The following is a 444,521-nucleotide window of genomic DNA, read 5'->3' on the forward strand; positions in this document are numbered from 1 at the left end:
TGCTATCCACAATGCTACCGTGCTGCCCTTAAGAAGAAGTTAAACTACACTCCATTATTCTACCCTAATCCATGTACCTATCCAATAGCCGCTTGAACGTAGGTCCCTAACGTTTCCGACTCAACTACTTCCACAGGTAGTGCATTTCATGCCCCCACTACTCTCTGGGTAAAGAACCTACCTCTGACATCCCCCCTATATCTTCCACCATTTACCTTAAATTTATGTCCCCTTGTAATGGGTTGTTCCACCCGGGGAAAAAGTCTCTGACTGTCTACTCTATCTATTCCCTGATCATCTTATAAACCTCTATCAAGTCACCCCTCATCCTTCTCCGTTCTAATGAGAAAAGGCCTAGCACCCCTCAACCTTTCCTCGTAAGTCCTACTCTCCATTCCCGGCAACATCCTGGTAAATCTCCTTTGCATCTTTTCCAAAGCTTCCACATCCTTCCTAAAATGAGGCGACCAGAACTGCACACAGTACTCCAAATGTGGCCTGACCAAGGTTTTGTACAGCTGCATCATCACCTCACGGCTCTTAAATTCAATCTCTCTGCTAATGAACGCTAGCACACCATAGGCCTTCTTCACAGCTCTATCCACTTGAGTGGCAACTTTCAAAGATCTATGAACATAGACCCCAAGATCTCTCTGCTCCTCCACATTGCCAAGAACCCTACCGTTAACCCTGTGTCCCGCATTCATATTTGTCCTTCCAAAATGGACAACCTCTCACTTGTCAGGGTTAAACTCCATCTGCCACTTCTCAGCCCAGCTCTGCATCCTAATCTCTGATTCGATCTCTGTTCCGGCTGGCCTGGATTCGGGACCGACGATGGCGATCAAGGCACTGTGGGTGGGACCTGCCTTCAGACAGAGAGCTGAAGAAGGGAATGGGGGGGGTGACTGGATTGCTTTATGAATAGAATCCACCTCTTTGGTGAAACATTGAATCGAGGGACTGCCTGTCCTCTCTATGAGTCTAGAAGACTCCGTGGCACCATCTGAACGAGGAACAGCGGAGTTCTCCCTGGAATCCCGATGGGATAGTATCCCCTCGCTTGACATCACTAAAACAGATTACTGTGCCATTATCACTACGCTGCCCGTGGGATCTTGCTGTGTGCAAACTGCTTGCAACATTTCCCACTTTATTTCATTGGCTATAAAGAGCGATGGGATGTCCTCCAGTTGTGAAAGGCGCTGTCTAAATGCAAGTTCAAAGTCTTTATTTCTTAATATCGGGAGAGGGAGAGAATGCCGAGGAAGGTGGTGAGAGAGAGATTAATCATCAGGTGACAAGGAATTTCCTTATGAAATTGAAGATGGTATTTTTAAAAAGCTTTTGAAACTGAAGTTGTCATTTGAATTTTCAATCGGAACAGCAAAGTAATATTTCACTAGGGACAACATAACGAGGGAGGACATTGTTTGAATCACAACCTCTTACAGTAGAAGAGAAGGCCATTCAGCCCATCACACCTGTGACAACACTCTGGAAGAACTATCCACTTCATCCTATTTTCCGTGTACCATTTTAATTTGTTCCCTTTTAAAATCCACTTCTCTATTCAAAGTCTCTCCATCCCAACAGGATCTGCCTTCGGGTGGTCAATGAGGTGAAGGCTACAAGCATCTGCCTCTGCACCGTTTTCCAACCCCGGCTGGTCCGATCACCCCGAATATGGCCTCCCGAGGGCCTGGGTCCAGTTTCACGTGCTACCACTTTAGAGATTATCCTAAACACCTCCTTCCAGTAATCCTCCATCTTTGGACAGGGCCAAACATATGAAACGTGATTTGCGGGGGGACCCCTCCCCTCGCAATGTTCACACACATCTTCTACCCCCTCAAAGAGCCGGCTCATCCTCGCCCTCGTGAGGTGTGCTCTAGGTACCACCTTCAGCTGTATCAGCCCCAACCTCGTGCACAAGCAGGAGGCGTTCACCCTCCGGAGCACCTCACACCAGAACCCCTCCTCCATACCCTCTCCCAACTCTTCATTATATATTTATGCTTTCTGTCTAATGATCCAGTGACCAGCGGTAATAGATTTTCCCTATTTGTCTCTTGCAAACCCTTGATAATTTTGAAGTTTGTTTCCTAGATCTCCTCTTAACCTTCTGTGTTCCAGTCGACATAGCCCCAGCTTCTCAGGTGCCCCCTCAACAACAACAACTTGTATTTGTCTGGTGCCAGAGGAAGACGAGACACAGAAGCCGAAAGGGGATGAGATGGAGCCGAAAGGGGGATGAGATGGAGCCGAAAGGGGAGAGATGGAGCCGAAAGGGGATGAGATGGAGCCGAAAGGGGGATGAGATGGAGCCGAAAGGGGATGAGATGGAGCCGAAAGGGGATGAGATGGAGCCGAAAGGGGATTAGATGGAGCCGAAAGGGAGGAGATGGAGCCGAAAGGTGGGATGAGATGGAGCCGAAAGCATGGTCTGCAGTGCTCACCTAAAGGGGGAGGGGGGGGGAGAGGATATTCCACCCCTCACTCACATCCTGTGTTGCGGTGACGAAGGTGGCCATGTTGTTGGCCAGCGGCAGGACCTTCCTGCCCCGCTGCGATCAATGTGGCCCCGGAAGACCCTGCGGACGGGAACAGCCGGAAATCCCTGCCCAACATTTCAAGTCGATGACCTGTGCTCAGAAGTGGGAAGAGCGAGATGTTTCGCAGGTTTTGAGTGGGGCAAGGGCGAAAGGAAGGCCGGCGATGGGGGTGGAAGGCAGGAGAGATCGAAAAGCAGTAAAGGCAGTCTGACAGGGTCAAAGATGTGCCCAGAGCAGATGCTGACAAAAATAAAAATGGGGGGAAAAACAGAAACATGTAAAGAAAAGGAAACAATATGGGGGTTTTCGGGAAGGGCGGGGGGGGGGGGGGCAGCTGGTGTGGGGGGGGGGGGCAGAGATTATGATCTGAAATGATTGAACTCAATGTTGAGTCTGGAAAGCTGTAAAGTGCTGAATTGTAAGGTGAAATGCTCTAACTTTGCTGTAACAGTGTAGCAGGTCGAGGACAGGGATGTCAGTGTGAGGGCCAGGTGGAGTATTAAAATGACAGGTCACCGGAAGGTTAGAGTCATGTTTGCAGAGGTGTTCCAGAAAACAAATGTTCGCGGATATCTTCAATCTCTCCCTCCTCCGTTCCGAGGTTCCCACCTGCTTCAAGAAGACCACCATCGTACCGGTGCCAAAGAAGAACCAGGCAACGTGCCTCAATGACTACCACCCGGTGGCCCTGACATTGATTGTAATGAAGTGCTTTGAGAGGTTGGTCATGAGGCACGATAACTCCATACTCCCAGAATGCCTTGATAGACTGCAATTCACATACTGCCACAACGGGTCCACAGCAGATGCCATCGTCCTGGCCCTACACTCATCCCTGGAGCATCTCAACAACAAGGACTCCTACATCAGTCTCCTATTCATTGACTACAGCTCCACCTTCAACACCATAATCCCAGCCAAGCTCATATCAAAGCTCCAAAACCTAGGACTTGGCTCCTCCCTCTGGAACTGGATCCTCGACTTCCTAACCCATAGACCACAATCAATAAGGATAAACAACAACACCTTTTCCATGATAGTTCTCAATACCGCGGCCCCACAAGATTGCGTAATTCGCCCCCTACTGTACTCCCTGTACACACACGACTGTGTGGCAATATTTGGCTCCAACTCCATCTACAAGTTTACTGATGACACCACCATAGTGGGTCGGACCTCGAACAACGATGAGTCAGAGTACAGGAGGGAGATAGAGAACCTAGTGGACTGGTGTAACAACAACAATCTCTCCTCAATGTCAGCAGAACTAAAGAGCTGGTCACTGATTTCAGGAAGCAAAATACTGTACACACCCCTGTCAGCATCAACAGGGCCGAGATGGAGATGGTTGACAACTTCAAATTCCTAGGGGAGCACATCACCAACAATCTGTCCTGGTCCACCCACATCGGCACTACGACCATGAAAGCACAACAGTGCCTATACTTCCTCAGGAAACTAAGAAGATTCAGCAAGTCCACATTGATTCTTACCAACTTTCACAGGCGCACCATAGAAAGCATCCTATCGGGCTGCATCACAGCCTGGTATGGCAACTGCTCGGCCCAAGACTGTAAAAAACTACAGAGAGTTGTGAACACAGCCAAGTCCATCACGTGAACCTGCCTCCCATCCATTGACTCCATCTACACCTCCCGCTGCCTGGGGAAAGCGGGCAGCATAATCAAAGACCCCTCCCACCCGGGTTATTCTCTCTTCCAACCTCTTCCATCAGTCAGGAGATACAGAGTCTGAGAGCACGAACTAACAGATTCAAAAACAGCTTCCTCCCCGCTGGTACCAGACTCCTGAATGACCCTCTTACGGACTAAACTGATCTCTCCATACATCTTCTCCACTGAATAGTACTATACTCCGTATACTCACCCGATGGCCAGGTTTATGTATTTACATTGCGTATTTATGTATGCTCAATGTTTTTTTCTCATGTATTAAATGATCTGTCTGGACTGTACGCAGAACAATACTTTTCACTGTTCCTCGGTACACGTGATAATAAAACAAATCCAATCCAAATCAGCCAGCCAATCTGCGTTTGATGTCCGCAATGTAGGGGAGGCCACATTGTAAGCGGCTGTACCGTTATGCATTCAATGACGTACCCGTAAACCGACACCTCACCTGAAAGGAGTGTTTGGTTGGTTGGACGATGGGGAGAGAGGACAGACGACGGAGGAATAGACCAGGAAGGAATGGCTGATTCAGAACGGTGACAGGGAGGGGAAGGCGTGTATGGCTGCTACATCACGCTGGGAATGGGTAAAATGGCAGCGGGTCCATTGAACATCCCCACCTTCTCAAGGGCAATTAGGGATGGGCAATAAATGTTGGCCTAGCCAGCGATGCCCACATCCTGTAAATGAATTTAAAAAGAAAAACACTGGTAAAAAGATAGGCGTAGCTTCGGCCCGTGTGGGTGCCCATAGCAATGCCTTTAAGGGGCTGGTTTGGCACAGTGGGCTAAACAGCTGGTCTGTAATGCAGAACAAGGCAGCAGCGCAGGTTCAATTCCCGTACCGGCCTCCCCGAACAGGCGCCGGAATGTGGCGGCTAGGGGCTTTTCACAGTAACTTAATTTGAAGCCTACTCGTGACAATAAGCGATTATTATTATGATTGAAGTCAGCTTAATAACTTTATTGAACGTTGCTGCAAAAATACAGAGTTGACAGAGTATTCACTCCGGAAGTGGAAGGGAACATAGGCATGGGCATAGCAGCTTTAACAAAGCCGCCGCTGTAATTGTCGGAGCTTTGCTGGCACAATGATTTTAGGAATATCTCAATGCCGGGAAAAATGCATAACTGTACAGCAACATGCTGGTCAGCTGAGCAGAATCTCACAGTGATTTTCCACTGTAGCAAAATATTACCTCGACAAGATTGGAGGAATTTATTAGGCTACATAAGCCGTACAAGGTTACGATAGGTATATTTATTTATGGTCCCAGCACGCTGGTTATAGCCACAGGGCCTGCATTAAAGATGTTGGGGGGCTTACTGCCACTTGCCTCTTGTTTTACCGTGAGTGAATTTCTTTAGCAGTTTTTCTGCGGCTTTTCAATTCTCCCCACGAAATCTTCGTCAGGTCTCACCTATAAAACCCCTTATGCCGACCTGAGGTTGTGAACAGCACGATTGTAAATGCAAATTCCTCTTTCATTTTAATGTTCTTGCATAACCTCTTTCACAGTTTGGAAAGGTTCAACATTGCTTCTTTTGCTTTGGTAATGTATGCTGGATGAGCCATGACCATGTGGCATTAATATTCTAGAGCTTTAACAACTTTTCCTCCGACATGTATTTCCACCTCGAAATCTCCCTGTCCCTTTACCCTTCTCCCCATTTTAGTTTAATGGTATTAGAAAACCGCACTTTATTTTTGAAAATGGCTTTATGTATTTGTATTTTATGTATTTTGCCTCACAGCGCCAGGGGCCCGGTTTCCATTCCTGACCTCGGGTGACTGTCTGGAGTTTGTCAGGTGGAGTTTGCACGTTCTTCCCGTGGGCTTCCTCCGGATGCTCCGGTTTCCTCCCCAGTCCAAAGATGTGCAGGTTAGGTGGATTGACCATGCTAAATTGTCTCTTAGTGTCCTAGGATGTGCACGTTAAGCGGGGTTATGGTAATTATTCCAGGGAGTGGTCCTCGGTAGTAGAATGCTCTTTCAGAGGGTCGGGGCAAACTCAATGGGCTGAATGGCCTCCTTCTGCACTGTAGGGATTCTATGTTATTTATTGGGCTGAAAACCACTGGTTGATGGAGTCAGCCTGTCCAGAAAACCCCATTGGAGGCAACCACCTTGAAGGGGTGTAAATGTGGAATGCCTGAGTGCCAGTCTCCCTCTCTCTCTCTCTCTCTCTCCATCCAGCCTGCAAGTTTGAGACCTCCCTGCTGCCTGTCCGTACGCTGGCAGTGTTTTTAAGTATCAAACGAGCAGCCACTTTCTCCGTAAGAAAAGATAAATCATCCATCCACATATTTAAATAACCTCGACACTGAATCCAGAAGGACCATTGAGCCCTGCTGGAAACCATCCAAGTCGCCAGCCAACAAGATTTTTATACCATTAACTTTTACGGAACTTAAAAGTACTGTTTCATATAATCTGCGACTTTGTAATGTGCATGTGTGTGTGAGAGTGTGGGAACGTATGAATGCGTGGGTGTGTGAGAGATGAGCCATTTTGATTATTTTTGCTTAGATTAGGTGTTAAGCACAATAAACGTTTCTCTTTTAACTTTAAAAACTGACAAAGAAACCTGTCTGTGTGTACGTCTTTCAGTAAATGTACGTAAACAGTTAAACACTCATTGAATTGGCAGGCAGATTTTTAAAAATCTGTCATGGTCAATAAAGGGGCAGAAAAAGAGGAGATCTATTCTACCGCTCCTCAACTGACATCTTTCTCTTCAATACCTCATATTTCTCCACATTAAACACTCTGTCCAATCTTTCTCCGGGAGCTGAATTCCGGGGAGGAGGGAACGATGCCAGAGTTTGTAATCAGGCCCCATCTGGAGTATCAAATTGGACATCGCAGGAAGGATATATTGGTCTTGGTGGGGATGCAGTACAGATTCACCTGGGTGAACTGGGACTTCGGAGGATTAAATTATGAAGATAGGTTGCATAAAGTCAAATTGTATTTCTCCGACTAAAGAAGATTACGGGGTGATGTGATTGTAGTGCTAAATTATGAAAAGGACTTGTTTTGATGAGGTTTCACTTACTGTGTGAGTGGCTTGTCAGTATTTAGTTTTCTTCAAACTATTTCTGTTGAACTATTTACATCCAGGAGCTTATGGTACATTGTCCTCGGACACAGACTGTTCTGTGTCCCGCTCTCATGGAGCTTATTGGTCATCGGACCCCGATGCCATGCTTACATCGAACAGGCGCCGGAACGTGGCGACTAGGGGCTTTTCACAATAACTTTATTGAAGCCTACTCGTGACAATAAGCGATTATTATTATCATCACCACATCATTGCCTAATTAACATAACCATTGACCATTAGCTCTACAGGACACAGGAGGATAGACAGAGAAACCCTTCCCCCTGGTGCTGGAGTAGAAACTGAGGGGATCTAAACTTATATTTAGAGATGTCCATTCAGGAGGGAAATCAGCAGGTACTTTTTCACGTAAACGATAGCAGAATTGTGGAACCTACTTCACCATTCCGGAACATACTTCACCATTCCGGAACCTACTTCACCATTCCGGAACCTACTTCACCATTCCGGAACCTACTTCACCATTACCAAACCTACTTCTTCATTCCGGAACATACCTCACCATTCCGGAACCTACTTCACCATTCCCGAACCTACTTCATCATTCCAGAACATACTTCATCATTCCGGAACATACTTCACCATTCCGGAACCTACTTCACCATTCCGGAACCTACTTCACCATTCTGGAACATACTTCACCATTCCGAACCTACTTCACCATTCCGGAACCTACTTCACCATTACCGAACCTACTTCTTCATCCCGGAACATACTTCACCATTCTGTAACATACTTCACCATTCCGGAACATACTTCACCATTCTGGAACATACTTCACCATTCCGGAACATACTTCACCATTCCGGAACCTACTTCACCATTCCGGAACCTGCTTCACCATTCCGGAACCTACTTCTTCATTCCGGAACCTACTTCATCGTTCCAGAACATACTTCACCATTCCGGAACATACTTCATCATTCCGGAACATACTTCACCATTCCGGAACATACTTCACCATTCCGGAACCTACTTCATAATTCCAGAACATACTTCACCATTCCTGAACATACTTCACCATTCCGGAACCTACTTCACCATTCCGGAACATACTTCACCATTCCGGAACCTACTTCACCATTCCGGAACATACTTCATCATTCCGGAACATACTTCACCATTCCGGAACATACTTCACCATTCCGGAACCTACTTCATAATTCCAGAACATACTTCACCATTCCGGAACATACTTCACCATTCCGGAACCAACTTCATCATTCCGGAACATACTTCACCATTCCGGAACCTACTTCACCATTCCGGAACATACTTCATCATTCCGGAACATACTTCACCATTCCGGAACATACTTCACCATTCCGGAACCTACTTCATAATTCCAGAACATACTTCACCATTCCGGAACATACTTCACCATTCCGGAACCAACTTCATCATTCCGGAACATACTTCACCATTCCGGAACATACTTCACCATTCCAGCTCAATTGGAACCCTCAAGACTGAGGTTACCTTTTTTTGTTGGGTAACGAGTTAAGGGTTATGGGGCTAAGGCAGTTAACGGAATTGAGGTTCAGACTTCCAGACTGTTGTCCAATGGAATCTGTTAGACTAAGTCCATAAAGGGTTAACTGTAAGAGGCAGTGGCAGTGGTGGTGGAGGCGGTAGTGTTGGTGCTGCCGATGGTGTTGGCGGTGTTGGTGCTGCCGATGGTGTTGGCGGTGTTGGTGCTGCCGATGGTGTTGGCGGTGTTGGTGCTGCCGATGGTGGTGGCGGTGTTGGTGCTGCCGATGGTGTTGATGGCAGTGGTGGTGGTGGTGTTGGCAGTGGTGGTGGCGGTGGATGCGGTGGTGTTGGCGCTGCCGATGGTGTTGGCGGTGGTGGTGGCGGTGGAGGCGGTGGTGTTGGCGGTATTGGTGCCGGCCGTGATGTTGATGGCAGTGACGATGGTGTTAGCAGTAGTCGTGGCGGTGGTGGCGGTGGATGCGGTGGTGTTGGCGGTGTTGGTGCCGGCCGTGATGTTGATGGCAGTGGCGATCGTGGTGGCAGTGGTGGTGGCGGTGGTGGTGGCGGTGGAGGCGGTGGTGGTGGCGGTGGAGGCGGTGGTGGTGGCGGTGGTGGCGGTGGTGGTGGCGGTGGATGCGGTGGTGTTGGAGGTGGTGGTGGCGGTGGAGGCGGTGGTGGTGGCGGTGGATGCGGTGGTGTTGGCGGTGGTGTTGGCGGTGGTGGTGGCGGTGGAGGCGGTGGATGCGGTGGTGTTGGCGGTGTTGGTGCCGGCCGTGATGTTGATGGCAGTGGTGGTAGTGGTGTTGGCAGTGGAGGTGGCGATGGTGTTGGCAGTGGTGGTGGCGGTGGAGGCGGTGGTGTTGGTGGTGTTGGTGCCGGCCGTGATGTTGGTGGCAGCGGCGATGGTGTTGGCGGTGGTGTTGGCGGTGGTGGTGGCGGTGGAGGTGGCGGTGGAGGCGGTGGTGTTGGCGGTGGAGGTGGCGGTGGAGGCGGTGGTGTTGGCGGTGTTGGTGGCAGTGGAGGCGGTGGTGTTGGCGGTGTTGGTGCCGGCCGTGATGTTGGTGGCAGCGGCGATGGTGTTGGTGGTGGTGGCGGTGGAGGCGGTGGTGTTGGCGGTGTTGGTGCCGGCCGTGATGTTGGTGGCAGCGGCGATGGTGGTGGTACTGGAGGCAGCGGTAGTCTCACTGGACTAGTAATCCAGAGGCCCAGGCTCTTGCGATATGGGTTCAAATCCCATCCTGGCAGCTATTAGAACTCAAATTCAATTAATAAACATCTGGAATATTAAGGTTGTTTTGAACAATAATGCTGATCATTCAACTATCGCTGATTGTCATAAAAGCCCATTTGGTTCTCTAACGTTCTGCAGGGAAGGAAATCGGTCATTCCTGCCTGGCCTGGCATACACGTGCCTCCAGATCCACAGTAACGTGTCTGACTCTTAACTTCCCTCTAAAACAGTCGAGCCCACCATTCAGCTCAAGGGCAGTCAAGGATGGGCAACTGATGCTGATCCTGCCAGCGAAGCCCACATCTCAGGAAAGAATAAAAGGAAATGATGCATTCGCTTGAAGTTTAAGGAGTAAGTAGTGTAGAAGGAAACTAGTGGAAGGGAGCGTTCTAATAACTGTAAATATTTAAGTGCAAAATTAGATTGTTTTTGCAGCCGGAGGTTATTGAGGCTACTTCAACCCAACAGCGCAGTCACAAATAGAACAAGCATGAGTTAACTGAGTGACGCAGTAAGTCTGGGAGGGCTGAATGGCCTCCAGCTGTTCGTGCGATCTAACCTGTCAATTACGTGTTTGAGTCTTTAGAATTTAACTTGAACACATAAGTGCCTGATTCAGTAGCGAGAGTGCTACCTATTGAGCTGGGGGCTGACACATCAGAAATTAGGTAGTCAGGCACTTAGAGTTGATGCAATGGTGATTTATAGGAAGGATGGTACAACTGGTAAGTGAGCAGGCAATTCTGAGGGGCTGCATTATCCTGCAAGAGGAGGATGGACCTGTTTGGTTAAATGTACAAGGGTGTTCGTTAATGTTTCCATGAGATAGAACCCTAACATCTAAAAGAGTGAGTGTGAGTTGAACTTATTATTATTATTATTCAGTCTATCGGTGAGATGTTTGAACAGATCCTGGAATGAATGCAGTTTCTACCCCTTTACAACACCAATTCATGTTTTTATAGAATGCTTAATGTACTTAAATACCTCAAAGCAAAAATACTTCACAAAAGCATTATCAGACAACATTTGACACCGAGGCACTTATGGAGATAATGGGACTGGTTTTCAAAGGCTTTTTGAGGAAAATTTGGAGAGGTTCGGGGAAGGAATTGCGAAGGCCTCAGCCCTGCTACGGCCTGAGAGCATGGCTGCCAATGATGGAGTGGTTACAAATTGGGCTAGGCCACTGGGGGAGTGCAGATATCCCAGGGAGTTGTGGATCTGGGAGGGTTTGTCGTATGAGGACTCTGGGTCTGTACTCGTTGGAGTTTGGAAGGATGAGGGGGGGATCTTCTTGAAACTTTCAGGATACTGCGAGGCCTGGACAGAGTGGACGTGGAGAGGACGTTTCCACTTGTAGGAAAAACTAGAACCAGAGGGCACCACCTCAGACTAAAGGGATGATCCATTAAAGCAGAGATGAGGAGGAATCGAGAGGGTGCTGAATCTGTGGAACTCTTTGCCGCAGCAGGCTATGGAGGCCAAAGATAGATGGGTTCTTGATCAGGGGAAGAGAAAATGCTGGAAAATCTCAGCAAGTCTGGCGGCATCTGTAGGGAGAGAAAAGAGCTAACCTTTCGAGTCCGATGATTCTTTGTCAAAGCTAGGGGATCAGGGGTTATGGGGAGGAGGCGGGAGAATGTGGATGTGAAAACTATCAGCCTTGATTGAATGGCGGAGCAGACAAGAAGGGCTGAGTGGCCTAATTCTGCTCCTATGTCTTATGGTGGTATTACGTAACTGGGGAGGGCGAGGCAATGAAAGGGCTTGATAACAAGGATGCGGAGTTTTAAAATTGAGGTTTTTGTCGAATTGTCTGCAGGTGGAGGCCAGGGTGGAGGGGCAACAGGGTTTGGTGGTAGTTTGGACAAGGCAACTGAGCTTTGGATAAGCTCAAGTATATGGAGTTTGAGATACCAGCCAGGGGAAATAATCCAATTCTCACTGCATGGATCAAATGAAATTAGCTATCAGCACTAGCATCAAAAGAAGCATGATGAAGAGAAAGTCCTGCATTTCTTGAGCACATTTCTTGACCTTCGGATGTCAAGTGGTCACAACGCAAGAAGTGAGGCAGCCAATTTACGCATTACTAAACCTGACAGACAGAAAAATGAGGTATTGAGTGGTCCACTTGTTTTAGCCACGCTGTTTGAAGGACAAATATTAGCCGGGTCACCTGAGAGAGTTCCCCTGCTCTTCCTCGAATAATGCCGCGGGATCTTTCCCACCGACCCAGACTGGGTTTGACATCTCGTCCAGATGATGGCACCCTGTAGGGCGGCTCTCGCTCGTGCCAGCAGTGTGGGGGGAGAGGGGGTGGGAGTCAATCTACATTCTGTGCTCAAATCTCTGGAGCGTTACTGAGCCAACACTGGGCATTTTGATAAAGTTAATTATCACCTTCTGAAGCTGCAAATCTATCAACAACAGCCAGCGAGGATTGTAATTTATTTTACTGAATGGCTAATTTCCTCAGATGGTAGGGGGAACTCTCCTATCGCTGTGTGGGCTGCTGAATGTAATGACCGCAGATGGGAAGGTTTAGATTTCTTCTTTTTGTTTTGGGATCGTTGTTTTCCTCCAGCCGTCCTCTCCTGGAGGTGGCACCAGGCAGGGTCTTTTGTGCCACCGAAACTTGTGCCTCTCACCCAAATAGGCAGGCCGTCATCCACAAGCCAATTGCAAGAATCAACGTGGCTGATGTTCACTGGATAGGTATTAGCAGCAAGATTGATCTTTTCCTGGTTCACCTGAAAGCAACTGCGATATGTAGATAGAACCATGGAGCACAGAAGGGGGCCATTCGGCCCAAAGTACCGGGGCCAACTTTGGGAAGAGCTGTCTAATTCGTCGCATCCCTCTGCTGTTTTTCTGGCATTTTTAGGTATTTATCCAAGTCCCTTTTGTATAATAATCTTTATTAGTGTCACAAGTAGGCTTACATTAACACTGCAATGAAGTAACTGTGAAAATCCCCTAGTCTCCACATTCCGGCGCCTGTTCGGGTACACAGAGGGAGAATTCAGAATGTCCAATTCACCTAACAGCACGTCTTTCGGGACTTGTGGGAGGAAACCGGAGCACGCGGAGGAAACCCACGCAGACACGGGGAGAACGTGCAGACTCCGCACAGACAGTGACCCAAGCTGGGAATCGAACCTGGGACCCTGGCGTTGTGAAGCAGCAGTGTTAACCACTGTGCATTGGTGCTGCCCCTGACATGGAAGAGTTCACGACCACCCCTCCTCACAGGGAACACCAGCTTCTAAATGAACGTCAATCTCCTCTGGACTGAGCTCACATGGACTCCTGATTCAAGAAACCTCTGGCCATAAGACCATCAAACGTAGAAGCAGAAGTAGGCCATTAAACCCATCGAGCCTGCGCTGCCAGTCAATGAGTTCATATCTGATCTGATATAATCCTCCAGTCCACTTTCCTGCCTTATCCCCATAACCCTCGATTCCCTCACTGATTAAAAATCTGTCCATCTCAGCCTTGAACATACTTAACCGCCCAGTCTCCACAGCCCTCTGCGGTAAGTATACCACAGATTTACTCCCCTCTGAGAGAAGAAATTCCTCCTCATCTCTGTCTTAAATGGGCGACATCCTCACTCTGAGATCACGCCCTCTGGTCCTCGAAACTCCCACGAGAGGAAACATCCTCTCAGCATCTATCCTGTCACCCCCCGAGAATTCTATATGTCGTCGTCACTGGCCTCAGGAGTGGCTGGAGGAAGCTCCGCCTCTTACTGGGATGAGGAGGAAACTCCGCCTCTTACTGGGATGAGGAGGAAACTCCAGTGTGTGTCTGGCACCACGTAATGAGAGTCTCCCTGTTGGAGTTATGGAGAGAATCTGCTGGGAAAATCTTCATCTTCAGAGCCCTTACTATGGGCAGCACTGTAGCACAAGTGGCTAGCACTGTGGCTTCACAGCGCCAGGGTCCCAGGTTCGATTCCCCGCTGGGTCACTGTCTGTGCGGAGCCTGCATGTTCCCCCCGTTTTTGCGTGGGTTTCCTCCGGGTGCTCCGGTTTCCTCCCACAGTCCAAAGATGTGCAGGTTAGGTGGATTGGCCGTGATAAATTGCCCATAGTGACCAAAAAAAAAAAGGTTAGGAGGGATTATAGGGTTACGGGGACAGGTTGGAAGTGAGGGCTTAAGTGGGTCAGTGCAGACTCGATGGGCTGAATGGCCTCCTTCTGCACTGTATGTTCTATGTTCAAATGTTCCTCGAAAATAAATAAATGATCACTTGCAATGAATAGCTCCTTTCACAACACTCAGGCACCGCAAAGTGTTTTATGTCCAATGAAATACTTTTTGAAGAGTACTCATTGCTTTGATATAAGAAACGCAGCGGCCAGTTAGCGCACTGCAAGAGTCCACAAATGGTAATCGACAACGAGCAGTTAAACTGTTTGTTTTTCAGCAACGCCCTTTGAGGTGTTTAAGAATCTCCTCCCCCAAATACTGACATGGGATTATTTTTTTTTAACATCCAAATGGCAGGTCCCTAAATCGCTGGCTTTGACAGCAGACCAAGGCAGGCCAGCAGCACGGTTCGATTCCCGTACCGGCCTCCCCGAACAGGCGCCGGAATGTGGCGACTAGGGGCTTTTCACAGTAACTTCATTTGAAGCCGACGCGTGACAATAAGCGATTTTCATTTCATTGAACAGCTGATCCAAAAGGCAGCACCACCAGCCGTGCGGCTGTCCCCCAACAGCTTCACCGGACGACCAGCCGAGATTATGTACCCAAGCTCGACCAGAGTGGGACTTGAACCCATAAACCTTCCGTGTGTTAGAGGAGGAGAGAGCATTGCTCGCCCAGCCACAACAGCATCTGCGTGGGGTTTCCTCCGGGGTGGGGGGGGGGGGGGGGGGGGGGGCTCCTGTTTCCTCCCACAGTCGAAAGATGTGCAGGTTAGGTGGATCATCAACCTGCAGATCCGTCCGGTACATGCCAATGTGGGAGGGGGAGAAAGGTGACGGAAAGGACTTTGGAAGCCTCTACCATCCCTATCCATAGATCTGGACTGCAACTTGCAGGTAAAAGTACAGAAAAACAGAAGAGGCTGGATAAACCCAGCAGGTCTGACAGCACCTGTGGAGAAAGAAACAGAGTTAATGTGCGTGCCACTCTCCTTCAGAGCTGGGACGAAAACTCATGCGGACTCCAAACGTGGACCGCTGATCCCTCTCTCCCCGACCTGCTTTCTGTTTTTATTCCAGATGTTCAGCGCCCGCAGTATTTTGCTTCGATTTTTGTGCAAAAAGTGCCCGTTGCCACGGCAACCTGGGCTCCCTGAGTGATCTGTAACACACAACACCGCACACTTCTCTTGTCTCACACATGAACAATTAGATAAATGAGTCAGCTTTTTGCCGGAACAACTGCAATAGGGAATGGACATTTACCTCAGGAAAAGACAAAAATATAATCCGCAAAAAAAAAAACTATGTTTGGCGGACCCTATTGTGCAAACTAATGCCTACAAATCATTTTGTAGCTTCCTGTTTCAAGAGCAATTGTTCTAAACACTAATTCAGGCTTTTGATTTTTGTTTTTGTTTTTACAGTTTGCCCATGGCCTCGCAAATCTGTTATTGTCTCCGAGTTCCCTACCTGTCCCAAAATTCCCAGTTCATCCTTTTCAGTCCCGTTCTCAGGACCAGCACCAATCTGTCCGAAGGATGTTAGCTGTGATTCAGAAGGCAGCAGGCCCTCCTCTGAGGAGGAGGCTGTGAGCTTGTGCCCCACTCCACAGACTTCGACACAAAGCCCACATTAGTTCTACAGTGCAGCACGAAGGGAGTGTTGCTGTGTTGGAAGTGCTGCTCTTCTCCAGTGATTTTCTTTGAGCTCAATGTAAACAAAGGCAGGGCAGCACGGTAGCATTGTGGATAGCACAATCGCTTCACAGCTCCAGGGTCCCAGGTTCGATTCCCGGCTGGGTCACTGTCTGTGCGGAGTCTGCACATCCTCCCCGTGTATGCGTGGGTTTCCTCCGGGTGTTCCGGTTTCCTCCCACAGTCCAAAGATGTGCAGGTTAGGTGGATTGGCCATGATAAATTGCCCTTAGTGTCCAAAAAAATTGCCCTTAGTGTTGGGTGGGGTTACTGGGTTATGGGGATAGGGTGGAGGTGTTGACCTTGGGTAGGGTGCTCTTTCCAAGAGCCGGTGCAGACTCGATGGGCTGAATGGCCTCTTTCTGCACTGTAAATTCTATGATAATCTATGAAATCCCACGGCACTGTTTGAAAGATGAGAATCCAATACTGATCTCTCAAACTAATGTTAATAAAATAGATTATCGTGTCATTATCATGTTTCCATTTGTGTGCAAACTGGTTGCCACATTCCCTACATTGTATCTGTGACAATGCTTCAAAGATACTCGTGTCTCCATCTTCCTTAATCGTGGTCCCCACCCATTGTGGTCAACAGGATTCTCAACCGTGTCCAACCCATCTCCTGAACCTCTGCCCTCACTCCCTCTCCACCCTCCCAGAACCAGGATAGCGTCCCCCCTTGTCCTCACTTTTCACCCCACCAGCCTCCAAATTCAAAGCTTCATCCTCCGCCAGTACCGCCAACTCCAATATAATTCCACCACCAAACGAATCTTCCCTTCAACCCCCCCCCCCCCCCCCGCCCCCCCGTCAGCATTTTGTAGGGACCGTTCCCTCTGAGATATCCTAGTCCACTCCTCCATTATCCTGATCACCTAACCCCTTCCCACAGCACCTTTCCCTGTAATCGCAGAAGGTGTAACACTTGCCCCTTTACCTCCTCCGTGCTCACCATCCCAGGGCTTAAACGCTTGTTCCAAGCGAGGCAGAGCTTCACATGCACCTCCTTCAATCTGGTCTATTGCATTCGCTGCTCCCAATGTGGTCTACTCCACATTGGGGAGACTAAACGCAGACTGAGTGACCACTTTGCTGAACACCTTCGGTCCGTCTACAAGCAGGACCCAGCCTCTCCTGTCGCTGCCATTTCAGCTCACCATCCTGCTCTCACGTCCACATGTCCCGTCCTTGGCCTGCTGCAATGTTCCAGCGAAGCCCAGCGCAAACTGGAGGAACAGCACCTCACCTTCCGATTAGGCCGGTTACAGCCTTCCGGAGTTAACATTGAGTTCAACAACATCAGACTGTGAACTCTGTCCTCCACCTTCACCCCATTTTTATTTCTATCAATTTATTTTCATTTCTTCCTGATATACCATCAATTCGACTCAAGACACATTTAGGATCCGAACTGTGGCTTTAATCAGCTAGTTGTTAGCCCGGTGGTCGACTACAGAGAATGACCGACCGCCGGGAACTCTGGGTACTTATACCCCGCCTCGGAGGCGGGGCCTACTTGCCTCTCGTCCAATTGGAGAGCAGTCACATGACTAGTCCCAACCAATCGGACGAGAGGCACATGACCAGCCAGAGCCAATGGGAAGCCAGTGCTCTGCACCAATGGCAGTGCTCATATCCATACCACCACACTTCCATTGATCTGTTTTCCTGTCACCATTGTCCCCCCCTCCCCACTTGAGATATCCGTTCCCTGTTCCTAGTTGTCCTTTGACATGTTGCTCATCTTTGTTCTGCCATTAACACATTCTAATCTCTTTAAATGCCACTATCAGCACCCTTATAGGGTAATCATCTCCATTTACATTCGTTTTGTCTTTCTGTCCGTGATATCTTTGTCAATCTCCACTTATCGCTGACCCCTATTCAGTCCCACTGCTGCACGCACCTCCCCCCCCCACTACAATATAAATCTGACCCCATTTAGCTCAGTTGGTTGGACAGCTGGTTTGTGATGCAGAGTGACGCCAGCAGCGCGGGTTCGATTCCCGTAGCGGCTGAGGTTATTCATGAAGACTCTGCCTTCTCAACCTTACCCCTCGCCTGAGGTGTGGTGATCCTCAAAGGGGGAAAAGCAGACTATTGTCATCTGGGACTATGGTGACTTTACTGCTATAGTCCAAACAACTAAAGTCCAGAGGTGAGTTGATAGTGACTGCCTTCGACAGCAAGGCCACATTTAACTCTGTGTGAAATCAAGGCCCGAGGAAAACTGAAATCAATGTGAATCAAGGGAAAACTCTCCACTGGTTGGAGTCATACCATGGCACAATGGAAGATGTTTGTGGTTGTTGAATCTCAAAGAACAAAGAACAAAGAACAAAGAAAAGTACAGCACAGGAACAGGCCCTTCGACCCTCCAAGCCTGCGCTGACCATGCTGCCGTCTAAACTAAAATCTTCTACACCTCCTGGGTCCGTATCCCTCTATTCCCATCCTATTCATGTATTTGTCAAGATGCCCCTTAAATGTCACTATCGTCCCTGCTTCCATCAACTCCTCCGGCAGCGAGTTCCAGGCATCCACTACCCTCTGTGTAAAAAAGTTGCCTCGTACATCTACGCTAAACCTTGTCCCTCGCACCTTAAACCTATGCCCCCTAGTAATTGACCCCTCTACCCTGGGAAAAAGTCTCTGACTATCCAATCTGTCTATGCCCCTCATAACTTTGTAGACCTCTATCAGATCCCCCCTCAACCTCTGTTGTTCCAGTGTGAACAAACCGAGTTTATTCAACCTCTCCTCGTAGCTAATGCCCTCCATACCAGGCAACATCCTGGTAAATCTCTTCTGCACCCTCTCTAAAGCCTCCACATCCTTCTAGTAGTGTGGCGACCAGAATTGAACACTATACTCCAAGTGTGGCCTAACTAAGGTTCTATACAGCTGCAACATGACTTGCCAATTCTTATACTCAATACCCCGGCCAATGAAGGCAAGCATGCCGTATGCCTTCTTGACTACCTTCTCCACCTGTGTTGCCCCTTTCAGTGACCTGTGGCCCTGTAAACCTAGATCTCTCTGACTGTCAATACTCTTGAGGGTTCTACCATTCACTGTATATTCCCTACCTGTATTAGACCTTCCAAAATGCATTACCTCACATTTGTCCGGATTAAACTCCATCTGCCATCTCTCCACCCAAGTCTCCAAACAATCTGAGTAACCCATCTCCTGACTCCACTCCCACAAACCCGTCCACTATCGACACAGCACAAGACAGGAGTGCGATGGAATGTTCTCCACTTGCCTGGATGAGTGCAGCTCCAACAAGAGGTTCAACATCATCCAGTACAAAGCAACTCACTGAATTGGCAGTCCAGCCAGCATTCACTTCCTCCTCAACCAGCCCATGGTGGCAGCAGTGTGTACCATCTCCAAGATGGCTAAGCAAAAGCTGGTAGCATCTTCTAAACCCACGACTTCTGCCTTACAGCTGGCAAGAGCAGCAGGTGCATGGGAACACCACAATCTGCAAGCTCCATTGCACATAAGGCTATAAGGCCACAGACATAGGAGCAGAATTAGGCCACTTGGCCCATCGAGTCTGCTCCACCATTCAATCATGGCTGATATTTTTCTCATTCCCATTCTCCTGCCTCCTCTCCATAACCCCTGATCCCCTTATTAATCAAGAACCTATCTATCTCTGTCTTAAAGACACTCAGTGATTTGGCCTCCACAACCTACTGCCGCAAATAGTTCCACAGATCACCACCCTCTTGCTGAAGAAATTCCTCTTCATCGCTGTTTTAGTCCCTTTAGTCTGAGATTGTGTCCTCTAGTTCTAGTTTTTCCTACAAGTTTTCCAACTTCTTCCATCGGGCAGGAGATTCAGAAGTCTGAGAACACGCACGAACAGACTCAAAAACAGCTTCTTCCCCACTGTCACCAGACTCCTAAATGACCCTCTTATTGACTGACCTCATTAACACTACACCATGTATGCTTCATCCGATGCCAATGCTTATATAGTTACATTGTATATCTTGTGTTGCCCTATTATGTATTCTCATGTATTTTCTTGAATTGTTTAATTACCTTTTCTTCCATGTACTGAATGATCTGTTGAGCTGCTTTCAGAAAAATACTTTTCACTGTACCTCGGTACACGTGACAATAAACAAATCCAAGTGGAAACATTCTCTCCACATCCAATCTATCCAGGCCTCGCAGTATCCTGTAAGTTTCAATAAGATCCCCCCTCATCCTTCGAAACTCCAACGGGTACAGACATCACCCTAACTTGGAACTATATCCCCTTCACTGTCACCAAATGATGAACAGCACGGTGGATGTGTCTGCTCCAGATATACTGCGGCAGTTCAAGAATAAATGTTAAAAGCAAATTACTGCGGATGCTGGAATCTGAAACCAAAGAGAAAACGGTGGAAAATCTCAGTAGGTCTGGCAGCATCTGGAGGGAGAGAAAAGAGCTAACATTTCGAGTCCAATGAATAAATGTTGGTCTTGCCAACGACATTCACAGCCCATGAAAGGGTGAAAGCGGCTCATCACCACCTTCTGAAGAACAATTCGGGATGGGCATTGAGTGATGACCTTGCCAGGAACGCCCTCCTCCTCTGGACAATTCAGAAAAATATGTTTTTTGGTGTTGTTTTCCCTCCAGATAAACCTCCCCCACCCCTTACCTTCTTCAACAAACAGACATCAAGCCTCCCCTTCAATGCACCAGAACTTCAACTCCGCCAAGTGGCAAGGAGTTTGTCATTGTCATCATTCTCCCTGCCATGAAACTCTGTCTAATCTCAGAGATGTCAACGTGTCTGCTCGCAATGCAAAAATAAGGTAACCTCGGCCTTAATCATTAGCAAGATGCAGCCAGCATCCCACTGGCATGATCATGCGATGAAATGTGCCTTCATTGATCAGGGCCTGTTTCATTAACGAATGGTTCCTGCTTTGGACAACTTCACGAAGAGAATAATCCGGCACACAATTTATTATGTCAACAGCTCTTCCTGCGGTGATCAGGAGTCCGCAATTATCCAGATTAAATCGTTATCTCTGACCTTTTCTTATAATCCTGTTGATTGTTTAATCCCCTTTGTCAACTTGCAGCTCATTTCTTATCCGTGACAGTTTAATTTTGCTGGTCTGAAATTATTGTGTTTGAAAACAAAATGAAAATCCTGTCATCATTGTGGGGATGGAGGGGGGGGGAGTTTGTTGTTTTCTTCAAACCGCATCGTAGAGCTCCTTCTATTAATCACACTTCACTTCACCACCGATAACTGGTTCATTCAGCCGTGCAGTGTTTTGCCGGCATATTATTCACCCCCTTTCTCTGCGCCCAGCAACTCTCCCTGCAGCTCCGACCCCTCTTGCTGTTTATTTCAGATGTGCAGCCTTGGCAGCTGGTGTTGGCAGTCGGTTGCTCGACCCAGCTCCCGGGAGAGATTGAAAGCAGTTGGTGAGAACTCACCGTTCAGGACTTTCGCTCCCTTGCCACTATTGGGCACAAGCATCATTTCCTCCTCAAGAAGTTTCAAAATAGGGATTGTTTGGGGGGAGATTTGATTGCGGTTTTTAAGGCGATGAAAGGACGAGATAAGTTATTATGTTGGATTGGTTAGAGAGGATCAGAATGTGGGTTTTGGGTTACATCATCACGGAAGTAGAGATGTCAAGTGGCACTGTTTGCAGGGAGACACAATGTGCAAAATTACACCTGGGCAGTATGGCCTTGCCTCTCCTAATCTCTGTGACCTCCTCCAGCTATGTAAACCTGTAGGATCCCCGCATTCCTGGAATTTCACCCTCTTGTCCATCCCTGATTTTCTCCTTCCATTGGTGGCCATGCCTTTAGCTATTAAGGCCCTCAGCTCTGGCCCTCACCAATGCTGGCCCTGCTTTCAGTTGCCATACGGCCACAATACATAGGAGCAGAATTAGGCCACTCGGCCCATCGAGTCTGCTCCGCCATTCAATCATGGCTAATATTTTTCTCATCCCCATTCTCCTGCCTTCTCCCCATAACCCTTGATCCCCTTATTAATCAAGAACCTATCTATCTCTGTCTTAAAGCCACTCAGTGATTTGGCCTCCACAGCCTTCTGCGGCAAAGAGTTCCACAGATTCACCACCCTCTGGCTGAAGAAATTCCTCCTCATCTCTGTTTTAAAGGATCATCTCTTTGGTCTGAGATTATGCCCTCTGCTTCTAGTTTTGCCTACAAGTGGAAACATCATCTCCATGTCCACTCTATGCAGACTTTGCAGTATCCTGTAAGTTTCAATTAGATGCCCCCTCATCCTTCGAAACTCCAACAAGTACAGACCCAGAGTCCTCAACCGTTCCTCATACGACAAGCTCTTCATTCCAGGGATCATTCTTGTGAACTTCCTCTGGATCCTTTCCAAGGCCAGCACATCATTCCTTAGATACGGGGCCCAAAACTGCTCACAATACTCCAAATGGGATCTGACCAGTCTTATACAGCCTCAGAAGTACATCCTTGAAATGTATTCTAGACCTCTTGGCATGAATGCTAACATTCCTAACTTCCTAACTGCTGACTGAACCTGCAGGATAACCTTAAGAGAATCCGAGGTCTCTTTGTGCTTCTGATTTCCTAAGCATTTCCCCATTTAGAAAGTAGTCTATGCCTCCATTCCTCCTTCCAAAGTGCATAACCTCTCACTTTTCCACACTGTATTTCATTTGCCACTTCATTGCCCACTCCTAGCTTGTCCAAATCCTTCTGCAGCCCCCTTGCTTCCTCAATACTACCTGTCCCTCTACAGATCTTTGTATCATCTGCCAATTTAGCAACAGTGCCCTCAGTTCCTTCTTCCAGATCATTAATGTATATGGTGAAAAGTTGTGGTGCCAGCACAGACCCCTGAGGCACAGCACTAGTCACCGGCTGCCATCCTGAAACAGCCCCCTTTACCCCCACTCTCTGCCTTCTGCCAGTCAGCCAATCCTCTATCCATGCCAGGATCTGACCTTTAATACCAGGACTCTTAACCTATTTGCCGGGGTCCTTAAGCTCTGGAATTTCCTCCCTACACCACTCTATCGCTTTTTCCTCCTTTAAGACACTGCCGATCTCTCGCAACAAGGTTTTGTTCAAAGCTGGAGGCTGGGTCATTGGAAATATTCAAGGTTGAGTTAGACAGATTTTTGATCAACAAGGGAGTCAAGGGTTATGGTGGAGAGGGAGGCAGGACAGTGGAGTTAAGTCTGGTGAAGCAGGCGCAAGGGGCTGAACGGCCTAACCTGGGGCTTGGAGGATAAAAATCCAGGCTGATACTCCAGCGCAGTAGTGAGGGAGTGCTGCATTGTTGGACGTGCTGTCTTTTGGGCGAGCTGGTAAACCGAAGTCCCAGCTGTCGGCCCGGGTGGTTGCTATGGACGCCATTTTGAAGAAGAGACGGGGGAGTTCTCCCCGACTTCCAGGCCAATATTTATCGCTCAATCAGCATCACATAAAAGACCATCTGATTATCGTTATCTCCCTCTAACACGGCCTTGAACATAGTCAATGACCCGAGGTGGGATTCTATGGCCTCCCAGCCGCGTGTTTCCCGGTGGCGGGAGGCGGCGTGCCGTTCTCTGGTGGCGGTATTCTCTGTTCCTGCCGCTGTCAATGGAAATTCCCATTGAAGCTGTTGGGAAACCCACGGGTGGGGTGTGCTCTGCCGACAGCACCACAGAATCCCACCACCAGCAAATGGATGGAGAATTCGGAGCCCCATTTCCAGTTTCGTAGATTTATTTCATAGAATTTACAGTGCAGAAGGAGGCCATTCAGCCCAGCGAGTCTGCACCGGCTCTTGGAAAGAGCACCCTACCCAAGGCCAACACCTCCACTTTATCCCCATAACCCAGTAACCCCACCCAACACTAAGGGCAATTTTGGACACTAAGGGCAATTTGACATGGCCAATCCACCTGCACATCTTTGGACTGTGGGAGGAAACCGGAGCACCCGGAGGAAACCCACGCAGACACGGGGAGGACGTGCAGACTCCGCACAGACAGTGACCCAAGCCGGAATTGAACCTGGGACCCTGGAGCTGTGAAGCAATTGTTCTATCCACAATGCTACCATGCTGCCCAGTTCTGACCAAAAGCTTGGCTCAAGAGGTAGAGAATCTACTGTGTGCACATTGATGCCACCACGTTCCACATATTACAAGGACTACACTTCCAAAGTATCGCACTGGCCTTTGTTTTCCTGCAGGGGTTACTTTTCAGGTTTATGCTTAATTCTCTTTATAAAGTTATTACAGTAGCTTCTCCCCCGCCCCCTTGATCCAGACCCCTTTCCACCAGCTGCCTTCCAGATCACAGCAACCAGCCGGGTGGGATGCCCGTCCGTCCCCTGGTAGCAGAGGTTTGAAACTGCTCAGCTTTGTCCAACGAGCCAAACCCACTTCTTCCACAAAACAAAAGCCGAATGCTGCTGGAAGGCCAGAAGAAATGCACAAGACGCGGGGAACTCTCAGCAGGTCGGGGAACATCAATGGAGAGAGCAACAGAAATGTTTCCTTTCATCAGAACTTAAAGATGCTCAGAGACGGGCAGCTTTGAAGGAAGCACGGAGCCAGGGCGAAGGGAGTCAGGGAAAGAACAAAGGAACAGGTAGAAATGGATACAGAATACCCGAGTGAAAATGGAAGCAATGGTTAAGATCTAAAGTAGCAAAATACGATGTTAACGTGAGTGGGCTGGAAGGTGCCTAATATCTTTAAGCTCAGTATTTAAAGCCTTTTCATCCCTCCTTTCAGCTCTGTTATATTTTGCTCAGTTGCAGCAACACGCCAGCTACAAAAGCAATTTGGGTTCTGTGTGTTGCCCTTTTCTTCCCTGACTGCTTTGTCAGGATCAATTCCGAGGAAGCAGGCCATTACGTTTCCTGCAGGAAGCCAGTGCATTGCCCAGTGAAGCACAGGCTCCGGCGGGAGATTCTCATCTGCCAGTCCTTCAATCAGCTTTTTGAATTGCCTTCGATTTAGTGCATGGGTTTCACAGCGGTTCAGAACTTCGGACCTAATCTTCCGCAGGATTTTTCGATCGCATTTTGGTTCAGTGGGTACCGCTCCTGCCTCTGAATTAAGTGACTGTTTTAGTTTCAAAGCATGTGCCAACATCCACGCTCCTGCGCCAATGCAGCGATGGGGGAATGCTGCACTGTCAGAGCTGCTGCCTTTTGGATCTTGTCTATTTGTTCACGGGATGTGCGCATCACTGCTTAGGCCAGCATCTATTGCCCATTCCTAATTACCCTTGAGAAGGTGGGGGTGAGCTGCGTTCCTGAAGCGCTGCAGCCCATGTGGGGTAGGTACACCCACAGTGCTGTTAGGCAGGGAGTTTCAGGATTTTGACCCAGCCACAGTGAAGGAACGGCCGATACATTTCCAAGCCAGGATGGTGAGTGGCTGGGACAAGAACCTCCAGGTGGCCCTGTTCTGATGTGTCTGTAGCCCTTGTCTTTCTAGATGCTAATGGTTGAGGATTTAGAAGGCACTGTCACAGGAGCCTTGGTGAGGTCCTGCAGTGCAGCTTGTGGATGGTGCACATGGCTGCCAATGTTTGTCGGTGGTGGAATGTTTGTGAATGAGGTGCCAATCAAGTGGGATACTTTGTCCTAGATAGTGACAAACTTCTTGAATGCTATTGGGGCTGAAATCATCCAGGAAAGTGGAGAGTATTCCATCACTTGTGCCTAATAGATGTTGGACAGGTGTTGGGGAATCAGGAGGTGAGTTACTCGTCGCAGGATTCTAAGCATCTGACCTGCTCTGGTAGCCACAGTATTAATGTGGCTAGTCCAGTTCAGATTCTGGTCAATGGTAACCCCCAGGATGTTGATTGTGGGGATTCAGTGATGGTAATGCCATTGAATGTCAAGGGGTGATGGTTAGATTCTCTCTTGCAGGCGATGGTCATTGCCTGGCATTGTGGGGTGATTGTTACTTGCCACTTGTCAGCCCAAACAAGGGTATTTTCCAAGATTGCTATATTTGGACATGGACTGCTTCAGTATCTGAGGAGTCGCGAATGGTGCTGAACATTCTGCAACCATCAGTGAGCATTTCCACTTCTGACCTTATGATGGAAAGAATGTCATTGGTGAAGCATCTGAAGATGGTTGGGTCTAGGACACTCCCCTGAGGAACTCCTGCAGTAATGTCCTGGAACTGAGATGATTGACCTCCAACAAACGCAACCATCTTCCTTTGTGCCAGGTATGACTCCGACCAACAGAGAGTTTCCCTGTAATTCCCATTGCCTCCAGCTTTGCTAGGGTTCCCTGATGTCACTCTCGATCAAATGCTGCCTTGATGTCAAGGGCAGTGGCTCTCACCTCACATCTGGAGTTTAGATTCCTAGTCCATGTGTGACCAAGGCTGTACTGAGGTCAGGAGCTGAGTAACCCTGGCAGAACCCCAACTGAACTTCAGTGAGCAGGTCATTGCTAAGCCATTGTCACTTGATAACACTGTTGATGAACTCTACCATCACTTTACTGATGATGGAGAGTAGACTAATAGGGCAGTGATTGGCTGGGTTTGGTTTATCCTGCTTTTAGTGGAATGGACATTCCTGGGCAATTTTCCACATTGCTGGACAGGTGCAATGGAAAACCGAGGTCCTGTCTGTTCTTTCAGGTGGTTTTAAAATAACACAGTGGTTGGCACTGTTGCTTCACAGCTCCAAGGTCCCAGGTTCGATCCCCGGCTTGGGTCACTGTCTGTGCGGAGCCGGCACGTTCTCCCCGTGTCTGCGTGGACTTCCTCCGGGTGCTCGTCCACAAGACCCGAAAGACGTGCTTGTTAGGTGAATTGGACATTCTGAATTCTCCCTCCGTGTACCCGAACAGGTGCCAGAATGTGGTGACTAGGGGCTTTTCACAGTAACTTCATTGCAGTGTTAATGTAAGCCTACTTGTGACAATAATAAGGATTATTATTATTATGAAATTAATCTGTAGTATTATTCTTAAAAGAGCAGGGTGATTCTCCCTGGTGTCCTTCCCAAAATGTATCCCTCAAGCAACTTCACTGAAAACAGTATCTGATCATTATCACATTACTGGAATTTCCTGACTGCAAATTGGCTGCTATGTTTCCTAATTATAACAAGGACCACACTTCAAAAAGTACTTAAACTGGTTATGAGGTGCTTTGGGATGTCCGAAAGGATAAATGCAAGTTTATCTTTTATTTTTCATCCGTTACTTGATTTGTACTGTAATTATTTATTCGAGAATAAATTAATAGCACTAATTAGCTTTGCAGCCCACTTAGATTGTCCTGATATATGCTGTCGCTTGTAAATTGCTGACTAAAGAGACATGTTGAAACTTTAGGAGTAGAAGGAGGCCATTCGGCCCTTCGAGCCTGCTCTGCCATTCATTATGATCGTGGCTGATCATCCAATTCAATAGCCTGACCCCGCCTAGCTCCCAAATCCTTTGATCTCCTTCACCCCAAGTGCTATATCCAACTGCTTCTTGAACATACATTGGGCTGAATTCTCCTGTCTGCCAGCCATGTTTGGGCACTGTGCCATCGCAGGCCGCGGGATTCTCCTGCCACTTGCCAATGGGATTTCCCATTGTAGCCACCCCACGCCGCTGGGAAACCCGGGGGCCTGGGTGCACTGCCGGGGCCACGGAAAATCCTGCCGGCAGAGAATCCCCCTGACAAGGTTTTGGCCTCGACTGCTTTCTGTGCTCACAAATTTCAAAGGCCGTCCACTCTCTAGGTGAAGAAATATCTCCTCATCTCTGTCCTAAATGGTTTACCCCACATCCTCAGACTGTGACCCCTGTTTCTGGACACCCACTCTCGGGAACATCCTTCATGCATCCATCCTGCTTAGTCCTGTTAGAAAGCCTCCTCATTCTTCTGAACTCCATCGAATACAATCCCAACCGACTCCATCTCTTCTCATATGTCCGTCCTGCCATCCCACAAACCTTCTCTGCACTCCCTCCAGCGCAAGAACAACCTTCCTCAGACCAAAACTCTTCCAGGTGTGACCTCACCAAAGCCCTGTATAATTGCAGAAAGACATCCCTACTCCCATCCTCAAATCATCTCAAAATGAAGTCCAGGATACCTTTTGCTTATTTACCACCTGCAGGCTTACCTTCAGTGACTGGTGTACAAGGACACCCAGGTCTCGTTGCACGTTTCCTTCTCCTAATTTATGGCCACGTTTTTGCTACCAAAGTGAATACGTTTATCCAAATTATACTGCATTTGCCATTCATTTGCCCACTCGCCCAACTTGTCCAAATCCCGCTGAAGGATCTCTGCATCCTCCTCACCCTCCCACCCAACTTTGTGTCAACTGCAAATTTACATTTTATTCCCTCATCTAAATCATTAATATATTGTGAATAACTGGGATTCTGGCACCGATCCCTGTGGTACCCCACTAGTCACTGCCTGCCATTTGGAAAAATACATGTTTATTCCTCCTCTTTGTTTCCTGTCTCCGAACCAGTTCTCTAACCATGTCAATACACTAACCCGAATCCAATGCGCTTTAATTTTACCCGTTAATCTCTTACGTGGGACTTTAGCGAAAGCCTTCTGAAAGTCCAAATAAACCACATCTGCTGGCTTCTACTCATCAACTCCACTAGATACATCATCAAAGAATGCCAGCAGATTTGGCAACATGATTTCCCTTTCGCAAATCCATGCTGACTCTGTCCTAATCTGCCACTGTTTTCTAAGTGCTCTGCGATTAAGTCTTTGAGAACGGATTCCGGAATTTTCCCCATGACTGACGTCAGGTTTACTGGTCTTTAATTCCCTGCTTTCTCTCGATTACTTTTTTAAATAGTGGGGTTAACATTAGTGAACCAGCTTCACAGCGTCAGGGTCCCAGGTTCAATTCCCACTTGGGCCACTCTGTGCGGAGTTTACATGTTTTCCCCGTGTCTGCGTGGGTTTCCTCCGGGTGCTCCGGTTTCCTCCCACAGCCCAAAGATGTGCAGGTTAGGTGGACTGACCATGATAAATTGCCCTTAGTCTGCAAAACGTTAGGTGGGGCTACTGGGTTACGAGGATAGGGGGGAGGCGTGGGCTTGAGTGGGGCGCTCTTTCCAGGGGCTGGTGCAGACTCGATGGGCCAAATGGCCTCCTTCTGCACTGTAAATTCTATGATCTGCGACGTGTCCCAGGTATTCTGTAGAAGATTTGAAAAATTCACCTTTATCCTTCCGTACTTGGAGTCCAGAATCTTCCAGTCTCTGGAGTGTGGCATCTAAATTCTGAAGCTGCTCTTCTTCATTCTTTCCAGTCACTAAGATATTGTCTAAGTACCGCTGAACACCTTCTAAGCTGCTTAGAATTTGATCCATGGTGCACTGGAACAATGCAGGTGCAGATGTAATGCCGATTGGGAGACTTTTATCTCTGAATAGCCCTTTGTGCGTCACAATTATCAAATAATGTTGTGAATCTTTATCCACAATTATCTGGAGATAAGCTTGACTAAGGTAAACATTACTTGGCCTCCAGCCAACCCAGCAAATAAATCATCAATTGAAGCCAGAGGGTATTGCTCTGCACACAGTACCTGATTGATAGTGTCTTAAAATCATCATGTATGCATACCAAACCATCTTCATCACAGGTACTACGGGTGTGGCCCAATCACTTTCATTAACGGGTTTGAGGACCCCTGTTTTAACCAACTCTCTTTAATTCTGACTCAACCTAAGGCCTGATGGCAAAAGGTACTGACCTAGCCTGTTTGGTTTTTGTCCTTAGTCTTTAGCTTGACTGAGATCTCTTTCATGCTTCCTGGCTCTCCATTAAAGACTGTGGCATTTTCCTTTAAAATCTTCGGTCGACCTGCTCAGCACTCCAACATGAGGTTCACCTCGGCCCAGTTTAGCTTGATTCGCTCCAGCCAGGGTTCTCCCCATTAGGGCATTCAGGGACAATACTGTGGTCTGTCCATTTAGCTGCATATTTACATCGATACAATCCCTTATTGGAACCACTTCCCTTGTACAGGTTTTAAGTGTTATCTTTGAGGGATTTAAGGCAGTATGTCGTAGATTCTCGTTGTAAAGAGTGCCAATAAAATGGCTGCACCAATGCCAACGCTATTTTAGCCAGTTGTGTGTGTGTCCAGTAAAGGAGTCACCCAGCAACGATTTGTTGAGTCCGCAATGGGCAGTAAGTTCAACAATAGTTCATTACCTGACAGTGACTCTGGTCCTTTTTCACACCTTTTTCTATCACCTGGATCCTTTTCCCTCTATCCGGTTTTCCATTTGCTACACTTGGTTCTTGCTTTTTACACTTCTTGTTTGGAGCTTCTTGTTTCTGTCCCCAACACTCGGGTTCGATGTGCCACCTTTTTACCACAATTCCTGTGTTTTTCATCTTTGCATCAGCGTTCTACTGCTGCGTGGCCAGTTTTTGCACATCAGTGGCAATTTCAAACGTGCGTCTGTGTTCGGGTCACAGCCAACATTTTATCGATTTTAGTGCTTGAACTTAATCGTTGGGCTTTCTTAGCTGCTAATTCCATCGAGACAGCAAATTGCAAAGCCTTCTTTAGGTTTAGTTTGATTTATGTTAATAGCTTGCTTTGGATAGCTTCATTTCTTAACCGCACACTAGTCTGTCTCTAAAGGTGTTATTCAGGACATCTCCAAATTCACAGGGTTCAGCTACTTTCTTCAAAGTGGCAACGAATTATGCGATTGATTCACCTTCTTGCTGGTTATGTTTGTGTCGCTGAAACAGAACCAAAGGTTTAGGTGAGAAGTGGTCCGGCCATAGCTCCACAATTTCATCAGAGGCCTTCAAGCCTGGTTTCTCTGGTTGCACCAGACTTTACGGGAGGTTGAATGTTACCTCCCACCCCCATTGTACTCAGGAAAATTGGGACTACAACATTTGCCTTAATTTTATTTGTTTGGGCAAAATAATCAAATCTTTCAAGTGTTCTCATCATACGGTCCATTGGTGTCAGAAATTCCCACCACAGAATTTTTAGCACAACTCGCTTCCTTTTCAAACCAGGTACCCCTGAGCTCAAACTGTTCCCTTCTGAGTTTTGGAGCACCACCAGCTCTATAAAATGGGGAAGGGGCGGCGGGATTCTCCTAGCCCTGGTCCGGGCCGGAGAATCCCTGCGACCAGCATGCGATTCTCTGCAGAGCTCTACGCAGGCCCCCTGTGATTCTCCGGCCCAGATGGGCCGAGCGACCATAAGAAAAAGTTCTGCCGGCGCCGTTCTAACCTGCTCTGAGCCGGCGGGATCTCGGCCTTGAAGGGTCGGGTGGCGGCCTGTGGGGGGCAGGGAGGGGGGGTCCGGCCCCGGGGGGGCCTCCGGTGTGGCCTGGCCCACGATCGGGGCCCACTGATCGATGGGCCGGCCTCTCTGGCTTGGGGGCCTCCTTTCCTACGCACCGGCCCCTGTGGCCCTGCGCCATGTTGCGCCGGGACCGGCAGCTGGAGTGGCCAGAATTAGTCCTGCCAGCGGCCCGTTCACGTCGTCGTAAAGCGCAACGACGTTTACGACAGCATGGACACTCTGCCGCGGGATGGGAGAATCCCGCCCGGGGTCTTGAAAGGCCAGGGAGGGGGGATGAAGATTAGGGCTGCCGGGGTTAAAGGACACCCCAATCTACCAGGAGCCTTTCCTGCTTGCAAGTTTTAGCCTGTGGCCAAAACAGAATGGCAAAGTGCTGTTGAAGAGCGGAGCTGCAGGCACCAAGAAACACCCCGCGGAACATGCCCTTCCGCAGACTTTAACTCAACTCCGCTGAATCGCGCCCCTCGAGTTTCAGGTGTGAAGATGTGTTATTAGCCCATGTACTGCCTGTAACACATTCAATTTATTGGCTTCTAGTATTGAGAAAGGCATGGTGGTGCTAAAAATAGGCAATCCGATCACACAAGAAGGAGCCTGTCGTACATTAAAGGTTAGCAGCAGGAATGACATCCATCTATTGTTGCATTTAAACAGCAGTGATATGAAATAACAAATGCAACTCTGGAATTTTAAAATGGACACTTCATTTGTTCAAACAGGCTATCCTCAATATCAAAGGTCACAGTTTGTGGTAGGCTATATTAGGGGTATCGCGGTACCTAGGTGGGATGTACCTTATACTGTAGAATGGGTGGTAGAACCTGCCTGCTGGTTCCGCCCAACAAGCGGAGCATAAGAGTCTGTGTTTCACCCACAGCAGTCATTCTGTACCGGAGCTGCTGGGGTAACTACTTGTTCATTAAAGCCTTCAATTGGACTACAATCTCGCTTCAGTAGAGATTGATCATGCATCACAGTGCTAATTAAATAGGTGTTGAAGTTTATAATAATGATCTTTATTAGTGTCACAAGTAGACTTACATTAACACCGTAATGAGGTTGCTGTGAAAATCCCCTCATCGCCACATTCCGGCGCCTGTTCGGGTCCACAGGGAGAGAATTCAGAATGCCCAGTTCACCTCACAAGCACATCTTTCGGGACTTATGAGGTTGGAATCGCACTGTACAGTTTCAGTAAACAAGGTGTTAACATTTGTCAGCCATCTTGAATAGGGTCTTTAAAATAAATAAGAAGACTTTATACAACACTTTTCATGATCTCAGGATGTCCCATGCTGCTTTACAGCCAATTAAATATTTTTGAATTCATTCCTGTAACGTAGAGGCCTCTTCCGGAATCTGCCTAGTCCACCTGGTGCCTCGCGGGATCTAACGGCATCTTGCAAGGCGTCGCGATCTGGATCCGGCCCATACCCAGCTCGCCTGATCTAGCTGAGGAGCCGGGACTGAAATTCTCCTCATCTCAGTCTTGAAAGGCAGACTTCTTATTCTGAAACTTTGGCTTCTAGTTCAGTCTCCTTCACAAGAGAACATAGAATCATAGAACGTACAGTGCTGAAGGAGGCCATTCGGCCCATCAGGTCTGCACCGGCCCTTGGAAAGAGCCCTTAAGCCCACACCTCCACCCTATCCCAGTAACCCAGCAACCCCACCTGTCTTTTTTTAGACACTAAGGACAATTTATCATGGCCAATTCACCCTACCTGCACATCTTTGGAATGTGGGAGGAAGCCGGAGCACCCGGAGGAAACCCACGCAGACACGTCAGACGATAATAATAATCTTTTAATAATAATAATCTTTATTATTGTCACAAGTAGGCTTACATTAACACTAATGAAGTTACTGTGAAAAACCCCAAGTCGCCACATTCTGGCGCCTGTTCGGGTACACAGGGAGAATTCAGAATGTCCATTTCACCTCACAAGCACGTCTTTCAGGACTTGTGGGAGGAAACTGGAGCACGCGGAGGAGACCCACGCACACACGGCAGAGAACGTGCAGACTCCGCACAGACAGTGAACCAAGCCGGGAATCGAATCTGGGGCCCTGGAGCTGGGAAGCAACAGTGCTAACCACTGTGCTCCCGTGCCACCCTCCAGGTACATCCTCCAGGTATCCAACCAATCGAGTGCCTTCAGGGTGACAAGTTAATCCCATAACAATAATGCTTTCATTAGAAATGGCAGGCGCTTGTTGTTACTATGAGTTCAACCACCAGGTACAAAGTTCAAAAACAAGGTTAACAGGGGCAATGTCTGCTCTTCAGTTACTAGTGATAATCTGCTGTGTGGATTCAATGTTCTATTTTGCGTGATGGCGTAATGTCGCGGACAAGCTGACTCAGGATGAATCAGTGTTATGGGACAGGATTTGTTCCATCAGCACTTTGCACCAGACGTTATTGAGTGTGGAGCCAATGATGAAAATAGTCTGACTGGCTGCCTCACAGGAGGCATGAGGTGAGTTACATGGCCTGTTCTCCACTCCGCTTCCCTCAATTACTGCTTTGCAAAAGCTGTACCCCTGAGAACAAGTAACTCTTGCTGCTCGTTTCCTGAATGAATCAGCTTGGCTCTGAGTCAGGACGCTCTGCGTTCAAACCTCACTCCAGGACTTGAGAGCATAATCTAGGCCGACACTTCAGTACAGTACGGAGGGAGGGTGGCAGTTAGACATGCTCCGTTTCACATAACGGAAAGAAAGGAAGGCTTTTAAACATTCCTCCATGGGATATATGTGAGATAGTGAGAGCATCTTTAACACAGTAAAACATCCCGTGGCACTGCGCAGCGGTGTTATCAAACACAATTTGACTCCGAGTCACCTGAGGAGATTTTAAGTCAGCTGGACAAAAGTTTGGTCAAAGTACTAGATTATAAGGAATGACTTTAAGGAGGAGCGGGAGTAGAGATGGACAGTTTCGGAGAGAGAATTCCGGAGTTTAGGGCCCAGGGAGCAGAAGGCATGTGGCAAGAAAATTGGGGATTTGTAGAAGGCCGGGATTAGAACATAAGACCATAGGAACAGAATTAGGCCACTCGGCCCATCGAGTCTGCTCCACCATTCAATCATGGCTGATATTTTCTCATCCCCATTCTCCTGCCTTCTCCCCATAATCCCTGATCCCCTTATTAATCAAGAACCTATCTATCTCTGTCTTAAAGACACTCAGTAATTTGGCCTCCACAGCCTTCTGCGGCAAAGAGTTCCACAGATTCACCACCTTCTGGCTGAAAGAATTGGAGGATCATAAAGATCTTGAGTTCATGTTATAATCTTGTCCCAGTGAAGTGCATGTCTAGTTTGCAGGTAGGAGCCGCTGTTACTAATTGCAGAAAGGTTAGGGTATTATTCTGCAGTAGATCCGGTTTATATCTGTGTGGGGGGAGGAAAAGAGAATCTGTGCCAGTGAACACTGGGTTTTGTCAATAAGCCTACGTTAAGGAAGGACTGGCTCCAGATTCCTCCTTTAAGTAGTGAATGAATGTGGTGAATGTGATTCACACCGGATTATAATCTGTATATACATGTGCCTATATTGTAAGTGCAGTTGCACTACCTGACCACCAGGGGGAGTAGCTCTAGGAATGCTCGAGAATTGTACTGGGCTTCTCCCTTGGTTCCGCCCAGGACTCCTGTCCCTGGAGCTGCTGTATAAAGATCAGTGGCACATGGTCAGCCGGCCAGTTCACCAAAAGTTCAATGGCTAACCGGCTGGCTCTGTTGTGAGTATATTAAAACCTCTATTCTAATCCTACAAGCATGTGTCCGTAGAATTGTTGGTTCCAACAATGAATAACAAGTTATACCACCTTGATGGATTGTCGGATTGTCGGAGGTTACAGAAACAGGAAGAATTGAGACCTTGGGGGGGATTTGAACACAGAGGATTTAAAAGTTTGAAGCGAGGCCAGACTGCGAGCTACATAAGTCTACAAGTGTATGGGTGCTGGGTGAATAGGACAGCTGCTTAAACAGGCCAACTTGCCAATCATTCCAGCACTGCGTGTGCCAGAGTTTGCTTTGCCTCATTGACTGCTGGCGTGTCAACAAGTATGGGTATCATTTCAAAGTATTTAATAATGCTGACCGAGTGTGAAGGCATCTTTGGGTCTTTGGGATATGAGATACGCTATATCAACTCAAGTTCTTTACACGACTACCTCCGCCCCCCCCCCCCCCCCCCCCCCCCACCCACCACCATGTGAATCCTCCCCCCCCCCACCACCCCTCGCCTCCCCCACCCGCACCTCCCTGCCACCTTCAAGTACTTATTCTGTCACACCTTATTGTGTTGTGCGAACATGCAACAGCATTTCACACAATGAATAACCTTTGGAATATTGTGACCGTTATAAATCAATTAAGCCAAAACAGAGTCGGGTCTGTAATGACAGTGAGGCAGATATAGATTAATATCACTGATTATACATAGATTGCTTGCCTTGCATCTCTTCACTATCTCCGCACCACCCTTAGTGTGAAGGGTAATATATTTCGAAAGGGGGTTAAATTACCTTTTCATTAGAACGTAATGAAATCAGAGAGAACAATTAAATCTGTGTGGCAGGATAACAATGCCTCGCAGAGAGAAAAGGCCAAATGTAATTTATAAAAATTCCTTTCTGCTGGATACTGATGTAAATTTGAATTACCCATGCAGAGCTGTGTGCTGGCTCCCTCCATTATTAAGCTTCAATGACACTCGGACACAGGAGAAGTCAGAGTTGAGTCAAGCCATTGAGTTGCACTGTCCCCTGCACAGCCCAGCGAGTGTGAACTCTTTCAAACTTCCTCTTTGACACGATGCCTCTGTTTGCTTTGAGCAGTAACAGTGTGAGTGTGTAGACAGAGCTCTCTTTGCCCAGCATTGCTCCAGTAAAGTAGGAGCAAGAAGGAGGCCAATCAATCCATCTGGCCTGATCTGGGGTTATTATTTTTTCATTCATGGCATGTGGGCATCTCTAGCGAGGCCAGGATTTATCACCCATTCCTAATCGCCCGTGAGAAGGTGGTGGTGATCTGCCTTCTTGAACGATTGCAGTAGAAGTGATGTAGGCACACCCCTTGTGCTGTTAGTGAGGTTCCAGGATTTTGACCCAGCGACAGTGAAGGAACGCCGATGCATTTCCAAGTCAGGATAGTGAGTGACTTGGAGGGGAACCTCCAGGTGGTGCTGTTCCCAGGTATCTACTGTCCTTATCCTTCTAGATGGTGGTGGCCATGGGTTTGGAAGATGCTGTCAAAGGAGCCTTGGTGAGTTCCTGCAGTGCACCTGTACACACAGCTGCCACTATTCACCAGTGGTAGAGCGAGTGAATGTTTGTGGATGCGGTGCCAATCAAACGGGCTGCTTTGTCCGGGATGGTATCGAGCCACTTGGAAGGAAATCTGTTGGAGCTGCACTCATCCAGGCAATTAGAATGTATTCCATCGGACTTCTCACTTGTGCCTTGTGGACAGGCTTTGGGTTGTCAGGAGGTGAGTTACTCACTGCAAGATTCTGAACCTCTGTTCTTGTAGCTGCAGTATTTATATGGCTAGTCCAGTTCAGTTTCTGGTCAGCAGTAACCCCCACAATGTTGATTTTGTGAATGTAATTTAAAAAAAAAATTTATTGCCACAAGTAGGCTTACATTAACACTGCAATGAATTTACTGTGAAAAGCCCCTAGTCGCCGCACTCCGGCTCCTGTTCGGGTACACTGAGGGAGAATTCAGAATGTCCAATTCACCCAACAAGCGCGTCTTTCGGGACTTGTGGGAGGAAACTGGAACGCCCGGAGGAAACCTATGCAGACACGGGGAGAACGTGCAGACTCCGCACAGACAGTGACCCAGGAATCGAACCTGGGACCCTGGCGCTGTGAAGCAACAGTGCTAACCACTGTGCTACCATGCCGCCCTTAGCAATGGTAATGCCATTGAGTGTCAAGGGCGATATTTCGATTCCCTCTTGTTGGAGATGGTCATTGCCTGGCACTTACGTGGTGTGAATGTTCCTTTCCACTTGACAGCCCAAGCCTGGATATTGTACAACTAATGCGGCATTTGGACTGTTTCAGTGTCTGAGGACCATTGTGCAATCATCGGCGAACATGACCACTTCTTTCCGGGCAGCACGGTAGCACAGTGGTTAGCACAGTTGCTTCACAGCTCCAGCCTTGGTTCACTCTCTGTGCGGAGTCTGCACGTTCTCGCTGTGTCTGCGTGGGTTTCCTCCGGGTGCTTCGGTTTCCTCCCACAGTCCAAAGATGTGCAGGTGGATTGGCCACACTAAATTGCCCTTAGTGTCCAAAAAAATGGTTAGGTTGGGTTACGACGATAGGGTAGAGGTGAGGGGTGAGGTTGGAGGTATGGGCTTAGATAGGGTGGTCTTTCCAAGGTCCGGTACAGACTCGATGGGTCGAATGGCCTCCTTCTGCACTGTAAATTCTATGATTCTATGATTCTCGGATTCTAGGATTCTGATCTTATGATGGAAGAAAGTTGATTGATGAAGCAGCTGAAGATGGTTGGGCCTAGGACACTCTCTTGACGAACTCCTGTAGTGATGCCCCGGGACTGAGAAGATTGATCTCCAACCACCACAACCATCTTCCTTTGTGCCAGATATGACTCCAAACAGCGGAGAGATTCCCCCCTGATTCCCATTGACTCCAATTTTGCTCGGGCTCCTTGATGTCAAACTCAATCAAATGACACCTTGATATAATGGGAAGGTGTGGTGTAGTGGTATTGTCACTGGACTAGTAAACCTGAGACCCAGCATAATGCTCTGGAGTTCCTGGTTCAAATCCCAAGATGGCAGATTGTTAAATTTGAATTCAATAGAAATCTCGAATTAAAAGGCTAATGATGATCATGAAATCATTGCCGTCATAAAAACCCATCTGGTTTGCTAATCTCCTCTACGGAAGGAGATCTGCTGTCCTTAACTGGTCTGGCCTACATGTCCAGACCCACAGCAACGTGGTTGACTCTTAAATGCTTCTGAAGTGGCCACTCAGTCCGAATTAGGGATGGACAGCCCATGAACAATTGGAAAAACAGGGCAGTCACTCTCTTCTCACCTCTGGAATTCGGCCCTTTTGTCCATGTTTGAACCAAGGCTGTAATGAGGTCAGGAGCTGAGTGACCCTGGAGAAACCCTAACTGAGCAGGTTATTGCGAAGTAAATTATTGCTACTGTTGATGACCCCGTCTATCACTTTTCTGATGATTGAGAGTAGATTGATAGAGACATAATTGGCTGGGTTGGATTTGTCCTGTTTCTTGTGTACAGGACACACCTGGGCAATTTTCCATATTGCCGGGTAGATGCCAGTGTTGTAGCTGTACTGATGAAGTGGAGATGCCGGCGTTGGACTGGGGTGAGCACAGTAAGAAGTCTAACAACACCAGGTTAAAGTCCAACAGGTTTGTTTCAAATCACGAGCTTTCGGAGCACTGCTCTTGACGAACATTCACCTGAGGAAGGAGCAGCGCTCCGAAAGCTCGTGTTTGAAACAAACCTGTTGGACTTTAACCTGGTGTTGTAAGACTTCTTAATGTAGCTGTACTGGAACAGATTGGCTAGGGGTGTGGAAAATTCTGAAGCACAAGTCCTCACCACTATTGGCAGGATATTGTCGGGACCCATAGTCTTTGCAGTATCCAGTGCCTTCAGCCGTTTCTTGATATCACGTGGAGTGAATCCAATTGGTTGAAGACTGACATCAGTGATCCTGAGAGCCTCCGGAAGAGACCAAGATGGATCATCCACTCGGCACTACTGGCTGAGGATTGTTGAGAATACTTCAGCCGTATATTTTGCACAGATGTGCTAGGCACCCCCGTCATTGAGGATGGGGGTATTTGTGGAGCCTCCTCCTCCACTGAGTTGCTTAATTGTTCACCACAATTCACAGCTGGATGTGTCAGGACTGCAGAGCTTTGATCTGATCCATTAGTTGTGGAACCCCTTAGTTCTGTCTATCACTTGCTGCTTCTGCTGTTTGACATGTAAATAATCCTGTGTTGTAGCTTCACCAGATTCATACCTCATTTTTAAGTATGCCTCGTGAATCTATCAGCATGCTCTCCTGCACTCTTCATTGAACCAGGGTTGATCCCCTGGCTGGGTGGTAACGGTAGAGTGGGGGATATACCATACCATGAGGTTGCAGATTGTGGTTGAGTACAATTCTGTTGCTGCTGATGGCCCACAGCGCCTCATGGATGCCCAGTCTTGAGTTGCTAGATCTGTTCAAAGTCTATCCCATTTAGCTTGGTGATACAAGACGATGGAGGGTATCCTCAGTGTGAAGATGGGACTCTGTCTCCACATGGACTGTCGATGGTCACTCCCACCCATACTGTCCTGGACAGGTGTATCTGCGTCAGCCTGGTTGGGAAGGTTGAGGTCAAGTATGTTTTTCCCTCTTGTTGGTTCTCTCACCATTTGCTGCAGACCCAGTCTGGCACCTTTGTCCTTCAGGACTCGGCCAACTCGGTCTGAAGTGGTGCTACCGAGCCACTCTTGGTGATGGACGTTGCAGTCCACCACCCAGAGTACACTCTGTGCCCTTGCCACCCTCAGTGCTTCCTCCAAGTGGTATTCAACATGGAGGAGAACTGATTCATCAGCTGAAAGGGGAACGGTATTTGATGATCTGTAATGGTGCCATGAAACTTTGTGGGGTCCGGAGTCAATGTTGAGGACTCCCAGGGCAAATCCCTCCTGACTGTATCCCACTGCGCCGCCACCTCTGCTGGGTCTGTCTTGCGGGTGGGACAGGACATACCCAGGAATGGTGAGGATGGTCATTGTCTCTACGGTATGATTCTATGATATTGACTAGTTGTTGCTTGTCTAGTCTGTGCGTCAGCTCTCCCAATTATGGCCCGAGCCCCCCCCCCCAGATGTTAGAAAGAAGGACTTTGCAGGTTTGACAGGTCTGGCTTCGCTGTTGTTCTTCCCGGTGCCGAGGTCGATGCCGGGCGGTCCGTACGGTTACATTCCTTTTGGACTTTTTAGCAATTTCACACAACAAAGTGGTTGCTCGGTCATTTCAGACGGCAGGTAAGGGTCAGTCCCATGGCTGTGGATCTGTAGTCGCATGTCGACCAGACCAGGTAATGACGACAGATTTCCTTCGCTTTACAACAAGCGAAGGCCTTTACAACAATTGACAATGGTTTCAGGGTCATCATCAGACTTTTCATTCCAGATATTTATTGAATTCAAATTGCCACGGTGGGATTTGAACCCAGGTCCCCAGAGGATTATTCTGGGTCTCTGGATTTGTAATCTAGTGACATTCAATTAGATCCTGGCTGCCCTGCCTCACAACTCCACTCACCTGCCTTTGCTCCACAACCTTTGAAATAGTTACCCAACAGGAATTCAAAACAAGAGGAAAATACTGCGGATGCAGAAAGTTTCAAATGAAAACAGAATGCTGGAAATACTCAGCAGCTCAGTCAGTGTCTGTGGAGAGAGGAACACAGTGGGAATCCCAGAATGATAAGACCTCTCTGTCCTCGACCTCCTGCTCTCCTCCAATCAAGCTCGGCATAAGCTTGAGGGACAGCACCTGGGCCGCGTTTCTCCGTCCCGTCGCCCAGATTTCTGGTGCGGCACGCCGTGGGAGTCTCCATTTCGGCAGCCGGTCAATGGGGTTTCCCGTTGTGGGGCAGCCCCAGGCCGTCGGGAAACCCCCGGGCTGCCGGCAAAATGGCGCACCCTGACGGCGGAGAATTCAGCCCCTCATCTTTCGATTGGGCACTTGGCAGCTTTCCAGGCTCAACCTTGAGTTCAACAATATCAGAGCGTAAACTCTGCCCCCATTTCTCAGACTGCAGGTTTTAATTTTAAATCCGTTATTTGAATTTACCACCTCCTTTTTTTCCCAATTCTTTCACGGAATGTGGTGGGAGGGGCACTGGTGGGGCCAACATTTGTCGCCCATCCCTAATGAGGCCATTTCGGAAGGTATTTAAGAGTCAACCGCATTCCTGTGGATCTGGAGTTACATGTAGGCCAGGTCAGGTAAGGACGGCAGATTTCCTTCCCTTAAGGACATTAGTGAAGCAGGTGATAGTGTCATGGTCACCATTACTGAGGCTACCTTTCCATTCCAGATGAATGGATTGAATTTAAATTTCACCAGCTGCCACGGTGGGATTTGAACCCGTGGCCCCAGAGCCTCATCTTTTGTCTCTTTACTTATCCCTTTAGACCATAAGACTATAAGACATAGAAGCAGAATTAGGCCACTCGGCCCATCAAGTCTGCTCCGTCATTCAATCATGGCTGATATTTTCTCATCCCCATTCTCCTGCCTTCTCCCCATAACCCCTGATCCCCTTATTAGTCAAGAACCTGTCTTAAAGACACTCAGTGATTTGGCCTCTACAGCCTTCTGCAGCAAAGAGTTCCACAAATTCCTCTGGCTGAAGAAATTCTTCCTCATCTCTATTTTAAAGGATTCTCCCTTTAATCTGGGATGGTGTCCTCTTGTTCTAGTTGGAAACACCCTCTCCACATCCACTCTATCCAGGCCTCGCAGTATCCTGTAAGTTTCAATAAGATCCTCCCTCATCCTTCGAAACTCCAACGAGTACAGACCCAGAGTCCTCAACCGTTCCTCATACGACAAGTTCTTCATTCCAGGGATCATTCTTGCGAACCTCCTCTGGACCTGTTCCAAGGCCAGCACATCCTTCCTTAGATACGGGGCCCAAAACTGCTCACTGTGGGGTCTGACCAGAGCCTTATACAGCCTCAGAAGTACACACCTGGTCTTGTATTCTAGCCCTCTTGACATAAATGCTAACATTGCATTTGCCTTCTTAACTTCCGACTGAACCTGCACGTTAACCTTAAGAGAATCGTGAACAAGGACTCCCAAGTCCCTTTATGCTTCTGATTTCCTCAGCATTTCCTCATTTAGAAAATAGTTTATGCCTAAATTCCTCCTTCAAAGTGCATGACCTCACACTTTTCCACATTGTATTTCATTTCCCACTTCATTGCCCACTCTCCTAGCTTGTCCAAATCCTTCTGCAGCTCCCTTGCTTCCTCAATACTACCTGTCCCTCTACAGATCTTTGTATCATCTGCAAACTTAGCAACAGTGCCTTCAGTTCCTTCTTCCAGATCTTTAACGTATATTGTGAAAAGTTGTGGTCCCAGCACAGACCCCTGAGGCACACCACTAGTCACCGGCTGCCATCCTGAAAAAGCCCCCTTTATCCCCACTCTCTGCCTTCTGCCAGTCAGCCAATCCTCTATCCATGCCAGGATCTTACCCTTAACACCATGGGCTCTTAACTTATTTAATAGTCTCCTATGCGGCACCTTGTCAAAGGCCTTTTGGAAATCTAAATAAATCACATCCACTGGTTCTCCTTTGTCTAACTTCCTTGTTACTTCCTCAAAGAACTCTAACAGATTTGAAAGACATGACCTCCCTTTGACAAAGCCGTGCTGACTCAGTCCTATTTTACCATGCACTTCCATGTACTTTGCGATCTCATCTTTAATAACAGACTCTAAAATCTTACCAATGACCGAAGTCAGGCTAACCGGCCTATAATTTCCCGTGTTCTGCCTCGCTCCCTTCTTAAACAGCGGTGTTACATCAGCCACTATCCAGTCCTCTGGGACCCTTCCTGCCTCCAGTGATTCCTGAAAGATCATCACCAAGCCTCCACAATTTCCTCAGCTATCTCTTTTAGGACCCTGGGGCGTAGTCCATCCGGTCCAGGTGACTTATCCAGCTTCAGACCTTTCAGTTTCCCCAGAACCTTCTCCTTAGTAATGGTCACTGCATTCACCTCTTCCCCCTGGTTCTCCTGGAGCTCTGGCATCCCACTGATGTCTTCCACCGTGAAGACTGATGCAAAGTAACTATTCAGTTCTTCTGCCATTGCTTTGTTTCCTTTTAATACTTCTCCAGCCACATTTTCCAGTGGTCCAATGTCCATTTTAGCCTCTTTTATCTTTTATATGTTGAAAAAAACTCCTCCTATCTTCCTTTCTATTACTTGCTAACTTGCACTCATACTTCATCTTCTCTCCCCTTATTGCTCTTTTAGATGCCCTCTGCTCGCTTTCAAAGGCTTCCCAATCCTCTGGCTTCTCACTAATCCTCGCCACTTTGTATGCTTTTTCTTTTGCTTTTGTGCTGCCCTTGACTTCCCTCGTCAGCTATCATCCTCCCCTTGGCATGTTTCCTCCTCCTTGGGATGAATTTCTGTTGTGCCTCCCGAATAACCACCCAAAACTCCTGCCATTGTTGTTCCACTGTCTTCCCTGCCCGGCTCCCTTTCCAATCAACTCTGGCCAGCTCCTCCCTCCTTTACCAACTCCTTTTGCCGTGAACCGTCATCCCTTTTCTCATTGAAATCTGCTTTCCACCAGGGCCGGTGCAGACTCGATGGGCTGAATGGCCTCCTTCTGCACTGTAAGATTCTATGATTCTATCACAAACTTTCTGTTTCGTTCTCAACTCCCCTCCCTCGCTCTCGGCTTGTTTGAAATCTGTGCCTAACCTTTCCCTGGTCTAGTCAAGCGTCACCAGCTTGAAAGCTTAGCTCTGTTCCTCTCTCCATAGTTAACACCTGACCTGCTGAGTGCTTCCAACACTTTCTATTTATATTTCAGGTGTTCAGCTTCTGAGGTATTGCGTCCCGATATCATGGCGGTCCTGTGTTGCCGGAAAGATAATTTGAAAGGAAAGGTTCGAGATCGAGGATGGGATTCTCCGGCCTCGCAGCAGAGTCTTCCCCGTGGAGGGAGGTGGCGCGCTGTTCGCTGGCGGGGTATCGCCGCTGTCAGTGGGGATTCCGATTGAAGCCATCCCACGCTGCCGGGAAGCCCGCGGGCGGTGGCGCGTCCCCGACCGGACCGGAGAATCCGCCTGCCAGAGAACGGCCGGAGAATTCCGACCTCAGGGATGTGCCACATTAATTTTAACAATTCAAGGATTCGCATTGATACAAAAGCAAATCGCCACAGATGCTGGAAATCTAAAGTGAAACGGAAAATGCTGGAAGTACTCAGCTGGGGGCAGCACGGCGTTAGAGTGGTTAGCACTGCTGCCTCACAGCTCCAGGGACCCGGGTTCGATTCCGGCCATGGTGACTGTCTGTGGAGATCGTATGTTCTCCCCGTGTCTGGGTGGGTTTCCTCCGGGTGCTCCGGTTTCCTCCAACAGTCCAAAGATGTGCGGGTTAGGTGGATTGACCATGGCAAAAAATTGCTCCTTAGTGTCCAAAGTTGTGCAGATTAAGTGGGTTGGCCATAATCAATGGATTACAGGGATAGGGCGGGGGAGTGGGCATACGTAGAGTGATCTTTCGGAGGGTTGGTGCCGACTCGATGGGCCGAATGGCCTCCTTCTGCACTGTAGGGATTCTATGGATTGAATGGTCTGGGAGCATCCATGCACTGAGAAGCAAAGGTAGCGCTGATGATGAAAGGTCACTGACCTGAAGCTTAACTTGATTTCACATCCCCGGGCACTAGTCCAAATTTCGCCGTGTTTGACCGACTCCCTGCCTTAGCCAAAATGGCACCGGAGCCCCATCCCCAAACTTGGTATCTACCATTTTCATTCTGGGTGTCGGGAGGGGGAGAGGATGGGCTGATGGTAAGGAACAGGGGCGATTTCACACATTCACATTTCATGGAGGCAACAGCCCATTTAAAAGTTGCCTTGACTCACAAGTAACTTTCCTTATCTAAAATAGGACTCGTGATCTTTAGACATTCGAGGAAAAGGTTTAAACTTACCAGAATACTTTGGGAAAGGTCACATACTCTTTTGAAAGTGTGAAGAATAGATGCTACTGTGCATAAAATCTTTGTGAAACTGTCTAGTTGTCAATTCATTTAAACACCCTGCCCTTTAAATATTAAAAAAAGTCGCCTGTAACTCATAGTTGAAAGAATCCTAAGGGTTATAATTACAGCATTGGTGCTGCTTGACTGCTTCCATAGCCTATCACTACCACAGTGGTTTGATTTACAGATCCAAGTCCTTATACTATTTTAGAATTTACAGTGCAGAAGGAGGCCATTTGGCCGATCAAGTCAGCACCTGCCCTTGGAAAGAGCACCCTACCCAAGCCCACACCCCCACCCCATCCCCGTAACCCAGTAACCCCACCCAACATTAAGGGCAATTTTGGACACTAAGGGCAATTTATCCTGGCCAATCCACCTAACCTGCACATCTTTGGACTGTGGGAGGAAACCGGAGCACCCGGAGGAAACCCACGCAGACATGAAGAGAACATGTAGACTCCGCACAGACAGTGACCCAAGCCGGAATCGAACCTGGGACCCTGGAGCTGCGGAGCCACAGTGCTAACCACTGTGCCACCGTGCCGCCCCTTATTAAGGGGTATCTGTATTTGATGCAGGTCTATGAATATAAATATTTGTTTTTATAAGGGATCAACATTTTAAGAGAAGTACTTGTTTTTATAGTGGATTAAGTACTGTAATTGATTTTGTTTGAAGGGATGAAGTTATTCAAGGGATTTAAATGTAATGAATGGAATTTTATCAATGCATGTGTTATGACATAGTGAAAACTGTAATATATACTTAAAATCTAACTTATTTCATCCCAAGGTCTGTCCGTGCTGGATACTGTAGTTTACATGGAGGATACATCAGAGCAAAGGGTTGTAAGTGTTGTGGAATGAATTGACGATAACTTGACCTGGTGCCCATAAAGGACTTTGGGGATGGATTGGGGCTCATGGGTTGGCATGGGTTTGCATACATTGGCATAGAAGGTATGGGGCCATGGGTTTGGGTAGAGGGGGTTAGGTTCGCAGGAAGGATATGATAGGTAATGGGGAGTGGATGGGGTCATGAAGTGGCACGATTTGGCATGAATGGGACACGGGGCTATTTGGGGGTAAGGGAGCGTGAGGGTTTATTTGTTTTTCTGCTGTTATTGCACTGGGGTGGCAGTCCCAGGGCATCAGGGCAGGACATTTGATCAACACCTGGCAGCCCCCTGAAGTTGCCCCTGCATTGTTTCTGGGGGTAGTGGATCAGACCAGCATCCTAAAAGGTTAGGTGGAGTTACTGGGTACGAGGATAGGGTGGAGGTATGGGCTTAAGAAGGGTGCTCTTTCCAAGGGCCTGTGCAGATTCGATGGGCCGAATAGTCTCCTTCTGCACTGTAAAATTCTATGATCCTATGCACCGACCCTCTGAAAGAGCACTTTACCTGGGCGCTCTCCCCCAGCCTATCACCATAACCCCACCTAACCTGCACATCTTTGGACACTAAGGGAAAATTTGGCATGGCCAATCCACCTGACCTGCACATCTTTGGACTGTGGGAGGAAACCGGAGCACCCGGAGGAAACCCACGCAGACACGGGGAGAACATGCAGACTCCACACAGTCAGCTGAGGCCGGAATTGAACCCGGGTCCCTGGTGCTGTGAGACAGCAGTGCTAACCACTGTACCACCATGCTGCCCCTGATTTCCTCCACACCACTTACTCTTCCCCCATGGCTCTGCACGTTTTTCACCCTCAGGTATAAATTCAATCTCTCTTTGGAAGTTGTTATTGAATCGCCTTTTGGGGCAGAGCTTTCCTGGTCATAACACCTCGCTACGTTTAAAAGGTCTTCTTATTTCCTCTCTACTTTGTTGCTAATTACCTTCAACCTGTGTCCTCTTGTTACAAACTCTCCTTACAGTGGAATCGATTTCTCCTTATTTACGCCATCAAAAGTCGCTGTGATTTTGAAACACTTCGATCAAATCTCCTCTTAATCTTCGCTGTTCTAAAGAGAACAGTTTCTCTAATCTCTCTCCATGGCTGAAGTGATTAGGTTGTGGATGATGACAGACTATTACATGAGTTACGGACAGAACGTATCTGGAGTAGCACAGGCTCCATGCAGCCAGTGGGCACAGCGGTTGCAATTTTCATGCTGTTCACGTGTGGACCTGCCGTCTGTGCAGCCCCCGGCGGGGGGGGGGGGGCCCTGTAGACATCGGTGTGAGCAGAAGATCCCACTGCCGAAGCACACGGTGGGTTGCGCAGAAAGCCCTTAGAGTCTATCACACCCTCAGTCTAGGCTGCATTGAACCCAGTGGCTGAATTTTCAGTTCCCCCACTGGTGGGTTTCTAGTTGAGGGTGGGTGACCACAAAGTTTCTCAGATGGCCTCCCCACCGGGCTCCGGCCTTCCCCAACCTACCCACTATTTTACCCTGGGAGAGGAAAGGCCCAGGCCAGCCTGCCAACACTTGCCCCAATTGAAACCCTTAAATAGCCGAATACTGATCATCTAAAGTAGCCCAGTAGTTAACACTGTTGCTTAACAGGCGCCGGAATGTGGCAACCAGGGGCTTTACACATTAACTTCATTGCAGTGTTAATGTAAGCCTACTTGGAAGGCCTCACCCAGCCTCAATTTTATTAAGGCTGGTGGGAGGAGATTGGGGGTATGGGAGAAGCCTGAAAGGTAAGCCTGCTTAAGTACAGGTGGGAAAGGGTGGCGATGGAGACCTCACTTTTTAACCGTCACCCTCCCACCCCGACCGCACCCTCGCAAAAAAACAAGGACTTTCCGCACTCCCGCCTCCAGTCTCTCTACAAAAACCACACATTCCTCCTTTCCGCCCTCTTAGCCTCACCAGCCCACCCCACCCTGAACCCCCCACACTGAGACCAACCCCCCTCCGGACTCCGAGGACTGCGGCACTGAGGGCCGCATGCAGTCCCGTTCCCGTCCACTGCAGCTTCTGGCGCTGCGGGGGATTAGGGAACTGTCAGCCAATCTGAGGTGGTACTTCCTCCTGAGTGAGGAGCGACAGACCCGGCCCTCTGCCAGTTGGAGGGTTACATGGCTGCGGGTTTAGGCAGTACCCGCGGAGATGTGTTCGCTGCCGACTCCTCCGATGGCGGGCAGGGAAACCCATGCCATCCCAAAATTCCTAGCCTAGGGGCCAGAGTGGAAAGGCTGGTGTTAAAATCTGACAAAACTGCCAACTCTAGTCTTGCAACACACTGGAATCAGTGCCCATCCTTACGGTGTCCCGGATGTTGCAATGGGGCTCATACGAGCGGCAAGAACTGCACTGCACCTAATGTTGCGGAGAAAACAAACCATTGCGGATGCCGAAAATCTGCAAATAGAGTCAGAAAGTGTTGGAAAACACTGGGGTCAGGCAGTGGAGGGGGAAACAGTCGACATCCCAGGCTGGTGACAAGCTGAGGAGGCTGAACAGACTCGGACTGTTTTCATTAGAACGACGGAGGTTGAGGTTGAAAAAGGTCTACAAGATTATGAGGGGCATGGATAGAGTGGATGGGCAGGCACTCTTTCCCAGGGGGCATAGCTTTAAGGTCCGTGAGGCAAAGATTAGAGGAGATGTGTCAGGCGGATTTTTTACACAGAGGGTGGTGAGTGCCTGGAACGCTTTGCCAGGGGAGGTTGTGGAAGCAGATACATTAACGGCGTTCAAAAGGCAAGTTGACAAACACATGGATAGGATGGGTATAGAGGGATACGGCACAAGGAAATGCTGAGGGTTTTGGCCAAGGGTGGTATCATGACCAGTACAGGCTTGGAGGGCCGAAGGGCCTGTTCATGTGCTGTATCGTTCTTTATTCTTTGTCTTCACTCAGAGGACGGGGAATCTTTGGAATTCTCTATCTCAGAGGGTTGTGGATTTTCAACCACTGAGTGTGTTCAAGACAGGGTTTGAGAGATTTTTGAACACTAAAGGAATTAAGAGATGTCCAGAAGGAATAACCAGTTCGTACTTATTTCCCAGTTTTTACTGGCTTCCCATTTTAAGGTATATAGGACCACCAGTTCGAACTGGCGTTCCTATTTCCCAGTTTCTGCTGCTTTTTCCTCCAGAATGGGGAACAGGCGGGAGCGAGGAGTTGATTTTTTCCCCATAAATTTAGAGTACCCAATTCTTTTCTTTTTTCCAATTAAAGGGGCAATTTAGCGTGCCCGATCCACCTAACCTGCAGATCTTTGGGTTGTGAGGCCAGGATCGAACCTGAGTCTTCAGCGCTGTGAGGCAGCAGTGCTAACCACTGCGCCACCGTGCCGCCCGAGTATGGGGTTGATGTTGAAGACCAGCCATGATCTTACTTAATGGCTGTGGTGAATGTGTAACCACTATAATTCACATTGTACATTACTGTGTCCCTGTGGGCTCCATCTGTGAGCCATTGCGTGGCTCTGCCCACAGGGGGAGATGAGGAGCATGTACAGGGCTCCGCCCTTGGCTCCGCCCCCGTCAGGAAGTATAAGTGCTGCGGTCCTGCGAGGCCACCCTCAGTCCAGCACAGTCGCAGGCAGGCTCAGTTGTAAGCCGATTAAAGCCGCAGTTTACTCCAACTCGTGTCTCTGAGTGAATTGATGGTCGCATCAATGGCGAAGCAGGCTTGAGGCCTACTCCCACTCCTGTCTCTTATATCAGTTTCCATGTTTGCTTAGAGTTATGAATCTGGATAGGGCGATGGGCAACAGAAAGCTTAACAATTTGTGAATAACTAATTCAACTGAGAATCCTTGTTGATCATCGGTGCAGTGATGCGGTCCAACCCAAACCCACTGGAAGCAGCCTCAATCCAGCCACTTGATTTGCTGCATTTCTCAGCGCACACAGACCTTAAACAAGAGAATTTTCAGGACGTGGGGATCAGTTGCAGGGTTGGCATGTATTACCGATCACTAGTTACCCAATCTTTGGGGCAACGGAGAGACTTGCTCACTGCTTAAAAATTGACCAGGTTTTTCTGGCAAATAAAGGCCAAGCTGACAGCAGATGCCACTGACTGGAGGACATTAAGTGAAGCACTTGGGCTTTTATGACAATCTGACAACCTCATGGTACTTGTATTGATACCAGCCATTTTGTGTCCAGTGATTTAGAGCTGAATTAAAATTCCCAAATTGCCTCAGCAATTTAAACACTCATTCTCCAGGTTATTAGTCCAGGCGCCTGGGTTATTAGTCCAGATAATCCCAACCCCTAAAAGGAGAAAGTGCCGGGAATAATTTGCTTTACAGCATCGCGGACAAACACCAGTGTTCTTCCAACATTTGTTAGCGCTGGTCAAACCAGAGGTGACCTGTTGAGATGGTAGCCCTGAGAGCGAAAGACTTTTAAATAGAAATAGTCCAAAGACGGGCCTTGAAGATTTCCATTGAAGGGGCTGTGACCATTTCCTTTGTTCCAATGTCCGATTGTCCTTGGGGAGAAAGGTTATTGGTTCACTGTCTTGCAAACAAATATATTTGTAGTTTGTGTAGATGGCTACTTCCAGGTATCTATTCTGTCAAATCCCATCAGTCTACTCGGGGAGTAGTTTAGCATAGTGGGCTAAACAGCTGGCTTGTAATGCAGAGCAAGGCCAGCAGCGCCGGTTCAAAACCCGTACCAGCCTCCCCGAACAGGCGCCAGAATGTGGTGACTTGGGGCATTTCACAGTAACTTCATTTCATTTTCATTTCACAATAAGCTTATTATTATTATCTATATTTGAAAGAATATATATCAGTCTATTTTTCCCCTCACCTTTGCTGGAGTGACTCCCATTCCAAATCTTTCATCAAGGATGTGACACTGGTATATTTGCCATACTGATTCAAGAAGAAATGTGTCTTTGGATCACTTCAATTTTATTTATATCTCTTGCCATATAAGAATCCCATACAATTTGCACACACTAGGGCTGGACGAACAAACGTTTGGGAAGCTAATCTCTGATATTTTCTGTTCCAAAGCAAAGATTTCTCCTCAGAAATCCAAGAACCCTGATTGCTTTGAAAGTAGAATCCTCATTGAAAACTGTTTTTAGAATGAACTCCCAGGTATAGTTGTATATCTATCCATTGGTGAATTTGATTACAGAACTTAGAGCTATTTTATTAATAATGTTCAGAACCCAGCTGATGTTAAAGGGAAACTTGGAATGCCATTTCCTAACTGTTTTTTTTGTTGCAATTTGGTTTAATGCGAAGAAAGAGATGAAAACCAGCGAGGAAGGTTCCAGTTTTGTTGCAATAATTCAACAAAATAAGCATTTATTAAACACAGTAAAAGGCACCCATAAACATACACAATACTGCAATAATGGCTAAACACACAACATATTTAAATTGACTCCACTCCAAGCCCCTCTACTTTCTTAAACTCAGAGCTCTACCTCCCCAAAACAACAACCCATGGGTTTTAACACTACGAGCAAAATCCAGCGAAAGTTACCATGGTCGGCACTTATCCCTCTTTTGGGACTTTCTTCTGGTTCAGACTAGCAATAACTGATAATTTATAGAATTTACAATGAAGAAGGAGGCCATTCGGCCCATCGAGTCTGCACCTGCGCTCGGAAAGAACACCCGACTTAAACCTGCACCTCCACCCTATCCCCGTAACCCAGTAACCCCACCAAACCTTTTGGACACTAAGGGGCAATTTAGCATGGCCAATCCACCGAACCTGCACATCTTTCGACTGTGGGATGAAACCAGAGCACTCGGAGGAAACCCATGCAGATATGTCGAGTCCCCAGGCAGAAGCTAGTTTTGGGAGAGAACACAACTTCCAGCTGTGTGTGACTGTGGCCTTGGCCCACATCAACTCTCCTCCGCTTATAGGAGCAACACTGCCGCAGATATACTGCTTTTTCTTTTGATCTTATCTGGACTACAGGGCAACACGGTGGCACAGTGGGTTAGCCATGTTACCTCACGATACTGAAATCCCGGCTCTGGGTCACTGTCTGTGTGGAGTTTGCACATTCTCCCCATGTTTTGCGTGGGTTTCACCCCCACAACCCAAAAGATGTGCAGAGTAGGTGGAAGAATTATTCCAAGCCCCCACTGCCGAGTTCAATGGGCGGGGAGAATGGAATTCGGCCGGAGGTTCAGAATCAGTTTTAACCCCGCGTGAATTTACAGTGGACTCTTCCGCTGGTGTCCGCCATGGCGGACAGGGAAACCCGCTAGAAGCCATGTGAACCTCATTTACATCCTGCAAAATGGGATGTAAATTAAGGTGCGACCACCCACGTCTGATTCTCCCTGGCATCAGGAGGCACAAACGTCGGTACGAAACACGTTTGGAACAAAGTGGCATGCAGATCATAGAATCATAGAATTTTCAGTGCAGAAGGAAGCCATTCGGCCCATCGAGTCTGCACCGGCCCTTGGAAAGAGCACCATACTTAAGCCTCCACCCTATCCCCGTAACCCAGTAATCCTACCTAATCTTTTGGACACTAAGGGATACTTAATATGGCCAATCCACATAATCTGCACAACTTTGGACTGTGGGAGGAAATCGGAGCACCCGGAGAAAACCCACGCAGGTACTGGGGAAAAGTGCAAACTCCACACAGTCACCCAAGATGGGAATTGAACCTGGGTCCCTGCAACTGTGAGGCAGCAGTGCTAACCACTGTGCCACCGTGCTGCCTCAAATGTCCCGGATGTTGGGAATCACCTGAACAATCCGGAGTTCAGGATGGAGGTATCCAGCAACCCTGAACCCCTGAACACCACAGCAGTGGGTGTGGGAGGAGCACCTACACGTGGACCTTCCAGAATCCTTGTCCTGGAGGGGGGGGGGGGGGGGGGGGGGGGGGGTCCATCTTCCAGCCTCAGAACGTTCTTGGAGATCCACCTTCTTCTCAACCACAGAAAGCAGTTGAGGTCAAAACAGTGATGTTTTCAAGACGGAGTTAGATACAGATCTTGGGGCGAAGGGGGTAAACGGACAGGTTAGTCATTTGGATGAGCAGCCATCATCGTAATTTGATTTTGATTTTGATTTGATTTATTGTCACATGCTCCGAAGTACAGTGAAAAGTATTTTTCTGCGGCCGAGGGAACGCACACAGTACGTACATAGTAGACAAAAGGATAATCAACAGACAACATTGACAAATGGCACATCGACAAACAGTGATTGGTTACAGTGCGGAACAAGGGCCCAAACAAAGCAAATACATGAGCAAGAGCAGCATAGGGCGTCGTGAATAGTGTTCTTACAGGGGACAGATCAGTCCGAGGGGGAGGCGTTAAGGAGTCCAGTAGCTGTGGGGAAGAAGCTGTTCCTATGTCTGGATGTGCGGGTCTTCAGACTTCTGTACCTTCTGTTTGATGGAAGGGTCTGGAAGAAGGCAATGCCTGGGTGGGAGGGGTCTCTGATAATGCTGTCTGCCTTCCTGAGGCAGCGGGAGGTGTAGACAGAATCAATGTGGGGATGGCAGGTTTGTGTGATGCATTGGGCTGAGTTCAACACACTCTGCAGTTTCTTGCGATCTTGGACCGAGCAGTTGCCATACCAGGCTGTGATGCAGCCGGATAGGATGCTCTCTATGGCACATTTGTAGAAGTTTGTGAGAGTCGATGCAGACATGCCGAATTTCTTTAGCTTCCATAGGAAGTAGAGACGTTGTTGGGCTTTCTTGACTGTTGCATCAACGTGTGGACCAGGACAGACTGTTGGTGATGGTGACCACCAGGAACCTAAACCTATTGACCATCTCCACTTTGGAGCCATTGATGCAGACGGGGGGGGGGGGGGGGGGGGGGGGTGTCATGCTGCGCTTCCTGAAGTCAATGATCAGTTCCTTGGTCTTTCCGACATTTGGAGAGAGGTTGTTTTCGGTACACCATGCAACCAAGTGATTGATCTCCCTTCTGTAGTCTGAATGGTAGAGTTGGCTCGATGGGCTGAACGGCCTCCTCCTGCTCCTATTTTCTGTTTTTCCATGTTTCTTAGGGGGTCCATATTCTTTCTTCAATATTATGTCACTAATGTTGAGCACATTTACAAAATGGCGCCTCGATAGGATCGAAAACTATCAGGCCCAGTGCTCAGGTACTGAGGTCGGGGCGGAAGAGTTGGCTTCTTTGTCCACTGTGGACCCCGCAGTGGTAAATGTTTCCACGTTCCCGCCCCCACCAAGGGACTTAGTCCCCAGATGGGAGAATTCTGCCCAATGTTTCAGGTCTGTGATCTTTCATCGGAACATGACCACTCTGAGTGCCGTACCCCAGCAAACAGCCCTACAATTGCTCATTGATAAACAAAGGAGGTGAAAGTGGTCCCCTTTTGTTCAAAAACCTTTGATTTGCAGCTTTTAATGCATAATATATTCTTTGGGAGAATGGCCGCTCTTGAATTTCTGACTGAAGGGTCTAAGATATGCTGAAAAACCAGAAAAGGAGATTAAGTCTCCTGGGGAGCTTCCTTTATTTAACCGCAAAGTGGTGTATCCGCCACTTGCTTTTCTTCCGCTTAATGGAATGGAGAATCTTGAGTTGTGCGCTGCTGCAAAAACTTTTCTCTGCACCCTTCAGCTCACAAGCTGGTTTTCACCTTAACAAGTTGGAAATATTGATCTGATAAAGGTGCGGTGAGAGCAATGGGCCATCTGGAACCTTATGGACAATTTACCTCCTTTCGCACTATTGCGAATAGAATGTATGTGTCCTCCTTACTGCTCATGATCCAATAGAGAAATAGAAAAAGAGTGTTTTCCTACCCTTTGAATGTGGATCCCAATTAAATAAGTTCAGCAGCAAGAGTTTGTGAGTTTAAAACAAACAAGGTTATTTGTTCTCACACACTTACCCAGAATTAAACATAACGCCTCAAACACTTACTCTCACACACACACACAGAAAGATTGGGCACGGATACGGTAATGGACTGATCCAGATTATAGTTACATCAGTCTCTAATGTATGAAATCCCATCTCCCACCTGGCAGACCAGTGGTCTTTTGAATAGTTTTGATGAGTTAAAATTGAAGTGAGAGTCTTATACAGTGATGGTTTCTCAGTGGGCCGTGAGGTTCCTTGTAGTTGAATTTCTAAGATGTTTGGCTCTCAGACGGACATGAAGTTGAAACAGTTTGGGGGTGGGGAGCCCTTCTGTTTGGATCTCCCACATTCAAGGTATTGCTGTTAATTACCTTGGTTCCTTGGTGTCTTACAGACAGTTCCTGGTCAGGTTTTCCAACCACTGATCTAATGGTTCGATGGCTTTGGTTGGTACTGACTGCCAAGAGCTCTTAGCTGATGTTTAAAAGCAGACAAAAAATTGGCTGCTGCGCCCTAGGTGACACGATAGCACAGTGGTTAGCACTGTTGCTTCACAACTCCAGGGTCCCGGGTTCGATTCCCGCTTGGGTCACTGTCTGTGTGGAGTCTCCAAGTCTGCACGTCTCCCCATCCCTGCATGGGTTACCTCCGGGTGTTCCAGTTTCCTCTCTCAAGTCCCGAAAGACGTGCTGTTAGGTAATTTGGACATTCTGAATTCTCCCTCAGTGTACCCGAACAGGCGCCGGAGTGTGGCGACTAGGGGAATTTTACAGTAACTCCATTGCAGTGTTTTTTTTTTAATTTAGATTATCCAATTATTTTTTCCAATTAAGGGGGCAATTTAGCTTGGCCAATCCACCTACTCTGCACATTTTTGGGTTGTGGGGGCGAAACCCACGCAGACACGGGGAGAATGTGCAAACTCCACACGGACAGTGACCCAGAGCCGGGACCGAACCTGGGACCTCAGCGCCGTGAGGCGGTTGTGCTAACCACTAGGCCACCGTGCTGCCCTCATTGCAGTGTTAATGTGAGCCTATTTGTGACAATAATAAAGATTATTATTATGTCACTTTCCAAATAAAGGGTGGTGTTTATGTTGATCCCACACCTGTGTGGGAGATTAGCGCCTCTGAGGTTTGGAGCCAATCTGATAATACCCCTTATGATTGGTTTCAGGGAAGGACAGTGAATCACAATGGCAAGTTCTTTCGCATGGGCCCACTCTGAAACAAAGATCTGTGTGACTTACCCTGATAGCTGTGAATGCCCATGTTTAATTAAGCCTTTGCTTGAGGTGTGGTACTGTCTGTAGCTGAAAGGTCACATAATTTGCAGAAGCCATTTTAATAGCCTGCTTGTGTCCAGTTTGTAAAGTATTGACTGAAAGTTCGTAATATACTGGGCCTTGACCACTAAGACTTAAAGATCTGAGAAATAAACTGTGGAGGGGGAGGAGGGTGAATCAGAGTCCAATCAGGTGGAGGACAAGAAATACAGAGAGGGAAAGATAGATTGAATTAAGAGGGAAAAGAAAGCAACTGGAAGAAAAAGTGAGACATGTTTCAAATACGGGACAATTAAGGGACAATTTACCAGATGCGCTTAATGAGATGCAGCACGGTAGCATAGTGGTTAGCACAATTGCTTCACAGCTCCAGGGTCCCAGGTTCGATTCCCGGCTTGGGTCACTGCTGTGCGGAGTCTGCACGTTTTCCCCGTGTGTGTGTGGGTTTCCTCCGGGTGCTCCGGTTTCCTCCCACAGTCCAAAGATGTGCAGGTTAGGTGGATTGGCCATGATAAATTGCCCTTAGTGACCAAAATTGCCCTTGGTGTTGGCTGGGGTTACTGGGTTATGGGGATAGGTTGGGGGTGTGGGCTTGGGTAGGGTGCCCTTTCCAAGAGCCGGTGCAGACTCGATGGGACGAATGGCCTCCTTCTGCACTGTAAATTCTATGATTCTATGAACAGAGGCTGTTTAGCACAGGGCTAAATCGCTGGCTTTGAAAGCAGACCAAACAGGCCAGCAGCACGGTCCGATTCCCGTAACAGCCACCCGAATAGGTGCCGGAATGTGGCGACTAGGGGCTTTTCACAGTAACTTCATTTGAAGCCGACTCGTGACAATAAGCGATTTTCATTTCATTTTGTTTCAATTGTTAAATTTGTGGGCCAGAGGGGTGATTGGCCCATTGCATTGTCAATGATCACATTGTTAAGATGGTACTTGCGTGATTATGTACCAGACTTAACATTCTGCCATGAGCAAAGCCAGGAGTTGTTCAAATTAGCGAGGACGCTGTCTCTGCAAAGGAAACAGCAGCGCGATATAAATCAACAAGCGACCTTTGGAGATTGCCAGCTCGTGATGCATCCCTTAATCCCCTCAATTAGTTGGTCAATTTGCACATTAATAAGGATGTGAGCTGGCACATCTGTGGAATCCTCTAATCTCCCTAAAATCTCGACCTGGCAGCAACACTGGCTTTTAACTCCGTGATATCAAACATTCGCGTATTTCAAACTCGTGGGATGAAATCGGCCTTCTGTTTCCGCTGGAGTTCTTTTTTTTTAGGGCAACAAATTGTGAGGGGACTCTGGCACTTTTAATATATTCCGTCTGTGCTTGGCTTTCCTCGTCGCTGCTGATCTTCCTCAGAAGGCCAGCTCAGCTCATATTCATTTGCAACCTCGTTTCTGCAATGGAGCAAAATGTTCAAAATCATGAGGCGGGGGGGGGGGGGGGGGGGGGGGGGGGGGCTGGACAAGGTAGATGGGGAGAAACTGTTCCTCTTCGTCAGAGGATCAAAGAACGAGAGGGCGCAGATTAAAAGCGATTTGCAAAAGGCGCAAATGTGATGTGAGAAGAGGTTTATTCACAGTGGTTGGGGTCTGGAATGCACGGCCTGGCAGTGTGGTGGAGGCAGGTTCAGTCGAGCCATTCAAGAGGGCATTAAATGATTATATGATTGGAAACAATGGCCAGGGATACCCGCTCCAATTTTATTTGGGTGGGTTTGCCGACGGAAGGGGAAAATCCCAAGGGAGGCCCAAATCCCGCTTTGCGCCAATGTAAAGGTGTGACGAGATTCTGCCTACCGACCCAGCTCGGTAACAAAACGAGGTTCTCGACGGAATGTCGCAAACATCATTTACACACATGAACTTGTCATTAACAGGCCTATACACCTGCATCAACCCCCCCCCCCCCCCTCCGTTCCTCGTAAGAAAGTCCATTCACCTCAGCGTAAAGGTGGAAAAGCTTGAATCGCAACGCGTCTCCCAAGATGCACACACCTGGCGAGCAGACTTCCCAGGAGAGCTCAGGTGAGTGCATCGCCCAGGGGACAGAGGGTGATGCTCCGGCACTATCCAGGCATTGCCCTGGCACTTCCCCTGGTACTGCTCCAGCACTGCTGGCACTACCTAGGCACTGCCTGCTAGCATTGCCCCTGACAATGCCCTGGCACTGCCTCCTGGTACTACCTGTAAAGTGTCCCCTGGCACCGCCCTTGACAATGCCCTGGCACTGCCCTCTGGTACTATCTGTACACTATCCCTTGGCACGGCTGATGTTTTTAAAAACTCCACCCGATGCGCAAATGGTGCATGGAAAAGGCAGGGGAGTGGCACTAACTCATGATTCTTGTTTGGAGAGCTGATGCAGGCGTGATGGGCCAAATGGTCTCCTTCTGAGGTATAGTTATTCTGTAAAAAAAAATACTGCAGCTGCCGGTCAGGCAGCATCGGTGGAGAGAGAAACAAGATCATTCAGCCCAATGGCTTTTCATTGGAACTGGAAGAGATATTGGCAGGGAGGTGATGGGTATGGGGCCTCAGGGTGGAGTGTTGGGGTGGCGACGAGGAGGTGGTCAGGGAAATAACTAAAGAGGAAAAATACTGGGCAGCACGCAGGCACAGTGGTTAGCACTGTTGCTTCACCCCCTCCAGGGTCCCAGGTTCGGTTCCCGGCTTGGGCCACTGTCAGTGCTGAGTCTGCACGTTCTTCCCAGTGCCTGCGTGGGTTTCCTCTGGGTGCTCCGGTTTCCTCCCACAGTCCAAAGATGTGCAGGTTGGGTGGATTGGCCATGACAAATCGCCCCTTAGTGTCCAAAAAGGGTACATAGACAATAGAACATAGAAAAATACAGCACAGAACAGGCCCTTCGGCCCACGATGTGGTGCCAAACTTTTGTCCTAGATTAAGAACAAATAAATCTTCATCCCATCATTCTACCGTAATCCATGTACCTATCCAATAGCTGCTTGAAGGTCCCTAATGTTTCCGACTCAACTACTTCCACAGGCAGTGCATTCCATGCCCCCACTACTCTCTGGGTAAAGAACCTACCACTGACATCCCCTCTATATCTTCCACCATTCACCTTAAATTTATATCCCCTTGTAATGGTTTGTAGGTGGGGTTACTGGGTTACAGGGATAGGGTGGAGGTGTGGGCTTAAGTAGGGTGCTCTTTCCAAGGGATGGCGCAGACTCGATGGGCTGAATGGCCTCCTTTTGCACTGTAAATTCTATAATTCAATGATCGGTGAGAGGGTGGAGGACAGGAGTGATTTAAAGATGGACGGGGCGATTGGGAGTTGCTGGAATTGGAGTTAACGTCCACAATCAGATCGAACATGACCTTACTGAATGACGGAGAAGCTCGAGGGACTGAATGTCCTACCCTTGCTACTATTCCAATGTCTATGTGTTCAAATTTGATTGATCAGGGTAGTGATATTTGGAACCAGCATAGAAACAGTCTCGGGTAAATGCTGATGCAGTGACCTGGACACATTTGGAACAATGGTTGTGATTTGAAGTTGTTAAAAGCCCACAAGAATGCAGGAAGACTGAATAGTGCTTTCTGCAATGCCAGTTAAACTACTCAGCTGGTTATGACTTTCCCATCTCCGAGAAGCAATCACACACAATATTTTATTACAGAGTCAGGGAACCGCTATAACATAAGGAGAAAATACTGCGGGTGTTGGGCACCTGAAATATAAAACAGAAAATGTTGGAAACGCTCAGCAGGTCAATCATCATGTGTGGAAAGAGAATTAGGATGAATGCCCCCTCCCCACCCCTCTGAAGACTCGGTTAGAAGTGGGAGAAGACGGGACGGGATGGGACGGGGGGGAGGGGGGGGGGCGCATTGGGATGACACTCCGACGCAATCCCGCCTCCGGGTAATAATCCCGGGGTGGACGAGGGAGAAAGTTAGCAGCCTGCTCCAACAAGGTGGAAAGCCAATTACTCCGCTTTAGGACACAGTCGGGGTCTCTTTGTTGATGGAGACAGGAACTGACTTGCATCAGGCTGTACTATCGCTGCTGTGTTCGGAGTACGTCCTAACAGGGGGCCATCAAAGATGGGGGCTCCAACCCCAATCACGGGGGGGGGGCAAGTAAATAGATTGCTGCCGTGCCCACAATCAGTTGTGTAAGGCTAAATTCTCCGTCTTGCGACACCGAAAACATGAACCACGTTCGGGCGGAGAATTAGGCGTCCGGCCAGAATCGAGGACATGCCCCAGTCCCTCGCTGGTGGCAATAACGAGGTTTTTCGGCCCGTGCCGGCGCAAGCATGCAAAACCGGTGTTCGCATACATTTAAATGCAATTAGCGGGTTGGACACAGTATGCTCCACCCTTCTGCGATACTCTCAGGCTGAGTTCTCGAGGGTGTGAATTGCTACAATAATTTATAAATGTGGATTGGGCGTCAAGGCTGCAGAGGGGGAGTGGGAGACTAAAATAAACACTGAAACACTGTTGCTAACTGTCGGGCTTGCTGGGGGATGACTGCCCAGGCTCGGGGCAGTAGTGGGCAGTGACTTGGTGCAAGGCCGTGGACTTGGGGTGTCTCCCTCGGTATTGGGGTAGCCTGGCTCAGACCGTCATTGCTGCTGTCTGTCTTTTAAACCCACCCCTTTGGTGCTACTTACAGACCCCTGGCTGCTCACACTGCTGAGTGCTGTCTGTGTCCTCTAAATGCTCTGGTCATCTGTGAGCCCACCCAGGCCGCCCCTCTGGACACCCTCCGACCCCAGCTGTATTATAAAGGGGGTGGGTGTGGCCAAGCTCAATCAAGGCTCCTCAGAAGCAAGGCCCCACTGCAGAGGGAGCAGGGGGTCAGCAGAGCCCAATCAGAGGACACCTGTACTCTGACCTTTGGAACCTTCCCTGGTTCTCGGCCCCTCTCAGGGCAGAGGCCTCACCAGTGACTCCCACCCCTCTGGTTCACCAGCTGTCGCCTCCTGGTGAGGCTGGCAGTGCTGACTTCTTCTTCTGCCACCTTCCAGGCAGTGTTCAGGAGGGAAAGTTTGCGTCTCCGGCCCACGCCTCACTGGCAGGGAGCTGCGGGCCCACCTCGGGCTAACCACCTCGGTGGGGGGGGGGGTGGGGGTCTTCTCTGAGCCATCTTGGTGGCTGCAGTGAATGTGTGTGGTAAGTAGAGCGCCTGAAAACTGCTCCAGCTGCCAGGCTGTTTGGCACTAACCACGACCCCAGCGGTTAGAATGCTCACTGGAATGAGAATTGCTCGGAATTCACGCCAGCAGAGTGCTGGTCCATTAGCATGTCCTGAATTGCTCCAAAAATAGAGGCCCCAACAGCATCCGCACGCAATTCAGTCCGGGTGTCAACACTTAATCTCCCAGACTGAGAATGTAGATGGGTTTGTCCTCCACACTATTAGGCCCTGTCGGCTCTGGGCCTCTGCAGTCTACCATTTTCAGAAGTCATCGGTACGTGGATCAACTCACACACTCTCCTTCCTGGCTGCCGATGCGGTAGTTACCTCGCCCACTGGAGCTGCCAGGTGGACATCACTGCAGGCCCCCGATTAGACCTCCCACTTCCCCTGTCCACACACCATTTCTAATTGGATAAGGCTCCTGGAGGCGGCTTGATGGGCTACCTCCAGGAATATTGCCAGTGATGTCCCTCCTTGGCTACTTCCCGCTTCCCGACTCGGAATCAAGGCGAACGGTGGGATTGTGACCCAAACCGGGAGCAACGAGCCCAATCTTTTAAGCCAAAGACCTTTCATCAGAACTGGGAAATATTAGAGATGTATGACAGGTTTTAAGCAAGCATAGAGGCAGGAGAGGAAAAGGGGAAGGGTTGGTAAAGGTTGGCAGAGAAGAAAGGCGAATGTTATGGACAGGAGCGGCCTTAATTTAATCTGTCCCGATTTCTCCTCTCACTATACGTCCAAAACAGAAAGGTTTTTGGAGTTTTGATTCCCCCTTTTATAAGTAGCGTATTTTCCCCAACCCTTAAATTTATGGGTGGCATGGCCGTACGGTAGCACAGTGGTTAGCACTGTTGCTTCACAACGCCAGGGTCCCAGGTTCGATGGCCGGCCTTGGGTCACTGTCTGTGCGGATTCTGCACGTTCTCCCCGTGTCTGTGTGGGTTTCCTCCGGGCGCTCCGGTTTCCTCTCTCAAGTCCCGAAAGACGTGCTGTGAGGTGAATTGGACATTCTGAATTCTCCCTCTGTGTACCCGAACAGGCGCCGGAATGTGGCGACGAGGGGATTTTCACAGTAACTTCATTGCAGCGTTAACGTAAGCCTACTTGTGACACTAATAACGATTATTATCATTATTAATTTGCAGTGTTCCAATCCTCTGTGAATAAATTGCACGGCAAACTTGAGGTAAAGTAGAGATGAGCCGTTTGGTTTATTTTAAGAATACACAACATTCAGAAAAGGAGTTTTGCCATGTCTGCCCCTTTTGTGAACTAGCACAATAAAGGGATAAGGAAGAGAGAGGGACAGGGCCAGACCACAATAAATACAAGCTATGGTTTTGTGAGCCCAAAATTCCAGGATAAAATGTCTAATGGAGGGTATTACAGTCCCGGACTAGACCCCAACTAGGATACCGGACAGAAATGCAAATGTTTTATTGTCAGATTGTGAGGAAGGGACATTCTCTCCAGAAGTGATTCAATGCATAAATAGGGAAATGGTATATCAAACCAAACTTTATTATTAACACAGTCTTAAAGCTAACTTTAACATCATAAAAAAAATTACCAGTTAAACAATGCTTAATAATGAAATACTAAATCCTAATCACTATCTTATATCTCTACTCAAGCAAAACCCGCCTCAGGTCAAAATCCACTTTCAAATACAGTTAGTGGACGCAGGAATGCTTGTTGTCAAGATATGCCTTGGATAAACTGCTTTGGGAGAGATAGATCCTTCAGAAATCAACTTGTAAATTCTTGCCTATGTCAAACTACTGTTTAACCTGCCAGCCACTTCAGAAACTGCTGTTCTGTTCACGGGCAAAATCTTTTTAACGAAACTGCTTTTAGAAAAATTGTTCACAGAAAGATCTTCACCAGACCTCGCAAGATGTCAGCAACCCAGACGAAACAGCAGCCTTGAGATCTCTATTCCTCAATTCACTCACTGCCCCCCCCCCCCCCCCACACCTCTCCCTCCCATCTCAAACCCATCACCTGTGAGGCAGCCATTCTCCACTTGGAGCTCCGCATCTGGAGTCTTTCAGCATCCCGTTCCTGTCTGGCATCCCATTGATCCCTTGTGTGTGAGCTTTTCATGCAGTCTTTTCAGAGTCCAGCTTCCTTCATCTTCTCTCTGCCTTCTATTGTTCATCTTCTTCATCCCCCTCCTTGCCCCTGTGCCTGCCATCATAAGCCCTCACCCTGCCCGCAGTCCTACGTCCACATTGCCCCCCCCCTTGTCTTCATCAGGCCACACCTCCCCCTCCACTCCCCCCCCCCACCCACATCGCCCCCACACAGCCTGACCTCGAGCTCCACCCCTGTTTGAACTTCCGACTTTTGTTGTGATGACTACATGAGTCCCACAGCACAGTGCTGTCCAGGTAGACACGGGCGTGTGGAGCCGGGGACAATGAGACCACTGTGCTCCCCAACAACAGGCACTGTACTTATCTGACTCAGTGACACAGGAGGGTCCATTAGTCCCACAGCACAGTGCTGTCCAGGTAGATACAGGTGTGTGGCACTGGGGGGAAGGGACCCCTGTGCTCCCCAACACCAGGCACTGTACTGATCTGCCTCAGTGACACAGGAGGGTCCATATGTCCAGCAGCGCAGTGTTGCCCAGGTAGATACTGGTGTGTGGCACTGGGGGAAGGGACCCCTGTGCTCCCCAACACCAGGCACTGTACTGATCTGCCTCAGTGACACAGAAGGGTCCATATGTCCAGCAGCGCAGTGCTGTCCATGAAGACCAGCTCAACATGGACCCAGAGGGCAGAAACTAGTTTGCACAGGCAGAGCAGTGATCAGGTGATCAGGAGCAGAGCAGCACTCGGGCAGTAAGGCTTTGTTGCCCTCACCTCGTAGCCTCATACAGACTGAGTACTGCCTTGTGCTCACCACTCTTCAACGAGCAGGTTTTACATTGACGTAACGCTGGCATGAAGCAAGATCAAAAGGTTTGACGAGACGCTGGTGGGCATCTGTTTTAATGAACATTCATGAGATGCAAATGTATGCAAATTACATTCACGGCCCCAGCCAATGGGAAGATCGTCCCGCCATTAACTCGCCAATAGGAGAATTGCAACGGCATTTTGTGCTGGCAGGTTTCCAAATTTTTTGCCGGCCTGGGAGAATTCGTCCTCCAGCCTCACAATGGTTCGTGGGATTATAGGATGGGGTTTTCCAGCCCCGTTCACCACTGGGGTCATCTGGTCCTGTCGAAAGACAATGAACATTTGACTGGGCCGCTGACTTTCCTGCAGTGTGTCCCCTACACCAGGAAATCCCTGCTGTAGATATTTACAAAAGGCAGGAGGCCATTCGGTCCATCGTATCTTCACCGATCCAGCTTAATCTCACCTTCTAGGCCTTGCAGGTCGCAGAACGTCAAGTGCACCTCCAAACGCTTTTTAAGTTTTATGAGGGTTGCTGTATCCATCATCTTTTCAGGCAGTGAGTTCCAGATCCTCACCACCATCTGGGTAAATTAAATTCCCCTTGAATCGCCTCTAAATTTCATACCTCTTGCACTAAATCTATGTTGTGCTATGCGTTATGGACCCCTCAACCCAGGGGAATAGGACCTTACCATCCACTCTATCGAGACCCCTCATATTTTTGTCCAGTTTCGTTTCAGTCTACCCATGTATCAAAGAAAGTAACCCCAGCCCATCCAATTTTTCCTCATAACCAAAATTCACTCGAATCCCAGACATTCTTGTAAATCTCCTCTGTACCCGCTCTTGCATGATCGCATCTGCCCGAGGTTTCCGCCTGCTCCCAAGTATGGCTCCTGCACATTGTCCCAAATATTCTGCCCCCATCATTGTCTTCAGCCGCCAACCTCCGAACCTTCAGAATTCCCTCCCCAGACCCCTCCACCTCTCTCTCTCTCTCTCTCTCTCTCTTTCTCTCTCTTTCTCCGCCTTTAGCAAACACCTTCAAATCTACCTCTCTGCCAAAGATTTGATCACCTGCCCGAATGTCTCCTCTATGTGGCTCAGTGACAGGTTTCACCTGACTGGGCTCCTGTGGAGCATTTTGGAACTTTTGACTTTAAAAGGTGCCATTGCTGATGTTTTTCTCCCGGCTTTTCATGTTCAAAGAGAAAAGGAAAAGAGTCTGAAAAGCTTTTACATATCCAGCAGTGATCGCCCCCTTAACCTCACCGCGTACTTCAATCATTCGTCTGGATTCATCTGAATATGATAAGTGGCCAGGCCCCTACAGTAGCTTATTCTTGTCTTGAATTTACATGGACATGATGTAGACTGATTGTTCAGATGTGTCAGTGCGAATTATGCTTCCCTTTTGTTTGTTTCCTTGCAGTCCCTCAAGTCAGGCCTTCAATGGCTAACAATAAAAAATTAATTGGTTTGAATGTTAGTTTCTTTTGCTCAGCTAGTCGCCTTCTTGCTTCTGAATCAAAATGCAGTGCGTTCAAAATACTCGGCAGTCACTGTGGGAGGTGTGGGGCGCGATTCCCCCAAAGGGAGACTGAGTTCCGTCGCCGGAGTGAAACCCGGAGTGTTTCACTCCGGCGTCGGAGGCCGCTCCTCGCCCCATATTCCCCCCTCTCCCCCCCCCCTGGGGGGGGGGGGGGGGCTAGGAGCGGCGTTGCGAGAAACTCAGCCGCCGGGCCTTGACGCTTGCGTCAAAGCGGCGCGCCGAGAATGACGCAGCCGGCGGCGCCTAAGTGACGTCAGCCGCGCATGCGCAGGTTGGCCGGCTCCAACCCGCGCATGCACGGTTGCCGTCTTCCCCTCCGCTGCCCCGCAAGACATGGCGGCTTGATCTTGTGGAGGGGAAAGCATACGTCTCTTAGAGACGCCAGCCCGACGATCGGTGGCCACCGATCGCGGGCCAGTCACCTCACGAGCACGTCCGTGGTGCTCGATCCTCTCTCCGCCCCACCACAGGCCCCACACTTACCTGTCGTGTGATGTTCACGCCGGCAATGACCAGGTGTGGTTGCCGCCGGCGTGAACCCGTCGGGGTAGTCAGGCCGCTCGGCCCATGCGGGTCGGAGAATCGGCGGTCGCCGGGAAAAATGGGGGGGTTTTCCGAGCGGGGCGGGTGGGAGAATCGCGGGGGGTGCCAGGGCGGCATGTCGTGATTCGCTCGGCCCTCCCACGATTCTCCCACCCGGCGTGGGGAGCGGAGAATTGCGCCCGTGTTGTTTTACATGAGGGCCCCTGACTAAACTGCCAGATTTGTATACAGGGTCCCAGCACACTATTCGGAGAACGGGAGTTCTCCTTAGGGTGCTAGCCAGTCTTCAGAGCTGAAGAACAGATTATCTAGTTATCACCTTGTGGGAGCTGGTGGTGTAAGATTTTGGCTGCTGTGCGTCCGACAGCAACACCCTGGGGAGTAAGTGTCGCAGTTGTTATGGGCCAGGGTTTAGAGAACCCCAAAGTGTATCATGGAGTTCACCTGGCCCACAACTATTAATAGATTGTGGTATGGGGAGCACACGGCCCACTCTACAGGTGTGGTACAGCAGAAATGGAAAAGTATTTTTTAAAGCAAAACAATGTTTACTCGATGAACTCAAGTTAACCTTTTTAAAACATACAGTGACCATTTTAGCAACCATTAAATTCAAATACACCCCCCAAAGAATACAACACTAAGTAACCATTTAAGCTTTCCTTTTAACATCCATAAGACTTAAAACACCTTTTACCAGAAGCACATCAGGTTAAAGTCACGACTGTTATTAGTTTTAAATCACCAGGATTGATTTACAGTCTTTAGATTACAGAGAGAGACTCTAATACACCTTCTGGTTGTGACTGCAGCTATCCAGCTCTGAAAACGAAACTAAAACACACCCTGCAGCAAACAGCCTAAAATGAAAGTAAAAAGCTGACAGACAACCCAGCTCCACCCACTCTCTGACATCACTGCAGTGGTAAACACCCATTTCTTAAAGGTACATTTCTTAAACACCCATTTCTTAATGGTACATTTCTTAAACATCCATTTCTTAAAGGTACTCTCACATGACACAAGTGGTAATGTCCCTGGACCAGAAATCCAGAGGCCCTGGGGTATGGGTTCAAATCCCACCATGGCGGCTGAAGGAATTTCAATTCAAAATAAAATGTTCATCTCAGTCATGGTTTGTTTGAGGTTGCGCGGTTGTTTGAAGGACAACCTTCAAACAGGCTGAATAGACTCGATGTACTTCAAACAACCGCGCAACCTCAAACAAACCATTGTTTGCAGCAAACTACCCAGCCTTCAGAACAGCGACCACGACACCACACAACCCTGCCAGGGCAATCTCTGCAAGACGTGCCAGATCATCGACATGGATACCACCATTACACGTAAGAACACCTCCCACCAGGTACGCGGTACATACTCGTGCGACTCGGCCAACGTTGTCTACCTCATACGCTGCAGGAAAGGATGTCCCGAAGTGTGGTACATTGCCGAGACCATGCAGACACTGCGACAGCGGATGAACGGACATCGTGCGACAATCACCAGGCAGGAATGTTCCCTTTCAGTCGGGGAAAACTTCAGCAGTCAAGGGCATTCAGCCTCTGATCTCCGGGTTTGCGTTCTCCAAGGCGGCCTTCAGGATGCACGACAACGCAGAATTGCCGAGCAGAAATTTATAGCCAAGTTCCACACGCAGGAGTGCAGCCTCAACCGGGACCTGGGATTCATGTCGCATTACATTCATCCCCCACCATCTGGCCTGGACTTGCAAAATCCTACCAACTGTCCTGGCTTGAGACAATTCACACCTCTTTAACCTGGGGTTACCCCTATCTCTGGAAATGTAAAGATTTGATTACCCGCAAATGCTCGCAATCCAAGCATTGTCTGGCATCATTGACTTTGTCTGTATAAATGTTTCTGGAACATACCTCTCCATTCACCTGAGGAAGGAGCAGTGCTCCGAAAGCTAGTGATTCGAAACAAACCTGTTGGACTTTAACCTGGTGTTGTAAGACTTCTTACTGAATAGACTCGGACTGTTTTCATTAGAACGACGGAGGTTCGGGGTGACCTGATAGAGGTCTACAAGATTATGAGGGGAATGGATAGAGTGGATGGGCAGGCAGTCTTTCACAGGGTGGAGGGATCAGTCACCAGGGGGGGTTTAAGGTCCGTGGGGTAAAGTTTAGAGAAGATGTGCAAGGCAGGTTTTTACACAGAGTGTGGTGAGTGTCTGGAATGCGTTGCCAGGGGAGCTGTGGAAGCAGAACGGCGTTCAAAAGGAATCTCGACAAATACATGGATAGGATGGTTTTGGAGGCACGAGGAAGTCTTGACGGTTTTGGCCAAGGGTGATATCATGACCGGTACAGGCTTGGAGGGCCGAAGGGCCTGTTCCTGTGCTGTATTGTTCTTTGTTCTTTGTGGGTGGACCTATGCCACATGGACTTCAGTAGCTCAAGGAGACAGCTCACCACCACCTTCTCAAGGGGCAATTCGGGATGGGCAACAAATGCTGGCCTGGCCAACGACACCCATATCCCATGAATGTATACAAGAATGTGCGACCCCACAAAATAAATCAATGCAGGGACCTGATTGTTCACAATTTATATTCAGAGTTTGCAACAAAAATATAATACAATTTCTAGATTTGCACACAGCACCAATTTGGGAGACAAGAACAAGGGACTCTGGGAAAGCTCAGCTGGTCGGACAGCATCCATCACGAGAGAAATAAAGTTAATGCTTCGAGTCACGGACCAGTGGTCGGAACTGAAAGGGGGGAGAATTTACAGTGAGTTAAGAACGTGCTGGGGTATTTACAGTGTGTTACAGAATGTACTGGGGTATTTACAGTGTGTTACAGAATGTACTGGGATATTTACAGTGTGTTACAGAATGTACTGCTGCATTTACAGTGTGTTACAGAATGTACTGGGGTATTTACAGTGTGTTACAGAATGTACTGCTATATTTACAGTGTGTTACAGAATGTACTGGGGAATTTACAGTGTGTTACAGAGTGTACAGGGGTATTTACAGTGTGTTACAGAATGTACTGGGGAATTTACAGTGTGTTACAGAATGTACTGGGGTATTTACAGTCTGTTGCAGAATGTACTGGGGTATTTACAGTGTGTTACACAATGTACTGGGGTATTTACAGTGTGTTATAGAATGTACTGCTGCATTTACAGTATGTTACAGAATGTACTGGGGTATTTACAGTGTGTTACAGAATGTACTGGGGTATTTACAGTGTGTTACAGAATGTACTGGGGTATTTACAGTGTGTTACAGAATGTACTGGGGTATTTACAGTGTGTTACAGAATGTACTGCTGCATTTACAGTGTGTTACAGAATGTACTGGGTTATTTACAGTGTGTTACAGAATGTACTGGGGTATTTACAGTGTGTTACAGAATGTACTGGGGTATTTACAGTGTGTTACAGAATGTACTGGGGTATTTACAGTGTGTTACAGAATGTACTGGGGTATTTAAAGTGTGTTACAGAATGTACTGGGGTATTTACAGTGCGTTACAGAATGTACTGGGGTATTTACAGTGTGTTACAGAATGAACTGGGGTATTTACAGTGTGTTACAGAATGTACTGGGGTATTTACAGTATGTTACAGAATGCACTGGGGTATTTACACTGTGTTACAGAATGTACTGGGGTGTTTACAGTGTGTTACAGAATGTACTGCTGTATTTACAGTGTGTTACAGAATGTACTGGGGTATTTACAGTGTGTTACAGAATGTACTGGTGTATTTACTGTGTGTTACAGAATGTACTGGGGTATTTACAGTGTGCTACAGAATGTACTGGGGTATTTACAGTGCGTTACAGAATGTACTGGGGTATTTACAGTGTGTTACAGAATGTACTGGGGTATTTACAGTGTGTTACAGAATGTACTGGGGTATTTACAGTGTGCTACAGAATGTACTGGGGTGTTTACAGAGTGTTACAGAATGTACTGGGGTATTTACAGTGTGCTACAGAATGTACTGGGGTATTTACAGTATGTTACAGAATGTACTGGGGTATTTACAGTGTGTTACAGAATGTACTGGGGTATTTACAGTGTGTTACAGAATGTACTGCCGTTTTTACAGTATGTTACAGAATGTACTGGGGTGTTTACAGTGTGTTACAGAATGTACTGGGGTATTTACAGTGTGCTACAGAATGTACTCGTGTATTTACAGTGTGTTACAGAATGTACTGGGGTATTTACAGTGTGTTATAGAATGTACTGGGGTATTTACAGTGTGCTACAGAATGTACTGGGGTATTTACAGTGTGTTACAGAATGTACTGGGGTATTTACAGTGTGTTACAGAATGTACTGGGGTATTTAGTGTGTTACAGAATGTACTGGGGTATTTACAGTGTGTTACAGAATGTACTGGGGTATTTACAGTGTGTTACAGAATGTAAAGGGGTATTTACAGTGTGTTACAGAATGTAATGGGGTATTTACAGTGTGTTACAGAATGTACTGGGGTGTTTACAGTGTGTTACAGAATGTACTGGGGTATTTACAGTGTGCTACAGAATGTACTGGGGTATTTACAGTGTGCTACAGAATGTACTGGGGTGTTTACAGTGTGTTACAGAATGTACTGGGGTATTTACAGTCTGTTACAGAATGTACTGGGGTATTTACAGTGTGTTACAGAATGTACTGGGGTATTTACAGTGTGTTACAGAATGTACTGGGGTATTTACAGTGTGCTACAGAATGTACTGGGGTGTTTACAGTATGTTACAGAATGTACTGGGGTATTTACAGTGTGTTACAGAATGTACTGGGGTATTTACAGTGAGTTACAGAATGTACTGCCGTATTTACAGTGTGTTACAGGATGTACTGGGGTATTTACAGTGTGCTACAGAATGTACTGGGGTACTTACAGTGTGTTACAGAATGTACTGGGGTGTTTACAGTGTGTTACAGAATGTACTGGGGTATTTACAGTGTGCTACAGAATGTACTGGGGTATTTACAGTGTGCTACAGAATGAACTGGGGTGTTTACAGTGTGTTACAGAATGTACTGGGGTATTTACAGTGTGTTACAGAATGTACTGGGGTATTTACAGTGTGCTACAGAATGTACTGAGGTATTTACAGCGTGCTACAGAATGTACTCGTGTATTTACAGTGTGTTACAGAATGTACTGGGGTATTTACAGTGTGTTACAGAATGTACTGGGGTGTTTACAGTGTTACAGAATGTTCTTGGGTATTTGCAGTGTGTTACAGAATGTACTGGGGTATTTACAGTGTGTTACAGAATGTACTGGGTTTTTTTACAGTGTGTTACAGAATGTACTGGGGTATTTACAGTGTGTTACAGAATGTACTGGGGTATTTACAGTGTGTTACAGAATGTACTGGGGTATTTACAGTGTGTTACAGAATGTACTGGGGTATTTACAGTGTGTTACAGAATGTACTGCTGTATTTACAGTGTGTTACAGAATGTACTGGGGTATTTACAGTGTGTTACAGAATGTGCTGCCGTATTTACAGTGTGTTACAGAATGTACTGGGGTATTTACAGTGTGTTACAGAATGTACTGGGGTGTTTACAGTGTGTTACAGAATGTACTGGGATATTTACAGTGTGTTACAGAATGTACTGGGGTATTTACAGTGTGTTACAGAATGTACTGGGGTGTTTACAGTGTGTTACAGAATGTACTGGGGTATTTACAGTGTGCTACAGAATGTACTGGGGTATTTACAGTGTGTTACAGAATGTACTGGGGTATTTAAAGTGTGTTACAGAATGTACTGGGGTATTTACAGTGTGTTACAGAATGTACTGGGGTGTTTACAGTGTGTTACAGAATGTACTGCGGTGTTACAGTGTGTTTGCAGAATGTACTGGGGTATTTACAGTGTGCTACAGAATGTACTGGGGTATTTACAGTGTGTTACAGAGTGTACTGGGGTATTTACAGTGTGCTACAGAATGTACTGGGGTATTTACAGTATGTTACAGAATGCACTGGGGTATTTACAGTGTGTTACAGAATGTACTGGGGTGTTTACAGTGTGTTACAGAATGTACTGGGGTATTTACAGTGTGTTACAGAATGTACTGGGGTATTTACAGTGTGTTACAGAATTTACTGGGGTCTTTACACTGTGTTACAGAATGTACTGGGGTATTTACTGGAAACCTTTGTTTTCTTGTTAGGGGGCAGCAGGGTAGCATGGTGGTTAGCATAAATGCTTCACAGCTCCAGGGTCCCAGGTTCGATTCCTGGCTGGGTCACGGTCTGTGTGGAGTCTGCACGTCCTCCCCCTGTATGCGTGGGTTTCCTCCGGGTGCTCCGGTTTCCTCCCACAGTCCAAAGATGTGCGGGTTAGGTGGATTGGCCATGCTAAAGTGCCCGTAGTGTCCTAATAAAAGCAAGGTTAAGGGGGGGGTTGTTGGGTTACGGGTATAGGGTGGATACGTGGGTTTGAGTAGGGTGATCATGGCTCGGCACAACATTGAGGGCCGAAGGGCCTGTTCTGTGCTGTACTGTTCTATTTACAGTGTGTTACAGAATGTACTGCCGTATTTACAGTGTGTTACAGAATGTACTGGGGTGTTTACAGTGTGGTACAGAATGTACTGGGGTGTTTATAGTGTGTTACAGAATGTACTGGGGTATTTACAGTGTGTTACAGAATGTACTGGGGTCTTTACAGTGTGTTACAGAATGTACTGGGGTGTTTACTGTGTGTTACAGAGTGTACTGGGGTATTTACAGTGTGTTACAGAATGTACTGCTGTATTTACAGTGAGTTACAGAATGTACTGCCATATTTACAGTGTGTTACAGAATGTACTGGGGTATTTAATGTATGTTACAGAATGTACTGGGGTGTTTACAGTGTGTTACAGAATGTACTGCTGCATTTACACTGTGTTACAGAATGTACTGGGGTATTTACAGTGAGTTACAGAATGTACTGGGGTATTTACAGTGTGTTACAGAATGTGCTGCCGTATTTACAGTGTGTTACAGAATGTACTGGGGTATTTACAGTGTGTTACAGAGTGTACTGGGATATTTACAGTGTGTTACAGAATGTACTGGGGTATTTACAGTGTGTTACAGAATGTACTGGGGTATTTACAGTGTGTTACAGAGTGTACTGGGGTATTTACAGTGTGTTACAGAATGTACTGGGGTATTTACAGTGTGTTACAGAATGTACTGGGGTATTTAAAGTGTGTTACAGAATGTACTGGGGTATTTACAGTGTGTTACAGAATGTACTGGGGTATTTACAGTGTGTTACAGAATGTACTGGGGTATTTAAAGTGTGTTACAGAATGTACTGGGGTATTTACAGTGTGTTACAGAATGTACTGGGGTATTTACAGTGTGTTACAGAATGTACTGGGGTCTTTACACTGTGTTACAGAATGTACTGGGGTATTTAGTGTGTTACAGAATGTACTGCCGTATTTACAGTGTGTTACAGAATGTACTGGGGTGTTTACAGTGTGGTACAGAATGTACTGGGGTGTTTATAGTGTGTTACAGAATGTACTGGGGTATTTACAGTGTGCTACAGAATGTACTGGGGTATTTACAGTGTGTTACAGAATGTACTGGGGCGTTTACTGTGTGTTACAGAGTGTACTGGGGTATTTACAGTGTGTTACAGAATGTACTGCTGTATTTACAGTGAGTTACAGAATGTACTGCCATATTTACAGTGTGTTACAGAATGTACTGGGGTATTTAATGTATGTTACAGAATGTACTGGGGTGTTTACAGTGTGTTACAGAATGTACTGCTGCATTTACAGTGTGTTACAGTATGTGCTGGGGTATTTACAGTGAGTTACAGAATGTACTGCCATATTTACAGTGTGCTACAGAATGTACTGGGGTATTTACAGTGTGTTACAGAATGTACTGGGGCGTTTACTGTGTGTTACAGAGTGTACTGGGGTATTTACAGTGTGTTACAGAATGTACTGGGGTATTTACAGTGTGTTACACAATGTACTGCTGTATTTACAGTGAGTTACAGAATGTATTGCCATATTTACAGTGTGTTACAGAATGTACTGGGGTATTTAATGTATGTTACAGAATGTACTGGGGTGTTTACAGTGTGTTACAGAATGTACTGCTGCATTTACAGTGTGTTACAGAATGTACTGGGGTATTTACAGTGAGTTACAGAATGTACTGCCATATTTACAGTGTGTTACAGAATGTACTGGGGCGTTTACTGTGTGTTACAGAGTGTACTGGGGTATTTACAGTGTGTTACAGAATGTACTGCCATATTTACAGTGTGTTACAGAATGTACTGCTGTATTTACAGTGAGTTACAGAATGTACTGCCATATTTACAGTGTGTTACAGAATGTACTGCCGTATTTACAGTGTGTTACAGAATGTACTGGGGTATTTACAGTATGTTACAGAATGTACTGCTGTATTTGCAGTGTGTTACGGAATGCACTGGGGTATTTACAGTGTGTTACAGAATGTACTGGGGTGTTTACAGTGTGTTACAGAATGTACTGGGGTATTTACAGTGTGTTACAGAATGTACTGCTGTATTTACAGTGTGTTACAGAATGTACTGGTGTATTTACAGTGTGTTACAGAATGTACTGGGGTATTTACAGTGTGTTACAGAATGTACTGGTGTATTTACAGTGTGTTACAGAATGTACTGGGGTATTTACAGTGTGTTACTGAATGTACTGCTGTATTTAAAGTGTGTTACAGAGTGTACTGGTGTATTTACAGTGTGTTACAAAATGTACTGAGAAAACAGTGTTTTCTCACTGTAGCAAAGAAGGAAGAGAGGTGATTTGATAGAGGTGCACAATGTGTTGAGAGGCATGGATAGAGTGGATAGCCAGAGACTTTTCCCCAGGGCGGAAATGGCTGTCATGAGGGGACATAATTTTAAGGTGATTGGAGGAAGGTATAGGGGAGATGTCAGAGGTCGGTTCTTTACACAGAGAGTGGTGGGTGCGTGGAATGCACTGCCAGCAGAGGTGGGGGAGTCAGAGCTATTCGGGACATTTAAGCAACTCTTGGACAGGCACATGGACAGCAGTAAATTGAAGGGGTGCAAGTTAGGTTGATCTTAGGTGTGGATAAATGGTCGGCACAACATCTTGGGCCGAAGGGCCTATACTGTGCTGTACTGTTCTATGTTCTATGAATAGAGAGTTCTGCTGATGTTAGCTGAGAAAGGATAGGAGGAGGCTGACATGGAGCATAAATGCTGGCATTGACTTGTTGGGCTGAATAGCCTGTTTCTGTGACTGTGCCTAAATCTATGTTAAAAAACATCTGGAAATAACGTCAACGATGTCATGTTCTTTTTAAAAAAAAAGAATTTTAATTCAAATTTTCACAAAATATCAATAACAGAAAATACTAAGAACAGAAAGAACAACCCCCCCCCGTATGCAGAAAAGAAGAAATAAATTAACGCCCAACATTAGCAAAGAACAAATATACACATCCCTTCAGCCAACAAAGGGACAAGCCCCCCCCCCCACCACCACCGGGCTGCTGCTGCTGACCTTTTGTTTTTGCCGCTCTGCCAGGAAATGTAGGAATGGTTGCCACCTCCTGAAAAACCCCTGCACCGATCCCCTTAGGGCAAATTTCACCCTCTCCAATTTAATGAACCCCACCATATCATTGATCCAGGCCTCCACACCCGGGGGCCGCGCATCCTTCCACTGAAGAAGAATCCTCCGCCGGGCTACTAGGGACGCAAAGGCCAGAACACCGGCCTCTTTAACCTCCTGCACTCCCGGCTCCTCTGCAACCCCAAATATTGCGAGTCCCCAGCCCGGTTTGACCCTGGATCCTACCACCCTCGACACTGTCCTTGCTACACCCTTCCAAAACTCCCCCAGCGCTGGGCATCCCCAGAACATATGGGCATGGTTTGCTGGGCTCCCTGAGCACCTAACACACCTGTCCTCACTCCCAAAAAACCGGCTCATCCTTGTCCCAGTCATGTGAGCCTTATGCAGTACCTTAAACTGTATGAGGCCAAGCCTCACACAAGAAGAAGAGGACAAATTCACCGTCCCCAGGGCATCCGCTCACGTCCCCTCCTCGATCTCCTCCCCCAGCTCCTCCTCCCATTTACCCCTCAGCTCCTCCACTGAGGCCGCGTCCTCCTCCTGCATCACTTGGTACATTGCCGAGATCCTCCCCTCTCCAACCCACACCCCCGAGAGCACCCTGTCCTGGACCCCACCCGGCGGCAGCAGGGGGAACCCCGCCACCTGCCGCCTGACAAACGACCTTACCTGCATGTACCTAAAGGTGTTCCCCGGGGGGAGCTTGAACTTCCCTTCTAGCTCACCCAGGCTCGCAAACTTCCCGTCTACAAACAGGTCCCCCATCTTCCTAATACCTGCCCTGTGCCAACTCAGGAACCCGCCATCAATTCTCCCCAGGACAAACCGGTGGTTCATACGGCAGCTGGCGTCGGTGTGGCAGGGCGGGATTTGCGCCACCCCCGGGGATTCTCCGACCCGGCGGGGGGTTGGAGAATCCCGCCCCTGGTCTTTGGCCTGTAGGTTATTCCAGTCCCACTCCAATGGAATTGACAGTTAGGAAATGCCTGAGCATGGCCACGCTCAACACGCGATCACTGCGTGTGTGGGGAGGCGTGAGTGTAAGCTCGGCTGCAGCTTGTCAGCCCTGCGCATTTCCAGCACGGACCCAGCGATTCTCCCACCATTTTCCGCGTGATCCGTGGGTGTTCACGCGGCGCCGGTGCTAGCCCCACACCGGTAGCGGAATCAATGCGGGCGCGGCGCTGATTTTTCCGTCGTGGAACTCCACGTATCCTCTGTTGCCATCAGCACTTAGCTGCAGGAATGGAGAATCCAGCCTTCACAACCTATCCAGTCCATAACTGACTCTGCTTTGGCGGAGCAGACTCGATGGGCCGAGTGGTCTAATTCTGCCCCTATGCCTTATGGTCTTACGGTATCACACGACTGCCGGCATTTCAACCAGGTGTCCCATCACCAGCTTGCCAGGTCAACGAGGGATGGGTAATAAATACTGGCCTTGCCAGAGATGCCCATATTCGGAGAATGAATTGAAAGAAATATTGACCAGGGCACTTTGAATGTTACCGTGGGATACAGGCCATCCACCCAGGAAGGAGAGGCGACGAGGACCACGGTGAGACATCTCATTAGAATTCCTATTCCCGCATCTGTAATTTATTCAGTTCAGTTGAAAAAGGTTTCCTACTAATTTTCACTGTGAGCTGATTCCAAGGCGATACATTACTGGTGACAGTTTAGGTTTTTGACTTCAGGCCATTCGTTCTACCTCCAATTTGCTGATCTACTAAATTAAACATTAAACCTTTTGACAAAGTCAACACTATTGGATCTTGTCACAGAGGCTGCCAAAACGCCTTGCTGCTTAGTGTTGGTTGCAAGCACGTTCACATCTTATGAGCGGGCCCACCCACGATGCTCCGCCTCCGATGGGCCGAGTTCCCGACGGCGCAGGCCATGTGTGGTCTCAACAATCGTGGCGGCTGTGGTGAGAGAACGAGAGAAAGGGCGTACGGACAGTGCCCAACACCGGCATACTTCGCTGGCAGGCGTGCCGCTGGCCAGGGGGCTTCCGCCAGGGCTGGCGGGAGCAATGGAGGGTGGCCGGGAGTTGGGCTGTGGGGTTGGGGTGGATGGGTAGGTGGTCCAGCACAACTGGCGCCATCTTTACGGCCGCGATCAGTGTGTGTGTGGGGAGGTGTGAGTGTACGCGCGGCTGCAGATTGACAGCCCTGACCGTGTCCAGCACGGCCCCAGCGATTCTCCCACCATTTTCCGCGTGATCCGTGGGTGTTCACGCGGCGCCGGTGCTAGCCCCTCACCGGTAGCGGAATCAATGCGGGCGCGGCGCTGATTTTTCCGTCGTGGAACTCCACGTATCCTCTGTTGCCGTCAGCACTTAGCTGTAGGAATGGAGAATCCAGCCTTCACAACCTCAATGTTGCATTCCAGAGAGTCATCAGTTGGAATCCTGTCCTATTCTTCTAAAGACTCCGGCTCAGACAAAAACCGGCCACCAAGACCTCAGGGTGCACAAAATTCTCTGCAACCAATGAGGTAGAGCCATAGAGTTTAACAGCACAGAAAGTGATCCTTCGGCCCTTCTTTACCAGGCGTCAAGTACATTTAAAAAAAGTGTAGTCCCTGTTGTAATGCAGGATGTGCGGCAGCCAATTTCTGCACAGCAAGATCCCGCAAATAACACGGTGATAATGTCAGGAAAATCAAGTTTTTGTTTGTGATGTTGATTGAGAGATAACTTTCCTAACCCTTCTTCGCAGTAGTGTAGTGGGATCTTTCCCATCCACCTGGAGAGCACAGAGGGCCTCTGACAATGTATTGTGTAGAATAAGGGTATCTGGCAAAAGAAGGGTTAATGTGGGACTGGGAAACAGTACCACCCACAGTGTGATGTAAAGAGATACTTGTGATCTCAAAGCAGAGTCAGTTATGGACCGGACAGAGACCTGTGTAGAAACAAGCATGGAGTTAGCTCATAGCTTGGGCTACACCCTGCATAAATGTACATAGCTATATTTTATCAATAAATATTCAATGTTCAACCATAAAGGCCTCTTGTTGAGACCTGCAGACCATACGGCACACTGTAATGTTCAAGTCCCGGAATGGGGCTTAAATTCAGTATCGATTGACACACGGGTGTGAGTGCAACCAACTGAGCCAAGACTGAGACTGAATTGTCACCTCATTCCAATTCTCCTCCCTCACCTTGTGGTGCACAAGGGCAGACTTTTGTCTGTTTCCATACCTAGTAGTGCCCAGAACAGATTGCCAGGAATGGCGGCACGGTGGCACAGTGGTCAGCACTGCTGCTTCCCAGCTCCAGGGACCCGGGTTCAATTCCCCGGCTTGAAGTCACCGTCTGTGCGGAATTTGTACTTTCTCCCTGTGTCTGCGCGGCTTTCCTCCGGGTGCTCCGGTTTCCTCCCAACGTCCGCCAACCCCCCCCTTTTGCCATTATCACTATACCATCTAATTGCAGTCATATTAAATCCAGGACCTGCTGTCACAAATCATAGCAAGTCTCGAGTGAAAAATGAAATTGGGGAGAAGCGTCCAGAGACAGTGGGCGGGATTCTCCCCTCTGACAGCAGAGTGTTGACGCCGTCGTTACAACCGGAGACTTTAACGACGGCGTCAGCGGACCGCTAAGTGTAGCGATCCCCTGCCCTATAGGGGGCCGGCACGGCACTGGAGCGACTTACGCCGCTCCAGCTGCCGGTACCGGCGTCAAACGTACGCCGCGGGTCTGCGCGTCGCGACTGCCGCAAATGTGCGCATGCGCGGTAACTTCCTTCTCTGCGCCGGCCCCGTCGCGACATGATGTAGAGCTGCAGGGTCGGCGCGGAGTAAAGGAAGCCCCCACCAGGAGAAGCCGGCCCACCGATCGGTAGGCCCCGATCACTGGCCAGGCCACGGTGGAGGCCCCTCCCCCCCCCCGGGGTTGGCTCCCACCCCCACCAGGCCACCCCTCCCCCCCTCCCCCCCCCCCCCCCCTCCCGGCAGGGTGAACGCCGAGGTCCTGCCGGGTAAGACCACATGTGAACGACGCCAGTGGGACTCGGGCTTTCTTGGAAGCCACTCAGCCCATCCCGGGCGGAGAATCACCGGGGGGGGGGTTGCGGACTGCGGCCCCCGACCGCGCCAACTGCGCCGGCACCAATGGCGCTGATTCTCCGGTCACCGGACAATCGGCAGACCGGCATTGGGGCAGCGTCACGCGAATCGCGCCCGGCCCAGCGATTCTCCGACCCGGCCCCAGGATTAGAGAATCCCGCCCAGTATTTATATTAGGATCATTAATTAAATTTCACTATAAATAAGTTCAGTTTAACCCAATGCATTGAAGTGTAATTATTGATGTACCATCAATTGAACGCGAGACGAGTTGCTGGACAAAAGTATGGCTTTAATCAGCTAGATGTTAGCCCTGCGGTCAATTACAGTATAAGGACGACCGCCGGGAGTACTGGGTATTTATACCCCGCCCTGGAGGCGGGGTTAACTCAGCCTTTCGACCAATCAGGGAGCCATCACATGACTTGTCTCAACCAACCGGTCGAGAGGCACATGACCGACCAGGGCCAATGGTAAGCCAGTGTTCTGCACCAATGGCAGGCAGCTATGCTAATCATACCACCACAATAGTCTGCATATTAGTCACAAACATAATTAGCAATGAAGCTTGTAATATCCCATAAGGGAGAAGAAAGGAGGACTATGGGCAGGCTAATGATGCTAAAAGCTGTTAGAAATGAAGCTTTGGTTTGCTTTTCTTACTCCAATGCGGTGGAGCTAATCGGGCAGCAGCTCCACTGAATCGCTAATGGCCTCACCTTTCACAGGTGATTGTGTACTTGGGCCCCGCTGTACATTCTGAGTTTTATAAACCAGCTCAACTTTCAGCTGGGTAGATATTCTGCATTTCCCAAAGCTGTGGCTTTCAACAAAAGCAATTTGTACGCTTGTTTGGATGTATTTATGAAGCACCTTTAACGTAATGAAATGTCGCAAGACACTTCACAGGAGCACTCGAAGTATAACACTGAGCTACTTAAGGAGATATCAGCTGAGACAGCCAAAAGGCTGGTCAAAGAGTTATGTTTTAAGGAGCATCTTAGTGGAAGAAAGCGGGGGGGGAGGAGGGAATTTCAGAGCTGAACCCCAAGGCAACTAAAAGCAAGGCCACTATTTAGGGAGTAAGACTGGGAATTAACCAGAGGCTAGACTCAGAGGAGCACGGAGGGATGTGGGGCTGGATGGGGTTACAGACATGGGGAGGGGCAAGCTGTGGAAGGATTTCATGGGAATGTGGCGAATTGGATCCAAAGTTTGCTGAGTAACTGGAAACAAAGGCTAATGGTCGATGGCTGCCCTCACGAATGCAATGTTGTTTCAAGTGGTGATACACAGGGCTCAATGTTGAGACCCCTGCTGTTTGTTTCATACATTAGTGATTCGGACTTGAACTTGGGGGGCACGATTGGGAAATTTGCAGGTGACACAAAAATTGGCCGCGTAGTGGGTAGTTTAGAGGATAGCTGTAAGCTCCAGAATGATACAGATGGGTTGGTGCAGTGGGCAGGAAAGTGCAGATGGAGTTGATTTGATTTGATTTATTATTGTCACATGTATTAGTATACAGTGAAAAGTATTGTTTCTTACATGCTGTACAAACAATGCATACCGTACATAGGGAAGGAAGGAGAGACTGCAGAATATAATGTTACAGTTATAGCAAGGTGTAGAGAGAAGATCAACTTAATATGAGGTAGGTCCATTCAAAGGTCTGATGGCAGTAGGGAAGAAGCTGTTTTTCAGTCGGTTGGTACGTGACCTCAAATTTCGGTATCTTATTCCTGACGGAAGAAGGTGGAAGAGAGTATGTCCGGGGTGCGTGGGGTCCTTAATTATGCTGGCTGCCTTTCTGAGGCAGCGGGAATTATAGATCGAGTCAATGGATGGGAGGCTGGTTTGCGTGATGGATTGGGCTACATTCACAACCTTTTGTAGTTTCCTGCGGTCTTGGGTAGATCAGGCTTCATACCAAGCTGTGATACAACTAGAAAGAATGCTTTCTACGGTGCATCTATAGAATTTGGTGAGAGTCGTAGCTGACATGACAAATTTCCTTAGTCTTCTGAGAAAGTAGAGTCGTTGGTGGGCTTTCTTAACTATAGTGTCGGCGTGGGGGGACCAGGACAGGTTGTTGGTGATCTGGACACCTAAAACCTTGAGGCTCTTGACCCTTTCTACTTCGTTCCCATTGATTAAATTGGGATAAGTGTGAGGTAATGCATGTTGGGAGGTCAAATTGGAAAAGGGAATACACAATAACAGGAATATACTGAAAGAGTAGATGAAGTGAGAGATCTTGGCGTGCAAGTGCACAGGTCCCTAAAGGTAGCAGTACAGGTGAAGAAAGCAAATGGAATGCTCTCCTTCATTGGCAAAGGTATAGAATACAAAAGTAGGGATATAACGATGGAACTGTACCAAACACTGGTGAGGCCACAACTGGAGTATTGTGTGCAGTTCTGGTCACCACATTACAGGAAAGATGTAATTGTTCTGGAGAGGGAATGCAGCAATGATTTACCGCTGCCAGGGCTGGAGAATTGTGGCTCCGAGGAGGGATTGGAGAGGTTGGGGTTGATTTCCTTGGAACAGAGAAGGCTGAGGGGTGACATGATTGAGGCGTACAGAATTGTGAGGGGTAGAGACAGAGTGGGTAGGAGGAAGCTGTTTCCCTTGACAGAGAGTTGCAACAGCCGGGGTCATTGATTCAAGCCAATGGACAGAAGGTGCAGAGGGGACATGAGGAAAAACTTTTTTACGCAGAGGGGAGCTGAAGTCTAGAATTCGTTTCCGGAGTTGGTGGTGGAGGTAGAGACCCTGAACTCTTTTAAAAAGTACCTGGACCTGCGGCTGAAGGGCTGTAAGCTGCAGGGCTATGGGCTGTGGGCAGGAGATGGGATTGGAAAGGGCACCTGGGTATCTTTGCGTTGGCATGGACAAGATGGGCAGAATGGCCTCCTTTCTGTGCTGTCACGTTTCGATGGTTCTATAGCTTTCCAAAATTCTGAGAATTTTAAAAATAAGATGTTGCTTGAGAGTGAGCCAATGAGGATCAACAAACACAGGGGCGATCCGGGACGGCACTTACTGCGAGTCAAGACCTGGGCAGCAGAGCTTTGGATGACAGTGGCACGTGGCACAGTGGTTAGCACTGCTGCCTCACAACGCCAGGGACCCGGGTTCAATGCCGGCCTTGAGTAACTGTGGGGAGTTTGCACTTTCTCTCCGTGTCTGCATATGAGATACAGGTCAGGTTAAGGGTTTATTGGGAAAGGGCGGGGAAGGGGGACACGAGGCTGCACACAGACCCCACAGTGAGCAGTTTTGGGCCCCGTATCTAAGGAAGGATGTGCTGGCCTTGGAAAGGGTCCAGAGGAGGTTCACAAGAATGATCCCTGGAATGAAGAGCTTGCCGTATGAAGAACAATTGAGGTCTCTGAGTCTGCACTTGTTGGAGTTTAGAAGGATGAGGGGGGATCTTATTGAAACCTACAGGATACTGTGAGGCCTGGATAGAGTGGACGTGGAGAGGATGTTTCCACTTGTAGGTAAAACTAGAAGCAGAGGGCACAATCTCAGACTAAAGGGATGACCCTTTAAAACAGAGATGAGGAGGAATTTCTTCAGCCAGAGGGTGGTGAATCTGTGGAACTCTTTGCCGCAGAAGGCTGTGCCGCAGAAGGCTATGGATGCCAAATAACTGAGTGTTTTTGAGACAGAGATAGATAAGTTCTTGCTTAATAAGGGGATCAGGGTTAATGGGGAGAAGGCAGGAGAATGGGGATGAGAAAAACATCAGCCGTGATTGAATGGCGGAGCAGACTCGATGGGCCGAGTGGCCTAATTCTGCTCCATGTCTTATGGTCTTATGATGAAATGAAAGGCAATGAAAGAATTGCAGAATGGGAGCAACACTTCGCCAGAGACAGACCTGACCAGCAGCGATTACAAAAGGATTTGGCTGAAGTTAAGACAAGTGGAAATGAAGGCTCCGCTTGCGAAATGTGTACGTCCAGTAAGAACATGATGGATTCCCCTCGGGAGGAACGCGGAAATCAAAGACCTCAAAAGAAACTAAAAATTATTGAACAGAAAGAGGAATCAGCAAAAAGAATGAAAGCTCGAGAGAAGAGGTGAAAACAACCGGACGCAGCAGCCGACAGCCGACATGGAGGAAAAAGAAAGATGCAGATATTTACAAAATGAAGTTAAGAAGATGGAGGACTTAATGAGACAACAGAGAATAAGCTGAACTCCGTGAAAAAGCAACTGGAAAATAAGAACAAGTCCAGTGAAGAATTGAATCAGGAGATTAAGAGATGGAAGAAGGAAGCGTGACAGTGAGAAATTAATGGAAGAGGTAAAAACATTGAAAGTGACCAGCAAGTCAGACGGAGAAGGAAACTGAGATTGTGTGCCAGACAAGATTGCTGAAATGGTCTCACTGACGGAAAATCACAAGCATCAGTCTGATAGAGTGGTGGACGGACAAGATGCTGAATTGAAATGCTGGGCTAAGAAATAACTACACATCAACTCACCTAAAAAGCCTTTGGAAATTGAGGTATTATCTGTCAAAGCTGAACACTCAGTTATAAAACAGGAACTTAGGAAAGTAATGGAAAAGCGAATGCTTTTTGAAAAGGAAGGGGGGATGTGGGGTTGGATGAGACGAATGGGAAGCTGTTTCAAGTGGTGTTCTGCAGGACTCAGTGTTGGGACCCCTGCTGTTTGTTTTATATATTAACGATTTGGACCTGAACGTGGGGGTCACGATTGGGAAATATGCAGATGATACAGAACCTGGCCTAGTTTAGTTTAGGGGATAGGTGTCAGCTCCAGAACGATACAGATGGGTTGGTGGAGTGAGCAGGAAAGTGACAGATGGAGTTCATCTCTGATAAGGGTGAGGTAATGCAGTTTGGGCGGTCAAACAGTGAAAAGGAATATACAATGGAAGGGAATGTACTGAAAGAGTAGATGAAGTGAGAGATCTCAGTGTGCAAGTGCACAGATCCCTAAAGGTCGCAGTACAGCTTGATGAGGTTGTGAAGAAAGCGTATGGAACGCTCTCCTTCATTGGCATAGGTATGGGGCGCGATCTTCCGGAAACATTTTCAAGTGTGGTAGCGAGCGGGAATTGCCGCGAGTTTCCCGGCGCTCGGCCCTGCGAAACCGGCAACGCAATTTCATGTTAATTGTTCCACTTAAGGAGGCCTCACGGGCTTTTCGCCGCACGTAATGCCTGGCCAGCCGATTGGCTGGGACCGCGCTCACCAGCCCCCCGCTAACAAGGTCGACCAGCTCTCAAACTGCACTTGCTCAGCCAACCCCAGCCAGGTCGCATCAGTGGCGCCGAGCAGGCCGGCCCTAAAATTCGGGAACGCTGACCTGGGAAGGCTCATGGACACGGTCCAGGAGGGATGTCCCGGATGGTGAGTCACAGGGCAGCAGGTGCTGCCTGGTATGAGGTGACGGCAGCCGTTAGTTCCAACAGTATCACCAAGCGGAGTGGGCAGAGCAGGAATGATTACACCGGGCAGCACGAGTGAGTAGACAACAATGTCCCCCCCCCCCCCACCCTCCCCCAAGGGAGCATCCACCCCCCAACTCTCCAAGTGACCCCATCCTTCCCGCCCCCTTCCCCCCAACCCCGCCTCCACACCCCGCTCTCCCACCACAGAACCACGATGCTCTCTCTGTGTCTCCTCAGGAAAAGCTCTCCCACAATTGGCGGGAGAGGGCCCAGACTGGTGGAGAGGGCCCAGGCTGGTGGAGAGGGCCCAGACTGGTGGAGAGGTCCCCGACTGTGGAGAGGGCCCAGACTGGTGGAGAGGGCCCAGACTGGTGGAGAGGGCCCAGACTGGTGGAGAGGGCCCAGACTGGTGGAGAGGGCCCAGACTGGTGGAGAGGTCCCAGACTGTGGAGAGGGCCCAGACTGGTGGAGAGGTCCCAGACTGGTGGAGAGGGCCCAGACTGGTGGAGAGGGCCCAGACTGGTGGAGAGGGCCCAGACTGGTGGAGAGGGCCCAGACTGGTGGAGAGGGCCCAGACTGTGGAGAGGGCCCAGACTGTGGAGAGGGCCCAGACTGTGGAGAGGGCCCAGACTGGTGGAGAGGGCCCAGACTGGTGGAGAGGGCCCAGACTGGTGGAGAGGGCCCAGACTGGTGGAGAGGGCCCAGACTGGTGGAGAGGGCCCAGACTGGTGGAGAGGGCCCAGACTGGTGGAGAGGGCCCAGACTGGTGGAGAGGGCCCAGACTGTGGAGAGGGCCCAGACTGTGGAGAGGGCCCAGACTGTGGAGAGGGCCCAGACTGGTGGAGAGGGCCCAGACTGGTGGAGAGGGCCCAGACTGGTGGAGAGGGCCCAGACTGGTGGAGAGGGCCCAGACTGGTGGAGAGGGCCCAGACTGGTGGAGAGGGCCCAGACTGGTGGAGAGGCCCCAGACTGGTGGAGAGGCCCCAGACTGGTGGAGAGGCCCCAGACTGGTGGAGAGGCCCCAGACTGGTGGAGAGGCCCCAGACTGGTGGAGAGGCCCCAGACTGGTGGAGATGTGCCGGACATCAGAATCCTCATCTCCTTCGAGGAGCGGGCCCTGGAGGTGACCGTTGTGGCCAAGGACAGGGCGGTCACCAATGCGGAGGCTGGCGTTAGTTCCAACGGTATCACCAGTAGGAACCGGTGGGAGGTGAGGAACCACTGGGTTCCACCCGGAGGACCTGTCAAACGTGAGTAGTAATTGCCTTACTGACTGACCCATCCCTCCCACTGACCACATGTCCATTCTCCCGCAGGTTTTCCAGCCCATCCTGGCGGCCTCCTCTCCTGACTCCGAGGAGAACAGGTTGGAGGAGAGCTCTGAGGAAGCCACCATAATAGTCGCAGCACAGCTGTCACCCCCACCCTCCACCAGCCCAGATACACACATCTCGCTGGGACATATTAGCGGACAGGCTCCTGGGGTACAATCAGGTGAGCACCACACTGCTGCTGACGTACATCTGATGGAGGCAGGAACCCCCCAGGCGAGACAGCAGTCAGGGCTGCTGGATCCCTGGACCCAGCTGGGTCCCAACTCGATACTGGGTCTCTGGAAGTAGGTTTCCCGGAGCTGATGGAGACGAGAGGGAGCGGCCGTGAAGTTCAGAGGGAGATGTCAGCAACGCTCCAGCAGATCCGTAGCTGCTTGGAGGAGTGCCAGAGATTATGGGCGCAGGAGATGGCACCAGCAATGAGTGGCAATGCAGTGCAGAGCCTGGTGCACGACACCAGCACCATGGGTGATGGTGTCCAAGGCATCGCACAGTTGGTCGCGGCCGTGGCTGAGAGTCTCGGCAGAATGTCTGACCGACAGGGGGATGTAAGCCAGTACCAGACTGGCCTTGATAAGGTTCTGCGGGACATGTCCCACTCTCGGATGGGCATGGCTGAGGCACTGCAGAGTATGGCCCCGTCACTGAGGAGCATCGCTGGGACCGTCGACGCAGTGGTGCGGACCATGGGGAACTGCCAGAGCTGGCAGAGACAGATGATGCAGGAGCAGCCAGGGCTCGAACCAGTTGCCACTCCGTCCCAAGGTGAACCCCAGGGCACTGTGGCACCGATCGGGACTAAGGGGCGCTGGGTGCCAACCCGAATGTCCAATGGGGTGTCAATGATGGCCACCAGCTCCCCTGAGTTTACCCCTCATATGAGGCCGCGTGTCGCAGGCAGCACACGGGTCAGTGCGGCATGGCTGTGCACGTGCCGCCGACAAGTGAGCTGGGGCCCTCCGGCCGCAGAGGCCCGAGAGGACGTCCGCCATGGGCATCGAAGGTCCTGGGACAAGGTACGCAGCTGGCTGCCTCCACCTCAGATGTGCATCCTGGAGAAACACCAAGCCAAAAAATCAAGGGCGCCTACCGTTCCATCCTTCGACCGCACTTTGGGAAATCAGACGGTGCTCCTTCTCCCGGCTTACAAGCAGAAACTCAAGCGGGAGAATCTAGCTAAGAAGGTTGTGCAGTGCTGGTCCGAGGAGACAGAAGAGCTCTTACGTGACTGCTTAGAGACAGTGGATTGGTCCATATTTAAGAACTCAGCGACCAACTTAAATGAGTATGCCACCATCGTCACAGACTTCATCAGCAAATATGTGGACGACTGCGTGCCAAAGAAAGCAGTACGTACGTTCCCCAACCGGAAACCATGGCTCAACCGCGAGATTGACTCCCTACTGAAGGACAGATCTGAGGCGTTCAAGGCAGACGACCCTGACCTGTACAAGAAATCCAGGTACGACCTCAGCAAAGCCATCCGAGATGCCAAGAGAGAATATCAAACCAAGCTAGAGTCACAGACAGACTCTCGGCGGTTGTGGCAAGGACTAAACAACATAACGGGCTACAAAGCGAAGCCGAGCAGTATCTCTGGCAGCAGCGCACCCTTCCCCGATGAACTCAATGCATTCTATGCTCGGTTCGAGCAGGTAACCAATAATCCGCTGTCGACTGCCCCAGCAGTTAAGGCCTGGCCAACAGGTGGCACAGTGGTTAGCACTGCTGCCTCACAACGCCAGGGACCCAGGTTCAATTCCGGCCTTGAGTAACTGTGTGGAGTTTGCACTTTCTCCCCGTGTCTGCGTGGGATCTGAGGGTGAGGTTAAGGGGTTACTGGGAAAGGGTGGTGAAGGGGGCTTGGGTGGCATGCTCTTTCAGAGGGTCAGTGCAGACTCAATGGGCCGAATGGCCTCCTTCTGAACTGCAGAGATTCAATGAGTTTAGAGAGGGTAGAATTTGGGCGACAACTGGGCGTGCATTGAAATAGGTCAAGAGGTAATGAAGGCATGGGCGATGGTTTCAGCAGCCGATGAGCTGAGATGGGGAAAAATGGAACGGCGTTGCAGAGGTGGAAATCACTGTCTTAAAGAGGGCATCAATATCAGATGGAAGGTCATCTCGGGTCAAACACCAAAGCGGCAAACAGACTGGTTTAACCTTAACCTGTCGCCAGGAAGAGGGGTAGAGTCAGTAACTAGGGAACAGAGTTAGAAGCTGGGACTGAAAGTAACAGCTTCAGCCTTTCCAGTGTTTAATCGGAGGAAATACAAGATATCGGATAATCCGGCAGAGAGTTTAGCAACAGCGGAGATGTTGAAAGAGGCGGTGATGAGGTAGAGTTGGGTATCATCATTGAACATGTGAAAACAGGGTGATGCCACCTAGGGGCAGCGGGCAGGTGAGGAATAGTAGGGGGCAAAGCATAAATGATGGGGGTTAGCCCCAGAAGCATGGGTCCAGCGGGGGAAGGCGAAGAGAAGGCATAGTGTGTGATTCTCTGGCTATGATTAAAACTTGACCCAGCTCAGAGCAGTCCCACTTAGCTGGGCAACAGTGAACAAAGAACAATACAGCACAGAAACAGGCCCTTCGGCCCTCCAAGCTTGGGTCGGTCATGATACCAACCTTTGCCAAAACTCTCAGCCCTTCCTTGTGCTGTATCCCTCTATACCCATCCCTTCCATGTGTTTGTCAAGATGCCTTTTGAACGCCGTTAATATATCTGCTTCCACAACCTCCGCTGGCAACGCGTTCCAGGCACTCACCACCCGGTGCGTAAAGAAAACTGCCTAAACTTTGCCCCATGGACCTTAAACCTATGCCCCCTGGTGGCTGACCCCTCCACCCTGCGAAAGAGTGCCTGCCCAAACACTCTATCCATGCCCCTCATAATCTTGTAGACCTCTATCAGGTCTCCCCTCAACCTCCGTCTTTCTAATGAATACAGTCTGAGTCTATTCAGCCTCTCCGCATAGCGAACACCCTCCAGACCAGGCAACATCCTGGCAAACCTCATCTGCACCCTCTCCAAAGCCTCCACATCCTTCTGGTAGTGTGGCGACCAGAATTGTGCGCAATATTCCAAGTACGGCCTTACCAAGGTTCCACACAACTGTAGCCAGTTTTTATACTCGGTGCCCTGTCCAATGAAGACAAGAAGGGGCTGGTTTAGCTCACTCGGCTAAACCGCTGGCTTTTAAAGCAGACCAAGCAGGCCAGCAGCACGGTTCGATTCCCGTACCGGCCTCCCCGGACAGGCGCCGAAATGTGGCGACTAGGGGCTTTTCACAGTAACTTCATTGAAGCCTACTCGTGACAATAAGCAATTTTCATTTTCATTTTTCAGCATCCGTGACGACCTTGTTCACGTGTGTTGCCACCTTCAAAGATCTGTGACCTACATGCCCAGATCTCTCTGACTTTCTATATTCCTATGAGTTCTGCCATTTAGTGTATATTTTCCCTCTATGTTAGACCTACCAAAATGCATTGCCTCACATTTGTCCGGGTTAAACTACATTTGCCATTTCTCTGCCCAAGTCCCTAACCTATCTATGTCCTGCTGTATCTTCTGACAATCCTCAACACTCTCTGCCACTCCACCAACCTTGGTGTCATCCGCGAACTTACTAATCGGACCAGCTACATTTCCCTCCAAACGGGGGAGGATGGTTTTAATAAGAGCCACTTTGGGACTGCGGTGGGTGAACAGAGGGGTTCGAACATGGCGTTCGTGAAAGATGGGAGTAGATTTGGGACAATGTATTCGAGGACTTTATAGAGGAAAGGGGTGGGGGGGTGGGGACGGAATAATAGTCGACAAGGATGGAAGGACTTGAATTAACAGCTGAAGAGAGAGAATCATTTACAACATTGTTTAATGTGAAGGTCAGGAGGGGAAATTAGGTGATTAGCAGTTTAGTGGGAAAGTGACTGAGGGACAGAGAGTGGGTCACATGGGCAAGATCTCAGAATTACAGAATCACAGAGTAATACAGAGCAGAAGAGGCCCTTCGGCCCATCGAGTCTGTACCGATGCATGAAAGACACATGACCTGCCCACCTAATCTGACTTGCCAGCACTTGGCCCATAGCCTTGAATGTTATGACATGCCAAGCACTCATCCAGGTACCTTTTAAATGATGTGAGGCAACCCGCCTCTCCCACCAGGGCCGGCCCAAGGCACCGGCAACTCGGGCAGTCGCCCGGGGCGCCATGTGCTAGGGGGCGCCAGAGACTCGGGTCCCGCGCATGCGCAGTTGGGCCGGTGCCAACCAGCGCATGCGCGGTGGCCGCCCTCCCCCAGGGCGGCCCCCTCCGCCCCCCCCTCCCGCCCCCCCTCCGGCCGCCCCCCCCCCTCCATCCGCCCCCCCCCTCGCCCCCGCCCCCCGCCTCGGGCCCGCCCCCCCTGCCTCGGGCCCCCCCGCCTCGGGCTCGGCCCCCCCCGCCGCCCCCCCCGCCTCGGCCCCCCCCCGCCTCGGCCCCCCCCCGCCCCCTCTCGGCCCCGCCCCCCCTCGCCCCCTCTCGGGGCGCATTTCTCCGCACCTTTGGGGGCCAAGCCCTCACATTGAGGGGCTAGGCCCGCGCCGGACCGGTTGGCACCACGCCGACTGGCGCCAAAACCGGCACCAGCGGCCTTTCACGCCCGCCGCCCGGCACCGGGGCTGCCCGAAAGGCCTTCGCCGGTTTGCGCATGCGCGCTGGGGGATTCTCTTCCGCGTACGCCATGGTGGAGGCCGTGGCGGCGGCGGAAGTGAAAGAGTGCCCCCACGGCACTGGCCCGCCCGCCGATCAGTGGGCCCCGATCGCGGACTTGGCTACCGTGGTGGCACCCCCCGGGGTCCGATAGCCCCGCACCCCCCCCCAAGACCCCGGGGGCCTGGTCGCGTCGCCGATCCCGCCGCCACCAGAGGTGGTTCAAACCTCGGCGGCGGGAGAGGCCTCCCAGCGGTGGGACTTCGGCCCATCGCGGGCCGGAGAATCACCGCAGGGGGCTCGCCGTTCATTGCGGTGCGTTTCCTGCCGCCGCCAATTCCCGGGTGGCGGAGAATTTCTGCCACGGCGGGGGCGGGATTTTCGGCGGCCCCGGGCGATTCTCTGACCCTGCTGGGGGTCGGAGAATTTTGCCCATTGAGACATTGCCAGGCACTGAGTAATGTAGAATCAGAAAACATGGATAGCTACAAGAATAATGAAGAGAACACGGCAAGAGCCCGGGTTAGAGCCCACAAGACGGGAGAGCAAAGCTCAGAAAGGTACCTGTACTTATATTGTAGACAAGGTGGCGGTCCAGGAGATGCAGTCCATTAAACAAGCTGAAAGACCGACGCAAGAAGAAACCAGAGGAGTAAAAAGGTACAAAGAAGTAGAGTAAACCAGCGAGACGATGGCCTTGCAGAGCTGGTAGAAGGATGAGTTGTGGCTCCAAATTTAAAATGATCGGACTTGCCGAAAAGGCAAAGAATTGCTGCAGTTAAAAAAGGCTGAAACGGCTGGCACGAGAAAGCTGTGCCGCAGCTTTAAGTGGAAACAGAAAAGAAACAACCTGCATTGATACCTGCATTGGACATAGTTGCTGCAAAACACACTTGTAAAAAGAAACTGACTGTATCCTCGTAACCATAGTCTGTGTGGGGGGTGAAAATAGATTACTAGTTTTAAAGTGGCAATACTCTTAAAAGGGAGAGGGGGCACACCACAGCGGCATTATTGTTGGACTAGTGAGCCAGAGAGCCAGGGTAATGTTCTGGGGACCCGGGTTCCAATCCCACCAGGCCAGATGGTGGAATTTGAATTTGAATTCGAAAATAAATCCGAATTGAAGGTCTGATGATGACCGTGAAACCATTCTTCTCAGATTCACTAATATCCTTTTTCCGGCAGGAAATCTGCCATCCTTACCTGGCCTGGCCTACATGCGACACAGAAAATGTGGACTCTTAAATGTCCCCTGAAATGGCCGAGTAAGCCAACCGGTTAATGGGCAACAAAGGATTGGCCAATTCGATGGATTTTTTAAAAGTCATCCGCTTAAAGCGGCAATCTTAGTGAAGACCTCAAAGAAAAGGCAACGGAAGGCCTCAGAGACGAGGCAACAAATACCTCAGAAAGGAAACAATGGAAGATTCCAGAAAGAGGGCAGAAAAAGACCTCAGGCAGGGAGCTGGAGAAGACCCAGTAGGAGGGCAACGGAAGACCCCAGAAAGAGGGCAAGAAAATCCGCTACATGATCAAATGAAGGGCAATGAAAGAATTGCAGAATGGGAGCAACACTTCCCCAGAGACAGACCTGACCAGCAGCGATTACAAAAGGATTTGGCTGAAGTTAAGACAAGTGGAAATGAAGGCTCCGCTTGCGAAATGTGTACGTCCAGTAAGAACATGATGGATTCCCCTCGGGAGGAACGCGGAAATCAAAGACCTCAAAAGAAACTAAAAATTATTGAACAGAAAGAGGAATCAGCAAAAAGAATGAAAGCTCGAGAGAAAAGGTGAAAACAACAGGACGCAGCAGCCGACAGCCGACATGGAGGAAAAAGAAAGACGCAGACATTTACAAAATGAAGTTAAGAAGATGGAGGACTTAATGAGACAACAGAGAGTAAGCTGAACTCCGTGAAAAAGCAACTGGATAATAAGAACAAGTCCAGTGAAGAATTGAATCAGGAGATTAAGAGATGGAAGAAGGAACCGTGACAGTGAGAAATTAATGGAAGAGGTAAAAACATTGAAAGTGACCAGCAAGTCAGACGGAGAAGGAAACTGAGATTGTGTGCCAGACAAGATTGCTGAAATGGTCTCACTGACGGAAAATCACAAACATCAGTCTGATAGAATGGCCGACGGACAAGATGCTGAATTGAAATTTTTCTTTGTGCCTGTTTGAATTTTTTTTTGGGGCCTCACGGTAGCATGGTGGTTAGCATCAATGCTTCACAGCTCCAGGGTCCCAGGTTCGATTCCCGGCTGGGTCACTGTCTGTGTGGAGTCTGCACGTCCTCCCCGTGTGTGCGTGGGTTTCCTCCGGGTGCTCCGGTTTCCTCCCACAGTCCAAAGATGTGTGGGTTAGGTGGATTGGCCATGCTAAATTGCCCATAGTGTAAGGTTAATGGGGGGATTGTTGGGTTACGGGTATACGGGTTACTTGGGTTTAAGTAGGGTGATCATTGCTCGGCACAACATCGAGGGCCGAAGGGCCTGTTCTGTGCTGTACTGTTCTATGTTCTATGTTCTATGTTCTATGAAATGCTGGGCTAAGAAATAACTATACATCAACTCACCTAAAAAGCCTTTGGAAATTGAGGTATTATCTGTCAAAGCTGAACTCTCAGTTATAAAACAAGAACTTAAGAAAGTAATGGAAAAGCGAATGCTTTTTGTAAAGGAAAGGAAGGGGGAGGATGTGGTGATAAGTGCCTGCATGCGTTACAGTGCAAGGTGCTCCGCAGGGCCTGGGTTAAGGTCGGGCTGGAGCGTGGCAGCTCCCAGTGTGATGTATATAGTCACATGGCCAGAGAATAGTCTAGAACTGAACTCGGTAAGCGGCATGCATGCCTGGAGCAGCTCCATGCAGGACCAAGTGTACATGGTTAGAGGTGTTTGTGTTTAAACACACAAGCCTCAAAATCTCACCAATGAGCCACCATCTCTGCAACATAAAGAACCCAGGGCATTGTATCAAATCTCAGTAGCGGATTAAGTTTGATCCCCGGAATTATTGGCTGGGATTCTCCATCCTCGCCGCTGTGACCAGGGGCTGGATTCTCCGATTTTCAGGCGATGTCCGGAGGAAGTGTCTGGTTTGCCGACGAAAATGTTGGCACCGCCCCCTCACCGATGCTGCGACCCCGCCACGTAAAACGTATGGCCTTCCCGATATAAACGGCTGGAGAAATGCCGGATTTGTGGCCGCGCATGCGCACGGCGACGAGCTGCAGCGGTCGTGCCGTACAACATGGTGCCAGCCACGCACGGACCCGACCTGCTAGATACTCCCCACACCAATCCCCCCCCCCAGCCTTCGCCGAAGCCCCCCCCCCCCCCGGCCAGCAGCCTGCCTCCCGCCTCACTGAGCACAGTCTGCAGCCGCCAGGCCGGGTTCACGAAAACCGAGAGCACACGTGTCCCCTGCCATTGGGGACTCGGCCCATCAGGGGGCAGGGCATCGGGAGAAGGGCCTTCAGGTAATGTCCCAAGGATGTCCCAGCGGTTTGCGGCATACTCCCTGATGATGCTGCTTTCAGCAGGGGGGGGGGGGGAGACACAGAACATCCGTAAACAGGGATTCTCCGCCCGATCACCGATTACGCTATCGGTGTCAGGCAGAGGAGAATCCCGCCCCAGGAATCCCGATGTGGTGGAGAATGGGGAATGACTAAACAAATGAGTTCAGTGCTGGGCGCCATTCCCCGCTGCTGGCCATTGTGTGCTATCGCCCCCTGCTGGCTGGAAGACACAAATGCATGTTAAATATTCATTAGTATGTAATTAACAGGCTGGAAGTCTGATTCTCTGCCCCCCCCCCCCTCATTATCATGATCCAACCCCCACATCGGGAGCTCCAATGGGTGGGCTTTGGCATGAGGTTGTCCAAGAGCAGCCCTGGTGCGGTGAAGGACGAGGCGAGGGGGGGGGGGGGTCAAGGTGTTGATAAGTTGCCCCCCTGCCGCTGACAGGCTACTCTGAGGGAGGGTCTTGCGGGTTGGGTGTGATTGGGCTGTATGTAAGGGATTGGCCCTTTGATCCCCCCCCCACCCCCTCCCCGGGGGAGTGGGCCGAGGTTGGAGTGTTCTTTCGGAGGGTCGGTGCAAACGTGATGGGCTGAATGGCCTCCTTATGCATTGTAGGATTCCATGGATATGTAGGGATAGTGGGTAAACATTATTGGGATAGAACACCACCATAATCTAAGTGTTGGAAGAGGTTTGTAGCGCTGAATGGCCTTTTCTTAGCCCAATGGCCGGGATTCTCCGTTCCGGGGACTAAGTCCCCCACGCCGGCGGGAAAACCAGTGCCAACGGCTCCGACGTCAACTGGCCCACAAGGTGAGGAATTCTCACCTGTCTCGGGGGCTAGGTGGACGGCGGAGGGGTTGGCACCGCTCCAGCCAGCGCGGAAGGGACTGTGCGAGTTCGTGCATGTGCGGAATGGCCGTCGTGATCTCACGCATGCGCGGAACTGCCGGCGTGATTCCGCGTATCGGCAGACCGGGCGTCGTATTTTGCCGCATGTGCAGGGGGGGTTCTCGCCTCTGCGCCGGCCATGGCGGAGCCCAAAGGGGCCGGCGCGGAAGGAAGAAGTGCCCCCACGAAACAGGCCTCCCGCAGATCGGTGGGCCCCGATCGCGGGCCAGGCCACCGTGGGGGCCCCTCCGGGGTCGGATCCCACCCCCCCGCCCCCCCCGAGATCCGCCCAAGCCGACTTACCTGCCAGGTCCCGTCGTGTGGGACCATGGGTACCCCACGCTGGCGGTACTGGCCAAAAACGGACGGCCGCTCGGCCCATCAGGACCTGCAGAATCGCCGTGGTGGGCCGCAGCCAACAACCCCCGACCGGTGTGGCTTGAGCCCCGCCCCCGCCCAAAAAACAATGCCAAAAGAATACGGCAGCCGGCGGGGGGTGGCGGGGTAGGATTCGCGCCATCCCCAGGGGATTCTCCGACCCGACGGGGGGGTCGGAGAATCCAGCCCAATATTCCTCGGATAATGCAGTGTGTTCCAATGGGAATGATTATACACTCAACATTTACCAGACAGAAACCCTATTCAATAATATGGGATATTTTTTAATGAAGTGGCGCTTTTCATACATATAAGACAGCAAGCTAAGATTTAGAAATACAATCATGTTTTAGAGCAGCTAATGTTGAATTATGTAGGGGCCGTGGTCTTGATCTCCTTGTTGGATTCAAATCTAATGGATTCAGTTCTTTTTTAAAAAATGAATTCAGATAAGCCAATTATTTTTTCCAATTAAGGGGCAATTTAGTCTGGCCAATCCACATACTCTGCACATCTTTGGGTTGTGGGAGTGAAACCCACGCAGACAACGTGTAAACTCCACACGGACAGTGACCCGGAGCCAGGATCGAACCTGGGACCTCAGAGCCGTGAGGCAGCTGTGCTAACCCACTGCGCCACCGTGCTGCCCCTGGATCCAGTTCTTTACTGAATGTGGACCATAAGAGGCTTGAAATTCTTGTGACCCAGTCGATCCTTGAGCCTTGAAACTCCCCGAATCAAATTCAGAGAGGGGAGGGATTTTAGAAAAATTATTTTGTGTGACGTGGGCATCGCTGGCAGGGTGGTGCTCCTGCCCATCCCTAATTGCCTTGGAACTGAGTGTCTCGCCCGGCCATTTCAGAGGGCACTTAAGAGTTAACCACATTGCTGTGGGTCTGGAGTCACATGTAGGCCAGACCAGGTAAGGACGGCAGATTCCCTTCCCTGAAGGACATTAGTGAACCAGGTGAGTTTTTACAGAAATCAGTGATAATTGTCATAGTCACTATTACTGAGACTTTAGTTTTATATTCAAAATTTTGTTTATGAATTGAATTTAAATTTGACTAACTGCTGGGGTGGGATTTGAACAGATGGTCCCAGAGCATTACCTCAGGCCGCTTGATTACTGGTCCAGTGACATTATCACTACACCACCTGTCTGTTCAACCACATATCTGACAGAGAGCTGGATTCTCTAATTTCACAATAAATTCTGATTGGAGTGATGGGAGGAGATTCTTCCCACACGAGACGGGACGCAGCCCACTCAATTAATCCCAATGGACCGAAGCACAAGTTGGGAAGAACTAACATGGGAACAAACATAGGAATTAAGAGCAGAAGTCGGCAATTCAATCCTTCGAGCCTGCTCCGCCATTCAATCTGATCGTGGCTGATCGCTTCCTGGTCACAAACCCACCTGGTTTAGCTCACTGAGCTAAATCGCTGGCTTTTAAAGCAGACCAAGCAGGCCAACAGCATGGTTCGATTCCCGTACCAGCCTCCCCGGACAGGCGCCGGAATGTGGCGACTAGGGGGCTTTTCACAGTAACTTCATTGAAGCCTACTCGTGACAATAAGCGATTTTCATTTTTTCATTTCACCTCCCTACCTGTTGCCCATATCCCTTTAGCCATTTTTGTATCAAAAATACATCTACCCGGTATCTTTTTCTTGAAAACATTTAATGACTCAAGTTCCACCGCACTATGAGGCAGCGAGTTCCACCAATTCACCACCTTCTGCGAGTAGTTCCTGACGCTCAGGGGAAATCTCGTTCCACCTTGATGGAAGGGAGTAATCTTTGGAGACCTTTGGTGAAGGCCCAAGGCCTGGTAAAGGAACCACACAACTATCTGTAATAAGGCTCCCATGGAGTCAGTAGGAGCTGTGGATCAGAAGGTTGGGAGTTCATGGGCGGGATTCTCCCGCAATCGGCGAATTGGCCTGACGCCGGTGCCAAGAATGGTGTGAAGCACTCCGGCGACAGGCTAACCAGAGGTTGCGGAATCCTCCGCACTTCCGGGAGAAGGCCGGCGCCGAAGTGCCGGCGCGAGTTGGCGCATACGCAGAACCGCCGGCGTGGTTCCGCGCAAGCACAGACCAGCCGGCGTATTCTTGCGCATGCGCAGGGGGTGTCTTTGCCGCGCCGGCCACGGCAGAGCCCTGCAGAAGCCGGCGCAGAAGGAAGGAGTGCCCCCCACGGCACAGGCCCGCCCGCAGATCGGTGGGCCCCAATCGCAGGCCAGGCCCCGCCCCGCGCCCCCCTGAGGACCCCACCAGCCGGCCTACCAGCCAGGTCCCGCCGTGTGGGACCATGTCCATTTCACGCCGCGCGGGACTGGCCGAAAACAGACGGCCGCTCGGCCCATCGGGGCCCGGAGAATTGCCGGGGCGGCCGCTGCCAACGGACCCCGACTGGCGCGGCTTGATCCCCGCCCTGCCCGAAAACTGCCACCGGAGAGTATACGGCAGCCGGCGTCGGAGCGTCGGAGCGGGATTCACACCGCCCCTCCGGGGGATTCTCCAACCCGGCCGGGGGGGGGGGGGGGGGGGGGGGGGGGGGGGGGGGGGGGGGTGGGGGGGGGGGGGGGGGGGGGGGGGGGGGGGGGTCGGAGAATCCCGCCCCATGTCTTTTCCCAGAGACTTGAGCTTATAGCCCGGACTGAAACTCCAGTGTTGTATTGAGGGAGGGCCACACAGTTGGAGAGTCTGTCCTCAGCTGAGATTGGGAGCCATGGGACTATTTTGAAGAAGGGACCCATTTATTTGGGCTCATGGAAATTCTGCTCCACTGCACTTGCTCTGGTGAAATGTGCATATCAGAGCCGTGTTTCAGCCTCTGGACCGTAAGTCCTGGAATTCCCCCCCTAAACCTCTCCACCTCTCCCTCATCCTGTAAGTCGCTCCTGAAAATCTCCCACCTTGACCAGCTTTTGGCTATTTGTCCTAAGACTGCCTCATGTAGCTCAGTGTCCAACCTTTGACTGACAACGCTGCAATGATGCTGTTTGGGATGATCCTCCTCATGGCTTGGAGAGTTTTCCTTTTCAACTATCCACTGAATTCCCTATGAATGAATCTATTTCTACCGTGCTTCCAGGCAGTGTATTCCAGATCGCAGAAAACTGGAACTGAGCCAAAAATGGAACATAAAAAAAGCAGATTGTGATGATAAATCTCATGTTTATGGTGTTGCTGTGCACAAAATGGTTTACATATTTGCTGACAAAATTATTGCACTTCATGATAGTTCATTATAGGTGAAGTGTTTTGAGATTTTGGAGAAATGTGATGAAGTGCAATAGAAATATACGTTTTTTTTTAAATCCTCTGCAGTCTGCAGTTATATTTAGCTTTCATTTATCTCCTTTTTGAAAGTACATATAGAACATAGAACATAGAACGATACAGCGCAGTACAGGCCCTTCGGCCCTCGATGTTGCACCGACATGGAAAAAAAACTAAAGGCCATCTAACCTACACTATGCCCTTATCATCCATATGCTTATCCAATAAATTTTTAAATGCCCTCAATGTTGGCGAGTTCACTACTGTTGCAGGTAGGGCATTCCACGGCCTCACCACTCTTTGCGTAAAAAACCCACCTCTGACCTCTGTCCTATATCTATTACCCCTCAATTTAAGGCTATGTCCCCTCGTGCTAGCCACCTCCATCCGCGGGAGAAGGCTCTCGCTGTCCACCCTATCTAACCCTCTGATCATTTTGTAATCAGAATATTTGCACCCATTCTCGGGATCTGCCCCAGGCTATGTGCCAACGCCAGTCTTGAACCCCTTTTTAAATATTTTTTTTTTTGTTTTTATAAATTTAGATTACCCAATTATTTTTTCCAATTAAGGGGCAATTTAGCATGGCCAATCCACCTACTCTGCACATTTTTGGGTTGTGGGGGCGAAACCCACGCAGACACGGGGAGAATGTGCAAACTCCACACGGACAGTGACCCAGAGCTGGGATCGAACCTGGGACCTCAGCGCCGTGAGGCGGTTGTGCTAACCACTAGGCCACCATGCTGCCCTCCCCCCCCCCCTTTTTAAATATAAATTTAGAGTACCCAATTCATTTTTCCTATTAAGGGGCAATTTAGTGTGGCCAATCCACCTACCCTGCACATTTTTGGGTTGTGGGGGTGAAACCCACGCAAACACGGGGAGAATGTACAAACTCCTCACGGACAGTGACCCAGAGCCAGGATCGAACCTGGGACCTCAGCGCCATGAGGCAGCAGCACTACATGCTTGTAAAAGTGCTTGTTGCTATAGCAACTCGGACTTCCTGAGTGAGCTGTAGCACACTACCGTGCTGCCCATCTTGAACCCCTTTGATTGATGCCTGGGGACCTCAAAGGGGGCTCCTTAGAAATGCCCCGCCTTCATCCTGGACGGTGGGCTACAGGTCACATTGGATGTCTGCCTCCCTCTGGCAACATTGCCAACCTTTAAGATAGACTTGCGACCTTCCCATGGCAGAGGTGATTGGCTGGCTGCTTGACCTTTCTGGGTGAAAGGAGACAGAGGAAGGAAGTTCGAGTCCACTAGCTGGCCAATGGAGAGGTCTCATGGTGGGGAGGGCAGTGTCCCTGCCTGTGGGACAGAAGTACTGGGATCAATTCCCACCCCAGAGCCTGACGGCCATGGATGGTGCATTCATAATGAGGCCAACCACATTGCGTATCAACCTGCAAAATCCTTCCAACACCCGTGGCAGGTGGCAAGATGGGAGTGACTCCTGAAATCAAAACAGAAAGTATCGGGAAAAACTCCGTCAGTCTTGGCAGCATCTGCGGAAAGAGAAGCTACCAGGCCTTCTGGGGCCTGGGGCTGGTTTAGCTCACAGGGCTAATTGCTGGCTTTTAAAGCAGACCAAGCAGGCCAGCAGCACGGTTCGATTCCCGTACCAGCCTCCCCGGATAGGCGCCGGAATGTGGCGACTAGGGGCTTTTCACAGTAACTTAATTGAAGCCTACTCGTGACAATAAGCGATTTTCATTTCATTTTTCATTTTCTTCCAGGATTTTCTGCTTTTATTTCAGATCTCCAAGACCTGCAGTGTTTTGCTTTTATCTTCGGAAGAGATTCCTGGTCAACCCACGTGGCGGAGAGAAAATTGGAGCGTCCTCCATCGCTATCCATAGCTCCAGACCGCAGCATACTTGTAAAAGTGCTTGTTGCTATGGCAACTCGGACTTCCTGAGTGAGCTGTAGCACACTACCGCCAGATCATCGATGTGTAGAGCACAGAGGCAGACCATTCGGCCCATTGTACATCTGCCAGATTTTCTGAAAGTCGGAGATAAAGTGGGATGATGGGGCGGGGCGGGGGGAGGCTGGAGGGAAGGAGTGAGATTTCCCTGTGAGTACGATCACACATGGATTCTGGGTGAAATGGTGACCTTTATTTGCCTGGATTTTGGCAGAGCAGGCGCTGAGTACCATATGGCTGACTCGTGCTCCAATTTCTTATGTTTCTGAATATCTTGAAGTTGTATTCTAATTCGTACAATATGCCGCACCTCCTGTTTTCTGTGTTTGGAATTGTTTCAAATGTTCCTGGCATTGTGTAATTGTTGGAGTGTTTGTTGTGTTCTATGGCTCCGCTGATCATGAAGACACGCAGAGAGCATGTGTGTTCAGCAATAACAAGTATTTATTATTAAGCACGTGGACAGGTAACCAACAAACCTATGTACAGACAATTATATCTGTTATTGAGAGCTATTGAGTTATTGAGAGCTACGGTGACATGCAACGGTCCTGTTGTCCATCTTTCTACCAACTGCCATGTCTCATCAGTCAGCTGATGTATCTCTGGCTCCTTGTGTATCTGGCTCCACCTCCTGGCAGGAGGTCATAACTGTCACTACCTGTACTGATGATCAGCTTTCTACATTTGTACAATTATATACAGTTATATATAGATATGCATATGTGAGTATCACCACAGAATTATCATAGAACAGTACAGCACAGAACAAGCCCTTCGGCCCTCGATGTTGTGCCGAGCTTTGTCCGAAACCAAGATCAAGCTATCTTGTTCCTCTTGACAAGACATTCAACCTCTTTTGTGATCCATGGTTCCCTCACTCGGCCATTTCTTCCCTGCCTGACAGGGACATACCTATCAAGGTCACGCAGTATTTGTTCCTTGAACAGGCTCCACTTTTCATTTTGTGCCAATCCCTGACAGTTTCTGTTCCCATCTTATGTTCCCTAATTCTTGCCTAATCACATCATAATTACCCCTCCCCCAATTATAAATCTTGCCCTGCCGAACGGCTCTATCCCTCTCCATTGCAATAGTGAAAGACACCGAATTATGGTCACTAAGGTCATCCAGGAATAAAACATAAACAACTTTCAAATCACGTCCCTCTCCCACCAACTTCACAAGTGGAGGATGGATTTAAAAACAGTGGCTCTCTCTCCCTCCACCCTCTCTTTGTCTCTCTCTCTCCCTCCCTCCACCCTCTCTTTGTCTCTCTCTCTCTCTCCCTCAACCCTCTCTTTGTCTCTCTCTCTCCCTCCACCCTCTCTTTGTCTCTCCCTCTCTCTCTCTCTCTCTCCCCCTCCACCCTCCCTTTGCCTCTCCCCCTCTCTCTCTCCCCCTCCACCCTCTCTTTGCCTCTCCCTCTCTCTCTCTTTCTCTCTCTCTCCCTCCACCCTCTCTTTGTCTCTCCCTCTCTCTCTCTCTCTCTCCCTCCCTCCACCCTCTCTTTGTCTCTCTCTCTCTCTCTCCCTCCACCCTCTCTTTGTCTCTCTCTCTCTCTCCCTCCCTCCACCCTCTCTTTGCCTCTCCCTCTCTCTCTCTCCCTCCACCCTCTCTTTGCCTCTCCCTCTCTCTCTCTTTCTCTCTCTCCCTCCACCCTCTCTTTGCCTCTCCCTCTCTCTCTCTTTCTCTCTCTCCCTCCACCCTGTCTTTGCCTCTCTCTCTCTCTCTCCCTCCACCCTCTCTTTGTCTCTCTCTCTCTCTCTCCCTCCACCCTCTCTTTGCCTCTCCCTCTCTCTCTCTCCCTCCACCCTCTCTTTGCCTCTCCCTCTCTCTCTCTTTCTCTCTCTCCCTCCACCCTCTCTTTGCCTCTCCCTCTCTCTCTCTTTCTCTCTCTCCCTCCACCCTGTCTTTGCCTCTCCCTCTCTCTCTCCCTCCGCCCTCTCTTTGTCTCTCTCTCTCTCTCCCTCCGCCCTCTCTTTGTCTCTCTCTCTCTCTCTCTCTCTCCAGTGGTACAGATTTAGGAACTTTTAATTCAAAAATTCGACAGTACATTACTGACCTTGAACCATTTCTTTGGCCACTGTTGCAATTACAGTTTGTTGCATGGACAGTGTTGGCACTTGCTTGCGATGCCCAGAATGGTTTAGCATGCTGCTCGTCCCAGCCTCACCTCCTCTGGTAACACACGTGTCTCTAAACAGAAAGGCAAAGGGTCAAGGGTCCTTGAACCGCAATGGCCGACAGAGCCGGGAGCATTGGGGTTGCTATTCTATTGAATTCTTCAATGCCCCTCCACCACCTAAAAATGGTGTGGCCAGACGTGTGGCCCACTTTCCCGGCTACTGGGAGCGATTCAGCGGCCTCGTCGTGCCCGGCTTGGTGTCGGGACGAGGCTGTCGAATCTCGCAGGAGGCCTCTCGCGAGATTTGTGACGCTCCGAACGCCTCGTGAGACTCAACAGAATCTCACGAGTCTTCGTGATCGGGATCTTGCTCTCGCTGGTAAAGATCCAGACCAGCATAATTAAATGTTGGCATGAGGCTCATTTAGATATCTGCTCTCCAGATTCACCCAGGGCCCAGGATTCATCGGCCTCACTTTAACACTCCCCTTGGCATCTGACACATTGGCACTGCCAGCCTGGCACCTTAGCATTGGCACACGGGCACCCTGCCAGTGCCATGTTGCGAAACGCACCATTCAGCTGAATCACTACCACTGCCTTGTGAGATTGGCTGGTTGGTCTGCAGTCTTCGTTCATCGTGGTTTTGGATTCGTTCCTTTTTAACTTATTCTGCTTACAGTTTCTAAATCCATGGTGATTGCTTAATATAACTTTAGCTACGGATGACCTATTGTTGTATGTGGCGGACCCGGTGGGGGGGAATGCCGGTGGTGATGGGGATTCTCCGGGAATTTGGGGATTTCTCAGGATATAAGCTTAACTTTGGAAAAAGCGAGCTGTTTGTGGTACACCCGGGGCACCAGGAGGGGGGGATTGGGAGGCTCCCACTGAAAAGGGCGGAGAGGAGCTTCACGTACTTGGGGGTTCAGGTGGCCAGGAGCTGGTGGGGCCTTGCACAAGCTAAACCTCACAAGGCTGGTGGAGCAGATGGAGGAGGAGTTTAAGAGGTGGGATGCGTTGCCGCTGTCCCTGGCGGGTAGGGTGCAGTCAGACAAGATGACGGTGCTCCCGAGGTTTCTGTTCCTGTTCCAGTGCCTCCCCATCCTTATCCCGAAGGCCTTTTTCAAGCGGGTTAACAGGAGTATTACGGGGTTTGTGTGGGCACACGGGACTCCAAGGGTGAGACGGGTGTTCTTGGAGCGGGGCAAGGATGGGGAGGGGTTGGCGTTGCCCAACCTCTGTGGGTATTATTGGGCTGCCAACGCAGCGATGGTGCGTAAGTGGGTGATGGAGGGGGAAGGGGCAGCATGGAAGAGACTTGAATGGCATCCTGTCTCGGTACGAGCCTGGAAGCGCTTGCAACGGCGCCGCTGCCACTCCCTCCGACGAGGTATACCACGAGCCCGGTGGTGGCAGCTACCCTCAAGATTTGGGGGCAATGGAGGTGGCACAGGGGGGTGGTGGGGGCCTCGATGGGGTCGCCGATACGGGGGAACCACCGGTTTGTTCCGGGGAGAATTGATGGCGGGTTCCTGAGTTGGCACAGGGCAGGTGTCAGGAGGCTGGGGGACCTGTTCATAGACGGGAAGTTTGCGAGCCTGGGTGAGCTGGAAGGGAAGTTCAAGCTCCCCCCGGGGAACACCTTTAGGTACATGCAGGTAAGGGCGTTTGTCAGGCGGCAGGTGGCGGGGTTCCCCCTGCTGCCGCCGCGTGGGGTCCTGGACAGGGTGCTCTCGGGGGTGTGGGTTGGAAAGGGGAGGATCTCGGAAGCGTACCAAGTGATGCAGGAGGTAGATGAGGCCTCGGTGGAGGAGCTGAAAGATAAATGGGAGGAGGAGCTGGGTGAGGAGATTGAGGAGGGGACGTGGGCGGATGCCCTAGAAAAGGTGAACTGCTCCTCTTCGTGTGCGAGGCTTAGCCTCATACAGTTTAAGGTACTGCATAGGGCTCATATGACCGGGACAAGGATGAGCCGGTTTTTTGGGACCGGGGACAGGTGTATTAGATACTCAGGGAGCCCAGCAAACCATGTCCACATGTTCTGGGCATGCCCAGCGCTGGGGGAATTTTGGAAGGGGGTAGCAAGGACGGTATCGAGGGTGGTAGGATCCAGGGTCAATCCAGGCTGGGGACTCACAATATTTGGGGTTGCAGTGGAGCCGGGAGTGCAGAGGTGAAAGAGGCCGGTGTTCTGGCATTTGCGTCCCTAGTAGCCCGGCGGAGGATTCTTCTTCAGTGGAAGGATGGGAGGCCGCCAAGCGTGGAGACCTGGGTCAACGATATGGCGGGGTTTATTAAATTGGAGAGGGTGAAATTTGCCCTAAGGGGGTCAGTGCAGGGGTTTTTCAGGAGATGACAACCATTCCTAGATCTCCTGGCAGAACGGTAAAATCAAAAGGTCAGCGGCAGCAGCAACCCGGGGGGGGGGGGGGGGGGGGGGGGGGAGGGGGGGGGTTGTCTCTTTGTTTTTGTTTTGGGTTGAATATCTGTTTTTTGTGAATGACGGGCGTCAATTTATTGTTTCTCTTTTGTATTTGCGGCGGGGGGGAGGGGGGGGGGTCTGTTTTTTTGTTCTTAGAATTTCCTGTTATTGTTTTCTTTTTTGTGAAAATGTGAAAATTTGAATAAAAATTATTTTAAAAAAAATATATATATAACTTTAGCTACAACCATGGGCTTATCTCTCAGTGACAAACTGTTGGCAATATTGCACTAATGAAGTTGACCTCCAGTAATCCTTTCCTGACCTGATGCACAGCGTAGGTGGGATTACATCTCTGATGATGTTCTACACTCAATTTCAGAACAAGATTCACATTATCAGTTGCCCCAGTGGGCAACAAGAAATTATTTGAATTCAGTATTCACGAACTTGACTCAATATATTAAAAATGATTATTTTTTTTGAAGTATGGAAGTTTGTAAACCTGGCTGCCATTGTGGACAATTTCAGGTTCGATCCGTATTTTTAATGGTTCGTGGTGAGTTTTTCAAAATATGCTCTTATCTATAAATGTTTTGACTCCCGCTAATGTTCAATGCGAGGGCATCCCAAATCCTAGAAGGGAAACTTGAAATAAACAAAGAACAAATACAGCACAGGAACTGGCCCTTCGGCCCCTCGAAACCTGCGCCGATCACATGTCCTATCTAGACCAACCGTCTGTATCCTTCTACATTCTGTTCATGTCCCTATTCAGATAAGTCTTCAAGGTCGCTAACGTACCTGCCTCAACCACCTCCCTTGGCAGTGCATTCCCGGCCAAGTGAGGCAAACCACCATCAGATCAGGCACGATCTTATAGAATGGTGGAGCAGGCTCGAGGGGCCACATAACATAGAACAGTACAGCACAGAACAGGCCCTTCAGCCCTCGATGTTGTGCCGAGCAATGATCACCCTACTCAAACCCACGTATCCACCCTATACCCGTAACCCAACAACCCCCCTCTTAACCTTACATTTTAGGACACTACGGGCAATTTAGCATGGCCAATCCACCTAACCCGCACATCTTTGGACTGTGGGAGGAAACCGGAGCACCCGGAGGAAACCCACGCACACACGGGGAGGACGTGCAGACTCCACACAGACAGTGACCCAGCCGGGAATCGAACCTGGGACCCTGGAGCTGTGAAGCATTGATGCTAACCACCATGCTACCATGCTGCCCTGTACTTCCTATTCCTGATAAACTGGTGACTTTAGCGTGGAATCAAATCATGACCTGACTTCACAAATTAAGTTACTACTTCTGTGCTGCCAGGAAAACAGAAAAGTTCGGAAAGATCCGGGGATCGGACAGGGGAATGACACAGGCATTATGGGCTGAATGGTCTCCTTCCATGTTGTAATATTCAGTGATGTTTGGATCAACCACACAAAAGGTGAAACTGCTTCTTTTCTATGTTATTCACAGTTGCACAGAATCCAAAGCATTGATAGATTTCGTGACAAATGCAAGGTTGTTCCAGATCATGGTGTTTTGGACAGAGACTTTTGTGCAAGGTTAATGGAGTGATGAAAAGTGTCATGTGATTTGCTCGGAGTTCTGCCCAACAATAAGTCTGGGTGGCTTGGTTACCATGGGGACGGGGATGGGAGGAGGCGGCACGGTCAGAGGCTATTGAAATGCACTCTTTCACACCTGAAAACAAAGGCATCTGGCCTGAGTCTGGTCGGCGTTTTGGACAGAAGGAGAGATGGGAAGGTCTCTCGGGGACAATCGGCTGCAGCTGACCAGGCTAAAGGTGTGGAGAAGGCTTTGAGTGTTCTGCCAGCTACTAGGCAGAGTGTGGGAGGAAGCAGAACCTCAGCTTGAAGACACGCATCCCATTCTGTAAGATTTGTCCGGGAGGGGTAATCGCGGGAGCGGACCTTACTTAGCTCACAGGGCTAATTGCTGGCTTTGAAAGCAGACCAAGGCAAGCCAGCAGCACGGTTCGATTCCCGTAACAGCCTCCCCGAACAGGCGCCGGAATGTGGCGACTAGGGGCTTTTCACAGTAGCTTCATTTGAAGCCTACTCGTGACAATAAGCGATTTTCATTTCATTCATACTGCTAGCGGTCAGTTTGGAGATTCTCTGTAAACTAAGGGAAACACCTTTTGACCATCACAACCTGCCGAAACATGGCGACATGAACCCATTGGAAGTTGGGAGCGAATCTGGACCGTTTCCTATAAAGACTGAAATCCTTTAGCACCGTAAAGCATATGGGTGGGATTCTCCGTCCCGCCAGAAGCGTATTCTGGCAGGGCGCGCCCCCACCGGCAGCGAGATCCTTCGTCCTGGCAGCCGGCCAATTTCTGCCTCAACCCGCCGGCGGGATGCTCCATTACGCCGGCCGGTCAATGGGGTTTCCCATTGTGGGGCAGCCCCACGCCATCGGGAAACCCCCGGGCTGCCGGCAAAACAGAACATCCCGCCGGCGGAAGATCGAGCCCAAGGTTTCCCACTGTGGCCACCCCCACGGCATCGGGAAATCCGGGAGTGTGCTGCCGGTGAAGTGGAGATTCCCACCCACGGAGAATCTCGCCCTCCATACGTGGTATGGGGTTATCGGCCGCATTAAAACATTAATGAGAGATTTCTTTGCTGTCGTCTCGCGCACTGGTTGTCAATAGGTTAGGTTCAGTCAATGTTCGTTACAGTGGAAGTCTTACCAGTTGAAATCTTGTCTTGTAATGCCTTTAAGTCGATCACTGGGAATGCAAATATCTTTTTTTGAAAGTTAACGGTTTCTATGGGGATTATAACAAATTACTACTGAGCAACCAAACATCCTGATATTCAAATGGATTTCATTCAAACCTTCTCGGTTAAAAGTGATCCAAGTTTTCTGCCAATAATTTATTAATAATCCACCTAAAATGTGTTTATTTTAGGAATCAAATTGTGATTTAGAATTGAGCTACTTGTGCGTTGACGCAAAGGGACGTGTTGAAATTGCATCTCGCTTACTTCGAGTCACCGTGGGCATCTTTGTTTTGTGAACCCATGACAGCCACCTTCAATATTAAACAATTATTTTTCGAGAACCAAGAGTCCATTCAGTCTGAATTAATTTAATTGACTTTGAATTAACTAGGCCCCTCGTTGGACAGGAGACACTTTGAAAGAGCCTCGTAAAAAAAAAACATAAACAGGGTCTACACCTGCCTGAAATATTCATGTTTGCATATTACTGACCTGAGGTGTCAGCCAATGTAATGCATCTCCCAACGGGCCTCATTACAGAAGCTGCTTGAAGTGGAACCATTTCAGCTCTGCAATTTTACTAAACTCTCACAGCTTCCCTTGGCTTAGAGTCCGATTGGACCATCATGGGGCAAGTTAGTTTTACCCTGCTGATGACAGGATGTTGTAATAGCATCCTTCCCAGAACTCCAACTCCAAGTTCCTTGTCTGTCTCTTTAACTTGCCTCTCATTTGCCCATTCACTCCCCCCCCCCCCCCCCCCCCCCAAAGGGTTAGGTTTCTTGACCAATCTCTGCTCTGCTCTGCTCCCCCTAGAGTCCAATAAAGGCTTAATGAGAAATTGGAAAATCCAATTGTTAGCTGAAAGGATGGAACAAGGACGGAAAGGCGGCATGGTAGCACAGTGGTTAGCACTGTTGCTTCACAGCTCCAGGGTCCCAGGTTCGATTCCCGGCTTGGGTCACTGTCTGTGCGGAGTCCGCATGTTCTCCCCGTGTCTGCGTGGGTTTCCTCCGGGTGCTCCGGTTTCCTCCCACAAGTCCCGAATGCTGTTAGGTGAATTGGACATTCTGAATTCTCCCACCTTGTACCCTAACAGGCGCCGGAGTGTAGCGACTAGGGGCTTTTCAGAGTAACTTCATTGCAGTGTTAATGTAAGCCTACTTGTGACACTTAATATTATAATTATTTAGATTTCACGCTTTAAACGAAAAAGAACTTTGACTGTAGCGATCACTAAAGAAAAAATATTATTCATTAAAAACTCTTTACTTTAAACAACCAAAGTTGTTCTACTTAGTTCTACAAAGTTGTTCTACAAAGTTTATTCTACTTTAAACAACCAAAGTTCTCTCCTTTCTACTTTGATTGACTTCCGAAAACCCCCACCTTTATTACGTTGCTCGATCTCTCAAGCAGGCATTCACTGCTTCTGAAACCAATTCAAGGTCCGTCGCATTTCCCAAGGGTTTTTACCTCAGTTCTTTTCATTTCCCAATACTGTCTTCTACCTGTGGAAGTTTTCTCTGGGGATTCTCCCCACCCCATTCCCCCACCGCCCACCCGTCCTGTGCGCCCCCCCCCCCCATCCCCCGCTTCAGCTAAGTGAACCCTCCCAACCTCATTCTCGATTGATTGATAGAGTCAGCGTTTTCTCTGCTTAAGGTGCAGGTCTAGCCAACATCTATCTCCCTTGCTCTCCCCTTCCCTGCTGCAGGTCACTCAAGACCAAGAACTGCAACTCCCCTTTTTTTCTGTGACTTCCCTAGGTTTATAGGGAAGACCAAAATCTGGCGGATGCTGCAAATCTGAAATAAAAACAGGAAATAATGGGAAAACCCAGCAGGTCCTGCAGCTTCTGTGGAGGGAGAAAGAGGGTTAACGTTTCGAGCCTGCACGACTCTCCTTCAGAACTAAAGAGAGGGAGGAATGTGAGAGCTTTTATACTGTTTCAGTGGAAGTGGAAGGCACTCCAGACTTTGCCACCCGGATTGATAACGAGGTCAGGGTTGGAGCTGACAGAGCGGAAATTTGGAAAGAGTGGTAGATGGAGAATACTGGAGGGTGAATGAAAGGCTCCGTTGAACAAGGGGAGGGAGGACTCGACCCAAAGATGCGGACATGGAGACGAAGGCAATGGAAGAAGAGTTCAGCGTCTTGCCAGATTTAATTGAGGTGAGATCGCAAGGGGATGAAACTGAATCCTTTACTGAGTACTGAATGTTCAGCATCAACGAGGGGAAGATCGGGGGTACAGTGAATTCATAGCAAGGGCTGGGATTAGAAGAAGGGATGGGGTGAGAGGGATGAGGAGGATCACGGCTGGGCATTATCTACCTGGTACCTGAAAGGAAAAATAGGTCTGGTCAGAAATGCATTAGATTGGTTTCTCTGCCCTGACGTAAAGACCAAGGAATTGATCATCGACTTCAGGAAGTGTAATATGAGTCTCCCACCCACGTTCCCCCCCCCCCCCCCCCCCCCCCCCCCCCACCACCCCATCTACATCAATGGCTCAGAAGTGGAGATGGTCTCTAGCTTTAAGTTCCTTGGGGTCACCATTACAAACAGTCTATCCTGGTGCACTCACGTTGATGCAACAGTCAAAAAAGCCCAACAACGTCTCTACTTCCTACAGAAGCTGAAGAAATTTGGCATGTCTGCCTCGACTCTGACAAACTTCTACAGATGTGCCATAGGGAGCATGATATCAGAGACCCCTCCCACCCAGGCTTTGCCTTCTTCCAGACCCTTCCATCAGGCAGCAGGTACAGAAGTCTGAAGACCAGCACATCCAGACATAGGAACAACTTCTTCCCCACAGCTACAAGACTCCTTAATGACATTCCCTCGGATTGATCTGTTCCCTGTAAGAACACTATTCGTGTCGCCCTATGCTGTTCTTGCTCGTGTATTTGCTTTGTTTGGTTCTTGTTGTGCACTGTAACCAATCACAATTTGTCGATGTGTGTTGCCCTGTTATGTATTTTATTTTATTTCCTTTTCTTTTCATGTACTTAATGATCTGTTGAGCTGCTCGCAGAAGAATACTTTTCACTGTACTTTGGTACATGTAACAATAAACAAAATCCAATCCAATGTACCATTTGTCAATGCACTCTGTTGATTATTCTTTTTGTCTACTATGCACATACTGTGTACGTTCCCTCGGCCACAGAAAAATACTTTTCACTGTACTTCGGTGCATGTGACAATAAATCAATCAATCGATCAGCGCTCCCCAGGGTTCTCCGTCTCTCCAGCCGGCCACTGGAGTTTCCCATTGTGGTCAACCTCACGCTGTCGGGAAAATCCCCGGGCTGCCGTCGCAATGGAGAATCCCGACAGCGGAGAATCCAGCCCAGTATCCCTGACTGTGCAGCACTCCTTCAGGAATGAACTGGAGCGAGAGCTTTGGTTTTACTAAGTTTCGGAAGTGGGAATTTTACTGCATCGTTCTGTAATAAGGGAAGAAGGGAAATCGAAGGAACATCTTCAGTCTCCAACCGGGCAAAGTGAAACATTTCCCAAGTGTGACCTATCCACAAAAACCTGGGCAAATCTAATCTGACCAATCACCACATCATCAGGTGACAATCAACCATCAACAAAATGGTGGAAAGTGTCATTGACAATGTTATCAAGCTCAACAATAACTTGCCAGGGTCATTCAGCTCCTGACCTCATTACAGCATTACTCCAAACATGGATAACAGAGCTGAACTCAAGAGGTGAGGTGAGAGTCTCTGTTCTTGACATCAAGGCAGCGTTTGACTCAATGTGGGGTCAATGGGAATCAGGGGGAAATGCTCCAATGGTTGGAGTCATGTCTAGCGAAAAGGTAGGTGACGGTGGTTTTGGGAAGGAAGTAATCTCAACCAAGGGTATCACTACCAAGATTTCCTCAGATAGATCCCTAGATCCAACCATTCTCAGCTGCTCCTTCAATGATTGTCCCGCCAATCAAAAGCCAGAATCATGAATGTTCGCTGATGATCGGTTCACAACTCCTCAGATAATGAAGGACTCCATGCCATACCCAGCATGACCCGGCCCATCGAAGGGCAAGCTGCTTCGAGGCTCAGTAACTTGACAGTGAGGCAAAACGGTGGCTGCCAAGGTAGGAGGGGGAAGCCACGCCGGGACTGCAAGTTCCACTCCCACACAACATTCCCCCATTGCGGAAAAACCTGCGGATCCAGAATCGGGTTCACCAGTCACCTGAAGACTCATCAAGCCTGCTGGACGTTATCCTCCATTTCAAACGACTGCCGACGATGACACAAATCGCCAAGGCCCTTTAGATGTCACCTCACTACCAAGAGTGAAAAGTGCAGCAGGCACTTCGGTACACCACCATCTTCCACTTTCTCTCTAAGCCACACATCAACCTCGCAATGTGTACCATTTTAATTTTGTGATTCATGCACTGGATGTGGACATCGATGGCCAGGCCAACATTTGTTGTCCATCCCTAATTGCCCTCGAGAAGATGGTAGTGAGCTGCCTTCTTGAACCGCTGCAGTGCCTGTAGGTGCGCCCACAGTGCTGTTAGGGAGGGAATTACAGATTTTTGACAAGGTGACAGTGAAGGAAAGGTGATATATATTACAAGTCAGGATGGTGAGTGATTTGGAAGGGTAGCTCCAGATGGTGATGTTCACAAGTATCTGCTGCCCTTGTCCTTCTAAATCAGGCATTGTCAAACTCGGGGGCGCGACCTCCGGGTGGGTCGCGGGCGGGTGTCGGGAGGGTCACGGAGTCATCGTCGCGGCGCTCCCAATCGTGCAAATCTGCGCGCAACAGCCGTAGCAGCCGGCTGTTAATAATGCTGGCTGCAAGCGGTCTTCAAAATGGCCACGAACATGTAAAGAAAATGTGAGTGAACTGCGCATGCGTGCCAGATCATCGGCGACATGCGCAAAACTATGAGCCTGCGCACCGATGATCCGGAACTCATGCGCAGTGCGGCCGCTTTTTAAATTTTTTTAAAATTTAGAATGCTCAATTCATTTTTCCAATTAAGGGGCAATTTAGCACGGCCAATCCACCTACCCTGCACATCTTTGGGTTGTGGGGGCGAAACCCACGCAGACACGGGGAGAATGTGCAAACTCCACACGGACAGTGACCCAGAGCCGGGATCGAACCTGGGACCTCGGCGCCGTGAGGCAGCAGTGCTAACCACTGCGCCGCCGTGCTGCCCGCGTTTTTTTTTAAACGGTCGCAGCTTTTGTTTTACAAGTTCAGGGGAGTTTTATTCATTCGATTCATTTATTTTATTCAGTTTATTTTTATTTTTTTTACAAGTTTGGGGGGGGGGGGGTTTATTTGATAAACATTTGCAGGAATAAAATGCAGAACTTTGGACAGATGGAGACTCCATACTTTCCGACACCGGAAGGCTTCACCTTCATCCAACAGGTTCCATTGGAGGAGCGTGTACGAGGGCCAAAGGGACCCAAAACCATTTCCTCCATTTTTGTCAGCAGCAAACAAGGTAAGAGAAAATGGTGGGTGGCGCAGGTTGGCCGACGTGGATCGCGAAGGCCGGCCGGCGTGGGTCACGAAGGTCGGCCGGCGTGGGTCGCGAAGGCCGACTGGCGTGGGTCGCGAAGGTCGGCCAGCGTGGGTCGCGAAGGTCGGCCGGCGTGGGTCACGAAGGTCGGCCGGCGTGGGTCACGAAGGTCGGCCGGGTTGGGTCCCGAAGGTTGGCCGGCTGGTAAAAATGCGTCCCCGGAAAAAAGTTTGAAGTTCACTGTCCTTGATGGTAGTGGTCATGGGTTTCGAAGGTGATGTTCAAGGAACCGTGGTGAGTTGTTGTAGTGCATCTTGTAGACAGTACACATGGCTGCCACTGTGTGTCAGAGGTGGAGGGACTAAATGGTTGTGGATGAGGTACCAATCAAATGGGCTGCTTTGTCCTGGATGGCGTCGAGCTTGTTGGAGCTGCACTCACCCAGGCAAGTGGAGAGATATTCTTCACACTTCTCACTTGTGCCTTGAAAATGGTGAATGAGTTTTTGGGAAACAGAAGGTCAGTAACTCGCTGCAGGGTTCCTGCTCAATGATCTGCTCTTGTATTTATATGGCTAGTCCAGTTTCAGTTTCTGGTCCATGGATATTGATAGTGGGACTGGTTTAGCTCGCTTGGCTAGACAGCTGGCTCATGATGCAGAGAAAAGCCAGCAACACAGGTTCAATGAGGAGTGGTGAATGTGCTGAACATTGTGCAGTCATCAGCGAACATCTCAACTCCTGACCTTATGGTGGAAGGAAAATTGTTGATGAAGCAGCTGAAGATGGTTGGTCCTCATCACTGCAGCGATGTCCCAGGACAGAGATGACTTATCTGCAACAACCACAGCCATCTTCCTTTGTGCCACGTATTGACTCCAACCAGTGGAGAGTTTTCCCCCAATTCCCAGTGACTCCAGTTTTGCTCGGGCTCCTTGATGCCACACTTGGTCAAATGCGGCCTTGATGTCAAGGGCAGTCACTCTCACCTCACCTCTGGAGTTCAGCTCTTTTGTCCATGGTGTAATGCAGCAACCCTTCAACAATACCTTTGAATCCTACCTCACCTACAAGTTACCCTCCAAGCCACACACCACCCTGATTTGGAACACATCGCTGCTACTGCTGCCTCACAGTGTAAGGGAGCCAGGTTCGATTCTGGCCTTGACAGTTTGGTGTTTGCACTTTCTCCTCGTGTCTGTGTGGGTTTCCTCTGGGTATTCCAGTTTCCTCCCATGTAAAGATGAGCAGGTTAGGAAGATTGGTCATGATCAATGCGCGGGGGGTTGCGGGGATAGGGCCAGGGGAGTGGGCCGAGGTGGAGTGTCCATTTGGAGGGTCAGGGCAGACTCAATGGGCTGGGTGGCCTCCTTCTGCACTGTTGGGATTCCATACTTCACTGTTGTGGGTTAAAATCCTGTAACTCCCTCCAGCTACACCATGTGGACTGTAGCAGTTTAGAAGAAAGCTCACCACCACCTTTCCAAGGACCATTATGGATGGGCAACAAGGGCTGGATTTGTTAGTCATGCTCACATGTCAAGAACATGTCAAAAAAAGGGGGCTGCCGCTTTAATACTTTAACATCACGCAACTCAAGTGTGAGCTCTCTCTCCCACTGTCCCTGTCTCAGTTCCATTTGTTACCGAATGCACGTCCCTAGCAGTCAGTGCTTGACAAAAATTCTGTGGGCAAATCTTATTACTTCACTCACATTTCAAAGAGAGTAATGTTTCCCGTACAACCTGTTATTAACTTTGAGCCAACACTGCCAATATAAAACGGCAGTAACTTAATTTTAGAACTAGCGTTCACGTCATTGTCAGATTAATGTTGTTTTTTTTAATTTACTTGAGGAGCAAAATGAATTACAAGAGCGTCCATCATTTCTGAAGTCAATGTTTGAATCATTCGGTCGAAGACAAATGTCAGAAATAAATCATGGAAATCGCTGTGGAGTGCCTCGGGGTAGTGGCCTCGCCCCAACTATCATCAGGTCTTTCATCAATGACCTTCCCTGCATCGTAAAGTGAGAAGTGGAAGTCTTTCCTGATCATCGCACAGTGCTCAGTCCTATTTGTAACTCCTCAGGTAAAGAATCAGTTGGAGACCACACACAGCAAGATCCGGACCACGCTTGGGTCGGGCTGATAAGTGAGAACTAGCGTTCACAATCTCGAGGTGCCAGGCAGTGACCATCTCCGACTGGAGGGAATTGAAGCATTCCTCCTCGACGCTCACTGACATTCTCAACATTGAATCCACCCCACCATCAGCATCCTGGGGTTTACCATGGGGCAGGTAATTAACTGGGCCAGCCACATAAATATTGTACTACAGGTTCGGGGGGCAGAAGCTGGGAATTGTACTTCTTTACACACCTGAAGAAGGAGCTGCGCTCCGAAAGCTAGTGATTCCAAATAAACCTGTTGGACTTTAACCTGGGCTTCTTACTGTGCCCACCCCAGTCCAACGCTGGCATCTCCCCATCATTTATGATTTGATGCACCTATAAGACACCCATCCCTCTTTTCCCATATCTTTTCGACGCAACTAAAACCAACATAGACATAGAATTTACAGTGCAGAAGGAGGCCATTAGGCCCATCGGGTCTGCACCGGCCCTTGGAAAGAGCACCTCATTTAAGCCCACACCTCCACCCCAGACCCGTAACCCAGCAACCCCACCTAACCCCTTTGGACACTGAGGGCAATTCTGCATGGCCAATCCAATCCACCTAACCTACACATCTTTGGACTGTGGGAGGAAACCGGAGCACCCAGAGGAAACTCACGCAGACACAGGGAGAATGTGCTGACTCCGCACAGACAGTGACCCAGCGGGGAATCAAACCTGGGATCCTGGAGCTGTGAAGCGACAGTGCTACCCACTGTGCTACAATGCTACCCAATCTTATCTCCAAGGCCTTTCTGACTAATTGTCACTAGTGGCGTTCTGCAGGGTTCAGTGCTGGGACCTTTGCCGTTCATAGTATATATAAATGATTTGGAGGAAAATGTAACTGGTCTGATTAGTAAGTTTGCGGACCACACAAAGGTTGGTGGAATTGTGAATAGCGACGAGGACTTTCAGAGGATACAGCAGGATTTAGATAGTTTGGAGACTTGGATGGAGAGATGGCAGATGGAGTTTAATCCGGACAAATGTGAGGTAATGCGTTTTGGAAGGTCTAATGCAGGTAGGGAATATATAGTGAATGGTAGAACCCTCAAGAGTATTGACAGTCAGAGAGATCTACGTGAACAGGTCGACAGGTCACTGAAAGGGGCAACACAGGTGGAGAAGGTACCAGCCTCCCTGAACAGGCGCCGGAATGTGGCGACTAGGGGCTTTTCACAGTAACTTCATTTGAAGCCTACTTGTGACAATAAGCAATTTTCATTTTCATTTCATTCAGGGTAGTAAAGAAGGCATACGGCATGCTTGCCTTCATTGGCCGGGGCATTGGGTATGAAAATTAGCAAGTCATGTTGCAGCTGTATAGAACCTTAGTTAGGCCACACTTGGAGTATAGTGTTCAATTCTGGTCACCACACTACCAGAAGGATGTGGAGGCGTTAGAGAGGGTGCAGAAGGGATTTACCAGGATGTTGCCTGGTATGGAGGGCATTAGCTATGAGGAGAGGTTGAATAAACTTGGTTTGTTCTCACTGGAACAAAGGAGGTTGAGGTGCGACCTGATAGAGGTCTGCAAAATTATGAGGGGCATAGACAGGATGGATAGTCAGAGGCTTTTTCCCAGGGTAGATGGGTCAATTACAAGGGGGCATAGGTTTAAGGTGCGAGGGGCAAGGTTTAGAGGAGATGTACGAGGCAAGTTTTTTACACAGAGGATAGTGGGTGCCTGGACCTCGCTACCGGAGGAGGTGGTGGAAGCAGGGACGATAGTGACGTTTAAGGGGCATCTTGACAAATACATGAATAGGATGGGAATAGAGGGATACGGACCCCGGAAGTGTAGAAGATTTTAGTTTAGACGGGCAGCATGGTCAGCACAGGCTTGGAGGGCCGAAGGGCCTGTTCCTGTGCTGTACTTTTCTTTGTTCTTTGTTTGTTCTTTGTAACCTACCGTAATCAACCACTTGAACAACGCCTTCGGAGGGAATAAGTGTGCTGGATATAGCAAATATAAATGGATTCATTATAAAGAAAATTCAGCAAACAATCATGGATTGTTACTCAGAGCAAATATTAAACAATCTATCACTACATATTTTTTGAATAATTAATGCATTTTGTGCATACACTGTGTGATAATTGAGTGCTACAACCTGAAGGCAAATGCCTCATGAATGTTCCACTGTCTTATTGTAAAGTGTACGTGTTAAAAAAAAAGGTTATGAGAATGCTTTAATGTAGAATACAAATTATGCTGAGGATTAATGATTAACTTAAAACGAAATTTTAACAAAGGAGGAGGGTATTCATCGCCACCTGCCTGCACTGAACTAAAGCCACTCCCGGGACCTAATTTGCACAATTGCCTTCTCAAACTCATCCAATTGTGTTTTTTTTTTACTTTCTCCCCGAATCCTTTCATATTCTTGAAGTGATTATCCAGCAGCAAGGCATTTTCTTATTGCGATAGTCCTTTGTATGAACATGCCTCCTCTCATTTTCCCCTCTTCACTTATCTGGCACTTAACTTCAGATAATGTGTTCTCAACGAGGTTATTTCACTGGTAGATAAATAAAGGCAAGAAATCACAGGTTAGGCCCCAGCCAGGAGCATCATGGGATTTGCACCTCAGGAAGAATGCCACGCCCTCAAACAACTGGGTGCAGAGGAAGTGGCACGCGGGAAGAGGGACTTCAATTATATGGAGAGACGAGATAAGCTGAGGTTCTCCTCCTTGGGCCAGATAAGATGTTTCACAATCTTCAGGTATATGGAAAGAGTTAAGAGATAGAGAAACTGTTCCCAATGGCAGGATGTTTGGCAAACAGAAGGGATGGTTTTATGATAATTGGCAAAAGAATCAGAAGGAAATAGTGAAGAGAACATTACTTATGCAACGGGCTTTATGACCTGGAGTACACTGTTTGATACGATGGTGGGACCAGGTTCAATAGCTGCTTTTTGCCTTTTCATTATCTTATTTCCCCTATAATTTATTTTGCTGTTGCTCTTTCGCCGGATGGATGACTGATGATATCTCACTTTAAGGCAAGCAGCTTGTAAGAAACCTGTACCTTTAATTCAAACAGAAGAATCCGGAAGGCTGTCCTGGTTTAAACAGGTGATGGCAGACTGGCCAGCATCAGCAAGGACTCGGATTGATTTGGCTGGTGGCCAATGAATTGGTCTAAAAGGCTGTGCTCGGCCCGGTAACAGGTGGTGATTTGGGTCGAATCCCACTGATACGTTTTTCCGAGTCCCAAGGCTTGAGTCAGGTTTCAGTTTGGATTCTGGCAGCCCAATGAAGGGATCCAACTGACCTTCTCCAAAACGATCCAGCTAATTCTCTGCAGAAGGCCACTGTGAGAGCTGACTCTCTCCCCAGGAAATCTCTGGGTGCTGCTCTCTGCGGAGGCCTGAATGCGAACCTCGAGCTGAAGGCCCAGTTTGATGAGAAATAAGGGGCTGGATTCTCCATCATTGGGACTATGTCTCAACGCTGGTGTGAAGACGGCGGGGTTTTACTCCTGAATAGCCTGGAATAAAGGGACACGAATTCCCAGCCCTGCAGGGGGCTAGCAGCGATAAGGAGTAAATCTCGCAGCTTTTGCTGCAGATATGGGCCCCCTTCACTTCCTGCTCAGAGGCCGCGCATGCACACGGCGGCGACCACCAGCGGCTGCGCCGTGCTCCATGGCGGACTCGGATCGCAGAGCCAGACCCTAAAAAGAGAACCCCCGATCGGCCACGCACCCGACCCTCAAACCCCGCACAAGCACTCCCAGGCTGCCTAGAAGGCCCCCCCCCCACCCCGGCCTCCGATCCGCCCGCCCCCAACCAGGGCGGACGGGGACTGAGTCCGCAGTCCAAAGGATTAACTTGAGAAAGCCAATTTGACAAAGGTTGATCTTCAGTTACAACTTGGTAGCACAGTGGTTAGTTCAGTTGCTTCACAGCTCCAGGGTCCCAGGTTTGATTCCCGGCTTGGGTCACTATCTGTGCGGAGTCTGCACATTCTCCCCGTGTCTGCGTGGGTTTCCTCCGGGTGCTCCGGTTTCCTCCCACAGTCCAAAGATGTGCAGGTTAGGTGGATTGGCCATGATAAATTGCCCTTAGTGTCCAAAAAAGATTAGATGGGGTTACGGGGGTAGGGTGGAGGTGTGGGGATAGGGTGGAGGTATGGGCTTGGGTAGGGTGCTCTTTTCAAGGGCCGGTGCAGACTCGATGGGCTGAATGGCCTCCTTCTGCACTGTAAATTCTATGATCCATAAACTTGGTGAACTTCAAGCATCAAAACTATCTGCACGTTCTCCCGTGACTGCGTGGGTTTCCTACGGGTGCTCCGGTTTCCTCCCACAAATCCTGAATGACGTGCTTGTTACGTGAATTGGACATTCTGAATTCTCCCTCTGTGTACCCGAACAGGTGCCGGAATGTGGCGACTAGGGGCTTTTCACAGTGACTTCATTGCAGTGTTCATGTAAGCCTACTTGTGACATGAATAAAGATCATTATTACTATTTATGAAGTATCATGGAAAATGACTTGAACGAGAAAAGGAGGTTCTGGTAACTCAGAATAGTTGGTTGAATGCGGAATTAAAAAGCAAAACTATTGAACTGCGAGAACTTCATCATGAAAAGAACAATGAGACTTTTGAACTTCAAAGCAAAATGGAGTAAATGGAGATGAGTGGTCTGGAGTGTCGCAATTTGAAAGTTGTTCCTGTGAATAAAAACTCATTGTGAGATAGTTGAGCAAGGAACTGATCGAAGTAATATTACTGATGTATCAAAGTCAGTAATGAACAATATGAAACCAACTGAAGTACTTGCAAAACTGGAAATTGCCAATCATCAATGAGAAGTGCTGACAGTATAAATGTCAGAACTGGCTTGGCCATAGAAGACTGAGGGTAGCAATGGAAGGGTGTTTTTCCGAATGGAGATCTGTAACTAGTGGTGTTCCGCAGGGATCTGTCCTGGGACCTCTGATCTTATAATATATAAAAATGACTTGGAAGAAAACGTAACGGGTCTGATTAGCAAGTTTGCGGGTGATACTAAGATTGCAGGAGTTGCGGGCAGTGATGACGATTGTCAGAGAATACAACAGGATATAGATAGGCTGCAAAATTGGGCAGAGAACTAGCAGATGGAATTTAACCCGGACAAATGCGAGATGATGCATTTTGGTAGATCCAATTCAGGTGGGAGCTATAAAATAAATGGCAGAACTATCAAGAGCATAGAGACACAGAGAGATCTGGGCGTGCAGGTCCACAGATCCTTAAAAGTGGCAGCACGGGTGGAAATGGCGATAAAGAAATCATACGGCAGCCTTGCCTTCATAGGACGGAGTATCGAGTGTAAAAATCGAAAATGATGTTACAGTTATATAGAACGTTGGTTAGGCCACATTTGGAATATTGTGTCCAATTCTGGTCACCACACTACCAGAAGGAGTTGGAGGCTTTGGAGAGAGCACGGAAAAGGTTTACCAAGATGTTGCCTGGTATGGAGGGTATTAGCTATGAGGAGAGATTGAATAAACTGGGATTGTTCTCCCTGGAGAGACGGAGACTGAGGGGCAACCTGATAGGAGTTTATAAAATTATTAGGAGTATAGATAGGGTGAACAGCTGGAGGCTTTTTCCCCGGGCGGAAATGACAATTACAAGGGGGCACAAGTTGAACGTGAGGGGGGAAAGGTTCAGTGGAGATGTGCGGGGGAAGGTTTTTACACAGAGGGTGGCGGTGGCCTGGAATGCACTGCCAAGTGAGGTGGCTGAGGCAGATACGTTAGCGACCGTTAAGACTTATCTGGAGAGGCACATGAACAGACGGGGTATAGAAGGATACAGGCGGTTGGTCTAGATAGGACACATGATCGGTGCAGGTTTGGAGGGCCGAAGGGCCTGTTCCTGTGCTGTATTGTTCTTTGTTCTTTGTTGTTTGATCTACCTGAGTCAATGACCAGAGACTCTGATTTTAAAATGCTTCTCAGTGATACTACACAAGATGTAATGGTTGGGGGAACGGCAAATGAACAGCATACCAAAGGCCATTCAAACTCTACTGAGAACTGGACTGGGATAGTTCAGATTGTGCAAAAACGTTGAAGAATTGGAATGAACTATGAAACTTCAGAGAGTGTAAGTGACTGACACGGTTCAAACAGAATTGTAAACAACTCATTCGAAACGGGATTGAGAGAAACATTGAGATGACAAAAAGGTCAAAGAACAAACAAAGCAAGAGCATGATACTATTCTGAGTGAACAGAAGAAGCATCTTAATAATATTCTTGCAACAACTAAAATAGATTTTGACAAGAGAAGAAAAGAGATTAAAAGAAATATTATTTTATTCCGGCATTTTCAGAAAAAACAAACTGAAGCAGAAGTAAAATTATACAACATCATAAGTAATCAATACCCACTCCTTCCAGCTCCCTACTCATGCACCCTCCTCCTATCCTGCCTTCCCCATTTTAACCCCCCTCCCTCTGCTGGCTCCTCAATTCTCCTTAAAGATGTCAATGAACGGCTTCCACCTCCTGGCGAACCCGTCAACCGACTTCCTCAGGATGAATGTGACCTTCTCCAGCGTCAGGAATTCCACCAGGTCGCTCACCCTCACTCCCGCTTTCAGCAGCTCCAAGTCCCTCCACCCAAGCAAAATCCATCTCCGGGCTATCAGGGAGGCAAAGGCCAAAATGTCAGCCTCTCCGCCCCCTGGATTCCTCCCCGCACACCGCCCATTTCTGTCCTCTATACCTTCAAAGAAGCTACTGATTACCTAGGCACCTTTATATGTGCCCTGTGAATAAGGTTCAGCCTTGCAAATGATGAGGACGCATTCACCCTCCGCAGGGTCTCCTCCCATGTCCCAGCCTCCACCTCCCCCACCCCAACCATCCCACCCCATTCCCCAGCTCCTTCCACGTCCGCTTAATGACACCAATCAGGGCCCCCTCCCAATCCATCAGCTCCTTATAGACCTCAGACACCTTGCCCTCCCCTACCCCCTCCCTGGACAGCACTTTACCTTGCTGCAACCCGGGTAAGGACGGCACCTCCCTCCTCACGAAATCCCGGACCTGCGAGATCCTGAAAGTACTCCCCCTGGGCAGCTCATGCTCTTCCTCCAGTTCTTCTAATTTTGCAAAACTGCCTCCTACGAACAGATCCCCAATTTGCTCAATCCTCACCTGCCGCCACCCCCCGAAACCTCACATCCAGCCCCCCCCCCCCCCCCCCCCCCCCCCGGTGCAAACCTATGATTATCACAGATCAGTGCCCACACCGAAGCCCCCTCCAGTCTCAAATGCTGCCTCCATTGCTCCCTTACCCTCAGGGCCGGCACCACCACTGGGCTCACGGAGTACCAGGCGGCGAGAATGGCAGAGGCACTGTTAACAATCCCCTAAATCTTGTTCCCCGACAAGAAGCCACCTTCATCTGACCCCCCTCCCTCACTACCCATTTCCTAACCACGATGATGTTCAACACCCAATAATAGTTCATTATATTCGGCAATGCCAACTCCGCCCCCCTCCTCGCCAACGCTCAAAAAAAAAACTTTTTCATCTGTGGGGTCTTTCCCGCTCATATGAACCCCGAGATCAGCGCATTGACCTTTTTAAAGAACGACTTCGGAACAAAGATGGGGAGTGATGGAACCATCAATTCAGCGAACACGTGTAGTTGGATCTGAACAGAGGCTTTAATACACTTACAACAGAGCCAGCCTATTCGTTGTTGAACTCCAGATGAATTGCAAGCTGGCTCTAAGGCACTGATCTTTATACATTGGTCCCAGGGGGAGGAGTCCTGGACGGAGCCAAGGGAGGAGCCCAGTACAAACTCTCGTGTACTCCCAGAGCGACTCCCCCTGGTGGTCGGATAGTGCAACTGAACTTATAATGGTGGATAGTGAACATATATACACGGAGTTATATTGGCAACTATATACAGCATTGATCTTACAACGGGTAGATAACGAACATATATACATGGAGTGATATTGGCAACTATATATAGTGTGAATCACATTCACCACAGAGAGGTTCTGAAATACGAACAGGAACCTTGGCAGCAACATCATCTTTACTGTCTGCACCCGTCCTGCCAACGACAGTAGCAACTCATCCCACTTCTTGAAGTCCCTCTTCATCTGCTCCATCAACCAAGTCAAATTTGACTTGTGCAGCTGCGCCCAACCCCGTGTCACCTGAATGCCATGTATTTAAAACTTTCCCTCACTACCTTAAGCAGCAACTCCCCATACCTCCTCTCCTGCCCTCTAGTCTCAACTGGGGACATCTTGATCTTTCCCACGCTCAACTTGTACCTGGAGAACTATCCAAAGTCCTCCAAAATCCCCATAATGCCCCCAGTGCCACCCAGTGGGTCCGAAATATATAACAACATGTTGTCTATGTACACCGAAACCCTGTGCCCAACAACAACCCCTCCCTCCCCCCTCCCCGCACAATCCCTTTATAACCCCTCAACACTCTAAGCACCGTTGCCAATGGCTCCATAGCCAAGGCAAAACAGCAACAGGGAGAGCGGGCACCCCTGCCTGATCCCGCGATGCAGCCTGAAATATCCCGAGCTCACCCAGTTCATCTGCACACTTACAACCGGCGCCCTATACAGCAACAGGACCCAGTCCACAAACCCTTGCCCGAACCCGAACCGCCCCAGCACCTCCCACAGGTACTCCCACTCCACTCGGTTGAAAACCTTCTCCGTGCCCATGGCAACTGCCACCTCCACCTCCAGCCCCTCCAGAGGCGTCATAATCACATTAAACAGCCTCATCACGTTTGCCAACAACTGTCTCCCTTTAACAAACCCCATTTGCTCCCCATCTATCACCCCCGGGACACAGATCTCAATTCGTGATGCCAACACCTTCGCCTGCAACTTGGCGTACACATTCAATCACGATATCGGACGATACGACCCACACTGCTCCCGATCCTTGTCCATTTTCAATATCAGGGAGATGGAAGCTTGTGACAGCGTAGGGGGGAGTTCGCCCTCTCTCCCTCGACTCATTGTATTCCCTCCCCAGCAGTCACCCTAGGTCCACCCCCACCCCCTAAAATGTTTTCTAAAACTCCACTGGGAACCTTCCCTGTCTGCATCGCCCCCATACTCTCCGTCAGCTCCCTCAACCCGATAGGGGCCCCCAATCCCTGCACCATCCCCGTGTCCACCCTGGGAATCTCCAAACCATCCTGGAATCATCACATTACCCCCCCCCCCCCCCCCCCCCCCCCCCTCCCCCCCCCACAACCCTCCCTGGCCGGGGGCGCCGACTCATTCAATCTCCTGTAAAAAACCTCAAACAACACATTCACTCCCACCGGGTCCAATCCCACCCTTTCCATCCCATCCTTCACTCTATCAATCTCCCTCACCGCCCCCTGTTCCCTACACTGGTGGGCCAACATCTTATTCACCTTCTCACCAAACTCATTTCCTTGCTCAGTCAAAAGGACAATCCTTTAAAACAGAGATGAGGAGGAATTTCTTCAGCCAGAGGGTGGCGAATCTGTGGAACTCTTTACCACAGAAGACTGTGGCGGCCAAATCACTGAGTGTCGTTAAGACAGAGATAGATAGGTTCATGATCAATAAGGGGGTCAACCCAGCCTCCAAGGCCTGCAAATACCTTCTGTCCACCCTCAGAATGTCTTCCACCAGCCTAGCCATCTCTGCCCATTCCGCCTTCTCCCTGTGTGCCTGAATTGAAATAATAATAATCTTTATTGTCACTGGTAGGCTTACATTAACACTGCGATGAAGTTACTGTGAAAAACCCTTTGTCGCCACACTCCGGCGCCAGTTCGGGTACACAGATGGAGACACAGGGAGAACGTGCAGACTCTGCACAGTGACCCAAGCCGGGAATCGAAACTGGGACCCTGGCGTTGTGAGGCAACAGTGCTAACCACTGTACTACCGTGCTGATCACAATGTACAAAATGTACAACCAGTGAAGAGTTAATGTTATGCTAAAACTAGCCGCTAGATGGAGCTAAGGGACAGAATTATAAAAGACACTGACTCGTAGGCTTCTGGGAGAGTGAGCTGGAGAGAGTCCAGGAGAGTGGAGTAGAAGAGGTAGAGGTCATCAGAGACCACTGTTCCTGTGACAAGAGAGCCTTCCAAGTCAGACCAGGTCCCCTTATTCAACTTAAAATAATAAATTCAGAGTACCAAATTTTTTTTTTCCGAATTAAGGGCCAATCCACCTAACCTACGTGATTTTGGGTTGTGGGGGTGAGATCCACACAGACACGGAAGGAATGTGCAAACTCCACACGGACAGTGACCCGGGGCCGGGATCGAAGCCGGGTTCTCGATGCCATGAGGCAGCAGCGCATATCACTGCACCACTGTGCGCCCCATTCCTTAATCGACTTGTTCCTTGTATTATACCCTCCAGACATCACATGCTGGAGGTTTCATAGATTTCATAGATTTTACAGTGCAGAAGGAGGCCATTCGGCCCATCGAGTCCGCACTGGCTCTTGGAAAGAGCACCCTACCCAATCCCACACTTCCACCCTATCCCCTTAACCCAGTAACCCCACCCAACACTAAGGGCAATTTTGGACACTAAAGGCAATTTAGCATGGCCAATCCACCTAACCCGCACATCTTTGGACTGTGGGAGGAAACCGGAGCACCTGGAGGAAACCCACGCACACACGGGGAGAACGTGCAGACTCCGCACAGACAGTGCCCCAAGCCGGAATCGAACCTGGGACCCTGGAGCTGTGAAGCAATTGTGCTAACCACAATGCTACCGTGAGGTGGAAGCAAAACTCTCAAATGACACTACTTTCCTTCCTAAACAGCACCTGTTAAACGGGCAAAGAGGGTCAATAACTGAATTCTCAAGCAGGAGCCACCGTCCACCTCATGGCCGCCACCGGACGTTGTCGTCAGCATTTTGAATGCCATAGCATACAAGGCTATGGACCATGTGCTGGAAAATAGGGTTAGAATAGATAGGTACTGGATGGCAAGAGCAGCCATGATGGGCCGAATGGACCATTTCTATACTGTAAAACTCTATGACTATGACTCTAAAAATTGTTACAGCTGGACATGAAGATTCCAGAATGGAATCCTGGCTCAATGACCATAACTTATTCTTCTTTGTTACAAAACATGGAGGAACAGAGTTACAGGACCACTAATTTGTTTTAACAACAGAAAAAAAACTTTTTATTAAACATGAAAAAATTGAATTATAATACAATATTCCTTTACTCCTCCTTTTATCTTTGCAATTACACACAGGTTTTAAGATTAACATGGATTACAACGTACATCTTAAACTACAATGGTCTCATTAACACAAAGTCCCTTTAAGCACACAGATTGTTTGTGGTCAAATACACACACTGTGCTCTGAACCCAAGTTAATGAATGTGAATGTGGATTTCTCTTCAGAATTCCCCCCCCCCAGGTGATTGTCATGTGAGAGTTTCTGAACTCCACTCCTAAAACACACTTGAAAATCGTCTTGCATGATACTGCCTTCCCTTAGCAGTTGCATTCTGAAATCCAGAACATATTTCCCAAATGACTCTTTCAAACAAAGCTTCCACTCCACTTTCAACAGCGAATCCTGTCCACGAATTTACACCAATCCCTTTGAGAATTTCTTTGCCTTGACTGATTTACAAACTGTTCACAATTGCTTCAACTCTCGATTCCCAGACTATATAAGAACGGCATCAGGTGGTTGATTTACCTTTAAAGTCTGCTGCCCCACTTTAAATCTCGATCGTGCAATTGTCTCTTTAACTCAGAACCCTTTGCTTAATCTTCCTTGATTTCCTCTGAACAATACCTTGGTCTCTGTTCCCTTAACTCCAGTTGCCTTCTTTCCCAGTTCCCAGATTATCTGGACTCTAACTTGTTCCTTAGGGAGCTCTCTTCTTTGGAACTCTCTTGTTTCGTCCAGCTTCTCCTGACAGAGTTGAGGGATATTTACTCACCAGTGTCCTGTCCCCAACTATCTATCCAGCCAAAATTAAAATTTAAAAGCATTTCTTTACCTCACAACTGCATCTAGTTGATAAGCTGCGGTCACATGTTTGTGCCTTGTATTTATTTTTCACACCATAATCCGCTCCAACATCACGCTATCTACCGTGACTCTATTCGCTGACTCAGCGGGGAACGCACTGGCGAGGCCGCACTTCGTCCCTTTTCCTGCATTGAGGAGAACCGCTCGCTGGAACCTCTCAGCGCAGGAGGAGATCAGGACGCCATTTTTAAATGGTGGCCCGCTCTCTTGCCAACTCAGCGTGACCCCCTAACACTCCCAGAGCCACAACTCACATACATGTGGGCCCTCCGTCTCTCCTGCACCCCACTTCACCCACGCAGGGCACCCCTGGGCCCGATCCCAGCCTGGCACCCTGGCAGTGCCCCTGCCAGCCGGCAATGCCACATGGGCACCTTGGCAGTGCCAGGGTGCCACCAGCAGTTCCAGGGCACCACTCTGACCAGAGAACAAGCACCTAGGGCCTTCAATCCCCTAGGAGACCCCCACGAGTGCTGTTCCGACTGGTCCCCGTTTGTGGAGAGCAGCAGTGGACAGCTCCCACCCCAGGTCTCCGAACTGAAGGAGTCAGATCCCAAAGCTTCGGGTAAATCATGCGAGAGTGTATGAGAGTGAGACCAGCTGTCTCACTCTAATATGCATATTTCCCAAATAGTGATCTCGCCCACAATGGACAGGATTCGGATTGCGCTGTCTAACAGGATCCCGCGAGGCAAGGCCAGCTGGGTAGATCCCGGGAGAGGGATCTCCTGGCATCGACCGGCCGCTCCGCCTTTCGCATATCCCACTCTTTATTTCCAATGTTTACCAATACAAATCTAAATCCCATTGTTTTCCCAACACCCCTCACTTTCCAATCTGATTGCATGTTTTTCTCACTGAATGACTCCTGTTTGTCACTCCTCGCGAGGGTTTTAAACGAGATCTGTGTGCGAAACAGTCAAACTCTTTACTCAATCCTTCACTTTTAAAGAAGAAAAAGCTTACATTTATATAGCGCCTTTCACAAGCTCAGGGTGTTGCAAAGCAGTTTACAGCCCAGGAAGTCCTTTTGAAATGGACTCACTGCTGTAATGTAGGAAATAGTGTGAAGCAATCGAGGAACAGAAATGTCACTGGGCTGGCAATCCAGAGACCCAGGGTAATTCTCTGGGGATCAGGGGCCGAGTCCCACCTTGGCAGTCTGGTGATACGCCCATGGGCTATATCACAGTTGGATGGTGTGTGACCTCCAACCAGCAGGTGGCAGTACAAACACCCCATGCGGTCTCTAGACCAAGGTCCTGTGATCGGTGACTCTGATATAAGGGGAGACACCAGCCATCTCCTGAAGAAGATTGAGAGGGTGATAAGACGTACATGTGAATGGTCCATGCTCGGTGCACGTTCCAGAGGAGTAGTTAGCAGACTCCATGATAACGTGCTCTGTATCAGATTGCTATCTTACCACACGAGACTCAAAACAAGATTCTGGTTTGGACAAGTCGCAGTGTTTAGTGGATTCCTTCATGAAGTACAAAGGACCAACACAACCGGCAGCGGGCGAAATTTGAATCTCACAACAATTTAGAAATAAAAGTTTAGTGAAGGTCGTTACTGATTGCTGTCAAATCTGGTATCTCAGCCTGGCTTGCAACGTGGCTGACTCTTAAAATGCCCTCTGAAATGGCCTGACCGTCACTTAGGGATGGGCAATAAATTGTGGCCCAGGTGCCCATGTGCAATGAACATAAAACAATCGTGGAGCCTAATTAGCTCCTCACAATATCAGATCTCCAGATTTAACCACGTTGGATTGATAAATGTTTTTCAATAGTGCCGTGGAATCTTCTATGTGCAGCTAAAATGGGAATTCTATGGCTGTTCACTTTTTAATGGTTTAGATTTCTTTGAACTTGATTATATTTCAATTTGCACCTCCTGATCTTTTCTTTATGTTATAACCCACAGGGGCCTTACTGGGTAGGCTGATTATCTACCCCATGGGCCTTGCAGAATACCAGCTCTCCTGATAAAGAATCCTTAACAATGTTCACTTGAAATTAAATGAAATTAAAATCGCTTATTGTCACGAGTAGGCTTCAAATGAAGTAACTGTGAAAAGCCCCTAGTCGCCACATCCCGGCGCCTGTTCGGGGAGGCTGGTACGGGTTGGTATAAATAGAGTCGGACAGTAAGGCACCAGCTAGAGAAGACCCAGTAGGGAACTGCTGGAGCTGTACATAATATAAAGCGTAAAATAAAGTAAGGTCGGAGCAGCACGGCGCCGAGGTCCCAGGTTCAATCCCGGCTCTGGGTCCCTGTCCGTGTGGAGTTTGCACATTCTCCCCGTGTTTGCGTGGGTTTCGCCCCCACAACCCAAAAAAAGATGTGCAGGGTAGGTGGATTGGCCATGCTAAACTGCCCCTTAATTTAAAAAAAAATGAATTGGGTACTCTAAATTTAAAAAAAATAAAGTAAGTTTGTGTATTCGACTAACGTGGGGTGGAATCTTTGAGACCCTTGCAAAACTTAATTTTTTTCATTTGATTTCTAATTAATAAAACATTACCAAACAGCTGACGTGCAATTTCTGACATAGTCTGGGGGAGGAAATGTGTCAAGTTTACCCCAACCGGTTCTCTTTGGGTACTTCCACATACACATCCAGCCATTGCCCGGTGTCTCTACGTTTCATCGTCCAATATTCTTTCACATGACTTGTCTTCGGAGAGGGGCACAGCCAGGGGAGGAACACAGCCGGGAGAGGATAAATAAAGCCTGAGGTGGAAGGCCTGGAGTACTTCTGGGCAGAGAGGAGCAGGAGCATCCTGAGTTTGAAAAACAAAGTGAAGAGTGGCACAGGAAAGCCATAAGGCTTTGTGGGGATTGCTTGTTTAGGGACTGAGTCTAAACAACTGGGAATGTGAAAAAAAAAACATTAAAAGCACCAACTATTAGTGACAAACAACAAGTGAATTGATCCTACCATTTATTCTTAAATCAGGTTTGTTATCACTGGTCAAAGGTACTAAGTGTTGGGAAGGTTTAGGAGTATCAGTAAGGTTTAATAATACTAGTAAGTTTTGTTAGCATTAGCACGGTAGCATTGTGGATAGCACAATGGCTTCAGGGTCCCAGGTTCGATTCCGGCTTGGGTCACTGTCTGTGCGGAGTCTGCACATCCTCCCCGTGTCTGCGTGGGTTTCCTCCGGGTGCTCCGGTTTCCTCCCACAGTCCAAAGATGTGCAGGTTAGGTGGATTGGCCATGATAAATTGCCCTTAGTGTCCAAAATTGCCCTTGGTGTTGGGTGGGGTTACTGGGTTATGGAGGTGTTGACCTTGGGTAGGGTGCTCTTTCCAGGAGCCGGTGCAGACTTGATAGGCCGAATGGCCTCCTTCTGCACTGTAAATTCTATGAAAAAAATTCTATGAAATAAAGCTTAATTAGCATTGGTAAAGTCTATTACCAGAGGTGAGGCTTTTCTTCAGTAACAAGGTTATCAGTTAATATACAGAGAAATGGCAGGGCTGCACCAACCTCAAGAGTGCCCATCCTGTGTGATGTGGGAATTCAAGGACACTTCCCATGTCCTGGATAGCCACTTGTGCAGGACGTACCATCATCTGTAGCAGCCTGATCTTTGGATTTCGGGACTAGAGCAGCATCTGTGGTGCATCCATGAGGTTGAGAGTTACGTGGATAGCACGATTGTAGATGTGGTCATCCTGCAACTTAGGACTACTCAGGAAGAGAGGTACGGGGTGAGCACCAGGCAGTTGAAAGGGAACAGAGGGATAGTGCAGAAGTCCCCTGAGTCCATCCACTTCGCCAACGAGCATTGCGTACTGATGAGAGTGATACTTCATCGGGCGAAAGCAAAGTCCACGGCACCATAGGTGGCTCATGGGGTGGGCGAGTGAGGGGTGCACAAAGAAGACTGGAAGAGCCATCACGAGAGGTGATTTTATTGTTAGGAAAATAAACCAGCATTTCTACTGCTCCAGATGTGAATCAAGGATTGCCTGTCGCCTTCCTGGTGCCAAGGGCAAGGGTGTCTCTGAGTGGCTGAACTCTGAGGGGAGAGGTTGAACAGCCAGCAGTTGTGATCCACATTGATGCAAACAACATAGGTAGAAAGAGGGATGTGGCCTTACAGTCAGAATTTAGGGAGTTGTGTTGGGAATTAGCAAGCAGGGCCTCAAAAGTAATAATCCCCGGATTAATCCCAGTGTGAGTGAACATAAAAATAGGAGGTCAGGGAAGATGAATGTGTGGCTGGAGGGATGGAGCAGGAGGGAGGGCCTTAGATTCTTGGGGCATTGGGACTGGTTCTGGGGGAGGTGGGACCAGTACACATTGGACGGTTTGCATCTCACTTTGCCACGGTAATATCTTTTGCAAGGTGGTTTACAGGTGTTTTTGCACAGGGTTTGTCTAGTCTGGTGACCCTCCATTCCACCCCCTCTGTGGCAAGTATATCCTTCCTTAGATAAGGAGACCAAAATTGTGTACACTACCCCAGGTGATGTGTCACCAGGGCTCTATGTGACTGCAGCAAGACATCTTCACTCCTGTACTCAAATCCCCTCGGGAAGAAGCCCGAAATATCATTTGCCTCCCTGATTTCTCGCTGCTCCTGCCTGTCCAGGTCCCTTTGCACATTTCCATTTCCAAACCTCTCACCGTGAATGAAAATTCTGCCTTTCAGCGTTTTCTGCAAAAGTAAATAACTTCACATTTATTCAGACGATATTCGACCTCCCATGTCCCAGCACATACTCTCAGCCTGCCCACGTCCTTCCGAATCCTCCTTGCATTCTCCTCTCAATAGTTTGGTGTCATCATCAAATCTGGAAATATTACATTTAGTCCCCACATCCAAATCATTCTTATGGCAACCCACTGTCACAGCCGACCACCCTGACAATGACCCGTTTATTCCTACTGTCTGTTTTCTGTCTGTTAATCAATCTATGCCGGTATATTTCCCCAAATCCAGTGTGCTCTAATTTTACCTGTTCACCTTCTGTGCTGGATCTTGTCAAAAGCCTTCTGAAATCCAAGTCCACCACATCTACTGGTTCTCCTTTATCAAAGCTATCCTCAAAAAAACTCGAATAGGTTTGACAAACATGATTTGCCTTTAATAAATTTGTGTTGACTGTCCCACTTTAACCATTATTTTCACATCCTTTACATTTTTCCTTCTACTGGTCTGTAGTTCTCCATTCTCCCTCTTCCTTTCTTCTAAAATAGGGCTGTTACCTTGCTACTTTCCAGTCTGCAGGAAACTTTACAGAATCTGTAGAATATTGAAATATAACCATCAATACATCAACTATCCCTATCGCCAACTCTTTCAGCACTCTGGGATGAAGCTCATCAGGTCCAGGGGATTTATCAATCTTCACTTCAGTTAAATTTTCAAGGACTACCTCTTTAAGGAATGGTGGCACAGTGGTTAGCACTGCTGCCTCACAGCTCCAGGGACCTGTGTTCAATTCTGGCCTCAGGTGACTGTCCATGTGGAGTTTGCACGTTCTCCCCGTGTCTGCGTGGGTTTCCTCCGGGTGCTCCAGTTTCCCCCCACAGTCCAAAGATGTGCAGGCTAGGATTGGCCATGCTAAGTTGCCCCTTAGTGCCCAAGGATGTGCAGGCTAGGTGGTCATGCTAAAAATTGTCCCTTAGCGTCCAATAGGTTAGGTGGGGTTACTGGGATACGGGGATAGGGTGGAGGCATGGGCTTAGTAGGGTGCTCTTTCCCAGGGCCGTTGCAAACCCGATGGGCCGAATGGCCTCCTTCTGCACTGTAAATTCTATGGACCTTACTAATACTAATTACTTTTAGCTCCTCAGTTTCACAAGTTCTTTGGTCGCCTCGTATTTCTGGGAGATTTTCTGTATCTTCTTCTGAAGGCAGATGCAAAGTAACTGTTTAGTTTCACCGCCATTTCGCTGTTCTCCATTTTTAGTTCTCCCCCCCCACCCACCAGCTGGATCCACATTTATCCAATCTAATCTTTTCCTTTTCGCAGAATCCATACAGTGCAGAAGGAGTTTGCAGCGACCCTCTGAGAGAGCACCCTACCTCGGCCCACTCCCCTCACCATCCCCGTAACCCCGCCTAACCCTGCACATCTTTGGACTGTGGGAGGAAACCGGAGCACCCGGAGGAAACCCACACAGACACGGGGAGAGTGTGCAAACTCCATACAGTCACCGAAGGTCAGAATTGATCCGGGGGTCCCTGGCGCTGTGGCCCTGACCAATTCCCCACTCTCCGCCAACGTCGCCACTTGCTGTCAGAGGCTCCGCAACACATATTAAACCTCAGAAGTTGAAATACTTAAAACTGTCAGACAAAAGAGCAAAGAGTGTTTCAATAATGAAATGAAATGAAAATCACTTATTGTCACAAGTAGGCTTCAAATGAAGTTACTGTGAAAAGCCCCTAGTCGCCACATTCCGGCGCCTGTTCGGGGAGGCTGGTGCAGGAATTGAACCGTGCTGCTGGCCTGCCTAGGTCTGCTTTCAAAGCCAACGATTTAGATCTATGCTAAACTAGGATCGATAATGCTTGTACGTTAAAGTGCTTTCAGAAAACAAGTACTATATTTATAATCTTTCCATTTACAATTTTCCGGAAACTCCATGGTCCAAATTGGATCCCTATTCTGAAACAAAAGTGAATCAAATGACCATTCAGATTGACATAAATAATGCAACCTCTTCATACATTATACATAGCTCTGTATTTTCTTCACAATTATTTGTTGAACTGAGAATGGAGTTTAAAAAAAAAATGTAATGGAATGCAGGTATCACTTGAGAAGATGGTGGTGAGTTGCTTTCTTGAGCTGCTGAGGCCTAAGTGGTGTATGTCCATCTACAGTGCTGCTAGGGAGGGAGTTCCAGGAATTTGCTCGAGGAAACGTGAAGAAACGGCGATATATTTCCAAGTCACGATGGTGTGTGATATGGAAAGGAACTTGCAAGGAGGCGGTGTTGCCACGTGCGTGATGCCTTTGTCTTCTAGGTGGGAGAGTTTGTGGATTTGAGGGCCCAACACACAATATGGTTGAGGCTAACTGTACAGTCTTTAATTCGGCCTACCAGCAGTAATTTGTTCAGTGAGAATGGTTAATGGATTGAGCCGAACAATGTATGCGAAGGCCTGTTTTAATTCCGAGGCTGCTCGGTCCATTCCCAGACGGTATTCTTTTTCAACAGGTCTGATAATGGGGAGACTTTGGTGGTAAATCCATCGATATGGTTTCGTCAATGCCCCACCAAACCTAGAAAGGAACATAACGAGCTCACCTCTTTGGGGCAAGTGGGCTATAGATTCAATGCTTTTCCCCCTCAATCTCATGTTTCCCCTGGTTGGCTGCAGCTCCCAGGTATGAGACCTGGGGTTTCATGATTAGTGTTTTATTGGGATTTGATTTTGACCCTCATGAGGTGAGGGTGGTCAATAGTTTGATTACTAATTTTAGGTGTTCCCCTCGGGTGTCCGTTTGCAGCAATAGGTTATCTGGGAACTGAATGAGGCAAAAATCAGAAAATACTGAGCAATCTGAGCAGGTCCCACAGTATCTGTGGAGAGAGAAGGGAGCGAATGTTTCAAGTCTGGGTGACTGTTTGTCAAAGCTGCAGAGATAGTGGCGGGGGGGGGGGGGGGTTTGGGGGGGGGTGGGGGTTGGGGGGGTGACAGTGGAGTAATGGGGCTGGATAGAGGGCCGGCGATAGGTGGAGATTGACAAATCGTGGACAGAAAGGTGCTGATACTGGCACATAAAGAGATTAGAATGTGTTAATGGCACAATAAGTTAAGCAGTCTGTCAAAGGGCAACTAGGAACAGGGTAACGATGGCCCAAGTGGGGTGGGGTGGGGGGGGGGGGGGGGTAATGGTGAGGGAAAAACAGTTCAATGGAAGAATTGAAAATAAATTGATAGAAATAAAAATGGGGTGAAGGCGGAGGAGAGAGGTCACAGTCTGAAGTTGTTGAACTCAATGTTAAGTCCGGAAGGTTGTAACGTGTCTAATCAGAAGCAGAGGTGTGCTGTTCCTCCAGTTTGCGTTGGGCTTTAATCAATTTAATCAATAAATTTGAATTTCTTCCATCGATCTGTTTTTGCCTCACCATCGTTCCCCAGCAGGCCTCCCTGCTGCAGGAGGCTGGTTACCCCACCCTCGGCCTTTTTAGGGAAGCTGTACTGTTTCTGGGGTTTTGGCTCGGGGCTGTCTATCGCTGCCTCCCCTGTGATCGGACCACAGTCGTGCTTATGTATGGCTTGCGAATGCGAGCGCGCTGCTTCGCTAGCCTTCCCTGTGCTCCCGGGTTCGTCAGCCATTTCATCAAGGGTTTTATCCAGAGTTCTCCCACAGTGCAAACTCTGTGCGCTGTTTCTGGTGCGCTGTGGTTTCTGGTGGGCAGCACGGTAGCACGGTGGTTAGCACAGTTGCTTCATAGCTCCAGGGTCCTAGGTTCGATTCCCGGCTTGGGTCACTGTTCGTGTGGAGCTTGCACATTCTCCCCGTGTCCGGGTGCTCCAGTTTCCTCCCACAGTCCAAAGATGTGCAGGTTAGGTGGATTGAACATGCTAAATTGCCCTTAGTGTCCAAAAGGGTTGGGTGGGGTTACTGGGTTACGGGGATAAAGGGGGATAGGGTGGGGGCGTGTGGGGGCTTTCCAATGGCCGGTGCAGACTCGATGGGCTGAACGGCCTCCTTCTACACTGTAAATTCTATGATAATTCTATGATGAATTCTGGGTGGAGGTCTATTGTATGGCCGGGTTGTGGCACACTGGGTCCCCTAATCTGAACTTTAATGGGTCGGTCTCTGATTCCCTCCTGTAAGTGTCCTGTGAATCCACTGAAAATGATCTTCGTACTTGTGACATGACTGAATGTCTGTAGCCTCATTCATTATTCAATAATGTTAACACCAGTTGTAATATTATTAACCTTGTTTTAATATTTAATTTGTGCATTTTTAAAGATAAAAAAAAAAAGCCTGACTGGGACAATCAATGACGACACCGACACTCGATCCAGATCTTCCAGGGTTAGGGTTAGTCATATCCCAGCGGTGCTCCCCCCCCCCACCCCCACCCCCCCCCCGCCCCCACCCCCCCCCGCCCCCCCCACCCCCCCCAACCCCCGCACCCCCAACCCCCCCCCCCCTCCCCCCCACCCACCCCTAAAACTCGATCCAGATCTCCCAGGCTCTGGTTAGTCATATCCCCAGCGGTACTCCCCCCCCCCCCCCCCCCCCCCAACACTCGATCCAGATCTTCCAGGCTACATTACTGATTCCCCACTGTAACCCCAACTAACCACCCCCGACCACCCGATTATGTCGCCCAACCACCTGCCGATCACCCAGCTAAAGCCTTACCCCAACCCCGATTACCCACCAGACCCCCCCCCCGATTATCACTTTCTCACCTGCCTTCCCTCCCACTCCCTGACCACCTGACTACAATCACCCATTCCCCGACTAACAATCACCCATATCCCTTACCCCACTGCAAGTCCCACTACCTCTCCTGACCACCTAACTACCCCTCACTCCCTGACTACCCCCTGACCACCCAACTATCCTCCCGATACCCCTGACCCACCCTTATCCTCACCCGCTTTCCTACCACCCTACCCGCTCATCCACTCACCGATCACCCTATCCCCCTCACCCACTTACTTACCACCTACTCCCTCATCCACCTGCCACCCTACTCCTCTCCCACCCGAACATCTCTGCTCCCATATGCCACCATATCCCCTCGCCCACCTGAACTGGGCCGGGGTCCAAGCAGAAAGGAAAAAGAGGGTGGCCATGAGGGTCATGAGAACTCTCAACTCTTAGGGAGGTGATGCTGCAGAAACGGGCTGGTTTAGCACAGGGCTAAATCGCTGGCTTTGAAAGCAGGCCAAGGCAGGCCAGCAGCACGGTTCAATTCCCATACCAGCCTCCCTGAAGAGGCGCCGGAATGTGGCCCAAATAATCTTTAATTTAAACATACGCAGAATATTAAAAAAAACAAGTTGAATGAATTGCAGACGCAAATTCAACATGGAGGGTTTGATAGGTCAGCCAATACTGTCTGGACTTGGAATTGAAAAGACCAGATTATAAAGTATACAGGAGAGAGGGCGAAACTTCAATAAAGAGTGTGGAGTGAGAGAGGACGAGAGTTCAATAGGGAGCGCGGAGAGAGAGGGCGAGACTTCAATAGGGAGCGCGGAGAGAGAGGGCGAGACTTCAATAGGGAGCGCAGAGAGAGAGGGCAAGACTTCAATAGGGAGCGCGGAGAGAGAGGGCGAGACTTCAATAGGGAGCGCGGAGAGAGAGGGCGAGACTTCAATAAGGAGCACTATTGGGTAAGACAGCTGTTTATTTGTTTCAAAAAATCGGTAATGTGACATCATAGGAGACTGTAACCTGATTGGCTGAAAGTCAGACTGGGCTAAATTTGAATAGCTGGAGTTACTGATTTAAATACTAGTTTTGATTTGACTTAGATTACCATTATTAATTTGATTTGAATTACTATTTTTAAAATTTTTAATTTGACTTAAATAACTATTTTGGGTTGATTTAAATTAATATTTTTAATTTGATTTAAATAACTTTTTAAATTTCAATTAAATAACTTTTTAAATTTGTTGTCAGATCAAGAGAGATACATACTCAGTTTAAAAAAAAATCTAATTAAATAGTACATGGGGATTGGATTTAATCTGACACAAAACTATCTTTCTAAAGTTTAATGTCAAAGGTTTAATTTAAAGGAATAATTCATGTCAGGACAGCTCCAAGGCGTGGTCTGCTCCTCTTGCTCCATGTGGCAGGCTGGGGACAGGTCCAGTCCCCAGGGTCAGCATGTGTGCAGGAAGTGTCTCCAGTTGCAGCCACTGGAAGCTCGTGTTTCAGAGCTGGAGCGGCGGCTGGAGACACTGTGGAGCATCCGCGAGTCGGAGAGTATCATGGATAGCACGTATAGAGAGTTGGTCACACCGCAGGAAGATAGATAGAGATAGAGAAATACAGCACAGAACAGGCCCTTCGGCCCACGATGTTGCGCCGAACTTTTGTCCTAGGTTAATCATAGAATTTTGGACAATTTGTCATGGCCAATCCACCCAACCTGCACATCTTTGGACTGTGGGAGGAAACCGGAGTACCCAGAGGAAACCCACGCAGTCACGGGGAGGATGTGCAGACTCCACACAGACAGTGACCCAAGTCGAAATCGAACTTGGGACCCTGGAGCTGTGAAGCAATTGTGCTATCCACAATGCTACCGTGCTGCCCTTAAGAAGTTAACCTACACTCCCTTATTCTACCCTAATCCAAGTACCTATCCAATAGCCGTTTGAAGGTCCATAAATTTTCTGACTCAACTACTACCACAGGCAGTGCATTCCATGCCCCCACTACTCTCTGGGTAAAGAACCTACCTCTGACATCCCCTCTATATCTTCCACCATTTATCTTAAATTTATGTCCCCTTGTAATGGTGTGTTCCACCCGGGGAAAAAGTCTCTGACTATCTACTCTATCTATTCCCCTGATCATCTTATAAACCTCTATCAAATCTCCCCTCATCCTTCTCCGTTCTAATGAGAAAAGGCCCAGCACCCTCAATCTTTCCTCGTATGACCTACTCTCCATTCCAGGCAACATCCTGGTAAATCTCCTCTGCACCTTTTCCAAAGCTTCCACATCCTTCCTAAAATGAGGTGACCAGAACTGCACACAGTACTCCAAATGAGGCCTGACCAAGGTTTTGTACAGCTGCATCATCACCTCACGGCTCTTAAATTCAATCCCTCTGCTAATGAACGCTAGCACACCATAGGCCTTCTTCACAGCTCTATCCACTTGAGTGGCAACTTTCAAAGAACAATGAACATAGACCCCAAGATCTCTCTGCTCCTCCACATTGCCAAGAACCCTACCATTAACCCTGTATTCCGCATTCAGATTTGTCCTTCCAAAATGGACAACCTCACACTTGTCAGGGTTAAACTCCATCTGCCACTTCTCAGCCCAGCTCTGCATTCTATCTATGTCTCTTTGAAGCCGACAACAGCCCTCCTCACTATCCACAACTCCACCAATCTTCGTATCATCTGCAAATTTACTGACCCACCCTTCAACTCCCTCATCCAAGTCGTTAATGAAAATCACAAACAGCAGAGGACCCAGAACTGATCCCTGCGGTACACCACTGATAACTGGGCTCCAGGCTGAATATTTGCCATCCACCACAACTCTCTGTCTTCTATCGGTTAGCCAGTTTGTTATCCAACTGGCCAAATTTCCCACTATCCCATGCCTCCTTACTTTCTGCATAAGCCTACCATGGGGAACCTTATCAAATGCCTTACTAAAATCCATGTACACTACATCCACTGCTTTACCTTCATCCACATGCTTGGTCACCTCCTCAAAGAATTCAATAAGACTTGTAAGGCAAGACCTACCCCTCACAAATCCGTGCTGACTATCCCTAATCAAGCAATGCCTTTCCAGATGCTCAGAAATCCTATCCCTCAGTACCCTTTCCATTACTTTGCCTACCACCGAAGTAAGACTAACTGGCCTGTAATTCCCAGGGTTATCCCTATTCCCTTTTTTGAACAGGGGCACGACATTCGCCACTCTCCAATCCTCTGGTACCACCCCTGTTGACAGCGAGGACGAAAAGATCATTGCCAACGGCTCTGCAATTTCATTTCTTGCTTCCCATAGAATCCTTGGATATATCCCGTCAGGCCCGGGGGACTTGTCTATCCTCAAGTTTTTCAAAACGCGCAACACATCTTCCTTCCTGACAAGTATCTCCTCAAGCTTATCAGTCTGCTTCACGCTGTCCTCTCCAACAATATGGCCCCTCTCATTTGTAAATACTGAAGAAAAATACTTGTTCAAGACCTCTCCTATCTCTTCAGACTCAATACACAATCTCCCGCTACTGTCCTTAATCGGACCTACTCTCACTCTAGTCATTCTCATATTTCTCACGTATGTGTAAAAGGCCTTGGGGTTTTCCTTGATCCTACCCGCCAAAGATTTTTCATGCCCTCTCTTAGCTCTCCTAATCCCTTTCTTCAGTTCCCTCCTGGCTATCTTGTATCCCTCCAGCGCCCTGTCTGAACCTTGTTTCTTCAGCCTTACATAAGTCTCCTTCTTCCTCTTAACAAGACATTCAACCTCTCTTGTCAACCATGGTTCCCTCACTAGACCATCTCTTCCCTGCCTGACAGGGACATACATATCAAAGACACGCAGTACCTGATCCTTGAACAAGTTCCACATTTCACTTGTGTCCTTCCCTGACAGCCTATGTTCCCAACTTCTGCACTTCAATTCTTGTCTGACAGCATTGTATTTACCCTTCCCCCAATTATAAACCTTGCCCTGTTGCTCGCACCTATCTCTCTCCATTACTAAAGTGAAGGTCACAGAATTGTGGTCACTACCTCCAAAATGCTCCCCCACTAACAAATCTATCACCTGCCCTGGTTCATTACCAAGTACTAAATCCAATATGGCCTCCCCTCTGGTCGGACAATCTACATACTGTGTTAGAAAAGCTTCCTGGACACACTGCACAAACACTACCCCATCCAAACTATTTGATCTAAAGAGTTTCCACTCAATGTTTGGGAAGTTGAAGTCGCCCATGACTACTACCCTGTGACTTCTGCACCTTTCCAGAATCTGTTTCCCAATCTGTTCCTCCACATCTCTGCTGCTATTGGGGGGCCTATAGAACACTCCCAACAAGGTGACTGCTCCTTTCCTATTTCTAACTTCAACCCATATTACCTCAGTAGGCAGATCCCCCTCGAACTGTCTTTCTGCAGCTGTTATACTATCTCTAATTAACAATGCCACCCCCCCACCTCTTTTACCATCCTCCCTAATCTTGTTGAAACATCTATAACCAGGGACCTCCAACAACCATTTCTGCCCCTCTTCTATCCAAGTTTCCGTGATGGCCACCACATCGTAGTCCCAAGTACCGATCCATGCATTAAGTTCACCCACCTTATTCCTGATGCTTCTTGCATTAAGGGAATGGGTGACCACCAGACAGAGCAAGAGAGCGAGGCAGGCAGTGCAGGAATCTCCTGCGGCCATTCCCCTGCAGAACTGATATACCATTTTGGATACTGTTGAGGGGAATGGCCTCTCAGGGGAAAACAGCAAAAGCTAAACTTGTGGCACCATGGTCGGTTCTGCTGCAGAGGGGAGGAGTGATAATGTGTGGCAGTGCAATAGTTATAGGAGATTCAATTGTAAGGGGAATAGACAGGCGTTTCTGTGGCTGCAGACAAAACTCCAGGATGGTATGTTGCCTCCCTGGTGCAAGGGTAAAGGATGTCTTGGAGCAGGTACAGGACATTCTGGAGGGGGAGGGTGAACAGCCAGTGAACGTGGTACACATCGGTACAAACGACATAGGGAAAAAAGGGATGAGATCCTAAAAGCAGAATACAGGGAGCTAGGAAGGAAGTTAAGAAATTGGACCTCAAAGGTAGTGATCTCAGGATTACTGCCGGTGCCACATGCTAGTCAGAGTAGAAATGACAGGATATATAGGATGAATACGTGGCTGAAGGGATGGTGTCAGGGGGAGAGTTTCAGATTCCTGGGGCATTGGGACCGGTTCTGGGGGAGATGGGACCTCTACAAACCGGACGGGTTACACCTGGGCAGGACTGGGACTGATGTCCTGGGGGGAGGGGGGGAGGGGGAGCAGTTGGGGAGGGTTTAAACTAATATGGCAGGGGGATGGGAACCGATGCAGGAAGGCGGAAGATAGTAAAACAGGGACAGAAACAAAAGACAGTAAGGGGGAAAGTGTTAGGCAGAGAGGCCATAGTCAAAAATCAAAAAGGGCGACAGCACAAGGTACAGTGACTGAGGGGAGATCAGTGAATAGGCCAGGTAATATTAAAAGGAATAAAACGGGAAGTAAAAACATAAATGGAAAGCGATGCGACAGGAAGATATGAAGACATGAAGATATGGGTTCAACGACCAGGAAAATTGGGAAAAAAGTTAAGAGGAAAAATAACTTACGAGAGGTTACCAATCAAGGTGTTAAGATTCAAAACAGAGGTATAAAAGCCAACATAGTGTACTTTACCTGAATGCTCGTAGTATTCAGAATAAGGGAAATGAGTTGATGGTGCAAATCATCGTGAATGACTATGATTGAGTGGCCATTACTGAAACATGGTGAAAGGATGATCACGACTGGGAGTTAAATATCCAAGGGTATCAAACTATTCGGAAGGACAGAGTGGATGGTAAGGGAGGTGGTGTAGCTCTGTTATTTAAGGATGACATCCGGGCAATAGTAAGGGCTGACATCAGTGCTATGGAGGATAAGGTTGAATCAATTTGGGTGGAAATCAGGAATAGTAAGGCGAAAAAGTCATGATAGGAGTAGTCTATCGGCCACCAAATAGTCACGTTATGGTGGGGCAGGCAATAAACAAAGAAAAACGGATACATGTAGAAATAGTACAGCAGTTATCATGGGGGATTTTAATCTACATAGAACATAGAACATAGAACAGTACAGTACAGAACAGGCCCTTCGGCCCTCTATGTTGTGCCGGGCAATGATCACCCTACTCAAACCCACGTATCCACCCTATACCCGTAACCCAACAACCCCCCCCTTAACCTTACTTTTTAGGACACTACGGGCAATTTAGCATGGCCAATCCACCTAACCCGCACATCTTTGGACTGTGGGAGGAAACCGGAGCACCCGGAGGAAACCCACGCACACACGGGGAGGACGTGCAGACTCTACACAGACAGTGACCCAGCCGGGAATCGAACCTGGGACCCTGGAGCTGTGAAGCATTTATGCTAACCACCATGCTACCGTGCTGCCCATGTCTATTGGTTTAACCAGGTCAGTCAAGGCTGCCTTGAGGAGGGGTTTATAGAATATATCCACGATAATTTCCTAGAACAGTATGTAATGGAACCTACGAGGGAACAAGCGGTCCTAGATCTGGTCCTGTGTAATGAGACAGGATTGATTAATGATCAGGGATTAATAGTTAGGGATCCTCTCAGAAGGAGCGATCACAATATGGTGGAATTTAAAATACAGATGGAGGGTGAGAAGGTAAAATCAAACACTGGTGTTTTGTGCTCAAACAAAGGAGATTACAATGGGATGAGAGAAGAGCTAGCTAAGGTAGTCTGGGAGCAAAGACTTTATGATGAAACAGTTGAGGAATAGTGGAGCACCTTCCAAGCGATTTTTCACAGTGCTCAGCAAAGGTTTATACCAACAAAAAGGAAGGACGGTAGAAAGAGGGAAAATTGACTGTGGATATTTAAGGAAATAAGGGAGAGTATCAAATTGAAGGAAAAAGCATACAAAGTGGCAAAGATTGGTGGGAGACTAGAGGCCTGGGAAATCTTTAGGGGGCAACAGAAAGCTACTAAAAATGCTATAAAGAAGAGTAAGATAGAGTATGAGAGTAAACTTGCTCAGAATATAAAAACAGACAGTAAAAGTTTCTACAAATATACAACACAAAAAAGAGTGGCTAAGGTAAATATTGGTCCTTTAGAGGATGAGAAGGGAGATTTAATAATGGGAGATGAGGAAATGGCTGAGGAACTGAACAGGTTTTTTGTGTCGGTCTTCACAGTGGAAGACACAAATAACATGCCAGCGACTGATAGAAATGAGGCTATGACAGGTGAGGACCTTGATAGGATTGTGATCACTAAGGAGGGAGTGATGGGCACGCTAATGGGGCTAAAGGTAGACAAGTCTCCTGGCCCTGATGGAATGCATCCCAGAGTGCTAAAAGAGAAGCCTAGGGAAATTGCAAATGCACTAGTGATGATTTACCAAAATTCACTAGACTCTGGGGTGGTCCCGGTGGATTGGAAATTAGCAAACGTGACACCACTGTTTAAAAAAGGAGGTAGGCAGAGAGCAGGAAATTATAGGCCAGTGAGCTTGACTTCGGTAGTAGGGAAGATGCTGGAATCTATCATCAAGGAAGAAATAGCGAGGCATCTGGATGGAAATTGTCCCATTGGCAGGCGCAGCATGGGTTCATAAAGGGCAGGTCATGTCTAACTAATTTAGCGGAATTGTTTGAGGACATTACCAGTGCGGTAGATAAGGGGGAGCCAATGGATGTGGTATATCTGGATTTCCAGAAAGCTTTTGACAAGGTGCCACACAAAAGTTTCCTGATTAAGATAAAGATGCATGGCATTAAGGGTAAAGTAGTAGCATGGTTAGAGGATTGGTTAATCAATAGAAAGCAAAGAGTGGGGATCGATGGGTGTTTCTCTGGTTGGCAATCAGTAGCTAGTGGTGTCCCTCAGGGATCCGTGTTGGGCCCAAAATTGTTCACAATTTACACAGATGATTTGGAGTTGGGGACCAAGTGCAATGTGTCCAAGTTTGCAGGCGACACTAAGATGAGTGGTAAAGCAAAAAGTGAAGAGGATACCGGAAGTCTGCAGAGGGATTTGGATAGGTTAAGTGAATGGGCTAGGGTCTGGCAGATGGAATACAATGTTGACAAATGTGAGGTTATCCATTTTGGTAGGAATAACAGCAAACGGGATTATTATTTAATTGATAAAATATTAAAGCATGCTGCTGTGCAGAGAGACCTGGGTGTGCTAGTAGATGAGTCACAAAAAGTTGGTTTACAGGTGCAACAGGTGATTAAGAAGGCAAATGGAGTTTTGTCCCTCATTGCTAGAGGGATGGAGTTTAAGACTAGGGAGTTAATGCTGCAATTGTATAAGGTGTTAGTGAGGCCACACCTGGAGTATTGTGTTCAGTTTTGGCCTCCTTACCTGAGAAAGGACGTACTGGCACTGGAGGGTGTGCAGAGGAGATTCACTAGGTTAATCCCAGAGTTGAGGGGGTTGTATTATGAGGTGAGGTTGAGTAGACTGGGATTGTACTCGTTGGAATTTAGAAGGATGTCGAGGGATCATATAGAAACATTTAAAATTATGAAGGGAATAGATAGGATAGATGTGGGCAGGTTGTTTCCACTGGCGGGTGGAAGCAGAACTAGGGGGCATAGCCTCAAAATAAGGGGAAGTATATTTAGGACTGAGTTTATGAGGAATTCTTCACCCAAAGGGTTGTGAATCTATGGAATTCCTTGCCCAGTGAAACAGTTGAGGCTCCTTCATTAAATGTTTTTAACATAAAGATAGTTTTTTGAAGAATAAAAGGATTAAGGGTTTTGGTGTTTGGGCCGGAAAGTGGAGCTGAGTCCACAAAAGATCAGCCATGATCTCATTGAATGGCGTAGCAGGCTCGAGGGGCCAGATGGCCTACTCCTGCTCCTAGTTCTCATGTTCTTATATAGAATATGGAAGTGGGGGAGGGGTAGCCCTAATGATTAAGGATGGAATCACTCCAATCATAACAGATTGATATAACGGGATAGGTTTAGTGGGTAGAACTAAGCATAATTTATGACTGCATTGGAAATGTGCACAGGTTCCCTGTGAAATGTATAAATACAAGGTCTAGATCACCACATTACAGAATAATTTTAACAGGGAATTTTAATTTTTATTGTTTTTAAATTATTTTATGGAATGTTAGCATTGTTGTTTGCTCTTTGAGAAGGTGGTGTAGATACATCCACAGTGCTGTTAGGAAGGGAGTTCCAAGCATATGACCCAACAATAATGAGGCAATGGCAATATCGTTCCAAGCCAGGATGGTGTGCTGTGTGGAGGGAAACTTACAGTTGATGATGTTCCCGTGCATCTGCTGCCCTTATTCCCCTCGCCCGTCTGGGTGGTAGAGGCCTCTTGTTTGGGACAAGAAGAAGAGCATGCCAGAAAGGTGATGAATCTTTCGAGTGTGTTTTGCGATAGTTTCCTTTAACAATAGGTCCTGAACCAAGAAGGAGGTAGTCTAGATTTGATTTAATAACAAGTAATGAGGAGATTTTGTTAACAGCCGAACGGTGCAGCAACTTTTTTTATTCTTTCATGGGAGTATGGGCATCGCTGGAAAGGCCAACGTTTGGCAGCACGGTAGCATGGTGGTTAGCATAAATGCTTCACAGCTCCAGGGTCCCAGGTTCGATTCCCGGCTGGGTCACCGTCTGTGCGGAGTCTGCACGTCCTCCCCTTGTGTGCGTGGGTTTCCTCCGGGTGCTCCGGTTTCCTTCCACAGTCCAAAGATGAAGCGAGCACTTTTCCAGGCAACACATCCGGAGTGAGACTCATACAGAGTGAGAGATTTAAACTTGGTAATTTGGTGCAGTGAGGTAAATCAGCAAAGGTAAGTGGAAAATCTAATTCTGCTGTTTTTCAGTTAAAAGTGCAGTGTGGAGCTTAGTGTCTGATTGGTTGAAGCTGCCCCCACCCTAATTGCTGAGAGGCAGTTATCTGTCAATCACCTGAGGCCTGTTGAGGCCTGTTTAGGGGCACATTGTATTATTCTCTTTGAAGGTAAGGTTTTTTTTGAGTCATCGGTTAGCTGAGGTCTGTATAAAAGACAGACAGAGAGCGCACACAGTAAGCGAGCACTTTTCCAGGAGACACATCCGGAGTGAGACTCATACAGAGTGAGAGATTTAAACTTGGTAATTTGGTGCAGTGAGGTAATTCGGAGCAGAGTGTGAGGAGGTGCTCTTTAACCCTGGTAAGTGACTGGTAAGTAGTCTCTCTTTTTCTTTTCATTGTCTAATTTATTTATTTTTATTTTGAAATTCTAGTTGTTTAAGTTTACCAAGGGTTTAAGACATGGCAGGAGATCCCAGACCCGTGTCATGCTCCTCGTGTGCGATGTGGGAGCTCAGGGACACGTCCACTGTCCCTGGCTCCTTCACGTGCAAGAAGTGTGTTCAGTTGCAGCTCTTGTTAGACCGCTTGACGGCTCTGGAGCTGCGGATGGACTCACTTTGGAGCATCCGCGATGCTGAGGAGGTCGTGGATAGCACGTTTAGCGAGTTGGTCACACCGCAGGTGAAGGTTACTGAGGGAGATAGAAAATGGGTGACCAAAAGAAAGAGCAAGAGTAGGAAGGCAGTGCAGGTGTCCCCTGCGGTCATCTCCCTGCAAAACAGATATACCGCTTTGGATACTGTTGAGGGAGATGGCTTACCAGGGGAAGGCAGCAGCAGCCAGGTTCATGGCACCATGGCTGGCTCTGCTGCACAGCAGGGCAGGAAGAAAAATGGCAGGTCTATAGTGATAGGGGACTCGATCGTAAGGGGAATAGACAGGCGGTTCTGTGGACGCAATCGAGACTCTAGGATGGTATGTTGCCTCCCTGGTGCAAGGGTCAAGGATGTCTCGGAGCGGCTGCAGGACATTCTGGGGGGGGGAGGGTGAACAGCCAGCTGTCGTGGTGCACATAGGCACCAACGATATAGGTAAAAAACGGGATGAGGTCCTACAAGCGGAATTCAGGGAGTTAGGAGTTAAACTAAAAAGTAGGACCTCAAAGGTAGTAATCTCAGGATTGCTACCAGTGCCACGAGCTAGTCAGAGTAGGAATGTCAGGATAGATAGGATGAATGCGTGGCTCGAGAGATGGTGCAAGAGGGAGGGATTCAAATTCCTGGGGCATTGGGACCGGTTCTGGGGGAGGTGGGACCAGTACAAACCGGACGGTCTGCACTTGGGCAGGACTGGAACCAATGTCCTAGGGGGGGTGTTTGCTAGAGCTGTTGGGGAGGGTTTAAACTAATGTGGCAGGGGGATGGGAACCAATGCTGGAAGTTGGAAGGTAGAAAAACAGGGACAGAAACAAAAGGAAGTAAGGGGAAAAGTGCAAGGCAGAGAAGACATAGTCAGAAATCCATAAGGGCGACAGTACAAGGTACAGTGACTGAGGGGAGCACAGTGAATAGGCCCAGTAATAACAAAAGGAATAAAACTGGAGATGTTAAGATTCAAAACAGAGGTAAAAAAACCAACATAAGTGTACTTTACCTGAATGCTCGTAGTATTCGGAATAAAGTAAATGAGTTGGTGGCACAAATCATCGTAAATGACTATGATTTAGTGGCCATTACTGAAACATGGTTAAAGGATGTTCACGAATGGGAGTTAAATATCCGAGGGTATCAAACTATTCGGAAGGACAGAGTGGATGGTAAGGGAGGTGGTGTTGCTCTGTTATTTAAGGATGACATCCGGGCAATAGTAAGGGATGACATCGGTGCTATGGAGGATAAGGTTGAATCCATTTGGGTGGAAATCAGGAATAGTAAGGCGAAAAAGTCAGTGATAGGAGTAGTCTATCGGCCACCAAATAGTAACGATATGGTGGGGCAGGCAATAAACAAAGAAATAACTGATGCATGTAGAAATGGTACAGCAGTTATCATGGGGGATTTTAATCTACATGTCGATTGGTTTAACCAGGTCGGTCAAGGCAACCGTGAGGAGGAGTTTATAGAATGTATCCGCGATAGTTTCCTAGAACAGTATGTAATGGAACCTACGAGGGAACAAGCGGTCCTAGATCTTGTCCTGTGTAATGAGACAGGATTGATTCATGATCTCATAGTTAGGGATCCTCTCGGAAGGAGCGATCACAATATGGTGGAATTTAAAATACAGATGGAGGGTGAGAAAGTAAAATCAAATACTAGTGTTTTGTGTTTAAACAAAGGAGATTACAAGGGGATGAGAGAAGAACTAGCTAAGGTAGACTGGGAGCTAAGACTTTATGGTGGAACAGTTGAGGAACAGTGGAGAACCTTCCAAGCGATTTTTCACAGTGCTCAGCAAAGGTTTATACCAACAAAAAGGAAGGACGGAAGAAAGAGGGAAAATCGACCGTGGATATCTAAGGAAATAAGGGAGAGTATCAAATTGAAGGAAAAAGCATATAAAGTGGCAAAGAGTGCTGGGAGATTAGAGGACTGGGAAATCTTTAGGGGGCAACAGAAAGCTACTAAAAAAGCTATAAAGAAGAGTAAGATAGAGTATGAGAGTAAACTTGCTCAGAATATAAAACAGACAGTAAAAGTTTTTACAAATATATAAGACAAAAAAGAGTGGCTAAGATAAATATTGGTCCTTTAGAGGATGAGAAGGGAGTTTTAATAATGGGAAATGAGGAAATGGCTGAGGAACTGAACAGGTTTTTTGGGTCGGTCTTCACAGTGGAAGACACAAATAACATGCCAGCGACTGATAGAAATGAGGCTATGACAGGTGAGGACCTTGAGAGGATTGTTATCACTAAGGAGGGAGTGATGGGCAAGCTAATGGGGCTAAAGGTAGACAAGTCTCCTGGCCCTGATGGAATGCATCCCAGAGTGCTAAAAGAGATGGCTAGGGAAATTGCAGATGCACTAGTGATAATTTACCGAAATTCACTAGACTCTGGGGTGGTCCCGGTGGATTGGAAATTAGCAAACGTGACGCCACTGTTTAAAAAAGGAGGTAGGCAGAAAGCAGGAAATTATAGGCCAGTGAGTTTAACTTCGGTAATAGGGAAGATGCTGGAATCTATCATCAAGGAAGAAATTGCGAGGCATCTGGATAGAAATTGTCCCATTGGGCAGACGCAGCATGGGTTCGTTAAAGGCAGGTCATGCCTAACTAATTTAGTGGAATTTTTTGAGGACATTACCAGTGCAGTAGATAACGGGGAGCCGATGGATGTGGTATATCTGGATTTCCAGAAAGCCTTTGACAAGGTGCCACACAAAAGGTTGCTGCATAAGATAAAGATGCATGGCATTAAGGGTAAAGTAGTAGCATGGATAGAGGATTGGTTAATGAATAGAAAGCAAAGAGTTGGGATAAATGGGTGTTTCTCTGGTTGGCAATCAGTAGCTAGTGGTGTCCCTCAGGGATCCGTGTTGGGCCCACAATTGTTCACAATTTACATTGATGATTTGGAGTTGGGGACCAAGGGCAATGTGTCCAAGTTTGCAGATGACACTAAGATGAGTGGTAAAGCGAAAAGTGCAGAGGATACTGGAAGTCTGCAGAGGGATTTGGATAGGTTAAGTGAATGGGCTCGGGTCTGGCAGATGGAATACAATGTTGACAAATGTGAAGTTATCCATTTTGGTAGGAATAACAGCAAACGGGATTATTATTTAAACGATAAAATATTAAAGCATGCCGCTGTTCAGAGAGACTTGGGTGTGCTAGTGCATGAGTCACAGAAGGTTGGTTTACAAGTGCAACAGGTGATTAAGAAGGCAAATGGAATTTTGTCCTTCATTGCTAGAGGGATGGAGTTTAAGACTAGGGAGGTTATGTTGCAATTGTATAAGGTGTTAGTGCGGCCACACCTGGAGTATTGTGTTCAGTTTTGGTCTCCTTACTTGAGAAAGGACGTACTGGCACTGGAGGGTGTGCAGAGGAGATTCACTAGGTTAATCCCAGAGCTGAAGGGGCTGGATTATGAGGAGAGGTTGAGTAGACTGGGACTGTACTCGTTGGAATTTAGAAGGATGAGGGGGGATCTTATAGAAACATTTAAAATTATGAAGGGAATAGATAGGATAGATGCGGGCAGGTTGTTTCCACTGGCGGGTGACAGCAGAACTAGGGGGCATAGCCTCAAAATAAGGGGAAGTAGATTTAGGACTGAGTTTAGGAGGAACTTCTTCACCCAAAGGGTTGTGAATCTATGGAATTCCTTGCCCAGTGAAGCAGTTGAGGCTCCTTCATTACATGTTTTTAAGGTAAAGATAGATAGTTTTTTGAAGAATAAAGGGATTAAGGGTTATGGTGTTCGGGCCGGAAAGTGGAGCTGAGTCCACAAAAGATCAGCCATGATCTAATTGAATGGCGGAGCAGGCTCGAGGGGCCAGATGGCCTACTCCTGCTCCTAGTTCTTATGTTCTTATGTTCTTATGTTCTTATGTGCGGGTTAGGTGGATTGGCCATGCTAAATTGCCCGTAGTGTCCTAAAAAAGTAAGGTTAAGGGGGGGGGGGGTTGTTGGGTTACGGGTATAGGGTGGATACGTGGGTTTGAGTAGGGTGATCATTGCTCGGCACAACATCGAGGGCCGAAGGGCCTGTTCTGTGCTGTACTGTTCTATGCCCATCCCTAATTGTCCTTGAACAGAGTGGCTATGTCAGAGGGGCACTTAAGAATCAACCGTGTAGGCCAGTCTAGGTAAGGTTGACAAATTTCCTTCCCTAAAGGACTGAATTGAATGCCCACTTCCCCGCCACTACCCCACCTAACCTGCACACCTTTGGACTATGGTAGGAAACCGGAGCACCCGGAGGAAAGCCACGCAGACACTGGGAGAGCATGCAAACTAAACCCAAGGCCGGAATTGAACCCAGGTCCCCGGTGCTGTGAGGCAGCAGTGCTAACCACCGCACCACCGTGCCGCCCCATCGATGTTAGTTCCATGATCACTGAGATTTCATCTAACTGAATTCAAATTCCACCAGCTGCCGTGATGGGATTTGAACTGATGACCCCAGAGCCTGGGTCATTGGATTACCAGCCCAGCGACATGACCACTGTGCCACCGTCTCCCCCTTGATGCAGTACCCACCATAACCTGATTGAGTTCAAAGTAATGTTTGAAAGTGAGGAACAAAAACTCAAAGCTCTGCAACACCTCAGCAGATCTGGCAGCATCTGTGGGAGAGAAACAGAGTTAACGTTCTGAGTCCAGTGTGACTTCAGAACTGGAGAGGTCAAGAAATGCAAGGGGGTTTATGCTTTTGGTAAAGGAGGGAGATTCAGGTGGAACAAAAGGGAAGGTCAGGGATAGGTTAGAGAGAGGGGTAAATTAAGTATCAAAGATGTTATGGAATAGAAGGAACAAAAGGGAATGATAATGTGTGTCAAGGAACCAAGTAGTTAGAATTAGAATTAGAATTAGAACAGTACAGCACAGAACAGGCCCTTCGGCCCTCGATGTTGTGCCGAGCAATGATCACCCTACTCAAGCCCACGTATCCACCCTATACCAGTAACCCAACAACCCCCATTAACCTTATTTTTTAGGACACTAAGGGCCATTTAGCATGGCCAATCCACCTAACCCACACATCTTTGGACTGTGGGAGGAAACCGGAGCACCCGGAGGAAACCCACGCACACACGGGGAGGACGTGCAGACTCCGCACAGACAGTGACCCAACCGGGAATCGAACCTGGGACCCTGGAGCTGTGAAGCATTGATGCTAACCACCATGCTACCGTGCTGCCCCGAGTAAGTGTTAGTAGCAGAATAATGGGCAGCTCTGCGGAAAGGCAAAGCATCAAAACAAGGTACGGACTGGCACTCGGCAAAAAAAAGAATCAAAATAGAGGACACTTACTCTAAGGTTGAAATAAAACTAGACGGAAATGCAGGCAAAGATGCAAAACGTCGCACAAGGTTATGTTCTGGTGACTGGGGCAGATACAAAGAGCAAGAAAAGGCAGCAAAACAGACAATTACATTTTCCAAAAAGGGAAAATTAAAAGAAATTAGCTAATTTTCCAAATCAACACAAACACTTTTTTTACAATTTGGTGAGAATAAAAGGGAATGATCAGAAGTATTGTGTAGACTGTGAAGAATGCTAACAATTACATTGGAAATAAAAATAACGAAAGGGCGGCCATGTTGAGTAATTACTTTATTTCGGATTTGCAGTAGAGGAAGAGAATGCTAAACATTTCAGGGAAAGTAAGATCTGGGAATAGGGGCCTTACCAATATTAATGTAAGCCACACAACATAATGAAGAAAATAATGGCACTGTTGCTAAGTTTGCAGATAATAATAATCGCTTATTGGCACAAGTAGCCTTCAATGAAGTTACTGTGAAAATCCCCTAGTCGCCACATTCCAGCGCCTGTTCGGGGAGGCCGGTGCGGGAATTGAACCCACGCTGCTGGCCTTCTTCTGCATTACAAGCCAGCTGTTTAGCCTACTGTGCTGAACCAGCCCCTGGCACAAAGATGATACAAAGATCTGTAGAGGGACAGGCAAGGAAGCAAGGGGGTGGCAGAAGGATTTGGACAGGCCAGGAGAGTGGGCAATGAAGTGGTAAATGAAATGCAATGTGGAAAAGTGTGAGGTTATGCACTTTGGAAGAAGGAATTTAGGCATAGACTATTTTCTGAATGGAAACTTATTAGAAAATCAGAAGCATAAAGGGACTTGGGAGTCCTTGTTCATGATCCTCAAGGTTAACGTGCAGGTTCAGTCAGCAGTTAGGAAGACAAACGCAATGTTAGCATTCATATCAAGAGGGCTAGAATACAAGACCAGGGATGCGCGTCTGAGGCTGTATAAGGCTCTGGTCAGACCCCATTTGGAATATTGTGAGCAGTTCTAAGGAAGGATGTGCTGGCCTTGGGAAGGGTCCAGAGGAGGTTCACAAGAATGATCCCTGGAATGACGAACTTGTCGTATGAGGAACAGTTGAGGACTCTGGGTCTGAACTCGTTGGAGTTTAGAAGGATGATGGGGGATCTTATTGAAACTTACAGGATACTGCGAGGCCTGGATATAGTGGACGTGGAGAGGATGTTTCCACTTGTAGGAAAAACTAGAAGCAGAGGATACCATCTCAGACTAAAGAGGCCATCCTTTAAAACAGAGATGAGGAGGAATATCTTCAACCAGAGGGTGGTGAATCTGTGGAACTCTTTGCCGCAGAAGGCTGTGGAGGCCAAATCACTGAGTGTCTTTAAGACAGAGATAGATAGGTTATTGATTAATAAGGGGATCAGGGGTTATGGGGAGAAGGCAGGAGAATGGGGATAAGAAAAATATCAGCCATGATTGAATGGCGGAGCAGACTCGATGGGCCTAGTGGCCTAATTCTGCTCCTATGTCTTATGGTCTTATGGCTAATGAGTGGAAATTCCCCAGGACCAGATGTTTACAATCCCCTGGTTCTCAGAAAGTAGATGAGATAATTGCAGATGCCCCAACTATATTTTCCAACGATTGTTTCAGTAATTTTGGAGAATTGTGCGTGTCACTCTGCTATTTAAGAAAGGGAAACCAAGGAATGACAGATCAGTCTGTTAAACATCTTACAGCCAACTTGTGAAGGGGGGGGAGACTAGAAGGCAATCTTCACTCAGCTTTGGGATTATTTACTCAGTGAGACATTACAAATGATAGAATCCCAATCATAGAAGGAGGCCATTCAGCCCATCGAATCTGCACCGGCACTCCGAAGCAGCACCCCGCCTAGGCCCAACCTGCACCCTATCCCCGTAACCCCACGAGGGCAATTTAGCATGGCCAATCCACCTAACCTGCCCGTCTTTGGACTGTGGAAGGAAACCGGAGCACCCGGAGGAAACCCACGCACACACAGGGAGGACGTGCAGACTCCGCACAGACAGTGACCCAGCCGGGAATCGAACCTGGGACCCTGGAGCTGTGAAGCATTTATGCTAACCACCATGCTACTGTGCTGCCCAACGTGCAGACTCTGCACAGACAGTGACCCAAGGCCGGAATCGAACCCGCGTCACTGATGCTACGAGTCAGCAGAGCTAACCACTGTGCATCGAGCTGCATGTATTGATCTGTATAGATCCTAACCTAACAACCCACCATCTGGATCAATAAGTGTCCCTTTATATTCTTTTGAGAACAACAATTAAACCAATAAATCAATTAATTAAGAGCCGGCCCTTAAAAAGGCATTGCAGCTAAAACAAGACATTTAAAGGAAACTTATCATATAAGCAATCCCGGGGCTGACGATGCATTCCAGCCCCTGCTGCGCCCATAGGTAAGAAGTGCCTCTCCGTATGTGCAGGAGTCGACATGTAACCTTCATATATACAAGCAACAGATTCCTTTTTTCCTTTCCTTGAATGAAACTTACTAACATTCAAAAAGATAATATTCAAATTAATAGCATTTCAAAAAAAATCAAAGACGAAATGCTTTCCCATATTCTCTGTAAAGCATCACATTACCACACGCTCCCCTTCTGAAAGCTGCATTAATCTTGTGGCATAAAAGCTCCTTTTCGTGAATCAATCAGATAATTGATGACTTGCATCAACCATTGACCTGGGAGATTTCCATTTTTGCCAACATTTTCTTCGTGCTGCAAAGGTCAATCCTTCATCTGTTTCGACTTACACTTCGGTGGAGCACATGTAACCCCACAGGAACAATTATTTACCTGACATTCAATGGGCATACTGTTTCTGTAAACCCGTTTTATGAATTCCCCGTGAAGCGTTTGACAAATAGCTCCCCACAAGTCTTTTCCCACAATTAACCAACCATTTTTATTTTCTAATCTTCCCAGGCTAAAGGGCAAAATTTCCCATTTTCACGCACCAAAAATATAATGAAATCTGCTCCACTCGAATGCCGATCGGAGCGGCTGGCATGGGAAAGGTCACCAAAAATAACATTTCATGTTCTTTGGGTCATCACACCCAAGCTGGAAGTGCACATTTCTCCATATTTAATGTTTTAAGTGTGTTATTAACCCTGAAAACATCTTTGCCATTGGGGTGCTTTGTTGTAGCACTTTGTTCAATACGTACGATGGGTTTCAAGATGCCCTCGATGTGGCCAGAGAGATTCTCACACAGGGTCCCATTGCCTGAAACAATAGGACGGCCTGGTGTACATAGAACATAGAACAGTACAGCACAGAACAGGCCCTTCGGCCCTCGATGTTGTGCCGAGCAATGATCACCCTACTCAAACCCACGTATCCACCCTATACCCGTAACCCAACAACCCCCCTTAACCTTACTTTTAAGGACACTACGGGAAATTTAACATGGCCAATCCACCTAACCCGCACATCTTTGGACTGTGGGAGGAAACCGGAGCACCCGGAGGAAACCCACGCACACACGGGGAGGATGTGCAGACTCCACACAGACAGTGACCCAGCCGGGAATCGAACCTGGGACCCTGGAGCTGTGAAGCATTTATGCTAACCACCATGCTACCGTGCTGCCCCAAGGCCGTGTGTTGGCCTTGTGTATTTCGGGAGGCAGTGGAGATCTCCAATGCGGGGAGTATGTGGGATGAGAGCACGTAGGGTGCTCTGAAGGTCTGGATCCAAGGTCTTGATCAGTCTGTTGAGTTGGCGCGTGTGTCCCTTGGTCGGGCCTGCGGGTAACTGTCTGTAGTGTTCCTGGTTGTTGAGTTGTTGATACACTTCTTTGCAGTAGTCCATTCTGTTCAGTATGATGGTGGCCCCTCCTGTCTCTGCTGGTTTGATGGCGATGGTGCGGTTGGTCTTGAGAGCGCGGATGGCGTTGCCTTGTGCTTGGGTGACGTTTGGGGCTGTCTTGTGAATGCGACTGATGAATCTGGCATTGACGCGACTCCTGACGGCTTGAGCATACATGGGCAGCGGCCTTCCGGAGGGGTCCCAATTCAACTCTTTCCTCTTCGGTTGCTACACTGCAGATCTCTCGGTCTGTTGTTCTGGTTCATTGGTTGTCTCATTGGGTTCGTTGTCGGCCTCTTTGGGTCTGTGGAAGAACTCTCGGAGCCTCATTCGCCTGATGAATTCCTCCGTGTCTGCCGCGAGAATGATGGGGTCCATTTTGTTGGTGGTGCAGAAATTGAGCCCTCTGCTGAGGACTTCGATTGTCTGGTTGAAGGGTGTAGTCTGACAAGTTGACAATGGATTTCCCTGTATTGTTTTGTACTGTGGTACCGGGAGGCTTGGTTGCTGCTGGTGGTGATGTCGAGTTTCTCAAACTTCCTGTTCTTGGTGTGCATATAGATAAGATAGATAGTCGACATCTTTTCCCAAAGGTAGAGGAGTCTAAAACTAGAGGGCGTAGGTTTAAGGTGAGAGGGAAGAGATACAAAAGGGTCCAGGGGGACAATTATTTCACACAGAGGGTGGTGTGTTTGGAACGAGCTGCCAAAGTAGAATCAGGTACAATTTTTTCGTTTGAAAAGCATTTAGACAGTTATATGGGAAAGATGGTTATGGAGAGATATGGGTCAAATAAGGGCAGGTAGGACTAGCTTAGTGGTACAAACTGGGCGGCATGGACAAGTTGGGCCGAAGGGCCTGTTTCCGTGCTGCAAACCTGTAAAAACTGGCAGCTGGCCTTGTTTTGGTGTGTTTGACAAGGTGCTTCACAAAAGGTTATCATAGAATTTACACTGCAGAATGAGGCCATTCGGCTCATCGAGTCTGCACCGGCTCTTGGAAAGAGCTCCCTACCCAAGCCCACACCTCCAACCTATCCCCATAACCTAATAACCCCACCCAACACTAAGGGCAATTTTGGACACTAAGGGCAATTTATCATGTCCAATCCACCTAACCTGCACATCTTTGGACTGTGGGAGGAAACCGGAGCACCCGGAGGAAACCCACGCGCACACGGGAAGGATGTGCAGACAGTGACAGTGACCCAAGCTTGATTCAAACCTGGCACCCTGGAGCTGTGAAGCGATTGTGCTATCCACAATGCTACCGTGCTTAAGTCATAAGGTAAAAGCCCATGGTGTTGGGAGGTAATATATTGGCATGGATAGAGAATTCGCTAAGGGGCAGGAAACAGCGAGCGGGGATAAGGGGCTCTTTTTCAGGTTGGTAACCTGCAACCAGTGGGGTTCCACAGGGATCAGCCCGGGGACCGCAACTGTTCACAATATATATTAGTGACCCGGAGGAAGGAAGAGAATGTACGGTAGCCAAATTTGCAGATGACACAAAAAGATAGGCGGAAAGGCAAGTTGCGAGAGGGATACAGACAGTTTGCAAAGAGATATCAATAGGTTAATAAATGGGCAGAAAGTTGGCAATTTGAGTATAATGTGCGGAAATGTGAAGTTGTTCATTTTGGAAGAAAGAACAAATAAAAGAGTATTATTTAAATGGAGATACAGTGCCGAAAGCTGCAACACAAAGGGACTTTGGATAGTCACATGGTCTTTCCTCGGGTAGGAGAGTCATGTACTCGGGGACATAGGTTTTACCTGCACGGGGAAAAAGTTTAGAACAGATGTGCGAGGCACGTTTTTTACACAGAGGGTGGTAAATATATGGAAGACGCTGCCTGGGGAGGTGATGGGAGCAGGTACGATATCGGCATTTAAGGGACTTCTGGACAAATATATGAATAGGGTGGGAATGGAAGGATACGGACTCGGTAAGGGCAGACGGTTTTAGTTTAGGCAGGTACCATGGTCGGCACAGGCCTGGAGGGCCGAAGGGTCTGTTCCTGTTCTGTATTGTTCTAATAAATTTAGAATACCCAATTCATTTTTTTCCAAATAAGGGGCAATTTAGTGTGGCCAATCCACTTACCCTGCACGCCTTTTGGGTTGTGGGGGTGAAACCCACGCAAACACGGGGAGAATGTGCAAACTCCACACGGACAGTGACCTGATGTGTTGGCAGATTGGTTCGATGTGGACTGCACTTGATGCAGGGAAGTTAGAAACAGACGTCTAACACTGGAGAAGATCCAACACTGTTTTATTCAACTATAGAACTGCTATACATATTCAGCTGTGGGTCGACACTACACGGATCTGACTGGTGACCTTGTAGTAGCCTGACCAGACTTACCAGCTACCGCACGGTGTTTGTGTTTGCTAGCTCGTGGACTCTGACTGTCTCAGTGGCTGGGTCCAGAGAGAGCGGGAAACCTAGTGCCCTCTGGCTTTATAGTGGCAGTGTCCTGTCTGGCGATTGGCTGTACTGTGTTGTATGCTTACTGATCATCCCATGTGTCAATCACTGCCTGTCTGCATCTCATTATATACATGAGTGGATATTATGACATGACCCAGAGCCAGGATCGAACCTGGGACCTCGGCGCTGTGAGGCCACAGTGCTAACCCACTGCACCACTGTGTTGCCCTTTGCTCTTTGTTCTTTGACTTGGGGGGACTTGTGCTCAAAACACAGAAAGATAGCACACGGAGGCAGCAGGTAATCAGGAAGGCTAATGGAGTATTGGCCCTTATTTCAAGGGAGTTGGAGTATAAGAGACGGGAAGTCGTGCTGCAGCTGTACAAGGTGCTGGTGAGACCACATCTGGAGCACTGGGAGCAGTTTTGGTCCCTTTATTGAAGAGAATATATTATTTCATTGGAGGTGGTTCAGAGGAAGTTCACGAGGATGATCCCTGGCCTGGAGGGATTGTCTAACGAGCAAAGGTTAAACAGGTTGAGACTCTACTCATTGGAATTGAGAAGAATGAGAGATGATCGCATTGAAACATATCGGATTCTCAAGAGGCTTGACAGGGTAAATGCTGAGAGGATGTTTCCCCGCATGGGAGACTCGAGGACCAGAGGGCATAGTTTCCACTAAAAACAGAGTTCCAGTTTAAGACTGAGATGAGAAGGAATTTCTTCTCCCTTCAAAACTCTTTGCCGCAGAGAGCTGTGGGGACAGAGTCCTTTGAATATTTAAGGCTGAGGTAGATAGATTCTTGATCAATAAGGGAATCAAGGGTTATGGGAAAAGGCAGGAAAGTGGATGTGAGGAATGTCGGATCAGCCATGATCCCATTGAATGGCAGAACAGGCTCGAGGGGCTGAACGACCTAATCCTGTTCCTATTCCTTTTGGTCCTTTCGCATTATAGTCACCAATTCAACTTTCTTCTTTAGATGTGACATCATGTTTCTGTGATGACTCAACATGCTTAGCCTGGGGCTGGTTTAGCACAGTGGGCCAAACAGCTGGCTTGTAATGCAGAACACTGTCAGCAGCATGGGTTCAATTCCCGTACCGGCCTCCCCGAACAGGCGCCGGAATGTGGCGACTAGGGGCTTTTCACAGTAACTTCATTGAAGCCTACTTGTGACAATAAGCTATTATTATTATTACATCTATTATCAGGAGATAGTTAGAGTTTATAATTAAGGACAGGGTGACTAAACCTCTTGAAAATTTTCTACAGATCAGAAAGAGACAATATGATTAGTAAAGGGTCAGTTATGCCTGATGAATCTGATTGAATTTTTGGAAGGGATGACTAAAATAGTGCGCAGGGGAATGTCGATGGATGTTTATGTGGACTTCCAGAAGACATTTGATAAAGGCCCTGATATAGAATATACAGCACACAGTGCAGAAGGAGGCCATTTGGCCCATCGAGTCTACACCGACCCACTTAAATCCTCACTTCCACCCTATCCCCGTAACCCAATAACCCCATCTAACCTTGTTTTGGACACTAAGGGCAATTTATCATGGCCAAACCACCTAACCTGCACGTCTCTGGACTGTGGGAGGAAACCGGAGCACCCGGAGGAAACCCATGCAGACACGGGGAGAACTTGCAAACTCCACAACAGACAGTGACCCAGCGGGGAATTGAACCTGGGACGCTGGCGCTGTGAAGCCACAATTCTATCCACTGTGCTACCGTGCTGCCCACAAGAGACTGTGGGCGGGATTCTCTGACCCCCGCCGGGTCGGAGAATCACCGGGGGGTGGCGTGAATCCTGCCCCCGCCAGCTGCCGAATTCTCCGGCGACGGGGATCTGGCGGGGGCGGGAATCACGCCGCGCTGGTCGGCAGCCGCTAGCAGCGGCCCCCCCCCCCGGCGATTCTCCGGCCCGCAATGGGCCGAGTGGCCGCCCGTTTTCGGCCGGTCCTGCCGCCATATATTAGAGTAGGTACTTACCGGCGGTACCTAGCTGCGTGATTGGCCTCCGGGATCCTCGGGGGGGGGGGGGGGGGGGGGGGGCGCGGGGTGATCTGGCCCCGGGAGGCGCCCCCACGTTGGCCTGGCCCGCGATCGGGACTCACCAATCCGCAGGCGGGCCTGTGCCATGGGGGCACTCTATTCTTCCGCGTTGGTCGCTGTGGTCCCCCGTCATGGCCAATGCGGAGATGAACTCCCCCCTGCGCATGCGCTGGATAACGCCAGCACACGCTGGCGCTCCCGCGCATGCGCCAACTTGCGCTGGTCGGCGGAGGTCCTTCAGCGCTGGTTGGCGTGGCGCCAAGCCCCCTTCCTGCCGGCCAGCATGGCGCAAACCACTCCGGCACCGGTGTTGCCCGCCCCGCCGCTTCCCGCAGAATCCCGCCCTGTTAGTCAAAGCTGAAGCTTATAGAATGGAAGTGGTTATTTGGTCAGGTGATTGTTTGGAGACTGAGAGTAGGGACAATGGGCAGGGACTTTAATTGGCAGGATATAACTAATGGTGTCTTGCAAGGATCGGTTTGGGGGCACCAACTATTCACCGTATTCTTCCGACACCCTAGGCTAGGGCATGGTCAATTCCAGCCCTACTTTACCCAGAATCAAAAACACAGTTGAATTAACCAATAATTCTCAAGGAAAGTAGCCAAAGCCTTTGACCCTTGGCTGCCCAAAAATTATAGTCACCAGGTTTGTAAATGTAAACACAATTACTGGGGAAACTGGGAAACTGGAGGGGGTGCAGGTGGTAATAGTAAATGTGTATGTGCCAAAGTGGGATGGTGTGGAGTTTATAAAGAGGATGCTCGGGAAGATACCGGACCTGGACTCGCACAGGTTGGTCATGGGAGGGGACTTCAACACAGTTATTGACCCTGGCTTGGACCAGTCAAGCTCGAAAACGGGCAGGGTGCCAGCAATGGCAAAGGAACTAAAAGGGTTCATGGAGCAGATGGGGGGTGTGGATCTATGGAGGTTTGGGCAGCCGAGGATGAAGGAGTTCTCCTTCTATTCACACGTGCATAAAGTGTACTCCAGATTGATTTCTTTATATTGAGCAGGGCCTTACTGGCTGGGGTGGTGGACTCAGGGTACTCGGCGATCACAATCTCAGACCATGCTCCGCACCGGGTTGACATGCAGGTTAGTAAAGACAGTAACCAGCGCCCGCACTGGAAGTTGAATGTGAGACTCTTGGCTGACGAAGGGGTGTGCGAGCGGCTGAGGAAAGCTATTCAGAACTACCTGCAGGTCAATGACACGGGGGAACTTTCAGCTTCAGTGGTCTGGGAAGCACTGAAAGCGGTGGTTAGAGGGGAGCTGATCTCGATCCGGGCCCATAGGGAGAAGGTGGACAGGGCAGAGATGGACCGACTGGTTAAGGAGATACTGCAGATCGATAGGAGGTGTACGGAGACCCCAGAGGCAGGGCTTTTAAGGGGACGGCGGAGGCTACAAGCGGAGTTCGGCTTGTTAACCACAGGGAGGGCGGTGGAGCAGCTGAGAAAGGCGAGGGGGGCGATCTATAAGCATGGAGAGAAGGCCAGCAGAATGCTTGCACAGCAGCTTAGAAAGAGGGAGGCAGCCAGGGAGATAGGGAAAGTAAATGACGGAGATGGGAACCTGGTTGGAGATTCAGCAGGGGTGAATAAGGCGTTGAGGGGTTTCTACAGTAGGCTGTACAGGTCGGGGCTGAATTTCCCAAAGGTGGACGGGGAGCTGGTAGAAGGGATGGGGGCCCCGATTGGGTTGGAAGAGATAATGGAGGGTCTGAAGGCCATACAGTCGGGTAAAACCCCCGGGCTGGATTGGATTGGATTGGATTTGTTTATTGTCACGTGTACCGAGGTAAAGTATTTTTCCGGGAGCAGCTCAACAGATCATTAAGTACATGGGAAGAAAATAGAATAAAAGAAAATACATAATAGGGCAACACAAGGCACACAATGTAACCACATAAGCACCTGCATCGGATGAAGCATACAGGGGTGTAGTGTTAATGAGGTCAGTCCATAAGAGGGTCATTTAGGAGTCTGGTAACAGCAGGGAAGAAGCTGTTTTTAGAGTCTGTTCGTGCGTGTTCTCAGATTCTGTATCTCCTGCCCGATGGAAGAAGTTGGAAGAGTGAGTAAGCCGGGTGGGAGGGGTCTTTGATTATGCTGCCCGCTTTCCCCAGGCAGCGGGAGGTGTAGATGGAGTCAATGGATGTGAGGCAGATTTGTGTGATGGACTGGGCGGTGTTCACAACTCTCTGACGTTTCTTGTGGTTCTGGGCCGAGCAGTTGCCATACCAGGCTGTGATGCAGCCAGACAGGATGCTTTCTTTTTTTTTTCACAAACAGTTTTATTGAGGTAGTTTTTCGGCATTGTAAACAGTTACAGACATCAACAAAAAGAAAGCAAAACAGGCAAAATGTGCAAACATCCACGTACAATCAATACTTCAATCGTACTATACTACACAAGCCCGCTCCTCTCCCATCGGCACTACTCGCCAATGTATCCCTCCTACTCTACTCTAACCTCCCCCCCCCCCCCCCCCCCCCCCCCCCGCTGACGCTCACTCTCCCGCAAAGAAGTCAATGAATGGTTGTCACCTCCGGGCGACCCCTGCACAGATCCCCTCAAGGCAAACGGAATTTTTTCCATACCCAGAAAACTCGACATGTCTGAAAGCCACAACTCAGTCTCCGGGGGCTTTGAGTCCCTCCACGCCAATAATATTCGTCGCCGGGCTATCAGGGAAGCATCAGCCTCTTTCTCAGCCTGGACTCCCGGGTCCTCCGAAACCCCAAAAATTGCCACCCCTGGACCCATCGCCACCCTTGTTTTTAACACCCGGGACATGATCCCCGCAAATCCCTCCCAGTACCCCCTAAGAATCGGACATGCCCAAAACATGTGTACGTGGTTTGCTGGTCCTCCTGCGCACCTAGCGCATTTGTCTTCTACCCCAAAGAATTTGCTCATCCGAGCCACTGTCATGTGGGCCCGGTGAACGACCTTAAACTGAATCAGGCCGAGCCTGGCGCATGTTGCGGTTGAGTTTACCCTACTCAGGGCTTCTGCCCACAGCCCGTCCTCCATTTTCCCGCCTAGCTCCTCCTCCCATTTGAGTTTCAGTTCCTCTGTCTGGGACCCTTCCCCCTTCATGAGCACCTTATAAATATCAGAGACTCTACCCTCCCCTCTTTCCCCTCTAGAGACTATTCTGTCTTGGATCCCCATTGGCGGGAGGCGTGGGAAGGATGGGACCTGTCTACGAACAAAGTCCTGCAACTGCAGGTACCTGAAATCATTTCCCCTTACCAGACCAAATTTCTCCTCCAAGCTCTCAGACTGATAGGATGCTTTCTGTGGTGCATCTGTAAAAGTTGATAAGGATTAATGTGGACATGCCAAATTTCTTTAGTTTCCTGAGAAAGTATAGGCGCTGTTGTACTTTCTTGGTAGTAGTGTTGACGTGGGTGGACCAGGACAGATTTTTGGAGATGTGCACTCCTAGGAATTTGAAACTGCTCACCACCTCCACCTCGGCCCCATTGATGCTGACAGGGGTGTGTACAGTACTTTGCTTCCTGAAGTCAATGACCAGCTCTTTAGTTTTTCTGGAATTGAGGGAGAGATTGTTGTCGCTGCACCACTTCACTCGGTTCTCAATCTCCCCCCTGTATTCTGACTCGTCGTTACTCGAGATCCGGGCCACTATGGTCGTATCGTCAGCAAACTTGTACATGGAGTCGGAACCACATTTTGCCATGCAGTCGTGTGTGTACAGGGAGTAGAATAGAACATAGAACATAGAACATTACAGCGCAGTACAGGCCCTTCGGCCCTCGATGTTGCGCCGACCTGTGAAACCCCTCTAAAGCCCATCTACACTGTTCCCTTATCGTCCATATGTCTGTCCAATGACCATTTGAATGCCCTTAGTGTTGGCGAGTCCATTACTGTTGCAGGCAGGGCATTCCACGCCCTTACTACTCTCTGAGTAAAGAACCTACCTCTGATATCTGTCCTATATCTATCTCCCCTCAAATTAAAGCTACGTCCCCTCGTGCTAGACATCACCATCCGAGGAAAAAGGCTCTCACTGTCCACCCTATCTAATCCTCTGATCATCTTGTATGCCTCAATTAAGTTTTCTCTTAACCTTCTCTCTAACGAAAACAGCCTTAAGTCCCTCAGCCTTTCCTCATAAGACGTCCCTCCATACCAGGCAACATCCTGGTAAATGTCCTCTGCAGCCGTTCCAATGCTTCCACATCCTTCCTATAATGTGGCGACCAGAACTGCACGCAATACTCCAAATGCGGCCGCACCCGAGTTTTGTACAACTGCAACATGACCTCATGGCTCCGAAACTCAATTCCTCTACCAAAAAAAGCTAACACACCGTACGCCTTCTTAACAACCCTACCAACCTGGGTGGCAACTTTCAGGGATCTATGTACATGGACACCGAGATCTCTCTGCTAGTCCACACTACCAAGAATCTTACCATTAGCCCAGTACTCTGTCTTCCTGTTATTCCTTCCAAAATGAATCATCTCACACATTTCTGCATTAAACTCCATTTGCCACCTGTCAGCCCAGCTCTGCAGCTTATCTATGTCCCTCTGTAACTTGTAACATCCTTCTGCACTGTCCACAACTCCACCGACTTTAGTGTCATCTGCAAATTTACTCACCCAAAATAGGGGGCTAAGTACGCAGCCTTGTGGGGCCCCGGTATTGAGGACTGTTGTGGAGGAGGTGTTGTTGTTCATTCTTACTGATTGTGGTCTGTTGGTCAGAAAATCAAGGATCCAGTTGCAAAGTGGGGAGCCAAGTCCTAGGTTTTGGAGATTTGATATGAGCTTGGCTGGGGTACCCAGTGGAGTTGTATAAAAAGTTCTCTGGGATATTGGGGCCGGTGGTGATGAGGATGTTCAATGAGGCAAGGGAAAGAGGGGTGTTGCCCCCGACGATGTCACAGGCCATGATTTTGTTGATTCTGAAGCGGGACAAGAACCCGGAGCTGTGTGGGTCCTATAGGCCGATATCCCTGTTGAATGTGGATGCCAAATTGCTGGCCAAAATTTTGTCCTCCAGGATTGAGGATTGTGTTCCGGACGTTATTGGGGAAGACCAGATGGGGTTTGTTAAGGGTAGGCAGTTGGTGGCCAATGTAAGAAGGTTGTTAAACGTGATCATGATGCCCCCGGAAGGTAGGGAGGTGGATGTAGTGATCGCAATGGATGCAGAAAAGGCTTTTGATCGGGTAGAATGGGATTATCTGTGGGAGGTACTGCAACGGTTCTGTATGTATCTGAGGAATTGAACAAACAAATGTGATATAAAATAGGATAATTAGTTAGAATAATGTAGAGGATAGAGCCGGTCTGATGGTAGTGAGTTAACAGGCAAAGAACAAAGGAATTGAGCGAAGCATGGCCAGAAAGGGGGGAGGGGAGCCTCGTGCAGAGGATGGTGAAAAGAATGCTGGGTAACAAGAGGCCCAGGGTTGAGGAATGTGAAGTGAGCCAATCAGGATATACGGCCAGGTCAGGAGGTGTATAGGATGACCTATGGGAATCTTGTATGCGAAACTTGATGCCATTTGAATGATATGTATAGAAGATTTCTTTGTCCTCGGTCTCACTTGGTTCTGGTGGCTTCAGGAGACTGTATGTGTTCTGAATCTCTATAGAGCGGGTCAGCCTTGCAAGCTCTAAAAATAAATAATACCATACCTACAGATCCCTCTCGAGTTTTATTGAGACCAGACTGACGGGTAAAGAACTTAATTTGTCATATCGGACCCAATAGAGGGGATGGAAGAAATCATGAGGATTCTAGGGAAATTTGGTCGGTTTTCGGGTATCAGCTTAAAATGGGGAAAAGTGAGACGTTTGCACTTCAGGTGAGGGGTCAGGAGAGGTGATTGGAGGAGCTGCTGTTTAGATTAGTAGGGGGAAGCTTTAGGTACCTAGGCTGCATAAATTAAATCTGGCCCGGCAAGTAGACCAAATGAATGATGATTTTCGGAGGTGGGACGTGCTCCCGTTGTCACTGGCTGGGAGGGTGCAGACGGTGAAGTTGATGGTCCTCCTGAGATTCCTGTTCGTGTTTCAATGTTTCCCCATCTTTATTCCGCGGTCCTTTTTTAAACGGGTCAACAAAGGGATCTCTGGCTTTGTTTGGGCGGGCAAGACCCCGCGAATAAGGAAGGTAATGCTTGAGCGGAGTCGGGGAGAGAGCGGGCTGGTGCTGGAGTCTAGAGGTGGCAATTTTCGGGGTGTCGGAAGACTCGGGAATCCAGGAGGAGAAAGAGGCAGACGTTCTGGTCTTTGCTTCCCTGGTACCCGGAGACAGATACTATTGGCTTGGAGGGACTCAAAGCCCCTGAAGTTGGGGACCTGGCTATCGGACATGGCTAGCTTTCTCTGTTTGGAGAAAATCAAGTTCGGCTTGAGAGGGTCACTGTTAGGGTTCACCCGGAGGTGGCAACCGTTCGTCGACTTCTTCGCGGAAAATTAATCATCAGCAGGAGGAGGGGGTTAGTTTATCTTAGAGTAGGGGGTTAATAAAGGTGGGACCTGTAAGGGAGGGAGGCAGCTTTTGTACTATGTTTATAGTAACTGTAAGAGGGACTGGGAAGAAGCAGTCAGTGCAGGGACCCCCTGCGGTCGTTCCCCTGAGTAACAAGTATACCGTTTTGGATACTTGTGGGGGGGACGACTTACCAGGGGTAAGCCATGGGGTACGGGCCTCTGGCACGGAGTCTGTCCCTGTTGCTCAGAAGGGAAGGGGGGAAAGGAGTAGAATATTAGTAATTGGGGACTCAATAGTCAGGGGCACAGATAGGAGATTTTGTGGGAGCGAGAGAGACTCACGTTTGGTATGTTGCCTCCCAGGTGCAAGGGTACGTGATGTCTCGGATCGTGTTTTCCGGGTCCTTAAGGGGGAGGGGGAGCAGCCCCAAGTCGTAGTCCACATTGGCACTAACGACATAGGTAGGAAAGGGGACAAGGATGTCAGGCAGGCCTTTAGGGAGCTAGGATGGAAGCTCAGAGCGAGAACAAACAGAGTTGTTATCTCTGGGTTGTTGCCCGTGCCACGTGATAGTGAGATGAGGAATAGGGAGAGAGAGCAATTAAACACGTGGCTACAGGGATGGTGCAGGCGGGAGGGATTCAGATTTCTGGATAACTGGGGCTCTTTCTGGGGAAGGTGGGACCTCTATAGACAGGATGGTCTACATCTGAACCTGAGGGGCACCAATATCCTGGGGGGGAGATTTGTTGGTACTCTTTGGGGGGGTTTAAACTAATTCAGCAGGGGCATGGGAACCTGGATTGTAGTTTTGGGGTGCGAGAGATTGAGAGTAGAGAGGTCAGGAGCACAGTTTTGACTTCGCAGGAGGGCGGCAGTGTTCAGGTCTGTGGTTTGAAGTGTGTCTATTTCAATGCCAGGAGTATACGAAATAAGGTAGGGGAACTGGCAGCATGGGTTGGTACCTGGGACTTCGATGTTGTGGCCATTTCAGAGACATGGATGGAGCAGGGACAGGAATGGTTGTTGCAGGTTCCGGGGTTTAGGTGCTTTAGTAAGGTCAGAGAAGGGGGCAAAAGAGGGGGAGGTGTGGCGCTGCTAGTCAAGGACAGTATTACGGTGGTAGAAAGGATGCAAGATGGGGACTCTTCTTCCGAGGTAGTATGGGCTGAGGTTAGAAACAGGAAAGGAGAGGTCACCCTGTTGGGAGTTTTCTATAGGCCACCTAATAGTTCTAGAGATGTAGAGGAAAGGATGGCGAAGATGATTCTGGAAAAGAGCGAAAGTAACAGGGTAGTTGTTATGGGAGACTTTAACTTTCCTAATATTGACTGGAAAAGATATAGTTCGAGTACATTGGATGGGTCGTTCTTTGTACAATGTGTGCAGGAGGGTTTTCTGACACAATATGTTGACAGGCCAACAAGAGGTGAGGCCACTTTGGATTTGGTTTTGGGTAATGAACCAGGCCAGGTGTTAGATCTGGAGGTAGGTGAACACTTTGGAGACAGTGACCACAATTCGGTGACCTTTACGTTAGTGATGGAAAGGGATAAGTATACCCCGCAGAGCAAGAGTTATAGCTGGGGGAAGGGCAATTATGATGCCATTAGACATGACTTAGGATGTGTTGGTTGGAGAAGTAGGCTGCAAGGGTTGGGCACACTGGATATGTGGAGCTTGTTCAAGGAACAGCTATTGCATGTTCTTGATAAGTACGTACCAGTCAGGCAGGGAGGAAGGGGTCGAGCGAGGGAACCGTGGTTTACCAAAGAAGTGGAATCTCTTGTTAAGAGGAAGAAGGAGGCCTATGTGAAGATGAGGCGTGAAGTTTCAGTTGGGGCGCTTGATAGTTACAAGGAAGCGAGGAAGGATCTAAAGAGAGAGCTGAGACGAGCAAGGAGGGGACATGAGAAGTCTTTGGCAGGTAGGATCAAGGAAAACCCAAAAGCTTTCTATAGGTATGTCAGGAATAAAAGAATGACTAGGGTAAGAGTAGGGCCAGTCAAGGACAGTGGTGGGAAGTTGTGTGTGGAGGCTGAGGAGATAAGCGAGATACTAAATGAATACTTTTCGTCAGTATTCACTCAAGAAAAAGATAATATTGAGGAGGAGAATGCTGAGACCCAGGCTATTAGAATAGATGGCATTGAGGTGTGTAGGGAAGAAGTGTTGGCAATTCTGGACAAGGTGAAAATAGATAAGTCCCCGGGGCCGGATGGGATTTATCCTAGGATTCTCTGGGAAGCCAGGGAAGAGATTGCTGAGCCTTTGGCTTTGATTTTTAGGTCATCATTGGCTACAGGAATAGTGCCAGAGGACTGGAGGATAGCAAATGTGGTCCCTTTGTTCAAGAAGGGGAGTAGAGATAACCCCGGTAACTATAGGCCGGTGAGCCTAACGTCTGTGGTGGGTAAAGTCTTGGAGAGGATTATAAAAGATACGATTTATAATCATCTAGATAGGAATAATATGATTAGGGATAGTCAGCATGGTTTTGTGAAGGGTAGGTCATGCCTCACAAACCTTATCGAGTTCTTTGAGAAGGTGACTGAACAGGTAGACGAGGGTAGAGCAGTTGATGTGGTGTATATGGATTTCAGTAAAGCGTTTGATAAGGTTCCCCACGGTCGGCTATTGCAGAAAATACGGAGGCTGGGGATTGAGGGTGATTTAGAGATGTGGATCAGAAATTGGCTAGTTGAAAGAAGACAGAGAGTGGTAGTTGATGGGAAATGTTCAGAATGGAGTTCAGTTACGAGTGGCGTACCACAAGGATCTGTTCTGGGGCCGTTGCTGTTTGTCATTTTTATAAATGACCTAGAGGAGGGCGCAGAAGGATGGGTGAGTAAATTTGCAGACGACACTAAAGTCGGTGGAGTTGTAGACAGTGCGGAAGGATGTTGCAGGTTACAGAGGGACATAGATAAGCTGCAGAGCTGGGCTGAGAGGTGGCAAATGGAGTTTAATGTGGAGAAGTGTGAGGTGATTCACTTTGGAAAGAATAACAGGAATGCGGAATATTTGGCTAATGGTAAAATTCTTGGTAGTGTGGATGAGCAGAGGGATCTCGGTGTCCATGTACATAGATCCCTGAAAGTTGCCACCCAGGTTGATAGGGTTGTGAAGAAGGCCTATGGTGTGTTGGCATTTATTGGTAGAGGGATTGAGTTCCGGAGCCATGAGGTCATGATGCAGCTGTACCAAACTCTGGTACGGCCGCATTTGGAGTATTGCGTACAGTTCTGGTCGCCTCATTATAGGAAGGACGTGGAAGCTTTGGAACGGGTGCAGAGGAGATTTACCAGGATGTTGCCTGGTATGGAGGGAAAATCTTATGAGGAAAGGCTGATGGACTTGAGGTTGTTTTCGTTAGAGAGAAGAAGGTTAAGAGGTGACTTAATAGAGGCATACAAAATGATCAGAGGGTTAGATAGAGTGGACAGCGAGAGCCTTCTCCCGCGGATGGAGGTGGCTAGCACGAGGGGACATAGCCTTAAATTGAGGGGTAATAGATATAGGACAGAGGTCAGAGGTGGGTTTTTTACGCAAAGAGTGGTGAGGCCGTGGAATGCCCTACCTGCAACAGTAGTGAACTCGCCAACATTGAGGGCATTTAAAAATTTATTGGATAAGCATATGGATGATAAGGGCATAGTGTAGGTTAGATGGCCTTTAGTTTTTTTTTTTCCATGTCGGTGCAACATCGAGGGCCGAAGGGCCTGTACTGCGCTGTATCGTTCTATGTTCTATGTTCTATGTTCTATAGTTTCATGTACATTGTTTATTTTGTTGTTGTTATCATACCAAAAATACCTCAATGAAATGTTTATTAAAAAAAAGAAAGTGTCATTGGTAAAACCACAGGAATACACAGAGTCTTCAATTTCTCACTTTCTCTGTCTGTTAGCTTTGACAAAGAGTTATCGGACTCGAAACGTTCACTCTTTTCTCTCCCTACAGATGCTGCCAGACCTGCAGAGATTTTCCAGCATTTTCTCTTTCGTCTTCAATAAGGAGCTGGCACATCTGCCTGACATCTGTCGGTTCATACCCTGCTTCCTTAAAAGCGGTACTTAAACATTCTTTACTTGCAGCACGTTGAGGAGTAAACTGGATAATTTTGATGATGGCCTTGGGAGCCAGTGATTACTAAACCATCTGAAAAGGGATCATTCAATGGAAAAATGTGAAATCCATTGACCTGGTGGAGTGCAGAGCAAGGAGGCAGAGGTCACGTTTCAGCTGTACGAAACCCTGGTTCGATCACGTGTGGTGTCCTGTGAACAATTCCTAGGGACGATATATAGGTCTTGACGTCAGTGTAGATTTATTAAATGATAAATGGACTCCAAGGGCTAAATTTCAAAACACGACTGCTCAAGTTAGGGTTGTATTTTCAAATGAATTCAGAAGAGTACTGGGTGAGTTGACCAAAGCTTTCAAGATAATGCAGCACGGTAGCACAAGTGGATAGCACTGTGGCTTCACAGTACCAGGGTCCCAGGTTCGATTCCCGGCTTGGGTCACTGTCTGTGCGGAGTCTGCACATTCTCACCGTGTCTGCGTGGGTTTCCTCTGGGTGCTCCGGTTTCCTCCCACGGTCCAAAGACGTGTAGGTTAGGTGGATTGGCCGTGATAAATTACCCTTTGTGACCAAAAAGATTAGGAGGGGTTATTGGATTACGGGGATAGGGTGGAAGTGAGAGCGATGCAGACTCGATGGGCCGAATGGCCTATTTCTGCACTGTACGTTCTATGTTCTATCATGAGGGCAATTTAACTGGAAAAAATGCCCGGTTTTGGCCGTGTTTAGTGGGATGTTTCTTGGTGACTGCAGTGCCAAGACACAGCCCGCTATTCAACAAAAGTTTGCTGTTTTTTTTTACCTTGGGGAGTTTCACTATGCCGAGGCCGTGATTAGAGTAATTTAGTATCGGCGAGTCCAGAAAGAAAGGATCCTCGCTTTTGTGAGAAGCCATGACGAATCCAGCTCGGGGTTGCAGAATGAAGCCGAAAGTAACTTTATTTTCAACAATATGTACAGAGGGCCAGTAGTTCACTCCTGGTCCCCTCTCTAGCCATTGGCATGGGAGTATCCCTTGAGGAAATGTTTTTGTCTTATCACAGTGATGTCATTGTGTGGGTGGAGCTGGGCTGTGGCTCTGGGAGATGGTTTTACTTTTGCTTTGGGTTTGGAGTTGGTTTGTGTAGCTTTCGTTTTTTTCACATTTGGCTGTCGTGGACTCAGACAGAGATGTACTTTAGCCTGTCTCTCTACTTTCAATTTTAAAGAGTTATTCCAAGGAAGAAACCCAATTATTATAGTTGCCTACTGTTTGGTAAAAAGGCTTTTTTTGGTTTACGGGATCTTGTTATTGAATTGGAACAGTTCAGGGGGAGTTTATTAAGGGTCACACATAGATTACTGTAGCTGTGTAGGGTCTTTATGTTTGTATAAACCGCAGGTTAGGCCCCAGTTGGAATACTGTGTGCAGCTCTGGTCACCACACTGTAGGAAGGAAGTGATTGCGTTGGAGAGGGTGCAAAGGAGATTCAATAGGATGTTGGCTGGAATGTTTCAGCTATCAGGAGAGACTGGAATTGTTTTCACTTGAGCAGAGAAGGCTGAGGGGGAACCTGATTGAGGTGCATAGTCGAGGGGACTCCCTTCGTGGAGGGGTTATAAACCACGGGGCATAGATTTAAGATAAGGGGAAGGGGATTTCGAGGAGATGTGAGGAAAAACCTCTTCATCCAGTGTGGTGGGAATCTGGAACTCACTGACTGAAAGGGTGGAAGAGACAGGAGCCCACACGACTTCTGAGAACTTCAGATGAGCACAGTAAATGCTGCAGCATACAAGGCTACAGGCCAAAGCCTGGAAAATGGGATTAGAATAGTGAGGTGCGTGATGGTCAGCATGGACTGAATGGGCCGAAGGGCCCCTTTTCTGTGCTGTAAAAATCCATGGTTCTCTCTATGACTCTAATATTTATAATTCAGCGAGTCGCACTCTCGTTAACCGCAAAAGAAAATTTTAAAACTGTTTACCGTTTCAAAATTATTTTATTGTTTCGATAAAAATTGGCAGGCACAAAGCACACATCCAAAAAAATAATTAAATACAAGTGGTCGGGGATGGTGAATCAGGGTTACTAAAACAGGGCAGAAAAATTAGGTGATATAGCTTACAAAATGAAAAACAATTAACAGTACATCAACTTGAAGGCTATTGTATTAAAATTCAAAACACTTATCAGCTGGTAAATCTGAGAAAAGCTGGAACAATTTGAGGCGATGGAGGGTTTCCAGGTTGGGATAATATGGATAATTCATCAAAAGATTACAAAATGTTTAAAATTTACATTAACAATGTAATAGAATTTGCGAAGGACTGGAAAGGTTTGCATTTATACGCCGCATTCCAGAAACAATTATTTGAAGCACTGTCACTCTCGCGGAGCAGTCAAAGGTGGCGGTTGATTTATGCACAGCAAGATCCCACGGGCAAAGATGTGGGGTGGAATTTCCGCTCCCGCTGAAGCCAATGAACCTTTGAATGGCAGGCCGTGTTTCCCAACCCCGCCCCCTTCCGTGACTGGGCTAAAATTGGGCACAAGGTGTTTTATCGGTGCCCCCGGTCGAGGCGGGAATGTTGGCTGGGGCGTAACTGCAGGCTGGCAGTGTCTGCACGGCACAGACCCCAATAGTCCATGGAGAAGGCCTTGCCAGCAAAGCCCACAGTCCAAATATACACTTTTTTTTATAAATTTAGAATACCCAATTCATTTTTCCAATTAAGGGGCAATTTAGCGCGGCCAATCCACCTACTCTGCACATCTTTGGGTTGTGGGGGCGAAACCCACGCAGACACGGGAGAGAATGTGCAAACTCCACACGGACAGTGACCCAGAGCCGGGATTCGAACCTGGGACCTCAGCGCCGTGAGGCTGCAGGGCTAACCCACTGCACCACCGTGCTGCCCAATATACACTTTTATAACAGGAGCAGGCCATTGGGCCCATCAAGGCTAGTCCGCCATTTCACCCGAAGCAGCAACTTTTCACCTTATAGATCTGCGATCCCCCCCCCCCTCACTTTTCACTGATTCCGAGAATTCTGCATCTAAATGCTGCCTGATTCCGGGTTCCAAATCCCTTTGCACACAGGCTCGCATTTTAGCTTCAACTCTAAAGATCTTGGATTACCGGAATCCTCTGTGGGATCATGGGATTTGCCTCTGAAAACCCGCTGCATTACTTCAAGAATCGAATCGCAACCTCGCCATCTCTGCAAAACGAAATAGTGTTTACTCATCAGGCGAGAAGCAAAACAGTAACTTTCCCGATCACCGCTGTTCCCATTGTTCAAATGCCGATCGCGTGGAGGGAGCGGGGCAGCCATTCTGTACATAGCAGGATCCCATAAACAGTGATGAGGTAACTCGCAGATGATCTGTTCTGGGTGATGCTGGTCGAGGGAAAACTATTGACCAGAACATGCAGGACAAATCCTCTGCTCTTCTTTGATTAGCATCGTGGAATCCTTTATGCCCACCTGAGGCAATGCTGACATGGCCTTGGTAGCGTGGACCCTGTTCGTGCATTCCCACTGGCACATTAACCCCCAACCTCTGACTCGGAGGTCAGAGAACCACTCTCTGACCCATGGTCTGTGCCGTTGGGCAATCTTAGTGCGCCTGATTGCGTTTTCCCTTTCTCCTGACAATGACACTCGACATATTCCACGTTCTGTTCACGTTTGTGTGTTCCTGATTGTTTAGCAGCTTTTCTTTCGAAATGTTCATTCGAAAAAAATATTTGTTTCCGAAGAAAGAGACCTTTCTGTCTCGAATGTTGTGCCGGAAACAAGGCCTCAGCAACAGTGAACAATATTTAATGCTGTGTTTTAAGTCTGGAATAAAAATTCACAACCAGACGTACAGTTTTTCAAAAAATACATTGTGGTGCATTGTTCTCCTTGAAGTGAGCGTAGTACGGAACCAGGCAGTTAACCAGGAATACTCCTTCTTTGCTGAGGTCTTAATTTAGTAAGAAGTCTTACAACACCAGGTTAAAGTCCAACAGGTTTGTTTCGAATCTCTAGCCTTCAGAGCACAGCTCCTTCATCAGGACCCGCAACAACACAAAATCGCCGAGCAGAAACTGATAGCCACGTTCCGCACGCATGAGTACGGCTTCAACCGGGACCTTTGATTCATGTCTCATTACATTCACCCCCCACCATCTGGCCTGAGCTTGCAAAATCCGACCAACTGGCCTGGCTTGAGACAATTCACACCTCTTTAACCTGTGATTATCCCTCTCTCCAGTCACATCGTCTGGACCTGTAAAGACTTAATTACCTGCAAAAGCTTGCATTCAAAGTATCATCTTGCATCATTGACTTTGTCTATATATGTGGTTGTGGAACCCACCTCTTCATTCACCTGATGAAGGAGCTGTGCTCTGAAAGCTAGTGATTCGAAACAAAGCTGTTGCACTTTAACCTGGTGTAATAAGACTTCTTACTGTGCTCACCCCAGTCCAACGCCGGCATCTCCACATCATGTTTTAATTTAGGCTAGTTGGTCCCATTGATAAGATCAGCATTTATTCTTGTTGAGGAAGTGGTGATGAGCTGCCTTCATGATCCTCTGCACCAGAGGGGTAAGTTAGGGTGATGTTGCTCCCCTCGAGTCATGAGTCACCCTGCCTTGTTGCCGGGTCCCAACCCTGGAACCAGTACGGCACATGCAAATCTTCTCGTTGCATAAATGAGACAGCAAGGTGAAGGGTCAAAGTGGATCACAATGGATGAAGGAAATAACAGGTGAGTTGAGGAGTTGCTAAGTGACAGTTGAATGGCAGAGGATAGAATGGAGTTCCATTTTATTACTTATGAGTAGGTGTATGAATACATATATCAACACAATCGAAAAATCCAAAAGACCTTCAGATTCTATGTAAAAGTTCGAATAACACCAGAGCTCTCATTTAAAATTTTCTTCCATTTCCTGTCAGAAACACATGGTCAAACTTTTATATTTCATTGAGCTCTGGTTGGGATGTCACATTTAACGGGACATTTCAATTCTGTCACTGACACATTTGCAGCACCAACAGGAGAATTGATCAGCGCATCAGACCAGGGTTTTAGCAAAGGCATTAATAGGAGTTCCTCAGGCTTCTGCCCTAGGCCTAACCATCTTCGGCTGCTTCAGCAATAACTTTCCCTCCATCAGAAGGTCAGGGATGGGAAGGTTTGTTGGTAATTGCACAATGTTCAGCACCGTTGGCAAATCTTTAGATAGTGAAGCGGTTTCTGTGCACATACAAGACCTGGGCAGCCTTCCTGTTACAGCTGTGGTGGGAAGTAGAATTCAGGTCCCAAAAGTGGTCAAGCAATGATCATCTCCCACCAGAAAGAATCCAACCATCTTCCCATGACATTCAATGGTATTAACATCACTGAATCTGCACCTTTATCAATGGGGTTACTATTGACCAGACATTTAACTGGGGGAGCCATATAAATACTGTGGCTTCAAGAGGAGGCCAGAGGCTGGGAATTCTGCAGTGGGTAACTCACCTCCTGACTCCCCAAAGCCTGCCCGCAATCTACAAGGCACAAGTCAAGAGTGTGATGGAATAATCTCGACTCGCCAGGATGTGTGCATCTCCAACAATGCTCATGAAGTTCGACACCATCCAGGACAAAACTGCCCACTTGATTGGCACCACATCCAGCACTGTGTACCATATACAAGATGCAACTCCCCAAACTTCCTTCGACAGCACCTTCCAAACCCGCAATCTTTACCACGTAGAAGGACGAGGGCAGCAGACACATGGGAACAGACACAGGAACATTCAAAATAGTTTTCTTAAAGGCAAGCAAAACCATCCACTGGTGTGTGTGGGGGGGTGGGAGAACGCAATTGCATATGATTTCACAAAGCCACGTTGTGCTAATTGAACTAGGTGTCTTCTATCATAGTTCTGTCGAGGTTATACGGCACCGAAATATTAACTTTGTTTCTCTCTCCACAGATGCTGCCAGACTTGCTGAGTTTATCTGGAATTTTTTTTTAGAACATACAGTGCAGAAGGAGGCCATTCGGTCCATTGAGTCTGCACCAACCCACTGAAGCCCTCACTTCCACCCTATCCCCGTAACCCAATAACCCATCCTAACCTCTTTGGCCACGAAGGGCAATTTATCATGGCCAATCCACCTAACCTGCACGTCTTTGGACTGTGGGAGGAAACCGGAGCACCCGGAGGAAACCCACGCAGATACGTGGAGAACGTGCAGACTCCGCACAGACAGTGACCCAGCGGGGAGCTGAACCTGGGACCTAACCACTTGTGCTACCGTGCTGCCCTATGTTCTGTTCTTATTTCAGGTTTTCATCATCCGCAGTATTTTGTTTCTATTTGCATGTTATATCATAAATGTTTTCCACTAGAATGTTAATTTGCTGTCTGTGTAATGAAACAGCTTCAATCGTTCATATACAGTGTTGAACTTTTCAAGTATTGAAAATCTTACAGAGGTGCACATTGGAGCATTTACAAACAGCATGAACAACAGCCCACAATGGGGCACTGTCAATACACCTGAGGGTACTGTATTGTTGGAGGAGAAAGTGGGCACATTCCTGAACTTGTTACTTACAAGTTGACAAGCACTCATGTAACGTGAGAGAATAATCTTTATTATTATCGTCACAAATAGGCTTAGATTAACACTGCAGTAAAGTTACTGTGAAAAGCCCCTAGTCGCCACAATCCGGCGCCTGTTCGGGTACACAGAGGGAGAATTCAGAATGTCCAAATCACCTAACAAGCACGTCTTTCGGGACTTGTGGGAGAAAACCGGAGCACCCGGAGGAAACCCACGCAGACACGGAGAGAACGCGCAGACTCGGCACAGACAGTGACCCAAGCTGGGAATCGAACCTGGGAACCTGGTGCTGTGAGGCAACAGTGCTAACCACTGATATATTTGCCACCATACATTTGAGGCAGTAACTGAACTTATTATACAACCTTATGTTTTCTTTCTGGGAACATCACTGGTCGTTAAACATGGCCTATTAGTTCTAGTGGAATAATTTGTTTGTGTGATCATTTTTACAGGTAAGTTAAGTAGCCGTTTGAAAACATCAGTAAATGTTATATAATGCAACAAATGTCAGCTGGTCTGCTTGCTAACGCATATATCCTTCAACTGTATTTTACTGTTGATTCTGCGCCCCTCAGAAGAAGAATTGACTCAGCATCTTTTCTGGACCCTGTGCGATTTAGAGCTGCTTCTTCAGGAATGTTCTGTGTGTGCAGTATTTTGCTGATCAAGACAAGAGATGTCAGTGCTGTGAACTTTTCACTTCAGGCCCCCATTGGCAGCATGAAGCATTCGCCCTCAAGGTCAGGGATAGATGTCGAATACAGCGCTCGTTACTCTGTCAATAATGTGTTTCAGCCTAACCCCAGCCTGAATCGCCAATCCTGCACCAGAGTTTATCTATTTCCACTGTGGTATTTTTGTGGAGTTTTCATTCTCAGGATGTTATTTTGTTGCCGGCAAAGCCAGCAATTAGCACAGGGACACCAGAGCCGGGCAACATGCGAGTAAACGCGCTCGCTATGGGACTTTGTTCCCATTAGTTAAATTGCGCCCTAAGCTCCATCTGCCATTTTGTTGTCCATTCACTTCATCTGACTATATTTCATTGCAGCCTCTTTATGCCCTCACAACTAACATTTCTATCTCACTTTGCATCTTCAACAGGCCCAGATACATTCCTTTGTCTCTCTGTCTAGATCGGGGTGGGCAAACTACGGCCCGCGGGCTGCATGCGGCCCGCCAAAGGTCTTTATGCGGCCCACCAAGATCAAGTCATTAAAAAAATTTTTAAAAATTTTTAATTAAAAATTTTTTTTTTTTAATAAGATTAATGGGGGGGGGGGGCTGTTGGGTTACTGGTATAGGGTGGATACGTTGACTTGAGTAGGGTGATCATTGCTCGGCACAACATGTGTTTCATGTGAAGTTTCTACTTTAAAATATTAATTAATAAAAATCAATTGCTTTTTTTTCTTTAAACTGAGTTACTTTGTTTTTCAAATAAATGTGTTTCATGTAAAGTTTCTACTTTAAAATATTAATTAATAAAAAGTAATTGCTTTTTTTTTCTTTAAAAACCTTCTATTTTGGCTATTTTAAATATTAATTATTTTACTTAATATACTATGCGGCCCTTTAAAATTGTGAATTTCTGAATGTGGCCCTTGCACGGAAAGGTTTGCCCACCCCTGGTCTAGATTGTAAATAGTTGAGGCCCCCCCCCCACTGATCCTTACGGCACTCCACTAGTCACAGCCTGTCAACTTGAGAATGCCCCATTTACTCCTACTCTTTGCTCCCTGTCCGTTAAACTCTCCTCTATCCATGCTAAATACTCAGCTCTATTTGCCCTTTGGAAGGTGGTGGTGAGCTGCTCCCTTGAAATGCTGCAGGTCATGTGGTGTAGGTGCACCCACAGTGCTCTTAGGCAGGGAGCTCCTGCACTTTGACCGAGTGACAGTGGAGGAATTGGGATTGGGTTCCAAGTCAGGATGGTGCGTGGCTTGGAGGGGAACCTGCAGGCAGCGACGTTCCCCTATGCCTACTGTTTTCCTTCTAGTCATTGGAGATCGTGAGCCTTGGTGAGTTGTTGCGGTGCATCACTGTTGCTGCTGTATGCCGTCGCTGGAGGGAGTGGTAAGGTGGTGGATGGAGTGCCGATCAAGCGGACCGTTTTGTCCGGAATGGTGTCGAGCTTGAGTGTTGTTGGAGCTGTGCTCAGCCAGGCAAGTGGAGAATATTCCATCACACTTCTGACTTGTGCCTGGTAGTTGGTGGACAGGTTTCTGAGAGTCACAGGTGGGCCATCTACCCCAGAATATCCAGCCTGTGGCCTGTCACACAGATAAAATGCCAAATTAAAGACTGCTTCTTTTTTTTTTTGAATTTGTTACTTTCATGCTCACTCGAACCAGGTTCCGGCATGCTCTAATCCAATTCACGGAGCACCCATTACGATGATAAAGATTCAATTTTCCAGGGCTGGATCAGGGTGGAAGTGTCCGAATTGAAAGGCACGATTCTGACCCAGCCCCTCCGTAATACTGACCAGGCATGTCACATTTAAAACCCAGAACATGATTTCAGCCTTGTCACATGCTCAACTGATAATACTTAAAGTGCTTTTTTTTTAATATATAAAGTACCATAACCGTGAATAATTAATACTTAAAGTGGTTGTTGATTTTCTTTAACCCTTCCTTCCATGGCAGTCGAAGAGGATTATGTAGACATGTGCGAATCCTTCCGTATTCTTTGCACGGACACAAGAGGAGGAGTGGTTCCTCAGTGAAGGTGATGTCGTGGCAATGACCTTGTTGTATCTGTGCCAGCTGAGATGGTCGGTCCCTGCACAGAGTCTAAGAGGCTGTATGGGGATAGATGCTGGCCGGGTGCGAGAATGTTATGTTGTGGTACTTGGCCCACTTGGCAAAGACAGCCTTCTCGGTAATAAATCTGTGACCGCCGTAGAGGGCATTTTCATGAATGGCGTATTCCGTGCACTCGTCTCGACTCCCAGCTTCGTAGTAATGATAAGGAACTTTTTTGTGTCCTGCTGTCCTGTGTAAACTGAAAAGAATCATCGTCAATGACATTTCTGATTTCAGAGCTTTCATTGCAACTGATTACATTTGAAGCAGCTTTCAGATCACAAACCAAAAGAGCTGCTTAAGGTGATACCTCGGCGCGTATTAGAGAGATGGTTAAACATTTCTAAGATTCACACTCGGGAGAGAAATGCGATGGCTTCCATGACTGCGTGGTGGAGATAAGGGGTGGGGTTCTCCGTCCCACCGCACCTATTTTCTGGTGCGCCCCCCCCCCCCCCCCCCCCCCCCCGCCGGCCGGATTCTCCGTCTCGCCAGCCGGCCAATGGGGTCTCCCATTGTGGGCAGCCCCACGCCGTCGGGAAATCCTCGGGTGTGAGTGCGCTGCCGGTGCAACGGGAAAGTCCCACCAGCGGAGAATCCAGCTCTAGTGCTTTCCAGCCAATGGAGTATTTCTTCTTATTAAATAAATTCAGAGTACCCAATTATTTTTTTTCTTCAATTGAGGGGCAGTTTAGCGCGGCCAATCCACCTAACCTGCACATCTTTGGGTTGTGGGGGCGAAACCCACGCAGACACGGGGAGAATGTGCCAACTCCACACGGACAGTGACCCAGGGCCGGGATTCGAACCCATGTCCTCAACGCCACAGTCCCAGTGCTAACCACTCCGCCACACTCCGCCCTCGATGAAGTATTTCTGAGGGATAGTCATTTTTGTCATGTAGGAAATGCCTATTGGGTGAGATGGTTTAGTGGTAACGAAACAGGGTTTGTAATCTAAAAGCCCAGACTAACGCTCTGGGGGAGGTGGAGAGGGTGGGTGGGTGGGGCGGGGGGGGGTTTGAACCCACCAAGGGCAGCTGGTGGAATTTAACATTCAGTTAATTCATAAATCTGGAATATGAAGCTGGTCTCAGTAAAGGTTTTACGCTCGAGTCAAATGTTTGTAGGTTCAACCTTCCATCGTAAAGACTAGGACGCATTATCCAGGCTGACAGGCCCCTGCTGTACTGAGGGAGTGCTGCACTATTGAGGGTCCCATCTTTCCCAGGAGACATTAAACCAAGGCCGCATCTGCACTATCTGCTGGATGACACCATTTCAAAGAACAACAGGTGAATTCACCTTGGTGCTCCGGCCAATATTTGCACCTCAGTAAAAATCACCAAAATAGACTATCTGGTCAATTATCTCAATGACCAATCAACTAGCGTTGATTGTTGTAAAAGCTCACCTGGTTAACTAATGTCCTTTAGGGAAGGGAATCTGCCGTCCTTACCTGGTCTGGCCTACATGTGACTCCAGACCCACAGCAATGAAGTTGACGCTTAACTACCCTTTCATAGTGTCGAGGGCTGTTGCAGGTTACAACAGGACATTGACTGGATGCAGAGCTGGTCTGAGAAGTGGCTGATAAAGTTAACTTAGATAAATGTGAAGTGATTCATTTTGGAACGTCGATTTTGAATGCTGAATACAGGCTTAAAGGCAGGATTCTTGGAAGCGTGGAGGAACAGAGGAATCTTGGGGTCCACGTACATAGATCCCTCAAAGTTGCCACCCAGGTTGATAGGGTTGTTCAGAAGGCGTATGGTGTGTTGGCTTTCATTAAGTTTAAGAGCCGCAAGGTTTTGCTGCAGCTTTATAAAACCCTGATTAGACCACACTTGGAATATTGTGTCCAGTTCTGGTCACCTCATTATAGGAAGGATGTGTAAGCTTTGGAGAGGGTGCAGAGGAGATTTACCAGGATGCTGCCTGGACAGGAGAGCATGTCTAATGAGGAAAGGTTGAGTGAGCTAGGTCTTTTCTCACTGGAGCGAAGAAGGAAGAGAGGTGACTTGATAGAGGTGTACGAAGTGATGAGAGGCATGGATAGAGTGGATAGCCAGAGACTGTCATGAGAGGGCATAATTTTAAGGTGATTGGAGGAAGATATAGGGGAGATGTCAGAGGTTGGTTCTTTACACAGAGAGTGGTGGGTGTGTGGAATGCACGGCCAGCAGAGGTGGTGGAGTCAGAGTCATTAGGAACATTTAAGCGACTCTTGGACAGGCACAGGGACAGCAGTAAATTGAAGGGGTGTAGGTTAGGTTGATCTTAGATTAGGATAAATGGTCGGCACAACATCGCGGGCCGAAGGGCCTGTATAGAGCTGCACTGTTCCATGTTCTATGTTTGATGAAATGGCCCAGCGAGGGCAATGAGGGATAGGCGACAAATACTGACCTTGCCAGTGATTGCTGCATCCAATGAAAGAGTGAAAAATAAATTTGCGCACAGTTAGTTCCCACATCCAACATCGAGATAAATGATCAGAGCATCTGTTTTGGTACTGTTGATTGAGGGATAAATATTGGCCAGGGTTTGCCTTTTGAAATGGTGTCACCATATCGTTTCCATCCTACATTTGCAGCGTTTCAAAGACTCTTCAGCCAACAATCGCCATATTAAGGGGTCGTACCCACTTGATACAGCTACACAGAGGGGAATACAGGGAGAGGAGATTTCACACAGTACCCACAAACGGCAATGAGATATCGAGGGCCCTGAGCTTAACTTCCCATCTAAGGGACAACGCCTTGGTCAACGGAGCACTCCCTCAGCCGTACACAAGAGTCACATACCCTGGAGACGGTACCCTGCCTCAAAACTAAAACCAACTGAGCCAATCTGACATGCGGCAGCAAACAGCCAAATGGAACAATGAGAGTGGTGACAAAATTACTGAAGAGCGACCGATTCATTTTGATTCTGAGCCTAACTGTGTGATATTTAATGTAAGTTGTTGTGACGGTGATAATCCAAACAATCACAAACTTCTGACTCACTCTAAGGCACCGACACTCACTGACACTCATCATCACGGGGCAGCACGGTAGCATTGTGGATAGCACAATGGCTTCACAGCTCCAGGGTCCCAGGTTCGATTCCGGCTTGGGTCACTGTCTGTGCGGAGTCTGCACATCCTCCCCGTGTGTGCGTGGGTTTCCTCCGGGTGCTCCGGTTTCCTCCCACAGTCCAAAGATGTGCAGGTTAGGTGGATTGGCCATGATAAATTGCCCTCAATGTCCAAAATTGCCCGTAGTGTTGGGTGGGGTTACTGGGTTATGGGGATAGGGTGGAGGTGTTGACCTTGGGTAGGGTGCTCTTTCCAAGAGCCGCTGCAGACTTGATGGGCCGAATGGCCTCCTTCTGCACTGTAAATTCTATGATATCTATGATGACCACTCCACACATTACCACAGAGAAAGAGGCCATTCATCCCATCATGTCTACTCTCTGAATGAGGATTACATCGGGTGTCATTCTCCTGCCTTCTGCCCATAACCCTGCACTTTGCCTTTTTTTCTTCAAATTCCCTCTTGAATGCCTTCATTGAACCTTCCTCACCTGCCTTAAGGGCTCTCTCAATGGACCAGTGGATCAAGCCAGTAATGTACCGACCGAGCTTTGACAAAGAGTCATCGGACTCGAAACGTTAGCTCTTTTCTCTCCCTACAGACGCTGCCAGACCTGCTGAGATTTTCCAGCTTTTTCTCTTCCGTTTCAGATTCCAGCATCCGCAGTAATTTGCTTTTATTTTATGTGCCGACCAGGAACCTCCTATGGTTTCAGCCAGGACAGTGATGACGTTCATGACGCCCGGGATACTGGAAAGGGATTCCCACCCCTGAACACATTCCCATGATCCAGGCTGAAGGAAGTACGTATATGGCTGTCAGTTGAGGATAGGTCAGTAGGTGCAGTTATGACTCTCACAGTAGAATATCCAGCCAGGAGTCATGCATTTAGGGGTGGTTCCTTGGGCAAAGGACTGGCGGCCTCCTCAGGCTCTCGTCATAAAGCCGTACTGAGATGGCTCTCGCCAGCAATGAGCCGACACAAAGATCCGAGAGTGGGGCTGCAATGTAGTGAGGAGTCAAAATCTTCGCAGGAAGAGAGCGGGAAATATTGGCAGGGAAATGGGAAGTACATGTAAAGTGGCTCAATCGGTAGCACTCTTGTCTCTCAATCAGAGCGTTGTGGGTTCAAACCCCACTCCAGGAACTTCGAGTGCAAAGTCTAGACTGTTTTACGGGAGTGCTGCAATGTTGGAAGTGCCGTCATTCCGAGGGAATGTTTCAAATTGAAGAACTGCCTGTGAAGGATTCCATGGGCCTATCCCGGAAACGGGCTGGAGTACCCTCCCTAGTGTCCTTATCTGCACTTAGCCCTCAACCAATGTACCAAAAGACAGATGATGTGGTCGTGATTACATTGCTGTTTGTGGGAAGAAGCTGGCTATAACATTCCCTCGCATCACGTTTCAAATGAATAATTCATCGAGTAGAAAGCTAGGAATATCCTGAGGCTTTGAAAGTGCTTTCTAAATGCCAGTCTTTTTTTTCTTTCACCATTTAATTAAAGCCCTTTGTTATCATTTACACGTATACATATGACTAAAATGTTAAAGCAATTCAGTGCCTTAATACTGATCCGGAGAACTAATAAATGTGTTTATTATTATTTCATTAAGCATATAATGACCTGCAATATTAAGAGACTGCAGTGCATTGGCAATATCCTTGCTACTTCTAACATTGACGATAATGAGTGCTACAATTTAATTGCAATGCCGGGAAAATATACATTTCTGATATTTTAGGTTCACAGAGCAGCTTCTCCCCTGGTGTGCTTTCATCACAGCATCTCTCCACTGACGCAATTGATAACAACCACAACCAGCATTTAAATAGTGCCTTTAAAACAGTAATAGGTCCGCGAGGTGCTTCACAGGAACAGACAACATTTGATACAGAACCACTGCACCTAATGAGGTATCAAGACAGATGACCTCAAAAATTGGCACGAGTTGAGTATTAAGGAGCTTCTTAAAAGGGGATGGCAGGTCTTGAGGCGCAGTGAGTGGCGTCATTGCCTCTGAGCCGTAAGCTCCGAGTTCGAGTCCCACCTCAGGACTTGATGGCCAAGGAAGGTGCGTCCATAACGCATTCAAACAGGGTGAGTGTGTCAACCTGCAAATCCTTCCAAACGCACCAATGGCTGGCGGTAAGAGCGGGAGAGACTCCTGGGTCAGCCACGCTTGTTGTGGAGTGAAGCCCCTCAAGCTATAAGCCCACAGTGACAGACTAGGGACCTGTTTTGGAAATTACTAGCTATGGAAACAGTCGTATGTTCGGGAAGAGTATTGGAATTGGAATTACAGAGTGAAGATTGATGGAACGTTCAGGACAGGGATACTAGAACTTCGGGCCCAGACAGATGGAGGACCATCTTGGTGGAGCGATTAGAATAGGGAATTGGCTCATGATCATAATGAGAGGAGCACAGAGATCCTGCATGGATGCAGGATGGAGAAGGTTACAGCGAGAGGGAAGAGTCAGACCAGGGATTTGACAACAAGCATAATGAAATCCCCCTGAAACATCTCATCGGAAAGTCATAATCTCCAACATGTTTTCCCTCTCAGGTGGGTGTAAAAGATCCCATGGAATTATTTTGAAGAAGAGGAGGGGAGATCTCCCTGGTATCTGAGCCAATGTTTATCCCTCCCAACATCATGTTCATATATTAAATCTGTAATTGGGAAAATGTTAGAGTCCATTATAAAGATGCAACAGCAGAGCATTTAGAAATACATAATATAATAAAGCAGAGCCAGCATGAGGGAGAAATTATCCCTGACAAATTTATTAGAATGATCTGAGGTGGTAATGAGGAGGATAGATAAAGGGGAACTAGTGGATGTAATATACTTGGATTTCCAAAATGTGTCCAGTAAGGTACCGCTCAACAGGCTACTTAATAAAATAAGTTGAGGGTAGTATATTAGCATGGATAGAGAATTGACTAACTGATAGAAGACAGTGAGCTGGGCTAAGAGGGGAATCTTTAGGATGGTAACCTGTGGGCAGCACGGTGGCACAGTGGTTAGCATCGATGCCTACGGCGCTGAGGACCTGGGTTCGAATCCCGGCCCCGGATCACTGTCCATGTGGAGTTTGCACATTCTCCCTGTGTTTGCATGGGTTTCACCCCCACAACCCAAAGATGTGCAGGGTAGGTGGATTGGCCACGCTAAATTGCCCCTTAATTGGAAAAAATAATTGGGTACTCTAAATTTATTTAAAAAAAGGATGGTAACCTGTAACCATTGGCGTGTCACAGGCTTCAGGGCTGGCTCCACAATTATTTATAATGAATACTAATGATTTGGGGGAGCGAAATGAATGTATTATTGCCAAGATTGCGGATGACACATAAATAGGTGGGAAAGCAAGTGGTGAGGATGAGACAAAGAGTCTACAGGGGGATATAGACAGGTTAAGTAGGTGGGCACAAACCTGACAGATGGAATATAATGTAGGAAAATGTGAAGTTATGCACTTTGGTAGGAAGAATAAAGGAGCTGAATATTATTTAAATAGAGTAAGACTGCAGAAATCTTCAGCACAGGGGAATTTGGGTGTCCTCCTGCATATATTCACAAAAAACTAGCATGCAACTTCAGCAGGAAATAGGGAAGGCAAATGTAACGTTGGCCTTTATTTCAAAGGGAACACAGTCTCAGGATGGGGAAGTCCTGCTAAAACTACACAAGGCACTAGTTAGACCACACCTGAAATTCTGTGAACAGTTTTGGTCGTCTTGTCTAAGGAAAGTTATACTGGCATTGGAGGCAGTCCAGAGAAGGTCCACCAAGTTGATCCTGAGCATGGAGAGATTTTACTATGAGGAGAGGTTGAGTAGGTTGGGTCTGTGCTCATTGGAGTTTAAAAGAAAGAGAGGTGACCTTATTGAGATATATAGGATTTGCATGTGGCTTGAAAGAGTCAATGCTGTTGCTTCCTCTTGTGGAAGAGTCTAGGACCAGAGAGCATAATCTCAGGGTAAGGGGCTACCCATTTAAGATAAAGATTAAGACCATAAGGAGTAGAATTAAGTCATTTGGCCCATTGAGTCTGCTCCCCGTTGAATCATGGCTGATATGTTTCTCGTCCCCATTCTTCTGCCTTCTCCCCATAACCCCCGGTCCCTTTATTGATCAAGAAATTCCCATATTAATCAAGATTAATGCTTGAGGTGCTGTTACCTGTAGGGCTCCAGACCAAGAGCTGGAAAGTGGAATTAGACAGAATAGTTCTTCCTTACAACATATGAGCATGAGAACAAGGAGCAGGCATAGGCAATTTGGCCTGATCCACTGCGTAGTATGATCATGGCTGATCCCATCCTGGCCTCAACTCCATTGTCATGCTGATCTCCGTAACCCTTTAACTCATTATTAATTTAAAATATGTCCAACTCCTCCTTAAATTTACTCACTGGTCCAGCATCCATTGCGTTCTGGTGTAGCGAATTCCACAGATTCATGACCTTTTGGCAGAATTACTTTTCCTTATCTCCGTTTTAAATTTTCTACCCCTTATCCTGAAACTATGACCTCACGTTCTAGAATGCCCCACAAGATGAAGCATCCGTTCCACGTCTACTTTATCCATATCTTTTATCATCCTATATACCTCAATTTGATCTCCCCTCATTCTTCTAAACTCTAGTAAGTATAGGCCTGAACTATTCCACAACTCTTCCCAAGACAAACCCCTCGGGCGAAATTCTCCCCCCCCCCCACGACGGGTGGGAGAATAGGGGGAGGGCCTTCCCGACTTTTTTGACACCCTCCCGCTATTCTCCCCCCCCCCGCCGAAATCCCGACAAGAATCGCTGCCGCCGTTTTTTTACGGCCGGCAGCGATTCTCAGCTGTTAGAAGGGCCGAAGTCCCAGCCCTTTACGACCTTTTTACGAACGGCAAACACACCTGGTCCTGCCGTTCGTAAAAACGTCGTGACAAACTCGCAAAAAATAACCATGGCACCGATTGGCATGGCAGTACCACGGCCGTGCCAAGGGTGCCATGGGCCCGCGATCGGTGGGCACCGATCGCGGGCAGCGGGCCCGATGCCCGCGCACTATTTGTCCTTCCGCCGCCCCGCAGTATCAATACGCGGGGCGGCTGAGGGGCAACCCGGCCCGCGCATGCGCGGGTTTCGCGCAAAAACGCGATGACGTCACCCGCGCATGCGCGGGTGGAGTCTTCCCACCTGCGCATGCGCGGCTGACGTCATATGACGCGTCAACCGGCGCTAACTCCGGCAAGCGGGCTTAACGATTTTCGTTAAGCCCGACTTGTCGGAGCCTCCGACGTCGGGCTGCTAGCCCCGACGGGGGACCAGAATCGGTCCCCCGTCGGGAAGGGGCGCGCTGCCGTAAAACCCGCCCGGGTTTTACGGCAGTTTTACGATTTCTCCCGTTTTGGGAGAATTTCGCCCCTCATCTCTGGAATCAATCTAATGAACCTCCTCTGCACTGCCTCCAATGACACTACACCTTTCCTTAAATAACGGGACCAAAACTGTGCACAATACTCCGGGTGCAGTCTCACCAATTGCCTTGAATAGTTGTAACAACTCGTTATACTTTGTACTCTATTCCTTTAGCTATAACTGCCAACATTCCATTTGCTTTCTTTATTATCTGCTTGCTAGTGTTCGATGACTCATGCATGAGGACACCCAGACCACTCGGCACCGGAGCACCCCGAAGTCTCTTCCTATTTAGATAATAAGTTGCCTTTCCATTTTTCCAACCAAAATGCATTACCTCACACTTATCCACGTTAACCTCTATCTGCCACATTTTGGCCCACTCATCTAAACTATCTATATCAATTGGTAAGGTTCTTATTTCCTCATTGCAAAATGCATTACCTCACACTTATCCACGTTAACCTCTATCTGCCACATTTTGGCCCACTCATCTAAACTATCTATATCAATTTGTAAGGTTCTTATTTCCTCATTGCAACTTACGCACCTATTTTGGTGCCATCTGCAAATTTGGCTCTGAAACCTTCTATCCCTGTATCCAAGTCATTAATATGGATTGTAAATAGCTGGGACCCAAGGACCGCACCCTTTGGCACCTTACTAGTTAAACCTTGCCATCCAGAAAAAGACCCATTTATCCCGACTCTCTATTTCTGTTTGTCAGCCAGTCTTCAATCCAAGCTAATAAATGACGCCAACCCCATGTGATCTAACCTTGTGTATTAACACTTCTGTGCATCACCTTATCAAACGCCTTCCGGAAGTCCAGATTTACCACATCTACAGGATCTCTATTATCTACTTGGCTTGGTACATCTTTGTCGAACTCTGGCAAATTAGTCAAACATGATTTACTCTTCGTAAAACCAGGCTGACTCTGATAAATTGCGTTTTGACTTTCCAAACATCCTGATATTACTTCCTTAACAATAGATTCTAACAATTTCCCAACAACAGATGTTTAACTGAATGTGGTCTGTAATTTCCCACATTCTGCCACCCTCCCTTTTTGAATAAGGGACTGGTGCACATTACCACCAAGGTCCCTCTGATCCTTGGTGCTTCCCAGGGTCCTGCTGTTTATCATGTATTCCCTTGCTTTGTTTGTCCTGCCCAAGTCCAATCCTCAAGGATTGAATTCTATTTGCCACTGATCAGCCCATCTGTCCAGCCCATCTACATCCTTCTGTAATCAAAGGGGAGAGAGCGGGTAAATGGAGTTGAAATCAACCATGATTGAATGGTGGAGTGGACTCGATGGGCCGAATGGCCTTACTTCCGCTCCTATGTCTTATGGTCTTATGGTCATCCTCCGCTTTATTTACCACCCCACCAATTTTTGTGTCATCTGAAAACTTACTGATCAACCCTCCTACATTCATATATAGAAGCCATTTACATAAACCACATAAAGCAAGGGCCCCAAAACTGATCCCTGCGGGACCCCACTGGACACAGGTTTCCAGTCAGAAAAACACCCCTCGACCATCATTCTCTGCTTCCTGCCACTCAGCCAATTGTGGATCCAATTTGCTGAATTTCCTTGAATCCCATGGGTTCTTCCGTTCGCTATCTGTCTCCCACGTGGGATCTTATCAAAACTACTGACACCCAAGTAGACAACGTCAAATGTATTTCCCTCATTGAGATACCCTCAATCAAGACACTGGAGAGAAGATAGATGATTCAAAGGCTTTAATCATCTGAGTACTGCACAGCAGCCGAGAAGTGTGCTCATCACATGTTGCCTGAATGAGCCTTAGCTTATATACCGTTTCCTGGGGGCGGAACCTGAGGCGGAGTCCCCCAGGGTTCCAATCTCGGTCTTAAAGGGGCCAATGCCTTAAAGGTAAGGTATCATTATATCGGCTACTGATAACATTCATCACATTCACCCCCTGTTTAAAAAAAAACACATAGTCCGTCGGGGGTGAAGTGGAGTTACAAGTTCAGTCTTGCGGGTGGTTTGACCGTCCGTGCTGACTTTCTCTGCTCCGGTGCTGGTGCCGTGGATACGGTCGATATTGGTGGTGGTATATCCGGGAGCACGGTTGACTGAGCCTTTGCCCGCCTGGGAGCGGGGGGGGGGGGGGGGGGGGGGGGTATCCGGGATGACTTGGGTGATCGGTGCCGGCAATGGCTGGGGGGCAGGGGATGCTATGATGGGGGGGGCGCTGTCGGCGTCGGCGGTCGGTGCGGGGAGGGGAGCGTCGGTGGGGGGGGGGGGGTCGATGGGGATAGCGTCGGGGTCGGTGGGCGAGCCAGCGGGGTCGGTGGGAGAGCCAGTGGGTGCCAGGTCTCGCAGGGAGACAGTGTCCTGCCTGCCGTCGGGGTGCTCAATGTAGGCGTGTTGATGGTTTGCATGTAGCAGTTGGACCCTCTCGACTATGGGATCTGATTTATGGCTCCTCACGTGCCTCCGGAGTAGAACTGGTCCCGGAGTCGTCAGCCAACGTGGAAGCGAGACCCCAGAGGTGGACTTCCTGGGAAGACAAACAAACGATTGTGAGGGGTCTCGTTCGTGGCCGTACAGAGGAACGACCTAATGGAGTGCAGGGCATCGGGTAGGACCTCCTGCCAGCGGGCAATTGGGAGACTCCTTGACCGTAGGGCTAGGAGGACGGCCTTCCAAACTGTCGTGTTCTCCCTCTCCACTTGTCCGTTTCCCCGCGGGTTATAGCCCGTCGTTCTGCTCGAGGCGATGCCCTTGCTGAGCAGATATCGACGCAGCTCATCGCTCATGAACGATGTACCCCGGTCGCTGTGGATATAGGCAGGGAAACCAAACAGTGTGAAGATGCTGTGCAGTGCCTTGATTACAGAGGCCGAGGTAATATCGGGGCAGGGGACAGCAAAAGGGAAGCGGGAGAACTCATTGATCACGGTGAGGAAATAGATGTTGTGGTTGGTGGACGGGAGGGGCCCTTTGAAGTCCACACTTAGTCGCTCAAAGGGCCCAGGGGCCTTTATCAGGCGGGCCCTGTCTGGTCGATAGAATTGCGGTTTGCATTCCGCACAGATCTGGCATGCCATAGTCATGGCCTTGACCTCCTCAGTGGAGTAGGGGAGGTTGCGGGACTTGATGAAGTGGGCAAGCCGGGTGACCCCCGGGTGGCAGAGGTCATCGTGGATGGTTCTCAGGTGGTCTTTGTGCGCGTTGGCGCACATGCCGCGGGACAGGGCATCTGAGGGCTCGTTGAGCTTCCCCGGGCGATATTTAATATTGTACGTATAGGTGGAGACCTCGATCCTCCACCTCAGAATTTTGTCATTCTTTATTTTTCCCTGTTGTGCGTTATCGAACATAAAGGCGACCGACCATTGGTCGGTGATGAGGGTGAACCTCCTACCGGCTAGGTAGTGCCTCCAGTGTCGCACGGCCTCCACTATGGCTTGTGCCTCCTTCTCGACTGCAGAATGCCGAATTTCCGAGGCGGTGAGGGTTCGGGAGAAGAACGCTACTGGTCTGCCTGCCTGGTTGAGGGTAGCAGCCAGGGCGACGTCTGATGTGTCACTTTCTACTTGGAAGGGAATGGCTTCGTCCACCGCGTGCATGGCGGCCATGATGATGCCGTCCTTGATACAGTTGAAAGCCGACTGGGCTTCAGCCGTCAGGGAAGAAACCATAGTCTTAATGAGTGGCCGGGCTTTGTCCCCATATCTGGGGACCCACTGGGCGTAATAGGAGAAAAGCCCCAAGCACCGTTTGAGTGCCTTGAGGCTACGGGGGAGGGGGAGTTCCTTAAGGGGACACATGAGGTCGGGGTCTGGGCCTAGGACCTCGTTTTCCACGACGTAGCCGAGGATGGCGAGCCGGGTTGTGTGGAACACGCATTTCTCTTTGTTGTACGTGAGGTTGAGGGCCCGGGCAGTCTGGAGGAACTTCCTCAGGTTTGCGTCGTGGTCCTGCTGGTCATGGCCGCAGATGGTGACGTTGGCCAAGTACGGGAAGGTCGCCCATAAGCCGTACTGGTCCGCCGTTTGATCCATCGCCCTCTGGAAAACGGAGACTCCGTTTGTAACACCAAAAGGGACCCTGAGGAAGTGAAACAGCCAACCGGCTGCTTCAAACGCTGTGTAGGGGCGGTCCTCTGAGCGAACGGAGTTGATGATAGGCCGATTTTAGGTCGACCGTGGAGAATACCCGATACTGGGCGATGTGAGTGACCATTTCTGCTATGCGGGGAAGTGGGTAAGCATCAAGTTGTGTAAGGCGGTTTATGGTCTGGCTATAATCCACTACCATTCGTTGCTTTTCCCCGGAGCGGACTACCAATACTTGGGCCCTCCAAGGGCTGTTGCTGGCCTCTATGACCCTCTCTTTTAGTAGCCGCTGAACCTCTGACTTGATAAAAGTCATGTCTTGGGTACTGTACCGGCGACTCCTGGTGGCGACGGGCTTACAGTCAGGAGTGAGGTTCGCGAAGAGGGAGGGTGGCGCAACTTTGAGTGTCGCCAGGCTGCATACCGTGAGTGGGGGCAGGGGTCCGCCGAATGTCAGTGTCAGGCTCCGGTAGCTGCACTGAAAGTCCAGACCGAGCAGCAGGGGGGCGCAGAGTTGAGGAAAGATGTAAAGTTTAAAATGGGAGTATTGAGCGCCTTGAATTGCGAGGTCAGCGATTCAATACTCTGTGATTTGGACCGAATGGGACCCTGAGGCGAGGGCGATAGTTTGGGAGGCGGGGTAGGTGCGCAGGGAGCAGCGTCTTACCGTGTCTGGATGGATAAAGCTCTCCGTGCTCCCGGAGTCGAATAGGCAGGGAGTGTCGTGGCCGTTGATTCGCACCCGCATCATCGAGTTACGCAGATGTTTCGGCCGCGATTGATCGAGCGTGATCGCTGCTAGTTGCGGGTAGTCAGAGTCCTCAGTTAAGTCGGACTCACAAAATGTCCGCCTGGGGTCACAAAATGGCCGCAGCCATCGGTCGCACGTGTCGGGGTTCGAAGATGGCCGCCGCCAAGATGGCCGCTCCATGACTCGCATGAGGTCGATGACGTATCGGAAGTGGGCGTGTCCAGCGACCGCGCGGCCGCGTTGCGGGGCCTGTGAGACCGGGAGCTTGATTTCTGGCCCTGGTGAGGATTTTGTTTGTGGCCTTTGGGGCCAGCCAGGCACTTTGCGAAGTGCCCTTTCTTCCCGCAGTCGTTGCAGATCGTGGAGCGGGCTGGGCAACGTTGACGTGGGTGCTGGCCTTGCCCACAGAAATAGCATGGGGATCCCCCGGAGTGAGCGGATCGCCGCGTGGCGCAGGCCTGTAGCGTGGCCGGAGCTGGAGGGGATCGAGAAGGGTTTGCAAGGTCCGCGGAGTATGTCCGGAGGTTACTGTGGGCCGTTTCTAGGGAAGAGGCGAGCGTTACCGTGCCTTGCAGATCCTTTGCCCCGTCTTCTGGGAGCCGCTGCCGGATGTACGGGGACCTGATACCGGACACAAAGGCATCGCGAATATGCAAGTTCATGTGGGTTTCTGCCGTCACTGCTTTATGGTTGCAGTTCCTCGCAAGCACAGTGAGTCTCTCCACGTACTGCAGGTTGAGAGCAAATGTCTGGCGTGTACCTCATTAATCGGCTTCACGAAGCGTTTTGTGAGTATATCGACCGCAGCTTCGTAATTTGCAGCGTTCTCGATCGCAGAGGAGAGTCGGTGGCCCACCCGGGCATGTAGTAAACGCAGCTTGCGAGCGCCGTCGACATCAGTCGCTAAGGAGTCAATATAGTCCTCAAAACACCCCAGCCAATATTTTAAAATTTCCGGGGCTTCCGGAGACCGAGCGTCCAGGTTGAGTTTCTCCGGCTTTAGAGCGCTGTCCATCTTGATGTGTCAGATGATTAAATTGAGATACCCTCAATCACAACACAGGAGAGAAGATAGATGATTCAAAGGCTTTAATCACCTGAGTACTGTACAGCAGCCGAGAAGTGTGCTCATCACATGTTGCCTGAGTGAGCCTTAACTTATATACCATTTCCTGGGGGCGGAGCCAGAGGCGGAGTCCCCCAGGGTTCCAAGCCCGGTCTTAAAGGGGCCAATGCCTTAAAGGTAAGGTACCATTATATCGACTACTGATAACATTCATCACACTCATCTGCACAATTGGTCACCTCTTTGACAAATTCAATCAAGTTTTTCAGACGTGACCTCCCCTAAACAAAACCATGCTGGCTGTTCCTGATTAATCCCTGCCTCTCCAAATGCAGATTGATTCTGTCCCTCAGAATTGCTTTGAATAGTTTCCCAACCACTGAGGTGACACTAACTGGCTGTAGTTTCCTGGTTTATCCCATCCTCCCTTCTTGAATAATGGTGCCACATTGGCTATCCTCCAATGCTCCAGTACCTCTCCTGTGGCCAGAGAGGAATTGATAATGATTTCCAGCACCCCTGCTATTTCCTCCCTTGTCTCACTCAACAGCCTGAGATACATTTTGCCTAGCCCTGGAGATTTGTCTAACTTTAAGCCTGCCAGACCACTCAGAACCTCCTCTCTGTCAATGTTAATCTCTTTAATTTAAATACAGTCCTTCTCCTTGATTTCTATACCCACACTGTCCCTCTCATGAGTGAACACTGACACAAAGTATTCATCCAGAACCCTCCTTATATCCCCCTGCTCAACACACAAATTAACACTGTGGGCCCTACTTTTTCCCTCATTATCCTTTTACCCTTAATGCACTTGGAAACCAACTGAGGATTTTACTTAATTTTACTTGCCAATATCCTTTTATGTCCCCTTTTTGCTCTCCTAATTTCATAGAACATACAGCGCAGAAGGAGGCCATTCGGCCCATCGAGTCTGCACCGACCCACTTAAGCCCTCACTTCCACCCTATCCCCGTAACCCAGTAACCCCGCCCAACACTCAGGGCAATTTTGGACACTAAGGGCAATTTAGCATGGCCAATCCACCTAACCTGCACATCTTTGGACTGTGAGAGGAAACCGGAGCACCCGGAGGAAACCCACGCACACACGGGGAGAACGTGCAGACTTCGCACAGACAGTGACCCAGCGGGGAATCGAACCTGGGACCCTGGCGCTGCGAAGCCACAGTGCTAATCACTTGTGCTACCATGCTGCCCTATTTCCCTTTTAAGTTCCCTCTTACACATTCAGTACGCCTCTATGGCTTCTGCCATAAGCCTTCTTTTTTCTCTTGATCCAATGCTGTATACCCTTCGATATCCAAGATTCACAGGATTTGTTTGTCCCACCCTTTTTCTTGATTGATGCTGATTGTTCTAAGTTCCACCCTTTCTATTACCTCTGAATTGCCCGTTCCTATCGGAATGGTACTCGTGTCCTCCACCGGGAAAACTGAGGTAAAGTATTGATTTAGCATCTCTGACAATTCTGTGTTCCCCACTATTAACTCTCCAGTTCATCTTCCAAAGGATCAACATTCACTTTAGTGATTCTCTTCCATTTTATGTACTTATAAAAGCTTTTGCTATCCTTTTTAGATACTTTGGGCTAGCTTTCTTTCGTAATTTACCTGAGCTCTTTTTATTACTTTTTTATTAACCCTTTGTTTATGTTTGATAGTTTCCCAGTCTTCCAGCCTGCCACTGACACTGCGACAACGAATGAACGGGCATCGTGCGACAATCACCAGGCAGGGATGTTCCCTTCCAGTAGAGGAACACTTCAGTAGTCAAGGGCATTCAGCCTCTGATCTCCGGGTAAGCGTTCTCCAAGGTGGTCTTCAGGACATGTGACAACGCAGAATCGCCGAGCAGAAACTTATAGCTAAGTTCCGCACGCATGAGTGCGGCCTCAACCGGGACCTGGGATTCATGTCGCATTACTTTCATCCCCCACCATCTGGCCTGGACTTGCAAAATCCTACCAACTGTCCTGGCTTGAGACAATTCACACCTCTTTAACCTGGGGTTACCCCTATCTCTGGATCTGTAAAGATTTGATTACCTGCAAATGCTCGCATTCCAAGCATTGTCTGGCATCTCTGTCTATATAAATGTTTCTGGAACATACCTCTTCATTCACCTGAGGAAGGAGCCGTGCTCCGAAAGCTTGTGTTTGAACCAAACCTGTTGGACTTTAACCTGGTGTAAGATTTCTTACTGTGCCCACCCCAGTCCAACGCCGGCATCTCCACATCATGACTGACATTTGCAGCATGGTATACCTAAGTCGTTGTCTTCATTTTGTCATTAACCTTCTTGCTTAGCCATGGATGTAACTTTGTCCCTCTTACCATCTTTCTTCCTCTCTGGAATATATTTTAGCTGTGAGGAATTGAGTATCGTCTTAAACAACGATTAAGAGGAATTTCCTCTCTCCGAGGGGAGTGAATCTGTGGAATTCTTTACCGCAGAGGGTTGTAGAGGCTGGGTGGGTAAGTATGTTCAAGGCTGAGATAGACACATTTTTAATCAGTAAGGTAATTGAGGATTATGGGGATTATCATATCAGATCAGTCATGATCTCATTGAATCGTGGAACATACTCGATGGGCTGAATGGCCTACTTCTGTTCGTATGCTTTATGATATTATGGTCCTATCACTGAAACAAGCTATCTGTTCAACTATCTATTTGCTGTTTCTTGCACCTTGTTGTGCTACACTTTCCACAAAGGTGACTTTATTTCACCGTCCATGAGCATATTGAAACATCCTGAGGTCATAAAGGGTGTTATAAGAATGAAAATCTTTATATTGTTTTCGTTATATCAAAATCTAGTTGACCCAAAGTCAGTATTAAAAGCTGTGGGTGGTTCCCCTCTCAGCCTACCTCTCCCACCGCAGGTTGTCCGGACAGTTAATAATAATAATAATAATCTTTATTATTTTCACAAGTAGGCTTACATTAACACTGCAATGAAGTTACTGTGGAAACCCCCTAGTGGCCACACTCTGGCGCCAGTTCGGGTACACGAAAAGAGAATTCAAAATGTCCAATTCACCTAACAAGCACATCTTTCGGGACTCGTAGGAGGAAACCGGACCACCCGGAGGAAACCCACACAGACACGGGGAGAACGTGCAGACTCTGCACAGACAGTGACCCAAGCCGGGAATCGAACCTGGGACCCTGGAGCTGTGAAGCACAGTGCTAACCACTGCGCTACCGTGCCGCCCATAATTGCCCTATACGCCACAGAAACAGACCACTTAGTCTGGTGTTTATCTTCCACACAGGCCTCCGCCCACCCTACTTCATTGAGCACTGTCTGCTTAATCACCTAATCCTTTCTCTCTCATTTGTTCATCTGGCTTTGTGTGAATTGATCTGTGCTTTTTGCCTCAAACGCTTGGAATGATAGCGAGCTCCAAGTTCTAACCACGCCCTGGATAGAAAGGATTCTCCTGAAAGATAAAGCATAAATATCTGCATTTATACAGTGCCTTTCACAACCACTGGTTGCCCCAAAGTGCTGCACATCCAGTGATCTACTTTGTGAAGTGCATTCACATAGAATATCCCTTCATACCCGTGATCAACCGAGTGAACCTTCTCTGGACTGCCTCTAGTGCCAGTATATCTTTCCTGAGATAAAGCGGCCGAAACTGTAATGTAGAAAACGTGGCAGCCAATTTGCACACAGCAGGTCCCCTCAATCTGATAATAACCGGACAATCCTTTTCATGGTTATTTGAGAGGTAAATGTTGCTTTGTTTCGAAATAGTGCCTCCGGAGGAGGAAATGGGGGGCTTGGTTTACCATCTCATCAGAAATAGGCACGTCCGATGGTGCAGCTTGGCACTGGAGTGCCAACCTAGATTCGTTCTGTGCTCAAGTCCCAATGTGGGACTTATTGGATATGCTGGTGACGATCTTATAACGGAGGCCATCACTTTGTAAGTGCCCCTCAAGAGGAAGAATCTCTACATCTATGCAACCATTGATATTTAGTAATAATATCTACCTCATACTACTTGAAGACCACATCAGTGTGCGAAAAGAATGTTCTGGATAACCTTACCTGCAATAGGTATCATTAATCATCCCAAAGATATGGATTTTATGGCAGACATCCATTGCAAGAAGGAGTGTGAACCAGCCTGTACTCAGGTAGGTTCCCGACGTTACCCTGTCAGAGGGAAGAACAGGAGAGAACATTTTTAAATGATCGAGCGTCAGCAGCATCTTCAAACCCACCTCACAGAGCACTTTCAGCCGGGAGATGGAAAATGTCACAACTGCTGTCAAGACGGTGTGAATTATTTAGCTTGAGCTCGGCAACGCCTGTCAGCGCGCCGCCTTCAGTGCCCTCGAAATAAAATTGGAGAAACTCGGAGAAACAAAAGCACAGCTGAAGTTAAAAGCGTACAAAATGAAACAAATAGGATGCATTGAGCTCCGAAGTGTGGAAGTAATATTACAGCTGCACAGAGATCTGGACCCCATCTGCAGTATTGTGTGTCGTTCTGGACACTGCACCTCAGGAAGGATATATTTACCCCCGAGGGGGTTCACCAAAGGTTCAATCGAATGATGGTCAGGCGAAGAAGCGGAGTCTGAGGACAGGCTGTGTATATTTAGTCTTGTATTCCCTCGGGTTTAGAAGAGTAAGTGGTGACATAATTGAGGTGCTGATAGAATAGATAAGGCCAAAATATTCTCTCCCTCCAAAGAGTCTGGAATAAGGGAGCATTGTTAATTTTATGTTAACTGTTTTGTTAAAGTTAAGGGTAAACAGGTGGAGGGTATTGATTGATAAAGTATCTTAAGCAGCTATAAAAAGGGACTTTTAGTTACAGGATTGCACCAGGGGTTTGAACCCTGTTGTTTCTGTGTCATTTATTTTTTATTTTTTTAATAATAATCTTGATTGTCACAAGTAGGCTTACATTAAGACTGCAATGAAGTTACTGTGGAAATCCCCTCGTCGCCACATTCCGGCGCCTGTTCGGGTACACTGAGGGAGAATAGAGAATATCCAATTCACCGAACAAACACGTCTTTTGGGACTCGTGGGAGGAAACCGGAGCACCCGGAGGAAAGCCACGCGGACACGGGGAGAACGTGCAGACTCCGCACAGTGACTCAACCCTAGAATGGAACCTGGGTCCCTGGCGCTGTAAAGCAACAGTGCTAACCACTGTGCTACCCTTGTTCTCTCAAAATTGTATAATTGGGTCTTGCCTCACCGGGCTGTCACCCCCTTTTGTTTGTTTGTTCACTTTTGATTGTGTGTTTTATTAAAAAGTGTGAAAAGAGGGACTTCCACTGGCTGCCATGGTGTGAGTGGTTGCACATTTGGCAGCTCCTGCTCGAGGCAGCTTTTTTTGGACCTTTTCCCCGTTTGCCTTGCGGATGCTTCAATGAAAAACGGTGCAGGGGGTGACTGAAGAAAGTTAAACTCGGCTGGTGGGGCTGGCGGATAGATTCATGGACCAGAAGTGGGTCAAGAAGCAGGGAGTAGTTGGAGCAAGAGAATCTTTGTGAGAATGTCAGATCAGATATGATCCCATTAAATGGTGGAGCAGGGAAGAGAGGCTGATTGGCCCATTCCTATTTCTTATGGTCTTAAGTGCAGTACTGAGGGAATGCTACATGCTGAGGAATTTCAGAAGAATTGTTAAGCCAAGGACCTATCTACCCTGTCAGGTGGATGTCCAAGATCCTGCAATAATATCTCCAAGAAGGGCATGGGACTTCTCCCCATGTTCTATTCAACACAAGAATAAGATGCAGGAGCAGGCCATTTGGCCTCTCGAGCCTGCTCCACCATTCGATAAGATCATGGCTTCAATTCCACTTTCCTGGCTGCCCACCTTAATCCTGGACTCCCTCGTCAATCAATAACCTATCTAACTCGGCCCTGAATATACTCAACGACCCGGCCTCCGCCTCTCTCTGACAGAGAGAATTCCACAGACTAACCCCCCTCTGAGAAATAAAAAAATCTCAAGCTTAAATGGGGGACCCCCCCATTCTTAAATTGTGTCATCCGTTTCTGGGCCCTCCGACAAGATCCTTTCAGCATCCACCCTGCTAAGTCCCCTCAGGATGTTACATGTTTCAATACGGTCGCCTCTTGTTTTTACAAACTCCAATGAGCATAAACCTTAACGGTTAAATAATAATAATAATAATAATCGCTTATTGTCACGAGTAGGCTTCAATGAAGCTACTGTGGAAAGCCCCTAGTCGCCACATTCCGGCGCCTGTTCGGGGAGGCTGGTGCGGGAATTGAACCCGCGCTGCTGGCACTGTTCTGCACTACAAGCCAGCTGTTTGGCCCACTGTGCTAAACCAGCCCCAAAACCAGGTTCTACGTTTCCTCGTAAAATCATCCCTTCACACCTGGTGCACATTTGTGGAAACCAGTACTGAACAGCGCCCGCTTGGGGTTTCCAAGCTGAGGCCGCTAGGCCCCGGGCGCTGGATAGATCTGGTGTAAACATATGCAAGTTCACTTGAATGTGTAAATCTGGGTGGGATCCAGATCGCGATGTCTCGCCAGATCTCGTGAGGCGTGATGCGGCTGGCAAATCCCGCGTGGGATCTCTCGCGAGATTAACCGGCCTTGTCGTGTCCTGCGTTAGGCGCGGTGAGGCAGATAGATCGAGCCCAGAAGCTCGGTCATGATCATATTCAATGGCAGAGCAGGTCCGCCTCCTGCAACTATTTCTTATGCCCTTCCGTCCCACTCTCAACAGTGGTGTGTTTAAGGTGGACAGGCTTTGACAACTAACACTGAAATGAAAACGAAGGTTGCCAGAGGACCCCAGGCTGCTCTCTCCTTTGAGGGAGAGAGAGAGCTGACTGGTGGTGATTTAAGCTGAGGGCCACCCTGCCTCAGGCGAGTGGCAAGGCCGGGAATGGCAACTTCAGTCGGTACGGGAATTAAACTTGTGCTGTTGCCGTCGCTCCGCGTCACCCATCAGTCATCCAGTCAACTGAGCTAACCTGACTCCCCAACAACCAATACTATCACAGGAAGGAATGCTCCGATATAACAACCAAGATCTGTGGCACGTGTTTATTTTTCCATTTTTCTGACCTGCGCTTCACAAAGTGTGAGGTAGAGAATGGTCTTTTTTGAATTTTCAGGTACCCTGTGAGCTGAAGTGAGATGCCCAAATGCTCATGAGGGGCCTGCGTGGGAACCCCCCCCCCCCCCCCACCCACACACCCCCCACCTCCCGTCAGTGCTAAAAGATTAAAATCATCTCCGTTCTATCTGACCAACCTTTTGGAATTCCTTCTTTCCTCCTGCCATTTCTGATCCAATCTACAGCCAAGAGTGTTAGGGGGGTGGTTTAGCTCACTGGGCTAAATCGCTGGCTTTTAAAGCAGACCAAGTAGGCCAGCAGCACGGTTCGATTCCCGTACCAGCCTCCCCGGACAGGCGCCGGAATGTGGCGACTAGGGGCTTTTCACAGTAACTTCATTGAAGCCTACTTGTGACAATAAGCGATTTTCATTTTTCATTATCGGGGATGCAATCGGAATAGAAGAGCTGACGCTAGTTACCAATGAAGGAAACGTTGGGTCAGGTGACCAAACTCTCGCTCGTGGATTCATTACTTAGATTCAAATGTTAATTGGATAAATAATTGAGGCGGTAAGTGCCCAGGGCTATGGGGAATTGGCAGGGGAGTGGGGACTAATTGGATTTTTCTTTCAAAGACCTGACCCTGGAGGACCAAATGAGCTCCGTATGCAATAGAGCATAGAACATAGAATATACAGTGCAGAAGGAGGCCATTCGGCCCATCGAGTCAGCACCGACCTACTTAAGCCCTCACTTCCACCCTATCCCCGTAACCCAATAACCCCATTGATGGAACCATCAATTCGCTAGACACGTGCTTTAAGATATGAACAGTGGTTTTAATCTACTTACTGCAGAGCCAGCCTGTTACCCGTTGAATTCTCGATGAACTGCAGGCTGGCTCTGGACAAGGGTATTTATACAGCAAGTACAGGGGGAGGAGTCATGGGCGGAGCCAAGGGTGGAGCCCTGTACAAACTCCTTAGCATTCCCAGAGCTACTCCCCCTAGTGGTCGGATAATGCTACTGCGCTTACAATGCTATTGGTAAATACAGTGTGAATTACTAAGTTACAGTCACCACACCCATCTAACATTTTTGGACACTAAGGGCAATTTAGCATGGCAATGTGTCATCACAGCAGGCCGATTTTAAGAAGTGTCCTACAGGAGGACATAAAAAGGTGGAAAGGTTTAGAGCGGGAATTCTGGAGCTGAGGGCCTTGACACCTTGAACACGCAGTGCCATTGGGGGGTGGGGGGGCTGTGGGTTTGAATGAAGGCGGGGATGTACAAGTGGGCAGAGTTAGAGGAATGCAGAGGACAGTTGAAAGTGGTTGCAGAGATGTGGGAGCGATTCGCGGCGGGGGGGGGGGGGGGGGGGGGGGGGGGTCACCCAGGGATTTCTGCACGTGATTGAGAATTGTTCAGCTGAGCTGTTGGTGAGCCAATTCGGGTCAGCGAGCACAGGGGTGATGGACAAACTGGATCATTGGAACAAGGTCCCGTTTGCCTGTTCAAGTGAATGTGAAACATCTTATTCGGAGAGGAGGTTGGCCAATATTCATGTCTCGACCATCGCCAAGATCTGGTGGCGTGTGGGGAGCGTCTCTACCTCTGGGCCAAGTCCCACCTTCAGGACTTGATGGTGAAGGAAGGTGTGTTTATAATGGGGCCAAACAAGGTGACTGGCAACCTACAAAATCCTTTCAACAGGCCAATGGCTGGCGGTAAGAGCGGGGGCGACTGCTTGATGCCTCAGTCGAAGGCTGGTGACCTGTTCCAGGAAATAACTTGCGATGGGAACAGATGAAGGTCGGCCTGGTGCATCCTTTGGAGTGGGAAGTAAAACAAAAACAACTCCAAAACTGGCCAATCTTCTGGTTGTTGTTTGTGGCAGCTTGCTGTGTGTGGATTGGCTACTGTGCTTTCTGCAGTGAGTACATCTTGAGGGTGTGAAAGGTGCGGTATAAATGCCAGCTCTCTCTTTCAGAGATATTTAATCACACGCAGCCCACAGTCAATGAAGAAGCAGAATTGTTTTTGGCTTCAGCTATCCGAATTACCACAAAACTAAATAGATAGAACCATCGAATTCCTACAGCGCAGAAGGAGGCCATTCGGCCCATCGAGTCTGCACCAGCCCTCTGAACGAGCACCCCATCTAGGCCAACTCCATCCCATCCCTGTAACCCCACCGAGCCTACGCGTCCTTGGACACTATGAAGTAATTTATAGGGTAGGGGCTGGTTTCGCTCACTCAGATAAATCGCTGGCTTTTAAAGCGGACCAAGCTGGCCAGCAGCACGGTTCAATTCCCGTACCAGCCTCCCCGGACAGGCGCCGGAATGTGGCGACTAGGGGCTCTTCACAGTAACTTCATTGAAGCCTACTCGTGACAATAAGCGATTTTCATTTCATTTCATTCTCAATTTAGCATGGCCAATCCACCTAATCTGCACATCCCTGGACACTAAGGGACAATTTTTAGCATGGCCAATCCATCTAACCTGCACATCTTTGGGCTGTGTGGGAGGAAACCGGAGCACCCAGAGGAAACCCATGGAGACACGGAGAGAAATTGTAAACTCCGCACAGGCGGTCACCCTAGGCTGGAATTGAACCCTGGCAATGTGAGGTAGCAATGCTAACCACTGCCACCATACTGCCCATAATATATAATAATATTAAATAATCATCGCTGGTATATAATCAACTATCACAGCCTCAACATCCCATAATGAAGCATTCTGAAGTGCAGGTATTGTTGTAACGTAGGAAATGTGACAGCTAATTTGAACACAGCAATATCCCACCTACAGCAATGCAATAATAACCAGATAATTAGTATGTTGATGTTGGTCGAGAGATTAATATTGGCCAGGAGACTGGGGAGAACTCCCCCGCTTGTCCTCAAAATAGTGCCATGTGATCATTTATTGAACTACTGAGCCATGGATACGACCACCAACTTTTAGAATGCAACAGTCTAATATCGCAGCCACACACCAGCATCAACAACGTGCGGCGGAAGGGAAAGGTATTGGTAATAAAATCAATCCAACCACAACCCTAGGCAGCACTCACATGTCCCAGCTCCAGGCTCAGTAGAGGGCAGATTAAATATTTACGTGTAACAAATTAAAAATATTCCATTAGATGAGTAGTTACATTAGAATATGTACCTACGAGAAGATAATATACCAAGCCGACTTGCTGATGCATGGCTGGGAGTAAAATACAATTTCTCTTCAATGGCCAGACAGGAACAAGGTAGATTCATAACGCAGAGCAGAGAAGGAATTTCAATTCTAATGATCACCGTGAAACCATTGTCGATTGCCGTAACAAGACCCCTGGCTCACTAATGTCCTGGGGTTCAGGAAATCTGCCGTCCTTACCTGACGTGGCCCTCAGGTGAGTCCAGACCCACAGCAATGTGGGTGACTCTTAAATGGCCTCTGAAATGGAGGGCTGTTACAGGATGGGCAATAAACACTGGCACACATCCAGTGATGCCCATATCCAGTGTTGCCCACATCCAGTGACGCCCACATCCGGTGATGCCCATATCCAGTGATGCCCATATCCGGTGACGCCCACATCCGGTGAATGAATACAATAAAAAAAGGCACATTGTGCCTTTTCTAGGGCTGGCGATCTCCGCTTACCCCCCTCCCCCGCCGGCTGTTTTCCGATGGCAGAGACGTCGCGCCACAGGCCACTGCCGCGATCTTCCGGTCCTGACGGAGTCAGTGGTCACTTGCGTTGTTCGCCGGCTGTGCTGCCGGGGACTGGAAGGTCCCACTGGTCGGAAGAGCTGAGAAATCCTTCCTGGGAATGAGCTATCCAATTATCTGTTGCCCTTTCCCCAGTGTGGTATTATCATGGACAATGCAAGGGTTAATGAAATGTATACAGACAGCCACTAGAGTATATAAGGGATGATGCTAAGCCTTGTGGGCAGATGATAGAGGAGGTGGTAGCAGAAGGTATGAGGAGTTAGCTTGAGACAGACTGAAGGAAGGTAATGAGAGAGCAGATAATAGATTAAACTGGTAGTGAGTTTAGACGTAGATGCGAGTAGTTTATGGGTTATTTATCAACTGTATGTTTCTGTGGGATAAGTGTTGAATCCAGTTAGTAGTGTTAAATAAAATAGTTTTGTTTGCTAACAAAGCTTGTTGTTTTTTGATCAACACTACGCATCAAAGCCATCCGGGTAAAGTAAAGCAGAGAACAACACACCCATGACCCTGTAAAGTACTCTCTTTTGAAAGTTATTTTTGGATGAACTGAAGCTTGTCTCGGGGGGATGTTGAAGACCCCACGGTTCTTTTTACAATTGGACCTGGAGATCCCCTGATGTAAAGGCCAACAGTTACAGGAACAGAGGGACATTAGAACAGGAGAAGATCATTCAGTCCCATGAGCTATTGAATTAGATCATGACTGATCTCTCCATTTACTCCATTAGCCCACCCTCACTATAATGTGACCATCAATTCACTCGAGACACGAGAGGAAGTAAACTGTGGCTTTAATAGACTTACAACTGAGCCTGCCTGCGACCAGAATAACTGAGGGCAGACTCACAGCACTTTATACTTCTGGTAGTGGGAGGGGCCATGGGCAAAGCAAGGGTGGAGCCCTCTACAAGCTCCTCATCTCCCCCTGTGGGCAGAGCCGCACAACGGCTCACAGACAGTGCCCACAAGGACACAATGATACATAGTGTGAATTAAGCATTATACATTCACCACACACTATGAGCAATGAAAAGGGACCAATCATTTAGGAATGAGATAAGGAGAAATGTCTTCACTCAGAAAGTTGTGAATCTTTCTAAATCTTTACCTTGGAGGGTAGTGGAGATTCCAGCATTGAATATATATATAAGGTTGAGATAGACAGACTTCCTGGTCTCTCAGGGAATCTAGGGGTATGGAGAATGGGCAGGAGCGTGAGGCTAAGGTACAAAGCAGCCATGATTGGAATGAATGGCAGAGCAGACGAGGGGCCATACAATCTACTCCTGCTCCATTTTCTTATGCTCTTGTGTGATAGAAATTGGGGAGCTAGGGAGGTACAAGAGGTCAGAATTAGAGAAATGTAATGCTTTCAAAAGGTTGGAGGGGGGTTACAGAGATAGGGAGGGGTGAGGTCACGGAGCATGTCGTGTTTTTCTAATGATATAAAGGCACCAATTACTCATGAAAGATGGTGTAAACATGTTATTTATTTGGACCAGGCACATGGGAAAATACATAACATGGATACAAAGCGCAAAGGCATCAGCAGCAGAGCTGTGCGCCGTGTGCTCTTCTCCCAGGCTAAAGTGAAACTGAGGCCGGATCACACGACACAGATCCCTTCTAATGAAGGCTGGCTGACATCCTCTAAAGGCATATTGACGCAGAGCGATTTGTAAACAAGGGTGAGGATTTTGAAATCGAAGCATTGCCAAGCTGCGAGCTCGTGAAGACCAGCCAGCAACAAACTGATGTGGCGAATAGGAATTAGGGTAGGAGCAGTGGAACCATGGAGGGTGGTTGGTGGGTGACAGGCGGAAGAACATTAGAATAATCAAGTCTAGAGGTAGCAAACATGAATGAGGGCTTAGAGTCATAGATGGTTACAACATGGAAACAGGCCCTTCGGCCCAGCTTGCCCATGCCGCCCAGTTTCTATCACTAAGGTCGTCCCACTTGCCCGCATTTGGCCCATATCCCTCTATACCCACCCTGCCCATGTAACTGGCTAACTGCTCGTTCCAGATGCTCCCCACCCTCTATGCGAAGAACTTTCCCCTCTGGTCTCTTTTGTATCTCTCCCCTCTCACCTTAAACCTTTGCCCTCCAGTTCTAGACTCCAGAACCTTTGGGAAAACATGTTGACTATCTACCTCATCTATGCTCCTCATTATTTTACAGACCTCAATACGATCACCCCTAAGCCTCCTACGCTCCAGGGGAACAAAGTCGCAGCCTATCCAGCCTCTCCTTAAAACCCAGACCATCAAGTCCTGGAGCAGGAGACGAGCTGAGCCAGGGCAGAGACGGGTGACGTGAAGGAGATGCAAGTGCGGGGATCCTGGTGTTGGAGAGGTTATGGAGTTGGAGGTCTGTGTCAAGTCGGGTTCCAAGGTTGCAAACAATCAGGCTCTGGGGTTAAGGGACACTTACAAATCAGCTTGCTTTGCGCCAGAATAATGGGGCGAAGGAGTGATAAATAGTAATACTGTAATAATAATCTTTCTATTGTCACAAGTAGGCTTACATTAACACTGCAATGTAATTACTGTGAAAACCCCCTAGCCTAGGGGCTGGTTTGGCACAGTGGGCCAAACAGCTGGCTTGTAATGCAGAACAAGGCAACAGCGTGGGTTCAATCCCCGTACCGGCCTCTCCGAACAGGCGCCGGAATGTGGCGACTAGGGGCTTTTCACAGTAACCTCATTGAAGCCTACTCGTGACAATAAGCGATTATTATTAGTCACCACATTCCGGCACCTGGTCAGGTACACGGAGGGAGAATTCAGAATGTCCAAATTACCTAACACGCACGTCTTTCGGGACTTGTGGGAGGAAACCGGAGCACCCGGAGGAAACCCACGCAGACACGGGGAGAACGTACAGACTCCGCACAGACAGTGACCCAAGCTGCGAATCGAATCTGGGACCCTGGCGCTGTGAAGCAACAGTACTAACCACTGTGCCACTGTGCCACCCAATAAGGAGGGTGCTGGCAAAAGAAACCCGTCAGCTAGATGTGCTGCAAAAAAAAGAAAAACTGCAAAAAGCCAGTTGCTGCAGTAAGTTGTGATCAGTGGATATCTGTGAGCACTGCACACAGACACACTGAGCAGATGGCTGACCTGTGGTGCAACAGAGGAGAGCTGAAAAAACCCAAGACAACCATCAAAAGCAAGATTTATGACTTAAAGGATAATTTAAAACTCGTAAAGCACGTCCTCCACACACTATGAAGACAATGTTACCGCCTGGAAACCCAAAGCTTTATTAATAATATGAAATGGGGCTGGTTTAGCACAGGGCTAAAGAGCTGGCTTTGAAAGCAGACCAAGGCAGGCCAGCAGCACGGTTCAATTCCCGTACCAGCCTCCCTGAACAGGCGCCGGAATGTGGCTTTTCACAGTAACTTCATTTGAAGCCTACTTGTGGCAATAAGCATTTTTCATTTCATTTTCAAATGGTGTTTTCATAGAATCTGAAGGTTGGATGAAAACTCAGCCACTTGTGACCATCTACCTGATTCCTGCTGTGTTCATTTCATTCTCATTTCACAACCCGGAGATTTATCACGGCCTCGGCTGCGTTTCTGGCTCTGGTGGTTTTTTTTTGCCTTTATAAACTCCTTAACTGGTCCATCGAACAAAAAGGATGTGATCAATCTGCGAAATGTGCTCAGCTTTATTCACTTACCAAGCAACCGAGCGTCATCAAAGAGGGTCGGGTCAAATAAATTAATAGGTGGGGTGGGGCGGTAATTAGCTGTGAGCAGTGGGAGACTCTGGGGGGGGATTTTCCGGCTCATTCCCACCACCGGGATATTCCGGCCCCACTGAAGACGACTCCCGACGGCGGGATAGGCGTGAGACAATGGCGGGACTGGAAGATCCCAGTCGGCAGGCAATGGCGAGTTGCTTCTGACGCCAGAGGTGAGGCGGCATGGTGGCACAGTGGTTAGCACAGTAGCTTCACAGCTCCAGGGTCCCAGGTTCGATTCTCGGCTTGGGTCACTGTCTGTTTGCACTTTCTCCCCGTGTCTGCGTGTGTTTCCTCCGGGTGCTCCGGTTTCCTCCCACAGTCCAAAAATGTGCAGGATAGGTGATTGGCCATGATAGATTGCCCCTAGATGGGGTTGTAAGGATAGGGTGGGGGATTGGGCCGAGGTTAGGGTGCTCTTTCAAAGGGTCGGTGCAGAATTGATGGGCCGAATGGCCTCCTCCTGCACTGGAAGGATTCTATTCTACACGCGGTGGAGGGATACCGCAAATTCCTGCCCTCCACTTCTATCGCTACTGACTCCCCCCCCAGCCCCTCCGCGGCAACTCTCTGAGGCTGGGCCGGACTGCCTTCAACCTCAATATCTTACTCTGAACCTCTGACCCTCTACACTTTCCATCACTGAGCCTGCACATTTCTACATCGAAACGTCCACCCTACTTCCACCTTCCTGCTGCCGAAACCGCTATTCATGTCCTTGCTACCTCCACACTCAACTATTACACTCCACCTCCAGCCAACCAATTACTTTCCATCCTTCATAAATCTGAAGTCCATCCAAACACAATCACCCGTATCCTAACTTACAGGGAATCCCGTTTACCCATCACCCTTTAGCTCCATTTGCATCAAATCCAGAAACACCTTGGGTGGGTTTCTCCGTTAGCCGACGCCGGAATCGGGGAGTATGATCAGCCGGAGAATAGCTTCCAAAGCCAAAATTGAAGCAGGCGCGGCTTGACGCCAAATCGCGATTCTCCGTCACCTCGAAAACAGCGTCATTGCGATTTCTCTGCGATTCCTCTAAACACCGTTTACTTCACAGTGCCAGGGTCCCAGGTTCGATTCCCGGCTTGGGTCACTGTCTGTGCGGAGTCTGCACGCTCTCCCCGTGTCTGCGTGGGTTTCCTCCGGGTGCTCCGGTTTCCTCCCAAAAGTCCATAAAGACGTGTTGTTAGGTAATTTGGACATTCTGAATTCTGAATTCTCCCTCTGTACCTGAACAGGCTCCGGAATGTGGCAACTAGGGGCTTTTCACAGTAACTTCATTGCAGTATTAATGTAGCTCTACTTAGAACATAAACATAGAACAGTACAGCACAGAACAGGCCCTTCGGCCCTCGATGTTGTGCCGAGCAATGATCACCCTACTCAAACCCATGTATCCACCCTATACCCGTAACCCAACAACCCCCCCTTAACCTTACTTTTTAGGACACTACGGGCAATTTAGCCTGGCCAATCCACCTAACCCGCACATCTTTGGACTGTGGGGGGAAAGCGGAGCACCCGGAGGAAACCCACGCACACACGGGGAGGACGTGCAGACTCCACACAGACAGTGACCCAGCCGGGAATCGAACCTGGGACCCTGGAGGTGTGAAGCATTTATGCTAACCACCATGCTACCGGGCTGCCCCCCACCATGCCACAGTGCTGCCCCTTTTGTCAATAAAGATTATTATCATAAATCAAAGCCAAAGTCTGTCCTATCGGATGGACATAGAGTTCCCACATCCATCATTTCGAAGAACTGCAAGACAAGTCTGTGCAGTGCCCTGGCTAATATTTCTCCTTTAATCAAGATCAAATCCACATTGCTGCTTGTGGGATCTTACTATGTGCACACTGATGACTGCATTTCTTCAATTATAACAATGACTTGAAGAGTCCGTAAAACATATTGAGGTTATGAAAGGCACTATACTTTTTATCCAAAGTTAGTTTTGCTGAGACTATCGAGTGGCTAGTGGGCTACCAGGCAGAGCCACTTCAGAGAGAAGTTACAAGCCAATCGTATCTGGAATGGGATTGAGACACATATCAGGAAAGGTGGAAGTCCCTGAGATGCATGAGCCCATCAGTTTGTTTTTGTAGGAGTTACGGCGCCCACGCACACCACGGGGGAGACGTCGATTGATCTCCCCGTGGGGGTCATGGAGTATAGAGAGGTCGAGTCTCACCCAATAGGGACTACCTGGTGGGACTTTGAAATGTACAACCCAGACCCGGACCGGTGTTCCTGATGGACCCAGGCTGGGATGCCAGCTTTGCACACCCCGGCGACGGTGTCTTTTTGTCCAAGGAATAAACCCGGCCATGGCCAAAGTTATTACAGTCGGACAATCTTACAATCTGTGAGGGAATCGAGGGCTACGGGGATCAAGACAGGAAAGAGGAACATAGAACATAGAACAGTACAGCACAGAACAGGCCCTTCGGCCCTCGATGTTGTGCCGAGCAATGATCACCCTACTTAAACCCACATACCTGTAACCCAACAATCCCCCCATTAACCTTACACTACGGGCAATTTATCATGGCCAATCCACCTAACCCGCACATCTTTGGACTGTGGGAGGAAACCGGAGCACCCGGAGGAAACCCACGCACACACGGGGAGGACGTGCAGACTCCACACAGACAGTGACCCAACCGGGAATCGAACCTGGGACCCTGGAGCTGTGAAGCATTGATGCTAACCACCATGCTACCGTGAGGCCCTAAGGAAGTTAAGGAGGAGTTAAGGAATATCACATCAGTTATGATCTCATTGAAGGCAGAGCAGATTCAATGGGCTGAATGGCCAACTTCTGCTCCTGCGTCTTATCCAAAAAGCCTCACTTTCACTTTTACTCTATTTCCAGATTATCTGATTGAAATTCTAACATCCTGACGGTCAAGCCTCTGGGTTACTCGTCTGACGACATGACACAGTAGCATCATTGCCGTTACCAGGCTGAGTTTAGCCATGAAAGCTTGGGTTTCCATAAACTCAGCCTTAATCATCAGGAAAGCTAAACATTTACCATTAATTGTACCAACACATCTGATTAAGGAGCTGAAAACGACACTAATACATCCATTAATTACAATCCAGCTCATTTTCACAATATGTTTTTGAGAGGTTATGCGACTGATGGATTGCGAATGCCTCTATCAAATCCTCTCTCCCTTTTCTCTCAGGAAAACAGTTCTAACTTCCCCAATCTATCTCCATAACTGAAGTTCCTCATCGCTCGAACCATTCTCGCGAAACATTACTGCACTCTCCCTCCCCAGTGCCTTTGCATCTTTCCCAAAGCGGGGTGCTCGGAACAGGATGCAAAGCTCCAACCGAGACCAAACTCATACAAAGGCTTCTGAACCAGCTTCTGACAGGTTTAACTAAGAAATGATCAATTGCACACAGTGACCAGTATATAAAACCTGCATCGATGGTTTCCAAGCCACATCAGCGCGACCCATACAATAGTTTAATAAATCGGATTGTCCCAGAAAGTCAATAGACCCCATTCTTTGGGCCCAAAGTGACTTTGGGCTGAAAAATGAGTTGATTTATTTGCTTAAAGAAGATGAATGAGTCAATCTTCTTTTTCAGTGTCTGGCGTGGGGGTAAGTTGAGGGGGGGAGAGTGGGAGTGAGGGGGGCACAAAACTTGCTTCCACCAACAGGAGGTAATATTGATTTTGCAATACCTATATTAGCCGCTATTCTTCCAGAAATATCTATTTAAAATAGAGGGCGATTGTACATATTGCAATGGTTGACGGTTCCAAACACTGGACAGTGATAGTGACCTTGTGGCGAAGCACAATTTGGCTGCCAGATTTCCTACATTACAACAATAACTACACTTCAAAAAGCACTTATTTGACTGTCACCCCTTCAGAACGTCCAAAGGTTGTGAAAGACGCTAAATATATAAATACATATGCCGGTATTTAGTGTCACAGAGTCATTGCAGCTCAGAAAGAGGCCATTCGGCCCATTGAACCATGCCGGGTCTATGGGCATGTGACAGCTCTTTTGTTCTTTTCTTCTGAGGCTCCCTACAGTCGAACGACCTTACAATCTCGGCTCGCTTGTGAGCAATGATAATTTGGCTGCTCACAACACAATACTTAAGATTAGTAACACGGTTGTTATGGAAGCTATTGGAATGAAAAATCTGTCTATCTGAGCCTTGAATATACTTTACGACCCAGCCTCTTACAGCTCTCTGCGGTAAATAATCCAGACTCGAAACCTTAGCTCCCTTCTCTGCTCACAGACGCTGTTTGGCCTGCTGAGATTGTCCAGTATTTTCTGTTCTTGTTTCCACAGATTCACTCCCCTCTGAGAGAAGAAATTCTTCCCCATCTCTGTCTGAAATGGGCAGGAGACCCCTTCCTCTGAGATTATTCCCTCTGATCCTACAATCTCTCCCACAAGAGGAAATATCCTCTTGGCATCGACCCTGTCAAACCCCCTGAGAATCCCCTACGTCTCAGAAAGGTCGCCTCTCATTCTTCCAATGAGTACAGGCCCAACCCATTCAACCTCTCCTCATCACAAAATCTCTACTTACCTGGGATCCCTCCAATGAATCTTCTCTGGACTGCCTCCAATGCCGGTATATCTTCCCTTAGATAAGGGGACAAAACTGTTCACAGAATTCCAGGTGTGGTCTAACTCGTGCCTTGTAGTTTTAGCAGGACTCCCTATTTTTATACTCCATCCCCTTTGAAATAAACACCGACGCATTTGTCTTCCCAATTACCGCTCAACTTACATGCTGGCTTTTTGTCATTTATACACAAGGACACCTAAATCCTTCTGAGCTGCAGTTTTCTTTGGCGGAGGTCGTACCTGGATTTCTTGTATAGGACAGGGTCGTCTGCCTTGAACGCCTCAGATCTGTCCTTCAGTAGGGAGTCAATCTCGCGGTTGAGCCATGGTTTCCGGTTGGGGAATGTATGTGCTGCTTTCCTTGGCACGCAGTCATCCACACATTTGCTGATGAAGTCTGTGACGGTGGTAGCATACTCATTTATGTTAGTCACTGAGTTTTTAAATATGGACCAATCCACTGTCTCTAAGCAGTCACGTAAGAGCTCTTCTGTCTCCTCGGACCAGCACTGCACAACCTTCTTAGCTGGATTCTCCCGCTTGAGTTTCTGCTTGTAAGCCGGGAGAAGGAGCACAGTCTTATGGTCTGATTTCCCAAAGTCCGATCGGGGGATGGAACGGTAGGCGCCTTTGATTTTTGAGTAGCAGTGGTCAAGTGTGCTGTCGCCCCTGGTGGGACAGGAGATGTGCTGGTGGAATTTTGGCAGTACACTCTTGAGGTTGGCCTTGTTGAAGTCTCCGGCCACGATGAACAAGGCCTCTCGGAGTTCTGTTTTGTATTGTTTATAACTGTGTACAGTTCATCCAGCGCCTTCCTCACTTCTGCCTGGGGTGGGATGTAGACCGCTGTGATAATGGCTGAAGTGAACTCACGTGCAAGATAGTATGGGCGGCACTTTACGGTCAGGTATTCCAGGTCTGGGGAGCAGTAGGTCGCCAGGGTCGCCACATCCAAGCACCAGGAGGAGTTGATGAGGAGACACACCCCTCCACCCCTCGCTTTGCCTGAAGATGCCGTGTGGTCCGCCCGGTGAATTGAGAAGCCTTCAGGTTGTATGGCACATAGGTTGTCTGATTTCCTACCATGTGATCTCCCCTCCATTAACCTGTAATCGCCTCCAAACTTAACCCTTTCTTCAAACTCCCCAGACACCACTCCTGCGATCTCCCCCAACGTCCAGAGATCTCTCTCTCTCCCAAATTCTGCACAAACCTGTGATATTTCCCCGGACTCACAATCTCTCCTACCTTATACCTGTAATGTATCCCCGTCACTGACAATCTCCCCCATGAACGGCGATCTCTAAAAAACCCCAGCCACAATCAGGTTCATCACCTATGATCTTCTCCCCATTGTCCTCAATCTCATAGAATCATAAAATCCCTACAGTGCAGAAGGAAGCCATTCGGCCCATCGAGTCTTCAACGACCCTCTGAAAAAGCACACCACCTAGGCCCATTCCATCACCCTATCGCCGTAACCCTGTAACCCAACTTAATCTTTGGACACTAAGAGGTAAATGTAGCCACCGCTCCACCCCATTGGCCTTCCCCCAATATCTCCCCCCACATTGGTCTTCGTTCTTTCCCTATTGGCATGCAATCTCCCCTCTTGAAGCTGGTTTAGCACACTGGGCTAAATCACTGGCTTTTAAAGCAGACCAAGGCAGGCCAGCAGCACGGTTCAATTCCCGTACCAGCCTTCCCGAACAGGTGCCGGAATGTGGCGACTAGGGGCTTTTCACGAGTAACTTCATTTGAAGCCTACTCGTGACAATAAGCGATTTTCATTTCATTTTTCAAGGCCAATCCAACTAATTTGCACATCTTTAGACTGTGGGAGGAAATCGGAGCACCCGGAGGAAACCCACGCAGGCACGGGGAGAATGTGTAAACTCCACACAGTCACCCGAGGTCGGAATCGAACCCAAGTCCCTGATGCTGTGAGGCAGCAGATCTAACTATTGTGCCACCGCTCCACCCCATTGGCCTTCCCCCAATATCTCCCCCCACATTGGTCTTGGTTCTCTCCCCATTGGCATGCAATCTCCCCTATTCTGCCTGTGTCTCCCCCCCATCGGCCTGTTATCACTCCCCATTGACCTATGTTGGAACCCGAGTCCCAGAGCATCATCCTGGGATACTGGATTACTAATTGAGTGACAATACCACCCACTTTGTGGAGGTAGTGGCGTAGTGGTATTGTCGCAGGACTAGTAATCCAGAGATCCAAGGTGATGCTCTGGGGGCCTGGGTTTGAATCCCACCAGGGCAAATGGTGGAATTTGAATTAAATAAAAATCTGGAATTGAAAGTCTAATGATGACCATGAAACCATTGTCAATTGTTGTAAAAACACATCTGTTTAACTAATGCCCTTTAGGGAAGGAAATCTGTCGTCCTTACCTGGTCTGGCCTACATGTGACTCCAGACCCACAGCAACGTGGTTGCCTCCTACATGCCCTCAGGGGTGGGCAACAAAGGCTGACCCAGCCAGCGACGCCCACATCCATGAACAAATAAAGAAAGAAAAAAACTTCCCCTTAATGAGGAGCTAGGAATGAATAATAAATGCCACGGCCAGTGATACCCACATCGACAGAATGAACTAAAATAATGTTGTACGGATTTGTTAGGTAGGTCTGATAATAATAATAATCTTTATTATTAGAACATAGAGCATAGAACAGTACAGCACAGAACAGGCCCTTCGGCCCTCGATGTTGTGCCGAACAATGATCACCCTACTCAAACCCACGTATCCACCCTATACCTGTAACCCAACAACCCCCCCCTTAACCTTACTTTTTAGGACACTACGGGCAATTTAGCATGGCCAATCCACCTAACCCGCACATCTTTGGACTGTGGGAGGAAACCGGAGCACCCGGAGGAAACCCGCGCAGACACGGGGAGGACGTGCAGACTCCGCACAGACAGTGACCCAAGCCGGGAATCGAACCTGGGACCCTGGAGCTGTGAAGCATTTATGCTAACCACCATGCTACCATGCTGCCCTATTGTCACAAGTAGGCTGACATTAACACTGCAATGAAGTTACTGTGAAAAGCCTCTAGTCGCCACACTCCGGCGCCTTTTCGGGTACACAGAGGGAGAATTCAGAATGTCCAATTCACCTAACAGCACGTCTTTCGGGACTTGTGGGAGGAAACCGGAGCACCCGGAGGAAACCCACACAGACACGGGGAGAAGGTGATGACTCCGCACAGATAGTGACCCAAGCCTGGAATCGAACCTGGGATCCTGGCACTGTGAAGTTGAACAATTCATTAGTATTCATAATATTAGTAATATTATTCATTAGTTATTAGTAATATTCGTAGTAATATTATTATTAGTATTAGTTATTAGTAATTAGCATTAGTTATTAGTAATATTATTAGTAATATTGATAATATTAGTATTCATTAGTAACACATAACACATATGTAGAAACTTTAGTCCAGACCATGAGCTAACTCCATGCTTATTTTTACACAGGTCTCTTCGTATTTTTAGATTGACTCAGGTCCCTTGTCATGTGACCCTCTACATCACTCTGTGGGTGGTACTGTTTACCAGTCCCCCACTGACCCCTGCTTTGCCAAACACCTTTCTGCTACAAATCAAAGTGAAATACGGGCATTATTAAAACCTTCAATAGCCTGTTAATTCCTTTTGAGTCCCTGAAGAGCAATTTTCCACTTGATTTGTTAACGATTCCGTGCCAGATTTTCATTTGTTGCTGCCTCCGTCATCTTTTCACCCACCAGCTGTCCTTGGGATCCATGTTTACTATCAACAGGAGAAATGCCAGATCTGTCCAAATGAAAAAAAAACCTGAACCTTTTTGTTCTTAATAGGGCTTTACTCATCCCTTGCAATAGTGAAGGAAGAGAAAAAGGCAACACTTTTCCGGGAACTAATGCAATAAAAACCTCACGAGAATTTGAAAATGTTTTTAAGGCTGAAAATGTGGATTGGCCATGCTAAATTGCCCAAAACATAGAATATATACAGTGCAGAAGGAGGCCATTCGGCCCATCAAGTCTGTACCGACCTACTTAAGCCGTCACTTCCACCCTATCCCCATAACCCAATAACCCCTCCTAACCTTTTTTGGACACTAAGGGCAATTTATCATGGCCAATTCACCTAACCCGCACATCTTTGGACTGTGGGAGGAAACCAGAGCACCCGGAGGAAACCCACGCAGACACGGGGAGAACATGCAGGCTCCGCACATACAGTGACCCAGCAGGGAATCGAACCTGGGACCCTGGCGCTGTGAAGCCACAGTGCTAATCACTTGTGCTACCGTGCTGCCCAAAAGGTAAGGTGGAATTACTGGGTTACGGGGATCGGGTGGAGGCGTGGGGCTTAATTTGGGAGCTCTTTCCAGGGGCTGGGGCAGACTCGATGGGCCAAATGGCCTCCTTCTGCACTGTAAATTCTATGTTTCTATGGGACTTTGACCAGAATTCTTTCAGTAAACTCAGAATAACTTATTTCTGATAAAACAAAACATTTTTTCAACAAGTTGCAAGAACTAATTAACACGCATTTGTACTATGGGACTACAACTATGTAACCCTTTTTAAAAATATCCCAGCACACACACACACATATACACACACACATGCACACACGCACAAACACACACACACACGCAAACAAACAAATAAAGGACAAACAGAAAGGGTTTCTGCAGAGTCTGGATTTGGAGGATAGGTGCTATGAAATAAAGGATAAAGTTTGCAGGGTTTTGATGCTGTCAATCTGGAACTCAAACACATGAAGGTTTTGCAGTAGATTCGCACCAATGGAGCTTCAGCATTGAGGAGAATATAGAACTAGATCAATTCTTCTTGGCTCACCTATTCAAATTTCTAAATGCAGACGCGTTACACTCAGACGAGGAACCTCTGGCTGCAGCTTGATAACCACACACCGAGCAAGAGAATAAGGTCAGTCCTCCATCTCAGCTTATTCCCCAAAACACGTTGGTTTCAAACACAACCATTTCAAAACTTAAACCATGCCTCTATCACCTGATTCCCGGTAAATCACGAGCCTTTACCAGCCTCTCCCCTATCCATTAAAGTGATTACAATTCAAAACAAACAGCTCATCCCCTTTAGAGGTACCACGCTGGTCAGGTGATTTATTAGAAAAGAAAGGCTCCTTGGTAGTTCAAGAAGAACTTGCGACCTTTTAAAAAAAATTAGTTGCCAAATATTATTGTATCCTTATATATTTAAAAATATATACCATGGACAGTTATCTGGGTGACACGGTAGCACAGTGGTTAGCACTGTTGTTTCAGAGCACCAGGGTCCCAGGTTCCATTCTCGGCTTGGGTCACTGTCTGTGCGGAGTCTGCACGTTCTGCGTGGGTTTCCTCCGGGTTCTCTGGTGTCCTCCCACGAGCCCGAAAGCCATGCTTGTGAGGTGAATTGGACATTCTGAATTCTCACTCAGTGGGCGGGATTATCCCGTACCCGGCAGGGCGGGGGGTCCCGGCGGGACGGAATGGCGTGAACCACTCCAGCGTCGGCCCGCCCCAAAGGTGCGGAATCCTCCGCACCTTCAGGGGCTAGGCCGGTGCCGGAGAGGTTTGCGCTGCTCCGGCCGGGTGGAAGGCCTTTGGTGTCACACCAGCCGGGGCCGAAGGGACTCCTGCTGACATCATCCCCACACATGCGCCGGGGGGGGGGGTTAACCTACGCGTCAGGCATCGCGGAGGCTGACATGGTCGACGCGTAGGAAAAGAGTGCCCCCACGGCACAGGCCCGCCCGCGGATCGGTGGGCCCCGATCGCAGGCCAGACCACCGTGAGGGCACGCCCCAGGGCCAGATCACCCTGCGCCCCACGAGCCCGCCCACGCCACCAGGTCCCGTGGGTAAGGGATCAAGTCTGATCCACGCCGGCGGGACTAGGAAAAAACCAGTGGGATTTCTGCCCATCGCGGGCCGGAGAATTTGGGCAGCCCCGGGGCCCATTGAGTCGAGCCGGTCCCCGCCATTCTCCGAGGCGGGCGGCACAATTCATGCCTCGCTGACTTTTGGGGGGGCCGGAGGATTCGGAAGACGGCGGGGGCGGGATTCACACTGACCCCCGGCGATTCTCCGACCAGGCGGGGGGCCGGAGAATCCCGCCCAGTGTGTCCGAACAGGCGGCAGAATGTGGTGACGCGGGGATTTTTACAGTAACTTCTTTGCAGTGTTAATGTAAGCCTACTTGCAACAATAAAGATTATTATTATTATTACCTGCTCACTGACGCTCAGTTTGAGTTCCATCAGGGTCGCTCAGCTCCTGACCTCATTGCTACCTTGGTTCAAACATGGGCAAAAAGAGTTGAATGCCAGAGGTGAGGTGAGAGTGACTGCCCTTGACATCAAGGCATCATTTGACTGAGTATGGCATCAAGGAGCCCTGTCTGTGTGGAGTTTGCACTTTCTCCCCGTGTGTGCGTGGGTTTCCTCCAGGTGCTCCGGTTGCCTCACACAGTCCAAAGACGTGCAGTTTCGGTGGATTGACCATAATAAATTGTTCCTTTGTGTCCATGGATGTCAGGTTAGGTGGGCTAACAAGGATGGGGTGGGGGTGTGGGTCTAGGTAGGTGCTCTTTCAGGGCGTCGGTGCAGACGGATGGGTTGAATGGCTTCTTTCTGCACTGTAGGAAATCTATAATAATCATTATTATAGAAGACTTACATTAACACTGTAGTGAAGTTACTGTGAAAACCGCTAGTCGCCACATTCAGGCACCTGTTCGGGTTCACTGAGGGAGAATTCAGAATGTCCAAATTACCTAACAGCATGTCTTTCAGGACTTGTGGGAGGAAACCGGAGCACCCGGAGGAAACCCACACAGACACGGGAAGAACCTGCAGACTCCACACAGACAGAGACCCAAGCCGGGAATCGAACCTGGGATCCTGTTCGCTGTGAAGCAACAGTGCGAACCACTGTGCTACTGTGCCGTCCATGGCTCAATGGTTCTAGAAGTACAGCAGACACATGAGAACACCTCTACACTCCAAGCTACACCCCATCCTGACTTGGAAATATATTGCCGTTTCTGGGTCAAAATCCCGGAACTCGTCCCCAGCAGCACTGTGGGTGTACTGACACCAAATGAACTGCAGCGGTTCAAGAAGGCAGTTCACCACCACTTTAACAAGGACAACGAGGGATGAGCTACAAATGCTGGTCTAGCCAGCGAAGCTCACATCCCCTGAATGAATTGGAACCTCCGACAGTGCAGCGCTGCTTCAGTATTGCACTGGAGTGTCAACCTTGATTCTTCCCTCTGGAATGAGAGTTAAAAGCCTGGCTGTCTGACTGAGGAATCAGGCTGAAAGAAAATGCTGGAAAATCTCAGCAGGTCTGGCAGCATCTGGAGGGAGAGAAAAGAGCTAACCTTTCAAGTCCAGATGATCCTTTGTCATTTGACAAAGGGTCATCTGGGCTCGAAACATCAGCTCTTTTCTCTCCCTCCGGATGCTGCCAGACCTGCTGAGATTTTCCAGCATTTTCTTTTAGGTTTCAGATTCCAGCGTCCGCAGTAATTTGCTTTTATCAGGCTGAAAGGCTTTGTATAAAAGCCTGAGGAATGCCTCCTTCAGCATGATTAACTGTTAAGATCTGTCTGAGAAGACAAATAACCATCAATTTATGGCTGACTAAATCAATTTCGCTTCAGAATGTCTTACAAATTAGTTCTGAATTCTCGTGATTGTTATGCGTTGGTCAGGGGTGCAACAGTTGAACTGTTCAGTGTGTGTTTGTTCCCTATTAGTCTCAATAATGAATCCAAGAATATGCGCCAAAATCACGTAGCTACTCAGTGTCACAGTCTATCCTGGCTCTCCTGAAAACGAGATGTGTGAAATTTGATTTATTTAAGTCTCTGTTCTGGCAATGTCTAGGATACATACAGTTAAATACAGACCTACATCCCCTCCATTTTGCTAATTTAATCCCAAGACTGATGGTGCAGAATGGAACTAGACATGAATAATTTTCTTAGTTATAAGATTATTTTCAGAATGCAGCTTTGCATAAGCCTGCTTCTTTCTTACCAACCTAGTGTCCCAGCAGTCTCTCCTGATACTATTTTAGGTTGAAACAATTAAGCTGTCTTAAACTAACTGAAGCACAAAAAATGAGCTTCCCTGTTTGCGATGCCTTACTTTGTGACGGGAACCATTTAAGGATTGCAACGGAGCGGAGCAACAGACATGCTTGCTTTAATAACCTTTATTATTGTCACAAGTAGGCTTACATTATTAACACTGCAATGAAGTTGCTGTGAAAATATCCTAGTTGCCACACTCCGGCGCCTGTACACAGAGGGAGAATTCGGAATGCCCAAATCACCTAACAAGCACGTCTTTCGGCACTTGTGGGAGGAAACCGGAGCACCCGGAGGAAAAAGAACCCACGACTTTGACGTTAATAGGGCCACATTCGAACTGTCTGAGCTAAACAGTTGGCCACTCTCTATGAGTGCGTTCTCGACATTTAATTAAACAACACACTTCATCTGTGCATCATAAGAACACAATGACTATTAACACCCGTTAACTTTTCTGCAATACCTTCCTGACATTAATGAAAGCTTTCATCAATTCTATAGATTTAAAACACAGAAGGAGGCCACTTTGATCATCGTATTTGCGCTGGCTCTTTGAATGAGGTTTCTAATTAACTCTATTTCTCCTGCCAGAGCCCTACGAAAGCTTTGAGTATATATCCAATGTCCCTTGGAACGTTACCACTGACTCAGCTCAGGCAGTGCATTCCACTGAGGTGAGTCGGCTTCAAAACATTCTGTCAACCTGAATTGCTGATTGAGCTTTGGCCAGAAAGGTTGCCGGAAATGCCGATACACTTGAGGAGATCCTCAAATATCCCTGGAGCAACCATCACACCAGCTCAAGCAGCTCCTGTCCTGTTAGTAAAGTTTAGTGGCAAAAATATCAGAGATAGGGGCAGCATGGTGGCGCAGTGGTTAGTGCTGCTGCCTCACGGCGCTGAGGTCCCAGGTTCGATCCCGGCTCTGGGTCGCTGTCCGTGTGGAGTTTACACATTCTCCCCGTGTTTGCGTGGGTTTCTCCCCTACAACCCAAAAGATGTGCTGGGTAGGTGGATTGGCCATGCTAAATTGCCCCTTTAATTGGAAAAATTAATTGGATACTCTAAATTTATTTTAAAAACCACCAGAGATGGAGAACACAATGGGTTTTCTTTATAATGATGTTTGTCATGTTCTCAGGATGTTTCAATGTTTTTCCCCGCTAAAAACATTCCCAAATGTCGGCCAAAACACAGCAGATAATCTATTTTCTCTTTACACATTCATGGGATGTGGGTGTGGCTGGCTGGGCCAGCATTTATCGCCCATCCCCAATTGCCCTTCAAGTGAGTGGCATGCTGGGCCATTTCAGGAGGCATTTCTAGAGTCAGACGCATTGCTGTGGGTCTGAAGTCACACGGCCAGACTGGGTTGGGATGGCAGATTTCCTTCCATCAAGGACGTCGATGAACCAAACAGCAACGAGGAGGTGACTTTGAGACCAGGAAGAGATCAGCCATGATCTGATTGAATGGCGGAGCAGGCTCGAAAGGCTGAGTTGCCTAACTTCTGCCCAAATACCCCTGTTCTGGTTGAGCTCACTGAGCTAAATCGCTGGCTTTTAAAGCAGACCAAGCAGGCCAGCAGCACGGTTCGATTCCCGTACCAGCCTCCCCGGACAGGCGCCGGAATGTGGCGACTAGGGGCTTTTCACAGTAACTTCATTGAAGCCTACTCGTGACAATAAGCGATTTTCATTTCATTTCATTTCATGTTCCTGTTAACAGGTAGGCAACAGCTGGAGTTGCAACCACTTGTTGCTTGCTTTGCTTCAGGCTAGAGGCTTGTCATGTCTTGAAATACTAGCGACATAAACGTAGCTCCCTTCCTCAGTACAGTTTCCATGCTCTAGGAAAAGTCACAACGCACGATTCCAATTGTGCCTGGACAACACACCTAAGTGTCACACTTGGATATGATGCCTGATGTTAGCTTTCAGCAACACAAAGATAACAGAAATAACAGCGAATAGAGAAACACTTGTCGGTGGGGGAAACACTAGTGTGTTGATCCAAAGAAACACAAGAGGTTGAATTTCTCCTCACATGCACAGCACGCCTGCCTTAAGGTTCACCCTGTGACATCATTGACCTATTAAAGTGTGACATTTTGAAAGGAAATAAGGTTGAGCCCCTTCATTGATGGCAAGTCATTGTGTTCCAAGATTGTTCCCCCATTAAAACCAATTTAATAAGCGCTCTCACATATCTCCAGCGAATTATTGCTGTACTGCACTTTAACTATGATGAGTTTTCAATCACACACAATGGCATGGTGATTATTACATTTTTAATCAGTTAGTCCGAACCAGTCTGTGAACATTAGATTAATTAATTGTGAAATGGTTCTGTCCTGTTTTCCATGCCTTTTGACAGCATTTTGCATTCACAATTATCCAGGCTGCACGATCATTTTGAATTGTAGCATTTTACAGCACACAAGTTGACCATTTAGCACATTGTCGTCTCTTTGAGACTGTCCTATCAGTCCGTCCATGGAATCCACACAATCTGTGCAGGGCAGAAGGAGGCCATTCGGCCCATCGAGTCTGCACTGGCTCTTGGAAAGAGCACCCCACCCAAGCCCACACCTCCACCCTATCCCCATTACCCAGTAATCCCGCCCAGAACAAAGGGCAATTTTGGACACTAAGGGCAATTTATCATGGCCAATCCACCTAACCTGCACGTCTTTGGACTGTGGGAGGAAACCGGAGCACCCGGAGGAAACCCACGCAGACACGGGGAGAACGTGCACACCCCGCACAGACAGTGACCCGAGGCGGGAAGTGAACCCGGGTCCCTGGCGCTGTGAGGCAGATGAGCTAACCACTGTGACGCCGTGCCACCCCTGCAGTTTCCCCGGAGCCCTGCAAATTTTTCCTTTTTGATATTTTTCCAATTGCGGAACAAAAGTTACTGTTCAATACTGTTCACTGCCCTTTCAGACAACGCATTCCTTGCCATAGTAATTCGCAACATAAAACAACATTCACCTCATCTCCCCTTCGGCACTTTTGCTAAAGATCGTAAACATGGATACTCTGGTTTCTAACCCAGCTGCCAATCTCTCTTGGATATACTGAGGATTCAGTAGTGCATGTTGAAATAAAACAGTTTAAACCTGGTCAGGTAGCGAATGTTGGTGCAATCTCCTTGGAATGATGGTAAATTGGCAGGCAGAAGTAAACGTGAACTCAGTGGGTCAAATTAGCTCCAAGATGCCACTTCCGGTGAAGGCAGTTCTGAGACAGACTTGTGGATACAATATGCTAACCAGCCTGCTTCGCAGTGTTCTTGCCTGACTTAATGATAGGGCTAGAAGAGGCATCTATGGGAGCTGGGAGCTGTCTTACTCAGTTCTGTCCTCAACAGGGACGGGAGGGAGGATTAATGTATTTAGATAAACAATGGCAAGTTTAGTAGTGCTCTATTTTAAGATAATGGGCTGGTTAAATTGCAGTAACATCCCTCTGCACTTAAAGGTCCCTGACCTTTACTTATTCACTAACTTCAACCTCAGTACCCTGGGATTATCATAAACTGGGTGTGTCCCTATGGGGAGAGGCTGGGTGTGTCCCTATGGGGAGAGGCTGGGTGTGTCCCCATGGGGAGAGGCTGGGTGTGTCCCTATGGGGAGAGGCTGGGTGTGTCCCCATGGGGAGAGGCTGGGTGTGTCCCCATGGGGAGAGGCTGGGTGTGTCCCCATGGGGAGAGGCTGGGTGTGTCCCCATGGGGAGAGGCTGGGTGTGTCCCTATGGGGAGAGGCTCAGTGTGTCCCCATGGGGAGAGGCTGGGTGTGTCCCTATGGGGAGAGGCTGGGTGTGTCCCTATGGGGAGAGGCTGGGTGTGTCCCTATGGGGAGAGGCTGGGTGTGTCCCATGGGGAAAGGCTGGGTGTGTCCCTATGGGGAGAGGCTGGGTGTGTCCCATGGGGAGAGGCTGGGTGTGTGGGGAGAGGCTGGGTGTGTCCCTATGGGGAGAGGCTGGGTGTGTGGGGAGAGGCTGGGTGTGTCCCTATGGGGAGAGGCTGGGTGTGTGGGGAGAGGCTGGGTGTGTCCCCATGGGGAGAGGCTGGGTGTGTCCCCATGGGGAGAGGCTGGGTGTGTCCCTATGGGGAGAGGCTGGGTGTGTCCCCATGGGGAGAGGCTGGGTGTGTCCCCATGGGGAGAGGCTGGGTGTGTCTCTATGGAGAGAGGCTGGGTGTGTCCCTATGGTGAGAGGCTGGGTGTGTCCCCATGGGGAGAGGCTGGGTGTGTCCCTATGGGGAGAGGCTGGGTGTGTCCCCATGGGGAGAGGCTGGGTGTGTCCCCTGGGGGAGAGGCTGGGTGTGTCCCCATGGGGAGAGGCTGGGTGTATCCCCATGGGGAGAGGCTGGGTGTGTTCCCATAGGGAGAGGCTGGGTGTGTCCCATGGGGAGAGGCTGGGTGTGTCCCCATGGGGAGAGGCTGGGTGTGTCCCCATGGGGAGAGGCTGGGTGTGTCCCCATGGGGAGAGGCTGGGTGTGTCCCCATGGGGAGAGGCTGGGTGTGTCCCATGGGGAGAGGCTGGGTGTGTCCCCATGGGGAGAGGCTGGGTGTGTCCCCATGGGGAGAGGCTGGGTGTGTCCCCATGGGGAGAGGCTGGGTGTGTTCCCATAGGGAGAGGCTGGGTGTGTCCCATGGGGAGAGGCTGGGTGTGTCCCCATGGGGAGAGGCTGGGTGTGTCCCCATGGGGAGAGGCTGGGTGTGTCCCTATGGGGAGAGGCTGGGTGTGTCCCCATGGGGAGAGGCTGGGTGTGTTCCCATAGGGAGAGGCTGGGTGTGTCGGCTGGGTGTGTCCCCATGGGGAGTGGCTGGGTGTGTCCCCATGGGGAGAGGCTGGGTGTGTCCCTATGGGGAGAGGCTGGGTGTGTCCCTATGGGGAGAGGCTGGGTGTGTCCCTATGGGGAGAGGCTGGGTGTGTCCCATGGGGAGAGGCTGGGTGTGTGGGGAGAGGCTGGGTGTGTCCCTATGGGGAGAGGCTGGGTGTGTGGGGAGAGGCTGGGTGTGTCCCTATGGGGAGAGGCTGGGTGTGTGGGGAGAGGCTGGGTGTGTCCCCATGGGGAGAGGCTGGGTGTGTCCCCATGGGGAGAGGCTGGGTGTGTCTCTATGGGGAGAGGCTGGGTGTGTCCCTATGGTGAGAGGCTGGGTGTGTCCCCATGGGGAGAGGCTGGGTGTGTACCTATGGGGAGAGGCCGGGTGTGTCCCTATGGGGAGAGGCTGGGTGTGTCCCATGGGGAGAGGCTGGGTGTGTCCCTATGGGGAGAGGCTGGTTGTGTCCCTATGGGGAGAGGCTGGGTGTGTCCCCATGGGGAGAGGCTGGGTGTGTGGGGAGAGGCTGGGTGTGTCCCCATGGGGAGAGGCTGGGTGTGTCCCCATGGGGAGAGGCTGGGTGTGTCCCCTGGGGGAGAGGCTGGGTGTGTCCCCATGGGGAGAGGCTGGGTGTGTCCCCATGGGGAGAGGCTGGGTGTTTTCCCATAGGGAGAGGCTGGGTGTGTCCCCATGGGGAGAGGCTGGGTGTGTCCCCATGGGGAGAGGCTGGGTGTGTCCCTATGGGGAGAGGCTGGGTGTGTCCCCATGGGGAGAGGCTGGGTGTGTCCCTATGGGGAGAGGCTGGGTGTGTCCCTATGGGGAGAGGCTGGGTGTGTCCCCATGGGGAGAGGCTGGGTGTGTCCCCATGGGGAGAGGCTGGGTGTGTCCCCATGGGGAGAGGCTGGGTGTGTCCCCATGGGGAGAGGCTGGGTGTGTCCCCATGGGGAGAGGCTGGGTGTGTGGGGAGAGGCTGGGTGTGTCCCCATGGGGAGAGGCTGGGTGTGTCCCCATGGGGAGAGGCTGGGTGTGTCCCTATGGGGAGAGGCTGGGTGTGTGGGGAGAGGCTGGGTGTGTCCCCATGGGGAGAGGCTGGGTGTGTCCCCATGGGGAGAGGCTGGGTATATCCCTATGGGGAGAGGCTGGGTGTGTCCCCATGGGGAGAGGCTGGGTGTGTCCCTATGGGGAGAGGCTGGGTGTGTCCCTATGGGGAGAGGCTGGGTGTGTCCCCATGGGGAGAGGCTGGGTGTGTCCCTATGGGGAGAGGCTGGGTGTGTCCCTATGGGGAGAGGCTGGGTGTGTGGGGAGAGGCTGGGTGTGTCCCCATGGGGAGAGGCTGGGTATATCCCTATGGGGAGAGGCTGGGTGTATCCCTATGGGGAGAGGCTGGGTGTGTCCCTATGGGGAGAGGCTGGGTGTGTCCCTATGGGGAGAGGCTGGGTGTGTCCCCATGGGGAGAGGCTGGGTGTGTCCCTATGGGGAGAGGCTGGGTGTGTCCCCATGGGGAGAGGCTGGGTGTGTCCCCATGGGAAGAGGCTGGGTGTGTCCCCAGGGGGAGAGGCTGGGTGTGTCCCCATGGGGAGAGGCTGGGTGTGTCCCCATGGGGAGAGGCTGGGTGTGTCCCTATGGGGAGAGGCTGGGTGTGTCCCTATGGGGAGAGGCTGGGTGTGTCCCTATGGGGAGAGGCTGGGTGTGTCCCCATGTGGAGAGGCTGGTTGTGTCCCTATGGGGAGAGGCTGGGTGTGTCCCTATGGGGAGAGGCTGGGTGTGTCCCTATGGGGAGAGGCTGGGTGTGTCCCCATGGGGAGTGGCCGGGTGTGTCCCTATGGGGAGAGGCTGGGTGTGTCCCCATGGGGAGAGGCCGGGTGTGTCCCTATGGGGAGAGGCTGGGTGTGTCCCCATGAGGAGAGGCTGGGTGTGTCCCCATGGGGAGAGGCTGGGTGTGTGGGGAGAGGCTGGGTGTGTCCCCATGGGGAGAGGCTGGGTGTGTCCCTATGGGGAGAGGCTGGGTGTGTCCCCATGGGGAGAGACCGGGTGTGTCCCTATGGGGAGAGGCTGGGTGTGTCCCCATGGGGAGAGGCTGGGTGTGTCCCTATGGGGAGAGGCTGGGTGTGTCCCCATGGGGAGAGGCTGGGTGTGTCCCCATGGGGAGAGGCTGGGTGTGTCCCCATGGGGAGAGGCTGGGTGTGTCCCCATGGGGAGAGGCTGGGTGTGTCCCCATGGGGAGAGGCTGGGTGTGTCCCCATGGGGAGAGGCTGGGTGTGTTCCCATGGGGAGAGGCTGGGTGTGTTCCCATAGGGAGAGGCTGGGTGTGTCGGCTGGGTGTGTCCCCATGGGGAGAGGCTGGGTGTGTCCCCATGGGGAGAGGCTGGGTGTGTCCCCATGGGGAGAGGCTGGTTGTGTCCCTATGGGGAGAGGCTGGGTGTGTCCCTATGGGGAGAGGCTGGGTGTGTCCCCATGGGGAGAGGCTGGGTGTGTCCCCATGGGGAGAGGCTGGGTGTGTCCCCATGGGGAGAGGCTGGGTGTGTCCCCAGGGGGAGAGGCTGGGTGTCTCCCCATGGGGAGAGGCTGGGTGTGTCCCTATGGGGAGAGGCTGGGTGTGTCCCCATGGGGAGAGGCTGGGTGTGTCCCCATGGGGAGAGGCTGGGTGTCTCCCCATGGGGAGAGGCTGGGTGTGTCCCCATGGGGAGAGGCTGGGTGTGTCCCTATGGGGAGAGGCTGGGTGTGTCCCTATGGGGAGAGGCTGGGTGTGTCCCTATGGGGAGAGGCTGGGTGTGTCCCTATGGGGAGAGGCTGGGTATGTCCCCATGGGGAGAGGCTGGGTGTGTGGGGAGAGGCTGGGTGTGTCCCCATGGGGAGAGGCTGGGTGTGTCCCCATGGGGAGAGGCTGGGTGTGTCCCCATGGGGAGAGGCTGGGTGTGTCCCCATGGGGAGAGGCTGGGTGTGTCCCTATGGGGAGAGGCTGGGTGTGTCCCCATGGGGAGAGGCTGGGTGTGTCCCCATGGGGAGAGGCTGGGTGTGTCCCCATGGGGAGAGGCTGGGTGTGTCCCTATGGGGAGAGGCTGGGTGTGTCCCCATGGGGAGAGGCTGGGTGTGTCCCTATGGGGAGAGGCTGGGTATGTCCCTATGGGGAGAGGCTGGGTGTGTCCCCATGGGGAGAGGCTGGGTGTGTGGGGAGAGGCTGGGTGTGTCCCCATGGGGAGAGGCTGGGTATATCCCTATGGGGAGAGGCTGGGTGTGTCCCCATGGGGAGAGGCTGGGTGTGTGGGGAGAGGCTGGGTGTATCCCTATGGGGAGAGGCTGGGTGTGTCCCCTGGGGGAGAGGCTGGGTGTGTCCCCATGGGGAGAGGCTGGGTGTGTCCCTATGGGGAGAGGCTGGGTGTGTCCCCATGGGGAGAGGCTGGGTGTGTCCCCATGGGGAGAGGCTGGGTGTGTCCCTATGGGGAGAGGCTGGGTGTGTCCCCATGGGGAGAGGCTGGGTGTGTCCCTATGGGGAGAGGCTGGGTGTGTCCCTATGGGGAGAGGCTGGGTGTGTCCCCATGGGGAGAGGCTGGGTGTGTGGGGAGAGGCTGGGTGTGTCCCCATGGGGAGAGGCTGGGTATATCCCTATGGGGAGAGGCTGGGTGTATCCCTATGGGGAGAGGCTGGGTGTGTCCCTATGGGGAGAGGCTGGGTGTGTCCCCATGGGGAGAGGCTGGGTGTGTCCCCATGGGGAGAGGCTGGGTGTGTCCCTATGGGGAGAGGCTGGGTGTGTCCCTATGGGGAGAGGCTGGGTGTGTCCCCATGGGGAGAGGCTGGGTGTGTCCCCATGGGGAGAGGCTCAGTGAGTCCCTATGGGGAGAGGCTGGGTGTGTCCCTATGGGGAGAGGATGGGTGTGTCCCTATGGGGAGAGGCTGGGTGTGTCCCCATGGGGAGAGGCTGGGTGTGTCCCCATGGGGAGAGGCTGGGTGTGTGGGGAGAGGCTGGGTGTGTCCCTATGGGGAGAGGCTGGGTGTGTCCCTATGGGGAGAGGCTGGGTGTGTCCCCATGGGGAGAGGCTGGGTGTGTCCCCATGGGGAGAGGCTGGGTGTGTCCCCATGGGGAGAGGCTGGGTGTGTCCCCATGGGGAGAGGCTGGGTGTGTCCCCATGGGGAGAGGCTGGGTGTGTCCCCATGGGGAGAGGCTGGGTGTGTCCCTATGGGGAGAGGCTGGGTGTGTCCCCATGGGGAGAGGCTGGGTGTGTCCCCATGGGGAGAGGCTGGGTGTGTCCCTATGGGGAGAGGCTGGGTGTGTCCCCATGGGGAGAGGCTGGGTGTGTCCCCATGGGGAGAGGCTGGGTGTGTCCCCATGGGGAGAGGCTGGGTGTGTGGGGAGAGGCTGGGTGTGTCCCCATGGGGAGAGGCTGGGTGTGTCCCTATGGGGAGTGGCTGGGTGTGTCCCTATGGGGAGAGGCTGGGTGTGTCCCTATGGGGAGAGGCTGGGTGTGTCCCTATGGGGAGAGGCTGGGTGTGTCCCCATGGGGAGAGGCTGGGTGTGTCCCCATGGGGAGAGGCTGGGTGTGTCCCTATGGGGAGAGGCCGGGTGTGTCCCCATGGGGAGAGGCTGGGTGTGTCCCCATGGGGAGAGGCTGGTTGTGTCCCCATGGGGAGAGGCTGGGCGTGTCCCTATGGGGAGAGGCTGGGTGTGTCCCCATGGGGAGAGGCTGGTGTGTCCCCATGGGGAGAGGCTGGGTGTGTCCCTATGGGGAGAGGCTGGGTGTGTCCCTATGGGGAGAGGCTGGGTGCGTCCCTATGGGGAGAGGCTGGTTGTGTCCCTATGGGGAGAGGCTGGGTGTGTCCCTATGGGGAGAGGCTGGGTGTGTCCCCATGGGGAGAGGCTGGGTGTGTCCCCATGGGGAGAGGCTGGGTGTGTCCCCATGGGGAGAGGCTGGGTATATCCCTATGGGGAGAGGCTGGTTGTGTCCCTATGGGGAGAGGCTGGGTGTGTCCCCATGGGGAGAGGCTGGGTGTGTGGGGAGAGGCTGGGTGTGTCCCCATGGGGAGAGGCTGGGTGTGTCCCCATGGGGAGAGGCTGGGTGTGTCCCCTGGGGGAGAGGCTGGGTGTGTCCCCATGGGGAGAGGCTGGGTGTGTCCCCATGGGGAGAGGCTGGGTGTTTTCCCATAGGGAGAGGCTGGGTGTGTCCCCATGGGGAGAGGCTGGGTGTGTCCCCATGGGGAGAGGCTGGGTGTGTCCCTATGGGGAGAGGCTGGGTGTGTCCCCATGGGGAGAGGCTGGGTGTGTCCCTATGGGGAGAGGCTGGGTGTGTCCCTATGGGGAGAGGCTGGGTGTGTCCCCATGGGGAGAGGCTGGGTGTGTCCCCATGGGGAGAGGCTGGGTGTGTCCCCATGTGGAGAGGCTGGGTGTGTCCCCATGGGGAGAGGCTGGGTGTGTCCCCATGGGGAGAGGCTGGGTGTGTGGGGAGAGGCTGGGTGTGTCCCCATGGGGAGAGGCTGGGTGTGTCCCCATGGGGAGAGGCTGGGTGTGTCCCTATGGGGAGAGGCTGGGTGTGTGGGGAGAGGCTGGGTGTGTCCCCATGGGGAGAGGCTGGGTGTGTCCCCATGGGGAGAGGCTGGGTATATCCCTATGGGGAGAGGCTGGGTGTGTCCCCATGGGGAGAGGCTGGGTGTGTCCCTATGGGGAGAGGCTGGGTGTGTCCCTATGGGGAGAGGCTGGGTGTGTCCCCATGGGGAGAGGCTGGGTGTGTCCCTATGGGGAGAGGCTGGGTGTGTCCCTATGCGGAGAGGCTGGTGTGTGGGGAGAGGCTGGGTGTGTCCCCATGGGGAGAGGCTGGGTATATCCCTATGGGGAGAGGCTGGGTGTATCCCTATGGGGAGAGGCTGGGTGTGTCCCTATGGGGAGAGGCTGGGTGTGTCCCTATGGGGAGAGGCTGGGTGTGTCCCCATGGGGAGAGGCTGGGTGTGTCCCTATGGGGAGAGGCTGGGTGTGTCCCCATGGGGAGAGGCTGGGTGTGTCCCCATGGGAAGAGGCTGGGTGTGTCCCCAGGGGGAGAGGCTGGGTGTGTCCCCATGGGGAGAGGCTGGGTGTGTCCCCATGGGGAGAGGCTGGGTGTGTCCCTATGGGGAGAGGCTGGGTGTGTCCCTATGGGGAGAGGCTGGGTGTGTCCCTATGGGGAGAGGCTGGGTGTGTCCATATGGGGAGAGGCTGGGTGTGTCCCCATGGGGAGAGGCTGGGTGTGTCCCCATGGGGAGAGGCTGGGTGTGTCCCTATGGGGAGAGGCTGGGTGTGTCCCCATGGGGAGAGGCTGGGTGTGTGGGGAGAGGCTGGGTGTGTCCCTATGGGGAGAGGCTGGGTGTGTCCCTATGGGGAGAGGCTGGGTGTGTCCCCATGGGGAGTGGCTGGGTGTGTCCCCATGGGGAGAGGCTGGGTGTGTCCCTATGGGGAGAGGCTGGGTGTGTCCCCATGGGAGAGGCTGGGTGTGTCCCTATGGGGAGAGGCTGGGTGTGTCCCCATGGGGAGAGGCTGGGTGTGTCGGCTGGATGTGTCCCTATGGGGAGAGGCTGGGTGTGCTCCTATGGGGAGAGGCTGGGTGTGTGGGAGGAGGCTGGGTGTGTCCCCATGGGGAGAGGCTGGGTGTGTCCTATGGGGAGAGGCTGGGTGTGTCCCCATGGGGAGAGGCTGGGTGTGTCCCCATGGGGAGAGGCTGGGTGTGTCCCTATGGGGAGAGGCTGGGTGTGTCCCCATGGGGAGAGGCTGGGTGTGTCCCTATGGGAGAGGCTGGGTGTGTCCCTATGGGGAGAGGCTGGGTGTGTCCCCATGGGGAGAGGCTGGGTGTGTCCCTATGGGGAGAGGCTGGGTGTGTCCCTATGGGGAGAGGCTGGGTGTGTCCCCATGGGGAGAGGCTGGGTGTGTCCCTATGGGGAGAGGCTGGGTGTGTCCCTATGGGGAGAGGCTGGGTGTGTCCCCATGGGGAGAGGCTGGGTGTGTCCCCATGGGGAGAGGCTGGGTGTGTCCCTATGGGGAGAGGCTGGGTGTGTCCCTATGGGGAGAGGCTGGGTGTGTCCCCATGGGGAGAGGCTGGTGTGTCCCTATGGGGAGAGGCTGGGTGTGTCCCTATGGGGAGAGGCTGGGTGTGTCCCCATGGGGAGAGGCTGGGTGTGTCCCTATGGGGAGAGGCTAGGTGTGTCCCCTATGGGGAGAGGCTGGGTGTGTCCCTATGGGGAGAGGTTCAGTGTGTCCCCATGGGGAGAGGCTGGGTGTGTCTCCATGGGGAGAGGTTCAGTGTGTCCCTATGGGGAGAGGCTGGGTGTGTCCCCATGGGGAGAGGCTGGGTGTGTCCCTATGGGGAGAGGCTGGGTGTGTCCCCATGGGGAGAGGCTGGGTGTGTCCCTATGGGGAGAGGCTGGGTGTGTCCCAATGGGGAGAGGCTGGGTGTGTGGGGAGAGGCTGGGTGTGTCCCTATGGGGAGAGGCTGGGTGTGTCTCCATGGGGAGAGGCTGGGTGTGTCCCCAAGGGGAGAGGCTGGGTGTGTCCCCATGGGGAGAGGCTCAGTGTGTCCCCATGGGGAGAGGCTGGGTGTGTCGGCTGGGTGTGTCCTTATGGGGAGAGGCTGGGTGTGTCCCCATGGGGAGAGGCTGGGTGTGTCCCTATGGGGAGAGGCTGGGTGTGTCCCTATGGGGAGAGGCTGGGTGTGTCCCCACGGGGAGAGGCTGGGTGTGTCCCTATGGGGAGAGGCTGGGTGTGTCCCTATGGGGAGAGGCTGGGTGTGTGGGGAGAGGCTGGGTGTGTCCCTATGGGGAGAGGCTGGGTGTGTCCCTATGGGGAGAGGCTGGGTGTGTCCCGATGGGGAGAGGCTGGGTGTGTCCCCGTGGGGAGAGGCTGGGTGTGTCGGCTGGGTGTGTCCCTATGGGGAGAGGCTGGGTGTGTGGGGAGAGGCTGGGTGTGTCCCTATGGGGAGAGGCTGGGTGTGTCCATATGGGGAGAGGCTGGGTGTGTCCCCATGGGGAGAGGCTGGGTGTGTCCCCATGGGGAGAGGCTGGGTGTGTCCCTATGGGGAGAGGCTGGGTGTGTCCCCATGGGGAGAGGCTGGGTGTGTGGGGAGAGGCTGGGTGTGTCCCTATGGGGAGAGGCTGGGTGTGTCCATATGGGGAGAGGCTGGGTGTGTCCCCATGGGGAGTGGCTGGGTGTGTCCCCATGGGGAGAGGCTGGGTGTGTCCCTATGGGGAGAGGCTGGGTGTGTCCCCATGGGGAGAGGCTGGGTGTGTCCCTATGGGGAGAGGCTGGGTGTGTCCCCATGGGGAGAGGCTGGGTGTGTCGGCTGGGTGTGTCCCTATGGGGAGAGGCTGGGTGTGCTCCTATGGGGAGAGGCTGGGTGTGTGGGGAGAGGCTGGGTGTGTCCCCATGGGGAGAGGCTGGGTGTGTCCCCATGGGGAGAGGCTGGGTGTGTCCCCATGGGGAGAGGCTGGGTGTGTCCCTATGGGGAGAGGCTGGGTGTGTCCCCATGGGGAGAGGCTGGGTGTGTCCCTATGGGGAGAGGCTGGGTGTGTCCCTATGGGGAGAGGCTGGGTGTGTCCCCATGGGGAGAGGCTGGGTGTGTCCCTATGGGGAGAGGCTGGGGTGGGTCCCTATGGGGAGAGGCTGGGTGTGTCCCCATGGGGAGAGGCTGGGTGTGTCCCTATGGGGAGAGGCTGGGTGTGTCCCTATGGGGAGAGGCTGGGTGTGTCCCCATGGGGAGAGGCTGGTGTGTCCCTATGGGGAGAGGCTCAGTGTGTCCCTATGGGGAGAGGCTGGGTGTGTCCCTATGGGGAGAGGTTCAGTGTGTCCCCATGGGGAGAGGCTGGGTGTGTCTCCATGGGGAGAGGTTCAGTGTGTCCCTATGGGGAGAGGCTGGGTGTGTCCCCATGGGGAGAGGCTGGGTGTGTCCCTATGGGGAGAGGCTGGTTGTGTCCCCATGGGGAGAGGCTGGGTGTGTCCCTATGGGGAGAGGCTCAGTGTGTCCTATGGGGAGAGGCTGGGTGTGTCCCCATGGGGAGAGGCTGGGTGTGTCCCTATGGGGAGAGGCTTGGTGTGTCCCTATGGGGAGAGGCTGGGTGTGTGGGGAGAGGCTGGGTGTGTCCCTATGGGGAGAGGCTGGGTGTGTCTCCATGGGGAGAGGCTGGGTGTGTCCCCAAGGGGAGAGGCTGGGTGTGTCCCTGTGGGGAGAGGCTGGGTGTGTCCCTCTGGGGAGATGCTGGGTGTGTCCCTATGGGGAGAGGCTCAGTGTGTCCCCAAGGGGAGAGGCTGGGTGTGTCCCTGTGGGGAGAGGCTGGGTGTGTCCCTCTGGGGAGATGCTGGGTGTGTCCCTATGGGGAGAGGCTGGGTGTGTCCCCATGGGGAGAGGCTGGGTGTGTCCCCATGGGGAGAGGCTGGGTGTGTCCCTGTGGGGAGAGGCTGGGTGTGTCCCTATGGGGAGAGGCTGGGTGTGTCCCTATGGGGAGTGGCTCAGTGTGTCCCCATGGGGAGAGGCTGGGTGTGTCCCTGTGGGGAGAGGCTGGGTGTGTCCCCATGGGGAGAGGCTGGGTGTGTCCCCATGGGGAGAGGCTGGGTGTGTCCCCATGGGGAGAGGCTGGGTGTGTCCCTGTGGGGAGAGGCTGGGTGTGTCCCTATGGGGAGAGGCTGGGTGTGTCCCTATGGGGAGAGGCTGGGTGTGTCCCTATGGGGAGAGGCTGGGTGTGTGGGGAGAGGCTGGGTGTGTCCCTATGGGGAGAGGCTGGGTGTCCCTATGGGGAGAGGCTGGGTGCGTCCCCATGGGGAGAGGCTGGGTGTGTCCCCATGGGGAGAGGCTGGGTGTGTCCCTATGGGGAGAGGCTGGGTGTGTCCCCATGGGGAGAGGCTGGATGTGTCCCCATGGGGAGAGGCTGGGTGTGTCCCCATGGGGAGAGGCTGGGTGTGTGGGGAGAGGCTGGGTGTGTCCCCATGGGGAGAGGCTGGGTGTGTCCCCATGGGGAGAGGCTTGGGTGTGTCCCTATGGGGAGAGGCTGGCTGTGTCCCTACGGGTAGAGGCTGGGTGTGTCCCCATGGGGAGAGGCTGGGTGTGTCCCCATGGGGAGAGGCTGGGTGTGTGGGGAGAGGCTGGGTGTGTCCCTATGGGGAGAGGCTGGATGTGTCCCCATGGGGAGAGGCTGGGTGTGTCCCTATGGGGAGAGGCTGGGTGTGTCCCTATGGGGAGAGGCTGGGTGTGTCCCTATGGGGAGAGGCTGGGTGTGTCCCTATGGGGAGAGGCTGGGTGTGTCCCCATGGGGAGTGGCTGGGTGTGTCCCTATGGGGAGAGGCTGGGTGTGTCCCTATGGGGAGAGGCTGGGTGTGTCCCCATGGGGAGAGGCTGGGTGTGTCCCTATGGGGAGAGGCTGGGTGTGTCCCTATGGGGAGAGGCTGGGTGTGTCCCTATGGGGAGAGGCTGGGTGTGTCCCTATGGGGAGAGGCTGGGTGTGTCCCCATGGGGAGAGGCTCAGTGTGTCCCCATGGGGAGAGGCTCAGTGTGTCCCTATGGGGAGAGGCTGGGTGTGTCCCTATGGGGAGGGGCTCAGTGTGTCCCTATGGGGAGAGGCTGGGTGTGTCCCTATGGGGAGAGGCTCAGTGTGTCCCTATGGGGAGAGGCTGGGTGTGTCCCCATGGGGAGAGGCTGGGTGTGTCCCTATGGGGAGAGGCTGGGTGTGTCCCCATGGGGAGAGGCTGGGTGTGTCCCTATGGGGAGAGGCTGGGTGTGTCCCCATGGGGAGAGGCTGGTGTATCCCTATGGGGAGAGGCTGGGTGTGTCTCCATGGGGAGAGGCTGGGTGTGTCGCCATGGGGAGAGGCTGGGTGTGTCCCTATGGGGAGAGGCTGGGTGTGTCCCCATGGGGAGAGGCTGGGTGTGTCCCTATGGGGAGAGGCTGGGTGTGTCCCTATGGGGAGTGGCTGGGTGTGTCCCCATGGGGAGAGGCTGGGTGTGTCCCCATGGGGAGAGGCTGGGTGTGTCCCCATGGGAGAGGCTGGGTGTGTCCCTATGGGGAGAGGCTGGGTGTGTCCCAATGGGGAGAGGCTGGGTGTGTCCCTATGGGGAGAGGCTGGGTGTGTCCCCATGGGGAGAGGCTGGGTGTGTCCCTATGGGGAGAGGCTGGGTGTGTCCCTATGGGGAGAGGCTGGGTGTGTCCCCATGGGGAGAGGCTGGGGTGTGTCCCTATGGGGAGAGGCTGGGTGTGTCCCCATGGGGAGAGGCTGGGTGTGTCCCTGTGGGGAGAGGCTGGGTGTGTCCCTATGGGGAGAGGCTGGGTGTGTCCCTATGGGGAGAGGCTGGGTGTGTGGGGAGAGGCTGGGTGTGTCCCTATGGGGAGAGGCTGGGTGTCCCTATGGGGAGAGGCTGGGTGCGTCCCCATGGGGAGAGGCTGGGTGTGTCCCCATGGGGAGAGGCTGGGTGTGTCCCTATGGGGAGAGGCTGGGTGTGTCCCCATGGGGAGAGGCTGGATGTGTCCCCATGGGGAGAGGCTGGGTGTGTCCCCATGGGGAGAGGCTGGGTGTGTGGGGAGAGGCTGGGTGTGTCCCCATGGGGAGAGGCTGGGTGTGTCCCCATGGGGAGAGGCTGGGTGTGTCCCTATGGGGAGAGGCTGGCTGTGTCCCTACGGGTAGAGGCTGGGTGTGTCCCCATGGGGAGAGGCTGGGTGTGTCCCCATGGGGAGAGGCTGGGTGTGTGGGGAGAGGCTGGGTGTGTCCCTATGGGGAGAGGCTGGATGTGTCCCCATGGGGAGAGGCTGGGTGTGTCCCTATGGGGAGAGGCTGGGTGTGTCCCTATGGGGAGAGGCTGGGTGTGTCCCTATGGGGAGAGGCTGGGTGTGTCCCTATGGGGAGAGGCTGGGTGTGTCCCCATGGGGAGTGGCTGGGTGTGTCCCTATGGGGAGAGGCTGGGTGTGTCCCTATGGGGAGAGGCTGGATGTGTCCCCATGGGGAGAGGCTGGGTGTGTCCCTATGGGGAGAGGCTGGGTGTGTCCCTATGGGGAGAGGCTGGGTGTGTCCCTATGGGGAGAGGCTGGGTGTGTCCCTATGGGGAGAGGCTGGGTGTGTCCCCATGGGGAGAGGCTCAGTGTGTCCCCATGGGGAGAGGCTCAGTGTGTCCCTATGGGGAGAGGCTGGGTGTGTCCCTATGGGGAGGGGCTCAGTTTGTCCCTATGGGGAGAGGCTGGGTGTGTCCCTATGGGGAGAGGCTCAGTGTGTCCCTATGGGGAGAGGCTGGGTGTGTCCCCATGGGGAGAGGCTGGGTGTGTCCCTATGGGGAGAGGCTGGGTGTGTCCCCATGGGGAGAGGCTGGGTGTGTCCCTATGGGGAGAGGCTGGGTGTGTCCCCATGGGGAGAGGCTGGTGTATCCCTATGGGGAGAGGCTGGGTGTGTCTCCATGGGGAGAGGCTGGGTGTGTCGCCATGGGGAGAGGCTGGGTGTGTCCCTATGGGGAGAGGCTGGGTGTGTCCCCATGGGGAGAGGCTGGGTGTGTCCCTATGGGGAGAGGCTGGGTGTGTCCCTATGGGGAGTGGCTGGGTGTGTCCCCATGGGGAGAGGCTGGGTGTGTCCCCATGGGGAGAGGCTGGGTGTGTCCCCATGGGGAGAGGCTGGGTGTGTCCCTATGGGGAGAGGCTGGGTGTGTCCCTATGGGGAGAGGCTGGGTGTGTCCCTATGGGGAGAGGCTGGGTGTGTCCCCATGGGGAGAGGCTGGGTGTGTCCCTATGGGGAGAGGCTGGGTGTGTCCCTATGGGGAGAGGCTGGGTGTGTCCCCATGGGGAGAGGCTGGGTGTGTCCCTATGGGGAGAGGCTGGGTGTGTCCCCATGGGGAGAGGCTGGGTGTGTCCCTGTGGGGAGAGGCTGGGTGTGTCCCTATGGGGAGAGGCTGGGTGTGTCCCTATGGGGAGAGACTGGGCAACATTAAGTTTGCTCAGGTGGATTTCCTGGATACTGAGGAATGGTGATGCCATGTGTATTTAACTTGACTCATTTGGTTGCACCGTCACATCTCAGTCAGAAAGTTGTAGGGCTGGATTCTCCGATCTGGAGACTATGACCCCACGCCGGCGTGGGAACGTTTACGCCAGGAACACTGGCGCAAAATGGCCACCGATTCGCCGTTTTGCTGGGGACGAGCAGGACGGCAGCGTAGAGCACCCGGTTCTAGCTGTCGCTATGACCTGGAGAATTGCCGGGTCTATAGCCGCGCGTGCGCATGGCGGCAGCCTGCAGCGGCCGTGCTGTGCTTCACGGCAGAGTTCGCTTATGGACCCGGCTCGCAAAATGGTCCCCCGCTTCGGACAGCTCGCGCCACCCCCGGACCACTGCACCATAATGGCCCCAGTCCTGAATAATGTCCCCCACGCCTGGGGATCGCTCCCCCCCCCCCGACCGTGGTGGCGCTGGACTAAGTCTGCAGCCATCACACTGGGTTCCCGACGGGTGACACTACACGCGACCCACGCCGTCGGGAACTCGGCCGGTCGAGGGCGGAGCATCGGGGGGGGGGGGGGGCCTCAGACAATGGCCTGAGGCAATGGATAGGTGGCGTGGTGTAGCTTTGGAGGGGCGGAGCATCGCAGAAGGGCCGCCACCCCGATTCTGGCGGGAGTTTGGATTCTCCGGCCCGTGGCCGAACGAGATTTTGGCATCAGCGACCGGAGAATCCAGCCTGTGGTTTCCAGCCCGGCTTCAGCCCATGAGCTGGATCATAAAGGCCTCTGCACTCCCCTCCCCACCCCAGCAAAAACATTGGTCAGGTGCCGCTTACCAAAAAGCTGGCTGCCCCGCGGCCATTTTACACTCGGCCCGTTATTAAGTCATTCAGGGCGAGACACCCAACCCCACTTGGGGAGGAAGCCTTGCCGTATAGAGCATGCAGCCAATCCGATTGACCGGCAGCTCTGTAGTCCCAGCAACTGCCAGGTTAAAGGGGTGGCCACTCTCCCAAGAAGAGGAGGCTATGGAGACTGGTCTTCAGGTAAGACAAAGGCCTGGCTGATAGGTCTCAGTGAGGGGTGTGAGGAGCAGGGGGGGGTTCGGGTTTGAGAGGTCGGAAGGGGAGGATTAAACGGGGAGTGTGACCTCAGGGCAGTGTCTCAAATGCGAACAGGCGACCCACAAAATAGACCCGCCCCTCCCCCCACCACCACCACCATCCCAGAGGTTTTATCAAGCCCATGGTAAAATCCAACCCCATACTTTTGGCTCACCTTTCAAAGACTAACGAAAGAGACTTTCATTTAGGTAGCGCCTTTCATACCTCAGCACATCCCAAAAGCATTTACAACCAATGTGTGGTGGTATGGATATGAGCACTGCCATTGGTGCAGAGCACTGGCTTCCCATTGGCTCTGGCTGGTCATGTGCCTCTCGTCCGATTGGTTGGGACTAGTCATGTGACTGCTCTCCAATTGGTCGAGAGGCAAGTAGGCCCCACCTCCGAGGCGGGGTATAAGTACCCAGAGTTCCCGACGGTCGGCCATTCTCTGTAGTCGACCACCGGGCTAACAACTAGCTGATTAAAGCCACAGTTCGGACCCTAATTGTGTCTTGAGTCGAATTGATGGTGCATCACAATGAGGTACGTTTTGTCATCTCGTTTGTAATTTTAGGAAACACAGCAGCCAATCATAACACAACCGGGCCTCACGAACTCTGCTCAAGTAAATAACAGATCATGAGCCATAACTTCTTCGGAGTGTCAATTGTCGTCGGATTGTCACTCGGTGTCGATTTACTTGCCCTAAAATTCTTAAGTGCCAGACCGCACCCAACCTTCTTGCTTCAGGCCGGGTGAGATACAGGCAGCGAAGTGGGCTCCTGGGAATAGAAAGTAAGTGGACCAAAGGAGCACAACCCCCCCCCTTTTTTTACAACACTAGCTGCCTTAAAGCAGGTGGGTTGAATGGCCTCATTGAGAATAACAGGCCGGGGAGAAGGTGAGTGCCTGAAGTAAGGGATGTGGGGGGTGGGGATCTGGACATGACCAGAGGGTCAGACATCTGGTCAGGTGTCAGACATCGGTGGGGGTTGGGCAGACGTCAGTGGGTATGGGGAATCAGACATTTGGGAGGGATCAGCCATTCACGGGGCGGGGGGGGTGAACATTAGGGGGCAGGGGGTTAGGTTGGGTTGGGATGGGGAATGAAGGTCGGATCACAGGGTGTGGCAACGTGGTTGGGCCATGTCAAGGAGGGAGGCGGTTCGATTAGGTGGATTCTGGTCGTGCTGGGTCACGTTGGTGGGTGGGGGTTGGGTCTGGCTGGGTCAAGGGGTGTGGCGTCATGTAGGGCCGGGGGGGGGGGGGGGGGGGTCAGATCTGGTCGAGGATGTGGGGCTCGAGTGGTGTGAGGCTTGGGTCGGGGGCTTGGTGTGGGTGTACCCCCTAGAGGTTCAGGAACACGGATGGTATCCCTAGCGTGACTTAGCGTGGGCGTTTAAAATATCTATGCTTTTAGTTCAAAGTGCTTTTATTTCTTTTATCTCATTCAAGGTAACTATTAGCGTCTTGTTGGCGGAATCATCTGAAGTTAGCGATTTAAGTCATTTTTGCCGGCTGGTTGCCAGCACATGGCAACTGTCCTGAGGAAGTTAGCTCTTGCGGTCAATTGCTGGGTAAACAATAACATGGGGAACGTCTGAGAGGGATTCCCCGAGAGGGAATACTCCCCTAACTGCAATGCTGGGGAGCCGGCAAGTTACAGGTGTTTTTGAGGTGTTGATTAAGACATAAATATAGACCAAGAAACTGTGGGAATTCGTCATCTCTTCAAATTAGTCCCTTCGGATCTTTCCGATCCACCAATTAGGGCAGACCTAGGCTTTGGTTTAATACCTTGTGGTGAATGTAACTCCGTAATTCACACTGTATTGTATATACATGAGACCATGCATTTGTAAGCGCAGTTGTGTTGCCCGACCACTAGGGGGAGTAGCGCTGGGAATGCTTAGGAGTTTGTACAGGGCTCCACCCTTGGCTCCGCCCATGACTCCTCCCCCTGGACTGCTGTATAAATACCAATGCTCAGAGCCAGTCGTTCAGTTCATCGAGAGTTCAACGCGGAACAGGCTGGCTCTGTTGTAAGTAGATTAAAACCACTGTTGATATCTTAAAGCACGTGTCTAGTGAATTGATGGTTCCATCATACCTCATCTGAAAGATGGTACCTCCAACAATGCAGCGCTCCCTCAGTACTGGCACTGGACTGTCAGCCTTGATTATGTGCTCATGTCTCTAGAATGGAACTTGTGACCAGGACCTTCTTATTCAGCAGTGAGAGCGTGTCCATGGCACCTGCGCAATATTCCATAGAAAGTAAATACGGCACAGAAAAAGGCCACTCAGACCAGTGGACCATGCCAACACCACTTGAGCCTCCCCTCATCTTTTCTCATCTCAGCTGATCATTTTTACCTTCCACCCCCTGCTCCCTCATGTGCTTGTCTAATTTCCTCTTAAATACATCAAGACTATTCCCTTTAACCGCTCCCTGTGGTGGCGAGTTGCACATTCTCACCACTCCCTGGGTGAAGAGGTTTTTACTGAATTGCCGCTTCGATTTCTTGCTGACTATCTTATTTTGACAGCCTCTCGTTCTGCTCTTCCCTGTAACTGGTCTGATTAGCAGGTTCGTGGTCGACACCTAGGTTGGTGGAGCGGCAGATAGTGTTGAGGATTGCCAGAGGGTACAGCAGGACATAGATAGGTTGGAGGCTTGGGGAGAGAAATGGCAAATGGAGTTTAATCCGGATAATTGTGAGGTAATGCATTTTGGTCGGTCTAACATAGAGGGTAAATAAACAGTAAATGGCAAAACTCTTAGGAATATAGAAAGTCAGAGAAATCTGGGTGTGCATTCCCACAGATCTTTGAAAGTAGCAACACAAGTGGACAAGGTAGTCAAGAAAGCATACGGAATGCTTGCCTTCATTGGACGGGGCATCGAGTATAAAAACTGGCAAGTCATGTTACAGTTGTATAGAACCTTGGTAAGGCCGCACTTGGAATATTGCGCACAATTCTTATCGCCACACTACCAGAAGGACGTGGTGGCTTTGGAGATGGTTCAAAGGAGGTTTACCAGGATGTTTCATGGTCTGGAGGGTGTCAGCTATGTGGAGAGGCTGAATAGACTCAAACTGTTTTCATTAAAAAGACGGAGGTTGAGGGGTGACCTGATAGAGGTCTACAAGATTATGAGGGGCATGGAGAGAGTGGATGGGCAGGCACTCTTTTCCAGGGTGGAGGGGTCAGTCACCAAGGTGCATAGGTTGAAGGTCCATGGGGCAAAGTTTAGAGGTGATGTGTGAGGCAGGTTTTTTATGCAGAGCGTGGTGAGTGCCTGGAACTCATTGGCAGAGGAGGTTGTGGAAGCAGATACATTAATGGCGTTCAAAAGGCATCTTGACAAATACATGGATAGGATGGGTATAGAGGGGTACGGCAATAGGAAGTGCTGAGGGCTTTGGCAAAGGGTGGTATCATGACCAGTCCAGACCTGGAGGGCCGAAGGGCCTGTTCCTGTGCTGTATTGTTCTTTATTCTTTGGCTGAGGCATCAAGTCCACTCTGACAATTGCAGTAGGAAGCTAATTACTTCTTAAAGAAGGACAAGGAGTTGCCTGGGTCAACTCAGCCCCATGCAACCCTCACTACCAAGGAAAGAGGGACCGACCGGTCATGTCATCTAAGTGAGGTGTGTGGGATCATGCTGTGCACAAAATGGCTGCCACGTCGTCCTCACATACAAAGTCAGGGCACATGAGGAAATAAAATGATTCATTGCCTGTTGGTGTGTGTTGGTAAGGGAATGCTGTATAAATGCAAATGATTCCTTCTATTGTCAGATACACAGTTGAGTATTGAACTTTCAGCATAAATAAAACTGACAGTTTGAATGTAAGATGCATAATAAAGACAGCCTTGTTGTGGAACTCTTGTCCAGCTAGGATGGCTGATTTTGTACAGAAAACGTCTCTGCTGTCTCAGTTCATCATTTTAATCAGAGTTGCTTCTACTTAAAGCAGTCTCTGGAGATGCACATTTTGTCACAGTGGCCTGCAGACATCCTAAAGCACTTCATGGCCAATGAATTATTTTTGAAGTGTATTACTGGTGTTTTTGGTCGACAAAGATGGCAGTCGACCCGTGCACAGGCCAGATTCTGCACTGCAAATTAAATAAATAGCCAAACTGAGCTACATTGGGCTAGTTATGGTACGTTTTGCTGAGGATCCATGGCAAAGTGGACCTTGGCCCTATTTGTACCTGGGCGTCTTGACCTTTCAACTACTTGGGTACCCAGGGAGCTACACGGGTGTCTGGGGCCACCTTCTTCCGTCGGTCAAGGGCGTCAATCTATTCCGGAAAAGAAAAACAAAATCCAACCTTCTTTCTACTCATGTCCCAAGTGGCAAGAGAGGTCAACGATTTAAGGGCCTCTTTATGTATCTGGCGATGGAACAAGTACATGTCCGATTGCCTTTTGAAGAGTCCAGCGGAATCGGATTCCACTTTCAAGCAGTTAATTCCTGACCTGGGCAGTTCTGCGTGTGCCAAAATTCTCATCTGGTTCCTCTTCCAATCATTTTAAAGCTATAACTTCTGGCTACCTACCGATTTAGCAGAGGAGACAGGTCCTCTCTCCTTGCTCCATCAAAGGCCATCATAATTCTGAATATCTATACTAGGTTCCCCCCCTAAGCCTCTGCTCGAAGGCGAGCAATCCCAACTTTCCCAATCTTCCCACATAAATCCCTGCTATCAACCTAACAAACCTAAGTACTCGAACAGTTCTTCCTGTTAATTCCCTTGTTTCCCTTTTCCTTTGTTTTGCCGTTATCATTTTTGATCCATGGGTGATTAACGGACATGTTCCTTTAAGTCAAGCAGCCGAGAGAATGAGGAATTCAGACGTTACAGGAGAGAACGTTCTGCTGGTTTGAACAGGAGCTTCCAACGTTTAGCACCAGAGAGCGAGAGATGGGGTGGGGCTCGGTTTGATTGATTGGCTGGGGGTGAGGGGGGTGGGGGGTGGGGGGGGGGGGCAACGAATTGGCTCAAAAGACCGTACTCTTCCCAGCAATAGGTGTGATGTGGAGATGCCGGCATTGGACTGGGGTGAGCACAGTAAGAAGTCTTACAACACCAGGTCAAAGTCCAACAGGTTTGTTTCGAATCACTAGCTTTCGGAGCACTGCTCCTTCCTCAGGACCTGATGTTGTAAGACTTTGACCTGGTGTTGTAAGACTTATTACTGGATTCATATATACAAAGATGAATGAAAATCGCTTATTGTCACGAGTAGGCTTCAATGAAGTTACTGTGAAAAGCCCCTAGTCGCCACATTCCGGCACCTGTTCGGGGAGGCTGGTACAGGAATTGAACCGTGCTGCTGTCCTGCCTTGGTCTGCTTTAAAAGCCAGTGATTTAGCCCAGTGTGCTATACTAGGTATCATTGCATTATCCATTTTTCACTTGTAGTATAATTTCCTGCCAGAACCACTTGACCCTGGAGTTCTCCCACCGTATGAACTGCCCCTGCTGTTCTTTCGCGACAATTTTCGTTTTGGGTGGATTTAGCAAATCGGATGCTGTGAGCAGTTGACGTTTAACCATTAGCAATAGCGGAGAAACTGCAATACGCAGGTATTCCTGTACACCAGCAGGAGTTGACTCAAATGTTTAGGCAGCGAACCTTGTTCTCCAATTACCTTCAACGAATGGTTTATGGTCTGCACAAATCGTTCCGCCAACCCATTTGGGGCAGGGCGATAAGGAGCGGGTCAGATGTGTTGGATTCCGTTCCCCTTCAAGGAGTGCAGGAATTACTGTGAAATGAAATGAAATGCGTCCCTTTGTCACACATGAGTTGTTCAGGGTAACTGAATCTGCTAAAGATTTCAGCCAATCTCTCAATTGCTTTCTCCGGCATAATCACCGGGCACCCATTGTCAGACGTTTACTGGCCATTCCCATGGTGCAACGGGGCTAGTGGTGGCACATTCCGTACTTTTGCGCAAGACGATTTTGGCATCCAGTCCCGGCCACTAAGTTATCTCCTCCATCTTTACAACACCACAGTGGCCTTCGGATAATTGATTTAATTCACGTTTTCTTAGCAGCGGGGGAATAATGATTCTCATTCCCTGAAGGAGACAGCCTGCCTGTACAGATAATTCAAGTCTTCAAGTGGAATATAGTTTTAACTCCGGGTTTGCACCTGACGTTTGTCCTCGAAATGCCATGTCCATGACCTCTGACATTATTGGATCATTTCCGAAGAGGTTTGTTTAAGAGCTGCTGACACTACAGGCTGCGAAGTTAGACTGCCCATTTGCCCGCGCAAATGGTCAATGATAATATCATGTGATTGGTATCTCTTTTTTAAATTTAGTGTACCCAATTCATTTTTTCCAATTAAGGGCCAATTTAGCGTGGCCAATCCACCTACCCTGCACATCTCTGGGTTATGGGGGTGAGACCCACGCAGACACGGGGAGAATGTGCAAACTCCACACGGACAGTGACCCAGAGCCAGGATTGAACCTGGGACCTCGGCGCCGTGAAGCTGTAGGGCTAACCCACTGCGCCACCATGATTGGTATCTTAAAGTGCCCCTGTTCCTCTGCAAGGCTGCTAGTGAGGGTACGCCAGAGATACCATGAATACACAACAGTAGACAGATTTTGATAAACAAGGGGGTGAAAGTTATCAGGGTGAGGCGGGAGGGGGGTTCAAAATCAGATCAGCCGAGTGGCCTCCTGCTATTCCTAGTTTGTATGTTTATAACCTTCTTTACCTCAACGTGAACAACTCCAGTTTTTCTATTATTTCCATTTCACTATAGCAAGAAACAGCCGAGTACTTTTAAAATGACTGCAAAGTGAGTTAACCTTTGAACGGTGCGCAGCTGTATGTAGTGCTAGACGGTGTACTCCATAGGGAATCACACCGCCCCCTCCTGAGCAGATCTGGTACTGACACCACACTTTTACTGTTACTTCTGTAAAGCTGGGGGTAAAAAAATAACGCTGGGCCTCACTGGCCAGCATTTGTTGCCCATCCCTAATTGACCTTGAACCAAGTGGCTTCCTGGGTTATTTTGGAGAGCAGTTAAGAGTCAGCCACATTGCTGTGGGTCTCGATTCACATGCAGGGCAGACTGACCCCAGACCAAGGGCGACATATTTCCTTCCCTAAAGGACATTAGTGAACCAGATGGGTTTTTACGACAACCGACAATGGTTTCATGGTCACGTTTATAAAAAAAAAATTTCAGATTTTTATTGAACTCAAATTTCCGGGGCGGGATTCGAAACTGTGTCCCCAGAACATTATTTACCCTGGCTCTCCGGATTATTAGTCCAATGACAGCATCACTGTCTCACCGCATCTCCACAGCGACGGCAAAGTCCCAGCGGGCCTTTATGTGTGGATAAAACGCTTTCCCCTTGGGTGAAAGCAGAGTGACAGGTTCGACAAAGGTCAGTACCTGCATGTGGATGGAAGGGTAACCACACTGTTGGATAATTGTCTGTGCTACAACAAAATATTGTCTCAGATTAATTCATTGTGTGGATCTGAGCATCATGGGCAAGGCTGGCAGCATTTTCCGATTCCTAGTTGCCTTCAGAGGCTGGTGGTTGGCCCTCACGAAGCCTGTCGTGCTGGTTTATTGCAACAGAGTGGCTTGCCACTTTGGAGGGCAGTGATGAGGTAACTTGACGTCGGGCAGGAGTCACGTTTACATCGGGCCAGGTAGGACCAATGGGCTTCCTTCCCCAAGGGGCGGCCGAGAACCACGGGATTCTCCGGTCCCCCAGCCGTGTGTTTGTCGGCCGCGCGCCGTTCGCTGGGGGCGGGATTCTACCTTCTCGCCGATTATGGATGGGGCTTCCCATTGTAACTGCTCCGTGCCACCGCGAAACCTGTGGGCAGGGCCGTTCGCCCGGCGGGAAATTTGAATTGCAATGATAGGAGAATTCCGGCCAGTATTTTTTACGCCAGCTTTACCGTCACTCCTCGCAGAGGGTTTCTATCCTCTTTTACATTACCATTGGACGAATGACCAGTGCTTCAATTGCCATAGTGGGACTGGAGCTCACTCTTTAAGGTCTGTGAATTGTGGGCAGAGCAGCATGATCTCTACGACACAATGCAAAGGCAACCGTAATGTGCATTTATATTGTAAAATGTCCAGCGGCATTTCGCAGGATCCTATTCAAACAACATTTGCCACCGAACCCCGCAAGGAGACAGGGCAGATGGTCAAAAGCTTGGTTTTAAAGGGCCATCTTAAAGCCACTAAGGAGCACAAGGAGGTCGTTCGGCCCATCGCAACCGTGCCAGCCCTCTGCAGGATCCAGTCAGCCTCATTCAGCCACTCCATCCCAGCCGCGTCATCTTGCCAGAGAGCTCTCCGAGCGTTTGAACTGCGAATCTCCTGTCTCCTAGACAGGTGATTTGTCCAACTTAACCAAAGACTTGAAGCACGGATCAAGGGGGTTTGTGGGAGCTGGCGGCGGGGGGGGGGGGGGGGGGGGGAATGGTAAAGAAACAGACAGGTTTACAATGAGAGGTTCAGAGCTCAGAACCCAGGCAGCAGAAAGGTCAGCTGCTAATCGTGGTGGACAGAATTGGAGGAGCGCAGATACATTGGAGGGTTAAGGGGCTGGAGGTGGATGCGCAGATGAGGAGGGGAGAAGCCATGGATGGATTTGAAAAAAGGAGTGAGAAGTTTAAACTCGAGGCATCGACAGACCAGACGGGACTCAATACAGGCCGGCATTGCAGTCATGCCAGAGAATCAGGTAGATAATAGGAGCGATAGATTTGTGGGTGATTGTTTGTGTGCATGTCCTTTATTGACTGTGAAGTCCTTTGGAGTGTTACTGACCCTTGATCTAGAGCTATGCCGCTATAAGTCAATCCATCTCTCTAAGGGCCTGGAATATATGTCTAGAAGTTTCTACTTTGAAGTGCACACTTTTAACACTTTTACAAATCTGCAGGCCCCCCGCACACTTGGAACCAGATATAGACTCCTACACCTTGGGAATGTAACGTCAGGAATGTGTCTTTGGGCTACATTTTTAGAATAGCTCTCACCAATTGAACTGGGTTCTCAGTCACATCATCTGGAGACCTGCTCACTTGGAATTACATTAAACTTACTGCACAGAAGTCCACCGGGCTCAACTTGACTTTCCTCCCACCTGCTCCATCTCAACGTATCAGCATATCTTTCTATTCCTCTCTCCCTTGAGTACCTATTAGTTTTCCATTAAATGCTATTTGCCGCGACTACTCTTATGCGGCAAGTTCCACATTCTAATTACTCTCTGTGAGGAGAAGTTTCTCCTGAATTTCTGATTGAATTTATCAGTGTGAGAATCTTAGATTTATAGTCCTGAGTTTTATTCTAATCCACCGCGCCCGAATCCATGTCGTCAGACCTCATTATAATTTTAAAAGGCTGACACCAAACGGCGACAGATTCCTGGAAGGACACCGCAAACACTTTCAGGGTGTCCTCAAAGCGTCCCCAGAGAGGTCAAAGGTCAGTAGTGACTCATGGGAGACCCCCCTCCCCCGCTGCATGACCACCCAAAATGGAGAAGGCTCATTTGAGAAAGCACCGAGCGCATTGTGAGGTTCCTTCCTGCTTTTTTCCCCTTATTTCCCCTTTCTTTTATTTTTTCCGTTCCGTTTGTTTACTCCGTGGATGATTCATGTATCTTGAAGGCAGGCAGAAGAATCCAGAAGTTGCAGGAGAGGTCACTTTGCTAGTCTGTGCTGGTGTAAACAGAAGCTGTGAATTGTTGGCACCAGAGAAAAGAGAGATGGGGAGGGCCTCGGGTTTATTGATTGACTGGTGGGCGTTGAATTGGCCCAAAGGGCCTTACTCTGCTCGGAAACAGGCGGTGACGGGATTCTGCCCCAGTGGAATTCCTTTCAGATTCCCAAGGAGTTTCAGTTTTGATTCTGACAGCACAGCGAAAAGAAGTGCTATCTCCCTCTCCAGGAAGGATGTGATTGCACTGGAGGGGGTGCAGAGCTGATTCACCAGGGTGTTGCCTGGGATGGGACATTTTAGTTGTGAAGAGAGATTGGATAGGGCTTGGGTTGTTTTCGCTGGAGCAGAGAAGACTGAGGGGGGCGACCTGATCAAGGTGCAGAAGATTATGAGGGCATGGACCGGGTGGATAGGGAACAGCTGCTCCTTTTAGTTGAAGGGTGGGTGAGTAGGGGACACAAGTTCAAAGTGAAGGTTCAGGGGGGATTTGAGGAAAAGCTTTTTTACCCAGAGGTTGGTGACGGTCTGGAATACACTGCCTGGGAGGGTGGTAGAGGCGGGTTGCCTCACATCCTTTAAAAAATACCTCAATGAGCACCAGGCATGTCATAACATTCAAGGCTATGGGCCATCTGCTGGCAAATAGGATCATGATTGGCAGGTCAGGTGCCTTTCACGCGGCGGTACGGGCTTGATGGGCCGAATGGCCTTTTCTGCAATATATTTTTGTGTGATTCTGTGGAAAGCTGCTTTCAGCGCTGTGTTTCTGAACTTACGGGAGAACCATTACAGGCCCTGCTATCTCTCCACAGTAAGTCTGCAAGTGCTGTATTTCTGAAGTTACAGAGGCTTGAATAGAAACCATGGACTGCAAGCAAAGTTTGAAGAGAGATAAGATGCTGGAATCCACCGTTTGAAACAAAGACTCTCTTTCCTTTCATTTATGATTTATTTTTTACCCGTTTCTACCCACCTGTGTTTGTCTGCCACATATGTGTGTGCAGAGAGTGGAGGCAAGTTAAAGTGGGGATTAGGTATTAGTTAATAGTTAACCAGTTGTATTTGCAGCATATTTTATTGTTGTTCTTGTTATAAATAAAAAGTAATTGTGTTTACATTTACAAAGCTGGTGACTGTAATTATTGGGCAGCCAGGGTCCAAAAGCTTTGGGTATTTTTCAAATTATTCTTGGTTAATTCAGTTGTGTGGTGACTCCGGGGCTTATGGGGCTTGAATTGACCACGCACTAGCCAGTGTGTCACAACAGCTCCGAGTGTCTCCGTCAGGAAGTTGCAGGGGAGGAGGGGGGGGGGGGGGGGGGGCTGATGTTGAGGCATTGATCTGGGGGGGGGGTACAATCCTCCAAACAACCCATCTACCCAACACTTCAGGCACAACAGCCCGCATGTGGCAGAGTCTGCAAATCCCACATTCGAGTTACCGACCATCTCCCATAAAATAGGACTGAGTCAGCACGGCTTCGTCAAAGGGAGGTCCTGTCTGGCAAATGTTAGAGTTCTTTGAGGAGGTAACAGGGAAATTACACAAAGGAGAATCAGTGGACATGATTTATTTAGATTTCCAGAAGGCCTTTGACAAGGTGCCGCATAGGAGATTGTTAAATACATTAAGAGCCCATGGTGTTCAGGGTAAGATCCTGGCATGGATAGAGGATTGGCTGACCGGCAGAAGGCAGAGTGGGGATAAAGGGGTCTTTTTCAGGCTGCCAGCCGGTGACTAGTGGCGTGCCTCAGGGGTCAGTGCTGGGTCCACAACTTTTCACAATATACATTAATGATCTGGAAGAAGGAACTGATGGCACTTTTGCTAAGTTTGCAGATGATACAAAGATCTGTAGAAGGACAGGTAGTATTGAGGAAGCCGGGGGGGGGGGGGGGGGGGGGGGGGGGCTGCAGAATGATTTGGACAGGCTAGGAGAGTGGGCAATGAAGTGGCAGACAGGATACAATGTGGAAAAGTGTGAGGTTATGCACTTTGGAAGGAGAAATGGAGGCATAGACTATTTTCTAAATGGGGAAATGCTTCGGAAATCAAAAACACAAATGGACTTGGGAGTCCTTGTTCAAGATTCTCTCACGGTTAACGTTCAGGTTCAGTCGGCATTTAGGAAGGCAAATGCAATGTTAGCATTCATGTCGAGAGAGCTAGAATACAAGACCAGGGATGTACTTCTTAGGCTGCATAAGGCTCTGGTCAGACCCCATTTGGAGTATTGTGAGCAGTTTTGGGCCCCGTATCTAAGGAATGATGTGCTGGCCTTGGAAAGGGTCCAGAGGAGGTTCACAAGAATGATCCCCGGAATGAAGAGCTTGTCGTATGAGGAATGGTTAAGGACTCTGGGTCTGTACTCGTTGGAGTTTAGAAGGATGAGGGGGGATCTTATTGAAACTTACAGGATACTGCGAGGTCTGGATAGAGTGGACGTGGAGAGGATGTTTCTATTTGTAGGAAAAAGTAGAACCGAGGACTCAATCTCAGACTAAAGGGACCATCCTTTAAAACGGAGATGAGGAGGAATTTCTTCAGCCAGAGGGTGGTGAATCTGTGGAACTCTTTGCTGCAGAAGGCTGTGGAGGCCAAATCACTGAGTGTCTTTAAGACAGAGATAGAGGTTCTTGATTATCACAGAACCATCACAGAATTTACAGTGCAGAAGGAGGCCATTCGAGCCATCGAGTCTGCACCGGCCCTTACAAAGAGCACCCCACTGAAGCTCACGTATCTACCCTATCCTCGTAACCTAGTAACCCCCACTTAACATTTTCTGTACACTAAGGGCAATTTAGCACGGCCAATCCACCTGTCCCGCACATCTTTGGACTGTGGGAGGAAACCGGAGCACCCGGAGGAAACCCACGCAGACACGGGGAGAACGTGCAGACTCCACACAGACAGTGGCCCAGCCGGGAATCGAACCTGGGACCCTGGAGCTGTGAAGCACCTGTGCTAACCACTATACTACCATGCTGCCCCCTTAATAAGGGAATCAGGGGTTATGGGGAGAAGGCAGGGCAATGCGGATGAGAAAAATATCAGCCATGATTGAATGGCGGAGCAGACTCGATAGGCCAAGTGGCCTAATTCTGCTCCTATGTCTTTTGACTTATCTCTGAACCCATCGAAGCAGAGTGGAAGCAAATCACCCTCAGTCTTGAGGGACTGTTTTAGGAGAAGATTAAGTCACCCCTTTACGAGCAAAACAAGCACCAGTCTTTTCAGTGTTTCCTGACAGGTATAATCTGATATCATCCAACACCCTCTGTAGCACCTCCATATCCTTTTTACCAATATGGAACAGAACTTTGCTCAGTACTCAGAGTGCAGCCGAACCAAGATTCCACACAAGTTCAGCAAATCGCTTGAAGAAACTTTCAGCGAGGCAGCGCAGCTGATCCCCATGGCAACATATTAAGTACCCTGAAGCTCGAGGGGCCTCTTAATTGTGGCCAGGCAGAGCCCAGCCTCAGCTGGATGAGGGGTCTTGAGTGGAACAGCTGGGATGAAGCACAACACGGGGAGACATTAACGCGGTCTGGATGGCTGGCTGTGCGTGAATGGCTCCCCCTGACATCTGCCATCAAACAATTATACAGCGTGCTTGTGGCAGATCTGGCACAGGCTGCCCCTGGGCAATCGATGAGCTTTTTGTCAAGGGCCACTATCGAGAGTCACTCTCACAGAACAAGCAGGTTCTTCACTTTCAGCTGCCTCAGTCCTATGTTGTGAATCCTCTGGATTTTTTAGGATTTTAGGACAGTGAAAAGTATTGTTCTGCGTACAGTCCAGACAGATAGTTCCATTCATGAAAATACGTAGGACATATGATAAGTAACACAATGTAAACACATAGACATCGGGTGAAGCATATGGAGTGTAGCGTTGCTCCGTCGAGAAGATTGAAGAGATCAGTTCAGTCGATAAAAGGGTCACTCAGGAGTCTGGTACCAGCGGGGAAGAAACTGCTTTTGAACCTGTTGGTGCGCGCTCTCTATCTTTTGTATCTCCTGTCTGATGGAAGAGGTTGGAAGAGTGAATACCCCGGGCAGGAGGGGTCTTTGATTATTATGCCCGCTTTCCCCAGGCAGCGGGAGGTGTAGACAGAGTCAATGGATGGGAGGCGGGTTCAGGGGATGAACTGGGCTGTGTTCCCGACTCTCTGTAGTTTCTTACGTCTTCCTCTCGTCCTTTAACATCTTCCTTAAAAGCCAACGCTTCAACCAGGCGTTTGGTCAATTGTCGTTTTATCTCCCAGTGTGATTATCTCCCAGATAATGCCGCTGTGTGAAGCTCTCCGGGATGTTAAAGCTGCTTGTTGTTGGTGTGCAGGAAGTCCCAGCTTCTCTGGCCTGCTCATCCTGCCCGGATGTTTGGGAAGGTAATCGTGGATTCCACACAGTTTCCACAGGCCTGTGCTATTGTTGCCAAATCACTCAACTGATCAAAGGGTAAGCATTGATCAGGGTGCTGGGGAGAACCTGTGCTCAGATCTCGGGATCGGGACTTGAACCGACAATCTTCTGTCCCAGAGGTGAGTGAGCGATGGAATACACATTCACCAGGACACCGGGCAGACTCGCCTGCTCTTTTTCAAACCGAGCCGTGATATATTTCACATCTGTCTCAGAGGGTAGTAGGAGGCTTGGATTAATGTCTCATCCGGAATTCTCGCTCGCCGTCAATGCAGTCCCCCTTGGCTCTCCGGCACTGAAGTGCCGGCCTAGACCTCTGTGCTCAAATGGCTGGGAGGATCCTTGAATCTGTTAAGCAATGATGCATTTTAGGGGAGGATTTGTTCATACATGAGGGAAAAGAGACAAATTGAATATTAGGCCTGGGTTTGAATCATAGAATGGCGACAGCGGAGGCAAAGGTCAGCCCATCATGTTCATATTGGCGCTCTGCTAGAATAATTCAGCCAATCCCACCCCCCTGTCTTTTACACGCAATCCCTGCAATTTCTCTCTCCAAGAAGAATTATCCAAGTTTCTTTTGAAAGCTACAGTTGAATCTGCCTCCACCACATTCCCAGGCCACACATCCCGGGTCCTAACTGCTCGCTGTGTAAAGAAGGTTCCCCCTTGGCACACTCGCAGTTCTTTGCCATTCAGCTTCGGTGCCCTCCGATTCTCAATCCTTCGGCCAATGGGAACGGTTCCTCCTTCTCTGCTCTGTCCGGCTGCCTCGTGATTCTGAACGCCTCGATCAAACCTCCTCTCAACCTTCTCTCCTCACAGGAGAACAACTCCAGCTTCGGCAATCCATCCACGTCCGCTCAAGTGCCCACCCCCGGAACCGATCACGTGAACCCTTTCTGCACATTCCCGAACGCCTTCACGTCCTTGCGTGGAACCCAGAATTCACAGAATCACACAGTGCAAAAGAGGCCCTTCAGCCCATCGAGTCTGCACCGGCACATGAAAAACACCGGATCTGTTTACGCAATCCCAGTTGCCAGCACTTGGCCCATAGCCTTGAATGTGATGATGGGCCAAGTGCTCATCCAGGTACTTTTTAAAGGATGTGAGGCAACCCGCCTCTACCACCCTCCCAGGCAGTGCATTCCAGACCATCACCACCCTCTGGGTAAAAAAGTTTACCTCACATCCCCGGCTAAACCTCCCAGCCCTCACCTTGAACCTGTGTCCCCTCGTGACTGACCCTTTAACTAAGGGGAACAGCTGCTCCCTCTCCACCCTGTCCATGCCCCAAAACACCTCGGTCAGGTCACCCCTCAGTCTTCTCTGCTCCAGCCAAAACAACCCAAGCCGATCCAACCTCTCTTCATAACTTAAATGTTCCATCCCAGGCAACATGCTGGTGGATCACCTCTGCACCACCCCCTCCAGTGCAATCACATCCTTCATTGAACACAATAATCTAATTGGGTTTGAACCAGGATTTTTCAAAAGGTTCAGCATAGCCTCCTTGGTTTTGTATCTATGGCCAAAATTTTCCAGCTATTCCCGCTGGTGGGATCTTCCAGAACCGTTGTATGGCAATCCCTCCCCCCCACCCCGTCATCGGTTCTTTGGCGGTGGAGGGTGTGAGCAAAGAGAAAGCCATTGACAGCGGCAGGATAGGAAAGATCCTGCCTGTTGGCTAAAGGTGGGCCCCTTCCTCCACTGTAAAACACAACACCTGGGGGAGGGGGGGAGAGAGAGAGGGGGGTGCGGAAAATTCCGTTCAATGCCTCTACCTATGAAGTTCAGGATCCGGTATTAACTGCTTTCTCAACCTGCCTGGCATCATCAATGATTTGGACACATGAACTCCCAGATCTCTCTGCTTCTGCGCTCCCTTTAGCATATTGAAATAAGCCTGAGGGTCATCATTATAGGATTTGTGAATGATTTTATAACCTAACATTATCACAGTGGGGTGCTGTTAAGTGATCAGTTTGATTGACAACTCCAACTGGTTATGGAATGTTTGTTTTCATAAGAGAGTAATTGACAGAACTTCAATCTATTGAAGGTTTTCAAAAGAATCAATGAGAATGTTTTTTTAAATTGGCATAATGATTAGGCACAACTTTATTTCATGTCAGCATGGTTCTGGAGGTTTGCCCTTGGTGAACAGGAGGTGAGTTGGCATGGACAGAGTAAGGGCGAAGGGTGGTGGGGAAGGGCATGAGTTGGCACCAAGTTGGTACAGGAGATATAAAGGGTCATGTGTATGTGTGGATGCATGGGTTGACATGGGGGGGGGGGGCTAAGGGGCCGTGGGGCTGGGTAGAGGGGCATAGGGTGGCTTGGGGATATGAGGGGCAATGGGGCATGGGCAGAGACATGGATTGGCATGGGAATAGAGGGTGCCATGGGGATGAATGAGGTGCACAGGGTGGCATGGGCTTTGAGCAGTCATGGGTGCGGACAGGGTGGCATGAGGGTATAAGGGGCATGAGGGGAGTGTGGAGGAGGGGGCAGTGAGAGAAGCGAGGGGTGAGTGGCCAGAGGACTGTTTTTTGTTTTAATCATTAAAATAAAATTAACTTCAACAAAGTTCAAGAGCACAGAGCAAGACCGTCGGTCCAGCCTGTCTCTCTGCACCTGACATCCTCCAGACGCAGTCCAGGGGTGACGTCTAATCCATCCTTCCTGCCTACCTCTGAGTGACAACCTGACCTTCTGGGCCTCCTTTTTCCGGAGCTGCGAAACGTACCGCTCTGTGAAAATATAAATAAAACTGGAACTGCAGACGCTTCCTCCGAACTCCCGGACAACTCAGTGAAACAAACCATCTTCTCTCTCAGGAGGAAGCTCCGATATGGACTCGCTGTGGTTCTGACCAGGAGATAAACAAAACTCAATCAGCACCTTCATTGTAAAAATGCAGATTAGCCTGGTCAAATCTAAAGGCTTTGGCCACCAGAAAACCACAGGTGATGGAGGACTCTTATTTGGGACCGTAACTTGACACAGATATAAGGTCACATGATACAGCGGCCATCTTGGTTGTCTGCTAAAGACGGACGAAGATTAAAATAGCTTTCAGAATAGACACAGTCAGAATTCCATCGACCTGTCCGAGAAGATCTACTTTAGGAACCATCACGGCTATTGAGAAATCTCCACGTTTTTAATACCTTTGCTTCTGCTGAAGTAACAACTTGACTCCGTAAAATCATAAATAAATTCCACCTTTATAATTACTGCTTTACTTTCAACTGTGTCTAGTTTTTGCGTGCATGATAGTATGGATGAATCGTGTGAATGACCCTTAACCTTTGGGGCAAGTCAGTAAGAAATAAACTTACCTAGTTCTTCATTTTAAAAACACAAAAGCTTGCTGCTGAGTTATCAAAATTGACTCCATCACTTTGTGAGTAAGAAAGTACCGGCATCCACTTGCAAACGTAACTGATCACAGACAATAAAATTGTCCGTGATGCCAGCAAATCAACCCGGACCACCCTTCATTCTTTAACAGCCCCGCCACCCAAGGCGGTTGTCAGGCAGATTTCAAAACAGGTCACTTGAGCCCCTCCATTTGACCCTAAATTAAAGATGCATTCCCAACAAAAAAACAATCTCACAGAACTCATATTTGCGATAATAGTTAGGATGTTGATTGATTGATTGATATTGATTGTCACATGTGCCAAAGTACAGTGAAAAGTATTTTTCTGCGGCCGAGGAATGTACACAGTACGCACATAGTAGACAAAAGAATAATCAACAGAGAACATTGATAAATGGTACATCGACAAACAGTGATTGGTTACAGTGCGGAACAAGGGCCCAAACAAAGCAAATACATTAGCAACAACAGCATAGGGCGTCGAGAATAGTGTTCTTACAGGGAACAGATAAGTCCGAGGGGGAGTCGTTGAGGAGTCTGGTAGCTGTGGGGAAGAAGCTGTTCCTATGTCTGGATGTGCGGGTCTTCAGACTTCTGTACCTTCTGCCTGATGGAAGGGTCTGGAAGAAGGCAATGCCTGGGTGGGAGGGGTCTCTGCTAATGCTGTCTGCCTTCCTGAGGCAGTGAGAGGTGTAGACAGAATCAATGTGGGGGTGGCAAGCTTGTGTGATGCGTTGGGCTGAGTTCACCACACTCTGCAGTTTCTTGCGATCTTGAACCGGCAGTTGCCATACCAAGCTGAGATGCAGCTGGATAGGATGATGTTTATGGCATTATCTGTAGACGTTTGTGAGAGTCGATGCAGAAATGCCGAATTTCTTTAGCTTCCGTAGGAACTAAGAAGGAGAGGGCTCACGAGGGGTATAAACACCAGGATAGAACAGTTGGGCTGAATGGTCTGTTGTTGAGCTGCAGATTCTGTATATGCCTCTGGAATTCTGTTGCAGCATAAAACAGGAATGGTTTGAGACGAGCTAGTTGGGATCATTCCAAGTCCACTTATTGCCAGTGTTCTTTTGTCATTCATTTTAGAATCAGATGGTCTTACATCCAATTAACATCTCATTAACGTGACCCCTTCTGTGAAAATCTAGAGCATATTGTGAAGCCTTTGGACCTCCGTCTGATTTATAAACCATCATAATTATTTAACTGCTTTCAGGAACACACACCGCCTTCGCACTGAGCGTGTCTGACGAGCATTATTGATGAGTTTGCGGTTCCACGGAATTGGAAGGAGCAGAGGAAGCCGGGGCAGGGAGAGCATGGCGTGCTCACTCTCCAGTCGCACATTGTCTGGAATATTGTTGCTTCCTCATTCATCACGCACAGAGCCTTCAATTCTTTTCTTTTCTCAGGAGCAGGGAAGGGAAAAGAAACAACAAATTTCATGTGTCACATCCTGATTAAAACGTTTTGCTTCATCGATTTGGGGCGTAATGGAGCAGGCGAGAGGCAGGATTCTCTCTCCAAACAAAATTATCTGCATGCCAATTGCGATGAAAACCGAAATAAAACAACAACTGAACCCCCAAGAGTGCTGGAGTGTTTTCCGAATTCCTGGACATATTCCAAGCTTCACACCACGGTTCACAAATGATCTTTTTGCATCGATGTTACAGATTGCTTTGCCTGCGTTTCTTGGTTTTCTTTCAAAGAAAGGACTTGCATTTATATAGCTCTTATGACCCCCAGGAGATCCGAAAATGCTTCATGGGCAACAAAGTACTTCTGAAGGGCAGGTTTTTCCTTACGTCATTATTCCTTGGCGGAATGTGGGCATCGCTGGCGAGGCCACATTTGTTGCCCATCCTCAATTGCCCCTTGAGAAGGTGGTGGGTGGAGCTGTTGCAATGTAGGAAATGCCGCAGCCAATTTATTCACAGTAAGGTCACAGAAAGCGCAATGAGGTTGATGACCAGATAATCTGCTCGAGGAATAAAAACAGAGGGCGCGATGCCCTGGGCCTCCCCCACGCCCGTGTTTCTCGCCGGCGGGAGGCGGCCTGCTGCTGGCCAGTGGCGGGGTTTTCCCATCCCGCTGTCAATGGGATTTCCCGTTGAGTCCACCCCATGCCGCCACGAAACCAGCGGTGGGACGGGAAGATCGCATTGGGGTGAACAGCTGGAAGATGTCACCCAGAGGGTGCTGGAAAAAACTCAGCGGGTCTGGCATCAGCTGTGGAGGAAGAAAGAAATGGAATGTTTTGAGTCCAGTGTGAGTCCGCTTGGGAACTGGCTTACGTATTGCTTGAGGGACAAATATTGGCTCAGGAAAGCTTCCCCAATCTTCTTTCAAGTAGTGCCAAGAGGTCTTTTACAGTTCGCCTGAAAGATGGCATGTCCAACAGTGCAGCACTCCCTGAATGCTGAACTGGGGATTCCAGCCAGATTGCTGTCTGCTGGAGTGGGATATGAACCTCTGGCCCTTGGAGGTGAGAGTACTATCCACCTACCCACTGTACTGCATATACGCACCCTGGCTACTCACAGAATCCATTCACTGATTACTCCAGCCACATGGCCCGGGACACTTTCTACTTGTGGATAGTGTTGAGCTTCTTGAGTGTTACTGGAGCTGCACTCAACCGGGCAAGTGGGGAGTGTTCCACAACACACCTGACCTGAACCTTATAGATGGTGGACAGGCTTTGAGCAGTCAGGAGGTGAGTTACTCCTCTGGCAGAGCCCGAAAGGAGCACTGAGGAATCTTTGCCTCTCATTAATTGTTCAACTGTCTGCCTCCATTCATCAAGTTGGGACCTTGGGCAGAATTCTCCTGCCCCCACCACCGGTCGGGTCGGAGAAACCCTAGGCGTCGGTGTGAATCCCTCTCCGACGACGGCTGCCGTATTCGCCGGCACTGGTTTTCGGGTGGGGGCAGGGATCATGCCGCGCCGGTCGGGGGCAGTCGGCAGCGCCCCCCCCCACCCCGGCAATTCTCCGGGCCCCGATGCGCCGAGTGACTGTCCGTTTTCAGCTAGTCCCGCTGGCGTGAAATGGACATGTTCCCACACGGCGGGACTGGCTGGTAATCCAGCTGGTGGGGTCCTCGGGGGGGGGGGGGGGGGGGGGGGGGCGCGGGGGGATCTGGCCCCGAGGGGGGGGGCCCACGGTGGCCTTGCCCGCGATCGGGGCCCACCGATCTGCGGGCGGGCCTGTGCCATGGGGGCACTCCTTCCCTCCACGCCGGCCTCAGTCGGGCTCCGCCATGGCCGGCGCGGTTAGGAAACCCCCTGCGCATGCGCCAGTACACACCGGCCCTTCGCCGCCAATTGGCACGGCGCCAATCTGCAGCTTTCGGATGGCCCAACGCCGGAGTGGTTCGCGCCGTTCTTGGGGCCATCCCGCTGATTGCAGGAGAATCCCGCCCTGTGCTGCTCCTGGCATGTCCGTGTGTACTGCCTCTTGACCCATGGCTGGTCACCTGGTTTGATGGTAACAGTACAGTGAGGGACGGACATGGCAGATTGTACAGACAGTCACCGAGATTCTGTACCTTTTATATATTTCATTACATTCCCCGAATATAATGGCATTACACAAATGCAATCTATCTACATCTAACTATACAATAAGAGTTGCTCACTGACGAATTAGAAACCATGAGTATCAGTTATGGCCTTCTCCATTTCCCTGTATATTCATAACCCAAGATTATTCATACCTGATCATCTCTCTGAAGGCACTTGAGTGAATTGTTACACACCAACAATATTTCTTAATCTTTCTTCATGGATGGGTAATGTAGTAACAATATCTCTGTAGGCCTGACTTTATGGCAGAGTGAGCCCCGATGTGTGGATATAGATATTTTAAAGCCGCACTACCTGGTCCGCACACCCAGGGCAGCTTTGCGATGGGATAAGAGTTCACTGTCCGGGCTTCCTCACAGAGAATGGTTACCTTTATCCGCTTCGAGGACAGGTAGGTGAGAACAGCAGCAAGACTGACCCGGCAGGGTTTTTCGAATGGCGGGGGTAAGGTGGAAACGCATCCGTGCTGCCATTTAATGTTCGGTGGGGTGTTAATCAGCTCAGGAGGGGGTTTCTTCTCCCATCTGAGAGGCGGGGGGGGGGGGGGGGGTGGGGGGTGGGGGTACCCCACCTTAGGAGAGCAGTTTGCCAACTGGGATGGCCGGCAGTTCCGTCCTCCCAACAGCACCAGGTTTGAGCGGTGGTCACTGCTGGGATTGCAGACAGCCCGCCCCCAGAGGAAGGAGGTTGGGCCGTCCAGGGTATCGGCAGGGTCGGAGAATCAGCGCTGGATTGGCACCACCGTAGGCAGCGTGGCGCTGGTCGGGGGCCACTCTACGCGTCCCCCTGCCGCCTCTCAGCCGGGATGGGCCGAGCGGCCATTACAAAAAACCCGAGTACCGCCAGCGCGTTCTAATCTGCTCTCAGCCGGCGGGATCTCGGTGTGGAAGGGTCCATGGGCGGTCTGTGGGGGAGGGAGGGGAGGATCGACCCCGGCGGGGGGCCTCCGTTGTGGCCTGGCCTGCGATCGGGGCCCACCAATCAGCGGGACGGCCTCTCAGGCGGGGGGCCTCGTTTCTTCCGCGCCGGCCCCCTTAGCCTTGCGCCATGTTGCGTCGGGGCCGGCGCTGAGAAGGGAGCCACTGCGCATGCACGGACCCCGCGGCACCCAGTTGACAGCGGGATCAGCAGCTGGTGCGGCGTGGGTCGTTCCAGTGCCGTGCTGGCCCCCTGTAGGGGCCAGAATTGCTGATCCTGAGGCCGTGTTGTCGCCGTCGAGAAACGCAACATCGTTTCCGACGGCGTCAACACTTAGCCTCAGGATCAGAGAATCCCTCCCCATAACTCTGGGGGCGGGATTCTCCGGTCACGGGACAGAGTTTCCACGCTGTCGTGAACACCTTCGCATTTCACGACGGCACAAAACGGGCGGGGCCACTAGCGATTCTGGCCCCCTGCACGGCGTTGGAGTGGTTCACGCCACTCCAGCCTTACTTCCTGGCACGCACTGGGGGCGGCGCCAACCCGCTCATGCGCAGTGGCCTTACCGAACGCTCCGGCCCCGACGCAACATGGCGCGGGGGTTCTGGTGGCAGACGTGCCACAAAGTAGGCCCGTGGGTGGGAGGCGCCAGCCGGCCGATCGGTAGGCCCCGATCGCGGACCAGATCCCATTGGAGGCCCCACACGACACGTGGTTAGAAGTGAACAGTGGTTTTAATCGTCTTACAACAGAGCCTGCCTGTGACGAGATGAACTCCAGATGAACTGGCAGGCAGGCTCCGACTGCCAAGCTTTATACAACCAGTGGGGGGGAGGAGTCATGAGCGGAGCCAAGGGTGGAGCCCAGTACAAACTTCCGTACATTCCTAGTACACCTCCCCCTAGGGGCAGAGCCGCGCAACTGCTCGTGTGCCGAGCTTACAGAGGCATGGTACAACATGTGTGATAACAGTGTGAATTATGCTATTATGATTCACCACACCCACTACGCCACTGCCTCCCCTCCAGGGGTGTGCAGGTTGGGTGGGGTTGAGGGGATGGGGTAGGGGAGTGGGCCAAGGTTGGGTGTCTTTCGGAGTGCAGACTCAATGGACCGAATGGCCTCCTTTTGCACTGTCGGGATTCTATGGAGAAAATTCTAACCCTCTGCACTTCTCCAATTCTGACCAATACCACCATTGATAGACATGCCTTCAGCTGAATGAAATTAAAATGAAAATCGTTTATTGTCACAAGTAGGCTTCAAATGAAGTTACTGTGAAAAGCCCCTAGTCGCCACATTCTGGCGCCTGTTCAGGGAGGCTAGTACAGGAATTGAACTGTGCTGCTGGCCTGCCTTGGTCTGCTTTCAAAGCCAGCGACTTAGCCCTGTGCTAAACCAGCCCCATGGCCTATAGCCCCGGAATACCCCCTTTAACCCTCTCCATCTTTGACCCTCCTTTAAGATGCTCCTTAAAACCTGGGTCTGGAACCGAGCTTTTGGCCACCCTGACCTAAACCTTCCTTATTTGGGTCAGTGTCGTTCTCGTTTGCCATTTTCCCGTGTCAGAGGTGCTATATAAATGCAAGTTGTTGTTATGGGTAATTCACTGAAGGACGCAGAGGGGTTTGGACCAGACTGCCTTAGGGGGAGGGCAGTGGAAGCGACCCTCAGAGCACCTGGAGTCAAAGCTGGCAAGACACAGAGATAGAGAGGTATTTTGACAGGGGGCCGACGTGAGGTTGGCGGCCGGAACGTTCCAGAACAGTGTTCAATTTGGAATGCGCGCTGAGTTTTTACTTAACGGAGAAAGGTTTACAGGCACTGAATTCCCCTGGGGGGTGAATGAGCCGTCAATCAGAAAGAGAAAAGTAAAATTCTGGGGCAACGCCAAAAATAGACGATGACTAATCTTTTGTAATGGGATTTTAATTGGGTTCCCGACCTCTGCAAAGAGGTGCTCTCCCTCCAAGCTCATTGCAGGCGTGTCGCCAACGATAAAATTCTTATGCTAAATCTTCAGAAAGTCCAGTCAGTCTCTGTGAAGCATCGTAATTCAGGTCACCAAGAAGAGCGAGGTCAAAAAAATACCCTTCAAGATCACCTCTCTGCCTCCCTGACTCATTATAACTTGATTCAATGTCCTTTATTCTCCCCTTCCAGTGGGAATTGGCCGGGGAAGAAGTGCCAAAGGTGCCATCAATCACCATCCTGGGGGTGGGGGGTGTGGAGAGGGGGGGGGGGGGGGGGGGGGAGGGAGGGGATGCGGAACCAGAGACTGAAGTGGACCGTCCATAAAAACACTGGAGTAGCCATGGAAACACTCCGGCTACAAGAGTAGGTCAGAGGTTGGGAATCCTGAGGCGAGTGACTCACCTCCTGACCCCCCCCTCCCTCCTCCGAAGCCTGTCCACCATCGACAAGGCACATGTCAGGGATCGTGAGGGAATACTCCCCATTTTCCGGGATGATTGCAGCTCCAACAACATCCAGAAAACTCAGTCCGATCTCGGGCAAAGCAGCTGTTCAATTAGCACGCTGTCCACCCTCACACTCCCGCTGCCACTGGAAGACAATGTGTGTGGGCGCATTTTGTGCCTTTCTGTCACGTTGTAAGGAGTTTTTTGGTTTCTTTTTAACGTGTATTATATTTATACCTATGTTAAAATGTAACCAGTTGCGAGGTGGACCAACATTCTAAACTCAAAATCGGGGCATGTGGCTGGGGGGATTAGGAACCCGGAGTGCAATGGACATGGACAAAGGGAAAAGGATTCTCTCCAAAGTCGTGAATACGGTGAGGCTTAGACGGGTGTTTTTAAAAGAAAGACTGAACAAGAAAACACAGAAACCCACACACACAGACACACCACACATACACCACACCCACACACTCACCCACACCACACATACACACCCACACACACAGACACACCACACATACACACCCACACACAGACACACCCACAGACACACCACACCCACCCACACACACCCACACACAGACACACCCACACACAGACACACCACACCCACAGACACACACACCGACACACCACACATACACACCCACACCACACATACACACCCACACACACACACCACACATACACACCCACACACAGACACACCCACAGACACACCACACCCACCCACACACAAACACAGACACACCCACAAACACAGACACACCCACACACACACACAGGTACACCCACACACAGACATGTCACTGGGCTAACTCACACAGACTACAGAAACTGACCTAAACAATGACCTCTTCGGAATTCCTGAATGGCTTTCTTCCTGCCTGTCATGACCCCCATGAGGATCACCGGGAAACAATCATCGAACTCCCCCTGGGACCCGTGGAGTATGAGCTCGCGAGGTTGGGGAGGGAGGCCAACCACCTGGGGCTCTGTATGAGCAAGATATAAAAGCAGGCCCATCTCTTCCCAGCTAGGATTGCACTGGGAGTGAGCTGCTACATCACCCAGACTATTGTAAATGTAAATAAATTCACCTTCGTTAACGACAGCTTCTATAAGAGTTATTATACTGCCTTGCCGAGTTATAAAAATCACATCTATTCTTCGCTGGTAGCTGGAGACGCCCCCCTGTCGAGAGAGCAGGAAATGACCATGTGCAGGTGGCCTTTGAATGCAGGGCGGGAATGATGATCCAATCAGACGATTCAATCCAAGATATTACTTTATTTGCCGTGTCAGCAGGCTCAGAAAGGAGTGTGAAGCTACAGCCATTGCCGCTGCCGACAGATAGTGGGACTTGGTCAGTCATGGGACGTCGCATGCACTGTGTAAGACCTTTCAATCAATTTTCACCGAGGGGCTGGTAACCATGTTAAACCCCTCAGGCTGAACAGCAAACGTAACTGTGTTACAAAAAGAACAAAGAACAATACAGCAGAGGAACAGGCCCTTCGGCCCCCCCAAGCCTGCGCCGATCACGTGTCCGATCCAGACCAAACGCCTGTATCCTACTGTTCATGTGCCTATCCAGATAACTCTTAAAGGACGCTAACGTATCTGCCTCAACCACCTCACTTGGCAACGCATTCCAGGCCATCACCACCCTCTGCGTAAAAAACTTCCCCCGCACATCTCCACTGAACCTATCCCCCCTCACCTTGAACCTGTGCCCCCTTGTAATTGTCATTACCACCCTGGGAAAAAGCCTCCAACTGTTCACCCTATTTATACCCCTAATAATGTTATAAACTTCTATCAGGTTGCCCCTCAGTCTCCGTCTCTCAAGGGAGAACAATCCCAGTTTATTAAATCTCTCCTCACAGTTATTACCCTCCATACCAGGCAACATCCTGGTAAACCTTTTCTGTTCTCTCTCCAAAGTCTCCAACTCCTTCTGGTAGTGCGGTGACCAGAATTGGACACAGTATTCCAAATGTGGCCTAACCAATGTTCTATGTAACTGTAACATAATTTTCGAGCTTTTATACTCTATACCCTGTCCTATGAAGGCAAGCATGCTGTATGCTTTCTTTATCACCATTTCCACCTGTGCTGCCACTTTTAAGGATCTGTGGACCTGCACGCCCAGATCTCTCTGTGTCTCTATGCTCCTGATGGTTCTGCCATTTATTTTATAGCTCCCACCTGAATTGGATCTACTAAAATGTATCCCCTCGCATTTGTCCGGGTTAAATTCCATCTGCCATTTCTCGGCCCAATTTTGCAGCCTATCTATATCCTGTCGTATTCTCTGACAATCTTCATCACTGTCCGCAACTCCTGCAATCTTAGTATCATCCGCAAACTTGCTAATCAGACCCGCTACGTTTTCTTCCAAGTCATTTATATATATGTTGCAGCACCTCTAATTTGAACAGGATTGTACTCTTTGTAATGAAAATAATTAACTTTTGTAACCATTGATCAGAAACTGAACTGGACTAGCCACATTAATGCTGTGGTTCCCAGGGCAGGTCAAAGGCTCGGAATCCTACAGCGAGAAATTCACCTCCTGACCCACACAAAGCCCATCCACCTAGTCAGGAGTGTAATGGAATACTCCCCACTTGCCTGGATGAGTGCAGCTCCACCAACACTCAAGACGCTCAACACCATCCAGGACAAAGCAGCCCCGCTTGATAGCTTCCCCTTCCACAAAAACTCAAACCCTCCACCACCGACGAGCAGTGGCAGCCGTGTGTACCATCTACAAGATGCACTGCAGGAACTCACCTAGTCTCTTCAGGCAGCACCTCCCAAACCCCCGACCACTGCCATCAAGAAGAGCAGCAGATACTTGGGACCCCCACCAAGCCACTGTCCTTCACTGGGGCAACAGCCTGGAACTCCCTCCCTAACTGCACAGTGGGTGTACCTACACTCAAAGGACTGCAACAGTTCAAGAAGGCAACTTACCACCACCTTCTGAAGGGCAATTAGGGATGGGCAATAAAAGCTGACCTAACCAGCGACGCTCACGTCCCGTAAATGAATTTGAAAAAATGTTCTCCTTGCTGTATTGAAGCAGCTCAGAGTGCATCTTGATCTCTGTAGAGAATCTGAATATCATTAGACCAAGTACTGAAAAACGGGATTAGAGTAGATTGGTGCTTGATGGCCGGTGCAGTCACGATGGGCCGAAGGGCCTCGTTCTCTGCTGTAAAACTATGACCTTAGAGAGGGGTGAGACCCCCCGCCCCCCCCCCCCCCCCCCGGTTTATGAATCTTGCCCCATCTACAAGACGCACTGTAGCAGCTCAATGTGGTAGTCACCACTGATGTATATAGTGTATATATAGGATGTATATATAGGTGCTTTACGGTAAGGCCCCTGTACTACAGGTACGGGGGTAGATCCCTGCCTGCTGGCTCCGCCCAGTAGGCGGAGTATAAATATGTGTGCTCCCCGTACAACATTTCGTCAACTGCTGTAGGAGGCCACACATCTCAGTGTAATAAAGCCTCAATTACATCCTACTCTTGTCTTTGCGTAATTGATAGTGCATCAATTTATTACACTGAGAAAGTATGTGTTGCGGTCGGTGGAGGGGAGGAGCCATTTGAAGTCCACTCTGAGGCGTTCAAAGGGGCGCGAGGCCCTCACCAGGCACGCACGGTCTGGCCGGTAGAAGTGCGGTTTACACTCCGCGCAGACCTAGCAGTCTCTGGTGATCGCCCCGACTTCCTCGATGGAGTCGGGCAGGTTGTGGGCCTTGATGAAATGGTAAAAACGTGTGACCCCTGGGTGACAGAGATTGTCGTGCAGGGTGCGGAGTCGGTCCACTTGTGCGCTGGCACATATACCTTGGGATAGGGCATCGGGGGCTCGTTGAGCTTACCGGGGCGATACAATATCTCGTAGTTGTAGGTGGAGAGCTCGATCCTCCACCTCAAAATTTTTTCGTTTTTGATCTTGCCCCGCTGTGTGTTATTAAACATGAAGGCAACCGACCGTTGGTCAGTGTGTTTGATGAATATTCCCGATTCCCCTTTGCCATCCCATGCCCCGACATGACTTCTGCCACCGTCATCAAAGCCCTCAACACCATAGAACATAGAACGATACAGCACAGTACAGGCCCTTTGGCCCTCGATGTTGCACCGACATGGAAAAAAAAACTAAAGGCCATCTAACCTACACTATGCCCTTATCATCCATATGCTTATCCAATAAACTTTTAAATGCCCTCAATGTTGGCGAGTTCACTACTGTTGCAGGTAGGGCATTCCACGGCCTCACCACTCTTTGCGTAAAAAACCCACCTCTGACCTCTGTCCTATATCTATTACCCCTCAATTTAAGGCTTTGTTCCCTCGTGCTAGCCACCTCCATCCGCGGGAGAAGGCTCTCGCTGTCCACCCTATCTAACCCTCTGATCATTTTGTATGCCTCTATTAAGTCACCTCTTAACCTTCTTCTCTCTAACGAAAACAACCTCAAGTCCATCAGCCTTTCCTCATAAGATTTTCCCTCCATACCAGGCAACATCCTGGTAAATCTCCTCTGCACCCGTTCCAAAGCTTCCACGTCCTTCCTATAATGAGGCGACCAGAACTGTACGCAATACTCCAAATGCGGCCGTACTAGAGTTTTGTACAACTGCAACATGACCTCATGGCTCCGGAACTCAATCCCTCTACCAATAAAGGCCAACACACCATAGGCCTTCTTCACAACCCTATCAACCTGGGTGGCAACTTTCAGGGATCTATGTACATGGACACCGAGATCCCTCTGCTCATCCACACTACCAAGAATTTTACCATTAGTTAAATATTCCGCATTCCTGTTATTCTTTCCAAAGTGAATCACCTCACACTTCTCCACATTAAACTCCATTTGCCACCTCTCAGCCCAGCTCTGCAGCTTATCTATGTCCCTCTGTAACCTGCAACATCCTTCCGCACTGTCTACAACTCCACCGACTTTAGTGTCGTCTGCAAATTTACTCACCCATCCTTCTGCGCCCTCCTCTAGGTCATTTATAAAAATGACAAACAGCAACGGCCCCAGAACAGATCCTTGTGGTACGCCACTCGTAACTGAACTCCATTCTGAACATTTCCCATCAACTACCACTCTCTGTCTTCTTTCAACTAGCCAATTTCTGATCCACATCTCTAAATCACCCTCAATCCCCAGCCTCCGTATTTTCTGCAATAGCCGACCGTGGGGAACCTTATCAAACACTTTACTGAAATCCATATACACCACATCAACTGCTCTACCCTCGTCTACCTGTTCAGTCACCTTCTCAAAGAACTCGATAAGGTTTGTGAGGCATGACCTACCCTTCACAAAACCATGCTGACTATCCCTAATCATATTATTCCTATCTAGATGATTATAAATCGTATCTTTTATAATCCTCTCCAAGACTTTACCCACCACAGGCGTTAGGCTCACCGGCCTATAGTTACCGGGGTTATCTCTACTCCCCTTCTTGAACAAAGGGACCACATTTGCTACCCTCCAGTCCTCTGGCACTATTCCTGTAGCCAATGATGATCTAAAAATCAAAGCCAAAGGCTCAGCAATCTCTTCCCTGGCTTCCTCAATCTCTTCCCTGGCTTCCACAATCTCTTCCCTGGCTTCCCATCTTCGCTCTGTTTGGCTTCCCCGCCTACCTCCACAGCGACCGGGGATCCTCATTTATGAGCGATGAGCTGCGCCAGTACCTGCTCAACAGGGGCATTGCCTCGAGCAGGACGACCAGCTACACCCCCCGGGGAAACGGGCAGGTGGAGCGGAAGAATGGGACGGTCTGGAGGGCCGTCCAGCTGGCCCTACGGTCCAGAAATCTCCCGGCCTCCCGCTGACAGGTGATCCTCCCCAACGCACTTCACTCCATTTGGTCTCTCCTCTGCACCGCGACTAACAAAACGTCTTTTTTCCTTCCCTAGGAAGTCCACCTCCGGGGTTTTGCTCCAAATGTGGCTTGCAGCTCCAGGACCCGCTCTCCTCCGTAGACACATTTGACTCCACAAGTTGGACCCGTTGGTTGAGAGGGTACAGCTTCACGCCAACCCACAGTACGCTTACGTAGCGTACCCCGACAGCCGCCAAGACACAGTCTCCCTCAAGGACCTGGCACCAGCTGGTTCCCCACCCCCTCCCTGCCCCGGCGCCACCCTCCCTTCCCCCGGCGTACCCCGCCGCAGCCCCCGCTCCGGGAAAATCTGTCCTCCCCTTGCTCACACCCGTGGATGAAGAGGATTTTGACACGCTCCCGGAGTCACCGAAGATGAAGTCGCCGCCAGCAGCACTACGGCGCTCTCGATGACAGATTAAGGCATCGGACCGCCTGGATTTGTTATATTATCTGTACTTTTAAACACAACTTTCTGTATATAGTTCTCCACCACCCCACCGGACTCATTTTCTAACAGGGGGTGAATGTGGTAGTCACACTGATGTATATAGAGTATATATAGGGTATATAGAGTATATATAGGGTGTATATATAGGTGCTTTATGGTAAGCCCCTATACTACAGGTACGGGGGTAAATCCCTGCCTGCTGGCTCCGCCCAGTAGGTGGAGTATAAATATGTGTGCTCCCCGTACAGCAGCCACTTGGTCAGCTGCTGTAGGAGGCCACACATCTCAGTGTAATAAAGCCTCGATTACATCCTACTCTCGTCTTTGCATAATTGATCGTGCATCACTCATCAAGCCGCCTTTAACAGCAGCTTCCAAACCGGCAACCTCTGCCAACTAGAACGACAAGGCCAGGAGGCGCATGGGAACACCACCAACTGCAAGCTCCCTTCCCAGCCAATCACCACCCTAACTCGGAATTATCGCCTCTGAGTCAAAAACTCTTCCTCACAGCACGGGTTGGGTGGGGTGGTATCTACATCAGGTTGACCTGCGTTTGTTCGTGACGGCATCTTAGGACCGCCTTCTCAAGGGCAAATACAGCGCTCACATCCAATTAGTGACACAAACGTTGGCTAAATTAGGTGTTAATGATCTGCTTGCTTCTTGTGAGCCTGGAGGAAAAGGAAACATCCCTCCACCCCAAGGGCTATCCAGGAGTTATGGGGCCTTCCAGGCTCCAGCTGCCCCTCAATTTCCTGAAAATCCACTCACTGCAGGGTCCCTGCGGCCTCCAGGGACCCTGCAGTGGTTGCAGGGGCTGGTTTAGCTCACTGAACGAAATCGCTGGCTTTTAAAGCAGACCAAACAGGCCCGCAGCACGGTTCGATTCCCGTACCAGCCTCCCCGAACAGGCGCCGGAATGTGGCGACTAGGGGCTTTTCACAGTAACTTCATTGAAGCCTACTCGTGACAATAAGCGATTTTCATTGGGGCAGCAGGGTAGCATGGTGGTTAGCATAAATGCTTCACAGCTCCAGGGTCCCAGGTTCGATTCCCTGCTGGGTCACTGTCTGTGTGGAGTCTGCACGTCCTCCCCCTGTGTGCGTGGGTTTCCTCCGGGTGCTCCGGTTTCCTCCCACAGTCCAAAGATGTGCGGGTTAGGTGGATTGGCCATGCTAAATTGCCCGTAGTGTCCTAATAAAAGTAAGGTTAAGGGGGGGGTTGTTGGGTTACGGGTATAGGGTGGATACGTGGGTTTGAGTAGGGTGATCATGGCTCAGCACAACATTGAGGGCCGAAGGGCCTGTTCTGTGCTGTACTGTTCTATGTATCTATGTAGGCGCTAAATTCCAACCACCTCCCTCACTGCCAGGCGGAATCAATCTGGGAACGCCCCTATCAGGAATTCAGTGAATGGAGATGTAACCCTATGGTGACATATGAAGACAGAAGGTTAAATCACTTTTATTAGAAAGCAGTCCTCTGACTTGAGTTTCATCATTTTACTATAAAAAGCTCTCTTGCGAAATTATATTTTAAATGGGCTCTTACACATTAATGTCAGGAAGGAGCCTTTAAAGAATTATTTGCTGTTAGCCACTATGTCCCAAGCCTTGCCGCATTCTTCAACTGCTCCCAGGCTCCCCATTGCCTCCTTGACCACTCACCCATTGATATGGAAACATAGAATTCCTACAGTGCCGATGGAGGCCATTCGGCCCATCGAGTATGGCCCATATGCCTCCACTTCATCTGATGAAGGAACAGCGCTCCGAAAGCTTCTGATCTGAAATAAACCTGGTGTGAGACTTCTTACTGGGCCTTCTGAAAGATCACCCTACCCAGGCTGACTCCCCCACCCTATCCCCATGACCTTACCTGTACATCCCTGGACATTAAAGAGCAATTCAGCACGGCCAATCCACCTAACCTGCACCTCTTTGGACTGTGGGAGGAAACCGGAGCACTCAGAGGAAACCCACGCAGACACGGGGGGAACGTGCCCACTCCACACACAGTCACCCGAAGTCAGAATCAAATCCGGGTCCCTGGCGCAGTGAGGCAGTAGTGCTAACCATTGTGGCACCCAAGTTATTTTTTCAACTATTATTTCACCATAATTGAAAGGATCTTCATAATTATTAATTCTTAGGGTGTGGGCTTTGTAGGTCAGGTGCGTATTTATTGCCCATCCCTAGTTACCCTGGGGGGGCTGATGGTGTGCCACCTCCTTGAACCGCTGTTCGATAGGGATGAGTGGCCAGCTGGGTCAGAACAGAGGCTAGGTAGAGTCAGTCGTGTTTAGGGCGTGGGGCTGGAGTCAGGAATCACCAGGGATGAACGTACCCCACTCCTTCCCTAAGGTTAGGCTTCTACAACAATCTTACAACCTTGTGGTCACTTTTACCAAGAAAGGAACTTCAAAGCATGGTGGTTAGCATCAATGCTTCACAGCTCCAGGGTCCCAGGTTCGATTCCCGGCTGGGTCACTGTCTGTGTGGAGTCTGCACGTCCTCCCCGTGTGTGCGTGGGTTTCCTCCGGGTGCTCCGGTTTCCTCCCACAGTCCAAAGATGTGCGGGTTAGGTGGATTGGCCATGCTAAATTGCCCGTAGTGTAAGGTTAATGGGGGGATTGTTGGGTTATGGGTATACGGGTTACGTGGGTTTAAGTAGGGTGATCATTGTTTGGCACAACATCGAGGGCCGAAGGGCCTGTTCTGTGCTGTACTGTTCTATGTTCTAAATATGTGGTACGAGAATTGGTCGATTGTCAGCAGAATTATTTTTACACAGCGAGTCGCTCAGATCTCGAATGCACTGCCCCAAAAGGATGGGTTAAAGGGGGTGTAATAACCCTCACGAGACCCACAGAGACGACCCAATTGATCTCCCCGTAGGCTCGTAGATAATGAGCTCCCGCAGCGGGGCAGGGGCCTAGCAGCTGGAGCCCGTAAAATAAGCACTTAAAAGCCGGCCCAGATTGGGATCGGTATAATCGATAGTTCTGGCTGGGATCTATGTACGGAATGTCACGTTGCGGCCTTAAGAATAAATAGATGTTATATTACCTTCTCGGGTCTCCTGAAGATTTTATAGGTCAGCGGCAGCAAAGTCAATAATAACTTTCAAGGAGGGAACTGGATATGTACTGGGAATAGGAACCATGTGCTGGGCTTTGAGGAAAGAGCAGAGGAATGGATAGCTTTTTCAAAGAGACAGGACAGACATGATGGACTGAATGGTCTCCTGTTTGCGATCAGATTCTATGATGCGTTAGAATCATCATAGAATCAGAGTGCAGGAGGAGGCCATTCAGCCCATCGAGTCTGCACCAACCCTCTGAAAGAGCACTCTACCTGAGCACATTCACCCGCCCTATCCCTGTAACCCCGTCTAATCTGCACAGCCCTGGACATTAAGGGGAATTTTAGCAAGGCCAATCTGCCTGAGCTGCACATCTTTGGACTGTGTGAGGAAACCGGAGGAGCCGGATGAAAGCCACAGCAGACACGGGGATAACGTGCAAACTCTGCTCAGACAGTCGCCCGAGGCTGGAATTGAACCCGGGTCCCCGGCGCTGAGGCAGCAGTGCTAACCACTGTGCCACCGTGCCGCCCATCGAAGTACCCGTCGAAAGACAGAACCTCATGGAAATAGTCTGCCCCTTGTGCAATCAGCGTTGTAAAGTTTCATCTGAACAGTTCAGGGGGTCTCGTGGTAACCTTGCCGGTTAGGGTTTGGGGCTTTTTCCAGGTTTGAGGAACTGCATGTCGGGAATACTGTGAATAGATCTGCAACCCCAACCCTGCGGAGCCCTGTGAAGACGGGGGTTAAAGCACTTTGGTTGTAAAGAAGACCGCTGACTAGAATTTAATCACTTTAATATGAAAAGCTCCATTGTGGAATTATATTTTAAATAGGCTATCGCACATTGATGGCTGCCATTGTGACCCCCCCTCCTCTTCCCCCCACATCATAAATCATCCTAATTGGAGTGTATGTGAGGCATTAAAAATAGGTTAAGGAATTAACTGCAATCTTGGCCCAGTTGCATACATTAATTCCAGGGTCCAATCTGGTTGGAAAGAGCTTTATGTGTGCAATGCGCTCTCAGTCCAACATTACAATTAAGCCATAAACTGTTAGTGGAATATATACTTAATTCAATTCTGATGATTTATGGTCAATGCACCAGATTTTCTGCAAGTCCCATTTAAAATATAATCAATCCTTAAATCAATGTTCCAATGCTCAATGAGACCTGCGTCGATCAGCTATCGTTCCCCAGGCGCCAAGGGAACCTGTCAAGGCCCACTTAAAGATACGGCGCGCATGATTTGTGGGACAACAACAGCAATTTGGGAAAGGAAGCACAACAGTCAATATGCGCACAGCAAGCTGCCACAGGCAGCAATCAAATGCGTGACCAGATCTGTGTGTTGGTTGAGGGATAATGTTTGGCTACGGCTTTAGGCAGAGTGTGCCTCTTTGAAAGGGCGGCACAGGAGTTTTGGCATTCACCTGAGGCGCCAGACTGAGCTTCAGCTTAGCCTATCACATAAAAGACGGCGGGCTGGATTCTCCATTACTGAGTGCCGGTGCGAACGGAGAATGCACGGGAAGTTTACGTCAGGATAATCTGCGTGAATCTGGTGAGGGACTAGCATCGGCGCCGCTCAAAACTCCCGTGGGTCACGCGTGCGCACGGCTGACGACCTGCACCGGTCGCGCCGTAAAACATGGCCCCGGCGGTGCTCAGACCCTAACCCGCCAACCCCGACCCCTCAGACCACCCGCTGGCCACACCCACTGGTCCCCCCAGCCCCATGAGAAGCCCACCCCACACCACCCGTCCAGCAGCTCGGATCCCGTACGGGTGCGGCAGTGATGGACACTGTCCGCAGCCGGCACGCTGGTTTCCCTACGTCCGCGCCATCAGGAACGCGGCCCATCGGGAGGCGGAGCATCGCAGGTGGCCCGGCCGATGATGCGGCAATGGCGCGTCATAGTGACGCTGGATTGGAGAGGGCGGAGCATGGCGGACCGGCATCCAGCCGGCGCCGGCCCCCATTCTGGCGTCGGAATCCATTCTCTGCCCGATCACCGATCATGATTTTCGGCGTTGGGCTACAGAGAATCCAGCCCATCATCTCTGACAGTGCGGTGCTCCCTTGCTACTCAATAAAGCACTGCCAATGGCATTCAAAGCAGCCATTTTGCACCCAGACTGTAGAGATTGATACCACAGGTTTGTGTTCAGTGGAGAGATGAAGGCATACATTACAGCAATGCATCACAATACATCTGAACAGGGTGAGCCATCAGTCCCTCATTTGAATGTCATACTCAAAGCAGCAACCAATGCAACTCTCGCCCGAGTTCTACACTGCGGCATGAAGCTCGTCCTGTTCTGAAGATCAAGAGGTGAGCTTTGAACTCACAACCTTCAAATGGAGAGGCACGAGCAATGCTACTGAGCCAAACTATCAAGGTAACTTACACAGCTCATACTCGGGCTATTTCTCTTGATGGCTGAATTTGAAGGAGCGCGGATAATTAATCATCGAATATTTGTTGAAGGAAGAAAAAGGTGAGGATTTGGCATCAATATGAGATGTTTGCTATTCTTCAATCGCTCGCCATCCGGACTCGGAAATCACCGTTCCTTCACTGTGGCTGGGTCAAGATCCCGGAACCCCCTCCCTAACAGCACTGTGGGTGTACCTACACGTCAGGGCCTGCGAAGGTTCAAAGAGGCATCACCACCTTCTCAAGGGCAACGAGGGACGGGCAATAAATGTTGGCCTTTCCAACCATGGCCACACTTCCTGAATGAATTTAAAACAGGATCAAGGTTGGCATCAAATAAAAATTAGTTAACCATGGAGCACATCAATGGCGTGTTCATTTTGGAATTGCTGCCCTGTCAACTTCTCAGCTGTTCTGACAAACATGCGCGTCATCTGGTCCACAAAATGCTTAAACTGGAACAATCCAATCCTCACCACAGCCCACTTCCCCCATCCCTCAGGCATTACGTGCCTATATTTACTCAAGCCAGAGAGAAAATCAGAAAACAACCTCGTACGAGGTACACCGTCCGAAATGGCTTGTGTCTAGAAAGTATGTTACCTCTCTGTTGAAGGATGCATCACGCATGATGTCAAGACAACAGCCTGACAACAGCTGATACCCATGGGTCCAATTGTGTTGCAGTGAGCTGTCAATCAAATTCAGGCAAGAGTTCATGCACACAGGCCTATTTGTTGAATTGAATTCTGATGTCCTTGAGAGATGCAGGATCGACTGTGCCAACCTGTTGTCAGCAGGTGTGGACGCCGCTGGCTTTGATAAATACCTGCACATGTTGGACGATGAGAACATTTTACTGTGGCGATTGGGCCTGCTTTTCCCGTCGTGCACGGGGCATGGTCGTCGCTGGCAAGGTCAGCATTTATTGCCCCTCCCTAATTACCCGCGAGAAGATGGTTGTGAGTCGCCTTCTGGGATCGCTCCATTCCATATGGTATAGGCAGATCCACAGCGCTGTGAGCGAGAGCTGACCAGGGCTTTTAAAAAAAATTCTTTCATGGAAGCCGGGTGTGGCTGACAATGCCAGCATTCATGGCCCATCTCTAATTACCCTGGAACTGAGTGGCTTACTCGGCCATTTCGGAGGGCAGTAAAGAGTCAACCACATTGCCGTGGGTCCCGAGTCATTTGTAGGTCAGGCCAGGACAAAATGGCAGATTTCCTTCCCTAAAGGACATTAGTGAACCAGATGGGTTTTTACTACAATAGATGACTGTTGCCATGGTCACCATTACTCAGACTAGCTTTATATTCCAGATTTGATTAATTGAATTTAAATTCCACCAGCTGCCATGACGAGATTTGAACTCGTGCGGTGTGACCTATAATGTGGCCAAATATGGTATTGTTTCTTTTGGCAGGAAGAATAAAAAATAAGCTTCTTATCTAAATGGTGAGAGATTGTAGAGCTGTGAGATACCCCATCCCTCAGGCATTACGTGCCCATATTTACTCAAGCCAGAGAGAAAATCAGAAAACAACCTCGTACGAGGTACACCGTCCGACATGGCTTGTGTCTAGAACTTGTGGACTGAGGGCCCTAGTCCATGAATCAGAAAAAGCTAGCATGCAGTTAGAGCAAGTAATTAAGGAAGCGAACAAAACTTTATTGTTTATTGCGAAGGGTATTGACCACGACAATCGGGAGGTTTTGCTTCAGCTGCAGAGGGTGACACCATGAGCACGATTTAACGCGCAAAAAACAGAGTCCGGATTTGGGTGTGTATAGTGGGATCTTTCTGAGCACCTGCAGTGCAGAGAATGATCCCGCTATCAAACAGGGCTGGCTTTGTACAGCCTCAATAAGGAACGCCCCACCGAGGCTGAACGTTCCGCATCTCCTGCACTGATGATCTCAGCTTGCAGTGCAGGCAGTGTATTTGCGGATCGGGGCACCACTTTTAAATGCCACCCCGATCTCTCTACCCCCCTCGGACATCCCACTGCAGCCTCTGGGTCCCGCCACTGCCCCATCTAGACTCTTAGGGGGTCCGCAAGCACCCCCTCGCACCATCTCTTAAGAGCAGTGTGTAGTGATCCTCGCCTGAGTGTGTACAGAAGGGGCTGATGGGAAATGGAAGTACCACCAGGGGCAGCGCGGGGACATATAAGAGTGACGCCGAAGGCCCGCCCTCGCTCACTTTGGCCGGAGGAGCAAGGGAGCAGGACAGGTCGGAAGTTGAGCTCAGGGCTGCAAGTGATTAGGCCTAGTTGCAGAGCATAGAAAAGCAGTATCTTTACAAGTGCCATTCTGTAAGTAAAAGCTAACAAAGTAATTTATTGTGGAGCACAATAAACCATCCTTCAACTTCTGAATGACTTCTAGCATTCTTTTAAGAAACATAACATGGTACAGGAGTGGTTTCTTTGAACAGAAAGAACCAGCGCTACCAGCAAAAGCAACAGGCCGGCCGCCCGACTGTGGAAGACTTTGCAGCCTCTCGACTCCAGACGACCTTCTGAAGCAATGGATCAGACGCTACGTCCAGGGATGATGAGAACTACAGGTAGTTTAAACTGCAACTGGAAAATGTTTAAACAGCAGTTTCAGATATTCATATCAGCTCAGGACTTAAATGCAGCCACACGAAGACAGAAAAATTGGACTTTTACTCGCATCGGCAGGCCAGCAGGCGGTAGACATTTATAACTCTTTTACATATGCTGATACTGATGATAAAACCAAGTATCACGTGATAGTGGCAAAATTTGATGACCACTGTAAATCACAATCCAATGAAATCATTGAAAGATTCACCCTGCGTAACAGATTCCAAAAAAACGGGGAGACTATCTCCCACTTTGTAACAGATCTGCGCTTGCTAGCACAAGGTTGCAACTACGGTGATTTAACAGACTCACTCATCAGAGATCAATTAATCTATGGTCTTGCCGACGGAAATCTAAAAGAATCATTAACACTGCAAAATGATTTAACACTGAAAACCACCATAGATAAATGCTTACTACAGGAGCAGAAAAAGCAGCAGTTACTGGAGCTCTGTGACAAACATACCTTGGAAAATACTCACCACGAGGCAGATGTGAGAATGATGACCTCTCCTCACAGGCCCTCTCTTCCGGTCGCCGGCCCGTCTGCGCATGCGCGCCATCCCGAAAGACGCGATCCCGGAAGTACTCGGTACACGCATGCGCACTTCTCACAATTCCGGCCCCGGACTGAAAGTCGCACTGCGCATGCGCGAACGCAACATACACATGACGTCATGACGTGCCATTATTGTGGCTCCGCCCATTTAAAAGGGCAATGTCCTGCACAAGGAAAAAGGTGCAGAAAGTGCTCAAAAATGAACCATTTTGCCTCCCAATGTCAGTCCACAGCCAAATATTACTCAACAATGCAAAGGCATGGAAACTTGAAAGTACGCACAGTTGATGTAATGGACACTCCAGCACCCGAAGACAATTTCTCCGACCACGAAGAATTCCACTCCTGGGAGAACACGTACGGCATTGGAATTATAAACGCCACAGCAGAACCACAGGAGCTGACAACAAAGCCTCGACACGTGCATGCCATCGACTCCGCAAGCGAATGGAGTGCTACGGTGCAAGTCAATGACTTCCCCATCATGTTCAAGCTGGACACGGGAGCCTCAGCAAACTTGATGACGAGCAAAGATCTCGCATCCGTCCCAGGGACACACGAGATGTTACCTGCCGCATGCAAGCTCACTGACTACAACGGAAACTTGATCACCTCAAAGGGATCCTGCCACCTACAAGTTGCCAACAAGACAGTCACAACAGGACTACGATTTGAAATTGTAGATGACAAAAGATCCTCACCGCTAGGTGCTCAAGCCTGCAAGGATTTGCGGCTAATTCAAAGGATCTTCATGCACGCGGCTGACTCATCGCGCATTGCCGAGGACATACAGCTGCTACTCAGCGAGTACCCCGACGTCTTCTCTGGCATGGGTACGCTACCCTACAAATACAAAATCCTGCTCAAAGAGAATGCCATACCGGTCGTTCATGCCCCACGGAGGGTGCCGGCTCCATTGCGGGACAAGCTAAAAGCTGAACTTCAACGTCTCCAATCTCAAGGCATCATCTCACGAGTCACACAGCCGACTGACTGGGTCAGCTCGCTGGTGTGTGTTAAGAAGCCGTCTGGTGAACTCAGGATCTGTTTAGATCCCAAAGACTTGAATAAGAACATTCGCAGGGAACACTACCCTATCCCCAAGCGAGAGGAGATAACGAGCGAAATGGCACAAGTTCGCATATTTACCAAACTTGATGCCTCACAGGGTTTCTGGCAAATGCAGCTCGATGAGTCCAGCCGCCTGCTGTGCACCTTCAACACGCCATTTGGAAGGTACTGCTATAATCGGATGCCCTTTGTCATTATATCTGCATCCGAAATATTTCACAGAATAATGGAGTAGATGATAGAAGGCATCGACGGCGTCCGTGTCTATGTGGATGACATCACAATACGGTCAACGACAGAGGAAGACCACATTGCGAGGTTGAAGCAAGTCTTCCAAAGGATCCACCACTTTGGACTGAAGCTCAACCGGGCCAAGTGCACCTTTGCACAGTCCTCTCTGACCTTCCTGGGCGACACAATATCAGAGCACGGAGTGAAGCCGGACGCTGAGAAGATCGCCGCAATTCAGAGCATGCAGCGACCACAGGACATGAAAGCGGTTCTAAGATTCCTGGGATTCATCGACTTCCTCGGTAAATTCATACCGAACCTAGCAGCACGGACGACGGCGTTGAGGAACGTGATAAGGAAGGACACGGAGTTTGCCTGGACCCAAGATCACCAAGATGAATGGGATGATCTGAGACACCAATTGATGGCAGCTCCAACGCATTTTTTGACCCGGCAAAACGTACAAAGATCTCCACCGACACCAGTCAACATGGAATTGGTGCGGTGCTACTGCAACAGAATGACCAGTCGGACTGGGTCCCAGTGGTTTACGCTTCACGAGCGACGACCGCCACAGAGTGCAGGTATGCACAGATAGAGAAGGAGTGCCTAGGGCTAATCACAGGCGTGACCAAATTCCACCACTATGTGTACGGTCTTCCCATGTTTCTCGTGGAAACTCATCATAGGCCGCTGGTAAACATCATCGACAAAGATCTAAATGATATGACACCGCGCCTACAACGCATGATGATGAAGTTGCGGAGGTACGACTTCACGCTGGTCTACACCCCTGGCAAGGACCTTGTAATAGCTGACACATTATCACGAGCCATGGACGCTGACAATCCGCCTCCGGCTTCCATTAATGATGTGGAAGCTCACATGCACAGTGGTGCAAGGAGACACTCCCAGCAATGGACGAGAGGCTGCAGCAAATTCGTCAGGCGACACAGGAGGACGCCACCCTCCTTCAAGTCATACACAACCTTCAGCATGGCTGGCCAAATGGGCGGTGCCCACAGTTCCAAAACGTCAGGACTGAACTGTCCGTGGTGGATGGCATCATACTGCGGAATGACAGAATCGTCATCCAACTGGCGCTCCGGGCGGACATGCTCCGCAGGATTCACAAGGGGCACCTTGGTGCCGAAAAGTGCAAAAGGAGAGCACGACAATCCGTTTACTGGCCAGGGATAAACGAGGACATAACGAACCTGGTGCTCACCTGTGACACGTGTCAAAGACATCGACCGGCACAATGCAAGGAGCCACTGCAGCAGCATGAGATGGCCACGTCACCGTGGGACAAAGTTGGCATTGATTTGTTCCACGCCATGGGCCGCAACTATGTTCTGCTCATCGACTACTACTCCAACTTTCCGGAAGTACTGAAACTCCCGGATCTCACAGCGGCATCAGTCATCAAGGCCTGCAAAGAAACCTTCTCCAAGCACGGTAGCATGGTGGTTAGCATAAATGCTTCACAGCTCCAGGGTCCCAGGTTCGATTCCCGGCTGGGTCACTGTCTGTGCAGAGTCTGCACGTCCTCCCCGTGTGTGCGTGGGTTTCCTCCGGGTGCTCCGGTTTCCTCCCACAGTCCAAAGATGTGCGGGTTAGGTGGATTGGCCATGTTAAATTGCCCATAGTGTCCTAATAAGTAAGGTTAAGGGGGGGGGGGGGTTGTTTGGTTACGGGTATAGGGTGGATACGTGGGTTTGAGTAGGGTGACCATTGCTCGGCACAACATCGAGGGCCGAAGGGCCTGTTCTGTGCTGTACTGTTCTAATTCTAATGGCATCCCACGGACGGTCATGTCCGACAATGGTCCTTGCTTTGCCAGCTGGGAGTGGATGGACTTCACCAAGAACTACAACTTCAAGCATGTAACGTCGAGTCCACACTTTCCGCAATCGAATGGCAGGGTGGAGAAAGGTGTCCACATTATCAAACAACTCATCGGCAAGGCTGCGGACTCAAAGTCCGACATACACTTGGCCCTCTTGTCATACCGATCGTCACCTTTGAGCTCTGGACTATCACCGGCTCAAATGCTCTTCAACAGAGATGTGCGGACAACATTACCGGCACTACAATTCACCAATCCCGATCACTCGCCTGTCCTGGATATGATGCGTCACCAACGTCAAGTGCAAAAGCAGCACTATGACCAGCAGGCAAAAGTACTGCATCCGTTGGCAATCAACGATACGGTAAGGTTGCGACACCCGGCTGGGGGCTGGTCTAAAATGGCGACGGTTCTCCGCCAAATATCGCCACGATCCTATGTTGTGCAGTCTGACGACGGAACACTGTTTCGACAAAATCGCCAAGACCTTCTAAAAGTTACACCTCGTCGACAGGTATTTCCAACACTAGATCTACAGGACGCTGTCATGCAACATCCTGGAACTCCAGCAGCAGGTGTCCAAATGGACGTAAAAGACTCTGGATCTCCATGCCCACTCAGGAGGTCTACCCGGATCAGACGTGCACCCAACCGTCTGAACTTATGAACATGGACTGACAATATCATTGCTCTGCCTTGTCTTTGTATATAAACCTAACTGTTTCAATTTGTGTTTAGTTACAGCTCTGCAACTACAAAAAAAAGTGAAAAAGGGGGATGTAGTGATCCTCGCTTGAGTGTGTACAGAAGGGGCTGATGGGAAATGGAAGTACCACCAGGGGGCAGCGCGGGGACATATAAGAGTGACGCCGAAGGCCCGCCCTCGCTCACTTTGGCCAGAGGAGCAAGGGAGCAGGACAGGTCGGAAGTTGAGCTCAGGGCTGCAAGTGATTAGGCCTAGTTGCAGAGCATAGAAAAGCAGTATCTTTACAAGTGCCATTCTGTCAGTAAAAGCTAATGAAGTAATTTATTGTGGAGCACAATAAACCATCCTTCAACTTCTGAACGACTTCTAGCATTCTTTTAAGAAATGTAACACAGTGCACCCACTGGGCTCAATCCCTGGCAGTGCCAACATGACACCCAGGCACCGAAGCACTGCTAGACTGGGAACCTACCAAGGTGCCCGGATGTCAGAAGGAGTGCCAAGGTATCACCCTGCCCAGAGCCCGATCATCCGGGACCCCCCCACCACCCCAGGCGTGGTTATGCCTGGTTCACACTTGCGTGGACTAGTCCAAAATGGGGCCACGGCAAGGTCTCCAGGTGCAAGCGTTAGTTCCCCAGGAGAATCGGGCACAGACATTTTTAAATGAGCCTAAGATGTGAGTCCGACGATGTGCAAGTTAGGTGGATTGGCCATGCTAAAATTGCCCCTCAGTGTCCAAGGTTGGGTGGGCTTCCGGGGGTAGGGCGGGGGAGTGGGTCGAGGTGGATTGCTTTTTCAGAGGATGGCGCAGACTTGATGGGCCGAATGGCCTCCTTTTGCACTGTAGGAATTCTATGAACTCATTAGAGGTCTCTCACGAGATTTAACGGCCTTCTCGCATCACCTTGTCAGGCACGACAAGGCCATTCGATCGTGGCCATATCTGGAGTGTTGTGTACAATATTGGTCTCCTTATTTAAGGAAAGATGTAAATGCATTAGAAGCAGTTCAGAGAAGGTTTACTAGACTAATACCGGGAATGGATGTGCTGTCTTATGAGGAAAGGTTGGAGAGGTTAGGCTTGTGTCCACTGGACTTCAGATGAATCAGAGGCGACTTGATCAAAACCTTTATGATCCTGAAGGGTGTTGGAATGTTTTCTCTTGTGGGAGAATCTAGAATCAGGAGTCACTGTTTAAACATAGAAATTAGGAGCGAAGAATGGGCCATTTGGCCCTTGGAGGCTGCTCTGCTGTTCAGAGTGATCATGACTGCTCCTCGATCTCAATGCCACATTCCTGCTTTCTCCCCATACCCCTTGATGCCAATAAAATCTAAGAATGTATCTATCTCTCTTGAATATATTCAATGTTTTGGCCTCCACAGCTTCTGTGGTCGAGAATTCCACATCCTCTGAGTGAAGAAACTGTTCCTCATCTCACTCCCAAATGGTCAACCCCTATTCTGAGACTGTGTCTCCTGGTTCTTGATTCCCCAACCAGGGAAAACATCCTCCCTGCATCTATCTGCCCAGTTCTGTTAAAGAGTTGAAAACGTTTCAATCAGATCTCCTCTCATCCTTCTAAACTCTAGTCAATACAGGCCCAGTCAAACTAATCTCTCTTCATAGGACAGTCCCGCCAATCCCGGTATCACCTAAACAACCTCTGCTGTGCTCCCTCTATGGCACATATATCCTTTCTTAGGTAGGTGAATCAAAACCACACACAATACTCCAGGTGTGGTTCCATCAAGGTCCTGCATAACTGCAGTAAGACATCCCTACTTCCAAACTTAAACCTTGTTGCAAAGACGGCCAACATACCATTTGCCTTCCTAATTGTTTGCGGCACCCGCCTCTTCACTTCCGTTGACTGGTGTCCAAAGAGCACCCAGATCCCTTTGAACATCCACACTTCCCAATCTGTCACCATTTAAATAATACCCTTCCTTTCTGTTTTTCACACTGAAAGTGTACAACTGAACATTTAGCCACCTTGTACTGTGCCTGCCGTGTGTTTTCCCACTCACCCAACTTGTCTAAATCACCTTGAAGCCTTCCTGAGTCCTTCTCACAGCTCCCAATTCCACCTGGTTTTGTGTGGTCAACAAACTGAGAAATGTTGCATTAGGTTCCCCCATCCAGGTCATTTATATATAGCATGAAGAGCGGGGCCCAAGCACTGATCCTCCCTGCCGTATCTCGCTAGTCACTGCCTGCCACTCGGAAAAGACCCATTTATTCCCACTCTCTGTTCAACCAATTTTGGATCTACGTCATTACAACACCCCTATCCCATGTGATTTTAATTTTGCCCATTAGCCTTTTATGAGGGACCTTATAAAGAGCCTTGTGAAATAAGGTGTCACTCATTGAAGATAGAAATGAGGAGGATTTGTTTTATTTTAGTGGCTTGTGAATCTCTGGTACTCAGTTCCACGAAGGTCAGTGGAAAAAGAGTCCTTGAATATTTTCAAGGCTGCGCTAGATAGATTCTTGATTAACCAGGGGGTGAAAGGTTATCGGGGTTGGGGCGGGGCTGTGGGGCTGAGGTTACAATCAGGTCAGCCACAAATTTATTGAATGGCGGAGCAGGCTCGAGGGGCCGAGTGGCCTACTCCTGTTCCTAATTCTTATGTTTGAGATCACCTGGGCTTCTGGATTACGACGTGATCTAGTGATAGTAAAGGAGCAGTGATATAGTTCCGGGTCAGCCGGGTGAGTGACTGGGAGGGGGGGGGGGGGGCTGTTCCCATCTGTTCATCTAAATTGGCCTTCGTCCACCCAGCTGACTTTGAACCAAAGAAGATCAGAATAATTATCTTTATTGTCACAAGTAGGCTTACATTAACACGGCAATGAAGTTACTGTGAAAAGCCCCTAGTCGGCACATTCCGGCGCCTGTTCGGGTACACAGACTGAGAATTCTGAATGTCCAATTCACCTAACAGTACGTCTTTTGGGACTTGTGGGAGGAAACCGGAGCACCCGGAGGAAACCCACGCAGACACGGGGAGAACGTGCAGAACGTAAGACGGGTGACCAAATGCAGAGAGAAACTCTCTCCCCTGGTAACTTGGGGTGTGGGGGCGGGGGGGTGGGGCTTCCTAACGGAAGGCGAAGTGGGGGGTCTCGTCAGCTCTACACCCAATGGGGGGAAACCCCATCCCTGGATTAAATTCGGCCCATTATTCCATTTGGAACTGAACTGGGGCTGGATTCTCCGATTTTGGGACTTCACATCGTCATAAAAGCTGTGAACTTTCACACCAGAAAAATTGGCGTGAAAGGGCCACATATTCCTCGCCCTGCAGGGGGCTAGCGGGGAACCATCGTAAATCTCACAGGTTTTGCTGCAGACATGGGCCCCCGCACTTCCAGGTCGGAGGCCGTGCATGCGCAAGGCGGCGGCCTCCAACGGCAGCGCCGTGCTCCATGGCGGACTCAGACCCTAAAAATAGGCCCCGCTCATCGGCGCTCGCCCGACCCTGACCGCCCGCCCAAACATTCCCTGGCCGCATATAAGCCCTCCCCCCCGCCTCCCCCCTGCCCCCCCGATCGGCACGCACCCGACCAGGGTGGCCGCGGACTGAACGGGCAGCCACCACGCTAGTATCCCGACCGGCAGGACCATATTAGATCCACGGTGTTGGGACTTTGGTCAGTTGGGGGTGGAGAATGGCGTGGGGGGGGCCTTCAGCAATGGCCACAGGTAGGTGCTGCGTGGCTCTGCGTACTTGGATTCGGGGCCCGCAGAATCGGAGAATCGGCAGCCAGTCCCAATTCCGTGCAGGGAAATGGATTCTCCGCACTGGTGCCGGCCGTGATTTCGGTGTCGGGGTGTGTGGTGATCTCTACCACTGTATATATATATGTGTGTGCTTGCATTAGGGGATGTATAACAGTACCTGTATTATAGGTTTTCCGGTAAGCCCCTGCCGGCTAGCTCCGCCCACAGGGAGCAGTATAAATATGCATACGTTTCCCTGAGATGCCATTCTACAGCTGCAGACGAAGGAATAGCATCTCACTGTAATAAAGCCTCTCTTGTACCGTGTCGAGTCTTTTGTGTGCAATTATTAGCGACACAGGGTGTGGAGAATACAGCCCCTTCTGTTGGTTTAGCATGACTTCCTGGATTTGGTACTCTGTGTCTCTGTTTATAAGGCCCAGTATCCCATATGTTTTATTAATCACTTTGTTAACCTATTCTGTCACCCACAAATATTTGTACACTAAACTTCAGGTTTCTCCCTTCTTGAATCCCCTTTGCCTTAACCTGATAAGGAAACCAAATTAGACAGCAATTTACAGAGATGCGTCGGAAGGGAAAATGCACATTTCCCCTTTGATATATAAATAAGTTTCTGTGTGCACCAGTTCATTGACTAACCAGTGGCATTTATTATTTATTGGTGACTTTTTATTATTCATTGTTTTCCATTCTTCATCACTCTCTTTTGTAAACAGGTGAGGAAATGAAGGTGAATTGAATTTTAAACGTATTCATCAGTGGTTCTCTCTATATTCAGGAAACGATAAGCTATGGACGGATGACATTGTACGACATCACAGGTTGGTGTTAGCCTTTCATTAGCAGCCATGTTGTTTGCCATGCTGTGTGACTGGAAGGAAGAGCTGAGGGCAGGGGGTTCAGGACTGACAGTTAAACATCCAGGGATTTACAACCTATTGAAAAGACAGAGAGGTGGGTAGAGGGGGCGGGGTTGCCTTGTTAATTAGAAATGAAATTAAATCAATAGCACTAAACGACATAGGGTCAGACGATGTGGAGTCTGTGTGGGTAGAGTTGAGGAACCACAAAGGCAAAAAAACCATAATGGGAGTTATGTACAGGCCTCCTGACAGTGGTCAGGACCAGGGGCACAAAATGCACCACAAAATAGAAAGGGCATGTCAGAAAGGCAAGGTCACAGTGATCATGGGGGACTTCAATATGCAGGTGGACTGGGTAAATAATGTTGCCAGTGGACCCAAAGAAAGGGAATTCATTGAATGTTTACAGGATGGCTTTTTGGAACAGCTTGTGATGGAGCCCACGAGGGAACAGGCTATTCTGGACTTAGTGTTATGTAATGAGCCAGAATTGATAAAAGATCTTAAAGTAAGGGAACACTTAGGAAGCAGTGATCATAATATGGTAGAATTCAGTCTGCAATTTGAAAGAAGGAAGGTAGAATCAGATGTAAAGGTTTTACAGTTAAATAAAGGTAATTACAGGCGCATGAGGGAGGAACTGACGAAAATCGACTGGAAGCAGAGCCTAGTGGGAAAGACAGTAGAACAGCAATGGCAGGAGTTTCTGGGAGTAATTGAGGACACAGTGCAGAGGTTCATCCCAAAGAAAAGAAAGGTTATCAGAGGGAGGATTAGGCAGCCATGGCTGACAAAGGAAGTCAGGGAATGCATCAAGGCAAAAGAGAGAGCCTATAATGTGGCAAAGAGTAGTGGGAAGTCAGAAGATTGGGAAGGCTACAAAAACAAACAGAGGATAACAAAGAGAGAAATAAGGAAGGAGAGGATCAAATATGAAGGTAGGCTAGCCAGTAACATTAGGAATGATAGTAAAAGTTTCTTTAAATACATTAAAAACAAACGGGAGGCAAAAGTAGACATTGGGCCGCTCCAAAATGACGCTGGTAATCTAGTGATGGGAGACAAGTAAATAGCTGAGGAACTTAATAAGTACTTTGCGTCAGTCTTCACAGTAGAAGGCATGAGTAATATCCCAACAATTCAGGAAAGTCAGGGGGCAGAGTTGAATATGGTTGCCATCACAAAGGAGAAGGTGCTAGAGAAACTAAAAGGTCTGAAAATTGATAAATCTCCGGGCCCAGATGGGCTACATCCTAGAGTTCTAAAGGAGATAGCTGAAGAAATAGTGGAGGCGTTAGTTATGATCTTTCAAAAGTCACTGGAATCAGGGAAAGTCCCAGAGAATTGGAAAATCGCTGTTGTAACCCCCCTGTTCAAGAAGGGAACAAGAAAAAAGATGGAAAATTATAGGCCAATTAGCCTAACCTCGGTTGTTGGCAAAATTCTAGAATCCATCGTTAAGGATGAGATTTCTAAATTCTTGGAAGTGCAGGGTCGGATTAGGACAAGTCAGCATGGATTTAGTAAGGGGAGGTCGTGCCTGACAAACCTGTTAGAGTTCTTTGAAGAGATAACAAATAGGTTAGACCAAGGAGAGCCAATGGATGTTATCTATCTTGACTTCCAAAAGGCCTTTGACAAGGTGCCCCACGGGAGACTGCTGAATAAAATAAGGGCCCATGGTATTCGAGGCAAGGTACTAACATGGATTGACGATTGGCTGTCAGACAGAAGGCAGAGAGTTGGGATAAAAGGTTCTTTTTCGGAATGGCAACCGGTGACAAGTGGTGTCCCGCAGGGTTCAGTGTTGGGGCCACAGCTGTTCTCTTTATATATTAACGATCTAGATGACGGGACTGGGGGCATTCTGGCCAAGTTTGCCGATGATACAAAGATAGGTGGAGGGGCAGGTAGTATTGAGGAGGTGGGGAGGCTTCAGAAAGATTTAGACAGTTTAGGAGAATGGTCCAAGAAGTGGCTGATGAAATTCAACGTGGGCAAGTGCGAGGTCTTGCACTTGGGAAAAAAGAATAGAGGCATGGACTATTTTCTAAACGGTGACAAAATTCATAATGCTAAAGTGCAAAGGGACTTGGGAGTCCTAGTCCAGGATTTTCTAAAGGTAAACTTGCAGGTTGAGTCCGTAATTAAGAAAGCAAATGTAATGTTGTCATTTATCTCAAGAGGCTTGGAATATAAAAGCAGGGATGTACTTCTGAGGCTTTATAAAGCACTAGTTAGGCCCCATTTAGAATACTGTGAGCAATTTTGGGCCCCACACCTCAGGAAGGACATACTGGCACTGGAGCGGGTCCAGCGGAGATTCACACGGATGATCCCAGGAATGGTAGGCCTAACATACGATGAACGTCTGAGGATCGTGGGATTATATTCATTGGAGTTTAGGAGGTTGAGGGGAGATCTAATAGAAACTTACAAGATAATGAATGGCTTGGATAGGATGGACGTAGGGAAGTTGTTTCCATTAGCAGGGGAGACTAGGACGCGGGGGCACAGCCTTAGAATAAAAGGGAGTCACTTTAGAACAGAGATGAGGAGAAATTTCTTCAGCCAGAGAGTGGTAGGTCTGTGGAATTCATTGCCACAGAGGGCGGTGGAGGCCGGGACATTGAGTGTCTTTAAGACAGAAATTGATAAATTCTTGATTTCTCGAGGAATTAAGGGCTATGGGGAGAGAGCGGGTAAATGGAGTTGAAATCAACCATGATTGAATGGTGGAGTGGACTCGATGGGCCGAATGGCCTTACTTCCGCTCCTATGTCTTATGGTCTTATGGTCTAGGGCCTCGGGGGTTTTCCAGGCTAGGCTCGGCTGCCTAGCTTCATCAAGTGTCCAAACATGTGCAGGTTAGGTGGATTGGCCATGCTAAATTGGCACTTAGTGTCCCAAGGATAGATGGGGTTAATTTTAAAAAAAATAATCTTTATCGTCACAAGTAGGCTTACATTTTTTTTTTTTTTTATAAATTTAGAGTACCCAATTATTTTTTCCAATTAAGGGGCAATTTAACGTGGCCAATCCACCTATCCTGCACATCTTTTGGGTTGTGGGGGTGAAACCCACGCAGACACGGGGAGAACGTGCAAACTCCTCACGGACAGTGACCCAGAGCCGGGATTCGAACCCGGGTCCTCAGCGCCATAGGCAGCAATGCTAACCACTGTGCCACCGTGCTGCCCACAAGTAGGCTTACATTAACGCTGCAATGAAGTTACTGTGAAAATCCCCTCGTCGCCACATTCCAGCGCCTGTTCTGGTACACGGAGGGAGAATTCAGAATGTCCAAATTACCTAACGGCATGTCTTTTGGGAATTGTGGGTGGAAACCGGAGCACCCGGAAGAAATCCACAGGGAGAATGTGCAGACTCCACACAGACAGTGACCCAAGACAGGGATCAAACCTGGGACCCTGGTGCTGTGAAGCCATAGTGCTAACCAATGTGCTACCATGCGGCCCATGGATAGGGTGAGGGAGTGGGCCTAGGTAGGGTGCACTTTCGGAGGGTTGGTGCATACTCGGTGGGCTGAATAGTCTCCTTCTGCACTGTAGGATTCAATGATCCTATGGGAAGGGCAACTTACATTTATGGGCGGCATGGTAGCACAGTGACTAGCACTGTTGCTTCACAGTGTCAGGGACCCGGGTTCGATTCCCAACTTGGGTCACTGTTTGTGCGGAGTCCGCATGTTCTCCCCGTGTCTGCGTGGGTTTCCTTCGGCTGCCCCGGTTTCCTCCTGTAAGTCCCGAAACACGTGCTTGTTAGGTGAATTGGACATTTCTGAATTCTCCCTCACTGTACCTGAACAGGCGCCGGAGTGTGGTGACTGTGCTGATATGCATAAAGCAATTCTGTACATTATGTTATGCATGACCCCTGACCACTAGGTGGCAGTGTAAACCCACTACGTGACCCTGTGGCCGGGGAGTTGGGAGTAGGTTGTGTTGGAGGATAGATGGATTTTTCAGTAGCTCTGCAATAATTAGTCACTGTTGGTAGTTTATTATTTTACTTATCCTAGTTATCTTTATCATACAGTTGTTTCATCATAATTTATTTATACTAGATCTTCTGCAGTTCATCATTCACTTCGGCCAGTCTACAGAACATGACAGTGATGAGGGGCTTTTCACAGTAACTTAATTGCAGTGTTAATGTAAGCCTACTTGTGACACTAATAAAGATTATTATTATATATTGTCTTTAACATGGTAAAATATCCTTATGAGCTTTGAAGGAGTCTGAATTAGACAGAAATTTTACACACAAAGGGAGATATTAGGGCAGATATATTAGGGGATGGTTTAGCTCACTGGGCTAAATCGCTGGCTTTTAAAGCAGACCAAGCAGGCCAGCAGCACGGTTCGATTCCCGTACCAGCCTCCCCGGACAGGCGCCAGAATGTGGCGACTAGGGGCTTTTCACAGTAACTTCATTGAAGCCTACTCGTGACAATAAGCGATTTTCATTTTCAGATGGCCAACAGGTTCATCACCCTCAAGGAGGAGAGAGGGAAAAGCGATGAGGGAGAGATTTAGGGAGGGAATTCCGGAGCGTACGACCACCATCGTCTAAAAAGACAAGGGCAGCAGAAACCTGGGAACCCCATCACCTGCAGATTCCCCTCCAAGTCACACACCACCCTGACTTCAACAATGACCTGCATTTATACAGCTCCTTTTACCTAAGGAAACATCCCGAGGCTCTTTTTGCGAGCATTATATAACTCTGAACATTATGGGCTGGGTTCTCCGATCGGGGCCCATCGACCTGTGGGCGGGCCTGTGTTGTGGGGGCACTCTTTCCCTCCGAGTCGGCCTGTGTAAAGCTTCCCCATGGCCGGCTGGAGAAGAGACCCTCTGCGCATGCGCAGGAAACACGGCAGCGGTTCTGGGAACACGCTGGCACTCCTGCGCATGCGCCAACTCGCGCCGGCCGGCAGAGGCCCTTCAGCGCCGGTTAGCGCGGCGCCAACCACTCCAGCGCCGGCCTCGCCCCTGAAGGTGCGGAGGATTCCGCACCTCCCGGGCTGCCTGACGCCGGAGTGGTTCACGTCACTCCTTGGCGCCGGTACTGCCCGCCCCACCGGATACCGGAGAATCCCGGCCTATATAACTTGGAGCTACGTGAGGGGATATTCAGTGATATTCTCCGCTGGCAGGATTCTCCATTGAGCTGGCAGCAAACCCATGCCCACGGGTTTCCTGGGGGCGTGGGGTGGTCACAATGGGAAATCTCATTGGCAGGCAACAGGAGCGGACAATCCCGCTGCCGACGAGGGCGTGCCACCCGGGAGAATGCGGCTGATGGACCAGAGAAGCCCGCCCATTGGGTCAGACTATCGAAAGTCTGGTTGAATAGGTAGGTTTTGTGAAGTGTCTTAAAGGAGGTGACGCATTTTGATCAGAAGGAAATGGAGAGACAATAGAAAATAAGGGATAACATTCTTTAAAAGGGGTAAAAGGGGGTGCAGTAGCAGCGAGGCCTTGGTGTATGTGTGCAAAGATCATTGAAGGTAGCTGGAAAGGTGGAGAGAACAGTTAATAAAATATATGAAATTCTTGGTTTTATTAATAGAAGTGGGACATTATGTAGAATGTCTAGAATATAAAGAGTTAATGTAATATCATAATTGACCACCAGATGGAGCTAGAACTATATGAAGCATTGACTCTCAGGCTTCTGGGAGAGGGCTGGAGAGGGTGCAGAGGAGAGGTCTAGAGAGTGCAGTGTACAGTTATAGATAGACTGTAGTGAATAGTGTTAGTAGAGTGCAGATTGTAGATTACTAGATTATCGCTTGCTGTAGGAGTAAGTGGTCAAGCTTTAATAAGTAGTGTAATAAATGTAAGCTTTGTTATTGAACTTAGCTTCTGTGGTCTTTGTGCACATTACAACATCCATCCTGAGAACAAGATTCACACAGAACACAACAAGAAGCATCGAGTATTAGAGCAAGGAGCTTATGCAGAACTAATACAAGACACTAGTTAGATCTCTGCTGGAGTATTGTGTAGAGTTCTGGGCGCCACACTATAGAAAGGACGTGAGCGCATTGGAGGGGGTACAGAAGAGTTTTACAAGAATGGCTCCAGGGATGAGGAACATCAGTTATGAGGACAGTTTGGAAAGGTTGGGACTTTTCCTTGGAGAGAAGAAGGCTAAGAGGAGATTTGATAGAGATATTAAAAAACGTGAGGGGCTTGAAAGAGCAGATAGGGGGAAACTATTCACTATCATAAAAGGATCGAGAACGAAAGGACACAGATGTAAAGCGATTTGCAAAAGACACAAATATGGTGCGAAAAAAAACTTTTTCACACAGCGAGTAGGTGGGGTCTAGATGCACGGCCTGGAAGTGTGGTGGAAGCAGGTTCAATTGAGGCATTCAAGGCGGCATTCGGGGATTGCTTGAACAGAAACAACGTGCAGGGGTATGGGAAATGGCAGGGGAACGGCCCTCAGTCATGATACTTATTTGGAGGGCTGGCACAGACACGATGGGCCGAATGGCCATCTTCTGCGCTCTAAAAATACTGTGATTCTGATCCTGTGAGAAAGTGCAGAGATGTGGAGAGTATAGAGGCGATATTCCAGACTTGGACATATATTGACCCTTCCATTATCACCACTGGGTTAAAATCCTGAAGCTCCCCATTTAAGAAATCTGTGGGCGCGATTCAGCAACACCGTTGCACCTGGCGCACAGATCCGGGCAAGTGCATGAATCGCGAGCAAGCCCCAAAGCGGGCTCTGGGCGCGAAGCCTCACACAAGTCACCCAACTCACTGGGCCTGGCTGAATCTGAGTGTCGCTCTCACTGGGCAAGGTCCAGATTTGAATATGTGAATGAGTTTACGGCACATTTAAATACCCGGATGGCAGATTCACCCGGTGCCCCCCCGGGACTCAACAGCCACACCTGGGAGACATCGCCAGGGCGCCGTTTAGTACAGACCCACACAAACGTGGACCCGTCATGATGGCACCTGGTGGTGTCTCATACACCACTGGACAGCCCCCGGGATGGTCAGGGACAGGGAAAGGTGGCACCCCAGGACTCCCCATGGCACATGGGCACCTTGGCACTGCCACCCGAGCACCCTGGCGTGCCACCCTGACACCGCCGGGGTGCTGGATGGAACTTCCAGGTGCCAGGAGCGCTGCCAGGGTGCCAGGCTGGCACTGCCAGGGGTCAGGCCTGGGCGGAGCCTTGCCAGGTAGGGGGAGATGAGGTGGGTTTCCGTGGCCTCCCCAAGGTTGGGGGTGTGAGGGGGTGGGGGGGGCCAAAAGAGCAGGGGGAGGAGATCAGGCTCTGGACAAAATGGCACCCCGATCTGTGAGGAGCCTTTCCTGCTGACGAGCTTCAGCTGTAAGCGGGGTCATGAGTTCAAATCCCACGACAGCAGGTGGCAATCAATCTGGAATTGAAAGTTTGTCTCAGTAATCGTTGTAAAAATGAATCTGGCTCACTAATATAAATTAGGAGTAGGAGTAGGCCGTTTGACCCCTGAACCTTCTCTGCCATTCAATAAGGTCATGGCAGATTTTATTGTGGCCTTAACTCCACATTCTGCCTAACCCTCCCCCCACCCCTGATAACCTCTTCAGCATGTCCACATTGACCCTTATCAACTTTTACAGATGCGCCACAGAAAGCATCCTATCTGGCTGCATCACAGCCTGGTATAGCAACGGCCCGGCCCAAGACCGTAGAAACTTCAGAGAGTCGTGAACACCGCCCAGTCCATCACACGAGCCTGCCTCCCACCCATTGACTCCATCGACACCTCCCGCTGCCTGGGGAAAGCAGGCAGCATAATCAAAGACCCCTCCCACCCGGCTTACTCACTCTTCCAACTTCTTCAATCGGGTAAGAGATACAAAAGTCTGAGAACACGCACGAACAGATTCAAAATCAGGGCCGGGATTCTCCCCTAACCGGCGAGGTAGGGGTCCCGGTGTACCGGAGTGGCGCCAACTACTCCGGTGTCAGGCCTCCCCAATGGTGCGGAATTCTCCGCACCTTTATGGGCTAGGCCCGCGCTAGAGGGGTTGGTGCCACGCCGGCCGCCGCGAACGGCCTTTCCGCCCCGCCGAAAGGCCTTTGCCGGCCGACGTGAGGCTGCGCATGCGCCAGAGCGTCAGCGGCCGCTGACTTCAGCCCGGCCCATGCGCGGTAGGGGGGGGGTCTCTTCCACCTCCGCCATGGTGGAGGCCGTGGCTGCGGCGGAAGAAAAAGCTTGCCCCCACAGCACAGGCCCGCCCGCTGATTGGTGGGCCCCGATCGCGGGATAGGCCATCCTGGGGGCACCCCCCCGGGGTCCAATCGCCACCTGCTCCTGCAACCACCAGAGGTGGTTTAAACCATGTCGGCAGGAGAGGCCTGACAGCAGCGGGACTTCGGCCCATCGCGGGCCGGAGAATCGCCGCGGGGGGCCAGCCGACCGGCCACGGCATTGGCGGGATTTACGAAGGGCCCGGGCGATTCCCTGACCCTGCGGGGGGTTGGAGAATTCTGCCCCAGCTTTTCCCGCTGTTACCAGACTCCTGAATGACCCTGGGCGGGATTATCCGACCCCCCCCCCCACACCCCCCCCCCCCCCCCCCCCCCCCCCGGCGGGTCGGAGAATCGCCGGGGACCGGCGTCAATTCCGCCTCCGCCGTGTCCTGAAGTCTCCGGCACCAGAGATTGGCGGCGTGAATCGCGCCGCACCTGTCAGTGGGCCCTCCCCCCCCCCCCCCCCCCCCCCCCCCCCGGCAATTCTCCGGCCCGCAATGGGCCGAAGTCCCACCGCTGTCATGCCGGGCCCACCGGTGTGAATCAAACCACCTACCTTACCGGCGGGACCAGGTGGGGCAGGCAGGCTCCGGGGTCCTGGGGGGGGCGGGGGGGGTGGCGCAGGGCAATCTGGCCCTGGGGGGTGCCCCCACGGTGGCCTGGCCCGCGATCGGGGCCCACCGATCGGCCGGCGGGCCTGTGCCGTGGAGGCACTCTTTTCCTTGCGCCTTCGCCATGGTCTTCACCATGGCGGAGGCGGAAGTGACCCCCTCCCCTGCGCATGCGCGGGGATGACGTCAGCAGCCGCTGATGCTCCGGCGCATGCGGGGACTTCCGCCGGCCAGCAAAGTCCCTTCGGCCCCGCCTGGCGTGGCGCCAAAGGCCATTCCCGCCGGCCGGCAGGGCGCCAACCACTCCGGCTTGGGCCTAGCCCCTCAATGTTAGGGCTTGGCCCCTAAAGGTGCGGAGACTTCCGTGTTCACGCCACTCCATCCCGCCGGGACCCCCCACCCCGCCGGGTAGGGGAGGATCCCGCCCCCTCTTATGGACTGATCTGATCTCTTCACATATCTTCTCTACTGAGTAATACTGCACTCTTGGATGCTTCACCTGTGTCTATGTATTTACATTGTGTATTGATGTTTGCCCCAAGTTTTCTTTTCACATACGGAATGATCTGGCTGGACCGGACGCAGAACAATTCTTTTCACTGTACCTCGGTACACGTGACAATAAACAAATCCAATCCAATCCAATCTAATCCATTACTCTCGGAGGAAGAGAGTTCCACAGACTCACGGCCTTCTGGGAGAAAGAAATTCTCCTCATCTCCATCTTAAATGGGAGAAGTCTTAATTTTAAACTGTGTCCCCGAGTTCTAGTCTCTCCCACTTCGGGGAAACATCCTCTCAGCATCCACCATGTCAAGTGCCCTCAGGGTCTTAGATATTTCAGTAAGAATCACCTCTCATTCGTCTAAACTGTTATTGGATACAAGCCCACGCTGTCCACCCATTCCTCATCAAATAACCCACTCCCCCCCCAATCCCAGATATCAGATGAGTGAGCCTTCGCTGAACTGCTTTTAATACTATTGTATCCTGTCTTAAATAAAGAAGTCAAAACCGTGATGTCTGTTCGGGAAGGAAATCTGCCATCCTCGCTTTGTAATATAAGGTCTGGTATATATGGGGCTAATGCGGGACTGAGTACAGTATCACCCACAAAGTGGTGTAAGAAAAAACTTGATGCAGACCAACAGCCAGTGAGATGTTGGCCATCGACATGTTGATCTCGACATGGAGATAAGTGCTTGCCTGTATCTTTACAGTACATATGTAGATAGTTAACGTTTCGGGTCTGTGCGACTCTTCCACAGGACGGCCTATAAAACCTTTCATTCTGTAGAGGAGTCAAACAGATTCGAAGCGTCAACTCTGCTTCTCTCTCCACTGATGAAGAGAGGGCACCGGGCAGCACGGTAGCACAAGTGGATAGCACTGTGGCTTCACAGCTCCAGGGTCCCAGATTCGATTCCCCGCTGGGTCACTGTCTGTGCGGAGTCTGCACGTTTCCCCCCCCCCCCCCCCCCCCGTGTCTGCGTGGCTTTCCTCCGGGTGCTCCGGTTTCCTCCCACAATCCAAAGACGTGCAGGTTAGGTGGATTGGCCGTGCTAAATTGCCCTTAGTGACCAAAAAGGTTAGGAGGGTTATTGGGTTACGGGGATAGGGTGGAAGTGAGGGCTTAATGTGGGTTGGTGCAGACTCGATGGGCCGAATGGCCTCCTTCTGCACCGTATGTTCTATGTTCCATGATGCTGCCAGACCTGCTGCGTTTGTCCAGCATTTTCTGTCTTTATTTCAGGTTTTCCAGCATCCGCGGTATTTTGCTTTTGCTAATTGCAATAGTCAGTGCGGCATCTCGAGAAACACGCTGGAAGTTTCCAGTAATAACAACGGGGTTTACTAATGAAAGGTAAAGGCTGGTAATTATACCGGCAGAGAGCACGATAGGATGGGTTTTGTCTGTCCATCTCCGCGGTCCACACTGGCCGAGCCCCTGCTCCCAGGACCTTGTGCTAACTCGCTATTGGTTGAGGTTCGTGCTCTCCTGCATGACTGGGGGTGGTGGTGGGGGGGGGGGGGGGGGGGGGTGAGGGGGGAGAACTCTTCTGCTCTCCTTTGTATAGCACAATGAGATCTAAACAGGCAGGTGCAGTCACTGAAAGGAGCACAAGTGGAAACTGAGCAGGATCTGAAGTGGGTGCAACTGCAACAAGACACACAATGGATGAGGTACTTGGGAACGAGATCCAAGCGTGAGTGGTGCTGCTCAATCGATTCAAGGTCCCATTTCTTTGAGTGCCATGTCCACACAATGCAAAGGCATGTGAGCATCACTTTCCAGAGGACTGAATATTGTACTTGGAAACACATTAAGAGATAAACCTGATAGCACAATGTGTATCTTGTAGAACCGTGCCAAGGAAATTGAAGACTGTATCAGTTACTTACACGATTCACTGGATAGACGGGCACGTTAAGTCTGCACGCTGTAATAATGTGACTTTCTGCTCTGGTTATGCAGCTATCATTCTGCATGAAGGTGTTGATGACAGCACTTTGAGCTGATCCCAGCCACACGGGTAATAAAAGGAGGAAGAAGAAATATGTACACTTACTCGGGCCGCAGAGTGTCTCAAAGCACTTCACGGGCAACGAGTTATCTTTTGTTTTGCAGCCGAGTGTGATAGATATTCTGAGTTAGCAAAGCCTCACAAACTGCATTGAGGTGAAAGGCCTTGGTGTTTCCTTTTCGCTTCGCTGTCTGAAAAAGGAATGTTGGACAGGAGCCTGGGAGAACTCCCCTGCTCTTCATCGAGCAGGGCACTGGGAGCTTGAAAGTCTGCCTCAGCAGGCATTTTGACCCGCCCCACAGACAATTTGGAAATGACAGACCCCGGGGTCACCCTGCCACAATTTCAGAAAGCCTGAACGCACGGTTGGCACCTCAATACAACAGTTGCCGGCCACGCGAGACTTGCTTGGGGGCAGGATGTCTTCCCGTCCCATACATGGCCTTCAAGGTGAAGGGGGGAAGAGAATGCCTCTTTATACGAGGAGGTCCCGTACGCTTCACCTCCAGAGGGATTTCGCCCAGGTTCAGCGCAACTGAGTGAAGTGAAATTGTACACAAGGTGCTCTCAACGATGCGGCTCAGTGGTAGCACTCTCTCTTCCAAATCAGAAAGCCAAGGGTTCAAGCCCCCCCCCCCTCCATCCACAGGGCTCAGCATAAACCTCAATACTCTCAATGCTGCACCAGTGGAGTGCTGCAGTGTCGGGGGGTGCTGATTTTCAGATAAAACAATACACGGAGGCCCTGTCTGCCTCTCAGATAGATGTAAGAAATCACACATCGCTCTACTTCAAAGAAGATGATGGGGAGGGAGGGGGGGGATTCACAATAATCCTGGTCAATATTTACCCCTCTACCAACATCACTTGAACAGATTATCTGATCATTAACGCCTTTCTGTTTGTCGAAAATGGTTGCCACATTTTCGACTGTTGTCACACTTCAAAAGCCCTTCACTGATGGTAAAAGTCCGGTGGTTAAGCAGAATTGGGAGGTCCATAAGTCGCAAAGGCTGCTATAGGAATGCAAGTCTCCCTTCGTCTTTCGTTCTTACAACTGAGCGGGGCCGAGTGGGTCTGTCTGAGCTCAGACCAGACCAGGAATCTTGCTTTTTCTTTGAAAGTAACTAGTCTCCTTGCCAAGGGTATCGCCAAGGAAACCACCTGGTGAGAAAACCGAACCCTCATTCTGACCCTCATTTCCAGGCCGCTGCACATGTCAGGTGTCCTAGATGCCCTGGCACACGGGCAACGATCTTCAAAGGGCCGATCTCTGCGACTAAATGCTAAGCAAAGTGGGCAGTGGCAGAGTTCGCCACTGGGCTATCCCAGCCTAAGTGGCAAGAATTGATGACCAAGTTGTTTAGGTCTGCTTAATAAGTTAAGAGCCCATGGTGTTAAGGGTAAGATCCTGGCAGGATTGGCTGACTGGCAGAAGGCAGAGAGTGGGGGTAAAGGGGTCTTTTTCAGGATGGCAGCCGGTGACTAGTGGTGTGCCTCAGGGGTCTGTGCTGGGTCCACAACTTTTCACAATATACATTAATCATCTGGAGGAAGGAACTGAGGGCAGTGGTGGTAAGTTTGCAGATGATACAAAGATCGGCAGAGGGACAGGTAGTATTGAGGAAGCAAGGAGGCTGCAGAAGGACTTGGACAGGCTAGGAGAGTGGGCAAAGAAGTGGCAGATGGAATACAATGTGGAAAAGTGTGAGGTTATGCACTTTGGTAGGAAGAATAGAGACATAGACTATATTCTAAATGGGGAAATGCTTTGGAAATCAGAAGCACAAAGGGATAGAGGAGTCCTAGTTCAAAATTCTCTTAAGGTTAACGTGCAGGTTCAGTCAGCAGTTAGGAAGGCAAATGCAATGTTAGCATTCATGTCGAGAGGGCTAGAATACAAGACCAGGAATGTACTTCTGAGACTATATAATGCTCTGGTTAGACCCCATTTGGAGTATTGTGAGCAGTTTTGGGCCCCGTTTCTAAGGAAGGGTGTGCTGGCCTTGGAAAGGGTCCAGAGGAGGTTAGTTGGATTGCCATGCGCAATTCATGGAGTGACAGGGATAGGGTGGGGGAGTTGGCACAGGTCGAGTGCTCTTTTGGTGGGTCGACACAGACCCCTTCTGCACTGTACTGATTTTATGAACTCGAAGTGACAACTAAAGAGATGAAAGTAGAAGGCCAAACACGACTGTGGTGGCGCAGCCCCTTGAAGGGCCTTGCCCTTGTGGTCCACATGACTGGCTTAGGGCCTATCGTGTGTGAGAGTGTTCCCTGACCAATGCAGGATCAGGTGGGTGCCGGGCAGCGGGGTTCTAGTCAGAGTGAACCTGGGACCCAGGATGTTAATGCCGATATTAGAGACCCTGGGCCTGTACATACGTTACCCTTGTTAGTCGTCTTGAGCCGCCACAAAGACTACTCCCATTGGCCGTTTCCAAAAGTTAATGGGCGGGATTCTCCGTTTCTGAGACTAAGTGTTGATGTCAACGCAGAATCCGTGGACTTTTACGACAGAAAAACCGGTGCGGCACCTGGACCGATTCTGCTAACGCTGAGGGGCTAGCCCCGGTGATTCTGCTAACGCTGAGGGGCTAGCACCGGTGATTCTGCTAACGCTGAGGGGCTAGCACCGGTGATTCTGCTAACGCTGAGGGGCTAGCCCCGGTGATGCTGCTAACGCTGAGGGGCTAGCACCGGTGATTCTGCTAACGCTGAGGGGCTAGCCCCGGTGATTCTGCTAATGCTGAGAGGCTAGCACCGGTGATTCTGCTAACGCTGAGGGGCTAGCCCCGGTGATGCTGCTAACGCTGAGGGGCTAGCACCGGTGATTCTGCTAACGCTGAGGGGCTAGCACCGGCGCCGCTTGGATCACAATCGATTCCGGTGAAAAACGGTGCAGGATTCGCCGGGTCCGTGATCGACACTCGGGAGGCTGACAAGCTGCAGCCGCACAAACACATTACAAACCTCACACACACTCAACCCAGCAAACTAGATGGCACTGGCTGTGCTGGAGCACCCATACAGCTGAAGGATTGTCTGGAGCCAGAGGGCCTCCGGGGGGGGGAGACACACACACCTATATGGCCCATGGCACTAAGTTCAAAGTGGGCAGTCAGCGGTGTGCACAGTTGCCTTGCTGCCTGTGGCAATGGTGTTCCATGCCCGTCCAACCCGACCCCACAGCCAACTTGTGGCCACCCCCCACTACTTCCCCCGGCCCTGGCAGAAGCCCCTCCCCCCCGGACAGTGGCACAATTGTCAGCAAACTATGGTGATGTTGGACACTTTCCATACCCTCTCTCTCTCCCTCAGCAGCTGCCATGCCGGTTTCACAATTTTTAAAAGCACAAGTGAACCGCGCCGTCGGGAACTCGGCCCATCGGAGACGGGAAATCACGGAGGCCCCGGAGAATACCGGGTGGGACCCGCTAATGATATACAAACGGTGTCTACTGTACGTGCGGAGTGAAACGCATTGACGCCGTTTGCGAGGAGACGGAGAATCGCGATTTAGCATCAAATCGGCACCTGCCGCGATTTTGCCGTCGGAAGCCATTCTCCGCCCAATCGCGTTTCCCGATTTCGCCGTCGACTAACGGAGAATCCCGCCCAATATCTCTCAAAATGATGTTGGGGCCGACCAGTTTAAATTATGAGGACAGGTCGCAGAGACTAGAGTTTAGAACACTACAAGGGTGACCGGACTGAGGTGGTTAAGGACATTGTAAAAAATGTGATTGAGTCAACAGAGAGAAACTATTTTCTTTGCTGGGGGTGGGGGAGGGGGCGGGGGACATCCAGAACGTGGTAACGTAACATTAAAATTAAGGTTCGGCCATTAAAGTCAGGAAACAATTCTTCACGCAAATATCAGTGGAGAACTCTCTTCACCCAAAAAAATCTGTTGAGGAGGGTTTGCAATTGAAATGTTAGAACTTTGTGAGATAAGGACACCAAGGATTTGGAAAAGAAAGAGGGGAGTAAATTATGGAGCTGAGGTGAAAGTCAGCCATGCATTCATTGAATGGCCGAATGGCCTCATCCCGTTTCTAAGTTTCACACTCCTCATAGAGTTTGACAGTGTAAATAGAGGCCCTTCAGCCCATCGTGTCCGCCCCGGTCATCAAGCACCTATCTACTCGAGTCCCACTTAAACTTGTGCGCGATGATGTTTCAATCGCTCATCTCAATGCTTCTTAAATGTTGTGAGGGTTCCCGCCTCCACCACCCTTTCAGGCCGTGAGTCCCAGACTCCCACCACCCTCTGGGTGAAAAGGCTTTTCCCCAAATTTCCTCTAAATCTCCTTCCCCTTTGCCTTAAGTTTATGCCCCCGCGTTATTGATCCCTCTACGAAGGGGCAACCTTTCTTTCTATCTACCCTACTTAAGTCCCTCATAGTTTTGCATGCCAAGTCCCTGCCCGAATTACATTGTCCAGTCATAACCATTATATTTTAATGTGACCTGCATTTGCCTGGGGAAGGCCGGTACACACAGCCCCAGGAAAAATGCAGCGAACACCAGGGCCCCAAGGTGGGGGTGAGGATGAATGCAGGCAGGTGGAGAATTTCCTGACACTGGATGGAATGCTCGTTCCCCAACACAGTCCCGGATGTCGGCCATAGTCAGCAGGCTAGATCAGGCGATGACCGAATGTCTACCAAGAAGTCATAGGTAGCTAGTTAAGTCAATTAAAAGGCCAAATAAGACCATGGATCAGAGGCTTGTGTGAACTAGGTGGCATCAGGAACATGGCAGTTGCCTGCATACATCCCTCCCAGTGACAAAGAGATGGGTAAGGGAGCATTCCAGGTCCACTTCATATACCCGCCATCCTCCAAAGGCGCCATACCCACCAGCCTACATACACGGTCAGAGGCAGTCCTGTGGTGGGACCGCGTCCTCGACAAAGGTGGGTCAGCTACTGCGGCCATTTCCAATTTTGAGTATTTTGAAAGATGAAGGCACTCGCTCTCCCTTACCTGAACTGACAGGGCAGCACGGTAGCACAGTGGTTAGCACTGTCGCTTCACGGCATCAGGGTCCCAGGTTCGATTCCCGGCTTGGGTCACTGTCTGTGCGGAGTCTGCACATCCTCCCCGTGTGTGCGTGGGTTTCCTCCGGGTGCTCCGGTTTCCTCCCACGTGTCCCGAAAGACGTGCTTGTCAGGTGAATTGGACATTCTGAATTGTCCCTCGGTGTACCCGAACAGGCGCCGGAATGGGGCGACTAGGGGATTTTCACAGTAACTTCATTGCAGTGTTAATGTAAGCCTACTCGTGACAATAATAAAGGTTATTATTATAAAGGTTATTATTATTGTACAACTTCTTCACTCCGGGAGGATCTCCCATTGGCCCTCCAGCTTCGAGAGCCCCTCCCTCCAACCCCAATTGGATGACGATCGTACCCTCTGGCCAGTAACTGGCCAGTCCAGACAAAGTCAAGGTCGGGTTACTGCTCCCGACACAGTGTGGGGTCGTGACCCTGGTGCTGTGGGCAACCCGGTGCCAAATGGGAAATGATGCTGCCAAGTCTTGCTGCTTCTGTGAAATCAGCCCGGCCCGCTCATCCTGCTCTTGTTGGAGGGATTAATAATTACTGTTTATATTTCAGTCCGTGAAGCCTGGCCATCATTTTAAACTGTCTTCAGCTGCCTACAGCTGAGTGCAACAATTCAAATGTGTGCGCAGTGTTGGAACCCAGCCAACTCATTTGGCTCTGTTCCATTACAATTAATAGATTATTCAACTTTCGTTGATTAGAACAGTGAATCAATTAATCATGAATGTCCCTCCTGACTCGTGAACAGAAGGCCAGTGTTAACAGCTAAGCTGAAAGAATTTGTCAGCTTCCTGGGTGGAGTTTGCCTTCCTGTAATGGGGAGAAATAAGAACAGAGAAAGGGGTTCGCATACATCGCCCTCTGCCAGCCGAGGCCAGAGTAGGCGTGTGACCAAAGTAGGAGCTGTTGTTAATTCCCACACATACCTGGTTGCTGTTTAATCACTCCACTGTTAATGGCCTAACCTTTAGCTACCTTGCCCTAAGCTGAGAAATACCCTCCCGAAATGTCACCATGTCTACATCTCTTTCCTCCCTTAAAATCGACCTCTGTCATTAAGCTTTCAGCCTTAATATCTCCTTATATGGCTCAATGTCAAAGTTTGTTTGATAACTCTCCTGGGTGGCACGGTAGCACAGTGGTTTGCACTATTGCTTCATGATGTACCATCAATTGAACACGAAACGAGTTGCTGTACAACAGTATGGCTTTAATCAGCTAGATGTTAGCCCTGCGGTCGACTACAGTAAATGGACGTCCACCGGGAGTACTGGGTTTTTATAACCCGCCCTGGAGGCGGGGTTAACTCAGCCTCTCGACCAATCGGGGAGCCGTCACATGACTGGTCTCAACCAATCGGTCGAGAGGCACATGACCGACCAAGGCCAATGGTAAGCCGGTGTTCTGCACCAATGGCAGGCAGCTATGTTAATCATACCACCACATTCACCCCTTGCAGAGAAAGAAGCCGGGGGGGGGGGGGGGAGGAGTGTCAACGAGAGCTGGGGGGGGGTGGGGGGGGAGAACTGGTGGTATGAGTAGTAGCGAGAGAAGGAAAAAAAAATGTATCCTTGGCTTTCCACTGGCCCAGACATATAACAACAGTGCATACTGTCCATACAAGATCCATGGTGTTGTTGAAAGTTAAATAGACTCGATCAGCCTTTTCGTTGCCCGTGACATCCTGGCAGACCGCCGCAGTGGAGTTGGTGACGCTGGTTCAGCCAATGGTGGTGGTTCCGCTGATGTTCTGGAGTCCGGGAGCGATGGTCCTTGAACTGTCTCTGTCACCCGGCTGGTGGTGGAGACGCCATGGATGAGGGAGGGGTGGCCTGGGTGGGGCGCTGGGGGAAAAAGAACAGGGGGGGGGCGGTCTTTGGTGAAGGGGGGGAGGGCCGCACGCAGGCGGGTGCCAGGTCCTGGAGGGAGACCGTGTCCTGCCGACCGTCGGGGTACTCCACGCACACATACTGTGGGTTAGCGTGGAGTAACTGGACTTGTTCCACCAACGGGTCGGACTTGTGCACCCGCACATGCTTCCGGAGCAAGATGGGTCCTGGGGCGGCCAGCCAGGTCGGGAGAGGGGATCCTGAGGACGACTTCCTAGGGGAAACAAGAAGATGTTCATGAGGTGTCTGATTTGTTGTGGTACAGAGGAGTGAGCGGATAGAATGTAGGGCATCGGGGATAACCTCTTGCCATCGGGAAATAGGGAGATCTCTGGACCGGAGGGCCAATAGTATGGTCTTCCAGATGGTGCCATTCTCCCGCTCGACCTGTCCGTTACTCCGAGGGTTATAGCTGGTCGTCCTGCTAGAGGCAATGTCCCTGTTGAGCAGGAATTGACGCAGCTCATCGCTCATAAATGAGGACCCCCGATCGCTATGTATGTATGCGGGGTAGCCGAACAGGGAGAAGATGGAGAGGAGGGCCTTAATGACGGTCGATGTGGTCATGTCGGGGCAGGGAATGGCGAAAGGGAAGCGGGAGTATTCGTCGATTACTGTCAGGAAGTAAATGTTGCGGTTGCGAGAGGGAAGGGGCCCCTTGAAGTCAATGCTGAGACGTTCGAAGGGGCGGGATGCTTTGATCAGATGCGCGCGCTCAGGGCGGTAGAAGTGCGGTTTGCACTCTGCGCAGATGTGGCAGTCACGGGTTATTGTCCTGACTTCCTCGATGGAGAAGGGCAGGTTGCGGGCCTTTATGAAATGGTAGAAACGGGTCACCCCTGGATGGCAGAGGTCCGCGTGGAGGGAGCGGAGGCGGTCTATCTGCGCGCTGGCGCAGGTACCGCGGGACAGGGTATCAGGAGGCTCATTGAGCTTCCCAGGACGATACAAGATCTCATAGTTGTACGTGGACAACTCGATCCGCCACCGTAAGATCTTGTCGTTCTTAATCTTGCCCCTCTGTGCATTATCGTACATGAAGGCCACTGACCTTTGGTCTGTGAGGAGGGTAAACTTCCTGCCGGCCAAATAGTGCTTCCAATGTCTCACCGCTTCGACTATGGCCTGGGCTTCCTTTTCCACTGAGGAGTGGCGGAGTTCGGAAGCCTGGAGGGTTCTGGAGAAGAAGGACACGGGTCTGCCCGCTTGGTTCAGGGTGGCCGCCAGAGCTACTTCTGATGCGTCGCTCTCGACCTGGAAGGGGAGGGACTCGTCGATGGCGCGCATCGTGGCCTTTGCGATGTCCGCTTTGATGCGGCTAAAGGCCTGGCAGGCCTCCGACGACGGCGGGAAAGTCGTGGACTGAATGAGGGGACGGTCCTTGTCGGCGTAATTGGGAACCCATTGGGCGTAGTAAGCGAAGAAACCCAGGCAGCATTTGAGGGATTTGAGGGTATTTGGGAGAGGGAGTTCCATCAGGGGGCGCATGCGTTCGGGGTCGGGGCCTATCACTCCGTTATGCACTACGTAGCCGAGGATGGCTAGACGGTCGGTGCTAAACACGCACTTATCCTTATTGTAAGTGAGGTTAAGGAGTTTTGCGGTTTGGAGAAATTTTCGGAGGTTGGTGTCATGGTCCTGCTGGTCGTGGCCGCAGATGGTGACATTATCAAGGTACGGGAAGGTAGCCCGTAATCCGTACTTGTCGACCATTCGGTCCATCTCCCGTTGGAAGACCGAGACCCCATTTGTGACACCGAATGGAACCCTGGGGAAGTGGTAGAGGCGCCCATCAGCCTCGAACGCGGTGTACTTGCGGTCACTCGCGCGGATGGGAAGCTGGTGATAGGCGAACTTGAGGTCCACAGTGGAGAAGACTTTGTATTTCGCAATCTCGTTTACCATGGCAGAAATACGGGGGAGAGGATACGCGTCCAGTTGGGTAAACTGGTTGATGGTCTGTCTGTAGTCGACCATCACCCCAGTCCGGACCACCAGCACTTGGGCTCGCCAGGGACTGTTGCTGCCCTCGATGACCCCTTCTGTCAGCAGCCTCTGGACCTCGGACCTGATGAAGGATCGGTCCTGGGCGCTGTACCGTCTGCTCCGGGTCGTGACGGATTTGTAATTGGGGGTGAGATTAGCAAACAAGGAGGGGGGGGTCCACTTTGAGGGACGCGAGGCTGCAGACAGTGAGGGGGGGTATAGGGCCGCCGAATTGGAAGGTCAAGCTCTGCAGGTTGCACTGGAAGTCCAGTCCTAGGAGTGCCAGTGCGCAAAGGTCAGGGAGGACAAGGAGTTTATAATTTTTTAAAACCTTCCCTTGGACCGTGAGGTCCGCGATGCAGCAGCCGGTGATGCGGACGGAGTGCGAACCTGAGGCTAACCCGATTTTGGGTTTTATAGGATGGACAGGGAGCGCGCAGCGTCTTACCGTGGGAGGGTGAATGAAGCTTTCCGTGCTCCTGGAGTCCAGCAGGCAGCCCGTCTCGTGGCCGTTGAGGTGGATCAGCGTCGTTGTTTTGGTGAGCGTGCGTGGACGTGACTGGTCGAGCTGAATGGCCGCAAGCCGTGGAGAAGATGCATCGTCGTAGTCATCGTCGGCCGAGTAGGTGCTGGCAGGACCTTGTGTGCCAGTCCAGGATGGCGGTGCCCAGGATCCACACGTGGAGTCGGGGCCCCAATATGGCGGGGCCCAGGACCCGCACGTGGCGTCCGGGGCCCAAGATGGCGCCGCCCGCGGGACCCTCGTGGTTGCTGGGGGCGGGGTTAGCGGTGCCGACAGGCTGAACGGAGGAACTGAGAGCAGGGGCAGAGAGGCGCGCAGGCCAGGCGCAGGGGCCGGGAGGCGTGGGGGAGAGATTGGCGCGGTGCGCTGGAAGGGCCCGGAGTGGGGGATCCCCGGTCGCTGTGCGGTACAGCAGCGACCGATTTGGCCTGGCAGACCGATGAGAAATGGCCCTTCTTCCCGCAGCTCTTACAGAGGGCGGAGCGGGCAGGGCAGCGCGGGGTGTTTTGCGAACCCACAGAAATAGCAGCGGGGCCCCGCGGACTTGTCGGGGCGTCCCGCAGCGCAGGCCTGAGGGGGGTCGGGAGCGGCGGATGGCTGTGGGGAAGCATGCCAGGAGGCCCAGGGCGCTGCAGCGCGGCTGGGGACATAGGCGCGGGCGTTTAAATCAGCAACCTCCAGGGAGGTGGAGAGAGTCCGTGCCTCAGTTAGGCTGAGGTCGTCTTTTTCCAGCATCCGCTGGCGGATAGTGGAAGACTGCATCCCAGCCACTTAAGCATCTCTAATCAAAAGTTCCATGTGCTCCGTGGCTGAAACTTGGAGGCAGGTGCAATTCCTCCCCAGGACAGCGAGGGCCCGGTAAAAATCGTCTAATGACTCACCGGGGAGCTATTGTCTGGTAGCCAGCAGATGTCGGGCGAATACTCTGTTTACCGGTTTAAGAAACTGTCCTTTCAGCTTATCCATGGCAGCGTCGTCATCCTTTTCCTCCCCTATCATCGCATAGGCCGCCATGCCCACGCTGGAGTGGAGGATATGAAGCTTCTGTGCCATGGTGGGGGGGCTGCTTGCGGACACCAGGTAACCATTGAAACACGCCAACCAATGTTTGAAGCTTTCCGATGCGTTCTGAGTTTGCGGGCTGATGCGGAGGCATTCGGGCTTGATCCGGAGCTCCGTCTTCAAAATTCTAGCAGATTAAATTGATGTACCATCAATTGAACGCGAGACGAGTTGCTGTACAAAAGTATGGCTTTAATCAGCTAGATGTTAGCCCTGCGGTCGACTACAGTAAATGGATGACCGCCGGGAGTACTGGGTATTTATACCCCGCCCTGGAGGCGGGGTTAACTCAGCCTCTCGACCAATCGGGGAGCCGTCGCATGACTGGTCTCAACCAATCGGTCGAGAGGCACATGACCGACCAGGGCCAATGGTAAGCCGGTGTTCTGCACCAATGGCAGGCAGCTATGTTAATCATACCATCACGATTCCCGGCTTGGGTCACTGTCTGTGTGGAGTCTGCACGTTCTCCCAGTGTGTGCGTGGGTTTCCTCCGGGTGCTCCGGCTTGTCCCACAAGTCCTGAAAGACTTGTTATTAGGTAATTTGGACATTCTGAATTCTCCCTCTGTGTATCCGAACAGGCGCCGGAATGTGGCGACTAGGGGCTTTTCACAGTAACGTCACTGCAGTGTTAATGTAAGCCTACCTGTGACAATGAAGGTTATTATTAAAAAGCCTTTTGGAGATTATTTGCTACATTAAAGGTGCTTTATAAATGGACGTTCTCATTGTTGTATTTGACGAGAAGCCTGGTGGTGGGATATGTGTCTTCCCAGCAAGTCAGCTTTTACTGCCCATCGCAGCCAGCTTGCAATGGCTGCATGGTAAGGGCCAGTCACGTGGATTGGGACAGGAATCACAAACAAGTCAGACTGGATTACGACGGCGCATCTCCTCCATGCGGACAATCCAACAACTTCAGAGTCACTTTCTATTACGGACACCAGTTCCATATTTAAAAAAAAATTCTATACACCCTTTGTAAAATTTTTAAAATCTGATTTTTGGGGGGTCTCTGGGTTACCACATTAATATTAAGGAATTAAGGATCCTGTTGAGCTCCACATCAGTTCAAGAAAGACCATTACCACTCACATTTCCATTCCAATTCTCTTCCCCCCCGTCCTAAGGCAGATTTTCATCTGTTTCCAAAGCCAGTAATTCCCGAAACAGGTCACTAGTCTGTCACCAGAGGCTTATAGCTTGACGGGCAATGCACCGCATCAAGCATAGCTGACCAGGAATCTCTCCCCGTCTTACCGCGCGGCCATTGGCGTGCTTGGAAGGATTCGCACCTTGACACACTCAACCTGTTTGGTCACGTCGTGAACGCACATTCCTTGACCATCAAGCCCTTGAACCACCCACAATGGATTCCATCATTCGCTGTGGGAACAAACTCCAGTTGCAATATGGCCTTCTTCACCAGTCAATGCAGTCAAAATAATGAACTGCAAAGCGTGTCAGGACACAACGACTCGCCCCGCAAATGTACATCTTTTTGATGAATATTAATAATGCCGCTACTGATATTAATATTGACTGTAATTACAAAAGCTGCCCGGCAACATTCGCCACACATCACGTCCCACGTTCAGAGTTATTTTTATTGCTTAATTGGACAGGAGGTTTCCCAGTGATTGGATTGAAAGGACTGAAAGTGGTTGAAAGGATTGTATGAAGGTGGTTGGCTCCGAAGCGTGAACTGAGAAATGGTCCAATCTGCATTCTCTCAGAGGAACGTTTCAGTTTAGGACGTCAAAAAAAAAAACAATCTCTGTCAAATAGACCGAAACAAAATCCCATAATTAGACTGCACCCAAGCACAACAGAGATTATGAAAGAATGATAGATTTTAAGAGCTCAGAAGGAGGCCGTTTGGCCCATCATGCTCATACTGGCCCTTTGTAAGAGCTTTGCAAATTTCTCCCTTTAAAGCACCCCATCCAATTGCCTTTTGGGAGTTACCGTTAAATCTGATTCAGCAACCCTTGCAGGTAATGCGTTCAACATCATAGCAACTGGCAATATGAAAAAGAATTTATTTCTTTCCTCTCTTCTTCTCTTGACAATTAAACAAAGTTAGCGTCCTATGACCCCACCCTAGTGCCAGTGGAAACAATTCCTTCTGATTGGCTCCAGAAAATCCTTTCATAATTTTGACTGCTATCACATCTCCCGCTCGTATTCTCTGCTCCGAGAACCGCCCCAGCTTCTCCAGTCTCTCCGCAAAACTGAAGTTCCTCATCCCTGTGGCAAATCTCCTCTGTACTCGCTCTGTGGTTTGAACATCTCTCGAGACGGCCATAAGTGTTTGTCGAGTTTATGAGCACGTGAAGGTAAGAACGTTATAGGGCCAATTAGAGATGGAAAGTCACTTGATAGGATTATGGGCCAGGGTCTAGAGAACCCCAAAGTATATCATGGAGTTCACCTGACCCACAACTTTTACTAGATTTTGGTTATGGGGAGCACAAGGGCTCACTTTACAGATGTGATGCAGCAGAGAGCTAAAGTATGTTTAAAACAATGTTTATTCTGTGAATCCAGTTAACATTTTATAAACACACTGTACACATCTTATCAACTACAAACGCTGATACTTTCCCAAATACAATATTCTATAGGTAACCCTAAATAACTTCCCAAACAACATTCATAAGTTAAATCCTTTTTAAAATAAAGACAGCAGGTTTAAATGCTCTACTGAAACAGATATTACTTTGAAATTATCAATGGTCTGGAGACATTTTTTAGCTTGTAGAGAGAGAGATCATTGCACAGCTGCTTGCTTTGAATGCAGCTCTTCACCTCTGAAAAGGAAACCACAAACACACTGCATCTGCCAGCTCAAAAACGAAAGTGAAAGCCAGGCAGCCCAGCTCCACCCACACACTGACATCACTGCAGCCATTTGATAAACACCAATTTCTTAAAGGTAGATCCGCCTGACAATAGAATGGAGGGATGGCCGTAATGGTAAACGTGTGCCCGGCCTTGGTGTCCACAGAATAGAGTGGTGGTGATGACGAAAGTGGAACGTGCGGGGCAAAGAGGTGAGGTAACTATAGGTAAGCAGGTTGAACGCTGGGAACTCAAAGTGACTCCAGCACCAGGCACTGACGTGGATTTAAGGTTGCCGACGCAGAATGGATGTATTCCTAGAGATATCGTCATTTCCAACTGCCCCACCTGCATCACAGGATTGTTACGGTGCAGAAGGAGGCCATTTGGCCCGTCATGTCTCACCAGCTCTCCATGCAAACCCCTGCAAACTACTCACCTGGCTCATCCACCCTGGCATCCATCCTGGCAGTGCCCTGCCGTCTCACACCACTTGGACAGTGTAGTAGCCACGCAGAGCGAACACATATGGAACAGTCAGCTGGGTGCAATAAGACTCTTTTATTCTCTGTACCCTCCTCTCCCTGAAGGATCTCCCTCCCTGACTTGCACCCAGGTCCGGGTTTTCAGATTCTGGGGTATCCCTTCGTTAAAGGGGAAGCCCCTCCCCATTACCGGGGAAGTTCATATTCCGTGGAGGTAACGGGGAACCAGATGGTCCACACCCCGTGATCTCCGCGGGGGAATGTAACAGAGAGAAAAACAGACTCTTGGATGATTCTTGACCATCAGTCAATAATTTTCCAATATATTTTGAGAGCCCAATGATTTTCCTCGCAAAGTTTCTCGCTGCAGTGTCCTGGAGATTAACGTTTCATTTTTGGATTTGCCTGGGAATCCTGGAGAGTCGGCCCATCCCCGCCTGCATTCCTGAACAAAGGGGCGTTTGGGAAAACAGGGGCACCCTTTGTGTATTGGACAGAATAACCTTCTCTGCTCTCAGACGAACAATCCCAACATCGCCAGACTCTACACAAATCGGTGGGGCCTCGTCCTTGGTACTATTCAAACTAACCTCCTCTGCACCCACTCTGAGGCTTTGACCTCTCATCAATCGGCAACACTGACGTTGATCTGTTGGGTCTGCTTCCACCAACATAGGAACATGCAAATTAAGAGCAGGTGTAGGTAAATCGGCCCTTCGAGCCTGCTCTGCCATTCAATAAGATCGTGGCCGATCTGATGGTGACCTTAATGTCACTGTCCTGCCTACCCCCGATACCCTTTGATGCCCTTGTTCGTCAAGAATCTATCCAATTCTGCCTTTAAAATATTAAATGACTGTGTCTCCACCGCTCTCGAGGGAATAGCGTTCCAAAGATTCATGGCCCTCAGAGATAAAGATTCTCCTAATCTCCGCCTTAAATAGAACTGTGTTCCCACGTTCGAGTAAGTTATCCGCTGTAAATACACGGTCGTTCCATCATAGAACATAGAACAGTACAGCACAGAACAGGCCCTTCGGCCCTCAATGTTGTGCCGAGCCATGATCACCCTACTCAAACCCACGTATCCACCCTACACCCTATACCCGTAACCCAACAACCCCCCCCTTAACCTTACTTTTATTAGGACACTACGGGCAATTTAGCATGGCCAATCCACCTAACCTGCACATCTTGGGACTGTGGGAGGAAACCGGAGCACCCGGAGGAAACCCACGCACACAGGGGGAGGACGTGCAGACTCCACACAGACAGTGACCCAGCCGGGAATCGAACCTGGGACCCTGGAGCTGTGAAGTATTTATGCTAACCACCATGCTACCCTGCTGCCCCAGGTCATGGAGTGACCTGAGATCTCTTATCTCACCCCATAAAACTACAAGAGAAAAACTGACCTGTCCTTTCCTGTCTCCAGCTTGAAAACCCTGTCGCAGTAATTCATTCGTTCCTCAGTGGTCACGTAGATCTTGGCGTGGGGGTAGTTCCTCGCCAGCTTCCGCAGCTCGTTGTACGTGGCCCCCTTCCCGTCCCGCCGCATGTTCCGGTAGGGCCCCCAGATCACGTAGACGGTCTCGTTGGCCTCCCCAAAGTAGCGCTGCTGCTTCCGCTGGAGGAGCGGGACGCTGGTGTGGGACACCACCCTGACGCTGGTCCTCGTGCCGACGTCCGTCTCAAACCCGGCCGTGGGCGCGTTGTTCATCCGCCACACGCAGGCGGACTGATCGATCACCCTGCCCGCTTGCTGGCCGAGCATCTGGCCGGAGCTTGACACGATGCTGCAGAGGTCACAGTGGAGGCGGAGAGGCTGCGGGACAGGAGGGGGTGAAGATTACCAACAGGTCAGATTTCCACACACCGGGACTCGAAAGAACAAAACCCGCTTCCCCCTGACTTTGTCAAGGACCTAACTCTGGGGAAGTCACCACGTAACCTCCCACTTTCAATCACCGCCCATCCTTACACCCCCACCATCGGCTGTCGACACCTCCATCTTTATGATGCACCACCTTGCCCCAGTGAAACAAAATGGCAAAGCAGCTCTCAGTTACTCAACTTGGCAATGCTTGACTGTCAAACATCCTGATCTCTCACCATCTCCAATATTTTTATAACTGCGAAGTGAAAGCCTTCGATATTAACCACACACTCTTTTTCTTCCCTCCCAGCTTGCTCGCAGCCATGTCCTGGAGATTAATCTCTCATTAAGACCAGAAGACATAGAAGCAGAATTAGGCCACTCGGCTCATATCTGCCATTAATCATGGCTGCTTTTTTCTCATTCCCATTCTCCTGCCTTCTCCCCCTCACCCCTGATCCCCTTAATAATCAAGAACCTACCTAGCTCTGTTTTGAAGACACACAGTGATTTGGCCTCCACAGCCTTCTGCGGAGCAGCGTTCTACAGATTCACCACCCTCTGGCTGAAGATATTCCTCCTCATCTCTGTTTTAAAGGATCGTCCCTTTAGTCTGAGATGGTGTCCTCTGATTCTAGCTTTTCCCACAAGTGGAAACATCCTCTCCACATCTACTCTATCCAGGCCTCGCAGTATCCTGTATGTTTCAATAAGATCCCCCCTCATCCTTCTAAACTCCAACGAGTACAGACACAGAGTCCTCAACCGTTCCTCATACGACAAGCTGTTCATTCCAGGGAACCTCCTCTGGACCCTTTCCAAGGCCACCTTCCTAGATACTGGGCCTAAAACTGCTCACAATACTCCAAATGGGGTCTGAATAGAGCCTTATACAGCCTCAGAAGTACATCCCTGGTCTTGTATTAAAGCCCCCTTGACATGAATGCTAACATTGCATTTGCCTTCCTAACCGCTGACTGAACCTGCACGTTAACCTTGAGAGAATCATGAACGAGGACTTCCAAGTCCCTTTGTTTTTCTGATTTCTTAAGCATTTCCCCATTTAGAAAATAGTCTATGTCTCCATTCTTCCTTCTAAAGTGCCTAACCTCACACTTTTCCACATTGTATTCCGTTTTCCACTTCATTGCCCACTCTCGTAGCCTGTCCAAGTCCTTCTGCAGCCTCCTTGCTTCCTCAATACTACCTGTCCCTCTGCAGATCTTTGTAACATCTGCAAACTTAGCAACAGTGCCTTCAGTTCCTTCCTCCAGATCATTAATGTATATTGTGAAACGTTGTGGTGCCAGCACAGACCCCTGAGGCACACCACGAGTCACCGGCTGGCAGCCTGAAAAAGACCCCTTTATCCCCACTGCTGGAAGGTCCACAATACACCTGGAGTGTTGGCATCCCTGGGCGCACTGCACACCCATTTCTGAATCATAAGGCTAGATTGTACGGCCGCACATCGTGTGGGCTGCCTTGAACCGCTCCCCAGATACCCTGACGTAAAGTGCAGCATACTGGGGCAGCAAAGTCATTCCTCCAGTCTCCACATTTACAGAGGGTGGAAATAAACATCAGCAAGCTGCTGGGCTGGTTAAAGACCCCCTTGGCTAAAATCTGACATTGACTACTCCTTTCTAGTTGTAGACGCGCGGGAAAAGCACTGGGAGCGATTTACATAGAATTTACATAGAATGTACAGTGCAGAAGGAGGCCATTCGGCCCATCGAGTCTGCACCGGCTCCTGGAAAGAGCACCCTACCCAAGGTTAACACCTCCACCCTATCCCCATAACCCAGCAACCCCACCCAACACTAAGGGCAATTTTGGACACTAGGGGCAATTTATCATGGCTAATCCACCTAACCTGCACATCTTTGGACTGTGGGAGGAAACCGGAGCACCCGGAGGAAACCCACGCACACACGGGGAGGATGTGCAGACTCCGCACAGACAGTGACCCAAGCCGGAATCGAACCTTGGACCCTGGAGCTGTGAAGCGATTGTGCTAACCACAATGCTACCGCGCTGGATTTACGTGAGGAGTGAGGAGGTGACACAAGCACAGATAAAAAGGCTTGAAAACAGTACTGCAGTTGGTATCAGGGTCTGCTGGCGAAGGTGGCAGTGTTTAGCTGGTTGTTGTTTCTCATCCCGCACCCTGGCCACGCACAAGGCAGGCGTTAATCTGATCCCATTGCATGTTAAACCCGGAACAGATCGCTAGTCTATCTCAATGTTCCTTTGTCAAAGAGTCATCTGGACTCAAAATGTTAGCTCTTTTCTCTCTGCACAGATGGTGCCAGACCTGCTGAGATTTTCCAGCATTTTCTCTTTGGCGCTAGTCTATCTCCAGAGGCTTATAGCTTGAGAGCCGCCACTCCACATCAAGCCTGGCTGACCAGGAGTCTCTCCCGCTCTTGCCTCCTGCCACTGGTGTGGGTCGCAAGGATTTTGGAGGCTGACCTTCAGCCAGTTTGGCCGCGATTTAAACACATCTTCCTCGGCCATCAAGAAGTCCTGGGGTGGGATTCGAACCCGGGGCTTCTCGCTCAGAGGCCGGGATGCTAACCCACCGCGCAGCAAGTCCTCAGCATTGGGCTGGTGGTAGGCTTTATTTCTTCAGGTTTGTTTTGGACAGAATTAACAAATAATGAGTGAGTGAGAGGATTGGGGGGGAGGGGGGGGGGGGGGGGGGGTTTAAATTGGGTGACCATGACCGTCCATGAACTCCTGGGTAACAGTCTCTCAGGATAGAGAGGTGAGATCGGTGTGATTCCTGGCACCATCCCTTGGGGAGAGGAGGTCATGCCTTTGCGTCCAGACCTACCTGCTTTTCTACCTGCAGAGACCCACCCAACCCCTCACTTCCCAACGCTGATTGGCCGCCTCCCAACTGGGTGACTGTGGTGGTATGAATGGGAGTACTGCCATTGGTGCAGAGCATTGGTTTCCCATTGGCTCTGGCTGGTCATGTGCCTCTCGTCTGATTGGCTGGGACTAGTCATGTGACTGCTCACCAATTGGTCGAGAGGCAAGTAGACCCCGCCTCCGAGGAGGGGTATAAGTACCCAGAGTTCCCGGCGGTCGGCCGTTCTCTGTAGTCGACCACCGGGCTAACAACTAGCTGATTAAAGCCACAGTTTGGATCTTCATCGTGTCTCGCGTCCAATTGATGGTACATCAGTGACCACTAATTGGCTGCCTGACGCTTGATTTGGCGGGTTGGGATCGGGGCAGGCGACCCACACACTTCCCGTTGCGACTCCCTCACCCTGCTGGGGACCGTCAAAACTGGCCTATCGAGTCATTGGGCACAGAAGGAGGCAACTCAATCACATGGAGGCACGAGAGAAGGTGGTTTATTCCCCTTTACAGCAGGGGTAGGATGGGGGAGATTCATCATTAAATCCATCGTGCCTGTACTGCCTCTTCGAAAGAACATTTCAAATTAGTCCCACTCCCCTGGCTCTCCCAAGGTCTGCAATTTGTATCCCTTCCAAGTTTCTATCCAATTACCTATTCAAGGTCATGCCTTCCACCATCGAGTCAAGCAGGACATTCTAAATCAGCCTCTCCGTTTTGTTCTGCCAGTGAACCTATATCTGTGCCCTCTGGTCACTGACCCCCCCCCCCCCCCCCCCCCCCCCCCCGCTACAGCAAATAGTTTCCCCCTCTTTATCAAAATCTCTCATCATTTTGAACAGCTCATTAAATCTGCCCTTAACCTTCTCTGCTCGAAGGAGAAGCATGCCTGCTTCCCGACTCTCTCCTGATGAATGTCAATGAAAAGAGGGAACTTTCTCTGGGAGAAGGCATTAGACCTTTCATTTGTGAATATTACTCATTGATTAATACGGAACAATACGCGCTGCAAATTACATCATAAATTTTCCACTTCAATTTGCCTCATCCTGCACATGGGAGTTAAACACTTCTGTTGCTTCGAAGCAATGATACATGTCAGCCAGGAATGCCCCTCACTAAACTATAACATCTAATGTGTTAGCACAGACTAAATAAGAGCTGGCAACGAGACAGATTAATAGATTAGTGTTGCCAACTGGCACGTATGTAAATTAGGATATGGTAATCATGGACTCATAGAATCCCTGCAGTGCAGAAGGAGGCCATTCAGCCTTTCGAGTGTGCACCGACCCTCTGAAAGAGCACCCCACCCAGGCCCACTCCCTCGCCCTGTCCGTGTCACTCCACCTAACTTGCACCCGCTTTTGGATACCAAGGGGCAATTTAACATGGACAATCCACCTAACCCTGCACATCTTTTGGACTGGTGGGAGGAAACATCCCCTCTAAACCTCCTGCCCCATATCTTTAATTTAGTTATTGACCCCTCAATTAAGGGTAAAAGTTTTTTCCGATCTACCCTATCTATTTTCCTCATAATTGTGTCCACCCCAAAGGGAGGCAGTGCTTATTGGTATTGTCGCTGGACTTGTAATCCAGAGACCCAGGATAATCCTTTGGGGGCGTAGGTTCGAATCCCACCACGACAGATGGTGGAACTTGAATTCAGTAACAATCAGGATGATCATGAAACCATTGTCAATTGTCATCAAACCCCACCTGGTTCACCAATGGGTGGCACGGTCGCACAATGGTTGGCACTGCGTGCGTCACAGTGCCAAGGACCCAGGTTCGATTCCCGGCTTGGGTCACCATCTGTGCGGAGTCTGCACGTTCTCCCCGTGTCTGTGGGGTTTCCTCCGGGTGCTCCGGTTTTCTCCCACAAGTCCCGAAAGACGTGCTGTTCGGGGAATTGGACATTCTAAATTCTCCCTCCGTGTACCCGAACAGGCGCCGGAATGTGGCGACGAGGGGATTTTCGAACGTAACTTCATTGCAGTGTAAGCCTACTTGTGACACTAATAAAGATTATTATAATATCCTTTAAGGGCAGCATGGTGGCACGGTAGTTAGCACTGCTGCCTCGCGGCATCGAGGACCGAGATTCAATTCTGGCTCTGGGTCACTGTCCGTGTGGAGTTTGCACATTCTCCCCGTGTTTGTGTGGGTTTCGCCCCCAGAACTCAAAAGATGTGTAGGGTAGGTTGATTGGCCACACTAAATTGCCACTTAATTGGAAAAAATGAATTGGGCACTGCAAATTTATTTTTTTTAAATGATAATGACCTTTCGGGAAGGAAACCTGGCCTGTCTGACATGTAACGATTGATCCACAGCAATGTGGTTGCTTCTTAAATGCCCTTAAATGGGCAATAAATGTTGTTCCGGCCAGCGATGCCCACATTCCATAATCATTAAAAAAAGGATCAGGGAAGGGTGCCCCCACGGTGGCCTGGCCCACGATCTGGGCCTACCGATCGGCGGGCGGGCCTGTGCCGTGGGGGCACTCTTTTCTTTCCGCGTTCGCCATAGTCTTCCCGATGGCCGACGCGGAAGTGACCCCCTCCCCTGCGCATGTGTGGGGATGACGTCAGCTGCCGCTGATGCTCCGGTGCGGGCCTAGCCCCTCATGGTTAGGGCTTGGCCCCTATAGGTGAAATCCGCACCTTTGGGGCGGCCCGACGCCGTAGTGGTTCACGTCACTCCATCCCGCTGGGACCCCCCGCCCCGCCGGGTATGGGAGAATCCCGGCCCAGGTCTCCCTTTAGCCTGCTCTACTCCAAGAAGAACAACCCCAGTCTCTCCAGCTCTCTTGATAACTGAAACGCTTCAGCCCAAACAACATCCTGGTGAATCTCCTCTGCACCCTCTCCAGTACAATCACTTCCTTCCGAGGCTGTGGTGACTACAACTGCACACAATACCCCAGCTGTGGTCTAACAAGCATTTTACACAGCTCAATCATTACCTCCTTGCTCTGATAGTCTATGCCTCGGCTAATAAAGGCAGTTATCTTTTTTAGCTTCCTAATCACCTTATCTACCTGTCTTGCTGCAGTCAGAGACCTACTGGCACGCTCCTCAAGGTCCTCTGCATTTCCTAGCATTCTGCCATTCATTGTGTCTTCCCTTGCCGAGTTAGTCCTCCCAAAATGCATCACCTCACACTTCTCTGGGTTAAATTCTATTTGCCACTGCTCTGCCGATCTGACAAGCCCATCTATAGCAAAGGCTTTCCTCCTCGCTATTTACCACACCACCAACTTTTGTATCAACTGAGAACTCACTCTGGCACCTCTCCTATTCTTGCACCTCAGGATATCACCGACACATAGGTCCGGTTTCCCGAGATACTGTCCCCAGGTCCAACACACAGTCCCAACATACAATCATAGAATTTACAGTGCAGAAGGAGGCCATTCAGCCCATCGAGTCTACACTGGCCCTTGGAAAGAGCACCCCACTCAGGCTCATGCCTCCGCCCTATCCCCATAACCCAGTAACCCCTCCCATCTTTTTTGGACACTAAGGGGCAATTGAGCGTGGCCAATCCTGCATATCTTTGAACTGTGGGAGGAAATCGGAGCACCCAGAGGAAACCCACGTAGTCACGGGGAGAACGTGCAGACTCCGCACAGACAGTGACCCGAGGCTGGAATTGAACCCGGATCACTGGAGCTGTGAGGCAGCAGAGAACATAGAACATACAGTGCAGAAGGAGGCCATTCGGCCCATTAGTCTGCACCGACCCACTTAAGCCCTCACTTCCACGTTATCCCCATAACCCCTCCTAACCTTTTTAGTCACAAAGGGCAATTTATCATGGCAATCCACCTAACCTACACGTCTTTGGACCGTGGGAGGAAACCGGAGCACCCGGAGGAAACCCACGCACACACGGGGAAAACGTGCAGACTCCGCACAGACAGTGACCCAGCAGGGAATCGAACCTGGGACCCTGGAGCTGTGAAGCCACAGTGCTATCCACCGTGCTGCCCTTAGTGCAGTGCCAACCACTGTGCCACTGTGCCGCCAATGCGTGCTAAAGTCTGTGGCAGAAGTGGCCTGCATAATGATTTACACCTCCCCAAGAAAAACAGGCCAAATAATTTATAGCACATCAGAATCAATAGGAGGTCAGAGTTTCCACTTTAGGTTCAAGTTTCAGATCAAAGACATTTGATGAATGGAAAATCTGCCACACACCAGCGCAGTGTTCTATATCGTAATTCTTTAAAAAATTGTCTAAAAATATTCCTTTGTTAAGGAATTGACTAAGGCTATGTAAAGGTTCAAAATTGAGTTCAAATACATTGCAGCCAAAATATCTTTGCTAAGAAATACGCACATGTTATTTTCATGAACACAGGGGGACAGAGGCCTTCAGAACACGCCTTAGCAAACAGGGTGCCATATTTCAGCTGATAAAATTGCAACTGCTACATGAGCGGCTCGATGGCACAGTGGTTAGCACTGCTGTCTCACAGCTCCAGGGTCCCAGGTTCAGTTCTGGCCTTGGATGGCTGTCTGTGCGGAGTCTGCCCCTTAGTGGCCAAAATCAAAAGGTTAGGTGGGGTTCCTGGGTGACGGAGATGGGGTGGAGGTGGGGGCTTAAGTAGGGTGCTCTTTCCAAGGGCCGGTGCAGACTCAATGGGCGGAATGGCCTCCTTCTGTACTCTAAATTCTATAATTCTAGCTTGTTTTGATTCTCAAAACCTTCTCCAGATGAAGAGATCATGGCATAATGGGTGGGATTTTCTGGCCCCACACACGTCAGGATTTTCTGGTCCTGCCTACAGTCAATAGATCTTTGGCTGGCTTGCCGCATCCACCATGGTGGAACCCGCCATCCTGCTGCCAGATTTTCTTTGTATTAGAAATATCGGAAAACAGGAAGTCAGGTCTTCGAAATCCGCAAGGAAGTCAGATGCCACAGTTTTTAGGCCTCCCTGTAAATTGAGATAAAGACTGGAACAGTTACACTTTATACCTTGGTTTGTGAGTATTAAATTATTTTATTTGTTTGGATATCTTAAACTATTTTTATTAGACAAAGTGGATTTGAAGTTTGTATTATTTTATGAATCAATTTACCTGACATTGTACTTTGTAATATTCAAAACAATACCATAGGGTAGCATTGCTGCCTCACGGCGCCGAGGTCCCAGGTTCGATCCCGGCTCTGGGTCACTGTCCATGTGGAGTTTGCACATTCTCCCCGTGTCTGCGTGGGTTTCGACCCCACAACCCGAAGATGTGCAGGGTAGGTGGATTGAACACGCTAAATTGCCCCTTAATTGGAAAAAGATGAATTGGGCACTCAAAATTTATCTTTTAAAAAACAAATAAAAATAGGCCAGCAAGATAGGACACGACCAATAGGCATTCAAGACACACACAGAGGTGACTCCACCACAGGAGGGCATTACACCAACCCATGTATAAGGACACAGCACACATGGGGCGCGATTCTCCGCCCCCACGCCGGGTGAGAGAATAGTGGGGGGCCTCCCGACATTTTTCACGCCCTCCCGCTATTCTCCCCCCCCCCCCCCACGCCCGACCCACGCCACGAATCGCCTTCTTTTACGGCGAGCGGCGATTCTCCGAGGCCGATGGGCCGAGCGGCCGGGCCATCACGCCCGTTTCAACACGGCAGCAAACACACCTGCTCGCTGCCGTCGTGAAACGGGCGGCAGATGCCCGTTTGGGGCATCTGGGGACCCGATTGGCACGGCAGTACCACGGCCGTGCCAAGGGGGTATAGGCCCATGATCGGTGGGCACCGATCGCAGGCCGTGCATCCGTAACGGACGCACTCTTTTCCCTCCGCGTCTTGCGGGGCGGCTGAGGGAAAAGACGCCAACTGCGCATGTGCAGCTGATGTCATCGACCGCGTCAGCCAGCGTGATGCTTGGCGTGCGGCCTTGACGACCGTCATCAAAGCCGCGCCGCCGTGACGCATGGAGCCGCGATCCTAGCCCCGCCCGGGGGGGGAGAATCGGCCCCGGAAGTGGGCGTGAAGGCTGCCGTGGGTCACGGCCTGTCCCACGGCAGCCTTTACGATTCTCCGCATTTGCGGAGAATCTCGCCCATGATCTTCCTCTTTCCACTGGAGACACTTAGTGAGTACACAGGGTTGATTGAAACGCATCACACTCACCGCGTGGATTGTAGCAGACTGGTTCGTCAGTCTGAGTAGCTATTGCAGGATTAACAGGAGAGTCGAATCCAGGTAGGAGAATCGTTAACAGTTTAATAAATGTGTTAAACCTATCTCCAAGTCTGAACCTTCCTTTGTCAGAGTGCACATCAAGGAAGCCGTTTATGCTACGTCAAGAGCATAACAAAACAGGGATGGGCAATAAATGTTGGCCGAGCCAACCACAACCCTTAAAAAATGAATTTGAAAAGAAAAGTGAACCCTTGCCCCCAGAGCTTAAGACTGGGCCTCTGGTTCACTAATCCAATGATATGATCACTATGCTGCTATGTTCCAAATGTTAAGGATAGTGGGGTCTCGAAGCCCTCACGCAGAGGCTCCACAGCTTGCCCACAGCAGCAGAACACTGTGGCAGTTTTGATAAGATGGTCCAGGACTATTTCAATTTTAAAATGGCACTTTCCGCCAGACCACCATTTGTTGAAGATGAAGCCCATCCACTGGATGGTCTGGGGCTGACACTGAAACCAGGCCTGGACGGAAGACCTGCGGCCTGCCTGGAGTGTACCTGCCCTCCAGCCCAGCCACCCAGCCCGGTCTGCCTCTGAGGTGCTATCCCCAGGCAGCTGGACTGCATCCTGCTGCATCTGGGAACATGGAGCAGAAATTCCTGCTCAGCTTGCTTAAACTGCGTTAATCAGGCTGGATCAGCTACTTGCTGCATGCAGGCCGCTAGCCCTGTGCTCCATCCAGTCCCACCTCTGTGAAAATGGCCCTGGGCCATTCGGAAACCCACCATGCCTGCTAGCAGGTCCACCTCTATTCCCAACCTCCTGGGGAGGCCAAAACCCAGCCTTTGAGCAGGATGGGCGAGTGTGGAACACAGGGTTATGGCACCTTAACATTAGAATCATAGAATTTACAGTGCAGGAGGAGCCCATTCGGCCCATTGAGTCTGCAGTGGCCCTTGGAAAGAGCACCCAACTTCAGCCTCCGCCCTATCCCTGTAACCCGACCTAACCTTTTTTGGACACTAAGGGGCAATTTAGCGTGGCCAATCCACCTAACCTGCACTTCCTTGGACTGTGGGAGGAAACCGGAGCACCCGGAGGAAACCCATGCAGACACGGGGAGAAAGTGCAGATTTTGGCTGTCCAGGGTGATGTCAGGCAGCAGTTCTTCACCTGAAGTGGAAATATGGAAACTTCTCACCTAAAATACAGTGGATGCTGTGGTGGGGGGTTAGGAAGCTGAGGTTGATAGATGTTTTGTCGGCCAAGGATATTAAGGGATATAGAACCGATGGAATTAAGGTACAGATCAGCCACAATCTGTTTGAACAGGCCCCAGGGCTCCTCGGCCTACTCCTGCTGTTGTAATTTTTCATTATTTCTGTCTTTTTGGTTTAAAAAGAAATCGTTTGACCCACAGAGCAGAGACTGCGAGAGGGAGCTGAATTAATCTCATTAACCCAGATTGATCCAGTATTTCTCTCCTTTCAACTCGGCGTTAATCCATCTCCCTCACAACAGTCAGACCGCTGCATCGGAGCTCGTGGTTCGAAGCGAAAAGCTCCGCTGAATAGAATGGAAATCAGTCAGTGTTGAGGGGTACAAAGGCAGAAGACACTGGACAAATCCAGCAGGCCTGGCAGCATCTGCGGAAAGAAAAGGGAGCTGGCGTTTCGAGTGTGGATGACTCTTTGTCAAAGTGTTGAGGGGTAATTGGAAAGGGGTTGGGCTGGAGGCATTGAGCTGCAGTTGCTTAAATGGCAATGTATTGCTGCAATAATCCGGATGAGCTGATCATCTGTGTTGCCGACACAGCCAAGGCCTTGGGCAGGAATTCTCCATCCCGTCGCACCCCTTTTCTGGAGCGACGCCCCCCCTGCCAGCAGCGGGATTCCCGCCCAGCCAGCTTGACAATGGGATTTCCCATTGTGGGCAACCCCGCACCGTCGGGAAATCCACGGGTGTGTGAGTGCGCTGCCGGAAAAAGGGAGGATCCCACCGACGGAGAATCCAGCCCAGGTTCAGCACAAACATGGCCAGTACAGAAGGTCAAGGTTCAAATCCCTGCCTCGCTTGACATTAAACTGCACTCCACGTGGGATAGGCAGTGTAGCCGTGCAACCCACTGGTCTTTCCAGATACCCTTCACTAGCAATTTGCAAAGTGTCTTTTACGACCTCAAACCATCCCAAAGTGCTTTCCGGCCAATGAGGCACTTCTGTCGTGCAGTTGCTGTTTAGTAATATAAAGGGCGCAACAGCCAATTTTTACACAGCAAGCTCCCACAAAAGTAGTGTGATGGAATGCAAGGAGTAGGTCATATGGCTTGTCAATCTTGCTCCACCATTCAGTACGAATTTCAATAATCTCTTTCCATAGAATATAATCCCTACACTGCAGAAGGAGGCCATTCGGCCCATCCAAGGCTGGAATTAAACCCAGATCCCTGGCACTGTGAGGCAGCAGTGCCAACCACTGTGCTACCGTGCCGCCTGCTCCCACTTTGCCTTGACTCCCTGAGAGACCAAGGTTGGAATTTTCTGGCCGCACTGCGGAGAATTCCACTGAAACAGATGGGAAAAGCCACTCCAATGTTTACTGACCTCGGCAGGGCCGGAAGATCAGGCAGCCTTGGATATGTTCAACCATCAGCTAAGCTCCGATGGCAAATCAATAATCAGCCTCAAGGCCACACTCTTGAGTGCCTCGGCAATGTCCACCTGTGTCTGGTCATGTCCCTCATCAACTGGGACATGATGTCAAGGCCTGCGGAAGGCAACCTTGACTTCTTCGACTCCAATCTCATTGTGTTCAGCAATCACTTTTCCACAACAAAACAGTGCCTCCTGAAAACCCTTTATATATTGGTGCAGCCTATTAAACAATGAAAACCCCAATTCAACTCAAATTCCTAAGGGTGCACATCTCCAAAAATCTGTCCTGCTCCACTAACATTGACGCTATCACCAAGAAAGCACAACAGCGCCTATACTTCCTCAGGAAACTAAGGAAATTCGGCATGTCCATATTAACTCTTAGCAACTTTTACAGATGCACGATAGAAAGCATCCTATCGGGCTGCATCACAGCCTGGTATGGCAACTGCTCGGCCCAGGACCGCAAGGAACTTCAGAGAGTTATGAACACAGCCCAGTCCATCACACGAACCTGCCTCCCATCCATGGACTCCATCTACACCTCCCACTGCCGGGGGAAAGCAGGCAGCATAATCAAAGATCCCTCCCACCCAGCTTACTTACTCTTCCAACTTCTTCCATCGGGACGAAGATACAAAGGTCTGAGAACACGCACAAACAGGCTCAAAAACAGCTTCTTCCCCGCTGTTACCAGACTCCAATAGACTGACCTGATTAACACTACACCCTGTATGCTTCACCTGATGTCGGTGTTATGTAGTTACATTGTCATAGATTATCATAGAATTTACAGTGCAGAAGGAGGCCATTCGGCCCATCGTGTCTGCACCAGCTCTTGGAAAGAGCACCTTACCCAAGGTCAACACCTCCACCCTATCCCCATAACCCAGTAACCCCACCCAACACTAAGGGCAATTTTGGACACTAAGGGCAATTTAGCATGGCCAATCCACCTAACCTGCACATCTTTGGACTGTGGGAGGAAACCGGAGCACCCGGAGGAAACCCATGCGCACACGGGGAGAACGTGCAGACTCCGCACAGACAGTGACCCAAGCCGGGAATCGAACCTGGGACCCTGGCGCTGTGAAGCAAGTATGCACACTTCTACCGTGCTGCCCTGTGTACCTTGTGTTGCCCTATTATGTATTTTCTTTTGTTTCCTTGTCTTTTCATGTACTTAATGATCTGTTGAGCTGCTCGCATAAAAATACTTTTCACTGTACCTTGGTACACGTGACCATAAACAAAATCCAATCCAATCCAAATGCTCGGGCCCATTAACTGTTTCCTAACAGCATCCACAACCCTCTGGGATAGAGAACCCCAAAGGTTCGCAACCCTCATCTCAGATATGAAGGACTAACTCCTTCTGAGATGGTTGTTCCAAGTTCCAGATGCCCCATCCAGGGGAAACAAAGTCTCACTGAATTGCCAAATCAGCCCCTTCAGAATTCTGCATATTAATAAGATTGCTTCTCATTCTCCTAAACTCCAGGGAGGGTTAGTCCAATTCATTCAGCCCCTCAGCACAGGCTTCCTAGAAGTGTGAGATAGTGAGAATTGGGTTAATAGCATCCCGAAACGTTTTGCACGTGTAGTTGTTGCTGTTGGTGTATCTCCACCCCCATTTCCAGTTTTTTTCGCCCTTTGAGGTATAATGGTTGGAGGTGGTGGAAGGATTCCACCACGGTAGCACAGTGGTTAGCACAGTTGCTGCACAGCGCCAGGGTCCCAGGTTCAATTCCCCGCTGGGTCTGTGCAGAGTCTGCACGTTCGCCCCGTGTCTGCGTGGGCTTCCTCCGGGTTCTCCGGTTTCCTCCCACAGTCCAAAGACATGCAGGTTAGGTGGATTGGCCATGATAAATTGTCCTTGGTGTCCAAAAAGGTAAGGCAGGGTTACTGGGTTACGGGGATGGGGTGGGCTTAAGTGGGGCACTCTTTCCAAGGGTCGGTGCAGACTCAATGGGCCAAATGGCCTCCTTATGCACTGTAAATTCTATGATTCGGTGATCCCCGAGCTGATAATCAGCTGGCTGAACCACAATGAACGCTTCTTCCGTGGCCACAAGTCCAGGCGTCGGACTCGAAGCCAGAGCTTCTGGTCCAGCCGTAGGGGAGCTACCCACTGTGCCACAGGGCCACTTAAACCCAAGCCTTCACACTATCCCCATAACCCAGTAATCCCACCTTTGTTTTGGACACAAAGGGCAATTTATCACGGCCAATCCACCTAACCTGCACATTTTAGGACTGTGGGAGGAAACCGGAGCACCCGGAGGAAACCCACGCAGACACGGGGAGAACGTGCAGACTCCGCACAGACAGTCACCCAAGTGGGAATCGAACCTGGGACCCTGGCGCTGTGAAACAACTGTGCTAACCACTGTGCTACCGTGCTGCCAATTGTTGATTGAGGGATAAATATGTGTCACCACACCAGGGGTAACTAACCTGCCTGACTCCGAGTACTGACCGTTTCCTCTTGGGACGGTTTGACGAATGGTCTGAAAGACGATACCTCCTTCAGGGTAATACTCTCAGTACTGTTCTGGAGTGTCAGTCTGAACAATGTGCTCACGTGTCAGGAGTGGGATTTGAACCCACAGGCAAAGGCCACGGGCCCTGATAACAGCAGCTGCACTGAAGACTTGTGCTCCAGAATTAATCACACCCCCCAGCTAAGCAGTTCCAGTGCAACGCCGATACTGGCATCTATCCCAAATGTGGAAAATTGCCCGGTCACTTCCTGTCCACAAAAAGCAGGGCAGATTCAACCTGGCCAATCACTGCCCCATCAGTCAAATAGCCGTCATTAGCAAGGTGCTGGAAGGAATCCTTGGCCGTGCTATTGATCAACACTTACTCAGCTTACTGATGCTCAGTTTGGGGTTCCACCGGAGTCACTAAGCGGGGAAATGAGAGTGACTGCCTTTGACATCAAGGCTGCATTTGATGAAAATTGCTTATTGTCACGAGTAGGCTTCAATTAAGTTATTGTGAAAAGCCCCTAGTCGCCACATTCCGGCGCCTGTTTGGGGAGGCTGGTACGGGAATCGAACCATGCTGCTGGCCTGCCTTGGTCTGCTTTAAAAGCAGCTATTTAGCACAGTGATCTAAACCAGCCCCTAGGAACGAGGAGCCTCACAAAAGTGTAGTCAATGGGGATAAGGGGAAAAACTCTCCAGCAGTTGGAGCCATACCTAGTACAAAGAAAAATGGCCGTGGTTATTGCAGGTCAAGCATCTCAGTCCCAGGGCACTGCTGCAGGAGTTCCTCGAGGTAGTGTCCTTGGCCTAGCCATCAGCTGTTTCATCAATGGCCTTCCCTGTAGCCGAAGGTCAGAAGTGAGGATATTTGCTGCTGATTGCACAGTGTTCAATCTCATTCGCAACTCCTCAGATACTGAAGCAGTCTATCCCTGCAGGCAGCAAGACCTTGACCGCACCCCAGAAATACCAGGCAAGGGCCACCTCCAACAAGAGATAATCGCACCATCATCCCTCAACGTGTAACAGCTTACAAACTCTAGCCTCATGAAAGTATCAATGATTCGGGGCCTCACGGTAGCATGGTGGTTAGCATCAGTGCTTCACAGCTCCAGGGTCCCAGGTTCGATTCCCGGCTGGGTCACTGTCTGTGTGGAGTCTGCACGTCCTCCACGTGTGTGTGTGGGTTTCCTCCGGGTGCTCCGGTTTCCTCCCACAGTCCAAAGATGTGCGGGTTAGGTGGATTGGCCATGCTAAATTGCCCGTAGTGTAAGGTTAATGGGGGATTGTTGGGTTACGTGGGTTTAAGTAGGGTGATCATTGAGGGCCATCGAGGGCCGAAGGGTCTGTTCTGTGCTGTACTGTTCTATGTTCTATTATCACAAAATAATCTGGTTCATTAATGCCCTTGAGGGAAGGAAATCTGCCATCCTTATCTGGTCTGGCCTACACGTGACTCCAGGCCCACAGCAATGTGAGTTGCCCTCTGAAGTGGTTGAGCAAGGGTAACTAGGGATGGGCAGCAAATGCTGGCCATGTTAGCAAAGGCCACATCCTATGAAAGAATACATTTTTAAAATATCCATGGAACCCCATCCCTAACAGCACAGCGGGTGTACCTACACTCCACGGACGACAGTAGTTCATGAAGGTAAATAACCACCACCTTCTCAAGGGCAATTAGGGATGGGCAATAAATGGTGGCCGATTCCAAAAACAAATATAAAAAAAAGTCAGGTTGGACTCCGGCAAAACGACTGGGCAACAGCTGAGCTGTGGTATTTGAATTTGGTGAGTATTCACAGAAACACAGAATTCCTACAGTGCAGAAGGAGGCCATTCGCTCCATTGGTTCTGCAGACCCTCTGAAAGGGCACCCTACCTAGGCCCACTCCCCCGCCCTAGCCCCGTAACCCCACCCAGCCTGCACATCCTCGGGCACTAAGGGGCAACGTAGCATGGCCAATCCTAACCTGCACGTCTTTGGACTGTGGGAGGAAACCGGAGCACCCGGAGGAAATCCACACGGACGCGGGGAGAACGTGCAGATTCCACACAAACAGTGACCCAAGGCCAGAATTGAACCCGGGTCTCTGGCGCTGTGAAGCAGCAGTGCTAACCACTGTGCCACCGTGCCACCCTACAGCATAGAATTGTTATACCTCAGTTGGAATTGGTCTGAACGGGATAATGTTAAAACATCAAGGTTCTTTCACAGCTTCTGGCTGCTGCTCATTACAGTTTTCTACACTTTCTGAGGAAAATGCTGAGTCAGCACTTTGTTCTGCACCCTTTGATCAGAATTCCTAGATTTCTTCTATCTTTGAACTACATTCAGCCACCAGTCTTGTCAACATTCACTCATTTGAAGCGGGATCGATCCATTTTAGTTTTAATCCCAAACTGGTAATCCCCACCTGCAAATCTTTAATTCCCTCTTTCTATCGAAGAAATGTTTGGCCCCTCTTTCTATCGAGGAAATGTTTGGCAAATTGAAACTATTTAAAGGTCCAGTTTTCCCATCAGGGCAGTGGTAAGGCGAATGGTGCCCAACGCTACTAATGCACAGAAAGCAAATTGTAGTCAATCGTCAAAATGTATTCATCTGGCGAGAGGAACATGTGCAATGATATTCCCCAGGGAGACGACATGTCGATGGAGGTCGCTCGAGGCTCTGGTTTTTGGACTTTAACGCCCGGTTTCAGGGCAGTTTTTAAATGAGTTGGTGCAGGAAGGTACAAGTAAGGTGGAAGATTTTGAAGGCCCGGAAAAGGGCTTTGGTGCGAAGGTCCGCCATCGAGCGAACAGGTGAGTCGGGCAGGAAGAAAGATGGCGGACGCTGGATCGCTGGGTGGAAACTCTGGGCGGGATGATGGCCGGAGAGTTTGAGAGGCAGTTCGCCAAGCACATAGAGGTGATGCGGAGGGAGATGCTGACTGTGATGAAAGAGTGAATGGGGGAGGCGATTGTCCCGGTGAAGGTACGGGATCAAGGAGAGAAGTTGAAGGGGGGGGAGGAAGCTCTGTCACAGCACAGTAATCACTTCATCTCGATGGGTGAGGAGCTGCAGTGGGTGGCGGAGGCCAACAATGGGCTCAGAGCTAAGGTGGAGGACCTGGAGAGCAGGTTGAGTTGGCAAAACTTCTGGATCATGGGCCTGCCTGAGGGGGTGGAAGGAAATAACGCCGACCAAGTACTTTGCAAAGATGTTGGCAGAGCTGTTGGGGGTGGGGGAAGAACCCTCCTGATATGAGCTGGACAGGGCACGTTGGTCACTCAGGCCAAAGCTGAAGACAGATGAGCCTCCGAGGGCATGTTACAATTTGCTTCCATAAATTTCCCGTCAAAGAGTAGGTCCTGTGTTGGGCAAAGCAAAGGCAAGAGGTGAAGTGGGACGATGTTGGTATTCGGACATACCAAGGTTTGACGATGGAACTGGCGGCAAGGTGGGCGTCCTTCAGACGGGCGAAGGCGGCTCTGTACAGCAACGGCGTGAGATTTGGCATGGCCTACCCGGCGAAGCTGAGGGTGATGTACAGCTCGCGGGATTTCTACTTCGAGACGGTGGAGGCAGTGCATGAAGGCCGAAGGACTGGGACTGAAATGAGAGATGGGACTGCGATTGGAACTTGGACGGAGGGGATGGGCCCTGTGCTTTGCCTTTCTCTCTTCTTTTGTATTTTTGGGGGGGAGAGGGAATGCCTGGGTTTTGGGTTGGTTGAACGGGGAAGGATAGTTTACAATTATTAGGAGTTGGTGACAAGTATATTGGGTTTGGGGGCGATGATGGTTCTCTGGGGTATTACACTGGAGTTGTTTTTTTATCTGGGACTGGATTATGGGGGTGGGGTGGGGGGAGGGGATTGGAAGGAGGGGGGCCCAGGCAGGGGCCTCCACACTTGCCAGCAAGGGTTGGCTAGTGAACGGGAGTGTGGTGGGGGAGGGGCTGTGGTCACTGGAACCTGGTCGAACAGATTTTGATGGGCCTGGGAGGTGTGAAAGGTGGGGGGGGGGGGGCCGGGATGGATACTAAGAGAGGTGATAGAGAGGTTCGCCGGTAACAAAAGGATGGGGCAGATCAGGCCTGAGGGGCAGGCCCAGGGTTATGATGATGGCGGATAGGAGGGGCAGTGGGGTGGTTGTTGAGGGACTCCCGGTCTGAATAGTAACGTGGAACGTGAGGGGGTTAGGGGGACCGCTGAAGAGGTTGAGGGTGTTTGCACATTTAAAGAGTTTAAAGGCCGATGTGGTGATGCTGCGGGAGACCCTACTGAGGGGGAAGGATCAGGTGAGGTTCAGGAAGGGTTGGCTGAGACAGGTTTTCCATTCCATGAGGGAGATGGGAGAAGTGGACCCGTGGATGTTTTAGGTTTTACACCCAAGGGAGCGGGCATATTCGTTTTTCTCCCCGGTACACAGGGTGTACTCAAGGATTGATTTTCTTCATGGCGGTTAAGGCGTTATTGGCTGGGGTTCGGAGGTCAGAGTACTCACCAATCGTGCTTTTACATTAGATGGATGTGGTTTTGGAGAAGGAGTAACCGAGAGGCCGGGGTGGAGAATGGACGTGAGGTTGTTAGCGGACCGGAGCTTTTGTGATCAGATTGGGAAGGTGATTGAGGAATATGTGGGGGTTAATTGCACGGAGGGGGTCGCGCAGTCGGCAGGCTCTGAAGGCAGCAGTGAGGGTGGAGATGATCTCATTCAAGGCTAAGGTGATCAAAGAGAAGAGAGAGGAGGTTGGAGGTGGATAGGAGGTATGAGGGGGAGTCGGAACCGGGTCTCCTGGCCAACAGGAAGGAGTTGCAGGCGAGGTTTGACCAATTGGCCATGGGGAAAGCGATGAGTCAGTTGAGAAGGGTAAAGGGGGCTGCGTACGAGTACGGGGAGAAGGCAGGGCGTATGCTGGATGGTCATCTCTGGAGGGAGGCAGAGGCGATGGGGATACTGCAGGTACGGGATAGGACGGGGAAGCTGGTAGTGGCTCCGGAGCAGATTTGAGGAGTTTTATAGGGACCTGTAGCCACCAGGGGATGAGCGGGGGATGAGGGAGTTCCTGGACGGGTTGGAATACCCAAGACTGGGAGTGGAGGATAGAGCAGGTTTGGAGGGGCCGGTGGGGGAGCAGGAGGTGAAGGAGACGATTTGGAAATTCCAGCAGGGAAGGCGGGGGGGGGGGGGCACGATGGGTTCCCAGTTGAATTTTATAAGAACTTTAAGAAGATGCTGGCGCCATTGATGATGGGAAGGTTGGAGGATGCAGTAGGCAGGGGTGTCTTGCCGCAAACGATGGGGCCGGCTTCCATCTTGTTGCTATTAACGAAAGACAAAAAACCAGTGGAGTGTCGGTTGTACAGAACACTGGATGTAGATGCCAAGATATTGGCAAAGATGTTGGCATCAAGGTTGGAGGGATGTCTCCCGAAGGTGATTGGCAAGGATCGGGCGGAGTTCGTGAAGGAAGGCAGCTGTTTTCCAACATGAGGAGGTTGTCCTCTGTGATCCTGTCTCCGGTGGAGGGAAGGGAGACAGGGGTTGTGACGCAGAGAAGGCGTTTGATTGGGTAGAAGGGAATTATTTGATGGCGGTATCTATGATGGAGAGATTTGGAATTGGGCTGAGGTTTCTAAGGTGTGTGTGGCTGTTGTGTAAGGAACTAACAGCATGAACTCTGGGCACTTTGCACTGCACCTGGGTACGAGACAATCACCTGAGGCCTGTTTAGTGGCAGAAGGGTGTACATTGTATTCTTCTGTTTGAAGCTGAAGTAGTGTGAGTCACCCTGGTTAGCTGAGTTCTGTATAAAAGACAGACAGAAAATGCACTCAGTAAGCTTTGCGCAGGTGAAGGAGACACATCCTGAGTGAGTGAGACACCCAGAGTGGGAATTGGAACTTGGTAATTTGGTGCAGTGAGGTAATTCGGTGCAGAGTGGGAGAAGGTGCTTTTTCCCTACCATTTTGTTTCCTTTGTTCTGGTTTGTAACTGTTAATCAGCAGGGAGAGAGCCAGAGAGCATCCTGGGAAGGTAAGTGATTCTTATTTCCTTTTCAAATTGTGTGGAGGGTAAAACTGTAAGTGAGATCACAGTAAAGCTGTGGCTTGTTTGGCTGGTTGGGAATCTGTTAAATTTGAAAAAGAAATTGCAAAAGAAATCTAATTGATTAACTAGATAGTGGAGTAACTAAACCTGAGGTCAGTGATCGATAATTAGCATTTAATTTTACAGTAAAAATCATCCAGCGTCAGGGCCATAGAGTTAATTGTAACTCAATCTGACAATAATTGAAGTGTTTATTTTAAATTAATTAATTAGTGCTTAAATGTCAGTCAGCGGGGTGCAATCCCCAACTGTGAGATGTGGCAGATCTGTGATGCTTCCCGTGTTCCGGTCGACTACATCTGCAGCAAGTGTAATCAATGGTAGCTCCTCACAGACCACGTGGTTCCATTGTAGCAGCAACTGGATGTACTTAGGAGCATGCAGGTGGCGGAAAGCATCATAGATAGGAGTTATAGAGGTGTGGTCACACCCAAGGTGCAGGCAGAGAAATGGGTGACCACCAGAAGGGGCAGGCAGTCAGGGCAGGAATCCCCTGTGGTTGTCCCTCTCTCGAACAGGTAAACCCCTTTGGATACTGTCGGGGGGGGGGGGGATAGCCTATCAGGGGAAAACAGCAGCAGCCAGAGCAGCGGCACCACGGCTGGCTCTGATGTTCAGCAGGGAGGGTCAAAGTGCAGAAGAGCAATAGTCACAGGCGACTCTATAGTCAGGGGCACAGAGAGGCGCTTCTGTGGATGTGAGAGAGACTCCAAGATGGTATGTTGCCTCCCTGGTGCCAGGGTCCAGGATGTCTCAGAACGGGTAGTGGGCATCCTGAAGGGGAAGAGCAAACAGGCAGAGGTCATTGTACATATTGGTACTAACGACATATGCAGGAAGGGGCATGAGGTCCTGCAGCAGGAGTTCAGGGAGCTAGGCAGAAAGTTAAAAGACAGGACCTCTAGGGTTGTAATCTCGGGATTACTCCCTGTGCCATGTGCCAATGAGGGTAGAAATAGGAAGATAGAGCATCTAAACACGTGGCTAAACAGCTGGTGTAGGAGGGAGGGTTTCCATTATCTGGACCACTGGGAGCTCTTCCGGGGCAGGTGTGACCTGTATAAGAAGGACGGGTTGCATCTAAACTGGAGAGGCATAAATATCCTGGCTGCGAGGTTTGCTAGTGTCACACGGGAGGGTTTAAACTAGTATGGCAGGGGGGTGGGCACCGGAGCAATAGGTCAGAAGGTGAAAACATTGAGGGAGAACTAGGGAATAGGGTCAGTATGTCTGTGAGGAAGAGCAGACAGGGAGATGTTTCTGAAAACAGCGGGTCTGGTGGCCTGAAGTGCATATGTTTTAATGCAAGAAGTATAACAGGTAAGGCAGATGAACTTAAAGCTTGGATTAGGACTTGGAACTATGATGTTGTTGCCATTACAGAGACCTGGTTGAGGGAAGGACAGGATTGGCAGCTAAACGTTCCAGGATTTAGTTGTTTCAGACAGGATAGAGGGGGATGTAAAAGCGGTGGGGGAGTTGCGCTACTGGTTAGGGAGAATATGGCAGCTGTACTACGGGTGGACACCTCAGAGGGCAGCGAGGCTATATGGGTAGAGATCAGGAATAAGAAAGGTGCAGTCACAATGTTGGGGGTTTACTACAGGCCTCCCAACAGCCAGCGGGAGATAGAGGAGCAGATAGGTAGACAGATTTTGGAAAGGAGTAAAATCAAAAGGGTTGTTGCGATGGGAGACTTCAACTTCCCCAATATTGACTGGGACTCACTTAGTGCTAGGGGCTTAGACGGGGCAGAGTTTGTAAGGAGCATCCAGGAGGGCTTCTTAAAACAATATGCAGATAGTCCAATTAGGGAAGAGGCTACACTGGACCTGGTATTGGGGAATGAGCCCGGCCAGGTGGTAGAAGGTTTAGTAGGGGAGCATTTCGGGAACAGTGACCATAATTCAGGAAGTTTTAAAGTGCTGGTGGACAAGGATAAGAGTGGTCCTAGGGTGAATGTGCTAAATTGGGGGAAGGCTAATTATAACAATATTAGGCGGGAACTGAAGAACCTAAATTGGGGCCGGATGTTTGAGGGTAAATCAACATCTGACATGTGGGAGGCTTTCAAATGTCAGGTGAAAGGAATTCGGGACCGGCATGTTCCTGTGCGGAAGAAGGATAAATACGGCAAATTTCAGGAATCTTGGATAACGAGAGATATTGTAGGCCTCGTCAAAAAGAAAAAGGAGGCATTTGTCAGGGCTAGAAGGCTGGGAACAGACGAAGCCTGTGTGGAATATAAGGAAAGTAGGAAGGAACTTAAACAAGGAGTCAGGAGGGCTAAAAGGGGTCACGAAAAGTCATTGGCAAATCGGGTTAAGGAAAATCCCAAGGCTTTTTACAAGTACATAAAAAGCACGAGGGTAGCCAGGAAAAGGGTTGGCCCACTGAAGGACAGGCAAGGGAATCTATGTGTGGAGCCAGAGGAAATGGGCGAGGTACTAAATGAATACTTTGCATCAGTATTCACCAGAAAGAAGGAATCGGTGGACGTTGAGTCTGGAGAAGGGTGTGTAGATAGCCTGAGTCACATTGAGATCCAAAAAGACAAGGTGTTGGGCGTCTTCAAAAATATTAAGGTAGATAAGTCCCCAGGGCCGGATGGGATCTACCCCAGAATACTGAAGGAGGCGAGAGAGGAAATTGCTGAGGCCTTGACAGATAGCTGGGGAGCAAGGATAATCCAGGGAACTACAGGCCGGTGAGCCTTATGTCAGTGGTCGGGAAATTACTGGAGAGAATTCTTTGAGACAGGATCTACTCCCATTTGGAAGCAAATGGACGTATTAGTGAGAGGCAGTACGGTTTTGTGAAGGGGCGGTCGTGTCTCACTAACTTGATAGAGTTTTTCGAAGAGGTCACAAAGATGATTGATGCAGGTAGGGCAGTGGATATTGTCTATATGGACTTCATGGTAGACTGACATTTAAGGGGCATCTTGACAAATACATGAATAGGATGGGACGAGAGGGATACATACCCAGGAAGTGTAGAAGATTTTAGTTTAGACAGGCAGCATGGTCGGCACAGGTTTGGAGGGCCGAAGGGCCTGTTCCTGTGCTGTACTTTTCTTTGTTCTTTGTTCTATGCCCCCCTATTTTTTGCATTGGCTATAGAGTCCTTGGCCATTGCGCTAAAGAGCTTGGGGCTGTGGAAGGGGATAGTGAAAGGGAGGGGGGAGGGGTGAATGATCTGCTGTTGTATATCTCGGAACTGAGCACATTGGTGGGGAGTATCATGGGGATTAGGGACTTTCTCGGAGTTTAAATTGAATTGAGGAAAGAGTGAGTGTTTTATGGTCTCCCAGCGGGAGTAGGAGCGGGGCTGGGGGAGCTGCTATTCTGTTTCGCAGCAACCCACTTTAAGTATTTGGGGATGCAGGTTGCCTGAGATTGGGAAGATTTAACTTGGAGGGGAGGCTGATCTGTCAAGATGGGACAGTCTCCCTCTGTCTTTGGCGGGCCGGGTGCAGGCAGTTAAAATGAGTGTGAAAATGAAAATGAAAATTGCTTATTGTCACAAGTAGGCTTCAAATGAAGTTACTGTGAAAAGCCCCTAGTCGCCACATTCCGGGGCCTGTTCGGGGAGGCTGGTACGGGAATTGAACCTTGGTCTGCTTTATAAGCCAGCTATTTAGCCCAGTGTGAATGTTTTGCTGCAGTTTCTGTTTTTATTTCAATGTCTGCCGCTCTCTTTACCAAAGTCCTTCTTCAGCGGGGTGGACACGTTGATCTCCTCGTTCACCTGGTGGTGGTGGTGGGGGGGGGGGGGGGGGGGGGGGGCAGATTTAGGAGGGTGGTTTTGCAGAGAGGACGACGGGTGGGGGGGTGCTGTGTGGGTAAAGGTGAAGGTGGGCTCGTGTAGGGTGTGTCGGTGTTGCGGGCGTTGGCAATGGCACCAATCCCGATAGCGCCAGGAAGCTGGTGGTGGCCACATTGAAGATTTGGAGGCGGTTTAGGCAGCATTTTCAGCAGGGGGACGGGTCAGGTGGGTTGCCGATCAGGGAGAATCATGGGAATCGAGCCGGGGTGGATGGCTGCGAGGTTTCGGGGATGGGATGAGAGGGGGGATTTAGGAAATGGAAGATTTGTTCCTTGGAGGGGATTCACGAGCCTAGAGGAGTTGGGTTGGTGTAGGCACATGCAGGTTCGGAACTTTGCAAGAAAGGTTCCCCCGACCTTCCCTCCTCGTTGCTATCGTTGTTGGGGTGGGGGGGTCAGCATCTCCACCCTGTGCCTCTGGGGGGGATCTTGCTAGAATTTTGGGCTCTGGAGACGAGGTTTGAGCTGAGGGGGATGAAGGAGGGGGTCTACAATTGTTGGGATTTGTTCATCGGCACTTAGGGGAGTTGATTACTGTTGATCGTTGGAAGCGGGGTGTGTTCAGGAGGGGGTTCGAGGGGGGGTGGTTTCTGTATTTGATTGGGATTGTTTTTCTATTGCTCAGGTTGTTTTTTTGTATGGTGGAAATGGTGAAAATCTGTCAAATAAAAATACTTCAAAAAAAATGATATTGCCCAGGGTTTGGCAATGGGGTCACTACTCTTGTTGATATTTATGAATGAGCTGGGCTGGGGTCTACAGGGCATGATTACAATGCTTGCAAATGAAACAAAACTCAAGAATGTTATTAATAATAGGGAAGATAGTAACAGACTTTAGGATAGCACCGGCAGGCTGCTGAAGTGGGCAGGCACATGACCGAGATGTAACTTAATGCAGTGGAGGGCAAAGTGATTTATTTAGGTGGGAAAAATGAGGAAAGGTGTGGTGAATTCATACTGTATTGTAACTCACACTGTATTGTATTATATGGTATTGTGTCCTTGTGGGCTCTGTCTGTGAGCCGTTGCGCGACTCTGCCCATAGGGGGAGATGAGGAGCTTGTACAGGGCTCCACCCTTGGCTCCACCCATGGCCCCTCCCACTACCGGAAGTATAAAGTGCTGCAGCCATGAGCCTGCCCTCAGTTCTTCTGGTCGCAGGCAGGCTCAGTTGTAACACTATTAAAACCACAGTTTACTTCCAATTGTGTCTCTAGTGAATTGATGGTCACATCAAATTAGAAAACTTGAAGAAAACTACTATGGAATCAGCCCTCAAACCTGATCGACTAGAACTCGACCCGCAGGCTGCAGAGGCGAAGGAAATCTTCCTACACTGGCTTCGATGTTTCAAGACCTACCTGGCTGAATCAAGCACATCCGACACTACAGAGGAGCAGAAACTCAGCCTACTGCACACACGGGTGAGCCATCGTATCTCTACGCAACTCAATTGTACCACCTCATATACTGAGGCCCTGGCTATGCTCGACCGATTGTACGTGCGGCTGTTTAACGAGTTCTACGCGCGGCACATTTTCATGACCCGCCACCAGTGCCCCGCAGAGTCACTAGAGGACTTTCTGCACGATTTAAAAGCTCTTGCTCGGGACTGCAATTTTCAGGCTGTAACGGCCTCCCAGCATATGGAACTCGCTGTACGTGATGTATACGTGGCAGGGCTCAGGTCTAACTATGTGCGCCAGCGATTACTTGAGAAAGGGGCCCAGAACTTGGAGAACACGGTAGAGTTAGCTACGACTATGGAGGTCGCGTTCCACAGTCTGAACTCATTCCCCGCGGACCAAGCGACCCCATCGTGGGCCCCCGACCAGCGACTGCCCCAGTACTGCGCTGCGCGGCCACCCACCCACTATGGAGCGCCAAAGTGTCATTTTTGTGGCCAGTCCCAACACCCACGGCAGCACTGCCCAGCCCGCAACGCGACCTGCAGCAGCTGCGGTCACAAAGGACACTATGCCCGAGTATGCCTGGCAAAATCGAAACTTTCTAACTCCCCCGCAGTCCAGAGCACTCGCCTCCCAAACTCACAGGCCCCGTAATGCTGCAGCGTGTCTGCCGACTCCACCTCCACCCGACATGTGTGACTCATGGGGGCCGCCATCTTGGCAATCCTCCTCCACGCGGCCGGCCACGTGCAAGTCATGGGGCCGCCATCTTGGACGCCATCTTCTTCATCACCCGCCACGTGCGATCAACGGGGGCTGCTATCTTGGCCATCAACCGAACCTCACCTTGACGACTACGACCCCAGCGGACAGTCATCACGGGGCCACTCCAGCACAGTTGATCGAGCCGCCGACTACCCGCAACTCAACGCAGTCACATTGGACGAGTCGCTTCCGAAGCACCTCCAGAGCTCGATGATGTCTGTTAAAATCAATGGGTACAATAGCAGCAGCAACCCGGGGGGGGGGGGTGTTCCTTATTATAGTTTCTATTTTTTCTTTTCGCTATGGTTATGTAACTTAACATTGTGTTAATTTAAGTTGTTGTTAATATGTTGGGTTGTTCATTGAGGAGGGGCGAAGGTTCATGATTGTTGTCATTATTGTTATTGTTGGTATTTTAGTATGGTTTGATGTTGTTGTATAAATTCAACATTTTTCAATACAAATTATTAAAAAAAAAATCAACGGGTACAGGACACCGTGCCTCTTCGACTCCGGAAGCACCGAGAGCTTCGTACATCCTGACCTGGTAAGACGCTGTTCGCTCCCTATCTTCCCTGCACGGCAAACTATCTCCCTCGCCTCGGGCTCGCACTCAGTCCACATACAAGGGCGCACCGTCGCGACCCTAACGATTCAGGGCGCCAGCTACTCTAATTTCCAGCTGTACATACTCCCCGACCTCTGCACCCCACTCTTACTCGGGCTCGATTTCCAATGTAATCTCAAGAGCCTCACACTCAGCTTCGGCGGACCCCTACCTCCACTCACTATCTGTAGTTTAGCGACACTAAAAATTGACCCCCCTCCACTCTTTGCTAATATCACTGCTAACTGCAAACCTGTAGCCACTCGCAGCAGGCGGTACAGCCTGCAGGACAGGGTATTTATTAGAGCCGAAGTCCAGCAGCTCCTACGTGAGGGAGTCATAGAGGCCAGTAACAGACCCTGGAGAGCTCAGGTGGTGGTCGTCAAGACCGGGGAAAAGTTCCGGATGGTGGTTGATTATAGCCTAACCATTAACCGGTTCACGCACCTCGATGCGTACCCCCTCCCCAGAATTGCAGACATGGTCAATCAGATCACCCAGTACCGCACATTCTCCACGATGGATCTGAAGTCTGCTTACCACCAGCTCCCAATCCGCCCGGAGGACCGCCACTACACGGCGTTCGAGGCAGATGGTTGCCTCTTCCATTTCCTCCGGGTCCCCTTTGGCGTCACGAATGGGGTCTCGGTGTTCCAACGAGCAATGGACCGAATGGTGGACCAGTACGGGCTGCGGGCCACATTTCCGTACTTGGACAATGTCACCATCTGCGGCCATGACCAGCAGGACCACGACGCTAACCTCCACCGATTTCTCCAAACCGCCCAGAAACTCAATCTGACCTACAATACGGAGAAATGCGTTTTCCGCACTACCAGACTAGCCATCCTCGGCTATGTCGTGGAAAACTGAGTCCTGGGCCCCGACCCGGACCGTACAACTCTCCTTCCTCATTGTCCCAGGGCCCTCAAGAGGTGCCTGGGATTCTTCTCGTATTATGCCCAGTGGGTCCCTCAGTATGCGGACAAAGCCCGCCCACTATTTAAGACCACACTCTTCCCACTGTCAGCTGAGGCTCGCCAGGCCTTCACCTGCATCAAGGAGGACATTGCCAAAGCCGCCATGCAGGCGGTGGATGAATCCGTCCCCTTTCAGGTGGAGAGCGACACCGGTCGCTCTCGCCGCCACTCTGAATCAGGCAGGGAGACCAGTCGCCTTCTTCTCCCAAACCCTCTCCGCTTCGGAACTTCGACACTCCTCAGTCGAAAAGGAAGCTCAAGCCATTGTGGAAGCCATATGGCACTGGAGGCACTACCTCGCAGGTAGGAGGTTTACCCTCATCACCGACCAGAGATCGGTTGCCTTCATGTTCGACAACGCGCAAAGGGGCAAAATTTAAAATGATAAAATCTTGCGGTGGAGGATCGAACTCTCCACCTATAATTACGATATCATATACTGTCCGGGGATGCTCAACGTGCCCCCAGATGTCCTGTCCCGCGGCACATGCGCCAGCGCGCAAGATGACCGCCTGAAGGCTATCCACAATTACCTCTGCCACCCGGGGGTCACCCGGCTCGCCCACTACGTCAAAGCACAAAATCTGCCTTTCTCCACCGAGGAGGTAAAAGCCATCACCAGGGATTGCCCAATCTGCGCGGAGTGCAAACCGCACTTCTATAGACCAGACAAGGCCCACCTGGTAAAGGCTTCCTGGCCCTTTGAATGCCTCGCTATCGATTTCAAAGGGCCACTCCTCTCGACCAATCGAAACGTGTACTTTCGTAACGTCATCGTCGAATTCTCCCGCTTCTCCTTTGCCATCCAGTGCCCCGATATGACCTCCCACACAGTCATCAGAGTCCTGCACAGTATCTTCACCCTGTTCAGTTTCCCCAGCTACGTACACAGCGACAGGGGTTTGTCCTTCATGAGCGACGAGCTGCGTCAGTACCTGCTCGACAAGGGCATCGCCTCAAGCAGAACTATCAGCTACAACCCCAGGGGGAACGGGCAGGTGGTGAGGGAGAACGCGACGGTCTGGAAGACCGCCCTACTGACCCTCCGGTCCAGGAATCTCCCGACCTCCCACTGGCAGGAGGTCCTCCCCGACGCGCTCCATGCTATTAGGTCCCTCCTGTGCACCGCCACCAACCAGAGCCCTCACAAACGACTATTTGTTTTCTCTAGGGGCACTACCACGGAGGCTTCGCTCCCATCCTGGTTGAGGACACCGGGCCCGGTTCTCCTCCGGAAGCACGTCCAGACACACAAAACAGACCCGCTAGTAGAGAGAGTGCTCCTACTTCACTCGAACCCTCACTACGCCTTTATTGAATACCCCGACGGCCGTCAGGACACCGTTTCCCTCCGGGACCTAGCGCCTGCAGGATCCACCACCACCACCACCGCCGAGGTACCCCTCACACTGCACCCCACCCAATCCCCCCACGCCCTGCTCCCCCGCGCCTATAGGTTTCCTGCGCCCCCCTTCGCCCGTTGCACCGGTCAGGAATGAAGCTCGGACCGAAACACCCCCGGAGTCCACCCTCATACCCGCACCGACCGTCACCACCCAGCCACCCGAAGAGGCTGCAACCCCGGTGCTCCGCCGATCCCAAAGGACGACTCGGCCACCGGACCGGCTCAACCTGTAGACCCGTCACCCCCGCCGGACTTGATTTTTTTTTTACAGGGGGTGAATGTGGTGAATTCATGCTGTATTGTAAATCACACTGTATTGCATTGCATTGTATTATGTCCTTGTGGGCTCTGTATGTGAGCCGTTGCGCGGCTCTGCCCATAGGGGGAGATGAGGAGCTTGTACAGGGCTCCACCCTTGGCTCCGCCCATGGCTCCTCCCACTGCCGGAAGTATAAAGTGCTGCGGTCTCGTGAGCCTGCCCTCAGTTCTTCTGGTCGCAGGCAGGCTCAGTTGTAAGACTATTAAAACCACAGTTTACTTCCAATCGTGTCTCTATGAATTGATGGTCACATCAAAAGGCAGTATCAGCTAAATGGTACAATTATAAAGCAGGGGCAGGGAGAGAGAAAGCAGGAGCTGTATTAACACAAACCTGAGAGGGTGACAAGTCCAGTTGTGAAGGCTGTTAAGTTACTCTGAACCTGTATGAAAGGCTGCTGAGGCATAGCTGCTGCATGGTAGCCACTTCTAACAATAATAATCTTTTATTATTGTCACAAGTAGGCTGACATTAACGCTGCAATGAAGTTACTGTGAAAAGCCCCTGGTCACCACACTCCGGCTCCTGTTCGGGTACACAGAAGTAGAATTCAGAATGTCCAAATTACCCAACAGCACGTCTTTCGGGACTTGTGGGAGGAAACCGGAGCACCCGGAGGAAACCCACGCACACACGGGGAGAACGTGCAGACTCCGCACAGACAGTGACCCAAGCCGGGAATCGAGTCTGGGACCCTGGCGCTGTGAAACAACAGTACTAACCACTATGCTACCATGCCGTCTTGGACACCACCCTTTAGGGAGGATGTGGTGGGCATAGAGAGAGGGCAGCTGAGATGTACCAGGGATAACCATGCAAGTCCAACAGGTAATTGGAAAGACAAATAGAATGTTGGTCTTTATTTCAAAGAGAATGGAGTATACAAATAGGGCAGTTTTGCTAAAACAATGCGAGACACTAGTTAGACTACACCTGGATTACTGCGAACAGTTTTTCTCCCTTTATCTAAGGAAAGATATATCAGCATTGGAGGCAGTCCAGAGAAGGTTCACTAGGTTGATCCCAGGGATGGATGGATTTTCTCATAAGGAGAGGTTGAATGGGTTGGGCCTGTACTCATTGGAGTTTAGAAGAATGAGAGGCGACCTTATTGAGACGTATATGATTCTCAGGGGGTTTGACAGGGTCGATGCGGAGAATATGTTTCCTCTTGTGGGAGTTTCGAGGACCAGAGGGCATAATCTCAGAGTAAGGGGTCGTCCAATTAGGAGAGAGATGAGGAGGAATTTCTTCTCTCAGAGGGGAGTGAATCTGTGGAATTCTTTACTGCAGAGGGCTGTAAAGACTGGGTCGTTAAGTATGTTTAAGGCTGAGACAGGCAGATTTTTAATCAGTGAGGGAATTGAGCGTTACGGGGATAAGGCGGGTAAGTGGACTTGAGGATTATATCAGGTCAACCATGATCTCATGGAATGGCAGAGCAGATTTGATGGGCCGAGTGGCCTACCTCTGTTCCTATGTCTTATGGCCTTATAAGGAACACTAGGTAAATCAAGAAAGTGGGAATGTTCTCCTTCGAGATGATTAAGAGGAAATTTTATACGGGTGTTCAAAATCACGGGGAACTTTGTTGGACTAAATAAGGAGAAACCTTTTCCACTTACAGAAGGGGGGTGGGGGGAGGGTCCAACCAAATCAGATTTAAGATAATTGACAGAAAGGGCAGCACGGTGGCGCAAGTGGTTAGCATGGTTGCCTCACGGCGCCGAGGTCCCAGGTTCGATCCCGGCTCTGGGTCACTGTCCGTGTGGAGTTTGCACATTCTCCCCGTTTTTGTGTGGGTTTCGCCCCCACAACTCAAAAGATGTGCAGGGCAGGTGGATTGGCCACGCTAAATTGCCCCTTAATTGGAAAAAATGAATTGGATACTCTAAATTTAAAAGAAAAGATAATTGACAGAAGACCCAGAGGTGACATGTGGGAAAAATAGTTTGTCCAGGGAGTTGTGGTGTTTGGGGATCTCTGCCTGCAAGGATCGTGGAAACAAGATCATTCAATAGAGAATTGCATAAATACTCGAAGGGGAAATCTTATGAGAAAAGAGTGGGACAGCAGGGCAGCAGGGTAGCATGGTGGTTAGCATCAATGCTTCACAGCTCCAGGGTCCCAGGTTCGATTCCCAGCTTGGGTCACTGTCTGTGTGGAGTCTGCACGTCCTCCCTGTGTGTGCGTGGGTTTCCTCCGGGTGCTCCGGTTTCCTCCCACAGTCCAAAGATGTGTGGGTTAGGTGGATTGGCCATGCTAAATTGCCCGTAGTGTCCTAATAAAAGTAAGGTTAAGGGGGGGTTGTTGGGTTACGGGTATAGGGTGGATACGTGGGTTTGAGTAGGGTGATCATGGCTCGGCACAACATTGAGGGCCGAAGGGCCTGTTCTCTGCTGTACTGTTCTATGTCTATGTTAATCGGAGGGCCGGCACCGGACACGATGGGCTGAATGACCCCCTTCTGCGCCCGGAACATCTCATGATTCCGTGAATCAGTGATCGCCACCACCTTTAAGCGTGATTTCTGGTTTCACTCCTGAACCGCCTCGCTTTCCCTTTACAATTGCGCCTTCCTGTTCAGAAATCCCCCATGAACAAAGAACAAGGAACAAAGAAAAGTACAGCACAGCAACAGGCCCTTCGGCCCTCCAAGCCTGCGCTGACCATGCTGCCCGTCTGAAATAAAATCTTCTACACTTCCGTGGTCCGTATCCCTCTATTCCCATCCTATTCGTGTATTTGTCAAGGTGCCCCTTAAATGTCACTATCGTCCCTGCTTCCACCACCTCCTCCGACAGCGAGTTCCAGGCACCCACTACCCTCTGTGTAAAAAACTTGCCTCGCACATCTCCTCTAAACCTTGCCCCTCGCACCTTAAACCTATGTCCCCTCGTAATTGAACCCTCTACCCTGGGAAAAAGTCTCTGACTATCCACTCTGTCTATGCCCCTCATAATTTTGTAGACCTAAAGCTCAAACCCGCCAAAGGACCCATGAGAGGAAGAGGTACTCAACCTGTAGTTTAAGCCTGTGCACGTGAATGGGGATTGAATGATTAAAAAAAAATCACATCCAGTTTCTCAGCATTTACCTGATCAAATTCCTTCATCGTGTTAGATAAATAAAACATTACTATCAACGACTGCGCACAAAAAACGGTGTTGAAAACACACAGGCAGCCCATCGGCATGTGGGCAACGTTTAACGCAGGGTCCTTTGTCGGGTTTGAACTTTCAACCTCTCCCTCGCTGGCGGGCTAGAAATGTGACAGCAATAAATAGCAAATTTCCTGGGCACGCTCTAAGCTCCTTGTAAATTACAGCTTGAAAATGTATTTCGTGGTGAGCTTTTTCTTCATCCCGAGTCTGAGTAAATATATAAAATCTGTTTCCCTCGACTCTGCTGGATCCAGAGCCGTGGCCGAGTCTGACATGCTGTACATCATTCTCTATACCCTCAGCCCTTTCACAGTCCCTCCTGTGTGAGCTCCAATATCTTGATATTTAATGGGAATCCTGATGGAAGTAAATATAACAGAGCAATGCATCTTTTAGTCGCTGCAGGAAGTGTAGTTCCGTTGTGTCCGCTCGGTGATGGATGACAAACCAAATTTAGAACCCAATGTTACCCAATCCGGGGCAGCTTTTGAGGAGGAGTGGGCTTGGTCGACCGATTAATAATCTGGCCCAATTTTGAATATTCCTATCACATTTGAAAAAAAAGGCAATGGAAACTGTAATATCACCTTATTGCATCTCACAGTGCCTTAGATATAATTAATTACGTGTTGGCAAATGGTGGAACCGCTTTGCACACAAATGTTTCTGTAATGATGTGGGCATTGTTGCCATGGGTGGCTTTTATTGCCCATCACAAAGTTCCCCTGAGAAGGTATTTGAAATGCTTATTCGGATAGTTAAGAATCAACCACAGTGATATGTAACTGGTGTCCCTACATAGGTCAGCAAAGTAAGGGCACTAAAAGGTCTTCGATACAATCCAAAATCTTGCATGGCAGCACAGTGGTTAGCATTGTTGCTTCGCAGCTCCAGGGTCCCAGGTTGGATTCCTGGCTTGGGTCACTGTCTGTGTGGAGTCTGCACGTTCTCCCCGTGTCTGTGTGGGTTTCCTCCGGGCGCTCCGGTTTCCTCCCACAAGTCCCGAAAGACGTGCTTGTTAGGTGAATTGGACATTCTGAATTCTCCCTCCGTGTACCCGAACAGGCGCCGGAATGTGGCGACTAGGGGATTTTCACCGTAACTTCACTGCAGTGTTAATGTAAGCCTGCTTGTGACGAGAAAGATTATTATTATTATTTTCATACTTACAGTCAGAGGCGTTTTAGTTATTGCCCACAATCAAGGTGCTTTGTGGATGATGTGCGTGTGTTTTGAGCCTCAGGTTGATTTTTCCCAGTTTAAATAACTTCAGCAGCAAGCTGTTTTGTGAGTTTTAAATTAAAGAAGGGTATTCACTCTCCCACAATTTGGACAAAGGTTTTAAAACACAACATCTCACTCGTTTGACTCACGCGCGATGTCATTTCGACATAATATAGACGGAAAGAAAAACAATACAATTACAACTTGAGAGTATCTCAGTCTCTTTCATGGCAGGCATGTCGTTTCTTAGATGAGTGAATTCCCTGAAAAAAGCAGAGCCTTCTCAGTAAGGTGCGAGGCTTCTTGTTGGTGAATTGACAGGAGATTGGTTCTCAGTTGAACTTGAAGTTGGAATAGGTTGAAGAGCATCCTTACTCCACTTTCAAGGTTATTAGGATCCTGGGCCAGACCCCAACAGTGGCTAGGATACTTGGCAGAAACCCCAATATTTTATTTAAATTTTGTAAGACTGTGAGGAAAGGGTACCTCACTCCAGGAGTGCTTTCACAACAAATACGGATAGGGTATAATAAAACAAACTTTATTACTTACACTATATTTACTATTACACCAGGAAATAGCTTACAATTATTCTTTAAACAGTGCTAACCAATACAGTGAATACAGTAACACTTAACTCCTATCTTTATTCCCACTTGTAACTTCATTGCAGTGTTAATGTAAGCCTACTTGTGACAATAAAGATTATTATTATTAAAATCTCAGCTCTCAATCTACTATTAAAATACAGTTTGCACTCAGGAATATCTGCTTTACAGAGATGTCTGGTTACTCTACTCTGAGAAAAAGAGATTTTTCGACACTGTTTTAAAAAGACCTGAATCATGTCAGAATCATGCAGAAAATCTGGCTGCATATCTTCAGAAGCTGCTTCAGCTTGTTTCAGTTCACCTTCTAATTGCTAATCTATCTGCAGACATAATCCTTTCACTGAACTGAGATGCTTGACTCCTGCTCACATCTCCAACTAACATTCAACTAAAACTGCTTTCCTGCAAAATGCCTTGGCTCTTCCCAGTAATTACATCATCTGACCAAAGTGAAATGTAATTAACCCTGCAAGAAACCCCTTTAATCAAAAAACCCCCCATTCCATTAGCCCAAGCTTTTACGATGCGTTAATTGCACCTCTGGCTCCCCAAATCTTTCAACTCAGGATTCTTTAAAAACACTAGCAATGCCGGCTTTCAACCCTCACTGCACCAAATATCATATATCTGAAATTCCTACATTCATCACAAGGTATGGATGTTTATCACCTTGGCTGCTTGGTTGAACGCAGCTGGCTCAAAGGCCTTCTGCTGCTCTCTCCATCACTGAACAGCTTCTGTTGCTTTTATAAAAGCAGGCAACAAAGATAGCTGTCTCACCCATGTGGCACGTTACAAGTTGAAAGTCATTCCCCAAGTAAGGTGGCGTGTTCAGCTGATAAAAATTCTGCTTTATGGCCTTTCACACTTTGGGAGTTTGAGACAGGTCTGGGCGAGGCTCCATCACAGTGCAATAAAAGATCAATAGGATCCATTCGCATTCGTCGAACATCCATCCATTGAGTTGCAATACCTCTTCAGTCCCTGATGAAATATGGAGTTGAGTTGCCTGCAAACTCCGTTGTTTGTGGATTTTGGTCCTTGAACAATGAGATGTGTGAATTTCATAAGTTCACTCAGATCAGGCCTTGGCTGCAAACGTTACAGTCCACAGTCCAAATGTCAAAGGTCAGATGGCATGCTGCAGGCACCTTAACAGTTTTTGCGTTCACTTGTAAAAGCGGAGCTTCAACATTTGTAACATCTTTGTGCGTGGGCATGACAGTTACCTCTACCAATATCAGACTTTTTATAACTTCCGAGAGCATTTTTAAAATCCTGAAGCAGCTGTGATGGGATTTCATGTCAAATGCTCTAATTATTAATTCAAGTAGCATAACCACTAGCTGAAAGAAACAACGTTTGGTGCTTTGCAATGGTGGTGGTTGAAGAATTATTGGGCAGAATTGTGAGAGAACTCCATTCACCTCTTTGTAAATTTAGAGGAGCCAATTCTTTTCTCCCCAATAAAGGGGCAATTTAGCACGGCCACTCCGCCTATCCTGCACCTCTTTGGGTTGTGGGGGGTGAGACCCACGCAAACACGGGCAGAATGTGCAAACTGCACACGGACAGTGACCCGGGGCCGGGATCGAACCCGGGACCTCAGCGCCGTGAGGCAGCAGTGCTAACCAATGTGCCCCCGTGCCGCCCCACTTACATAACGCCTTTAATGTGGTCAAATGTTCAAAGTCGCTCTACCAAGCGTATGTGCCACCCAGATGCATAGGTAGATGTTAGGACAGGTTGCCAAAGGCTTTGTCACAATGGTAGATTTTGGGGAGGGAGAGAGAGGTCGGGGATTCGAGACATTCAGGAAGAGAAATCCGGAGTTTAGATGAAGGAAAGGCCAACGATGATGAGCCAATGAAAATCGGGGACACGGAAGAGGGAGAAATTGGAGAAGTGCAGAGATCTCGGGTGGGACTGGAGGAGATTACGGAGGTAGGGAGGGGTGACACCCATGCAGGGATTCCAAAACAAGGATGGGACTTTAAAAAAATGCGGAGCCATTGGAACGGGAGCCAAAATCGGTAGGAGGTACGTCTAGAATTTTTCTCCAAAATGCAGATCTTGGCCGAGACTTTCCGCCCCCCCCCCCCCTCCCCCGTGGCATGCTTTCCAGCGGTGGAGGGGGCTCGACATTGGCTGCTGGGGGGGGGGGGAATGGTGGAAGATCTTACGGTCCTGCCAAGGACTATGGCGTTTTGTATAGTTCACCCACTCTGTCGCCTGGGAACCCACTGTATTGGGGGGGGGGGGGGGGGGGGGGGGGGGGGGGGGGGGGGGGGGGTTGCCTTCAGCGAGAATGGAAGGTCCCGCGGGCGGGAAGGGCCCAGAAACCGTGTCTGGCGTCGCCTCGCTTTCGATTCCTCATCCAGAGGAAATAATATCTCCGTATGTACCCTTCTAATCCTTTTAATACTTGAAATACCGCAACCAGTTTGCCTTTTATTTTCTATATTTAAATTGGGAAAGTCCACATGTCTGTTTGCAGCAGATTGAAATTTAATAAGGATACCATATCTTTACTTGTAAGGATAGCTTTATAGACTGCTCCATCAGGACAAGTTTGTTTTCCTGCTTTCCCAATAACGTCAGTGATTGTTTCGTGGGGACACTTATATTTCTGCAGAGAAAAGCCAGGGGAATTGAAAATGGAGAGTTATAGATTGGATGGAAGCTAATGGGTAATAATCCAGAAATGGCCCATTACCTCCTCCTCTCCGCACACTAAACTGACACTCTAATGTGGTACTGTGGGAGTACTACATTCTCAGAGTCATCTGATTGCACCAAACACACCAACGCTCTCTCGGCAAATCAGCAAAATAAAAAGTGGAAAGCAAAGCTTGGAAAGGTCACCTCGAAACAAAAAAAAAAGAGTGTGGAATGTCCACAGCTGCTCTCCGCAGAATTAAGAGTGCCACTGGCATCGTGATCCGTGTCTGAGGAATACATTAAATCAGACGAATAAAAAAAGTCACCTCGACTTTGAAAAGTAGAGATGGAAAGTTACTGTGCAGAATGAGGCCATTCAGCCCATTGTGAGAGTGTCAGTTATACGCCATGTTCCCAATGCCCTGTCCCTTTCCCTATTTGGATGATGTACCCGTGCTGGCTTTTCACTCAATCCGTCCTCGCCTCTCTCCAGGGGCTGGTTTAGCTCACTCAGCTAAATCGCAGGCTTTTACAGAAGACCAAGCAGGCCAGCAGCACGGTTCGATTCCCGTACCAGCCTCCCCGGACAGGCGCCGGAATGTGGCGACTAGGGGCTTTTCACAGTAACTTCATTGAAGCCTACTCGTGACAATAAGCAATTTTCATTTTCATTCATTCCCTTTTAAATTTTTCTTTAAAAAGTGTTTCCCTTTTAGAAGCAATTAGGGATTATATTTATACCCTTCACTTCTGAGAAGGCAGAATGGGGCTAAATGGGTTTGCGACTAACTTCAGCCAGTGGGTGGATGATTCATCTCCGCATCCTCCTGAGAACCCCAGCATCACAGGTTTCAATCTTCAGATAATTCAACTGAATGTCAAAGGCACCGGATGTTGCAATGGCTAGTTACAGGCCAACTGACCTGGCTTGAGACAATTCACACCTCTTCAACCTGTGATTATCCCTCTCTCCAGTCACACTGTCTGGACTTGCAAAGACTTAATTACCGGCAAAGACCCGCATTCAAAGTAACATCTTACATGAAAAAATGAAAATCGCTTATTGTCACGAGTAGGCTTCAAATGAAGTTACTGTGAAAAGCCCCTAGTCGCCACATTCCGGCGCCTGTTTGGGGAGGCTGTTACGGGAATCGAACCGCGCTGCCGGCCTGCTTGGTCTGCTATCAAAGCCAGCGATTTAGCCCTGTGCTAAACAGCCCCATCATTGGCTTTGTCTATATACGTGTTTGTGGAACCCACCTCTTCACTCAGCTGAGGAAGGAGCAGTGCTCCGAAAGCTAGTGATTTCAAACAAACCTGTTGGACTTTAACCTGATGTTGTTAGACTTCTCACTGTTCCAGCACAAAGTCAGAAGTCGGGATGTTCGTTGGCGACAGTACAATGATCAATCAGATTTGCAACTCCTCAGACACTGAAGCAATCTGTGTCCATAGACATCGAGACCTGGACAATATTCAGTCTTGGGCTGATCGACGGTAAATGACATTCACACCACACTAATGAGAGTCAATGTCCATGCCCAACACGAGAGAAAGCGAAGGAGCTCCTCCAGGCACAAAAGGCAAAGTGCTGCCATTTTCACAAAAGTAAAGCAGTTAGCCGTGGAGATCAACGCCAGGTATCAAATCCCCAGAAACTGTATGCAGTGCCACAAGAGGTTCAATGAATGCATCTTTAAATGTCCTGCCCACCAACTACTCCACTAACCTAACACACGTCTCAAAACATCTCACACCCACGACTTGCCGAACAGTAACCTAAATCAATTGGCAAAGATGGTAAACTGTGTCCCTTTCTGCCCTTTTAATAATAATATTAATCTTTATTGTCACAAGCAGGCTTACATTAACACTGCAGTCAAGTACCTGTGAAAAGCCCCTAGTCACCACATAGGGTCTGTTTAGCACACTGGGCTAAATCGCTGACTTTGAAAGCCAATCAAGCAGGCCAGCAGCACGGTTCGATTCCCGTAACAGCCTCCCCGAACAGGCGCCGGAATGTGGCGACTAGGGGCTTTTCACAGTAACTTCATTTGAAGCCTGCTCGTGACAATAAGTGATTTTCATTTCATTTTTCATTTCATTTCATTCCGGCACCTGTTCAGGTAAACTGAGGGAGAACTCACAATGTCCAATTCACCTAACAAGCACGTCTTTCGGGACTTGTGGGGGGAAACCGGAGCAGGCGGTGGAAACCCACACAGACATGGGGAGAGCGTGCAGACTCCGCACAGACAGTGACCCAAGCCGGGGATCGAACCTGGGACCCTGGAGCTGTGAAGCAACAGTGCTAACCACCGTGCTACCTTGCCGCCCGTTGGAAGAATAGATCCCCCAGCACTATTTTAAAAGGGACAAGGGGATTTTGCCCTGCTGTCCTAGCCAAAAGTATCCCTGAAACATGATTACCTGACCATCATCAGTGCCCTTTGCTGTGTGCAAAGCCTGTCCCTGTTTCCTACATGACTATAGTGACAAAGCGCTACATTGGCTGTAGAACACTGTGGGTTGTCCTGAGGTTGCGCATGGTGCTATATTAATGAAATACTTTTCATTTTCTACTCCCTTAACCTTGAGCTTCACATTTTAAACATTTCACTTTTACCCCAGGAAAGCTGGATGTGGCAATTCTCGCTGCGATTGACCTCATTCCTTTCTGATCTCCCCTGGCCCGCCGGCCACTAATCTGATCAGTTTTTTTTTTTTGCTTTTCTCTTCCACAGTCATTTCTTTGTGTTCACATCAGTAATCCGCGCACAGTTTAAAGTGCGGTGAAAAAAACCCAAAATCCTCCTGTGTCTTCACAGTTGAGCAGACTGTGTCAGGCAAGAAGCCATCAGCAATTGGGTAAGTGAGGAGGGGGGGGGGCCGGGGGAGGTTGATTATCACTGTCAGTCAGTGCTGATGATAGATCCATAGACCGCAGCACACACGCACACACACACACACAAATGTATACATTTTGTGAAGGGCATTGCCTTCAGATAGGCCACGAGGGGGCCAAGATGAATTAAAAAAAAAAATCTCCTTCCGTAATCCTTCACAATTATTGCACAGTCTGGATGGGTAAAGTTAGCCGTGGCTGGGAATGCAAGAGTCAAACTGAAATAAGCTTAACGTCAGTCCCAATAACTCAATTTCTGGTGTCAATTCCATTTTATGGAGTGTAGCTCCAGCCTCCCTCTGTGGGCTGATTTGTATGTGCCGCTCCCCCGCGGGGGGGGCATGTTTTCTGTGGTGCCAGAGGGGTGTAAACTGAGGTGGGCGCCCATCATACTGCCTCGCCCACCCCGGAGATCTCCCCCATAATCCAGGGGGTGGGCGAGCACTGTAATCGACAGCCCATCCGCCACACTTAAATGAACAATTGCGGGTCATTCAGACTTGTTTTCAAGCCAATTGACTCTGATAGTCTGCTGCGTACACCATACAACATGGTGACCTGGGCTGCAGGGCGGGAACGAGAATCCCCATTTTTAAAGTGAAATATTTAAAGGGGCGGGGGGGGTTGAAAGGGTTGGTCACTCTTTGGGGCACCCCTTAGACTGGACCCACCTTCCTCCCCAACCGCTCACTCCCTTAGACCAACCCCCGCCCCACCCCTCACCCCCCCCCCCCCCCCCCCCCCACCCCTCGCCATCACCACTGCCCCTCTCCCTAATCTTGCGAAACCCTGCACTCCCAAGGCCTTGCCTACTCTGGGTTTCCAAGGGCTTGGGGTCCGACCTTCACCGGCAATCCTGGCTGCTGCCACCTGCTGGCACTGTGGGGGATTGACGGAGCTAACGGCTCCCGAATGCGGCCCCTCCACACCAATGAGGGGCAGAAGTCCCACTCCGCCCCCAGTAATGATGAATGCGGGGTGGGTTGGCACATTGGTGTGTGGTGGGGGCCCGGGGGAGGGGGGGAGGGGGGTAGGTGGGGGCCTGGGGGGGGGTAGGTGGGGGAGTGTGTGCCGTCCAGCCCCCCTACCCCCATCTCTCCCAACCCGTATCCTTTGCTAGTGCCACCTCCTCTCCTCTTTTCCTTTGCTCTTTCTCCCTTACCTTCCCTTGGAATCACACACACCCCAAACCCCAGCATTCCAGCTGATTGGCCTCGGGCTCCCTACCCAAGCGCTCAACCTGACTTGTTTGGCAAACCCGGGCTTTCCTCACCTGATAACCTTACCCTTCGCAACAAGGGGACAAGGTTCTGGACAATGCTCAGGAATGGTGGGCGGTGGGGTGGAGGCCCTGAATTATTTTTCTTCCCCAAGTGAGCGCAGCGGCCTAGTGGTCACGTCACTGGATCAGCAACCTGGAGCCCACGCCTAAGGAATGCTGAAGCTGCTCGCTGGCAGACAGGAACACACGCACATTTCCAGACTGTGCCGGCTGCTACATGGCGGGACGACAAAAATAAATGCCTCTGCCCACATCTGAAAGTAAATATGGAAGATCTAATCGTACAATCATAGAATTTACACTGCAGAAGGTGACCATTGGGCCCATCAAGCCTGCACCAATCCTTGGAAAGAGCAACCTACTTAAGCCCATTCCCCCATCCTATCCCCGTAACCCAGTAGCCCCACCTAACCTTTGTGGGCACTAAGGGCAATTTATCATGGCCAATCCACCTAACCTGCACATCTTTGGACTGTGGGAGGAAACCGGAGCACCCGGAGGAAACCCACACAGACACGGGGAGAATGTGCAGACTCCGCACGGACAGCGACCCAAGCTGGGAATTGAACCTGGGACCCTGGAGCTGTGAAGCAACTGTGCTAACTCCACTGTGCTGCTAAATTGCCCCTTAGTGTCAAAAAGGCCGGTTGGGTTACTGGGTTACAGAGTAGGGCGGAGGCGTGGGTTTAAGTAGGGTGCTCGTTCCAAGGACCGGTGCAGACTCGATGGGCCGAATGGTCTCCTTCGGCACTGTAAATTCTAAAAATTCTATCTGCGAGACAGCACCTCTGACAGTGCAGCATTCCTTCAGAAACTTTGCACCTGGATTTGAACCCGCATCCTTCTGACTAAGAAGTGAGAGGGCTATCAGTTGTGTTAATACTGACACCTTATAGAATGTGGGAAGGAAAATAAAGGAAACGGAGTGCAGTTGAGTGGATTGAGTGGTTAAACAGCGTGATCTCAAGCCAAGAATGGAATGACTGATGGGGGATTTGGCATACTGAAAGAAAGGTCATGATTGATGACAAAAGAGTTCTGCTGCTGCTAAGTGCTTCTGATAGGGATCAATGTCCCCCTTCAGTTGCACTGCCTCCTGCTTCTCTTAATCAGGGATTGCCTGGTCGTGAAATCCAGCCCATTGTCAGATTTCCCTCTAAATCATGGCACAATATCAAATAACACTTTAGGAGATTAAAAACAAACATACCCGTAAATTTACCAATCCGGGAAGGAGAGATGGCATCTGACTTTCAATGTAATAATTCACAAGCTCGATTGAATTTGACCTTTTAAACCCAAGGACTTTATCCCTGAGGTCGATGGAGTCAACCACCCCAAAATCTCCAGAGCTGTGACTTTTATTCAGAATGTGGGAATTTTGATCATTTTTGGACCAATATATTTTAGATTTCAAAGGCATGTTGACATGGGCTGTTAATTTGAATGTGCTCTTTTTCTATTAAACAACCGCATGACATTCCCCATATAGATGACACGTAGGCTCAAGCTAAAAGATTCACCCGCAGCTCCTACAGTGAGTGCAACATGGATTAGATGTTAAATTGAGGTCCTGGGCGCCCTCTCAGGTGGAAAAAAAATGACAATATTCCGGGAAGGGACATGGAAGTTCTCCTTGTTGTCCTGGCCAATATATTTCCCCCACCAAACATCACTGTTGTAAGGTGTTGGATACCGTTTGGTAAGAATGGAGCCCCTCATAATCTTAAGTAGGTTAACTGTTGTGTATTTATTATCTACAAGAACTGTGTACATATCTGCAGTAAAGGGTGAAAGCTCAGAGCTGTTTCCGTGCTTGTACATACACACTGCTCTGTCCAATGCGAGAATGACCCCTAGGTGCGGGTCAAGTTTTCTCTTACATCACTGTGTGGGTGGTACTCAGACCCACGTTAACCCTATATGTGCCAGACTCTTGTACTACACCTCCCGCTATGTCTTTATCCAATGATCCTTGTATTTACATTGTTAATTGTACCCCATCTCTGCCCCTTCAAACCTCCGAATTCATAGGATCAGGCGACCTGGGAATCTGATAAACCTTCCACATCTCGTTCGTCCAATTGTCGGAGGATTGGTAGGCTCCGTCGTTGCAGGTAATCTCTGCTGAGCTGAAGGTTGTCCTGGCATTTGCTATCCTTTTATCCTCTTCTTCCATTCCCTGGTGTTGAATCGCTCTTCACCCATTTAGCAGTTGTGGTGATTGGCAGTTGTTCATTCCATTTCCTGTGGGGTAGACGAACATTGTGCTTGTCCCCATGTCCGTTTCTCCCTCCTCTTCCTTTGCCCCGTGGGTCACAATGTCCTCTGTGATGGAACGTGGCCATGTTGTGAGGATATGGGGCTGGATTCTCTGATTCTGAGGCTATGCCCTCACACCGGCGTGGGAAAGGTGGCATTTTACGACCGGTAATACGGCGCAAAACGGTCACCGATCTTCCATTTGGCTGGAGGTTGGCAGACACGCAGCGTAGAGCACCCGGCGCTAGCTGCAGATACGGCCCAGAGAATTGCTGGGTCCATGGCCGTGCATGTGCACGGCGGTGGCCTGCAGAGGCCGTGCCGTGCAACATGGTGCCAGCCACTCGCAGACCCAGCCTGCAAAATTGTGTCCCCCCCCTTTGGCCGGCCCGCGTGCCCCAGACCACCCCCCAACAGTGCCCCCTGCTCCTGGCAAACCCTGCCTACGGATCGGCGCTCCCCCAGACTGTGGCAGCGCTGGATTGAGTCGGCAGCCGCCACACCGAGTTCCCGACAGACGATACCACACGCGACCGACGCCGTCGGGAACTAGGCCGGTCAGGGGCGGAGCAACGGGGGTGGGCCTCAGGCAACGTCGTGAGGCCGTCAGTGCAGCGCGCGGCGTACTCTGCCCACCGGCCCCTCGATTTGGTCGGACACGGGTATTCTCCGGCCAATCGCCGATCGCGGTTTCGGCCACCGGAGAATCCCGGCCCATGGTTTTTAGTAAGTTTACTTTTCCGTTTGGCTGTCTGGTGTGCACTCCAAAATGGACGACTGTTACTTGGTTCCACCATCATCTGTCGGGCTGTCATGCTGCCAGCATTCGCTCTGAGGTCACAGTGTTGACCTCATCAACAGCCATCGGAGGTCGAGTCTCATTTGGCTGTTGTTTACTCTCTCGTCTATCCTCCACTGGAGCCGCCATGGCAACTGCTTGAGTGTTTGGCTGATCTGACCAATGAGAGACGTCCAGCCCCTTAGCCTGGAGTGTCCCTGTACAAACCTGCTCTGCAAAGAGAGAAAACAGTTCAGACCTGAAGTCCCAGTCAGGATATTCTTAATTGTTTGAGCTCTTGGGGAACTTCCCGATGTGTGTAATTTGCGACAGCGGGTACCTTGACATCTTCTGCCATTTTGAGGAGCTCTGCTCAAGAGAGCAAAAGACAGGTTATGGATGACGTACCTCAGCTTGAAGATGTGTTCCTGGAATATATTAGTGGTTTTTAATCTTGCCTATGACCGAAAGCTGGGTTCCTCCAAGCCCAGAGAGTGGCGTGTGTTCTTCAAAACCAGAGATATCTCAGTCACGGTTCTTTATCCAATGGTGGGCCATAACACAGGCTCCGGTGTTCAATTTTGAGATGCCTGTTAATCGAAATGCCTGCATTCTAATATGAAAATCCAGGATCTCTGACCTCACCAAGAGGTATGGTTGTGTTTCTTCCTGGTGTGCAGGGTCGACTTCATAGATCATCTTTCATAGAATCCCTACAGTGCAGAAGGAGGCCATTTGGCCCACTGAGTCTGCGCTGACCCTCTGAAGAAGCACCCTGTCCAAGGCACGTTTTCCCTGTGTCTACGTGGATTTCTTCTGGGTGCTCCGGTTTCCTCCCATAGCCCAAATCCTGCCTTACCCCCATAACCCTGGCCAATCTTTGGACATTAATGGGCAATTTAGCATAGCCAATCCACCTAATCTTTAGACTATAGGAGGTAACCAGGAGCACCGGTAAATTAGACACAAAAAAAAATTCCTATCACAAAATCATGTTAATTCAGCCTGATTACCTTAAGATTTTCTAAATGTCCCACTATAACCTCCTTATTAATATATTTCAGCATATTCCCCTGTGACTGCTAACTGGCTTGTACATTCCTTTCTGGAATGGAAGAATTACATTCACTATTTTCCAATTTGATGGGACATTTCCAGAATCTAGGGGATTTTAGAAAATTAAAACCAATGCATCTTCTATCTCAGCAGCCTTTTCTTTTCTTTTCAGACTCCATGAAGCAGATCATCAGGACCAGGGGACGTGTAAGCCTTTAGTTCCAATAGTTTCCCAGTGATTATAATTGTTTTAGCTTCCTCTCTCCCCTTCACAGAGTTCTAGAATCCCTACAGTGCAGAAGGAGGCCGTTCGGCCCATCGGTCCGCACTGACCTTCCGAAAGAGATCCCCACCTTGGCCCCCCCCCGCCCCCCCCCCCCCATCCCTGTAATGTTGTCCAACCTTTTTGGACACCAAGGGACAATTTAGCATGGCCAATCCACCTAACCTGCACATCTTTGGACTGTGGGAGGAAACCGGAGCACCCGGAAGAAACCCACGCAGACACGGGGAGAAAGTGCAGACTCCACACAGAGAGTCTCCAGAGGCCGGAATTGAACCCAGGTACCTGGCACTGTGAGGCAACAGTGCTAGCCACTGTGCCACCGTGCTGCCCCATGTATTTCTGTGATGTTTATTACAATGAAGATGAATGCAAAATGTCTGTTCAACAGTTGTGCCATTTCCTTATATTCCATTATTAATTCCCCATTCTCACTCTCTAAAGGGCCAATGCCCTCTTTATTTATACTTTTGCTTTTTAAATACCTGTAGAACATTGTACTGTATGCTTTTTCTTTCAGATTGATATTATTCTTAACTTCGTTAGTTAGCGAAAGATGATGTATCATTCTCCTGGAGTCTCCCTTTCTCATTGCAATGTATCTTTGCTGAGTGTTATGAAAATAGGCGCAAGGGAGGCTGCCTGTCGGGGGGCTGGGGAAGGTCGGGGGGGAGGGGGAGTGAAGAGAGACTGTGTGTCGAGAGAAGGCGGAAGAGAGACTACTGTCGGGGGCTGGTGAAGGTCGAGTGGAAGGTGGGGAGGGGGAGTGAAGAGAGACTGTGTGTCGAGGGAAGGGGGAAGAGAGACTGCCAGTCGGGGGCAGGTGAAGGTCGGGGGGGAGGGGGGTGAAGAGAGACTGTGTGTCGAGGGAAGGGGGAAGAGAGACTGCCAGTCGGGGGCAGGTGAAGGTCGAGGGGAAGGTGGGGAGGGGGAGTGAAGAGAGACTGTGTGTCGAGAGAAGGGGGAAGAGAGACTGCCTGTCGGGGGCTGGGGAAGGTCGGGGGGGAAGGAGTGAATGAATGATGGGGTGAGTGAGTGTGTGCATGAGAGAGAGGGTGAGTGAATGTGAATGTGAGTGAGAGTGTGTGCATGAGAGAGAGGGTGAGTGAGTGAGTGAATGAGTGAGTGTCAATGAATGAGTGTGTGCATGAGAGCGAAGATGAGTGAATGTGAGTGAGTGTGTGCATGAGAGAGAGGGTGAGTGAGTGAGGGAGGAAGCGAGTGAGTGAATGAGTGAGTGTCAATGAATGAGTGTGTGCATGAGGGAGAGGGTGAGTGAATGTGAGTGAGTGAGTGTGTGCATGCGAGAGAGGGTGAGTGAGGGAGGGAGTGAGTGTGTGAATGAGTGAGTGTCAGTGAATGAGTGTGTGCATGAGAGGGTGAGTGAATGTGAATGTGAGTGAATGAATGTGTGAGTGTCAGTGAATGAGTGTGTGCATGAGAGAGAGGGTGAGTGAATGTGAGTGAGTGAATGTGTGAGTGTCAGTGAATGAGTGTGCATGAGAGGGTGAGTGAATGTGAATGTGAGTGAGTGAATGTGTGAGTGTCAGTGAATGAGTGTGTGCATGAGAGGGTGAGTGAATGTGAGTGTGTGAGTGTCAGTGAATGAGTGTGTGCATGAGAGTGAGAGTGAGTGAATGTGAATGTGAGTGAGCGAGCGAGTGAGGCAGTGAGGGAGTATATCTGGCTCACTCCCAGTCTCGGGGCTCTCACTCCCCCTCAACCTCACACAGCAGCGCACGTTGACACCCCTTCACACAGTGGGCGAGGGTGTGTGAGTGTGCCCCCCCCCCCCCCCCCCCGAGCCTGGGAGTGAGCCGTGACTAACTCCAGTCACCTCTATTCATTTCTCAGTTTTACAATATTATCAATTTACTGCTTTGGGATTGTTTTTTTTACTCAGCAAGTTGCTTCTTTGTTTCATATCTCAACTATTTTTTCTAAATGTAACTTTAAAATTGTGCCATACCTTACCTTTCCAAAATTCTCTCATCAACCCCCTACGTGAGTAAAAAATGGAAACACGGCCCCTCACATGAAAAGTTTGATGTGGAGAAAAGTTTGGACGAAAGTTTGAAAAGTTTGGACAAGCCTACTCTGGAATGTGCTGCTCTGAGAAAGTGTCCCCCAAAACAGTTCATAAACTCATCAGCCAGGCTATCTTTGTCAATCTGATTTGTCCAATCTACATGAAGCTTAAAATCCTTTAGATTATTGCATTACCTTTCTCACAAGGCCCCATTATTTTCTCTGTTTGCCTTGCCCTACAGTGTGACGAGTGTTGGGGGCCGATAAACTACTCCCATAAGTGACTTCTTGCCGTTGCTATTTCTCATCTCTACCCAAACTGATTCTACATCTTGCTCTTTAAAGCTAAAGGTCATTAAGGCCTCTCACTATTGTACTAATGTCATCTTTAATTAACAGAGCAACTCCATGGCCTTTTTCTAGCTTCCTGTCCTTCCAAAATGTCACATAGCCTTGCATTTTCAGGTCGCAGCCTTGGTAACCCTGCAGTCACATCTCTATCATGGTTACCAGATCATGCAAATTTATTTCTATCTCAGGAGTCAATTCATCAGTTTTGTTACGAATGCTAGGCACAGTCAGATACAAAGCCTTTAGGTCTTTTATTTAACTATTTTTGTAAACTCTGCCATTATCGGCTGGGACCACTCTGTCATTTTCTACTACACCTGGCTTTTCATCATCCCTCATGTGACCCTCCCTCCCCTCACTCGTATCAAGGCCAACATACAGTTTGCCTTCCTAACCGATTGCTGGAAATGTCTGCTAACTGATAGTGCCTAATGAACAAGGACACACTTTGGACACGTGCACCTCCCGAGCTCTCACCATTTAAGAAATACTCTGCCTTTTCGTTTTTTCCCACCAACGTGAATAACTGCACATTAATTCACATGATATTCCACGTGCCATGTTTGATGTACCATCAATAGGACTCGAGTCGAGAAGAAGTTCCAAATATCAGGCTTTAATGAACTAGTTATGTGCCCGGCAGTCAACTTACAGAGAAAGGCCGACTGCCGGGACTTACGGGTTCTTATACCCCGCCTCATAGGCGGGGCTACCTGCCTCTCGGCCAATCGGCAAGCAGTCACATGACTAGCCTCAGCCAATTGGCAGAGAGACACATGACCGGCCTGAGCCAATGGGCAGCGAGTCCTCTGCACCAATGGCAGCACTCTCAGAGGTACCGTAAACCTCCTAGTCATACCACCACAATGTTCTTGCTCATTTACTGAGCATGCCCAAATCCCCTTGAGGCCTCCTTGCATCCTCCTCACACCTCACATTCCCAACCAGCTTTGTGCCATCAGCAAATCTGGAATTATTACAACTGGACCCAACATCCAAATCATTGATGTAGATTGTGGACAGCTGTGGAGCTAGCACAGATCCTTACGGTGCCCCATTAGCGACATCCCACCATCTTGAGAATGAGCCATTCCATTCCCACTGAAATAAAAACAAAATACCACCGATGTTCTAAATCAGAAATAAAAACAGTGGTACGCAATCAATGGACACAAAATGTAGATGAAGTCCGAACGATAGGCTTTAATACACAAGAAGTGTACCCGGCAGCAGACGTACAGAAGAAAGGCTGACTGCCGTGAAGCACGGGTTCTTATATCCCGCCTTGTAGGCGGAGCTACCTACCTCTCAGCCAATTGGCTGAGAGGCACATGACTTACCTGGGCCAATGGGCAGCGAGTTCTCTGCACCAAGGGCAGCTCACACTTCCAGGTACCGTAATACCCCTAGTCATACTACCACAAACAGGAAATGCTGGAAAAACGCAGCAGCTCTGGCAGCATCTGCAGAGGGGAAAACAGAGTTACTGTTGCGAGTCCGTGAGACTCTCCCTCAGAGCTCAGATGCCCCACAGAACTGAACCAAGCGCAGGAATGCCTCAGTTCAATTCAAAACCTTTACTCTGCTTCTCTCTCCACAGATGCTGCCAGACTGCTTGTAATTAACAACACTCCCTGCTTATACTTCACAGTTCCAACATCCCACAGTACTTTAATTCCATTTAAGTAATTCATTGCCCTTTTAAGCGCCTTAATTGGCTACAACCATTACTGCCTTCCGGGTGGCCAGTGCTGCTGGGATCCCGTCTCTGGGAAAAGTACTTGGGAGGCGGGAAGGTGGCCCGAGAGTTCCAGTTTACCACATTCCCCCTCTGTCTCCAAAGCTGCCTCCGAGTGACTGGGAAATTGCCCACCCACATCTCACCAAAGTGGGTAAAAATAATACCACAAAAACATTTCTCCGCCCATTGTATGGAATCACGGAATACACTCACGTGATTACAGGGACACTATGATTTTTAATTATTTTCCAACCGATCATCAGCATAATAGTTATATTAAATAAATCAAAAGATGAGAAATAATGGCGCATGAAGACGACTAACGTTGCCCTACTGGAAAATACTAACTCCTGTTTTTAAAAAAATAAATGCTTGCTATTGTACCCAACTGCGGATTATTTGGGCCAATTTATGCTCAATTATTCAAACAGCTGACAGAAGCTGCAGAAAAACCAATATCTTCCTTTTATTTAGTTTAATGACTGTGGTTGTTTCAATCTAGGCTCTTGTGACACATCCAAATAGACAGTTTAATAACCAGCCTGCGGGACTACTAAATTATAGCCCGCTGCTCCCAGCCAGTACACTCAAATGATAACCTTTCCAGACTGGATGCTCCTTTCTGATCAGCTGTACTTGCATGTCCCAGGCGATAGGTTGGTGTGAGGTCAACCGTTAGGAAGAGATTGAGCTTGTACGGCTATTGTGTTTCGTTCATATTTTGGAACAAAACAAGAGTGGGGTTGGCCAAGTGCGATATGATGGGCTGAAAAGGTAGTTATGTTTGGCATGTGCCCGTTCACATCTGTCCCCTTGTGCATTCCAATGCTTTCGCTCCCAGCTCTGGAGCCGATGATGGACAGGCTGGCAATCCGATCTAAAAGTGCAGCGTTTTTGAGGAGAGAGGTGTGTCTCTCCCAGTTACCAGCCTTCCCAGAATCAGAGTCTTCCCCTGGAACAGGCATGATTGCCCAACCGGTGGTGGGGGGGGGGATTGACCGGAGTTTTCCCACCTCTCCTGGAAGACTCCATGGATTTCTGCGGGCCTGGAGTCACATGTAGGCCAGACCAGGTAAGGACAGCAGATTTCCTTCCCTAAAGAGAACCAGGAAACCAGATGGGTTTTGTACAACCTCCCCCCCCCCCAAAAAAGAAAAATTAGATGAATTAATAAGTGAATTGCACCAACCACCGCAATGGGATTTGAACCCACGTCGACAAAGCATTAGCTGGGCTGCCACATTAGAAGTCCAGTGACTTTACCACTCCAGCACTATCTCCCCACAGTGAAAGTGCAAGCTCTTTAATTATTTGTCACGACTCAACCTAGTTTGGGATAAGCCCCCATTCCTTGTGAAGGAAACATCCAGGCCCTGCTGCCTGATGCTTTCTCACAACAGTACAGGTGGGGGATGATGGTGGCATAGTGATATTATCACTGGGCTCGTAATCCAGAAACCCCAGGCTAATGGGACATGGGTTCAAATCCCACCGCAGCATTTGGTGGAATTTAAACTCAATTAATAAATCTGGAATTGAATACGAATGGCGACTGTGCATCGATTGTCATTTTAAAAAAATCTGGTTCATTAATGCCCTCTCGTGACAGGAAGCTTGCCACCCTTACCTTGTCCGGCCTACCTACACGTGGCTGCAGACCCACAGCAATGTGGTTGGCTCTTAACTACCCTGAAGCCACTCAGTTCAAGGGCAATTAATAATAATAATAATAATAATGATAATCGCTTATTGTCACGAGTAGGCTTCAATGAAGTTACTGTGAAAAGCCCCTAGTCGCCACATTCCGGTGCCTGTTCGGGGAGGCTGGTACGGGAATTGAACCCGCGCTGCTGGCATTGTTCTGCATTACAAGCCAGCTGTTTAGCCCACTGTGCTAAACCAGCCCCGATTAGGGATGGGCAACAAATGGTGGCTCAACCAGCAACACCCACATTCCATGAAAGAATAAAGTAAAACTCCTGACCATGTGGGGAACAATAGTTACGTAGCCATCTTACTCCACACATGAGTTTAGCACGAGGGAGCTCAAACAGCACACGCCTATGTTGGTAGCACTGGTCCCATGGGACTAGAGCTCATTGTCTCGACTGATACTTAACTGCACCATCAGATCTCCTGCATGAAATATTAAACTGATAGCCTTGTTGTTCAGGTGGGTGTTCAAGATCCCATTATATTCATCGTAGCAAGGGCCAACGTGGCTTCCTCAACCATAACATTGATGAACTGGTTTTTCATCTCTATGCTATTTAGGGCAGCTTGCTGTGCACAGAGTGCCTGAATAGTGCCTGAATAACAACAGTGGCTCAGCTTCAGCAGCGGTCCATCGTACACAAAGAAGCATGATAAACAGCCCGTGTGAATCCAAACGTTTTTTAATTCTACAGAGTTCGGCAGAATTCCTGTGTCATCCTTTAAAGCAATTTCCTTTGCTTATTTCATACAGTGTGGCTTTTGCTGGGTGTGGCCGACATCTGTTGCTTTTCCCTGATTGGTCTAGAGTGCTGGTGCCCAAATGAAAATCGCTTATTGTCACGAGTAGGCTTCAATTAAGTTACTGTGAAAAGCCCCTAGTCGCCACATTCCGGCGCCTGTTTGGGGAGGCTGGTACGGGAATTGAACCGTGCTGCTGGCCTGCTTGGTCTGCTTTAAAAGCCAGCGATTTAGCCCAGTGAGCTAAACCAGCCCCATCATTCTATAAATGGAGAGTGCTCCATCATGCTCCTATTCCAAAAGTGATTCCAGAACATCACAGATTATCATTATGGATATGTTGAATAAGTTCAATCCAATAGTGGAGTGTCTGTACATAAAATAACACCTTCACCAATGAGCTGAACTGGACCATCCATAATACCAGTGTGCCTGTAAGCACAGGACAGATTCTAGGTAGAATCATAGGAAGAGGCTATTCATTCCATCTTTACTATATTGGGTCTTTGGCTCCTCGCACTTTGTCCGGCTGCCGCAATTCTCTTCCTCCACCCTTTCAGCGCACCATCTCCCCCCCACATCGCCACCCCCGTTTTTGACCTTTCCCCCCCCCCCAACCAGGGGAGGCCCCCGGGAACACCCTCTCAACCTCCCTCCACCTGGTCAAGCTCCCCTGGCCCGATCTCTGGCAGTGCCAATCTGGCACCTGGACACCCTGGCGCAGCCAGCCTGGCACCCTACAGTGCCGCTGCCATCCTGACAGTGCCAGAGTGGCAATGCCAGGGTGCCTGGGTGGCACTGCCGGGGGTTCCAGGCTGGCAGTGCCAAGGTGCCCAGGTGCCTGCGGGAGTGCAAAGGTGCCATCCTGCACTGTCCCCCAACCACCCGAGGGTCTCTAATGGCTTCGGAGACCCCCTCCCCCAGATGCCATTACAACTGATCCACGTTTGTGGAAACCAGTACTAAACACTGGGGCTGGTTTAGCATACTGGGCTAAATTGCTGGCTTTTAAAGCAGACCAAGGCAGGCCAGCAGCACGGTTCAATTCCCGTACCAGCCTCCCCATACAGGTGCCGGAATGTGGCGACTAGGGGCCTTTATAATAACTTAATTGAAGCGATTTTCATTTCATTTCATTTCAACAGCGTCCTGGCGAGGTCTCCCAATGGCTCATTTAAATATGCAGATGAATCATTTAAATATGAAGATCTGGATCAAGCTCAGTGAGGTCACTGAAAGGGGCAACACAGGTGGAGAAGGTAGTCAAGAAAGCTAAGGCTTGCCTTCGTTGGCCGTGCATTGAGTATCAGAATTGGCAAGTCATGTTGCAGCTGTATAGAACCTTAGTTAGGCCACACTTGGAGTATAGTGTTCAATTCTGGTCGCCACACTACCAGAAGGATGTGGAGGATTTAGAGAGGGTGCAGAAGAGATTTACCAGGATGTTGCCTGGTATGGAGAGCATTAGTTATGAGGAGCGGTTGAATAAACTTGGTTTGTTCTCACTGGAACGACGGAGGTTGAGGGGCGACCTGATAGAGGTCTACAAAATTATGAGGGGCATAGACAGGGTGGATAGTCAGAGGCTTTTTCCCAGGGTAGAGGGGTCAATTACTAGGGGCATAGGTTTAAAGTGCGAGGGGCAAGGTTTAGAGGAGATGTACGAGGCAAGTTTTTTTACACAGAGGATAGTGGGTGCTTGGAACTCGCTGCCGGAGGAGGTGGTGGAAGCAGGGACAATAGTGATGTTTAAAGGGCATCTTGATAAATATATGAATAGGATGGGAATAGAGGGATACGGATCCTGGAAGTGTATAGAAGATTTTAGTTTAGACGGGCAGCATGGTCTGCACAGGTTTGAAGGGCCGAAGGGTCTGTTCCTGTGCTGTACTTTTCTTTGTTTCTTTGTTTGTTTGAGGGCAAGATCCTGATCGCGATGTCTTGTGCGATTTAGTTAAACTCCATTGGGAGAAAGTACACCAGCCACTTGCCACTGTGCCACCAGAATAGAAATTCAACACTGTCCCTGAAGTGCTTTCCTAAACATTGTCTTTGATTTGATTTGATTATTGTCACATGTATTAGTATACAGTGAAAAGTATTGCCTCTCGCATGCTGTACAAACGATGCATACCGTACATAGGGAAGGAAGGAAAGACTGCAGAATATAATGTTACAGTTATAGCTGGGGTGCGTGGGCTCCTTAATTATGCTGGCTGCCTTTCTGAGGCAGCGGGAATTATAGATAGAGTCAATGGATGGGAGGCTGGTTTGCGTGATGGATTGGGCTACATTCACAACCTTTTGTAATTTCCTGCAGTCTTGGACAGAGCAGGATCCACACCAAGCTGTGATACAACCAGAAAGAATGCTTTCTATGCTGCATCTGTAGAAGTCGGTGAGGGTCGTAGCTGACATGCCAAATTTCCTTAGTCTTCTGAGAAAGTCGAGTCATTGGTGGGCTTTCTTAACTATAGTGTCGGCGTGGGGGGACCAGGACAGGTTGTTGGTGATCTGGACACCTACAAACATGAAACTCTCGACCCTTTCTACTTCGTTCCCATTGATGTAGACAGGGGCATGTTCTCCACTACGCTTCCTGAAGTTGATGATAATCTCCTTTGTTTTGTAGACTTTGAGGGAGAGATTATTGTTGTTGCACCAGTTCACCAGATTCTCTATCTCGTTCCTATACCCTATCTCGTCTTCCATTTTTTTTCACCTTTATACTCCCACTCCTGGCTGCCAGCTACACTGATTAGTTACAGAGCAAACCGCATTGTGCTTCACTCTATTTCTTTTGGGGATTTCTGTTTCTATTGGATTCGAGGGTCACGGGCGTTGGCATCTCCAAGTGGGATCGGCATAACCTTTGTGAAAGATGTGTTTGAGAGTCGAAGAAGTGGAATATATTACAGCCTCTGTGTGCCGGTGATGGAGTGGGTGCATGTTGAGTCCAGTAGCTGGGCCACCAATACCCTGATCCAAAACTTTGTTGCTCGTATCCTGGCTGGTAGCAAATTCAGTTCACTTATCGTCGCCCTGCTGGCCGACGTACACAGGCTCCCAGTGTGGCAACACCATGAGTTCAAAATTCTTCCATTCCAGTCCCTCCACGGTCTCGTCCCTTCCCTATCTTTGTAAACTCCTCCAAGGACTCTGCATTCCTCCAGTTGTGGCCACTTGTCTATCCCCACTCTGCTGTACCATCATTGATGCCTACGCCTTCTGGCACCTTGGTTTAAAGTTCTGAAATTCCCTTCCTGAACCCTTCCACTTCTTTCTCCTCCCCAAGACCTGATGCTCTGACCAAGCTTTTAACCACCCTAATGTCCTTTGGTTCTGTGCTGATTTTTTTTCCATTTGTTTATCTTGAGGGAAGATGGTGGCTGAGTGGTAACGTCAGTGGACATCTAATCCAGAGGCCCAGGTTAATGGCTTGGGCACAGGGGTTCAAATCCCACTGCGGCATTACAATTAGTAAATCAGGAATATAAAGCTAGTCTCTCAGTAACAGTGGCCACAAAACTAGAATTGACTGTTGTAAAAACCTATTTGGGTCATTAATGTCCCTTTAGGGAAGAAAGTCTGCCCTCCTTGCCTGGTCTGGCCTACATGTGACTCCAGAAGGCTGACTATGAAATGGTCGAGCAAGCCACTAGGTTCAAGGGCAATTAGGGATGGGCAACAAATGTTGACCTTGCCAATGATGCCCACTTCTCGTGAAAGAATAAAGGAAAAAATCCCATGTGAAGCATGGGACATTTCACTAGGTCCAGCGAAATGAATGCTGTCGGTCCAACTTGGGAAATGCTAAACAAAAATGGAACAGCTGAATCCTCACCTAATTTAAAATGCCAGTGCCAATTTAAAATGTTGAACACAAATTATTCCACTGCACTCATTCAAAGAATGGTTTTCTGGTCAATAGTAATCCCTCAACCACCATGAATAAAACACATTCACCGGTCATTATCACATCATTGTTAATGGGAGCTTGCTGTGCGCATTATGACTGCCATGTTCCTCCACATTACGCATCCAGTTTCTGCTTTGATTGGCATCTGTGGTGATATGCATCATTGTAAATACACAAGGGGTTAATGCAAATACACTAAGACTAAGTAAACACTAGAGGGAGCACCAGAGACATCATGACGTGCAGACATACAGCTAGAATAGGACACGACGAATGGGCAGTCAAATCGCCCAGAGGTGCCACTACCACAAGGGGGCTACCCATATAAAAGGACAGGGCACACATGCTCTTTCTCTTTCCATAGGCAACACTCAGAAAGACAGGGGCAGATCAGGAAGCATCACACCCACCACATGGCTTAGAGCAGACTGGTTAGTTAGATTGAGCGACTATAGCAAGATTAGCAGAAGAGTCGAACTCAAACTGCTAACTGTTTAATAAATGTGTCAAACCTATCTCCAAGTCTGAACCTTCCTTTGTCAGAGTATATATCAAGGAAGCAGCTTATGCTACATGAAGAAGCATAACACAATAGGATCGTTATACCACCAACATTTACACGGGTAGCTAAACTAAGCATGATCTGCTGAGATGGTGATGATCGGGTCTTTGGGTGGCACGGTGGCACAGTGGTAAGCACTGTTGCCTCAAGGCGGCATGGACTAGGGTTCAATTCTGGCCTTGGGTGACTGTCCATGTTGGAGTTTGCACCTTCTCCCCATGTCTGCGCGGGTTTCCTCCGGGTGCTCCGGTTTCCTCCCACAGTGGATTGGCCATGCTAAAGTGCCCCTTGATGTCCAACCGTTTGGTGGGGTTACAGGGTTCCAGGGGTGGGTGCAGACTCAATGGATCGAAAGACCTCCTTTTGAACTGTAAGGATTCTATGATGATGATGATGAAAACATGAACACGGAAATAGTCCGGAGATGGGTTTTGAAGACTTCAAGTGATGGGAGCTGTGCCAATTACCTTTGGCAACTTGTTCCACTGAGGGATTAGCCTTGGACAGAAAGATTGTTGAGACACAGTCCAGGAAATGAATGTTCTTTGAAGTATTTTGGTGGCTACCACATGCTTTTTCATTGACAGAGTAAGTACAGCAAGTACTTGTTGCTGCCAATCCCCACCAGTCCATTCCACATTTTATCGAACATGGTCAGACTATGGGGCTGTTTAGCACACTGGGCTAAATTGCTGGCTTTCAAGGCAGGCCAGCAGCACAGTTCAATTCCCGAAACAGCCTTCCTGAACAGGCGCCGGAATGTGGCGACTAGGGGCTTTTCACAGTAACTTCATTGAAGCCTACTCGTGACAATAAGCGATTTTCATTTGGGGCTGGTTTAGCTCACTGGGCTAAATCGCTGGCTTTTAAAACAGGCCAGCAGCACGGTTCGACTCCTGTACCAGCCTCCAGGGTCCCAGGTTCGATTCCCAGCTTGGGTCACTGTCTGTGTGGAGTTTGTCCGTTCTCCCCGTGTCTGCGTGGGTTTCCTCCGGGTGCTCCGGTTTCCTCCCACAGTCCAAAGATGTGCAGGTTAGGTGGATTGGCCGTGCTAAATTGCCCTTAATGCCCAAAAAAGGTTAGGTGGGGGTTACGGTGATAGGGTGGAGGTGTGGGGATATGGTGGAAGTGTGAGCTTAGGTAGGGTGCTCTTTCCAAGGGCCGGTGCAGACTCGATGGGCCGAGTGGCCCCCTTCTGCACTGTAAATTCTATGCAACTTGGATCTCCAGGACTGGATGTGCACATGTTTGGTAAGCTAAAACCCCGATATTTTTCCACCGCAGAAATCCAAGGACCCTGTTGGCTCTGGATGTTGCCTGCTGAATGTGAAATGCTGTGTTTTTTTAAGATGGACCCCCAGCTACGGTTGGCTGCGACTGTGAGTGTTCTTCAAAAAGTGCTGTGGGACAGCGTGACGGGATGAAAGGTGCTACGTAAATGAAAGTTCTCTCTTTTACCCAAAGCACTAGTCGTCTCCAAAGCACGAATAGTCTCTTGCAGCCCTGAAGGTAAAAGTGGCAAACGAGACCAATTAGTATGATAAGCTGTCTCACTGTGTATTACAGTAATGAGCCATTTTAACTCCATCCAGCTTGCCTGATGTACATGTCTGCCTCTACTGATAGCCATAAACCTTCTAATGCCCTGACTGGTCGTGTGTCTGCAATTAAGTTGTCACGAGCTGTCCTTCATCCCTAACAATATGTGTCAGATGTCCTTTCCCTGGATTTCATTTGCGAGCAACAGCACTCTGAGTCATTTGTAAGTATTTAGTGGCTATGAACACTTGCATCAAACTGTCAGGCACAGTCATTGCGAGGAATGAGAGAGACTAGCGTTAATTACTTCCATGCATCACGAATATGCCATTTCAAAAATTTTGATTTTGATTTCGGAATGCTGAATTCTGACACAAATGACTGGGATTGCTCTAAGTGAATCATTAGCCCTCCAAGCCGTATTGCCGATTTCTTTCAGCCCTGAAGTCAGAGTCACTATAAAATTTAAATGATAACATCAATCTGTGTAATGAATGATACTTCTCTCAGGTTGCCGGTGATTAAGGTAGCCTGCAGGTTCTGGCTGCCGGTGTCATTCAGAGATGGATGTTGGAATAGCAGGTGCCACGTTCCCATTGAGAAATGTGCTTTCGCATTCGTGTTGAGGTTGGCACGTGGCACAGCTCATGGGGAGAGGCCCGGGCACCTGGAGCTGATTGCCCGATGGCAACGCGCTTTGAATTTGCAAAGAAATGGTGTAGAAACTCCATAAGGGGAGAGAAATTGGGCAAGACACAAAAGTAAATGATTTCAATTTGTGTCCAAACATTCAACATCTCAGCATATCCCAAAGTGCATCGCAGTCAGACAAATGCTATCAGGAGTGCTGTCACTGTTTTTTAATAATCTTCATTGTCACAAGTAGGCTTACATTAACACTGCAATGAGGTTATTGTGAAAATCCACTAGTCGCCACATTCCGGCGTCTGTTTGGGTACACTGAGGGTGAATTCAGAAATGAAATGAAATGCAAATCGCTTATTGTCCCAAGTAGGCTTCAAATGAAGTTACTGTGAAAAGCCCCTAGTCGCCACATTCCAGAGCCTGTTCGGGGAGGCTGGTACGGGAATTGAACCCGTGCTGCTGGCCTGCCTTGGTCTGCTTTAAAAGCCAGCGATTTAGCCCGGTGCGAAACCAGCCCAAATTACCTAACAAGCACGTCTTTCGGGGTTTGTGGGAGGAAACCGGAGCACCCGGAGGAAACCCATGCAGACACGGGGAGATCGTGCAGACTCTGCACAGACAGTGACCCAAGCCGGGAATCGAACCTGGGATCCTGGTGCTGTGAAGCAACAGTGCTAACCACTGTGCTACCGTGCCGTCCACTTGTTTGTAATCTTGTAGCAGCCAGTGTGCGCACAGCAAGATCCCACGCGCAGAAATACAGTAATGACCACTCCTCCTGCTCTGCTTCAGAATAGCGCCACGGAATCTTCTATCTCCACCTGAGAGAGGAGACGGGGCTTTGCTTTGACATCTTAACTGAGAGATGGCACCTCGCACAGTGCAGCACTCCCTCAGTACTGCGCCAGAATGTCGGCCTGGAGTTTGTGCTGAGGTCTCTGGATTGGGACTTGTACACAGAATTCCCAGGCACGGAGGAGAGTGAATTACTATTCAGCCATGTCCGATACATGATTTTAGGCTGAATTTACTTTGGATCGAACTTTTATAACCACCTTCATACCCGACTCAGTTTCACAAAAATCACAATCCTGTCCGTATTAGACCTCATTTCTAACAGTGACTGCACTTTGTAAGTACCTCATTGGCTGCACAGCACTTTCAGATGTCCTGAAGTCAACAAAGAACAATGTACACCCAGGAACAGGCCGTTCGGCCCTCCATTCCTGTGCCAATCATGATGCCCTAACTACAGAAAAAACCTCCTGCCCTTACTCAGTCTGCACTGCCCTTACTCGGTCATCAAAGACATGGGCCGGAATTCTCTGGGCATTCCCTGGTGGCGGGATCTTCCAGTCCCGTCGAAAATAGTCTCCGTTCCCGACGGCAGTACAACCCTGTCCGCGGCTTTCCCGGCGCCCTGCGATGGCTTCAATGGGAATTTCCATTGACCGCGGTGGGGGAGGGGGTGGGGAGCAGCGAATCTTGTTGCCAGCGAACAGCACGTCGCCTCCGGCCGTCAAGAAACACGAGGCCGGGAGACCGGGTAATCCCGCCTGTGGTTCTAAATGATGACTGGTGACAAAATGACATTGCCAATTCATTTTTCTTGCCCTTCAAAAGGGAAAACAAACAACTTGGAAAGATTTAATTCTGTTTCCACCAACTTTCAGACAAAAAAAAACTGCTTGAACACTGAGAAGAAAGATATCCGGATGGTACAGAGTGTGGTCCTTGAGCGCAGCAAACACGGCACAAAACCAACTGACACAACAACACAACCTATAAAAACCATATCAAAGACAACGACACGACGCGTACCAAAGGCAACATCGTCGACAGCAAGGACGACAAAGACTACGCCAATGGGACTACGACTGGTACGACATGGTACAACTCTGCCCATGAGGGACACTGTTACTGCTCAGCTCAGTACAATGACATACCATGGCAGGACGATGCATCTTCCCAATTAACGTGTGCTGCACTACCAACAGGCAACCTGACTTTCAGGACAGATGCCATCCAACAGATGCTATCGCAAGCATCGGAAGAGAAAGAGAATCCAAATCAGACAACAAAGTGATTTGACCACTTCTTGGTTCCTTATGCACAGGGACACTGATGGCGTTCACAAGGACATGCCACCATCAAAATCACCAACTCACCAACCCAACAAGAAAGATATTCGACCATGATAATTAATGGGTCCTGGACTCAAACATATGAGTTGGACTTATTGTTTAATGATCACTGTTCCCATAACTTGGACAGAGCATCGCTTATCTACCTGTTTTTTTGTTAAATTTTCTTTAACAGTGTACAGAAAATATGTAACACGAAAAAAGGGGGGATGTGGTGATATGCACATATGTAGATACACAAGGGGTTAATGTAAGTACACGCAGACTAGCTGGAAACTAGAAGGAGCACCAGAGATATGGCACACAGACATTCAACCAATGGGTCAGTACGATAGGACACGACCAATGGGCATTCACGATACACACAGAGGTGACACCACCACAGGGGGGCATTACACCAACCCATATATAAAGGACACAGCACACATGATCTTCCTCTTTCCAGTGGAGACACTCAGTGAGTACAGACACAGGATTGATTCAACATCACACCCACCACGTGGATTGTAGCAGACTGGTTCGTCAGTCTGAGTAGCTATTGAAGGATTAACAGTAGAGGCCAATCTGAGTAGGAGAATTGTAAATAGTTTAATAAACGTGTTGAAGTTATCTCCACGTCTGAACCTTCCTTTGCCAGAGTGAACATCAAGGAAGCAGCTTATGTTACGCCAAGAGCTTAACAAGACAACCTCCACTGCTCTCAGGTAAAGAGAATTCCAAACAGTAATGACTGACTGAGAGACGAAATTCCTATTTATTAATCTCCACCTTAAAGGGGGGATCCCTTATTCTTAAACTGAACCCTTCCTAGTTCTAGATGCCAGGTGAGGTCTCACCGATGTTCTGCACAGTTGTTGCATGGCTTTTTTGTTGTTATTTCAGATTTCTACTATGCAGATGATGGAAAGAGATGCAGAGGGACAGGTGGTGTTGAGGAAGCAGGGAGGCTGCAGAAGGACTTGGACAGGCTAGGAGAGTGGGCAAAGAAGTAGCAGATGGAATACAATGTTGTAAAGTGTGAGATTATGCACTTTGGTAGGAAGAATAGAGGCATCGACAATTTTCTAAATAGGAAAAAGCTTCGGAAATCAGAACAATAGAGAACAGTACAGCACAGGGATCAGGCCCTTAGACCCTCCAAGCCTGTGCCGACCATGATGCCCGTCTAAACTAAAATCTCCTGCACTTCCGGGGTCCATATTCCTCTATTCCTATCCTATTCATGTATTCGTCAAGATGCCACTTAAACGTCGCTATCGTATCTGCTTCCACCACCACAAAGGGACTTAGGAGTCCTTGTTCACGATTCTCTTAAGGTTAACGTGCAGGTTCAGTTGGCAGTTAGGAAGGCAAATGCAATGTTAGCATTCACATCGAGAAGGCTAGAATACAAGACCAGGGATGTCTTTCTGAGGCTGTATAAGGCTCTGGTCAGACCCCATTTGGAGTATTGTGAGCAGTTTTGGGCCCCGTATCTGAGGAAGAATTTGCTGGCCTTGGGAAGGGTCAAGAGGAAGTTCACAACAATGATCCACAGAATTAAGAACTTGTTGTATGAGGAACAGTTGAGGACTGTCTATACTCGATGGAGTTCAGAAGGATGAGGGGGGATCTTACTGAAACTTACAGGATACTGCGAGGCCTAGATAGAGTGGACGTGGAGAGGATGTTTCCACTTGCAGGAGAAACTAGAACAAGAGAACACAACCTGAGATGAAGGGACAATCCTTTAAAACCAAAATGTTGCAGAGTTTCTTCAGCCAGAGGGTGGTGAAGCTGTGGAACTCATTGCCACAGAAGTCTGTGGAGGCCAAATCACTGAGTGTCTTCATTAATTAAAAAAAAAAGTGCCCAATTCATTTGTTCCAATTAAGGGGCAATTTAATGTGGCCAATCCACCTATGCAGACACGGGGAGAATGTGCAAACTCCACACAGACGGTGACCCGGGGACCTGGATCGAACCCGGGCCCTCGGGGCCGTGAGGCAGCAGTGCTAACCACTGTTCTACCCGGCCACCCTGAGTATCTTTAAGATAAGAGATAGATAGGTTCTTAATGAATAGGGGGCTCAGGGGTAATGGGCATAAGGCAGAAGAATGGGGATGACAAACATATCAGCCATGATTGAATGGCGCAGCAGACTAGATGGGCCGAATGGCCTAATTCTATGGTGTTATTGTGGTCTTATGATATTAAGTTCCACTGAAGTCAAGTGGAACTAAATATGAGACAGAATGGGTAACCATTGAGCTACCCTGTCTTTGGAATATGATTTTGAAGCTCCACCTACCTGCTCAGAAGGGGGTAAAAGATCTCGTGGTACTATTTAAAAGAAGACCAAGGAGTTCCCCCCAGTGTCCTGGCCAATAACTATCCCTCAATCAACATCACAAATACAGATTTTCAGCTCATTATCACATTGCGGCACGGCGGCACAGTGGTTAGCACTGTTGCTTCACACCCAGGGTCCCAGGTTCGATTCCCTGCTTGGGTCACTGTCTGTGGAGTTTGTACGTTCTCCCTGTGCCTGCGTGGGTTTCCTCCGGCTGCTTCGGTTTCCTCCCACAGTCCAAAGATGTCCAGATTTAGGTGGATTGGCCATGCCAAATTGCCCCTTAGTGTCCTAAAAGGTGAGGTGGGGTTACTGGGTTACGGGGATAGGGTGGAGGTGTGGGGGTGTGGAATTAAGTAGGGTGCTCTTTCCAAGGGCCGGTGCAGACTCGATGGGCCGAATGGCCTCCTTCTGCACTGTAGTTTCTATGATTCTATGATATTACAGTGACCTCAAAAGTATTTGATTGGCTACAAAGCCTTTTGGGATGTTGTAATATCATAAAAGGTTCTCTTTTTTATTCTTTCATGGGAGATGGGCCTGGCTGCCATTTGTTGCCCATCCCTAATTGCTCTTGAACTGAGCGGTTGGCTCGGCCTTTTCAGAGAGGGGCAGATAGTAGCCACCCACGTTGCTGCAGGCCTGAAGTTCACATGTAGAACAGACCAGCTAAGGATGGCAGATTTCCATTATTGAGCCATGTGGTATTTCTTTTTACAACCATCGCTGATAGTTTCATGATCACCGATACTGAGTCTACCTTTCACACCTGGATAGTAATTGAACTGAATTTAAATGTCACCAGGTGCCGCGGTGGGATTTGACCCCGTGGCCCCAGGGCATTAATCCCCGGGGATTACTCGTCTGGTGACTCCACTACTCCGCCACCATCTCCCCCAAAGGTGCTCCAATAAACACAACCTTTTCTTTCTTGAATAACCACATCGCCCACATCCAGGATCTCCCCCCCTCCCCTCCCCTCCCCTCCCCACCCCCGTAATTCTCTCCTGGTGAGAGTTAGAGTCAGCGGACAGTGCGTGTTGCCATCTCTGCGAGCTATGGATCTCAAACTGGATTCTGACTGGCTGTTTTCAAAACCTCGCCAACCCTCAGCCACCTGCTGTGCGTACGCACCAGCCTCACGGGAAGCTGTGGATGTCAGTCAAGTGAATTATCAGAGAGTAATTTAATTTTTAAAAAAAACTTGCAGTTTCGCGCAGCCTTATCGTATCGAAACACCTGATTCACTCAATGAATACAGGTTTCCTTTTAAACCGGTCTACTCTCGTCCAGTGTAAGGCATAAGGAGAAAAGAGGACCTTGATTATTTGTTGACGATAAGCTTCTAATCTGTGCTGTGGAGCAGCTATTAAAATGCCACGGTGAGAAATGGAGATAGCTGTGCAGGTTGCTGCAAAGAGCTATTAGGTTTAACAGGAAGGGCACCCGCAGCTTCTAAAGGGCATCACTGCCTCAGTTAAGTGGGGAGACTCGAAAAGCTGAGCCTGTCATCCTCAGACTGACACAGAGCACAAGTGCTGCCACTGAGCCATGGCTCGCCCTGACAAGTGTTTGATGCCATCAAATATTCGCGCACCTATCTCTTACAGCTCGAGGGAAAGTCGGCTGACATTAACCCAGCGGTGAAGTTACTGTGAAAAGCCCCTAGTCACCACACTCCGGCTCCTGTTCGAGTACACGGAGGGAGAATTCAGAATGCCCAATTCACCTAACATGTTTTTCAGGATTTGTGGGAGGAAACCGGAGCGCCCGGAGGAAACCCACGCAGACACGGGGAGAACGTGCAGCCTCCGCACAGACAGTGACCGAGGCGGGAATCGAAACTGGACCGTGACACTGTGAAGCAACAGTGCTAACCACTGTGCTACCGTGCCGCCCATTGTGCTACTGTACATTGTACTGTGTGTGGTAGTATGACTAGAGGTACTACGGTACCTGGGAGTGTGAGCTGCTACTGGTGGAGAAGGCTCGCTGCCCATTGGCCCAAGTGTTGTCTTCCCATTGGTCGAGATGAAGGCAGTTCCACCCACGAGGCGGAGTATAACAACCTGTGTCTCCCAGCAACCATCGTTCTTTCTGTACACAAGCTGCTGGGCACACTTCTTGTAGATTAAAGCCTTCGATTCGGACTACTCCTTCATTTCTGTGCTTATTGATCGCGTATCAATTTAATCTACATGATTTTAAAGGATGGAGCTCCGCATCAAGCCGGAGCGTCTACGACTCAGCCCCCATGCAGCGAACGCAACAGCCACATTCAAGCACTGGCTGGCTTGTTTCAACAGCTACCTTAGTACGGCGAAAAACCTCCCGACGAAGGAGCAGAAGCCGCACATCCTCTACTTGTGCGTCGGCACCGCCATCTACATGCTCATCGAGGACACGACCGACTACGACGCAGCCATGGACCTGCTCAAAGGACACTTTATCCGGCCGGTAAATCAAGTCTACACTCGGCACTTACTGGCCACAAGCCACAGATCCCCGGTGAGTTACTGGACAATTTTTACCGTGCCCTCCTTGTACTGGGGAGGAACTGCGGCTGCCCACAAGTGTCGGCTAGTGAGCACACTGAACTCCTCATCCGAGATGCCTTTGTTGCAGGCATACAGTCCCCACAGATCCGCCAGAGACTATTAGAAAGGGAAACCTTGAGCCTCACGGAGGCACGGTCCCTCGCTACCTCCCGAGATGTCGCAAACAGAAACGCCCGCTCATATGCCCCCGACCGCGCGGCGGCCCCATGGGCAGCGTGGAATTCAGCCTCTCTCTCCCCCACGGTCTCGGACTCCCCCCAGGCCTGCGCCGCAGGACGCCCCGACAAACCCGCGGGGCCCCGCTGCTATTTTTGCGGCCAGGCGAAACACCCCCAACAATGTTGCCCAGCCCGATCCGCAACCTGCAAGGGCAGCGGGAAGAAAGGCCACTTTGTGGGTGTCTGCCAGGCCAAGGCGGTCGCTGCGGTCCCGGGCAGCGACCGCGGGACTCCCCCTTCTCTCTCTCCAGGGACCCCGTTCGGCCCACGGACCTCGCTGCCCCCATCTCCCAATGCCACGGCGACCCCCGGGCGGTGCCATTTTGCGCCTCCGACGCCACGTGCAGGGGACGGGTGCTGCCATTTTGTCCACCCCCCACCATGTGCGACCGATGGGCGCCGCCATCTTGGATCGGCTCCGAGGACCCCGCGGGTGATGATGCACCGCCCGATGAAGACTCCCACTATCTGCCATGACTCACTTCAGTCACTCTGGACCAGTCTCGACCCCGCACCCTCTCTACGGCAACAACGTGGATCCTGCTCAACGGGCACGAGACGACCTGCCTACTGGACTCCGGGAGCACGGAAAGTTTCGTATACCCTACCACGGTAAGACGCTGCGCGCTCTCTGTTTATCCCGTCAAGCAGAAAATGGCTCCCATTCAGTATAGATCACGGGGTTTTGTATAGCGGACCTCACGGTCCAGGGGAGGGAGTTTAATAATTACAGACTCTACGTCCTCCCCCACCTCTGCGCGGCCGCACTCCTGGGGTTAGACTTCCAGTGTAACATTCAAATTCGGCGGCCCTATGCCTCCCCTCACTGTCTGCAGCCTCGCGACCCTCAAAGTCGATCCCCCGTCCTTGTTTGCAAACCTCACTCCGAATTGCAAACCTGTCGCCACCCGGAGCCGACGGTACAGTGCCCAGGACCGGACCTTCATCAGGTCCGAGGTCCAACGGCTTATGAAGGAAGGGGCCATCGAGGCTAGTAACAGCCCCTGGCGAGCAGAAGTTCTGGTGGTAAAGACCGGGGAGAAGAATAGGATGGTCATAGACTACAGTCAGACCATCAATAGGTTTACGCAGAGGGATGCGTACCCTCTCCCCCGTATATCCGACCTGGTCAACAGGATCGCACAGTCCAAGGTCTTCTCCACGGTGGACCTCAAGTCCGCCTACCATCAGCTCCCCATCCACGCGAGTGACCGAAAGTACACTGCGTTTGAAGTGGACGGGTGGCTCTACCACTTTTTAAGGGTTCCCTTCGGTGTCACAAACGGGGTCTCGGCCTTCCAAAGGGAGATGGACCGAATGATCGACCGATACTGTTTACGGGCAACCTTCCAGTATCTCGATAATCACCATCTGCGGCCACGATCAGCAGGCCCACGACACCAATCTCCGAAAATTCCTCCAAACCGCAAAGCTCCTGAATCTGACTTACAACAAGGACAAATGCGTGTTTAGCACCGACCGTCTAGCCATCCTCGGCTACGTAGTGCGTAACGGAGTGATAGGCCCCGACCCCGAAGGCATGCGCCCCCTGATGGAGCTCCCCCTCCCCCACTGCTCCAAGGCCCTGAAGCGCTGCCTCGGCTTTTTCTCATATTACGCCCAGTGGGTCCCCAACTACAAAGCCCGTCCCCTCATCCAAACAGTCACGTTCCCTCTGTCGATGGAGGCTTGCCAGGCCTTCAATCGCATCAAAGCGGATATCGCAAAGGCCACGATGCGCGCTGTCGACGAGTCCCTCCCCTTCCAGGTCGAGAGCGATGCGTCCGATGTAGCTCTGGCGGCCACCCTCAACCAAGCAGGCAGACCCGTGGCCTTCTTCTCCCGTACCCTCCACGCTTCCGAAATCCGCCACTCCTCGGTCGAGAAGGAAGCTCAGGCCACAGTAGAAGCTGTGCAACACTGGAGGCACTATCTGGCCGGCAGGAGGTTCACCCTCCTCACAGACCAACGGTTGGTGGCTTTCATGCTTGACAATGCACAGAGGGGCAAGATAAAAAACAACAAGATCTTGCGGTGGAGGATCGAGTTGTCCACCTACAACTATGACATCTTGTATCGTCCTGGGAAGCTGAACAAGCCTCCTCATGCCCTGTCCCGCGCACCTGTGCCAACGCACAAGTGGACCGCCTCCGAGCCCTCCACGCGGACCTCTGCCACCCGGGGGTCACCCGCTTCTTTCACTTCATAAAGACCCGCAACCTGCCCTACTCCATCGAGGAGGTCAGGACAGTGACCAGGGATTGCCACATCTGCCCGGAGTGCAAGCCGCACTTCTACTGCCCCGAAAAAGCGCATCTAATAAAGGCTTCCCGTCCCTTTGAGCGCCTCAGCATGGACTTCAAAGGTCCCCTCCCCTCTACCAACCGCAACACGTACTTCCTCAATGTGATTGACGAGTACTCCCGCTTCCCGTTCGCCATCCCCTGCCCCAACATGACCACGACCACCAGTATTAAAGCCCTACACACCATCTTCTCCCTGTTCGGTTACCCCGCTTACATCCATAGCGATAGGGGGTCCTCCTTTCTGAGTGACGAACTGCGTCAATTCCTGCTCAGCAGGGGCATTGCCTCGAGCAGGACGACCAGATGTAAACCCCAGGGTAACGGACAGGTCGAGAGGGAGAACGGTACGGTCTGGAAGACCGTCCTACTGGCCCTGCAGTCCAGAAATCTCCCAGTCTCCCGCTGACAGGAGGTCCTCCCAGACGCCCTTCACTCAATCCAGTCTCTACTTTGCACGTCTACAAATCAAACGCCTCATGAACGCCTTCTTGTCTTCCCCAGTAGTCTTCCTCAGGGACCCCGCGCCCGACCTGGCTGGCAGCCCCCGGGCCCATCCTGCTCCGGAAACACGTGCGGGCGCACAAATCGGACCCGTTGGTCGAGAGGGTCCAGCTGCTCCACGCTAACCCGCAATATGCGTATGTGGAGTACCCCGGCGGCCGACAGGACATGGTCTCCCTACGGGACCTGGCGCCCGCCGGATCCCCGCCATCGCCCCCGGCACCAGCCCCACCCACCCACCTCCAACCGCAACTCCTCCCCGCAGGCGCTCCCCTCCCTGGCCCGCCAACCCCCTCACCCGCGCCGCCTACAGGACCAGACGCCACCCCCCCCCATGGCCCAGCCCTCACCTGCTACGTCTCGGGGTGTGGAAACCTCCACGAAGACGGGAACATCGCTCCCGGAATCATGGACGCCCGCATCTCCAACATCTCCGACGAAGCTCCGCAGGTCGCAGAGGACGTCCAAGGCCCCCGATCGTCTGATCGAGGCGATATGAACTTTTAATGGACCTTTTTTTTTCTCTCGTCTTCCAACTCTGTAAATAATTGCCAGGTGATAACACGTCCCTGTATATAGTTACGGGCCAGTGGGCAGCCGCCGTTGGAGAGGTATAATCCCACATCACTAGTCATACTACCAGTATCTTGTCCCACCCACACGGGACGCCCCCCCCCCCTCCCCCCTCCTCCCCTGGTTTCTCAACAAGCACACGCCCCCCCCGCCCCCCCCCCCCCCGGTTCCTTTCTCAACAAGGGGTGAATGTGGTAGTATGACTAGAGGTACTACGGTACCTGGGAGTGTGAGCTGCTATTGGTGGAGAAGGCTCGCTGCCCATTGGTCCAAGTGTTGTCTTCCCATTGGTCGAGATGAAGGTAGCTCCACCCATGAGGCGGAGTACAAGAACCTGTGTTTCCCAGCAACCATCGTTCTTTCTGTACTCAAGCTGTTCGGCACACTTCTTGTAGATTAAAGCCTTTGATTCGGAGTGCTCCTTCGTTTCTGTGTTCATTGATCGCGCATCATTGTGTCTGTTGTGATGTTGTTCTCCATTTTATGCCCACCTTTGCTGAGCCCCTTCTTCCGCTCTCCTTATGTGTGCTAGTATTTTGTAAATTTTTTGCGCCTGTTTCCTAATTGTAAAATTCTAATAAATATACCTGAAGAAAAGGTACTGACTTGAATCTTCCGAGGAGCAGCAATCACTGTTGGCATACCGGCTATGCCCCCCTTTTCACCATGACGCTCTGCTAAGCGTCACAGGAACGCCCTGAAAAGCGGAGACTTTTAAACAGTTTTTCTGTGTCTTAGTGTGTGAGCGTCTGAATGACTGGGGGAGTAAGTGGGTGAATGTGTAGCTGGGTAAGGGGGTAGGGTGGGTGAGGTAAGTAGGTCGGGGTAGGGTGGGTGAGGTGGCCGGTGGTTAGGGTGCCATGTGGTTAGGGAGTTCGGAGGGTTGAGGGGGGGGGGCGCGTGGGGGTGCCCTTGAGCTTCCAGTGGGAGTTGGGAGGATGAGGAATGGTCAAGTTGGATCAGGGTAGGGGGAGCTGGGTGTTCAGGGGGAAGTTAGGATGTCAGGGGGGAGATGGTGGGCGGGGGGGGGGGGGGGGGGGGAGGTGGCAAAGGGAGAGCAGTGGAAATTCCCAAAGTTCAGACATCCCGAGTAAGTCCCATGGAGTCAGCATGTTCCGTGGGGTCCTGTTGTGTACCTGGGGGATTGTCCAGTCTCCGACAAGCTGGAGACCAGAAGGTCTGGGTTATTGCGTTGGATCCTGTGATCTGGGATATTACACTGGATCCAGTGATCTGGGAAATTACACTGGATCCTGTGATCTGGGAAATTACATTGGATCCAGTGATCTGGGATATTACACTATGATCCTGTGATCTGGGATGTTGCACTGGATCCTGTGAAATGGGCCATTGTCCTGCATCCAGTGATCTGGGATGTTACACTGGATTCTTCAAAATGAGTGTGATCTTAAATATCCCCTTTCTGCAGCAGAGTAGCTGGCCTGTGATTCCGCCCCCAACCCTTGCTGTTTGTGTGAGATGCTGCAGTGCTCGCTGAGGCAACACTCACCACACTCCAGAATTCATCACTATCAGTTTTAACGGGTGACGAGAGATTCAGAGACAGCAATCGAGTGGTATTGTTAGTGCACGAGCAATCGGGAAACTCCCGCAAATACACTGGTGGCCACTGGTTCAAAGGTGGAATTTAAATTCAATTTAAAAAAAAGTCCTGGGGCTGAATTTTGCCCAGGGCTCCACACCTGGGGCCGTATCCCCGCTGACTCGGACAGGTCCGCCGTCGTTTCTCGTGAGAATGAGCGTCGATTGGCAGCAAGTCTGCACTGAGGACGGTGTCCTGCCTTGGAGTTGACTAACGGCGTTCCCGCCCATCCGGGCACAGCGCTTTGGTGACCGGAAGAGGTACTGCAGCGCTGTGCCCAGGACCAAGGGCAGCACAGTAGCATTGTGGATAGCACAATTGCTTCACAGCTCCAGGGTCCCAGGTTCGATTCCCGGCTTGGGTCACTGTCTGTGCGGAATCTGCACATTCTCCCCGTGTCTGCGTGGGTTTCCTCCGGGTGCTCCGGTTTCCTCCCAAAGTCCAAAGATGTGCAGGTTAGGTGGATTGGCCATGCTAAATTGCCCTTAGTGTCCAAAATTGCCCTTAGTGTTGGGTGGGGTGACTGGGCTATGGGGATAGGGTGGAGGTGTGGACCTTGGGTAGGGTGCTCTTTCCAAGAGCCGGCGCAGACTCGATGGGCCGAATGGCCTCCTTCTGCACTGTAAATTCTATGATCTAAGATCATGAAATCGGTGCGAAGTGGCTGGGGAGGGAATGGTAGGAGAGTCCTTGGAGACTGGAGAGGGGGAGGGGAGCGGGAAGCACATAGCTGTTCAGCGATAGGTTTGGGAGTGGGGGTGGTGGGGGGGGGGGGTGATGAATAAAGTCCAGAGGTGCCCAGTCTGCGAGGGAGGGCACCCCCAGTCAGAAGGGGGTTTCCGACGGAGGCATCCCATGCCCCGCCCCCCACTTCACCCCCAACTCGCCCGCCACCCCCACACTACCCTCCTGAGATCAAGACTATTTCCCACAGTCAGCTATCTGCCGCCCGCCAGCGTGGAAATTGAGGCTGCGTGGGGGGGGGGGGGGGGGGGGGGGGGGGAGAGGCCCCTTAAGTGGCCATGAAGTGGGCAACAGTATTCCCGCCGCGCTTACTGTACAACTATGGCTTGAAACTGCTTTCAAGATCATCAGCTTAAGATCCTTGCCCTCCTCCCAGGGTTTCCTCTGTTTGCGGAGAAGTGATAACATCGTTTAACTGAGGCTTTGTTTTTAATTAAGCAAATTGCTAAATTGTTTTGGCAAAAATCCAATGCAGATGGCAGGGCCTGCGTTATCCGCAGCCTGTGCGTCGACAATCCAGACTCGGTTCCTTCCTGCCTGATTTTATTTTCAAAACCAGTTCCCTGTTTGCTGTTTTCTCCCAATCAGCCGATCCCTCCCCTTCCAAACCACACTCCTTGGCCGGGATTTTAACCCTGGTTCAGCAACTGGAAGTGGGCGCCACGTCTGTCTCTTGCTTTTTGTTTGCCGGATCCCGAGCGATTCCCCATTCAAATTTCGGCGCTGGGACCCGCCGTCAGCTGATGATGGAGCGGGATCGAGCGAGCTGAGCCACAACCTCCTGAACAACCGGGAAGACTCCTCATCACAGCCGCTACTTCCCTGCCCAACTCCATCGCCATGTACAGCAGACATATTGAGATCAGAAAATGGGAGCGTTTTCAAATTCAAGTCTCACTTATTAATATTCCGCATGACATTTTTCACTTTGTCCATGTTGTGGTGTTATCATAAATGCAAGAACTGCAAGGGTTAATGAAATGTCTAGGAACATCCACTAGAGGGAGCTACAATTGCAAGTATATAAGACATTGATGCTAAGCCTTGTGGGGAGAGGAGTTAGCTAGAGACAGACTGAAGTAAAGACAGTGTGAGTAAGAGCAGATCATAGTTTATAATACTGTAGAGATTAGTTGTAGCTGATTATCAATTATATGTTAATAATCAACTATGTATTATTTAGGAGTATGTGTTGAATCCAAATTGATGTCAATAAATGTATAGCTTTGTTCAAGTTCAAACTATTTTGTGGTCTTAGTGAACACTACGCCAACCATCCTGAATTCAGCAATACAAAGAACACCATACATGTGTCCATCATTGTTACTTGTTGAGTCGAGCTTGGTGGCAGAGCTAAATGCACTGCCGTTCTCATGGTTGACACGCATTGGGGGATGCTTACTGGGGAGTGAGGACCTTTCTTTGTTGTGGGAGAAACAATGTTGTGTTTTTTGCATAAATTGAAGGTTCAGGTTAGTGTCCCGTGATGCACTCACCACTTTGTGGGACATTGTGGAGCTTGCCGGCCCATTCTCTTGTGCGTTGCGAAGGCGATTGTCTGATCCCACTCTGAGTGGAGATAATTAAAATGTTGGAGGTGAAGGACTCTGTCAGTCAACACCCCGAGATGGATCAAATGTGGACAGTACTGACGCTGCCCTTTTGACCCTTATTTTCTGAAATTGACTCACTGCTCTGACCAAATCCCGAACTCCCTCCAACAAACTCGGACTCGAGGGCCTTCCCACTTTGCTTCTCCACCCACCCAGCCCCGCCCTCTGTCCTCCCTGGGATCCCTCTTGCACTCCCCTCTGCCACTTGACCTCTCTCCTCAAACTGCCTCACTCCTGGCTCGCCCTTGCTTCTCCAGAGTCTCTGTGGGCAGCTGCCAATCCCCTGCTCTCCTCCCTTGGGGCTGTCGAGCTCAACAAGGAAACCACTGGGTTCAGACACAACCGCACAAAACCAACTTCCGCGCACCCCTTGCTTTAAACAAATTTGAACAAGGTGGCACGAGATTCTCGTGCAGCGCAGACTTAACCTTGAAGGTAGGCTGTGATTAAAATTCTTTAATACGAGTATTTATGGGGTGCAAATGCACCACAAAGAAGAGCACACCATGGGATGGCATGAGTCCTAACCAGTATCAAACACATTGCAACCGTAATCTTTAAAGTGAACATTCAGCTCCCGTCTAATTAAGTCACCCTGTCTGTTATGTTCTGTGTTGTGACCATGGTAAATATGCACACAGAACATTTAGTTCTTTGACTAGTAAGATAGTTTATTTACAAATGAACTCGTGGAAAGACGACGAATAAACTACAATACAAACGGTAACGAATAAGTGAATTCTCCTGGAGCTACGTCTAATGCGACTGTCCTCCAGTACGTCTTACTATCTGCCGGGTCTCTGGAGTCACATGGTGGATCACCGTCCCTACCTGCTGGTCAGAGGTCGTACATCTAACTTTATACATTGCTATGCATCTGCATTTCCCCTTCCTTTGGAAATGGGAGTGTTCAACAAATGTAACTGTGCTTTACAAAACATGATATGCATAACAATGTGTCCCTTGTACACAGTTCATTACACGTTCAGTCTTTCAAGTTAACAACATATTCTTGTTGGTCTTCTGAAGCTGGACGAATACGTGATCTTGTTTCGTCTTTCGGTTTTCTGGCTGGTCTTTGAGTCACCGACTCTTTCAGCCTTTTGAAGCAATCCTGCCTACTCCATGTGTGTTCTTGTATATTGGCCTTATTGTCGATGCTTGTGTCTCCACTGTCACGGCTGCTACCCGGTCGACCAATTGTGTCCTCGACTCTTCTCTTACCCATTCTTTTCTTTTTTATAATCAGCCCTTTCGTTCTCGCAATAGCGTCTCGCGCACCTTATCATTCGATATCCTGAACACCATCTGATCGCGGATCAGCGACGACTTTAAAGTACTAAAATTGCACGAATGCGCCTTCAACCGCAAATCGGTTAGAAAACTATTGAAAGATCCGCCTGCCTTCTGAGTACCCGTGCGAAAGATATAACGCTTGAATGTTTCATTTATTTTCGGGGAGCAATGTCGATCAAAGTATTTTGTTTCTACATCGAAGCTCTTGCTTTCTTCTTCGCTGTCAAATGCAAAGTTATTATACATTTCTATGGCTTGAGGACCTGCTACGGTGAGCAGCAACGCAATACGCTTCACGCTAGGCTGTGCCTGCAGGCCAAGGGCTGCAACATAGAGTCTGAATTGCTGCTTGAACACGCGCCAATTCTCATCTACATTACCAATGACTTGAAGCTGGTGAGGTGCCTTTAAATCTTCCATCTCTAACTTCACAGTCATTTCGTGCATTGAGTTCCAGTTGCCCGTAGTTTACCAGGTAGGCAGAAGAATTTTCTTTTTTCTTTCTTCAGCCTGTTTCGTCCTGTCTTTTCCGTAGTTATGAAATGAAATGAAAATCGCTTATTGTCACAAGTAGGCTTCGAATGAAGTTACTGTGAAAAGCCCCTAGTCGCCACATTCCGGCGCCTGTTCGGGGAGGCTGGTATGGGAATTGAAGCCGCGCTGCTGGCCTGCCTTGGTCTGCTTTAAAAGCCAGCTATTTAGCCCTGTGCTAAACCAGTCCCGTCAGAAGGGTTTATCTTCAATTGTTCTAAACTCCTGGTACCATGTTATGTTCTGTGTTGTGGCTGTGGTAAAGAGGCACACGGAACATTTAGTTCTTTGACTAGTAAGATAGTTTATTAACAAATGAACATGTGGAAAGGTGAATAATGAACTATAATACAAATAGTAATGGATAAGTGACTACCCACCACCTTTCCTGCTGTTTCAGACCCCATACAATTCTCCACCCTCTTGCCTGCCCCATGTTACACTCAGAGATTAAAAGGGGAGGACTAAAAGAATGAAAGAGCTGTATTACCAAAGTGCTTCTCGTGACCACAGGTCATCCCAAAAGGCTTAACAACCAATGAAGCACCTTTTGAAGTTTGTTTTTATTAATACAAGGGATGTGGATTTTGCTGGCGAGAACAGCATTTATTGCCCATCCCTAACTGCCCTTGAGTCAGCAGTGGTGAGTTGCCTTCTTGAACCGCTGCAATCCACATGGTGTAGGTACACCCACAGTGCTGTTAGGGAGGGAGTCACCGGATTTTGACACATTGAAGGAGCGGCGATATATTTTCAAGCCAGGATGGTCAGTGACTAGGAGGGGAACTTCCAGGCGCTGGTGTTCCAGGTATCTTCTGCCTTAGTCCTTCTAGATGGTAGAAGTCGTGGGTTTGGAAGTTGCTGCCTAAGGAGCCTTGGTGAGTTGCTACAGTGCATCTTGTAGATGGCACATATTGCTGCCACTGTACATTGGTGGTGAAGGGAATGAATATTTGTGGATGGGATGCCATCAAGCGGGCTGCTTTTTCCTGGATGGTGTTGAGCTTCTTGAGTGTTGTTGGAGCTGCGCTAATCCAGGCAAGTGGAGAGTATTCCATCACACTCCTGACTTGTGCCTTGCAGATTGCGGACAGGCTTTGGGGATTTAATGTAGTCATTGCCGTAATGTAAGAAACATGGCGGCCAATTTATACCCTGTTAGTCCCCACAAACAATGGGGTAATAAGCAAGCCATCTGTTGTGATGACGTTGGTTGAGGGATGAATATTGGCTGGGACTTGGGCTGAACTCCCCTCCCCTCCTGCGAGTGGTGCCAAGGGGTCATTTACACCCTGAGGGAGGACAGGACACTGCCTCAACCGAAAGACAGTGTAGCACTCCCTCAAAGAGTGTCAGCCTCTAGACATGAGCTCAAACCACTGGAGTCGATCTGGAAGATGCCAGTTTCTGACTCAGCGATACAGCTGCAGGCACCGATTCACCGCTGGCCTTGCTCGAGTGACATTTGGTTTTCAGCATGACTTAGATGACTGCCCTCCTCCAAGGTGCCAGATGAAAGAAAGACTTGTAGATCCTCATCAAATCCCTGATCTAATGTGGAGGGGGAGGGGCGTGGGCACGGGAGCAGGTCAGCAACCACAGTATGAGGAGGCTCATGTGGCATATAAAAATAACAGCACTGACCTGCTGGGCCGAATGGCCTGTTGCTGTACTGCGGGTTGTGTGTCGGCTCACATTCTCTGTTCGGCCTGCTGGCTGGTGCGAGATTGGTGCCCGTTTAGTATTCAGAACTGATCCGGGGTGATTTGCTTGGAAGTGTTGCAGTCCCTGAACTGGAATATTGCCGGAGATTCTCCCTCTCTCTGGCTTTCCATTATTTCACGGAGATTAAATCAGCTCTCAACCTAAAAGCAATTTTTGTCTTTGCAGAATTGTGATTTGCAGTGCTGTTGACAGGGAGCACACGCAATCAGACAAAAGACTGATAAAAATTGAAACAATATAATTTCTCCCTTTTCACATAATTGAAATTTGTTGCCGGCTATTAGGGACTTAGGCGGCTCCTCTTGAAAGGGGAACAAGTGCTTTACCAGTTGGCAGCACAGCACTACAATCTGAATGAATAAATAAGTATTCAATGCAAATTCCATGTTTAAAGGAACGAGCTCGGAGCATTAGACCTTCCAAAGCAATTAATATGAAGCTTTTAAATCTAACTAGCCCAAGCCTGACAAAACACCTTGTGAAACCAATTTTCTATCCTTTGAACCAAAGCAAAATGTTGTCGCTGTCTGGCGTTAACTCCTTTTCCATTTCAAATTCTCCAATTCAAAACATTCCCCAGTTAATTTCTAGAATGCAATGTCCGCCCAGGTTGTGCATAGATCATGAAAGTTGAGTTCATTGCAGGTTTTACCTGATCAATGTGATGGTAAAACTGGCCGAGGGGTACTTGACTGAGCTGGTGACCCATGTTTGCAATCATCCCGAGAGAGAGCACTTCCCTGTACTGGTTACTCATTGTAGTGGCAGGCGGCAGGATTTCAGCCCTGGCCTGGTTCAGCGGAGATTTGTGACACACACACACACACACACACAACCCTTGTGGTTAATTTAGAAAAACTGTATTTCAATAGCACAATTATATATTTCACAATGTTAGGATGTTCTAAAAGGCTTCACAGCCAATTAACTCACTATAATGGGCGGCACGGTAGTACAGTGGGTAACGCTGTTCCTTCACAGCGCCAGGGTCCCAGGTTCGATTCCCAGCTTGGGTCACTGTCTGTGCGGACTCTGCACGTTCTCCCCGTGTCTGCGTGGGTTTCCTCCGGCTGCTCCGGTTTCCTCCCACAGTCCAAAGACGTGCAGGTTAGGTGGATTGGCCGTGCTAAATTGCCCTTGGTGACCAAAAAGGTTAAGTGGGGTTACTGGGTTACGGGGATAGGGTGGAGGCGTGGGGCTTAAGTTGGGTGCTCTTCCCAAGGGCCGGTTCAGACTCGATGGGCTGAATGGCCTCCTTCTGCACTGTAAATTCTATGATTCTAAGATTCTATAACCCTCCAGCAACTCAGTGATCCCCCATCCCTGGCCTCTTACATACTCCTCACTTCCTTCACCCAAATAATGGTGGCACGATTCAACAGGAAGCAGATCTATGCCCCGTTTTGGGTGGTTTTAGCCAGGCCGTTTCTCGCACTGCACCAGCACTTTGCCCGTTCTTTTGGCCGAGGGCAATTTCTCTCCGCTGAAGCTGCATTTGAGTACTTTCCTGCTGGTGAGCGCTCCCCTCCCTCTCCCCAATCTCAGATGCAACCCAGAACACCACCCCCCCCTCCCCCCCCACCCGTCCACCTGTTAAAGCCCCCCCCCCCCGGCCCGATCTCTGGCAGTGCCAACCTGGCACTCGGGCACCGCCACCCTGATGGTGCCGGGATGGTGCTGTCAGGGTGGCTGGTTGGCACTGCCAGGGCCAAGGGGCCAGAGGGAGTGCCAGGGTACCACCCTACCCTGCCCCTCACCACCCAGGGTCTCTAATGGACTGGGAGACCCACCCTAGGTGGCTTTACGACTGTTCCATACCTTTGTGCGGACCAGTATTCGACGCCGCCGTGAGCGAGGTCTCCCAGGCTTGGCCGTTAGGTCCCAGGCACCAGGGGAATCCCGTGAACGCATATTCAAATGAGCCTATTGACTCATTTAAATTTGCAGATCTGGATCATGCCCAGTGAGGGCGAGAGCCAGATCGCAATGTCTCGCGAGATTTTGTTAAATCGGGCGTGGCGTTTCGGGCATCAGAAATACGGGGCTGGATTCTCCGAGGTCTGGATGTGTCTTACCCTGTTTGTGTACATAAATGCTAAGAACTTCACGCTCATGAACAGGATCCCGCTGTCTGTAACCAGCACCTCTGCTATTCCACAGGTGCAAAATGAGCACCTTAATTTTTCAATAGTGGCTCTCGAGGTGGTGCAGGTCACCCTGTGTACATCTAGCCACGTGGAATGGGCGTCCACAAGGATTAAAAACATAAACCCCATGAAAGGCCCGGCGAAGTCAGCGTGTAACCGCGCCCGGGGCGCCCTGACCATTCCCAGGGATGAAGCCAGGCCAGCGGAGGAGGTTTCTCTCAATGTCGCCATCAATCCTTGGCCATTAGACACAGCTTCTCGCCAACATCTTCATCTCCAAAGCCTCTGGGTGTACACTATGCAGCTCCTGCATGGTCAACTCTTGGCCCGGCGGCGGAATGACTTTGCAAGCTCCCCATTGGAGGATGCCGTCACACTCAGCTTCTGCTGTTCCATAACGTAGGGCTGTAGTGGGAGGGAGGGAGGGTCCCCCTGGGTCCCCCTGTAATCCACCATGCAAAATAATGTGGCTGAGTTCCACCAATGTCAGATCTCTCGGAGTCCGTGTGCGAACCTGTGCACCTGTTACTGGCAGAGTTTCCATGAAATGTAATAGCGCCACGACTTCCTCCACCACTGGTGGAGACGGGGGGAGCTCACAGGCAGCCAAAGACGGCTGAAGACGTCAACATGAGCCATTTGGACCCCTGGCCGATGTTGAAATGTATGTTCATATGTTGCTAGCAATAGAGCCCAGTGCTGAAATTGGCTCTCGACTATGGGGGGAATCCCCAAGTCCTCCTTGAAAAGACCCAACAGCGGTTTATGGTCTGTGATGATGAAACAATGCCGCCCAGAGGCATATTGGTGAAATTATTTCACTGCATACAAACAGTCAAACCTCCTTTTTCAATTTGGGCGAGGTGCCTTTCCGTATGAAGGATCGTAATGGGCTAGCAGCCCGGAGGGTAACAGGTGACTCTTCACCCTGGGGAACGTCTCCTCTCCTGGAGCTCCACAAGTCCACTTTTGGTTCTTCTTTAATAAAACGTAAAAAGGTGCCACCAGGGTGACCAAATTCAGAATGAACTTCCCGTAATAACGTACGAGTCCCCACAACAGTCTCAATTCTGTGGAGCTGGGGCTTCCTTTAAGGCCTGCACCTTTTCCTCAATCGGGCGCAAGCCAGCTTTGCCGACACGGTAACAAGGTACATAGCTGCCTCTGGTTGAAAGACACATTTGCCTCTCTTTAGCCGGACATCCACTTTGGAGAATCGTGAGGACCTCTTCCAGATTGTCTAAGTGCTGCTTCTTAGTGTTGTGTTACGCTTCTTCACGTAGTATAAGCTGCTTCCTTGATGTGTACTCTGACAAAGGAAGGTTCAGACTTGGAGATAGATTTAACACATTTATTGAACAGTTAACAATTCTCCTACTGGAGTTCGACTCTCCTGCTAATCTTACTATAGTAACTCAGTCTAACTAACCAGTCTGCTCTAAGCCATGCGGTGGGTGTGATGCTTCCTGATCTGCCCCTGTCTCTATGGAAAGAGAAAGAGCATGTGTGCCCTGTCCTTTTATATGGGTAGCCCCCATTGTGGTAGTGTCACCTTTGGGTGTGTCTTGACTGCCCATTGGTCATGTCCTGTCTTACTGAGCTATTGGTTGAATGTCTGTGTGTCATGTCTCTGGTGCTCCTTCTAGTGTTTATTTAGTTCTAGTGTATCTACATTAACCCCTTGTGTATTTATAGTGATGCATATCACCACACTCAGTAACCCCCGTAATAAGCACGTCCTCCAGGTATACCGCCACCTTGGGTAGCCTCTGCCAAATGCCTTCCATCACTCTCTGGAATATTGCACAAGTGGAAGAGACACGGAAGGGGCTGCGAGTGTACTCGTATCGCCCCCTGTGTGTATTTAACGTCACGTGCAATTCCAGCTGAAGGCATGTGTGGCTCATATCTAGTTTTGTGAATGAGTAGCCCCCAGCCAGATTAGTGTATAAATCTGCAGCATGGGGTAATGGTCCAGGTGGGAGGCCCTGTTTACAGTCAGTTTATAATCCCCGAAGAGGTGAACTGACCTATCCAACTTCATCACTGGGACCACTTGTCATGCCCACTCTGCAAATCGTACAGTGCATAAGATGCCCAAATTCTCCAGGTGCTTCGGAACTCATTGTCCACCTTTGTGAGCAAGGCATAGGGACTGGTCGTGCTCTGAAATATTTGGGCTGGGCCTCCGGGTCAACATAAATCCGTGCCTTTGCTCCGTTTAATTTGCGCAGCCCTCCTGGAATACCTCCGGATACTTCCCGAGGACCTTGTGTAGATTTCCGATGCCCACCCAAAGGCTCTCCTGCCAATCAATGCGAAGTGTTCGCAGCCAATCATGGCCCAAGAGGTTGGGCCCTGGCCCCAGTACCACTATTAGCGGCATCCACACTGTCTGCTGCCTCTGGGGCTCACGGTGGTTCCAATAATAATCAGTGGTTCCACGGTAAACGTCACCAATCTGGCCTCAGCATTACGCAGGTTCAATGGCAGGACCCCTGTGCAAAGTCAGTGGAAGGTCTGCTGAGCGATGACAGAGACGGCAGCCCCTGTGTCAATCCCCGTTACTACGGGGTGTCCAATTACCTGTAGTTTGACCGCTGGCTTGGCAACGCTGCCGGTATTCTCCGTCGTCACGCTGGTCTGTGATGGCCCTTGACCGTTGAGTCTGGTTGGTTGTTGCTTTGGCAGTGATCTGGTCATTTGAGTATTGCCTTGAGAGGGCGCTGGGTTCCAGTACGGCCGTCGACCAACACTATGGATGCTGTAGTCCATGGAATCTTGGAGTTCCTGAACCCCCTTCTCCACACTCTTGTGGTTCAATAGCTCGGTTCAGATCAAGCGTAGGCTCCGCAAACAGTTTCCTCTGAGTGACCATATTGTTAATTTCACACACCAGCCGATCTCTCAATAAAAGCAAATGACTGCGGATGCTGGAATCTGAAACCAAAGAGAAAACGCTGGAAAATCTCAGCAGGTCTGGCAGCATCTGTAGGGAGAGAAAAGAGCCGACGTTTCGAGTCCAGGCGACCCTTTGTCAAAGCCGATCCCTTAACATCTCTGGAAGGTATGGACCAAACTCACAATGCTCATCCAGCCTTCATAGTAGAGTCCAAAAGTTCCTAACTGACTCCCCTATAGTCCGCACAGCAGTTTTGAATCGGTACTGTTGCATAATCACGGACGGTTTCGGGTCGTAATGGTTAGCTACCAACTCCACCAACTCGGCAAAAGACTTTGAGTCCAGAGCCGCCGGTTAAGTGAGGCTTATAATATGGCGAAGGTTGGGGCCCAGCAGGCAGTCAGGACGATTACCTTCTGTCAGTCCATTCTACTAGCGCCGTTAGCCTGGAGAAAATACATAATTCACTCAGCGTACTGGGCTCAATCTTCCAGACCTGCATCGAAGGCATCTAACTTCCCAAAGAGCAACATTATTCACAAGTTACTGTATGGTAAAATCCAGGAGTGGCCGGGATGTCCAGAATCGGAATACCATTTTCTCTCACCTCGTTGCCAGTATAAAGTCTCAGGAGGCCCAACAATAGTGTGAACAGTCAGAAGAATCTGCCCGAATACAGTAAACACACACACACACACACACACAATACCACCAACATGGGGTCCCTGCCGGGGCCAGCCTTTATACAAGATAATTATGAGGCCCAGCTGGGTGGGCCTCTGCCCACCAGTGAGAAAGCTCACGTCCCGTGGGGAGATCAAGTTGGGTTTCCTCATGGGCCTCGTTGGGGGGGGGGGGGGGATCAGAGCGATCAGGCAATTTTATTCCAGATTTATTAACTGATTGGATTGAAATTCCTTCAGCTACCATGGTGGGGTTTAAACCGGCGTGTCTGGATGATTGGGCTGGGTCTGTGGATTACTAGTCCAGCCGCTGGTAGCTGGTCACAGGTCTGAATACCAGTGGGTCCTGTAGCCTTGTGGTTAGTTGACGCTCTAGTGGTTCAAAGTGTATCAAATTGATGAAGCACCGACGATGGAGCAATTTGAGATGATGAATTAAAAGCCTCATACAACATTAAACGACAACTAAAGCTGAGCACCGCAAATGCTGGAAATCCAAAATAACAAGAATGAAAATTGCGCCAATCCGTAACTTCAGGGAATTTTGCAGCGCCCGTCCAGGATCGTGGGGTTTGCTCATTGGTTTGAACAAACCAGGAACAGGTCGGTCAAGTAAGAGTGACTTTTGCTCCTCATGCCAGCCCTGAACACTTCCTCACGCAGGAAGCATCTTTTCTGTAAAATGCTCCCCCTCATCGAGGAAATTAAATTTCCTTGTTTCCAAATTCACTTTTCAATTTGATTCCACCCCCCTCCCCCCCTCTCCCCTCCCTCTCCCCTCCCCCCCCCTCCCTCTCCCCTCCCCCCCTCTCCCCTCCCCCCCCCCCCTCCCCTCCCCCCTCCCCCTCTCCTCCCCCCTCTCCCCCCTCTCCTCCCCCCTCTCCCCCCTCTCCTCCCCCCTCCCCCCCCCTCCCCCCCTCTCCCCCCCCCCTCCCCCCCCCCTCTCCCCCCCCCTCCCCCCCTCTCCTCCCCCCCTCCCCCCCTCTCCTCCCCCCCTCCCCCCCTCTCCTCCCCCCCTCTCCTCCCCCCCTCCCCCCCCTCCTCCCCCCCTCCCCCCCTCTCCTCCCCCCCTCCCCTCCCCCCCTCTCCTCCCCCCCCTCCCCCCCTCTCCTCCCCCCCTCCCCCCCTCTCCTCCCCCCCTCTCCTCCCCCCCTCTCCTCCCCCCCTCCCCCCCTCTCCTCCCCCCCTCCCCCCCTCTCCTCCCCCCCTCTCCTCCCCCCCTCCCCCCTCTCCTCCCCCCCTCCCCCCCCCTCCCCCCCCTCCCCCCCCTCCCCCCCTCTCCTCCCCCCCTCTCCTCCCCCCTCCCCCCCTCTCCTCCCCCCCTCCCCCCTCTCCTCCCCCCCTCCCCCCCCCCTCCCCCCCTCCCCCCCTCTCCTCCCCCCCTCCCCCCCTCTCCTCCCCCCCTCTCCTCCCCCCCCTCCCCCCCTCTCCTCCCCCCCTCCCCCTCCCCCCCTCCCCCCCTCCCCCTCCCCCCCCCCCCTCCCCCTCCCCCCCTCCCCCCTCCCCCTCCCCCCCTCCCCCCCTCCCCCTCCCCCCCTCCCCCCCTCCCCCTCCCCCCCTCCCCCCCCCCCCCCCTCTCCTCCCCCCCTCCCCCTCCCCCCCCCACCCCCAACGCCCAGGTTCCTTTTTAGGCAGGAGACAGGACAGGAGGTGACAGAGTGAGTTAGCCTGCTGCCCGCTCATCTGGGAGACCTGGTTGGCTAATGGTCCAGTTCTGTCATTTTTTCTGACAGGTGTCGGGAGCCCCAGGTGCAGTGAGTTCACACAGATCTTAATGGATGGCAGCCTGCGGAAGAAAGTCTCCTCACAAGCTGGCATCAATTAGCGCTAATTGGCCAATCTCCCAGGGCGAACAGGTCGGGACGAAGGTGGCCGGGATTCAGATTGAAGCAGTCACTGCTCTGCCGAGGTTAGCGCTCCTTGTTCGACGGCGTCGGGAGAACGACCATTCCTGCACGGTCCGTCTGGCTGGGGAGTCGCTTTATGCTGATAGCAAGAATAAAGCTCTCACTTCCCAGCGTGAGTGTCCCCTTATCTTCAACTCACCCTTCAAACAACTTTTAATGAATCATAGGATCAGGCAGCGCAGAATGGAGTCCATTCAGCCCATCGTACCTCTGCTTCCTCTTTTGAAAGAGATGTCCAATTATTCCCAAACTTTCTGGCACTTTCACCAGTGGCCCACAGAATGTTTCCTTTTCAACGATTTGTCCAATTCTCTTATGAAAGTTAATATTGGGCATAATTCTACCAACTGGGGACTGAGTCCCGAGGTTGGGGGGGGTGGGGGGAGGGAACAGTTTGCGGGAACCTGGAATGTTTCCCTTTATGGGAGGCCGGTTGGCGAACACGCCAAATCCTCCAGCCCCTGCCTCGTCAATCATGCAGAGGATGTTTTTTACACTGTATTCCGTGGCAGGGCAGGCATGGAGGGCGTGTAGTCCGCCGTCCTAACCGGGCGACACGTTGAAAAGACGCCCAACATCACCTACCCGCTATTAAAGAAAGAAGGTGGACCACCCTGAAAATGAAGATAGATCCCTGGGGAGCACTCTGAGACCGGAAGGTGAAGCTCCTGAGAAAGAAGATGGATCTCCTGAAACGTTCTGAGGCTGGAAGGTGGACCCCCTCCGGGACACCGAATCTGGAAGGTTCCGCCGTAGATGCTCCCTTCACTCCCACTGCTGTGTTCCAGGGGCCAGGGCTGCGGGCGGCTTCCATCCTCAACTCCAGAGGCAGCCCCAGGCCTCGCTCAGAACAGTTCCGGCATCCGCACACCACACTGTTCCAAGCGTGTTCCGTGGCGGCAGGTTTAGCACTGCGGAGAATTGGGCCTGGTTGGTCAGACCTTCAACTGGATCCCGTTAGCGGGAGACAAATGAGTTTCACAATGGCCTCCAGTAGGTTTTCCAATCTGCCATGGGCGGGCACCAGCGGAAGACCCCGCTGTAAATTCACGCAGGTCTGGAAACAATTATTGGGCCCTTGCGGAATTCCCTCTCCCCTCCCCCGCCTGCCACTGAACCCGCCAATTGGGGTTTAGAAGAACTCCACCCTTTGACTCTGCCGCCACTATCCTTTCAGGCAATGTAGGCCAGAGCATTGCCAGGCCCATTCAATAAAATCTCATCACCCTCTGATTCTTTTGACTATCACCTTTGATGTGTGTAAGCTGGTTAGCAACTCTCCAGCCAGTGCAACTCATTTCTCCTTAGCTACTCTATCAAGAGCTCTCATAATTTTGAGCATGTCTATTAAAACATTCCTTAACCTTCTATGCCACAAGGAAAACAATCCCAGATTCTAAGTGAGAAGGAGACAGAATCGTCTCGATACAATGTCCTCTCATACCTCACAAAGTGTTTCCTGGAAGGTCAAATGCTTTACAAAGTGGAGACTGATTTTGCAGAGCGAAAAAAAAAGCAGCAATCCTGCACTAGATTCCTCTGGAATGAGCGGCCAATCTGTGGCAATCTTACTCGAGGACCAGGACACAAGATGAGCTCCCGGTTCTTCCAACCATTCTGGCCCAATGGAACCTCCCCTCCAACAATGCAGCACTCCCTCAGTTATGAATTGGGCTGTTGGACTCGAGTCTGTGCCTTCATATCCTCGAGTCATAGAATCCCTACAGTGCAGAAGGAGGCCATTCGGCCCATCGAGTCTGCACCGACCCCTCCGAAAGAGCACCCCACCCAGGTCCACTCCCCCGCCCAATCCCCTTAATTCTGTAACCTAACCGTCACATCCCTGGACACGAAAGGGCAATTTAGCATGCCAATCCACCTAACCTGCACATCTTTGGGGCGTGGGAGGAAACCGGAGCACCCGGAGGAAACCCACGCAGACACGGGTTTGACATTATGAGAATGTTCAAAATACAAAGGGTTAATGCCATATCATAATTAACCACTAGATGGAGCTAGATGCAGAACTATATAAAGCACTGACTCACAGAGCTTCTGGGAGAGAGCAGGAGGAGAGCGAGAGAGAGCAGTGATAGTGAGGACAAGACAGTTATAGATAGAGTGTAGACACCAGTGTTAGTTGAGTGTAGACTACAGATTACTAGACTATTGTTTACTACAAGAGTAAGTGATCGAGCTTTAATAAGTAGTGTAAATAAATATTAATTTTATTAATGAATTTAGCTTCTGTGGTATTTGTGAAAACTACAATATCCATTCTGATAACAAGAATCACAAAGAACACCACAACTGGGAGAACGTGCAAACTCCACAGTCACCCAAGGCCAGAATCAGACCCTGGCGCTATGAGGCAGCAGTGATAACCACCGTTGCTGCTCACAGTCTCCTGACTCAAAATATTGAAGGTGGCACGGCGGTGATGTCGGAACTAAAATGTCTTCTGACCTCGTCTGAATTTTTGCAGCTGCAGAGGAGCCGTCGTTAATCGCTTTACATTGAGAAACACAAAGCAGAGAAAAATAAATAGTGCAAGATTTAAAAATAGCTCACCCGTTCAGGGAGGCCCGAGTTTAGGGGCAAATGAATAGTCAATGCAACTTGTATTACATTCGGAGAATTTTGTCCTGAAGCTGGACTAGACCTGGCCGTCACAAAAAAAAGACAACGTTGTTCTGGAGAAAGTAGAAATCACAAGAACTGGTTGGCTTCAGTCCAGTGAAGAATGAATACACTTTTATTGCAGCCTGACACACTAACAAACAACCTCCCTCATTGTATTGGCTGCAATAGATTGCCATTGTAAATCTTAACCCTTTACGGCTGGGTAATCTGAGCTGGGCCAACTGATGATTTCCAGTCAGCAGAAGGAAAATTAAAGGACTTTCCGGAATAGGAATGTCTTGCTTTTTCTTTCCATCTCTGTCTCCTGCCTCTCGTACTCCGATCTTTCTTCCACCGCCTTATTTCTGTTTCTGTACTTGATTCATTTCCTTTCTCCACCATTCCTCTGTTGCTCAATCCTTACTTCTGACTGATTAAGGAGAGGTTGATCGTTGGCCTCGTGTCTCACCAAGGTCAGAGGTTAACCCTCCTCCCCACTACCAGCTCGGTTTTCCGGTAGGTCATGGGGTCATTAGGACATAGAAGGAGGTCAGTCAGTCTGTCAAGTCCACGTCGATTCTCTGTGGACCAAACCAATTGGTCCCAAGACCCTACTCTGTCCCACAGCCCAGTATTAAGTTTATTTGCCTCAGACTCCTGAATGACCCTTATGGACCGATCTGATCTCTTCACACATCTTCTCTACTGAGTAGTACTGCCCTCCTGTGTGCGTCACCTGATGCCTGTGTCTACTTATTTACATTGTATATTTATGTTTACCCAATGTATTTTCTTTTCATGTATGGAATGATCTGTCTGAACTGTATACAGAACAATACTCTTCACTGTACCTCGGTACACGTGACAATTAACAAATCCAAAACAGTCAATTTGAAATCAATTCATCATCTCTGCCCCCCCCCCCCCCGGTCTCGTGGGCAGCGAGTTCCAGGTCATTGTCACTGGCTGTGCAAAATAAAATGCTTCCTCACGTTCCCTCCTGTACCTCTCACCCAAAAGCTTAAACATCCGTCTCCTCTGAGTTCCTTGTGCCATCAGCTAGCGGGGACAGATGTTCTTTACGCTCCCAAGATGTTACAGAGCCAAAGGAGGCAGGAGCAGCTGCACGGCAAGCTGCCCTCGCTCCGGCACATTATCTGGAAGCTTCATTCAGTCAGTGTGTCAGTAATGATGCTGAGTTGGCTGCCTGGGATGACTGAGATGGGAGTTGGAGACGCGCATCTTCGCTCTAAGCCAATGCAGTCATACTCACAGCTTGACTGAAGACTGAAACTTTTCCACCTCATTGCACTTCAACGGCATTGCCACATACAATATTACTGAATACATGAGTCTGGTCCAGTTGCATAAACCTCCAACACAAGGGTCCAGAAATACTGTGAAACCATGCCGGAATCTGGAATATTCTCCCTCAAAGGGCGGGAATGCTGGGAGCTTCCAATTCATAGATAGATAGAATTTTGGTAGCTACGGGTCCCAGGAGATACAGTGCAATAGCAGGTCACATGGTACGGGGGCCAGAACAGCCATGTTCTACTTGATTGGTGGTACAGGCCTGAGGGCCTGGGAAGCTACTGCTGCCGTGGTCTTTGCCGAAGAGCCGCTGGAGATCTGCGTTCACATTGCCAACCTAATCTGCAGCCTCTGTGGGGCTGCCACCCCCACATGACCACCGCTGCCCCCTGACCCCATCCACTCGTATTGCCTTCAAGGAGGTGGTATAAGGCCATAGGACCATTAGAGGTAGTCGCAGAAATAGGCCTTTCAACCCATTGAGTCTGCAACACCATTCAATGAGATAATGACTAGTTTGATATGATAATCCTCAACTCCACTTCCCACCTTATCCTCATGATCCTTGATTCCCATATTGATTTCATTCCAAGGCTGACACAATCTGGGCCTATCTGCCGGGAACAAAGGTACAGGTATAGGCCATTCAGCCCTTTGTGTCCATTCTGCCAATAGATTATCACATGGCAGACCAGACCTATTTCATTATTTATGAATTTCTCATGGGATGTAGGCACCCCTGGCAAGGCCAGCATTTAATACCCATCTCTAATTGCTCTTCAAAGGTGTACCTTCTTTAGAGGTGTTATTAATGTAAGAAATTATCAGGTGTTATATTTTATATTTTTTGCAGTAATGCTATTAAAACCTGGGTTAAGATGCAAACAGACAGTATGATTGCTAGAGCTGTGAATGAGGTGTCATAAAAGTGAGCTAATCATTGATTTGTAGGAGACGTCATCTGCTGACAGATCTTGAGAAACATTTACTTGTTTACAGATAGCTAGCTAATGGAATATTGTTGAGGTTGAAGGACCCCTGTGGTATTGATAATTTATCATAAGTATTTTATTTGGCCCTGGATAAACAAGTCAAGGGACATTTTGTAAGAAGAGACAAAAGAATGCCATAAGCTTTGGGTATAGATGATGTAATTATATGGGCGGCACGGTAGCACAGTGGTTAGCACTGTTGCTTCACAGCACCAGGGACCTGGGTTTGATTCCCGCCTGAGTCACTGTGTGGAGTCTGCACATTCTCCCCGTGTCTGCATTGGTTTCCTCCGGGTGCTTATGGTTTCCTCCCACAAGTCCCGAAAGACGTGCTTGTTAGGTGAATTGGGCATTCTGAATTCTCCCTCTGTGTACCCGAACAGGCGCCGGAGTGTGGCGACGAGGGGCGTTTCACAGTAACTTCACTGTAGTGTTAATGTAAGGTTACTTGTGACAATGATAAAGATTATTATTATTATTATTAATGGGATGAGCCAGGTCTGTTAAAGAGTCGGTAGGTCCCAGAATTCTAATCTGAACAGAGGGGTTTCAGTGTGGTCGGGAAAGATTTTCTCGCCAACGATTCTGCACAGACGGAAGCCAATAAAACCCTGTTTGTTAACTTTATTCATGAGTTGTATTTGAAATAGATTGCTTTGTTTAATTGGAATATAGTGGCAGGTTTAGAAAGCAAGTTAAGGTTTTGGCTTAAGAACTGTTGCAACTGTAAAGCTATTTCTTTGTTGCTAATGTGATTAATTATGTGATTAAATTAAAGTTTGTTTTAATATAAAAGATACCCATTAGTCAGAGTTATCACTCCTGTGGCACAGTAACATTTCCTCACAGTTTTACAAGTTGAAAATAGTTGGGTTCTTGTCCAGAATCCTAACAGAGGTCAGTTAAGAGTAAACCACATTGCTGTGGGTCTGGAGTCACATGTAGGCCAGACCAGGTAAGGACGGCAGATTTCCTTCCCTAAAGGACATTAGTGAACCAGTGGGTTTTTAACAAAAATCAATGATCATTCCAAGGTCACCAGTCCTGAGACTTCCTTTCAATTCCAGATTTTTAAAAAATCAATCGATTGAATATTTTTTATTAATTAATTGAATTTAAATTCCTCCAGATGCCATGAGCTCAGGGCATTAGCCTAGGCCTCTGGATTACTAATCCAGTGACACCACTGTCCGCCCATTTACCCTAACATTTATCCAAGTATTGCTCCTTATCCTTGAAACCCATATCTACCAAAGGTTTAGGTCCACTAGCCGAATCCATTCAACCAGGAAAATCTAAGGGCAGCGTGGTGGCCTAGTGGTTAGCACAACCGCCTCACGGCGCTGAGGTCCCAGGTTCGATCCCGGCTCTGGGTCACTGTCCGTGTGGAGTTTGCACATTCTCCCCGTGTCTGCGTGGGTTTCGCCCCCACAACCCAAAAATGTGCAGAGTAGGTGGATTGGACACGCTAAATTGCCCCTTAATTGGAAAAAAATAATTGGGTAATCTAAATTTAAAAAAAAAACCAGGAAAATCTAGCTGGGCCAATTTAAGCTAGTTGAATGAATGATGTACTGATGCTGGTAATGATGTGCATCCTGGTGGGGAGCTGTTTCGCTCACCCGGCTAGACAGCCAAAGCCAGCCGATTCCCGTACTGGCCGAGGTTATCCATGAAGGCCTCGCCTTCTCAACCTTGCCCTTCGCCTGAGGTTAAACCACCACCGGTCAGCTCTTCCTCCTCTGAGGGGAAAGCAGCCTGCGGTCATCTGGGACTACGGCGACTTTACCTTTACATCCTGGTGGGTTGGGGAAAGGGGGCTGTGAAGAAAGGCAATAATCTATTTGGAACCTTCTTTCAATGTCAGAGGCACCACATGTTTGCGTGCTATTGCTGACGATGATGACCTGATCATGGCTGTCTCTGGGATCTTACTGTGTACTTCGGGACACCCTGAGGTCATTCTAGGTATGATACAAATACAAGTCTTTGTTCCCTGTACGGGGCCAACACCACCTCATATATATGTTGCACTCAGCGGATACTTTAATTAGAAATCGTGGTTTCCCAGGGCAAGGTTAAGCAAAGAGATAGACGATCTTCCCCCAATTACTACATTGAGAATGTTGTCTGTGAATATAAATATTAATATGCACATGCAGCAATTAATATTTGACTCGCACTATTTGGCTAAGGTGAGAATAGAAGCTCATCATTTTCAGCTCAATCAATGAACGTTAGTAGGCAGACACATTCATCTGTACGCAGGCCAAGAATGTATCGTTTAAGTTCAGTTGCCATCAGCAGAGACTGGCTCACATCCATTATATTAACATGTCAGATAATCAATTTGTGCTGAGTCTTTTCTTGGGAGAAACAAGCCAGTATTTACTATCACGCAGGAGCCAGTACAAAGAGTATAATGACCCTTTCAGAGACTTTATAACTCGGCTCGCAGAGGCACATCTTTCCTGCTTAATACCTGCCAATACATTTGATGATTGCCTCAGTCACGCCGGCTGTGAATCCTCAACATCGCCGGGTCAGTTTATTTTACAGAAACAAACCTGAGCTGTGCATCAATTCCGAATCGTTAATTGAACGCGTTACCTTCAAATTGTTATGATAGAAACACTAGGGATCTGATGTAATCCATGAATCACAGGCGGAGAAGCCTCTTCGCCTGTTTTGTTTCCCACCCATCCAGAGTATGGGGTTGAAACCCTGCCCCAGTTCCTCAGTCAGTCAGGCGACTTGCTCCCTGGCTGCCCAGCTGGGCTTCAGTGACTCCCACAGTCCTCAGGATTCTTCCGAGCCTCAGCCCCACTCCCTGACATCAGCCGCTTTGAGGCCTGCTCCACAAATATATTCAGAGAGCAAAGGAAATACTCTTAAAATCATTTGCAGCATTTAAATCTATTTCTTTAGGAAAGCTGAAGGCCTTTTTTTTTTGCCTTGCAGCACCATTGGTTATGTTGAGTTGGGGTATCATGGGATTCCTACTGGAGAGTCAGGGGCTATTGTCACAAAGATACAGGGCGAGATTTACCGCCCCTCCTGCCACGTGCTTTGTCGCTCCTGACTGCAGGATATTCTGGTCCTGCCCTTGTCAACAGGTTTTCCTGCTGCCCGCAAACAGCTCGCCACCTCCCACTGTCGAGAAACACGTAGCCCAGCGACTGAAGAATCCCACCCGTGATATCTACAATGCTTGCGAAGAAGGACAAGTTCACCTAAGGGCCTAGCATATACGAGCATAAGGTATAGGGTGGCATGATAGCACAATGGTTAGCACTGTTGCTTCGCAGCGCCAGGGTCCCAGGTTCGATTCCCCGCTTGGGTCACTGTCTGTGCGGAGTCTGCACGTTCCCCCCGTGTCTGCGTGGGTTTCCTCCGGGTGCTCCGGTTTCCTCCCACAAGTCCCGAAAGACATGCTGTTAGGTGAATTGTACATTCTGAATTCTCCCTCTGTGTAACCGAACAGGCGCCGGAATGTGGTGACTAGGGGCTTTTCACAGTGACTTCATTGCAGTGTTAATGTAAGCTAATTGTGACGATTATGAAGGTTATTATTATAGTGTTGACCTGATTATGTTTGCTTCATTTAATTTGTTCCATATACATTACAGTCTGTGTTTTGTTTTTTAAAACGTGAACTCTTGCGGGGTACTTTCAGTGATGAAAATAAGGTGTTCAGATTTCCCTTTAAATATTAGTTGTCCCTTCCGAGATTGTAAAAATATAAAGATGAAAAAGATGGCGAAGGTACAAAATGTTTCCAAAATTTTGGAGCAGGCATTATATATTACCTCTCAGACTTGCGCCAAGTTAATGGCCCGTGCCCAACAATTCTGACAACTGAGAGGCTGCTTAGGCAGGGTCAGAGGTCACTGAGAGCCATTCACATTGTGTGGGACTGACTGCAGTCACATGTCGGCCAGACGGAGTAGGGGTAGCGGGGTCACATGTCAGTCAGAGCTGGTAGATTCCCTTTCCGAGAGAGCATTAGTGAACCTGTTGGATTTTTTTTAAACAGCTCCTTCCTGGTGCCAAACCGCAAATTCATTAAGTTATTGAATTCAACTATTGCCCAACTTCCCACGGCAGATGGCTTGATTCCCAGTCCCATGCTATAACTATGCCGATTGTTATCGTTTTTCTCTGTTGACCAGGAGGCTAGTAAGGGTTGTTTGGTCACCATTTAATGTTCAGGGTGGCACTGGTTACAGATTCAAGAGTTAGAATCATAGAATTTCTACCGTGTAGAAGGTAAGCCATCCGGCCCATCGAGCCTGCATCGCCGGCAAATCCCCGGGCGTGGGTGCTCTGCCGGTGGAACGGAGAATCCCGACAGCGGAGAATCCAGCCTGATGGGTACCACATTCAGAGAGATAAGGGAGAACCGTTAGCAGGCTGTCTCCATTCTGTGCTGCATCTGTCGGTGAGGCCTAGTCACAGAGGCAGAGAAGGTAAAATTGAGAGGTTCTGATTTTACTATGGTGCCACAGGTGCACTCTCGTTGTTCATTGCTGATGTGCGGTTGTTAATGTACACATGTGCGTTCAGGAGGTCTGATCTGTTTGTATTGCGCCTGCTAGTTTGTGCAACCCCTCTATTCAAGGGGACAACCTAGGGTCCGTGTTCCCCATAATCAACAGTGCGGAGGGAGGCATCAATTTTTGGCAGGGTCCTTGTCAGCCATGTGCGGAAAGCCTCCCAAGCACACAATCCTCTGCCCTTCACACCTTCTTCAAACAAAACACTTTTGTAAAGTTGGAACTGCATGTCATGTTCTGTAGACTGGTCTAAGTAAATGGTGAACTACAGAACAAATTTAAATAATTTAGTATTTAACATTGCGTGATTAAGGTAACTAAGATAAATAAAATAATGAACTACTAATGCTAATCAACTATTGTAGAGCTACTGCAAACTACATCTGTCTCCGAGCACGACCTACTCCCAACTCCCACAACCAGAGTCACGTGGTGGGTTAACACTGCCACCTAGTGGTCAGTGGTCGTGCATATCATTATGTAAATAACTGCTTCATGCATATCATCACTCTGCTCGCGAGGGTTTCCCCTTCAGTTGAGTTGACCTGCAGTTCGCCCAGCTGTTGTGTGTGTCCTAACTCTTATCCAGCATTTCCACAGGTGGACTTTTTGGCACTGGAAAGGTATGGAACAACCGTGGTCCATGTGTCCTTTCAGACATACCCCAATACCTTTTACCCTTCACCCGTTACTCAAAGTCTGCCCCCCTTCACCATTGGCCCCCCTCCCCGCAGTCACCATTAACTGCCCCCCCATTCCTTTCAGCCAATCAATGACTATCCACATCCCCTCCCTGCACACAAAGCCCACCCCAGTCACCGTGGAAATTCCCAAATCCTATTCTCCCCAACCCAAATATCCACATTTCATTTCGTGTCCTTCCAACAACCATCATACCACCAATTCCGCTGTTTTGCAACTCAGGATTCAATCCCTCAGACCTCTCCCTTTGAACACTAGCGCCACTCACACGCCCATTCTCAGAATCACAGAATAGTGCAGCACAGAAGAGGCCCTTCAGCCCATTGAATCTGCACCATTGCATGAAAATCACCTGACCTGCCTACCTAATCCCATTTGCCAGCATGTGGCCCATCTCCTTGAATGTTATGACGGGCCAAGTGCTCATCCAGGTATTTTTTAAATGATGTGAGGCAACCCGCCTCTACCTCCCTCCCAGGCAGGGCTTTCCAGACCATCACCACCCTCTGGGGAAAATGTTTTGCCTCAAATCCCCCCTAAACCTCCTGCCCCTCACCTTGAACCTGTGTCCCCCTCGTAACTGAGCCTTCAATTAAGGGGAACGGCTGCTCCCTAGCCACACCCCTCATAATCTTGCACACCTTGATCTGTTCGCCCCCGAGTCTTCTCTGCTCCAATGAAAACAACCCAACCCAATCTCTCGTCATAACTTAAATGTTCCATCCCAGGCAACATCCTGTTGAATCTCATCTGCACCCCCTCCAGTGCAATCACATCCTTCCTATAATGTGGTGACCAGAATTGAACACAGTACTCCATCTGTGACCTCACCAAAGTTCTAAACTACTCCAACATGACATCCCTGCTTTGGAAGCTATGCTTTGATGATAAAGGCAAGTGCCCCGTATATCTTTTTCATCACCCTATTAACCTACCATTCTTCCTTCAGAGATCTATGGACAACCATGCCAAGTTCCCTTTGTTCCTCAGAACTTCCCAGTGTCAGGCCATTCATTGAATATTTCCTTATTACATTACAGCTTCCTTCCAAAGTGTATCACCTCACAAACTTCAGGGTTAAATTCCATCTGCCACGTTTCTGCCCATTTGACCATCCTGTCTATATCTTCCTGTAACCCAAGACTCTCAACCTCACTGTTGACCACCCAGTAAATCTTTGTGTCATCCGTAAACTTACTGATCCTACCCCCTACATAGTCATCCATGTTGTTTATATAAATGATGAATAATAGGGGACCCAGCACAGATCCCTGTGGTACGCCACTGGACACTGGCTTCCAGTCACTAAAGCAGCTGCTGTCATCAGCCTCTGTCTCCTATAACTTGGCGAATTTTGAATCCACCTTATCAAGTTCCCCTGTATCCCATGTGCATTTGCCTTCTTTATAAGTCTCCCATGTGGGACCTTGTCAAAGGCTTTGCTGAAATCCATGTAAACTACATCAACTGCACTATCCTCCTGGTCACATGCTCAAAAATGTAATCAAATTTGTTGGGCATGATCACCCTCTGACAAAGCCATGCTGACTCTCCCTGATCAAACCTTGCCTTTCCAAGTGGAGATAGATTCTCTCCTTCAGAATTCTCTCCAATAGTTTCCCCACCACTGACATGAGACTCACTGGTCTGTAATTTCCTGGCTTATCTCTGCAACCTTTCTGAAATAGCGGGATCAGATAGCTGTTCCCCAGTCCTCTGGCATCTCCCCTGTGGCCAGAGAGGAATTACAAATTTGGGTCAGAGCCCCTGCAATCTCCTCCCTCACCTCCCACAGCATCCCAGGACACAATCCATCTGGATCTGGAGATTTGTCTACTTTTAAGTCTGCCAACACCTTCAACACCTTGTCACTCCCAATGACAATTTCCTTCCCTACAGCCCCCCATCATTGCTCCCATTTTTTTCTCTGCACGCTCCCACTTCTGCTCAAATTCTCCCCCTGAAGCCCCCCACTCAGGCTCTCATTCTCCCCCTGCATGCCGCCCCCCTCCCCCAGTCGAGCTCCCGTTCTCCCCCTGCAGGAGGACTTCAACATCTGCTCCAGGGTCCTCAAGCTGCTCTAACCCTCCACCCAGGTAAGTCCTGACGTGCGTCATATTGGGCCAGATGTGTTCTGGATCGGTCTGAAATCCCGCTGGCAGGGCAGATGTTTGGATGGGGGGATGGGGGAAATTCTGGTCAGCTGATCATTTGAATCCTAACAATGAGATGTAAACCGGCTTCCCCATGGCCTCTGCTGGGAATGGTGACCCACGATAGCCCACCTTGACGGTTGAGACTGCAGGTTTCCACCGTTACTTCCCACTTTCGGGGAAATGACTTTTCAGCTCCTGCCGTCTTGCCCACCCCCACGCAACACAAACCCCTCCGCTGGCAAGAAGGGGCAATTCCGCCAGTTGTCTCTGACCCAATATCTCAACAACCAGGTTTCAATCTCCTCTTGGAGCATCTGGGCAACACTCAATAGAATACGTATTGGATATGGCCGATGCAGTCGCTTGATGTGACATCTCAAAACATCTCCATGACTGTGGAAACCCTGAACAAACCGTGGAGCACATCGTAACATCTTGCCCTCGACTCAGGTTTTGGGGGCGATATCCTGAAGTCACATTGCTCTCCAGCAGGACATCAGGCTGGTTCGGGAACTTGGCATTAAAACTGGAACCACAACTTCTGCTCCTGAAACCATAAGACAGAAGAGGTCCACGACAGCACCAGCCTCCTCAAGACACCAGCTTTGAGATAGTTCTCTTCAAGCTACAATCAATTACAAACGAAACGGCTGTTGTCCTCGAGGATCCCTTACCCAATTGACGTGCTTCACATTTATCCCTCAACCAATAACACTAATACAGATTATCTGCCCCGTATCTGATTGCTGTCTTGCGTGATCTTGCTGTGCACAAATTGGCTGTCCCATTTCCGAAACTGCAACCGTGCGTATGCTTTGTGAGCACTTCATTGCTTCACTTAGTCGCAGATGGATGTCCTGACGTTGTGAAAGGCGTTAAAGAAATGCTAGTCATTTCTTCCTCTGCAGTGATAACATTGATTGGATCAGATTGAGCTTCTTGTATTATTGATTGATTTCAAATCTTAACGTGCACCAAAGCCCAATTGGGCTTGATTTGCTTTGCCAGCTCCTGACATTCACGATTCGCTTCAACTGAGAGCCTTATTGGTTCATCACTGCAGTGAGCACTTTCAGCAACTGTGTGTGCCTGGAAAAGACTATAATTTGCTAATTCTATCTGATTACTGGAGTGGGAAGGCTGAGGGTAAACTGCTAATGGCTGCATCGTCTCATTAGCAAAATGTTTGATTCCCACTTGAGACACGTTCACCAGGGTGAATTGATCTGGCTATTCTTTTTTAAAATCACTGAGCCAATCTGAATGGTGTACTGGAAACTGGAAACTTCTTTTGTAAACCAGAGCCACGCGTGCATTGTGGGGCTCTGCTGAATTGCTGGCAAGTCAGTGGGAAAGGACAGCACGGGGAGAGCAACGAAGGACGGAATGAGAATTCCTGTTCGGTCCTGATGTCATTCTGCCCATAATAAGCTTGTCCATTCAAATGGGCGGAAGCAAAGATCATGGGCTGGATTCTCCGCTTCCCATCGCCGCTCGCGGAGTTCCCGATGTGGCGGAAAATCCGGGATCGGCGGCGGGCACCGGCCCGTTTCCGATGATCCGGCTCCCTTCCCCGCTGGTGTCGGGATCGGGGTTTGCGCCCCACAGCAGCGGGAGGGTGCAAATGGGTCATTGAGTCCCATTTGAATCCAATTGCCATATTTTCTGGAGCCTCGTGATTCTCTGGCCCTCTGGGTCGGGAAACACGTGGCCGAGAGTTGGTGCTGGTCCTGACAAGCGGATCTTTCACACGGTGAATGTTGCAGTGGGCCAAGGGGGTACCTCTTTAAGGGAGTTTCCCCCAAAGTTCATTGGAGGGTCACTCCCCCCCCCCCAAATGCAAACATGCCCACCACAGCCCCACCAGATTCACCCCTCAGAGACCCCCACCACACCCCCACCAGATCCACCCATCAGAGACCCCCACCACACCCCCACCAGATCCACCCATCAGACTCCCACCACACCCCCACCAGATCCACCCATCAGAGACCCCCACCACACCCCCACCAGATCCACCCATCAGAGACCCCCACCACACCCCCACCAGATCCACCCATCAGAGACCCCCACCACACCCCCACCAAATCCACCCATCAGACACGCCCACCACACCCCCACCAGATCCACCCATCAGAGACCCCCACCACACCCCCACCAGATCCACCCATCAGAGACGCAAACCACACCCCCCACCAGATCACCCATCAGAGACGCCCACCACACCCCCACCAGATCCGCCCAACAGAGACCCCCACCACACCCCCACCAGATCCACCCATCAGAGACGCAAACCACACCCCCACCAGATCACCCATCAGAGACGCAAACCACACCCCCACCAGATCCGCCCAACAGAGACCCCCACCACACCCCCACCAGATCCGCCCAACAGAGACCCCCACCACACCCCCCCACCATGATCCACCCATCAAGACGCCCACCACAAACCCCACCAGATCCACCCATCAGAGACGCCCACCACACCCCCACCAGATCACCCATCAGAGAACTGCCCCACCACACCCCCACCAGATCCCCCATCAGAGACGCCCACCACACCCCCACCAGATCCACCCATCAGAGACGCCCACCAGATCCGCCCATCAGAGACGCCCACCAGATCCCCCATCAGAGACCCCCACCACACCCCCACCAGATCCACCCATCAGAGACGCCCACCACACCCCCTCCAGATCCACCCATCAGAGACCCCCACCACACCCCCACCAGATCCACCCATCAGAGTCCCCCACCACACCCCCACCAGATCCACCCATCAGAGACCAAACCACACCCCACCAGATCACCACCATCAGAGACCCCACCCACACCCCCACCAGATCCACCCATCAGAGACCCCCACCACACCCCCACCAGATCCACCCATCATAGACGCAAACCACACCCCCACCAGATCACCCATCAGAGACCCAACCACACCCCCACCAGATCCACCATCATAGACCCCCACCACACCCCCCCAGATCCACCCATCAGAGACCCCCACCAGATCCACCCATCAGAGACGCAAACCACACCCCCACCAGATCCACCCATCAGAGACCCCCACCACACCCCCACCAGATCACCCATCAGAGACGCCAACCACACCCCCACCAGATCCACCCATCAGAGACCCCCACCACACCCCCACCAGATCCACCCATCAGAGACCCCCACCACACCCCCACCAGATCCGCCCATCAGAGACCCCCACCACACACCCACCAAATCCACCCATCAGACACGCCCACCACACCCCCACCAGATCCACCCATCAGAGACCCCCCACCACACCCCCACCAGATCCACCCATCAGAGACGCAAACCACACCCCCACCAGATCACCCATCAGAGACGCCCACCACACCCCCACCAGATCCGCCCAACAGAGACCCCCACCACACCCCCACCAGATCCACCCATCAGAGACGCAAACCACACCCCCACCAGATCACCCATCAGAGACGCAAACCACACCCCCAACCAGATCCGCCACCACAGAGACCCCCACCACACCCCCACCAGATCCGCCCACACAGAGACCCCCACCAACACCCCCACCAGATCCACCCATCAGAGACGCCACACCACAACCCCACACCAGAGTCCACCCATCAGAGAGCCCACCAACCCCCACCAGATCCACCCATCAGAGACGCCCACCACACCCCCACCAGATCCACCCATCAGAGACGCCCACCACACCCCCACCAGATCCACCCATCAGAGACGCCCACCAGATCCGCCCATCAGAGACGCCCACCAGATCCACCCATCAGAGACCCCCACCACACCCCCACCAGATCCACCATCAGAGACGCCCACCACACCCCCTCCAGATCCACCCATCAGAGACCCCCCACCACACCCCCACCAGATCCACCCATCAGAGTCGCCCCCAACCACACCCCCACCAGATCCACCCATCAGAGACGCAAACCACACCCCCACCAGATCACCCATCAGAGACCCCCACCACACCCCCACCAGATCCACCCATCAGAGACCCCCACCACACCCCCACCAGATCCACCCATCAGAGACGCAAACCACACCCCCACCAGATCACCCATCAGAGACGCCAACCACACCCCCACCAGATCCACCCATCAGAGACCCCCACCACACCCCCACCAGATCCACCCATCAGAGACCCCCACCAGATCCACCCATCAGAGACGCAAACCACACCCCCACCAGATCCACCCATCAGAGACCCCCACCACACCCCCACCAGATCACCCATCAGAGACGCCAACCACACCCCCACCAGATCCACCCATCAGAGACCCCCACCACACCCCCACCAGATCCACCCATCAGAGACCCCCACCACACCCCCACCAGATCCGCCCATCAGAGACCCCCACCACACACCCACCAGATCCACCCATCAGAGACGCAAACCACACCCCCGCCAGATCACCCATCAGAGACGCCCACCACACCCCCACCAGATCCACCCATCAGAGACGCCCACCACACCCCCACCAGATCCACCCATCAGAGACGCCCACCACACCCCCCCACCAGAATCCACCCATCAGAGACGCAAACCACACCCCCACCAGATCCACCCATCAGAGACGCCCACCACACCCCCACCAGATCCACCCATCAGAGACGCAAACCACACCCCCACCAGATCCACCCATCAGAGATGCCCACCAGATCCACCCATCAGAGACACCCACACCACACCCCCACCAGATCCACCCATCAGAGACCCCCACCACACCCACCCCACCAGATCCACCCATCAGAGACCCCCACCACACCCCCACCAGATCCCCCATCAGTGACCCCCACCACACCCCCACCAGATCCACCAATCAGAGACTCCCACCACACCCCCACCAGATCCACCCATCAGAGACTCCACCACACCCCACCAGATCCACCCATCAGAGACCCCACCACACCCCCACCAGATCCACCCATCAGAGATGCCCACCACACCCCCACCAGATCCACCCATCAGAGACCCCCACCACACCCCCACCAGATCCACCCATCAGAGACGCCCACCACACCCCCACCAGATCCACCCATCAGAGACCCCCACCACACCCCCACCAGATCCACCCATCAGAGACGCCCACCACACCCCCACCAGATCCACCCATCAGAGACGCCCACCACACCCCCACCAAATCCCACCATCAGAGACCCCACCACACCCCCACCGATCCACCCATCAGAGACGCCCACCACACCCCCAACCAGATCCACCCATCAGAGACGCCCACCACACCCCCACCAGATCCAACCCATCAGAGACGCCCACACACACCCCCACCAGATCCACCCATCAGAGACGCCCACCAGATCCGCCCATCAGAGACCCCCACCACACCCCCACCAGATCCACCCATCAGAGACGCAAACCACACCCCCGCCAGATCACCCATCAGAGACGCAAACCACAAACCCACCAGATCCACCCATCAGAGACGCCCACCACACCCCCACCAGATCCACCCATCAGAGACCCCCCACACCCCCACCAGATCCACCCATCAGAGACGCCCACCACACCCCCCCAGATCCACCCATCAGAGACGCAAACCACACCCCCACCAGATCCACCCATCAGAGACGCCCACCACACCCCCACCAGATCACACCATCAGAGACCCACCACACCCACCAGATCACCCATCAGAGACGCCCACCACACCCCACCAGATCCACCCATCAGAGACCCCCACCACACCCCACCAGATCCACCCCATCAGAGACCCCACCACACCCCACCAGATCCCAACAGAGACGCAAACCACACCCCCACCAGATCACCCATCAGAGACCCCCACACACCCCCACCAATCCACCCATCAGAGACCCCCACCACACCCCCACCAGATCCACCCATCAGAGACCCCACCACACCCCACCAGATCACCCATCGAGACGCCCACCACACCCCCCAGATCCCCATCAGAGACCCCACCACACCCCCACCAGATCCACCCATCAGAGACGCAAACCACACCCCCACCAGATCACCCATCAGAGACCCCCACCACACCCCCACCAGATCCACCCATCAGAGACCCCCACCACACCCCCACCAGATCCACCCATCAGAGACCCCCACCACACCCCCACCAGATCCCACCATCAGAGACGCAAACCACACCCCCACCAGATCACCCATCAGAGACGCCCACCACACCCCCACCAGATCCACCCATCAGAGACGCCAACCACACCCCCACCAGATCCGCCCAACAGAGACCCCCACCACACCCCCACCAGATCCACCCATCAGAGACCCCCACCACACCCCCACCAGATCCACCCATCAGAGACGCCCACCACACCCCCACCAGATCCACCCATCAGAGACGCAAAACACTCCCCCACCAGATCCACCCATCAGAGACCCCACCACACCCCCACCAGATCCACCCATCAGAGACGCCCACCACACCCCCACCAGATCCACCCATCAGAGACCCCCACCACACCCCCACCAGATCCACCCATCAGAGACGCCCACCACACCCCCACCAGATCCACCCATCAGAGACCCCCACCACACCCCCGCCAGATCCGCCCATCAGAGACGCCCACCACACCCCCACCAGATCCACCCATCAGAGACGCCCACCACACCCCCACCAGATCACCCATCAGAGACGCCCACCACACCCCCACCAGATCCGCCCATCAGAGACCCCCACCACACCCCCACCAGATCCACCCATCAGAGACGCAAACCACACCCCCGCCAGATCACCCATCAGAGACGCCCACCACACCCCCACCAGATCCACCCATCAGAGACGCCCACCACACCCCCCACCAGATCCACCCATCAGAGACGCCCACCACACCCCCCACCAGATCCACCCATCAGAGACGCAAACCACACCCCCACCAGATCCACCCATCAGAGATGCCCACCACACCCCCACCAGATCCACCCATCAGAGATGCCCACCAGATCCACCCATCAGAGACCCCCCACCACACCCCCCACCAGATCCACCCATCAGAGACCCCCACCACACCCCCACCAGATCCACCCATCAGAGACCCCCACCACACCCCCACCAGATCCACCCATCAGTGACCCCCACCACACCCCCACCAGATCCACCAATCAGAGACTCCCACCACACCCCCACCAGATCCACCCATCAGAGACTCCACCACACCCCCACCAGATCCACCCATCAGAGACCCCACCACACCCCCACCAGATCCACCCATCAGAGACCCCCCACCACACCCCACCAGATCCACCCAATCAGAGACGGCCCACCACACCCCCACCAGATCCACCCATCAGAGACCCCCACCACACCCCCACCAGATCCACCCATCAGAGACCCACACCAACCCCCACCAGATCCCACCATCAGAGACCCCACCACACCCCCACCAGATCCACCCATCAGAGACGCAAACCACACACCCCACCAGATCCACCCATCAGAGACGCCCACCACACCCCCACCAGATCCACCCATCAGAGACGCCCCACCACACCCCCACCAGATCCACCCATCAGAGACGCCCACTCACACCCCCACCAGATCCACCCATCATAGACCGCCAACACACCCCCACCAGTCCACCCAATCAGAGAACCCCACCACACCCCCACCAGATCCACCCATCAGAGACCCCACCACACCCCACCAGATCCACCCATCAGAGACGCCCACCAGATCCGCCCACCACACCCCCACCAGATCACCCATCAGAGACGCCCACCCCACCCCCACCAGATCCACCCATCAGAGACGCAAAACCACACCCCCACCAGATCCACCCATCAGAGAATGCCCAACCGCACCCCCACCAGATCCACCCATCAGAGACCCCACCAGATCCACCCATCAGAGACCCCCACCACACCCCACCAGATCACCCATCAGAGACCCCCACCACACCCCACCAGATCCACCCATCAGAGACCCCACCACACCCCCACCAGATCCGCCCAACAGAGACCCCCACCACACCCCCACCCAATCCACCCATCAGAGACCCCCACCACACCCCCACCAGATCCACCCATCAGAGACCCCCACCACACCCCCACCAGATCCACCCATCAGAGACGCAAACCACACCCCCACCAGATCCACCCATCAGAGACGCCCACCACACCCCCTCCAGATCCACCCATCAGAGACCCCCACCACACCCCCACCAGATCCACCCATCAGAGACGCAAACCACACCCCCACCAGATCACCCATCAGAGACCCCCACCACACCCCCACCAGATCCACCCATCAGAGACGCAACCACACCCCCACCAGATCACCCATCAGAGACGCCAACCACACCCCCACCAGATCCACCCATCAGAGACCCCCACCACACCCCACCAGATCACCCATCAGAGACCCCCACCACACCCCCACCAGATCCGCCCAACAGAGACGCCCACCACACCCCCACCAGATCCACCCATCAGAGACGCAAACCACACCCCCACCAGATCCACCCAACAGAGACGCAAACCACACCCCCACCAGATCCACCCATCAGAGACGCAAAACACTCCCCCACCAGATCCACCCATCAGAGACGCCCACCACACCCCCACCAGATCCACCCATCAGAGACGCCCACCACACCCCCACCAGATCCACCCATCAGAGACGCCCACCACACCCCCACCAGATCCACCCATCAGAGACGCCCACCACACCCCCACCAGATCCACCCATCAGAGACCCCCACCACACCCCCACCAGATCCACCCATCAGAGACGCAAACCACACCCCCACCAGATCCACCCATCAGAGATGCCCACCACACCCCCACCAGATCCACCAATCAGAGACGCCCACCACACCCCCACCAGATCCACCCATCAGAGACCCCCACCACACCCCCACCAGATCCACCCATCAGAGACGCCCACCAGATCCACCCATCAGAGACGCCCACCACACCCCCACCAGATCCACCCATCAGAAACGCCCACCAGATCCACCCTTCAGAGACGTCCACCACACCCCCACCAGATCCACCCATCAGAGACGCAAACCACACCCCACCAGATCCACCATCAGAGACGCCCACCACACCCCCACCAGATCCACCCCATCAGAGACGCCCACCACACCCCCACCAGATCCACCCATCAGAGACTCCCACCACACCCCCACCAGATCCACCCATCAGAGACCCCCCACCACACCCCCACCAGATCCACCCATCAGAGACGCCCACCACACCCCCACCAGATCCACCCATCAGAGACTCCCACCACACCCCCACCAGATCCACCCATCAGAGACCCCACCACACCCCCACCAGATCCACCCATCAGAGATGCCCACCACACCCCCACCAGATCCACCCATCAGAGACCCCCACCACACCCCCACCAGATCCACCCATCAGAGACGCCCACCACACCCCCACCAGATCCACCCATCAGAGACCCCCACCACACCCCCACCAGATCCACCCATCAGAGACGCCCACCACACCCCCACCAGATCCACCCATCAGAGACGCCCACCACACCCCCACCAGATCCACCCATCAGAGACGCCCACCACACCCCCACCAGATCCACCCATCAGAGACGCCCACTACACCCCCACCAGATCCACCCATCAGAGACGCCCACCAGATCCACCCATCAGAGACGCCCACCACACCCCCACCAGATCCACCCATCAGAGACCCCCAAAATAAAGAGAGCCCCCCCAGAAACACCCTAAATAAGGAGCCCCTGCAGAGACTTGCTAAATAAGGACCCCCACATAGGCCCCCTAAATAAGGAGACCCTCCACCACAGAACCCCCAGAAGAGTGACCTCTGTTAGGAAGGCCCCAGAAGCGAGCCCACTATCAGGAAGTCCCCCAGAAGAGAGGCCCCGTCAGGAAGCTCCCCGAAAGAGAGATACCCGTCTGGAAGCTAGAGAGCAGTCCAGACAGAAGGCAGTGAAAAAAAATCATATTTAAACCTCATCTGTGCAGCACACCTGCTGGCTTAGACACAGGAAGCAGCACCTGTCAATTCCTGGAAAGAGAAAATGAGGCAGCTGGGTTTAAACCCCCCCCAGATCTTTGATCTGCAAGCTATTCATTCATTTATTTTTCATACTGAATTTACTAGGCTGTGATTGACAGCATCCACACACACCCAGCTGTCAGCATTGTTCCATTCATCCCCCTTCACAGGTCAGTAGCTTTGAAGTGATTTGCAATGTTTGTAAACGTCAAACCTTGATTGACAGCTCCTGGACCACTTCAAACAGAGTTCAATGTGATTAATTTTACAGCTGGTCACTTCAAAGTCACTCAACCAAGTAGGGAGATGAATAGAAAGCACTCTGAGGTGGTCCAGGAGCTGTCAATCAAATGCTTATCAACATTATGGTTAGTCTCTTTCTTTAGGGGGTCTGTGGGGAGTCTCCTTATTACGGGGCTCTCTGATGGGTCTCCTTATTTCAGGGGTCTCTTTATTGAGGGGAGTCTTGGGGGGTGACCCAGGAAATCCCAGTGGAGGGCGGGGTTGCTGAATAGCATTGTTGGGGGGAGGGGGAACCCAGTCCCGGGACTTTGCTATAGGTCCGCCCTCTCAAAATGGCATTTCGATAGCCCGATTTAATGGGGAATCCTTCGCAATCCTCACTATGAAAAAATTTGCATGGCTAAGGATTGGGAATCGTTTCCTGTATTGTGCTCCCAGTGGGAAAGCAAATCAGGTGCAATCCCGCTCCGGTGCGGGAACAACCTTTGTGAACAGAGAATCCTGCCCCATGGCACTGTTACACAAAGAGTGGAGAGTTCTTCCAGTGACCTGGCCAACATTCATCTCTTGATTGTTACACAGAAAATACTTTAGCCGCTATTTTATGCTCTCCACCATGGCAACTTTGGAGGTGGGGAGGGTATTAAATTCGGGAGGGTGGCGGGTGAGTGTGGACCCCACCACCTTCCTGCCCCAAACCCAATTAGGTCTGCGGCGGAAAGACCCGTGCATCTACTCTCCCCGCTGCTAATTGAGGCTCAAAGGGGCATTTGATGCCAAATGCCAATTTTTAAGCCTCTCTCCACTATCACTGCTATTAGTCCAGTGGCAGTCAGCTCTATCACCACACAGGAGCACAGCACATAATTATGTGCGTTGCTCATTGTCTCCTGGGGAGGGGCTGGTCCATTGTTCAAAGGCACCCAGTGCCCCATTGAGGAGCATAAAATCAGGAGGGATGGGCGCGGGGCACAATGTCGTTGGGAGCCCCTCTCTCTCCTTGCTGCTGACCCCCTATGCCATCCTTCCATGTGACCCAACACCACAAAACCCCTCCCACCATTACGTATTTCTGGCCTGAATCACTGTGATCCTCGTCCTCTGGTGGGTGTCGTTCCAGCAGCAGCCACTGGCCCCTCTGAGGCGCTGCTGAGCAAAAAATGCTATTGGCCTCTGATTGGCCAACAGCTCTTGGCAGGCAGGACATTTCGCCTCTGGGGTCCTGATCCTATGGAAGGCCCAAGTTTGACCTCTCCACTGCCTGATTGGCATGTATTACTGGCGGGCCTTTCTGTGGGAGTCAGTGCTGGTCTCTCACTGGCTCTTACAGCCATTGGCCGAGACCCCGGCCACATCTGTAAAATTGCCCTCAGATGGGAGCACTCTCACCTGCGAGCCAGAGGATATGAGTATGTAGCCTACCCGGTCCAGAAACCCGAGCACAAAAATCTAGTCTAACACCCCAGTGCCATATTGAGGGAGTGGTGCATCATTCCTTGTCTTTAGAAAGGAGCATTAAACCCAGGGCCCTGCCTGCCCTCTCAGGAGGATGTGAACAATCCAATGGAATCATTTTGAAGCAGAGGAGGAATGTTCCCCCGCTGTTCTGGACAACCGTTTGCCCTTGATCAGCATTTGAATGCAGAGACTCTGGTCATTTATCACATGACCATTTGTTCGAACTTACTGGGCGCAAATTGGCTGCTGCACCTCCTACGTGACAACAGTGACTGTACGGCACTGTGGGTCCCTTTAGAATGAGAATCCACTCCTACTGGCCCACCTGAAAGGCAGCAACCCCGGCAGTGTAGCACTGCCTCAACACTACACTGGAGTGTCAGTGTAACAATGCCCAAGTTGACCTTGGACCCGTGACATTCTGGTTCCGAGGGAGGGAGGCAACTGGTGACAGGCTGGAGTACGCAGCAGAGGGTAAAGAAAATTGAACCCTTTAAGCATCACCTGGATGGTCCAAAATGGGGGAAAAGACACTCATTGATTGTAATGTTCTGATTGACATATACGCGACCAGCAGTTTTAAGCTTCCCCAAAGGAGAGTCTGCAAGATTGGGAGCAAAATGGTCTCCCCCCCCCCCCCATTTTGACCCAAGAGTAACATTTTACCTGTAGCGTCTTGACACTGATGTAGCCAGGGAGTTCCCGGGGCTCCTGGGCCTTGTTGGGGTGGGTGAAAACCCTTGTTCTGTTCAAAGTGCCACCGTGGCCAAGGTAAGGCTGGAGGAGAAGCGAAGGGTTGTCGTATGTATAGCGGACTACTGCCACGAAAAGCGAGACCAGGAGGACCAAACACACCACGAGAAGCAGTTTTCTCTGTAAGGGGAAAGGAAAACACTTGTTAGCCCGAACCAACAGTGGAAAGGATGAAACGTGTGAACAAGGCGTCAATAAAAGGGAGGTGGATGAGGCCATTCGCCCCCTCAAGGTTTGGTCTGCCATCCATTTAGAACACGGTTGATCTGGATCTTGATTTTACCCACCTTGGTTCCGTAACCCTGCCCCAACAAAGATCTAACAACTGCAATTCCGAACACAGCTCGAGGATGGATTTACAACACCTGCTGGGTCCAGGGATCGGGGGTAGGCAATGCTGAAAATTAGCCCCAGTGCTGGTCATATGGCAAGTAGCTAATTAGGTTCATTTAGGGCCGATTAAGTCCAAAATGAGGAAAGGTTTTCCAGCCAACATCCAGTTTTCCACACCGATGGGGCCAGTGCCTGGCATCGAGTTCCTTCCATTCCGAAGGAAAAAGCCATCAAAACTTGCGAAATTACTGGTCACGGCCCAAACTGGTCTTGTGTACCTTAAACTGGAACTCCAGTCCGGGCTGCTACCAGCCACTTCCTAGCTTCTGCTGTTTTTTTCCTGCTGGACAGCAGACCTGGATAACGTCTGTGCCTGCCAAGGTACAAGAGCCGTCACAGACTGTCCCGTGGAAGGGCTCCCCTCCCGCTGCCCCCCACCCACCACCCACCCACACACACACACACACACACACAGAGGTGGTCTGGCTGATAGATCCCTTTAATAATGACAAGGCTGGCACGAGGGTGCCTCCACAATGAAGCATCTTCTCAGTTACTCATCCACTACTACTCAGAAACGCTCCTGACCTCTGTTCCTCAACCCGGCCTCCAGTCTCAGCTACGTTTTCGGGGGAGACAGTGCAAACTCCACACAGACAGTCACCCGAAGCTGGAATTGAACCCGGGTCCCTGGAGCTGTGAGGCAGCAGTGCTAATCTATGCTGCCCAAATTCGGCAGGTTCTCTGATAACTCATCCGCTCTTCTTCAAAACAGTGACACTCAATCCTGTACATCCGCCTGCGAGAGCAGAGCTCCCAGTCTCCTTCAGAGGACAGCACCTCTGACAGTGCAGCACTCCCACAGGACTGCACTGGAGTGTCAGCCCTGATATTTGTGCTCAGTTCCCGGAGTGAAATTTGAACTCAGAAGCTTCAGACTCAGCGGTGAGGGTCATCAACTGATCCACAGCTGACACCTTAACTGTTTAAAAGCCCACAATTAATAATAATCGCTTATTGTCACAAGTAGGCTTCAATGAAGTTACTGTGAAAAGCCCCGAGTCGCCACATTCCGGCACCTGTTCGGGGAGGCTGGTACGGGAATTGAACCCGCGCTGCTGCCTTGTTCTGTATTCCAAGCCAGCTGTTTAGCCCACTGTGCTAAACAATTCAATCACCCTTTAATCTATACTCAGGGAAATTCAGCCTGTCCTCATTAATTAACCCATTAACCCCTGTCATCACTAAAGTAGATTCATCAACTTACAAGAATTAATGTGGCGAAGGTATCCCCCAGCACGGTAGCACAGTGGTTAGCACTGTGGCTTCACAGCATCAGGGTCCCAGGTTCGATTCCCAGCTTGGGTCACTGTGTGTGCGGAGTCTGCACGTTCTCCCCATATGTGTGTCGGTTTCCTCCGGGCGCTCCGGTTTCCTCCCACAATCCCAAAAGACGCGCTGTTAGGTAATTTGGACATTCTGAATTCTCCCTCTGTGAACCCGAACAGGCGCCGGAATGTGGCGATTGGGGGATTTTCACAGTAACTTCATTGCGGTGTTAACGTAAGCCTACTTGTGTCAATAATAAAGATTATTATTATTGATTTTCCAGTTGTGTGGTACTGAGGGAGTGCTGCACTGTGAGAGGTGCCAACTTTCAGATCAGCCATAAAATTGAGGTCTAACTTCTGCGTCGGATGTTGAAAAACAACAAGCACCTGTTGGAAGAAGAGCAGGGGATGTCTCCCCTGCACCTGGCCAATATTCTACCGTCGATCAACATCACTAAAAACGGACCGACATGTCATTGTCACTTATTGACTGTCGGGTTAAATTAATAGTATTGACTGTAGTTCCCTCAAGAATAACCCTCAAAACACTGGTCACCAAGAAACAAACTCATATTTTGTGATCACCACCGCAGGCAACACAGCAGCCACAGAACAAAATGGTGGAAATCCTTGAACATTTTGCTCCCCATTTGGTTTCCCCACACAGCGGCTGGCACATGCTCAGTATTGTGCAGGTGTCCAGTTCAATCACAGGCCATTTCTGATGGACAATAGGATGCGGTTGCAGAGTAAAGGTTAACATCAGAAGCAGACACGATGCTGATGTAATAATGATGTCAGATCACATGACTGAGAGATCTGGAGAAGGCCCAACCCCGTGTAGAGGTCCAAATGTGTCAACATTTGCTATAAGCAAAGCAGGAATGGTTCGGAGGGACAGTAAGCTCGGGCTTACAAATACAAAATTCCACCAAACCCTATCTAGACCCCACCCGCACAACAATGCAGGACTTCCTCATGGTGATTCTCTTAAGATTAACATGCAGGTTCAGTCAGCAATTAGGAAGGCAACTTAGGATAGCATTCATGTCGAGAGGGCTGGAATACAAGAGCAGGGATGTACTTCTGAGGCTGTATAAGGCTCTGGTCAGACCCCATTTGACGTACTGTCGGCAGCTTGGGACCCCGTGCCTAAGGAGGAATGTGCTGGCCTTGGAAAGTTTCCTCAGGAGGATTCACAAGAATGATCCCTGGAAGGAAGAGCTTGTCGTATGAGGAACGATTGAGGACTCTGGATCTGTACTCCTTGGAGTTTAGAAAGATTAGGGGGATCTTATTGAAACTTACAAGATACTGCGAGGCCTGGATAGAGTGGACGTGGAGAGGATATTTTCACTTGTAGGAAAAACTAGAACCTGAGGGTACAGCATTGGATTGAAGGAATGATCCTTTAAAACGGAGATGAGGAGGGATTTCTTCAGCCAAAGGGTGATGAATTTGTGGAACTCTTTGCTGCAGAAGGCTGTGGAGGCCAAATCACTGAGTATCTTTAATAATAATAATCTTTATTATTGTCACAAGTAGGCTTACATTAACACTGCAATGAAGTTACTGTGATAATTCCCTGGTCGCCACATTACGGCGACTGTTCGGGTACACGGAGGGATAATTCAGAATGTCCAATTCATCTAACAAGCACGTCTTTCGGGACTTGTGGGAGGAAACCGGAGCACTCAGAGGAAACACACGCAGACACGGGGAGAGCGCACAGACTCCGCACAGACAATGACCCAAGCCGGGAATCGAACCTGGGACCCGGATGCTGTGAAGCAACAGTGCTAATAACTGTGCTACTGTGCCTGAGACAGAGATAGATAGGTTCTCGATTAATAAGGGGATCAGGGGTTATGGGGAGAAGGCAGGAGAATGGGGATGAGAAACATATCAGCCAACATCGAATGGCAAAGCAGACTTGATGGGCCGAATGGCCTAATTCTGCTCCTCTGTCTTATGGTCTTACGGTTACTGCTCGATGTGTTTCAGCACGCACAGGATCTCACAAAAAAAGAAAGGATTGCAGTTGTAATACCGTCGGCAAGACATTCCAAAGTATTTTACAGCCGATGATGTACTTTTGAACTATAGGCGCTGCTCTAATGCAGGAAAGGGAATGCCTGCATCGGCACAGTACACGGAGTGCTCGGGTCTAGGCCTGCATTATGTGCTCATCTTTCTGGAGACTTGAACCCATAGCCTTCAAGCCCAGAGAGTGAGAAAATTACCGCTGAGCCTCAGCTGACACGGACAGAGTTGCAGCTGCAAAGCAAAATGTTAAGTGCATGGGGTGGGAATAAAGAGCAGGGCATGCTGACAGGGTGAGATAAAGTAAATGCAGCCAGAGGAGGAGGCTTGTGTGGAGCGTGAACACAGCCACAGCCGGATCGAAAATTTACTGTGCCCTAAATTCTATACAATAGACAAGATTGTGGGCCCTTTTTATTCCAGGGCCACGAGCCCAACCAGCAAGGTCTAGCGTGTACAAAACCGGTGTACTCTTGCTCCCTTCCCCCTAACCAATGCTCACACGAGAAACTCAAAAGTGTGATTGATGTTTCTGATGCTCCGTGTGACAGCCGGGGGCAAAAGGAAGATCTGAGATGCGGTGAGCTTTAGTGGAGGAGACAGAGCAGGGCTAAGCTTGGAGGATGCCTGCAGGGTATCTTACAGCAAGCGCACAAGCCTATCATTTCCATAACCTCATCCATTGCAGTGTTCTTCAGTGTGTCAGTTTTGGTTTTGCTGGACACACACTGTCGCCGAAGAGTCAGAATGCTGTGGATTCACGTCCCGCACTCCTTAGATGCACCTGAGCGCTACTGTTGGAGGCGCATCTTTTGGGTGCGTGTCAAGCCCATCGGCCCACTCGACTGGCTGAAAAAGCTCCCATATCACAATGTCAAAAAACAAACAGGGAATCGCTCCCCTATGCCCTGACCAACATTGAGCCCTCAATAAACATGACAAGAAATCAGATAATCCCATTGCAGTGGTACCTTACAGTGCTTCAATTAGATTTGGATTTGTTTATTGTCACGTGTACCGAGGTACAGTGAAAAGTATTTTTCTGCGAGCAGCTCAACAGATCATTTAGTGCATGAAAATGAAATAAAATAAAAAGAAAATACAAAATAGGGCAACACAAGGTCTACAATGTAAATACATAGACACCGGCATCGGGTGAACTATACAGGGGTGTAGTATTAATCAGGTCAGTCCATAAGAGGGTCGTTTAGGAATCTGCTAACAGCGGGGAAGAAGCTGTTTTTGAGTCTGTTTGTGCGTGTTCTCAGACTTTTGTATCTGTTGCCCGATGGAGGAAGTTGAAGAGTGAGTAACCTGGGTGGGAGGGGTCTTTGATCATGCTGCCCGCTTTCCCCAGGCAGCGGGGGTATTGATGGAGTCAGTGGATGGGAGGCAGCTTCGTGTGATGGACTAGGCTGGGTTCACGACTCTCTGAAGTTTCTTGCGGTCTTGGGCAGTTGCCATACCAGGCTGTGATGCTCTTCCCCACCACTGTTCCTCTCGCCCCATTGCTGCTCCTGTCTCCCCGCTGCTGCTCCTCTCCCCCCGCTGCTGCTCCCCTCTCCCCGCTGCTGCTCCCCTCTCCCCGCTGCTGCTCCTCTCTCCCCGCTGCTGCTCCTCTCCCCCCGCTGCTGCTCCTCTTCCCCCGCTGCTGCTCCTCTCCCCCGCTGCTGCTCCTCTCCCCCCGCTGCTGCTCCTCACCCCCACTGCTGCTCCTCTCCCCCCGCTGCTGCTCCTGTCTCCCCGCTGCTGCTCCTCTCCCCCTGCTGCTGCTCCCCTCCCCCCGCTGCTGCTCCCCTCCCCCCACTGCTGCTCCTCTCCCCCCGCTGCTGCTCCCCTCTCCCCACTGCTGCTCCTCTCCCCCCGCTGCTGCTCCTCTCCCCCCGCTGCTGCTCCTCTCCCCCCCGCTGCTGCTCCCCTCTCCCCGCTGCTGCTCCTCTCCCCCCGCTGCTGCTCCTCTCCCCCCGCTGCTGCTCCTTGCCCCCCGCTGCTGCTCCTCTCTCCCTGCTGCTGCCCCCTCTCCCCGCTCCTCTCCCACCGCTGCTGCTCCTCTCCCCCCCGCTGCTGCTCCTCCCCGCTGCTGCTTCCTCTCCGGCTCCTCTCCCACCGCTGCTGCTCCTCTCTCCCCGCTGCTGCTCCTCTCCCCTGCAACTGCCCCTCTCCACCCGCTGCTGCTCCTCTCTCCCCGCTGCTGCTCCTCTCTCCCCCGCTGCTGCTCCTCGCCCCCCGCTGCTGCTCCTCTCTCCCTGCTGCTGCCCCCTCTCCCCGCTCCTCTCCCACCGCTGCTGCTCCTCTCCCCCCGCTGCTGCTCCTCCCCGCTGCTGCTTCCTCTCCGGCTCCTCTCCCACCGCTGCTGCTCCCTCTCCGGCTCCTCTCCCACCGCTGCTGCTCCTCTCTCCCCGCTGCTGCTCCTCTCCCCTGCAACTGCCCCTCTCCACCCGCTGCTGCTCCTCTCTCCCCACTGCTGCTCCTCTCTCCCCCACTGCTGCTCCTCTCCCCCCCACTGCTGCTCCTCTCCCCCCCACTGCTGCTCCTCTCCCCCGCTGCTGCCCTTCTCCCCCTGCTGCTGCTCCTCTCCCCCCCGCTGCTGCTCCTCTCCCCCCCGCTGCTGCTCCTCTCTCCCCCGCTGCTGCTCCTCTCTCCCCCGCTGCTGCTCCTCTCTCCCCGCTGCTGCTCCTCCTCTCCCCCCGCTGCTGCCCTTCTCCCCCTGCTGCTCCTCCTCTCTCTCCGCTGCTGCTCCTCCTCTCCCCTGCTGCTGCTCCGCTCTCCCCGCTGCTGCTCCTCCTCTCCCCTCGCTGCTGCTCCGCTCTCCCCGTGGCTCCTCTCCCCCCGCTGCTGGTCCTCTCTCCCCGCTGTTCACTGTGACACTAACAGCGAGGACACCGTTCCCAGACTGTTTCACTGTGATGCTGACTGAAGGACACCGTTTCCAGACTGCTTCACTGTGACACTAACAGCAAGGACACCATTCCCAGACTGCTTCACTGTGACACTAACAGCAAGGACACCATTCCCAGACTGCTTCACTGTGATACTGACTGCAGGCCACTGTTCCCAGACTGCTTCACTGTGACGCTGACTGCAGGCCACTTTTCCCAGACTGCTTCACTGTGACGCTGACTGCAGGCCACTGCTCCCAAATTGCTTCACTGTGATGCTGACTGCAGGATACGGTTCGCAGACTGCTACACTGTGACACTGTCAGGACACCATTCCCAGACTACTTCACTGTGACGCTGACTGCGAGGTCACTGTTCCCAGACTGCTTCACTGTGATGCTGACTGCGAGGTCACCGTTCCCAGACTGCTTCACTGTGATGCTGACTATAGAAGGACACCGTCCTTCTCCTCTCTCCCCCAACTTTTTTTTTCAAAAAAATATACTTTATTCATAAATCTATAATAAATTATTACAGAACATTTTTTTTTTAATAAACAATTTTATTGAGGTAGTTTTTGGCTTTATAAACAGTTACAGACATCATCAGAAAGAAAGCAAAAAAAGGCAAAAATGTGCAAACATCCACGTACTTTCATAGAACATAGAACACTACAGCGCAGTACGGGCCCTTCGGCCCTCGATGTTGCGCCGACCTGTGAAACCATCTGAAGCCGATCTGACCTACACTATTCCATTTTCATCCATATGTCTATCCAGTGACCACTTAAATGCCCTTAAAGTTGGCGAGTCTACTACTGTTGCAGGCAGGGCGTTCCACACCCCTACTACTCTCTGAGTAAAGAAACTGCCTCTGATATCTGTCCTATATCTATCACCCCTCAATTTAAAGCTATGTCCCCTCGTGTTGGTCATCGCCATCCAAGGAAAAAGACTCTCACTGTCCACCCTATCTAACCCTCTGACTATCTTATATGTCTCTATTAAGTCACCTCTCAGCCTTCTCCTCTCTAACGAAAACAACCTCAATTCCCTGAGCCTTTCCTCGTAAGACCTTCCCTCCATACCAGGCAACATCCTAGTAAATCTCCTCTGAACCCTTTCCAAAGCTTCCACATCCTTCCTATAATGTGGTGACCAGAACTGCACGCAGTACTCCAGGTGCGGCCGCACCAGAGTTATGTACAGCTGCAGCATGACCTTGTGGTTCCGAAACTCAAACCCCCTGCTTATAAAGGCTAGCACACCATATGCCTTCTTAATAGCCCTATTAACCTGGGTGGCAACTTTCAGGGATTTATGTACCTAGATGCCGAGATCTCTCTGTTCATCTACACTACCAAGAATCTTGCCGTTAGCCCAGTACTCTGCATTCCTGTTACTCCTTCCAAAGTGAACCACCTCACACTTTTCCGCATTAAACTCCATCTGCCACCTCTCAGACCAGCTCTGCTGCTTATCGATGTCCCTCTGTATCCTATAATATCCTTCAGCACTATCCACAACTCCACCGACCTTTGTGTCATCTGCAAATTTACTAACCCATCCTTCTACACCCTCTTCCAGGTCATTTATAAAAATGACAAACAGCAGTGGCCCCAAAACAGATCCTTGCGGTACACCACTAGTAACTGAACTCCAGGATGAACATTTGCCATCAACCAGCACCCTCTGTCTTCTTTTAGCTAGCCAATTACTGATCCAAACCGCTAAATCACCTTCAATTCCATACTTCCTTATTTTCTGCAATAGCCTACCGTGGGGAACCTTATCAAACGCCTTACTGAAATCCATATATACCACATCAACAGCTTTACCCTGATCCACCTGTTTGGTCACCTTCTCAAAAAACTCAATAAGGTTTGTGAGGCATGACCTACCCTTCACAAAACCGTGTTGACTATCGCTAATCAACTTGTTCTTTTCAAGATGATTATAAATCCTATCTCTTATAACCTTTTCCAACATTTTACCCACAACCGAAGTAAGGCTCACAGGTCTATAATTACCAGGGTTGTCTCTACTCCCCTTCTTGAACAAGGGGACAACATTTGCTATCCTCCAGTCTTCCGGCACTATTCCTGTCGACAAAGACGACATAAAGATCAAGGACAAAGGCTCTGCAATCTCCTCCCTGGCTTCCCAGAGAATCCTAGGATAAATCCCATCTGGCCCAGGGGACTTATCTATTTTGACATTTTCCAAAATTGCTAACACCTCCTCCTTTTGAACCTCAATTCCATCTAGCCTGGTCGACTGAACCGGAGTGTTCTCCTCGACAACATTGTCTTTCTCCAGTGTAAACACTGATGAAAAATATCCATTTAACGCTGCCCCTATCTCCTCTGATTCCACACACAACTTTCCACTACTATCCTTGATTGGCCCTAATCTTACTCTAGTCATTCTTTTGTTTCTGATATACCTATAGAAAGCCTTAGGGTTTTCCTTGATCCTATCCGCCAACGACTTTTCGTGTCCTCTCCTCGCTCTTCTTAACTCTCCCTTTAGGTCCTTCCTGGCTAACTTGTAACTCTCAAGTGCCCTAACTGAGCCTTCATGTCTCATCCTAACATAAGCCTTCTTCTTCCTCTTGACAAGTGCTTCAACTTCCTTAGTAAACCACGGTTCCCTTGCTCGACAACTTCCTCCCTGCCTGACAGGTACATACTTATCAAGGACACGCAGTAGCTGTTCCTTGAAAAAGCTCCACATTTCGATTGTACCCATCCCCTGCAGTTTCCTTCCCCATCCTATACATCCTAAATCTTGCCGAATAGCATCATAATTGCCTTTCCCCCAGCTATAATTCTTGCCTTGCGGTATATACCTATCCCTGCCCATTGCTAAAGTAAAACATAACCGAGTTGTGATCACTATCACCAAAGTGCTCACCTACATCTAAATCTAACACCTGGCCGGGTTCATTACCTAGTACCAAATCCAATGTGGCCTCGCCCCTTGTTGGCCTGTGTCAGAAAACCCTCCTGCACACACTGCACAAAAACTGACCCATCTATAGTACTCGAACTATAGTATTTCCAGTCAATATTTGGAAAGTTAAAGTCCCCCATAACAACTACCCTGTTACTCTCGCTCCTGTCGAGAATCATCTTTGCAATCCTTTCCTCTACATCTCTGGAACTATTCGGAGGTCTATAGACAACTTCCAACATGGTGACCTCTCCTCTACTGTTCCTAACCTCGGCCCATACTACCTCAGTAGACGAGTCCTCAAGCGTCCTTTCTACCGCCATAATACTTTCCTTGATTAACAATGCCACACACCCCCCCCCCCCCCCCCTCTTTTACCATCTTCTCTGTTCTTACAGAAACATCTAAATCCTGGAACCTGCAACAACCATTCCTGTCCCTGCTCTACCCATGTCTCCGAAATTGCCACAACATCGAGATCCCAGGTACCAACCCATGCTGCAAGCTCACCCACCTTATTCCGGTTGCTCCTGGCGTTGAAGTAGACACACTTCAAACCAGCGTCCTGCTTGCCGGTGCCCTCTTTCGAACTTTTAACCAGATCCCTGACCTCACTACTCTCAACATCCTGTACACTGGGACTACAATTTAGGTTCCCATCCCCCTGCTGAATTAGTTTAAACCCCCCCGAAGAGCACTAGCAAATCCCCCCCCCCCCCCAGGATATTGGTACCCCTCTGGTTCAGGTGAAGACCATCCTGTTTGTAGAGGTCCCACCTACCCCAGAATGAGCCCCAATTATCCAGGAAACCAAAACCCTCCCTCCTGCACCATCCCTGTAGCCACGTGTTCAACTCCTATCTCTCCTTATTTCTCACTTCGCTAGCACGTGGCATGGGTAACAACCCAGAGATAACAACTCTGTTTGTTCTAGCTCTCAGCTTCCACCCTAGCTCCCTGAATTTCTGTCTCAAATCCCCATCTCTCTTCCTACCTATGTCGTTGGTACCTATGTGGACCACGACTTGGGGCTGCTCCCCCTCCCCCTTAAGGATCCCAAAAACACGATCAGAGACATCACGAACCCTGGCACCTGGGAGGCAACACACCAACCGTGAGTCTCTTTCGTTCCCACAGAACCTCCTGTCTGTTCCTCTAACTATGGAGTCCCCAATGACAAGTGCTCTGTTCCTCTTCTTCCTTCCCTTCTGAGAAACAGGGACAGACTCTGTGCCAGAGACCTGTGCTCTATTACTTACCCCTGGTCCCCCGCAACAGTATCCAAAACGGTATACTTGTTATAGAGGGGAACGACCACAGGGGATCCTGCACTGCCTGCCGGTTCCCTCTCCCTCCCCTGACGGTAACCCATCTACCTTCTTCTTTTACCTGAGGTGTGACTACCTCCCTATAACTCCTCTCAATAACCTCCTCCGCCTCCCGAATGATCCGAAGTTCATCCAGCTCCAGCTCCCTAACGCGGCTCTCGAGGAGCTGGAGTTGGGTGCACTTCCCGCAGGTGTAGTCAGAAGGGACACTAGAGGTGACCCTTTCCTCCCACATTCTGCAGGAGGAACATTCAACTGCCCTAGCCTCCATTCCCACTGAACTAACTTCCCAACTACTGAAAAATTAAAATAAAAAACTTGTTAGTTTAGCAATCCAACGGACAGAACTTTTTTTTGGTTAGAGGAAGAGGATGAGTGGGAAACACTACGTCGGGTAAAGCTGTCACTCGAGAACAGCCCCTTCACAAACCACCTTCAACTTACGCTGACCGCACTGCACGTATGCAAATCTCCCCGGAACAGCCAATCAGAAGCTCTGCTCTGCTGCCCCCTGCTGGATGCTTGACTTCCGTCGAACTCCTCAGGTCACTGATGCAGGTGCACCTTCAACTTACGCTGACCGCACTGCACGTATGCAAATCTCCCCGAACGGTCAATCAGAAGCTCTGCTCTGCTGCCCCCTTCAATACTTCCATCGTAACATATTGCACAAGCCCGCTCCTCTCCCACTGGTACTACCCGCCATATTTTCCCTCCTACTCTACTCTACCCCCCCCACCCCCCCCCCCCCCCCCCCCCCCCCCCCCCCCACCACCACCACCACCACCACCCCCCCACCACCACCCCAACCCCAACCCCTGCTGACGCTCACTCTCCCGCAAAGAAGTCAATAAATGGTTGCCACCTCCGGGCGAACCCCTGCACAGATCCCCTCAAGGCGAACTTAATTTTCTCCATCCCCAGGAAACTCGACATGTCCGCAAGCCACAACTCCGTCTTCGGGGGCTTTGAGTCCCTCCACGCCAATAGTATTCGTCGCCGGGCTATCAGGGAAGCAAAGGCCAAAACATCGGCTTCTTTCTCCCCCTGGACCCCCGGGCCCTCCGAAACCCCAAACATTGCCACCCCTGGACTCATCACCACCCTTGTTTTTAGTACCCGGGACATGACCCCCACAAATCCCTCCCAGTACCCCCTCAGCTTAGGGCATGCCCAAAACATGTGCACGTGGTTCGCTGGTCCTCCCGCGCACCTAGCGCATTTGTCCTCTATCCCGAAGAATTTGCACATCCGAGCCACCGTCATATGGGCCTGGTGAACGACCTTAAATTGAATCAGCCCGAGCCTAGCACATGTCGTGGTCGAATTTACCCTACTCAGGGCTTCTGCCCACAGCCCATCCTCCATTTCCCCGCCTAGCTCCTCCTCCCATTTAAGTTTCAGTTCCTCTGCCTAGGACCTTCCTCCCTCATGAGCACCTTATATATACCCGAGACTCTACCCTCCCCTTCTTCCCTCCTAGAGACTATTCTGTCGAGGATCCCCATTGGCGGGAGGCGTGGGAAAGATGGGACCTGTCTACGAACAAAGTCCCGCAACTGTAGGTATCTAAAATCATTTCCCCTTACCAACCCAAATTTCTCCTCCAAGCTCCTCAGACTCGCATTACAGAACATTTTTAATTGGCTTGACTGTACATTTCCATCAAAGTTACACATTCCCTTGACTTTCTTCCATTCAATTGGGATGACATTACACACATATCCCTCTTTACATTACAGTTCTTTCTTAAATATTTACATTGTCATGTTTCTTTTATACATTGGAGTGTTAATGACCCAGACCGAGGGGTTTTACACTGTTACCAACCCCTCGGTGTACATTTTCTGGTCAGACCTTAAACTGTGGTCTTCCCCCATTGCGCCTTGGCGGCAGCTGCCCCAAGCTTGAGTGCGTCCCTCAGCACGTAGTCCTGGACCTTGGAATGTGCCAGTCTGCAACAATCGGTGGAGGACAATTCTTTGCACTGGAAAATCAGCAAGTTTCGGGCAGACCAAAGAGCATCTTTCACCGAGTTGATGACCTTCCAGCAGCAGTTGATATTTGTTTCGGTGTGTGTCCCCGGAAACAGTCCGTAGAGCACAGAGTCCTGTGTCACAGAGCTGCTCGGGATGAACCTTGACAGATACCACTGCATCTCTCTCCAGACCTTCTTTGCAAAGGCACGTTCCACAAGGAGGTGGGTGACCATCTCATTTCCCCCACATCCACTCTGAGGGCAGCGTGCAACGGCGCTGAGCCTTCGGGTGTACATGAAGAATCTGACGGGGAGGGCCCTTCTCACCACCAGCCAAGCGAGGTCTTGGTGCTTATTTGAAAGTTCTGGTGATGAGGCATTCTGCCAGATGGCTCTGACAGTCGGCTCAGGGAACCATCCAACGTCCTCCACAGTCTCCTTTTCTCTGAGGGTCTCGAGGACATTACATGCTGACCACTGCTTCATTGCTTTGTGGTCAAAGGTGTTTTTCTTCAAATGTTTTTCCATGAGGGACAGGTGTTTCGGCACGGTCCAACTATTTGGAGCGTTCCGCGGCAATGAGGCCAGGCCCATCCTTCGTAACACCGGGGACAGGTAGAAACTCAGTATGTAGTGACACTTGGTGTTTGCATACCCGGGGTCTACGCACAGCTTGATGCAGCTGCACACAAAGGTGGCCATCAGGATGAAGGAGACATTGGGTACGTTCCTCCCTCCTTTATCCAGAGGTTTGTACATGGTGTCCCTTCGGACCCGGTCCATCTTGGATCTCCAGATGAATTTGAAGATGGCCCGGGTGACTGCTGCGGCGTAGGTCCGAGTGATGGGCCAGACCTGCGCTACATACAGTAACACCGAGAGTACCTCACACCTGATGCCCAGTGTTTTGCCCGCAATGGAAAGGGAGTGTTGCTCCTACCTGCCCAGTTTCTGTCTTACCTTGGCAATGCGCTCCTCCCAGTTTTTGGTGCACTCCCCAGCCGCTCCGAACCATATCCCCAGAACCTTCAGGTAATCTGACCGTGAAGGGGACAAAGGACCGGTCGGCCCAGTTCCCAAAGAACATGGCCTCGCTCTTGCCGCGGTTTACCTTGGCTCCTGAGGCCAGTTCAAAACTGGTCACAGGCGTTCAAGAGCCTGCGTACAGACACGGGATCCGAGCAGAAAACGGTGACGTCGTCCATGTACAGGGAGGCCTTGACTTGCCTCCACTGCCTGGGATCGTCACTCCTTTTATACCCGGATCCTTCCTGATGGACTCGGCAAAAGGTTCTATGCAGCACACAAACAGGGCCGAGGAGAGAGGGCAGCCCTGCCTGACTCCAGATTTGATCTGAAACTTTTCTGATTCCCACCCATTGATTGAGACTGCGCTATAGATGTTTGTGTAGAGCAGTTTGATCCAATTGCGGATTCCCTCCCCAAACCCCATTTTGGAGAGCACATCCATCATGTAGGTGTGCGATATTCTGTCAAAAGCCTTCTCCTGGTCAAGGCTGATGAGGCAGGTATCCACCCTCCTGTCCTGCACGTAGGCGATCGTATCCCTGAGCAGCGCAAGGCTGTCAGAGATCTTCCTGCCGGGTACAGCACAGGTCTGGTCAGGGTGGATTACCGACTCCAGAGCAGACTTGACCTGATTGGCTAGAATTTTATAATCCACATTCAACAGTGAAATGGGTCGCCAATTTCGAATTTCTTCCCTTTCCCCCTTCTGCTTGTAGATGAGGGTGATGATGCCTTTCCTCATGGATTCTGACATGCTGCCATCCAGAAGCATACTCTCGTACACTTCCAGCAGGTCTGGGCCCATCCAGCCCACAGAGCCGAAAACAACTCAGCCGGTAAGCCGTCGCTTCCGGGGGTTTTGCTCGTCTCAAAGGACTTGACGGCCTTTGTCAGCTCGTCCAGAGATAATGGTTTGTCCAGGTTTTTCACCTCGTTGTCGTCCAAGACCTCCGTGATAGACGACAGGAAGGTCTGGGAAAAAGTACTATCTGTTGGCTTCAGATCATACAGTCCGGCATAAAAGGATCTACTGATCCTCAGGATGTCAGACTGCGATGACTTTACAGAGCCATCTTCTTCCTTCAGGCTGCTGATCACAGAGGTCTCCCTGTGTACCTTTTGGAAGAAGAAGCGTGAGCACTTTTCATCCTGCTCCACGGAGCGGACTCTGGACCGGAAGATAACCTTGGAGGCCTCCGAGGTGTAGAGCAAGGCTTGCTGGCTCTTCACCTCTTGGAGATCCTCCTTGACATCAACCCCCATCGACTGCAGCTGGAGCAAATTCTGCATACTTTTCTGGAGCCTGGACATGACCCCTCGTCTCTCTCTCACCTTTTGAATGCCTTTGAGGATAAAAAACCTTTTGATGTTCCCCCTGATTGCTTCCCACCAGAGATGTGAAGACTCAAAGAGGGGTTTCACGGTTCTCCAACCTTTGTAATCCCTTTTAAGTTCCTCGAGGTTCTCTGGAGTCAACAGTTTTACATTCAGCTTCCATGTCCCCCTGCCCATCCCCTGGTTTTCCTGCAGGTGGCAGTCGGCCAGTAGGAGGCAGTGGTCAGAGAAGAACACCGGCTTAGCATTGGTGGGCCTGACCGTGAAAGTACGGGACACAAAGAAGTCTATCCTGGAGAAGACAGACCTATCTTGCCGTGACCATGTGTATCTACGCTGCGCTCCATCTGCAGGGTTGCTGAAGACGCCGAGCAGCTTGGCGTCCTTTACCGTTTCCATCAGGAGTCTGGACATAGCGTCTAGTTTGCTGTCAGCTCTGCCGGATCGTCCAGCCGCATCGATGATGCAGTTGAAGTCACTGCCCAGAATGACCGGCTTGGAGGTGACCAACAGCAGTGAGAGTTGCTGAAGGACAGCCAGCCGCTCACTCTATACGGCCGGGGCGTACACATTAATAGGTCTGAGAGGGGCGTTTTTGTATTTGACTTCTGCTACGAGGAGGCGTCCACCCACCACCTCCTTAACGTCGGAGATGGTGAAATTGCCTCCCCGTAGCAGAATACCCAGGCCGGAGGAACGACAATCGTTTCTTCCTGACCAGATGGATGGCCCGTGGGACCACCAGCTCGACCAGCGCCTGTAGTTGCTGAGGTGCGGGATTCCGCACTCCTGCAGGAACAGTAGGTCGGCTTTCACGTTTGCTAAGTAGCCGAGTGTGGCTACGGACCGCAAAGTATCTTTAATGCTTTGCACATTAATAGATGCAATTTTAAACCCCATTTTAAAAAGGTAGATTTAGCAGTCTCAGAGTCTGTACAGTTGGGTGTTCCAGCTGTTCAATGTTCCCCAGCATTCCGGTGGTGCTCGCAAACTGTTGCACAGTTGCAGGGCTGAGGAAGCTGTCCTGGTCCGCAGTGGGCCCGTGACCTTGACGGATGTGATTGGGGGGGGGTAGTGTAGCCCTGGCGTCTGTCGTGGCAGTCAGTGGGTGTTGGGGTTGCAGGCCGGCTTTCGCTTGGGTTGTTGCTGCTTCTTAATTTCTGGAGCTGGTCTGTGACCTTGCTTTCAATATCCGGCGTTTGATGGCCGTCGGTCACATTGTTGTTCCCATTGGCCAGAGGTTGGTTGTCTCGTCGTGTTTTATTTCCTTATTATCTGTCTGTGGTCTGGGGGGTCTGTGCATCCCGTTCCA

The 444,521-nt window shown here is 50.1% G+C and overlaps 1 protein-coding gene across 2 annotated transcripts; it reads right to left on the bottom strand.

Annotated features, from left to right (window-relative positions):
* Positions 1-181,166: 181,166 nt before the first annotated feature.
* Positions 181,167-428,115, bottom strand: st6galnac3 (ST6 (alpha-N-acetyl-neuraminyl-2,3-beta-galactosyl-1,3)-N-acetylgalactosaminide alpha-2,6-sialyltransferase 3). 2 transcript variants are annotated; one of them, XM_038793761.1, is made up of 5 exons: positions 427,913-428,087; positions 317,879-318,288; positions 200,920-201,027; positions 184,811-184,824; positions 181,167-182,601 (listed from the first exon to the last, which is right to left on the bottom strand). In XM_038793761.1, the coding sequence occupies exons 2-5, from the start codon at positions 318,235-318,237 to the stop codon at positions 182,435-182,437; spliced, it is 648 nt and encodes a 215-aa protein (XP_038649689.1). In that variant the 5' UTR covers positions 318,238-318,288; positions 427,913-428,087; the 3' UTR covers positions 181,167-182,434. The 2 variants fall into 2 exon arrangements, with proteins under 2 accessions (XP_038649689.1, XP_038649690.1); XM_038793762.1 differs by lacking the exon at positions 184,811-184,824 and having other exon boundaries at positions 427,913-428,115.
* Between the last annotated feature and the right edge of the window lie 16,406 nt (positions 428,116-444,521).

The sequence above is a fragment of the Scyliorhinus canicula genome, chromosome 4 (genome assembly GCF_902713615.1).
Source record: "Scyliorhinus canicula chromosome 4, sScyCan1.1, whole genome shotgun sequence".
Lineage (NCBI taxonomy): Eukaryota > Metazoa > Chordata > Chondrichthyes > Carcharhiniformes > Scyliorhinidae > Scyliorhinus > Scyliorhinus canicula.

Bases quoted from the DNA above. Each gene is read 5' to 3' on its own strand.
- st6galnac3 (XM_038793762.1), bottom strand. From the start codon at position 318,237: ATGCTCGGCCAGCAAGCGGGCAGGGTGATCGATCAGTCCGCCTGCGTG. The intron at 201,028-317,878 runs GTCAGTTTTTCT...TCCCTCTGACAG, and splicing joins CTGGAGACAGGAAAGGACAG to GGTAACGTCGGGAACCTACC. The intron at 182,602-200,919 runs GTAAGGTTATCC...GATTCTTTTCAG, and splicing joins ATTAATGATACCTATTGCAG to TTTACACAGGACAGCAGGAC.